Source organism: Chiloscyllium punctatum, chromosome 7 (genome assembly GCF_047496795.1).
Source record: "Chiloscyllium punctatum isolate Juve2018m chromosome 7, sChiPun1.3, whole genome shotgun sequence".
NCBI lineage: Eukaryota > Metazoa > Chordata > Chondrichthyes > Orectolobiformes > Hemiscylliidae > Chiloscyllium > Chiloscyllium punctatum.
The window spans coordinates 58,709,407-59,254,859 of NC_092745.1; the positions used below are offsets into that span (position 1 = coordinate 58,709,407).

The 545,453-nt window shown below is 40.9% G+C and overlaps 5 protein-coding genes across 25 annotated transcripts; 2 read left to right on the forward strand and 3 right to left on the reverse strand.

Moving 5' to 3' along the window:
- Nucleotides 1-12,780: 12,780 nt before the first annotated feature.
- abl2 (c-abl oncogene 2, non-receptor tyrosine kinase) lies at nt 12,781-158,340 on the reverse strand. 7 transcript variants are annotated; one of them, XM_072573676.1, is made up of 12 exons: nt 157,762-158,340; nt 50,142-50,312; nt 37,904-38,199; nt 31,906-32,178; nt 29,297-29,381; nt 28,262-28,439; nt 27,849-28,033; nt 26,865-27,017; nt 26,199-26,288; nt 24,478-24,639; nt 23,420-23,653; nt 12,781-15,712 (listed from the first exon to the last, which is right to left on the reverse strand). In XM_072573676.1, the coding sequence occupies exons 1-12, from the start codon at nt 157,931-157,933 to the stop codon at nt 15,678-15,680; spliced, it is 2,034 nt and encodes a 677-aa protein (XP_072429777.1). In that variant the 5' UTR covers nt 157,934-158,340; the 3' UTR covers nt 12,781-15,677. The 7 variants fall into 7 exon arrangements, with proteins under 7 accessions (XP_072429777.1, XP_072429776.1, XP_072429775.1 ...); XM_072573675.1 differs by lacking the exon at nt 12,781-15,712 and adding an exon at nt 17,907-21,071; XM_072573674.1 differs by lacking the exon at nt 12,781-15,712 and adding an exon at nt 17,907-21,074.
- A 127-nt stretch (nt 158,341-158,467) lies between these two features.
- Nucleotides 158,468-263,220, forward strand: soat1 (sterol O-acyltransferase 1). 10 transcript variants are annotated; one of them, XM_072573683.1, is made up of 17 exons: nt 186,143-186,273; nt 188,826-188,975; nt 202,737-202,864; nt 226,397-226,455; nt 234,449-234,594; nt 235,455-235,514; nt 235,737-235,844; nt 238,996-239,278; nt 241,239-241,314; nt 247,351-247,432; nt 250,283-250,328; nt 253,243-253,372; nt 253,990-254,087; nt 255,268-255,366; nt 256,561-256,696; nt 259,393-259,538; nt 259,838-263,220. In XM_072573683.1, exons 1-17 carry the CDS (start codon nt 186,158-186,160, stop codon nt 259,892-259,894), a joined length of 1,920 nt encoding a protein of 639 aa, XP_072429784.1. In that variant the 5' UTR covers nt 186,143-186,157; the 3' UTR covers nt 259,895-263,220. The 10 variants fall into 10 exon arrangements, with proteins under 10 accessions (XP_072429787.1, XP_072429784.1, XP_072429788.1 ...); XM_072573686.1 differs by lacking the exons at nt 186,143-186,273; nt 188,826-188,975 and adding an exon at nt 158,468-158,962; XM_072573687.1 differs by lacking the exon at nt 188,826-188,975.
- A 56-nt stretch (nt 263,221-263,276) lies between these two features.
- LOC140479687 (uncharacterized) lies at nt 263,277-279,745 on the reverse strand. 2 transcript variants are annotated; one of them, XM_072573695.1, is made up of 2 exons: nt 279,646-279,745; nt 263,277-267,567 (listed from the first exon to the last, which is right to left on the reverse strand). In XM_072573695.1, exon 2 carries the CDS (start codon nt 267,374-267,376, stop codon nt 266,552-266,554), a length of 825 nt encoding a protein of 274 aa, XP_072429796.1. In that variant the 5' UTR covers nt 267,377-267,567; nt 279,646-279,745; the 3' UTR covers nt 263,277-266,551. The 2 variants fall into 2 exon arrangements, with proteins under 2 accessions (XP_072429796.1, XP_072429795.1); XM_072573694.1 differs by lacking the exon at nt 279,646-279,745 and adding an exon at nt 279,165-279,319.
- axdnd1 (axonemal dynein light chain domain containing 1) lies at nt 279,532-455,707 on the forward strand. 5 transcript variants are annotated; one of them, XR_011961097.1, is made up of 29 exons: nt 279,532-279,646; nt 286,077-286,226; nt 297,624-297,743; nt 306,212-306,387; nt 311,598-311,710; nt 317,663-317,783; nt 328,144-328,232; nt 328,591-328,647; nt 331,251-331,362; nt 335,396-335,517; nt 351,012-351,152; nt 356,907-357,011; nt 362,592-362,712; nt 365,887-365,988; nt 373,385-373,551; nt 380,293-380,368; nt 382,869-383,103; nt 388,570-388,783; nt 391,643-391,736; nt 404,569-404,759; nt 407,445-407,541; nt 408,067-408,210; nt 422,742-422,846; nt 432,314-432,346; nt 439,216-439,320; nt 441,484-441,612; nt 442,813-442,904; nt 447,302-453,679; nt 455,533-455,599. XR_011961097.1 is itself a non-coding variant. In XM_072573680.1 (29 exons), the coding sequence occupies exons 2-29, from the start codon at nt 286,109-286,111 to the stop codon at nt 455,640-455,642; spliced, it is 3,435 nt and encodes a 1,144-aa protein (XP_072429781.1). In that variant the 5' UTR covers nt 279,532-279,646; nt 286,077-286,108; the 3' UTR covers nt 455,643-455,707. The 5 variants fall into 5 exon arrangements, 3 of the variants coding, with proteins under 3 accessions (XP_072429781.1, XP_072429782.1, XP_072429783.1); XM_072573680.1 differs by having other exon boundaries at nt 447,302-447,447; nt 455,533-455,707; XM_072573681.1 differs by lacking the exon at nt 439,216-439,320 and having other exon boundaries at nt 447,302-447,447; nt 455,533-455,707.
- A 6,023-nt stretch (nt 455,708-461,730) lies between these two features.
- On the reverse strand, nt 461,731-508,016 carry LOC140479349 (podocin-like). Its single transcript, XM_072573258.1, has 8 exons — nt 507,686-508,016; nt 489,543-489,650; nt 489,080-489,148; nt 488,074-488,156; nt 482,294-482,497; nt 468,360-468,415; nt 466,019-466,097; nt 461,731-462,003 (listed from the first exon to the last, which is right to left on the reverse strand). The coding sequence occupies exons 1-8, from the start codon at nt 508,014-508,016 to the stop codon at nt 461,731-461,733; spliced, it is 1,203 nt and encodes a 400-aa protein (XP_072429359.1).
- Nucleotides 508,017-545,453: the final 37,437 nt, after the last annotated feature.

Sequence of the window (545,453 nt, forward strand, 5' to 3'; positions counted from 1 at the left end):
GGGATTCAGATTTTTGGATCTCTTCTGATTGGCATGGACAAGTTGGGCCAAAGGGCCTGTGTCCATGCTGCATGCCCCTATGACTCTAAGTGTTAAGTTTAAGCATCAAATCATCATGGTTGATTTATATACAGTTGGCACTTAAAAGACTACCTCCCTGCATGGCAATTTGAATCTATTGATTGACTCTTTATTTGGTCAGATAATTGACTTGCTTAAAATTTCTGGAACCAAGCTCTGACAAAATCTACATAACAAAGTACTGTGGCCAGTAGTGATTGCATTTTCCTACCTTGCTCAAGTCCCACCACTTCTCCAAGATGAGTGTGTTTCAATGCAAAAGCCAAGGGAAGACTGAAGAGAAATTTAACATTTTTACAAGTTTACAAAAATAAACAAAACTCTCAAATACAAACATTGATATACAATTAAATCAAATATACAATAGCCAAAATTTAACAAAAGAAAAAAAATACCGAAAAAGAAAAAAAAACAAAACTCAACCTACAACTAACCAGAGTGTATATTTAAGTCTCTTACATGCTCGGAATGTGTTAACATCAAATGTAATAAAACCCGTATTCGTGCGGGATTCCTCTCCTAAGGGGCCCCGGACCAGCCAGGTTTGTAAACTCAATTAAATAAAAGCCCTTGTTAGGATAGCCGAAATATCTGTATTTATGTAATTCAAGAAGGGCTGCCATATTTTATAAAATAATTCGGTCTTTCGGTGCACCATATTTGTAAGGAAGTCAAGGGGAATACATTCCATAATTAATCTGTGCCAATTTGAAAGTCCAGGGGGGCCCCTCAGCCACCCAGTTCACCAAAATATTTTTCTTTGCACAGAAAGAGAGAATAGAAAATAGTCTCTTCCCGTGTATATCCAGGGAGGGAAAGTTCAAAAAGCCCAAAAGGAGAGATACAGGGTCCACTTTAATTTCCGTTCCTAAAATTTCTGTCAGGGTACTTGCTACTTTAGTCCAATATCTACGGATCTTATGACAGGTCCATAGACAATGTACAAGAATGCCCACATTATATTCCAAGCCTTAATTGTGTTTAGTATTATAGGGTTTTTACAGTGATCTGTAATGATTTTCCTCTTGTCTGAAAATAAAAGGTTAATAAGTGGTTATTTTACTTGAGAGGCCTCAAGTCCAACCAGATTGATTGTGGATCAGACAAGACCCAATCAGCTATGTAACTTAATAGGGAGCTTAACTGATATTTCCTAAAATCTGGTAAGTCCAATCCTCTCCTTGCCTGTGGAAGCTGTAGCTTCTTCAGCTTAATGAGGGGTCGTCTATGATTCCAGATAAAGGAACCCAGCCAGCCATATAATTTACGTAGAGCCAGCCTCAGCAGCATCACTGGAAGCATTCTCATAGGGTATAGGAGACGGGGCAGGACATTCATTTTAATTGGTGCTATTCTACCCAGCCAGGAAATTGGAAGGTCTCCCCATCGCTGGAGGTCCTGCCTTATCCTTTCCAGTAAATGCACAAAGTTAGCCTTATACAACTGACCAAATACTGGGGTAATAAAAATGCCTAAATATAAGAAACCCTCCAGGGACCAACGAAAGGGAAAAAGGGATCCATCCACCAAGTGGGATATCATAGCAAGGCCATCCATTGGCATAGCCTCCGATTTTGAAAAATTAATTTTATAGCCTGAGAATGCACTAAATGTATTAATAACTTGGATTAGGCAAGGTACGGACATCAGAGGATTACTGAGGAATAGAAGAACATCATCTGCATAAAGGGTAATTTTATGTTTACCTGTACCAATCCTTGGGGCCGTTATATTAGGATCAGCTCGTATAGCTTCTGCTAGTGGTTTAATTATTAGCGTAAATAACAATGGCGAGAGAGGACATCCCTGACAGCAGCCCCTACCCACACTGAAGCTATCCGAACCTAATCCATTGGTAACCACAACTGCTTTGGGATCACTACACAATGTTGAGACCCATTTGGTAAACACCTGTCCAACGCCAAACCTTTCCAATGTGTAAAACAAATATGACCATTCAACCCTATCAAATGCCTTTTCTGCGTCTAATGAAACTACTACTCCTGGTATCTTTCCCTGATGACAGGCTTGAATCATATTCAAAACCCTTCTAATATTATTGGATGATCTATGGCCCTTAATAAACCCCATCTGATCCTCCTTTATAATATGTGGCAGTACCCTTTCTAGTCTCAGTGCTAACGTTTTAGAAAGGATTTTAAAATCTACATTTAGCAAGGATATTGGTCTGTATGACGTACAATCTTCTGGATCCTTTCCTTTTTTAAGGATAAGAGAGATATTTGCCTCTTTCAGCGAAGGCTGGAGACAGCCCTGACTATATGCATAGTTATACATGTCCATAAGTGGACCAGCCAATACTTCTGTAAATTATAGAATTCAGCTTGAAAACCATCTGGGCCCGGTGCCTTACTGCTCTGAAGTTGCCTAATTGCATCAAGTATTTCTTGGACTGTTAGAGGAGCATTTAGGACCAATACCTGTTCTGGAGTTAGACCCGGAAAGGTCAAATTCTTAAAAAAATGACTGCATCCTCCTCATCCTATCTTCACAATCCTGCGATTTATATAACTCAGAATAAAATTCTCTAAAGATCGCATTAATCTTTTTATGATCATGAGTCAAAATACCTGTACTTTCCTTGATAGACGTAATAGTCTATTTAAATTTAAACTATTTAAATTTAAACAGGTGTTATGAATGATTTGGTGAGTGTGGTGGGGGTGGGTGACCCACTTTACCCCAGTCTTGGGAAGAGCACTACAGACTCAGACTTGCTGGGTCGCCGCCATCTTGGATCCCCGAATTGTCTTTCTTAATGTCTTCCCTCACCTGAGGCATGGTGAACCTCAGGTTGAACACCACCAATTGTCTCTCAAATAAGACAGCAGACCTATGGTTTGGTAAGACAATGGCAGCTTTTAATTTAAACTTGGTTGACTTGTTTTAAAATTTCCATGTAATAATCAGTGGCAGAAACATTTTCCACCACCTGCACTTCAATCAGTGTCTGTGTTCACTTAATTCAAGTTGGCACTCCTGTTTCCCTGTTAATGCTGGAGCTCTTCTGTTCTTCTCAGTTCACAGATACATTTCCAAAATACAAGCTTTCTACTTCCACCAAGACAGCTCTTCCCTTCAGCAAGTAAACTGTTCCCATTTTCAATTTCAATTGGCTCAATTTGAATTGATTCTCTTCCTTCTCTTAATCCTACAGCACAGTGACAGGCTCTTTGGCCCAAACTGGTCCATGCTGACCAAAATGTCCATCTATGTTAACCCCATTTCCCTGCACTTGGCCCACATTCTTCTAAACCTTTCCTATCCATGTATTTGTCCAAATGCTTTTTAAATATTGCCAATGTCCTTGCCTCAACCACTTCTGCTGGCAGCTCATTCCATATGCATACCACCTTCTGTGTAAAAATGCTGCCTCTCATGTTCCTTTGTATTCTTTCCCCTCTAAGCTTAAACTGATGCCCTCCAGTCCTTGATTCCCCAACTCTGGGAAAAAGACTAAGTGCATTCATCTTATCCATGCCTCTCATGATCTTATACGTCTCTATAAGGTCCCCCATCAGTTTCCTATGCTCTCAAGAAAAAAGTCCTGGCTTGTCCAACCTCTCACTGTAACTCAGACCATTAGGTCCACGCAACGTCCTTGTAAATTTCTTCTGCACTCTTTCCAGTTTAATAACATCCTTCCTATAACAAGATGTCCAAAACTAAACACAATACTCCAAGCGTGGCCTCACCAACATCCATATAACTACAACACAACTTCCCAACTTCTATATTCAATACCCTGACTGAAGGCCACTGTGCTAAAGGCCATCTTTACTGCCCTGTCTACCAGTGACTACACTTTCAGAGAACTGTGAACCTAAATTACAAGATCCCTCTGTTCCACTACACTCAAGTCCCTATCGTTCACCATCAAACTCCTACTTTGATTTGACTTTCCAAAATGCAAGACCTCACACTTTTCTATTTTAAACTCCATTTGCCATTTCTTGGCCCACTTCCCCAGCTGATCAAGGTCCTGCTACAATATATAATAATCTTCCTTACTGTCCACAATACTGCTTATTTTAGTGTCATCTGCAAACTTACTAATCATGCCTTATACATTCTCATCCAAATCATTGATATAGATAATAAACAGCAATGGGCTGAGCACTGACCCCTAAGGTACTCCACTAGTCACAGGCCTCCAGTCCAACAAGCACACTTCCACTGTTACCCTCTGCTTCCTACCATCAAGCCAATTGTGTAGCATCCAATTTACCAGCTCGTCCTGGATTCCACATGATCTAACCTTTCAGAACAGACTACCATGTGGAACCTTATCAAAGGCCTCACTGAAATCCATATCGTCTATATCTACTGCCCTGCATTCAACCACCTTCCTGGTCACTTAGATTAGATTAGATGACATTACAGTGTGGAAACAGGCCCTTCGGCCCAACAAGTCCACACCAACTCGCCGAAGCGCAACCCACCCATACCCCTACATTTACCCCTTACCTAACACTACGGGCAATTTAGCATGGCCAATTCACCTGACCTGCACATCTTTGGACTGTGGGAGGAAACCGGAGCACCCGGAGGAAACCCACGCAGACACGGGGAGAACGTGCAAATTCCACAAAGAACTCTAGCAAGTTTGTGAGGCATGATCTCCCATGCACAAAGCCATGCTGACTACTCCTAATCAAACTCTGTCTTTCCAAATGCATGTATCACTGTTCAGAATCTTCTCAAGTAACTTACCCACCTCAGATGTTAAGCTTACTAGTCTATAGTTCCTAGGCTTTTCATTGTAGCCCTTCTTGAATAAGGGCACAACATTCACTACCCTCCAGTCTTCCAGAACCTCACCTTTGGCTAACGATAATGCAAAAATATCAGCCAGGACCCCCACAGTTTCTTCTCTAGCCTCTTGCAGTGTTCTTGGATATATCTGATTAGTACCAGGAGATTTATCCACCTTCATATATTCTAATACACCCAACACCTCCTCTACTGTGATATAGACTGTCCCCAAGATATCACCAATAATTTTCCTAAGTCTTCCTATCTTTCTCCACAGAGAAGAAATATTCATCAAGGACCTCGCCCATCTCCTGCTATTCTACACATACATGTCCACTTTGGTACTTGAGGAACCCTATTCACTCTCTAGTTATTCTTTTTCCTTTAATAATCTTAAAAGTACCTCTTTGGATTCACCCTAATCTTCTGAGCTAAGGCTATCTTGTGGCCCCTTTTCACTCTCCTGACTTCCTTCTTCAGTAAACTCCTGTATACCTCCATGGAATCTCTTGATCCCAACTGTACCTGTGAGACACCACCCATTTGCTGGTCAAAGCCTCAATTTCTTTTGTCATTCAGGGATCCCGATTCCTGCCAACCTTGCCCTTGACCCTCACAGGAACATATTGATCTTAAACCCAACTCTCTCACATTTAAAGGCCACAGTTCCCTTTGCAAACAAACTGCTCCAATCAACGCCTGGAAGTTCCTGTCTAATTCCATCAAAATTTGCCTTGCCCGGATTTAGAACTTGAACCTGTTCAAGCACCTGTTCTTCTACTATTTCATGTAGGCATGCCTTTCTCTATGTGACTGAAAAATTACAGTGTCATGGATGGAGAGAGAGAGAAAGAGTGAGAAGGCAGATCAATGGTACCTGTCCACAGGGACAACTGTGATATCTTTTTTGCTTGTCAAGTCTTGCTGCTCCATGATCTTTCTTCTCCAGTCAGTTCCACTAGCTTGGAGGAGGCATAGAGCAATTGATTCACATTTATAGTCTGGGAGATTGAAAGAAGTATTCCACTGCCATTGCTACTCACTGTGTGGTCACCTTTGTCAGGGAGACCAAATGCAGATGAGATGACTACTTTATGGAACACTTCTGCTCTGTCCATTATTTCTCAGATCCTTTTCATTTCAATAAACTACCTTGCTCTCATGCTAACATTTCTCACCTGGACCTGTTGTGGTGCTCCAAAGCACAATGTACAAGGTCAAGAAACACCACCTCAATTACCACTTGGGTGCTTTTCAGCCTCAAGATCTCAATATTGACTTTATGTGTTCTCCATTTTTCTGCGTACATCCACATTACATTAAGGCCATATTCAGCTCTGACAGCACCACCTCAGAGCATAACTTCAAAAGACCAAGCTCAGTTACTGCCCATATTTCATTTATATTTAGTTTGATAGATTGTAACATGAGGCTTTTTTTTAAGATTAAGATTACTTTAGATTAGATTACTTACAGTGTGGAAACAGGCCCTTCAGCCCAACAAGTCCACACCGACCCGCCGAAGCGCAACCCACCCATACCCCTACATTTACCCCTTACCTAACACTACGGTCAATTCACCTGACCTGCGCATCTTTGGACTGTGGGAGGAAACCGGAGCACCCGGAGGAAACCCACGCAGACACAGGAAAAATGTGCAAACTCCTCACAGTCAGTCACCTGAGGCGGGAAATAAACCCAGGTCTCTGGCGCTGAGGTAGCAGTGCTAACCACTGTGCCCACCGTGCCGCTTCTGAAAAAGGTGGCCACAAAGACAACAATATTTGCCTTGTGAAGTGGCATTCCTCACTCAATGAAAAAGAGAGCTGATATCATCAGTTCCTCATCTTTAAACTGCATTCTCATGCAGAACAACTCTGGATTGCCCTGTGCTCTGCTATACATATGCATATAATAAGAAGACTGTATATCTAGACTAAAAAAACAAAAAAAATGTCTTACTGTTTCATTAAGCAACAAATATTTTCTTGGGTTGAGAAAATATTGATTTACCATGAGGATAACCTTGTAGCTAATGGATTGCACTGCAAAGTTACAGAAATTGGCATAATCTTCAGACAACAAACAGTTGCTGCAACAAAGAGACCTTGGCAGTTTTACTAATTGATACGCAGAGGTGAATGTGCATTCCAGTCACTGACTTCTCCAAGTGATTTAAGTTCAGTGAGTAAAAGTAGGGAAGGAACACAAAGTTTCAGTAGATTTCAAGTTCTGTGGAAACTGAAAACGTGATCAGTTTAATACAGGTGATACAGAAAAATAAATGGGTTTGCAATTTGACTGAAAGGCACCCTGTTTGAACAAAAAGTGGGCAGTATGGTGGCTCAGCGGTTAGCACTGCTGCCTCACAGCACCAGGGACCCGGGTTCAATTCCAGCCTCAGATGACTGTCTGTGTGAAGTTTGCACATTCTCCTGTATCTGCGTGGGTTTCCTCTGGTTCTCCGGTTTCCTCCCACAATCCAAAGATGTGCAGGTCAGGTGAATTGACCATGCTAAATTGCCCATAGTGTTAGATGCATTAGGCAGAGGGAAATGGGTCTGGGTAGGTTACTCTTTGGAGGGTCAGCATAGACTTGTTGGGCCAAATGGTCTATTTCCACACTGAAGAGAATCTAACCTAATGTAATCAACCACTTGTCACTCAGTCAGAAAAGGAGAAAGGAATTAGTTTTGCAGAAACTGAAAACTTGAGTTAATTGATTGCTTCTTCTGATTTATCTGTCAATTCAGTAACTCTGCAGTTATATTTCCTCTTTCAATCTTAATCTAAATCTAATGCAACAATTGTACTAACGACTCCATTGGCCATTTAACAAATTCCTTCTAATTCTAACATAGTCTTTAATTCATTTGCTGGGCAATTGGTGAATCAATAAATCTTCTTTTCCACTGTCATGACATTTGATTTAATCATAAATTCTGTTCCCTTCAATCGTTCAAACACTTTCAAGTTTAATCAATGTATACCAAACCCTTGCAGTGGTTATAGTCTCGACATTCTTTACAAACTAAATATTAGTATGTGATCATTATCTCATCATGGCTCATTTAATCAATCTTGGCATGTTCTGCATTATGAACTTTAACCCACTTCAGCTTTTCAGTTTTAAAAATTTCTATATATGTGCTGCTTATCTGAACCAGATAGTTTAACTCCTAAACTAAGAGTGAAGTTGAGCAGAGGAAAAAGTGAAAGGAGGTGTTTGAAATAGTTAAGGAAGTTCACACTCCATTAGAGTAAATTGAGTTTCATTAATATGTGGTTTTCTCATCAAGCCTTCAGGGATGTCAATACTCACTTGATCCAAATATTGAAAAACTATACTCATGATTAACATGGATTTAAATAGGCCTAACAATCCTAACCCATGTGCTCTTTTCATTTCAGAATTTAATAAAGCAAAAGATAAACAAGATGTTAGTTATGGTCTGTACCATAAGGGCAGGAAGCTGGTCATGAGGAAATTTCACAGCCTCATTCGAATGAAAGGGGCTTCTATCTGGTGATAGGGTTAGGTTTAAGGAAGGAGAGAAATTAGTTCAGCGCTTTGTCTGGACTATGATGAGCATAGTGTTTTGCAGCACAAGGCACAGCTCGAGAATTTAAAGAAAAATTATTATATAATACAAATAATTTTCAAATTTTCAGTCTATTCCAAAGTTACAAGTGTATGTTTATAGCAAGATCCCACAAACAGCAAACAGATGAACATGTAGTTCATTTCTCCTTTTGCAATATTGCTTGATGAACAAATGTTGAGCAGGACAATAAAATTTACTCTTCTAATAATAATACACTGCAGTCTTTCTGCATTCACTTAAATAGATAAAATGTGACTACGGTCTCATTCAAGTGTCGACATTTTCAACATGACAGCATTTCAGAACAGTACTCAAGAAACAGTCGAGATATTTGTGAAGTAGGATTCAAATCAAAATTTTCCAATTCCTAACTTAGTTTAATTATGACAGAAAACTTTTATACAAGGCAGACAGGAAAGGATTGCTCGATATGAAATGCACATGCACAAGAGCATAACTAAAGCATTAAATACAAAGCTTCCATGTACCCACGTATACATATCTAAAAATCAGATATTGTTGAGTAACAGGCTCAGTTTAGAGATTTGTGAACCTAATCACTTCCTGAGTAAAGTCATCTCAGAAATTTGTGACAAAAATTAAATATCTATGGAGGTACTTTTCAAACCTTATATTAATTATCTTACTTAGATTAGTTAATTCTTCTAAACCATATGCATGGAAAAAATGTGCATGTACATTACATCACTACTTGTTTGGAAGGTGTTTTATAATGCACCTTTTCTCACAATTTCCTAAATGTGTTGAGATGAGAATTTTACTTGTCTGCAAATTACACCTTAAATTGAATCCTGGAGGCTCAGTATCTTGGTAACTCAACAGTTCTCAAAGCTGAAAAGTGGACAAATCTTTCCAGTGACATGGACAATGAAGGGTTATACAGCTAAAGCTGTCATTCTGTATTTTTCTATTAGTCTGTTTGGCTGTGAGAACACTATAGAATTTTTGAATAAACTAAAGCGATATAAGTAACAGAAATCAGCCATTTATCCCCTTAAATTTGTTTTATCATTCAATGAGAACATTTCTAATCTGCACAACTCAATCCATCGATGCACATTTGCTCCATAAAACTTTGGTTAACAGAAATCAATCTCATAATGAAAATGTACAATTGATCAAGCTTAAAATGGTCATTTGCAGAGGAGTTCCAAATTGCTACAATCCTGTAGGTGAAGAGGTAGTTCCTAATTTCACTCCAGAAAGATCTGGCTGTAAGGCTTAATTTTCAAACTGTCTCCTGTCCCAGGTCACTCAACTACTGGAAATAGCTTTCTGCCTACTGGTTCACCTTAATTCTTCTTCTAGCAAAAAGAATGCTAATGGCCTCCCACACCCTGAAAAACCTATTTCATGATCTGGAGGTGAAAATTCATCATCTGTAATGTATACCTCATATTGTGATGAAAGGCAAATATGTATAATTATTTTTGCAATTTAGAGTATTTTTTAAAAAACAGAGGAAACTGGATTTGGTTGGTTCAATGAAGATTCTTTTTTAAAAATCAGTCAGTTTGAAGCAGTGACTGAAATACATCAGTTCCAAGAGAGTATGTGACTCCAGCTGAGTCCCTGGGGTATTAACAGATAATACGTTGATACTGTTGGTGTATGACTGGCCGAGTTTATTGACATAAAATCAATTAGTTTGGTTTTGATTTCAGAATAGGAGGCTCGAAGAACTAGACTTCAGTTCAGAAATGTTTAATTTTCTTAGGAGAGCAGTTTTTCAGTTCTATTTAGAGGAATCAGGTACCTCAGCGGAATGTTTTCTAATCTGTGGAGTTTCCACTCAGTTTGAAAAGAAATCTTCAGGTTGTTCGAACTGAGAACTTGGTTTTGATGCTTGTGTTAAGACTTTCTAACTATCCTCTCTCCACGTACATATAGCATTAAGTTTATTACACAAAAGGAAATATAACATTCTATTATTACAGAATATCTGCAGCTGGAGTGTTTCAATAATTAACTGTGAGGCAACTGCAAACATTTAACAGCAGTTCTGAGGAAGGGTCACTTGACCAGAAATGTTAACTGATTTCTCTGCACAGATGCTGTCAGACCTGTTGAGCTTTTCCAGCAATTTTTATTTTTGTCACAAACCTTTAACACATGATCTATCAAACTAAGTCGCAATGTGTGATCTGACTTGTGTATATGAAAGCAAAATATTACTGTTCAATGTTATCATCAGCTTGGATCATAACATCACTGAGACCTACATGTCATCCTCTGAAACTCATTATGCAAAGAGAAGGACCAAAGTGCCACTTCAACCCCATCAATTTCAAAACATAATTGGGGAATTCTGACAATGGACCATCAAAACTCAATTAATCAATCAATCTCCACTGTGGGCCAACAAGAGCAACAATAATTCTCACTTAAAAACTTTATTATTTGTTTTAATCCATCTCCCCATTTCTTGTAACTTGTCATGTTTGTTTGTATGCTGTGTTCCTATATGTCAGGGATTTGGGATGAGCTTTACTTTTTAATAAAGTTTATGGTTTTATTGTACTCTTTCATTAAAAAGTAACTCTTTGGTCTTGATCGATTCGAGATCTATTGGCTTGGTTCTTCATAGGACGATGCTGGATCAGATATAAATGGCATTAAAAATACATTTTTAAACATTCTAAACTTTTGTTGTACCAACCTTAAGAGTAAAAATGAGAGGATCACTCCTCCTTCAGTCGTAACATTTGATTGGAGAGCTACAAAGACAATCTCTGCAGCATCCATCGCAAACTCTCAAAATTCCAGCAGATTCAAATTTCCAAAAAAAAGTTTTCTTCCTTTACTTTGCAAACATAATCTCAGCAATGCAACATTATGCAAAGGTGCATGCATATTTGTAGCGTGATCCCTTCCTGCTAATTACAAAATGGCCCATGCTTGCTCACACAAAATGGCTGAGCAGCCTGTCCCAACCTTTAAGTAAGAAAACAATTATATCTTTGAACAAAAACTACACCAAAGCCAGTAAATGTGGCCTTGAGCAGCAACCATCCCGGACAGTTAAGATAAGAACATGTCTACAAGACAGGGTAAAAACAATGACTGCAGATGCTGGAAACCAGATTCTGGATTAGAGTGGTGCTGGAAAAGCACAGCATTTCAGGCACCATCGGAGGAGCAGGAAAATAGATGTTTCGGGCAAAAGCCTTTCATCAGGAATACAGGCACCCTTTAGGCACTCTGCCTGCATTCCTGATGGAAGGCTTTTGCCTGAAACGTCGATTTTCCTGCTCCTCGAATGCTGCCTGAACTGTTGTGCTTTTCCAGCACCACTCTACTCCATGTCTACAAGACAAACAAGCAAATATTCTCAGCTTATTAGTGAAAGAATGATTATGCCACGAAATGGATAAACACCAGGTGGAAGATGTAGCTCATCAACTCCCTAAGCAGCTAAGAGAATGACAGATAAAATTATAGTTTTTAAAAAAAAGTTACTCAATGTTAAAAAACAATAGGTTCTAGTTAATTTTTAAAAAGAATCATAGGGATAGTTTTCAACATAAAATATATAGTTAACCAATACTTAGAGGTATTAAAGAAAAAGCATTTAGACCTAGATGTGAAGTTAACTAGCTTTAGGAAAATGACTTTTATGCCATGAACAAGTTAGATTGTTCACAGCCTATTAACCATAAAACACTGAAGTAGAAATAGTTGTAAAACTTACATTATAACTAACTTTGTATCAGAAATCAACATTACAAACCTTATAGCAACTTGTTAAAACTGCCTTTTTTTTAAAAACACATCATTAGGACAGTGGGAAATATAAGAGGAATAACTGAATTTGATAAAGACAGCAGATCAGATACAATTAATAACAGAATTCAAACTGTCTCTACAGATAAAGCCAACCTGAGAGGCCTGAAGAAGTGTAGCAATTATTTTTGGAATGCAAATGAATAGGATGCATAGAAAGATTCCAAGGACATCAATTATAGTAGCTGGTAAACACAACAAGGCCATGGGAACCTGAGGCTGGCCATAAGAATGCCCATCATTGATTAGGTGTTTTACCAGTTTAGATGTATGGATGAGGGGGGAGGGGCCATAACCAAATTGTATGGGATCATTGAGGAGAAAGGGAGGACTGCAGATGCTGGAGATCAGAGCTGAAAACGTGTTGCTTGAAAAGCGCAGGTCAGGCAGCATCCAAGGAACAGAAGAATCAATGTTTCGGGCATGCCCTTCTTCAGGATTCCTGAAGATTCCTGAAGAAGGGCTCATGCCCGAAACGTCGATTCTCCTGCTCCTTGGATGCTGCCTGACCTGCTGCGCTTTTCCAGCAACACATCTGCTCTGTATGGGATCATTGTAATACAGAAATGTATAAAAATACTGCTTTTTACTGTACAAGTTAGTGTGTGTGCCACTGATCTATCTTCTCATCTGAGCTAAAGATTAAGCGAATACAGGTCATTCTGCTATAACCTGCATTTCGTTAACACAGATTCCCAATAACACGATTGATGAATTGGGGGACACGTTTCTAAAGAGCCAAGTTTTAAACTGTCTATTGGTTATAAAACTATTCTGGCCCCATTTGTCTAAATGGTGCTGCTATTACACAATTTTCTTATAATACAGGATTGCACAAGAACGCGTGATAGCATAGCTGACTGTAACTGAGTTTGTATGTTGAGGCCAGATTCAGGGAAGATCCTTTGGCCCTCTCCCTGCTTTAACCAGTTTCTGCATGAATCAACTTCCACTTGTCTGAGTTCTACCTGCCTCCTGAGTTTTCATTCCCTAACAGGGGAAAATGGTCCTACAATATTGTTGTCAAAAGGTAGATTGTGCACTTCAGGACTTGCTAAATGACTCTGGTACTAAGTGTCAATATTTTTAAGAACCTATGTTAGCATTGGGTCTTCTTACAAATTAGAAGTAAAATGATATTTGGATGGCTATAGCTGGAAATCAGTGACTACCTAGAAATCAACAAGATTAGGATTGAGATGTTAGATAGTGATATTGAATAATGCAAAAACTAGGTGGATGGAATATATTATGGGAAAATGAGAGATTAAGCACTTTGGCAGGCGTATTAGATTAGCTTAATATGATTTAATAGAGAAAGACTGCAAAAAGCAGAGGGATTTGGGGGCCCTTGTCCATAAATTGCAATAGGCTAGCTTACAAGTTCAATGGATAATAGGGAAGGCAAATGGAATATTAGCCTTTACTGTACTAACAAAGCGCTTGCTACATAAAATTAGGGAAGTTGTGCTAAACTATACAAGGCACCAGTCAGACCACACTTGGGACACAGATTTCGCTCTCATATCGAAGGGAAAAATATAGTGGCATTAGAGGCAGTCCAAAGAAGGTTCTCTAGGTTGATACCCCCTATGGAGGGATCTTCTAATGAGGAAAAGCTGAGAAGGTTGAGCCTGTACTCATATAGGATTGAGAGGTTAGAGAGATGGTTTCCCTTTAGCAGACTGTCTAGGCACAGACAGCATAAACTCAGAATAAGGGATCGCCCAGTTAGGACAAAGATGAGGAGGAATTCTTTGCTTAAGAGGGTGGCGAATCTGTGGAATTCTTCAGAAGGCTGTTAAGGCTGCATTAAGTATATGCAAGGCTGGGATAGAGAGATTTTCGATCAGTATGGCAATCATGGGTTCTAGGAAAAAAAACAGGAAAATGGAATTGAGGATCATTACATCAGTTATGGCAAGCAGACTTGATGGACTGAATGGCCTACTTCTCCTACCTTGTGATCTTACGCTGTGGCAGCACTCGTGGGGTGGAACAGTGGTCGGCACTGCTGCCTCACACCGCCAGAAACCTGGGCTTGATTCCTGCCTAGGGTGACTGTCTGGGTGGAGTTTGCACATTTTCCCCGTGCCTGCATGGGTTTCCTCTGGGTGCACTGATTTCTTTCCAAAGTTGTGCGGGTTAAGTGGATTGGCCATGCTAAATTGCTCATAGTGTTAGGTGCATTAGTCAGGGGTAAGTATAGGGAAATGGGTCTGGGTGGGTTACTCTTCAGAATGTTGGGCCAAATGGCCTGTTTTCACACTGTAGGGAATCTAATCTAATCTAAGGTTATCAAACTCCTATGATATTAGAGGCAGAGCAGCAAGGCGGCATGGCAGTTCAGTGGTTAGCACTACTACCTCAAAGCACCAGGGATCAGGGTTTGATCCCAGTCTTGGGTAACTGTCTGTGTAGAGTTTACACATTTTCTCCGTATCTGCGTGAGTTTCCTCCAGGTGCTCTGGTTGCCTCCCACAGTCCAGGAGAAAATATGCAAGTTAGGTGGATTGTGTATTCACCACAGTTAATGTAGGCTTATGTGAATAAGGTGGGATGCTCTTCAGAGGGTCAACGCAGACTCAATGGCTGAATAGCCTCCATCTGCAGTGTAGGGATGCTATATTTGGGAATTCTAGCCTTCAATTGATTGGATTGTAAAAATATATGAAACGATTTGGTAAAGGAGGTCCTTTCAAAACTTCTCTTTACATTCCCATTCACTTACATGGCCACTGAGCATGAACACATTTTGTACAGACATACTTTCCTGGATGATAAATAAGCGGTCCATGATTGATAAACGTTTAAGAACACAAGAAATAGGAGGAGTAGATGTTATTCACACACCAGCCTGCTATATAACTCAACACCACAGTTGATCCTCACTTCCACTTTCCCACTCAAATGTGCATATTAATTAGTCCTTTTGGATTTCAGAAATCTAATTATTTCAATCTTGATCATTATTAATGACTGAGGATCCAGATTCTTCTCAGGTAGAGGTTTCCAAAGATTCACAACTTACAGAGTGAATACATTCCTTGTCTCATTCTGAAATGGCTCATATGCTTCAAGGAGTCACCTTCTTCTTTTCAACTCCAGATACAAGACCAATTCCATTCGACTCCCTGCTCACATGATAACTTTCTATTCCCAAGAATTATTCCAGTGAACCTTGATTGCATAACCTCTGAGGCAAGTATGTCTTTCTTTAGCAATGGTGATCAAAACTGAACACAGTACTCCAAATTTGGTCTCAGCAGGAAACTTCGTCACCAGAAAGGTTAATTTGATAATGAGGTGGTATTAGAGAAGCAGCCAGTGCTGACAGATGTAAGATGTCAGATTAGATGCATCCAAGGCTATTGAAGGTGGTGAGTGTGGAAATTACAGCGGCGTTGAGAATCATCTTTCAATCTTCCCTGGATTTGGACATGGTGCTGTAGAGGTTTGAAAAATTTCAAATCACTCTTCCTTAAAAAAAACAGTTGCTAAGATCAGCCTATCAAATCCAGCCCACTCAGTTTATCTTCAATGGTGGGGAAACTTCTGAAAACAGTTATTTGCTATACAAATAATAGCAACATGGAGAAACATGGATCGATTTGGAAGAGTCAGCATGTATTTAAGGGAAATTATATTCTTGACAACTTTTTAAACAGGCAAAGATGACTAATGAGGGAAAGGATGTTGACATGATGAACATGGACTTGCAAAGGCTTTTCATGTAGTCCTGTAACAACTTAAGGAAAGTCATAGGTCACGGAATAAAAAGGGTAGTAGCAAAGTGCATACCAAAATTAGCTGAGGGCTAAAATACAGAGTATAATGGTTAGCGAGTAGTTTCTAGGCTGCAGGAAGGTTTGTACAGGATTAACCTAAAGGTTGGCATTTGGACCATTGTTTTTCCTGACATAATGATAGAGGCCTTGGTATATAGGAGACAATTTCAGAGTTTTTAGATGACTGAAAACTTGAGAGAATTGTACACTGAGGAGGAAAACAGTGTACAACCTCAAATGGATATTGCCAAGATATTTCAGTTAGGCCTTTGATAAGGTTCCACATGGTAGGCTGTTATTGAAGGTTAGTTCGAATGGAATCATGGGGGAGCTGGCAAATTGGATACACAATTGGCTTGATGGTAGGAAGCAGAGGGTAATAAGAGGAAGGATGATTGTTGGACTGGAGGCCTGTGACTAGTGGAGTGCCTCAGGGTTCAGTGCTGGGCCCACTGCTGTTTGTTATTTATATCAATGATTTGAATGAGAATACACAAGACATGATTAGTAAGTTTGCAAATTACACTAAAATAAGTGGTATTATGGACAGTGAGGAAGGTTATCAGAAATTGCAGCAGGACCTTGATCAGCTGGGGAAGTATGCCAAGAAATGGCAAATGGAGTTTAATATAGAAAAGTGAGAGATGCTGCATTTTGGAAAGTCAAATCAAGGTAGGAGTTTCAAGGTGAATGGTAGGTCCTTAAGGAGTATAGTAGAAGAGAGGGACTTGGAGTTCAGTGCATGGTTCTCTGAAAGTGAAGTCACATGTAGACAGGGCAGCGAAGGCTTCTGAAACACTGGCCTTCATCAGTCAGGGCGCTGAGTATAGAAGCTGGGAAGTTACGTTGCAGTTGTACAGGATATTGGTGAGGCTGCACTTGGAATATTGTGCTCAGTTTTGGTCACCTTGTTATAGGAAGGATGTTATTAAACTGGAAAGAGTGCGGAAGAAATTTACAAGGATGTTGCCAGGATTCAAGTGACTGAGTTATAGGGAGAGGTTGGACAAGCTAGGACTTTTTCTTTAGAGCATAGGAGACTGAGGGGGACTCTTATAGATGTGTGTAAGATTATGAGAGGCATGGATAGTGAATGCACTCAGAGTCTTTTTCCCAGGGTTGGAGAATCAAGGACTAGAGAGGATGAGTTTAAGAGGGGAAAGAATAAATGGGAACCGAGAGGCTACTTTTTTTTTTAAAAAAAGAACATAGAGGGTGGTATGCATATGGAACGAGCTGCCAACAGACGTAGTTCAGTGGGTACATTAACGACATTTAAAATACATTTGGACAAATACATGGATAGGAAAGGTTTAAAAGGATATGGGCCAAGTGCAGGGAAATGGGGTTAATGTGAATGAACATTTTGGTTGGCATGGACCAGTCTGGGCTGAAGAGCCTGTCTCCATGCTATAGGACTGTCTGACTCTCTAATCAGTATCAGTGTAATGCAGAAAAGAATAAAATATGCAAACAGATGAACAAACTGTCAATTTCATGTCATTGTAAATTATTGTCCAAACTGAAATACATGTCAATGTACTTCAGAACTAACGTGAGACACTAAAGTGTATCAAATATGGAAGGAGGTCTGGTCATTGAAGGCATAACAAAAATAAATTTGTTTTCAACACCTTGAACTTAGCATAGACTTAAAAATTTAACATTTTGTAGCATTGGAAAACCTTACTAACAATGAACTGAAGATATATAACATCATAAATATTTACCAAAACAATTCTTCATAAAATATTTGAAATACTGATATAACTTTTAACCATGGCATAGAGAAAGAATTTGTCACTTATAGATTCTGAGCATATGCACAATAAGCCAGCATCGCCAAAAACAGTTATTTCATAATTCAGTGATAATTTAATTACAAACGCAAACATATTTATAGTACAAAAAGAACAAAATACTGTTTGTGTCATTTAGTGTTCATTCTGGTAGTTCTGCCATCCCTCAAACCCCAGTTAATTCACATATTTACATATCTTAAGAGTGTTTAAAAGGCTGGGATAAATTCATTTCCACTTTCTAGCAAAACCTGATATATGTTCATACATACCCAATCAGTCTGCCCCAATCGTACCGCACTATCACTGAACACCTCACACAAAAAAGGTATTTTCATCAGACTGGGAATAGTGAGGCTCCATTACACATTAACCTGCAATTAAGGATAAACTTATTCCTTAAACATGTGAGGATAGATAAGCTGATAGGTGTGTCGCAGTGAATCACTGAATTCTTGCACATATTAAGGTTTAGAACTACACTGCTACACTCAAATGTCATTGTTTAAAAAAGATTTCTCACATCAACATTCATGACCTGCGATAAACTTCTCTTTCATAAATATGAATGAAGAATTAATAAAACACATTTCAGTATGTTTGTAATGATCAGTATAATTAACAACCTAAGTTGATTACAATTTTGTAAGTTAACATACTTCTGTTTAATCTGCAGTTGCATTGAAAGGATGAAATGGACATTACAATAACCAAATCAAGACTAATCTTGACGGAGATTACTGATGTGATATGTCACAGCATGTTTGGCTAAGAACTTTGAAATGCTAATCTCTACTGGATAGGTTGCATGCTAAATCAAATATAAAACTTAAAAAGATTTTCTGACAAATTTAAATTTTAATCCAAATTAAAGAGACTCCATTCTGCTCCAGATTGATTTTTTTAAACATGCTGTTATTGTGACACAATAATCTAATTCAATGCAATTTTTCACTATTGGAGGATATTAAAATATTGAGGGGGGAAAGCCACAAATGTTTTTTAAAAATCCTTAGTGGATCAGACCTCAATTTTAATTTTGCTTTTGACTTTAATTGTGCTTTTCGTTGACCTCTATCGCGTCAGACTGACCTCTGTGAAAGTACGTCAGTTTGCAATGGTTTATGAAATCAGTACTTCCAAAGAATATGGAATTTTTGGCCCAGTAAAGTATCTCTGCTGTGCTCAATTTTTTCTTTCATGTTAAACGTGTGAGGTGTTTCTGTTGGGTTGAAGCTTCACTACAGCTGCACCTGCGTGGACACCTAAACATCCTGACAAATACAGAAGCATGAGGTGGACTGTTGTATTTTGTGGAGAGGCTATTAGCATTAATGCATTTGAAGTTTCAAAGGAGGTGCAGGTTTGTTTTGAACATCACAGTGAAGGTAACTGCAAAAACCAAATGTGCTACAGTCAACAATAGTTTTGCTGGGATTCAATTTCTTGATAATTCTGGTTTTACCTTTTATAATTAGAGTCTCAGAAATTTTTCAGGCATAATTTTAATGATTTTTATAGTTGTGAGAATTTTAATTATTTTCATGATGTTAATATCATTTTGTTTTTGCAAGGAATTTGAAGTACATGTAAAGGAAGAGACTGCTTGGTCAATCAAGGAGATTTGTTATGTGAAAGCAGTTAACAAAATCAGGATCCATTATCCTATAAAATTGACTGCAGTTCTGTCCATGAAACTAGAAATGAGTTTAACCCAGCCTAAATTGCACAAAGAAATGACTGAACCAAGTGGCCTTTGGTATAAATGCACACAGAGTATTTCTGCAAATTATCAGCAGCAGTCTGAATTGACAGTCCACAGGCAATACTGCAAACATGATCAGAAAGTCACAGCACTCAAAAATAAAATAAAAATAAAAAATTCTGTATTTCACTGGACACAGCAAGGTTATTCTATGTTTTCAGAAAACAGTACTTTTTTAGTCTGAGAACAAACAGTAGCGTACAGCGGAGGAGCGTGACTTGAGGGGCTGGTATCAAGTTCCTAGAGATCAGTACTGTATGATACAAAGATATTTGCTTTTCCTAAAAAATTGGACACCACATATTATGAAGTGCTGCCTTTGTATTAACTAGTGCAGTCACAACTCCAAATCCCAACATGAATAAAACTCACCCTTGGTTGCATATCATGATGTTGCCTCTTTGTTCTAGGCACAGTGTAAACATCAACTTTTTTTTCTTTGAAAGAAGAAATGTTTGCTTTTATTAAATATATGGCCTTATCTGAAATGATCTTGTCTAAGTGCACATGCTTTGGGACCACTTTGAGAGGTAACAATGAGCATGTTGGATAGAGTGTAGCAAGCAGTGAACATTTTAATAATTCTCTGATGCAATTAAATGAAATGGAACACCTTTAAAAGTACCACATACACATTCAGGATCAGTGCTATGATGGCATAGAGAAATACAGTTTTAAGAGTAAGTACACTGGCCTCCCATAGGCTCGTGTTTTAAAAAAAATTTAAAACTGATAAAAGTTGATAGTAAAATAGCTGCATGCCGGAAAGTTGTAAGGACAGCTTTTCAGGGAGAGTGTAAAAATTATATTCCCGGTCACTAATTTGACAACTAGTTGTTTCACAGAACTAATTAGTTAATTCCTAGATAGGAACCTGTATTAAGAAGTTTTTCTTTAACAATCGTATAAAAATGGGAAAATGGCAAACAGAAATGGCGCAAAACACCAGTATTTGTCATTGCCTGAATTTCTTTTACCAGAGAAACTGGGTTATCTGCACAGGACACATCATTTAAAGAAGTAATTCAAAAATTCTGCAATATTCTTGGTATAATCTATTGCTGTGAACAGAGAAAAAAAACAGATGCAATTTATTCCTGTGGGACTTCATGATGACCCAGCACCACAGGATGAGTACTTGGGCAGGGAGGAGGGGTTTGCGGTCATTAATATTGACTGTGGTAGGGCTCTGACTTGACTGTGTGCATGATTTAGGGATGTCATTTTCTACACTCACAGCAAACACAGTAGATTCACTTCGCAATCCCAAGGTAAAACAATTCACATTGTCATTCTGAAGTCACAGCAGATTCTGCCACATAACTTGTTTTTCCATTCACCAAAAATAGAAACACGAGGTCCACTCTGAGAAGCAATATTACATAGGCATATCTTTAACCCCAAGACAGTTCTGAGGGACTTTTTGAAGTAGTGTTCCCATGGAATTCCAATACTGCTGCAAAAGAAGACAGGGCATTACAAAGGAGAAAACACTGCTAACTTTGGGAAATACAGAAAGAGTTATCAACCTGAATTAAATTTACAGGTCTGCTGATATTACAGTTTTGCCTGGCTCAGGCACTGTCAGCAAATTCTATCTGATATGAAGAAGAAGCGAACAGACCTAAGCTTTGATTTGCAGTCTTGTCACTAGCATTGCAGTACAGGTTAAAAACGGGTGCATGACTGTTCATAATGTGTTCACCTGAATGGTGAAAAAACACCTGGCAGAGCAGATTACATTCACACTTCAACATGTTGGGGTGGCTGGTCAGAGTTTTGCAACATGTACCAGTACAACAAAGTACCTGTACTACTATTTACTGTGAAGGGAAAAGTGGATTATAAATTATTACCACACGAGCAGTAGAAGGACAAAATTAAAGCAAATTGCTAACTTTTTTTTTGATAGTGCATCGGTAGGAGTACACAGAATGTGTTCGGTGACAAGACAGTTGTGTTTTTCACTGAACAAAATGATCATAACTACATGATTAGGTTTTCAAAAACTATTAGGTGTTACTTCCTGTTCAAAAGGGAGAAGTCCCTGAGAACTGTCCAGTATGGGGGAAAAAAGCTTACCTTGGCCCTGATTCAAAACAGCTGGTTTTGGACCTTTTCCACCAAATGAATTTAATATAGAAGCAGCATTCACCAGTAAAAACTGGATAGTGCTCTCCACACCCTCACTATGCACAGATAGCTCTAATCAGGACTTCACTGATTGAAAGAGATGAATCTGTAAACATTGAAAAGCTGAACATTTTGCTGAGGTACTTCAGATAATAAACTTGAGTCACTAAACCTCACACACACAGTATGGCCTTCTTGGCTACCTCTGCACAATGTCACTTAAGTCTTTAACACATGCCAGTAAGTTACTGAGCACAGGGTTTGTTGGAAGTCCTGTCGAGGCTGTGCAGGATACCTGGAGCTCATGCAGGCTCTGTTCTAATTTGTTTACAGCTTCACGGAAAGCAAACTTGTTCCTCATTTGCATAATGCAATCCACATAACCAGTACAATGATCAAGCAACCGATATCCTGCTTCAACCAACTGGCTGTTGGTGGTGGACTCTGAGCCACTGTCGATTACACTAGATAGAACCTCAGCACATTCTAATAATGCCTCCTTGCTAATTTTTTCTGTTGGCACCTTCTCCGGTGGCAGCTTGGTTTTTCGCAAAGAAATTCTAGCACTCGTAGTTACAGAGGCCCCATTTGCAAGTTTGGAGGAAGCTACCACAGGAATGGATGAAGCTGGAGGCACTTGAGGGGGTGGCAGAGATGGTCTGGAGATCTTTCCTAATGCAGCCATTGTTGGCCTTTTGCCACTTTCGCCATTAATCTCAACCTCTTGTGATGTGCTCTCACAGTCCTCTGCTGTTTCTGTGCTGTTGAGACTGGTGCTGGGAGGAGGCTGCAACAGTTTGAGAGGAGGTGGAGGGGGTGGGGGTGGGGGCGGTGCACATTTTGGTTTTACAAGCCTGGGCCTCTCCCTTTCTGATGCAACCTGGTGCTCTGACAGCAGTTTGAATTTGTTTCCCAGAGAATCTGTTCCAATCAATTGAACTTCTGCAGGAGCATGTTTCAAAGTTGGAGATATCAGTACAGGTACTTTGTGGTTATGAGTTGCTGGAAGAGTTGCAACAGTCTTAACTGGAGAGGACCAACTTCCCTTCTCCACATCCTCTTTCATGCCTACAGATCTGGAATGGCTATTAGATTCTCCTCGCCCAACTTGCATTGAATTTAGATTCTGTGAAAGATCACTGTCTCCATTGCCTACATTTGCCCTGAGAGGTGGTGTTGCAGCACCCCGTGCCAAGAGCTTGGCTTTTGATTTGTCTCTCAATGAGGAAACCCCATCTTCTGCTTTTCGATGTAATGGGTCTGTGAGTCTCCCATGTTCCTCGTCTTTAGAGATTATGGGAATTGGATGTTCTAGTTGAATTCTGTTGCGGTGACAATTTCTAGGAAGAGTCAAGGCTAGTCGATCCAGCTCCTGAAGCCCTGAAGACATGGAAGAAGTAGAATTTGACCGAGGGAAAGGTTTGGTGGCTTCCAAGCTTGAATCATCATTACTTGAAGGCTTCCCAGCTTTTAGGCCAAGTGTCTTTTTTATTAAGCGTGGTGTGAAAAATCCAGCAAATCCTGCCCACCCTCCGCTAGTTACACCACCATTTCTTTGAACAGAACCCCTTCCACAGCACCTAGCCTGTGCGTGAGTCCCGTCAGCATGCGACTGGACAAATGTAAGACCATCTGAGTGCTGAAAAGATGAGAAAGAAGAAAAGTTACCCGTTATCTCATATTTCTTGTGTGGGTGGTTCTCCATCTCTCGGAAGGAGCTGCTGCGTTTAGGAGGCATAGGGACAGTTTTCTTCTTCATAAAAGAACTGAAGAAGCCAGCTTTTCTATCTCTAGTAAACAGGGTCTCTTTGCTATCGTCCAGGAGACCACTGGGAGATTTATCTCTTTGCTTACGAGGCAATGCAGGGGAGATGCTACACGGGGCTGCACTTGTTCCCATTCCTATTGGGAAACGAAAAACAAAATAAATGTAACTTGAGATGGAAGACAACATGCAAGTGTATGATCAATCCACATTCATCATCTTGTTCTGTTTCCCACCACTTCTTGTCTTCTCATTTTCCACCTGGGTCACTTTTATATCTTCCTGCCTTAGTTCAAACTTAGCCACTTACTTGTGGCATTTAATATTGGGACTTTTAAAATGGATTATATTTACATTAATTTCTTAATGCTATAGAAACTGAGAGTGAGGAAACACAATCTATGGAAATTTTGTACATTACAGTCAAGCAAATATTCATCATTTATGCTTGAGAATTTTATACAGAATGTTGATACTTGACCTGCAATCTCTCCAGACATTGTGTTTAAAATTAAACTCAGTCTTCCAGACTTGTATTGCATCAAATAAATAAACTTGAAGAAATTGCCAAGAATTGCAACTAAATTGCTCACTTCAAACCACATAAACTAAGAGTTGTGGGACAGGTGCCTGGACGTTTTATAATGTATTATTAGACAAAATAAAAGAACTGGCATTTGGACTATCATGGCCTATTACAAAATATGTTGAAAGGGGTCGAGCATGTTTCTGACCCGCTGCCACTTCTATCAAAAAAAAACCCTTGCTGCTCTGCCTCCAAATTGCCAATTCAGAAATCAGAAAGAGTTTGGTTCCCTGTTGGTAGTATTGCTGACATTGATTTACTTTTTTTAAGTTGCTACCAAGTTAGCTAAAGGAAACTTTGCACCAAGGGGAAGGGACTAAGACAGGCAATATAAAGAGAGAAAATTCAGAAAACAACCAAAAGGTGGACAAATACCTTGCAATGTGGTTTGAGTCAAAGCAGGATGATCCATGTCCATGTTTTCCTTATTTTCAGCATTTTTCTTTAGTGTGCGGGTTTTTGTTGGGAGCAGGGGTAATTGAAGCTGGTGGGTGATCACAGTTGAAGAAGCCGTTTTTCCAAGCTCTTCTGCAACTTCTGCCAGAGGAAAAGGAGCACAAGCAAGTTTGAATTTCTAGTTTTAGTCTTCAAAACTTATAAAATAAAATTAGATCAAAGTGAGATAGAAACATAATATAGACCAAGAGGGGGAAAGACAGCATGCAAACAAACAGTGGAGCTGTTGGACACATTTTTGAGAATACCTCAGCCAAACTACAAGGAGAGCAAGGGAGGATTTGACATTCATTAAATCGTCAAATCCCTGTGCAGCAACAGGTCATTTGGACTATCGAGTCCACACCGACCCTCCAAAAAGCATCTTACCCAGACCCAACCCCTATTCCTGTAACCGTACATTCCCCATGGCTAACCCATCTACCTGCACATCCCTGGACACTATGACAATTGAGCATGAAGAAAGCGAGGATTGTAGATGCTGGAGATCAGAGTATGAAAGTGTGGTGCTGTAAAAGCACAGCAGGTCAGGTAGTGTCTAAGGAGCAGGAGAATCGATGTTGCAGGCATAAGCCCTTCATCAGGAAGTGGTGGTGGGGTCTGGGGGGGTGGAGGCAGCTGGGAAGGTAGGTGCAGGAGGGGAGTGATGATGATAGGTCAGAGCAAAGGATGGAGCAGAGAGGTGGGAAGGAAGGTGAACAGGTAGGACAGTGCCAAGTTGGAAGGTTGGTTCTGGGATGAAGCGCGGGGAGGAGAAATGAGGAAACTCAGCACTGCCCTCTTGAACTGTCCCACCTGTCCATCATCCTTCCCACCTATCTGCTCCGACCTATCACCATCATTCCCTACCTTCCCCCCCCCCCCCATCCCCGATCCTTCCAGACTCCTATTTATCTCTCAGCCCCCTTCTCACATGCCTGATGAAGGGCTTATGCCTGAAATGTTGATTCTTCTGCTCCTCGGATGCTGCCTGACCTGCTCTGCTTTTACAGTGCCACACATTCCAGCAACTTAGCATGGCCAATCCACCTAACTTGCACATCTTTGGACTGTGGGAGGAAACCTACACAGACATGGGGAAAATGTGCAAACTCCATACAGACAGTCCAAGCTGGAATTGAAGCCAGGACCTTAGCGCTATGAGGGAGCAGTGGTAATCACTGAGTCACTATGCCACCCATATTGCACTCTTCTTTCCTTACATGTATCTGATCTTAATTTGCTTCAATATGATATTTTGTACGTTGAACTTTCATAGGCCCTTAAAAAGACCTACATGTGTAGTCAATGAGTACAGGCTGACAGCGTGTTAATCTGCTGCTGCTTTTAAAAAAAAAACTTGCCATTCTGCTTACAAATTGCTAATTCAGAAATTGGGAAGAATTTGGTTGTCTGATGGTGGTATTGCTGACTTTGATTTACATTTTCTTCAAGATTCAATAAGCTTCTAAATTCTGCAGCACAGCAGAAAGTTACAATGTTATACTTAGGACTAAGATTGATTGATATTTTATTCATTAGTGTCACCAGTAAGAGATTTATGATCCTCGGTTCCTGGAACATCAAAAAACCGACTACTATACTGAGCCTTGTAAGAAGCATACTTCTGAAAAGCATTACATTTCACTGACATATTTTACCTTCTGAAATACTGGAGTCATGGAACATGGTCTCAAATGCTTGATGGATCTCAGCAAATGATGGACGCTCCATAGGATTCCACTGCCAACCTAAGTGAGGTGAACAGACACATGCTGCAGCTTCGTTTCATACCATCTTCTCACGTGAACATGCAGTTCTCAATGTATGTGCAATCATAATAGATTTTAAAAGTTAGCTGTGCAATATGATAAATTACCATGGCAATTAACGGAATATTTGATGATGCTGTCACAACTTTATGACATGCTGCTCTAAACTTTAATGAATTTGTCAAGTTCGACTGTAACACAATGCTGCAGTTTTTTCTCATTTGAAGTATTAGAATTAGGACTATCAATTAGAAACGGTTTTTCAATCATTATATCACCCTTTAGCTATTAAGACAGATAATTATCATTGGTATGACCAGGAAACTCACAATATCCTTAGACAATAAACCTCAAAACAGAGACAAAGTTTGATGAATTCAAATAATTATAAGAATCACTCACTTGAAATGGCTCATCAGTGATTCCATAAATATCTGAACTGATGAGAGATGAAGGTGATTTCTATTGGTTATATCAGTATTGACAAACACAAACTATGATTACAGAAAGACCCATCAGAACTATGGTCAAAATTAGCACTTTTTGTTCACTTACATGATCTCATCAGTTCATAGACTTTGGGTGGACAGCCCTCAGGTTGCTCCATTCTGTATCCTTTCTCAAGTAAATCATAGACCTGAGATAGATCAATTCCTGGGTATGGAGACATCCCATATGTGGCAATTTCCCACAGAAGCACTCCAAATGCTGAAAAGAAATTTAAAACAGACAATTTGATAAATGTCAAAACTTCCAGTACGCCAATAAAAAATTGGAACAATGAGCTATATTCACTGATATTGCAAACTCTTATGATACTCAATACTTTACAAATACACTTTTCTTCAGATAAGAAATAATATCCGATTAGAACAAAATTAGCCATTTAACCAAGAGTTTGAATTAATTCTCATTACTGTAATACATTAACTTATTTCTTGTAGCACTGTGCAAATCTCATCTTTAGGTGAAACTCGGATAGTCAGAGAAAATTGTTCAACAAGGTAGTGCAGAGGCAATTCATTTTCTATTTCAAAGTCTTACATGTTGTCTTCATTTTTACATTCTCCTAACAAATTCGTAATTCTACAGTTAAATGTAAATTGAACACAAAAACATGTTAAGTATTAATGATAGCCAACCGCAGGGATTGCAGTAATTCAAGAAGGTAGTTCACCAGCAGATTCATGAAGGCAATTAGGAATGAGCAATAAATGAAGACCTAGACAGTGACACACTCATCCCAGGAATGATTTAAAAGAAAAGACAAACATTGGCTAAATAGATTATAGGATTTTACTATCTGCCATTCGTTCACAGCAGAACCACATCCTGCATCAAAAGAACCATACGGTGGTGATATAGTTTTTCAAAAGTGGAGAATTTGGTAGACTGAGACATTCAGAATTCAAGAATTATTTTTAAAAAGTTGCTTTCCTTCCCCTATTCCACCAAAAAAAAACTAGTTTGGATATTATGTCAAGAGATGAAAGACTAATTTGTTACTGAGTTTAACATTTGTTAAATCCTTGTACATACCCCACACATCAGATTTTATTGAGAAGGTATTGTAGGCAAGACTTTCAGGTGCAGTCCATTTAATTGGGAATTTGGCTCCAGCATGGGCAGTGTAGGTATCACCTGTCATTAACCTGCTTAAGCCAAAGTCTGCAACTTTCACCACGTGATTCTCACCAACCAAGCAGTTACGAGCAGCCAGGTCTCTGGAATGAAGAGCCAAAAGCTACATGACTAAATGTCCACACAATACTTGCATTAGCAGTTCAGTGGCAAAGCAAATAGCATCTACAAACCAAAATTAATGTCTAAGCTTTCTAATGAATCTTCTGATGCACAGTAAATTCACCATGCCAACATATTTGGGAGAGACTCAAACAAGTAATCTTGGACTGATTCTAAATCTATGCTTTGTATTCTTTAAAGTGCCTGACCTGTGAATGAAGTTCTTTTTCTCGAGGTATTCCATAGCAGAGGAAATTTGCGTGGCCATGTACAGCAACACAACAGCATTCACCTCTTCTTTGTGGCAATCACGCAGGTAATCCAGCAAATTCCCATGGGGCATGTACTCAGTGACAATGTAAAACGGTGGCTCCAAAGTACAAACACCTGAAGGCAAACAATTACACATTAGGTCCATCAATGACTGAAGTGCATACATTCCACAGGCAAACAGTAACCAAAACAATCCTGCTTTTATTCAGCATCAGTTTTGTGTGCACAGTCCATAACTTTCTTGAAACCTATCTTCAGACTTTTTTCAATAACTTGCCCTTCTACAACAGTTTACATAGCCAATCAAATGTGTTTTGGAATTTACTCATAAGTACAACACAAGGAACGCAACAGCCAATTTTCATATAGCAAAGTTACAAATAGCAATGAACTAACAGTCACATTATGTGATTTTGAATATATCTGTAGAGGCCAAGATATTTGGGGTCTACTGCTTTGCTTCACCTAAGTTTTGGGATAATTTATATCCACCCAAAAGGATGAAGGGGGCCTGGTTTGATGTCTGGTGAAAAAGACAATTTCAGAATTCAGCCTTTCCAAGGCTCTGCACTGAAATGTCAGCTGAGATTAAGTGCTCAAGATTTGGGCAGGACTGAAATTTTCAACCTTCTCGCTCAATGCTACCAAGACTGATACAACATAAACTTGATGGGGAACGTTCAAGACTGGAATATTGTATCCCAATCTCAAAGGCTCCATTTGTACTCTCACTGCTTCTCACCATGATGAGATCTTGCTTGAAACGTTAGCAAGCTTAAATATTTAACGTGCAGCCTAAGCAGAAGACATGAGAAATCGTTTGATCACATTCAGTGCACTGAAAATTCATGCATTTTCATGATGGAAGGGCCTGGTAGGATGGAATCTAAGAAATGTGAAGTCAAGTTGTAGATTGTATTACAGTCAACACTTGCCCTCATTACAATACAACTGATTCCAGAAATACTTGCCTAGTAGTTGAACCAAGTTTGGATGTTTAATTTCTTTCATTACAGCAGCTTCCTTCAGGAATTCTTCTACCTCCATTGTGTCCTCCTTTTTGGGAATAAAGAGACAATCATTTACTATCTGACAAGATGTACCATATTTGACATAAATTGGAAATCTGTAATATTGATGAGTTATTCTTATTTGGCACTGATGTGCTGAAGATAATGTGGAATCTACTGATTCCAATACACATGCATATTTCAACAACTCAAATGCTTATCATTACTTTAAAGCAGCTTTTTTGATTTTATTAAAGGCATACTTTCTTAGATTCTTGGTCTTTCATGCACCAAGTATTAAGCCTAGGAAAGAACACATTGTGTCCTGCACTAACTTTGACAAAATGGTCACTTAGGTAATCTTTAGGCCAAGTACACATCACAGATCTAAACCTTGGGTTGACTTATTTGCATTGCCTATTACTCCAAACCACAGTGTGCACTAGACAGTCTGTTCCCAACTTTCTCCAATACTACTTTGCAATCAGTTAAAGCAGAAACGGGATTGAGAGACAGTTTGCTCCATTACTTGCCTTCTGTATCATATGTCTGGACTCAATTAATGCCTTTCATTTAATGTCACAGGCAGAGCAATAAGGTCATACTTTCTGTATCAGATTGGTTTGATGCTTGCATTCTTTTGTCAAATTACATTCTATTTGCTAAAGACACCTACATATCTAATATTGGTAGATTTTAAAGCATCATTACTTCAATTTCAGCATAAAGCAGATAAAACTTAGCTGCAGAAATATGGTCTTCATACATAAGGGTGCTCTCTCTCCGTAAAGCTCGGAAGCATTCTCTACTTGCTATTAGAGCTGGTTTGAATCATTTTATGCAGGAATGCAAGGATATTGCAAAGTGTTTTATAACCCACTTGGACTTCTCTGGGGCCAGTTGGCAGAGACATTCGATTGGTAATGCATTTCCTTTCTCCAATCTGATGTCAAGGCACGAGGTCTGAACTGGGTATGAGCGAGCAAACATAAAACTGATGCCCGGGTGGATGACATTACATAAAAGTCAACTTGGTTGACACCTTTCTAGAGTATCTCTGGAATTGTTGCTCTGATATAGAGACTACTTCAGGGTTTGGTCTCATCTTTGAAGAAAAAGAGTTCCTAATTTTTTTGAGACTGCCCTCAACATATTTTGCTCACTCTGAAACCACAGATAGTTGCATAACACTAGCTATGAACATGGGGTTTAAACAGCAATTTACAGCTGCACCAGTTAGACAGTTTAACTAGCACAAACCATGTCATGAAAATCCTGGACCAAATTTAAAAAGAAAATTTATTCAAGTTGCTTAAGCTGATTGCGTCAGAAATAAAGCCCCTGCTAACAACATTAATTAACAGGAAGCATAAATCCCAAAATAACACAAGGATTTTATATGGGATTCATCTCAAGGCTGACTTTCCTCATTCTTCTAATCTTATGGTCAAGATTGGAACTGACGTGGAGTGACCACTGGATGGAGCCATAACACCTTCTATAAACAACTATTACTACAATTAATTGAATTACTTATTTAAAAAACTCTCAGAATTGAGCACTAAAAAGAAACTTCATTTGCAAAAAATTGAGGCCTTGCTTTTCAGTAATTAGAAACTTCTAATTTTCTAACCATACAGCTTAAATGGGCTGAAAAAAGCAGATGGATCATAGAAAAAGAATGCCCTATAGAGAAGATACTACAAGAACAAATTAATATCTGTCCTTTATTCAAATTAAACCACAAAGACCAACAAGGTAATTTCTTCTGAATGAACACAAGCAATCTTGCTAAACCTCTCAAACTCCAATCTCCATCAGATTCTCATCTTTTCCAGTATCAACATCACATCATCTTTTGAGAGAGAGATTTGAAACTGCATTCCAGTCCTTCATCAATAATATTGCACTATAATCACTCACAAGCACAAGTACTGGAGCTACCTCTTCCTCATTTGCCCATCATCCCTTCCACTATATTTCCACCTTTGATATAGCACTGAAGTAGTCCACTATCAAGACCAGGAACTCAAATGCCTGCAAACTATCTCCTATTGCCCTGCATAATGAAAAACACCTAGAATGTCAGCATTTAGTTTTTAACAACATGCATAAACACAATTATTAACTAGATAAAGCATTGTATGTCAGAGTTTTTCTCCAAAAATCCAAAACTGACAATAAAGAACAGTCTGCAAGTTTTCATTGAAAGCAAATATATTTTAGTCAAAATAGACTGCTGTATTTGCTGACCATAAGCTCTTGGAAACTCAAGCCATCATTCTCTTCTAATATAGATATATTGGAATTGCATGTGATTTGAGAGAAAAGTCTTCAAATCATAACAGAGGACTTTTGTGCCTCTAACTGCACACTTGCACAGGAATAAAGATGACATGGGAAAATTAATTTCTCCAGTTCAATTTATTTACTTTCACAAAGAGATGATGTCTGGAAGTTGAGTAAATTCAAGTTGGAGGTTATAAGCTGCCAATGGGATTGCTAACAAATCTGTATCTCAGCACACCCTTGCCTGTAAAGTTAGACTCTTGTATAGTGTAATATAATACCTTCAGTGTTTTTACAGCAACAGTAAGACTATATTTCTTCCAGACTCCGACATACACCTCCCCATACTGCCCTCCACCTAGCTTGTGCTTCATTGTGATGTCAGTGCGTTCCATCTCCCACTTGTCATGAATGGGAGAAACTCCGTAAACAGTGGGTTTGTTGCATTTTGGAGCAGGGTAGTGCAGGGTTGTGACCAGTCCGTCAGCCACAGTGGAATGGTGATGAACAAGCTCTGCCAAAGTGTTAAACCGGCTCTCTGCTGTCACGTACACCTGCGGAAAGAAAGCACACCCACTCATTGGATTGATTTTTGCCCAAGTAGCAAAGTAGTTAAAACAAACAGTAGCACTTCCTCCAATACAGAGACTTCACGTGACAGCAATAGACAACACTTCAGGCTGTGTCTAGATGCACTGCACATGCAGATGAAACAAGAAAGCAAACACTAACATAGGAAGGTTATTCTGAGTGCAATTTTTAAAATTAAAAAGTTGATTGAGCCATAAAAACCAAAATAGGAGAAAATAAATTTAAAAAATATAAAATAGAAAACATTGCTGGGCACGCTGGAGAAAATGTAACTCATGACAACAATAAATTTACATTAATTTAAATAGAATGCATCTTCCTAATTATATTTTCTGTTAATTTTCTTATAGGATCATGCCATCTCATGCCAACGTTGCAACGTCAAAGGACTAAGTTCTTAAAACTAAAGCATGAACCAATTACAGATACATCAACTCAACCACTACCCACCACCTAACCAACTGAGGTTTAATACCGTTCATCGAAAGGTCACCAGTCACTACTGTCAATTTAGGAACAAATGTTCACTTTGACGCAAGTTATTTACATTTAGAAATCAACGTTGTATCTAAGTTTGCTTGCTGAGCTGGAAGGTTCATTTTCAAATGCTTTGTCACCATTCTAGGTAACATCATCGGCGAGCCTCTGGTGAAGTGCAGGTGTTATGTCCTGCTTTCTATTTATGTGTTTAAGTTTCCTTGGGCTGGCAATGACATTTCCTGTTCTTTTTCTCAGAAGTTGGTAGATGGCGTCCAAATTGACCTGTTTGTTGATAGAGTTCCGGTGGAAGTGCCATGCTTCTAGGAATTCTCGCGCATGTCTCTGTTTGGCTTGTCCTAGGATGAATGTGTTGTCCCAGTTAAAGCGGTGTTCTTCCTTATCTGTACGTAAGGATCCTAGTGACAGTGGGTCATGTCTTTTTGTGGCTAGTTGATTTTCATGTACCCTGGTGGCTAGTTTTCTGCCTGTTTGTTCAATGTAGTGTGTATGGGGTCTTTCAAGTTCATTAGCTGCTGTTCTAGTGTCTTGCCATACTGCCAAGAGGTCTGGGTAGTCTGAGAATCATTTCCGAGATGTCTTTGATTTAGAGGAGAGAGAGAGAGAGGCTAGGGTTTCTGGATGTGTTTTGTCTATTTGTTTGGCTTTGTTACTGAGAAATTGGTGGACTGTGTTCATTGGGTACCCGCTCTTTCTGAATACGCTTTTTGGGTGATTTCCCTCTGCTCTTTGTAGTTCCTCTGTGCTGCAGTGTGTGGTGGCTCGTTGAAATAATGTTCTAATGCAGCTTTGTTTGTGGGTGTTGGGATGATTGCTTCTGTCGTTCAGTATTTGGTCTGTATGTGTTGTTTTCCTGTAGACACTGATTTGAAGTTCCCTATTGGCTGTTCGCTCTATTGTGACATCTAGGAATGGCAGTTCGTTGTTGCTTTTGTCCTTTTGAGAGTTTTATGCCAATGAGGATATTATTGATGGTCTTGAAGGTTTCCTCAAATTTGTTTTGTATAGTGATGACAAAGGCGTCATCCATGTAGTGGACCAAAGTTTGGGCTGGGTGGTTGGCAGAGCTGTTTGAGTCTCTGCATTACTGCCTCTGCTAAGAACCCTGATATCGGAGATCCCATGGGTATTCTGTTGTCTGTAGATTTGCTTATTGAAAGTGAAGTGGGTGGTATGGTATAGGTCCATTAGCTTGATGAGGTTGTCCTTGCTGATGAAGTTGGTGGTGTTTGGTGTACGTGTCTTTGGTTCTTCTAATAATGTAGTCAGTATTTCTTTGGCGAGGTTGATGTTGATTGATGTGAATAGGGCTGTTACATCAAAGGAGACCATTACTTCAGCCTCTCCTATCTTGGCATCTTTGATGGTGTTCAGGAATTCTTGGGTGGAGTGAATGGAATGGCATGAGTCTTCTACGAAGTGTTTTAGTCTTTGGTGTAGTTCTTTAGCTAATCTGTACAATGCTGTTCCAAGTAGAGAGACTATGGGTCTGACGGGAGCTCCTGGTTTGTAAATTTTGGGTAATTCATAGAAGTGTTGTGTGTTGGATCCATCTGGTTTCATTTTTTGGAAGTCTGTCTTGTTTAATTCTCCTGATTTCTGAACTGTTCCCAAGTTGTGGGGTTGAGCCTATTGCCACCTGTTGCTAAGTGCTGGTATATGCAAGGGCAGTGCATTCACTTCGTCAATGTAGTCCGTCTGGTTTAAATTGACTGTCAAGCGTCACTTGTCTGCAGGTAGGAAAACAATGTTTTTATCTTTTTTTGAGTCCTTCTAGTACTATCACTAGTATCCTTGCATACAGATGTGGAAGGACACCACTTCGACTGGGACAACACATCTATCCTAGGACAAACCAAACAGAGACACGCATGAGAATTCCTAGAAGCATGGCATTCCAACCAGAACTATCAACAAACAGATCGATTTGGATACTATCTACCACCTTCTGAGAAAAAGAACAGGAAATTACATCACCAACACAGGAAATGACATCACCAGCCCAATGAACGCTAAACACACAAACAGAAAGCGGGACATAACACCAGCATGGTGACAAAATGTCCGAAAACAAACCTTCTGGCTCAGCAAGCAAACTGACATCCAGAACCTCAACATGAGCAACAAGTCTTCTCAAAACTTGCCAAGAAATCAATCTTATTTATGGTAGCTAATTCAGGGAAAGGGACAAAAATAGAGTGTTCTATGTTCAAAACGATAGATGATTTAGACAATAATAATTCAGATGCTATAATTACACAAAACATGCAAGCACAAATCAGTTTTACTCAAGAACTGTGTTGGACAATTAAATCAGAAGTAGATGATATCAGGGCCAGGAGGAGCACATAGGAGCTAGCTTTTGTTGATCTTTTGGACTGAATGGTGTGTTTGTGTTTCATGGATACTGCATTGTACTATGTAACTTCTATTCAACATATACTGATCTGCAGAAACTGATTCTCAACCTGAGATGTGCATTCACTCATTATGTCAATTTTTTTTTCTTCCCGGTGGACAAGGATTAAAAGCTTCATTTTCTGAACATGAGCTTTAATAGTCATTGATGCTTAATTGAAGCAAATGGTCCTTCCATTTTCAAAATGTGACCACATGATTGGGGCTCATGGGTTTAATTCCAATCATATTTAGAACAGAGAACATCTAGGCGGCTTGTGGAAAAACTCTTTTGCCAAAACTCCATTAGCAGTCACTGAACTCTTTCACAAGAGGGGACTGCAGACAATTGTAAATAATGATGAGATCCAGCATAATCTGTCTTGTCAGTTGCAAGGAGGATCAGTCACTGCATCAACACAAGATGAAGAGAGAAAAAAGGTTTATTTTAAAATTTATTTTCATGGTGACGGAATTGTCCCTTTATTTATTTTCTGAGCACATTTCAAAGCACTTCACAGACAATGACTTATTCCCTCCCTGAGGAAGGAAACCTGGAAGAATCAAGTCTGAGAAATCTACAGCACAAATAAAGGCGCAAATACCAGCCACCTAATTATATCTAAATACTTGTCAAACGTTGAGGGTTTTGCTTCTACCAGCCTTACGGGCATTGAATTCAAGAATCCTTCCACCCTTTGGGTGACTTCTGGATTCCCTCAACTACCCAACTGCAAGCCTCCAGCTGATCAATCGACTCTTCCCACACCAATCAACCAAGTACCCCCATCAACCTTAACACTGGACTAACACCTCACCCATCTTCTCCACCTCATTTACTCCACCAAGTGCTAACTGGATCCAGACTCTATGGTGATATATGGAATTCCCTAGCTCTTAAAAATTGGGATCATTACAGCAAGTTCAAGGAGCAAATATGACAATCTTAGTATCTCATCTGAAAAGTGCATCACTGATAATAGAGATCTTTCATTAATGTCTGAAAACTTGCAACTTGGTATCTACCACACGGTAGTGCAATCAGCTGAGATAATACTACAAATGAAATTAGTGTACGTCATTTGCCTTATGAAGCAGATCAAAATATGTTGATCAATAACTCTGTTCTAATTTAGCTGTTTTTCAAACAATGATAGGCAGTTTACTTGGGACCATTGTGGAACAGTGGTAGGATTCCTACCTCTGGGCCAGGAGATCTGGGTTCAAGTTTCAGCTGCTCCTGATTTGTGTCATACCATGTCTGAACAGGTTAATTACAGATATACAGAAGTTTACCAATTCCTATGTGATCTGCAAATGACGTCAATAATTGATCATATGACAGCATCCTGTACCAGTTGATCTTCATTAGCAACAGTATCTGGGTGGAACAAGTGATACATCACAATGATACCTCCTGTTTGGGAAGTCTTTTTTTACTTAATATAGCACACAAATGACTCACCATCATTCCAACTGGTATGCAAGTTGCTATTGAGTAATTAAAATTGGATCAGTTCCCAGTTTTGGTTAGTTGTCTCAAGTACCTTCTGGCTCATTTTACCCACTTCCATCTCTCCTTGGCTCAACTAAATCAACTTCACAGTTAGTTTTCCAGGATGAAAACCTCACAAATCTATGGCCACAAATTAAGAAAAAAACCCCAAATACTTGCCAAAGTTACAGTTTTGTTTGCATTATTTTGGCCAGTTGAACAAAAGGCAATCTATTGCATTGATACTGAAAATTTGCTGTAAACTGCACTCCAAATTCTCTATGAACCCAACAATTTGAAGGAAGCACACATAGTTTACAACCTTGAGTTAAGAAAGGTTATTGACCTTAAATGTGAACTGTTTTTGTCTCAACAAATGATATCAGGTCTGCTCAATATTAGCATTTTCTGTTTTTATTTCAGTTTTCTCACATATGCAACGTTTTGCTTTTGCATGGTTTCAACTTGCCTCTACAGGAAGAAGTGTCACCCCAAAAGCAATACAAAATTAATTGTGAATTTGAAGCATGGCATATACAAAAGGTGCATGATCAACTGTTTTGATGTAAAACTGTTCCTCAGTTTCACCAAGAATGACTGAGTTAAAAAATATCTCAACACCAGGTTATAAGCCAATAGGTTCAATTTGAAGCAGCATCCAAATTCTGTATGAACCCAGCAATTTGATGTAAGTACACAGGAGTGTTCCGAAAGCTGGTGCTTCAAATTAAACCTGTTGGACTGAAAACTAATGTTGTGAGATTTTTAACTTTGTACACCCCAGTCCAACACTGGTATCTCCAAATCAAGGATGACCAACAGGCTGCCTTTCATGTCAAGCAAACAATTTTAACATCAACAGAAATGTTTCCAGAAGCCAATTCAGGGCTGTGATCTGTAATATAAATGCACAGATCACTTATCTTTTGGGCAATACATGTAACTTAGGGAAGGGATACTTTTTTAATGTCTTAGAAGTACTGCTTTCTCACTGTCTTCTTGCCCTGATTTGTGTATTTGATGTTTCTTCAGTAATCTGATCAGCCTTCGTTTCAGAGAAGCATGAAAACATTTTAAGCACTTGAAAATTGGATAAAAACACTCATTTTTGAGGATGGTTTTGCAGATTACGAGTATTTCAAATAAAAAGTCAGTCTTTAAAATCTTCTAATGTCATTGTTGCAGTGTAATCCAGTATTTTAACTTCGCCTTTTCCAGATGGATAGGGTGTCCAAAAGCAAAAAGAAACTTAGCAAGTAAAGCAGACAGAAGGTATACACAAGATAGTTTCTCCTTACCTTAGCATCATGTGTTGTATTGATTCTATAGTGGTAAACTCGACCTTCATAGCGGAGGGAAATCGAAAGTTGTCCTGGACTGCTCTCACTTTCCCGCACGAGAAAACTGCCATTGATAAGGCTGCTAAGTAGGTACTCTGCTGCACTACGTGAGACAGGGCCATGGTACCAGGAGTGCTTTTCCAGACTATTTACCGGTGTGATATAATTGCTGGGGACCCATCCCTGCCCGTTCTTCGAACGCACTTCACACCATTCGCCATTCTGATTATAGCATAGCACACGTAGCTTTTCACCTGTTGAATTAGCAGAACCCTGGTCAAAAATTCTGATGTTTGCAAAACAGAAGTTTCTTTTTTTTAAAACTTTGCTTTTCAGTGCATCCCTATTCAGTGAAAGAAAACAAAAGTTGATTCTAATTATGTCGAATAATAATGAAAATCAAAGGTGGAAGACAACAAGCTGATAACTGGAACATTTTCCAAACTGCCATGGTGCAATTTCCACATTCCATTTTGGCAGAAGCTTCGGGAATTGTTTGCTCAGCTCTTGGACATCAGAATAAGTTTCAGAATAGTAGGTGCAGTGGGAGCTGCTGCCTTCCAACATCCAACCAGTTGGTATATCACGTCGGCAACTATGTGCAACAAATACTTGGGACCCATGCATAGCTCTACATGTTTCAATTCACATCCCAGTTCCCATCTGTATCACCTCTGGGATTTGCCATATCAGAGAGCAATGCATCAACCTAAAGTAGGCTGCAAACAAAGCAGAGCCAAGAATCAGGACATCACTCTGTTATGGACCACAAACCCCCTCAAAATATATTAAGATGGTTTAGATCCTAACTTTTTCTTATTTTAAAGGCAAGTGTAAGGCATTATGTTCTGAGTGCAATTCGATTGGGTCAAACAAACAATCAGGCTTGAAGCAAAACACAATTCATTTTTACAGTGTGGTCAAAATACAGATAAAATAAGAAATTAGCTAAACTGTATATCTCTTGAAATACTTAAGATACTGTGTTAGCTACCACTGATTAAATGTTCTAAGATAGTAACATCCCATAAATACACCCTTGGCAGAGGCAAATTCATTAAAATAGATTGTCTCACATGCAATATTTCTCCAGTCTAGGAGCAAAGAACATTTAGAGAGAGAGAGAGTGCGCGCAGAGAGAGAGAGAGAGTGAGTGCGCGCAGAGAGAGAGAGAGAGAGAGAGAGAGAGAGAGAGTGCGCGCAGAGAGAGAGAGAGAGTGCGCGCAGAGAGAGAGAGAGAGAGAGTGCGCGCAGAGAGAGAGAGAGAGTGAGTAGAGAGAGAGAGAGTGAGCAGAGGGAGAGAGAGTGAGCAGACGGAGAGAGAGTGAGCAGACAGAGAGAGAGAGAGAGAGAGAGAGAGAGAGAGGGAGAGAGAGAGAGAGAGAGAGAGAGAGAGAGAGAGAGAGAGAGAGTGTGAGAGTGTGAGCAGAGAGTGAGCAGAGAGAGAGAGAGAGAGTGAGCAGAGAGAGAGAGAGAGAGAGTGAGAGTGTGAGCAGAGAGTGAGCAGAGAGAGAGAGAGAGAGAGTGAGCAGAGAGAGAGAGAGAGAGAGAGAGAGAGAGAGTGAGAGTGTGAGCAGAGAGTGAGCAGAGAGAGAGAGAGAGAGAGAGTGAGCAGAGAGAGAGAGATAACGCGCGCGAGTGAGCGCGGGGGGGGGAAAGAGAGAGAGAGCGCACGAGAGAGAGAGAGAGAGCGCGCACGAGAGAGAGAGAGAGAGAGAGAGAGAGAGAGAGCAAGCAGAGAGCAAGAGAGAACTCAAGTGTTTTGTTGCAGCAGGGAGAGATGTATAGCAGCTCCGAACCCCAGCAAATGCTGAAAGTCAAACTAAAATCCTGGTTCTGTAGGAGTTGACCTCACCCCTTTATACTGCTTCTGTTGTTCCAGCTTGTTAAAAAGAAGACAAGCTGTTCACTTTATGGGCTTGGAACAGACTGCTAAGCATCTCTGTCTCAACCTCTCTCCATTAAAAAAAGAACAAAATACACCTCTTAAAGCCATAGTGTCATCATACCTCCCCCAGTCCTTAAAGGAAATGCAAGAATGGCTTCATTTTTAAAAACCTTTAGCCTTAAGTTATTAGAACACTACAATAGGTGTACACAATGTTAACTCTAAGCATGCAAACATTCAATACGATGTGCCTCTGAATCAGTTTCTCCCACCACTGAACACCATCTTTCATTACAGTTGTGATAGCTCATCAGCGATTATGTTCTCTCATCCTGCCACGTGTACGATTTTCAAATTGAAGGGGTGCAATAATAAACTTTGTTTAAATAGTTCAGAACTTTCATCTTTAATTTTTTCTGAAATGTTTCAGGGGTTATGATCAGCATATACAATTGTCTCAGGCATCACTGGCAACAAAAATGTTGAAATGGTGCAAAGTCATCACCAAACTCAAAGTCTCCTGAAATATGATTATTTCCAATGATGAATATACAACATTTTTGGAAAAATACCCAATAAGCCATTCTAGCTTCTCATCATCATCTTGTAAGAGTACAGCACCAAGACCCAGATCACTCACATCAATAGCCATCTTGAATGGCTTAGGTGTGGCTAACACTGAGGCAGCGATTAGCACAGATTTCAATCTGTCAAATGCCCTCTAACACTCTTCTGTTCACTCAAATTTTCTGCACTTCTAAAATTCACAATGAACTTCTGATAAAAATCACTCTCCCAGAAAGCATGTGAAACTCCCCAATAACCTTTGTTTTCACATCCCGTGAGGCCATATTCAATAACATGGCTGAGAAATGTGATTTGGGCTTTTGCAAACTCACGTTTAGCTAGGTTTATCACCAAGCTTACTTCCTGAAGTTGATCAAACAATTCTGATAGATCCTCCAAATACTCTGTCCACATGTGACTAAAAATGACCTCATCATCTCCACAGGATTGGGGAACCCCCAAAATGATTTCATTGGTTAGGCTTCGAAATGTGGCTGCAGCATTCTTCATTGCGAAAGGCGTAACTTTAAACTGGTACAGTCCATTTGGTAGGAGAAAGCGAAGACTGCAGATGCTGGAGATCAGAGTAGAGAGTGAGGTGCTGGAAAAGCAGAGCAGGTCGGGCAGCATCCAAGGAGCAGGAGAATTGAAGTTTCTCCTGCTCCTCAGATGTTGTCTGACCTGCTGTGCTTTTCCAGCACCTCACTCTTGATACAGCCCATTTGGTGTCATGAAAGCTGAAATTTCCTTCGTCTTTTGGATAAAGGTATCTGCCTGTAACCTTTGATTAAGCCCAAGTTAGAAATACAAGCTGCTTGTCATACCTTCTCAATATAGTTTTCCAAACATGAAATAGGATATGAATACTATAGGATATGGGGAGGCGATGGTCTAATGGTATTCATTGCTGGATCATTAATCCAGAGACCCAGGTAATTTTTTGGGGACCCGGGTTCAAATCCCATCATGGTAGATAGTGGAATTTAAAATCAGTAAAAAAAAATCTGGAATTAGGAGGCTAATGATGATCATAAATCCATTGTCAATTGTCAGAAAGTCCCATCTGATTAATTAATGCCCTTCAGGAAAGGAAACCTGCCATCCTTATCTGGTCTGGTTTACGTGTGACTCCAGATGTGCCGTAATGTGGTTAACTCTTAACAGCTCTCTGGGCAGTTAGGGGTGGGCAATAAATGCTGGCCTAGCCAGTGATGTCCTCATCCCAAGGACAAATATTTTTTTAAAAAATCAGATTTTGTAACTGCATTGATTTTGTGATAGTTCATATATAATTGTTGGGGACCATCACTCCATTCACTGCAACTCACTTTGATTAGGTCATGCTTTCAATCTCTTTTTGAACCTTTGCCAATTTTACAGGGTGAAGTCTATAAAGATGTTGTTTAATTGGAACAGCATTCCCTACATCTGCATCATATGTAATAGATCAGCATTTCCCAGCTAATTCCCACATATCTTGACATGTGATATGGTAATAAATTTGAAATGACCTGAAAGAATTATCTGCAAGATAACTCAATAATTTCTACCAATTTTTGAGATCTTCCTCACTATCCAATTTTATTTGAGGAATATCCAATGTGGAATCATTTGAACTTGGTACCTTGCTCTGTATTGCAATCAGCAACACATTCTTCTTTTGCTTTCCTTCCCTATCAAAACACCTTTTGAGCATATTCAAACGACACAGATTTCTATCTGGCATTCTTATCAAATAATTCACCTCACTCGATTCCTTTTCAATTTGATCAGGTCCACTGGATCTTGTCTTTAAAGGTTTACCTACCATTGGCAGTAAAACTAATGCTTTATCTCCACTAACAAAACTGTGAATTTTTGATTTCTTGCCTGCTTCCTGTTTTATCACATACTGTGCTACTTTCGAACACTATTTTGCCAACTCTCCCACTCTACTTAATCTTTCCCTAAAATTTGACACAGTGGCCAATTGTGGTCTTTGAACTCTGACTTAGCAGTTTTTCCTTAATTTCAATGGTCCTCTCACCTCATGCCCAAAAGCCAATTCAAATGGACTGAATTTAGTTAATTCATCAGGTGCATCTCTAACTGCAAAAACAACAAATGGAATTCCTTTATCCCAATCCTCTGGATAGTCTTGACTACAAACACTCAACATAATGTTTGGAAGTTTGATGCGACCATTCTAAGGCTCCCTGCGATTCTGAATGGTGCGCAGCACATTTGAACTGCTTGATTCCTAAGCTGTCCATAACTTCCTTGAATAACTTTAATGTAAAATTTGACCCTTGCTCTGAATGTATCTCGGAGTCGTCCATTATAGTAAAACATTTGAGTCACTCTTCTATAATCCTTAGCTGGGATACAGTGTAATGAAATGGCCTCTGGTAATGTAGTGGACATATCTATTACGGTCAACATTCCTACTCTGTTTTAGATAGGGGTCATAAAGACTCCAGCATGGAAATAGGCACTTCAGTCCAACTCGCCCATGCCCACCAGATATCCTAATCTAATCTAGTCCCATTTGCCAGCATTTGGCCCATATCCCTCCAAACCCTTCCTATTCAATTACCCATCCAGGTGCCTTTCAAATGTTGTAATTGCACCAGACTCCACAACATCCTTTGACAGCTCATTCCAAATACGCACCTTCTGTGTGAAAACGCTGCTCCTTAGGTCCCCTTTAAATTTTTCCCCTCTCATCCGAAACCTATGCCCTCTAGTTCTGGACTCCTCCACTCCAGGGGAAAGACTGTCTATTTATGCTATCCATGCCCCTCATGCTTTTATAAACCTCTGTCAGGTCACCCTTCAGCCTCCGACGCTTCAAGGTAAACAGCCCCAGCCTATTCAGCTTCTTCCCATAGCTCAAATCCTCCAAACCTGGCAACATCCTTGGAAATGTTTTCTGAAAACTTCAAGTTTCACAACATCCTTCCAATAAGGAGGCCAGAATTGCGTGCAATATTCCAAAAATGGCCAAACCAACGTCCTGTTCATCCGCAACATGACCTCCCATCCCCTTTACTCAATACTCTGACCAATAAAGGAAAGCATACCAAAGGCCTTCTTCACTATCCTAACTACCTGTGCCTCGACTTGAACCTGCACCCTGAGGTATCTTTGTTCAGCAGCACTCCCTACAAGCTTACCATTAAGTGTCTAGGTCTTGCTCTGATTTACTTTTCCAAAATGCAGCACTTCACCTTTATCTAAATTAAACTCCATCTGCCACTCCTCAGCCCATTGGCTCATTTGATCAAGATCCCATTGCAATCGGAGGTAACCTTCTTTGCTGTCCACTACACCTCCAATTTTGGTGTCATGTGCAAAATTAACTCCTATGTTCACATCCAAATCATTTATATAAAATGACAAAAAGTAGTGGACTCAGCACCAATCCTTGTGGCACTCCACTGGACACAGGCCTCCAGCCTGAAAAGCAATGCTCCACCACCACCCTCGGTCTTCTACCTTCAAGCACAGTTTTGTATCTAAATGGCAAGTTCACCGTATATTCCAGGCGATCTAACTTTGTTAACCAGTGTCCTATGGGGAACCTTGTCGAACACTTTACTTAGGTCCATATACATCAAGTCCATCATTCTACCCTCATCAATCCTTTTTGTTACTTCTTCAAAAAACTCAATCAAGTTCAAGAGACATGATTTCCCATGCACAAAGCCATGCTGACTATCCCTAATCAGTCCTTGCCATTCTAAATACATGTAAATCCCATCCCTCAGGATTCCCTCCAACAACTTGCCCACCACCGATATCAGGTTTACAAGTCTACAGTTCCCTGGCTTGACCTTACCACCTTTCTTAAATAGTGGCACCACATTAGACAACTTCCAGTCTTCCGGCACCTTACCCGTGACTATTGATTATACAAATATCTCAGCAAGGGGCCCAGTAATCAATTCCCTAACTTCCCACAGAGTTCTAGGGCACACCTGATCAGGTCCTAGGGATTTATCCACTTTTATATATTTCAAGACATCCAGCAACACCTCATTTGTAGTATAGACATTTTTCAAAATGTCATCATTTATTTCCTTACATTTTATATCTTCCATGTCCTTTTCCACAGTAAATACTGATGCAAAATACTCATTTTAGTATCTCCCCCACCTCCTGCGGCTCCAACGTGCTGATCTTTGAGGGGCCCTATTCCTTCCCTAGTTATCCTTTTGTCCTTAATGTATCTATAAAAACCCTTTGAGTTATCCTCAACTCTATTTGCCAAAGCTATCTCATGACCCCTTTCTGCCCTTCGGATTCCCCTCTTAAGCATACTCCGACTACCTTTATACGCTTCTAAGGATTCTCTTGATCTATCCTGTCTATACCTAACATATGCTTTCTTTTTCTTCTTAACCAAAACCTCTATTTCTTTAGGGACCCAGCATTCTCTCCACCTACCAGCCTTTCCTTTCACCCTAACAGGAATATATTGTCTCTAGACTCTCGCTATCTCATTTCTAAAGGCTTCCCATTTTCCAGCCATCCTGTTATCTGTGAATATCTGCCCCCAATTAGTTTTTGAAAGTTCTTGCCTAATACTGTCAAAATTGGCCTTTCTCCAATTTAGAACTTCAACTTTTAGATCTGGTCAATCCTTTTTCATCACTATTTTAAATCTAATAGAATTATTGTCATTGGGCCCGAAGTGCTCACCCACTGACACCTCAGTTACCTGTCTTGCCTTTTTTCTCAAGAGTAGGTCAACTTTTGCACCTTCTCTAGTAGGTACATCCACATACTGAAATCAGAAAATGTTCTTGTACATACTTAACAAATTCCTCTCCATTTAAACCCTTAACACTATGGTAGTCCCACTCTATGTTTGGAAAGTTAAAATCCCCTCCCTTAGCCACCCTATTATCCTTACGGATAACTGAAATCCTCTTGCAAAATTTGTTTCTCAATTTCCTGCTGACTATTCGGGGGTCTCCAATACAAGGCAGAAGTGGGTATTGCAGATGCTGGAGATTACAGTCAAGATTAGAGTGGCACTGGAAAAGCACAGCCAGTCAAGCAGCATCCCAGGATCACAAAAATCAGTGTTTCGGGTAAAAGCCTTTCATTAGGAATGGTGACGAAATGTCACCTGATGCATCCTCCCATTAGCATAGCTGTAGTGCTATTTCTTGTCAAAACCGCCACTCCCCCTCCTCTCCTGCCCCCCATTCTATCCTTCCCATTGCATTTATTATTCTGGAACATTAGGTTGCCAGTCCTAGCCATTCCTGAGCCACATTTCTGTAATTGCTATGATATCCCAGTCCCATGTTTCTAACTATGGCCTGAGTTCACTGCCTACCCTGTAGGCCTCTTGCATTGAAATAAGTGCAGTTTGCGAGTTTTGAGAAGAGTTGTGGCTCAGGTTGAGGTTCTGGATGCATGTTTGCTTGCTTTTGCCTGTGCTTGTTGGGTATCCATTCTTTTTGAATACACTGTTTGGGTGATTTTCCTCTGTTCTTTGTAGTTCCTCTGTGCTGCAGTGTGTGGTAGCTCGTTGAAATAATGTTCGAATGCTACTTCGTTTGTGGGTGTTGGGATGATTGCTTCTGTAGTTCAGTATTTGGTCCGTATGTGCTGTTTTCCTGTAGATGCTGGTTTGAAGTTCCCTCTAATCTTGACCCAATAAGCATAATCCGCTGATTTCTCATCAAACCCCAACAAGCAGGCAAAACACGTTCAGATACCCTAGCCACTCTCCCCCTGCATCAAAAACATCTTGGAAGTGACTGCTAGACAACTTGGCATCATAGTAGCTCACAAATCAACCAACACACTAAAACAGCTGATAATGAACATGAAAGACTCTATACAGACAACAAGCAAAACTAATATCATTTACAAAATACCTTGCATGAACTGTAACAAACACTACATTGGACAAACAGGCAGAAAACTAGCTACATGAGCATTAACTAGCCACAAAAAGACATGACCCACCCGTACTAGTATCCTTATATATGGATGAGGAAGGACACCACTTCAACTGGGACAATGCATTCATCCCAGGACAAGCCAAACAGAGACACGCACGAGAATTCCTAGAAGCATGGCATTCCAACCAGAACTTTATCAACAAACACTGACTTAGTTCCCATTTACCACCAGTGAAGAAAAATAACAGGAAATGACATCACCACAGGAAGTGACTTCACCAACCCAAGGAAACTCAAAACACCAATAGAAAGTGGGCTACACGACCAATTTTTCATCCTGAGGCTCACTGAAGATGCCATCTAGTATGGAGACTAAATGTCTGAAAACAAACCTTCCAGCTCAGCAAGTAAACCTACATCCTAAATGCAGTTTAATTTATCAGGCCTACCTTGTTCTCTGCTTGGTTCTTGCCTGCCCTGATTGTTTGACTTGCTCCTTTTCCCAATGGTACCAGTCTCAGACTGATCTCTTTCCTCACTATCTCCCTGGATCCCACCCCCTACTGTACCAATTTAAGTCCTCCTGAATAGCTCTAACAAATTTCCCTGCCAGTATATTAGTTCCCTTCCAATTCAGGTGCAATCCACCCTTCTTGTACACGTCACTTCTACCCCAGAAGAGATTCTAATGATCCAGAAATGCGACCCTTCTCCTGTACGCCAGGTCCTCAACCACTTATTCATCTGCTCTATCCTCTTATTCTTACTCTCGCTAGCTCATAGCACCAGGAGTAATGCAGATATCGCAAATCTCATGGACTTCCTTTTTAAAATTCCTGCCTCACTTTTTATGTTCTCCCACCAGAATGTCATCCTTTTCCCTTGCTGTGTCATTGATTCCAGCCCCTCTCCCCCTTGAGAACATTCAGCACCCTCTCTGAGACATCCTTGATCCTCGCACCAGGGTAGAAAAACACCATTCTGATTTTTCGCTGCTGGCCACAAAAATGTCTGTCTGTGCCCCTGACAGAGAGTCCCTGATCATAATTGATTGCTTGGAACCCGATGCACCCCTCATCACATTACAGCCAATCTCAGTACCAGAAACTTGGCTGTTCGTGCTACGCTGGCCTGAGAGTCCATCACTCCCCACATTTTCCAAAACAGCAACTTTTGAAATGGGGATAGCCATACAAGACTCTTGCACTACCTACCTACCTCTCCGACCTTTCCTGGAGTTAACCCATCTCACTGTATCTGCAGCTTTTCTCCCTTCCTATATCTGCCATCCATCATACACCCTAGCTCTTGTAAATTCCTCATTGCCTCTAAATGTTACTCCAACCGATGCATTCGATTGGATAGGATTCGCAACCAAAGATATTTCCTATAGACATAATTCTCAGTAACGTGACAACTTTCCCTAAGCTCTCACATCCACCAAGAAGAGCATATCACTCTACTTAAGACCATCTTTGCTCCTTCACAATCTACAGATATAGGAAATAGCACCATCTTATTGCTCTAAAATAAAATACTGCTGCAGGCTAACTTAATTCTTCTGGCTTATAATTTTAAAATGTAATCAAGAGACAGATCTCAATAAAACAAGAAAGAACCCACTCTACTCACCATTGTAGATTTACAGCAAGGCCATATTTAAAAACTCTGCACTTATCTATTCCTGTGCTGTGAGCTCTCCCACACAGGTTCCCTCTAAGATCAGTTGTGTCCAAAGATACATGAATTCAAACAGCCAAGCCTGTAACTGAGCAGATTCACTGCTGTGTCAGTTAGCAGTGTAGGTTTCTTTCTCTCTGACCATCTGACTTTTGTCTGTCCTTCTCCCTTTCAAAAGTGCCGTTGTTTTAACTTTTTCTTCTCCAAAACAATGCAATAGCATATAAAACAGTAATTGCTGCTCCTGCAATTCGAGGAAATTACCTCCATCACCTCAAAAAAAAAACAGCAGTTCTTACAGCCACAATTTTTTACTGTCCTTCATCCTACGCAATCAATTAATATCCTTGCGAGAAAGGATATTAAGAATGCTGGTCCTATCACTGCCTGAAATTTCCCTATCACCTGACATATATTACATGTCTAGCAAAGCGTAACCACATCTTTATGCAGTCCAGGCCAATAAAAATGTTTTTGTATTTTGGGGTGAGTTTTCCTTACTCCCAAATGACGTTGTACTGGTAATTCATGTGCTTCCCACAACACCAGCTTTCTATAATCCACTGCTAATACTTGATGAAGTTCCTCCTATTTCTGATCCACCTGAATGTGTGATGGCCTCCATGTCCTCTTCATGGCTTCAGTTTTAAGATAGTAACATTCTGGGATACACTCAGAGCCTTCACCTGTGTATGCTTTTTTGAGACAACTGTCTAGTTTTTCATCTTTCTGTTGTGACTCAGCTAGCTTCCCTGAACTAAAAACATCCACTTTCTCCTTCACCTGTCCTCCTTTTTTTCCCAACCATGTGATCAAATATAATTTATGTCTGAACCGCAACTTCCTGATCTCTATTCCTTGATTTAGCCTGCTGTTTCAGCTTGTGGCTTTGAGATCTTTTTACCGTACAGTCAGGAAAAGTCCCAGGAATACTTTGTTACACCTGATTTGTCTGATTTCCCAATGGCTTTTCAATCACAGTAAGCATCACTCCCACCTGTGATCCAGCTATATTACCCAGGATAAACTATTCCCATTATATATAATTTCTCTATTGTTCTGACCACCATTTTTCAACTGATTCTCCAACCTCACTTTATATAATGGAACATTTCTTTTCTCACCATGAATTCCATATATTACCACCTTTTCTAACAATACACCTTCTGAATTACATATCTCCATCTCTCAAAGATTAACTTGCTCCTAAATCGCTTAAAATTTTTATTTCTTTACCTGCTCCTCCTAGCACAGATAAGTGAACCTTACCCACGCAAGTAAATTCTTTAGAGAGATCTGGCACTTTATTCTCAATCAACCCCTGAGCAGGATGGTACATTCTCTTGCAGTTTGTTAGCTTCTACTAGTATCTCCTTTACCACTATAATAAGCCCCACAGGCTTATCTTGTTTTACCACATCCATCTTCCCAGAGTTTTTTTTCTAAATCACCAGCACTCTCAAATACACATTCAAATTTGTTAAGGAAATTAATTCAAAGATAGATGTGTACGAGCTTATCAGGTGACTCAATCACAACCGAAAAACAAACAGACCAGCAAATGAAATGCAGAGCTCATGTATGTAGTTTACATACATTTATTCTCAAAACTATTTGCCAAAACATGGATTTCTTTTTGTAACTCATTCTGTATTTAATTCCCTCCATAGACTTGCTCCTGCTTAACTATTTTAATCTCCTATACCCACCACTCCTACAGGATTTTTGAACTCTTTCAGTTCTGGCCTATCACAAGACTGATTTTCACCAACCATTATTAATGCCTGTGCCTTCAGTCAAATCGGGTCCCAAGTCCAAGAAATCCCTTCCTTAACCTTGAACTGTCTCCTTCAAACATGGCACATTGACTGAGTCACCTCTCAGTCACCTCTACTAATAGTGCAACGTAGCTTAGAAATCAAATTTGTCAAGCCTCGTGCCTGTAAAGTACAAGGCAATATTTTTACTACATTAAGGTAGTTACATAAATGCATGCTTCTGTTGTTGCACCAACTAACGATTCAGACCAGCCACAAACCAACATTCAGTGATGCTTTACTCGATATATATTATGGACTGCCTTTGCATCAACGACAAAAACGCATTAAACAAGATGTGGTTCTTCACTTAACAGTTAACCAGAAATGTCACTGCTTACCTTTTGTAATGCTTAGTGTGTTGTCACCACTTGCAACAAAGTCATAAAGTGCAACAAATAGATTAGGGTCACTCTCCGTGGCTCCCAGGAGATTTTCCTTTGAGCTCCACCTCACTGCTTCATTCAGTGTCTGTGAATCAATGTCAGAACCAAATGGTCGGTGCAAAACTTCTGGAAAGAAAAAGGAGTGTCCATGAGTACAACACAAACACAGCAACTGCTATTTAAATTAAAAATTTAGTGCATTCATATTCTAAGGGAAACTCCAATTCTGGCAAAACTGGTGAAAACGTACTGAGCATTACCGCAGTTTTATGCCTGAATGAGCAATTCTTGCTGTCAAGGGCTCCAGGTTATTCACACTGCTTTAAATCACCCTTAGAAGGGTACTCCACATGATTTGCCGAACAAATGGACTTTATGAAAAGGATGTAGAGAACCATAACTAATCTCCCAAAACTCAAGATCCAAGTGGCTATGGAGAATAAGGAATTAAAGAAAATTAGTAGATTGTACTGGAGAAATGAAACGAACTGGGCTGAAGTTGATAATTGAAGGAGGTGGCTATTGAGATTTCCAAAGCACTAGTGGAGGTGAGTACAATTGCAACATTTAAAAGGTATCTGGACGAGTCTATGAATAGGAAAGGTTTGGAGGGTAAGGGCCAGGTGCTGGCAGGTGGGACTAGATTTGGTTGGGCTATCTGGTCGGCATGGACAAGGTGGACCGAAGGGTCTGTTTTCGTGCTGTACATCTCGACGACTCTATGTGGCTTATCTTTCAAAATTCCTTAGATTTTGGCATGATTGCTGAAGGTTAGAAGGTAAAGAAAATGCCAGTCGACAATTTAGGAAGAGTGAGAGAGAAAACAGTGAAGTACAGACCTGTTTGCCTCTCATCAGAAACAGGAAATTGATAGAGTCCATTATAAAGGATGTGTTAAATAGACACTTGAATAATAATGATCCAACTGGGCATCTTTGAATGGATTGGCTAATGGGAAATAGTGTTCAAAAAACTTGGATTTCTTTGAAGATGTTAGTAACAGTATCGATCAAGGAAAGCATATTTTCAGGAGACTTTTGATAAGGTTCTCCAAAGGAAACTAGTTAGAAAAAAAATGAAGCATGTGATGGATTGTAATGGACTTGCAATATTAATGATTGGTTAACAGACAGAAACCAGTGTAGGAACAAATGAGTCATTCTCATGTTAGCAAGCTTGAGACTAGTAGGATACCACAAGGATCAGTACTTGGGTCCCTGCCTTTCACAATATATATTAATGATTTGGATGTGGGTGCAAAATGTAATATTTTTAAATTTGTGAATGATACATAGCTAAGTGGGAATGCATGCTATGAGGAAGATGAAGCGACATTTCAAGAGGATTTGGACATACTTTTTAAATGGGCAAAATCAAAGCAAACAGAATATATTGTTGAAAATTGTGATGTTATCAAGTTTCATAGAAGAAGCAGATTCACAAAGCATTTCTTATGCTAAGAAGTTGCGCAGCATAGATGAACAAAGTGACTAGGGTGTCACCGTCAACAGAACACTGAAGGTTAACATTCAATGCAGTAAGCTATTGGGAAGGCTAATGGAACGTTTGCCTTTCTTGTAAGAGGATTTCAGTGGAGGAATAGTCTTGTTTCAACTTCATAGGAGTTAGGTTAGTCTGCATCTGGAGCACTGTGCAGTTTTGGTTTCCTCAGCTGAGGAAAGATATCATCAATAGACTGCATACATCGAACTGCCACTTCAGGAATGTCATATGGAGAGAGGTTGGACAAATTGGACATGTTTTGATGAATGAAAGATGATCTCACCTGAAACCTACAAAATATTTGAAAAGATGGACAGGGTAGATGCAGCAAAAATGCTTCCTCAGGCTGGGGAGTCTAGCACTAGGGGACACAATGTAAAAGTAAAAGGCCACTAAGATTCAAGATGAGGAGAATGTGTTTTTTACTCAGAGGATTGTGAACCATTGGAATTCTGTATCACAGGGGCTGTGTTCAAAGACAGAGCTTGTGTAAGGTTGAGATTGACGGAATGTTGATTATTAATCTTGTACATACAGGTAGTTCTCCTAGAATGCTGTAGTTGTATTCCAGCTAAACCTCGCTTAATAGAAATAATGGGGCCTATGGGAAAAGTGGGGTTAGGGACAGACCAGCAAAAAGTATCATTCATGATCAGTCAAAAATCACTCAGAAGTCTACGTCAAGTAGAGAACAGCTGGAATGAAGGATGGATCACATTTATTGACAAAATGAAAGTACATTTAACACAGTACATTAAAAAATCTAAGAAAGCTGCTCTATGTACAGTATGTCTCTCAGAAATCTGCTCAGTTGGCAGCTGACATTGGTGCATTACAGCACGAGGGCCAGTGCTGACATTGTGCACGCGCAGAATGGCAGGGACATCGGCGCAAGTGCAGAAGGAAGTGCGTGAACCAATCCCCACTGGAATCGCACTATTGCTAATGGAGGAATACCATGTGCTAATTCGTCAGTGACGTTATAGCCAAATTGTGCTGCACGCGCATTAACCCAGAACCTGTAGTTATGGGGGTGAGATGAGTAAAAGGCATGATAACATTGAGTGGTGTGGTAGGCTTGACAGGCTAAATGGCCTATTCCTGTTCCTACAAACTCAAACAAACTACAAAGTCAAAATGTTAACCTCAGAATTAAATTGGCATCGTGTTTATCTAATTCATATAAATGATGCCTTCAAGACGAGCATAAAGATAAAATTCTATTCTATTCTTCTTGGAAAAAGAACAAAGGTAAATGTTTTTGCCCAAAGTCCAAATATTAATGGAAAGTAACATGTCAACTCTGAAGGTGATATACAATATTAATGTGCTGCAGAATCAAACCACTGTTTCATTGGAAGACTGGAAAAAGAATTGCTGCAAGGTTCAACTTGTATGTCAGGGGTGACGGAACATTAGTCTTGAAAGCCAGAAGGCAAACTTGACGAGAAATGAAAAATCACTTCACTTTAAAATATTTGACTGCTAACTTTGAAATATTCAATAAAAAGTAACACTTTAATTTGATCATGAAAAAGCCATAGTACAAATTGAGTTGACTAAATAGGATTAAATTTGCCTCTGGAACATTCACAATATAAGGATTTCTTTCACTGGTGCTCAATAATACAATGTGTGACAGTTACTGGATAGGTGTGAGACTCTATTATGCTTCTACTTTCCAAGCTGCACCCAAGAGTTTATTCTCTTGACCTTAACACGAATCTCTAAATTGGGCGACTGGAAGATGATGTTGAAACATTTAATTGGTACCCCCTCTTTTCTCTCTGAGTACCAAGAACATGAAAATAGATAGTGAAAAAACAAATTGGAACTGTGTAGAATAGTAAAGAGTGTGTATTCAAAATAAAAGGCCAAATCTTCTTTGAACACATTTAGTGGTTGAAAGCAGAACCAGCCATCAATGAAACAAATCCTACTCTAGTCTGAAAGATTAAAATAATGCATTGTTGTATGATTAAAGCATTTTGATTCAAAACATTGAAACAGTCCATTTGAAGCTTAAACTATTTATCCTTAAGATTCAGAAAAGGGTATTTTACTTGTAGCAGTTTATCATAATCAATGCAATCTAACACAATGAGTGAAAACGACAGCATACGTTTTTGCATTTGCCTGATTACATAATCAGTACAGATAAATGAGGATAGATAGAAAGGTGTTTATTATTCTTATAATTTCCTGACCTACTCCCAAACACAACAGCATCTCTCTAACAACAAATCCTCACCAGACATAAAGAAAGCAAAAACTAAATCAAAAGTTTAGCCAACAGGTTTAGGTCCAACTTGTAGTAAATTGCACATGCAGGAAAACACAATTTGGAACCAATTTGATATTGATAACTGATCCAACATCATGGATTGCCATTTTATACCTGACATTTATTGCACCTTAAAAGTGAAAATAACTGTTCCAAAATTAATTTGAATAAATGACTAATTATTGACAAGCATTCTAAATTATAGAAAATAGTAATCTTTCTAACAGTAATATTTTCATTTCATACCTTCAACAATGAATCTGGCAGGGAAAGACAAGGACTCCGAAGCACCCTTACTGAAGAAAGAGTTTAGGCTGTGCCTGTCTTCATCAAAACTACCAGACGGTAGCAGAACTGCTCCAGAGCTCATCGTAGTTTATTCTGTTAATAGTTCACTATGTTTCAAGTAATAAAACTTGACTTGCATCACATATTTGACAACAGATTTGTGGGTGTGAAATACTAGAAAATATCCACAGAAAGAATGTTTGGGCTGGTCAAGTCTTATTCTATAGGATAACAAACATGTGGGAAGATGAATGTTGCACAATTGAAATTGACACACAAATATCTTCCACCCAGTTAAATTATCTTTTCAGAGTACATTCCTAAGTTGACAGTCATGAAACTACTATTAATAGGCAGTAAACCCTAAGGACTTTGCTTTCTTTATGTCGCCGATTTTCATCTTTTCTGCAGCTCCCTTTGTTTCTGTTTTCTGTAAATAGCACCATCCAGAAGTGGTGCAAATGCAGTTAGAGTAACATTTCCCAATTTGAGCTCTCTGTTTAAAGAGCAAAGAACAGAACAGCACAGGATCATGCTCTCCAGCCCACCAAGCCTGTAGCAACACATGGCATATTTCTAAGCTAAAAGCCTCTTGCCTCCAAGCAGTCCGTTTACTTGCCTATTCATGTATCTGGCAAGATGCCTCTTAAACATGGTACCTGCTGTCACCACATCCTCTGATAGTGCATTCCAGGACTCTTTGTCAACAAAAAAATTGCCTTCCAATCTCCTATCAACATTTTCCTTTTCAGCTAAAATTAATGTCCCATATAGTTGAAATTTCAACCCAGGGAAACAGACTCCATTGTCCATTCGATCCATGCTTCTTGAAATTTGGTAAACTTCGATCAGGTGTGTCCCTCAGCTTTCGCTGTTCAACTGAAAATAAATCAGCTTTTTCCAATCTTTCCTCTTAGCTAATACCCACTAAATCAGGCAACATCCTGGAAAACCTTTATTTGTATCCTCTCCAAAGCCCCCATTTCCTTCTGGTGGTGTAGTGACCAGAACCGTATGCAATATTCCAAATTGGCATAACTAAAGTTCTGTACAACTGCAATAAGACTTGCCATTTTTTTATATGCTATGCCCTGAATAATGAAGGCAAGAATGCCATATACCTCCTTGACTACCTTATCCATTTGCGTTGCCACTTTCAGGGAACTGTGGACCTAAATGCCTAGATCTGTCTGTACGTTAATGTTCCTAAGTGTTCTTCCACTTCCTGTACACTTGCCTCATACATCAGCTTCCAAAATGCGTCACTTCAATCCAGGAGAGGTCACATCTTACAAACTTTATTGGTTTTTTGAGGAAAGGACAAAGATGATTGATGAGGGCAGGGCAGTGGATGCTGCGTTCATGGACTTTAGCAAGGCCTTTCAGAAAATCCCTCATGGGAAACTGATACAGAAGGCAAACTCACGTGGGATTTGGTTGAGTGGCAGCATGGATACAGAACTAGCTTGGTCACAGTAAAGAGAGAATAGCTGTGGAAAGGTTTTGTTTTAATTGGAGATCTGGAAATAGTATTCAACAGGGACCTCTGTTGCTCATTATGCATTGTATAGATGTGTAAGTGATATCAGGATGGTGTAGGCCGTCTGTTTAGTAAGTTTGCAAATTTACACAAAGATTGGGGAACCTACAGGAGGGCTGCCAGAGAAAACAGCATGATGTAGATTAGTGGAGACTTGGGGGCAGCAAAACTGCAGATAGAATTTCATTTTAGTTTGATTGCCAGTATTTATCTTGATGAAAACCTTCCTTTATCAATACAATTAGGACTGTGATTATTCAAACTCTCAGTCAAAAGACATTTCACAGATTGCAGAATTCTTCTTTCAAGTAACGTAGACCTTCACAAAATAGAATTGGTTTCATTTCCCTGCAAATAATGATGGAGCAGAGTACAGGAAAGAGATGAAGTGCTGAACAGCAAAATAAAAAGTAAAGAGAACAATCTCATCATCATCAGTAAAGTGAAGGAACTGATCATTGACTTCAGGAAGGAGAGAGGAGGGCATGACTTGTCTGTGTCAATGGTGCTGAGGTGCAGATGGTCGATAGCATCAAGTTCCTGGGAGTGATGATCACAAACAATCTGGCCTGGTTGACCCAGGTAAACATGACAATCAAGAAAGCATAATAATGCCTCTAATACCTCAGGAGGGTAAGGAAATTTGGCATGTCCACAAAGGCTCTTACCAATTTTTTTATAGGATGCTTTCTCGGGTGCATCTATCTGGATCCATCACACTGTGGTATGGAAACTACTCTTCCCAAAATCACAAGAAACTAGAGTGTCTTGAACACGCATTCAAACCAGTCTTCTTTCCATTGACTCCATCTGTACTCCTTGCTGCCTCAGGAAAGCAACCAATGTAATCAAAGATCCTTCCCACCAGTTTATACTTTCTCTCATCCTCTTCCATCGGACAGAAGATATAAATGTTTGAATATATATGCGAACAGATTCTTCCCTGCTGATATCAGACTTTTGAATGAACCTCTCCAATGTTAATATTTAACTCTCTCTCTGCACATTCTCTATGGCTGTAACACTCTATTCTGCACTCTCTTCTGACACCTTTATATGGTACTATCTGCCCACAGAGCGCACAAAACATTTTTCACTGTATCTCAGTACGTGACAACAATAAATCAAATCGTATATGATGCAATTATTAAGTGATTAAACAACTAACTTGGCCAAAGGAAATACATAATCTGGTGTTCCCTACCTGATGCCACAGTTATTAAAGTAGTTCAGTATGATGTAATCATTTGTTTATTCAGAAACTGAATGGGAAAGCACTATTCCAGAGCACAAAGTGTGGCCACTCAAGCTCACTGCAACCTCAAGCATCAAGCAGCTTACAAGCAGGGAAATCAGAAATACTGTCACTTCGAAATCATACAGCATACCAACTTGGGCATACATTGTTATTCACTCATGGTCAGGGGGTCAAATGCCAGGAATTCTTTGCCTAAAACCACTGTCAAAAGAGGGTCTAGATTAGAGTGATGCCGGAAAAGCACAGCAGGTAAGACAGCATCCGAGCAGGAAAATCGACATTTCGGGCAAAAGCTCTGTAGAAGCAGTTTATTATGCACAGACTTGACTGATCAAGAAACAACAATTTGCATTTTTCAGGTGTCCTGAAATAGAAAAAGGCAGCAAAACACCACACTGGAGCAATAGGAACAAACTCGAAGGGCCAATTCAGTGTTCTCAAAGTAAACAAAGAACAGGGAAACTAACTGCAACTTTGCAAGTGCTCTCATTTTACAAGTATACAACTTTTAAAATCTAATTGGTTAAATGGGTAAGCTCGTTTTGTTTTAAATCCAGGAAGTAATTGTTTTTGAAAAGGATCCATGTGAATATGCCAATACAAACTTGCCATTTATATTCTCACCTACAAAACCAGCAGGGATTACAAATGTGTTGGCCCAGATCTTCTGTTAGGAAGGCTGTCATTACATAGACAGCGTAGACAGAAGCTGCATACCGGGACCATAAGAAAACTGGATGCAGCTGACTCCGCGATACCCCTTCCCCAGGCCCTCAAACTCTCCAACACCTTCTGCCCAATGGACACCAGACACCCATTTGAAGTGGTGGTGGCTTTGTGTTGAAGATGGAGGAATTGTGCAAGATGATCCACTCAATGTGGAGGTTGATGGTATGTAAGGGAAACAATGACATTGGAAACAATGACATTTCCATTTTGGAAACTGGAAGGAAACATCAGTGAAATTATCCAATTCAGGATGCAAAAAGGGAGTGGTAATGATAGAACAAACGAGAAGTTGGAAAAAATGCTGAGGGAAGGGCCCAAATTCAGATTGGAACAAGGAAAACTGTACAGATCCCACAAGATTCACGCATACTTGGTGCAACACAGATACCCATAGCAACAACTTCTGCCATACCAGTTTTGTAGCAAGTCTGTTTGTTCATTGAGTGCTTGCTGAAAGACAAGAGTATTTGGTACAAATACACTGCAATTCTTTTACCTATTCACACACTCCAAGAAACCATGAAATTTGTTAAACACAGTATGTCTCAAATAAATCAGTGAATCCTGCAATAAATAAATTTATTTAAGTACTGCTTTTTTTCTCTGAAGTTGCTATGCACTTAAATTTCGAAGGTATGCAAATAATTTCATTCTTCTTTTTGAAGAAACTGAATCCTATGTATTGTTCACAAGGAACACAAATTGCTGCCTAAAGAGACTGCACAAATAAACTTCAAGCAAGACGCTTGTGCAGCTCAATTAATCATCTTAATTGCATGAGGAAGCCTTAAAGCTTAAATTGTGTTCCTTGCTGGGTATTTCAAAAACTATTTATAAAATCCTAAATTAAAGTTAGATAATTTTTTTTAAAGCACACAAATTCCACAAATTACTGTAAATCCAGATTCTATGGCACCAATTTATCCAGTTTGGGACAGTAATGCACTGAAATACTTCAGGCCAGACTTGTGAAAGGTTCATGCTATCAGACTAAGAAATCATAAAATTGTCCCCGCAGTCCAAGAAAACAAAACTGAAAGGATCTAATCAAATTTAAATTAGCAATATAATTTCTCTTAACTGCAGTCTCTCACAGCTAGAGTTTTTTTTGGGGGGGGGGGTGGAGAAAGAGTTTAAACTTTGTTTTAACGTGTTAGAACTTTTCTAACTTTTTGTTTGTTATTTTTCTGTAATAAATTTCCTTTGATGTTAAACAAACTCTGCAGCTTCATATTTCAGTGACCAACGACAGCCAACCACCCCATGGCTCAACACTTCAACTCCCCCTCCCACTCCACCAAGGACATGCAGGTCCTTGGACTCCTCCATCGCCAGACCATAGCAACACGACGGTTGGAGGAAGAGCGCCTCATCTTCCGCCTAGGAACTCTCCAACCACAAGGGATGAACTCAGATTTCTCCAGTTTCCTCATTTCCCCTCCCCCCACCTTGACTCAGTCCCAACCCTCGAACTCAGCACCACCTTCCTAACCTGCAATCTTCTTCCTGACCTCTCCACCCCCATCCCCACCCGCACCCCCACTCCGGCCTGTCACCCTCACCCTAACCTCCTTCCACCTTTCACATTTCCAATGCCCCTCCCCCAAGTCCCTCCTTTTACCTTAGCCTGCTTGGCACACTCTCCTCATTCCTGAAGAAGGGCTCATGCCTGAAATGTCCATTTTCCTGCTCCTTGGATGCTGCCTGACCTGCTTTTCCAGCAACACATTTTCAGCTAATGAACTAAAGCCAAGTTTCATTCTGACCTGTCCAAGACTGTAATTAGCTGGGATCATGATATGCACCATCAAGCTCAATATATGGAAATATAGCCACTTAAAGTTTTGAATGCTTTGCAGGCATGGTGAATTGCTTCTTTAGAGCAGGAAGTGGGGAGGAAAAACAAAATCAACAGGAAAAAATCTTGATTGAACAAAGATGAATGGTGTGAGCATTTGCTTACATCTTTCACTTTTCACAAGACTTGCCAACACAACATTGCTAAGTGCTCAACATTAACACATCACAATTATACAGAAAACAATCACAAAAACTCAGGTTTTTATTACCTCCTCTGCGAAATGAAAAGAGTCCACTTCCATTAAAATCACATAATATCAGCCTCCAGGACATCGCTCCAGAGCCAAGCACTGAATAGATCCTAGATATTTATTGAAGCATGTAAAAATTTCCAGCAAATCCTCATATGCTAAATCCATTTGAGAACCATTCTGAAATACAAATAATGCCACTCCATTTCAAATGATGTGATGCTCAAACACTGCCTCAATTCCTCATCTGTACTCAGGTTTGGGATATCTGCGTAAGCCTACACTTCAGAGTGTTTAAACTCAACTTCCCATTTTTTGGATTACCTTCCTGGGCTAATGCTGCAATTTAACAACAAGGTCTTTCAGAGTCTGACTTCCAACAGCCGGTCACAGGCTGATGCAATAATGATACCATATGCCACAACAACTACAACTAGACGCACACAACTCTCAACAGCAGCTAACACCTGATAATCTTTCAATTAGTCTGTTCACATCAAATCCAAGAGTCGATTTTCACAGCTGCTATGGGCAAGTGCAAGTTTGCACTAACAGCAGTCGTCTTCTCTGAAGTTAACAGTGTCATTAGCACAAGTATTTATTTGTTCATATCATTTAAATTATCCAATTTTAATTGCTAAAACTCAAACCTCCTTTCAATTACGATTTTGTCAAAAATTCTAAGCTTCAAAGCAGCCGTGAAAACACTACAATCTGGAGAAGATGTGCAACTGGGAGGGAGCAGACACATACATACACCCCCTCCAAAGCAACTTGATTGGGGGGTGGGGTGGGGAGAAACACATACAGCTCTCCTCTTTTTCCTCTTTCCTCATTGGGCCTGTAGTGGAAACCAGACTGAAAGCTAATTATTTCAGGACTTGGACTTTCATGTGTATTCTGTCGATACCAGTTCAGAGTTGGCACCACCAGAGGAGAATGCAAGGTCAGTTTTAGTTGAATCCAATTTTTTTTTAAATTGGCCCTGGTCCTCTCCCTCTTCTTGATGAGAAGACTTGGGGCTGAATCTGTATCCTACTAGCTCTGCTTCTTAAACAAATGATTTCATGAATATATGTTCTGCTGTTTGTCACTTTGTTCACTTAACCTGTTGAATGGACAGTGCTCTGAAATCTTGTGATTTCAAATAAACCTGTTGGGCTGTAACCTGGTGTTGTGAGACTTTTGACTTTTTAATGGTCTTCTTTATCAAAGACTTTTTTTGAACTCAATTTGCGTTTGACTTTTTCTTGCTCAGTAACTTCTTTGTTGTCTTCATATCTTAACTTAGTTCCCAAGTTAAAAGTTAATCTTGTATCAAGCCTTGGCTTTCTGAAATTTACTCGTCAGCTCTCAGGTGAGAAAAACATTTAAATGTGGCCTTTCAGTCAAAAAAGTTACCATTCCTCAAGTCATTTCAATTCTTACTTGAATAGCGCTTCTTTGTTTACTTCGATATTAGTGCAGTATTCACCACTCATGTCCAGATCATTAAAAAATTGGAATCGAAGAATAATGATTGTATTTATTTCAAAACATGGTTCAGTATTCTCCGGTCTGATGACCATACATTTGCCAGTTGTTTTCTATTCTCCAAAATTGCATACTTGACCTGAAATTAACAAGATTCCAATGCAGCATCGAATTAAACATCTTTTTTAAAAAATCTTGCTACCTTGAATCAATACACACTTCGTTAACTTAGAGAACACTTTTTTTGTCAGACATGTCTTTTTGTCTTCCTGAGTTCATCTGTTAACTCCTGCAGAGAGCACCAAGGCTTTAACTCGATGAACCACAAGAACAAAGTTGACAGAGAGCAAATACAACCATTTCCTCGTCAGAATTCTGAAGGACATGTACCTGGATTGACACAAACTGCCACAAAAAAATTAACCACGTATATGGGGGCACTTATCCCTTGCATTATATACAAATGATGAAATGCAGCTGTGGCAATTCACTTTAACATAATATTTTACCCAGTGTACACAAATGAAGCAGCAACAGAAGGATGACTGGTGTGCACAGTGATATTGCGACCATTACTGTGACTATTCAAAAGTCCACTAAGAGAGCAAATGCTGCAGAAGGAACCATGAATGTTTGCACTGAATCAGTCTTGGGACTTGACCAGAGTTTTATTTAAACAGATTCAACAATGAAGAATCTTCAAAGGTGATTGTGTATTACATGTAATAGAAGACGCAACTCCATCAATCTTCCCAAAAAGTATAGTGTTAACATGCAAAAGTCATTTAGCAATGAACAGACAATAATAATTTCATGGCATAATCCACCATGTGCATCATTATGCAGGCTGCAACAGCTTTATTAAGTCTGCAGTGGAGATGGTGCAATCAAGGAATGGTTGTACTGAAGACATTTAAACCTTTCTCTGAATAGATGCACACACAGAATTCTAACATTCAAGAAAGTGAACCTCAAACTCTCAGGAGCAATAGTCTTCTCCCAGTCGGATGCCATGCATAAATACTGCTCAGTTCATGTAGCAAAGGAATCTCAAGAAAACACTACTTTAGGACACATTTTGGAAATTATCAGCTCCAGAAACTACCTTCTGTTCTTATAGTCAAGATCTATTCTAGCAATATACTGTATTGGGTAAAATTAAAGAAAATATTCCCGATTGTCTAAGCAATGCCAATTAAATTGCGGTGATAGACAAAATCAAAGAAAAGCGTGACCGAATTTCACTTTCACTAATGACAGCAGCTCATTTTGAAGGACATATCTTCAACAGCAATAAATACAAGGTAAATGTAAACCAAACCAACTCTTTAGACTCTCTTTGTTCAAGTTACAGAATCTGCCCCGATCCACAAGGATGTGAAACACATGCCAACTTCACAAGCATAGTAAGGTGGCCCAGTATTTGTTTGTTTACTTTTCCAGTACCATACAAAGCAGGTGCATTGGATCTAAAAGTCTAGACACAACCCAATTATTCCAATATAGCAAATTAAATACTTGCTCTCGTACTGAATATCACAAACTACTCATTTGGCACAAACCACTGACAAGTGCATCACCTGGACTACACTGCTTTCTAATAAAATGACAGGGTTATAACTTGAATGCATGGTACAACCCTAATACTGAAATGGTGACCTTGGTTATTACCAAATGAGAGTAGGAGTGCAGAAATTCAATTAGACTTGCAAGTAAACAGCCTGAATATTGCATTTGTGCTAACCAAATTCAACCAACTTCTGGAAGAAACAGCCAATGATCATAACTGAAGTCACAATGTAAATGTATCACAATACAATCAGACGTGATATAGGAGTTGCCAGACTTCTGTAGATGCTTTTGTCCACAGTGAGACGAACTAGTTATCTCAAAAATTGTATTTGTAAAGAGAAACATGTGCTCGTACCCAAAGCTATTTACCAGAACCTATTGTCACAGCTACATGAAGGACTTGTAGAATGAATAAACGGTCAGCCTAAGATAGAGTGAATTGGCGAAGTGATACAGAACAGATAATAAGGACATATGATGCAGGTTATAATCACCAACAGCAGCAACACAAAGAACTTCGTTAACCTCACAAAATGTTGTCAATCCCTTGGTCAAAAAATTTACTGACTGTAAATAGCAACAATATTCTCCCAGTCACTGATTATGTTTTCAAATAGCAAACTATCACATAGTTAAAGGACACTTCAAGCAAGTCCATGGCAGATGCACTGATTGCAATGTTCATACACGTGAAGAGATCATATCTGACAGTGGCTCATAATATGCAAGTGACATTTATGAGCAAAACATGTCAAATGGGGCAAAGAGCATGTGACAGCAGCATCATATAATCACAGATCCAAGAGTTTTCCTGAACAAATGGCTTGTATCTTTAAAGCACCTATCATGAAGTGCAGCGTGACAAAACAGGATCTTCTCCTCCTCTTCGATACTCTAGAGCCACATCCCTGGATATGGGTTTACCATCACCCAGATCATATTTTCAAGGCATGTTCGGACAATCTTGCCAAGTTATTACCTATTCAGGTTCTCAGAGATACAGGCCAAACTAGTACAACTAGGGATCGGCAATCAACAATGGCCAAGTCAGCCACACCCTCATCCCATGAACAATTTTTTAAAAATGCTCAAATTAACAGATTGAAAATTGTACATGACCAACATGGAGGTGCAGAGTTATTGAATCTGCATGTCGGTGTTATGGACTAGGCCAGACCACTCAAAACATTCTTAAAGCAGGCAGCCCAGAGCATAATTTTGCAATTTGTTTCACTAAGTGTACAATGAAAATTACCCGGATTAAGTTAGCAAGGTTGAATACCAGGTTTAAAACAGACAAAAACTTTATTCACAAAATTTCACAATGAAACATGAAGAACAGAATGAAGAACCCTTACAGAACTCAGTCTATCCAAACTAGACTTAAGTATGCTGTTCCAAATATACACAGTCCCAATAAGCAAAGCCCCTCTAAAACACAGTATCAAAAAGGGTCAGATGCTTACAGGTTGAAGTTCGAAGGGCAGAGGAGAGTGTTTCCACACAGCTCACTGTTGAACTCCCAATCAGTTCTGGGCCAAACTAAACTGCTCAGCTAGAGAGCTGACCAAGTCACTTCTAAAACACGACCACTTTGGCTTTATGACTCAGCTGTTTATATATAAACAAAAGGTCTCTCAAAATCCTTTTTATCTCTGTCCCAAACCAGTCTGATTGGAGCCCGGCCTGGTTTATTACTCATCTGGAAAAGAAAATCAACAACAGAGTTTCATTGAGCCAAGGAACAGCTTTTAGAAAAAAGGACTAGCTTTGCGACAGTCAGACATCAGGTCAGAGTCAGACATCCTCTCCAAGGAACATGGTTATTGCAGAGGTACTCAATGTGTACAGTGAGCCCAGATCCTGCAAGTTATAACATCAATCACAACAATATTAAGGAGCAACCGAGAGAACAATATTACACTCCAATATGCACATATTACACACAAAAATAAGCTTGAATAACAAAACTGTGAAAGACCATCATGACAAGAAACAAAAGACCTACAAACACAAGACTCCCACACACCTATGCGCTGAGAACAGCCAAATACAAAGTCTAACCTCTGGAAGCTTATGCCATCACAAGATTTGAAAGGATTTTCAAATCAATGATGCACTGTCCAGACTCCTACACTAGAGTCTAGGTTAGAGTGGTGCTGGAAAAGCACAGCAGGTCAGGTAGCATCTGAGGAGCATCTGCTGTGCTTTGCCAGCACCACTCTAATCTAGACTCTGGTTTCCAGCATCTGCAGTCCTCACTTTTGCCCAGACTCCTACACTAATGAGTCTTTCAATTATTGTTCCTGTGCTAACACTTTTGGAACAACCAAGATGCATATATATTTGCATTTTCAGTGTTTATACTAATCTTGTAAAAATGGGGATGTTGTGTTCTTATTCTAAGAGCAATGTGGCTTTAAGAGAATCATATGTTAATTAGCCAAGACCAACTGTCACGTGCAGTTCAATAAGCAGCATGGGAGCTGGAGGTTGCACAATTGTCCAGCTGCAGCAGCAGGTTATATTCTAAGTAGTTAATAAACCTGTTAGAGCTTTACAAGTGAACTTAGTTTGCTCTACACGATCTGTATATAGCAATAATACATAAAACACAGTGGTAGACACAAGGCCATCTATCTCATTCTGATATGAAAACAGCTCTAAATTAATTATGATCTGAAAGGCATAATTCACATTTAAACTGTCATGACATTGTTAACTTGGTTTTCCTTGAATTTCACAACTTGCTTTACAAAATTTCAGATTTAAAGCAACTCATCCACCAGCAAAGGGCTCAGTATGTCTCATCTTTTAATTTCTGAACAAAATACACAAATTGTCTCTGCCATCTGATTGCCTGAAAGAAACCGTCCTTAATGTACACAGACCAGACGACAGAAGCGAATCAAATTTCCATTTCAATGAGGTATGACCAAGGTATCTGCCTGAACTCACCAGGCTGCAAGCTGACCAGCTTTCCTGTTACCCATTCCCACCAGTTCAAAAATAGCTGGTTAAACAGGGCATGCATAATGATTTTCATCCAAGTAATATGATAAAGCTAGAGAGTTAACTAACAAAACAACTATCCCCTCTATTAACAAACATGTGTTAAAAAAAATTACTAATGCATATGCACACATCAATTACTGTTGAAGCAACAACTTGCATGAATTATGCCTTTAATGCAATGGGACATCTTAAGATTTTATAAAAACAATCACAAAATAAACTCATGAATTCAATGTTAAATTGAATACATTTACCTTTGTATTTTATAATTTGTGGAAACTGTTAAGCAATGTGATTATCTAATTCCTTAACTTAACCCAAGTATGTAAACATATGCGCAGCTTACTGTGTTACTATGGAGACAAGCAAACAGAAGGTAACTAGGTACTTCCCCACAACCTTTGTCATAGCAGTACAAAATGCTCTTTCAGGAAATAGGTGATTGTTTGTTTGCACATGAAGTATCTTTTTCCAAACCCAAATATTTACATGTAGAATAGCAATCGGGTGCTCTGGATAGACTAATGAGATTCATGTTTCAGGTCAGTCCTCTCACTATTGTTGCCTTGCCTTAAGATATAGGAGCAGAAATTAGGCCATTCTGCCCATTGAGTCTGCTCTACCATTCAAGCATGGCTGATAGGTTTCTCAACCCCATTCTCCCACCTTCTCCCAGTAATCTTTGATCCCCTTAACAATCAAGAAGCTATTTATCTCTGTCTTAAATATACTCAATGACCTGGCCTCCACAGCTTCCTGTTGCAACAAATTCCATTGATTCACCACCAAGAAGTTTCTCCTCATCTCCATTCTCAAGGGTTTGCCCTTTACCCTAAGGCTATGCCCTCAGTCCCTAGTCTCTCCTGCTAATGGATTCATCTTCCCAGCGTCGACTCTATCCAGGCCTTTCAGTATTCTCTAAGTTTCAATTAGATCCCCCCCACCCCATCCTTCTAAATTCCACTGAGTAAATACCCAGAGTCCTCAAAACTTTGCTCCTATGTTAAGCCTTTCATTCCTGGGATCATTCTCGTAAACCTCCTCTGGACCTGCTCCAGGGCCAGTCCATCCTTCATGAGACATGGGGCCCAAAATTGCTCACAATATTCTAAATGTGGTCTGACCAGAACCTTAGAAACCCTGCTTTTATGTTCGAGTCCTCTCGAAATAAATGCCAATATTATATTCGCCTTCCTTACTACCAACACAACCTGCAAGTTAACCTTATGTGAATCCTGGACTAGGACTCCTGGTTCCTTTGCACTTGAGATTTCTGATTTTTTCCCCACTTAGACAATAGTCTATGCCTCAATTCTTCCTACCACAGTGCATGACCTCACACCTTCCCACATTGTATTCCATCTGCCCCTTCTTTATCCACTCTCCTCAGCTGTCTAAATGCTTCTGCAGCCTCCCTGCCTCTTCAATGTTACCTATCCTGATACCTATCTTTGTATCATCAGCAAACCTAGTCAGAATACCCTCAGTTGCTTCAACTAGATTGTTAATCTATAAAGTAAAAAATTGTGGTCCCAACACTGACTGTTGCAGAACACCACCAGTCACAGGCTGCCATCCTGAGAAAGACCCTTTTATTCCCACACTCTGGCTGTCTGGCAGAAAGTAATCTTCTATCCACGTTAGTAGCTTGCCTCTAACACCATGGGCTCTCATCTTACTCGGCAGCCTCCTGTGCGGCACTTGTTAAAGGCCTTCTGGAAGCCCAAGTAGACAACATCCATTGCCTCTCCTTTGTCCAACCGGCTCATTATCTCCACAAAGAATTCTAACATTTGTCAGATATGACTTCCCCTTGATGAAAACCATACTTACTTTACCCTATGTGCTTCCAAGTATTCACAGATCTGATCCTTCACATTGGACTCCAAAATCTTAACCATCCTCTGCTACGTTTATATGGGCAGCAGGATTGCTCAGTGGTTAGCACTGCTGCCTCACAGCAGAAGGGACCTGGGCTCGATTCCAGCCTCGGGTGACTGTCTGTGTGGAGTTTGCACATTCTCCCAGTGTCTGCGTGGGTTTCCTCCGGGTGCTCTGATTTCGTCCCACAGTCCAAAGATGTGCAGGACAGGTGAATTGGTCAAGCTAAACTGCCCATAGTGTTAGGTGCATTAGTCAGAGGGAAATGGGACTGGATGGGTTACTGTTTGGGAGGGTTGGTGTGGACTTGCTGGGCCAAATGGCCTGTTTCCACACTGTATGGAATCTAAAAAAAAACCCTTCTTAATCAGGGGGGGATTACATTAGTGATTTTCCAGTCCTCTAGGACCTTCCCTGACTCCAGTAATACCTGAAAGATCACCACTAAAGCCTCCAGTATCTAACTATCTCCTTCAGAACTCTGGTCAGTTCTGTAGTCCATCTGGTCAGGGATTTTTATCCACTTTCAGACTTTTCAGTTTTTCTAGCACATTACTCTTGGTGATGGCCATCACATACACCTCTGCCACTGGCTCTCTTGAATTTTTGGGATGTTATTTGCCTTCCGCCGTGAAGACTGACACAAAGTATTTGCTCAGATCCTCTACCATTTCTTTATTGCCTATTACTACCACTTCAGTGAGATTTTCCAGTGGCCCATGGTCTGCTTTTACCTCTCTTTTGCTCTATATATGTACAGAAACTCTTGGAATGTTTTTTATATTACTGGCTATCTCACCCTCATATTTATTCCTTTCCCTCCTTATTTCATTTTTACTTTTTCTCTGTTGGTCTTTGTAGGCTTCCCAGTGTCCTTCACTGCATTACATGTTTTCCCTTTTGCAATTACGCAGTCCCTGACTTCCCTGGTCAGCCATGGTTGGCCCGTCCTCCCTTTAATATGCTTCTTTTTCCTCGAGGTTAATTTTTGCCATCTCTCCTGAATTACTCCCAGAAAATTCTGCCATTGCTGTTCCACTGTCTTCCCTGCTAGGTTCCTCTCCCAGTCAATTCTGGCTAGCTCTTCCCTCATGCCTTTGTAGTTATGATGTGGTTGGCTAATAGGAAACAAAGGGTAGTGATTAACGGCTCCATTTCGGAATGGCAGGCAGTGACCAGTGGGGTACCGCAGGGATCCGTGCTGGGACCGCAGCTTTTTACAATATATGTAAATGATATAGAAGATGGTATCAGCAATAACATTAGCAAATTTGCTGATGATACAAAGCTGGGTGGTAGGGTGAAATGTGATGAGGATGTTAGGAGATTACAGGGTGACCTGGACAAGTTAGGTGAGTGGGCAGATGCATGGCAGATGCAGTTTAATGTGGATAAATGTCTGGTTATCCACTTTGGTGGCAAGAACAGGAAGGCAGATTACTACCTCAATGGTATCAAATTAGGTAAAGGGGCTGTTCAGAGAGATCTGGGTGTTCTTGTCCACCAGTCAATGAAGGCAAGCATGCAGGTACAGCAGGTCGTGAAGAAGGCTAATAGCATGCTGGCCTTCATAACAAGAGGAATTGAGTATAGAAGCAAAGAGGTGCTTCTGCAGCTGTACAGGGCCCTTGTGAGACCACACCTGGAGTACTGTGTACAGTTCTGGTCTCCAAATTTGAGGAAAGACATTCTGGCTATTGAGGGAGTGCAGCGTAGGTTCACGAGGTCAATTCCTGGAATGGCAGGATTGCCTTACACGGAAAGACTGAAGCGACTGGGCTTGTATACCCTTGAGTTTAGAAGACTGAGAGGGGATCTGATTGAAACGTATAGGATTATGAAAGGATTGGACACTCTGGCAGGAGGAAACATATTTCCGCTGATGGGGGAGTGCCGAACCAGAGGACACAACTTAAAAATACGGGGTAGACCATTTAGGACAGAGATGAGGAGAAACTACTTCACCCAGAGAGTGGTGGCTGTGTGGAATGCTCTGCCCCAGAGGGCAGTGGAGGCCCAGTCTCTGGATTCATTTAAGAAAGAATTGGATAGAGCTTTTAAAGATAGTGGAGTCAAGGGTTATGGAGATAAGGCTGGAACAGGATACTGATTGGGAATGATCAGCCATGATCATATTGAATGGCGGTGCAGGCTCGAAGGGCTGAATGGCCTACTCCTGCATCTATTGTCTATTGATCCAGTGTTGGACTGGGGGGTTGGACAAAATTTGCTTTCGTAGTTGCCTTTATTCCACTCAATGATAATACCACTGCATCTGATTCTATCTTTTCCTTCTCAAACTATAAAGTAAATTCTACGATATAATGGTCACTGTATCCTCAGGGTTCTTTCACGTTAAGCTTCCTTATCAAGACTGCCTCATTGCACAGCACTAAATTAAGAACTACCTGTGTCTTCATGGGATCCACCACAAGCTGCTCCAAAAAGCCATCTCATAGACATTCCACAAAGTCCTTTTCTTGTGATCCACTACTAACCTGATTTTCCCAGTCCTACATTTGAAATTCCCATGATGGCTGTAACTTTGTCTTTATTTCAAGCCTTTTCTATCTCCTTTATATCTTATGCCCCAAATCCTGACGACTCTTTGGAGGCCTTTACATAATGGTAAATAACTCCCATTATGTTTTTTTTAAACCTTTGTGGTTTCTCAAACAAAGGTTGACAAAAACGAAATTTTACCCACACAAATTCACATCATCTGACCCTATGTTATTCCTTACTATCGATTTAATTTCAATTCTTACTAAAAAGGCTAACCCATGCCCTCTGCCTGTCTGTCTTTTTGATAAAATGTATATCTGTGGTTATTTCGCTCCCAGTCTTGATCCCCTTGCAGTCATGCCTCCATGATGCCCACCACATCATAGCTGCCAATTTCAAGGTGCACCACAAGTTCATTTACTTTTTTTCATATTCGGTGTGCATTAGACACAACACTTTCAGTCCGTCTTTTCATTGTCACCCCTTTCGTCAATGTGCTTGAAGTTAGATTTCTAACCCTTTGCAAACAATCTGTCCAACTGTGTGTTCTGGAGACTTTAATAACCTCTCCAGAGTTCATGTTGCTTTTCATTTTTTTCATATTTTCCCAAGTAGCTGAATTTACCCTTGCACGTTAACCTGCTGCTTTGTTTCCGAGGTGGAAACCATTCCAACGGTACAGATCCCTCCAATGCAGATGACAATGCCCTGTGAAATGGAACCCCTTTTCCCCGAACCACTCCTTTAGCCACGTGTTTACTTCCCTTATTCTCGCCAATTTGCACTTGGCTCGAGTAGTATTCCAGAGATTATAACCCTTGAGGACCTATTCTTTAACCGAGCTCTCAGTTCCTGATAATCCCCAAACAGGTTCTCTTTCCTCATCTTGCCTGTGTCGTTTGTCCTGATGTGGACCTCAACAGCTGGCTCCTCCTCCACTCTATGTGATATCCTTTCAAGCCAGTCAGAGATGTCCCTCACCCTGGCAACAGGTAGGCAACAAACCATGTCAGACTCTCAATCCTGTTTACAAAGGATGCTATCTATTCCCCTAATTATAGAATCCCCTACAACTAATACTTGTCTTTTTTATCCCCCTCTTGAATGGCCTCCTGCATCACGGTGTCGTGATTAGCTGGCACATCCTCCCTACAGCCCTGTTACTCATCCACACAAGGAGCAAGTACCTTGCATCTGTTTGACAAGGTCAATGGCTGAGCTGAGGCCCGATTTGCAGAATGTTTGCAGCATTTTCTGGCTTTCCATTTTTCAGATTTCCATTTCAAGAGTTTTAAGAAAAGCAAACCTCTTCAGACTTGCAATTTATTTTTAACTGATGGAGTTGCTTAATGTCATCAAACTTGCTTCAGGTGAGTGTCCATAGTGGTTTTCCAGACGACGATCAACACAGTTCCAGATTCCTGTAATCTTGAGGATGGATATCTCGTTCTATACTACAGCAGAGAAAGGGGCAATCAGACAAGAATGGGAAACTGCACAAATGATGAGGTCAAATCTCTTCCCATAATCATCCAATAAACAAGTGCTGGTAATGTAGCTGCAGCAATGAGGAAAACTGATCAAAGGTCAACTACTTTTGCCACTCACATTACTTTGTGAAGAATCATCATCAGAACTTGTGAAATCACCTTCCTACTCCTGTGGATATGCCCATGACCAATTCATAGCAAAAATGACAGGAGATGGGAGAATGTTGAAGTCAAAAAGTGTGATCAAAGTTTGGGAGAAGATTTGTAGCTCGGGTGCTCGTTCTTGTTGTTCTGTTCACCGAGCTGGGAATTTGTGTTGCAGACGTTTCGTCCCCTGTCTAGGTGACATCCTCAGTGCTTGGGAGCCTCCTGTGAAGCGCTTCTGTGATCTTTCCTCCAGCATTTGTAGTGGTTTGAATCTGCCGCTTCCGGTTGTCAGTTCCAGCTGTCCGCTGCAATGGCTGGTATATTGGGTCCAGGTCGACGTGCTTTTTGATTGAATCTGTGGATGAGTGCTCTCAGACAACAACTCACCAGACGAAGGACCCGATACCCAGCATGAGCAAAACCAATGTAGTGTACAAAATCCCATGCAAGGACTGCACAAAACACTACATAGGACAAACAGGAAGACAGCTAATGATCCACATCCATGAACACCAACTAGCCACGAAACGACACGACCAGCTGTCCTTAGTAGCCACAAACTCAGATGACAAGCAACATGAGTTCGACTGGGACAATACTACTATTATAGGACAAGCCAAACAGAGAACAGCCAGGGAATTCCTAGAGCCATGGCACTCATCCACAGATTCAAATCAATAAGCACATCGACCTGGACCCAATATACCGGCCACTGCAGTGGACAGCTGGAACTGACAACCGGAACTGACAACCGGAAGCGGCAGATTCAAACCACGACAAATGCCGGAGGAAAGATCACAGAAGCGCTTCACAGGAGGCTCCCAAGCACTGAGGATGTCACCTAGACAGGGGACAAAACGTCTGCAACATAAATTCCCAGCTCGGCGAACAGAACTACATCAAAAAGTGTGACTCAATCGCCACCATCTGCAGTCCTCACTTTTTCCTAGATGGGAGAATGTTGTTTGTCATGTTAATTTCAATTGGTGCATATCCCAGGGATACCGGAGAGGGGAAAAAGGTAGCAATACAGTTGTAAAATAATCTTTATTTTATCATCTATTCTATCACCTTAGTCTTGCTTATAGCGGAGCAGAAAATAAAGCACAATTTCTAACTTATTTCAACTTAAAAGATGCGTTTCTATAGGTACTTTGATACTTGAACACTGCTGCAAAGTAACAATCAATTTTGCAGTACAAAGTGTACATAAGTTACAGTTTAACTATTATGGGTGTGGTTAGAAATTCAAAATTCATTAGCAATTGGGTACTGCCTGGGGGAAATATTAGAATCTCACTTGATAGGATGAACTCTGATCTGCCAGAATAACTTCCTCAACTGTAATTATCCTGCAATCCATTAAACCAAATTGGAATTTTAAAATTATGCTCTGAAATGGCATCTGATGCAGCCAACACCCTTGGAGATGGTAACAGTATATTCTAAGGTATTCCTTCAGGTTGAACAACTTATATCACATGATCAACATGTTTGTTTAGGAACAGATAATTGCGAGAGCGGAGTCTCCTCCACTTCTACTTTCTCAATCTCCATAATTGCCTTATTGACTGTCACGAACTCTTGTCCTTGATCAGGTACCAAACTAAATCCAACATTAAATAAATAACAAGACTACTTCCTGGCAGCTCAGCCATCAGTCCAATAAATGTGAGCGAAAGTCCTTGCAGGCACATTCATTGAAACCTTGGATCAGGCAGGTGTTCATGAAGTGCCACATTTCATTGGCGTCCCATTTCGCCTCCTCAGTCGAAGCAAAATGCTCAGAGACACAGTCTAGTTTTACCTCCTTCATCTTTATTCCTGGCCCTGGAGGGAGAGAGAACAATCGCCCATGTGCACAGGGACAAGAGTTCACAGTCGTCTCTGGAATAACAGTTTATCAATGAATTATACAGTTATCTTACAGTGAGCAGCATCCAGATAAGGTAACATACATATTGATTGTGTGACTGTTACAATCAGCAAGCATCAATGGTAAAGATTAAGCCATCTGCTGTGACAAAATGAACGTTCTTAACCTTAACTGGCTTCACACAATGAATACTTTTCACCTTGTTAAACCGACATACTGAATGGCTCCACATAATGAATGTTTCAATCAGAGTGGTGCTGAAAAAGCACAGGTGGTCAGGCAGCATCCAAGGAGCAGGAAAATCGATGTTTCGGGCAAAAGCCCTTCATCAGGAATCTGATGAAGGGCTTTTGTCCGAAACGTTAATTTTCCTGCTCCTTGGCTGCTGCCTGACCTGCTGTGCTTATCCAGCACCACTCTGATCGAAACTCTGGTTTTTGGCATCTGCAGGGCGGCACGGTGGCACAGTGGTTAGCACTGCTGCCTCACAGCACCAGAGACCTGGGTTCAATTCCTGCCTCAGGCGACTGACTGTGTGGAGTTTGCACGTTCTCCCTGTGTCTGCATGGGTTTCCTCCGGGTGCTCCGGTTTCCTCCCACAGTCCAAAGATGTGCAGGTCAGGTGAATTGGCCATGCTAAATTGCCCGTAGTGTTAGGTAAGGGGTAGATGTAGGGGTATGGGTGGGTTGCGCTTTGGCGGGGCGGTGTGGACTTGTTGGGCCGAAGGGCCTGTTTCCATACTGTAAGTAATCTAAAAACTTCAGTCCTCACTTTTTTCCACATAATGAATGCTTTTCCACCTTGTTAATCCATTACCCTTGCCTCCAGCACACCATTGTTAATTGCATGTTCTTATTTGATCCAAGTCATGCTAGGCTGAACCTTTTGTTTCACAAAACTCAGAACTTAATTTTTTCCCTGACTGCTTATACCTTATACACATTCTCACCACGAACTCACTCATGACCTACCCAGCAATCTTAACAGCATTTGATGAATCATTGTACTGATTATATTTGAATTCATCTATCTGGTGTGTGGTCATTATATCAATAAAAGTTCTATTTACCCAAGTGAAATGACCTGGTTAAGGTAAATAGGAAATAGTCAGCAACACTCTAATATATTTGACTGTTTGTGAATGTTACCCATCGTAATAAACATTTCAATTACTAAAATTACCACAGTTTTGAAAGATTAATTAAAAACTACTCCCCCAACTAATCAACTACTTGTTTTCCCCTGAGAGCACAGTTGGATTTTTCTCAAAACATGCACCCTGGAACCGCAGACTGGACTAGATGGATATTTCTTCTGGATGCTGCTGTCCGTCTCTGGGTCATCCTCATGCTTAATCTTTTACTTATTGCTGCCTGTCTTCAAAATAAATTTCTCTCTAAGAGCAGCACAGAGGAAGGTTCAAAGGTGAGTTGGACTGGCAGATCAAATTCAGGTTACAATTCCAGAGAGTAAGGAGCAGCAGTTGAAGATTAAACCGAAATTTTGCAGTGAAGGAAAAGCCAGTACATATAAACTGCAGTGAGAGGAAAAATATGGGGGAGTGCCAGTGATATACAGCCAGGAGAAACAGCGATGTGGAGCAAAGTTATGGTTAAATTTAAATAAATTAAGTAAATTTAAAATATGATGCATTGGGGCGAAGAGAAAAGGTGGAGGAATAGTAGGTTAGGTAAGTCCAGAAATACTGGACAATTGGAATGTTAACAGAGCATGTTAGATTGAAAACAAATTATGAGAGCATTGGAGAAATCAAGTCTGGTGATGACAAGGTGAGATTAAAGTGGAGGGAAGCATCGTAGCAGAACTAACCTGCCTGTGTGATGAACAGATAATTAGGGCAAATGCTGAATTCAAGATTAAGCAGGATTGGGAACACTCTGGTTTAGTCTGAGACTGGAAATGAGGAGGAGCATAGTGCAGTGGTTGGGGGAGCAGAATTTACAAACAGACTTATCAATTTGTATGGTCATCAGGAATTTGGATGTTCAGGGGTTGCGTTTTCTCCAAACTGTTAATGTGAACTTGTGTATTTTATCACTGGAATGAGGCAGAAAAGTTAATATCAACAACATCAGGGCAGAGCTGCTGAAAGGAGTCCCTCACCTTTTCAGTACATATGCTTTCCAACTGCAATTCATGCTAGCCACAACAGTTTGTGAAATATTTACCTTTGGGATATGGGCATCACTGGCTGGACCAGTGGACCTGCCCGTTCAAGCACTTAAGATGATGGTACAGTTGAGAAAATCTTTGCTCCATGTCAAATTTAACAATTGTTTCTGATTCAGAACAAACATTTCATAGTATGTGCTGATATGACCAGATGTTGCGATGTGGGATAGATAATGGAGTAATCGCTCAGCATAAGTCAGCCTTCACCAGGAAGGGCTTTTGCCCAAAACTTCGATTTTCCTGCTCCTCTGATGCTGTCTGAACTGCTGTGCTTCTCCAGCACATGTACAATTCAGCTCCTCGAGTTTGTTTTCAATAAGGTCATGGCTGATCGGATTGTCCTCAACTCCACTTTCCTGTCTTTTCCCCATTATATGGTACCCTCTGGTCTAGACTCTCCCAGAAGGGGCAACAACTTCTCTGCATCTTCCCTGTCAAGTTCCCTCAGAATTTGTATGTTTCAATAAGGTTGCCTCTCATTCTTCTAAATTCTAATGATTATGGGCCCAGCCTACTCAGCTTCTCCTCACAACATGATCCGTCCATGTCTGGGACCAGCCTGGTTAACCTTCTGTGGACTACCTCCAATACCTGTATATCTTTCCTTAGATAAGGGGACCAAAACTGTTCAGTTTTCCAGCTGTGGCCTGACTAGTACCTTGTACAGTTTCAGCAAAACCTCCCTAACCCTAACTTTTGAAATTAAGACCAATATTCCATCTGCTTTCTCTAATACCTGAAATTAGATGCTTACTTTTGTGATTCATGGATGAGGACTCCCAAATCCCTCTGTCTGTTGGCCTTGTGCAATCTTTCTCCATTTAAATAATATTCAGTTCCTCCACTCATCCCAACCTAGAGGTTCAGGCACATAGTTTTTTTGAAATTTGCATCACGGGTAGACAGAGTAATTAAAAAGGTATTTAGCACACCTGCCTTCATTGCTCAGACCATTGAATATCAGAGTTGGGATGTCATGTTAAAGTTGTACAAGATGTTGATGGGACCACTTTCGTGAATAGTTCTGGTCGCCCTACTATAGGAAGGATATAATTAAATTGGAGGGGGTTCAGAGAAGATTTGCAAGGATGTTGCTGAGACTGGGGGGTTTGAACTATGTGGTGAGGCTGGGACTTTTTTTTCCCCATTGGAGTGTAAAAGTTTGAGGGGTGACCTTAGAGAGGTTTATAAAATCATGAGGGGCATAGATAAGGTGAATAACAAAGGTCTTTTCCCTAGAGTAGGAAAGTTCAAAACTAGAGGGCATTTTCTTTTAAGGTGAGCGGAAAAAAATTTAAAAGGGACCCTAGGGGCAAGTTTTTCATACAGAGAGTGGTTCGTACGTAGAATGAACTGCCCGAGGAAGTGGTATATACAGGTACAATTACAACATTTAAAAGACATTTGGACAGGTGCATGAACAGAAAATGTTTGCAGGGATAATGGGCCAAACACTGGCAAGTGCGAATAGTTTAACATAGGAAGCCTGGTCGGCAGGGACAAGTTGGACGAAAGGGTCTGTTTCCGTGCTATATGACTATGATTTATGGCATGAGGGGCATGGATAGGGTAAATGGACAAGATCTTTTCCCTGGCGTGAGGGAGCCCAGCAGTAGAGAGAATAGGTTTAGGGTGAGAGGGGAAAAAATGTAAAAGGGACCTAATCGACAACTTTTTCACGCAGAGGATGGTGTGTGCGTCTGTGTGTATAGAATGTACTGCCAGAGGAAGTGGTGGAGGCTGGTACAATTGCAACATTTAAGAGGCATCTGGATGAATATGAATAGGAAGGGTTTAGAGAGATATGTGTCAAGTGCTGGCAAATGGGACTAGATTAGTTTAGGAGATCTGGTCGGCATGGCCGAGTTGGACCGAAGGGTCTGTTTCCATGCTGGACATTTCTATGTCGCTGATCACTATCTCCTATGTGATTCTCCGACTGATATTGGATCCACAATGCCCACCTCATTTTCAATGATGAGGTCCAAAAAAATGCATCCTTCACTTTTTGGACTGGAAGCATTCTCCCAAACACAAATCAAAGAACACTTGCTCCTCCCATCTTTTACATTACCTGAATCCCAGTGTATATTTCAGTAATTCATGTCCTCCATTATAACTACTATACTGTTGGCATTTCTTGCTAATTTTCCTTCAGATTTGTTCTTCTAAATCTTTTTCAGTAGTTCGTGGCGTGTAGACTACACAATGAAACGTAACTATACCCTTTCTAAGCCGTAGCTCTAGCCAAATTGACACTGTCCTTGAACCCTTGGAGATACCGTACCTACTCATGTATAGGTCGAATTCTGAAGACAGTTTTTTAATGCTGAAATTAGGGGGCTAACTAATACATGAGGTATTGTTTTGAAGGGGATGAAATTCATACTTGATATGGATCAAAAAACGGACAAGCAGATCTCTACATTAGCATATATATAAAATAAACAACAAGACGAAGAAGAATTTTGGCCATTATTGAGATATATCTACAAAATAACTGTCTCCAGTCTGCCTGCTACAGTAGAAAGGTACAGTTGTCCCCCCATACCCGTGGGGGATATGTTCCAAGACCTACCACGGGAGCCGGAAACCATGGATAGGTGTGCACCCGTTGACTTAAATGGGAAATTTATCTTCCTGGAAGGCCTCCCTTCCAGGTTCTGGAACATTCTCTGTAATATGTTCAGGCTGCAATAAACCGTGGGTAACAAATGTGGAGACAGACTCCTTGAATACATCTGTTGCCCTGTATCATTGTACCATTACAGTATTTCTGAAAACCTGGAGCAGAGCATAATGGCAGGCAGACTGGAAGACCTGGAATGCAGCAGTACCCCAGTAGACTGGAAAGCCGGAGCGGAGTCCAACGGGCAGGCACACTGACTCATAGAATGTTGATCTGTAACTGTGAAGAACAAGGGTCAACTTATACATGAGATTATGGAAAATACAAGATTTTTTGGCCAAAATAAGGGATATACTTATACATGAGTGACATATACATAAATGTATGTGATATTTTGTTTTTGTCGCAATGCAAATGTTTCTTTAACCACCACTGCTAGCCTTTCTTTTCTTGCCTTTCTTAAAAGCATATACCAGAATACAGGTTAACTCTAATTTTACTTCCTTCTTTTCTCCCACTCCAACTTTAATCAGTTAACTTTCTATTTTCTACGCTAGTGCTAGCTGTGTCTCTAAATATTTATAATGTGGAGGTGCCAGTGCTGGAGTGAGGTGGACAAAGTTAAAAATCACAACACCAGATTACAGTCCAACCGGGTTTATTTGGAAATACAAGTTTTTGGGGTGCTGCTCCTTTGCAGGTAGCTACTGGGGCAGGATCATAGGATACAGAATTTATACTAAAAGATCAAAGTGTCATACATGTTCTGGGATTTACATATTACATCTCCATTCTAAATGATTAAAGACTTAACAGCAATCCAGGTTTGTTTAATACTTCACATCAGTTGTATGACACTTTGTTCTTTTCCTATAAATTCATTGTCCTATGATTCTGCCCCACAAGCTACCTGACAAAACAGCAGAGCCCCAAAAACTTGTACTTCTAAATAAACCTGTTGAACAAAAACCTGGTGTTGTATGGTTTTTAACTTTATCTAAATATTTAGTGAACCCTTGTATTCTTCTCCACAAGGGTTCCCACACTTTTACTATGTTAGTTCAAAGCTCTCCTAATGACACAAGGAAAACACTCCCAGGGAACTCAGTCACAGCTCTGTTCATGTGCAGTCTGTCCAGCTTGTAAAAGTGCCATCTTCCCTAGAGCCTCTTCCAGTGTGCCAAGGATCTAAAGTCCTCCTTCTGCACAAACCTTCCAGCTATATGCCTTATCCTATTTTTGTATCTTCTTGCACGTGTTACTGAGAGATCTGGAGATTGCTACATATGAGGTCCTGCTTGCTGACTTTCCACCTAGCCCCTAAATTCTGATTTCAGGACCACATGATTTTTACTATCTAAGTCACTGCTACCAGTAGGATCCACAACGTTTGATTGTTTGCAGTGAGGGTGAACAATGTCCTTTTGCTTCTCTGTAACATCCTTGACCATGGTATCAGAAAGACAACATACCATTCTTGAGTCATGTTGATGGCCACAGAATTGCCTGTCATCCCATTAATAATGAATTCCCTATCTCTACTGCACATCCTTTCTTCTTTCTCCACCTGTACAATTGGGCTGCATGAGGTTCCAAAATAGAAAACTGATTTGTGAACAGGATCCAAGTTCTACCCGCCTGTTTCTCTGACTGCGTAGCGGTCACCCATTCCCCTCATCCCTCCTTTCAGCTATGGTATGACCACCTCTATCCATATAACATACAAGCTCACAGATATGCCAGTGTCTCCAGCCACCATTTGAGCTCCAAAACCCAGAACACAAACACTATTGGCTACCTGAGCAAGTCAGAGAACGCAGCTTCCAAATTACTCACCTGATTACTGCAGAAATTTGGGCACCACAGTCTTAGGTTAATGGGCAAAAAAACTAAGTTGTTTAAACTCATAATAGCTACCTTAAGAATCCTGGTGGAAACATGCGCATTTACTTGTATCATGCCTTAGTTAATCCTATTGGTGAAAACTCCATTCTGAAATAATGTTGTCAAGCAACCTCCACATGTGGACAACAATTGGTTAAGTTACGCAACTACCAACTGTGTTTATGGAATTATGTGAAGAGCTAAGAGGTTAAGGCAGCGTTGAGTATGCTTGCCTTCATTGCTCAGACCTTTTCAGCACAGGAGTTGGGACGTTATGTTAAGGTTGTACAAGTAGTAGATGAGGACTCGTCTGGAGTACTGTGCCCACTTCTGATTTCCCTGTTTTAGGAAGGATATTATTAAGCTTGGGAGGGTTCAGAAGAGATTTATCATGATCTTGCCAGAAATGGAGGGCTTGAGTTCCAAGGACAGGCTGGATAGGCTGGGGCATTTTTCATTACAGCATAGGAGTTTGGGAGGTAAACTCATAGAAACACAGAAAATAGATGCATGAGTAGGCCATTTGGCCTTTCAAGCCTGCACAACCATTCAATATGATCACGGCTGATCATACAATCTCAGTATCCTATTCCCACCCTCTCCCCATACCACTTATCCCTTTAGCTGCAAGGGCCACATCCAGCTCCCTCTTGAATATATCTAATGAACTGGCCCTAACAGTTTCCTATGGGAGACAATTTCACAGGTTCACAATTTAGTGAAGAAATTCATCCTCATCTCAGTCCTGAATAGCTTACCACTTATTCTTAGACTGTGACCTCCTGTTCTGGACTTCCCCAATACTGTGAGTGTTCTTTCGATGTCTAACCTGTTGAGTCCCATCAGGGTTTTGTACTTTTCTATGAAATACCACTTCATTCTTCTAAGTTCAAGCAAATATAAGTTCAGTCAACCCAGTCTTTCCTCATATGTCAGTCCTGCCATCCCAGCAATCAGTCTGATGAACTTTCACTGGACTTCCCCTATAGGAAGAATGCCTTTCCTCAGACTAGGAGACAAAAACTGCATACAATACTCAAGGTGTGGCCTCACCAAGGCCCTGTATAACTGCTGCAAGTCATCCTTGCCCCAATACTCAAATCCGCTCGTTATGAAGGAGAACATGTCATTAGCTTTCCTAAACATCTGCTGCACCTGCATGCCAATTTTCAGTGACTATTCCACCATGACACCCAGGTCTCATGGCACTTGACCTTTTCCTAAACTGCCAAGATTCAGATAATAATCTACCTTCCTGCTTTTGTGACCAAAGTGGATAACCTCATATCTATCCGCATTATATTACATTTGCCAATTATTTGTGTACTTAGCCAGTCTGTCCTGCAGCCTCTTAGCATCCTCATCACAGCACACAGTGCCACCCAGCTTAGTGCCAGCTCCAAATTTGGATATGGCGTTCACTTCCTTGGTCCAAATCATTAAAAGTACATTGTGAACAGCTAAGGTCCCAGCACTGAACCCTGCAGAACCCCACTAACTGCCACTCTGTAAAAGGATCTGTTTACTCCAAATCTCTGCTTCCTGGCCGACAACCAGTTCTCTTGTGTGGAGCTTTGTAGAAAGCCTTTTGAAAGTCCAGACACACATCTATTGATTCACCATTGTCTACTCTACTGGTCCCCTCTTAAAAAAATTCCAGAATATTTGTCAAACATCAGTGCCCTTTAGTGAATCCATGCTGACTAGGACCAATTCTGTCACCAAATGCTCAGCTATTACATCCTAAATAACTGACTCCAGCATTTTCCTCACCATCTATATCAGGCTAACCAGTCAATAATTCCCCTTCTTGTTTTTAAAAAACTATGGTTACATTAGCTACCCTCCAGTCTACAGTCCAGCAAAATGCTGGAAAATGATTAGCAATGTTTCTAAGCCACTTAAGTATTCTGGGATGCAAAACACCAGGCTGTGGGGACAAATCTAGTTTTATTCCCATCAGTTTCCCCAATACCATTTCTTGGCTAATAATGATTTTCTTCAGTTCCACCACCATGCTTGATCCTCTGTCCCCCAGCTTCTCCTAAAGATTATTTGTGTCCTCTTTGATGCAGTTGGATCCAAAGTATTTGTTCAACTGGTCTGCCATCTCTTTGTTGTCCATTATGAATTCACCGGATTCTAATTTCAAGGGATTAATTGGGTCTTCACCAGCTTTTGTCTCTACAGAAGCTCTCGCAGTCAGTTTTTATGTTTTTTGCAAGCTTGTTTTCATATACTATTTCCTCCTTCTGAAATAAACTCATTGTCCTCCTCTGCTGAATTTTAAATTTCTCCCAGTCCTCAGGTTTGCTGCTTTTTCTGGCCAATTTATATGCCTCCTCTTTGGCTTTAGCACTGCTCCTGATTTCCCTTGTTAGCCATGGTTGGGCTACCTTCCCTGTTTTACTCTTACACCAGACCGGGATGTACAACTGTTGAAGTTCTTCCATGTGTTCTTGTAATGTCTGCCTGTTTCAAAAGCCCTGTCCTAAACCATTGTTAAGAGTAGTAGCCCTCGCCCCGTGCGAAGGTTGGGATTTGAAGTGGGAACTGAGGTGCCAAGGGCACTTGGAGCTGTGAAGCACAAGTGGCAAAGTCAGGTAACATTGGACTCTGTAGGGACAAACAACGCAGAGTCCAGTTAGAGTTTAAGTTAAGGTTGGGTACTATCTGTACTTGTAACTTCCTATGTGGTGAGGAAGAGGAGCTGATCACTCTGACCAAGAGTCAAACATCAGTGGAGCGCACGTAACCAAGGTGGGGAGCGTGGACACTGAGTAACCGTGATACCCTGTCAGTCTGCAGTAGAACGACAGAGCTTGAATAGTGGCGGTAGCTGGGAAGGTAAAGAATCCCACTGGTAGAGAGCACACCAGGCTAGAGATAGGTTTCTGGGCATATCGGGAAGCATTGGGTCAGTAGAGGTGGCCAGAAAGGTAGAGTCCCACCGATAGAGAGCACACCCCATCAAACCAGCATTCCCAGCCGACCAGTAGGTACTGACAAGTAGTGGTGGCCGGGAGGGTACAGAAGTCCGATCGGAAGAGAGCACACCTTGCGAGGAGGCTGCTACGGCTGTATGGAAGGTGCTGGGACAGTATTATTGGCCAGAGGGTAGAGAAGTCCCCATGGGATTAGGTATACTTTACTGCTGGTGGGATCCGGGGGTACACAATCTGCTAAATGGCAGATCAAAGTTCTAAGGGGGATAATGCAGTTTCCCTTATTGAGAAGTACAAGATAGACAGACAACGGCTGACAGAGCAAATGAAGACATATGGTTGGGCCCCATCCCAGACATTAGAGAGAGAGTGGATAGATAAGCAGAAACGGTTTAAAACTAAAAATATAGGGGTAATGTTAGTACACCAATTAGCAGGCCTAATTGAACAAGTGAGTGACTCCACGAGTAGGTGGAGAAAGGACCAGGAGCAAGTCAGAGAACTGGAGGGCAGAATAAAATATTTAGAATTCACCTTAGAAAAAATGCGATGGGAGAGAGAAATTGACCGTCTCCCCTCCTACGAAACTGTCCAGAAGGAGCCAACTGCTCCCTCTGTTGGGCAAACGGTGCAGGAGTATAACTTAGTGCCCGTTACCAGAGGAGGCACAGAGTCACAACTTAAAGTGAATTATAAACCCCTCATCCCAGGGAAGAGGCAGCAGATTGTGGCCTCCCTGGGCAAATTACAGCCCCGGAGCACAAACACCAGGTTCTGGCAAGAGCTGGATAGTGTATATGTAGGGCACTAACTACATCTGAGGAACATACACCAGTTAGTCCGGGCAGCTTGTCCAGCAGACAAGTGGAGGCAGGTAGCTGGCAGACGCGACGCTACAGCAGCCCAAGACTTTATGGGAGGATGGTGGACACATGTCGTTGTCCTCACAGCAGAGATAGACACCAAGCAGGTCCCCTTCACCGACTTTAAAGAAGAAATTCAGAGGGTACGAGGAAATGGTCCCATGAACTGGAGTAAGATCATGAACACTAAGCATCTTAAAGGGGAAGGAACCTCTGACTATGGGAAACAATTACTTAGGATCTATCAAGAATGCTCAGGGCAAGCAAACCCAAATCGGGGGGATTGGAAATTCATCCAAGCTTTTAAAGATGGGCTATCTAGTCTCTCTAGTGCCCACCAAGCCATCCTGAACCTGGGAGTAATAATGTCCCAGGATTAATGATGATCTGGTTATGTGGGCTAGCACAGTGCAGGAGGCAGAAGCCCCTGCAACAAAGGCAAGACCTCACAAAGCAGCCTACTGGAATGGAGGAGAGAGTAGAATAAAACGATCTTGCCACAACTGTGGCTGACAGGGACACTTTGCTAGAGAGTGTAGGATCCCACAGGCAGGAGATAGACCAGGGAACAATGTAAAATACTGGAGCCACTGCGAAAGAATAGGATACATAGAAGCAGTGTGCTGGGAAAAGTATGGAGGATTCAGAGCCATCTGCATCTCCGTCTCCAGAGCCGTGTCAGAAACAAAGTTAGATACAGGTCTAGTTAACACAGACCTGATAAAGGTTCCCGGACTGCAACATAACCGACAATACCCAATAAAAATCAAAGCAGAACAAGCAGTTGTACAGATAGTGCAAGAATTAGTGAAACAGAGATTCCTGAAAGATACCACAAGTACAATTAACTCCCCAATGTGGTCAGTAATAAAGCATGATGGGAGCTATAGGCTCACGATTGATTATATAGGACTAAATAAGGTCACCCCCAAATTATATTCCATTGTAGCAGACCCGTCCACCATCTTAAACGGCTTGGCCCTGAGCACAACATCTTTACTGTTTCAGACATGCCAACAGCTTCTTGTCTATTCCGTGATACCAAGTCCCAGAACAAATTTGCTTTTACGGTAAGGGGCAGACAGTACATGTGGACGCACCTGCTACAAGGGCTCCACAACAGCCCCACTATTTTTCATGGGGTGATGAGCGACATCCTGAAGAGAAGAGAGAGTTACCAGAGGGTAGCACTGCCCTCCAGTATGTAGATGATATCCTAATTGCCTCAGAGTCAGGACACCAGGAAACTTTAGGGTTAGAATTGCAGGAATTGGCAACTGCAGGGTTAAAAGTTAGACGCACAAAGGCACAGATTGGCAAAACACAAGTCTTCTACCTGGGACACCTCATATCCCAGGGACTGAAAGAAATGCCCAACAACCGCAAGAAGGCAATCCAACAGATGTCACAACCTGCCACTGTCAGAGTCGTCAGAAAGGTCATAGGGCTATTCAACTACGGTCAGAGCTTTATACCAGTGCTCGCAAAATTGGCTGAACCGATCCAGAGATTAATTAGTGGAAGCAACGCTGCCTTGGAACCTGTAACCTGGGGCCCAGAACAGGAGGAGGCATACAGACAGCTTAAAACTAGGCTCATATTGGCCCCCGGGCTAGGGCTGCCAGATCCCAAAGATTTCCACATCCACTGTAATAATGAGGGAGGGTTTTCCTCCACAGTGGTCACCCAAGACCACGGTAGCAGGAGAAGGCCCGTAGGGTACTACTCAACTACAGAAGGGCCAGTAGTCATTGTGTTGCAGTGCTTAGACTGTGCTGCTTGGGTTGTTAGGGTTAGCGAGCCCATAGTAATGACAGAGAATGTCATCCTCCACACTAAATACACCCTAATAGAGATGCTAAACACAGGAAACAGAGGGCTGTTTCCAATATGAGAAGGGCAAAATGAGAACCATATCTCCAAGTCAGTCTGTGGTAACAGTCAGGGATATGGGAGAAAACCCAGCTAAGGGAATTCCAGACACAGGGGAACCGCACAACTGTGGGGATATAGATGGGGAAGAAGATAGGGGGTGAGTAAACAATAGCCTCCTAGATACAGCCGAGGTGACCCTCGTCACGAATGGGTCACGAAAATACATAGCAGGGTCGCCCTGAACAGGATGGGCTGTGGTAAATGATAAGCTCAAAACAGTTAAGTCTGGGAGGATTGATGGAAGTCAGTCTGCACAGATAGCAGAACTGGTAGCACTCACCAAAGCACTGGAACTAGCAAAAGGGAAATCTGTGGATATATATACACACAGGCAGTCAATATGCCTTCAGTGTCGTCTGTAACCACATGGTGGCATGGGGCAACAGAGGGTTCACCACTGCAGGGGGAACCCCTATCAGACACCAGTTAAGAACTCAGGCACTATTGCATTACAGTGCACAGCCAAAAGAGGCTGCAGTAATAAAAATAAAGGCCCATCAAAAACAGCCAGCAAAAGAGAGCCCAAATTGGCAACAATTTGAAGGAATCCAGGCAGCAGACCAAGCAGCTCAGAAAGCCTTAAAACAAGAAGCCATTAAGCAATAGCCACTACTTAATTAATGAAAGATGCTATCCAAATTCAGCAGCTGCAGGAGGACACCCCACAAGAAGAGAAAGAACAATGGGAACTGCAAGGGGCATTTAAGGGGGAGGATGTTGTTTGGAGACGAGCAGACAAGGTAGTAGCACCAGCGTGCATACAGAACACATTGCTTGAACTGCACCATGGGCTCTCCCATACAGGTAGAGATGCCATGAAAGCAAGCCAAGGGAGAGAGAGTGGTGATGGAAGGGAATGGGAACAGATGTGGACAAGTCCTGCCGCAGGTGCATGATTTGTGCATAACATAACCCAAGGAGACCCATAAAAGTTAGGATGGGACATCAGCCCAGACCTAGGGGACCCTGGGAACATCTTCAGATAGATTTTTACAGAGCCACTACCACTTTCCAGTGGGAAAACATACTGCTTGGTCATCATAGACCAATTCACCCAGTGGGGAGAAGCATTTCTATCCAAAAGCTGCACTGCAACCACTGTGGCCAGAATATTAGCAGAGGAGGTATTCCCTAGGTGGAAGGTATCCCTCCAGATGGACTCCGTCCAAAGGACACATTTTACAGGAAAAGTCATGAAGACGGTATACCAATTGCTCAGCATTAGACGAAAATTCCACATCCCCTATCACCCCCAGAGCTTGTGAATGCTGGAGAGAATTAATAGAACACTCAAAAATGTTTTGGCTAAAGCCATGCAAGCCTCAGGCAGAACATGGGCTAAAGTGCTGCCAACCATACTAATGAGATTAAGAGCCACCACAAATCAAGCAACTGGGCTAACACCATATGAATTAATGACCAGGTGAGCAATGCAATTGCCAGAGACAATAATCACAGGGGGCATCGATGTGGGTCCACTAATAGACAAAATTCGATGATGTGTCATAGAGTTAAGCATCCAATTGAAAGGGACGCAAAAATCTGTAATTGACTGACACGGCAGGGGAACTTCAAGTCTTCCCTGATGTCCCAGCAGCAGGAAACCGCGACCTAGTGCAAACATTGCCTGACAAACCAGGCTTTGTCCCAAAATGGAATGAGCCATATGGGCTAAGTGGGGAACACCTGTGCCAACATAGATATTAAAGGAAAAGGCACATGGAAGCATTGGACCCAACTAAAACAATTTAAAGACTCCTGTGACAAAACTAACGTCATTTACCATTCCCCAGGTGCAAGCAGCAAAGGCAGACAAGACAGTCATCCCGGGGAGGGTACCGAAAACACAACAGAACAAGGCACGACTGCATCTCCCAATAAGAACAAAGAATTTAATCATTAACTCTATTTTAACTGCAACATGTATAGACCTATCCGTATTTCATTGTATTCAAGTGTGACAACTGTCAGGAGCATGCCAGGTTTTGAGGATAACCTCTTCTATAAAACCCACTGAAGCTTGCATGAGAACTGAACTGTCTGCTACCCACTGGCGCGATCAGTGGAATCACTATTTATGGCTACCCAGGTGTGGACCCCTTGTGACCTGTATACAGTAGACACCTCGGGAGTGCAGTGTAAAGGGCAGATAGGGAAATACAAGCGGGAATTCCAGGGTAGATGTGTGCAACCAGACAGGACCACCGGCCCATGGGGCCGGGCTCCCAATCCTAGGGAAGGGAAGACCCATATAAAATCCAGTAATTACCCACTCTGTTTCACAGGACAGGGATGGGGATGCATTTATGCCCTGGCCCCCAAAAATGACTCATGTATTCAGACTCAGTGCACTTATCAGCACTGTACGGTCACTAGAGGACAGTTTATCTCTACCCGCAGCGAGCAGTCTTGCTTGAGTGTGACCGGGGGCGCACAGTTCATATGTGGTCAGTGCAATGGCACCTATGTCAGCTCTGCCACATGGACATACCTGTTCGATAGCAAGAGGGATCAGGGGCAACATGGATAGACAGACAAACAGAAGGACAGGACAATGTAACCAAGCAGTGACAGGATTTATTTTCCTATTTAAGGGGACTTGGGCGACAGATACACCAGACCTCCCAAACTTGTTGGCAGTACAGGCAGTTGCGCCCCTGACTGTACCATGCCCCAGTGGGGGAACATAATCAGAGAAGGACAGTGACCTGCTCCACCAGCCAACACTTTGGGGTTATCACTGGGGTATGAATTTCTACCTTTGGGTTGGTTGCAGGGGGGGGGGGGGGGGGTGCAGCCAGAGTTGTCAGCACTAAAAAACAAAACTAACTTGCATGTGGCCTAACCATCCTCGGCAACAGTAACTTGAAAGCTCTAGAAGCAATTAACATGGAGCTGGCTGAACTCAGATTCTACACACAACAGACACATTACGCAGTGGATTATCAATTAGCACACCAAGGAGGAGTTTGTACAATTGTTGGCGATAACTGTATTATCCATGTTATTGATGCCTCTTATAATATTAAAGAAGCCATCAAGAATATCAGAGACCAGCTATACAGTTTTCAACAGGGAACCACAATTACAGGCAGCTGGCTAAATTGGTTGCTAGGTAAATCTTGGGGACCCAACTTGGCACAAAGGATAGTTTTCTTCATTGTACTCATGTTGGTATTCTGTGTGGGCCTTGGGTTTTTAGCTACAGCAATGGATTGCTGTGCAGACACAAACTGAATGTCTTCACTGAAACTGACAACAACCACGTGGAAATTAACAAAGGCTGCACAGGAACTAACAAAAGACTGTATTGAAAATACCAATGATTCTGCAATGATTGCCATAAACAAACCATGTTACAAAGACAATAATCTCACTGACCTACTATATTACAAGATGTATAAAAGTTTGTTGATACGTGCTTCGGGTCAAGAGAAGAATTGCAGCTGACCACTGTGCTGTTGGTGTCTTTCTCTCCCCGGAACTCTGGTATTTCCTTGTACAATAAACTCTGCCATTGAACCTTGACTCTGACTCTGACTTTTTCCGCACAACACCAGCAACACTAACCCACCTCCTTTTCCTTTCTGTCTATTTCTCCTCAAAACTGAATTAACCTGAACATTGAGTTCCCATCCTTAGTCACACTGGAGCCAGGTCTCTGTGATCCCAACTGCATCATGTAGAGGTTTATAAAATAATGAGGGGTATAGATAAGGTGAATGGCAGGCATCGTTCCCTAGGATGGGAGGTTTCAAGATTAGGGAGCATATTTATAAAGTGAGAGGAGAAATATTTAAAAAAAGATATGAGGGACAATATTTTTCAAAACACAGAGGCTGACTTGTGTGGAATGAACTTCCAGAGAAAGTGGTGGACGCAGGTACAGTTACAATGTTTAAGAGACAGTTAGATAAGTACATGAATAAGAAATATTTGGAGGGATATGAGCCAAGTGCACTCAGGTGGGTCTAGTTTAGTTTGGGATTATGATCACATGGACTAGTTGGAACAAAGCATGTGTTTCCTGCGATATGACGAAGTCTAATGCCTATAGTGGTACAGTGTTAGTGTCTACACCTCTGAACCAGAAGGCCTCAGTTCAAGTCACACCTGCTCTACAGATATGTAATAACATTTCTAAACAGGTTGATTCTAGAAGAGAGAGCCAAGTCCAAACAAAGGTCCTCCAAATTTGCAGAGGACACAAAGCTGGGTGGGAGGGTTACCTGTGAAGAGGATCCCAACATGATTCAAGTATGATTTGGACAAGTTGAATGAATTGGCAAATGCACAGCTGATGAAGGATAATGTGGATAAATGAGGTTATATACTTAGGAAGCCAAAACAGAAAAGGTGGATTATCATCTGAATGGCAACAGACTGGGAAAGGAAGAAGGTTTAATGAGACTTGGATGCACACCAGTCACTGAAAGCAAGCAGGTACAAATGGTATGTTGGCCTTCAAAGTGAGACATTTCAAATACAGAACCCAGGATACCTTGCTGCTATTGCACTGGGCTTCGGTGAGACTGTGGCTGGAGTACTTATGCAGTATTGGTTTCCTTATGTGAGGAAGGATATTCTGGCTATGAAGTGCAACAAACGTTTATCAGGCTGATTCCTGGGATGACAGAACTGACATACAAGGAGAGACTGAGCTGGATAGGACTGTATTCTCTGGAGTTTAGAGGAATGAGCAGGCATCTCAGAAACCCAGAAAATTCTAACAGGCATATACAGGGTAATCACAAGGAGGGCATTCCTGATGACTGAGGAACCTAGAACCTGGGGTCACTGCATAAGAATTTATGACTGAGATGAGGAGAAATTTCTTCATCCAGAGAGTGGTGAGCCTGTGGAATTTCCTGTGACAAAAAGTCAGTTGAGGCCTAAACACTGTTTTCCAGGACTTAAATATAGTTCTTAGAGCTATAGGGATCAAAAGGCTGAATAACCTATTCCTATTTCTTTGTCTGTGTTTCTATGTCCATGAAATGCAAAATGACTTCTGCTTCCCCCTTAAATGTTGCCTGGCCAAGCAACTATTTCTAGCATTTTCTAACTATATTTCACATTTCCGGAATCTACTGCATTTTACTTTTGTGCCGATGACCCCAACTGTTTTGAACAGATGTTCTACAGTGAACAACTTTAATGTAATAAGGTGCTCCAGTTTTATATTAAAATTTGATGAGGAACAGCACCACCATGCTACGAAACACAGAACCACAGTTGCTGCAGTCATAAGTGTACTGGGCAGGATGTTAAAACAACAAACATGGAATCAAAATTAAACCAAATAAAAGTAGACAAAGAAAGCAAAATCTTAAAGATATACTGCAACAAAAAGCTTGAAGGTAGGTGATGATGGAAGAACATGAAGGTGGTGGTGGAGGAGATTTGCTTTTCACACCAGAGGCCTAGTGTACTGCAAGGATCGGTGCTGGATCCACTGCTTTTCATCATTTATATAATTGATTTGGATGTGAACATAGGAAGCATGATTACTAGGTTTGCAGATGACACCAAAATTGGAGGTGTCGTGGACAGTGGAGAAGGTTACCTCAGAGTACAATAGGACCTTGATCAGATGGACGAAGGAGTGGCAGATGCAGTTTAACTTGGATTAATGTGAAGTGCTGCATGTTGGAAAAGCAAATCAGAGCAGCACTTATACACTTAATGGTAAGATCCTGTGGAGTGTTGCTAAACAAACAGACCTTGGAGGACAGGTTCATAGTTCCTTGAAAATGGAGTCCCAGGTAGGATAATAAAGGTGGCATTTGGAATGCTTGCCTTTATTAATCATATTGAGTATAGGTGGTGAGTGGTGATGTTGGTGCTGTAAAGGACATTGGCTTAGCCATTTTTTGGAATAGTGCGTTCAATTGTAGTCTCCTGCTACAGGAAGGATGTTGCAAAACTGGAAAGAATTCAGAAAAAATTTACAACGAGGTTGTCAGGGTTGAATGGTTTGAGCTATAGGGAAAGGCAGTAGAGGCTGGGGCTTTGTTTCCTCTGGAGGATCAGAGTGAGTGCGAGCGAGTGCGAGCGCGTGCGACCTTATGGAAGTTTATAAAATCATGAGGGGTAGGAATAGAGTAAAAAGCCAAAGTCTTTTCCCCAGAGTGGGGGAGTCCAAAACTGGAGGGCATAGGTTTAAGGTGAAGAGGGGAAAGATTTAAAAGGGAGCTAACAGGCAATTTTTTCACACAGAGTGTGGTGCATGTGTGGAACAAGCTGCCAGAGGAAGTGGAGGTTGGTACAATTACAACATTTAAAAGGCATCTGATTGGGGATGCGAATAGGAAGGGTTTAAGTTTTGGGTTTAAGATTAATCTAGGATACCTCATCAACATTGATGATTGGACCAAGGAGTCAGTTTCCTTGCTACACATCTTTGAGTTTATGACTTGATATATCCTTCATGTGAAGAAGCCGAAATTTATCAATTTAAAGGCTACGTCTTCACAACTTTTCCTTGAAAACTGCATCAATAATGAGTCACATAAAAGCAAAGTTGACTGAAAAATTTCAGACATCACACCGAGGTCACCTGAAATATGGTGAGGAAATATGCAGGAAGATTTCTTCTGTATTTTTAAGACTTTTATGCAGCAATGCTGATCGCACCACATTGAGTTTGAGAATTATCCAGCCCAAAAAATGCCTAATTTGTTCCTCTCCGCATTTCCAAAACAGCATATCCAAGCCACTTGACTATGTGGCAACTACACTCGTGCCCATGTATTTGGAAGAGAAAGACAAAACAAAAAGTCATGTACAATTTACTCAAGGCCACTCGCACCAATTCAGGTGCTGCCTCCAACAAAACCGTCAATCGGAATTTATTCTGGGTAGGGACAAGGCTGAAAAGAGGCAAAAAATGTAAGACTATATGTTTTGAACTGTAATTTGTGTATCCTGCAATTGAACAAAATCATTTCTTTTTTGGAGAGGACAGATTTCTGCTCATGAACAACTCAATTATGCATTCTGCATTTCTGAAATAAAAGTGCCAGAAGAAATGTGGACCAGTGTCAAGTTGAGGAAATTGAAGTGGCAATCTGACAAATTTTGCTGCTCTGCACAAGATTCAGGAATCAAATCTGTACAAAGTCCAGCTGATCTTACCAACAAAGTGCCTGCATTTAGTTGTTGCAAACATTTAGGCAGAAGTCAAAAGATGGGCAATCAGCTAGTTATAGCTAACAGCTTAAAAACAGGGCTTTCCAAACTGTGGACCATGAACCCAAAGCAGCAATGGCTGACATTGAGCTCAGATTGATTGCTGACACTTACAGAAGTCAGAAATAAGGTGAAAGTTACAACTCTCAGTACCTCATTTTACTAACTCTACCATCATCTTCCACAGATCCTTTGTCTTAAAGCAGTGTCTTGCCTCATTTTTAAGTTCATACCGCAAAAAGTGAAGGTGATCTTTACAACAAGACTAACATAGAATGGCTCTGGAAGTGTCAACATTGTTAATGAAGCGTTCCTGTTCAGATTTACCATTTGTCCACCTAGTTAAAAAAATGCTCATTCCAAAGGAAGCACCAACATAACAGCTGTCATTGGTAAAGGTAGATCAAATGGGATTCAGAGAGAGCTTGCCAACTGGATATAAAATTGGCTTGACAATAGGACACAGAAGGTGGTGGTGATGGAGGGTTGTTTTTGGACTGAAAGCCTGTCACCAGCAGTGTTCCGCAGGGATTGGTGCGGAGTCTACTTTTATGTGCCTTTTATAAAAATGATTTGAATAAGCATTTAGGAGGTATGGTTAGTAAGTTTGTAGACAGCACCAAAATTGATTGTGTAGTTGACAGTGAAAAAGATTACCGAAGATTACAAAGGGATCTTGATCAACTGGGCCAATGGGCTCAAGAGTGGCAGATGCAGTTTAATTTGGATAAATGCAAGGTATTGCATTGTGGTAAAACAAACAAGGGCAGGACTTAGGAGTAGTGTTGTCGAACAGAGACATAGGGGGTCAGGTACGTAATTCTTTGAAATTTGTGTCACAGGTAGACAGGGTGGTTAAGAAGGTGTTTAGCACATGCGTGCCCTCATTGCTCAGACCATTGAATATAGGAGTTGGGAAATCATGCTGATGTTGTATAGGACATTGGTGAGGGCACTTTTGGGAGTGCTGTGAATATTTTTGGTTGCCCTGCTAGAGCAAGGATATTACTAAATTGGACAGTGCTCAGAAAAGATTTACCAGAATGTTGCCAGGACTGAAGGGTTTCACAAAGTAAATGTTGCTTGTGAGCTTGCAATTATTCCAGGGTTCTGAGCCCCAAATAGAATTAAAGAACCCACGTAATTCAGTTATGTAACTATTAATTGTTCACAAGTTTCTTTAGAGCCCTCACACCTCCTGGCACTTGCCTGAGCCCATATTGCAAGGAGCTATTTATCTGCCCTTAGATTTCCCGAAGCCCCAGTTGCGCAGGGCCTGTATAGCTCAATTATTTTTAGTAGCAGAGCTAAGATCAGACCTCCCTGCCAGGTTGTCTGGTACTATGTCACTCAAAATTTGTCTTAATCTCATCTTGGAACTCCTCTGCAGTGACCCCTGCATTGTCCTCAGTTACCCCTGCATTGTCCTCAGTTACCTGCTGAAACCCTTGCAACAGGTCCCATTGCAACTGTTCAATGTACTTTAATGCAAATACTATTTACAACAGTCTTACTACATTCCCTTAACTTCCAATGGCACTATCACAACTATAGGGGATAGGGAAAAAGATCATGACTGACAAGAAGCTTAACTGAACCAACCAGATAAAAGCTGTGGCTTTAACAGATGATCAGAGACAGAGACTTCAATGGCAAGAAATTTCCCCGACTTCCAAAAGTCTTTCCACCACTTAGAGGACCTAATGCACTTCTGTGATGGAATTCTTGCCATTTGTCTGGTCAGATGCAAATTTCGTCCAGTACCATAACCATCCACAGCCTCTATTATCAGTATGCAGTGCAGTTAGTTTTTATTCACTTATGGGATGTGGTGGTCATTTCCTTGATGTGCATTACTCCTTGCTTTGGAGGAAGAGTGGTGAGTTGTCTTCATGCAGTCCTTGTGAGGAGGTGCACCCAAAGTACCAAGGTGGGAAAGCAGTTCAAAGATTTTCACCCAACAGCAATCAAGGAACAGTGATGTAGGTCCATGTGAGGATGGCATGTGGCTGGGCGTGGTATTTGCAGGTGGCATCATCATATTGTCTCAGTCCTTCCAGGCAGTAAGGAGGTTTGGAAGGTGCCTTCCAAGAAGCATGGGTGAGGTAGAGTGATGTGTTATAGATATAAAGCTACCACTGTGCCTTGGTGGTTGACAAAGTGAATATTTAACATAGTACATTGAGTGCCTCTCTTAGATTATATCAAGTGACATCATGTTGGGACTGTTCCCATCCAGGCAAATGATGACTGTTCTATCATACTCATGAAATGTACCTTGTGAATGATGGACAAAGTTTGGTTTGCTCATTGAGCTGGTGGGATGTCATGCAGATATTTTGTCACCATGCTAGGTAACATCAAAGCGACTTCCGTGAAGCTTTGTTGTTCTACTCCACTTGATATTTATATGACCTGGTCTGTTAAGGTGGGTGTTGTTATTTCCGATTTTCTCTGTAGTAGTTTATATATGGGGGTCTATTTTTATCAACAAGTATATAGAGAAAGAGTGAGTTGGTGGTAAGCAGAAGGTTTTCTTGCCCACATTTGACCTGAAGACATGAGACTCCATGGGGTCTAGAGTCAAAGTAAAAGATTTCTGCAGCGACTTGCTTCCTGCTATACATATCCAGTTAAAAATGTTCTATAACTCTGGGCAGGACAAACAAGGCATAGGAACACATGGCTGAAAGGTAAAATGTTGGCAAGGACAGAGGATCTGAGGGACCTTGGCACGCATATGAAAAATTGCCATGTATGAGAAAAGCAGGACAAATCCAACTCAGCCAATTACTGCCCTATCAGTCTACTCTTGATCATCAGTAAAATAATAGAAGGTGTCATCAACAGTGGTATCAAGCAGCACCTGCTCAAATGATGCCCAGTTTGGATTTCACGAGGACCACTCAGCTCCTGACCTCATTACAGCCTTGGTTCAAACAGAGACAAAAAAGCTGAATTGCAGTGATCAGATGGGACTGATAGCCTTGATATCAAAGTTGCATTTGACCAACTGACATCAAAGAGCCTTAGGAAAACTGGTGACAATGGGAAGAAAGGGACAAACGTGGATGCATACCTGACAAACAGGAATATCATCACAGTTGTTGGAGATCAGTCATCACAGTTTCAAGGTATTTTCTGCAAGAGTTCCTCAGGGTAATGTTCTCGGCCCAAATATTTTCAGCTACTTTGTTAAAGACCTTCCCTTCATTGTAAGTTCAGAAGTGGGGACGTTCGCTGATGATTGTACAGCACCATTCGCTACTCCTCAGATATTGAAGCAGACCATATTCAAATGCAAAAAGATCTGGATAACGTCTAGGTTTGGGCAGACAAGTAGAAGTAACATTCACACCACACAATGCCAGGCGATGACTCTCCAACCAGAGATAAGCTAACCAATGCCCCTTGACATTCAATAGTGTTACCATCAATAAATCCTAGGGGGTTACCACTGATGGGAAACTCAAATGGACTCACCATATTAACACAGTAGCTATAACAACAGGTCAGACGTTAGGAATCTATGACCACTAACTCACGTCCTGACCCTCCAAAGCCTCTCCACCAACTACAAGCACAAGTCAGAAATATGATGGAGTACAGACCACTTGCTTGCATGGGTGCAGCTCCAATAACATTCAAGATTCCACAAGAATCCACTTCCTCCACCAACAACACTCAGTAGCAGCAGTGTGCCCTATTTATAAGATGCGCTGCAGAAATTCTCCAAAGATGCTCAAACAGCATCTTTCAAACTAATGGCTACTTCCATCTTGAAGGACAAAGGCAACAGATACATGGAAACACCATCAACTGCAAGGTGCCAACCAAACCACCCTCAGTTGGAAATATATCTCTGTCACTGAGTCAAAATCTTCGAATTTTCTCCCTAAAGGCATTATGGGTCTAGCTACAGCAAATGTATTGCAGCGATTCAAGGGGACAGCTGACCACCACCTTCTCTAGGGCAGCTATGACCAGAGAATAAGTGCTGGCCAGCAACACTTGCATCCTGTGAGAGTTAATAAGCCAAGACTTTTCAAAGTCAATGTGACATCCCATTTGCTCCCCTTGGTTGAAGCAAAACACTCAGACACAGTATAGTTTTACCTCCTTCGTCTTTATTCTGGGCTCAGGAGAGAGAATGATCACCCATGAACTCGGAGACATGAGTTCAAGGTCTTCTCTGGAACTTTCTTAATGGATTATACAATCATTTTACAGGGAGGAGCATCCAGATAAGCAACATATATATTGATTGGGTGACCAGTACAATCAGCGAGCATCAATAGTAAAGATTAAGCCATCTGCTGCATTACATACTGAATGCTACCTCATCTTGTTAAGTGGCTCTCCATAATGAATGCTTTTCCACCTTGTTAACCCATTACCCTTATCTCCAGCACCCCATTGTTAACTGTAAGTTCTTATCTGACTTGAGTCATGCTCAGCTGAACCTCTAGTTTCACAAAACTCACAACTTGACATTTCCTCTACCTGCTTATACCCTACACATTCTCATTCCCTCCTTTTATCATTTCATGATAACAACTGACATGGCACGACCAGCTTTCAAAAGACTGACAGTCAGTATTTAAGTAAGTTATTGACACAAGGCATATAATGATTATAACAAAAATTACTAGTCTGTTTTAGTAACTAGAGTTTGAAGAATTCTGCCATGTGGGAAAAAATTCACCAGTAAAGTTCTTAAATCCACAGTCCTTAGTAACCACTGCATCCCCTCCATGTTGAGTAGAAATGAGCCAGTTCTCCAAAATCTCCTTCAGTAAAGTCCAACCTGAAAACAAAATTCAGTTTGATTTTGCATCACTCTTTGGAGAAATCACATTTCTTGGATAAGGGCAGTTGAACGCTTCACAAAACTGATGAGACTTACATCCTTCCGGAGATGTTTCAGATGGAGGATACCAGTGCACCTGAGTGCGCAGTGCAACAGCTTGATCAGTGAACCTTCATACCCCTTAAATGATCAAAAGACAAGGTAAAGCTCACATGGTTTAATGCCCGTAGGAAGGCCACTGACAAAAAGCATTTCGACCTCCACTTCACTGCTGTTAGCTTCTTCACTTTTCATGCTAATGACTGAGAAGCTGATTGAATATATTGGATCAGGTTGTGGAGGGGTGGGCGGTGATCCAAAGGCGTGCTTTACTTGTGAATGGAGAAACTCTAGAGAAGGTGTCAGCTGCTGAAAGTATCTTAGCATTTCCTCTCTCATTCCTTCTTTATCAAGGTGTGTATCAGTGCAAAGACACAGTCGCATATTTAACTGTACTAAATGGAGTCTGCCTATTTCAACATTCTTTGAATCCTTGAAGTCTGTTACTCTGTTCACTATTTATGGCATTATCAAGTTTTATACAATCCATAAACTTCTAAATTGTACTGCCTAAAACAATTCAGTTATAAGCAACAATCAATGGCCCTAAAATCAAACCCTCAGGTGCCTCCATTGAGACTATTCAAACATTATTTTCCTTTAATAAAATGAAACTTGGCTAATGCGAAAGCTGCCAGGAAAAGTATTTCAAAAGTCTGGAACAGCAAGAAAATAACAATGTTTCCTGTGCTTCAGCAATTGAAGAGGCAGTTTTACTTCAGATTTAAACCTCAAATATTCGTGGGAAACTAATACTGAATATTTTAAAACATGTTCTCAAATGAAACTTTCCAAATAAAACAGTTGAAAATACGGTGGCAATTTTGGTAGAGATCAACATTCTTTGAATTTGCAATATGAAGGGGGCCAATGAGGTCTTAACAATAATTAATTAACAGAACTGAAACAGCTCAGTCTCATGTTCGAATATTCTCTAAAACCTTAACAAAACATCAAACTTAAAATGCTTCAGCAGCAAAGATATTTTAATACAATAACCTCGTGGCTAAAGCATGACTACTGACCCAACTATTTTTTTTAAAACAACAGGCATTGTAGAATTTCAAACAAATCAGGGGCTCAAGGTCCTCAATCAATTTGCTTTAAGGTTATAAGTTTGATAATTTTAAAAAGGTCACAATGTTGTACAATTTCAACGTAAAAATAAAATCTGCCCTATTACATTACCCACAAAACAACTGAACGAGGTCCTGATTCAAACACAGCAAAACAGTTACTTTAAAGGATTTTCTGAACCAGTATTTTAACAACCCAAAACATTTAAATATCAAACACGCTCAGCATGGCACAATTTACATTGCCTTTTCTGACCCAAGTATCAGTACAATCTTAATTTCAGCATTTCTCTTTTTTTTGCAACATCTCGAAATTTCACTTACAAGAAGAGAAAGCTCTCAGAGAGGATAATTTGGGGCTGGAATCCAAGCCACTCTCTTCCCATAGAACAAAGATTTTCAAAGCCTCAAATTTCACCACCAGGGGACTTTAACCCCTTTCTTACTTTACTCCTCATAGGATGGGGGGGCTCGAATCCCACTTAAACTCAGAGAGCCCAAATCTCAATTAAACACAGAGAACCCGAATCTAAATTAGACACAGAGAACTCAAACCCTTGTTTCTCAGTGCGTTGGGGACTTGAACCTCAATTAAACCCAGGGGACTCAAACTCCAATACAGCGCAAAGGACCTGAACCTCAATTAATCCTCCCCCCCCCCACCCCCACCCCCAAATACAGCACGGAGGACCCAAACCTCAATTTAACCCAGGGGACTCAAATCTCAATTAAACACACCCAGGGGACTCAAACCCCAAAACAACGCAGAGGACTCAAACCTCAATCAAACCCATCTGGGGACTCGAACCACAATACAGTTCAGAGGACTCAAACCTCAATTAAACACACCCAAGGGACTCAAACCCCAACGTAGTATGGAGGACTTGAACCTCTATTTGTCAGTGCGCTTACCAAACTGTGTCCCTCAACTGAACTAAGTACTGTTCGAGGAACCCATAGAATAAAGAACAATCGAGCAAGGGACAATCTCTGGAACACAGGCATATTCAGAGAGACCAAGGTTTAAAATCTTACCTTGTGGGCCCATTCATCTCGAGACACCGATGTTCCGGGTGATTGCTGACACTAGTAACTATTTATTTGTCGTCCTGTTCCCGCCTCAGTCGAAGCAAAACACTCAGACACAGTACGGTTTTACCTCTTCATCTTTATCTCAGGCCCTGGAGGGAGAGAGAACGATTGCCCATGTGCACAGAGACATGAGTTCTCAGTCTTCTCTCGAACAACAGTTTCTTAATGAGTTATATAGTTATTTTATAGGGAGGAGCATCCAGATAAGGCAACATGCATATTAATTGGGTGACCATTACAATCAGCGAGTGTCAATAGTACAGATTAAGCTTTCTGCTGTTATACAATGAATGTTCTTAACCTAAGCTGGCTTCATATAATAGAAACTTTTCTCCTTGTTAACTGACCTTACATACTGAATGTTTCCAATATTGTTAAATGGCTCTACATAATTAATGTTTTTCCACCCTGTTAACACATTACTCTCGCCTCCAGCATGCCACTACTAACTGCAAGTTCTTATTTGATCTGAGTCATGCTCAGCTGAACCTCTTGTTTCACAAAACTCTGAACTTGACTCTTTCTGTGCCTGCTTCTACCTTCTACACTTTCTCACAGAGACCCAATTAATGTTCCAGGGACCTAGATTTGAATCTTGCCATGGCAGATGATGGATTTTGAATTCAATTTTTTTAAATTCTGCAATTAAGGGTCTAATGATGACCATGAATCCATTGCCGATTGTCAGAAAAACCCATCTGGTTCACCAATGTCCTTTACGAAAGGAAACTGCCACTCTTACCTGGTCTGGCCTACATGTGACTCCAGACCCATTGCAATGTAGTTGACTCTTAACTGCACTCTGGGCAATTGGGGATGGGCAATAAATGCTGCCTAGAAAGCAAAACCCACAACCAACAACCAGCGAATGAATAAAAAAAGTGAGGAAGTGAGGAAATAATCTGAGGATGTTGGTGCTTTACCGAATACAAGTTTAAAGGCAGTGGTCAGAGTATTTGCCATTAGCTTTTTAGTTCATTCACATTATGATAGCAAATAGCTGAAAAATATATAATTTGCATTGAAGGGGGCCCTGTGGTGCAGTGCTCAGTGTCTCTACATCTGGACCAGAAAGCCTGGGTTCAAGTTCCACCTGTTGCAGAGGTGTTTCAGGACATGTCTGAACAGGTTGATAAAAAGGGAATATATGCTTTGCATTCAAAAGCAATTAAAAACAAGAATAAAATAAATCAAACCAGATGTTGAAGCACATTTAACATTGACTCATATTGCAACAGACAAACTGAAACAATAACAGTACCTGATCAGCTGCAATTGATACAAATTCAACATGGAACTATGCTTCTTTACTATCCAGCCACACAAGTCTGAATCTTTTGAGCTATGGCAAGGCACATGGAGACTCACTCAATCCAATGTTGCTGTACAGGTCTTCTGGCATCTTATAATCCACCCAACATGTCTGGTCCCCCAGAACTCCACTAGAGTGGATTAGCATTGGGGAAAGAAATGAGACCACACATCACTCTTTATGGCAGCAGCTATTATATTCCGGTGGAATATAAAAGGTGGAGTCTTTTCATTAATGCAAGAGGGCAGTTGTGGGTGCATATCAGTATACTAGTTAAGGAAGATGCTTGGGCTGGTATTTGGATGCTGCTGGTGAACTGGGGAGGACGACAGTAGTCAGGTGCACGGTCAGGTTAACAGTTGGTGGAGATGCATTTTGTTGTCAACCAGGTTGTCAATAATATTTCATAGCTAGCTATCTAATTCAGTACAATGAATCTCTGACTCCAGGATATGTGGAATATTCCTTGTCCCAATTCTACTCAGGCCCCATTCACAATTTCTTGGCTATATTAATGATGTCATTAGTTGTGCTTCCTGCTCTTGTCCAGAATTGGAAATGCGAAGCATTTCCATCCATTGCTCACCTTCGCCTGGTTCAACTCTGACACTCCTCTTCCTTTCCCTTCCTTGACTTTGCTTTCATAAGAACATAATAAATAGGAGCAGGAGTAGGCCACCTGGCCTACTCTGCCAATCAATAAGATCATGGCTGATCTTTTCATGGATCAGCTCCACTTACACGCCCACTCACCATAACCCTTAACTCCTTCACTGTTCAAAAATCTATCTTGGACTTAGAAACACTCAAGGTAGCTTCAACTGCTTCACTGGGCAGGGAATTCCACAGATTTACAACCCTTTGGGTGAAGAAGTTCATCTTCAACTCAGTCCTAAATTTGGTCCCCCTTGAGGCTATGCCACCTAGTTCTAGCTTCATCTGCCAGTGGAAACAACCTCCCTGCTTCTATCTTACCTATTGCCTTCATAGTTTTATGTGCTATGAGATCCTCTCTGGTGATCATCTGTCAACTCATATCAAACCCACTGACTCCCAGTTACTTTGACACTTCCTCGCAACCTATTTCCTGCAAAGATTCCACTCCATTTTCCCAGTTACTCTGACTCCATGCATCTGTGCCAATGAGGTCACCTTCAGCAGGGAGCTTTTCCTTTATCCATAACTGAGTTTCAATCTTCGCCATGGTCAACAGGGCCCTCATCCAAATTCGAAATAACACTCATTTCTGACCTCATCACTTCCCCTCCCTGCCATGACAATGATAGGGGTCCCTGAATCCTTAGTTTTATCTATCCATTCTCCACATTCTTCTGCCATTTCCTTCATCTACAGCAGGATACCACCAAATATCTTATCCTCCTCTCCACTGTCAGCATTCCCCAGGAACACTCCCTCTATCACTCTTAACACTTTCTCATTTGCCAATGGCAGCTTTCCATGCAATTGCAGAAGGTATAACCTTGCCCCATTCATCTCCTCCCTCAACATCTTGCAGAGAGGGAAACTCAGGTGAGCAACTGGAGCCCAAGTTAACAATGAACAGAACTCAGATATTGCCAGCTTGGACAGTTAGGCCGTTTTGGTACAGTGCAATATTGTGAAGACATTGAAGGCTGAGTATTTGAATCAATGAAACAATGAAACAATTTTTGTTCGTGCTTTATCAAGTTTTGCATCTCGGGCACATATTTCTAACTGGTTCACATGTTCGTTGTTAGGTATCCTAACAATATTCTATAAGCTCATAAAATCCAAAAATCCAGAAACCCCTTAATACCAACCATTCCGCACTTAAGCAATTTACATACAGTACACTTGTTGGCAAATTTTCTGGCAGCACGGTGGCTCAGTGATTAGCACTGCTGCCTCACAGCTCCAGGGACCTGGGTTCGATTCCAGCCTTGGGCAACTGTCTGTGTGGTGTTTGCACATTTCCCCGTATATGCGTAGGTTTCATCCCACAGTTCAAATATAAGCAGGTTAGGTGAATTGGCCACACAAAATTGTTCAGTGTTCAGGGATGTGTAGGTTAGGTGCAGAGGAAATGTAGAGTAATAGTGTATGGGAATGGATCTGGGATGGTTATTCTTCAGAGGTTCAGTGTGGACTTGTTCAGCCTAATGGCCTATTTCCACAGTGTCGGGATTTTATGATAACCCCACAGAGCAATATGATACATGAGCATGTTTTAACGGCACTGAGTGAAGAATAAATATTTTGAGACTGAAATAATTTCAATGCTCTTTTGCAAAGAGTGCCATAGAATCTTTGACATCCATCTGAGGTCAGATACATCTACAGCTTGAAGACTGATATGAAAGGCAGTAACTGAGCAAGCAGCAGCCACTCATTCAACAACGTGCTGATGTGTCTGCTTGAACTAGATTATGTTTCTAAGGTGGAGCTTGAACTTACTATTCCTATTAACACACGCATTAAAGAACTGAGTGAGTTTCTTCCACTTACTTTTGGAATTTTGGCAGCCACTTACAAATAAATAATGGTGCCTTCCATATGTGGCAATCAGTATGGACACATTCAGATCAATTCCAGAGTTTGCAGACAGTACAGTAATAAATGGCTTGGCCAAATGAGGTAAAAGCATGTCCTTGCTGCTGGCGAATCACTGATAGTGGTCCACAATACTGCTAACTGCAAGAGGAAGCATTTGACAGAGAATTTTCCTGTAGCAGTTTACAATATAACCTTGAATCCAAGCATTTTCATTGTGCTCCTGGTTGAATTCTTTGAGAACAAAGAAAGGAAATGATACAGGAAAAGCATGATCATGCCTTTGCATCACTTCTTAGCTCAACTACTCAATAAGGACTGATATGTTGGTTATGAAAGGACACATCTGGATGCTGTAATAATGCTGTAACTAAACTCTTGGTGCTTTTTATAAAAGAAGCCTAGAAACCTTTCCTGAAGAAGGGCTCATGCCGAAATGTTGATTGTCCTGTTCCTTGGATGCTGCCTGACCTGCTGTGCTTTTCCAGCAACACATTTTCAAGCCTAGAAACCATGCTAGCGCAAACTAGTTCATGTTTATTGATTATTTACGAGATGGATTTTAGCAGGACTCTATCACAGCCTCTGAAAAATGTGTTGCTGGAAAAGTGCAGCAGGTCAGGCAGCATCCAAGGAGCAGGAGAATCGACGTTTCGGGCATAAGCCCTTCTTCACAGCCTCTATCACAGCCTCTCCCTTTAGGTTCTAGTTACTTATGATTTTACAAGATCTGTAATCACTGATGATATACTTACCAATCAGCAAACTGTCTGCTCACACCTTATGATGCACCCCACCCTGGTCTTTCACTCTACTAAGTGGTTGAAGCAGCGACACCTGGTGGCCCAGTGCATGGCCTGGTCAAGGCCCTCCATGTGGATCAGGGCTTTGAACAGAAGAAAGCTTTCTCCATCACTATGAAATTCTCTTAACACCAGGTTATAATCCAACTAGTTTATTTGCAAGTATAAGGTTTTGGAGGGCTGCTCCAACTATAACCTGGTGTCATGTGATTTTTTTAAAAAAAAAACTTTGTCCACCCCAGTGCAACACTGGCACCTCCAGATTATGAAATCCTTGCCAGCAGTCATGTGATGCCGGCAAGAAACAATTGCACTGGTCGCTAATGCAGACATTTCTCAAGTTCCTACTCTGTCAGGGCAAAGCATTTTAACTTTTCTGTTTTTATGGCCATTGACTGGCTTCCTTAGTAAACAGTTACCAATACTACGGTCATGTATTCATACTGCAAACAGGATCTGGGTACCTACGATCCATGATAAAAACCATGCTCATATAAATTAGTGAACATTCGTAGACTATTCAGAGAGACAAAATTCAGTAACACTCTATTGGAACTTTTCTCCCCTCTATTTCCAGTTACATGTGATCTGACATCTGTCGTCACTGATGATGTACAGAGCTACTTGGCAAAACAGCTATTAACCCATTCTTTTATAAAAGTTACCTAGGGATGTCAGACCAAGAGCAACAGATTGGGTTTCCGCTAGTTGGCACAGTTTACATTTGCTAAAACTTTAATTGTACTGTCCCAGAGTTCTAGATTAGATTAGATTACTTACAGTGTGGAAACAGGCCCTTCGGCCCAACAAGTCCACACCGCCCCGCCGAAGCGCAACCCATCCATACCCCTACATCTACCCCTTACCTAACGCTACGGACAATTTAGCATGGCCAATTCACCTGCCCTGCACATCTTTGGACTGTGGGAGGAAACCGGAGCACCCGGAGGAAACCCACGCAGACACGGGGAGAACGTGCAAACTCCACACAGTCAGTCGCCTGAGGCGGGAATTGAACCCGGGTCTCTGGTGCTGTGAGGCAGCAGTGCTAACCACTGTGCCACCGTGCCGCCCAAATCTACTTACAAATAAACCAGCATTCTGAACATAAAACTAATCGAAGGAAAATTTTCAACAAGTGTTCAGATAGTCCAAGGTAAGTATCAGTTTGATGTTACCTTTGTATTGTGTCAACCAAAGTAGAAGTGTTTGCACTTGACATCAGGTCAAAAGCTCTGGTACACGAGTACATTTACAATAATGATTATTCTCAACACCGACTTGGTAACTGCATAGCAAACCCAGAGACATGACCTGAACCAATTCCAAAGCCATAAAAAAAACAGGCGCAACTTGGCATCTAAACTTGCTAAATACACACTCAAAGGAGAATTGTATTTGGAGTATTACTCAATTGATGGCAATTAAATCTAAGTCAAATCAATAAAAAAAACTTGGTTTGAAGATTCTCAAAAGATTTAGTGAACTAATAATAAGCAACTGATGCACTCCTATTTGATTCCAAAGAGGAACAGAACTATGGAAGTAGGGAAGGGTCAAATTAGGGAAGCAAAGAAAATTAGTAAAACCATATCGCATCACATTAAACCACCATTCCAGCTTCATTTTTTGATTGGAACTGTATTAATTTAGTTACCCTTGCCAAAATGTTGTCAACTAAAGCCAAGACTGGATAAATATACAAAATGGCAAACAACCAGCGTCAGAACCGTAACCAACTTTCACCTCCTGGACCTAACGAAGTGTACCTTTTCAGAAAGTAGTTACTTATGGCACTCTTTATGATACGCCTCAAACCCTAAGTACGTGGTATTTTCGCAATTGCGGAGCTTGGTCTGAAGTTTCAATTGACTTTCATCAGTCAATCTCATGCATAAACACCGCTGGGTAAGGTACTGGGCCTATCAAAATGCACAGAGCTATGCATACAGGAGTCAACACTATAATATTTTACTCTAAGCAAGAGTTCACCATGAATCTCACTCCACTATATGTTCAAGTCTCATGCTGAATTGCAAGTAGGTCAAGTGGTTGCACTGGTATGCTTCAGATTCACCTTTACAATTCAATTATTTATTTTGCACAGTGTTTATGTCAATATCGCACTAAGTGCCTGATATATTTGCACTCTAGCCAATAATCCTTAAAAGAGCGAGCCTCAACCCACTAGAAAAGGATGATGACTAGAGTGAAGGATCAAAGCTCAAAACAACAGAAATGAGAATCTGACAAAGTGTGCCAGGGTGTCAGAACAAATGCATTACTCAATACCCATGGATGAAGGTCAGCACTTTCCTCCACCTTACTTAGAAGTAGTCTTAAAATAGGTTTCTGCAAATAAAATGAACAATGCAATCTATAACACTTAGGTCCAGCTCAACAACAAGAAAAGCTTGCCACATTTCACTGAAAAAAAATTAGTTATCCCATTTAAAGTCAGCTCTTTCCAACATTTTCCCCATTGTGACCCCATACTAAAGGTTCAAAATTGATGTCATCTACGAGTGAGAGTAGGTATAGGGATGTAGAGATAAGAGTGTTGTGGGGGGCAGCAGAAGTTGAAGGATTTTTGAGAGTTATTAAGAGGGATAAATTAAGAGGTGTCTGGGGGATGTTGCAAAGTTGGCAGCAGCATAAAGAGAGGATGGAAGGAGGATGAAGTTGGACAGTATGCAAAAGTGGGGCTATAAATTTGGACAGCGCAGGTGGGGGGGGGGGCAAGGGGCAAAGTTGCAGAGCTCAAAGGAAGTTAATGTTTGAGAGGATAAGGAGGGTGGTTGTGTAAGGTTGAGTGTGGAACAAAAGAAAAGGCCGAGGGAGAATGTCAAATGGTACCCGTCACTAAGTCATGTGCATTTTTGAGGCATCAAGTGTTATCACCTGAGTAATCGGTCAATTAAGACTGAGAATCCAAAGTGTTGAGTCTGGTATGCAGACCCACCTGATTGACAACCCAGCCAATGACTGCTGCTGTTTTTAACATCGACTGACTAAAATGTGTTCTCTCAGACCACCTATGATGACTCATGCAGTGTTAAGGGTATTTGCTTAATAGAGCATAAGTGTGTGGGTGCAGGCCCAACTTGGCAGGGAGAGAAAGAAAAAGTGCAGGAAAAGGCTGTTGTTAAGATCTAAACTAAAGGGAAAGTAGGAAGCCTGGAGAGTTCAGCCCTTTTGTAAACAATCTTTGATTTTTTTTTGGTAATGAACTAGCTCTTCATTTGTTAATTGAAGGAATATGGTTGACTTCTTTCTGATACTAAACCATAAACAGTCTCACAATGTATGCATAACTGGCAATTACATTTGTCCTTAAACTTAAAGCTTGCCACAGCCAGTGGAAGTAGTCATATAATCAGTCCATCCCTCCTAATTGGGTTGGAACAACTGCAATGCAGTAGAACCAAGTTGCAATTCTGCTAAACAAAAATTTATAAGTGTCACTTCACTTGTAACTAGCCCTCAATATATTTAGATATTCTATGAGGATAGGTCAAATAGAATGGAGGTTTGAGAAACAAATTGTACTGTACGAAAGCAATAATTAACAATTCTCCAATAATGAAACAAGCTCTCCACATCACAAGCTTAGAACTATAAAAACAGAGGTTAAACATTTTTATTGAGCAACTACAAATATGAAATTGCAATCAGCATCTGATATACTTGAAGTGATGAACAGTTTCCTGCAAGATATGGGAAGTCCCACATTGGAGCAGAATCTCATTTATTTTGGTGTTTCTCAAGACAGCTGAAACTGTATGCATTTATAACTTCACAAACTGGACAAACTTGTGGAGTGGGAGACTGTGCAGAAAGTAAAACTATTAAATTAAGAGTTTTGAAGTTATTCCTTAGAAATACTTATGATCAGATAAAGCAATATAAAGACACGCAGTTATTCTTCTGTGTACCCTTAAACAGAAAGGCTCCAACTTATCTGTTGTTTACAGCTCTGTTAGCTAAAGCAAAGGGATGTTAAGTCACTAATAGGCACTGACGATAGGAAATGTACAAGGTGTGGATGGACAGTCTGGGAAAATCTGTTTTGTCAGTATCACAAACAATTGGATTGGCATGTGATCAAAACAAGAAATGCCTGTGCAATAAAAAACGTTTGTGTAGTAGGTGCAAATTAAAAGCTGGTCTCAGTCAATGGCCATGAAGCTGCTGGTTTGTCATGAAAACCAACTGGTTCAATTATATTCTCCCATTCTGTTTTTACCAGGTCCACCCTCCACACTAAAGTCACAATACATCACATTGCTGGGGCTCACCTAAAATTCACATGATTCAAGACAACTGAGGGAGGCCCTTGGTAACTCGATTTGCTGATAAATGCCCTTCAAAAGAAAATGAAACACTATGATACAGCAATGTGAAAAATGTCTCTTTCAATTTGTTCACAACAGACCTTGGACAGTAAAAGGTATTGAAAATATTGGGAGTTAACTGTGAAAATGTTCCATTCTTTTTTAGTGTGCTGTCTTCAGACCAGTGTGATACAATCAACCAAGTGACCAATGCAGTTAAACATATTTTGTTCTTTTGTGCTGCAGCGCAAAATCCTAGAATATCTCTATGCCCTATGCTGCTTCAAGTAGGCAAGCGTGTGGACTCTTCACCATCATCAGTTAAAGATTGCACTGCACCTACAATGACCTAACCTGTTATTTCAGTTGGATACAATATCATCCACCTAAGCTTCAGTTTCCACAATTGTTTTTGCTGGAATTTCTATGTGCAAGTAAAACTCATCATTGGATTGGCCCCACTCTGGTCATGTTCATTCCACGTGCCTTGCATTGTGATAGCAATCACACATCATTTGAAACCAACATGGCAGAAGCAGTTAGTGATTCTGTGCTGCTGTTCTTCGAAGAGACTGGGTAATCCAAGATGGGGGACAGGAAAAAATTCTGGCTGTAACAGGCTGCTCCTTTGAGGTATTTTAGGTGTTGGAGGTGATTTCCTCGAACTTCAGGAGCAGCAATTACTGTTTCATATGCTGTTGCACTGCTTTGGAACTTGGGAGAAAAAAAAAGTCAAAACAACAGCATTTTTCAAAGGGAAAGAAACAGACAAAGGAAGCACATGGTGAGGTCAGTGTGTGTGAGAGAGCAAGCGAGCGGGGGGGGGGGGGGGAAAGAGAGAGAGAGAGAGAGAGAGACAGAGAGAGAGACGGACAGAGAGAGAGAGAGAGAGAGAGAGAGAGAGACACAGAGACAGACAGAGGGGGAGGGAGGGAGGGAGAGAGAGAGAGAGAGATATCAAACTGCCTTTGCTGTTTAAATTCATGTATTGCTGGATATCGGAGTGTATCTGGGAAAATTAGCAAACAGTAAAATTCATAACTGTTCTTGGAGGAATCTGTTTGGGAGAGGTCACAGCACAGAAACAGGTAAGTAGATATTTTAAGCCTGGCCTTACAGCAAGTCTGCAGTAGTGAGTAGAGTGGGTTCATTCTTGATTATATGTTTTATTGAGATATGTCTCTTGACTAAACTAAAAATACAAGCCATAAATATTAATTTAACCTGGAACAGTGTTTAGGAGAGGAATAAGACAGTGCTATTTTCTGGGTCTGTAGACTGAAAGAAGCAAAAACGGCCTTTAGTAGAGTGATACGCTCTTCTTGTCAGAATTGGGAATTTAGGGAGAGTTTACATGTTACTGAGGATTACATCTGCAATAAATGCCGTTGGTTGCAAATCCTATTAGATCAAATGAATCAGTTGGAGAAATACTTAGAGGCAAAGAGGAATTTACAAGAGCAAGGGTGTGTGATGGATGGCAGTTATAGGAAGGGAAAAAAGTTGCAGATACAGTCACATCCATGGATTAACTCCAGAAAAGGTAAGAGGTAGGCAGGTAGCACAGGAGTCTTCTGTGGCTATCCCCATTTCAAACAAGTATGCTGTTTTGGAAAATGTAGGGGGTGATGGATTCTCAGGGGAAAGTAGCACAAACAGTCAAGTTTCCAGTATTGAGACTGGCCCTAATGCAATAAGGAGTACGACTGGTTCCAAGAGATTGATCGTGTTCGGGGACTCTCTAGTCCGAGGTACAGACAGACGTTTCTGTGGCCAGCAGCAAAAAATCAGATTGGTGTGTTGCTTCCCTGGTGTCAGGCTCAAGGATGTCTCACAGGGTGTAGAATGTTCTCAAGGGGGAGAGGGACTTAATTACATTTAAATGATTAATGTTAATGTTCCAGGATACAAATGCTCCAGGAAGGACAGAAAGGAGGCGAGAGGGGAGGGGGAATGGCATTTTTGTTTGGGGATAGCATTACAGCTGTACTGAGGGAGGATATTCCTGGAAATAGATTCAGGGAAGATATTTGGGTACAATTGAGAAAGAAAGGCATGATCACCTTATTGTAATTGTATTATAGGCCCCCTAATAGACATTGGGAAATTGAGAAACAAGTGTTTAAGGAGATCTCAGTTATCTGGAAGAATAACAGGGTGGTTATAGAAACGGATTTTAACTTTCCAAACATGGACTGGGACTGCCACAGTGTTAAGGGTTTAGATGGAGAGGAATTTGTGAAATGTGTACAAGACAATTTTCTGATTCAGTATGTGGATGTACCTACTAGAAGGCGCAAAACATAAACTACTCTTGAGAAATAAAGCAGGGCAGGTGACTGAGTTGTCAGTAGGGGAGCACTTTGGGGCCAGCAACCATAATTCTATTAGCTCCAAAATAGTGATAGAAAACCAACTCCCATTCCTAGACGTGATGGTACAGAGAACATCGAACAGAAAATTCACCACAAAGGTACACAGGAAAGCCACACACACACAGACCAAGTCCTGAACTACGAAAGCAACCACCCCGATAAACATAAAAGAAGTTGCATCAAGACACTGTTCAAAAGGGCCACAACACACTGCAGCACACCAGAACTGCAAAAAGAGGAAGAAGAACACCTCTACAATGTATTCACCAAAAATGCATACCCCCACAATTTCATCAACAGATGCCTAAGGGAAAGACAAAGGAATGAGGACATGCCACAGCCCAAAGGACTAGCCACATTACCATACATCAAGAACACCTCTGAACTGACAGCCAGACTACTGCGACCACTAGGACTCATAACAGCACACAAACCAACAGCCACTCTCAGACAACAACTCACCAGGACAAAGGACCCGATACCCCAGCATGAGCAAAACCAATGTAGTGTACAAAATCCCATGCAAGGACTACACAAAACACTACATAGGACAAACAGGAAGACAGCTAACGATCCGCATCCATGAACACCAACTAGCCACGAAACGACACAACCAGCTATCCTTAGTAGCCACACACGCGGATGACAAGCAACATGAGTTCGACTGGGACAACACTATTATCACAGGACAAGCCAAACAGAGAACAGCCAGGGAATTCCTAGAGGCATGGCACTCATCCACAGATTCAATCAATAAGTACATCGACCTGGACCCAATATACCGGCCACTGCAGCGGACAACTGGAACTGACAACCGGATGCGGCAGATTCAAACCACTACAAATGCCGGAGGAAAGATCACAGAAGCGCTTCACAGGAGGCTCCCAAGCACTGAGGATGTCACCTTGACAGGGGACGAAACATCTGCAACATAAATTCCCAGCTCGGCGAACAGAACCACAACATATGTCAGTAGATCAGGTGAATCCTTAGAAAACTATACAGGCAAGTAGGAGTATAATTAAGAGGGAAATCAGGAGGGCAAAAACGGGACATGAGATAGAATTAAGGAGAATTCAACACCATTTGCCAAAGGATTTTTACAAATACACTAAGGACAAAAGGATAACTCGGGAGAGAATAGGGGACCTCAAAGATCAGCAAGGCTGCTTTTTTGTGGAGCCGCAGTAGATGAAAGAGATACTAATAGAATATTTTGCATCAGTATTTACTGTGGAAAAGGATATGGAAGATATAGACTGTAGGGAAATAGATGGTGACATCTTGCAAAATGTCCATATTATAGAAGAGGAAGCGCTGGGTGTCTTGAAAAGGATAAAAATGGATAAATCCCCAAGACCTGACCAGGTGTGCCCGAGGTAGCGAGAGGATTGTTGGGCTCCTTGCCGAGATATTTGTATTATCGATAGTCACAGGTGAGGTACCGGAAGACTGGAGGTTGGCTAACGTGATGTCCCTGTTTAAGAATGGTGGTAAGGACAAGCCAGGGAATGATAGACTGGTAAGCCTGATGTCAGTGTGGGCAAGTTGTTGGAGTGAATCCCGATGGACAGGATGTACATGTATTTGGAAAGGCAAGGACTGATTAGGGAGAGTCAACATGGTTTTGTGCATGGGAAATCATGTCTCACAAATTTAATTAAGTTTTTTGAAGAAGTAACAAAGAGGATTGATGAGGGCAGAGCGGTAGATGCGATCTATATGGACTTCAGTAAGGCATTCGACAAGGTTCCCCATGGGAGACTGGTTAGCAAGGTTAGATCTCATGGAATACAGGGAGAACTAGCCATTTGGTTATAGAATTGGCTAAAAGGTAGAAGACAGAGGGTGGTGGTAGAGGGTTGTTTTTCAGACTGGAGGCCTGTGACCAGTGGAGTGCCACATGGATCTGTGCTGGGTCCAGCACTTTTCATCATTTATGTACATGATTTGGATGTGAATAAGAGGTATAGTTAGTAAGTTTGCAGATGACACCAAAATTGGAGGTGTAGTGGACAACGAAGAGGGTTACCTCAGATTACAACAGGATCTTGGCCAGATGGGCCAATGGGCTGAGAAGTGGCAGATGGAGTTTCATTCAGATAAATGCAAGGTGCTGCATTTTGGGAAAACAAATCTTTGCAGGACTTATATACTTAATGGTAAGGTCCCAGGGAGAGTTGCTAAACAAAGGGACCTTGGAGTGCAGGTTGGTAGCTCCTTGAAAGTAGAGTGCCAGGTAGATAGGATAGTGAAGGAGGTGTTTGGTATGCTTTCCTTTATTGGTCAGAGTATTGAGTACAGGAGCTGGGAGGTCGTGTTGTGGCTGCACAGGACATGTGTTAGGCCACCTTTGCAATATTGTGTGCAATTCTGGTGTCCCACCTATCGGAAAGATGTTGTGAAACCTGAAAGGGATCAGAAAGGATTTACAAGGATGTTGCCAGGGTTGGAAGATTTGAGCTATAGGAAGAGGTTGAATAGGCTAGGGCTGTTTTCCCTGGAGCGTTGGAGGCAGAGGGGTGACCTTATAGAGGTTGGGAAAATCATGAGGGGCATGGATAGGATAAATAGACTAAATATCTTCCCTATGGTGGGGGAGTCCAGAACTAGAGGGTGTAGGTTTAGGGTGAGAGGAGAAAGACACAAAGGAGACCTAAGGGGGCAACTTTTTCAAGCAGAGGGTGGTCCGTGTATGGAATGAGCTACCAGAGGAAGTGTTGGAGACTAGTACAAGTGCAACATTTAAAAGGCATCTAGTTGGGTATATGAATAGGAAGGGTTTGGAAGGATATGGGCCAGGTGCTGGCAGGTGGGACTAGATTGGGTTGGGATATCTGGTCAGCATGGACGAGTTGGACCAAAGGCCCTGTTTCCGTACTATACATCTCTATGACTCTATGATTGTATAATTGATGCAGTCTGCTCATTTACATGATCCTTACCTCAAAATGCTGAAGCTCATGGAGGTGGTTTTGTTGCTTCAGATTTTTGGCACCATTCTCTTTGGAGCAGATCACAGTTGCGACTCAATCCTTCCATGGTTTTCTAACATTGCTAAGTATATTCTTAAACATTAAACACCCATCTGATAAAAGATGGTTTAGTAATCCAGTTTTATCCATGTTACACATATCTCTTGCTGTACACTATTTCAGGACATGGATGATTTAATTCACACAGTGTTGTGACAAATGTGCACAAGTTTGGTTATTCCAGAGTTATCAGTCCATAACTCTGGGTATTCCTCTGTTAAATTTTCTGTTCTGTATACTGGAATTGCCTAACTTTGCTACAACTGGGATTGCAGATTATACAAATTTGCTTATTGTGATTTCAATGTATGTAGTTCCACAACCTTTTGAAAAGGTTTAATAAGTCACTCAATTGACCCACCACTACAGTGTGGACAACACCCATATCTTGAAGAAATTAAGTCAAAAGCTTTGAACAATGCCAAAAAAACATGCAGATTGCAAACCTGTCACTTCTTGGCAAATTTATTCTATTTGTCCTGGATCAATTAATTTCAACTCCAAGATTTGTCTTACTTTAAGGATAAAAAATTGAAGACCTCTGCTAAAATTCAATTGAGAAAACTCAAAGTCTTGATCTTTGTGTACTCAAGTGTACTGAAAAGTTTCAAAGTCTCTGATCCGCCTGGTCTCTGACATGATAACGTGCTGCATTCGGACGCAGCTTAGTCAATGCAGTATGTTTCCAAAAGCAAAGTTACAGCTTTCAGAGTGAAAAGAAAAACTCAAACAGAAAAGGCTTTTCATTTTCGTGTTCTTTGGGTAATGAGACAAAATGTAAAAGATTGGACTCATAATTGAGTTAGAGAAAACAATTTTCCAGTTGTATTTTGAGTATCGCACCTCTGTCAATCAGATTTATTTTTGTACTCTCAGATGAGTTTGAAATTCTGCACCCCTCCTGAAATTATTTCTTTGTGGCCTTGCTCCTCCTCTTGTTCAAACATTGCTAACTGATTTACTTGAAAACTAAATCTCACGGGATACAAGTGTTACTATCTTAGAATGCAGTTAAAGCTATCTTTCCAGGAATCCTCAAGTTCCACTTCAACAACCAAGATTGTAGTTTCCACTCTGGATACAAAGTCAGCCCATTGTGACCACCTCAGTACAGAACTTTGCTCATTAAGTAGTCACGATTTGGAGATGTCTGTGTTGGACTGGGGTGTACAAAGTTAAAAATCACAACACCAGGTTATAGTCTGACAGGTTTAATTGGAAGCACACTGGCTTTTGGAGCAACGCTCCTTCATCAGGTGCTTGTGATGACCACCTGATGAAGGAGCGGTGTTCTGAAAGCCAGTGTGCTTCCAATTAAACCTGTCAGACTATAACCTGGTGTTGTATGATTTTTAACTTTGCTCATTAAGTATTTTCTTGAGGATTCAGTTACAGGACTGGTATTTAAGTTTTTTTTAAGAATTTTGGTAGTCACCACTAAACTTAGCAAAATTCATCAGTACTGAGGTTCAAAATGATACCAAGGCTTTGTCATTGCGTGTGAAACTCACTTGGAGGAACACTTTCAATCATTCCATGAGACTTGTTTCTGATCTCAAACTTTGCACTTTGTTGAGGCTACTTCCTGTTGCAAGATGTTTCTTGGATAAATTAACCACTTTCATCTCTGCTTCAAACACAGCATGCTAATGTCTTCCTTTTTCACATTTTTGGGATCACTGCATACAAGAATTAAAACATTTCCTGAGGTCAAAGCATGCAAAATTTACCCACGGCACAATGCTACTAGATCGACTGACACTATTCTGTTCAATCTGACTTCACAACGCAAAAATAGACAATTTTACTGTTTCATCACTTACAAATCACTCCAAAATAGCTTCTCTTGAATGCTTGATTCTTTAACTCTTTGAGCATAATCTTCAATTGAAAAAGTGGCTTGTATTTCAGATTAGTTGACTGTATCATAAATGTAAAGTTAACACCTTTTTTTTGCTTTCTAACTCTAAAACACTGTAGGCTCATCAATTCACCAACTGCAACTTATTCAGTGAGAAAATTACCTTGAATGTCGAAATATAAGTCATATCATCACACCCTTAAACACTCAACCCCAAATGTTGCCTGAGGCAATTATTCATTCTAACTTGGAAGAAAATTTACTTCTCATCTTTCCTTTCAATCATTTGTTTCACATTATCAAAAGCCCCCAGTCTTGCTGACAATCTACAGTCAGACCCATTCTGAATCAAGTGTTTTTGTACAGCAATGTTCACACAGGAGGAGATATTTCAATACTTGGGATGACTAAACAAAGGAACAAGGCCAAAAATAATGACAGTGAGAGAAAGAAAATGCACATACAAAACATTCCAGTAGGTTTTTAACAAGCAAGAGGCATTCTGAGGGAAGTCCAGATGGAATTTTATGGGGCACGAACATAGCACATACAAAAGTCGATGGGAATAATGGAGAGTCAGAGAAAAATTCTTATTTCAGGAAAACAATCTGCGTGGGAAGACTTGTGAAATGCATTAAGCTAAGGTAAGTCAAGGCAATGAACTGAGAATGAGGACAAGAGTTCCAAAGTCAAGTCACAACGACATAGGTAACCAGCAGAACTTGAAAAGCATGATACGGTAGAGAGAGTTCAGAACTTGTTGCTGGGAGAGAACACAGGCAGTGCTATTTTTGATGAATTGAAGCCAATGGAAAGCTAAAGCAGAAAGCCACTTAGAGAAGCAGAGCAACCAGTCATCAAAACAATGAAAAAAATGCACTCGTGTTTTAATCCAGTGGGCATGCAATGGCTGAAATGGATATTGATCAATGAGCCAACCTGGCAGAAAAATTCAGTTCCAGAATGAGCACTATGCTAAGATCACCCAGCTCCTGCCTCAGCTGAACCGCCAGTTGGAGATTTAAATGGTGTTCAGGCAAGAGGACAGCTTCAGATTTACCAACTTCATTATTGCTTATCAAAACAGTAGGCTAGTCAATGCTTGGAACCCATGTCAATCAAGTCAAACTTAAATCATTAGAAATGTTGAAGAAACTCTACAATGAAGGGTTTCAAACCTTAACCTACAGAGATAAATCACAAGCATAGTAACATGGCACATTAATCAGTAACGGTGCTTTAACAATATTTGGATGCCAAACTGTCACCAATTGTATCACAATCGATGATGTGCATCACTGTCAGTTGAGATTTTATTTGGGTCTCATTCTTTGCATTTGCATCTACAAAGCACTCTGGTCAGACTGGAAACACGTGTGTACATCAAGATGTAAAGTTATGATTCTAGCATATTGATGCTGTGGATCTCAACAGCATAAGATTTCCAGCAATATTTCTTACCCATTAAAAGTAGTTGGAAGCAACTTGCACATCTATAGATTTTTATATCATTTCAGTTTCATATTTTGGTACATATTTCCAAGCAAACCTAAATGGAATACAGCACTCCAGATGCTAGCGCACTTGAGACCGATACAAGCTCAAAGTGATCTCTTTAAACTTAGCTTTCTGCATTCTACAGAGGCCAACATTTGATCTTCTCCACTATATGTAAGCACTGTTTCAAATTAAAAGAAAGGAAAATGATGGCACAATTTGAGTTGAGTTGCACTAATTATTTATCTCTATTGCTTTGAACTCTAATTACTGTTTTAAGTGAACTGCTTGCATCAGCAACCTCAATTTCTCATGAAGCAAAGCATTTTCCAGTGATTAATTGAAGCTGCTGTGATAACGCTGGTGGTGGTGATCATGGAAGTAGAGGCAAAGATGAAAGGTTCATTGTTTGCAATACATCATAACATTTATTTTCTCTCATTTGGTTCTACTTCGCATTTTATTTTTCACCCAAGCCCCCGTGGCATTTTTTCATGCAAGCTGGTAGACATGCAACTGTTTTGCATGCCTCTGCTTTTGTTGCTTATTTTCAGTCCGCTCAGAGCTTCTCATTGACATTAGGTAAAGGAGGCGGCCATTCAGGCCTTTGAGCTTGCTCCTCATTTTAGTATTTTTGTGGCTGAAGGGATTAAGGAAATTCGCGCCTTGAGTTCAATGAACATATTGAATGGTGGAGCAGGCTTGAGGGGTCAAGATGTCTGTTGCTGCTCCTATGTTTCTATCACTGGACAGAAACTCAAATGTAATAGCTACACGGATAATCTCGTTACAGGAATAGGACAGAGCTGGGAATTCTTTGGAGATTAGTGAAGTGATGGATGTAGGTTTGCGAATCCTCTCAAAACTCGCTATTATAGTGAAGTGAGGTTATCCACTTCTGTAGACAAAACAGAAACCGAGTATTTGTTTAATGGAGAGGAACTGGGAAGTGTTGAATTTTAAAAGGTACCTGGGTTTTGTTTTCCATGAGTCAAAGTTAACATGCAGATATGGCAAGCAATTGAGAAAGTAAATATGATATCGGATGTATTGCAAGTCATTTTGAGGACAGAGGAAAATATGCCTTAAGCACAGCAGCATGTTGCACAACTTTTCACGGATCAATATAAAACAAAAAAATGAAGATATTCTTAAAGAGGTATTGGGGGCCGAGGACCAAAAACTGAAGTAAAGAGCTGAATTTAAGAACTGTCCGAGAGGAGCAAAGCAAAATCAAAAGGTATGCCAATATGAAGACTGCTTTCCAAAGCTTCTCTTAAGCAACTGAAAAACCAGCTACCAATACTGCAGTGATTAAAACTGGGGATGCACAAGTAGCTAGAATGACAGAATGCACATATCACACAAGTTTGTTCAGATTTCAGCAATACAATGCGACTTTATAAAGTGACTTATATTCCAGTATTTATTGGCAATTTGAAAACGGAGCTGCAGAGTCACTCAAAATGGAAAATAAGTAGCAACATTCAACAGAAAGCAAATATTCCCCTGCCAGCAGTTCTTAAACTAAGATTTATCAACCCTGGATAGCTGATTCACTTCTCAACTACATTTCACTATCCACAAAATCATTATAAGGGAACAATACAGATGCCACTTAAGAAAATTCTACAATATAATAATCAAATAAAAAACAAATAGTTGATTCTGAAAATCAAAAAAGCAGAATATATTGGAAAGATTCAATACATCTGAGAAAGAAAACTAACGTTTCCAATTTAACGTTCACAAATGAAACAAATTGATTTGTTCTCCATTAAATTCCATGTCAAGATAGAAGCTGCATAGCTGATGCTGCAAGAGTAATTGCAGCACTGTGAGCATTTTCCGCTTCAAAACGTTATAGGTAGAATTCAGGGCACACATGTACTGGATCAGACAAACCAATTGGCAGCTAGAAAACTTCAACTTTGCTGAAAAGCAACATGCAGCTTTTCAATCTCATTTGGACTGTGAAATTGGTCATTCGAGGGTGAGACAACAGCCAATTTCTGCCAAGGCAAGAATGTTCACAGAATATTTTGAAATTGATAGCAATACGAGTCAAAGCCAACGAGTTGATTTCAAGGCATTGCAGACAGGAACACGAAGTCACAACCCTGCTCTTGACTAAAGCAAAACTTTGATACTCAACGGAAGTGTCCTGACATCCCCTGCCCATCATCTTTCATGCAAATCCCAAAAACCCAAGGTCCTGCAAGTTCTCATATCAGCAAACAGATAAAAACTACTCCTTGATTTGCTTATTTTAAATCAACAGCTCGCAAGTTGTAAAATTTTGAGTCCATTCTGACTGATGAAGTTCTGTAACCCAACACTGATTTTATGCACAGAATTCACAGGAACAACATCGATGCAACATGGACCATTGCAGATCATGTCTGATATCTTCATTCAAGGAATATGGTGTAAACTTAATATTTCAACAAAATGATAATCTGTGTTGGCATTATTTAATCATATTGACTGCAACCAATATGGCAGGATATTGCACTTAATCAGTGTTAACGTGGAATAATTATGCAGCAAAAAAATGTACAACTAAGACAAGCACCAAATCTTGTTCCTGGTCCGAAATCAGCACAGTTGGTAGGTAACAATTGTTCTTACTTCTCTGCCTTTTCCTCAGTGTCACATGAGTTCTATCAGAGTGCTTCTCCACTTGTTCCACTCAACTCTCCCAAAACCCTGTACCCTTTTTCAGCAGTAGATCTGGATATTTAACTGACAAAACATTTTTTCACTCTGAAGATTTTTTTTTCAATTTCACTAAAATGTTGAGTTCTTGATTTAAACATGGGATTAAAAACAGCATATTCAATGCCTTTCACTTTTTGAGCCATCACATGTCTTGGCTTTATCATTTCCTTATTTTACCCTTAGTTGTTCTCCTTCATCAGTTGCATCCTACCACAGAATATTCCAACAATAGCCTTTGAAGTTAACTTAAACAAGCAAATGAATTTACGTCTGTCCCATAATCATTTTTTAAATGGCTGAACTTGTTCATAAATCCTGTTGATTAACAATATATCCAATGGTACCTCTCCAGTCTGAAACTCAAATCCAGACAGGTCATTGTCTGGAATTTAGTTTTGATCAGGTCCAGAAATCTTAGACTTATGACATGCAGCACTGCAACAGCCGAAGATCGACTGGATCAACACTGGGAAGTCTGGCAATTGAAGAGAACGCTGAGTGAACTTCAAAATCTCTCACAAGATGAGAGTGGTGCTGGAAAAGCACAGCATCAGAGGAGCATAAAGATCGGTGTTTCGGGCAAAAGCCCTTCATCAGGAATGATTCTGATCTCCATCGTCTGCAGTCCTCACTTCCGCCCGCTTCAAAATCTCTCTATCTACTTGCCTTTAATACAGGCTTGTTACCTAGGGATGGAGACTGGTACTGGCAACTAGACCTGAACATGTGGAGAAGAGGGCTGATTACCATGGCTGCATGAGAGAGTATGCACTAGTTAATTTTTGGGAAGCACTAGTCTTGACGGTACAGATAATCTAAGAAGTTACAATAACTAAATGGCATCAAACGTATATGACAAACACATTGGTGTTTAAAAGTTTCAATGAACATTTATAATGGTGTTTGTTGCTCAATTGCTGGTGACACTCCATTTTATTCTGAATCACTGAATTGGCCTATATTTTCATATTAATAAGTTAGAAAATGTACATTTTTGTAGGTAACACTAGAATCATACAGATGTACAGCAAGGAAACAGACCCTTCAGGGAGAAAGTGAGGACTGCAGATGCTGGAGATCAGAGCTGAAAATGTGTTGCTGGAAAAGCGCAAGTCAGGCAGCATCCTTAAAGAAGGACCTTCTTGAAGAAGGACTCATGCCCGAAACTTGGATTCTCCTGCTCCTTGGATGTTGCCTGACCTGCTGCACTTTTCCAGCAACACATTTTCAGCTCAAACAGACCCTTCGTCCATGTCGACCAGATATCCTAACCTAATCTAGTATCATTTGCCAGCACTTGGCCCATAACCCTCCAGACCCTTCCTATTCATATACCCATCCAGATGACTTTTAAATTTTGTAGTTGTACCAGCCTTCGCCACTTCCTCTGGCAGCTCATTCCATACATGCTCCACCCTCTCCGTGAAAAGGTTGCCCCTTAGGTTTAGGATGAGAGGGGAAACCTATGCCCTCTAGTTCTGGACTCCCCGACCCCAGAGAAAAGATGTTGTATATTTACCCTATCCATGCCCGTCATAATTTTATAAATCTCTATAAAGTCACCCCTCAGCCTCTGATGCCCCAGGGAAAACAGCCCCATCCTATTCAGCCTCCCCCATAGCTCAAATCCTCCAACCCTGGCAATATCCTTGTAAATCTTTTCTGAACCCCTTCAAGTTTCACAACATCCTTTCCAACAGGAGGGAGACCAGAATTGCACACAATATTCCAAAGGTGGCCTAACCAATGTCCTGTATAGCTGCAACATGACCTCCCAACTTCTGTACTCAATACTCTGACCAATAAAGGAAAGCATACCAAACACTTTCTTCACTATCCTATCTAACTGCAATTCCACTTTCAAGGAACTATGAACCTGCACTCCAAGGTCTCTTTGTTCAGCAACATTCCCCAGTACCTTCATTAAGTGTATAAGTCCTGCTCTGATTTGCTTTTCCAAAATGCAACATTTCACATTTATTTCACATCTGCCACTCCTCAGCCCAATTGATCAAGATCGCATTGTAATCTGAGGTAGCCTTCTTTGCTGTCCACTACACCTTCAATTTTGGTGTAATCTGCAAATTTACGAACTATAACTCCCATGTTCACATCCAAATCCTTTATATAAAATGATGAAAAGCAGTGTACCTAGCACTAATCCTTGCAGCACACCATTGGTCACAGGGCTCCAGTCTGAAAAACCACCCTCCACCACCACCCTCTGTCTTCTAGGTTAGAGCCAGTTCTATATCCAAATGGCTAGTTCTCCCTGTATTCTATGAGATCTAAACTTGTTAACCAGTCTACTATGAGGAACCTTGTCAAACGTCTTACTGAAGTCCGCACAGATCACATCCACTGCTCTGATCTCATGAATCCTCTTTGTTACTTCTTCAAAGAGCTCAATCAAATTCATGTGACATGAGTACTTATGCACAAAGCCATGCTGACTGTCTCTGCCTTTCGAAATACATGTAAATCCCATCCCTCAGGATTCTGTCCAACAACTTGCCCACCATCAACTTCAGGCTCACCAGTCTACAATTCCCTGGCTTTTCCTGACCACATTTCTTCAATAGTGGCACTACATTAGCCAACCTCCAGTCTTCCTGCACCTCACCTGTGACTATCGATGATACAAATATCTCAGCAAGGTGCCCAAAAACCACTTCCCTAGCCTCCCACAGAGTTCTAGGGTACATCTGATCAGGTCTTGAGGATGTATCCAACTTTTTTCACTTTAAGACATCCAGTACCACCTCCTCTGTAATATATGTCACCATGTATTTCCCCACGGCATGGTTTGTGTCTCAGGTATGTAATTACATCCATTCAAAAACATGCAGTAAGGCATTGTAACATAATTCAAGATGTCATAAAACTCCAAATCAAAAGCAGTTTGAATGGAAAAATTGACAACATGGTGGCTGTCCTGTCTACTTGCTCTGAATCCTTATCAAGTTATTCAGCCGTGGAGTTGCTATTCCATGTCCACACATCAATGAACTCATCAATTCAGAAAGCATCTGAACTAGATGAAAATCCCAATAGTTTTTTTGCATGTTTATTAGTTTCAAATATCTACCAGTTAGTCTCTCAAGATAGCTGAAGCATTATCTGCCCAAAGGGTTTTATTTCAGTCACATAATCATGTCACGTACACTCTGCTGATAGGCAGGTCCTTGCCTCATTCTCTGCTGATATTTTATTGCAGCCTTCGCTCAGCTGTTTTCATCACAGCAAATTCATGATAGGCCCAAATTCATAACTAATGGACTTGCTGCTCAGCATGCCCAGAAACCCTTAATTGAAAGCAAGGGTAACCGAAAATGCTTCCTGATCTTCGATAAGAACAATGAGCTGCTAGATGGTTACACTTATGATGGGGATTGTCCTCTCAGCTCATTATCAATGTAGGTATGGGCTGCCCAAGAGACACAAATTTTACATCCTCTCTTAGCTATGACCAATTCTTCACAAATTTGAACTGGCCAAATGGTGGGTGAAATGCTGCAATCTGTTTTGAGAAAGTTTTTCACAAGGATGATGAAAGATGCCTTCACATTTGTGAAGACCACACAGGACTTACATATTGATAGTGATGCAGTATTCATGCATTTAACATTACCAACCTATTCACTAAGTTGGCCTTATGGTGATCATGCAATAATAACAGTTGTTATAAAAACTGATCAGGTTCATTAATGTCCTTTAAGGAAATCACCTGTCATTACCTGATTGGTCTGTATGTGACTCCAGACTCTCAGCAAGGCGGCTGACTCTTAATTGCCCAGAGGGCAGTTCGAACTGGGCAATAAATATTGGCCTAGCCAGGAATGCTCACATCTCGAATGAATATATAAAATAAATCCCAGACTTAGGAACCGAAAGGTTAAACCGTTGTAATTGTTGCCATGTGTGAGCACCTTGCCCTCTCTTTTAAGAGAAAGAAACCAGGTCTCTCCCCTTAAACTCTGACAGTCAGATCACCCAGGCCTCTGGGGGAAGACTTCAGAATTGGCCAATGACCACTTTCATCCTACAACTGAATAAACTCCATATTCTAACAGATGGAGGTGAAAAACTACTGGTGTTGGATCTGAAGCCGGTTTGTCAAGATAGATGTGAAAAGTTACTTTCAAAATTACCGTACATTATATTTCGATACAATGTATTTGAACATCAATGAAAAAAAGAAAAGTTTTGTCATAGCTTTTTGCCTTGCATTGGACAAATTGCATTGAATAACCCAAGTAAAGGTCTGATCTCCAGCATTTCTTGCTTTCAGTAAAGGAAAAACAACATTTATAGTAAATAAATGGAGTGTGCTGTTTAGCTGGCAAATGAACTCTTGATAGGCATGCCATGATGGCGGTTACATCAATTAATGACGACTGATAGACAGAATAGATAAGACTTTTAAAATTTTAAAATCAGACTGTGATTGGTCAAAGCATTACCCTGATAAATGAATCAGAGAATAGCTGTCACTAACTGTGTTGCGTTCAAACAAGCGCTGTGAGAACCCACATTCTTTATGGCTGACAAGAGCAGGGCATGTAGTTTCCAGTGCACGTGTGCCATACTGCATCCCCAAAGTGACAACCTTAAATTAGTCATCGCCGCTAATTCTGTGCATGCTGGGGACTATTTAGAAAATAAAGTCCAATTGCAGAATCCCATCTGACATCAAACACGGTGTTGGGAGTTTTTGCAAGGGTGGGCTGTAAGATACAATCAGTAGCTTGCTTACTGTCAACAAGAGAAATGCTGTTTGAAAAGATCTGCCAGTCAGAGATGTACAGCATGGAAACAGACGCTTCAGTCCAACCCGTCCATGCCGACCAGATATCCCAACCCAATCTAGTCCCACCTGCCAGGACCCGGCCCGTATCCCTCCAAACCCTTCCTATTCATATACCTATCCAAATGCCTCTTAAATGTTGCAATTGTACCAGCCTTCACCACATCCTCTGGCAGCTCATTCCATACATGTACCACCCTCTGTGTGAAAAAGTTGCCGTCTCTTTTATATCTTTCCCCTCTCACCCTAAACCTATGCCCTCTAGTTCTGGATTCCCCGACCCCAGGGAAAAGACTTTGCCTATTTATCCTATCCATGCCCCTCATAATTTTGTACACCTCTAAGGTCACCCCTCAGCCTCCGACGCTCCAGGGAAAACAGCCCCAGCCTGTTCAGCCTCTCCCTGTAGCTCAAATCCTCCAACCCTGGCAACATCCTTCGAAAGCTTTTCTGAACCCTTTCAAGTTTCACAACATCTTTCTGATAGGAAGGAGACCCGAATTGCATGCAATATTTCAACAGTGGCCTAACCAATGTCCTGTACAGCCGCAACATGACCTCCTAACTCCTGTACTCAATACTCTGACCAAGGAAAGCATACCAAACGCCGCCTTCACTATCCTATCTACCTGCGACTCCACTTTCAAAGAGCTATGAACCTGCACTCCAAGGTCTCTTTGTTCAGCAATACTCCCGATGTCCTTACCATTAAGCGTAAAAGCCCTGCTAAGATTTGCTTTCCCAAAGTGCAGCACCTCGCATTTATCTGAATTAAACTCCACGTGCCACTTCTTAGCAAATTGGCCCATCTGGCCAAGATCCTGTTGTAATCTGAGGTAACCCACTTCGCTGTCCACTATGCCTCCAATTTTGGTGTCATCTGCAAACCTACTAACTGTACCTCTTACACTTGTTAACAAATTATTTATGTAAATGACAAAAAGTAGAGGGCCCAGTACCGATTCTTGTGGCACTCCACTGGTCACAGGCCTCCAGTCTGAAAAACAACCCTCCACCACCACCCTCAGTCTTCTACCTTTGAGCCAGTTCTGTATCCAAATGGCTAGTTCTCCCTGTATTCCATGAGATCGAACCTTGCTAATCAGTCTCCCATGGGGAACCTTGTCGAACGCCTTATTGAAGTCCATATAGATCATGTCTACCGCTCTGCCCTCAATCTTTGTTACTTCTTCAAAAAACGCAATCAAGTTTGTGAGGCATGATTTCCCACGCACAAAGCCATGTTGACTCTCCCTAATCAGTCCTTGCCTTTCAAAATACATGCACATCCTGTCCCTCAGGATTCCAACAACTTGCCCACTACAGAGGTCAGGCTCAGAGTTCTATAGTTCCCTGGCTTGTCTTTACCGCCCTTCTTAAACAGTGGCACCATGTTTGCCAACATCCAGTCTTCAGGCACCTCACCTGTGACTATCGATGATACAAATATCTCAGCAAGAGGCCCAGCAATCACTTCTCTAGCTTCCCACAGAGTTCTCGTGTACACCTGATCAGGTCCTGGGGATTTATCCACTTTTAACTGTTTCAAGACATCCAGCACTTTCTCCTCTGCAATCTGGACATTTTGCAAGATGTCACCATCTATTTCCCTACAGTCTATATCTTCCATATCCTTTCCACAGTACATACTGATGCAAAATATTCATTTAGTATCTCCCCCATTTTCTGTAGCTCCACACAAAGGCTGCCTTGCTGATCTTTTTGCCAAAGCTATCTCATGTCCCCGTTTTGCCCTCCTGATTTCCCTCTTAAGTATACTCCTACTTCCTTTATACTCTAAGGAATCACTTGATCTATCCTGTCTATACTTGACATATGCTTCCTTCTTTTTCTTAACCAAACCCTCAATTTCTTTAGTCATCCAGTATTCCCAATACCTACCAACCTTTCCTTTTAACCTGACAGGAACATACTTTCTCTAGATTCTTGTTATCTCATTTCTGAAGGCTTCCCATTTTCCAGCCGTCCCTTTATGTGCGAACATCTGCCTCCAATCAGCTTTCAAAAGTTCTTGCCTAATACTGTCAAAATTGGCCTTTCTCCAATTTAGAACTACAACTTTTAGATCTGGTCTAGCCTTTTCCATCACTATTTTAGAACTAATAGAATTATGGTTGCTGGCCCCAAAGTGCTCCCCCACTGACACCTCAGTCACCTGCCCTGCCTTATTTCCCAAGAGTAGGTCAAGTTTTGCTCCTTCTCTATCCTTTGCTACATCCACATACTGAATCAGAAAATTGTCTCGTACACACTTAAGAAACCTGGTGCACTGCGTGCAGTTTTGGTCTCCCTACCAAAGGAAGACTATACTTGTTATAGAGGGAGTTTAGCAGAAACTCACCAGGCTGACACATGGTATGGCAACATTGCTCTCTGAAGAGAGAATGTTTCAACTGGGCCTTCTTTATTTCTTAGAGGTGAGAAAGATGACAGGGGATTGAATTGAAAAAGATAAAATTCTGATAGATCTGGAAAGATTTGATACAGGGAGGATGTTTTCCCTGGTTAGGGAGTCCAGAATAATGGGATACATCCTCAGGATATCGAGTAGACCATTTCAGGGGTAACGTAGAAATCCGACTCCTTACAAAACTAATCTCTGTGACAATGTGAATAACATGGTCCTCATATCAAAGTAAAAATGCAGATTAGCTATCCTTGAGGCCCACCTGCGTCTTGGAACTAAATGCACATTTCCATGTTCACTGGTTTGCAAACCTACATTCGGACCAAAGTTTATCCTTCAACATTAATACAATGCCATGAAATAGATGGTCGGATGACTTATCTCATCGTCAGGATGTTCTAAGCAATTCGTTGATTATAAATTACTTCCGAATATGTCAAAGACTTAAAATCACTAGGTAAATGCAAGTTCTTTTCACTAATTTTGCCAAGTTTTGCACATGTCAATACAAAAAGAGCACATGTTCTTGGCTCATCACACTTTATGACTACAGATCCACAAATTTTCATGTTACTTTTAAAAATTAAAATTAAAAAGAATAAATTTTACACTTCTCTCGTAACATTATAATTTTTCATTGTTACCTAACATTTCATTCTGTTTTTATCCTACAAGTCAAAATAAGTTATAAGTACCAAATTCTGAAAAGTTAAAATGTGAATTAACATTTAACATCAAGGATGCTCTAAACCATTATAGCAGAAGTATAACATAAGACATAACATTATAGCACAGAAACAGGCCGTTCAGAAAACCACATCTACATCAACCATGATGCCATTCTGAACTAACCTCATCTGCCTGCACATGATCTGCATCGCTCTATTCCCTGTTTGCTCACGTCTATTGTAGCTTCTTCTACAACTTCCCCTGATAGCATGTCCCAAGCAGCTAGCAGCCAATGTAAAAAACTTGCCGACATAAGAACAGAGCTTTCAGAGTGCTGCTCCTTCATCAGGTGGTTGTGGAGTATAAGATCGTAGGACACAGAATTTATAGCAAACATCTACAGTGTGATGTAACTGAAATTATATATTGAAAGAGACCTGGATTGTTTGTCAAGTCTCTCATCTTTTAGAATAGGCATGTTGATTTCAGTTCTTTCACATGTAAATTCCAGAACTTTCTTAAAGTTACAACTACCAATCTCCGAGCACCGTCCAACAACTCATCCGCTTTATCCTCGACCGTAACATTTTCACCTTTGACAACCAGTTCCTCATCCAGACACATGGAACAGCCAGAGGGGATCAAATTTGCAAGCCAATATGTCAACATTTTCACACATAGATTTGAACAAGACTCCTTCTCTACACCAACCAACACTACACACCAGGTACATTGACGACATTTTCTTCCATGGTGAGGAGTCACTGAAACAACTACACAGTGATATCAACAAGTTTCATCCCACCAAACTCACCATGGACGACTCCTCCTCCGACCACGACGCTGACCCTCTGGTTAAAAAACCACACAGTAAATTGCCTGCTGCACTGGATCCTAAGCAGACCCTCTGCAAAAATATACTAAACTGCAACCTCCCTGCTCCTCAGGGATCACTTAACTGAAAGCAGTCACAATCCACTCCACCAGACCACTGGACTCTCAAATGTAAGAAACCATTGAGGAAGTGGGTGAAGCATGCAGTCTGCTATTGAAACTGAGACTCTGCGGTTTCAAGATCCCCCTTCCTAGCTTACTCCTGGCAAATGCACAACCCCTAGAGAACAAGACAGACGAACTCAGATCATGGTTCAGCTTCCAGCATGAACTGCTGCGCACTCTGCATCACAGAAACCTAGCTTCAACCCATCCATTCTCGACTTCGCACTTCAGGCTGATGGTTTTTCTATCCGTCGTATGGACCATACAGCATTCTCAGGTAAGACAAAGGGTGAAGGGGTTTGCTTTTTAATCAACAACTTGTGGCACATGGACATTGCAACCCTGGGCAGCCATTGCTCCCCAAACCTTGAATTCCTCACCATCTAATGCCACCCCTTCTATCTATCACAGGAATTTACTGCTGCTATACTAACCGCTATGCACATACTGCCACAAGCTAAGATTGAGAAACCTCTGAGTGTGTTGTACTCCACCCTTAGGCCCTGTTTATTGTGACTGATGACTTCAATCAAGCCAATCTAAGCAAAGTGTTGCCCAAGTACCACCTGAACATTACTGCCTCATCAGGGGCTTGAACATTTTAGACCACTGCTACACCACTGTAAAGGATGCCTACTGCTCCATCCACCCCCCTCATTTCGGGAACTCAGACTACAATTAGATTACATTAGATTCCCTACAGTGTAGAAACAGGCCCTTCGACCCAACTAGTCCACATCGACCCTCCAAAGAGTAACCCATCCAGACTCATTTACCTCTGACTAATGCACCTAACACTATGGGCAATTTACCACGGCAAATTCGCCTGACCTGCAAATCTTTGGACCGTGGGAGGAAACTGAGACAGAGGGAGAATGTGCAAACTCCACACAGACAGTCGCCCGAGGCTGGAATCGAACCTGGGACCCTGGCGCTGTGAGGCAGCAGTGCCGCCATATTTCTTCTCCCAGCTTACAGGCAAAACCCAAGAGACCCCTTGTGGATACAGGTCCAGTGCTGGTCAGAGGAGGCAACTCTGGTGCTATCTGGAACCGGCTGATCGGGCCATTTTCAAACAGTCCGCAGGTACCTTGGACGAGTGTGCCACCATTGTCACAGATTTTAATCAGCAAGTGTGTGGTGGACTGCACACCAAGGAAGTCAATCCAGGTGTTCCCCAAAAGGAAACCCTGGATGAATCAGGACATCCAGAACCTGCTAAAACCCAGGCGTGAGGTCTTCAGATTAGGAGACCCACTCAAATGCAAGGAATCCAACTATGACCTTTGCAGAGCTATTAAAACAGCCAAGGACCAACACCGATCCAAACTAGAAACCCAGACAGACACCAGGCGACTATGGCAAGGACTGAATGACTTCATAGGATTCTAAAGAGACAGTGCAAGATAGCAGACAATGACACACCCATCCCAAATCGTCTCAACGCCTTCTATGCTTGCTTTGAGCAGAATTTCAGCAGAGAGTTAACACCTATTCCAACACATCCTGATGAACCTATCCCAACAGTTACTGCATCAGAGTCAGATCAGTTTTCCTTCATGTGAATCCAAGGAACGCTATAGGACCACACAGAGTTCCAGGCCGTGCACTCAGAGCATGCACAGATCAACTGGCAGAGGTCTTCTCGGAAATCTTCAAACTCTCCCTGCAGCAGGCCACTGTCCTTGCCAGTTTCAAGAGGGCCAACATCATCCCTGTGCCTAAGGAGGCTCATGCAGTATGTCTCAATGACTACTGCCCAGTGGTCCTAACTTCGGTGGTCATGAAGGCTGATCATGGCATTAATCAACTCCAGCCTTCCCACTACTCTCAACTCACTCCAATTTGCCAATCAGACCAAAAGATCCACAACAGATGTCATATGACTTGCCCTTCACTCCTCTTGCCCTTCCCTTCTTTGAGGAAGTTAAAAATGCCACAGAGGGGTCAGTTCCATGCTTTGCTTCTCTTTCATGACACATTGGGGACTCAAGGGTTAAACATTCCATTACCAAAGGACTCACTGTAGTATCAACTGAAAGCCTGTACTGTTACAATACAGACAGAACATCTCAGTAAAGGGAAGGCTGACTGCATCTCAGAAATGGTGCCTAGTGGAGCCACACATGTGGATTCCCTTGTAGCCTCACAGGTATTTGCACTTTCCAGACAAGACTGAGCGCCTTGGCCACAACCCTGTTAAATTACCTCCCGCTCCCATTGTCTTATTTCCCCTCCATATTAGCATAGGAATGTGAATCCCCCATTTACAGCAGGCAAAACCCTTTTGCCTTAATCTCTTCCCATCAACACAAGCATGAAAAATACGATAATAAGGTTCTGTAATCCATACAGGACACCCACATAATTACCTATTTTAAACTAGATTATGACAATAACCCATGCGACTGATAAACTTTTCGTTTAATTCCTATTAAAATATACTGTCTGTGTGTAGGGGCAGAGATTCGTGAAGAAGTGTCACCACAAGTAGACATATGGCTGCTTTGGAGATGCATTGAATCTTTCACCGGCCGCCCGATAAAGCTACTGTTGTTGCACAGAAAACTTGTGTCTTCCGGATTTGTGGAACAAAGCAAACATCAACATCTTGACACCAAGAACAGCTCCGTAAAAATTCTACTGATTGACGACAGTTCAGCCTCCAACACCATTATCCTCTTGAGACTGATTACTAAACTTAGTGATCTGCTCTCTGCCCCAATCTCTGCAACTGGATCCTCATTTTCCTGACCCACAGGCCACAATCAGTGAAGATTGGGGACAATATTTCATTCTCACTAACACTCCACACTGGAGTCCCCCAGGGGTGTGCACTCAAACCCCTACTGTACTCACTGTAAACCCATGACTGCGACACCAAATATCAAACTTATGCCATTTGCTAGTTCGCTGATGACACCACCATAATCATTCAAATCTCAGATGGTGACGAAACAGACTACAGACGGGAGGTGGAAGACCTGGTAAAATGATTCAACGAGAACAACCAAAGAACTCATTATTGACTTTTGGTGGGATGTTACTCATGCTCCCCTACGCATTAGCAGCACAGAGGTGGAATGAGTGGGAGAGGGTCAAGTTCCTGGGAGCAGTCATCAACAACAAGCTTTCTTGGACTCTTCATGTGGATGCACTGGTTACAAAGGCTCAATGTCTCTTCTTCCTCAGTCGGCTGAGGAAATTTGGCATGATGTCAAATACCCTTGCCAATTTTTATAGGTGCTCTATCGAGAGGATTCTGAGTGGGTGTATCACTACCCAGTATGGCAACTGTACCATTCAAGGTCGGAGACGACTACAGAGAGTGGTGAACTCAGCCCAACAATCACAAAGGCCAACCTCCCATCTATAGAATCCATCTACCAATCCCACTATCAAGGAAAGGCCACCAGCATCCTCAAAGATCCATGCCACCCTGACAATGCTTTTCTACAACCTCTACCATTGGGAAGAAGGTACAGAAGCCTGAACACACACACACACACACACACACACACACACACACACGCTGGTTTTGAAACAGTTTCTACCCTACTGTTAGAATACTGAATGGATTCACAAACTCTTGACATTCACTTGTACCTGTGTTTTTGTTTTTGCAGCTGTTTACCTATTATTTACTTATTTATGCTACTTATCTATGTTCCTGTATGCTCACAAGACAAAGCTTTTCACTATGCCTTGGTACACGTGACAATAAATTCAATTTAATTCAATTCAGGACTACTCTCTAGTGTCTGTCTCATTCTTAGACACATGCATCTTCATCATGGATGGGCACCTCAGCACCTCACTCTACTGCAAACCCACGGATAACCTCAGTGTTACACTTCTCCAGCTTCCACCTAAAGCATATTAAAACAACCATCCCCTAATGACAAACCCTACTCATAAACAGGAATGTTCAAAGCAGGAGGAGAAACGTGACAGGCACTTGTAAGTACTCAAGGATACCCTCTTAAGAGCAGGGTACGATGCTCAACTCATTGACCAACAGTTCATAGGTGCTACAACAAGAAGCCATAATGACATCCTCAGGAGACAGGCACAAGCGGCAACCGACAGGGGACCCTTCGTTGTCCAACACTTCCCAGGAGCCGAAAAAACTACGCCATGTTCTTCGCAGCCGACAACACGTTACCAGTGAGGACAAGCACCTCGCCAAGACCTTCCCCACACCTCCACTTCTCACCTTTAAATCACCAAACCTCAAACAGATTGCTGTTCATAGCAAACTGCTTGGCTTTCAGGACAACACCATACAACCTTGTCACGGTAGACGCTACAAGACGTGTCAGAGTGTCGACACTGATACCACCATTACACATGGGACACCTCCCATCATGTACGCAGCAAGTACTCATGTGATTCAGCCAATGTTGTCTATCTCCTACGCTGCAGGCAAGAATGCCTTGAGGCATGGTACATTGGTGAGAGCGAGCAAAGGCTACAGCAACGGATGAATGGACTCCGCATAACAATCAACAGACAGGAGTGTTCCTTCCCAGTCAGAGAACACTTCAGCAGTCTGGGACCTTCCACCTCAGACCTTCGGGTGACCATCCTCCAAGGCAGAATTTGAAACAGGCAACAACAAAAAGTGGCCGAGCAGAGGCTGATAGCCAAGTTCAGTACCCATGGGGATGGCCTCTGGTGTCATGTCACACTACAGGTGACCCCACTACACTACATGACACACACACACTCCTACAGATCCACGCAATCACGCAGTCCCTCTCTCATATGCTCACATACACATCCTCTCACAGACTTATATCCCTTGAACTCTCACTCACAAACATACACATACTCTCTCACAGGCACTCCACCATCCCACGGCCCCCCAAAATCCACACGCGCACACACCCACATAAAAGTTTGTGGGGTGAATTTGTACATGCAGAATTACATTTTATTTTGCTCCAAAACTGCATGAATCCATGTAAGGTTCTGTAAATCCTCTTTTAGATGAGAGGAAGTCTGAACATTGGGGCACAGACAGCCTCACACAGGGCACCTCACACCTTCAATTATCTGAGCCAACATGGCACCTAATGTTAAAGTTCACTTGAGAATTTAACTAAGTTCTGGGATTTACATATGAAAGAACCGAAACCAACAACCCCATTCTAAAAGATAAGAGACTAAGATAAAACAACCCAGGTCTTTTTCAGTTGCATCACACTGTAAACTTTTGCTATAAATTCTGTGTCCAATGATCTTACATCCCACAAGCATCTGACAACGGAGCAGCGCTCCAAAAGCTAGTGCTTCCAAATAAACCTGCTGGACTATAACCTTAATTTGGAGATGCCAGTGTTGGACTGGGGTGTACAAAGTTAAAAACAACAACACCAGGTTATAGTCCAATAGATTTAATTGGAAGCACACTAGCTTTTGGAGCATCGCTCCTTCATCAAGTGGTTGCGAAGGGCACACTTGTAAGGCACAGGATTTATAGCGAAAGTTTACAGTGTGATGGAACTGAAATTATACATTGAAAAATACCTTGATTGTCTGTTGAGTCTTTCATCTGTTCGAATACCATGATAGTTTCACTTCTTTCATGTGTAAATCACAAAACCTTTTTATATAAAAAGTTGCATTCTCAGGTTAACTGTAACAATTGGTGTTAGCTAGACAATATGTTGAAGGTGTAGTTGTTATGTGATTTTTAACTTTATGTAAAGTCAGTTAAAAAGGTGGAAGGCTTTCATTGTGTCAAGCCAGTTAACAAGGTTAAGAACATTCATTGTATAATGTCAGATGGCTTAATCTTTACTGTTGCTGCTCGCTGATTGTAACGTTACCCAATCAATATGGATGTTGCCTTATTTGGAGGTTGCTCCTTGTAAGTGACTATATAATTCCTTAAGAATCCACTTTGAGAGGAGACAGAGAACTCATGTCTCTGTGCACATGGGCGATTGTTCTCTCTCCCACCAGGGCCCAGAATAAAGATGAAGGAGGTAAAGCCATACTGAGTGTCTGTTTCAACTGATATGAGGATAGGGAAATGGGACAAGCTTGGCCTCTATAGCTTTCTGCAGCCACGAGTTCCATAGATTCACCACCCTCTGGATGAAGAAATTCCTAAATTTCTCCTCATCTCACCTTTAAAGAGTTGTCCCTTCACTCGGAAACCGTGCCTTTGAGTATCTTTTGCACCCTCTAACTTCTCCACATCCAACCTATAGTATGGTGATCAGGACTGTACACAATACGCCAGATGTGGTCTAACTAAGTTTTTATACATCTGCAACATGATTTGCCAATTGTTTAACTCCATTCCTTGACAAATGAAGACAAATATGCCATATGCCTTCTTTGTCACCTTATCCACCAGTGGTGCCACTTTCAGAGAGTTTATGGATTTGGAGTCTTAGACCGCTTAGTAATTCAATGCTCCTAAGGGTCCTGCCATTTACTGCATACTTTCCTCTTGGGTTTGACCTCATAAAATGCATCACCTCGCACATGTCCAGATTAAATTCCATCTGCCATTCTCCACCCAACTTTCCAACTGATCTGTATCTTGCTGTAACATTTCAGAATTTTCCTCATTATCCAGAGCTCCACCGATTTCTGTGGACTATGACTGTTTTTTAAAAAGAATCACTGCATACTATGCTGAGAGATCATTGTCCTTTCGTGCCTAAAAATCATTTTGTACTTTAATAGAAGAAACAAACTCGTTATTGCTTCAAACTAACAAACATTGAACATTTCATAATGGCTGCTCCAATCAACAAGGGTAGAAGCGAGAACCATACCACATTTTTAAAGAATACACTCATAGTTTAAAAGGGACCTAAGGGGCAACATTTTCACACAAAAATGGTGCGTGTATGGAATGAGCTGCCAGAGGAAGTGGTGAAAGCTGGTACAATTACACATTTAAAAGGCATCTGGATGAGTACATGAATAGCAAGGGTTGAGGGGGATATGGGCCAAATGCTGGAAAATGGGACTAGATTAATTTAGGATATCTGGTTGCCATGGAACAGTTGGACTAAGGGGTCTGTTTTTGTCTTGTACCTTTCTATGAGCTGAAAGACAAACACACATTAACAATACGTGAGGAAAAGAGCAGGGAGTGATATAATCAAACAATTTGAATGGTCACCATTTGTGCTATAGGCCCCTTGAATTGCCTTGTGGTCACAATGTGTGGTCATATACTATAGATTAGATTAGATTACTTACAGTGTGGAAACAGGCCCTTCGGCCCAACAAGTCCACACCGCCCCGCCGAAGCGTAACCCACCCATACCCCTACATCTACATTTACCCCTTACCTAACACTATGGGCAATTTAGCATGGCCAATTCACCTGGCCTGCACATCTTTGGACTGTGGGAGGAAACCGGAGCACCCGGAGGAAACCCACGCAGACACGGGGAGAACGTGCAAACTCCACACAGTCAGTCGCCTGAGGCGGGAATTGGACCCGGGTCTCAGGCGCTGTGAGGCAGCAGTGCTAACCACTGTGCCACCGTGCCGCCCACTGTGCCACCGTGCCGCCCACTGTCAGCTGACTTCGATGAGTGCAACATCATGAACATCGACAGGGTTTCACTCACTTGAATTTTTCAACTAAGAGAGCAAGGAGGAACATCTGCTTTTTCTCAACATTGTAAACTTTGTTCATTTATTTAAGTTGTCTAATGATTCAATTAACTGCCTGGGAACCAAAAAATGTTGCTTCACATTGAGCAGAAATTAAATTGCATCCAAGCCTAAATCAAGCTGAGAGAGTCAGCATCTTGCCTGCAAAGTGCCAAGGAATAGTGACAGAAAGGCCACTTTGTTCCACATTTTACATCATTCACACACCAAACAAAATGTACAGTGCCATTGTATTTTATTTAAGAAAAGAAATGCAATTTTATATTTTACATGGTTTTATTCTTTGTTCTATTATTTTGATTTTTTAATAAATAAAAGTAACAATCAAAACAAAATAAATTGGCAGAGCGATTCCCTACAGGTAATTCTTGAATCATGAGAAAAGCTGCTGTGATCTATATATGATCATGCATACACAAGGCAAGTTACACAAGTTAAAGGCGGCTGACATTTTACAATCCTAAATCAAAATATATTTCAGTTAAATTATCATGCCAGAATGTGGTTAGAAATCTTGAAATTTTTGTGCTTTTTTTAAAATCTCCTAAACCTTCATCGACTACAGATTATCAACCAACATGAGAACAGTTAATCCTGCAGTGGCTCGATGAGCAGGATTCAAAAATATTGAGTCTGCAATCAGTGTAGTAATCCAGCCTAGTAATAAACCCTCACAAAATAGTGATGGCTTCATTTTAATTGTTAAATTCTAAACCAAAATCCAAGAGAAGGGTTCAGCTAACAATTAAAATTACTTGTTCTCTATCCAAGCTGTTTTCATCACTTGAATTCTTCAATTCAAGTTCTTGCCTTGAAATCCTTCTCATATGTACACCAATCTATTTTGCAGAGAATCAATTATTCTCTAATATATAGCAAGATGAACAGAGTTTGCAATTTGAGAATGGGATATCCTTAAACTACACTGGAGGAGCTCTTTGGTAACATTAGAAATCAAAATAAGCATCTATAATGCAGTTGAGTGCAGCCTCAGATACTCTCCTGAATTAGTTCGTTCCAGCCAGAACTCAAAGATCTAAGTGGAGAAAGAAAAGGCCAAGGTTGGTTCTCCCGATTACTTCCAGCAACTTCAGAAGTAATGACATGAGCGAAGAACAGGACTGGACAAGCAATGAGAGATGCAAGTTCGCTCGCTGAGCTGGAAGGTTTGTTTTCAGACGTTTCTTCACCATACTAGGTAATATGGTGAGGAAACGTCTGAAGCCTCCAGTGAAACACTGGTGTTGTGAGCCACTTTTTATTTATGTTTTAGGTTTCCTTGGGTTGGTGATGTAATTTCCCATGATGTCATTTCCTCTTCTTTTTCTCAGGGGGTGGTAAATGGGATCCAAGTCAATGTGTTTTTTGATAGAATTCCAGTTGACATGCCATGCTTCTCGGAATTCTCGTGCATGTCTCTGTTTGGCTTGTCCTAGGGTGGATGTGCTGTCCCAGTCGAAGTGGTGTCCTTCCTCATCTGTATGTAAGGGATACTAGTGAGAGAGAGTCATGTCTTTTTGTGGCTATTTGATGTTCATGTATCCTGGCAACTAGTTTTATGCCTGTTTGTCACAGTTCTTACACGGTATTTTGTAAATTATATTAGTTTTGCTTTTTGTCTGGACAGGGTGTTTCAAGTTCATTAGCTGCTGTTTTAGTGTGTTGGTGGGTTTGTGGACTACCATGATGCTAAGAGGTCTGTGTCATCTGGCAGTCATTTCCAAGATCTCTGATGTAGAAGGAAAATGGCTAGGGTTTCTGGACGCATTTTGTCTGCTCGCTTGAGTTTGTTGCTGAGAAAATCAGCAGACTGTGTTCATTGGGTACCCATTCTTTTTGAATACACTGTCTAAGTAGTTTTCCTATGCTCTTTGTAGTTCCTCTATGCTGCAGAGTGTGGTAGCTCATTGAAATAGCAGCTAATAAACTTGGAAGCCCCTATACAGACAACAAGCAAAACTAATGTCATTTGCAAGTTGTGTAACAAACACTACATTGGACAAACAGGCAGAAAGCTAGCCACCAGGATACATGAACATCAACTAGCCACAAAAAGACATGACCCACTCTCACTAGTATCTTGACATACAGATGAGGAAGGACACCACTTCGACTCGGACAGTACATCCATCCTAGGACAAGCCAAAGAGACATGTGCAAGAATTCCGAGAAGCATGACATTCCAACCGGAACTCTATCAACAGACACATTGACTTGGATCCCATTTACCACTCCCTGAGAAAAAGAACAGGAAATGGCATCACCACAGAAATGGCAACACCAACCCAAGGAAACCTGAACACAAATAAAAAGCGGACCATACAACCAGTGCTTCACCGGAGACTCACTGATGTTAACTAGTATGGTGATGAAACATCAGAGAACAGACCTTTCTGCTCAACGAGCAAACTTATATTCAGAACCTCAACCTAAGCTACAAATCTTCTCAAAACTCGCGAACACGCAATGATGTGAAATAAAACATACAAGCAAAGTAAAGACAAACAAAGAACCTGGCCACTTGAGCAAAATAATATGGACTATTATGATCCTAGCTGATGGTACAACTGGACAAATCAGAGCCCACAATGAACACTGACTTGATAGATAATGAGTTTAATTTTATCGTTTAGTCAGTTATCATAATGGTTAGTCACTGGAACATATTTATACAGGCTGCAGATCTTATTCAGTAACCAAATATAAAATTATTACACAAAACAACCCACATTTATATTAGAGGTAGAAAGACCTTAAGACAAACCTGAAAATGAAGTTTAATCCATTTCCTAACACCATCCATGACAAAGGCCTCAGTCCAGTAAAAAGTTATACTTGTATCTCTACCCTACAGTTCTATTTAACTAATTTTTTCTTTTTCTTGAAAAAGAGAGAGACAAGTTTTTTTCAGTCCATCCCAAGATTGCATGAATCCTTCACAATTCCATCAGCATTGGTTTTTTTTTCAAATTATAACAATCTGAAGAATTCTATTCAAAATTCTCCAGGTTGGATGGTTTAACAACTAGAAAAAAACATGTTGCCACAGTGACTGGTTTCCTCTGAACTGAGCTGGAAAAATCTCTTCCTTTTTTTCTTGTTTTTTTCTGAACTCTAACTTAAACAAAACTGATGGCTTTGTTCCCTTTTTCCTGCCTATTGTGAACTCCAGAGTACATACATCTTATTTCATTAACACCACAGGGGTATATCAGACACTTGACTACTGTCATAATTCTTGTAGGAACAGGTGTGTTTAAGTCAATGCCCCAGAATTACTTTGACTTCTTCAGAACAGCCATTGGCACATTAGCCCTCATCCAATTGTCTCTATTTAGAAATATGAATTTAAAAAAAGTAGATTCAAAGGCACTGCTGTTTACTCCCTGATTAGATTACTTACAGTGTGGAAACAGGGCCTTCAGCCCAACAAGTCCACACTGACCCTCCGAAGAGCAACCCACCCAAATCCATTCCCCTACATTTACCCCTTCACCTAACACTTTGGGCAATTTTGCATTTCCAATTCACCTACCCGGAGGAAACCCACGCAGACACAGGAAGAATGTGCAAACTCCACACAGACAGTTGCCCGAGGCGGGAATTGAACCCGGGTCTCTGGCGCTGTGAGGCAGCAGTGCTAACCACTGTGCCACCATGCTGCCCACTTTTATAACACATGCTTCATCACAGGACTCAACCATGTTATTCATAACTGTTGTACTATTATGGGGAAAATACCAGTCTCTGAGTCGGGGTTCAATGACAGTTTATTGCACAAGGAAATACCGAGCCCCGGAGAAGAGAAAGACACCAACAGCAGCGGTCAGCTGCTATTCTTCTCTCAACCCGGAGCATATGTTAAGATACTTTTATCCATCTTGTATAAAATAGGGCAGTGATGACATTAATTGTCTTTGTAACACGGTTTGTTTATGGTAATCATTGCAGAATCTTTTGATTGTATTGATACAGTCATTGTCAGTTCCAACGCAGACTTTGTTAATTTCAGCGCGGTTGTTGAGTTTCAGGGCAGACATTGTCAGTTTCAATGTCTGCACAGAAGTCCATAGCACTAGTAACGGGTGCTAATCACTTTTCCCGAGAAGGACAATTACTGCAGCCCTGGCTATTAGCATTTCTTATCGAGTCTGTATCAAGCTGTTAGCATTTCTATAAGAGGTGTTGGCTGGACCCAGACACTTCAGCGGGCAGTGTACGTTACTCATGTGCATTCCCCCCCACCTGCCTTAAACTAATCAACTAGGTTGTGAGTGCATTGTGCTGGCATTCTGGTGGCCCCAAACAGTTTCTGTATTTTCTCTGTTGTCTCTCTATATATTGTGGTCAGTGGCCATCTTTTGTGTCAAGTGGCCCACTGATGGCTCAGTGGCCATCTAGTGTGTCCATGTGCCTAGTGTCACCCTGCCCATGCGTCTCCCACTTCAGTACAAAGTCATGCTGAATATTTGGTGAACATCATCGCAATAACAAAATTGTCTCAATATACAGCCAAAAAACTGATGGGTCTTGTCATCCTGTGAGAGTGTCCCTACCACTGGGCCAGAAGGTTCAGGTTCAAATCCATTTGCCCCAGATTTGCCCCATAACACGCCTGAACTTGATGATTAAAATGACAGTAAAGAAGATTATCTAAGATTACAAAGAGACCTCAACCAAAGGACCAATGAGCTGAGGATTGGTAAATGGCGTTTAATTTGGACAAATGTGAGGTATTGCATTTAGGTAATAAAAACAAGGATCAAACTTTTCCAATTAATGGTAGGGCCCTGGATAGTGTCATAGTGCAGAGAAACAGAGGAGTTCAACTACATAGTTCTTTGAAATTTGCATGACAGATAGACAGGGTGGTTTAAGGTGGCATATCGCACACTTGCCTTCATCACTCAGACCTTTGAGTATAGGAGTTGGGACATCATCTTGAAGTTGTACAGCATGTTGGTGAGGCCTCTTTTGGAGTACTGTGTCCAGTTCTAGTTGTCCTGTTACGGAAGGATATTATTAAACTAGAAGGGTTGAAAAAATATTTACCAGGATGGTACTGGGAATGGAGGGTTTGAGCTCTAAACATAGACTGGAAAGGCTGGGATTTTTTTTCACTGGAAGCTAGGAAGTTGATGGGCGATCTTATTGAGGTTTATGAGGGGCTTAGATAAGGTGAATGACAAATGTCTTTTCCTGAAGGGTGAGGCAGTTCGAAATTAGGAGGCATATTTTTAAAGGTGAGAAGAGCAAGATTTGAAAAGGACATGAGGACAACTTATTTACACAGAGTGATTCGTGTGTGGAATGAGCTGCCAGAAAAAATGGTGGATGCATGAACAGTTATAATGTTCAAAAGACATTGAATAGGTTCATAAATAGGAAAAGTTTGGAGGAAAATAGGCTGAACACAGGTAGGTGGGACTAGTTTAGTTTGGGAACGTGGTCGGCATGGACTGATTGGACTGATGGGTCTGTTTCCCATGCTGTGGCACACTATGACTCTGATCAACTTGACTCATTGAGTCTCTACCAAATCAGAGCTGTAGATTCAACTTCATTCTCAGATTTCAGTACAATATCTCAAGTGGCATTTCATCTTTGGACTGAGGAATGTTGATTTTTCTTGAGGCCAAGATCTGAAACCAAGAACCCACTTGTTTAGTTTGTACAAGAGAGTCATGGCAGTAGACAGGAGGATCTTCTTGATATTCTGGACAACATTTATTCACCCCTCACACAACGCCAAAAAAATTCACGGAAAGACTACTTCATGGATACTTGGGAATTTAGCTCAGCACAATCTAGCTGCCAAGTTTGCCAACTACACCTTGCCTGCTTCAAAAGTAAACCATTAGCTTTCAAATACGTTTGCATATCCTAAAAACTTACAAGATACTTTATAAATGCAAGTCATTCTTGCTTGACACCAATTTTAATAATATAACATAAATTCAGTCTTATTTAGCCTCAAGCTTGGAATAAACATTAAGATTTGAAGATAACAATTTTTACAGATTAGATGGAGGGGCAGCTATCATGTTCTTTTCTGAATTCACATACCTCAAACTGAATATCCATGAATGAGGTACAAATCATCAGTTAAAAGATTTGTGATAAAATATGCTGAATGTTCTTCTGCAACACGCCATGTTCCACTATCATTTCAACCTTCGTTTCAAGTGTCCACCTAGACCTTGAGTGCAAAGTTTCTTTGTGCACTCAATATTGATTTTCCATTTCAAATCACTTGTTCTCATTGCTATTACTACGTAAGACCAAGTCCAAAATACCAACTTTGGTTTCCTCTTGGTTAACTGTCTTTGGCTACCAAACATTTTCAGATCAAAAAATCTTGGAACACTGTTCCATTATGGTATGCTAGAAGTTGCAATAATGGCAAACTACTCAAGTATCACAAACATTTTATGAAATCTGTCCAGCCTTTTTATGTCATTGTCTCATTCAATACTCCAATCCATGGATGTCTAAGTAAATCTTCAGGATTTTATGTCTGTAAAAAGGCTGCAAATAAAGCTTTTCAATAAAGTACCATATGATCAAAGTAAAGCACACTCAAATTATAATGTTCTCTAATGAATCATTCATGTGACTTTGTATGAATGTTTCAAATGCAATTTGACCTTCGACAAACCAAAAAGCTCATTTTTATTGTTACTGCACAGACTACCCTACTACTACCTCCCTCCCATCCCTTCCCACAAAATGGATGATTTGTCTTGAAGTACAGGGTTCAAACTTGGATAAATCACAACTGATACACGTTTTATGCCTTAATCTCTCTGACATTATACTAAAAATTCATAAACAGCTTAGATATTAAAAGGCAGTCCAACCATGACAATAACATTCAAATAGCACTAGTTAAATGCACAAATTTCTTAGACATCAAGATTTTATTAAAAAGGAGGAATTAAACTAAAACATTCTTTGTTTGTTTGCTTTAGTGTGGAAATTACAATTAAGGTGCTGATATCATATTACAGGAGAAAAGGTCTACCAGTGTGAAGAAAACCGTCTGTAACATGCCATCCTATGGGAATGATATGTGCAAGGCTCGTTTCTATTGAAAATTCCTGGGGAAAATACAGGCAACACAATGCAATTTCAAACACAACCCAAATTTGCTACAATTATCAGCCCCATGCTTAAGGGGAATCAAAAATCAAGTCAAACACAGTAACCAAGTTAAATGTGAAAGTTAAGGTTGAAGCTTATGTTCATATTTCTGTTGAGATTTAAGTATTTTTCTCAGTATCTAACTCACTTTGGGCAGAAATTAACAAAGGTCCAACCTCTAATGTGAAAAAATTATTTTCTTCAATTTAAAGTTTCTATAATTGGAGACAAATTGGATTAAAACAATTGCTAATCTCACTCAGAGAAGGCACAGGTAGGTTTGTCCAAGAATGGGAAATGTAAAAACAATACTGTTATTGAACGGACTCAAAGTTCACTGCTGAGGTAGATTGGTGATTGCCTTAGCTTACCGTACTAGGTGCAAACATTACAATTTTTTGTTTTAAAAATTTGTTCATGTGACGTGCACATCATCGATCAAGCTAGCATTTTATGGCCCATCCCAATTAATTTAGGAATGGTGATGGTGACCCACTTCCTTGAACTGCAGCAGTCCTTGAAGCATCGACATATCTACAATGCTTTCAACCAGGGTGTTAACCCATGACAGTGAAGGAACAGTCAGGATGGATGTGAAAGATAGCCACCGCGTCAGAGATGAAAGGAATGAATGTTGATGGTGGTGGGTAGTGAATTGAGCTCTTTTCTCCCTCTGAGTGTTCTTGGTGGTGCACTCAACCAAAATGTGGACTGTATTCTATCACAATTAGTGATATTATCACGAGACTATTAATCTAGAAACCCAGGTAATAGTCTGTGAATTTATTTCAAATCCCAGCATGGAATATGAATTAAATAAAAAACAAATCTGGGATGAAGGGTCTAATGAGGAGCATGAAACAGTTGTCAATTGTCAGAAACCCATCTGGTTTACTAATGTCCTTTAGGGAAGGAAATTTGCCATCCTTACCCAGTCTGGCCTACATGTAACTCCAGACCCAGAGCAATATGGTTGACTCTCAACTGTCCTGTGGGCAATTTGAATCACTGAATCACAGAACCCCTACAGTGTGGAAGCAGGCCATTTAGCCCATCAAGTCCACACCAATCCTTAAACAAAAATCCCACCCAGACCCATCTGTCTACCCTATCCCAACAATCCTGCATTTCCCACGGCTAATCCAGCTAGCCTGCCTATCTTTGGGCTGTGGGAGGAGAGCCGAGCACCTTGAGAAGGACATGCAGACATGGAGAATTCCACACAGAAGTCACCCAAGGATGGAATCGAACCAGAGTCGAGGTACTGTCAAGAAGTGGAAGGGGGTATTGATCTCACACAGGGCTGGGTTGACTCAGACCTTAAAGTCATCATTCATCATCACCGTGCCATCTGTTCTTTAAGGTCAGAATGATGGCATTCACTGCTGGTTACTGGGTCTAACACTCAGATTCACCAGCCGTTACAATTCCGCCTCCACTGGAGGCCAAAAGGCAGATGGTACCAGATTTACCTTCAGACTCCCAGGATCAGCCACTGGCTTCAGCTGCAATTTAATTTCAACTCCTTTCATTTTCCCCCAGGGATGCTTTGAAGACATCTTTGTCCTTGCCCATGATTTCTTGCAAATTTATATTTTAGTCTGCCAGTTATTAACTAAGTCCCTGGTCAATTTTTATAACCGGAAGCATCCGAATAAGGCAGGGTATTGCCCTTTTACTAAGTAAAGTGGCAATTCTGTGCACTGGTCCCTTAACTGTACTTTGACCAGCAAATAACCCTTCAGTTGCACCACTTGTTCTGCATGTCATCACCTTGGCAGGCTTCAATGGTAGTGTCCTCAACTCACCCAAAAGACTGATCCAGGCATCAAGGAGACCACTATGCCCATATGCACTTCCACTTTTAAGTGTCTTCCCCTCTACTTGGGAAGAACCCAGAAATGATAAATTTCACCCTATACCGACAATATGCTTAACTGAAACTCTTGACATCGGATTCTTCCACAGACTGACTCCCTGTCTACTCACTGGCTGGTGCATGTACTCAATATCTTATCCCTCAGGGTTGTTTCTGTCTGATTCCCCTTTTCCGATATGGGTTATACCCAGCAATTTCAGGCATCATAACCCCATACTTAACCTGCAGTACTGGGCTGCGAGCACAACGCATTGACTCCTTGCAGCCACTCTTGCTACATCAGCAGTATTCTGTGATTGGTCCCACAATCTGCCAAGTTTCCTCTATTTGATGGAGTCAGGCATTGTCACTCAACTATACTGCCTTGCTTATGGCCATATCCATCAAGGTAACAATTTTGAAAGTTGCCTTGAAATTCAAATCTCTCCTTTTTACTAGTTTCCATTAGAAGTCTTCATGTTGGCGCTCAGAAACCAAACCCTCCTGCAAAATACATTGGAGGAACCCTCCAAATTCACAATGTTCTGCTAGCCTCTTTAAAGTGACCACTAACTGGGCAGTGCACTCTCCAAAGGCTGTACCTGTTTGCAAAAATGAAAACATTCCACAATCAGTAGCTTGGGTGTGAAATACTTTCTTAACACTTCACATGATTCTTGGAATGTCTTCGCAGATTTCTCTGGCTGTTCCAAACTCCTTAGAATTGCGACGGTCTTTCTCCTGATGGTACTTTAGAAAACAGACACTACGATATCCTCAGCGAATAACCTCACCATTAATCAAAGTGTTCCAATTTTCTGACTCTTCTTCAAATTGGTCCAATTACCCCAAATTGGCTTGCCATTTTGTTTTCCATCCACCAGGCATTTTTCCCACTACTCAGATCTAGAAGCCATTTGTAGTCCAAGTCTGCTTGAACTCTCCCACATTAGTCCCTCCCTCACTGGCTGTACTTACTACCATTTTTCGCTGGCGTCGCTGCATCCCTCGTGATCACTCTCTGTGGCGAGTTCAGTAGCTTGTGGAGCATACTCTCGTCTTCCGCTATTGGCTCAAACTGCCACTCTCAACCCACTCTCCAGTGAGTACTTTCTTTCCTGGCATTGAGCGTAACCTGAGTCCCCTCACAACCACTTCCCTCAATGTGACCTCCTTATGCTATTTCCAAAATCCAGGCACCATGTCCTTTGGACAAATAAAAATGGCATTTGCACAAGATTCGTGAGCTGGATCCCATTCTTGCAGCTAGTTATGTTGGTGCTCCCTTTGGAACCAGGAATTACCCTGACTAATGCATCTAACACTATGGGAATTTAGCCTGGCCAATCCACCTGACCTGCACTTCTTTGGACTGTGGGAGGAATCCTACGTAGACATGGGGAGAATGTCCAAACTCCACACAGACAGTCACCCAAGGCTGGAATCAAACCTGGATCTCTGGTGCTGTGAGGCAGCAGTGCTAATCACTGAGCCACCATGAAGGTCATATGCTGAAGCAGCACTATGATAAAAGCAAGTCTGATGCTGTCCTTTATGATGAAAGGAATTGAACATAAAACTAAGGATGTGATATTTCAGTTATAATGGAATTAATAGGGCCATACCTTGAATACTGTATACTCAAATGCACTTTTGATTTCCTTATTTAACAAAGATGAAAACAAAATGGAGGCAGTTCAGAGGAGGTTACCCAACAAGATATCTGCACTGAGCCTTACGAAGATTGGTTGAACAGGCTGGGCTCACTTCTGATCAGTTCAGAAGAGTGCGGTGTGACCTGATTGAAGAGTACATGATCCCGAATTATCTTGGCAAGGTGGACATGGAAAGGATGCTGCCTCTTATAGGGCAATCCAGAACAAGGTAACACTGTGTTAACATTAGGAATTACCCTTTCAAAACAAAGAGAAGAATGTTTTTCTCACAAAGGGTTGAGACACTTTGGAACTCGTGGCCACAGAATATAGAAGTGGTAGAGAGTCATTAAATATTTTTCAGGCAGAGTTGGATAGGTGGTTGCGAGGCAGGGGAATCGAATGTTGTTTGGGATTGATGGAAAAATGGAATTCAAAACAGATCAGCCATGATATCAGTGCTTGGCACAGCAGGCTCCAGAAGCTGAATTGTTTACTTGTGCCTCAATTTCATATTTTCTCTCCTTTGGAAGATGAGAATTTATGCTTTGATAAATATAAGATTCATATGGTTTCTCTAATCATGAGACACCACAGCAAATCACTAGCCCTAATCAACAGATTTTTATTTCATTTTTTCAAATCAACCTCTTCAGCGATGTTATTAAACACCTCTGGAGAAGTTGGGAATTGAACCCAGGTCTGTTGGCTCAGCAGCAAGGACACTACCATGGTATCACAAGACTCCTTCAACAGGTCTTCATAGAGACTTGTTTTAACCTGAAACAGCTTAGCTTGTTTCTGTCCTGTCTGAATCTAAATCAAGAGGATATGCATTCAAGCTGCAATTCAGGACTTGCATATATTATCCATGCTATTTAAGGTGGAGGTACCAACCTATCAGTGAGGTGTTAAACCGATGACCTGCTTCCAGGTGAATATAAAGGATCCTATAGAATTATTACTCTAAACGGTGGCACAGTGGTTAGCACTGCTGCCTCACAGCGCCAGAGACCCAGGTTCAATTCCTGCCTCAGGCGACTGACTGTGGAGTTTGCACATTCTCCCCATGTCTGCGTGGGTTTCCTCCGGGTGCTCCAGTTTCCTCTCACAGTCCAAAAATGCGTGGGTTAGGTGAATTGGCCATGCAAAATTGCCCGTAGTGTTAGGTGAAGGAGCAAATGTAGGGGAATGGGTCTGGGTGGGTTGCGCTTCGGCGGGTCGGTGTGGACTTGTTGGGCCGAAGGGCCTGTTTCCACACTAAGTAATCTAATCTAATCGCACAACCACCTGATGAAGGAGCAGCGCTCCGGAAGCTAGTGCTTCCAGTTAAACCTGGACTATAACCTGGTGTTGTGACTTTTAGCTAAATACAGGTTGACATCTCTAAAATTCACTCCTCAACCATCATGAGTATAACATATCATCTGGTCATTTATGTTATGTTTACTCACAAAATATGAACAACTGCACTTCAAAATTAATCACTGGCTGAAGAATTTGGAACAGAGGTAGGGTATGAAAGGTACAAAGTAAATATTAATTCTTTATTTTGTTTGAACACAGTTCCAAGCATATCACCACTTCCTAAATCATAGACTTCTCAATCTTAGCACTGCCATTGGGAAGGAATTATGTCGTGCCTCAAAGCTTACTCACATGGAAGGAATACTACAGGGATCTAATTAAACACTTCTGTATCCCAGGCTGTGGTCCAGAAACCTGGCAACATGATGTGTTTTTATGTTTTTTGTTTCATTCATAGAACGTAGGTGTTGCTGGCATTTATAGCCCATCTTTCAGTCTTCTTGTAAAAAGACTTGAACCAAAAATTCTTAAACACAACTAATGGCTTACAAGGCCGTTTCAGAGGGCAAATTAAATGTATATACCTCCCCTTTTCCTGCACATATGCACAGTCACATTATGCATTCAACACCTTGCTGTGTCAACCTATGATGGACTGCTTCAAAACTGCCAGCCATTCCAAAGGTTCATAGCTAAACATGTCTCAGTTATAGCCACAGCTGAGGAAATCTATTTACTGCCCATGTAAAATAGAAAATCCTGAACTGAAAATTTGGTTACACAGTTCTACACATATACAAACACTTTTGAAGTAATGAAGAGAAAAGCTTCCAGGATGCAAAGAGACAAGGACGATAAAGCTACCCTGGCAGTTGAGTTACGACACAATCCTCCATGGATACAAAACAGGTTCAGACTGCGTTTAAGACTGTGGAGGTAACAGTAGATCCATATAACTATTGGAGGTGGCAGAAAGAGACAACTTGTAATTATCTAAGTTACCCACTGTTAAGTGAGAACATAAATGTTGTTCAAAGATGTCATTGGCTCTAACATCCATTCATTGTGCTCAGAAAACAAATGGCACCCATTTAGGTCTGTGCAGACTTGCATAATTTTTTTTCCGTGGGATCAGATGCTTTGCCTCTAGTGGAGAAGGTGGAATAGGGGAATTTTAACAGCAAGGACATAATTGCACTACACATTTGCTGTTCTTACACATTCACAGAGACTGGCTTATTCTTGGGCAACTGACGATATCACTGCTTTAAGTCACTGTGAAATCAATGAACAGATGCAGATTATGAATTGCAATTGAGCACATGTCTGAAGATTTACATTTGTCATAGATTTAGTAATAAAATCCTCACTCATCAACAAAATTGAGCATAACCTATCCTAATTTACTAATTAGCTACCTGAAAATTTACATGTGCGAAATACTAAATAATCTACAGGAGTCAATGCAGAGCTAAGCAAAATAATCTTAGAAAAATATGTCCCAGTTGGAGCAAACAAAAACCACATTCATCTAAAAATCAGGTCTATGCTTGTCAGTATAAACTCAATTACATCATCCAAGTAAGAAGCACTTGGGTAGATCTCATCCGGAGGCAGTTTAAACTCATCAGTTTAAACCATCTGATCGAAGCCCCTCCTGCTAACCAACACCGAATACAGCAAATTGCTATTGGCATTTAGACAACTTGCTTCCACCTCTAACCCCACCCCACACACAGGATCATCTGCCAGATGATGCAGATTGCCCAGTCATTTCACTGTAAACACGTATGCAAAATAGTCCTACCCAATTTGAACCTTGTTTTCTGCAGAGTGCTGAACATGACCGAAAAATGTTTCAACATCAAGTTCATAACTCATGAGCTTTGCAACGGTCAGCTCTCTCGATCATATCAATAGCACCTTCTGAGACAACACATTCTTACTACAGATTCTATCAGCCAAAATCTGGAAACCTTAAAAGCCTTTTGTGCCTCTCACTCAGAACTGTAAAGAGCCCCTCAAGCTACCATAATTGAAATCAGTGCCTTTAGGGTCTGCCCACTTCCAACACTGGGAATCAGGAATGAGTGATTTACCAGGAGAAAGTGAGATCAGGGTCAGGAATGTGGTGCTGGAAAAGCACAACAGGTCAGGCAGCGTCTGAGAAGCAGGAGAACCGACATTTTGGGCATAAGCCCTTCACTAGGAATTGATTCACCAAGCCTACTTTCCTATATCATTATATACAAGTTTTAAATATAGTCCACAACAAACTGAGCTTCTTCCAAATAAACTGTGGTTAGTTTTACCAGCATTGGTTTGCCTTGCCTCATTGCTACCTGCATCAATCTGCTCTCCAAGGAGAATTGGAAGCTAAAACCCAAGTCAAATAAATTGTCATTTGTCATCAGTATATGCTTTAAATGTTTGCTTGAAAAACCCATCTTCCCATTACTCCCATCTCCCAGACCGTACACCACCTCATCACCTCAGGGAGTTCTCCCACCCACAGCTTCCAACCTCAGTCTGGGAACCCTGCACCACCTGGTTCTACCTCCTATCCAAGATTACAAACCTGACTATCCCAGCCAACCTATCGTCTCGGCCTGCTCCTGCCCCATCGAACTCATTGCCACATACCTTAATACTGTCCTATTCGCCCGTTCCAGGAACTTCACATGTATGTTGGGGACACCACCCATGCCCTCCACTTCCTCCAAGACTTTAGTTTCCCTGGCCCTCAACACCTCATCTTCCCATGGACATCCAGTCTCTATGGCAACTCTATGCGCCATGACAAAGGCTTCCAAGCTCTCAGTTTCTTCCTCTCCTGACGTCCCCATCAATACCCTTCCACTGACACTCTTGTTTGGATGAACTGGTCCTCACTTTCAATAATTTCTCCTTTGAATCCTCCAACTTCCTCCAGATCAAAGGGGTAGCCATGGGCACCCACATGGGTCCCAGCTATGCCAGTCTCCTCGTTGGGTACATGGAACAGGCCATCTTCCGCAGCTACACCGGACACCATTCCCCACCTTTCTCTCTGTTATATTGATGACACCTTGTGCGCTCACAAGGAGGTTGAACAGTTCAAGTTCATTAACACATTCCACCCCAACCTTAAGCTCACTTGGACCACCTCAGACACCTCCCTCCCCATCTCCATCAATGGTGACCAACTCAACACAGACATCTTCTACAAACACACTGACCCCCACAGCTACCTGGACTAAACTGCCTCCCACCCTGCCTCCTGTAAAAATCCTATCCCTTATTCCCAATTCCTCCACCTCCGCCACATCCTCTGCGCCAGGAGGACCAGTCCCACCACAGAACACACCAGATGGCCTCCTTTCTTCAAAGACAGCAATTTTCCCTCCTCAAAGGAAGGCATCATCATGTGATGCCCTCCAGTGCATCTCATCCACTTCCCGCACCTCTGCCCTCGAACCCTACCCCTCCAACCGCAACAAGTACAGAATCCTCCTGGCTCTCACCTTCCACCCCACCATCCTCCGCCATTTCTGCCACCTACAAACAGACCCCATCACCAGAGATATATTTCCCTCCCCACCTCATCTGCATTCCCTAAAGACCATTCCTTCCAGTACTCTCTTTAACAGGTCCACCTCCCCCCTCCCCCCCCCCCCCCCACCCCCACCAACCCACCCTTCCCCTGCCACTGCAAGAACTGCAAAACCTGTGCCCACACCTCCCCTCACCTCCATCCAAGACCTCAAAGAAGCCTTCCATGTACAGAGATTTACCTGCGCTTCTACACGTCATTTACTGTATCCGTTGCTCCCGATGTGGTCTTCTCTACATTGGGGAAACACAACGCCTACTCTTGCAGAACTCTTCAAAGAACATCTCCGGGACATACGCATGAAGCAACCCCACTGCCCCATGGCCGAACACTTCAACTCCCCCTTCCCCTCTCACTCCGATTCCGCCAAGGGCATGCAGGTGCTGGGCCTCCTCCATCAGCAAACCCTATCCACCGACACCTTGGGGAAAGAATACTTCATCTTCTGTCTTGGGATCCTCCAACCACACGGGACCAATGTGGATTGCACCAGTTTGCTCATCACCCTTCCCCCTCCACCTTATCCCAGATCCAACCTTCTAACTCAGCACCTCTACCTGTCCACCTTCCTTCCCATCTATCTGCTCCACCCTCCTCTCTGACTGATCACCATTACCCCCACCTTCATCCACCTATCGCACTCTTAGCTACCTTCCCCCCCCCCCAGCTCCACCCCTCTCCCATTCATCTCTTCACCACCTTGACACACAAGCCTCATTCCTGTTGAAGGGCTTATGCACGAACTGTTGATTCTCCTGCTCCTCAGATGCTACCTGACCTGCTGTGTTTTTCCAGCACCACACTCTCGACTCTATTACTTTTGTTGACTAGTAAGTCTACTCCCCTCGACTCTTCTGTTCTGCTTATTTCTATTGCTCTTGTACAAGGATGAATTATGATGGCAGTGAACCCTTATCACAGTAACTTTCTCAGCAATCTTAACTAGAAGAAGTACTACAACCATCTGCCATTTCTCCCTCCAAAGCACAAGATCAGAACTGCCTTATGTCAAACTGATAGATATGAACTTGCGCAAACAATTTTCTATTCAAGAATCCAAATGCAGCAATCCAGTCATTGCGAAGCAAAGCAATCTCTTTCTTCCAACAATCAATTCAATTGTTTTAAAATGGCATAATAATAAACCATCCAAATATTTGCCTGCATCGCTTACTTGTTTCCATGCATTGACACTCATCATCTGCATTGAGTATGGTTTCCTGAAGAACCTGAAGATAAATATAATGCTATGGACCAATAGTGTGGTAGCATGGTCTGCTCCTGAAACTGTCCTGAATATTTCCAAACTGGATTGCAACAGTTTTTATTCAAGTTTTTTTTTCGCAAAAGAGAAGTCAGAGTGCATCTTGAAATGTACTGAAAAAACAACTGAACAGTCTGCCATGCAACTCAGTACTAAACAAACCTTGTTCAACAAATGTACAAAAGACTCCCCAACAACATCATCTTGCAAGTTCATCTACATAGTTAACATCGGTTGCACCACTTGAGTGTCATTCTTCTGCATTTTGAATACGACGTTTAATGAAGACATTACAAAGCTAATGGATTGTTGGAGCAAATGGTGGCTCATACTGAATCAAAACTGCATATTTACATGCTAAATAAAAAAAAATTTAAAAACTGCAGAAGCTGTAAATCAGAAATAACAGAAATTGCTCAAAAAGCTCAGATCTGGCAACATCTGTGAGGAGAAATCGGAGTTCACGTTTCGGGTCCAATGACCCTTCCTCCAGACCTGAAACGCTAACTCTGATTTCTCTTCACAGATGCTGCCAAACCTGCCAAACTTTTCCAATTTCTGTTTTTGTATGTATTTACATGGATGACCAGAAATTATAAGGTGAGAGCTATCCAACATATTGGGAAAGACTCGAGATTGGACCTTGTCCACTGCAAATGTCGCAAGAAAACAACTGAAGCAGTCAAAATCAGAAACATCCTACAAAACAAACTTCTTGTATCTACATATGTTGCTAATATCAGAACTTCAAAACCTCATCACTTATATGACTATACTCTGCAGCAAATACTGAACGCTGTTTCATCAAACACCCATATTACCGACACTCTCAAATGCAACAACACACATCATTACTGTAACCCTCTACACAACACCCATCCTCTGACTTCCTGTCTTTGACAACATAACTCTACCAAATATCCACCAACTGATGAGGGGTTGGCTGCAACCATCCATCCTGTAACTCTCTAACCACTATGTGATGCTGACATGTTCAACAGCATGCTTTTTATCTCAGCCCCCCATACGCAGCAACCTTTCTGAGCAAGATCCATCAGCAAACATTTTAATCAACAGAAAGGAAATATGGCAAGTCACTAACCAGTTCCGTTCATCAAGCGCCATCCGTCAAATAGTAGACTTTGAGCCACCAAGGCAAGACTGGTCCTTTCTGAAGCATTTCAGGGCTAATTGTACTGAAGAGTCAGCACAAAGTTGTTTCGCACTTGTGTAGAAAGTCAAATAATGCTGCACATGATCAGAAATATCCTCTCTGCAGTAGGGGCGGCACGGTGACTCAGTGGTTACACTGCTGCCTCACAGCACCAGTTACGCGGATTCAATTCCTAACCCAGGTGACTGTCAGTGTGAAGTTTGCACATTCCATCCATATCTGCGTGGGTTTCCTCTGGGTGCTCGGGTTTCCTCCCACAGTCCAAAGATGTTAGGTCGAGTTAATTGGCCATGCTAAAATGCCCATAATGTTAGGTGCATTAGTCAGGGGTAAATGTAGGGTAGTGGAATGGGTCTGGGTGGATTATCTTCAGAGGGTCAGTGTGGACTTGTTGGGCCAAATGGCTTGTTTTCATACTGTATGTAATCTAATCTAAATCAGTGGACTAGTAATCTTAAAATCAGCAAATGAGACAGCTAGCAATTGGCTTTGCGGATTTGTATTCACAAAATTGATGGAGATTTGCAAGCAAGGTTAGTTGACATTTATTAGGAGAAGAAGAAATGGGGGATAAAATCAGACTTAAGATACAAATTCCTAAATAAATTAGATGAAATACAGCAGCAAAAGATACTTAGATACAAATATAAAATGCAATTATGGATTGCTGTGATCCTGGGACTCTTAGACCCATACTACTCTTTTATAACTCAAATGCTTATTAAATTGCAGTTCATTTGAAGCACAACCTTCTCGATTATACATTTAGCCAAGGCTAATTACAACATTGAAAAAAATATTGGATATCTCAGAGGCTTCCTGAAAATAATAGTTACTGCAAGGAAAGTGGTCCTGCAAACCACAAACACCCACTGGATAGACTCAGTAAGACCCAGTAACATATAATTTAAGTACATCCACTTGGTCTTTCTCCAAAATCACAATGTCTGAATGCCTTAGCTCAGTTTCTTGGACAAACACAAGAAGCATTGCCCTTTTCAGGCTTCACATTTATTCTCAGTTCATCACATTCCGTAATTTCATTCCACTATCAGCTGGATGGTAACTGTTCCACCTCAAAAGGTACTCTCAGCTGCTCACAAATGAACATTCAAAAACATTTACACCATGTAAAAACAAAAAAAATGGAATGCTCTTATCTCAATAATTCAAGGATGTTAACAAAATCTACAGAACATGTATTGATTCCACACATTTTCACATCACACAATGTTCCAGAATACACAACCTAAAATTTGGCAAAAAGCCAAAAAAGACATATTCAAAGAATGGTCATTAGTTTGGTGCAAGAGGTCAATTATAAGGAACATGGTAATGGTGCATACATAAGCCAAATGATAATGCAGTTTTGAATGTAAAGCCAGACAGTTTAGGGAATGACCAGAAAGGATGCAGTGATTATAGCCAGAGACATTCAACAGCTCAGATCTCCAGCATCTGCAGTCCTCACTTTCTCCTAGAGACATTCAACAGGTCAGGGACACAGTGATGGGGCTGGATGCTATAGACAGTGAGCGGACAAATCACACAGAGACTTACAAAGAAGGATAACCATTTTAAACTCCAGGTATTCTGTAAGTCTACATTCGCGTAGGTTAGTAAGCACGAAAGAACAGGTCAATGAGAATGGGTCCAACATGAGACGTTAGGTAAGAATAGACTGGAATCGCCAAGTCTAGAAGTAACAGTGGCACATATGAGTTGGTTCAGGGCAGAATGCCGCATTACTAGTGATGGAACTGGGAGGCCTTGGTGATGGCAGGGTGGTGTGCGAATACCACTTTATAGTACTGAAAATGTTACAGGGTAATCCGGACTACAATTTAAATCAATTCATTAAACCCTGACTTTCGTTCGGCAGAAAATTGCACTGATTTGTAATCGTGTGCGCGTCCCAATAATAAACCCAAGTAAAATCGATGACTATCCAAAAGGTGCGACATGCAGTGTCCCAAATTTGGAAATAAAATAATTCTTTTCGGAACATGCACTGCGCTGATTTGGGATTACTGCTATCACTTAGTGAGGTGAGCTACCGTAATGTTCGTGCGAGATGTTACCGCTTCTCACCAACCGACGAACAGCAAAGAGAGAAAGTCACGGAATTAAAAACAATGGGGAAAGGATTTGTCTATATTTGTGCTGCAATTAAATGATTAGCGCCCGGTCCCCACATACTTTGTACACACAGCGGCAAGTCTTACCATGGTGACTGAAGATGTTACAGGCGGCGTCGTTACTCCTGGCTGCTGTGTCTCGCCTCCTTGCCCCGTGCCCGGGCCTCGAAGTGCCAACCCTACCCCTGCCGGGCTGGACTGCCTCCCCGACCGCACCAACACCAGCAGCTCCGCCAACGCGGGCCTGCTGCTGCCCCATCCCCGGCCTTTCCAAGAGTGTCCGTCCCGAATCCCGGTCTTTCGGAGCCGTTTCCTTTACATCCTCAGTCGCTGCGCTCTCCCACTCCTCGGCAGATTTATTGTGTCGCTCTGTGCTATGCCCGGCGCGGCCCGGCCCGGCCCGGCTTCCCCTCCGCCTGCTATAGACTCACAGGTCGGGTTAGGGTCGCCACCCGGTCCCCTTCCCTCAGGCTGAGAGGGGTCGGGGTGGGGTGATTCGTGTCTCTTTAAAGCGAAGGCAAAAAGCACCGTCCTTTGCAGGTACCGCAGGGGAAAGGGGCGGGCGATCACCCTTCCTCGGCTCTGGTACAGCAGCCGCTCACTTCCCACCAACTCCGCATCCGCCCCCGTCCCGCTGTCCCACTGCAAACGCCTGTGCCCCGAGCCACAACGAGGCGCTCTGTTTCACGGTCCTCCGAGGTGGTCCTCCAAGACTCTCCTCCGCCATTGGTCCTCCGAGGTGGTCCTCCAAGTGTCGTCACTGGTCCTCCGAGACTCTCCTCCGTCACTGGTCCTCCGAGATGGTCGTCCAAGACTCTCCCCTGCTGTCGAGCACGGATAGAAGCAGGTGTCAGTGCTTCAATTTGAGTTAATGACAAGAATGGATATTTCTGAATATGAGAGGACTGAATACAGCTCTGAGCTGATAACAACGTCCTGCTGCTAAATCTAAACGATCGAATGGAAGGATGTTGAGTCCGAGACGGGACACCTCAGCTGAGTTGATCTGGCCTAATTTTTTCACCTGTGGTGAATTAACGGTTTTGAATAGCACATTTTACTTTCAAAATTTTGCAGTACGTCCATCGTAGATGTGACACTTTTTCAATGATAATGAATTATTTCTCGATGAAATGGAAACCTATTTTCCTCTGTCGCATTATTGCGTCTCAAGAATAATTGGACGAACTTTACAAATAATTTTCTGGAATTCCAGCGACGGTTGCTATATCGACAAAAATGGGATGTCTTCAATATTAACTGGCATCATGGAAAAAGCTGCCAAAAGGTACATTCCACCACGGCATTGTTTTAATTTTTGCTATTCATCCAGAAAACTAAGTGCCTTGAATGATGTGTTGAATGATCTCATTCTTCCGTAGGATAAGTGTATGAGATAAAATAATCATCAAACCAAGATGCTGAAGATCTGAAATAGGAACAGAAAATACATCTGTGAAGAGGGAACCTGTTAAGATTATAGGTCAACTGTGTTTCTCTTTCCATGAATGTTGCCCGACCTGCTGAGTACACTGAGCATTTCCAATTTTTAGGCTGCATTTATTCTCTTAAGAGATATATTAACAAGAATAACATTGTCAAAAAATTTACAGAATTGGTGAAATCATCATATCATCATTACTTTAATCAGATTCTGGTTTCAAAATAGTTTTTAGCAATCCAAAAGCAGTAATATTGGGTGTGATTTGCAAGGCATGATCCCTTTACTTCTCAAAGTCTTTATTCTTCCAGACTGTGTAAGTAGCTGAGATTTACATTATCCTGAATACAATTTTTTTTTAAAAACTGGATGGAATTTCATGCCTGACAAATTATTACAGTTCATTGGAGGAGGTGACAAGCAAGGGATATAAGGGAATGATAGAGCTGATATTTTTGGATTTCTGAATGGCATTCCATAACGTACTGCACATAAGACTACTTATTAAGGTCGGACATTCTGTTGGAGATAGTATATCAGCAAGTATAGAAGAGAGAGAATGGCATAGGAGATACTTTCAGGATTGCAATCTATAGCTCATGGAGTGCTGGGTCCACAATTATTAAAACCGACTAATGACTTAAATGAGAGAATTGAACATACTATTAGATGACCCAAAATAGGCAAATAAACTAGTCTACAGAAGGATATTCATAGAGACAACAAAAACTGCATGTGCTGGAATCCAAAAATATACAGAATAGAGAACGATATAGACAGTTTAAATAGGTGGGCAAAAACATGCCAGATGGAATATAAAGTGGGTAAATGTGAAGTTACCCTCTTTAGCAAGAAGAAAAGAAGGTTCAAAGTTTGTGAGAAGATTTGTAGCTCGGGTGCTCATTGTTGTGGTTCTGTTTGCCGAGCTGGGAATTTGTGTTGCAGACGTTTAGTCCCCTGTCTAGGTGACATCCTCAGTGCTTGGGAGCCTCCTGTGAAGCACTTCTGTGATCATTAATGCCGGAGGAAAGATCACAGAAGCGCTTCACTGGAGGCTCCCAGGCACTGAGGATGTCACCTAGACAGGGGATGAAACGTCTGCAACACAAATTTCCAGCTCGCCGAACAGAACCACAACAACAGAAAAGAAGATTTAAGTATTATTTAAATGGAAAAAATCAGAAGAAAGTTGCATCACAGTGGGATTGGGAGGTCCTTGTACCTTAATCACAAAAAGCTAGCATCTAGTTCAGTGGGCACTTGGGAAGACAAGTTGACTGTTGGACTTCATTTCAGAGGGAATGGAGTTTAAAAGTAGAGAAGTCTTGCTAAAACTATACAAGACACTAATCAAACAACAGCTGGAATACTTTGGTCCCCATCTGTAAGAAAAGGTACCTTGACATTGGAGGAAGTCCAGAGAAGTTTCATTAGGTTGATCCTGGATCTGGAGGGATTTCCTTATAAAAGTAGGCTGAATAGTTTGTGTTTTGTAGTGTTGTACCAATACTATTCAAATTCATTTGGACAAAGAGTGTAGACGTATTTTTCTTCTGGCAAAGATCTTCATTTAATTCAAAGCTGGAGTTGCAGGCTGAGCCAATGCTGAACAACATTAATGTTAACTAGGTTGCATCAGGAAAAGGATTTGGAAATCTTCTAGGGCACACTTGTAACATTTTTACTTGATCTGGGGTCCTTCAGTTATACTCAAATTTGGGCTTCATTTTAGTGGAGAAAATTGTGGTTTGAGGAAATAGTGCTAAAGAAAAGCTGGAATGCCATGTTGGACAGAAAGATGGAATCAGGTTCAACAATAATTTTCAAAAATGAACTGGGTAAATACTTGGGAAGGTGAAAAAACATTGTAAGGCTATGGAGAAAAAGAACAGTAACACTAAACCAACTGGGTGGCTTTTTCAAAGAGCAGACAGAGGCCTGATTGGCAAAATGGCATCTTTTGGGATGTTAAGCAGACAGTGAGCTACAAATCTTAAGTAAACTATAGTGTATTCTGTTAAGGTTTTGAATGCTGTGAACAGTCCCTAACAAAAAGAGGTGAGACACTTGAGCACTGGAGACAGTACAAATAAATTTCAACAATCTCAGTTGAGATGCAATGTTGTATAAAGTGGGGCTTTTTAGCCAAGAAAGGAAGTGCCTGAGATAATATTAAACTTAAGTGCATAAAGTAGCTCAGGGAATGGAACAAGTAAAGCTGACATCATTGGCTAAGCTGAATTCCATACTTTGGAGAAGGGAGAGGAAAACTAAACTAGTAAAAGTTATGATTTGGAGATGCTGGTGTTGGACTGGGGCGTACAAAGTTAAAAATCACACAACACCAGTTTGTAGTCCAATAGGTTTATTTGGAAGCACTAGCTTTCGGAGCGCTGCTCCTTCATCAGGTGGTTGTGGAGTGTAAAATTGTAAGACACAGAATTTATAGCAGAAGTTTATAGTGTGATGTAATTGAAATTATATATTGAAAAAGACCTGGATTGTTTGTTAAGTTTCTCATCCTTTAGAATGAACAGGTTAGTTTCAGTTCTTTCATGTGTAAATTGCAGAATCGTTTTAAAAATGACATTCTCAAAGTCACCCATTGTTACAGCTATGTCATTTAGTTCATTTACAATGAACTTTAACAATTGATGTCATGTTGGCCTAGATAATGCATTCAAGGTGTGAGTTGCCCTGTGTGAGACTGCCTGTACCACAATGATTTGGAGATGCCGGTGTTGGACTGGGGTGTACAAAGTTAAAAATCACACAACACCAGGTTATAGTCCAACAGGTTTAATTGGAAGCACACTAGCTTTCAGAGCGTCACTCCTTAGACCATAAGACATAGGAGTGGAAGTAAGGCCATTCGGCCCATCAAGTCCACTCCGCCATTCAATCATGGCTGATGCGCATTTCAGCTCCACTTACCAGCGTTCTCCCCGTAGCCCTTAATTATTCTAGACAACAAGAATCTATCAATCTCGGCCTTGAAGACATTTAGCGTCCCGGCTTCCACTGCACTTCGTGGCAATGAATTCCACAGGCCCACCACTCTCTGGCTGAAGAAATGTCTCCGCATTTCTGTTCTGAAATGACCCCCTCTAATTCTAAGGCTGTGTCCACGGGTCCTAGTCTCCTCGTCTAACGGAAACAATTTCCTAGCATCCACCTTTTCCAAGCCATGTATTATTTTGTACGTCTCTATTAAGTCTCCCCTTAATCTTCTAAACTCCAACGACTACAATCCCAGTATCCTCAGCCGTTCCTCATATGCTAGACCTGTCATTCCAGGGATCATCCGTGTGAATCTCCGCTGGACACTTTCCAGTGCCAGTATGTCCTTCCTGAGGTGTGGGGACCAAAACTGGACACAGTACTCCAAATGGGGCCTAACCAGAGCTTTATAAAGTCTTAGTAGTACATCTCTGCTTTTATATTCCAACCCTCTTGAGATAAGAGACAACATTGCATTCGCTTTCTTAATCACAGACTCAACCTGCATGTTTACCTTTAGAGAATCCTCCACTAGCACTCCCAGATCCCTTTGTGCTTTGGCTTTATTAATTTTCTCACCATTTAGAAAGTAGTCCATGCTTTTATTCTTTTTGCCAAAGTGCAAGACCTCGCACTTGCTCACGTTAAATTCCATCAGCCATTTCCTTGACCACTCTCCCAACCTGTCTAGATCCTTCTGTAGCCTCCCCACTTCCTCAGTACTACCTGCCTGTCCACCTAACTTCGTATCATCGGCAAACTTCGCTAGAATGCCCCCGGTTCCCTAATCCAAATCATTAATATATAATGCGAACAGCTGTGGCCCCAGCACCGAACCCTGCGGCACACCACTCGTCACCAGCTGCCATTCTGAAAAAGAACCTTTTATCCCAACTCTCTGCCTTCTGTTAGACAGACAATCCTCAATCCATCCCAGCAGCTCACCTCGAACACCATGGGCCCTCACCTTGCTCAGCAGCCTCCCGTGTGGCACCTTATCAAAGGCCTTTTGAAAGTCTAGATAGACCACATCCACTGGGTTTCCTTGGTCTAACCTACTTGTTACCTCTTCGAAAAATTCCAACAGGTTTGTTAGGCATGACCTCCCTTTACTAAATCCATGTTGACTTGTCTAATCAGACTCTGCTCTTCCAAGAATTTAGAAACCTCATCCTTAATGATGGATTCTACAATTTTACCAACAACCGAGGTTAAGCTGATTGGCCTATAATTTTCCATCTTTTGCCTTGATCCTTTCTTGAACAAGGGGGTTACAACAGCCATCTTCCAATCATCCGGGACCTTTCCTGACTCCAGTGACTCTTGAAAGATCTCAACCAATGCCTCTGCTATTTCCTCAGCCACCTCTCTCAGAACTCTAGGGTGTATCCCATCGGGGCCAGGAGATTTATCAATTTTAAGACTTTTTAACTTTTCTAGCACTATCTCTTTCGTAATGGCAACCATACTCAACTCAGCCCCGTGACACCCTTTAATTTTTGGGATATTACTCATGTCTTCCACTGTGAAAACTGACGCAAAGTACTTATTAAGTTCTCCTGCTATTTCCTTATCTCCCATCACTAGGCTTCCTGCATCAGTTTGAAGTGGCCCAATGTCTACTTTTACCTGTCGTTTGTTTCTTATGTACTGAAAGAAACGTTTACTATTATTTCTAATATTACTGGCTAGCCTACCTTCATATTTGATCCTCTCATTTCTTATTACACTCTTTGTTATCCTCTGTTTGCTTTTGTATCCTTCCCAATCTTCTGATTTCCCACTGTTCTTAGCCACTTTATAGGATCTCTCTTTTTCTTTAATACATTTCCTGACTTCCTTTGTCAGCCAAGGTTGTCTAATCCCTCCCCGGTTAATCTTTCTTTTCTTGGGAATGAACCTCTGTACAGTGTCCTCAATTATACCTACAAACTCCTGCCATTTTTGCTCTACTGTCTTCCCGGTTAGCCTCTGCTTCCAGTCTATTTTAGTCAGTTCCTCTCTCATGCCCTCATAATTACCTTTATTCAACTGTAACACCATTACATCCGATTTTGCCTTCTCCCTTTCAAACTCCAGACTGAACTCTACCATATTATGGTCGCTACTTCCTAAGGGTTCCCTTACTTTAAGATCTTTTATAGAGTCTGGTTCATTGCAAAGCACTAGGTCCAGAATAGCCTGCTCTCTTGTGGGCTCCATGACAAGCTGTTCCAAAAAGCCATCCTGTAAGCATTCCATGAATTCCCTTTCTTTAGATCCACTAGCAACATTATTTACCCAGTCCACCTGCATATTGAAGTCTCCCATGATCAATGTAACCTTGCCTTTCTGACATGCCTTCTCTATTTCCCGGTACATGTTGCGTCCCTGGTCCTGACCACTGTTAGGAGGTCTATACACAACTCCAATTATGGTTTTTTTGCCTTTGTGGTTCCTCAATTCCACCCACACAGACTCCACATCATCCGACGCTATGTCATTCAATACCATAGATTTAATTTTGTTCTTAACTAACAAGGCAACCCCACCCCTCATCTCTCTGTCTTTTCGATAAGTTGAAAAACCATGGAGGTTTAACTGCCAGTCCTGACCCCCCTGTAACCAAGTCTCTGTGATGCCTACTATATCATAATCATTCACTATTATCTGTGCCATTAGTTCATCGGCTTTGTTATGAATGCTACGAGCATTCAGGTAAAGTGCCTTAATGCTAACTTCCTTATCATTAGAGATGTTGGAAGTCATATGTCCTAAGTTATCCTTGCTTTCTTCTGCATTCTCAGTCTGCCTCAATTTTAAATCCGCCTGGAAACATGCTACCCTGCTGCTTATCTTTCCATTTACCTCCATACTCCCTGTCGCTTTCACTTTCCCTTCCCCCCAACTCAGAAGTTTAAAGTCCTACTGACCACCCTATTTATCCTCTTCGCTAGAACATTGGTACCTGATCGGTTCAGGTGGAGACCGTCCCAACGGTACAGATCCCCCCTGTTCCAAAACTGATGCCAATGCCCCATGAAGTGGAATCCCTCTTTCCCACACCAATCCCTTAGCCACGTGTTTACTTGCCTAATTTTCTTGTCCCTATGCCAATTGGCACGTGGCTCGGGCAGTAATCCGGAGATTATGACCCTTGAGGACCTGTGCTTCAATTTCCTGCCTAGTGCTTCGTAATGCCCAAACAGGTCCTCCACCCTAGTCTTGCCTATGTTGTTGGTACCAACGTGGACCACAACAACTGGATCCTCCCCCTCCCGCTCCAATATCCTTTCAAGCCGGTCAGAGATGTGATAGTGGAGGACTCAACATAAAGACACAGAATTTATAGCAAAAGTTTACAGTGTGATGTAACTGAAATTATACTTTGAAAAATACCTTGATCGTCTGTTGAGTCTTTCATCTGTTTGAATACCATGATAGTTTCACTTCTTTCATGTGTAAATCACAAAGCCTTTTTTTAAAAGTTGCATGCTCAGGTTAGCTGTAACAATGGGTGATAGCGAGACAATATGTTGAAGGTGTTAGCCCCCTGTGTTCTCTGTCTCTCCATAAACTAGAGCTTCCAAATAAATCTGTTGGACTATAATCTGGTGTTGTGTGATTTTTAACTTAATGAAAGCTAAATCTGACATCAAGAAATATGCGATGAATACACAATCAGCCCTTCAGCAGATTTACCGGAGAAAGCAAAATCAAGTGCATATTTAAGAAGCAAATGGAGTAATTGGAGTGGACCACACTTAGGTTTTATCTGGTGGAATAGTTTAGGTGTGCCATATGAGCTTCATTATTAATCATCTTGTGACACAGACAGGCAACATTTTTATACTTGAGCAATGCCTTGGAAGAATAACAGCCAAAACTTTCATTTACATGTCATGTACTTGAGCTGTCTTCTCATGTCATAAGACAGTGTGGTTAAGATAACACTCTGCATTAAATGAACCAATGAGGAAATGAGCCACCTACATATGAACACAGGAGTAAGCCTTTCAGCCCCTCAGGCCCCTTCTTCCATTCAGTGAGACTAAGGTTTATCTATGGCCTAATTGCCCATAGCCCATGTCCCTCTTAATGCCTTTGCTTAACAAACAAATTATCTATCTCAGATTTAAAACTAACAACAGATGTAATATCAACTACTGTTTGTGAAAGAGAGTTCCAAACCTCCTCCATTATTTGTGTGTACAAGTGCTTACCAAAACCTGTCCTGAATGGTCTGACCCTAATTTTTAGACTATGTCCCTGAGTTGTCGATCCCCTAGCAGTGAAATTAGTTTATCTTTTATCTTCTTTGTCTTTTCCTTTTAATACTTTGAAGGCTTTGATCAGAACACCCCATAATCTTCTAAATTTTAGAAAAAAAAGGCCAAATTTGTACAATCTTTTCTCATAACTTAACTCATGAAGTCCAAATGTCATTCTTGCAAATCTATGTTGGACTCCCACCAAGGCAAATATATTTTTTGTGATGGTAATGTATTCTCCTTCATCATTATATAAGTCTTCACTTTTATAATACTCTATACAGCATTTAATTTTACAACTGTTCACTCTTCAGTGGGTTGCCTCCATCATCAAGACTCTTACTGGTACCTTTCATTTAAAAAAATCCTTCTTTTATCTCTGTACATTTGTGGAACTCTTTGGTTTGCACTGACCTTTTCATTGGGATCTCTACACTGATTAGAGACATGACTGTTTCCACATTTTCACTTAATGCAGCTGAATTGACACAACTGCAGGAAACTCATACTGATGACACCTGCATCTCTTGGAATCATGTGTATCTGTTCGTTAGGTCTCACATGTACAACATACACAGAACTTTTACTAAACTTTACATTGATCTGTTTTGAATTAGGCATGACTTGGAAACTCATCTCCATAGTGAATTAGTGAGTAAAATCAGTGTTCAATGAAACCAGGTAATTCCTGCAAAAATAGCTGCTACCTTGTATAATTGGGCCAGATAGTCCTTCTGAGAACTGGTTCTACAATGTAAGCTCCCCATTTAATGCAATGAAAAGTGAGTTAACTAGGTCTTGTCAGTTTCTAACTTGATGACATCATATTTTTAATGTATATTTCTTTCTCAATGTTCAAAAGAAACAATGATTTTCTGATTCAGTTAAAATATAGCCACATCTAAAGATTATGGAAAAGACGCACAAATTGTGGCGTAGGATGGATGTAATCAGAATTACAAGGAGAGGGGTAATATTTACCAGCTTCTATTGTCCACTCAATTGTCATCAGGTGTAATTTTTGTTTTTCTAAATTGGACCCAATGGTTTCAGTGTCATTTTGAATAACACGTGAAAGAAGACATCCTTCAGTATAAGACTCAAGCATGAAAATCTAGAAGGTACAAGATTTTAGTTTCGTGTTTGCAATGAGGTAGAAAAATACTTTCTAAATGTTTCCCATGTGACCCTACATAGATGTTTTGCTATGATATATTAGTGAGCATTATAAACAAGCAGCAGGGAGGATATTGGGATGAAAAAAATGAAGCAAAATATTCAATCTTTGGGGATTTGTAACAGATTTCAGTGGTGTCTGGTTTCTGATTTTAAAAAAAGCCAAAGGTTAGTCATGCCAACCATAAAATAATTCAAGGATTTAAAGAGTTCCCAGCTGTTAACATTTGGTCAGAGTGTCAAAAGGAAGGCTCACAACGCCAGAATTTTATCTCGCAGCCTATCATGTTGGGAATTTCTGAATTAGCACATCCCAATAGAGAAGCAGCTGGAGTCACGCTATTGACATCAGTACTTCAGGTCTAAAGAGGAGACAAGTCAGTCAGGATTCTTGAAGTGGTTTGCTGAAGCAGTGACAATTTGCTTAAACTTCGATCCAAAGACAGAGCTATTTAGTGCTTAGACTGAGCGCTTAGCTGCGTTAGGAATATATCAGTTTGTTTTTGTAGACGTAGACTTCCTTAGCAGTTGAGCAAAATCAGTGAATCAGCAATTAGTGTCTGAGCCAGTGAAGCTCTTCTATGACCATTTGGACTAAAATCTAGTTTCTACTAAAGATCCAGAAAAATAGAGAGGTAAAACAAGATTATGTTTGCTTGTGATCCATACTTGATATTCAATTGGACATGGTACATGAGTGACAATCAGTCCAAAGATGTGCAGGTCAGGTGAATTGGCCATGCTAAATTGCCCGTAGTGTTAGGTAAGGGGTAGATGTAGATATAGATGTAGATGTAGGGGTAGGGGTATGGGTGGGTTACGCTTCGGCGGGGCGGTGTGGACTTGTTGGGCCGAAGGGCCTGTTTCCACACTGTAAGTAATATAATCTAATCTAATTTAAAACCATAAATTGGCAACATCTTATGAAGACATTGTGAGAAATTTCAAGAAAGACAAAAAAAACTTCCAGTTTGTAAGTTAAGCAGAAGTTAAAATTAGCGTATTTAAAATGCCTAAGTATCTCCACATACAACAAAAAAAATGCTCAATTCATAAAACAAAGAAATGCAGATGCTGGAAATTGGTGGGAACCTCAGCAGGTCTGGCAGCATCTGTGGAGAGAAAGCAGAGTCAATGTTTTGGTTCCAGTGACTCTTCAAAACAAATTACTTAAATCATGTTCACTTCAGACCATTTCTAGCACCCTTCACTTTGGCAGAAACTTCATAGAATCCCCACAGGTAGAAAGAGGACATTTGGCCCATCAAGTCCACACCGAACCTCCGAAGGGCATAGCGTTCCCTGTAACCTTGCATTTACCATGGCTAATCAATCTTGCCTGGACACTACAAGGCAATTTAGCATGGCTAATCCACTCACCTACACATCTTTGAATTGTGGGAGGAAACCAGAACATTTCAGTTGAAGTCCATGCAGACAGTGTGAACATGCAAACTCCACACAGACAATCACCGAAGGCTGAAATTGAACCAGAGTTCTTGGCACTGTAAAGCTGCAGTGCTAACCACTGTGTCACCATGTTGCTCCTTTCAGAGGAGAAAGATCAAAATGGGAGTTCTGAATGACAGAAAAGAAATGTGAATTCGACTCCGATCAAATATAGAAAGAGAATTAAATAAAGAAAAATAAATGTTGGATTAAGAATAAATGAAAAAGGACAGGGAAAGGAAGGATATACCAAGTTTTGAAATCAAAGAAGAATTTGCTCTCAACAAGATTGAGAATCACCAATTTGAATTGGTTCCTTTCTGGACTAGAGAGATTAATTGGCCTTGCATCAACAACTACCATGCCGTTAAAAGGATATCTACATAAGTTCAAACCTAAAAGTCCTTTGGTATATCCAATGGGCAATTAATGCAGGAATCCAATCTTAAAAATGTTTAACAGTAATAAGATGGTCAAACCGCTGTCTCTAAGAAGCAAATCAAGCATAAGTTTGTGGAGATTTGCAATGAATTGCATAATACTTCAGCAGTGGATCTGCTGCTTAAATTGTGCATGAATAAAAGTAAGTTAGAGACAAAAAAAACCCACTGCTGATGGAATCCAAGGTAGACAGGCAGAAGGCTGGAAGCAAGCCAGGCAGCATCAGGAGGTGGAGAAGTCGATGTTTCGGGTGTAACCGTTCTTCAGGACTGGCTCTAGTGAATGTCATGCGACTTTGAAGAGTAAAGAAGTAATCGAGGATCCAGATCATTATTCATCAACATCGACAGTCTAGTCATTATCTTTGTTATTGATGGGAATCTAATGTGTGCAAATTGCAGTGTTTCCTACATCACAACAATTACTCAACCTCAAAAGTGCATCATTGGCTATGGAGTGCTTGTAGACTAGTGGTGTTGGTAGCATGATATAAATCCTGATTTTTCTTTCTTTAATAATTAATTTCTTTCTGAAGTGTAATTATTTGTAAAACAAACAGCATCCATTCTTTATTGGTGATAACTCACCGAAAGCAATGTGATGAATGACCAGGTAGCATTCTATTGGTGCTCATTGTGGAAGGGCAAAACTCCCCAGGTCCCTACCATCAACTGTATAAGTCGAATCCTGGTTTGCCTTACCTAAAGGGAATACCTCACATTTTATCTGAATTAAACTCCATCTCCCACTCCTTCGGCCATTGATCCACCTGATCAAAGTCCCATTGTACTCTGAGGTAACCTTCTTCGCTTCCACTACACCATTTATTTTGGTGTCATCTGCAAATTTACTAACCCTACCTCCGATATTCACATCCAACTCATTTTGTGGAAAGCAGAGGTCCAGCAAATATCTGTGAAACGGAAACAAAAACAGAAATTCATGGAGAATTCACCAGATCTGGTAGCATCCATGGAGAGAAAGCAGAGTTAACATTTTGGATCCAGTGACCCTTCAGATACTTCTGAGTTTCTCCAGCAATTTCTGTACTTGTTTCAGATTTCTAGCATCTGTGGTTCTTTGGTTTATTTTATTTGTGAAACACGTCTACCTTCTACCAGTCTGAATAACTATGTTTTATTCCCAAATGTCCTGAACTCAGGTGGTAATCCATTTTGCCACTTCTCCAACTCCACATTCTCTGGCTAAGCTGCATGTAAATTATACTTACTGCATTACCACTGTTTAGACTGTAAACTCATTAAAACAGAAGATAAGGTCGGTCAAACAAAATTTTCACTATTGAAATCCATGCTGATATTTCCGGTTTAGGTGCTCTTCTTTAGAGGGGTGCTATTATTTTCGCATAACTGATGTTATATTGACTTGTCTGTAACTCGCTGGACACGTTCTATTTCCCACATCTTAAATGTCAGAATTGCATTAGATATCTAACAGATTTTGTATACTATTCCTTATTGCCTTTGTTAGCTCTTCTGATTGTTGAAAAATACATGGATGCAATTCACCCAGACCAGAGGCCACATCTTTGGAGACTGATTAGTATGTCCTTTTATTATTCTAGAATGACATGGCTCATTGTTCACACCATTCAATACCATGTGTACTATGTTAGTGTTCTCCAGGGTTGGGCCGTGAGTCACAAATATACTGGTGTTGTTTACAAACATTATCCACATAGACTTATGATGAATAACGCAAGATTTTTTTTCACATCTGCAGTGCAGGTTAGACCATCCTAAATCATTACATTTGATTCTTAATTAGAAAAGGAAAACAGGACAGAAGCTGGTGGAGTTGTCCATTAACCACTTAGGCAAAGTAAGTTTATCAACAACAATTTGCATTCATTGCAGCAGATCCAGAATTGCAAAAGTCACTGGAAGTTAGTGAAATATCATGATAACTATGAATAAAAAGTACAATGTATATGCTGAACAGAGCATCAGTTTCAAATATAAAGGTAGTAAAGAGATACTGCAGTGAGGATCAGGAGTCTGGCATACAACACCATTATATAAAATGATATTATGTAATGTATGTTATAATCATAATATGCATCATTTAGATGGAGGTCAGAGACTACTAAACTATTTGAAAAGGGTCTTTTAATTATTCATGTTTGAATAATTTGTATATCATGTTGCATTACTACATCGCATTCATATCTATTATATAATATTATAATAGTTGAAAAATGTAGTGCTGGAAAAACACAGCGGGCCGGGCAGCATCCGAGGAGCAGGAGAATCGACGTATCAGGCATAAACCCTTCTTCAGCTCATTCCTGAAGAAGGGCTTATGCCCGAAACGTCGATTCTCCTGCTCCTCGGATGCTGCCTGGCGTGCAGTGTTTTTCGAGCACCACATTTTTCAAATCTGGTACTCCAGCATCTGCAGTCCTCGCTTTCTCCTATAATATTATAATAGGCAAAATGCATTGGCTGTTTAAAAGAATCAGTATGTCTCCAGCAGATTTTGGAGGGCGAATGTAACAAAAAGAGTATCATAATAACTAACTGGCTTCATCAACTATATGATGAATTTGGTATACATTCAAGCATAAGTTGAAAAGTTTGAAATTTTTGTCTGACTGAACTAGGTAAAGTAGGCATTTGGTGTGCATAAATGGATGAATCTTAACCATCCATGGCATTAGTGTGGAAACAGGTCCTTCGGCCCAACCTGTCCACACCGACCCTCCAAAGAGTAACCCACCCAGGCTCAATTCCCTCTGACTAATGCACCTAACACGATGGGCAATTCACCTGACATGCACGTCTTTGGATTGTGGGAGGAAACTGGAGTCCCCGGAGGAAATCCACGCAGACATGGGGAGAATGTGCAAACTCCACACAGACAGTCACCCGAGGCTGCAATCGAACCTGGGACCCTGGTGCTGTGAGGCAGCAGTGCTAGCCACCATGCCGCCCCATGCAGAAATATATCTAGTTAAGTTAATTTAACAATATTCTATTAGAAAGATCAATCTGCAACAGTAATAGATCTCCTTCTACAAATCATATTGATCCACTTTCAGAAAATTGGGGTAGCATGGTGGCTCAGTGGTTAGCACTACTATCTCACAGCGCCAGGGACCTGGGTTGGATTCCAGCCTGGGGCACCTGTCCGTGTGGAGTTTACACATTGTCTGTGTGCGTTTTCTCTGGGTGCTATGGTTTCCTCCCACAGTAAAGATGTGCAGGTTAGGTGAATTGGCCATGCTAAATTGCCCATGTGTTCAGGGATGTGTAGGTTAAGGTGCATTAAGTCAGAGGTAAACGTAGGGGAATGGGTCTGGGTGGGTTATTCTTCGGATGGGTCGTGTGGACTTGTTGGGCCGAAGGGTATGTTTCCAAACAGTTAGGATTCTATGAAAAAAAGGTTTACACTTACTTTTCAGAGGAGAATTCACCCCAATCAGCTTTCTCTTCAGCAGGTCTGTCAAAGCATCATTCACAAGGTGGTTGTCTTCTGCCTAGCCTCTCCTCATTAGATTTCCCTTTATCTTGAGACTGTGGCTGCTCAGGCTTTCTGCCAACCCATCTGATACTATGCTTTATCCAGATTATTCTTTTGTTTTCTGAAAGCTGGGCTGACATATTGGAGGCAATGATGGAATTTTGCTCTCTGCCTACATTCATTGAGAAAATAGTCCACATTATCCTGGATTCCACTGTGGATCTCAATAGATGGGGGAAGTCTTTTGCTGTGGGAGTTGATTGGAACTTTAATTTTCTGAGTGAAGGCAGCAATTCCCAAAATTCTGTAGAAATAAAGACAGCCACAGAGCTCTGTTCAATTATAAAGCTGTTCTCCTGCACCATTGGGCCCTCCTCTCACAGCTTGACATCCACCCACTATCCACAGAGAGGTTTTAACAATTTTGAAATCTCAAAATGAAATCAGATTGGGAATAAGTTTGGGAATCCCCACTAAGGTATGGAGAAGGAGTCAGAAATGACCTGCAGCTCATTTTCACAGTGAGGACGCACATAAGTAATGTTTGTGTCTTGAAATTCAATTGATTTTGGATTGAAGGTAATGTAGGGTGAACAGTTTCCCATCAATTCTGTAAGTATATAGTCTCTGCATACAGTTAACCTTAATGATTGCACCCCTTGTGACAAGTGGTGCCAACGTTCAACCCATTGGGCTTTGCTTTGCACCAGATTTCTATTTTACTCATTGGTGTACTTACCTTTGTGCCCAACTGTTCTCCATCTGACGACATGATGTGGAGGTGCCAGTGTTGGACTGGTGTGAACAAATTTGAAAATCATGCAACACCAGGTTATTGTACAACAGGTTTGTTTGGAGGTACTAGCTTTTAGAGCACTGCTCCTTCCTCATGTAGCTAGTGGGACAGGATACATCGGACACAGAATTTATAAGTAAAAGATCAAAGTGTCCTGTCTTTTACTTTTGATCTGGTGTTATGAGATTTTCAACTTTGTCCATCTGACGTAGTCATTCTTTGGTTTAGAGTCATCAATAGAGTCATTGAGGTCCACAGCACAGAGAAAGGCCCTTTACTTCATCGAGTCTACATCAGTCAAAAACAATCACCTATTTTCATCCCATTTTCAAGCACTTGGCCCGTAGCCTTGTGTGTATGTCTTGGCATCACAAGTATACAGTGCAATACTTCTTAAATGTTATTAGGGTTCCTGACTGTATCATCCTTACACCCAGTTAGTTCCAGATTCCCATCATCCTTTGGGTGAAAAACATTTTCCTCATATCCTTCTAAACCTCCGGACCCATACCTTAATTCTATACTCATTCATCATAGATCCATCGACCAAAGGGATAAGTTCCTTTCTGTCTAACTTGTCTAGGCTCCTAATGACTTTATGCATCTTAATCATGTCCTCCCTCCATCTACACCAAGGAAAACAACACCAGACTATCCAATCTGTCTTCATCACTAAAACTCTCCACCCCAGGCAACATCCTGGTAAATCTCTTCTGCACCCTGTCCAGAGCAATCACATCCCTTCTATGTTTGCTTTGGCATCTGGTCAGTTAACATGGTTTCTTCTCTTGAGCCTAAGTTGCTGATCTATTTACTTCTTGCCTACTGTCTTTCTAATGCTCTTTTAACTTGCATTTTGTTTCTTTAGATGTGTCTTTCCAGATTATCTTTGTGCTGGTGCCCAGTGTATTGAAGCCAAGGCTATTTTGGTAGGAGTCATTGAGTACAAGTGTGGTCCAACACTTCTGAATTGGAGCATGAGGAGAGTCAAGTGAAGTGTTGGGCTTCTTGAAGGTGGCATCCAGGCTCTGGGACAGTGTGGCCAAGGCACCAGGAAGCTGAAGCAAGGAAAGGTGGTACCTGGCCCCTGAGTCTTGGGGAATTCGAAGATGCAGTTTGTGAGGAAATTAACACACCAGCTATGACGAAAGAAACTAATATGACTAAATGCTAATAGGACATCTGGACCTGTAGGGTTGCATCTGAGATTTTAAAGGAGGTCTCTGCAGACATGTTGGATGCTTTCCATGAATCTTTAGATTCTAAGAAATCCATTAAAATGTTAACAACCTTTACCATTTCACTACTTGAAGAAATGAAACTCCACCATTTAAATTGTTCCCTTTTTAGATGGCCTAGGCTGTTTGATATTGTAGGAATATAATTCTAGTAATTAAGAAACTGATTACAAGAAGAATTAACTGGAAGGTTGTATGGTGACTATAACTGCATCCGAACATACAAATATTTTCACTCCACCATTCAGTAAGATAAGGGCTGACTTATTATTTTCCATACCCATCAGCCCCTGCTTAATAAAAATCTTCAGCCATAGAAATATTCAGAGTTTGTAAGTTCCAACAATGCACAAACCTCTGCAAAAAAAAATTCTCTTTATCTCTGCTTTAAATGGGCAACGCCACCCCTTATTTTGAAGTAGTGACCTCCTAATTCTAGCTTCTCCCACAGGAAGAAACATCCTATTTATATGCACCCTGTCAAGACTTTGAGTCATGGGATGTTTTTATAATATGTTATGGAATGTGGGTATCACTGGCAGGGCAGCATTTATTACTGTTTCTTAATTGCTTTTCAGAAGGTGACAGTAAGACATTTTCTGAAACTGCTGCAGTCCATCTCATGTTGGTACACCCAAAGTCCTGTTAGTTAGGGAGTTCCAGGTTGTTAGCTCAGTGTCAGTTAGCTCATCCCAGTTCCAAATCAGGATGCTATGTGGCTTGGAGGAGAATTTTGATACAGCAGTGTTCCTGTGCAAGTTCCATGGAATGTATATTCTTCCTTCGCTGAGGGGACAAAATTCCAAGCAATACTCCAGGTGTGGTCACATCAAGGTTCTATATAATTGAGCAAAAAGACATCATACAGACCACGTACCATTTGGTTGAAAGAAAAGCTTAGTACTTTGATGCTGGAAATTTGAAATTAAAATAGATGCTGGAGAAACTCAGCAGATATGGTCGCATCTGTTATGAGAGAAACACTTAACATTACAAGTCCAGTATCACTCTTCTTCGGAACTGAAGGGTTTGGAAAATCTGTTGAAAAATAGAAAGAGGGGCAAATGAACCAGAGCAAAAGGCAACAAGAATGTGAATGGTAATGTGGAGGCGTTACAGATGAAAAGTTAGTGTTAATAGCAAGAATTAAGTCAGTTCTACTAAGACTACAACCATACAAACAGGACATAGGACCGGGATGGGGAGATGCAGTTTGAATTTCTCATTGCTTGGTGTGCCTTCTAACCTATTAACAAGGATTTTCAAGCTATTTCTGATGTCAATACTTGCCAATCTCTGACTATGTAAAAAAGACCCTGCAGTTTCATTCCTCCTGCCATTGTTGGTCACCCCATACTTATTAACATGATGTTCAATATGCCATGTTCTTTCAGCCAGTCAAATCCCTCTGAAGCCTCTTTACACCATCCTTATATTTCGCTCCATCCAAATCATTGTTATGAAACTGCTGGGGCCAAATACCCAAATCTTGTAGTAGCCCAGTAGAAACAATCTGCCAATTTGAGATTGACCTATTTACTCCTACATTTGTTCTACCTTCACATAATTGCACTGGTTATTTATTAAGGAACCACTACATGAAAAAATCACAATAATCATATCTCTGCCTTACCTAAGTATTTGGCAATTGTTTCACAAAGAGTAATTGTTTTGAAATTATGTTTGTCAAAAATTGATTGTTGAATTAGTAATGTCAGTGCTGCATCAGGATGATTAAACCTGATTCATACAAAACCGGATAGTCAAGGTTCAATCCTTGGGCAGCGCTGACTGAGCAAGTCAGTGCCTGTAGGCTAGGGAGGGAAAAATTCATATTCTTCATCAGTAATCGGCATCCATTAGGTGCAAATGTGACATGAAGCGAGGGAAGGATCAGTTACAACTTTCCCTTGTGATTGACTAACCTGCTGAACACTCATTGTCATGACTTAAACTTGAACAGTAACCACATTGCAATGAGACAGAATAATGAGGGGAGCAGCTGCACCACTGATTTTAAGCAGAGTAGACACAGTTTCTTCTATGCTTGTCACCTCCGTCAAGATGCTGAGTCATGCCATATACTGTTTGACAGGTGCTGTTACTTTTCCCCATTCATGTTGCTCTGTTCATGCCTGAGGCTAGATTTCACAAAAGAGCAATTCAATCTATTTGTTCTCATTCTTGCAGAATACCAGCTGTATGACAACTTTCCCACTACAACTTTTCGGTGTTCACCTGCACTTCCTATTTGAATAAAAGACTGTGCTTCTGACAATGCAACATCACTGATTATTCTACAGATAATTACAATACGGATACAAAACAGATACCTTTTTAAATGTTGAATGAATGTCAAGCTAGCTTCTGCAGAGAAGCCCAGTTTCTGGGAATTGATTCTTGATGTATTCAAAACCAGAGAAAAAGGTGGACTCACTCACACCTTGGGAATTATGGATGAGTCTCAGAAATTGTCAGTCCTTCCAAATGATGAAAAATAACACTGGCAGGCTGTATTGCCTGAAGCTGAATGAAATTGGATTATGAACAAATACAGTCAAACTGAAGCAATATCAAAACACAACATATTCGGTACATTTAAAACAATAAAGAATTAGATTCCTTACAGTGTGGAAACAGGCCCTTCAGCCCAATCCGATGAGTAACCCATCCAGACCCATTTCCCTCCTAACACTAGTGGGCAATTTAGCATGGCAAGTTCACCAGACCTTCACATCTTTGGATTGTGGGAGGAAACCCACGCAGACACAGGGACAATGTGAAGACTCCACACAGTCACCCAAGGCTGGAATCAAACCTGGGATCCTGGTGCTGTGAGGCAGCAGTGCTAACCACTGAGCCACCATGCCACAGTTCAAAGCAAAAGTTCAAAACATTTGTTTTTTTGTGGCACAGTAACTATGTGCATAATGATGAAATGCTTGTAGATGAATAAACATTTGTCTCCATCAATATACTCTATCTGAATTAGCAAAAAACTCTAAAATATATTTCTGTGTCAGTAAAACACTCATTGTGGAAGTGTCAATCTATATGATTGCAAGTGTCACCTCTGGTTGATTGGTCATCACTAAGTTAGAATGTAGTAGGTGCAAGCTAATGAATTTGAATTAAAGATCAAGGTTGACATGCCAGTACAGTACTGAGAAAGTATATATTCAGAGTGTCATCTTTTAGATGAGATATTAAAGGAAATATAAAAGTTGTCTTGTCATTATTTCAAAGAAGTACACTGAAGTTAGCCCTCAGTCAATATGGCTAAAATAAATTATCAGGTCATGATCACACTTCTGTTTTGTAGGAAGTTGCTGTGTCTAAATTGGCTGGCATTTCCCTTACACTACAATAGAGGCACCATTTCAGAAGTACTTAATTAGGTGTGAGGTGCTTTGAGCCATACTGCACTTGTGAAAGGCACAATATCAGACAAGATTTCTTTATTTCCCTCAGTGACAACAGGCCAACACTCCAAAGATGGGCCAGAAGTCCCAGAAGATTAACTCATAAGACCATAAGGTGTAGGAGCAGAAGCAGGTCATTTGGACCATTGAGTTGAGAGTGTATTGCTGGAAAAGCACAGCAGGTCAGCAGCATCTGAGGAGCAGGAAAATTGACTCCTGATAATTGGCTCCTGATGAAGGGCTCCAGCCCAAAATCCCGATTTTCCTGCTCCTTGGATATTGCCTGACCTGCTGTGCTTTTCCAGCAACACACTCTCAACTTTGATCGCCAGTATCTGCAGACCTCATTATCTCCCATTTGGACCATTGAATCTACTCCGCCATTCAATTTGATTTTGGCTGATCTGATAATCTTCAACTCCACTTTCCTGGTTTATTACCCTAACCCTTGATTCCATGAATGATTAGAGATCTGTCAGCCTTGAATATTCTTGAAAGGAATTAAAAGGACAATAAAGAGTCTTGATAATTACAAAGTACATGCTTACACTCAACAGATGTGACCATGGGATGATTTACTGGGATAATATATTTGTGAACATGTAATGATTTGATTTGACACTATAATTGTGCACAGATGTGAATATGATTGAATAGTAAAGTCATGTGTACTAACATAGAATGTAGAATAGAATGAATACTGTTGGATAGAGATAAGAATTTGTAAATATGTAACCTCTACATTGGAAAACTGTTATCTGCATGAATAAATGCTTCGACAAAGAAACCTAAGTCTTGTTTGGTCTTTAAGGGATTGGCGGGTAAAAACTTTCCATTTTCATCACCCAAGCTCTACTGCCCTCTGTGATAAAAACGTCTGAAAGAAAAGAAACCTTGCTGACCTCCATCTTAAATGAGTGACTCTTTATTCTGAGATTATGCCCTCTCTACCTAGACTTATCTATAAGGGGAAACAATCTCTCCACATTCTACCCTGTCAAGTCTTTTGAGAAACTTATGTATTTTAATATTTAGGTATTCTTCCTGCAAAAGTGCATAACCTCACATTTACCTATAATAGGTTCCATCTCTTAAGCTTTTGCCAATCATTTTACCTGTCTATATCCCTCCTTAGCCACCCTCACCACTTACCTTCCCACTTAGTTTTGTGTTATCCACAAACTGGAGGATAGTATGATCATTTCCATCATCCAAGTCATTATATTGTGAATAGTTGTGGCCCTGGCACTCATTGCTTGGCATTCCACTAGTTATAGTTTTCCATCCTGAAAATGCCCCCTTTATTCCAACTCTCTGTCTTGTATTAGTTAGCCAATGCTGTATTCATGCATCTCAATACCATCCCAATATCCTGGGCTCTTTTTAAGTGGCTTTATGTGCAGTATCTTATCAAGTGCCTTTATCTACCTTCAAATAATTCTTAAGAAATTTGTCAGGTATGATTTCCCTTTCATGAAGCCATGCTGATTTATTTCATTATATCATGGTTTTACATGCTCTGCTATTTCATCCTTTATACTGGATTCTAATATTTTCTCAATGACAAATGCTAAGATAATTGGTCCATAGTTACCAGGTTTTTTTTGTCTCCCTTTTTGAATAACGGTGTTACATCAGCAGTTTTCAAACCCTCGGTGCTTCTGAACTGCTTTGTAAATTTATCTGGCTTACAGTGGTGTTGATGTGGTTTTCTGTAGGTGCATCAAACCCGGGTCATTTTAATGTAAAATATTGGTTCCTTTCCCAATAAATTTGAAGTTGTAGAGTGATGTTCATTTCTCTAACAAAAATCAATTCACTTTTTCTTTGGATCTGATTTTAACTTTCCTTAAGTGAATAGATTTTGCTGAAATAAATCTTTGTCTTTGTTGCAGTAGACATTCAGCTAAAAATCAAGTTCCTCCTGAAGTGTGTGATGCAGTCAGTTGCAATAGTTATCCAATAGATTTTTATGTTAGGCCAAAGATTGCAGAATGGAAAATCTACAATACAAATCTAAGGTATTACTTTAGAAAGAGTTAGGCCAGTTTATCCAGTGGATATGAATTTAAATTCGTTTAAATTTAATTCAAATTAGATGGGCCCAAAAGATATAGGAACAGGAGTAGGCTGTTCAGCACCTTGAGTCTGCTATGCCATTGGATAAATTATGACAGATCCAACATTCCACTTCCCTGCATTTTCCTCAAAACCCTTAATTACCCTACTGATCAAGACTCTTATCTATCTCAGCCTTAAATGTACACAGGGATTCTGCTCCAAAGGTCTCTATGGCAGGGAGTTCCAAAGATTCACAACTCTGAGAGAAGAAATTCCTCTTCGTCTCAGTTTTAAATTGGCACCCTCCGGTCCTAGACTCTCCCATAAGGGGAAACATGCAGCATTTACCCTGTCAAGTCTTTTAAGAATCCTACATATTTTAATGAGTTTATCTCTCATTCTTCTAACCTTCAGAGAGCAGAATCCCAATCTGATCAGCCTTTTCTCAGAAGATGATCCCTCCATACCGGGGATCATCCTAGTGAACTCTCAACTGCCTCCAGTACAATGTTATCTTTCCATAATAAAGGGACCAAAATGACTCTCAGCACTCCAGATGTGGTCTCACCAGCACCTTGAGCAGTTGCACAAAGACTTCCCTACTCTTATACTCCAACCCCGTTGATTACTTACTGCATCTGTGTGCTAGCTTTTTATGCTCTGTGCACAGAGCCACCAAGTCCCTTTGTGATGCAGCTTTCTGCAGTTTTCTCCATTTAAATAATACTGTTGTTTTTCCTTTGCAAAACTAACAACTTTACATTTTTCCCATGTTATACTTAATTTGCCAACATTTTACCCACTTACTTAAGGTATCAATATCTCTCTGTAAATTGTTAAAAATCACACAATACCAGGTAACAGTGAGATAACAGAGTTTTACATAAATTCATGCAGTTTTTGAGCTCAGTTCAAAAACTGCATGAATTTATGTAAAACTCTGTTATCTCACTTTTTAGATTAGAATCAATCTAAGCATTGTCTAGCTATCACCATTGTTAACAGCTAACCCGAGAATGCAACTTTAAAAAAAGGGTTTTGTGATTTACACGTGAAAGAAGTGAAACTATCACTGTATTCTAACAGATGAAAGGCTTAACAGACAATCAATTTTTCAATGTATAATTTCAGTTACATCACACTGTAAATTTTTGCTATAAATTCTCTGTTACGATTGAGCCCTCTACTATCACCTGATGAAGGAGCGTTGCTCCGAAAGCTAGTGTGCTTCCAATTAAACCTTTGGACTATAACCTGGTGTTGTGTGATTTGTAACTTTGTACACCCCAGTCCAACACTGGCATCTCCAAATCTCTGTAAACTGTTTGTATCCCTGCCGAGAGTGTGGTTCATCTCTGCTGCGAAGCTTCCAAGGATGCCTACCCTGAAGAAGTTCTCCCATCTGCAGTCCTCACTTTCTCTTGTTTGTATTCCCCTCTCAACTTAGCCTTCTGCCCATTTTGTGTCTGAAAATTTGACTACAGTACCTTGCCTTCCTTCCTCCAAGTCAGTAATATTTATTGTAAACAGTTCTGGTCCCAGCATTGATTCCTGTGGAAGCGCATTGGTTACAGGTTGCCAACCTGAAAAAGAACCCCTTGTCCCCACTCACTAATTCCTGTCTGTGAACCAATTCTCTCTCCATGCCAGTATACTACTTCCAACACGATGGAATCTTTTGGCTAAATCTTTTGTGAGGTACCTTGTTGTATGCCTAAGTCCAAATACAACACATCTGCTGGTTGCTCTGTGTCCATCTGATTGAGACTACCTTGAAAAACTTATAAATGATCAGATTTCATGCTGACTCTGCCTGATTAGATTATGATTTTCTAAATGTGCTACTATTACTTCCTTAATTTTTGGTTCCAACGTTTTTCTAACATCAGATGTTAGGCTAATTAGCCTATAGTTACCCACTTTGTGCCTCCCTCCCTTTTTGAATATAGGTGTCACATTGGTTGTTTTCCAATCTGCTGGTAGAATCCATAGATTTTTGGAAAATTACAACCATTGCGTGTGCATTCTCTGTAGCTACTTCTTTTAGGATCCTTGTGTGCAAGCCATCAGAGCTGGGGATTTATCTGCCTTTCACAACATTAGTTTGTTAAATGTTATTAGACAATTCAAAATTAGAAATTATTTATAGATCTAACCATGATAAATGTTTGAAAAATCTTCCAGGAAAGGTAGCAAAAGGGATGTAAGATTTTCAAATGTAGTCAGATACTGATTAGTTAAGGTAAGAGTGGTGGAGGAACTAGTTGAAGCAGTCCTTTCGAGCATTTCAATCTTCTACCGTTGTTTGTCTTTGTGTATTTTTAGCTGTCTCATAATTCACGAAGGTATAGCGTCAGTTGTGTAAAATCATACCACTAGATGTCACTATTTTGCACTAGGTGATTTTGTGATATCGGCAAGTTCTAGCAATTAATTGAAGTACACAACACCACTTTATTGTCCAACAGGTTTATGTGGAAGCACTAGCTTTTGGAGCACCGCTCCTTCCTTCATCAGGTGGCGCCTGATGGAGGAGCAGGGCTCCGAAAGCTAGAGTTTCCAAATAAACCTGTTGGACTATAACCTGGTGTTGTGTGATTTTTAACTTTGTCCAGCCCAGTCCAACACCAGCGCCTCCAAGTCAATTAAAGAAGTCCTTAAGGCTTCGTTACCCGGGCTCTAAATCAACCTGGATTAATGGCATAGAAATATCTCTGCTCTGCCAGTTATAATTGTGTTTTGAGTGGTTTAACACAGATTCCAAAGACATTTTCAACAATCTGGTGAGAAAGTTGATGATACTTTGAGACTCATTGATCCAAGCTTCCTCAAGTGGTCACAAATGAGATCACAAAGTAAAGCTTTTGGAGTTGTGATCTCTGACAGGCACTTGGTCCTGCTTTTATAGTTCTGACTGAAAGGTTGCATTACTTTTCAATGCTGCTGCTGGTTTGATGAATGAATGGTATGTAGAAGAGTCCAGAGATCGAGCAACAGTGGTGATGCAAGGCTCAGAATGAGGTCATGAAGAGATTTAAATATAATTAAAATTGGATATGTAATGAATGGGTGGACCAGGCACTAATATTATTCAGGGGTGAAAGCAAGAACTGATGAATGGAACTTCTTGAAATATAGGACAATGGCTCCAGAATTTGCAAGAATTAGAAGCATAGCGCAGAAGCAGGAATAGGTCATTCAATAAGATAGCCGGTCTAATTGTGGTTTCAATATCCATCATCCTGTTTCACTTAGGAGAAAGTGAAGACTGCAGATGCTGGAGATCAGAGTTGAAAATGTGTTGCTGAAAAAACACAGCAGGCCAGGTAGCATCCGAGGAGCAGGAGAATCGACGTTTTGGGCATAAGCCCTTCTTCAGGAATCATGTGTGTGGAGGTGCAGGTGAATTTGTGACGGATATGGAAGGATCCATTGGGTCCTTAGAGGGAGGTGAGGGGGGAGGTGTGGGTGCAAGTTTTGCACTTCTTGCAGTTGCAGGGGAAGGTGCCGGGAGTGGAGGTTGCGTTGGTGGGGGATGTGGACCTGATGAGGGAGTCGCGGAGGAAGTGGTCTCTCCGGAATGCTGATAGGGGTTGGGAGGGAAATATATCCCTGTTGGTGGGGTCTGTTTGGAGGTGGCGGAAATGACGGAGGAAGATACGATGTATCCGGAGGTTGGTGGGGTGGAAGGTGAGGACCAGTGGGGTTCTGTCCTGGTGGCGATTGGAGGGGCGGGGTTCAAGGGCGGAGGTACGGGAAGTGGAGGAGATGCGGTGGAGAGCATCGTCAACCACGTCAGAGGGGAAATTGCGGTCTTTTAAGAAGGAGGCCATTTGGGTAGTTCGGTGGTAGAATTGGTCCTCCTGGGAGCAGATGTGGCGAAGGCAAAGGAATTGGGAATATGGGATGGCGTTTTTACAGGGGCAGGGTGGGAGAAGGTGTAATCTAAGTAGCTGTGGGAGTTGGTCGGTTTGTAGTAAATGTCTGTGTTGAGTCGGTTGCCCGAGATAGAAATGGAGAGGTCTAGGAAGGGGAGGGAGGAGTCTGAAGCGGTCCAGATAAATTTGAGGTCGGCGTGGAAGGTGTTAGGTGTTAGAGGTTGAACTGTTCAACCTCCTCATGGGAGCACGAGGCAGCGCCAATACAATCATCGATGTAGCAGAGGAAAAGGTGGGGTTGGTGCCGGTGTAGTTGTGGAAGATGGACTGTTCCACATATCCTACGAAGAGGCAGGCATAGCTGGGGCCCATGTGGGTGCCCATGGCTACTCCTTTGGTTTGGAGGAAGTGGGAGGATTGGAAGGAGAAGTTGTTAAGAGTGAGGACCAGTTCAGTCAGTCAAAGGAGGGTGTCAGTGGAAGGGTACTGGTTGGGTTGGTGGGAGAGGAAGAAGCGGAGGGCTTGGAGGCCTTCGTGATGGGGGATGGAAGTGTATAGGGACTGGATGTCCATCGTGTAGATAAGGCATTGGGGGCGGGGGAAGCAAAAATCATGGAAGAGGTGGAGGGCGTGGGTGGTGTCCCAAACGTAGGTGGGGAGTTCTTGGACTAAGGGAGACAGGACAGTGTCGAGGTACACAGAGATGAGTTCGGTGGGGCAGGAGCAGGCAGAGACAATGGGTCGGTTGGGGCAGTCGGGTTTGTGGATTTTGGGCAGGAGGTAGAAACGGGCAGTTGAGGTTGTGGGACTATGAGATTGGAGGCAGTGGATGGGAGATCTCCTGAGGTGATGAGGTTATGGATGGTCTGGGAGATGATGGTTTGGTGGTGGGAGGTGGGGTCATGGTCAAGGGGGCATTAGGAGGAGGTGTCCGCGAGTTGGCGTCTAGCTTCAGCGGTGTAAAGATCGGTGCACCAAACTACCACTGCCAGTTTGATGGTGAAGTTGGGGTTGGAGCGGAGGGAGTGGAGGGCTGCGCGTTGTGAGGGTGAGAGATTGGAGTGGGTGAGGGGGTGGACAGGTTGAGGCGGTCAATGTGGCGGCGGCAGTTGGATATGAAGAGATCGAGGGTGGGTAAGAGGCCAGCAAGGGGTGTCCAGGTGGATGGGGTGTGTTGGAGGCGGGAGAAGGGGTCGTCAGAGGGTGGGCGAGAGTCCTGGTTGAAGAAGTAGGCATGGAGGCGAAGGCGGAAGTCTAGCCGCATGTCAAACTTATTGATCTGGGAACGTAGGGGGATGAAGGTGAGGCCTCTGCTGAGGACTGATTGTTGATCCTCAGAGAAGGGGAGGTCTGGAGGGATGGTGAAAATACGGCAGGGCTGGGAGCTAGGACCTGGGACCTGGTGTGGGGCTGGAGCTGGGGGTGGGGGCGGAGTTAGGCATGGGGGTGGAGTTAGTCATGGGGGTGGAGTTGGTCGTGGGGGCAGAGATCGACGTGGGAGTGGAGATTAACGTGGGGGCGGAAATCGACATGGGGGCAGTGATCGATGTGGGAGTGGGGTAGTGTGCCGTGTGGTCCTTGAGCAGGTGAGTGATGTTACTGGGGGCGGAAGTGGCTGCGGTGATGGCGGCTCCGGGGGCGGAAGTGGCTGCGGTGACGGCAGCTCCGGGGGCGGAAGTGGCACGCCGGGCAGAAACGGCGCTGGTTCTGGTGGCCGTGGATCCCGTGGTGGCCACGTATCTGTCGGCGATGGTCTTCCTGGAGATCGTGGAGGGGGTTGGGTGGCGATCGCAGGGGCTGCATGGTCAGTGGTGGCTGTTGTCCGTGCGGCGGTGAGGGGCAGAAGTGATGTCACCATTCGCCGCAGTGGTGGTGGCTGCAGCAGCCGCGTGGGCAATGGCGCCCGAGCGGTTCCGGAGGTCGCGAGAAGGTTCAGGAACAGTCGAGGAATCCGGAGTGTGGGGGTGAGTACATGAAAGTTTTTTGTACTTACTTTCTTTGATGTTCAATATGGCTAGGAAAAAACGTTTGTTCAGTGTATGAATTCTTCTGAGGATGAAGAACAGCAAAGGTCCTTTGCAAGTCTGGGAGAGTGTTATCCTGAGCTGGGGCAGGCTGACTGTAGGGAGTGTAGGTAGCGGCGCATGGCTGTGAGCGTGGAGCGGAGGATCCGGAGGAAGGCCTGTTGCTGGAGGCTTTGGATTTGTTGCAGGTACCGGTTGTCCTGGTTGGGTCCAAATTGTGTTGGTCTGAATGTAGTCCGGAGTCCATGAGGGGTCAGTCGGTTTCGTAGGCAGGTGCTGAGGAAGGAGATGTGGCTGTGGTAGCGAGTCTGTTTCAGGACGTGGCTGAAGAGCTTCAGGGCAGAGGAGATGACCTGGGGGGCGCAGTGAGAGAGGGACTCACTGAGATCCATGTAGAGGGAGGAGGAGAGCTTCTTCAAGGTAGGTATCCTTGTAAGAGGATTAGCAGTAGGTTAAGATCAACTAGGAGAAAGTGAGGACTGCAGATGCTGGAGACCAGAGTTGAAAAATGTGGTGCTGGAAAAACACAGCAGGCCAGGCAGCATCCGAGGAGCAGGAGAATCGACGTTTGGGCATAAGCCCTTCTTCAGGAATTCCTGAAGAATTCCTGAAGAAACGTCGATTCTCCTGCTCCTCGGATGCTGCCTGGCCTGCTGTATTTCTCAGCACCACATTTTTCAACTCCTGTCTCACTTGCCTTACATATCAAATATTTATAATTAAACCATGAATAAATTCTGTGACCCATGCTCCATTGCTTTCTGGGATAGGTTGTTGCATGGTGGACTCACCACAGTCACCTAGGTGACAGATAAATTAATAGATTTGTCGCCACCATACTCTTTTTAGGTTGGGATGTAAAGGCCTCTCTGGTCTAATGTTCTTGATGAAAATTACTTAGCCATCTCTAATGAGATGGGCATACAGCTTAAAGCAGATGTAGTTCATTGCATAATTGCAATCGGTAACAAATTGCATTAATACAGGATACATTGATACTAAGACACAAAGGACACTAATTTGTTTGGTATGCTTTCTTTTATTGGTCAGAGTATTGAGGTCATGTTGCGGCTGCACAGGACATTTGTTAGGCCACTGTTGGAATATTGTTTGCAATTCTGGTCTCCTTCCTATCGGAAAGATGTTGTGAAACTTGAAAGCGTTCAGAAAAGATTTACAAGGATGTTGCCAGGGTTGGAGGATTTGAGCTATAGGGAGAGGCTGAACAGGCTGGGGCTGTTTTCCCTGGAGTGTCAGAAGCTGAGGGGTGACCTTATAGAGGTTTACAAAATTATGAGGGGCATGGATAGGGTAATTAGACAAAGTCTTTTCCCTGGATTCGGGGAGTCCAGAACTCCTTACGGGCAACTTTTTCACACAGAGGGTGGTACGGGTATGGAATGAGCTGTCAGAAGAAGTGGTGAAGGTTGGTATAATTGCAACATTTAAAAGGCATTTGGATGGGTTTATGAATAGGAAGGGTTTGGAGGGATATGGGCTGGGTGCTGGCAGGTGGGTCTAGATTGGGTTGGGATATCTGGTCAGCATGGACGGGTTGGACCGAAGGATCTGTTTCCATGCTGTACATCTCTATGACTCTATGACTCTTTTGAAATCCAAAGCTGCTTGCCTACCCAAGTGACCGAAAGTGACTGTCATTTTGGGTGGTTTTTAATACGCTGCTCAGCGTTAACACCTGCAAAGCCAATCATTTTCTACATAATAGATAATTCCATTTTATTGTAAAAGAATCATTGGAGAAAAGTGACAGAATTTTACATTAAGTTTGGTAAAGATATATTTCAAGCTGAAATTCTAGTCTTAAATCTAAACAAGCATAATTTTGAAGGTATGAGGAGGATATTGGCTGTGATGCACTGGAAAAATATATTAGAAGTTTGATAAATGCTTGATTCAATTGTGTAAGATCTTGATTGGGCCACACTTGGATTGTTGTGGGCAAGGTTGTTCCCCTTACCTTTGGAAGATATCATTGTGCTTTGATCCCAGCTGATGGTAAGCCTGGGCAAGTCAGATTCCAGAGTGAAACCTGGCCAGATGAACCCATAAGGTTTTTTTAGTTTACTCTGGAGATCGGTCACTCAACATGTTCATAAGAGGATGTCATCTTATTAACGAAAAGAAAGTTTATTAAACAAGAGAAAACATAAACAAATGAACACTCGACAACAACAATTGGAACAATCATTACAAAGATCAGAAAGAAAGGTTTTTTTCCCAGTGGTATCCTTACAACACTCAAACCTCAATGAAGAGTTGCCCCTGTCTCTAAACTGAAGTTTCTTGCTTAGTTGATATGGCTGTAATTGGTTTCCTTTTCACAAATTGCTGTACATTCACTTGATGCTATTTACTTCAGTCACTGTCTGTTCTCAAAACTTGTAAAAGAAAACTGCAAAGTCCGATCACCTATTGCATAATATGGATTCCCTAAACTCACGTCTTCAACAAATCTGTATAATGTCTTCCAGCCATGACTGCACAGAATCTCTGATAAACAATATCTCTGCCATTATGGTCTTCTTCCACCTGTATGGACCTGCTTTCATCTCCTACCCTTTCTCGGCTGGAACTCTTAAAACTCAAGTCACCAAATGCCTTTGCAACTATCTCCCTTTCAGGTAATTTACTGGTCGTTTAGTTGAAATCACATGACTTCTTATAAATGCTGATTTGACCTTAATGTGCAATAACTTTCTGACCTTTTAAAAAAAAGTGGCAAACCAAAATCCATTTTCCTCCACTTTAGGACCAATTCTCAAATAATAATCACATATCATGTACCTTCATAAAAATTGCCATTGAGGGAGTACAATAAGGGTTCATCACAACTTTCCTGAGATGGTGGGACTGTCTTGCAAAGAGCTTGGGCCTGTATTCTTGAGAGTAATGCTCCCCTATCATCTTCCTACCGTGACCCTGTAATGAGGCTTGAAAATTGCCCCTGCCCTTAATTAGAATTAGAAGAGTGAGTCAGAAAGCTGTGAAAACAAAGGCTTGCTTGAGCAGAAATGCAGTTCTTCTAACTCGGTTGGAACTCGTAGTAGCCATTGCTGTCTTAAAAGTCATGACCTCAAAATTTCAGCTCATACCTCCTTTTGGGGTCCTGATCCAATGATGGGAAGCCCATGCTGTAGAATTTCAAAGAATGTGAGGCAATCCTATTGAAACCTATTAAAAAATTCAAGGGACAATGAATAGTGTAGATTGAAATAAGATAGGTTGCTTAGTCCAGAATCACAGGGCACAATTTCAAAATAAGGGGAAGCCACTTAGAACTGAGACAAAGGGAACTTTTACTCAAAGGATCATTGGAATTCTCTATCCCTGAGGATCAATGGAAGTTCAGTCGTTGAGTATGTTTAGAGATTGACAGATTTTGGAAATGACATGGCTTAAAGGGATATGGAAATGGTGTGGGAAAGGGGCATTAAAATGGATGATCAATAATGATCAGATTAAGTCGATTGTAAAAACTTTCATTGTGATGTAAAAAAGAAAAGATTAGCAAAGACAAATTTGTATCTATTACAGGTGAGATAGGGGAATTTATAATAGGCAATAGAGAAATTGCAAAGAAGCTAAGGAAATACTTTGTGTCTATCTTCACAGAGGAAGATACAAAACGTCTACCTGAAATAATTGAGATCTGAGATTCCAGTCAAAACTAGAAACTGAAAGAATGAGTTGAATAAAGAATGAGTAAAAATGTAATATGGGAATACGTATTGTGACTGAAAGTTAAAAAATTCCTGGGACGTAATGATCTTCACCTGAGAGTGTTGAAAGCAATGTCTCCACAGATAGTGATCACCTTTCAAAATTCTATTAAATTTGCATTGTTGCCTGCAGATTACATGGTTGCAAATGTAATCCCAGTGTTTCAGAAAGAAAGAAGAGAGAAAATGGGGAACTGCAGATCTGGTAGCCTGACATTGGCAGTGGGGAAAATACTAGAAGCTATTATAAAGGATATGATTATTGGATATTTTGAAAATAACTGTCCAGAATTGGACAGAATCAATATGGATTTATGGAGGCAAAACTATGTTTGATAAACCTATTTAAGTTTTTTTGTGGGTATTACAATCAAAGTCAATAGGGAGAAGCAGTGGATGTGATGTAATTGGATTTTCAGAAAGTTTCTGATAAAGCCCCACATTTGAGGTTACAATGCAAAATGAATGTTTTTAGGATTTATAATATATAAGCATGGATCGCCTCACAGGCAGAAAACAGAGTAGGGGGATAGGTAGTTCTTCTATAACATGATGATCGCGTTCTTGTGAAACCTTGGATTATAGAAAACTCGCGCGGTAGAAACGGTGCTTAAAGTGTTGGCAATGTGTTACAGCCAGCACACATTTTAAAGGTTCGAGCTTTATAAATACTGTCCCTGATTCATCAAATGCGTTACAGTGAATTTGTATTAACGAAACATGTGTTATAGCAGAACAACCTTTAAATGTTTTTTTTCTCAGTTTGGTAAGTCTTTAGCTTTTAGTTTAATGCCAAATTATGACTTTGGCTCTTATAGACTGTTTGAGGAGCAGGCAACATCAAGCCTGTTTTCAGACCTAAACTTCAAAGGAACACTCTATTATACATTCATACTAAATGCTGCTGTACGTGGCAAACATAGCTATTCTAGGTTCTAACTTATAGTTAGATCCACTAAGGACTAGTCTATCTACTTTGTGTGTTCATATTCATGCATTCTTTTGAGTCTTCTAGTGTCAAGGATTGTTTTACATGAAGTTCCAACTCCACCCAGACAGTGGTATTTATACTCAGTGATATATACCTCCATGGCATCATTTCAAGTTTTCTCTAGGATCCTAATGCCCTTACAAAACACCCCTCCCCATGCTTTTCATCTCTTGTTCTAAACATTGAGTAACAGTTATATAAATACTCAAATTAGTTACCCAGATTACTATGTTTTACTGTATATTCAGTTCTTATCTCTGTCAGCCCTTCCCGATTCTTTGACTTGGATTATCTATCTCTAATAAGAATTAAGAAAACTTGAGGTAATGATGAGAATTTTACTTCTTCTTTCCTGGTTTTGCTGAGATCAGAAATTTGATCCTTCTGAAGAAACATGACAAATTAACTGAAAGTTTGTATGGGAATTATGAGGTAGTTATATCTTTCCTACTCCATTCTTAGCAGCTGATACTGTTGTTAGTTCCTCAAAAGAAATTAAGTCATCATTCATGTAGTGTTTCTCTTCAAATGAAATTGTTCCCTTGTTATATTGATTTGTTCTTCAAGGTTCGGATCCAAAATATGAAAATAGATTTTGAGGTTGGAATGATTTGATTCATTGCTTGGATTTTCTTCAGTCAATAGTGTATCATTGAGAAGTTGCCACTTTTTCCAGAGTGAGGACCTTGTTGATGCAAAGCTAGACAGTTTTGTCTATGCTGACGTGGGGTTCTGGAATCGCACCTGTGATAAGATATGTAGACTTTGAGTTTTGTTTTGATGTTGTCACATGCTGTATGTCAGAGAGAGATATGTCTCCTCCAGTGAGATGGTTTATTGCGCTTCAAATAACACTTAAGTTGTCGACATGTTCTGTAGAATATTCTGTATTAAATGAAACTTCTGCTGAATCAGTTCTTGATCAGTTGTCTAAACTGTGTATCCATACCTAGCTCGTTCTCGAGTTAGATCCTCTTTTGACTGAAGAAAAGCAGTAACAGTTCAACCTAAGAGGCTATACAATTCACTCACAAATGAGAACTTCTAAGTTTTCATAGCTGCGAGATTCAGATAATACATACAAGTCATTAATCAGGCTACCTCCAGAAAGCTGGTACATAATCTTGAAATATGAGTTTGCCAATGTCCTATTATGATCAAAGGTTATAAGATTGTAAAACATAATTTGCTTATCATTTATTTGTTATCTATGTAATACATGATCTCATGATCCTCTCAAGCTGTTGAGTTGGCGCTATCCTATTCTGAATTTAATTTAGCGTCTAATGCTAATGCTGTTCAAAATCTTTAGACTATGTTTTTCACATCTGCCAATTTGTTGATGCATCAAATGGATCAGAAAGTGTAACCTTGTATGGTGATAAGACTGATAAAGAAAACTTTTGATGCATTGTTTCATTATAGGTAGGCACATTAACTTCTTGATTATTTTTCTGATTAGGAAGAATATTATTAGGATTTTGATATCCTTGTCCTGCACTGTTTTGTTGTTTTGTTGTATTCCTTGTTGCTGTAAAGATTGCTACAGCACCAAAACTGAAAGCTGCTTCTGTTGTTCTCAATGTGAAGTTCAGTTTTCCTTTACCTATTTATATCCTCACAGAGATGAATTAAAGGCATACCTGTTTCTTTATCTCATTTTTTTGTATTTCATGAATGCAATTGATAAACATTTTAGTTGTTGAATAAAACTTGAATTTGTGATTCAAACCATTGAAATAATAAATTCTACTAATTTCACTGTTAGTTCTCTGACAGTTTAATTTGTAATAACAAATTTTTGCTCCTATTTTTACCTCTTTCCAATTGACTTTTTAAAAACTTGTACGTGAAGATTTGTCTCAACTCGTTGTTTAAATTCAGTTATTGAGTAAATAGTTCAGTAAATTTGTTACTCACTGCTTGGAGTCTTACCTGTGCTCTGACTAGTTTGCCAATCGAACAAACAAACAGAACTTCTATATCCCTTCTCTCGAAAGATCGAATCTGCCTTGGGTGTCTGTTAATTGGTATCGTTTCTAATGTACTCAGTCCAGATTTCTCCCTGTAACTGCAAGTGGACTTTAACTTTTTTTTTAAATTCACGTGTTGGACAAGGATTTAGCTGGCTGGCCAGCATGTATTTCCTGTCCCTTGTTGCCCTTGAGAAGGTAGCAGTGAGTTGCCTTCTTGAGCCAATGCAGATCATTGATACAACCAAGTGGCTTGCTAGGCTATTTCAGAGGGTAGTTTACAGTCAACGCTATTGCTGTGAGTCTGGAGTTTCATTGACGCCAAACCACGTAAGGCTGGAAGCTTTCCTCCTCTGAAAAACATTAGTGAGCCAGATGGGTTTTTCTGACAATGGTTTCATGATCATCAGTAGATTCTTAATTCCAGACTTTTGTCGGATTCAAACTGGGGGACTCAAACCTGCGTCCCCAGAACAGCAGCTAAATGTCTGGATTAACACCATGGGCTGGGTGCTGGCAGGTGGGATTAGATTGGGTTGGGATATCTGGTCAGCATTGCCCAGTTGGGCCGAAGGGTGTGTTTCCATGCTGAACATCTCTATGACTCTATTGCAGTTCCTCATTCTTGGTTGAATTGCTATTATTTGTAGAGTCATTGCTGACCATGTTCCCGAACCAAACTCATCCCAATTTTGGCCTATATCCTTCCAAACCTTTCCTATTCATATAATTGTCCAAATGTCATTTAAACGTTATAAAGACATCTGTATCCATCACTTCCTTTGACAGTTCATTCCACATACTAACCACTCTGTGTAAAAACATTGCCCTTCATGTCCTTTTTAAATGTTTCTCCTCTCACTTTAAAAATATGTCTCCTAGTTTTGAACTCCCTCACCTTCAGGAAAAGACCTTTGCTATTCACCTTATCTCTGTCTCTCATGATTTTATAACCCTCGAAAAGGTTACCCCATCAAATCTCCTATGTTCTAGTGAGAAAACTCCCAGCCTATTTTTATAATTCAAGCCCTCCGTTCCTGGCAACATCCTGGTAAATCTTTCCTGAACCCTCTTCCTGTATCGGTTCTCCAGAAGAGACCTCACCAATGTCCTGTACAACATCAACATGACAGCCCAACTCCTATTCTCAGAAGTCTGAGCAATGAAGGCAAACATGCTAAATGCCTGTTAACCCCTGGAAACTTCTGTTGTGAATATACTTATAAGGTAATTATGTACTTCGACATCATTTCTCTATTTTTTATTCTAAATTCTCACATTTCTGCCTCCAATCAACCTATGTTTCTCTGTTCTAATCATTTCCTTTTTAAGGCCTAAAGGAAAGGGGTTCCCAAACCATGGGTTATGTCACCCAATGGGGATGTGGGATGGACAACTAACATTGAAAGCTCCAAGGTAGATTTGGAGACTGGTGAGTGAATGAATGATTTATTGTCACTTGTATTTAACAAATAAATACAGTAAAAAGTTTCATACGTTGCCATGTTCCAGTGCCATTTTGGTTTGTAGAAGATATTAAGAAAAATGAGAATGTAACTAAAAACAGAGTTCTTCCTCCATTCTTGTGCTCTGCTTGACATTGGGCAGGGGGTGGGGAGTTCTCCAAAATGGGCTCTAGGTCCACCAATGCCACTACATCACAGTCCATTCCAGATATGCCACTCCAGGGTTAAGATGGCAGCTACTAGATTTGAAGAGTGCCATCCTGGGCCTACCACGCTTCCACCAACGTAACCACGAAGAATAGTGTTTTGGGCCTTCTGCATTGCTGCAGCTGAAACGCAGCATTCCAATTCTGACACTGACCACTGATGCTGCCTTCTCTGTCATTTGTAGAGGCCTCCTTGATGGCATCTTGAAATCAGTACCGCCGCCATTGCCTCGAGTTCTGCACTTGGGGGCCTACCAATGTTGAAATCATCATGCTCTGGTGCCATCTCACACAGCTGGGCCCACACAGTCCCTGCTTGTCTCGAGCTTCCTCAAGCCTTGCACTCCTCGCATTGGGTTCACTCGCCCACACACTGGGCTCATTCTCCCCAATGAACCAATCCTTGCCGCCACGGCCACACATGCTCAGGAGGCCAGGCCTGCTCTTACCCTGCTGAAGATGCCGAAAATGCTTTGTAAAGAGAGGAAAAAAGTAAAAAGATAGCGAAGGGAAAGAGCAAAATTTTAAAAATGTAAAATGAAAAAACACAAAGAAAGCAGATGGAAGCAGACAAGCCCCAGGCCAGGAGCTCCGACACAATGCTGCTACTCCACCACTGTGCAATAGGGACCCTGTAAAACCCAATTAAATAAAGATTTTATTTCCTGTGGGCACGGTATCTAATTCAATGAGTTTTGAGGCCTTATCAATGACAGAGCTTGCAAAATCTTATTGTTGTGTTCTGTGCCTGCGCCCCTGCTATTTGAGACCATGCACTGTTCTCTCCCCCAACCTCTGTAGTTGTCACTCTGGATTTCCAGCAGGTTGGAAGTATTAAATGAGATCACAATAGAAAAAGGTTTGGAAGGCACTACTATCAGAGATTTTACAGACTATTTATTATGCTTCTTGTGAATTAACAATAATATTTTACTCTCTCTTTCTTTATCAGTTTCTTGGCCCTCCTCTGCTGAGTTCTAAATTGCTCCCAATCCTCAGGTTTTCTACATTTTGCACATTTTATTACGCGCATCCTCCTTTGACTTTGAACAATCTTTAATTTCCTTTGTTTGTCACAGTTGACTCACTTTTCCTGATGGATTTTTATACTTTAAAGCAATGTATGCTTTGTTGTAATGGAGTGATTATTAATAATGTAATATGGCTGCTGCGCATGCGCAGACACAGTCAATCATGTCCATGACCTTGACCACGATAGGACAGGGTGCAGGAAGGATCCATATATGCACTGATGACATCACCAGATTCCAAACTGAGGATAACCTCTAGTAGGAGCAATGGAAAACCTGGAGTGGGTAGGGAGGGCAATATCTGCACCATGAACCAGCCTTTGTGCTGAGGAATTAAGGGAGGCTGCAGGGTAATGGGAGAAAGAGGGAAGATTTTCAGATAAAATAAACTAATTTTGTTCTGTCATGATGTTGCTCTATTTTACATTCATGCAGTCTAGACTTTAGACAGGCTTCTGGCACTTGAGAATAATGTCATTCATTGTTTACTTGGTTTAGATTTAAAATCCTAGTTTTGGATTGAACTGTATCATTTTTCAACTTTAATATGAAATTCTGTCACATAAGATCATTCTTCCATGAAGATTATTTTCCAGCAAGATTATTAATTAGCCTCTTTGCACAATGCCGGATTGAAAATTGCTTGTATCCTATTGATACCTCAGCACACTGCTTTGAAAAACCATTGTGTACATAAATGAAGAATTTGTCTTCCACAGTATTAATGCTCCTCAGATCTACCCAGTCTGTAGCTAGATTGAAATTCCCCAAGATTACTGCTTTATCCTTGTTACATGCAACTGTAATTTCTTCATTCATATCATGTTGAACATTACTGTTTGATAGACTGTAAACAACACCTCTCAATATTTGCTGGCCCCTGTTGTTTCTTAGCTCTATCCAGTCTAAGCTTAAATTTAAAATCCACTCTTACTAACATCCTGATTCCATCGCTAATTAAGATCACCAGACCACCTCCTTTATCTTTTTGCTTATCCTTCTTAAATATCAAAATCCTTAATTTTTTTCTACGTTTGTTCAAGCGATGTAGGCATTGCTGTTTGGCCACTATTTAATGACCATCCTTAAATACTATTGAGAATGTACTGATGAGTCACCACCTTGAACCGCTACTTTTCATAAGATGTGAACATAGGAGGTATGACTAATAGATTTGCAGATGACGCCAAAATTGGAGGTGTAGTGGACAGCAAAGAAGATTACCTCAGATTAAAACAGGACCTTGATCAGATGACCAATGAGTCGTGGAGTGGCAGATGGGGTTTAATTTAGGTAATTGTGAGGTGCTGCATTTTGTAAAGGCAAATCAAGGCAGGACTTATACACTTAATAGTAAGGTCCTGGGGAGTGTTGCTGAACAAAGAGACCTCACAGTGCAGATTCGTAGTTCCTTGAAGATGGAGTCTCAGGTAGTCACAACCACCTGATGAAGGAGCAGTGCTCCGAAAGCTAGTACTTCCAATTAAACCTGTTGGACTTTAACCTGGTGTGGTCTGATTTTTAACATTGCACATCTAGGTCCAATGTTGGCATCTCCAAATCATTTATTGATCAGCGCATTGAGTATAGGAGTTAAGGGGTCATGTTGTGGCTGTACAGGACTTTGGTTCGGCCACTTTTGGAATACTGCATTAAATTCTGGTCTCCCTGCTATAGGAAAGATGTTGTGAAATTTGAAAGGGTTCAGAAAAGATTTACAAAGATGTTGCTAGGATTGGAGGGTTTCAGCTGAATGGAGAGGCTGAATAGACAGGGGCAGTTTTCCCTGGAGCATCAGAGGCTGAGGGGTGACCTTATAGAGGTTTATAAAATCATGAAGGACATGGATACGGTGATAGCCAAAGTCTTTTCTCCAAGGTAGTGGAGTCCAAAACTAGAGGGCATAGTGGGAAGGGAAAGGCTTAAAAGCAACTTAAGGGGCAACTTTTTCACCCAGAGGATGGTGCATGTGTGGAATGAGCTGCCAGAGGAAGTGGTGGAGGCTGGTATAATTATAACATTTAAAAGGCATCTGAATGGGTATATGAGTAGGAAAGGTTTAGAAGAATATGGGGCAAATGCAACTGGATTAATTTAGGATATCTGATTGGCATGGACAAATTGGACAAAAGGGTACATACTGTACAGCTCTTTGGATTTTTGTAGCCACATCTACAGTGCTGCTAGGAGTTTCAGGATTCTAAATCTGCAAGTAAAGAGTCAGTGATACAGTTCTAAATTAGGATGGTATGTTGCATAGTGGGGAACTTGCAGGTGTTGGTGTGTTCCCATGCATCTCCTCTCCTTCTTTTTAGATGGTAGAGTTTGTGGGTTTGTAAGGTGCTTTCAGGGGAGCTAACTGAAGTGCATTTTGCAATTGGTATACAATGATGCCACTGTACATCAATGGTGAAGGGAGTGCATATTGAACGTGAATGTGATGCCAATCAAGTGGCTGTCTTGTCCTGGATGATGTCAAGCTTCTTGGGTACTGTTGGAGCTGCACTCATCTCAGCAACTGGCAAGTATTTCATCTCACTCCTGATTTGTGCTTTCTGGATGGTGGGCTGGCATTGATGAAATAGGAGGTGAGTAACTTGCTGCATAAGTCCTAGCCTCTGATCCACTCTTGTAACCAAAGCATTTATATGACTACTCTACTTCATTTTCTGATCAATGGAAACCACCACAATGTTGATAGTGGCGGATTCAGCAATGGTAATGCCGTTGAGCATCTGTGAATGATGATTAGATTCATTCTTGTTAGTTATAATCATTGCTTGGTACTTGTGTGACGTAAATGTTAGTTGTCATTTAACAGTTTACCCAATGCTGGATGTTGACCAGATCTTGATGCATTTGGACAAGGGCTGCTTCAGTAATCTGATGTGTTGTCAGTGATACTGAACATTGTGCAATCATCCCACTTCTGACCTTGTGACAGAGGGAAGATTGTTGTCGGCATCCAGAATCTACATGGTCAAGGTTATCACAGAATAGACTTATCTACTTTCTGTGATTGATATTTCACAATGAGGGCTATGCTATCCATGCAAGAAGACATCAGCACAACACCTTGTGATATAAACTGATTATGCTTGAAGTATTCTTTTCCATTGTGATTCATAAAAAGTCTACATGGAAACTCAGTTGCATGCTGTAAATTTTCTACGGCCTTAATAATGATCCTTTTTATTGATGGTCTCCTGGGCAATGTTGATGAATCTAAACAAGCCAAATTTGAAGGGGCTGAGCTCTCTGACACAGACTTTTCATTGCTGTCATTGCCTTCATTGTGTGCTCTTCCTTACTTGTGAACACAGAGTTACCAGATAAAGGCACAACGATTTGTATGATTGGAAGCAAAGTATTGTGGATGCTGAAGATCTGAAATAAAAACAGTGCTGGAAAAACACAGCAGGTCTACTGGTATCTTTAGAGTGAGAAGCAGAGTTAATGTTTTGAGTTACGTATGAATGGAGTGTTGTGTACAGTTCACAATAGGAAGGATGTGAATGGTCTGGAGAGGCTGCATAATGGCTCCAGAGATTAGAAACTTCAGTTATTTGGAAAAATTGGAAATATTGGAATTGTTTTCCTTGGGGAGAAGGCAAAACAGCGATTTGATACAATAGTTCAAAATCATGAAAGATTTGGACAAAATGGGTAGGGAGAAATTGTTCCGACTTCTGATTAGTTCAAGGATCAGAAGGCCCAGTTTTAACATGTTTTTGGAAAGGAAGCAAGAGCAAGGTAAGAAAAAAACATTTTCCACACAGTGTGTAGTTAAGATCTGAAATGTACTGTCTGAATGTATGGAGATGGCAGGTTCAAGTGAAGCATTCAGGAGGGCTTTGGGTGATTACTTAAAGAAAAACAATGTGCAGAGTACGAGGGGGTGGTAGGGGATTGACACAAAGTGGAGTCTCAGATAATTAGGATAATAAGGGGTTTGGTATACTTGCCTTTATTGGTCAGAGCATTGAATATAGGACTTGGGAGGTCATATTATGGCTGTACAGGATATTGGTTAGGCCACTTTTGGAATATTGCATGTAATTCTGGTGTCCTTCCTAAGGAAGGATGTTGTGAAACTTGAAAGGGTTCAGAAAGATTTACAAGGATGTTGCCAGGGTTGGAGAATTTGAGTTATAGGGAGAGGCTGAACAGGCTGGGGCTATTTCCCTGGAGCGTTGGAGGCTGAGGGGTGACCTTCTCGAGTTTATAAAATCATGAGGGCATGAAAAGATTAAATAGACAAGGTCTTTTCTCTGGGGTGGGATTCCAGAATTCGAGGGCATAGGTTTAGGGTGAGAGGGGAAAAATTTAAAAGGGATCTAAGGGGCAATGCTTTCATGCAGAGGGTGGTGCGTGTATGGAGTGAGCTGCCTGAGGAAGTGGTGGAGGCTAGTACAATTACAACAGTTAAAAGATGTCTTGATGGGTATATGAATAGGAAGCGTTTAGAGGGATATGGGCCATGTGCTGGCAAATGGGACTTGATTAATTTAGGATATCTGGTCAGCATGGACAAGTTAGACCGAAAGGTCTGTTTCTGTGCTGTCCATCTCTATGTATCTATGACTCTAAATGTAAATTGCTCAGAGAGAATGTGCAGATACTATAGGCTAAATGGCCTTCTTCACCACTGCAACAATTTTATGGTTCTTTGGAACTGCCACGTTGGACTTGAAACGTTAACTCACTCTATGGAGGCTGCCAGACATGCTGAGTTCTCCCAGTACTTTCTGTTTTAGCTTTCTCCTCCGAGCATTCGTCATTGGTAATGTCCATTATCTGCTCATGTACATTTGAACGCTCAGGCAAAAAAAAGAATGGATAGTGGCAGAACAAGAATGTGGCCGCTTGGTACTGTGACCATGTTTCAATTATTGTTCATGATTTGGAGATGCCGGTGATGGTCTGGGGTGTACAAAGTTAAAAATCACACAACACCAGGTTATAGTCCAACAGGTTTAATTGAAAGCCGATGAAGGAGCGTCGCTCCGAAAGCTAGTGTGCTTCCAATTAAACCTGTTGGACTATAACCTGGTGTTGTGTGATTTTTAACTTCAATTATTGTTAGCGTCAAACCACCACACATGAATGTTGTGTGACATGCGCATCTGTGCTATCTAATTTCATGTCCAGGTAGCTGGCACCGTCGAAATCTTCGATGCTTTGGGAAGCTAAAACAGTTCTATGTTCAGCAATTCCTGCTGTCCGATTATCAAATGGAGAATCCCTGATTCTATCCGTGAAAAGGACCTCTGTCAAACAGAGGAACAGTTGACCTTGGATTAGCATGACTTTACCAAGTCAAGGACCCAAGTTTTCCTAGAAACAAAAACAGAAAAGCTTAGCAGGTCTGACAGCATCTGTGGAGAGAAATCAGAGTTAGCGTTTCGGGTCGAGTGACCCTTCCTCAGAACTAGTCTCCTGTCTGACATGGAAAATCTACTTGCTACAGGAATGCTCGTTTCCGGACGGTAGAGAAAGATGTGATGTGCACAAGCTATCCCCTCTCTTTGTTCAAAACTATTCTTAAGCAGGGTCATCGGACTCGCAAAGTTAACTCCCTTTTCTCTCCAGTACATGCTGAGTTTCTCCGGCGATTTCTGTTTTTGTTTCAGATCTCTGTCAGCAGTAGTTTTTTTGTGTTTAATCTCTCAACCGTCTTTGGAGTTTAAATGCTCCAACACCTAGTACCACGTCGGTTTCTGTGTTAAGGCCGTCAAGTTCTCTGCTCAACAATTCTGAAGCAAAAAGTTGCGAACGTAGTTAATCTAAAATGAAAAGAAATGCTGGATCAGCAGGTCTGTGAAGTGGGCAGAACCTTGCTCATTGAACATTGTCAGAGTTTATAATGCACAACGTTACTTGGATTGATAGGAAGGCTGCCTACCCCGGTTCAACTGCTTGGAATCGAGGATTATAGAAAGAGACGAGAAGGGCAATCATTAAAAAAAAATTCTGGCATTGAGAGAGAAATATCACCTCAGATTATCAGATTGATTGAAAATTTGATCTCTCAAAAGTAAGTGTTAATTATTGCAGTAAAGAGGATAATTTCACTTTAAAAAAAGTCTCCTTCCTTTTAGTTTGCTGTTTTGTCTCTTCCTTCTTCCGTTCCCCGTTGAATCGGCTCCCCATACCTTCCTTGTACATTTGTATCCGTGAAGGCAGGGTCACGAATGGATAGACGGCCCTGCAGAAGCACGCGCATTGACGTCTCTCCACCTCCCCCCTCCCCCTTTCTTAGCGCGTCATGCGGCGCGCGCTCCCTGGGTCACGTTCTCTTTCCGAACGCGGATACTTGGAGCAGCGTTTGTATCGAGTGTTGGAGCAGGTGAGCGGGCGAGGGGAAGCTTGTAGACTTCATGGCTTCTTCGGCTCCAATACCTGCCTTTCACCGCGGTGGGAATCCGCTCAGAGGGCTAGCTGCCAATTGTGGGATCGAGTTATTATACTACAGTGCATGGAGCGTGGGAGTCGATTGATAATTGCGGGATGTTGTCGCTGGTCCTGTTCCATTCCCCCTCTTTCACATTTTAAGAGCCGCTCCGCAGTGCCCCAGTACAGCTTCCTGCTGTCAGCTGAGAATGTGTCTGCCGGCTGTGCGGTACCCCTGATGCCTCTCGTTCTTTGGCCCAGGCTCAGAGAAGTTACATCAGTTCAAAGAGTTTTTCATCGAGGGTTTGTTCTGGCTGAGCAGCTAGTCAAGAAATATACCACTTACTTCCTTTTCGAACTCAGAATTAAAGATTTGGTTTAAGGGAAAATGTTTTTTTTGTCATCTTGTCAGTTTAAATTGTTTGATCTTTGTGATTTATCGTTCCTTTTTGGATGAAACGCAAAGCTTATAATAACTTTTTTTATTTTCTACAACAAAAGTGTAGAGTTTTAAGGACTAACTGCGGGTTAAGGATTTTAAACACTATTGCCCATTTATTTGCTCTGTCGCTGATTTCTCTCTTGTTCTTTGCCCATTGGCAGGAAGCTAATGGCGAGTGAGACGGGAGTGACGCTTAGGGGTCGGCGTAGTTCCGCGAAATCCATGAACGAAGACAGTCCGAGGAGTTCTGAGGGGACTGATGATGTTTACGTCCGATCAGTCAGCAATGGTGAGTAATTTCCTCCATGCCAGAGTCCTTTCTAATGGAGGCGGTTAGCTTCACATCCACCGTATTCGTCACATTGTTGCAATCGTTGTAAACTCTGTATTTATAAAAGAGTGGTGTCGAAGGGAAAAGATGTGTTTGTATGTTATGGAGGTGAGGTATACGTCAGTGCAGTTGGCGGCCATCCACAAAAAAAATTCATACGACTTCTGGCGAGCGAAAACCATTGAAGTTGTACCCGTCACCTTTATCAGAGTCGCATTCGAGCCGAATATACCGAGGAGAAACCGTTTTATCCACTCACTCATTAGGGATCTCCTTGTACATAGAAGCTAAATGTCTTTGACGTACATGCTTAGTTTAATAACAAAGGAAAGGAAACGCTGTGATTTTTTAAAAAAAATTGCTTTATCTTTAGTTTGAACTCTGCGCAGAAGGCATGCGTGCATAATATTGGGGTAGCATGAGTAATAAGATCACATGTCCTAAACTGTGTCTCTTTCTTATGTATTGAATCAGAAATACGAGTAATTATTTCTGGATTCCAAATTAGCTGCAGTGGTTAATATATTGGATAGCACTGCTGTTTATACCTCTATCATTGAAAAGAATAACCGAAAGTTTACAGCTCAAAATAGGCTACTTGGGCCGTTGTCGTTAACGATTTGAGGGTTTCTGCCACCGCACCTCTCGGAGGCAGAAAGTTCCAGTGGCGTTTAATCATGGTGACAGTGCAAAAGCTTTTCACTGTATTTTACTGTTTTTCTCACTAAAATACATGTGACAGTAATAGTATTAATTGATCCATTCAATGCCATTGATAAACCTTTGCCGTAACTCCCCTCCAACTTTTAAATGATTGGTAGAAAGTCAGTATCTCCTGGTCATTGACATCTCTGCTAAGATGAGTAGACCCATCCTATTCATTGCATCTAGCAATTCTTCCTTCCTCAATTTTGTACATCTTGAATCAAATCTCCCATAGGTACTACTGTATCGAGGAGAACGATCTGAGACTTTCCCTAGGATTTTCCTCATAACTGCATTTTTCTGGTCCTGGCTACATCTTCATAAATCTCCAATATACCCTGTTTCATGTAATTATATCCTTTCTGTAGTGAAGTGACCAGATTGCATGCCATATTTAAGTGTGGCTTAATATGGTGATTTAGACAATCCCAGGAAAAGCTCCATATTTATACTGTATATGCTATACTTGAGTTAATAAAAGGACAGATTCCATGCTTTTTAACCATCATTTTGACCTGAAGAAACTGCAGACATTCATTTCAAGGTCCTTCCATTTCTATATTCTCCAATTGTATATTCCTTTGCCTTATTTGACCTACTAGCATGTATCATTTCTCATTTCTCCTGGTTGAAATCCATTTGCCACCTTTCTGCCAACCTGATGAGTCCATTGATCTTTCTGAAGCTATCTTCCTTGCTAGCAATCACATGACCAATTTCTGTATCATGCTCCCTAGAAACATCCAAGTTGTTAACAATATCACTAAAAAGCAGAGGCTTGTATCAATGCTTGTGGATGCCACTAAAAAGAGCCTTCCAGTTTCAAAAAAACACCAGTCAACAACAACCATTTGTTTCCTGCTACGGAGTCAACTTTGTATCCACCTTGCCTGGTTTAAAATAAAGTTTATCCTGGATAAAGTAGAAAAAATTTTAAATCCAAATTTTAGTGATGCTAGGGTGCAGAACTGAGAATTTATGGAGTTCCTGCCCCTTGGTTGCTGCCTGATCTGTTGTGCTTTTCCAGCACCACTCTAATCTCGAATTTATGGAGTCATACAAACAGGCCCTTTGACCATCATTTCAATGCCAACAAACACCAGGCTATACTAATCTTATTTATCTGCACTTGGCCCGTAGCCTCCTGTCTACTTGCATTTTCAGTGCATGTTCATATGCTTAAAAGTTTTGAGGAAATCTGCTTCCACCATACACTCAGGCAGTGTGCTTCATTTCTGCCACCCTATGGGTGAAAAAAATTCTCCCTTCAATCCTCACCTGAAACTTTTAACCTCTGATGGTAGGTACAGCTGCAATGGGGAAAAGATTCCAGCGATGTACCTATTTATGCTCTCATAGTCTTGTGTAACTCATAGTTTACTAGCCATGGTACATTGAGGTACTAGATTGGGGCTCTGTCTGCATCTAATACATTTGGTGCTTTTCTGTATTGTGAAATATTTATTTTGCATACTTCAGGTAATGGAGTGGTTTATGGAAAGGGTTCTGAACCTTTTGCTTCTGCCTTGCTTCTCACATGTGAACAATACTGCCTGAAACTTAATGCAAGTATTTCCTCTTTTAAAAAAAATCATTGTTTGGAATGTGGCTAGTAATGCTAGCTTTTATTGACAAGAAATGGTTGAGTTGTCTTTTTGAATTTCTGTAACATATCGGGCCATCTATTGTGAGATAGGAAATTTTAGGATTTTTACTCTGGCCATGAGTAATGGTACTTAGGTTCCCAGTTAGGATAATGTGCGACTTGGAGGGAATTTTTCAAACTGGTAATGTTGCTGTGTGCCTGCTGCCCTCGTTTTGATGGCAGGGGCTGCATATCAAAAGTAGAGTTTAAATAGTAATAAGAATTTTCAGTGCATCTCGTCAACAATATGCTTTGCAGCCACTGTTAATGGTGAAGGGAGCAAATGTTGAAGATAATGTTGATGGAGTGCCAGTCAAATTTATTACTTGGTCCTGGATTATATTGGGGTTCATGAATAATATTGTGCTGCATTAATTCAGGTGAATGAGAAGTATTGCATCACTCTCCTGACTTGTCTTGCCGATGGTGGAAAAACTGAAGGAACTGGTAGGTGAACGTCTTGCAGATTTCCCAACCTCTGCTGTGCTCTTGTGATTACTGTATTTGTGGCTGGTACAGTTCCATATCTGGTCAATTGTGACCCCAAAATATTGTTAATGGAGGTATCAACAGTGGTAATATAGTTGAAATTGAAAGGGAAGTGTTTGGACTCTTAATCGAAATTCTTTTTGCACTTGTATGTGCACGTGTTACTTATCAGTCCACGCTCGAATGTTTGCACGCAAACACAGACTACTTTAGTATCTGACAAGTGAAAAGCACAGAATACTGCAGCAGTCAGTTGAGGTCCTTTGCATCATATTGAAGGTTGTTCATTAAAGTAGTGGAAGATGGTTAGGCTGAGAACATTGAGAAACTGTTGCAGTAGTGTTGTGAGATTAAGTGATTGCATTGCCAGTGAAGAGTTTTTCCCTTTTTGATTTCAATGGTTTCAATTTCGCTCAGGCTCCTTGTTACTGCGCTTGGTCCAATGCTGCCTTAATGTCAAAGGAAGTTACTGTCCTTCCTGGAATTCGGCCATTTTGTTCACGTTCAGATGAAGGACATAAGGAGCCAGATGTCCTGGTTTTGCCCAAACTGCGCATCGTTGACCTGATGGTTGTTGATTCATTGCAGCTTAATAGTACAGTTAGTGATGCCCTTTTCTTGTTAGACTGACAAAGAAATAATCGGGTGGATTGCATTTGCCTAGATTTTTGTGGCCTGAACACATCCATGCTGTTGCCCATTTTGTTGGACTGGTGGCCACTTGGTTATAAATATGACTGGTCTGGGACCACATTTCCCAACACACAGCTAAGATGTTGAACAAACCTTTGTTTTTTCCCATATGCTCAGTTGTTTCTTTATCTTGGGGACTGAATTGAATTGACTGAAGACTAGATCATGTGATGGTTGAATCCCTGGGAGGAAACTGAACATTGCAGTCTTGTTTTTATAATCGCATGCTGGCTACACCATGACTTGAGGATCGGGATAATTGTGGAACTGCTTCCCTTGGTTATTTTTAAAATTATCTGGTGTTACTCATGGCAAGTGGCAGTACTACAAGAATTTACAACAGGTCTGTTAGTTGTGATTAGATTCGGCCTGTTCCAAACTTTCTGCAGTTTGGCACCTGTGTCATTCAGTGTTGGCTTCTCAGCAGGCTGGCATCTCAGTTTGGAGGTATGCCTGGTGCTGCTCCTTTGTATATGTTGCTGTATCCTCATTGAACCAGAATAGTCTTCTTACTCAATAATGAAAAATTGAGGTATAGGTTGGGCAATGACATTACATTTTGTGCTATTCAGTGTCATCATAGATGATCTACAGTGTCTTGTGGATGTCTAGTTTTGAGTCTATCCAACTTAGTATTGCAGTGCCAGGCAACAACTGGAATGCATTCATCTGTATGAAAATCGGCTCTGTATTTGCAAGGAATGGGTGGTGATCACTTCTACCATTATTGTCATGGAAGAATGCCTCTGACAGTTGCAGTGAGGATGATGTCAAGTAGATTTTCTCAAGTTAATTTTCTCAAGTTAATTCTCTCACTTAGCTGACAGACTGGGGCTGTAGCAGATACGTTCTTCCGTGATTCAGCCAGCTTGATCAGCAGTGGTACTACCAAATCATTGCTGATCATGGATGCTCAAGACTTCCCGCCTAAAATATATTTTACTCTTGTCACTGAGGTCTTTTTTAACAAATCATATTCAATTGAATCATCAGCTAAGTCAGGACAGTAGGTGTGCAAGCAGGATGTTTTCCTGTGCCACCTGCGAAAACATCTCCTGGGGCCAGGACCAATATTGAAAACTTCCAATGCTGGTCTATCCTAACTGTACACCATTATGTTCTCATCTCTGATGGGATTGTTCTACCTGCAGGACAGGATATACTCCGGGATGTACCAAGCAGTTTGGGACATGGTTGCTACGTAGATGCTATTCTCAGCACCTTTGCACAACACAATTTCACAATTGAAAAATCTCCCACATATTACTGAAGAGAATTTGACAGGATTGACTGGGCTCTGTTATTCCTCACTAAGGTAGCACACTGTAAATCAAATCCTGCTGTTCATGGATTGTCACAGAAATTTGATTTTTTTAAAAAATGCACAATTCTTTAACTTGGCTTGCAAACCCAGATTTACAGTTTTCATTACTTAGAAATAAATAGACTGCAGCTACAAGTAATCAATTATGAACTATTAGCATATGACTCTACTTGTTAGATGTCTAACTCTTCCATGTACACATGAAACAAAAATGATGGCTGTTTTGGAGGGGTGGGGGGAAGACTGGGATGACAGATCAGTGGTTTCTGTTCATACATTTGCTGAGATTCTTATACTGCTTGTGCAGGTCAGAATGCTGCTTTTCTGTCTTCCTCTTCACTGGTTTGCATGTGCACAAATATTTATTGCTCCCATAAGTCTAGTTGTCTTGTTCAATTTTTTTTTTTGCTTTGACAGGACAAATGGATAAGAACACTAAAGTATTTACAACTTGGTGGTGCCGGTGTCGGATCCGGGTGGACAAAGTTTTTAAAAAAAACACACAACACCAAGTTGTAGTCCAACAGGTTTATTTGGAAGCGCTAGCTTTCAGAGCGCTGCTCCTTCATCAGGTGGTTGTGGAGGACAAGATCATGATCACAGATTTTATAGTCAAAGGAGTTTATACCCAATCTAAAATTGTTTAGTGTATCACATCTCTGCGACACTGGGCTCCTTTGCCTGTAAAGTCTGTGGTCATGATCTTGTCCACCACAAGCACCTGATGGAGTGGCATTCCAAAAGCTAGTGCTTCCAAATTAACCTGTTGGACTCTTACCTGGTGAAGTATTTATAGGCATTTTTACTTTTAATTCCAAAATGTCATCGTCTTTTTAAAAGAACTGCCACAGTAAATACGACTGTGGGTGTTAATATAGTGACTTACAAACTCCCATGTGAAGCCATTGGAATTTTGCACCTGTTGTGTTAAGGGGACCAAAAGTAGGATTTGAGTTTAGAGCTAAAAAGAAGGCTGACCATTCTCTCCCCTGAATCCTGACTGGACCCTTAACAAATAGTTACTTTCTGCCTGTTCCAGACAGCTTCATCGTAGCTGTCATTTTATTCTGCCTTGTTGAATCAATATTTGGACATACTTTAAGACTGAAAATTGACTTGTACAGGAGGTCAGTGAATGTTGGAGTAAATGTTTTAGATGAGAACTCCATCAGACTGTTCTCATTCCATAATGTTTGCAGCAGCAATTGAACTAAATTGTGGAGTAGTAATCTTATTTAAAAGCTTTTGTTTAAGCAAATATTGCCAGTGGTTCATGCAAGCTCAAACCCTTGATCCTACTGAAATCTCACTTGTGTTCACAGTATAGTATAGAGTCACAGAGTTTCTGTTGTGCAACTTGCTTTAGTCTTCCTGTTGTCAGCAATATGACCTGTATACACGTTACCCTTTCAAACCTTGTACAACTGTTTAGTGCGGAGGAGTGTTTCAGTACAATCTTTTTGTGGATGTGACTCAGTCTTAAGTTCGTCAGAACTTATAAGTGAGCCTGTAAACTTCATTTTGTTTTGGCTTGAAGTTCCTCATCGAGGATGTAGCGTGTGATGAAAACACTTGAGTACCACCTTCACTATGGAATAGTTCAGTCACAATGTTGGTACCCTCCAGTTTTAAAAAAAAATCACTTTTTTGAGCCATTTGTCTCCAGCACCTCAAATCAAATATGTTCCTCTTCTGTTAAAATTCCTTCATGACCACAGCTCTTAGACTGTCTAGAATCTCTCTCAGCACTGCAGCACCTGCAATCTTTAGTCCTTTGATTCTGGCTTTTTGCACAGCCTTCATTCCTTTTCCCAAAACTATTGGTTAAAGTGTCTTAATCTGTCTCAGCACTATGTCCTGGAATTTCCTCCCAATTCTGTTTCTTCATTTCTTAAGGTCTGCATCTGAGATCTAAATTTGTTAACCCTTCTAACCTGGTATCAATTTCTGTCTCTTGCTTCTGTGAAACATCTTGGGACATTTGTTATGTTGCTTTTTAGTCAGTGTTTCCAGAGCTCTTCATTGTTTCCTCTTCCACTTTTCGCCGTTGGTTTCCTCTGGGAGAGGTGTTGAAGCTCAGGTTGGCTGTGCTTAATGAATGTAACCTCATTTAGATTATAATTTTTAATAGGAGCATCACGTCTATTCTGACATTGAACATGATTGTTGCTGATCCTGTACCTCAAAATCATATTACCACTCTCTTGTCATATCCCTTGTATCCTTCTGAAATCTATTTCATTAATATGTTCAGTGACTTCACAGCATATTGAAATATAGAATTCCAGAGGTTTACCATTTTCTCCTCCTCAGTCCAAAATAGCCTATCACATATCCTGAGACTGTGACTACTTATTCTTGATGCATTGGCTTGCGAAATGTTATTTCTGTATCCATTTTGTCCAGCCCTGTCAGTTGTTTTGCATTTCATGGTGATTCCCTCATGTTGTTCTATATTCTAGTGAATACAGTCCCATTCGACCCAAGCTCTTTGGACAAATCTGCTATCCCTGGAATCAGTCTCGTGAACCTTTGCTGTACTCCACCTATGACAAGTGTATCATCTTGTGTAAGAAGATCAAAAGTGCATCAGCATTCCAAGTGTAATCTCCCCAAGGCCCAATCCAGCTTCATTAAGACTGCTTTGCACCTCTACTTAAACCTGATTGCAATAAAAGTCAGGAAACCAAATGATATACTAACTGCTTACAGGGTGTTCTTCTATAGCACGTGTGATAATGCGATTGAAGAACTTAGACTGTTATCTTCAGAACGTGAAATTTCCTTACCTGTTTGGCTATTACATGATTCTGGCCTCAGTAGATTAGATGGTGCGATTATTATGATTTCTTTTATAATGCAAGATTGCATGAGAGTGGATCTATCGTATTATGTCAGACTGTACTGCACTTGCTTTCAATAACTGGTGTACAAGGACACTCAAAACCCTTTCTCAATAATTATTTTCAAATCTATAATCATTTAAGTTCTACTTTGCCATGCTGTTTTTCATACCGAAGTGGGCAACTTCATACTTACCCACATTATATTGCATCTACCATGCATTTATTCATTTGTTCAACTTGTCTAAATTGTCCTGAAGCCCCTCTATGGCCCACTAAAACAGTGAGCCAGTTTGGCTTTTTGATCTCTTCAATTGTATATCAGTCTCATCTGGCATGAAATTTTTATTTTATTTATTAAGTATCAGTGACTGACTGTTAAGTAGCCAGAAGTGTGAATAAGTACAGGTGCTGAGTGGTTCTTTAAGATTTGAAGTTTTGAGATATTCAACTTGGGTAAAGTGTATTTGCCTTTCTCTTAATTTGTCTTTTTTTTTTCCTTCACTCCAATCATTCTTTCCCCCTCTTCCTGTAACTGGATTCACATTGAATTTGCCTTTCATTCCTTTTTAATGAGGATATTTTCTAACCTTGAAACTTGATTGTTTAAGGAGATAGCCTGATGGTGACCCTGCTCTGTCTCAATCGTTTGCTTTTCTTGTGCCATGATCAGCTTGCTGTATCAACCATGTTTTGTGCTTTTTTGAGCTGAAGGCTACAGGACAATCTGTATTGGCAGATGTCAGATGCTCTGTGACAGCAAAATCTAACTTCAATTTCTTTTCCAGTACTCCTACTCTATTTTAATATGTAAATGTTGAATTGTTAATTTTAATAACATTTCCATTGAGTAACAAACCAATCTTTGAGCAGTCAGCCACTTAATGTTTGTTTCTATCAGATTTAGTCTGTGTGTTTCTTCAAAAAAGTCAGTCTTTTAAAATGATTTTCGAATTTTACGACTAAACTTGTTTCCTTTGCAGGCTTCTTTTTCCAAATGAGCATTCATTGAATTTGGTCTCACCATGCTGTGTATATGCATTTTTGTCCGAGCTGATTATGGTTCTTTTTGTTTTCTTTGGGTTATGTTGTTGTTGGATATGGCGAACTTTGTCCTTTTGGTTGTGTTTTAATGAAATCTTTTAATTTTCAGTTGAGGGTCCTTTTGGATTTAATATCCCAGATTCCTAACCTTGACGAAAGATGTTGACTTCCTTGAAGCCTGCCCCTATGGTCATTGGCAGTGTCCCTACCTCAGGATCAGGAACCTTGGGTTGGTATCCCCACTGGGATAAAACAATGCTGCCGAAAGGGCGGACTTAAACAAAATTGCAGGGAAACTCTCTTCTTTTTCATTAGAAACAGCAGTCACCTTGAGGATGGTGAGAAGACTATGGTGAATTGGTGACAAGATGTATGGATATCATTAAAAACTGGCGGTATTCATAACCTCTTCCTTTGGTAGGAATTGCAAATGTGATCAATGTTAGGGATCGGCAGTCCAAATTTACGAGAAATGGATAATTGGCTGATTGACCTGCTAAAGCTAGCGGAAGACATTAGTAGAGGACCGTGCAGAGAGAGCTCAGCAGGTTTCAGTACCAGATTAGGAAATTGTGGAAAATCAAGTGCTTTCCTGAGAATAGACTTTTGTTTAGTCTCTGAAGTGAAAGAAGCTGAGCATGAACATATATTTTGGCAAAGTCTCACATGGAACTAAGAATTAGGAAGTGGTATATTAAGATTTTCAAGGTACAATTATATGGGCTTATCAATATTAAATCAGCAGTGTTTGCCTTGTTTCTTTCCTTGTACAGTAAACTTTTATTTAAAATGTAAAACCTTGTTGTACAGTTCATTTGGGTAACATTTGCAAGTTATTTATATTGAAGTTGATAATCCAAAGAGCGAGACCGTTGATAGCTTATGTGCCTCAGTTGATAATCCTGAGTTAACACTTTTTTGCTGTTACTAACTGATTTAGTTAGCAATGTAGATTTGTGGACATGGTCTCTGATATTTCAGTAGATGCAAGGAGATTTTAATAAATTGTAGTAAATAGGTTTTCAAGGTGCTTGATCAAGTGTTGCATTGGTGGATATCATAAATTTGGGGACGTGTAACTTCATTGAAATCAGACGCAGCAGAAAACTATTGAGGTACCATTTTGGTTGAAACTGGTTTTGCTGAGGAATCCACCTGAGAGGACACTATCTATGTTATGTGTCTCACAGCAATGTTCACCTCTGCAGTTTTCATTCAATATTGTCCTGAAGTCTCGGTCAACATTACATAATCAAGTGTCTGGAGTGGAACTTTGCCACTATTGGACCAAGGCTAATATAAAAATCTAGACTTATTTATTGAATCAATAAATTAAAACAAACTAATGAGACCGAGGCATGGTCAGTAAAATAATGGCTTGGGCAGATATAAATGCATGATAAATCTAAACATGCAGAATATGTATGTATAATATGAATTTTGATATAAAAATATGTAGATGAAACTATGAAAAGAGTAGAGGAGCAGATCAGATGCACAAATCATGAACGGGAATATTGAATATGAAAGCAGAGGTGATAAACCAAAAGAAATTTCTGCTTTGAGTTAAAGTTGGTTACCTTTCAAAGGAAAAGATTTTGAGGGCATGATGCATAGAAGAAATGCATTAAGCTTTTGGAATAAACATTTTATAATCAAGCTGCTCGGAGATGTCATGACACATGTCTTGAGCAGGTGGGTCTTGAAGTATAATTTGGTGTTGTGATTTTTTAAAAATTAGTCAGAGGGAGAATTTCTTCAGAAGAAACAGAAATTCATTAAGGCTCCTTTTAAAGGGAGGTGAGAGTCTAGTCGAGAATGGAGAATTTCCTGGTTACTTTTAGTCTTTTATTTGAATGTATGACTTTGTCTGGTTAGTGCTCGTGAGTTATGATGTGAATTGGAATTGGATGAAAAGGGTGATTGAACATGACTGAGAAATTACCACAGCTGAAATGATCAGATTACCATTAATACCTATAGAAGAGCTGAGACATTCCAGTATGCCAGTTTCCTAATTATGTCAGTGCGAGTTCAATAAAACAGAGAAAAGAAAATCAGGTAATGGTGACAGACCAATCTGCTTATCCATTTATCTGACGTTGCGTAGATGGATAGTTATTCATACTGTGATTGACAGTGGGATGCATCAGGCAAGGATCCAAGCCAAGCAAGTTACAAGCTGCATTACTTCCAGTCATTGGGCTTTGAGGATAACCGAATAATTTTGGTGCCCCCCCAATCCTGAATCTCTCTCCATCTGAACTTGGACATATGTTTGTGTTCCTTCATTTATACCACTATTGCAGCGTTACCTGAATATGTTAACACAAGATCTGCGGTAGTTGAAAATAGAAGCCCCATGTCCATTTTAATGTCTGTCCTCCTCCCCCCTCCTCTTGTCCTTTAAATTGTTAGTTCCATATCTCAAGAATTGAATAATTTATTAAACTGGTAATGTCTGTGAGCAGACAGTTACATTTACGGTCAAAACTGAAATTTTGTGGGATCAATTTTGATGTTTGAGCATTAAGCATGAACAGTTCCGCAACAATATTACCATTGATTAAGTTGTCCTTAGCTTGGGAATCCCTAAATGGGAGTGATTGGAAAGTGCTGGATCCCTTGAACTATTGTATGAGTCAAATGCATGCTTATCTGGATGGAGAATAGTTCTAAAGGTGACTAAGCCCAGAAAGCTTTTCTTTCTCTGGCAATTGTTTCTCAGTCACTAGTGTTTGTTCTTATGCAGTTCCTCCAAGATCCCATGGGGTATGTGACAATTGTGACAGTTGTGTAGAAAATTACATGACATTTCATGCAGTATGTTACCCATTGTACCTTTTTGAGTTATGAACTGCCACATTATCTTGGCATCATGTTGCTGCTACTTGAGCTTTGCCCTTATAGTCTGAAAGCAAAATTGGAACTTATCAATTGACTTATAACGTTCCATTTGGTTGCAAATGGTAAAAGTACAAAAAGATAAACCGTTTAATAATGTTTTGCTTTATGTTGCAATTTGAGTTTTGTTCATGTGATGGAGGTCACATGAAGATAAATATTTTGTCAGTTCCCTTTCAAAATACTAAGTTATTTTGCATGGTAGGCTATTTGTGTAATTTTTGAGGCAAGGTTTTTTGCAGGAGGTATGTTGGATATTTTTAAAAGCTCTACTAGAGTTAATACAATGACATTGGGAATAATAAATGTTTTGAATTGGAACCTTTTTTGTTGAGGTGGTGAACTTCAGTTGAGGTAATGTAGGAGCTTTCAAAATGTTTATGTTTGGCAAAGGTAGAGTACTATTTTCGTGAGCTGAAATTGTAAGAACTAAGGAAGAAGTTGAATTTTTTAAATGAAATGCTTCATTCCAGATGAGAGAGGAATATGATTAAAAAAATCGAATAAATATTTCCAAAGGAAAACTGAATTCAAATGCAAGGGTTGAAAGACATTATTTAGTAATGGTTTTATTTAATTCTATGTTGAAATACAAGAGGGATCGAGGTGTGATAACCTAACTGAAATATGCTGTTTCACATTTCTGGCTAAAGGTTGTTTACTGTTACTGTTGTATACAGAGTTAACATTTATTGTACCACACTGACAAGATGTTCAGAAATGCTGTTAAGGATCTGTTAACTGGAAAACTGGTTTATAAAATAGTTGAGAGCCATTGAGTCATACAGCACTGAAACAGACCCTTCAGCCCAATGCATCCATGTCGTCCAGACGTCCCAATCTGACTTAGTCCCATTTGCTAGTGTTTGCCCATATCCCTCTAAACCCTTCCTACTCATGTAGCCATCTAGATGCCTTTTTAAATTTTGTAATTCTACCTGCTTCCACCACTTCCTTTAGCAGCTCATTCCATACACTCATCATCGTCTGCATGAAAAAAAGTTACCCCTCAGATCCTTAAATGTTTTCCTTCTCACTTAAGCCTTTGAACTCTCCTCTGCTACTCTGGAGAGAAAGACCTTGGCTCTTTGCTCTGTCCATGCCCTTCATGATTTTTTCAGTCTCTCGAAGGTCACCCCTCTGCTGCCAACTCTTCAGGAAAACAAGCCCCACCCTACTCAACCTCTCTCCATATCTCAAACCCTCCAGTTCTGGCAACATACTTGTAAATCTTTTCTGCACTTTCTCAAATTTAATAACATCTTCCCTATAGAAGGGAGAACAGAATTGAGTATTGTATTTCAAAAGTGGCCTCACCAATGTCCTGTACAGCCACATCCTGAAATCCCAACTCCATGTTCAATGCACTGACCAATGAAGGCTAGTGTGCTAAAAGCTGTCTTCACCACTTTGTCTTCCTGCAACTCCACTTCCAAGGCGCTATGCACTTGCACCCCTAAGTCTCTCTTGCGCCCTACGATTAATTGAATAAGTCCAGCCCTGGTTTGCCTGACCAAAAATGCAACACCTCACACTTATCTAAATTAAACTCCACCTGCCACTCCTCAGCTCATTTGCCCATCTGATCAAGGTCCCATTCTATGCTGAGCAACCTTCTTCATTGTCCACTACACCACCTATTTTTGGTGTCATTGACAAACTGACTAACCATTTGGAATGTTGTATACAGTTCTGATCGCCACCTTGAAGGATGTGGAGGCTTTGGAGAGGGTTCAGAAACTGTTTATCAGGTTGGTGCCTGGATTAGAGGGTATTAACTGTGAGGAGAGATTGGATAAACTTGGTTTGTTTTCTCTTGAATTTTGAAGGATGAGGGATGACTTGATAGACGTTTGTAAAATTGAGGCATGGACTGTCGGTCTGTTTTCCCCAGGGCAGAAATGCCCATTACGAGGGGACATACCTTAAGGTAAAAAGGGGTAAATTTTAAAAAGTTAGCAGTAGATTTTGTTTTATATGAAGAGTGCTAAGTGCATGGAATATGTTGCCAGAAGAGGTAGTGGATGTGGATACAGTAACAACATTTAAGAGACATGTTCACAGATATACGAATAGGTAGCGAATAGAGGGATACAGGCTGCATAGAAGCAAAAGCTTGCTTATTTAGAAAGGCATTGTGTTGATGCAGGCTTGATAGGCCAAAGAGCCTGTTCCTGTATTATACTGTTCTTTGATCTTTATGAATCCTACATTCACATTCAAATCACTTATATAAATGATGAAAAGCAGTGGACTCAGCACTGATCATTGTGGCACACCACTGGTTACAAGGCCTTCGGTCAGGAAAAAACAAGCTTTCACCACCATTGTCTGTTTCCTACCTTCAAGCCAATTTTGTGTCCAGTTGGCTATCTGGTAAAGCTTTATCCTAAAGATGGTTTTTGCTTAATTTTCAAAGATTGGTACCTATCTGATCTTTAATTATCAACGTAACAGTACCTGCCATTTTGTCTTTGCAACATCCAGCAGCAGCTTAATAGTATTTTGTCTTGAGATAAGCCATTTATCTATGCGAATGTTTCCATATTTTGAATCCCTTTACACGTCTAAGAAATATACCCTGGTGACAGTATAATACCTTCATAAAATTAAATCTCTGAAGCAATTATTTGCAATTTCAATTTGATTTAACCTACAGTGGCATTTCAAAAAACTAAAAGATTGGAACGCCTGAAATGAAAACAAAACACCAAAAAGATTAGTTTTGGTAAGCTTCTGTTTTGCTTTCATTTCAGATTTCTGACACACATTAGATTAGATTTGATTCCCCACAGTGTGGAAATAGGCCCTTTGGCCCAACCAGTCCACACTGACCCTCTGAAGAGTAACCCACCCAGAATCATTTCCCTCCAACTAATGCATCTAACACTGAGCAATTTAGCATGGCCAATTCACCTGACTCGCACATCATTGGATTGTGGGAGGAAACTGGACCATCCGGAGGAAATCCACACAGACACAGGGAGAATGTGCAAACTCCGCAGAGTCACCTGAGCCTGAAATCGAACCTGGGACTCTGATGCTGTGAGGCAGCAGTGGCAACCATTGAGTCACGGTGCTGCCCCAAAATCTTTAGCCGTGTTGGTCGTTGTGACTTGAGATTGCTGAGATTCAAATTTTGAGAAATAAATTCATTGTCTTTTTTATGTTCCCAGGTTTTGTCATTGTTTCCTTGGGATTTTTAAAGGCATTTGCTACCGTGAAATCACTTCCATTGGAAGACAGATTGATTTCTCATTGTGAAAGCAAAACATCATCTCTTTGGCACAGTGGTTAAGTAGAATTTGCTAACCAGACACAGCAGGACTGTGGTTAAATTTTGGCTATATGCAGTGATGTTGGTAGAAGGGACATAACAAAGCAGATAAATGAAATTTGAGTGTATTAACTTCATGAAGTTATGCCATGAATTTGAGACACGGCATGCTATCATGCACTTTGAAAATTATGTCCTGCAGTTGGAGTAGTGCTTTGATTTTATCACAATGATTGATTGCGATGAATGTTCACTTGCACAAGATGTATCACGTCTGTCTGGTTCTCCTTCCAGCATACAATTGGGTTCTGCTTGGCATTTGCCATGACATCTTGCATGGAGTTGCTGGCAATTGAGTTTTATTTCTGGCCTGGAGTACCTCATCCAGTTGGTTGCTTTGACAATAGTAAAATCTCTGTTGTTGGGCTAGTGTTTCTAAAATCTAGTATTTTTCTCCATTGTATATAGAACTTGAGGAAATAAACAAGATGGTGAAGGACACAGATTTGTTTGTTAGTGAACAAATTCTGCTTTCCCTTTAAATGTTAACCAAAAACAGACCACAGCAGTTAAAATGACAATATCATGATTCATGGTGACTTTGTATTACTTGTTTTTATTCCTAAAATACACTTAACTGTGTGTGGATTCCCATTCAGCCACACGTCCCTAAAAGGTCACTTATCAGTCAGACTTGCTTTGAGTACTTCATTTGTATCAAAGGTGAACTCTTGATTTTTCCTTCCACTCCTTCCTGCATTAATCATTGTGTTTTGAATTTTCAGCAGTATGTAGTCTTCATTTTTTTCCCCTCGTTTTCCTTTTGTCGTACATCTTGGGAATTAAAATGCATTGGGTTTCTGCTTTCCCTGTTTTGGTTTTGAAGAACAGAGATCACCTCTGTTCTGACCAACATGCTTGTGTAGTGTAAGATGCTTTCTATGTTGTTAAGATGTTGATGGGAAGGCCATATGTGTGATACAAAAGGGCAGTTACTTTGAACACTAAAAGTAGAATATGGACGCTATGAAAATGGGAAACAAGTTTTTTTAAAAACAAACCTCACACATACTTTCCACCCAACAATACTGGGCGGCACGGTGGCACAGTGGTTAGCACTGCTGCCTCACAGCGCCAGAGACCCGGGTTCAATTCCCGCCTCAGGCGACTGACTGTGTGGAGTTTGCACGTTCTCCCCGTGTCTGCGTGGGTTTCCTCCGGGTGCTCCGGTTTCCTCCCACACTCCAAAGATGTGCAGGTCAGGTGAATTGGCCATGCTAAATTGCCCGTAGTGTTAGGTAAGGGGTAGATGTAGATGTAGGGGTATGGGTGGGTTACGCTTCGGCGGGGCGGTGTGGACTTGTTGGGCCGAAGGGCCTGTTTCCACACTGTAAGTAATCTAATCTAATCTAATCTAATCTAATACAATAGTTGTCCCTCTTTCAGTCCCTCTGGACTTGTTCACTACTATCAGCCACAAGGTGTGTATAGTTTTTGTTTTAAAATCCAACTGATACTGACTTCAATCCGATTAGGTGTGACATTTCAATAAAGTGGGGCCTGTAAAACTGCCTGTTGTAACTTTTTTCACTGGATTCTGTTGACAGTGATGTAGAGTGTTAGGTTTAAAAAGATTACCTGTGTAGTTGTCGGTTGAAAAGGCAGAACAGTGCCACTTGGGTGAGACTGGTGTTTAATTTGACAAGTTTAGGTTTCTCGTTTTGCTCTCTCATTTGTGTCCTGATTTCATCAGTGGAGATCAAAGCTTATAAGAGTAAGTGTGAATGGATCAGGTAACTTGCATGTGGATTTCAGCCAATAGCAGCCCCAAATCTGCTATGAATGCAATAGGAAAATTAGAAGTTAATCCTGAATTGTTGTGGTTACCTCAACTTGTGTGGGATTGTGGATCTGCATCTGACTGCCTTACGTGTACCCTGTGACATAGAAAAAACATCCCTCTAATTATGTATACTTCTTGAATTTCAACTCAGTGCATAATTTATAACATTTTGCATAAATTACAGGTTTGCTTTTTGAGGGAACACAGTCGCATCCAGTTTAAGCTATAGTAACCATTCCTATACATCTTGTTCTCTTATTATTTTGTATGTTGTCAGAACAATTCAAGACAGGCACTGATATTTGTTTAAAGCAGTTGTAGACTTTTCCTCTTTAGATAGTGAAATTGGTGTTTTAATCCTTCCTTACCCTGCTCCCACAGTTGTGACTAGTTTTTAATGAAAGTGAATTGTGAAGCTTTTCAGCCCTCATTGGCAAGGCGTGTTGTTGCAGGCTGAAGGAACCAGATGTAACCTTTACATGAAAGCATTTGGATTGCATTGGTCAGTCTTCATTAAATTCCCTGTTATTTTCAACCTCTCCTCCTCCACAAAAATAAATAGTTGTACTTAGCACAAAAAGAATTACCAGAAGTTGTCATGTGATTTTGCATTCATGGATTGCAGGCAAGATCTACAATGGCTGGCTTGTATGAAGTACAACCCTTGATGTGTTCTGTCTGGGAATGGAACATAATTAATTTTGTTGAAGATGTTTTTAATTTGCAAAATGTATTCCTGCTGCTTGATCAATCTTACATTTTAGATTTATTTTGTTTTCCTCTTTAACCAACAGAAGAAAAAGTAAACGTGATGCAAAAATGAGTTTGCCCTCCATCCTTTCACTAGTATATATTAAAAGTGACTTGTTACTTCTGAATGGTATTGAGCAGAAGAAGCGAAAGTTATAGCCATCTCCTTTTCAGTGTCCCTAGTGTATTTGAGACACCTCTCAAATTTAAGGTTGGCTGTTATTAATTCAAATACTGATTGACCTCATCCATCATTATCCATCTTTACTCTTCCTTCTCTGAACTCCACCACACACTGTCAGTTCAAGTTGTTGTACTTATAGTTAATTCCATAGTGCACTGAAAATTAATATTGGATTTTCTGGCTTGTGTGGCACAATAAACCCAAAATATGGAACCATGATGTCAGTGATGTGCAGCAGTTGCACTTTGAAGGAAGTGTTGTTCCCTCTTCTACTCCCATGCATTCTTTGTACATTGAATACTCGGATGTAGGATTTCAGAGAATCTGTTTTAAGTAGAAATCTATCTAATTTGAATACTGTAAATGACTTCTCGATAACTGTTTCATTGGTTCTTAAACCCACAAAGCTGATGTCAAATGCTGCTCGTGGAGAATGAATGAATAAGTTGGGAATGTTTTTCTTTAAAAATAGATACAAAGTCCTAATGAAAATTGCAGCATTCAAGACTTTGTCCCACTTGCTCGTTCCCACATTCTTGTCCTCCACTGTAAAGCCTCAGATTATGCATTTCTCCTTTTTCAACATTTTGCTCTAAGTTTTGAGCAACAAGTTGCACTAGAGAACTTCGAGTAGGTTTTTAATGCAGACTTCATTAACTGATTTGTAACTTAGAATAAAGAAACATAATTATCTTGACAATAAATTTTCCTTGTACACGTTCCTTTCTAGAGATTATCTTCTGATCCTCACGGTGATTAAATTAATTTGACATGATTTAATGCATTTAAACTGCTTTTTTTTAAACTTAGTTTTTAAAAAAGTTGATGGCATTACATCAAAGAATTTTCATGTGCCTGTTGCAGGAAATGCAAATTTAAGATTGTATAACAATCTTTTTGTCACTGATAATGACAGGCATGATTTACAATTAAATTGGGGTTGTCACTAATAGACTCTTTGCAAAGTTTATGTGATGATAATCTCCTTGTGTACAATGAATCTGGTGATGTTCAGCAGGGTTACAGACCCCATTAACTTAGCAATGTTAACTTTGGCAGCTTTTTTAAAAAAAAGTCTTTCATTACCTAGTGTCTCTGCAAGTAAGTTTAAAAGTATTGTGAATCTACTTATGTTTTAAAAAAAGCTATAGGATTTTGAAGAGAAGGGTGAGCGGCTTAGATTTGAGGTTATTAGAGACTAAATAGCTGAAGGATAGGGAGGAAAAGTTTTCATTTCTTTGCCTTTAAAAGCATACGTTCAAAATGGATTCTGGAATGACATGACAAGCCACTGAGAGAGGAGGACTCACTCCGCTTATGAAAGATAAATGTTGATATTTTTAACATTAGAATTGATGGTTGAACTGGGTTGACAATTGAAATGTAAAAGTTACTGTGGAAAAGGATATGGAAGATATAGACTATAGGGAAATAGATGGTGACATGTTACAAAATGTCCAGATTACAGAGGAGGAAGTGCTGGATGTCTTGAAACGGTTAAAGGTGGATAAATCCCCAGGACCTGATCAGGTGTACTGGAGAACTCTGTGGGAAGCTAGAGAAATGATTGCTGGGCCTCTTGCTGAGATATTTGTATCATCGATAGTCACAGGTGAGGTGCCGGAAGACTGGAGGTTGGGCAAACGTGGTGCCACTGTTCAAGAAGGGTGGTAAGGACAAGCCAGGGAACTATAGACCAGTGAGCCTGACCTCGGTGGTGGGCAAGTTGTTGGAGGGAATCCTGAGGGACAGGATGTACATGTATCTGGAAAGGCAAGGACAGATTAGGGATAGTCAACATGGCTTTGTGCGTGGGAAATTATGCCTCACAAACTTGATTGCGTTTTTTGAAGAAGTAACAAAGAGGATTGATGAAGGCAGAGCAGTAGATGTGATCCATATGGACTTCAGTAAGGCGTTCGACAAGGTTTCCCATGGGAGACTGATCAGCAAGGTTAGATCTCATGGAATACAGGGAGAACTAGCCATTTGGATACAGAACTGGCTCAAAGGTAGAAGACTGAGGGTGGTGGTGGGGGGTTGTTTTTCAGACTGGAGGCCTGTGACCAGTGGAGTGCCACAAGGAGTGGTGCTGGGCCCTCTACTTTTTGTCATTTACATAAATGGTTTGGATGCAAGTGTAAGAGGTACAGTTAGTAAGTTTGCAGATGACACCAAAATTGGAGGTGTAGTGGACAGCAGAGAGGGTTACCTCCAGATTACAACAGGATCTGGATCAGATGGGCCAATGGGCTGAGAAGTAGCAGATGGAGTTTAATTCAGATAAATGTGAGGTGATGCATTTTGGGAAAGCAAATCTTAGCAGGACTTATACACTCAATGGTAAGGTCCTAGGGAGTGTTGTTGAACAAAGAGACCTTGGAGTGCAGGTTCATACATAACTTCTTGAAAGTGGAGTCACAGGTAGATAGGATAGTGAAGAAGGTGTTTGGTATGCTTTCCTTTATTAGTCAGAGTATTGAGTACAGGAGTTGGGAGGTCATGTTGCGGCTGTACAGGACATTGGTTAGGCCATTTTTGGAATATTGCGTGCAATTCTAGTCTCCTTCCTATTGGAAAGATGTTGTGAAACTTGAAAGGGTTCAGAAAAGATTTACAAGGATGTTGCCAGGGTTGGAGGATTTGAGCTACAGGGAGAGGCTGAACAGGCTGGGGCTGTTTTCCCTGGAACGTTGAAGGCTGAGCGGTGACCTTATAGAGGTTTACAAAATTGATGAGCATAGATAGGATAAATAGACAAAGCCTTTTTTCTGGGATCGGGGAGTCCAGAACTAGAGGGAATAGGTTTAGGGTGAGAGGGGAAAGATATAAAAGAGACCTAAGGGGCAACATTTTCACGCACAGCGTGGTACGTGAATGGAATGAGCTGCCAGAGGAAGTGGTGGAGACTGGTACAATTGCAACAATAAAGAGGCATTTTGATGGATATGAATAGGAAGGGTATGGAGGGATATGGGCCGGGTGCTGGCAGGTGGGACTAGATTGGGTTAGGATATCTGGTTGGCATGGACAGCTTGGACCAAAGGATCTGTTTCCATGCTGTACATTTCTATGACTCTATATGCAGCTGTTATTTTATGACTTTTTAATCCTTGCATATTAAGTTATTTTTTTCTTGAGATCCTTACTCACTTGATGCAACTGCAATATGCCAACCTCTGTGAACAACAGCCAAATTTTATTAAGTAAATACAATACCAACTTTGGAGAAACTCTTAACACGCTTCACCATGCTTGCGAAGCGTGTGGAGAGGTCGTTCTAAACAAGGCGACCGTCCTTCCTTTATACAAAATCTTTACATCACAATCAGTGAGCCCACAAGATTATTCCCAACTAAACCCCCACAGTCACATGCCACTCAATGCAGTGATCGGACCATCTCCAGGAACAATATAATATAAATCATCCCTTAATGGTCATATCTGTGGCAAATCTTTTTTAACTCCAGGGAGTAGTCAGAATTTCAACTGTAATGTTCTTATTAATTTCTGAATGGGAGATGATGACAATGTAAATGGCTCTGAATGGCAAGGAAATGGCCATGTACATGGCTCCGAATAATGGGAGATGATGTAAATTCCTTACACCCTACCTGTAAGTCAGTGGCATCCCACCCTAGCCTCAGGACATCCAATTTCCTGCAGGTCAGCAGAGCAAATTAACTCTTTTTAATATCTCATTCTCTCCTTTATCATTCAATGATAACCATCTAGATGGGGATGAGAAAGGTGCTACCGATTTATTCATAAAAATCTTATTGCCAGTACTTAAGCAAGTTATTGACACACAACATGCAATGATTATAACAACAAAAATTACAAGTCCATGCAGTAGATAGGATTCTCTCATGTGGGAAAAAAAATGTTTACCAGTAAAGTTCTTAAATCCATTGTCTTTAGTGACCACTTTACCCCTCCAGGTTGAGTGAAAACAAGCCAGTTATCCAAAATCTCCTTCAGTAAAGTCCAACCTGAAAATAAAATTCAGTCTGTCCCTGCATCACTCCATGGAGAAATCTGAATTCTTGGTTAAGGGCAGTTAAATACTTAACAAAACTGATTAGACTTCCATCTATGTGGAGATGCTTCAGTTGGAGGATACCAGCGCATCTAAGCATGAGGTACAGCAGCCGGCTTGTAGCGTTCTTTGGTGCTTCTGCTCACACTCTGCTGTCAAATGTAACAAAACTAACTGGCTGTTTTGATGTTAGCTTGATTAGTGAACCTTCATATCCCTTAAATGATTGAAAGTCAAGGTAAAGATCATGTGATTTAATATCCGTAGGCTACTGACAAAAGTGTACCGACCTCCCCTTCGCTGTTATTATCATCTTCACTTTTCATGCTCATGACTGGGGAGCTGATTGAATCCGTTGCATCAGGTTGTGTGTGGTGGGGGTGGGGGGAGGTGATTACAGTAGATTCCTTTCACACCTTTTTTTTGCACTTCCATAAATGAGAAACAGAATACAAGTACAGCTGCCATAGTCTTTTTGCTTGCACTTAATGTTTACTACTTGCATTTCCTGTGGTCTTTGAATAAGAAGCATCCATCTTTTGAGTGTTTTCCTTAAAAGATAAACAGCTGGTAAAGATAGGCCTTCAGAGAACAAGACTACATGCGAGCTTCATGATCTGTATACAAACCCTTGGGTTTTCTAACAAAGCATGCATTTTAATTTTAATGATACTCATAGGCATTGAACCACCCAAGATTCAACTGATATCAAACTTGGGTCCATAGAATTCCTAAAACTTACCATTCACGTTCTGGGTTTGATTCATATATCCTACAGTAATGCACAACAGTGTACATCAATTAGCTGAAGCTAATCTAAGTTAGAACAACTAAAAGCATGCTGAAATCCCAAGTTGAATACTCAAATTTCAAATATCTTCAAATTATTTCAAGTACTGCTGAGTTATTAGGACCAGTGTTGAACTTTATATCCTGCTTTTTAATAAGGAACATCAGACTTAAATCTTTAAAAATTAGTTGCTCAAATTAGGTTAATTCTAATCTTTAAATTATGTTTGAATAGTTGCTGTTACCAATCATCTCATTTGTCATGTAGTGAAGGGAAAAAGAAATAAGTAGGGTAATCTTAGGGGAAATATGAAGTTCCATAGGGAACAATTAAGACAAATGCCTTGCCATTTCGATCTATAATGCAAATTGAGCCTAATCTTGTTCTTGGCAAGTCCTCAGCGAATAATATTTCTCTGAACTTTTACTGAAAGGAAAAGATAATAACTCCCTCAGTTCAAGTCAGTGAGGATAGGTGAATACAGGCCGTCCCCATGTTGCAAACAAATTCTGTTCTTGAGTGCTTTTACGAGTCAATTTGTGCTCAAGTTGGGGCACAATATAAAGGAGCCATTCATAAGTACAAGACCTATTTGCATGCCAGATCTTTACAATTTACACCCCTATATGTGATTGTGTTTGTAAGGACTTACAAATGCTCATACTTGCATTGAAGGATTACAGATACATAATGACAGAGGCCAAATTTACACAGTATGACACGTCACTTGTTTTAAAAGTGTAAGAAAGTGTATTATTAACCTGTTGGGGACATTTTTAATTTGGCAAGGACTGTTAGGAGTTTGAATAACAGCTGGCTGAATATTAGAAATGGCAATAGCAGTAATCACATTGGTGGAGCAGGCTTGATGGGCTCTTGTTTGAGGTACTGCACACATGATCTTTTCTGGGGAAACTCATTTCATTCAGTTTGTGTAAAAAGATCTTTATTTCTTTTCAGGAAAAATAGATGCTGAATATGTGATAAATAGAAAGTTGCAGCTCAAGCAAAAGGCTGAGGTAAGCTTTCTAATATTTGATTGAAATAATTTGCAACATGATTAACTTTGGCCATTTTACCCTTTTAACCTAATACAAAATTAGCTGAGTGATAGGAAACAGAGTAATGGTCATTGGATATTTTTCACGCTGGAGGAAGATTTATATTGCAGTTCCCCAGAAATTGGTATTGGATCCCTTCCTTATTATCCCTGATAATATTTTAGTATATCGAGGCCAATCTTGAAGTGATAAAATGATAATAAACTTGGAAGAATTGTGAACTGAGGGGAATGTGGAATTCCAAAAGACATGAGCAAGTTGGAGTGGGCAGATAGGTAGTAGGTGAGGTTCAATGCAGAGGTGCATTGAGATACAATATGAAATAGAGGTTACATGTGCCGAGGGATCTGGGTATATCTGTGCGCAGGTCACTGAAGATGGACAAATGGAGAGAACAGTTGATGAAGCATGTAGTGTTCTCACCTATGTTAAGAGGGGCACATTTTTTAAAAAAAAAAGCAGGGAGGTACTGTTAAACTTGCATACCATTTGTTAGACGGCAGCTGGAGTGTTGTCAACTGTTGAAAGCACCATATTATAGAAAAGATGGTGAATGTATATTTGAGAACATTTAAAGTGATCACCAGAATGATTCTTGGAATGAGAAGCTTCAGCTATGAGGATACGTGGAAGAAATGGGAACTGCTCTCCTTGGAGAGCAGGAGGCTGACAGGAGGTTTGAAGAAGATGCTCAAAGCCTTGAGTGTATTGGACAATAGTTGGGGAGAAGCTGTTCACACTTGTAAATGGTACAAAATTGAAGGGCATAGATTTAAACTCATGCAAATGAAGCGAGAGTAACGCATTAAGTCTTTTTCACTCAGCAATTAGTTAGGGTAGGAAATGCACTGCTTGTAAGTGTGGTGGCTGCGAGGTCAGCTTCAAGAAGATCGTGGATGATTATTAGGATAGAAATGGTGTGCAGGGATATGGAGAAAAGGCTGGACTTGGGCAGTAAGTAACAGAATTGTTGCAGGCACCATGGGCTAATTGACTTCCTTCTGTGCCATAACAGTTGATTGGGTTGAGTTCAAGTTTGCTATTTCCATGGAGGTGAAATGCATTGAAATTAAATAAGCCTGTTTCCTGTTGTTCAGTGTGTGGTGTTGTCTGTTTTGAAAGTTGTTTCAGTCTTCAAACAAACTATTTATAACAAATCTTGTGATTCAGACAAAGTATTCAGATCAACTTTTAAGTGCAGTGTTCTAATGATTGCAAGAGGCTATAAAATAATACAAAACATACAAGTGACCATTATGTGGAGATTGTGTTATGTATTTACTCTGCAACTACCACTTTTGCCCTGCCATGTAGTAGGGTTTTGCTGCCAGTCATAAAACTGGATTAGAAGCTGTGGGCAAGATCTAAATTACTTTCAGATAGTGTTTAAAAATGCTTCTGTGTTCAGGGGACATTCTGAGCACTTAATATATGCAGTTTAACACATGCCATTAGATTTTCTTCCCAGGTATCAAAAAGTGTATTATTAGTACACCACCTTCATTGTGTTCTTATTCTTCACTTCTTTAATGTGAGTGTCATTGATAAGACTGGGTCAGCATTAATTGTTCATCACTACTTGCCTTTGAGAAGGTGGTGTTGAGCCACCAACCTGTACTGCCATAATCCAACAAATATAGATGTATCTACAATGCTGTTAGGCAGTTTCAGGATTTTTAACCAGCAACATTGCAATTGTAAATGAGATAGTGTGTGGATTCTAGGGGACATTACAACTGGTCGTATTCCCATGCAGTGGCTTTGTCCTTAGCGGTATCTGTTACAGATTTGCTTAGTGTTGTCATTAGAGGTTTTGAGATGTATGGAAATGCAAAGTGACTTATTGATACCCCTGTATCAGTGGTGGTTGTATTGAAAATTATAGGTACTAGATAGGATGCTGATACAGTAGGTGATCGTGATGTTGAAACTTCTTCAATGTTGAAACTGGCCCCATGTAGACTAGTGGAGAGTATTGATCTGTGTTTTAGAGATGGGAAGCGGGCTTCAGAGAACTGGGAGGTGAATTCACTGCCTCTTACCTCTTGTTGCACAGTTGAGTTTCTGTTCTGGTGTTAACCCCTAGAGTGTTTGTGTAAGGTTCAGCAACATTATACCATTGAAACTAGGAGAGGATGGTTTGGTTCTCTGGTTGTGATGGACACTGTTTTCTTCATTGCTTCATAGAATGAAGGCATCCTTAATTACTCTTGAACTGTGTTGTTAAGTTGCATCGTTCTACTGATTGCATGTTTTGTATTTTTCCTGAAAAAGAAAAACCTTTTTATTACTAGCAGAACAAGTTACACCAAAAAAAGTTTCAAGTGTGCAGCTGAAAGGGGAGAGGGAAAAATGTGGTTGAGATGATGATTTGCCCATTTTTCTTGGCCCTTGAGCTGCTAGGCCATTTTTAGTTTAATTTAAATGCAACTGCATTGCTGTGGGTCTGGAGTTGCATGTAGACCAGACTGGCTAAGGATATCACATTTCCTTGCATAACGGAATTGTATTAGTGAACCAGACAAGTTTTTAAAACAGTTGATCAGTGTTTTATGGTCTTTATTATGTTTTCAACTGCAGGTTTTCTTTTAAAGTCAGTTTTAAACTCAGGTTTTTAAACTCAGTTTAATTTGTCCTAGCTGCCTTGGCGATATTCAAACCCATGTCTCTGACCATTGCCCTGGGCTTCTGGATGACAAGTCCACTGACATTACTACTCGTCAACATCATTGACTTGTGTGGCCCCACAATCTATCTTGCTGTACAGTGTAGTGCCATATCTCTCCAGCCTCGCATGACAATTTATTAACTTGGTCAGTCCCCTGCTATAGATCTTTTATATGAAATTTGAACAGAGTAACTATCTTTGGGCTTAGTAAGTTTCTGATGTATCTTTATTCTCTACCTATGTCCTCCCATTCAATTTAGTTCATTTAACCCTCTTTCTGTGGTCGCTTTTGATGCACTTTATGGAGATTATCTCTGCTGTTATCCTCAATCACAGTGGTTGTGAATTCCATATTCTTATTCTAATACAATTGGTTCAGTTTTCTCCTGTATGCATCTAAATGCTGCCCAGGCCAGCCAACTAATTTAAAACTTGCTTAATATTGCATATTTCAGTGAGTAACAGGAGTCAACCTCAAAAGACATGAGAAATATAAGCAAGATTGGGTCATTTGGCCCCTCAGGCCTGCCTGCTGTTCAACAGGATCATGACTCATCTCCCTCCTGTTTTGCCTTCTGTTTCTGTTTTGCCTCCTCATCATAGCTCTCAACTGTTTTGGTTCTATTCGCCGAGCTGGAAATTTGTGTTGCAGACGTTTCGTCCCCTGTCCAGGTGACATCCTCAGTGCTTGGGAGCCTCCTGTGAAGCGCTTCTGTGATCTTTCCTCCGGCATTTATAGTGGTTTGTCTCTGCCGCTTCTGGTTGTCAGTTCCAGCTGTCCACTGCAGTGGCCAGTATGTTGGGTCCAGGTCGATGTGTTTGTTGATAGAATCTGTGGATGAGTGCCATGCCTCTAGGAATTCCTTGGCTGTTCTCTGTTTGGCTTGTCCTATAATAGTAGTATTGTCGCAGTTGAACTCATGTTGCTTGTCATCTGCGCGTGTGGCTAAGGATAGCTGGACAACCAACTCCCATTCCTAGACGTGATGGTACAGAGAACATCGAACGGAAAATTCACCACAAAGGTACACAGGAAAGCCACACACACAGACCAAGTCCTGAACTACGAAAGCAACCACCCCAATAAACACAAAAGAAGTTGCATCAAGACACTGTTCAAAAGGGCCACAACACACTGCAGCACACCAGAACTGCAAAAAGAGGAAGAACACCTCTGCAATGTATTTGCAAAAAACGAATACCCCACAATTTCATCAACAGACGCCTAAGGGAAAGACAATGGAATGAGGACATGCCACAGCTCAAAGGACTAGCCCACTACCATACATCAAGAACATTTCTGAACTGACAGCCAGACTACTGTGACCACTAGGACTCATAACAGCACACAAACCAACAGCGACTCTCAGACCACGACTCACCAGGACAAAGGACCCGATACCCAGCCTGAGCAAAACCAACGTAGTGTACAAAATCCCATGCAAGGACTGCACAAAACACTACATAGGACAAACAGGAAGACAGCTAACGATCCGTATCCATGCACACCAACTAGCCACGAAACCACACGACCAGCTATCCTTAGCCACACACTCGGGTGACCAGCAGCATGAGTTCAACTGGGACAAAACTATTATAGGACAAGCTAAGCATAGAACAGCCAGGGAATTCCTAGAGGCATGGCACTGGTCCACAGATTCTATCAACAAACACATCGACCTGGACCCAATATACCGGCCACTGCAGTGGACAGCTGGAACTGACAACCGGAAGCGGCAAATACAAATCCTATAAATGCCGGAGGAAAGATCACAGAAGCGCTTCACAGGAGGCTCCCAAGCACTGAGGATGTCACCTAGACAGGGGACAAAACATCTGCAACACAAATTCCCAGCTCGGCAAACAGAACCACAACAATGAGCACCCGAGCTACAAATCTTCTCACAAACTTTGAGTAGCTCTCAACTCCTTAATACATCATAAATTGATATACCTCTGCTTTGAATTCTTTCAGTGATCTAGCCTCCACAACTGTCTGGAGAGAAGATAATTCCAGACATTCAGTACTCTCTCTAGGAGAAGAAATGCCTTTGCATCTCAGAGTGACCACTTATTCTGTAACTATATACCCTTGTTTAAGATTTCCCCCACAGTTCAGAAGCAGCATTTCAAATCTACCATGTCAACACCATGTCAGAATGTTATGACAATTCTTCACTACAGAATCACATCATTCCTCATTGTACTAAACGCTACTAAACAAAGCCCTGACCTTGATCGTTTAGCCCTTCCATCCTTGGATTAAGCCTAGTGAATCTCTTTTGAACTGCCTCCAGTCAGTGTATCCCTTTTTAAATATCAGGACCAACACTATGCACAATACTCCAAATTCACCAGCATTCTTTGCAGCTGTAATAAGGCAACTCCCAAACAACAAAGGCCAAAATTTCATTTGTTTATTTTGTTTTTCAGACACAAGAACACCCAGCTTCCTCTAGACTTTTTTTTCCATTACATATTAGTCTATCTTTTGATTCTAACAGCCAAAGTGAATGTTTCCTTTCCAGCATCCATCTGTCAAGTTTTGGCCTCACTCGACCTACCTATCCCTTTGTAGATTCCTTATGTCCTCATTACAACGTGCTCTCCCATCCATTTCTGTGTAGTCTATAAATCTGGATAAAATATGTTCTGTCCCTTCCTCTGAGTCACTGCTGTAGATAGTAAGTAATTGACGCCCTAGAATTTTTGCCTGTGGCACTCCACTAGCTACATTATTTCAATCTGAAAGACTGTCAAATCCTCACTCGGTCTTTTGTGTAGTGACTAATCCTTGATCCATACTGTCAAAGGTGGATAAATCCCCAGGACCTGATCAGGTGTACCCGAGAACTCTGGGAAGCTAGAGAGGTGATTGCTGGGCCTCTTGCTGAGATATTTGTATCATCAATAGTCACAGGTGAGGTGCCAGAAGACTGGAGGTTGGCAAACGTGGTGCCACTGTTTAAGAAGGGTGGTAAGGACAAGCCAGGGAACTATAGTCCGGTGAGCCTGACCTCAGTGGTGGGCAAGTTGTTGGAGGGAATCCTGAGGGACAGGATGTACATGTATTTGGAAAGGCAAGGACTGATTAGGGATAGTCAACATGGCTTTGTGCGTGGGAAATCATGTCTCACAAACTTGATTGCGTTTTTTGAAGAAGTAACAAAGAAGATTGAGGGCAGAGCGGTAGATGTGATCTATATGGACTTCAGTAAGGTGTTCGACAAGGTTCCCCATGGGAGAATGATTAGCAAGGTTAGATCTCATGGAATACAGGGAGAACTAGCCATTTGGATACAGAACTGGCTCAAAGGTAGAAGACTGAGGGTGGTGGTGGGGGGTTGTTTTTCAGACTGGAGGCCTGTGACCAGTGGAGTGCCACAAGGAGTGGTGCTGGGTCCTCTACTTTTCGTCATTTACATAAATGGTTTGGATGCAAGTGTAAGAGGTACAGTTAGTAAGTTTGCAGATGACACCAAAATTGGAGGTGTCGTGGACAGCGAAGAGGGTTACCTCAGATTACAACAGGATCTGGACCAGATGGGCCAATGGGCTGAGAAGTAGCAGATGGAGTTTAATTCAGATAAATGTGAGGTGATGCATTTTGGGAAAACAAATCTTAGCAGGACTTATACACTCAATGGTAAGGTCCTAGGGAGTGTTGTTGAACAAAGAGATCTTGAAGTGCAGGTTCATAGATAACTACTTGAAAGTGGAGTCACAGGTAGATAGGATAGTGAAGAAGGCGTTTGGTATGCTTTCCTTTATTGGTCAGAGTATTGAGTACAGGAGTTGGGAGGTCACGTTGCGGCTGTACAGGACATTGGTTAGGCCACTGTTGGAATATTGCATGCAATTCTGGTCTCCTTCCTATTGGAAAGATGTTGTGAAACTTGAAAGGGTTCAGAAAAGATTTACAAGGATGTTGCCAAGGTTGGAGGATCTGAGCTATAGGGAGAGGCTGAACAGTCTGGGGCTGTTTTCCCTGGAGAGTCGAAGGCTGAGGGTGTCTTTATAGAGGTTTACAAAATTATGAGGGGCATGGATAGGATAAATAGACAAAGTCTTTCGTTTTTTCTGGGTTCGGGGAGGTCAGAGCTAGAGGGCATAGGTTTAGGGTGAGAGGGGAAAGTTATAAAAGAGACTTAAGGGGCAACATTTTCACACAGAGGGTGGTACGTGTATGGAATGAGCTATCAGAGGATGTGGTGGAGGCTGGTACAATTGCAACATTTAAGAGGCATTTGGATGGGTATATGAATAGGAAGGGTATGGAGGGATATGGGCCCGGTGCTGGCAGGTGGGACTAGATTGGGTTGGGATATCTGGTCAGCATGGATAGGTTGGACCGAAGGGTCTGTTTCCATGCTGTACATTTCTATGACTCTGATATTGCCCCTAATACTATGATCTTGTGTGATATGTTTTTATGCGGCACTTTATTAAATGCCTTCTGAAAATCCAAATGCACTAAATTTACCATTTCCCTTTTATTAACTCTGCGTGTTATGTTCTCAGAGAACTCTGGCAAATTTGTCAAACGTTATTATCTTTTTACTAAACTGTGTTAACTCTGTTTGAGTTCAGCTTTTCTAAATGTTCTGTTTCTTTCTTAATGATGGACCCTTTCCTTTTCCTTTCAGGTTCATTGTTCAATGTGTGTGGCTCATAACCTTTTGTGGGTTTGACTTGGAATTGTGATTTTGGATTGATTTCCTTTATACTCGCACTGCTGAATGTTTGCCACTTAAAACTTAAATAATTGCAGTTACAGCTTTTCTAGTTACTGAAGTTGTATGGGCATTAAGTTTGTGGTATATGGTGTTAGATTGTAAAAGCCAGTTTTGGAGACTACTTTGAATGAAAAAGTTTGGCATGTTTTTGATACATTTGTAACAATTCTTCACTCCACAGCATTTTATCATGTTTTTGTGGAACAAATTTAATCCTCAGCAAATGATTCTTCCTCCAACTCTGGGGCAAGTTTCCCTCTTCCCCCAACCCAGTTCCAGAACGTCATTTTCAACATAAATACAACTTGTTCCTCGCTGCTACCGGTTCTGATGAATCACTCTACTAAAAAATTATCTGTGGAAAGAGAGCAGAGTTGCTGTCAGACCTGATGGATTTCATTGGCAATTTCTGTTTTTACCGTTAATATTAATGTTGAGACTTGAGATATGTAACTCCTGTGAAGTTCCTTTTGGGTTTTTAAAATTAAAAATCATCATATGGATCCTAGTTGTGCTTTAAGCTTTAATTCCATTTTTGTTTTTTTAGCAAATGAAGACAGACTTGTTGAAGCAGTTTGATTTTCAGTTTAACCATTTTGTGGATAACCTGATTGATGAATCAACCAGCCTAGACTCTGTTTCTCCTTTCTTAAGTTCATCAGTGAATAAAGAACTGACAGCTTTAGCTCACAGGTAAGGAATGAAAGAAATATGAACACTAGAGGCAATATACATGAAAGCTCAAGCAGGCTAAAGAGTCAGAGAAGGCTGCCATTTTACCGAAGTCTTTGCCAATTTTCTGGATCAGAAATTCAGCTAGTCCTATTCCCTTTCCTTTTTTCTCTGTAGCACAGCAAATTATTTCCCTGTACATACTACTTTCTTTTGAAAACCATTATTGAATCAGCTCCCAACACCCTCTCCAGGAAGTGCATTCCACATTATAATCACACTGTGAATTAGCTTTTCCTCATTTGCTTCTTCTGCCAACCGTGTTAAATCAATGTCATCTGATTATTGAACCTTCTGTCAGTGAGAGTAGTTTCCCCTCAGTGTACACTGTATAAAGATTTGACTGCATTATTCAAGCCCCACTGTCAGGCCTCCTAGTCTGTAAGGAGAAGAACTGAAAGTTTTCCAAACTACGTAACTGACCCAGTTGAAGTGTCCCATACTCAGAACTAGTGCTGTTTGTGTCAGTATTGTACATTCAAGCATTAGTTCCAGAATTTTGTGGCAGAGTAGTGTAGGGTGTTTATTTTTTGTGCCTCATGGGTGCTACTTTGTGAAACAGTAACCAAGAACAAATGTTTTCTTCATCCAGAGGAAGATGCTTACTTGATAAGTGTGTGAGGTGTGTAAAGAGGCTGACTTGATAAATTCAACACTTTTAGTTTTTGAACGGTGACTCAGTTCTTAGTTTTTGAAAGGCATTTTGAGTTCTGACTACTTGCCATATTATCCTTTAACTTTTGATGTATTTCAGTTGGGGTTAATCATAATTAAAGGCTAACTGTGTTGTTAAGTTCTAATTTAAATATATCCGGTTTCAGACAAGCAAGGGCACCCCCTGAGAAAGGAAAGCACTTCATATCTCGGCGATCTCTGCTTGAGTGAGTACACTCTTTACGTGGGTCACCCACCCTTAACTTTTTAAATCGCTCCAACTCTCAATTCTTGTCTGCTCAATTGGCTTGAGTTTGCACTTCTAAACTTGTGCTTAAGCAATTGAATTTTGTTTCCATTCTCCTAAGTCATGTGCTTCTTTTTAGTTCTTGGTGCAACTATGTTGCAACATACCACAGATTAAAAGTGCTTCTCTCTTCCCCATACAGTGAGCTGTTTCAAGTGAATCATATCCGGACCATCTATCACATGTTCATCGCTCTACTCATCTTATTTATAGTCAGTACCCTGGTGATGGACTTCATTGATGAAGGAAGGTAGGAATTCTGGAAGATAAGAGGGCAGAAAAGGCTAATATAGTCTATAACTTAAGTGTATTTGTAAATGATCTTGCATACATGGCCAAATAAGGACTCAACATATTTAAATTTGATAATATGGAATATATGTTTAGAATAATATACTTTCTGCATCACTGAATTAGTAGCCTTGATGAATTCACAACATAACATTTAGTTACCATTTCATCACTAGACTTCTAAGTCTATTAGACAATGTGCAGGTAAGTTCTCAGGCAAAAACAAATTGCTGGAGAAACCTCAGGGGTCTGGCCGTATCTGTGGAGAGAAAGCAGCATCAATATTTTGAGTCCTGGAACCCTTCAACAGAACTGATTTGTAGTTAGGAAAAGGTGGAATATATGCAGAGGTGGGATTGTTGAATAGGGTAAAGAAGTAAGTGATTGAAGATGGAGCCCAAAAAGAGAACAGCAGTTAGGCAGATTAAGAGATGGATAATGCTGAGCTGGGGAGAAAGAAAAGCTTGTAATAGAGATTATGAAGCGTGAAAATGGATTGGCGTGTTGAAAGAAGCCCATATGATTACAGAATCAGGGGTTTGGGATAAGGACATTAAAGGTGATGTTCAGGCTCTGAAATTACTGAACTCACTTGAGTCCTATAAGCTGCAGAGTCTCCAAATGTAAAATGAGATGCTATTCTTACAACTTGCACAAAGCATCAGTGGAGCACTGCAGTAGGCCCAAGCCAGAAATTTTGGCCAGGGAACACAATGATGTGTTGAAGTGGCACGCAATCAGAAACTGAGTCATTTTTGCAGATAAAATGTAAATGTTATACAAAGTGGCTGCCTAGTCTGGTTTGCCTTCACAATTTAGTGCAGACCAAATTGTAAGCGGTGAATGCCGTAGACTAAATTGAATCAAATGCAGGTAAATCACTGCTTCACCGGGAACATGTGTCTGGGGCTTTGGATGGTGAGGATAGAAGTAAACAGACAAGCGTTATTTCAGTGATTGTCATAGCTTCATAGAGATGAGCAGCATGGAAACAGACCCTTTGGTCGAACTCGTCCATGCTGACGAGGTATCCGAAATTAATCTACTCCCATTTGTCAGTGCTTCCTCTGGCATCTCATTCCATATATGCACCATCCCCTGCATGAAAAAGTTGCTGCTTGGGATCCTTTTAAATCTTTCCCCTCTCGCTGAAACCCATGAACTCTAGTTTTACAGTTTTTTTGCTCCCCAAAATTCCTGGGAGATAAAAAAAGACCTTGGCTATTTAGCATATCTTTGCCCTTTGTGATTTTAGAAACTTCTGTAAATTCGCCCCTCCACCTCCGCCTCCGAACTCCTTTGAAAATAGCACCAGTCTATTTAGCCTCCGTCTTTAGTTCAAACTCTTCAAACCTGGCAACATCCTTGTAAATCTTTTCTGAATCCTTTCAAGTTTCACAACATTTTTCCTATTAATACAGAGACCAGAATTGAATGCAGTATTCCAAATAGTGGCCTCACCGATGTCCAGTACAGCCGCAGTATGACCTCCCAATTCCTATACTCAATGCACTGACCAATAAAGGTAAAGTTACTAAAGCCCCGTCTACCTGCGACTCCACCCTCCATGAACTATGAACCTGCACCCCAAGGTCTCTGTTTGGCAGCATCCCAGGGCCTTTTCCATTAAGTGTATATGTCTCGCCCTGATTTGCCTTTCCAAAACACCACACCTCACATTTATCTAAATTAAACTGAGATGGTGGGAGTGGGGGAGAAGAGGACCAGGGTGTCTCAGTGGGGATGGTCCCAGCTGAGTGCTCACAAGGGAGAGGAGGGAAATATACCTCTCCTGCTGGCATTTTGGTGCTGATGGCAGAATGATCTTTTGGATCTGCAGGCTTGTGGATTGAAAGGGTGTATAGCAGTGGGTTACCTGAATGGACACCAGTTATGCCTGTATCTCTGGGATTTGTGGAACATTTCTTGTTCCAATTTTACTTGGGATGCGTCCCCATCGCTCTTTGTTCAGTACATCAATTATATCATTGCTGCTGCCTCCCTCTTTTGCTTGGAATTGGAAACGTTTAGCAATTTTGCTTCCAATTTCTACCTCTCCTCACCTCCACCTGGTCTATCTCTGACACCTCCCTTCCTCAACATGTTTAGTCTCCGTTTTTTGGGGATAGATCGGCCACCGATATTCATTACAAACCCAATGACTTGGCAGACATCTTGCTCTGCTTCCGATAAAGACTTCATTCCATTCTCCCTGTCTCTGTCTCCATTGCATCTGTTCTGATAATACCAGTTCCCTAGGAAGGTCCTTAAGAAATTTCCACTTCTGTTTTCTCACCTGAGGATTCCCCACCACGGGGTTGGCAGGGCCCTCAGCTGTAGCCAACTACTTTGCCCACTTCTGTTGAACTATATGTAAATGACTATTTTTCTTTTGTGCGTTAACCTCCTTGTATGTTTTGTTTCAGTCCAGTTTTAAAATGAATGATGAGGTCAGCTGTAACTGTTGGACAAACTAGAAAAGTTGGACCAACTTATCTGTATGACTAATTATCAGATCAATGGAACAGTTGTTCTATTGCATTTAGATTTTGTTTTAGAAATTGCTTGTTTCCCTTGAACTGATGTTTTAGTCTGGGTGGGAGAAATTCTATGTTTCAATTCATTCATCAAATTGATACAGTGATAGTATTCTGTAATGATGTGTACCTGAACCTGTACTACCCCCTTCAGTTCAAGGTTGTATGTCAATGGCAGCATTTTGAGTTGTGCGGCACCAAAGTGAAATGTTGGTGACTGCTGTTTTATCATGGGTACAGGTAGTACTGGTTGCAGTCTGAAGTGTTGAAAAAGAATATCTTATAGAATGTACACTGACACACAACTTGAGTAAACTGGTTTAGGTGCTGATTTTTATAGCATTTTTTAAATTACTCTTCCATACATATGTGAATTACTACAAAGGCCAGCAATTTTTGTCCATTCCTTGCTGTGTTTGACAAGTTAATGGTCAACTGCAACCTTGAACTGGTTATCACTTTTTAAAGTAATGAGACTGTAGTACTGTGACTGAATGACTGAAGAAACACCTGTACGTATTTATTTAATACCTTGGTTGTCTTTACCTTGATTGCTATTCTTCCTTTTTGCAGGCTGGTCCTTGACTTCGATCTGTTGGTTTATGCCTTTGGAAAATTTCCCATTGTCATTTCCACCTGGCTCTGTATGTTCCTGTCTACACTACTCATTCCATATGGCTTGTTTCTGCAATGGGCGTTCGGATACTATGCATCAAAACATAAAGTTTTACGTATGGTGTTCTTTGGTGCATTATTTTTGTTGTTCCAGATAGTGGGCCTTTGGGCTGCCCCAGTCTACACAGTTATTCATTTTCGTCTACCTCCAGCCTCCCGTTTCATTGTTATATTAGAACAGGTTGGTATTCTCTAATAGGGTTTGGTTTATCCTTTAATTACCTTAGGACCAAGATGTGAAAGGAATCTGAATTTTGCATTTTAATCAGCAATCTATCTCCTAACTGATTAAAGGATTCAACAAGGGCAGCTAGCTTTAAAGTTAACTTTTTACTTATAAATACTGTGTCTTATACCTGTCTGTCATACCATGTCTGAGGAAGGGACTGAGCTCTGAAAGCTTGCAATTTCAAAAAGCCTGTTGGATTATAATCTATTGTCGTTTGATTTTTCATCTTGTCCACCCCAGTCCAACTCTGCCATCTCCACATCGTGTCCTTTTTTTTTGTTAGTAATTCAAATTTTCGAGCTTGTTTTTGGCATTTATGCTGCCAAGACTTATTTCTGAGGATTTGTAAATTGGGTTTACTACCTCATGATCTGTAGGAAGAATACTGAAGAAACTATAGGAGAAAAACAATTCCATTATATAAAAAAGAAATGTTGGAAGTACACAGCAAGTTTGGTAATATCTGTGGAGAATTAAGCAGAATTCAGGTTTCAGATTGGCAACATAGCAATTTTCTGATCGAAGGAAATACCAGTATTTTCTTTTTGGTTGCAAGCATCTGCCATATTCTGCTCTTCCTTTTCATATCTCATTACTTTCTTCACTTCAAAGTTGCCCTTTCCCTGGAATGTTTCATTTTGAAGCTAGTAACTATTCGTACTGACTTATTCAGACAAATGATCAAATATGTCTTTTGATTTCAATAACTCTTGCTAAGGATCCCTCATGACCAGTGTCCTAGTGTGAGAATGGCATAGCATTGTGGTGGGTATTTGTTATTCACTGTTCTAGAGTCAGACAGCATGGAAACAGATCCTTCGGTCCAACCAGTCCATGCTGAACATAATCCGAAACTAAACTCGTCCCACCTGTCTGCTTTTGACCCATATCCCGTCATACCTTTCCTATTCATGTACCTACCCAAATGTTCTTTAAATGTTATACCCTCATTCACCACTTCCTCAGGAAGTTCATTCCACACACGTTATCTCTTCCATTCTCCTCATTTGATTATGCCTGGCTGTGATAGTTGTCTTAGGAGAAATTCATGTGAACCAAATTGTGCTGTTCTAAACCAACAATCCCCTTCCCTGACCTCAACACACCCATGCACCCATTCCCATGCATCCCCACTCCTTAAATTTCCCATAACCTCCTTTCCTTGCATATGCAGGACATGTTAAAGCTGCAAGGTCTGGTACAACGTCAGGATTTCCTGAGCAAGCAGTAAAGTTCTGTGAATAAAATAAGCAAAATGGCATGGCATTTGAGGCCTGTGTATCCTTGTGTATATGGTTGCTTGTGCAGAATCAGGGAACAGACCTGAAAGTGAGACTGCCTGAGAATTCAAGAAGCTTCTCACTACCACCTTGTTGAGGGCTATTAAGGTTACGTGATTAATGTTGGCCTAGGCAGTGTAGGAGTGCATGAATTTTTTTTTTAAAAAAAGGATTTGTGTATTTTGTAATGCAGCCTATACAGGAATTTCTGCTATTACACATGTTCTGTCAATGCAAATTGGCTATAACAAGATTGACGAATACTGATAGCTGTTTGGATAAAGCAGCATTTCTACTGTGTATAGGTATAGTGTTTATTTTTGGAATGTGATTTTGCACAAGAACACAGTTCTCATGTTATACAAGAAATACCTGTAGTTTATAGATTTCTAATATCATTTTGAGGGGATTTTTCCACTGAAAAATAGTACCAGTCAGTTTCCCAAAGTGCATGGCTATAGTATTCAAATAGGTAAAGGATCCACTGCTCTTCTTGCCATAGAATCTAACTGGCAGTGAGATTGTAAGCATCCACCATTTGTATGTAAAGAATGAAATGTGTTGGTCAAGTGTTATAATTCCAAAGTGGCTTGACTTAAGATTCATGATAGTGGTCTGTTTGAGCTCCTTAGGTTCGCCTGATGATGAAAGCCCATTCCTTCATACGGGAAAATTTCAGCAGAGTGATGTCAAATAAAGAAAAGAACAGTGAGTGAATATTTTTACCTTTCTCTTTATTTTTTTAAAAGCAGTGAGGTGGGAGTGGGCCCAAACCTCAGACTAGAAGAGTCTGTCTTTTCAGATAGTTTAAGAACTGACTTATAGTATATTAATGCATTTATTAGGGTTGCATCTCCTAAAAAGCTCAATTGAAACAATCTGTCGAGATTTGTAATGGTTAAAGACTTGTCTGTTTATCCCATGCTTATACCTGTGCAGCTGATTGTGAATAAGATTTGAAATCTCAGATCGTTTTAATACCAGTCTTAAAACAAATATTTCTGGTTTTGATTTTCATGGTTAATTATTTCTATTGCTTTTTTGTCCTTGTCTCCCTCACTTTGGGGAACACAATCATGCTTTATCCCTTGATGCTCCCGAGCTCTTGTCAGGAATTTGTATTCCTGGTATCGTCTCCTTTTTCTGAGAAATCACTTTCCATAATTTATAATTTAACAAGTCCTTGAATGTTGTTAAAATGAAACAGGTGTATCAATCCACACTTGGTCACCCAAATAGTCTACATCCCATATATTTTGAAGGAGAACTCTCGGCTGTATGTTGAGCACTTTCCATACCCCTTTCATAAGGATCTCAATTGACAAAAGAGATTGAATATTGGATCGCCTTTGCCAGATCAGCATTCTACAAACTATGGCAGTGACTGGATAACTAGGATCTCTGCAAGTCAACTCAAGATGGTTCAGAGCAGTTGTCACCATACGCATGTACTGCAATAAAACCTGAATTGTGTATTAGTAGCAGTAAGGGCACTACAGAATTTCCATCAGCAGTGCCTTTGCCTCTTGACAGTGACAGGACTGTCAAGTGAATGCTGTTTTCCATTCTGAAGTCAGCTCCACAGCCTTCAGACAAAACTCAAATGAAACAACTTGAAGTGACTGGAGACTGTCTGGATTATCAAAAGAGTTTCCCATCCTGGTCTTATCCCCTCAACCTTCAATTGGCCAAGATTCTATGGGAGGACAAATTATTTGCCAGCAAGGTCAGAGCACTGATAAAAATTCTTTGAGGTGAGAATAATTTGTAACATAGTATTTTGCTATTCCCTTTATGCATAAATAAACTCATGAGGACTCCAGTAGAAGGACAAGAGAGATATGTGCCATAGTGCAGCAGAACTCTGGGGCAAAGAACCTTCTATCAGATTGTGAAGGGCCTGACACAACACAGACTTGCTGTTATTTATTTTAGTGTCAATGACAGTGAGCTATTTTGTAATGTTCCAAAATGTACATTCCAACTGTTACAAGGCCACATCACAATACAACACCATGTTGCATGTCTGTTTACACCAGACAGCAGAATTTTTAATAAACGGTGGAAGATATTTTTGATGCCTATTGGAAACCCCTATAGGCTGAAAGCCTTATTCTTGATTAAATTCAGTGCAGAGAAATGAGAGAGAATAAGGAGAGACAATACATGTCATAATTTTTAAGAATATGGATGAAGGTTTTAAGACTGAGATTTACTGGAAGTTTCGGGTGTGGGAGATCACAGTAGATTGTTAAAAAATAAAAATTTGGATTGTTCATTTTGGAAGAGAGAAAGCTAAGAGGAGATTTGATAAGATTGATGTCATTAACTATGGAGGTAGAGTGAATAAAAAAATTTTTGCAGTTCTTGAAGGGTGATTAATGGGTGAGAACAGATTGAGGTGATTGTTAAAAGAGCCTGGGTAATAGGCAGGAAGTGTCTCCAGCTGTTAATTTCCACATTTTGGATCTGGTGTGCAAGGTAGAGTATCTGCAATGCTATCATCTTTGTGCATCGTTGTACAGTGAGATGGTTGCACTCCAGGTAAGGAGTGGATGGACCGAAAGGGAATGGGTAACTACTAGATTGAGTAAAAGCAAGTTTGTGGAGGCATCCCCTGGTCCATGTTCTTTTTGAACAGTTTTTATTTTTTTGGATACTACTGAGGAAAATGGTTCTTGCTGCATTCTCTTGAGAAACTAATTCTATAGCATCAGGAGTGACTCAGCTGTGCAAGATGGGACAGAAAACCATGGGAGAAAGAGAATTCCGTTTCAAGGGGAATCTATGTTTCTGCAGCTGCAAATGTAACAGCAGGATGACATGTTGCCTCTCTGGTGCCAGGGTCACGGCTGTTACTGAACTCCTGCAGGATATTCCAAAAGGAGAGGAAAAACAGCCAGCAGTCATGGTCCATGTTGATACCAATAACTTCAGCAAAAAGAGGGGTCAGGTCATGCAAGCAGGGATAGCAGTAATCTCAGGTTTATTCCTAATGTCACGTGCTAACGGGTTCATTAGTAAGAGAATGGACTGCATGAATAATTGGCAGGATGGTAAAGGAGGGAGAGATTTTATATTCTTGAGGCATCGGGCTGAACAAAGAACCAAGAAAATGTACAGCCCAGGAACAGGCCCTTCGGCCCTCCAAGTCTGAACTAATCCAAATCTACTGTCTAAATCTGTCACCCAATTCCCAAGCATCTGTATCCCTCTGCTGCCCACCTACTCACGCATTTGTCCAGGCGCATCTTAAATGCATCTACCGTGCCTGCCTCTACCACCTCTGCTGGCAACATGTTCCAGACACCCACCACCCTCTATGTAAAGTACTTGCCTCGTGTATGCCCTTAAACTTTTCACCCCTCACCTTAAAAGCGTGACCTCTTGTTATTGAATCCTTCACCCTGGGGAAAAAAGCTTATCTCTATCCACCCTGTATGATTTTGTAAGCCTCAATCAGGTCCCCCTCAATCTCCTTTTTTCTAATGAAAACAAACCTAACCTACTCAACCTCTCTTCATAGCTAGCACCTTCCATACAAGGCAACATCCTCGTAAATCATCTTTGCACCCTCTCCAAAGTGTCCACATGCTTTTGGTAATGTGGCGACCAGAACTGTACACAGTATTCTAAATGCCAATGTCTTGTACAATCTTAACTTGATTTGCCAGCTCTTACACTCAATACCCCGTCCAATGAAGGCAATCATACCATATGCTGCCTTGACCACACTATCTACCTGTGCAGCAATCTTCAGGGTGCAATGGACCTGCACTCCCAGATCTCTCTGCCCATCAACTTTTCCCAATGCTCTTCCATTCATTGTATAATTCGCTCTAGAATTAGACTTGCGTAAATACATCACCTCACATTTATCCAGATTGAATTCCTTCTGCCACTTCTCCGCCCAACTCTTCAGTCTATCTATATCCTCCTGTATTCTTTGACAGTCCCTTATGCTTTCTGCTACTCCACCAATCTTCGTACCATCTGCAAACTTGCTGATCATACCAACAGTGCTCTTTTCCAGATCATTTATGTATATTACACACAACAGTGGCCCCAACACTGACCCCCTGTGGAACACCACTGGTCACCTTTCTTCATTTCGAGAAACTCTCTTCAACTACTACTCTCTGTCTCCTGTTGCTCAACCAGTTCTTTATCCACCTAGCTAGAACACCCTGCACACCTTCACTTTCTGTATTAGTTTACCACAGGGAACCTTATCAAACGCCTTACTAAAGTCCATGTTTCTGACATCAACAGCCCTTCCTTCATCTATTAACTTGGTCACTTCCTCAAAGAACTCTATTAAGTTGGTAAGGCATGATCTCCCCTGCACAAAACCATGTTACCTATCACTGATAAGCCCATAAATAGATCCTATCCTTCAGTATCTTCTCCAGCAACTTTCCCACCACTGACGTCCGGCTCGCTGGTCTGTTGTTACCTGGAATATTCCTACTACCCTTCTTGTACAAGGGTGCAACGTGAGCAACCTTCCAGTCTTCCAGCACCTCACCTGTGTTTAAGGATGCCACAAGGATATCTGTCAGGGCCCCAGTTATTTCCTCTATCTCTCCTCCCTCAGCAACCTAGAATAGATCCCATCCTGTCCTGGGGATTTGTCACTTCAATAACCTCTAGCCTACCCAACACATCTTCCCTCTTTATGTCAATATGATCCAGACTAAACAAACTTATCTCTAATCTCAACATTCATCATGTTCCTCTCCTCAGTGACACTGATGCAAAGTAATCATTCAGAATCTCACCCATTCTCTCAGGTTCGACACACAGCTTTCCTTCATTATCCTTTAATGATTCTGGGCAGATCAGATTGTGCCCCAGCAGAATCTGGAACAATATGGGCTGTTTTTCGTAACGTGGGGAAAAGTTTAAACTAGATTGGTGGTGGACAAGAACCTGAGGGAAATGGATGTAAATGTGAGAAAGAAAAGTGGAAGGCCGATGAAACTACAATAAACAGCAAGTCAGGCCATAGTCCAAGCAAAGAGAGAAAATGTCAAAGACCAATCTAATGGTAAAATATTTGCTTGTATGGAATGCTTTCAATAAGGTAGACAAATAAAAGCACAACTAGTTGAGGGAAAGTGAGGACTACAGTTGGAAATCGGAGTCGAGAGTGTGGTGCTGGAAAAGCAGGCAGTCAGGCAGCATCCGAGGAGCAGGATAATTGACGTTTGGGCATAAGCCCTTCATCAGGAATGAGGGGCAGACTCTGATCTCCAGTCTGTGTATGTGGGAAGCATTTTAGAAATTAAGTCAGATGCCTTTGTTCCCCGAGTAGGAAATTATGGAATCCACCAGCCCAGAATGCTTTTGAAATGAGGCTACTGAATATATTTGAGAGAAAATTACATTCCTGGGCTCTAAATGTGTCGAGAGGTATGTGGAGAGAGCACAAGGGGAAGGATCAGCCATGATCATGTTGAATTGTAGAGCAGGCTCAATTATCAGTTGACCTATTCCTGTTTTCTGTGTTGTGATTCCCCTTTTGCACAATAAGTGGTTAGCATTTGTCGTGTAACTCTGAATGGGGTGGTCGCTACCAATTTCAAAGGGAATTTGGTAAGTGAATGAAGGAACAGAACCAGCATAGACTTGACGGACTGAATGCCATCCTCCAGTACTATACTATTATTTGATTTAGGATGTCTGACTTTTGGGAGACAAGAACCAGAGTTTGTAGGGAGTGTTGCATTGCCAGTAATGGAGCAAAATACATTGCACAGTGGCTAGCACACAGCACCAGGGACTCTGGCTCAATTCCAACCTTGAGTGACTGCCTGTGTGGAGTTGGCATGTTCTCCCTGTGTCTGCGTGGATTTCTGTCGGGTGCTCTGGTTTCCTTCCACAGTCCAAAGATGTAAAGGTTAGGTGAGTCAGTCATGCTGAATTGCCCTGTAGTATGTAGACTAAATGGATTAGCTGTGACAAATGTGGGGTTACGGGGATAGAATGGTTTGCTTTTCAGATGGTTGGTGCAGACTAAATGGCCTCAGTCTGCATTGTAGGGACTCTATGACTCTTAGGTAGTGGAGAAAGCAGGACCAGGGTCCTGAGTTGGATGATCAACTATGATCATATTGAATGATGGAGCTAGCTCAAAGGGTTGAAATTCCTACATTTGTTCCTATTTTCCGTGTTTCTGTTTGTGTATCATAGCTAGACTCTGTACGCTTCAGTTGGGAAATCCTATATGCTAACGTGGCTAATGTTAAGAACTCATCGTACAGATATTGTGGGAGCAAACTCTGTGGTTAATTTTTTGCTCAGGCTGATTATAAGGTTCCAATCTATTTATCATTATCAGTATTTCTTACGCTGATGCAGTATAATCGTTCGGGCTAAGATCTAATTCTTAGTCATGGGGTCAAAGCTTACCTTAGCAGAAGTGAAACAAGCTATTTCATTGTTGCTGCTTGGCATGTTTAGCTATTACTTAGAAGTAAGAAAGTGGTTCTTGCAACCTCCAGCCTTGATCTGTGATCTGTGCGTGAGAGAAATCAGACCAGAACAAGGAAATTCAAGAACTCTGAAGGAAACAAATGCCCTTGTGCTATGTACCTATTCATATCTATATAGTGATTCCAATATTTTGCATTAAGCTGGTTTTATTTATGGTTGCAAAAGCATTTCATTTGGATAGGCTGCTTTTTTTCTATTGAAGGCTTCATTGAGATCCTAATCTTTTGGTTTTTATCTTTCTCTTAGGTGACGTTCAAATACCACAGTTTTCTCACTATCTCTACTTCCTTTTTGCTCCGACTCTCATATATCGGGACAGCTATCCCAGGTAAATTCAGTCAGATCATTATCAGAAAGCTGGTTGAATGAGTAACAGCTGTATCTTTTTTGAACTATTAATGTTGAGGAAAGTCACCATAGTATTACCACAACAGACAGCTGCGTTCGCTAGGTGAGGAGAGAGGTTCAGAAGGACAGTCCTTGGGGCTAACCTCAGCCAGTGCAGGAACTGAACTCCTGCTGTTGTTCTCAATCTGTATCACAAACCAGCTGTCCATACAACTGAGCTAACTGACACTCTAGGGACTAGGAAGGTAGGTTTACGATGCAGAATGATGCTAACAGTATGGATTTAATTACCACACCAGCAGACGTTATCATGAAGGACTCCCCTTCTCAACCCTTCTGATGCATGGTGACCCTCAGGTTTAACTTATCACCAGATGCGCCTTCTAATGAGAAAGCAGCCCTGTGGTCTGGTAGGATAATGACAACTTGACCTTTTGAACAAGTATGGGTGGCACGGTGGCACAGTGGTTAGCACTGCTGCTTCACGGTGCCAGAGACCCAGGTTCAATTCCCGCCTCAGGTGACTGATTGTGTGGAGTTTGCACGTTCTCCCCGTGTCTGCATGGGTTTCCTCCCACAGTCCAAAGATGTGCAGGTCAGGTGAATTGGCCGTGCTAAATTGCCCATAGTGTTAGGTGAGGGGTAAATGTAGGGGTATGGTTGGGTTGCGCTTCGGTGGGGCAGTGTGGACTTGTTGGGCCGAAGGGCCTGTTTCCACACTGTAAGTAATCTAATCTAATCTGAACAGTGTCTGTATGGTGTAAATTGTAATCTGCTAAACTATTTGAAGTTTTTAGCTGAAACAGAACTAAACCATTTAGCTTATAAAACCTGTTCTACCGGGACCTGGCCAGACTGTATCTCCACTCCATATCCTTACATTTGATGCATACCTCTTGATACTCTGGCAATTTCACATATCAGATTTAATATTTATCAATGTAACTTCAGCCTTTTGAACAACTAAGTTCCTGATTTTGTTCCTGAAATGCCCTAATTGTAATTTTAAGATGATCTCTTGTCCTGGATTCCCTTGTGGTAAGTGAAATGTTGTACAAGGTTATTTCCAAGTTATTAGTGTTGTAGACCAGACCAGACCCCATCAATATATTTTAAGAAGGTAGCATAGACCCTAACCCTTTCTTATTTTAATGGTATATGTGAAGTGACATGCTCCAGGTGCATTGTGGTTGATCAAACTACTTGATGTTAAGAAAACACTAAACACTATAATTAAACTACAGATAAGTGGGAGGAATTTAGAATAACTTAACGATTGGAAAACTTAACTGAATAATAGATCCAATACCTATTACTAATTAGCTGTTTCCATAAACACATCCCTTGGCAAAAAGACAAATTCAAACACGCATTCTCCCATGCAGTCCACCAATCCAGGAGGGGAAAAAGATCGAGTCAATGTGTAGCAGCTAGGTGTCATTCACTGAAGCTTCCAACTCTTTTTGAGACCCCAAAGGCTTCTGGTTAAAACTAAAACCTAAAAACTACAAGAAAACTAGGAAGCCTAGTCTGTGAGAGCTTGCCAAACCCAGGTTGATTCTATTGTTCCAACTTTATTTTTTTTTAAAAAAAAACCCCAAGGCACCTCAAATTGTGTACTTTCTTCAAGACAGCTCATCACTACTGCCTTACGATTTTTCTTCAAATTGAAAGCCAGAACTAAATAACCTCTTAAAATGACAGCATTGTTACATTAGGCTCAGTGTTTAAAACCCTGCAAGGTTTGTAGATACCAAAGATTTACTGTACAATAGCCTAGCTTTTTTTTTGGCTTTACACTGTTGCAACGTCTTTTTTTTCATCATCGTGAAGCCTGATCCTCTCCTCCACTTGTTTTATTTGATGCAATGGAATGCAGATGTAAGCATTGTTTCAAGCCTGTGTCCTGAACAGAGGAAGCTGGGACCAGCTTAATTATTGGTGAGCTGTACGTAAGAACATAGGAACTAGGAGTAGGCCATCTGGCCCTTTGAGCCTGCACTGCCATTCAATAAAATCATGGCTGATCTTTTCATGGCCTCAGCTCCACTTACCTGCCCTCTCACCATAACCCTTAATTCCTTCATTGTTCAAAAAAAAACCTTACTCCGCTTTAAAAGTATTTACTGAAGTAGCATCAACTACTTCACTGGGCAGGGAATTCCATAGATGCACAACCCTCTGGGTGAAAAAGTTTTTTTTACTCAATTCAATCCTAAATCTGCTCCCCCACTATTTTGAGGCTATGCCCTCTTGTTCTAGTTTCACCTGCCAGTGGAAACATCCTCTCTACGTCTATCTTATCCATTCCCTTCATAATTCTGTTTCTGTAAGCCCCACCCCTCCATTCCTTCTGAATTCCAATGAATATAATCCCAGTCTACTTGGTCTGTTTTTACAAACCAACCCCTTCAACTCTGAAATCAACCTAGTGAACCTCCTCTGCACCCCCTGTAGTGCCAGTACATCCTTTCTCAAGTAAGGAGACCAAAACTGCACGCAGTATTCCAGGTGTGGCCTCACCAGCACCCTGTAGAGTTGCAACACCACCTTCCTGCTTTTAAACGCAATTCCTTTAGCAGTGAAGGACACAATTCCATTTGCCTTACTAATTACCTGTTGTACCTGCAGACTAACCTTCTGTGATTCATGCACAAGGACACCCAGTGATTTATAAATCTGTTTTAAATCATGACTTGAGACTGCAGAATAACTGCAGAACCTATGATTTTATATTACAAACCAAACTCTGTTCCTTTTAATGTGAGCAGGAATTCTGTATTTCAATAAACAAGCTATTATGATATTTGCTGAATTTTTCTTAATGCAGGAATCCTACAATTAGGTGGAGCTACGTTGCTACAAAATTTGCTCAGGTAAAAATTTTTAAAGCCAAGTAATTTCTGACACGCTGATATTTCTGTAATGGAGTGAACTTCAATGATGTACTGAAATAGAGGTCTATCTGGTGGCAGTTGCAAGTCGGCAGGTATTTGGGCATCTCTGATCTCTGTTTTGCCCTTCGAATTGGAGAATTTAACAGTATTCCAGAAGGTCATTCAATTCATGTTTACGACGACTCATGGAAGAGTTACCCAGATAATCCCAATGTCCAGCCCTGCCTCCAAAGCTCTCTTCAGTACTCAGCTCTCTTTTGTGACCATCTATGAAATCTGCCTCCACCAGGCAGTGCATTCCAAATCCTAACAATTGAAGAAAGCAGTTTCTCCTCCTCTCTCTCCTAACTATCTTGCTGACCATAATTAAATTGTAACCCTTAGTGACTGATGTACCAACTCGTAGAAACAGAGTATCCTTCTTTACCTTGTCAAAATCTTTACAAAATGAACAGGGAATTATCCCCACATGATGGCCAACATTTGCATCTTCCACCCCTATAAATGAACTTGCAGTTAGTCTTAAAATAAGATGCTGCAACTATTAGAAATATGAAATGGCAAGTGAAAATGTGAGAAATATTCAGCTATGCAGATTCTGTAGTGAGAAAAACAGAATTAACATTCGAGGTTATGTCTTTGTGCTATTTGTGGATCTTGCTGAGCAGGGCCAGCTATTTGTCTACTGAATTGTTTGTATTTCATAGTAATTTGTGTGCAACTTTGTACTGTATCTATGAGAAATGACAAGGTGATTAAAAATGCAAATCTGCTGTCTCTTGAAGTTTTCAGTGCAGTACTGACTCTGATATGACTTGGACACATTAATGAGCCAGATGTATTTCTTTCTGTTGTGACCCTGGATTGCTGTGTGGAAATATTGTTTTTTTTTTAAAACCTCCAAATAATAGTCATACAGCACAGAAAAAGACTCTGGCTAACTTCTCTGCACCGATCACACATCCCAATCTGACCTGTTTTGTTTCCTAGCATGGCCATGTCATCTGAAATAACTCCACAGAGGCCGGTATCCCATCACCAAGAACCCCCCCCCCCCTTGTTTGTACGTGCATTGTACTTGACACTGGTCTGACTTCCTCAGAATCGGTGCTGAGTGAACAGAACCTCTGTTTGTCTATCAGCCAGGGCTCCCTGTTTGGACCAGGTTAGCAGCCCTAATCAGGGAACTGATATTTGAGATCCAGCTGGCTGACCTCATTGCAATCACTCTAAACCCTTCCCATTCATATACCTATCCTGATGCCTTTTAAATTTGTAATTGTATCCACCTCCACCACTTCCTCTGGCAGCTTGTTCTATACACACACCACTGTTTGTGAGATAAAACTGATCTGAGGGATAACTTTAAATCTTTCCCCCTCATCTTAAACCTATGCCGTCTAGTTTTGGGTCCCCCCACATCCTAACAAAAAGACAGTAGTTATTTCTCCTGTCGATGCCCCTCATGGTTTTATAAACTTCTGTAAGGTCAGCCCTCAACCTCTGCTCCAAGGACAAAATATCCCAGCCTACTCGGCCTTTCTGTATAACTCAAACCTCTGGTCCTGACAATATATTTGTAAATCTTTTCTGCAGCCTCTAAAGTTTAACAACATCATTCTTATAGAAGAGCAACTAGAATTGTATGCAGTTTTCTAAAAGTGACCTCACCAATGTCCTGTACAACTGCAACATGACATCCCAACTCTGATACTCAATGTTCTGACCAATGGAGGCAAATGTCTTCACTACTCTGTCTACCTGAGACTTCACTTTAAGGAACTGTACACTTTCAATCCCAGGTCTCTTTGTTCAGCAGGACTCCCCAGGGCCCTATGATTAAATGTATAAGTCTTACCATGATTTGCCATGACAAAAAGCAACACCTCACATTTATCTAAATTAAACTCCATCTGCTATTCTCTGCCCCATTGGCCCATCTGATCAAAGTCCTGTGGTACTCTGAGGTAACCTTCACTGTCTACAAGATGACCTGTTTTAATGTCATCTTCAAACTTCGTAACCATACCTCCTCATATCACATCCAAATCAATTATCTAAGTGACAATAAGTAGTGGACCCAGCACAGATTCCTGTGGCACATTACTGGTCACAGGCCTCTAGTCTGCAAAGCAATCCTCTGACAGCACCCTCTGTCTTTTACCTTCAAGCCAATTTTATATCCAGTTGGCTAGATCCCCCAGATTCCATGTGATCTAACCTTGCTAACCAGCATGGAACCTTTCTGAACACTTTGCTGTAGGCCACAAAGACAATGGCTACCGTTCTGCCTTCATCAATCTTCTTTGTCACCTTTTCAAAAAAAAACTCAATCAAGTTAGTGGTACACGATTTCACACAAAGCCATGTTGATGATCCCAATCAGTCCTTGCCTTTCCAAATGCATATAAGTCCTGTCCTTCAGAATCTTCTCCATTGACTTACCCACTATTGCTACCAGGCTTACTGGTCTGTAGTTCTCTGGCTTTTCCTTGATGCCTATCTTATAGAATAGCATCACATTATCCAACCTCTAGTCTTCTGGTACCTCCCATGTTGCTGTTAGTGGTACAAATATCTCCCCAAAGGGCTTGGCAGTTTCTTCCTTAGCTTCCTATACAGTTCAGGTCCCAGGGATGTATCTACCTCTTAGGATTTTAAGACCCCAGCACCACCACTTGTCATATGAACTCTTTTTAAGCCATCGCTATTTATTTCCCCAAGTTCCCTAACTTCCATGTTGTTCTCCACAGTAAATACTGGCACAAAATATTAATTTAGTATCTCACCCCCATCTTCTGTGGTTCCATGCATAGATGGTCACATTGATTTTTAAATGGCCCTATTCTCTCCCTGGGTTCTTTCGTCCTAAATTATCTTTTTGGTTTTTCAGGTTCTGGGCTGTCTGTTTTATGCTTATTATATCTTCGTCCGACTTTGTATTCCGTTGTTTCGAAACATCAGCAAGGAGCCGTTCAGCTTGAAAGTCCTCGTTCTTTGCATCTTCAACTCCATTTTGCCAGGTATGGACCATCCTTACACTCTGTTGCTGAAAGTGGAAACATAGAGCATACTGCAGGAAGTGCTTGTTTTGAATGATGCAATGAATACATCATGAAACACAATTAATTGAGGACACTGGTGCAGTAATGTATTTAGATCACTCGAGCAGATCAGGCCTCCTTTTAAACTATTTGAGCAAAGCATGTTAATATAGTGTGGACTAAGCTTAAGTTGGAAAACCTCTTCTGCAGGCTGATTCAGATGGCGCTGATATTTAGTTTAGAGTACTAAGTGCAAGTGTGAAAGTTCACACTAGTCATTTGAGTACTGTTTGGAGATTTTGAAGTCTAGCAGAGACTTTCAGCAGCTCATTTTATAGAACGGGTCTGACGCAGATCTTTGAGCAGTATTCTTTCTATTGTCTGGAAAGGGTGGTTTTCTGTACCTCCATTTGACTGAAATTAATCTTTTTCTTTTTGTTATTTTTCTTAATTTAGCAGCTTGTGAAGTTCAGGGATTGCTCTTCAGTAAAACATGAATTGGCAAAAGATCTAATATTGAGATTTTTTTTCTATTTATCACAACATGGCTAATTTTTTAGAACTACCCTAAACTTTGTTTTTTGTTTGTGTTTCAGGTGTGTTGGTACTATTCCTCGCCTTCTTTGCATTCCTGCACTGCTGGCTCAATGCCTTTGCTGAAATGTTGCAGTTTGCTGACAGGATGTTCTACAAGGTATCCTTCTAAATTATTTTTTTTAAAAATCCACCAGGTATATCTTGATGTGGTTTTCATCTTTGATAGAAGCCACTCCTCTGAAGGGTATATTTTTTGATTATCTAAGTGCCACTTAGTTCACAATAGTGTTGAACTACTATAGATGAATTCTGTTGTGCTCCTTGAGTACAATACAACTGAGTACAATGTGCAGTTTAATCACTTTGTTTTAAAAAAAAGTATCTATTATCCCTGCTATTCCAGATATTATGCACATTTTCCATTTGTTGTTAACCAAGGTTGATGTCCACAAATGATGATGTGCATGTTGTTAATGATACCTGTGGTATAGTCAAAAAGTACCAGGAAATATGTTTATTTTTAAAACTGAAGACTTTTGCTTCTCTCTGCCTTTAGTAATAAAAAAAATGCAAACAAACTCTGATCATCATATGGCATCTTACAAAGGCTGGCAGAAAAATACTGATGGCAGAAACTTAGGAGCAGATGCCCTTTGAGCCTGCTCTGCTATTAAATATGATTGTGGCTGATCATCCAACTCAATATCCTATTCCACTTTATCCCCACATTCTTGATCCTTTTAGCCCTGAGACATATATCCAACTCCTTCCCGAAAACATTTGTGTTTTGGCCTCAACTACTTTCTGTGGCAGAGAATTCCACAGGCTCATTGCTCTGAGTGAAGAAATTTCTCCTCATCTCAGTAAGCAACTTCTCCTGGGCTTCCTGCAACTGATAAAGGTGCCAGAAAGGATTAATTTTTCTATAAACGTTTGTATAGTGTATAATTAAATACATTGTCAGGATATAGCTGCTGACTCCTGTTTCCGAGCTTTTTTTTTGTGGGATTTTAGTGCTGTTGAGTGAAGATTAGCAAGGTGAAGGGAGGTGGGCTAAATTAGGAGATGGACTTCGAGGATGAACTGCTTCCCAAATCCAAACATTTTCTTCTGGTTGTATGTTGTCGGATGACTTTATACAGAATGTTTATTTGCAAGCTGTTTCCAAGCACAGACTGGGAGAAGTATTTATCATGAAAAATGTACCTCTGTAAATCTGTTAACTTGCAGCATCTGGGTAAATTTATTGATTGATTTCAGTTAAAATCAGGATTAATGTTTGTGGAATTTTCCTTTTATTTTATTAAACTAAATTTACTTTCTTCATTTCCTTTCAGGACTGGTGGAATTCCACATCATTTGCAAATTACTACCGGACCTGGAATGTAGTTGTCCATGATTGGCTGTACTATTATGCATATAAGGATTTTCTCTGGGTGAGGAGCTATTTCAAGCCATTAGATTTAACTGAGAAAATTCCCTGAGGAGTTGAGGGGAAGAAACAAATTACAGTTCTTAGATTTTTCACACTAGCTAGCCCTCAATAGAAAGCTATCAAAAATATCAAAGTCAACTTTTCAGACTGCTTTTGTTCTGCAGTATAAAAATTGACAGCAATTTTGGAGAAAATGAAGTTTCAGACATTTTACTTCAAATTCCTAACTGATCATTATTGGACTTGCACCTTGTTTGTTTAAGCAGTTTAGTGTAAAGGGCTTACGCCTGAAATGTCAATTTTCCTATTCCTTGGATGTTGCTTGAGCGGCTGTGATTTTCCAGCATCACGCTCTTTGACTACTGTAAATTATTACTAAATATCAGTCATTTGCTTGGTTTAGGCTGATAACTGTGAATTTGGCACCACAATTGTTCTGAATTTGATAGCAAAAAAGATTTTCTTTTTCAAGGCAACTGGCAGCATGAGCTCCGATTGTATGGCATTAAAGTGTCAAAAGTTCAGGTAATTGGTCATAGTTGAAGCTTCCAATCGAAAACTAGCACATGTCAGCCCACATGGATAATGATCATCACATAACCAAACTGAAGAATGCTGTGCTATGTGACTATATTGACATGTTGTTTTTAAAGTTGGACTCAATTTATAAGTACTCAAAAATGCATTTATATCTGATCTGGTAATACAGTAAAGTTCAGTTGAGTTAATTGAGTTAAAAGAATTAAAACATTTAGGAACGTTTTTAATATTATGATATTTCAAGACTTTTAGAGTACACACATTTTAAATATATTTCAAATTGAAATATATGTATGCTAGTTCAAAAGTTGTACACTCAGTTGAAAGTAGCAGACCTGGCATAGATTGGAAAGTGCAAGACAGTTCTTAGCATTTGTGTTATCCTGCAGTGTTGGTGATGTAGTAAATGGCATTGTTTGGAAGAGTAACTTGGGCTTTCCAATGGAATCAAATGGTTTAATAATTTAAATTAATTGAATTTTGGTTTGGTTACAAGCCTTTGAGGGACTGAACAGGCAGTCCCTGGGTTGTCTGTCAATTATGTTGGCCAGCAGAGTCTATGGCTGTTCTTTTAACTTTTTGTGCATTCACAGCTCTTGAAACTTGAGGTTTTCAAATTTCTGACTTAACCCTTTTGAATTTTATCTATTTACAGTTATTCACTCACCGGTTTAGGGCTGCTGCTATGTTGTCCGTCTTCACAGTATCTGCAGTAGTTCATGAGTATGTACTGGCAATTTGCTTTGGGTTCTTCTATCCAGTTCTCTTCTGTCTGTTCATGTGCTTTGGAAGTAAGTATTTTTTGATTTTGCTTATGAGTGTAGTGTTCAATCATACAAAGCCCTGATTATTTATGAGTGGATATGGTGATGTTAAGCATATTATTGAATATATTACAGTAGTCTGCAGACTAAAGTTTATTGAAGTTTGTTTTTTAACTCTGTCCTTCATCAATATCCATGCCTAATATTCCCAGCAAGACCTCTTGGTACCAGTGAGAACCTGATGCATCTCGGTATCTTAAAACTTCAGTTTATACTATCACAATCTTGCAAGTTTTTAAAATTCATTTATAGGATATGGGGATTAGTGCCTAGACAAGCCTTTAGTATGATCTCTAGTTGCCCTTGGTGGTAAGCTGCTGTCTTGAACTTCTGCAGTACTAATGGAAAATCAACAATGTTATTAGTGAAAAGATTTCAGGATTTTTACACAATGGCACGAATGGAACAATGATATATTTCAAAGTCAGGGTAGTGAGTGGCTTGGAAGAGTGTTTGTAGGAGGTGATGTTTCCATCTGTCTGTTGCCTTTGTCCTTCAAATGGAAATGGTCACGTATTTGGAAGCTGCTTTCAAAGGAGCTTTTGGTGAGTTTCTGCTATATGTTTTGTAGATAGTACAGGCTGCTGCTATGTAACATCGGTGGTGGAGGGAGTGGATGTTTGAGGATGCCAGTCGACTGGGCCAGTTTGTCTGAATGATGTCAAGATTTTTGTGTTGGAGCTGTACTCATCTAGTTATATGGGGTTCATCACACATCTGACTTCACTTGTAGATAGTGAGTAGGCTTTGGAGAGTAAGGAGAGTTATTTGCTGCAGGATACCTAGCCTCTGATCTACTCTTGTAGCCACTATATTTAAATGGCTATTCACATTCATTTTTTGGTCAACAGTAACCACCAGGATAATAGTCGGGGGTCTACTGGTGATAGTGACTGTTATGGGGTGACGGTTAGATTGTTTCTGTCTCTTCCTGGAGATGATATTTTTCTGGTGTTGATGCTTTTGTCACTTGTCAGCCCAAGCCTGGATATTGTCCAAACCTTGTTGTATTTGAGCATGGACTGCTTCAGTACCTGAATCCTGAATGGTGCTGAACTTTGTACAATCATCAACGAACATCCCCACTTCTCACCTTTGGCTGGGGGAAGGTCACTGAAGCAGCTGAAGAAAGATGAGCCGAAGACATAAGGCTGAAGAACTCATGAAGACATGACCTGAAGCTGAGATAACTGATCTTCAACAACCAGAGCCATCTTACTGTGTGCCATGTACAGCACAAGCTAGCAAAGTTTTCCTCGTGAGTTCCCATTGATTCCAGGGCTGCTTGATGTCACACTCTTCAAATGTGGCCTTGATGCTAAAGATGGTCATTCTCACCTCGGATCTGCAATTCAGCTTCCTTGTCCATGTTTGAACCCAAGCTGTTGAGGTCAGGAGCTGAGTGACCCTAGCAGAACTCAAACTGGTGTCAGTGAGCAGGTTATTGCTGAGCAAGTGCTGCTTGATGGAACTGATTGAGAGTAGATTAATGAGGCGGTAATTATCCAAGTTGGATTTGTCCAGTTTTTTTTAAGTCGAGGACATAGCGAGCACGTTTTCCTCCATTGCTAAGTAGATACTGGTGTAGCTGCAGTGGACAAGCTTGCCTGGGATGTGGCAGGTTCTGGAATACAAGTCTATGGTACTATTGCTGGAATGTTGACAGGACTCATAGCCTTTCAAATGACTCCAATCATTTTTTGATTTCATGTGGCCTGAGTTGAATTTGCTGAAGACTGGGGACCTCTGAAGGAGATAAATGGCTCATCTGATTGGCACTTCTGAGTGAAGATTTGTTACAAATCCTTCAGCTTTATCTTTTGCATTGATGTTCTGGATTCCCCCAACATTGTGGCTGGGGTTAAGTGTGGATCCTGCTCTTCCAGGAACTTTTTAATTGACCGCTATTATTCATGACTGGATGTTTCAGGTGTGCAAAATTTGCATCTGATCCAATGGTTATGGAATCGCTTAGCTTTGTTGATTACTTGGTGCTTATGCTGTTTGGTATGCAAGTAGTCTTGTTTGGCAGATTCACCAAGTTGACACCTCATTTTCAGGTATACCTTGTGCTGCCCCTGACATGCCCTTTGTAATCCTCATTGTACCAAGTTTGACATCCTGCCTTTATGGCAATGGTAGAATGGATTAGATTAGATTAGTGTGGAAACAGGCCCTTCGACCCAACAAGTCCACACCGCCCCGCCAAAGCGCAACCCACCCATACCCCTACATCTACCCCTTACCTAACACTACGGGCAATTTAGCATGGCCAATTCACCTGACCTGCACATCTTTGGACTGTGGGAGGAAACCGGAGCACCCGGAGGAAACCCACGCAGACACTGGGAGAATGTGCAAACTCCACACAGTCAGTCGCCTGAGGCAGGAATTGAACCCGGGTCTCTGGCGCTGTGAGGCAGCAGTGCTAACCACTGTGCCACCGTGCCGCCCACAATGGGAGGTGTATGAGGCCATGATGTGAGAACAACATTGATTGTTCAGCAATTCACTTGTTTCAAACAATCTGATTTCTGTGCAGAAGCAAACAAAGATAATGGTATTATTCTGTGCAGGTAGTTAACAACTTGCACTTGGTCAGTAATTACTGTCTTGATTATTAAAGTTCCTGCCAAGTGTTAATAGATATCTCTTCTTGTTAGTGGCATTCAATTTTGTACTGCATGATCGCCGGAAAGGTCCTGTGTGGAATGTGGTGATGTGGACATCATTGTTTCTGGGCCAAGGCATGTTGGTGTGTCTATATTCGCAAGAATGGTATGCCCAGCAGCACTGTCCCCTTACTAATGTAAGTCTGTGTGCAAAAATGAACTTGATCATTTTTCTTCTAATAATGTACTCAAACATTTTATAAGAATACTGAGGATACAAGAGTGTGGGTTGCAGTTTGACTGGATTTTGCAAACAAAGCAAAAATTGAAATACTTTAATCAGATTTTTAGTAAGTGACAGTATATTTATACCAAAGTGTTTGATAGAGTCAACCATAGTGTTGAAAAGCTTTACTAGAATCTTTTATTGTTACAGTCACATTTAATATTCTCCAACTCTTTTTTTTAAAAATAAATTTGTATTTCGTCTTTTCAGCCCTCTTTCTTGGACTTGGTGAAGCCACGTTCCTGGACGTGTCGTTTGCACACATAGTGGATGTGATCTGTGGAACATTTCTGTCTGAATGCAGCTGCACCTTTCATCAACCAAATGAATGTTTCTCTTACACCAGAGTGCCTGCTTCCTGAACTGTCTTAAATTTTGGTCATTAAGCTGGATGTTCTCCTGAGAATCACTAATCACAGGACAAATGCCAATTTAATGCTATACATACTGTATTAAGCAACCACCATCTGCATCATGGATGGGAGGGATGCTCAAAATTAAGTACTGACTGGAGGGGAAGGTGTTTTAGATCTTTAATTCATATTAATTCTTTCTCTCTTATCACACATTTATTCACCCCACCCTCTCAAAATCCCCTGTAGAAACTGAGGATAAATGAGACTTGACTGCTGAATTGTAAGGCCTTAAAATGTTGCACCTGCAGAGAAGGCAGTTGGCAAGTGTATTCTTTTATTTCACTGAAAATACAAATGTCAAGGAAGATGATCATTTCTTAGTTTAGCAATATGGCTATTTGGAGGGAGATTAAAGGCCAGCATTCCACCCCTCTGCCCATTGTAAACCTTCCATGTTCCTTATTTCAGATCATTTTGGAAGGCATTTAGTAATTTTCCATTGACAAGGAAATTGGTAAGTTGCTGTGATGTTATTCACCTTTCAGCATATCCTAAAGTCACGAAAATCTAGCTAAAGTAACTGTGCTGAAACTGGTTTTTGAGAGTACAGCGTCGTCAAAATTGATAGTGCTCGAAATGTTAACTGTTTATTGGGCTATATCCAAAAAAACTTGAGAGGAACGTATTGTTGAACAATGTACAATGATTTTGTATTGGCGTTTGAATTTCACATGCCTTTTTTTAATGTTGTCGTTGTCATTGTCATGCTGAAGATGCTAACCCAAATTCCATGGATGTCTTTCATTTTTTGGTACCTCATGCAGAATGTTGGTCTAGATACTTAAGACTGCACAGAGAACTTTGACCAGTGTTTCTGCTGTTAACACTGCAATCATTAAAATACTCTCATTGTCCAACTGAGGTAAACTGACTAATCACATTGGAAATGAAAGTAGGATTCTTGATGTCAGCACATTATATATGAAATTACTAAAACTAAGTTTTGTACTTGGGTTCACTGTTAGAGTTGGGATTCAGAATTGAAAATCTTGGAGGCTTGATTATATTTTTTCATTTTGTCTAATCTTATGTTGTTCTAGTTGAATAATACAACTTGCATGTTCCTGTCCTAATGTAGTAAAGTAACAAAAGTACGTACTTCAAGGGTCACACTGCATCTTGGCATTAAAATGAAGATGTCAGTGATGTGAATATTGGATTTGAACTTTTGAATCCATTAACTGCAGAAATGTTAAAATATGACTACTTATTACAAGTGACATTTCAAATACATACTTTATTACATTTTTTTGTTTTATTCTGAAGATCGAAATTTTGGATTGGAAGCCTAAAAATCGAAATGAATGATAAGTAAAATCTGAACACATTTTGCTGTGTCTTCATCCTCCATTCCAAAACAAGTGAACATCTCAATACTGGTTAGGCTTCAAGTGCACAGAGCACAAGTGTAGAGTCCAGAAAAATGCTTTTCATTATTGAGGCCTGCAACAATTCCACCATTATTATCCTGAAAACTGATTCATACCTACCACTGGTCAGATGCTTTTTGTTCTGGGCCTGGAACTATTTGTGGTTCCGTTACACTGCACAGTTTCCTCCAACTTCCTTGTATTATTCAACTAGAAAAGTATGAGGAGTAGAGAAGAAAAGCACCTGACTTGCTAACTCGCCCAAGTATATCTCATTCATTGTTAACTAATCTAAGCAGACCTTGGCAGTGTTTTTGGTAAACAAAATAGGCCTTGTCTGCCCTGTCTCCTGACCAAAGGTGGCTATCCATTAAATGATCTCTATAGGAAAATTTAAAGGGATTTGAAAGCAATATTTATTGTAAAAGATTGTGAGGAGAACTTTTTCCATGTGAGTCTTCTTGCTTCTCCTGATTGGCTGGGTACTAAATATACTTCACACCAAAGACAACGGATGGAGCTCGAGGGACCTGCTTATTTTTTTTTAATTACTAGAAATTCTCAGTTGTGCTTTGTGATGTATTTGCACATTTCTCTTGATTCTGCATTGAAAAGTCCTCCAGTGCCAATTGTTTCTCTGCGTTCACCAATATGGATTGTGAACTTCATTGATCATTTCTTGGGGAAAAAAATTTTATAGCTGCACTAAGCTGCATTTGTTCAGATTTTTTTGCTCTGTAAAATGCTCAATTTATTTTGTAATGTGCAAGGGAATGATGAGGGAATTCCACGTTGGTGCTTGGAACTCCAATAACTGCTTCTGGTAAATCACTGTTTTTGTAACACGTGTCAAAAAATAATAGAGTACGGGTTTCCACTTGTTCACTGTGTACAGAGTTACTTCACGTTGGCAGGCATTTTAGTTGGAAAGGTAAACTTGATTATTCAAGACCATAATTGAACACTTTGGTAACCATTTTTTCCCCAAAGTTCCATATTCAAACATCATTTACTTATTCCCCTTGTCAAACAAAAGCTGAAATTTTTATTGGAAAAAGCAACCTACGTTTTGTTCAAAATAGATGCGCATATATTAGTGCTGACTGATTTTTATCTCTTTCACCAACCAACTAACAATGACCAACCCACCTCAAACCTTTCTTCACGAATGCTATGTTTATTCCTCTACGAAAGGACTGTTTGATTTGAGAGATGCCATTATAGGTATCTAGAAGGGGAACAGTGTTTTGAAGAGCAGTATGCACTCCTTTTATGTTCAGAGTTGAAACACATAATTGCATTTCATATGACAGTTGTTGATCCAAAGATGTATTATAAATGAATGCATGCTATTTTTGGAATATCTGTTTTGAAGGCTGATCATGTCCAAGAATGGGATCTTGTGAAATATTTTGTCGCAAATAGTTGTATAAGTATTTGGTTCTGAATTGACAACTAGTTTTAAGATAAGGTCTCTTGGGGATTTGACTGCTGTCACAATGTTCATTGTTTGGAGGATATTTATTCATAGTTTAAACACAACTTTTGGTTAATTGGGGAAAAATGAAAGGTTTGTTCAATGTACTGATCTTCCAACTCATTTGAAATATTGTTGTAATCCAATTCAGTGAGTAATCTCTGTCCATATTTTCGTTTAAAGCAGAAGTCATTTCAGATTCACGTCTACAAAAAGCTCATTGATTGTGAGGCCATATCATATGAATATCAGAAATTGTAATGAAGGATGCTATCCTGCCATTTTGGCATGTATTTTGTTTAGAAAAAATAAATATATCTAAACACCTGACCTCTGATTACACACTGCAAAAACGAAGTCTTCTAACATCTAATCTATGACTCTAGTTTTTATACCACAAAGTTGATACCGTTTTTCATATCTTTTTAAAAACAACCTTATACCTCATTGAAAGATAGATCCCATTTCCTTTTGTAGCAATATAAAGCTCAGTTCAGTATCTATCTGGGAGAGATTTACAAAATTCCCCAGAAGCCTATTTATCTGATCATTGCAAAAAATTACTCGACCATACAATGAGATCGATGACATACAAATAACTGTACTTCAAGCAAGCAATTTTGATTTGTCGGTAAAAAGATGATACACTCCAATTGGCATTGTTATGACAGTTTTCATTTGCAGTTGTGGTGCAATTACAATGTGATACTTTCTGGAGGCTTGGTTTGGACTGGCCTGAGTAAAGCAAAGTGGGTATCTGTTCAAGCTTTACCATCCAGTTTGCAGTCCAAGTTTTGTGATGATGCAAAACCAAAATCACTTTGCACTAACATCAAACTTGTATTGTGTGATAACTTGCTACATTAGTCTTTCTTTTGTATCATTTGTTTGATGCATCACTGCATAAGACAATTTTGCTTCTAAAATGCATTATCTTTTCTGTTCATATTTGCAGTAAAAATTTCCAAGGAGCTGTTGTCTCAGATGTTCAGTAATGTGTGCAGACCTTATTTTGCTTATTAGAGTTCAGGATGTTGTCTGCTCTTTTGTAATTGTAGCTTGTAACCTTGAATATTGTCATTGTGCAACAGTAGATTGTTGTCATGGAGCAATGGAACCCAGATTTATAGGAACAAATTACTGCAGATGCTGGAATCTGTATTGACGACAACAAATGCTGGAGATCACAGCAGATCAGACACCATCCATGGAGAGAGAGCAAGCTAACATTTCGAGTCTAGATGACCTGAACCTAGATTTATTTAGCTTTTCATGACCTCAGCATGTCTCACCTGTTTTACAGCCAATAATGCTGTTTTATCTTGTCATAATGTAAGTTAGCTAAAGAAATAAACTTGTACAAGTTAGACTGCATAATTAACAGAGGTAGATTAACAAATCTTGAATAATTTGATTTTGGGGATAAATATTGACCAGGACATTAAACAATATGTGGTAGTTCATTAAACAAAGTCATTGGGTCTTTAAAGCAGGCGTACAAGAGTAGAGGGAATCTATGACTAACGTTTTGTTTGAGGCAGCTATTTGAACAGTGCAATTGTGTCAACTCCAGTTTGTTCTCAAGGCTCTGGAATGGGGCCTGAGCTCAAACTTGTCAGATAAGTGAATGCTACAAAGGCTAACATGAAGTTATTTCTTAACTTTTAAGAGGTCAGTAACAAGCTCACTTTTTACAGTAATCTTGCGATACGGAACACTACAAACTATTTCAGGCTCGTCCTTGAGGGTTGACATACTCTTGAATCATCTAAAGAGCTAAAAACAGGATTACATGTTTTTGTCTCATAAATCTTCCACAAGTTGGCAATCAGACAAAATGGATCAACTTGGAACATATCAAAAATATTCCACCATTGAGCTTTTGGGTTTGCTCAGTTTCAGACATTGTGCCGGGGGTAGGATAACTACATTTAAATGTGACAGTGGTTTTCAATTTTTAGTTGCAAATTTGACTGGGAATAGTGTTAGAGTCTTCTGCTTTAGGTCTAAATTGTTGCATTTTTAAAACATTCATGGAATGTGGGTGTTGTGGGCATTTATTCCCCAGATATATATGCTCTGTAGATCCATCATCTTGAACAGCAGTTCTAGTCTTCCCAATGTGGCTATATCCATAATGCTTTTGTAGGAGTTCTAGGAACGAGACCCAATGCGATCAAGGAATATTACTTTTTTTTTGAGTCAATATGATGTGCCTTTAGAGATCAATTTGATATTCCCACATGCTTGCTGCTCTTGTCCTTTTGGATGTTACACAGTGAAGAAAGAAAAGTGCTATAAGCTGTTAACCTGTTAGCTCAGTTTTTGTGGTATGAACATGAGTTGTAGCTTGTAACATGAAGGAAGAGTAAGGTTTTAAGGTGAATAGTGTTTTGGGTAACCACTGAGCTTCAGTGTGCTGGGAATTGCAAATTTATGTGAGTGTCGTATGAATGATGATCCCATTTGATATAGACCATTCAGGAATTTATTTTTTAATAAGATGAACCCCAGATATACATTATTTCTAACATTTCCATTATGGACTGGACCAAACAGATCCTCCCTAGAGTATTGTACAGGGTAGCCTAGACCTTGGCTTTAAATAAACTTAAAAGTTAAGTGTAAGCTGCAGTTTCCGTGTATGTGTGTGTGTGTGTAGTGCAATGGTGGTCACCTGTAGTGTGACATGAACCCAAGGTCCCGGTTGAGGCCCCCTCCCTATGGGTACGGAACTTAGCTATCAGCCTCTGCTCGGCCACCTTTCTCTACTGCATGTCCCAAAGTCCTCCTTGGAGGATGGTCACTTGAAGGTCCGAGGTTGAATGTCCTGGACCGTTGAAGTGCTCCCCAACTTGGAGGGAACCCTCCTGTCTGTTGATTGTTGTGCGGTGCCCATTCATCCGTTGCCGTAGCCTTTGCTCGGTTTCCCCAATGTACGATGCCTCCGGGCATCCTTGCCTGCAAAGTATAAGATAGACAACGTTGGCTAAGTCACATGAGTACCTGCCACGTGCATGGTGGGAGGTGTCCCCACATGTAATGGTGGTATCCATGTCCCCATACTGACACATCCTGCAGCGCCTACCATGACAGGGTTGTATGGAGTTGTCCTGAAAGCTGGGCAGCTTGCTACGAAAATGATCTGAGGTTTGGTGGTTTAAAAGCGAGCAGTGGAGGTGTGGGGAAGGTCTTGGTGAGGTGCTCATCCTCATTGATAATGTATTGCAGGTCACGAAGAACATGGCGTAATTTTTCAGCTCCTGGGAAGTACTGGAGAACGAAGGGTACCCTAATGGTTGCAGCATGTGTCTGTCTCCTGAGGAGGTCATTACGGTTCCTTGTTGTAGCACTGGCAGTCGATGAGTTGAGTGTCGTACCCTGTTCTTATGAGGGCATCCCTGAGTACTCCAGGTGCCTGTCACATTCCTCCTCAGCTGAACAGATTTGGTGTACGTGTAGGGCTTGTTCGTAGGGAATGGCTGTTTTAATATGTTTTGGGTGGAAGCTGAAGAAATGTAGCATTGTGAGGTTGTCTGTGGGTTTGTGGTAGAGTGTGGTGCTGAGGTGTCCATCCTTGATGGAGATGCATGTGTCCAAGAATGAGACAGATAGTCGAGAGTAGTCCATGATGAGTTTGGTGGGATGAAAATTGTTACTATCAGTGTAGTTTTATCAGTGGCTCCTCATCGTGGGTCCACAGGAAGAAAATGTCGTCAATGTACCTGGTGTATAATATTGGCTGGAGGTCCTGCGTAGAGAAGAAGTCTTGTTCGAACCTGTGCATGAAGATGTTGGCATATTGGGGTGCAAATTTGGTCCCCATGGCTGTTCCATATGCCTGGATGAAGAACTGGTTGTCAAAGGTGAAGACATTGTGATCGAGGATAAAGCGGATGAGTTGTAGGATGGTGTTTGGAGATTGGCAGTTGTTCATGTTAAGTTCTGAGGCTGTTGCAGCGATGCCATCATTGTGGGGGATGCTGGTGTAGAGTGCTGAAACATCCATTGTGACAAGGAATGTACCAGGTTCAACTGGCCTGTGAGTGCTGAGTTTCTGTAAGAAATCCATAATGTCGCGACAGAAGCTGGGGATCCCCTGTACAATAGGTGTCAAGATGCCTTCTTCATAGCCGGAGAGATTCTCACACTGGATCCCATTGCCTGATACGATGGGACGTCCTGGTGTATTAGCTTTGTGTATCTTTGGAAGGCAGTAGAAGTCGCCTACATGAAAAGTACGTGGGATGAGGGCACATAGGGAACTCTGAGGGACTGGAACCAAAGTCCTGATCAGTGTGTCTAATTCATGGGTGTGTTCTTTGGTCGGATCAGCTGGTAGTTGCCTGTCGTGTTCCTGGTTGTTCAGTTGTCGGTACACTTCCTTGCAGTAATCTGTTCTATTCTGAATGACAATGGCTCCTCCTTTATCACTGGTTTGATGACAATGTTGTGATTGATTTTGAGAACCTGGATGGCGTTGCATTGTGAACGGGTGACGTTTTGCTCTACCTTGTGAGTACGGCTGATGAATCTGGCATTTATATATTTCCTGATGGTTTGAGCATACATGTCAAGTGGCCCTCCGGTGGGGTCCAAGTTGACACCTTCTTTGGTCGCTCCTCTGTGATGACTCTTCCAGTTCGTCAGTGGGCCCATTGGGATCACTACTGGCACCTTGAAATCAAATCATTCAAATCAAATCAAATCACCTCATCAAATCATTCTTTTAATATTGTTTAAGTTGCACACATGTTAAGTCTAGTATGATCTAGCTCATTGTTTATATTCTGGCATTAATTTCTTGTGATGGACATAATGACTGAAATATAACCGCATCTTGGAACCACTGATTTGGAGACCAAAGATTTTGATGAGACACATTGATTGGATGTTTTCCATGTTGGGGACAGCTGGGGAACAATCATCCATGTGGCCATATATTTCACTTAATGCCATTCTGAGGAGTAAAGTTGAGATAAGGAAACAGGTGCCAAAATTGAGGTCAGTGAGTAAAACATTTTGTAGGAGGGTCATTGAACACTCGATGTAAGTTTGCCAATCAGGTGCTATAAATGTGAGGAAACAGCAAATTTCAATTCCTGTTATAACTATAGAAACCTATTTTCTGTGAAAGGGGATTAGCATTTGACAGTGTAGTCACTTGTAAATTGTAGTTTTAGATTTCAAATAAAATTGCTGTCTCTAATGAATTGCTTTGAGTTATTTTAAATTGACTCTCATGTATTTGAATTTTAGGGTGGATATACTCCTAAAGTATCTATCAATTCAGGTACCAATTCAGGATTTGAATGGATTCTATTACAATATTATGGAGGGGAATGAAGTCGACAGTCAAACCTCTTAAACCTGTCATATTTGTTATCTGTATTAAAATTAAGACAAAGTAATTGAAACTCAAGTTCTTCATCCCACATTTTAGAGATGTTGTCTCTGTTTTCCAAAAGATAGCAGCAGTCTCCATAACAATTTATTTTGGTCTGTGGTTGTGGTCACAAACCAGTTTAAGGCAACAAACTCAAAAGAAAACTGAAGCCTGCAGCAATGAGGAGAGGAAGAGTGCTCATTCAAACAGTTATGTTTATGAAGATATCAGTCTTAACAGTAATAGATGTGAAACAAAGATTGATTTATTCCACTCAGTACTTGTCATACATGTTTCAGAAGGCCATTTTACATATCTAAGACTACTGCTTTATAAATAGAAGATGACCAGAAATGTAGCAATTCTGGCAGAATTCAGGTATTTGAACAATTAAATTGGTTCACCGATCACCAAACAGTCTGACTCCTATGCTTTTGATGATACTGAAGTGGAAAAGATTCCCACTGTTTGAAGTTTTGGGTTTCCTTCAACCTTCAGAGGGATGCAGTTAATTATAAATATGAGAGAGCTATGTTTTTGTTAAGCAAATAAAGGATTTGGGCCAAAGGTAGGTACATAGCCTCCTTTGAGGCAATGGCTCCTCCATGGTCATTGGACGACTACTGTAGAGGCCCAGGTAAAGTTCTGGGAACCTGGCAGGGCAAATGGTGGAATTAAGTCTAATGATGACCATGAAACCATTGTTTGTTAGAAACAAACATCTGCTTCATTAATGCCCGTAACAGAAGGGACTCTGCCATCCTAACCCGTCTGTTTGACATGTGAATCTGGGCCATAGCAATGTGGTTGACTCTTAACTCTTTCTAGGCAATTGAGCAATGACTACTGCCCTAGTCAGTGATTTCCACATTCTAGGAATAAAGTTTGAAGAAAAATGGAAATAAACTACACTTCAGTAATGTTCTCATTGAATAGCAGAACAGTTTCAAAGGGCTGAATTGACCTACTCCTGTTCCTATTTGGTTTTCAGAATGATGATTCAATTCCAGTAAATTAACAGTGATCACAGAAACCAGTGCTGTATTCCTTGGAATTTAGAAAGTTAAAGGGTGATTTGATCAATGTTTAAAATCTTAGTGGTACAGAGGGTAGGCAATGAGGGTAAATCTAGAGTTGTGCAGGAGGTGATGAAGCTAGCTATGCATTTGCATAAATCATTGAAGGTCGCAGAACAGATTAAAAATGAATGATGAAGCATGCAATATCCTAGATTTTTATTAATAGGAACATTAATTAGAACAAAAGGAGGTTATATTAAACTTGTTTGACCTCAACTGGAATATTATGTCCAACTCTGGTGCTACACTTGGAACTGGAATGCCTTAATATCCTCTCTGAGGGGATTCACCAGAATGGTTGACAAGGTAAGCAACGTAAGTTACATAGTAAGACTAATTGGTGAGAAGTTGGGGCACAGAATAATTGTTAAATGCACACTTATAAAGAGAGCTCAGTTGAAAACAAAAACAGGAAAATTAAGGTGGAGTTGGTCGGTGGGGGGTGTGGATAAGAAGTACTTCAAGTGTTAATTATATAAAGTTGTTAAACTGAGTCCAAAGGCTACAAAAATCCAAATTAATGGCTCCTGAATGAAACTTTTATTTGGATCTAAATAAATGGATTAATGGCACAAATAGAGATTAATGGGTAATTTACTGCCATTATGGAGCGTGCTGATTGAACCTAATTGCATTCTTGTTAGAATGGACTGGAAAAGGATTTAGTAGCAAAGAAATTGAACCGTGATAAACATGTAAGAAAGTAATTCATAACTCGACAAAATATATCTGAGAAGGAAGGATTCTGGGAAGGGCATAGGCCAACTATGATTAACCAGAGAAGTTAAGGATAGCATTTTTTATTTCAACATGACAGTAGTGGTAAGCCAGAGAATTGGATAGTTCTAAAATCAATGAAAAATGACCAAAATAAACAAACTAAAAGAAAAGATTATTTCAAGTCTATCCTCAGTAATATCAAGACAGGCAGCAAGGGCTGCTTTTCAAACAAAAAATGAAAGGAAGAGTTAAGTCAAAGTGAAATAGCCTCTTAGAGATGAGGAAATAATAATGGGGAGCCAGGAAATGGGAGAGGGACCTGAATAAATACTTGGCATTGATTATTTATTGTTTTTGGAATTATATTAAAGGCAAAATGAGGAGAGGAAATAAATACAATTATCCCAAGAGAACAAGTGCTAGGGATACAAATGATGCTAAAGCATCAATAAGACCCCTGGACCTAATGAGATGTATCCTAGAACATTAATAGTTTGAGATAATGGATGTTCTGTTATTAAAAGTCCCAGAGCCTTGTAAAACTGCCAAGGTCCGACCTTTATTTACCAAGGGAAAGAGACAAAACATGGATAATTATCGTCCAGTTTGCTTAATGTCTGTTATCTGGAAAATGTTGGGATCTATTATGGAATATATAAAAGCAGAGCATTTACAAATACATAATGGAGAGTCAACGGGACTTCATGAAAGAAGAAATCAACTTGAAAAATTTATTAGAGATCTTTAGGAGGTAAGCAGGATCCAAACTCTGCAACTGGATCCTTGGTTTTCTGATTCACAGACGTTGATTAGTGAAGATAACAAACTGCATCTCCTCCACGATAAAGCTCAACACTACAGTGCCCCCCAACCCCCAGCATGTGTTTTCAGTCCCTTAATGTACTCCCTGTACAGCCACAACTGTGTAGCCAACTTTTGAATAACCAACGTCAATATGTTAGCTGATGACACAGTAGTAGGACAGATATCAAACAACAAGTCAGAATACAGAAAGAAGATAGAGGGCTTGGTGCTGTGGTGCAATGAAAACAACTTTCTTAATGATGGCAAAACTAAAGAACTGATTGTGGAGTTTAGGAAGAAGGGAGGAGAAAAGTACCTCATCTACATCAACGGAACTGAGGTTGAATGTGTGGACAGTATCAAGTTCCTTGAAGTGGTGATAACCTACAACCTGTTCTGGTCTTCCCATGTCGATGTGATGGTCAAGAAGACACAACAATGCTGCTTCTTCCACAGGTGGCTCAGGAAATTTGACATGTCCAGAAGGTACCTCACCAACTTTTATAGATTTATAAACTTATTTATAGATGCACCATTGAAAATGTAATGGCCTGGTATGGCAACTGCTCTGCCCAGGTCCATAAGAAACTACAGCAGGTTGTGTGCATAGCCCAGACCATCATGGAAGCCAAACTTCCATCCATGGATTATTTCCATGGCCCACTGTTGTGGAAAGGTTGCCAACAACATCAAAGTCCCATCATACCCCAGCAATACACTCTTAAAATCTCTTCTTTCAGGCAGAAGATACAGAAGCTTACACACAGGTGGCAGCAGCAGGTTGCAGAACAGCTTCTTCCCTGCCATTATTAGACAAATGAATTGCACGTCCTGTGCGATGCAACCTGTTTGCCTATGTCCAATTTTTCTTTCACCCGATGATCTGTATGCCATTGCTTACTGTGATCTACCTATACTCGTAAACAAAGCTTTTCATTGATTGCTTGTACTTAAGTACATATGACAATAAATCATTCTGAATAGATAATGGATGAGTTGGACTGAATGGTCTTTCCTGTGCTGAACATCTCTATGACTCTGCCCCCTCCAAATAATTAATTATATATGTGTAATATATCCAAATTTGGTAAGGGTACAGAAAGAAGTAGGGAGGACATGTTGTGATAAGAACATAAGGATTGTTAAGGTGATAGGTCAAATAAGTGAGCAAAAACTTAGCAGATGGAGTTTAATGCAAGAAAGTGTGAGGTCATGCACATTGGTAAGAAAAGTCTAAAGGTAGGCTGTTATTTATGTGGACAGAGTGTAAAAGAAGGGATCTGTGTGGTGTTGTGTATGAAACCCAAAACGTGTGCAAGTGCAGTAAGTAATTCAGAAGACAAATTAGAGTTTGTCTTCATTTCAAAGAGGTTGGATCTGAAACTAGGTATGTCTTTTACAATTCTACAGGGTGCTGGTGAGGCTGCACTTGGAGTATTGTGTACAGTTTTGATGCCCATATTGAAGACAGGACAACTGGTAATGGAAGCAGTTTAAAAGAGATTCACTAGGCTGATTTTGTTTTTCTGATAAAATAGTTAATTTCTAAAGAATGGATAAATAGATTATGTCATAGAGATGTACAGCATGGAAACAGACTCTTCGGTCCAACCAGTCCATGCTGACCAGATATCCCAACCCAATTTAGTCCCACCTGCCAGCACCTAGCCCATATGCCTCCAAACCCTTCCTATTCATATACCCATCCAAATGCCTCTTAAATGTTGCAATTGTACCAGCCTCCACCACTTTCTCTGGCAGCTCATTCTATACCTGTACCACTCTCTGTGAAAAAGTTGCCTGTTAGGTCCCTTTTATATCTTTCCCCTTTCACCCTAAACCTATGCCCTCTAGTTCTGGACTCCCTGACTCCAGGGAAAAGACTTTGCCAATTTACCGTATCCATGCCCCTCATAATTTTGTAAACCTCTACAAGGTCACCCCTCAGCCTCCGACGCTCCAGGGAAAACAGCCCCAGCCTGTTCAGCCTCTCCCTGTAGCTCAAATCCTCCAACCCTGGCAACATCCTTCGAAATCTTTTCTGAGCCCTTTCAAGTTTCCGATAGGAGGGAGATCAGAATTACACGTAATATTCCATCAGTGGCCTAACCAATGTCCTGTACAGCCACAACATGACCTCCCAACTCCTGTGCTCAATACTCTGACCAATAAAGGGAAGCATACCAAACGCCGCCTTCACTATCCTATCTACCTGCAACTCCACTTTCAAGGAGCTATGAACCTGCACTCCAAGGTCTCTTTGTTCAGCAACACACACTATGACCTTATCATTAAGTGTGTAAATCCTGCAAAGATTTGCTTTCCCAAAATGCAGCACTTTGCATTTATCTGAATTAAACTCCATCTGCCACTTCTCAGCCCATTGGCCCATCTGGTCAAGATCCTGTTGTAATCTGAGGTAACCCTCTTCGCTGTCCACGACACCTCCAATTTTTGTGTCATCTGCAAACTTACTAACTGTACCTCTTATGCTTGCATAATTTAGAAGCATGTTCTCATTGAAAATGATCATTATTGGAACATACGTACCCTGCCAAGACCCTCAGAATGTTGAATGTTGTATGTTGACAAGCTGTTCCCACTTGTAGGGCAACCGTGAACTAAGGATACTGTCCATTCATTCAGTAACTTCCATTTCAATCTGAGAATGCAACAGAATTTCTTGTCCCCTAGTTTAGTGAATGTCTGGAATTCTATACCCTATACAATGTGAAAGCATTTAGAGTAGGTCAGCAGATTTTTCAACTATTGCGGAGTTGGGATTATTAGATTAGATTCCCTACACTATGGAAACAGGCCCTTTGGCCTAACAAATCCACAGTGACCCTCCAAATAGTAACCCAACCAGACCCATTCCCCTATATTTACTCCCTGCCTAATGTACCTAACACTATGGGCAATTTAGCATGGTCAATTCACCTAACCTGCACATCTTTGGATTGTGAGAGGAAACTAGAGCACCCAGAGGAAACCCATGCAGACATGGGGAGCATGTGCAAATTCCACACAGACAGTCGCCCAAGGTTGGAATCTAACCTGGGTTCCTGGTGCTATGAGGCAGCAGTGCTAACTACTGAGCCACTGTGCTGTCCAGATGAGCCGTTATGATGGACAGGCATGAACGAGTAGAAGAGACTTAGGAAGACAAGCCATGATCTTGTTGAATGCTTGAGGGGATAAATGCTCTACTCTAGCTATCCCATTTTTAGTTGTTCTATACTTGACTTCAGTCAAGTTTTCTTTGAACGGAATTCAGAATATTTTAACTAAATTTTTAAAAATCACTTGTCATAGCTTCTTTCTCTCTTGTTGTGAAATCCTGCAAAATAGACTTCCATTAGTATTCCAGGAGACTCTGTCAGTTATCTGCTCTCTGATATATCGTGGTTAAAATATAGATTCCAAATATTTTCATTATTAAACACCACAAAAAGTTCAGCACCCATATGCCACTCATTTGAAATCCAATCTCTTTTTAAAACAGTATATATAAATCAGTCACCTATCATCACATTGTGGGATTTGAAATTTATTTCCATTTTGTGACAAATAAATAATGGGACTGATTTGTTTAAAATTGGAGATTTCAGTTCTGACTTTGTCGCCGTTCATTAAATTGTTATCATAGGTCTGTGCCTGTATGCCTAGTAGTTGTGCCTGCCCTGGCTAAATCTGATTTAATAATATATCTCAAAGCCATGGTAGTGATGTTTCAACAAGAGCTTTTCATGAGGAACTTTGTCAAAGGCTTTTGAGGAACCTATTATTGCAATGTGAGTAGTTTGTTTGGCATCTTGAAGCTCGATCATCATCAGTCTCCAAAAACTGCTTCAACAGATTCTGATCAAATACCAGGCTGACTATTCCTTAGTTATCTTCAATAGGAGAAAATACATATATGCCTGCTTATTATTGAGTACATTTTGTTGTGATACTCAAGCCCTTTGATCTAACAATTGGTATTTTAACCAGCTATGACACAAGCCTTTAGATGAGATTCCGTACAGTGTGCAAACAGGCCTTTCGGCCCACACCGACCCTTCGAAGAGTAACCCATCCAGACCCATTGCCCTCTGACTAATGGACCTAACACTACGGGCAATGTAGCACGGTCAATTCACTTGACCTGCACATCTTTGGACTGTGGGAGGAAACCGGAGCACTCGGAGGAAACCCACGCAGACATGGACAGAATGTGCAAATTCCACACAGTCGGCCAAGGCTGGAATTGAACCTGGGTTCCTGGGGTTTTAGTCTGAGCATGCCCGTTCAACTGCTGTTACCAATGCCACAGTGGAAGAAGTGCAAAGGTTAATGGTGGAAGAGTGAACAATCTGAGCAGAGTCATGGACCTGGAACATTTAAAGTAAACAAAGAACAAATTGATCCACTTGTTAAAGAACAACTGAAAATCAGCAAGAATTAGGATTGTTAGTGGTTGAAATGCATATAATGTAGCCTTGGGTGAACTATTTTACTCAGGTGGGATTCAGAAAACCACCAAGGAGAGAAATTTTAGTTCTCGTAGGGATTTGGCTAAGAGAGAAAAATGTTTCAAAGTGAAAGTAGACAGTTCTGGAGCATGGATTATATGAAGTGTTTGAAACTTAACTCTCTGGTCTTACAGGACACCAAAGTTGCATCATAATACAAAACACCAGACTTATCTTGAAAGGTGCATGGATTTTACTTTTGTAGTATTTTCTTATAACAGTTAAACAGCATGACTTCAGACATCATAATAGCCCTTCCTCATGTCCATAATAGTGGGAGTCTTTAAACAAATTGATTGTGAAAGAAATGGAACTAGGCATCATTTGCACTCTCCTAAAAATGCTGCTTTATTTTGGAATGTCACTAATATATAACTATTTCCAAGGAGGCAATGACTTCGTGCTATTATTACTAGAATGTGAATCCAGAGACCTAGGTAATGTTCTGGGCACCTGGGTTCAAATCCCACCATGGCAGATGGTGGAATTTGAATGTAATAAAAATCTAGAATTAAGAGTCTAATGTTGACTATGAATTCATAATGTCGACTGTTAGGGCATGCCCATCTGCCTCATTTGTGTCCTTAAGAAACTGCTATCCTTATCTTGATCTATGTGCCTTCAGACCCATAGCAATGTGATTGACTTTTCACTGCCCTCTGGGATGGGCAGTAAATGCTGGCCTAGCCAGTGCTACCACCTAAATGCAATAGTACTTCTACTTCCCCAGCACCCATGTTGTGTGTGAGCAGGTGTGAGACACAGTGAAAGATAACCAGGTGTACAAATCTTTTTTTCAGGTGGTGGCAATTGAATAAAGAAACCATCCTAGTGGCCAGTGACAAGCAGTGCCCTTCTCATCAAAGGGCAATGCTGCGTGATCAAAAAGGTGAAGGGGAGGGCAGGGATTAAATCAATATAAAGTTGGAGGGGAAAATAATACACTCCACTTCCTGTAGTGCCCACCTTTCCTTGAAAATCTCAAGGGTGTCGTGGACACCGCGTGCTCCTTCTCCAAGGACACCTGGGCTTTGATATACTCACGGAAGAGGGTCAGGCAATCAGTTATAACAATCCTCTCCATGGCTCGCTGCCTGGACCTGTTTATGGCCAGTTTGGCCAGGACCAGGAGCAGACCAACAAGGAGGTCCTCCGGCCTGCCCTCCCTCCTCTGCACCGGGTGCCCAAAGATCAGGAACATGGGACTGAAGTGCAACCAAAAACCGAGCAGAAGGTCTTTAAGGAAATCAAAAAGGGGGTGCAAGCGCCCACACCCAATACATACATGGTCCACAGACTCCACAGCACCACAGAACAAGCATTTGGGCTGGGAATCTGTGAACCACTGCAATCTGCGGTTGCAGGGACTGCTGCATGCAGCACCCTCCACTCCAGATCTCCGAGAGAAAGGGGGACGACTCGTGCATAAAGAGCCCTCCACTGGGGATCTCCACCGGCCGGTGGTAAATGGGCACGCCAAAGTGTGTCTGGGCGGTGAATGAGGGAGAAGAGGTGGGAATCCACCGCACACCTGAGCATCCTCCAACTGGTGCACTACGTCGGGTCCAAGCACTGCTGTTATAAGGCGTCGAACTGAGCCTGCAGCAGCGTCCAGCCCAGACCCCCGCCACCCGGCTCACCCTCGCAGCCACAGCCCTCCCTCTGACAGCCACTCGAACCTGCGAGTATGGAGGTGCGGATTCCTCAACAACGGAACCCTGATGATGACTGCTACTCCTGCTGGAGGGTAGGCGCGATGCGATTCGACCATGTTCCAGACAGTGATCGGCTCCTGGTAAAAGACAGGCAGCGTCTTGAGAGCGACCTCCAAACTGTCATGGTTGATGAACAGGAGCTGCGTGTCGTAGTTGAGGTTACGCACCTGGTAGAAAAAATACGTTGCCAGGGTGCACCACCTAGGAGGAGGCTCAACGTAAAGGTATCGCTACAAGGTCTGAAGATTGAACATTGTGACCTCGGTGCGAATGCATACCAGCAACTGACTGCTCTCCTCAATAGGGAGATTCAGGACCTACGCTGCGACCCAATGCGTCTTTTTGTCCCAGAAGAAGTGAACCAATATTCTCTGAATGTCAGCGAAAAAATGAGGAGGGACCAATGGGACAAGCTGGTACCACAGCAAGGTGACCACCAGCTGGTTTATGACTAGCACTCAACTCCTGTAAGACAGCACGCGGAAAGACATGTCCAGCAGTCGAGGTGAGCCAAGACCTTGGTCTCCAGATCCTGCCAGTTTGCCAGCCAGGATTCCCCAGCTGGGCTGAGGTAGACCTCCCCACCTAGAGGAGATGGGTGGTACTCCAGCTGAACCCCTGTAACTCCTCTGCCAGAGAGTCCACCAGCCATGGATTGACCAGTAGTCTGGAACATTTGGCCTGGTTGATCCTGGCAAAAGGCACTGCCGAGTACACCACCTGGCACTCGCGCATCCTCACCAGACAGCCAGGTCGGTGAAAGTGAGGAGCATGTCATTGGCATAGGCCAAGAGGACTACTCCCCTGCCTGCGCTGCACAGAACCAGCCCCGACAACCACCTCCGCAAGAGGCACAGGAAAGACTCCACACCCAGGGAATACAGCTGCCAGGACAGGGGGCAGCCTTGATGTTCTCCTCTCCCAAAGCCAAGGGGCACCATCAGGGACCTGTTAATATTAACCAGATACTCTGTGGCGGTGTACAAAAGTCTGATCCGGGCAACGAACTGCATCCTGAACCCGAATGCCCACAGAGTCCCGATCAGATACTCACGATCGACCCTGTTGAACACGTACTCCTGGTCGAGAGACAGGAAGGCGCTCTGCAAACCAGCCTGTCGACAGAAATGGATCAGGTCCTGGACCAGATGGACGTTGTCATATATCCTCCACCCCGGAACCATGTAGGACTGGTCCGGGTGAATCAAGGGGGTCCGCACGAAGCCAACACCAAGCCAACACCCTGGCGAATATTTTATTGTGCATGCTGAGAAGGAAGACCTTCGGCAGCAGGACGATGATCGCCCTGCACCAAGAAAGGGGCAGCTCTCTGGCATTTAAACACTCCCCCCAGAACCTGTGCGTAGTCACTCCCCAGCATGTCCCAGAACGTCCTGGAGAACTCCACAGTCAGCCTGTCCAGCCTGGGGGAAATCTTTCAAAAAAACAGTGATTCATAACAAGTTGAACTTTGCATTTACACCACTTTATTTCTCGTTTTCCTTACATGAACAACTGCTGCTTTATTCATCTTGCCTTTGATCTTTTATCTTTATTTGCTTACTTTGGAATTCAATTTTGTAATGAACTGATATGAATATCTATTAATTTAATTGCAACACAAAAACAAAATCCTGCAAATCTGAAATGAAAACACCAGATTTGTAATGTCACTCCAGTTTTCCACATTCCTATTCAAAGCGAGAGCCCTACTGAATGATTCCATATTCATAAATGGGAATTCCATGTCCAGTTAGTGGGATAATCACCAATGTAGCTTAAGTCCTCAACCATGTTTCTGGCTCTTAGGCGGGAATGTTATCTCAACCAAAAGACTGAAAACTTTAAATTCTCTTCTCCCTCCATCACACTTTATTGAGCTCTCCTGTAAAACGGTTGTGTTTTGAGCATTTTCTGTTTGTATTTCTTATGTCACATGCTGCGTACAGTATTATTCACTTCAGTGGGCCCTTGCACATTTCTTCCCCCAAGGAATTGCAGGATTTTTATGTGCTTCCTTATTACAATTCATCAAGAAATGTTATTGTATACTTGCCGCTCCTCTTAATTTTCCTCGAGGGCTCAGGATTAAGGCGCCTTCAGTGTTGCTGAACAACTACCTCTGATCAATTTGCTTGGGGTCCAACCGAGAGAAAGTAGCTGGAGGAGCTTGAAGAGTACAAGTGTGCTGACCTGGCTCTCTGGGGTTTGCCCTAACGTAGTAACCAGGGCGACCGCTGCTGGGCCTAGGACCCTCCAAGCCCCAGCAGCGGCCTGTGGGAACGGGCTGGGGAGACAGCACGCGGGGAAGGTCCCCCGGTGTGTGTCCACAATCCAGGCGGTGACCTGCCCCGTGTGGTTAAAAACTGGCAGGAACGTCCTCGATGGGAGGAGGAGTGAAACCGGCAAACGGCGGGGGAGCCGTTTAACTGTTGCCATGGTAACGGGGCGGGCCGCCGGCAACAGGCGGAACCTCGAGCGGCCCCAGGGGAAAGGACGGAGTGGGCTCAGTCCAACAGTCCGCACTTTGCACTTACCGTAAGTGTCGTTAACTCCCGGCTCACTCACCCACTTACTGTCCCCCGTTGATTTTTTTTTTGTTTAAATTCATTCGTGCAATGTCGGCGTCGCTGGCTGTCGGCCCGCATTTAGTGCCAATCCCTATAACCTGCCTTTGATAGAGTGTCACTGTTCTGTGTGTTTTTTTAAAATCTATTTTTCTCATCAACCTGTTCGCAGATGTTATTACACACCTCAGGAGCAGGTGGGACTTGAACCTCACAGTACCATAAGAGGGAACCGCTGTTTTATTCAGTGGAGAAACACCAATTCTGGATTTTGTATTGACTGGTGCTGGTTCTTAAACCATCGAACAAATCAGACATCCGAGGGGTTTTGTGGTGCAACTGTAATAGAGTCATAGAGATGTACAGCATGGAAACAGACCCCTCGGTCCAACCTGTCCATGCCGACCAGATATCCCAACCCAATCTAGTCCCACCTGCCAGCACCCGGCCCATATCCCTCCAAACCCTTCCTATTCATATACCCATCCAGATGCCTCTTAAATGTTGCAATTGTACCAGCCTCCACCACTTCCTCTGGCAGCTCATTTCATACATGTACCACCCTCTGCGTGAAAAAGTTGCCCCTTAGGTCTCTTTTATATCTTTCCCCTCTCACCCTAAACCTATGCCTTCTAGTTCTGGACTCCCTGACCCCAGGGAAAAGACTTTGCCTACTTATCCAATCCATGCCCCTCATAATTTTGTAAACCTCTAATTGGTCACCCCTCAGCCTCCGACGCTCCAGGGAAAACAGCCCCAGTCTGTTCAGCCTCTCCCTATAGCTCAAATCCTCCAACCCTGGCAACATCCTTGTAAATCTTTTCTGAACCCTTTCAAGTTTCACAACATCTTTCCGATAGGAAGAAGACCAGAATTGCACGCAATATTCCAACAGTGGCCTAACCAATGTCCTGTACAGCCGCAACATGACCTCTCAACTCCTGTACTCAATACTCTGACCAATAAAGGAAAGCATACCAAACTCCTTCTTCACTATCCTATCTACCTGTGACTCCACTTTCAAGGAGCTATGAACCTGCACTCCAAGGTCTCTTTGTTCAGCAACACTCCCTATGTCCTTACCCTTAAATCCTGCTAAGATTTGCTTTCCCAAAATGCAGCACCTCGCATTTATATGAATTAAACTCCCATCTGCCACTTCTCGGCCCATTGGCCCATTTGGTCCAGATCCTGTTGTAATCTGAGGTAACCCTCTTCGCTGTCCACTACACCTCCAATTTTGGTGTCATCTGCAAACTTCCTAACTGTACTGTTTGTGCTCGCATCCAAATCATTTATGTAAATGATAAAAAGTAGAGGACCCAGCACCGATCCTTGTGGCACTCCACTGGTCACAGGCCTCCAGTCTGAAAAACAACCTTCCACCACCACCCTCTGTCTTCTACCTTTGAGCCAGTTCTGTATCCAAATGTTCTTAGCTCTGGGCTAGACAGTCCAGTTTCACCCCCACCCCCCAAGGGTGTGACTGTCACATACCCAACGGAAAAGAACTTGGTTAGAGACAAAAAATACTACAGATAATGGAATCCAAGGTAGACAGGCAGGAGGCTGGAGGAACACAGCAAGCTGGCAGGGTCAGGAGGTGGAGAAGTCAATGTTTTAGGTGGAACCCTTCTTCCTGAAGTCATGAAGAAGGGTTACACCCAAATCATTAACTTCTCCACCTCCTGGTGCTGTCTGGCTTGCTGTATTCTTCCAGCCTCCTACCTATCAAGAAAAGAAAATGACAGCTACCAAGTGCTCTGCACCCATCACGTTTACTCTTGAGCATTTTCACGTAGTTGTTCAGGTCAAAAGTAGATTAAGATCTTAAAAGATAATAAATGTTGGGAACTTACTCCATGACTTATGACATAATTAAATTATAGTTTTTTGAAAAGATTTTTAGCTCGGGTTGTGGATGAGGTTTTTGATTCATTCGCCAAGCTGGTGTGGTTTTCAGCAGATGTTTCATCGCCTCGCTAGGTGACATCGTCAGTGCTTCAGTACGGTGTTGATGCTCTGTTCTGCCTGATAATTATGTGTCTCTGTTTTTTGTTACTTCCAGTTCTGTATCTGAGTAGTTTGTATATGAGATCCAGTTCAATGTGTTTATTGACTGAGTTCCATTTGGAGTGCTAAGCTTTCGCACCGTCTAAACATTTTTTTTGGACACGTGAGAGAATTCCTGGATGCCTGGTAAGGGAGGTGCACCCTACAACAGCCAGAGGCAGAAAGAAGAACATCCAAGATCTTCTGGTCTCTTGTTAGAACTGAGTACCAGATGAACCCCATACCCTTGGAGGTCCTGAAGCAGTGACTACAACAGAATTGTCTGAGAAGTTTAAACTTCTGATGTGCAATTACTCTGCCTCTGGGTTCTCAGAGAATGTTTCCAACTCGCAGATTGAGTTAAAGACTTGGGGGAATTCTGACTCATGTATCTGGATAGTTAATGTGGGAAATCTTTCAAAGGTTTAATACCAGTTCTACCTCCTTGGTAGTTATACTACTGACAACCTCTGACTCCTTACTACATCCCCTGACTCCCCAGCTATCCCATTGACACATTACATCGAACTTCGACCTACCCTTTCACCCAACTGCCACTATATCCCCTTACCCACCTCCCTACTATGCCCCCAAGTTCCTCACCCAACCATCTAACACCATACCTCCTTACCCATTTCTGTAGATTTTCAATGAGGCTTTGGGCATTTTAAACATTTTGCTTAGTGGAAAATAACAGCTAGTGCTGGTAAAAGGATGTGTGTCGTTTATCCTGCTGTCTGTGAGGATTGCTGCACTTTATCAATAATTAAGGATTCTGTATTAGAAGATGGATCTATAAAATAGTCGCAAGTAACTAGGTAATTTTTTGTCTGATCCAGGTTGGAAATAGAAGAGTCATACCAGACTCGAAATTTAACAGTGTTTCTTTCCTCGAATGTTGCCAGACCTGCTGAGTTTCTCCAGCATTCTGTGTTTGTTGGAAAAAGGGATTTTGAACCAGATTGCAAGATTTGGGTCGTTGTGTTTGGTGGTCAAGATAGGATTGGAGAAAATTGAAGAGTAAGGATGGGTTTGAAACCTGGAGGGATTTAAATGCAAAACAGGATTTTAAATTTCTGGACAGTTTTTTTTGTATTGACCATGATGACAAAACTGACTGTGTTTGTTGTCATTGCTCCATTGAAACTGAAGGCAATTTCTGAACAGTACACATACAGTATGTGGAATTACATTGAAATCTAGGCATCATTGCCAGTGATTCCACAATTCTCTGAAGCTCATACTTTTTGAGTCATTCTCAGGTTGCAATATCAGAGAATCTGTTAACTTGTCCAGGGCTCCCTCTTATACTTTTAGTGTTGCTATAAAAACCCCATAAATTAGTTGGGTAAGGTATAACTGGATTTTCAATTTCATAATTATTGCAAAACATGATCACTGACCCTTGGAACTGATTTTTAATTCTAGAACATTTAAGTTCATAAATTTCATGCCTTTATAAATATAACACTTGCTTAATTTTAGCTTCTGTCTAATCTGAAACGTAATATATTTTGTTATCTGAAATTTAAAGTGAAAATAAATGATATTAAAGTGCTCTTAAGCTACCATTTTATACTGTGATTACTTCAGTGTGTTTGGCTTCTGGATTAGTGGTGCTGGAAAAGCACAGCAGTTCAGGCAGCATCCAAGGAGCAATAAAACTGCTGTGTTTTTCCAGTACCACTAATCCAGAATCTGGTTTCCAGCAGCTGCAGTCATTGTTTTTACCCAGTGTGGTTGGCTGTTTGCTTACTGAATTTCTACTACTATATGCCAAAAAAACTTTTTAACTCTCTGCCAGGTATAAACTACCACACAGGAAAGAGAAAATCCATGGCAAGAGTCAGCAAAATCTTTGTGACTAACATTCTCTGAACACAGTTCCAATGCTGTCACTGCAAAGTCCAGGCTATGCATTGAGACATTGGGAGCAGCATAGGTCAGAGAATGATCAGTGGTTAATCAGGGAGACTTAGTGTGGAAATGAACATGTGCAGCAGATGTTTAGTCAGGTATTCAAGAGAAGTGAGGTCAGCATAGAGTCCTTTAGTGTGGAGACAGGCCCTTCGGCCCAAATTGGTCCATGCTGACCAAAATGTCCATCCACACTAACCCCATTTCCCTGCACTTGGCCCATATCTGTCTAAACCTTTCCTATCCATCTGTTTGTCCAAATGCCTTTTAAATGTTGTTAATGCACCCACCTCAACCATTTCTGCTGAAGCTCATTCCATATGTGTACCACCCTGTGTAAAAAAGAAAATTGCCCCTCAGGTTCCCATTTATTCTTTCCCCTCTTGCATTAAAACGAAGCTCTTTAATCTTCAATTCCCCCACCCTGGGGAAAAAGACTGAGCATATTCACCTCTCATTGCCTCTTATGATCTTATATACTTCTATAAGAATCCCCACTCTTAGTCTCCTACACTGTAAAGAAAAAGGTCCTAGTTTGTCCAATCTCTCCCTATAACTCAGTCCCTTGAGTCCTGGCAACATCCTTGTAAATTTCTTCTTACACTCTTTCCAGTTTTATAACATTCTTCCGAAGCAAGCTGATCAAACTGAACACATACTCCAAGTGCGACCTCGCCAACAACCGGTACAACTGCAACATAACTTCTCAACTTCTATACTCAGTGCCTTGACTAATGAAGGCCAGTGTGCCAAAAGCCTCCTTCACCCCCCTGTCTAACTGTGACTCCACTTTTAGAGAAGCACACACCTGAACTCCAAGATCCGTCTGTTCCACTACACTCCTAAGGCCCTACCCTTCACCATGAAACTCCTGCCTCGATTTGATTTCCAAAAGTTACCTATATTAGACTTCATTTACCATTTCTTGGCACACTTCCCCAGCTGATCATGGTCCTGCTGCATTTCTAATAATCTTCCTCACTGTTCACGATACTGTCTTTATTCGTGTCATCAGCAAACTTACTAATCATGCCTTGCACATTCTCATCCAAATCATTGATTATAGATAACAAACACAAATGGATCCAGCACTGACCCCTAAGGCACACCAATAGTCACAGGCCTCCAGTCCAACAAGCATTCTTACACTATTACCCTCTGCTTCCTACTCTCAAACCAATTTTGTATCCAATTTGCCAGCTTCCCCTGGATTCCATATGATCTAACCTTCCAGAGCAGCCTACTGTGTGGAACCTTATCAAAGGCCTTACTGAAATCTATATCGACTATATCTACTGCCCTGCTCTCATCAACCTTCCTGGTCATTTCATCAAAGCACTCTAATAAGTTTGTGAGGCATACTGTCCCACTCACAAAGCCATGCTGACTACTCTGAATCAAACTCTGTCTTTCCAAATGCGTGTATATCATATCACTCAGAATCTTCTCAGATAACTTACCTACTACAGTTGTTAGGCTTCCTGGTCCATAGTTCCCAGGTTTCCCTTGCAGCCCTTCTTGAATAATGGCACAACATTTGCTACTCTCCAGTCTTCCGGGACCTCACCCATGGCTAACAATGATGCAAATATATCAGCCAAGGCCCCTGTAGTTTCTTCTCTAGCCTCTTGCAGGGTTGTTGGATATATCTGGTCAGGACCAGATTTATCCACCTTCATTCATTCTATTTGTCCAACACCACTCTACTATGATATGAACTGTCCCCGAGATATCACCACTAATTTGCCCAAGCTCCCAAGTCTTCATGTCTTTCTCCACAGTGAAACACAGAGGAGAAATATTCATTGAGGTGTTCAAGAGAAGTGAGGTCAGCATAGAGTCCTTTAGCGTGAAGACAGGCCCTTTGGCCCAAACTGGTCCATGCTAATCAAAATGTCCATCCACACTAACCCCATTTCCCAGCACTTGGCCCATATCCTTCTAAACTTTTTCTATCCATGTATTTGTCCAAATGACTTTTAAATCTCCTGTGGTTCCACACATACATGTCCACTTTGGTCCTTGAGGGATCCTATTTTCTCATTAGTTATTCTTTTTCAAGGATAGATGTTTAGACTAGTCACATTTAGAGGTGATCAAGGTTCTGTAAGAATTTAGTGCCAGAGAGGTTGAGGTAAGGTAGAGGTAGGCAATTTTGTGGAGGTGAAAATAATATCTGTTTTAAGGTAGAAAATATACTGGTATAAAATTCAGCATAGACCATTCCTAAATCTGAATATTGAGTTTTATTACTATTGGCAGGTTATATGCAAACTAGTGAAGTATTAATCTTAACTTAAATCACAGGACTAGAGAAGAACAGAAAACAAAGCTTCTGCAAATCTGCATAATTATTAGCATTTTGAGGATCTGCTATGTGTGTAGAAGAAGGTTGGTATTGAAATGATTTTAAAATTTAATTTTGTTTATAGTTTTCACTAGAAACCCTGGAAAGCTGTTGGAAATGTCTGATTCTGTTCATGAGGTTCCTAGTGATGCAGTTCTTACTGGCATGCCAAAACCTGACGTGGATGGCAATGAGCTCAATTCAAATGTGTGCAAATATTTGAAAGAGCAATCAGGTAAGCCAAGAAAGAATTTTTATTTAATTAGCTCCTTTTACACCTTCAGAATATTCCAAAGTGCTTTGCAACCAGAAAGTTACATAAGAAGTACATTGATTTAATTTTCTCAAAAAATGTGATAAATCAGTTTTATATCTTTTTGAAAGAAAGTATTGAGATGAATTGTGAGTGGAATTCTTTTCATTGCCCATTTATCAATAAACAAAATGGAGGCAGAGTTTGGTTCCTGGACTGCGCTTATCTGCTCCAATCGCTTTTCTTTCTTCTTTTCTCCCTTCTTTCTTTTAGTACTTATAGGTTTTTTCTTTCTCCACTTAACTTGCGGAGGGAGGTTGGTCGTGGAGACAGCGATGGTAGCGGCTGGGGGACATTGACAATCAACCACAAAGCAGCTGGTCACATTTGGCGGTTTTGCAGCCTCATTGATATCGGGAGCAGTAATAGAGTGGGACTCTGCAGCAAGATGGCTAATGCAGCAACACAGTGTGCCACCAGCCATGGCTCAGCACAAACTTGGATGGCACCAGTGGCAGTCAGCGATGAGATGGAGGCAGCAAAAGATTGTGGCAACAGCGTTCAGTGGCAAAGAATTTTGGTAGCAGCAAAGTGGTAGTTGGGGGCTAAAGCCTTATGAGCTGCAACAAAACCTGGCATGCCTGCTGGAGGTCAGCAGCAACAGTTGATGGTGAAGACAGCTGGTAAGCACGGGCAGGTCTTAGTCCAGTGTGGGTGAAAGCATGGAATGGTGGGATTACCTAACACTGAAAGACTGGATCAACTGGGCCTGTATACCCTTGAGTTTAGAAGACTAAGAGGGGATCTGATTGAGACATATAAGATTATTAAGGATTGGACACTCTGGAAACATGTTTCCGCTGATGGGTGAGTGCAGAACCACTGGACACAGCTTAAAAATACGGGGTAGACCATTTAGGACAGAGATGAGGAGAAACTTCTTCACCCAGAGAGTGGTGGCTGTGTGGAATGCTCTTCCCCAGAGGGCAGTGGAGGCCCAGTCTCTGGATTCATTTAAGAAAGAGTTGGATAGAGCTCTCAAGGGTTATGGAGATAAGGCAGGAACAGGATACTGATTAAGGATGATCAGCCATATTGAATGATGGTGCAGGCTCGAAGGGCAGAATGGCCTACTCCTGCACCTATTGTCTATTGTCAGTGCAGGGGAGACTGAAAGCCCAGCTGGGAGTATCTGCAGGCCCATGGCTTAAGAAAGGACTGTAATGTTGACTTTATAACTTTATTTCTTTATTTTTCTGCTTTTATACTAAGAAGACTCTAGTTCTAAACTTCTTAACACAATTCATTATTTTTCAACTTCTGTAACTAAGATTTTGCACCTAGGTACGTTCTACCTAAGATGGTGCTGTGTGTGGTGACCATGTGCATTTTTCACTGTGCTCTTATACCCTTTACTTGAGTGCACATGACAATAAAATGTAAAACCTAAAGCCTGTCTCCTCCTTCCTCACTATCTGAGACAGTAAACACACTTTGCAGATGAAGTAGCGTTTTACTTGAACTTTTTCATTCTAGTCTATAGTATTCATTGCCCATAATGAGTCTCCTTTAGATTGACAAGACCAAATGCAGTCTGAATGACTGCTTTGCACTCTGTCCATAAGAATGACCCTAACCTTCCAGTTGCTTGCCATTTCACTATACCAATATTGGATTTAGTAGTGAGTATTGAAAAATATTTAATTATTACACATGAACATTTATTAACTAGTGATCATAACATGATCTAATTCAATACAGCATTTGAAAGCAAAAAGTGTGAATCACCTATAAGAGTTCTAAATTTAAGGCCAACTTTAAAGAGATTGTTCACAGTAAACTGGGAAAATCTGTTGGTAAACTAAAGAATAGTGGAGAATTTAACAATACAAAAACAGTTTACACCCTGAGAGGGAAAAGTTCCAGTTCACAGATAAAACAGCCATGGGTAATAAAAGAGATAAGGGACAGCATAAAACCAAAAGAAAGGGCTTACTAAAAATGCAAAAAGCAGCACATATCCTGCTAAATGGATAAGATCCAAAGACAAAGAAAGGGCCACAAAACAGTTTATAAGAGCCATTTAAGAGATCATGAAAGGAAACTTGCCAGGGACATCCAAATCAATAAGAAGAATTGTTATAGTTACATGAAGGGAACACAGTTGATCAGGAGCTTTGTTGGCTCACTAACGTTTGAAATTGTGAGTATTGACAATGACTTTGGGGAAATGGCAAATATGTTGAATTATTTATTTGCCTTAGGATTTACAGTTTAAAAAAAAGGAGGATAGCTTGTCAGCAGTCCCAAGGAAGTGAAAAGTGGATTAGGGATGGGACTGAATGAAATTAATGTAAGAAAAACATCATAAATGAGGAAATTAATGGAGTTGAAAGGTGATAAATCCCTGACTGTCTCCATTCAAGGATGTCAAAGGATGTAGAGGAGCACATTTTGGACATATAATCTTTCAGAGCTCCCTCGGTTCAGGAATCAACCCTCTGGATTGGAAAATTGCACACATCACACACTTGCTTTATAATAAAGGCGAAAGATGAAAACCAGGGAATTACAGAGCAGTTAGCCTAACATCTGTTGTGGGAAAATTGTTGGGAGTCTATAATCTAGGAAAATTTTTAGTTAATCAGGCCAGCATGCCAGCATGCATTCATGACAGGAAGGTGATGCCTGACAAATCTCATTTGAAATTTTTGAAGCAATGATTAAGGTAATGGATGGGGGATGTCCATAGATGTTGTTTATGTGGGCTTCCAGAAAGCATTTGATAAAATCCCACATAAGAGACTATTAACTAAGCTCGAAGCCTACAGAACTGAGGACCAATTACTGACATGGCTGGGATATTGACTAAGTGGTAGATGAAAGAAAGTAGGGACAATGGGAGTATGTACTCAAATTGACAAGATGTGACCAATTGTGTCCCACAAGGATATGTGTCAGGGCCTCAATTTGTCACATTATTTATTAAGGATGTGGATAATGGCATAGAAAGTCATACGTCCAAATTTACTCATGAGATGGAGTTAGAGACCATTATAGACAATGTAATAATAATAAAATTACAAAAGGATAGTGATAGACCAAATGAATGAGCAAAACCGTCGGCAGAGTTCAATATAAGCAAATGTGAGGTTATATATCAGGGTACTTTCTATCGGAGGGTTTGAGTTATAAGGAGAGGCTGGATAGACTGGGACATTTTTCACTGGAGTGTGGGAGGTTGAGGGGTGACCTTGTGGAATCATGAAGGATGTGGATGGGGTGAATGGCAGATGTCTTTCCCCTCGGGTGGGCGCATATTTTTAAAGTGAGAGGAGAAAGATTTAAAAAGTACATGGGGGCAATTTTGTTTTACATGAGAGACAGGCTCATGTGTGGAATGAACTTCCACAGCAAGTGGTGGATGTGGGTACAATTACAACGTTTAAAAGACATTTGGATAAGTACATGAATAGGAAAGGTTTGGAGGGATGTGGTTCAAGCTCAGGCAGGTGAGACTAGTTTAGCTTGGGAACATAGTCGGCATGGACTGGTTGGCCTGAAGGGTCAGTTTCCATGCTGTACGACTCTACAACTCTATTACATGAAGTTCAAGACATTGGATTTCCACAGAGACTTGGGGATTCAGGTGCATTGATCTTTAAAATGCCGCAAACAGGTGCAGAAAATAATCATGAAAGCTAATGGAATGCTGGCCTTTATAACTAGAGACTTGGAGTGAAAAATGCAGGTGTTATCCTGCAGTTATGCAAAACCCTGGTTAGACCCAACTTTGAGTGCTGACAGCAGACCTCTGCACTGCTGCACCTTTTGAAGGATAAATTGGTTTTGGAGGGTGTACAAGATAGCTTTTCAAGAATGATACTTGGATTTCAGGGTTTGGGTTATGAGGAGAGATTATATAAATTAGGCCTGTTTTCTCTAGAATTTAGAAGGCTCATGCGTAATCTAATCAAAATCTTCCAGATGTTATCAGGAAATGGCAGGGTAGAGAAAGGTAAAATATTTCCAGTGAATGGGAATTCTGGAACTAGGGGCATAGTCTGAGAATTATACCCAGACCATTCAGGAGAGATGAAATTAAGTACTTCTAGCGGGTTTTGAGAAAGTTTGTAGCTCAGGTTGAGGTTCTGGATGTAAGTTTGATCGCTGAGCTGGAAGGTTCATTTTCAGGCGTTTCGTCACCATGCTAGGTAACATCATCAATGAGCCTCCAATCAAGCACTCGTTGTATGGCCCACGTTTTATTTGTGTTTAGGTTTCCTTGTGGTGACTCATTGAAATAATGCTCTAATGCAGCTTCGTTTGTGGGTGTTGGGATGATTGCTTCTGTAGTTCAGTATTAGGTCAGTATGTATGGTTTTCCTGTAGATGCTGGTTTGAAGTTCCCGTTGGCTGTTTGCTCTACTGCGATATCTAGGAATGGAAGTTTGTTATTGTTTTCCTCCTCTTCAGTGAATTTTATGCCAGTAAGGGTCTTGAAAGTTTCCTCTGGACCGCTTCCAGAAACCCTAGCCACTCTGTCCTACATCAAAGATACTTTGGAAATGACTGTTAAACTACTCAGACCTCTTGGCATCATGGTAGCTCACAAACCCACCATCACACTAAAACAGCAGCTAATGAACTTGAAAGACCCTATACAGGCAACAAGCAAAACTAATGTCATTTACAAAACACCTTGCAAAAACTGTAACAAACACTATATTGGGCAAACAGGCAGAAAACTAGCTACCAGGATACATGAACATCAACTAACCATATAAAGACATGACCCACTCTCATGAGTATCTTTACATACAAATGACGAAGGACACCAATTGGGACAACACATCCATCCTAGCTACTTGGATGCTGCCTGAACTGCTGTGCTTTTCCAGCACCACTAATCCAGAATCTGGTTTCCAGCATCTGCAGTCATTGTTTTTACATCCTAGGACAAGCCAAACAGGCACATGCGTGAGAATTCCTAGAAGTATGGCATTCCAACTAGAACTCTATCAATTCTATTTACCAACTGGATCCCATTTAGCACCCCTGAGGAAAAGAACAAGAAATGGCATCACCAACCCAAGGAAACCCCAACACAAATAAAAAGCGGTCCATACCTCCAGTTCTTCACTGGAGGCTCACTAATGATGTTATCTCATATGGTAACAAAATGTCTGAAAACAAAGCTTTATACCAAGTAAGTACTTCTGCACACAAGGGGTGGTAGATGTTTGGAATGGTCTTCCATAAACCACAGTGGATGTAAGATCAGTTATTAATTTTAAATCTGAGATGGATAAAATTTTAAGCAAAGAGGTTAAGGGATATAGGTTAAAGGCAAGTATTTGGAGTTCGTCCACAGATCACCTATGATCTCATTAAATGTTGGAACAGGCTTGAGGGACTGATTGGCCTTCTCATGTACTTATTTTCCTAATATTTCTGTCCTGCTGTAATGTTCCAACAAAACACAACAAAAACTTCAAGAAAAGCACCTCATTTCTGCTTAGGTACTTTCCAACCTCTCGAACTCAGTATTGATTTTCACAATGTCAGAGCCACCATTTTCTTTCATTCTTCACCATAGCACCTTTCTCACCCCCAAAAAATGGGCTTGCCTTTTTAACTTTGCTCTCAGCTGACAGGACTCATTATCACCCTTCTATGTCTTAACTTAGCCAATTTTACTTCTCTATTTCTGTTTTACCCTAATTATTAATCTCTTTTCCATTTGCAATATCCTCTACACCGTCTGTTCCATTGGTTCCACCTCTGTCAAATGTATAAAAACACCAATTTCCAACCCCTTTCAGTTCTGAAGAGTCATATTATACTCAAAAGGCTAACTCTCTTTCTCTGTCCACAGGTACTGCTGGACCTACTGATTTCTCCTGCATTTTCTGTGTTTAATATTTCAGATTTACAGCATCCACATTACTTTGTTTTGAACATTTCTCTGTGCCACATTGGAGAATTAACCTAGATAATGTGCCCAAATCTCTGAAATAGGAACTTGAACCCAAATCCTACTGCTACCACTGAGACAAGGAAAAGTGTAGTTGGTATTTATTTAACCTCTTTAAAACTTACATGACGAGCTTGTTTTTACAAGTATTGTGTGGTTCAGATCACCTACAAAACTAGTTCAGCCTCACCCTTTTAAAACAAAGTATAAAGTATATTGTGAATATTGGAAATCTGAAATAAAAGAAACAGAAGATGCTGAATATACTCAACAGGTTTGGCAGCATTTGTAGAGAGAGAAGATGAGTTAATGTTTCAAATCAGTAACGTTTCATCAGTACTAAATATTTATAAGAGACAAACCTTAAGACAGTGACAATTTCATTTTTGAAAGCAATGGAAGTTTTCATCAGATCTTTGCTTTAAGTTTTGATTTGGCCAAATTCATTGAGCATTTCCTATGTTTTTGCTTATACAGTATTTCAGTCTCATTCTTTAATGGTTGACATCATTCAATAAGAAAGGAAGCTCAAAATCCAAATCTTCCACAGGCATAGAAATAGTGAAAAGGGAGAAAAAGAAATCATGGAGCTGAGAAAGCACCATAAAAAGTGACCCAAGTACATAGTACATAATTGTCTTAGCTATGATATGAGTAAAGGTAAAGACATCATATTCCTACTGGACCATGTGGTTGATGTCCTATTAGAAAGCGATGACTGATGGTAGTTTAACCTGAAGGTCATGATGCCTCAGATGAGGGGAGAGGCTGAGAAGGGGAGTCCTTTATAGTAACCTCCCAGTGTAGGAATTGAACCCATACTATTGGCACCACTCTGCATCACAAGCATGTCAACTGAGCTAACTGATTCTTACATGACTACACCTTTCTTAACCAAACAAGAAGATGCTGGCAACATAAAAGTGAAAGGAGAAGGGAGGTAGTTAAGATAATAGAGGGACTAAAATTTGAATAAAGTGGATGTTTGATAGAGGCCTGGATGTACTTAAAATTGACAAGTTACCATATCCATGTGAGTATTAATAAAGATGCTGAGGAAAGAATGGGCTGGAAGTTACAGAGGCATTGGCCATACTCATTAATTATACCAATATTGAAAGACGATTAAGAGAGCTGGAGAATTGCACATAATAAATCTATGTTCAAGAATGGTTAAGGATAAACCCAACTTTTACAGATCAATCTTAACCTCAGTGGTGGCAAAACCTTTAGCAACTGTATTCAAAACAACATTAATAATCACTTAGACAACATGTTTTGATTGAGGAAACCCCGTGACTATAATGTTGCCAAGTTGCTTTCTCCTTTCCACCTTCTGATTTATGGCTATTAGTAGAATGTTTATTATATCCATCTGTACTGAAGATAGAAGCAAAACGTTTGCTCATTTCATCTTTACTTTCCTTATTATCTATTATTAGGCAGATTCTCATTCTCTGGAAGGTTGCCAGTCAGTTAATTTTATTTTTGTCTTTTTCAATATGTGCAAAAACTTTTGCTGTTCCTTTTTCACATTCATAGCTAGCTTACTCTTTTCCTGTAGTTATTTTCCTTTGATAAAACTTGTAGTGATTCATTGATGCCTTTATTACGACCAATCATTTGTGCTGCCACTTACCTTTTGTTTCGGATTACTTAGATTTAGATATATCAGATGCAATTTCAAAATTTGCTCATAACACAAAAGTTACAAATATAATTAACTGCAAAAAGATAGTGCTGAACTCAAAGAGGTCATAGAAAGGCTGGTGAAGTTGATAGACATAGGCATGATTGTGAAACTTTATGCAGAAGAAGTGTAAAAGAATACAATTTGAGAGGACAATGTATTGAAAAACTGATAAATCGGCGAGATTGGTGCATTATAAATATCTGATAAAGTTGATAAAACTCTTGTCTCCAGGCTAACAGATTGTAGGACATTGACAGGTAGTTGATGCATGCTTGATAGTTCTGAGAAATTACCATCGGCATCTGAGTTCTGTCTTGGAGATTTAATAATCCTTAAGACAGATTCAAAACCACATACATTATTGCTATGAATTCAAGCAGCACATCTGTAATGTTGCAAGAGATTTATGATGCTACCACCCCTTGGATGATCAGTCCACCATGGGTTGTGGGCCCTTGCAGGTAAGATATCTGGTTAAGGCAGCACCCATATCTTCTTGTCATTATCTTTCATTTGTTTCTTTTTCTGATCTGTAAGTTTCAGTCATGCGAAGGTGTCTCCCAAATTTTGGCTTGAATTGTCTGAGCTGTCAAATTTTGCAATATATATATTCTGTGTGTTGCTCAGCTCCAATCCTGTTGTGCAAAATTCCTGTCTCCTGTCAGAGGTAGATGACTTATTTTGCAACTTTGTGAAGCATTCTTAAATGCAGCTCAAGAAATAAGGCATACAATTCAATTAAAATTGTCCAGGAGGATTACCAGAGATTGCAGTTTGACACTTGGGAATATATTATAGCTATTAATGAGGCATAGTTGAAAAAAACAGCAGAAATGCTCAGCACTTCTGGTTCCAAAAAAATCAAAAAAACTGCAGAGGGTGGAAATCTGAAACGAAAACAGAAATTGCTGGAGAAACTCAGCAGGTCTGCCAGTATGTGTGGTGAGAATGTAGAGTTAACATTTTGGGACGTTTTGGGTTCAGTTGTCCTTCTTCAGAACACCTGTTTCCAAGTTTGTCAGATGAGATGGAGAGAGGGATGGAAAAGGTGGCTTCACAGTATTGATTAAAGAAATGATGATATTCAGAAGGGGCAGGATGAACAACCAAACTTGCTGGCTCACATTGGTATCAATGATATAGACTGAAGAAGGATTAGGTCCTTTGGGCAATGTTTAGGGACCCTGAAAAAAATTGAAGCGAAAGATTGCAAAGCAGAATCTCTGAGGTAGTAATCTCTGGATCACTACCAGTGCCACCTGCAAAGGGAGGATGGGAAGGTAAAAGTTAATGGAGAGATGGTGAAGAGCGAAGGTGTTAGATTCCTGAGGCATTGTGATCACTTCTGGGCTCATCCAATCTATACAAACAACTGAATTACTGCGTCAGAGCTGCATATGTTAAAGAGCCAATGACCAGCAGCCATGTTAGGTCGAAGCAGCAGCATACTAGACCAAGGCTGCATACATAAATTACAGTTACACAACAACTCATTAGTTTGTCTGTTAAATTTACCCAATGCCACTCATCAATCCAATGTGCAAGTGTAAATCTTTGTGAAGGAACATAACACAAAGACATGACCAAGCCAGACAGGTTGCAATTCAACAGATCCAAGACCAATCTCCTGATAGGTAGTTTTGTCAATGCTGTTGGGGAGGGTTTGAACTAGGTCGGTAAGGGGTTGGAAATTTGAAAGTAGATTCCAAAGGGGGAAGAGTTGGAAATGGAAGGCAGATATTTTGAACTGATCACCATAATGTTGAGAAGGCAGAGGAAACCAAAGTTTGAACAATGATAGAATTTGACAGTGCTAAATGGCCTATACTTCAAGAAATCCAGGGAATAAGGCAGAACAGTTGAAATTACAGATGACATGTAATATTATAATACTGTATTATTGCTGAGTACAGCTGAGAAAAGGGCAGGATTGGAAAGTCAGGTTTTCAGGTGAGATAAAGAGCGGTATGAAAAAAACTGTGGGCAATGATTTGTTTCTGGAAGTCACTGCCTGAAAGGATGGGAGGTGCAGAAATATGTAAAAGTTATTGGTTTGCATTGAAATGTCATAACCTACAAGGCAGCCAAGATCTGCACAGTGGGATTATACAATAATCCTTTTTAGTTGCTGCAGACGAGATTGGCTGAAAGGGATCCTTCTGTGGTGTAAATTTCTATTGTATTCAATGATCTGAAAAGATAGTGCTATTTGAACTGATTGCATTATTTGGCATGATTAGCCTTCACATCAGTAATGAAAGAGAGCTCATTTTACAAACCGGAGCAACCTTCAACTAACTCCTTTTCTCTGGCAGTGAATTTTGGTTTCCTTTATCTGTAAAAAGATGTTCTTCCACAGGGAGAGTGCAGCAAAGGTTTACCAAATTGATTCCTGAGGTGGCAAGAATGACATGACGAGAGGTTGACTTGGTTAGGATTGTATTCACTAGAGTTTAGAACACTGAGAAGAGGATCTCACGGGAACCTGTATAATTCTAACAGCATTAGACAAGAAGGATGTTCCCAATGGTGGGGAGTACAGAACCAAGGGTATTATTTAAGGAGAAGCATTAAACTTTTGAGAACTGTGATAAGGAGAAATTTCTTCACCTAGAGATTGATGAGCTTGTGGAATTCATTGTCATAGAAAGTGGTTGAGGCCAAAACATGGTACTTTCAATAAGGAGGCAGATATAAATGTTGTGGCTAAAGAGATCAAGGGGTCTGGGGAGAGGGCAGGATTAGGGTATTAGCTCGATGATCACCATAATCATATTAAATGGCAGATCAGGCTTGAGGGACTAGTCAATTTACACCTGCTTCTATCTTCAATAAATTTAATCTGGGTCCCTAATAGCTATTTGGATCAGTTCAGATGGATGTTAAAAATTTCATTGCATTATTTTAGAAAAAAAATGTTTTCCTTGTATTCTATCTAATATTTGAAGCATTCAAACAGAAATAGGCTGTTTTGCTGCTCAGTTAGATCGTTACTTTATTGCCTTTGTTCCAAATCTTTTTATATTCTTACCCGATACAAAAAGAATGATCGCTTCGAGAATATAATTCCTCCATCTCACAGCTGTTCACAGCATATATTTGTTGCAGGATAACTCAGCATCATCCTACATAACAAAAGCAAATTATTGTGGGCGGCATGGTGGCACAGTGGTTAGCACTGTTGCCTCACAGTGCCAGAGACCCGCGTTCAATTCCCGCCTCAGGCGACTGTGCGGAGTTTGCACATTCTCCCCGTATCTGCGTGGCTTTCCTCCGGGTAGTCCGGTTTACTCCCACAATCCAAAAAATGTGCTAAATCGCCCGTAGTATTAGGTGAAGGGGTAAATGTAGGGGAATGGGTCTAGGTGGGTTACACTTCGGTGGGTCGGTGTGGACTTGTTGGGCCGAAGGGCCTATTTCTACACTGTAAGTAATCTAATCTAATTGTGTGAAGTGCTAAAAAATGATTTAATATCAAATAAAATGATATATATATATAATATATATGTGCAAATATATCATACAAAATTGAATAGGAAATTACTTAATTTGACTTGGGGAGACTATGATCAATGTACTAGAGTTAAAAACCTATGTGTGACTAAATGGGCTTTGATGGATAGTTTCCATGTCTGTTCTGCATATAGAATGAAAATTTCAAGCAGCTTTGAAACTAATGAAGGCCACATTTATACTTTGTTTTCAATAGAGCCCACTCCAACTTCTGAACAGATGTTGAACAGAAGTGCTTGTATTGGTGATGGAAAAAAAGACCCGGGGAGCAACAAATCATACACCGACATTTGCATGCTCGTAAAGGAACAAACAGGTGAAGTGTGAACATTGAACCTTATTATGTATCATGTCAAAAAGTTAATTTTAATATTTCAATCTTAATCATTTGCATATAAACCCTTTGAGAGGATTATGATTTGTCCGCCTAGATTTTTTTCTGAACTTTTCTTCTAGTCTGATCTTGTGAGTAATGATACTAGATAGTATTGGATTAAGCCACGCAAAACAGATTTGGTTTCCTGCATGTATCAGGTGAACTTACTGATTTAAGTCAGGATGTAAACTGACATGATGTTATTCCTGTACAAGCCATTGGACTGCAGATGGGAGAAAGTCAGGAGCTGTTGTACCTGCTCCTGATCACTATCCAGTGATTCCCACAGGAACAGAAGTGCATGTGGAATTTCTGTTATTCATTCACGGGATATGGGGGTTTGTGGGGTAAGGCCAGCATTGTTTGCCCATCCCTAATTGTTGTTAAGTAAGCTCACTTCTGGAACCATTACACTTTATATGCTGAAGGTATTCTCAGAGCACTCTCAGGAGGAATTCCAGGATTTTGACCTTGTGACAATGAAGGTATGGAGAAATTTGCCAACTTAGGCTATGTGACTTGGAGGGAATCTTGAATCTGTCGGTACACCTATTCATTGCTAAAAATAACACAACACTAGGTTATAGTCCAACAGGTTTATTTGGAAGCACTAGCTTTCAGAATGCTGCTCCTTCATCAGGTGTTTGTGGCGAATAAGATTGTAAGACAGAATTTATAGCAAAAGTTTGCAGTGTGGTGTAACTGAAATTATATATTGAAAAAGATGCAGATTGTTTGCTAAGTCTCTCATCTTTTAGAATGACCATGTTGGTTTCAGTTCTTTCATATGAAAATCACAAAACATTTTTTAAAAAGTTGCATACTCAAGTGAACTTGAACAATTGGTGTCATGTTGGCCCAGATTATGTATTGAAAGTGTTAGCTCCCTGTGTGAGGCTGTCTGTGCCACAATGGTCAGACAGATTCTAATCTAAAAAAAGGATTTACAGAATCTTACATGGATTCATGCAGTTTTTTAGGAAAATAAAATGTAATTCTGCAAGTACAAATTCACCCCCCAGCTTATATATGTATGTGTGCATGTGGGTGGGTGTGTGGGGGGAGAAGTGGTTACGAGTGTCTGTGAGAGGGGGTGTGTATGTGTGTGAGTGTGAGTGTAAAGGGGTTTAAGACTGGGTATGTGAGTGTATGAGAGAGGGTCTGCGTGAGTGTGTGTGTTTGTGTCTGTCTGTCTGTGTGTGTGCATAGTGTAATGGGTCACCTGTAGTGTGACATGAACCCAAGGCCCGGGTTGAGGCCATCTCCATGGGAAACAAAATTGGCTATCAGTCTCTACTCGGCCACTTTTGTTGTCGCCTGTCCCGAAGTCCGCCTTGGAGGATGGTCACCTGAAGGTCTGAGGTTGAATGTCCCAGACCGCTGAAGTATTCTCCGACTGAGAGGGAAAAATCCTGTCTATTGATTGTCCTGTGGTGTCCATTCATCCGTTGCCGTAGCCTCTGTTTGGTCTCGCCAATGTCCCGTGCCTCAGGGCATCCTTGCCTGCAGCATATGAGATAGACAATGTTGGCTGAGTCGCATGAGTACCTCCCACGTCCCGCAAACTCACGGATAACCTCATGATGCTACATTTCTCCAGCTTCCACCTGAAACATATTAAAACAGCCATTTCTTATGGACAAGCCCTACGCATACACAGGTGCTGTTCAGATGAGGAGGAATGTAACAGGCACTTGGAAGTACTCAGGGATGCCCTCATAAGAACGGGGTACGATGCTCAACTCATCGACTGCAATTCTGATGTGCCACAGCAAGGAACCGTAATGACCTCTTCAAGAGACAGACACGAGCTGTTCACTTCGTTGTCCAGTACTTCCCAGAAGCCGAAAAATTATGCCATGTTCTTCGCAACCTGCAACACATTATCAATGAGGATGAGCACCTCGCCAAGACCTTCCCCAACATCTCCACTTCCAACCTTTAAACAGCCACCAAACCTCACACAGATCATTGTGTGTAGCAAACTACCTGGCTTTCAGGACAATACCATACAACCTTGTCATGGTAGGTGCTGCAAGACGTGTCAGAGTGTCGATACGGATATCACCATTACGCGTGGGGACACCTCTCACCATGTATGTGTTGGTACTCTTGCAACTCAGGCAACATTCTCTGTCTCATACGCTGCAGACAAGGATGCCCTGAGGCATGGTACATTGGCGAGATCAAGCAGAGGATGAATGAACACCACAGAACAATCAATAGACAGGAGTCTTCCATCCCAGTCGGAGAACACTTCAGCGGTCCAGGACATTCAACCTCAGACCTTCAGATGACCGTCATCCAAGGCAGACTTCAGGAGAAGCAACAACGAAAAGTGGCCGAGCAGAGGCTGATGGCCAAGAATGGTACCCATGGGGATGGCCTCAACCGGAACCTTGGGTTCATGTCACACTACAGGTGACCCCATTGCACTGTATATACACACACACACACACACACACACACACACACACACACACACACACACACACACACACCTTTGTGGGGTGAATTTATACTTGCAGCGTTCTTGTACTTTGCTCAAAAACTGCATGAATCCACTTAAGACTCTGTTAACTCATTTTTTTAGATTATAATCAGTCTAAACATTATGGCACGGACAACAGCACACAGGGGGCTAATACCTTCAACATATTATCTGCCTGACACCAATTGTTAAAGTTAACCTGAGAATGTAACTTTTAAAAAAGGTTTTGTGATCTACATATGAAACAAGTGAAACTAACATGGTCATTCTAACAGATGAGATACCTAACAAACAATCAAGGTATTTTTCAATGTATCATTTCAGTTACATCACACTGTAAACTTTTGCTATAAATTCTATGTCTTACAATCTTATTCTCCATAACCACCTGATGAAGGAGCGTCGCTCCGAAGGCTAGTGCTTCCAAATAAACCTGTTGGACTATAATCTGGTGTTGTGTGATTTTTAACTTTGTACACTCCAGTCCAACACCGGCATCTCCAAATCATCACTTATTCGTCTGTATTCTAGAACAAAAGGAAACTGATGTAGCATTACAGTTACATTTATTCCTTCGTGGTATTGTTAACATATTAACATTACAAATAGCATCTAACCATATCAAATCCATTTAATATTTTTAAGTCACAAATCAATCAGTCTTTCTGAGAAATATAAATTAAAATAGAAATGTCTTTGAGCTTCTAACTTCTGTTGATAAGTTAGTTTTTTATTCATTCATAGGCTGTGAGTGTTGCTGGCTGGCCAGTATTTATTGCCTGTCCTTCTTTGCCCTTGAGAAGGTGGTGGTGGTGAGCTGCCTTTTTGAAACGCTGCAGTCTACTTTCTGTGGGTTGACCCAAAATGCTGTTAGGGAGGGAATTCCAGGATTTTGACCCAGAAACAGTTTAGGAACAGTGATATATTTCTAAGTCAGGATGGTGAGTGACTTACAGGGTAACTTGCTGGTGGTGGTGTACCCATGTATCTGATGCCCTTGTCCTTCTAGATAGAAGTGGTTGTGGATTTGGAAGGTGCTGTCTGAGGATCTTTGGTTAATTCCTACAGCTCATCTTGTAGATAGTACACATTGCTGTTACTGAGCGTCAGTGGTGGATGCTTGTGGATATGGTGCCAATCAAATGGGCTACTTTGTCCTGGATGGTGTCAACTTCTTGGACTGTTGTGGGAACTGCATCCATCCAAGCAAATGGGTTTATTCCATCACACCCTTGACTTGTGCCTTGTAGATGATGTCGAAGAGTGTGGTGTTGGAAAAGCACAGCCGGTCAGGCAGCATCCGAGGAGCAGGAGAGTTGATGTTTCGGACATAAGCCCTTCATTAGGTGATGGTAAAACCATTGAAAGTCAAGGTGTGGCAATTTGTTTCTTAATGGTGATGGTCGTAGCATGGAATTTGTGTGGCACAAATGTTATTTGCCACTTGTCATTCCAAGCCTGTATATTATCCAGATTATGTTGCATTTGAACATGGATTGCTTTACTTCCTGAGATGTGCTGAATATGGTGCAGTCAGCAAACATCCCCATTTCTGACCTTATGATGGAGGGAAGGTCATTGGTGAAACAGCTGAAGTTGGTTGGACCGAGAAAACCACCCTGAGGATCTCTTGCAGAGATGTCTTGGAGCTGAAGTGACTGACTCCAACAACCACAACCATAACCATTTTCCTGTGTGCCAGGTATGACTCCATCCAGTGGAGAGTTTGGCCCTTTGATAACCATTGGTTCCAGTTTTTCAAGGGATCCTTGATGCTGCACTTAGTCGAATGACGTCAAGGGCTGTCACTCTCACCTCACTTCTGGAATTGAGCTCTTTTGTCCATGTTTGGACCAAGGCTGTAAAGAGGTCAGAGTTAGGTGGTCCTGGCAGAATCCAAACTGGACGTCACTGAGCAGGTTATTACTGAGCAGGTGTTACTTGATAGCACTGTTGATGACTTGATCACTTCACTAATGGTCAAGAGTAGACTGGGGCTGTAATTGGCTGAGTTGGATTTGTCCTGCTCTTTGCATACAGGCCATATCTGGGCAATTTTCTACATTGTCTGGTCTGGTGGATATCAGTGTACTGGAAGATTTGGCTAGGGGAGCAGCAAGGTCTAGAGCACACGTCTTCAGTGCTATTGCCGGAATGTTATCAGGGCCCATAGTCTTTGCAGTGTACAGTGTGTCCGATCATTCATAATACCAAATGGAGCGAATCGAATTGGCTGAAGACTGGTATTTGTAATGTTGAGGACCACTGGAGGAGGCTGAGATGGATCATCCACTCAGCAATTCTGGCTGAAGATTGTTGTGAATGCTTCAGCCTTATCTTTTTGACAATTGTGTTGGGCTCTTCCGTCATTGAGGATGAGTTGTTTAATTGTCCACTACCATTTCTGACTGGATGTGGCAGGATTACAGTGCTTAGATCTGATCTATTGGTTGTGGGGTCACTTAGCTCTGTTTTATCACTTGCTGCTTATGCAGTTTGGTATGCAGGTTAGGAAGCTTTACCAGGTTGACACATCATTATTAGGTATGCCTGGTGCAGTGCCTGGCATGCCCTCCTGCACCCTCCATTGAACTAGGGTTGATTCCTTACTTAATGGAATTGGATGAGAGGAGGCATGTGCCAAACCATGAGGTTGCATATTTTGGTGGAGTACAATTCTGCTGCTGTTGATACCCTATAGCACTTCATGGATGCCCTATCTTGAATTGCTCGATTTGTTCAAAGTCTGACCCATTTAGCACGGTGATAGTGCCACACAATGGAGGTTATTTTCAATATGAAGGTGGGATTTTGTCTCCATAAGGATTGTGCGGTGGTCACTCTTACCAATACTGTCATAGATAGATACATCTCCTGCCAGCAGCTTGGTAAGAATGAGGTCAAGTATGTTTTTCCTTCTTGTTGGTTCCCTCACCATCTGCTGCAGACCCAGTCTAGCAGCTACATACTTTAGGACCTGAACAATTTGATTAATAATGCTGTTGCCGAGCCACTCATGGTGATCGATGTTGAAATCCCCCACTCAGAGTACATTTTGCATATTGCCACCTGCTGCTTCCTCCAAATGTTGTTCAACATGCAAGACTACTGATTCACCAGTGGAAGAGGGAGGGGTATGTGATAATCAGCTGAAGGTTTCCTTCCCCATGTTTAACTTGATGTCATGAAACTTCATAAGGTTCAGAGTCAATGTTGAGCACTCCCAGGGCAAGTATGTCTCCCTCGTGACTGCATACTACTGTACCACCACTCTGCTGGCACTGTCTTTGGTCGGTGATGGTGATTTTTGGGACATTGTCTCTAAGGTATGATTCTGTGAGTATGACTATATCCAGCTGTTGCTAAACTAGTCCATGAGACAGCTCTCCCAATTTTGACACTAGCCCCCAGATGTTAGTGAGGATGACTTTGCAGGATCAACAGGACTGTTTCTGCTGTTTTTCTCTAGTGCCTAGGTCAATGCCAGTTGGTCTGGCCATTTTCATTTCTTTGAGATTGGTACAACTGAGTGTCTTGCCAGGCCGTTTCAGAGGGCAAGCATTCTGAATCAATCACATTGCCGTGGGTCTAGATTCACATGTAGGCCAGACCATGCGAAGATGGCAGATTTCCTTCCCTGAAGGATGTTAGTGAGCCAGATAGGATTTTCTGACAATTGACGATGGTTTCATGGTCATTAGAAGATCCTTCATTCAGATTTTTTTTATTGACTACAAATGCCACCATCTGCCATGGGAGGCTTTGAACTTGGGTCTCCAGAACATTACCTGGATTTCTGGCTTAATTGTCTAGCAATAAGGCCATTGCCTTCCTGTTAAACCTCAATTTTATCACTTCTTGGATTACTAGATTTAATGGATTACTCAATTTATTATTGACAATTCTGAATTAAACTGAAGTATTGCTATCCTCAAATTTTTTCTACTTGTATACAGATTCGGAAGTACAAAGGGCATGCATGCACCTCACCCAAAAAGCTATTCTTTGTACTTGAGATTAGATAATAAGTATTGACAAGCAGTTAATCCTGAGAAAGGATCACAGCAAAAAACAAGATCCCTGTTCTTGAACAACAATGGTTTGCTATTGTAATGCTTCTATTTCTGTACTAGGAATCTAGATTTGGAGACAGGAGTTCAAATTCTCCCGTAATGGTTGGGAGATTCTAAGTTAGTTAATTAAATAAATCTGGAACAAAAAAAATTTGGTATCAGTAATAATGATCTTAGAACTACTGGGTTATGGTAAAGCCAGTCTGGTGCACAATTGCAGTTTTGAGAACGAAATCTGCTGCTTTTACCCGGACCTACTGTAATGTTGTTGACTCTTAACTATCTGTGAAATAGTCCAGAACACTACTTTGTTATTGCAAGATCGCTCCAAAAACAAACTATAGTACAAATAGGTCATCATCATATTGCACCAACCTAGAAAACCCCAAAAACTAGTCGAGCAACAGTCTGTCAAAGTCGCACATATCGGCCAACAGCCAGACTCCACCATCAACAGAATAAATATAAAGGACTGTGAATGCTGGAAATCTGAAACAAAATAGAAAGTGCTGGAGAAACTCTCAGGTCTGGCACCAACTGTAGAGGGGTATACAGAGTTGACATTTGTCAGGACTCATCATCAGCTCTGGAAAATCATAGTTTTGGTAGAGCAGACTCATCAGAAATGCCATACATACAGAGGAGTTTGTCCCTGGGAGTGCTCAACATTGAAACTAAATTACATTACATGGGCTGGGAAACTCCTGCTTGTTACCACTTCCCCCGGTTGATCTGTATGTCTCCAAGGTGAGGAGCATTAGGAAGAAGCACTGTTGGAAGCAAGGACATGAGGTAAGGGAGATGTAATTATCCATCATCAAAAGTGGTTACTGACCAAGTCCTGCAGACAAATGTGCCAGATTGTGCCTATAGTAGACATTGATCTGCCTATTTTAGACGCCTCTGTTCATCACAGTATTGGTAGAAACAACCACTGCTAATTGCTTGTGAAGACATTTCTGTCCTCACAATAAGAACACCCACAGTCATTCTGCATGGCGCTACCACCATGTGAAATGAGGTAGGTTCATAATAGATTTTAGAGTTCAAAACTGCACCCATGAGGCATTGTAGACCATCAGGAGCAGTAGAATTGTAGTCTATCACAATCTGTGACCTCATGATCCAGCATATCCTTCACTCTCTCATTGAATCACAAGGCTTGATGGTAATCACTCATGTAGAGCTGATCCTACAACAATATTTATTCATTTACACCATGTTGCTGCTGTCTTTGTTCTTAATGCTCACTTCAGAGACAGCAGCACCACCTTGTGGATGGCAATATTGTCTTCACAGTCTAAGCTTCTTGGGTTTTATGCTATTGGCCTTGGGCTGTCAGTGAGCAAATACTTTGGGTGGGTCATTCTCTCCAGTATCATCACAAAGGAGATTTAGCTGTGGGAAACTGTCTCAGTCTGGCTCATTGAAGTGGTTCTATGAAATGTTGTTACAAAAACAGGTTCTGCACAGTTGCCATCTCCCAGGCAGTTTTAAGAAAAGTCCTGATCGGTGAGAGTCTGAGTCATAATTTAGTAGAATACTGTTTTTTATTTAAACCTCAATATGGGTTGACATATCAAGTTCAGCCACATAAATGTTTATTCATGCTAACAAAACTCTGGTTAGTTTTGCATGTGAAGGAGTTGAGTGAATTGTTGGCATGGCTCAGCAATAAGGAAGGACCTCTCACTTCAAGCATGTATGCAAATCTGTTAGACAGTCACCAAGGCATGCCCAGCAGTGATGTTTACTCATTCATTAAGGTTTTATATTGAATGTCCGGTTAATTTGCTTACTGAAAGTGTGTTTAGTTTAATGTTTTTTAAATTCCATCTTTCCAGAAGTACGCAAACTTGAGGATAACCCACAAGTCATTGATCAACTTCCACCAGCATCTCTCCAAAATGATTTCATCCCAGAAGAAATCTTGCTGGCTTTGAAGACTGTGACAAATACATGCTGTCGTGATGAATCCATTAGACCACAAATGAAAAGTAAAATTCAAAAAGATCATAAAGTAAGAACAAGACACGTGGAACCAGGAAAAATAGATTTGGGATATCGATTTGTTATGATTTAATTGAAAGAGAGATTATCCCCAAGAGGCTAAATTGCCTAATCCTTCCATTTTTTTATGTTCTTAATATTCAAATATTTACAGTCAGTTTGAATTGAGTTTGGGCAGTTTCAGTCTCGGCTTTGTGACAACACAGCTAACAGTCTCATTCAGCATTTTAAAAAAATTAATATACCTCCTTTCCACAACATGGTGTCTCAGTGGTTAGCACTACTGCCTTACAACGCCAAGGACCCTGGTTTGATTCCACTCTTGGGTGACTGTGAGGAGGTTAAACATTCACCCTGTTTCTGTGTGGGTTTCCTCTGGTGCTCTGATTTCCTCCCACAGTCCAAAGATTGGCCATGCTAAATTTCCTGTAGTGTCTGGGAATGTGCAAACTAGGTGGACTACCAATGGAAAATGCAGGATTACAGGGATAATGAAGGGGGTGGATCCAAGTGGGATGCTCTTCAGGGGGTCAGTGTGGACTCGATGGGCTGAATGGCCTGCTCCCACACTATATGGGGTACTATCATTCAATTTTATCATCACATAAGTAAATACACATAGTTGGCTGTGAAGCATTTTGAGACACCTGGTGGTAATGAAAAGCACCATAAAAACTGAGGTTTACTTGCTTCCTCCCTCTCTCTCACCTGTAAGATTTTAGGATGAGGAATCACAGATTGTCCAAATTAAGCTGATAATTCATGTGCAATTTTAAGGCAGTGTAATAAGAAGTAATAATTGGATATGATTCACATACTGTAAGGAGAAGAACAGGTGAGATGACGATCACTGAGAGGAGTGGGTGAGGTGGGGTCCCTGTGACAGGCAGTCAGCATCACTGAGAGGAGTGGGTGAGGTGGGGTCCCTGTGACAGACAGTCGGCATCACTGAGAGGAGTGGGTGAGGTGGGGTCCCTGTGACAGACAGTCAGCATCACTGAAAGGAGTGGGTGAGGTTGGGTGCCTGTGACGGACAGTCAACATCACTGAGAGGAGTGGGTGAGGTGGGGTCCCTGTGACAGACAGTCAGCATCACTGAGAGGAGTGGGTGAGGTTGGGTCTCTGTGACAGACAGTCAGCATCACTGAGAGGAGTGGGTGAGGTTGGGTGCCTGTGACGGACAGTCAACTTCACTGAGAGGAGCGGGTGAGGTTGGGTCTCTGTGACAGACAGTCAACTTCACTGAGAGGAGTGGGTGAGGTGGGGTCTCTGTGACAGACAGTCAACTTCACTGAGAGGAGTGGGTGAGGTGGGGTCTCTGTGACAGACAGCATCACTGAGAGGAGTGGGTGAGGTGGGGTCTCTGTGACAGACAGCATCACTGAGAGGAGCGGGTGAGGTTGGGTCTCTGTGACAGACAGTCAACTTCACTGAGAGGAGTGGGTGAGGTGGGGTCTCTGTGACAGACAGCATCACTGAGAGGAGTGGGTGAGGTGGGGTCTCGTGACAGACAGTCAGCATCACTGGGAGGAGTGGGTGAGGTTGGGTCTCTGTGACAGACAGCATCACTGAGAGGAGTGGGTGAGGTTGGGTTTCTGTGACAGACAGCATCACTGAGAGGAGTGGGTGAGGTGGCACCCTGTGACAGCATCACTGAGAGGAGTGGGTGAGGTGGGGTCCCTGTGACAGACAGTCAGCATCACTGAGAGGAGTGGGTGAGGTTGGGTCTCTGTGACAGACAGTCAGCATCACTGAGAGGAGTGGGTGAGGTTGGGTGCCTGTGACGGACAGTCAACTTCACTGAGAGGAGTGGGTGAGGTGGGGTCTCTGTGACAGACAGCACCACTGAGAGGAGTGGGTGAGGTGGGGTCTCTGTGACAGACAGCATCACTGAGAGGAGTGGGTGAGGTTGGGTTTCTGTGACAGACAGCATCACTGAGAGGAGTGGGTGAGGTTGGGTTTCTGTGACAGACAGCATCACTGAGAGGAGTGGGTGAGGTGGCACCCTGTGACAGCATCACTGAGAGGAGTGGGTGAGGTGGGGTTCCTGTGACAGACAGTCAGCATCTCTGAGAAGAGTCACTTTGGTGGGGACCCTGTGAACCAGTCAGCATCACTGAAAGGTATGAATGAGGTGAGGTCCCTGTGTGAGCCAGTCAGCATCACTGAGAGAAATGGGGTTCCTGTGACAGACGGTCAGTATTACTGAGGAGGAGCCAGTGAGATGAGAGTTCCTGTGACAAATGGTCAGTATTACTGGGAGGGATGATGTGTGATGTGGTCCCTATAAAAGACAAAAGCATTATTGAATGGGTGAGGTGGGGTCCCTATGACAGACAGTACATGGAGAGAAGCAGTCAGACTGGTGGCAGACCTGAGTGGGACACAGATCATCAACAAAATAAAATATTTCTAGTTGATACTTAAGTAGGAATAAGAGTAAAATAAAAGCAATGTTTTACATACTATTTGATTGAGGTCTCTGAGTAGTTCATACCAGTAATGTGCACATTCTGGAATATGTGGGAAAGCCTTGTTATTTTTGTCAGTCTGGATGACCATACAGTGCCTTCAGGTGGTGCAACTTGAGCTTAGTTTTAGAGGTTAACCAGCAGCAGAGGATTATAGTGTGTTCATGAGGCGGAGAGGTTTGTGGATAGCATAGTTCAGGACATGGTTAGGCAGAAGGAAGCGCAGACAGAATGTGAATGGATGACCACCACACAGAATAAGGAGACCAGGCAGGTCTTGGGAGAAATCACCAATTGCAACATGTTTGCAGACCGTTTCTTTGGAAAAGGTTAAACACAGTAGTTTCTGTATCGAGGCTATAGCAGAACCAAGGCTATAGCATTGTGAATGATCCAGCTGATTAATGGTGAAGGGCGATGGTGGTAGGAGACTTGAGTGAATAGAGTAGACAGGTGTGTTTGTGGTCAGGGACATGACTACAGGATGGTATTTTGCTTTGCCAGGAGAAAGGATATCACATAATGGCTACAGAGCATTCTGAAGGTGGAACATGAACAATCCGAGATTGTGGTCCATGTTGTGATGTTTAATGCGGGAAAAAAGAGGTGAGGTCCTACAAAATTTTAGAGTTGGGTTGGAAATTGAAAAGCAGGATTTCAAAGGTACATTACTCCCAATGTCATTTGGAAGCGAGTGTAGGAATAGAAGGATACAGCATTTGAATGCATGGTGAAAACTATACAAGGAATTAGACAGACCACAGTTGGAATACTGTGAATAGTTTTATGCACCTTATCTAAAGAAAGGTATACTGGCATTGGAAGCAGTCCAGAGAAGGTTCACTTGGCTGATGCCAGGTATGGAGATATTGTGTTATGAGGAGAGATGGAATAGACAGTTCCTGTATTTATTGTAATAAAGAATAATGAGATGTGGCCTCATTGAAACCTACAAAACTCTTAGGAAACTTGACAATGTAGATGCAAAGTTTGTTTCCCATTGTGACAGAGTCAAGGACCAGAAGACAAAAATCTCAGAATAAAGGGTTGCACATTTAAGACAGAGATGAGGAAGACTTCTTTCTCTCAGGGTTGTAATTCTGTTGAATTCTGTACCACAGAGGACGGTTAAGGCAGAATAAGTATTTTTGAGGCTAAGATACATATTTTTAATCAGTAAGGAAATCTAAGATTATGGGGAAAAGCCAGGAATTGAGGATTATCAGATCATCCATGACCTAATTGAATGGTGGGAAAGACTTGATGGGCTGAATGGTGTATGTCTGCTCTTCTGTCTTATGGCTGGAGAGATGGTGCAGGATGGAGGGCTTTAGATTCTTATGGCATTCTGTCAGTTTCTAGGGGAGCTGGGAATTGTACAAGTTGGACAGGTGACCTCTAGCATCCTCTAGGGAGGTTTGCTAACGCCATTGGGGTGAATTTAACCTAGATTAGCAGGGAGCTGGTATTTTGACAAATTGTTCACTGGAGACAGAAAGAATCTAAAAATGGAATTAGAGGTTAAAATGCAAGTAGGTTTGTTTGCAAGGCAAAGGAAACATAAGTTAGATAAGAAAGAAATATGTTTAGCAAGGCTAAATGGAATATATTTTAACGCAAGGAGCCTGAGGAATGTGATGGATAAGCTGAAGTCACAGATAGCTTTAATATCATGCTGCCTATGATTGATACTTGGTTGAACAATTGGTAGAATTGTCAGCTTCCAGAATGGGACCAAAACCCGAGAATCCTGGATATGAAGATTTGGATTACTTGTTTAAAAATGAGAAATTGGGAAGGGGCCTTAAAAAGGAAATCAGGAAAGCAAAGATAGTACATGAGAAAGCATTGGCTGGGAGAATAAAGGAAAACAAAAATGAGTTTTCATAATATATAAAAAACAAGTGAATAGCTCGACAAAGAGTTGGGCCCATTAGGGATCAAAGAGGTAAAATATGTGTGGACCTGGAAGACATGGGCACAGTCCTCAATAAATATCTTACATTGGTTTTCACAATGAGAAAGGATGGCAATATTGTAGACATCAGGCTGGAAGACCATGAAATATTAAAAGAAATGATCAAATAGCTAGAAGAGATAGCAGAAGGCTTAGCAGTCTTAAAAATGGATAAATTTGCAGATCCAGATGAGACATATTCCAGGTTGTTGAGGGAGGGAAGGGAGGAGATAGCAGGGACATTGGCAGTAATTGTGAAATTCTCTCTGGCCACAGGTGAGGTGTGTAAGCCTTGAAGGACTATTAACATCGTCCCATTATTAACAAAAGGGAAGAAGGAATAGATGGAAAATTACAGGCCAGTCAGTCTAATCTTGGCGGTGGGGAAGTTATTACAAAGAACTTTGAGGAATGGAAATCTGCACATGGAGATCTAAAGATTAATCGGGGAAAGTCAGCATGGATTTGTTCAGGGAAAGTTGTGTTTAACAAGTTTGAACATTTTTTTTGAGCAAGTAACCAGGAGGATTAATGAGGGTAATGCATTTGATCTGTTTTACATGGCCCTTAAGAAGGATTTTGATAAGATTCCTCATGGTCAAGAAAGTAAGAGCCCATTGGATCCAATGCAAAGTGATCGAGGGATGTTTCTGTTAATGGGAGTCGCAGATTTATTAGAAAGAAGTCTTTATGTAAAGCTTATTTAAATATCTAATGGAAAATCAAATACATGTTGTTAGTTATTCTGATATGTTCATTTATTCTTACTCCCAAAATGACTCATTTTGTCAGTCTCTGCAGATACACGGCATCCGACCAACTGATCGTGTATGGCATCACCCAGTTCGGAGAAAAAAATTCAAGTACTTGATAGATCAGCCTGTCCAATTGGCTCAAGCTGGAAGGTATGTTATCATGGTTCACTGGTCACACACTGTTGAGGTGGGGAGGTTTACATGGAATATATTGCATTATATTTGAAGAGTGCAGTGTACTTCACAGATTTATAATGAATTCTTTTTGTGTAAGATTTTGTACCCCTTTAAATTCTGAATGCACACTCTTCACTCAGTGTCAATGTGGAGAAAAATATAAAATTGGCACTTCATAGGTAAATGAAATGTCTTGGATGTCAACCATTAAATGGTATTCGGTTTCCCTTGATTATCCGATATTGCCATTGCTTGCAGGCACAGAGTCATTTGTTGTTCTGACTTGACTTTATGGCTTTTCTTGATGCAACCAAGGTTGAATTGTCTGATCTTGCTGGGACTGCATGGTCTTTCTAGTTTGCCTTTTGCCCATAGCTACCTGTATTCTTTGCCATTTTAAGTAAACAACACCACTACTTGAAATTGCTCCTGTTTGCTCTTGCGCATTTTTTTCTCAGTCTGTGAATGTGTGGCATTTCCTGAGGTTTGCCTTCAAGATATCCTTGAATTAGAGTCTTGGCTTACCCCTCAGCTGGTTTCCAAGTTTACATTGTAAGTACATGATTGCTTTAGGGATTTTATCATCAGTCATACATACTACATGCCCATTATGCCTGATGATGAATGCACAGTTCAATAGTTTTGCTGTTATGTATCTCAGAGCTGGGTACTTTGCTCTCCCATTTGATATATGTGATGTTCCAAATGCATCTCAAGTGGAATTTGTCCAACTGCTCAATTTGTTTGGAGTAGGTAGCCTATGTCTCACAGACATGGAAGAGGTAGATATTACTGCAACACTGCACACCCTCCTCCACAGACTGTCACATAAGCGGACAAACTCTGAGTATGCTTGGTGATTTTATTTGCTGTCTCTATGTCTGTGCAGACATTTCTGGAGATCCTGGTTCTGTGAAGTTATCCACAATCTTTAGTGTTGTTGTCATTGATTGTTATAGTAGATGAGATATAGTCGGAATTTAGTGATGGAGTATCTTTGTATCCTTAAACTGATGATTAGCCCATATTCATCATTAACAAGGAGAAAGTGAGGACTGTAGATGCTGGAGGTCAGAGTAGACAGTGTGGTGCTGATAAAGCATAGCAGGTCAGGCAACATCTGAGGAGCAGGAGAATTGCTGTTTCGGATGTAAGCCCTTCATTAGGAATGAGGCCTGTGGGCCGGGGGCTGAGAGATAAATGGGAGAGGGGTGGGGCTGAGAGGAAGGTAGCTGGCAACGTTATAGATAGATAAAAGTGCGACTGGAAGTGTTGGGTTGGAGGAGAGGGCTTGTAGAGCGAGGAGGAGAACTTCTACTAGGTTGGCATTCTTGGAAGAAGCTTCAGAGTAAGGTTAAAATCAACTAGGAGAAAATGAGGCTTGTAGAGACAGGACTCACTCACAAACAATAATTCCCATATCATCACCTCTGATACCTTAGTTGAGGATTTCATTCATCTCAGGTTAAAGTGATCACCATCAATGCTGATTTGGATGTATATTCCATCAACAGTCCCAGCCAATCCCCCAGAAATCAAAGTAGCAAAGAATATATGGCAGAAAAGGTAGGCCATGACACACCTCTGCTTTAGACCACCGGTTTTGCTCAAGGAGCCAAAAGTATTCACCCCAGAGTCAGTGACTCTTGAATCATCCCATCATGAAACTAAACAGATGAATAGCTCTGCTAAGACATCCAAATTTGTCGAAGACTCTCCACAAGGAATCAGTATTTACTGTGTCAAAATCCTTCAACAAAGGCATTGTAGTATTATGTCAACAAAGAGACAGTGGAGTGCAATGTCTGTACACAGCATTTCTTTTGTATTTGCGAAAAGATGAAGATCGTATTACAAGTGCCTTTGCCTCTCCTGTGTCAGTTCAACTGTCTGACAGTACATGTTCTGCTATGTGGCTCACCTGCCTGTTGAATTGGACTTTTGCGAGAATTTTATCAGCTATTGGAAACAATAATTGGTTTCACATAGATTTTTATCCTTTTCCTTTCTACACGTGAACAATTATGGTATTCTTGAAGTTCTGAGGATTAGTTTGTTGATCTATCATTTTCTGATATAATTTGATATAATTGTGGTTTTTGATGGCTAGCCCAAACCTCCCAGATTTGTAGATTTTTTCTGTGATCCTATCTGAGCCTGGGCTGTGCTTGAAAGTAGAGATCTGTTGGTTTTGTCACCCACCACAGCAAAGTTCCTGTACAAGTATCTACATCTGGGAAAGTCTTGAAGTTTGTCTATAGCTACCCACCTGGAGGGTAAGTCTGGTATACCACTGAGCAGGTGAGTAGTAAATTGAGGGAGGAACAAACAAAATGTTCAGCGCTTCATAAAAGATCAAGCTGATGAGCATAGGCTTGAAGCTGTTGTTGATGCTTGGCCAGCCAGACATGTTGTAGCTGACATATTGATTTGATTTGATTTTTTTTGTAGTCGAGTGTACCTAAGTACAAAGAAGAGGTTTGTTTGTGAGCAGTACAAATAGATCATAGTAAGCAAGGACATACAGACCATAGTATGGTTAGACAGCATGAGGCATGCAGGTTACACTGCACAGAAGGTACACAAAGCCAGATCAGTATTAACAAGGTCAATATTATTTGAAGTTAGAGTGTCGGTTCATCAGTCTAATAATGGCGGGGAAGAAGCAGTTGGCACATGTATTCAAGCTTCTGTATTTTCTGCCTGACGGAAGGGGTTGTAGGAGAGCACGATGGGAGGGGTCTGTGGTGATGTTGGCAGTGGCAATGAGGAGTATAAATGGAGTCAATGGATGGAAGGTTGGCTTCCATGATGATCTGTGCTGTGCACATAATCTTCTGTTGTTTCCTATAGTTCTGAGCAGAGAGGACATATCAGGCAGTTATGCACCTGAATAGTAGGCTTTCTATAGTGCATCTGTAAAAGTTGGTGAGGGTCCTTATGGACATGCTGAATTTTCTGAAGAAGAAGAGGCATTATTGCGCTGCCTTGACCATTGCGTCTATGTGGGAAGTCCAAGACAGGTTGTCGGTTATTGTCACTCTTCAGAATTTTACGCTCACAACTCTCTCAACCTCTGCTGTTGAGGTAGATGAAGGCGTGTTCTCCTCTTTCTGAAGTCAATGATCAGTTCTTTTGTTTTGCTGACATTGAGAGAGAGGTTATCATTACACCATAACACCAAGCCCTCTACCTCCTTTCTGTATTCGGACTCATTTTTGTTTAATATCCATTCTGCCATGGTGGTGTCGTCAGCAAGCTTGTAGATGGTGTTCATTCAGAATTTGGCTACATAGTCACGGGTGTACAGTGAGTATAAGAGGGGGCTGAGAATGCATCCTTGTGGTGCTCCATAGTTGAGGGTTATCATGGAGAAGATCTTCAGTCTTGAGGTTTTGAGCTCTGTCTGGAGAGGATAATGGTGTTGAAGGCAGATCAAGAGTCGAGTAGGAGTCTGACTTAGGTATCATTGTTGTCCAGATGTTCCAGGGATGAGTGCAAGGCTAGGGAAATGGCATCCACTGTGGACCTGTTGCAAGTTGTTTTTGTTGCAAGTTACTTTAGTTCTCCGACAGTGATTCCTTCGCAATGGATTTTCCAGACATGCTGCAATTTTACTGTAGAAATTTCTGAATTTCATTATCACTTTCATCCAACCAGTCTGCATGGTTTGTTTTGTGTTCCCAATTCAAGAACTATTAATTCAAAGATTGACCATGCCATGTCACTTCTTATCTCAGGTTTTCCTAAGAGGACAGCTGTATCTCAAGTCTGAGCTTGAATTGTTCACGGATGCCTATGGATGGCAGCCTGTGTACATTTAACTACCTTATGGGGAGGGGGAGGGGCAAATGGGCATTGTGCTCCTTTAGTTGGGATAGAAGATGTCATCCTGGAAATTAGCTTCCTGTCATCTTTAGTGCACTCTGTTCCTCTCATAACCTTGGTAATTATGACACTATTTTATGGTTGTCTGCTGAATGTTGACAAACATAGCAATCTGTTGCCAGTGTTTAGACCTGGGGTTCATCCAAGCATTTTTGTACTTTGCATTCTGTCTGGAGATGATGTTGGTGGCTGACATCATTCTAGCATGTGCAAAAACTCAGGAGAGTTCTTCCATTTCTCAGGACACCGTCCAAAGGTAAATAGTCAGTTCTTATCCTTCAACTGGCGTTCCCCGTCACATTGAGCTCATCCTAATGTGGAGCATTTGCAGTTGTTCAGTCCAGATCTTCTGAATTTGTCCTTGATAATCTCAGGAGTATTCGTTGTTGGAGCATGTGCTTTGATGACTGTTATTCACAAGAGCTTGACATGGAGTGATGAGGTGATTGTTTATGCACTGAAAGAGAGTATCCAAATTTATTGCAATGTGTGTACCCATCATGAATGTGTCTGTTAAACATTCAAGAAAGTACACATCCACAAATACATTTGTTTGCTTGTTTATTCCATTTCATTATTTACTAACCAGTGAATAAAATGTCAGCATTCAGTTAGGACAGTAAGAAATTGTGCTTCGTTATCACCCATAGCTAAAATACTTTACAGTGAGGAGGAAGAACAGTGAATACTAAGGACAAAAGAAGGTGTTAGGTATAGATCTAATTATGATGAAAGAGATTTTGAGATTTTTGGAAGTGGGGACAGAGGCAACAAGGAGGATGCAATTTAAGAAATGATTCTAAGAGTCAGTACACTACTTGTGGAACTGACAAAACTAGTCATGTTCAGTCACGGTGTAGATTGGGCACAAACAAGGGAAGAAAAATGTAAGTAAGGCACATACGGTTAGAGGACACCAGTAGACTAGATTGAATGATGAAGAGGTTTGAAAGTGAGGTTGAGGCTGAAGATCTCAACCCATGGGAGGGTCTTTCGGTTCCATGATCGGTCAAAAGAACACTAGTAATTCGGTCTGGTTCTGCAAGATTTCACACTTTATTATAATAGCCAGGCTCAGGTTGTCCAGCAACATAGAGGTTAAATGCTTCTGTGTTCCTAGGAGAAAGCTGCGCAAATGGCTTAAAACAAAGACAATTTTTATACTGTTTTTGAAAAATAGTACAGCCTTAATTACAGAGCAAATCCAATAAAATTTAATAAAATGACATTATAGACATAAGGTTAAGCCAATGATATTTCCTGGGAACTAACTTTGTTTTGCACATTTTATCTCTTGGCACATGCGTCTCCAAGGTTAGCTCGGATGGTTAGTAATGTCTTATCTAGCTGAGTTAATTCCATACTGTGAAGGAAGGATTGTCCACTAATCTTTGGTTCAGTCAGTTCAGGAATGCAGCTTTTATCAGGGTTAAAAGCCATTTTAAACAGAATTGTCAATTTGCAGCCTAGAAGCCATTTTGTTATGTTACTTTATGTTACTTGCATTAAGAAGCCATTTTGTTGTTAGTAAGGGCATGTATTAAATGGTTGCTCTTGACAATAGCCTAAACCCAGATTTTAGATTCTCAAGGCCACTTACGACAATGCATTCAGCACAAGAGTTAATGGAACCTGGAAAATATACATGTATTTTTATGAGAAAACGGCCTTGGAATTCTGAAATATGAGCATTTAATGTTACAACAACATCTGTGGCATTTGAAATATTGTGAACATGGTAGCGAGAAGCAGCACTAATATGTTAACTAATTGTCAGAAAGAATTTAAAATTCTTTTTCGGGTGATGGGTGTGATTGGCTAGGCCAGAGTTTATTGTCCTGTTGACCCTGCTCATTTCATATATGTGTAAAAATCATATATTTAAATATTTTACTTGTACTTTTTGTTCCTGCCTCAGCACAGGGACGATAACATTTTATTATTATTTATTTAAAATTAGGTGTATTTGGTTTTATTTCCTTTGTGACATTTTGATAATTGTGTAATGATTTTCACTGTTCCCAATCTTATTTGCAGAGATATCTCATTTTTGTGTGATGCTGTATATTCCCAATGTTCTGAAGAGTCAGTACCTCCTGTGTCAGTAACCATGGACAAGAGCGCAGTCCGGGCTCAACTTGAAAAACAACCTGTCATCGTGAGTCAATTTGACATGTTTAGATATCAGATGGTTTAGTGGCAAAGTCTGTTACATTTTGTTTTCAGTCAACATTGTTTAAATATTTCAGCACAGTGTGACGCTAATGCAATTTTAATTCAGTTTTGGAATTGTCAAATAAAACTTACTAATGGTAGAAACAGAAGTTATATTTGAGGCCTTTACTTGTAATAAATGTCACTACATAAACAAGGAACTGTCAGTTAAAAGAGGATATCCTCCCTTATTGAGACTTTTGAAAGACACCTTACTGGAATATTGACACCATACTTGAAATTAGTTTTGGGCATTTGCAGCCATTATTATGACATTATTGTATTTCAGAGTTTTCTTTTTAAGCAGATTTCTTTTTCTTGAGGCAGTCAGTCTTCTGTCAATATTTTACAAGAGGTCTAACTTGATTGAGCAAAGTTCTATTCAGAAACGTTGATATATCTCTAGTATCCACCGTGTCGATCATCAAGTACACCAGTCGAAGCTCTCTTTTGAGTAGCTAAGTCAATTTCAGAGGTCCAGGAATAAGGACTATGCTAATAAACAAAATGTTTAACTCGACAAATGAAGTATATCTAATTTAGTGAGAGCTGGTTAAGAATCTTGAATGATATGTTAACTACTGAGGTGTCAGTGGGGGAGCATTTTGGGGCCAGCGATCATAATTCTATTCGATTTAAAATAGTGATGGAAAAGGATAGACCAGATCTAAAAGTTGAAGTTCTAAATTGGAGAAAGGCCAATTTTGATGGTATTAAGTAAGAACTTTCAACAGCTGATTGGGGCAGATGTTCGCAGGTAAAGGGACGGCTGGAAAATGGGAAGCGTTCAGAAATGAGATAACGAGAACCCAGAGAAAGTATATTCCTGTCAGGGTGAAAAGGAAAGGCTGGTAGGTATAGGGAATGCTGGATGACTAAAGAAATTGAGGGTTTGGTTAAGAAAAAGAAAGAAGCATATGTCAGGTATAAACAGGATAGATCGAGTGAATCCTTAGAAGATTATAACGGCAATAGGAGTATACTTAAGAGGGAAATCAGGAGGATAAAAAGGGGACGTGAGATAGCTTTGGCAAATAGGGTTAAGGAGAATCCAAAGGGTTTTTACAAATACATTAAGGACCAAAGGGTAACTAGGGAGAGAATAGGGCCCCTCAAAGAATTGCAAGGCGCCCTTTGTGTACAGCCGCAAAAATGGGGGAGATACTAAACGAGTATTTTGCATCAGTATTTACTGTGGAAAAGGATATGGAAGATATAGATTGTAGGGAAATAGATAGTGACATCTTGCAAAATGTTCATATTACAGAGGAGGAAGTGCTGGACGTCTTGAAATGGGTAAAGGTGGATAAATCCCCAGGACCTGATCAGGTGTACCTGAGAACCCTGTGGGAATCTAGAGAAGTGATTGCTGGGCCTCTTGCTGAGACATTTGTATCATCGATAGTGACAGGTGAGGTGCCGGAAGACTGGAGGTTGGTTAACGTGATGCCGCTGTTTAGGAAGGGTGATAAAGACAAGCCAGGGAATTATAAACCAGTGAGTCTGACCTCGGTGGTGGGCAAGTTGTTGGAAGGAATCCTGAGGGACAGGATATTTATGTATTTGGAAAGGCAAGGACTGATTCGGGATAGTCAACATGGCTTTGTGCGTGGTGAATCATGTCTCACAAACTCGATTGAGTTTTTTTTGAAGAAGTAACAAAGAGGATTGATGAGGGCAGAGCAGTAGATGTGATCTATATGGACTTCAGTAAGGCGTTTGACAAGGTTCCCCATGGGAGACGGGTTAGCAAGGTTAGATCTCATGGTATACAGGGAGAACTAGCCATTTGGATACAAAACTGGCTCAAAGATAGAAGACAGAGGTGATGGTGGAAGGTTGTTTTTCAGACTGGAGGCCTGTGACCAGTGGAGTGCCACAAGGATCGGTGTTGGGTCTTCTACTTTTTGTCATTTACATAAATGGTTTGGATGTGAGCTTAAGAGGTACAGTTAGTAAGTTTGTAGATGACACCACAATTGGAGGTGTAGTGGACAGCGAAGAAAGTTACCTCAGATTACAACAGGATCTTGACCAGATGGGCCAATGGGCTGAGAAGTGGCAGATGGCGTTTAATTCAGATAAATGCGAAGTGCTGCATTTTGGGAAAGCAAATTTTAGCAGGACTTATACACTTAATGGTAAGGACATAGGGGGTGTTGTTGAACAAAGAGACCTAAGAGTGCAGGTTCATAGCTCCTTGAAAGTGGAGTCGCAGGTAGATAGGATAGTGAAGAAGGCGTTTGGTATGCTTTCTTTTATTGGTCAGAGTATTGAGTACAGGAGTTGGGAGGTCATGTTGCGGCTGTACAGGACATTGGTTAGGCCACTGTTGGAGTATTGTGTGCAATTCTGGTCTCCTTCCTATCGAAAAGATATTGTGAAACATGAAAGGGTTCAGAAAAGATTTATAAGGATGTTGCCAGGGTGGGAGGATTTGAGCTATAGGGAGAGGCTGAACAGGCTGGGGCTGTTTGCCCTGGAGCGTCGGAGGCTGAGGGGTGACCTCATAGAGGTTTACAAAATTATAGGGGCATGGATAGGATAAAGAGGCAAAGTCTTTTCCCTGGGTTCGGGGAGTCCAGAACTAGAGGGCATAGGTTTAGGGTGAGAGGGGAAAGATATAAAAGAGATCTAAGGGGCAACTTATTCACGCAGAGGGTGATGCGTGTATGGAATGAGCTGCCAGAGGAAGTGGTGGAGGCAGGTACAATTGCAACATTCAGAAGGTATTTGGATGGGTATATGATTCAGAAGGTTTTGGAGGGATATGGGCTGAGTGCTGGCAGGTAGGACTAGATTGGGTTGGGATATCTGGCCGGCATGGACAGGTTGGACTGAAGAGTCTGTTTCCATGCTGTACATTTCTATGACTCTATGGCTCTACTGATGCTTGGACAAATTAAGTTCCAGTTTAAAATGATACAGTTACAGATTTCAGTGTTTTTGTCTAATGAAGGGCTAAAATTATTCAATTCATAGAACATAGAAATATAGAAGGTAGGAGCAGGAGGAGGTCATTTGGCCTTTCAAATCTGCTCTGCTATTTATTGGGATCATTGCTGATTGTCCAACCCAATAACCTAATCTTGCTTTCTCCCCACAACTTGTGGTCTCAGTAGCTCCAAGTGCGATATCTAGCCATCTCTTTAATACACTCAATATTTGGCATCGACTACCTCCTGTAGTCCACAGCAATGAATTCCACAGAATTTGGGTGAAGAAATGTCTCCTCATTTCCATTCTAAATGGTCCAGCCCAAGTCCTCAGACTGTGATGCCTGGTTCTGGATGCATGCACCATTGGGAATATCTTCTCTGCATCTATCCTGTCTAGTCCTATTAGAATTTTATAAGTCTCTATGAGATCCTCCCCTCACCTGTCTGAACTCCAGTGAAAACAATCCTAACCTAGTCACTTTCCATTCTACGTCAGTCCCGCCAACCTCAGAATTAGCCTGGTAAACCTTTGCTGCTCTCCCTCAAGAGCAACCTTCCTCAGAAAAGGAGACCTAAAGTGCACACTATATTCTAGGTGCAGCTTCACCAAGCACCTATATAACTGCAACTACACATTCCTGCTCCTGTACTTGAAACCTCTCGCAATGAAGACCAACATACCATTTGCCTTCTTTACCGCCTGCTGCACCTGCATACCTACCTTCAGCAACTGGTGCATAAGGACACCCAGGTCCTTCTGCACACTCCCTTCTCCCAATTTACAGCCATACAGCCATACTTGTTTTTGCTTCCAAAGTGAACAACCTTGTGTTTCTCCAAATTATACTGCATCTGCCATTGATTTGCCCACTCACCCAACCTGTCCAGATCATGCTGAAGCATCTCTGCATCCTCTTCACAGTTCACCCTCCCACCCAACTTGGTATCAGCTGCAAACTTTGAGATGTTACATATTGTCCCCTCAACCAAATTATTAATATATATTGTGAATATCTGAGGTGCTAGCAGCAAACCCTGTGGCACCCCACTAGTTACTGCCTACCAATTTGAAAAGGATCCATTACTGTTTGTTTCCTCTCTGCCAACGAGTTTTCTATACTTCTCCCCAATCCCATGTGCTTTAACCGTGCACAATAATCTCTTATGTGGGACTTTGTCAAACACTTTCTGAAATTCCAAATATCCTACATCGACTGGCTCTCCCTTGTCACATTACTAGTTACATCTTCATAGAATTCTAACAGATTTGTCAAGCATGATTCCCCCTTCATAAATCCATGCTGACTCTATCAGATGTTCACACTGCTTTCTAAATGGTCCGCTATAAAGTCCGTGATAATGGATTCAAGAACTTTCTCCACGACCAATGTTAGACTTACTGGTCTATAATTCCCTTGTTTCTGTTTTCCTCCCTTTTGAATATTGGAGTAATATTAGCTACACTCAAATTTGCAGGGACTTATATATTCAGGGATGTCAATTATCTGGCCCTGGGATTTATAGCCTTCAATTCCCTCAATTTTCCCAGCATCATTTCTCTACTAATGTTGTTCTCTCTCAGTTCTTCCCTCTCACTAAATCTTGCGGTTCTCCAACATTTCTAGTATCCAATTTGTGTCCTCTTTTGTGAAAACAGAGCTAAAATATGTATTCAGTTACTCAGGCATTTGTTCCCTATTATACATTCCTCCATTTCTGTCTGTAGGGGACCTACACTTATCTTCACTAATCTCTTTCTCTTCATGCACCTATAGAAACTCCTAGTGACAGTCTTTATGCTCCCTGCAAGCTTACTTTTGTACTGTATTTCCCCTTCTTAATCAATCCCTTGGTTCCTTCTTTACTGAATGTTAAACAGCTCCTAATCCTCAGACCTATTGTTTTTCTTAGAGTCGTGCTGGAAAAGCACAGCAGTTCAGGCAGCATCCGAGGAGCAGTAAAATCGATGTTTAGGGCAAAATCCCTTCACCAGGAATACAGGCAGAGTGCCTGAAGGGTGGAAAGATAAATGAGAGGAGGGTGGGGGTGGGGAGAAAGTAGCATAGAGTACAATAGGTGAGTGGGGGAGGGGATGAAGGTGATAGGTCAGGGAGGAAGGTGGCGTGGATAGGTGGAAAGGAAGACTGGCAGGTAGGACAAGTCATGGGGACAGTGCTGAGCTGGAAGTTTGGAGCTGGGGTGAGGTGGGGGAAGGAGAAATGAGGAAACTGTTGAAGTCCATATTGATGCCCTGGGGTTTTTCTTGGCCAATCTGTATGCATCTTCCTTGGATCGGATACTATCTCTAATTTTCATTATAATCCATGGATTGACCCTCTTGCCCATTTTGCTTTTGTGCCAAACAGGAATAAATGATTGTTGCAGTATCTCCATGCATTCCATGAATATTTGCCATTGCCAATTCACTGTCATCCCTTTAAGAAACTCTCCCCAACCTATCAAGGCCAACTCATGCCACACATCTTCGTTGTTTCCTTTATTAAGATTCAGCACCCTAGTCTCCAAATCATCTATCTCACTCACCAACCTGACAAAAAATTATATCAGGTTATGGTTGCTGAACCCCAAAAGGTCTCACACAGCTAAATTGGCAATGGTTCCCTTCTCATTACACAGTACCCAATTCAAATACAAACACCTGAGGGATTTATTCAGCCACGTATTTGTTTATCCGTTTCACTCCACATCCTTTTTGATGATTCAGAGAGGTTGGTGGAACTCGTCACAACTAAGATTGTACCTCAAAGGCAGAAAGTTGTAAGTCAAGGACAATGTTATTGGTTTGAGATATCTTTTATGCAATGTTTGTGCTCTGTGATTTTGAGCACGTATTGTTAATTAATGCTGACTTTGAGAACTATTGAACTGAGATTTAATGTGCAAAATGATGTGGATTGAGAATGGATGAGAGATTTAAACTAGGGAAATTGCAACCGATTTCTGGTGTGCTGCCAACAACTTGACATTTACATTTAACTGCAATATGTTAAGCTTGGTATGAGCAATCCCCTCAGTAGAGAAGAATTTTCACTTTTAGTGTTAGAATGTTAACCCTCCAGATCGCCAGGCAGGAAAGGATAGAACTGGAACCTTGTATTTATCCCTTATAATCTTGGAGGGTAGAGTGCCAGGTGGATAAGGAGCCAAGTGGACACACTTGTACAGGAGTTATTGGTTCCTATGGCAGAGAAGGTGGATCGTCTGGCAACAAGGCATGAGGGAAACATGTTTCAGGGTATGGGTTGATGTTGAATTTCAGCTCCAGATTTTCATGTCCCAGAATGGTGAAAAATGGTATCAGGTCAGGATTTAGGGAGATTGTAAGGGGTCTGGGAGGAGTGTAGTTGGGAAGTCAGCTTAATAGTTATTTAAGAATTTAACTAGGTTTTTAATAGGCTAACTTTTTTTGAGTAACAATTGTCATGAAGTTGAAGGCATGTACTGTACTTTTAAGAGAGAGAGAATGCTGTTCTGAACTGAGAGATTATAAGTACCTGTGTATATGATGAGATGGTAGTCCCAGAGTGTACTGGAAAATTTAAAATATGTAACATTTGGCTGTGAAATGGATACCTGAGTTTTAGTTGCTGTTTTGACAACAATTTGAATTTAACCAATCAGTTTAAATTGTGCCCCAGGATATTAAAACCCAAACAGGTTTGAATTTACTGTTTTATCAACATTGAACCAATAAGAGGACCTGGTGTTGAGAGGGGTATAAGAATGCGAACATCTTGAAAATTTGTCAGACAGCAACTGTCATAGAGAGAGTAACTGCCTTAGAGAAAGCAACTGCCGGAGAGCTAACTGCCCATCTAACATGGTGCTCTTAAAGAAATGAGAAAAAAACCTCTCTGTCAAAGGTACCTTTTCATGTAAAGCCTATTCACAGTGAAAAGAAAGAAGACAATCCAGGGAGATCAGCAGGAACACTGAAGACAAAGACTGTGTACTTTTGAGATTAACTTAATGTAATTTTAATAAGTTTAGATTAGATTACTTACAGTGTGGAAACAGGCCCTTCGGCCCAACAAGTCCATACTGACCAGCCGAAGCGCAAACCACTCATTCCCCTACATTTACCCCTTTACCTAACACTACGGGCAATTTAGCATGGCCAATTCACCTGACCTGTACATCTTTGGACTGTGGGAGGAAACCGGAGCACCCGGAGGAAACCCACACAGACACGGGGAGAACGTGCAAACTCCACACAGTCAGCCGCCTGAGTCGGGAATTGAACCCGGGTCTCTGGCGCTGTGAGGCAGCAGTGCTAACCACTGTGCCACCGTGCCGCCCACAACCCGTGTTATTGGATTAGCATTTTTTTAATAGAATTGGTGTCAGATAGTAAATAGTTAAGAGAAAGTGGGGGGGTGGGAGGGGCTTGGATTTGTGAATATTTTTTTTAATGTTCACTCTTAGAATTAGAAAAATAAATTATTATTTTTTCTTTAAATAGTGGAATTTGGGAGTTCTCTGTCACTCACGTTTTAACAGATTACAAGGTGAGGCGACCTTTTTTAGGTGTTTGGTTTAATTGACAGAGGGGTTTGGCAACCGCTTTGTAACACTACATACTTCAGCAGAACTGACCAAGCTTTGCACTTCAATTGAATAGTTTTGGAGGTTTCCAGACGATGAGAATTGCCCAACTGAATCTTCGATTTTCTGGGCTATTGCTTTGTAGTCTGCTACAATGGGGATTTCATAATAACCCTATGTACAATTCTCATCTATGTTTCAGAAATGTTTATGTGACCTCAGAAAATCTGGTTAATGTATAGTTAAAAGTTTGTGAGAAGGTTTGTAGCTCGGGTGCTCGTTGTTGTGGTTCTGTTCGCCGAGCTGGGAATTTGTGTTGCAGACGTCTCGTCCCCTGTCCAGGTGACATCCTCAGTGCTTGGGAGCCTCCTGCGAAGCACTCCTGTGATCTTTCCTCCGGCATTTGTAGTGGTTTGAATCTGCCGCTTCCGGTTGTCAGTTCCAGCTGTGCCCTGCAGTGGCCAGTATATTGGGTCCAGGTCGATGTGCTTATTGATTTGAATCTGTGGCTGAGTGCAAGGACTGCACAAAACATTACATAGGACAAACAGGAAGACAGCTAACGATCCACATCCATGAACACCAACTAGCCACGAAACGACACAACCAGCTATCCTTAGTAGCCACACACGCAGATGACAAGCAACATGAATTCGACTGGGGCAACACTACTATTATAGGACAAGGCAAACAGAGAACAGCCAGGGAATTCCTAGAGGTATGGCACTCATCCACAGATTCAATCAACAAGCACATCGACCTGGACCCAATATACCGGCCACTGTAATGGACAGCTGAAACTGACAACTGGAAGCGGCAGATTCAAACCACTACAAATGTCAGAGGAAAGATCACAGAAGTGCTTCACAGGAGGCTCCTAAGCACTGAGGATGTCACCTAGACAGGGGACGAAACGTCTGCAACACGAATTCCCAGCTCGGCGAACAGAACCACAACAATGTATAGTTAACATTAATTACTCAATTACAGCAATATTATCATAAATTTTACAATTTGATATGTGTCCATGTGTCTTCTGGGCCTCTTCAAAGTCAGTAATGAAAGCAAGGGCAGTGACAACTGAGGGGATACATGGCATGATGGGATATATGTGAGTAAATACTTTCTTATCCACTTATGTGAAAGATATTCACAGTATTTGTGCTGAAAGATTCCTTTCCAATCTTTGGAGATTGCTTTGACATGCTTGAAGATTACTTGACAATCTTGGAAGTTCGCTCTATAAGATTAACCTGGATCCCCTTGAAATGTTTTACTTTACACCTCCAATACAGAGCAAAATAATCAGTAACAGCATAACCAGGAGATGAAACAAGATCAGGAACAGCCTGTTTACACAAATCCTGTCACCACTATCTATCTTTGCTGACCTTGCTCCTGCCTTATGTTAGCTACCAGGTGAAAAGCTAACCATCAGCTGTAATGGTCACAGTGAAATGTAAACATTTGAATGAGTACATAATTTGCATGAGTTCTGTGAGAATACGATCTCAGACATACATCTCCTCCCTGAGTTATACATTGATTTTTGCAGATGTTTGAAGGGCCTATGGGATATTAAAGACATGAATTAGAATTGCTGAGGTCAAGTTATTTCAAGTGTCTTGCATGCACATGACCATATATCATAAGAAATTGGAGCAGGAGTGACCAGATAGTCCCTTGAATCTGCTACACGATTCAGCAACATCATGGGTGATATGATCATGGTCTCAACTCGGCTTTCTGTCCTGTCCACAGAAGTCTTGGTTTTTCCATAGTTCAAAGATTATTTTCTCAATGTTGAATAGGCGATGACTTGGTCTGCACAGCTTTCTGTAATTAAGAAATCCAAAGGTTCATGACCCTATGAAGGAAGAAAATCCTGGTATCTATTTTGTAATTGGGCCACTCCTTATTCTGTACCTATATCCTCTAGTTTTGGATTCTCCCAAAAAGGGCAACATGTTCTCAGCATCTAACCTGTTAGATCCCTTAGAATGTTAAAAGTTGCAATAAGATGTCACTTCTTTTTGTTCTAGACTGTCTCCTCTCACAAGGAGGAAAAGAAGAGACACATGAGTGTTGATAATGACATTCATTGAGTGTTTGGATAGACAGCACTTGTTGAGGGTGATTAGGAATGAGAGACATGACATTCCATCAAGATATTGGTATCGGTAGTGAATGGATAGATGGGGATGTGAGAAAAAGCACAAATGGGAAAGAATCGATGTTGATGTGAGGAGGAGCATGCTAGAATGCACATAAGAAGGCAAAGTAAGATTATTTGGGTGATTCATCAGGATATAGGTGAATGTGCTATTGTACTCAACCTGTTCGACTACACCTAGGTAATTAAACTACTTTTAGCTTTGAATTCATGGGTGTGGCACCCTATTCCTGACTTCCTCCTGCTATTTGCCAACATTATCTTTTTGTTTCACTGGCAGGACTGTTCTTCTGTCATTAAGGAATAGTATTTCTCTGTGAGGCCCTTATAACCTCGAGTATTGCAATCAGACAGGTGTCACTAATATGAGGAGAAATATTTGAATTTATGCAATCTATTCTGTCAGCTGGTTCTGTTATGCTCCAAACCTCAAAATGTAACCAATTTCTAGTTTGGGAGTTGAGATTGACTCATAGATTATTCAGGCTAATTGCTCAAGACTTGGAAAAGTGATGGTAATGTCAGTGGTGGGCTGCACGTTCTTTTGGGTTTCCAAGGTGGCACCAAACACCCCTGCTCCCAGTGCTTCAAGAAATTAAAATTTTGACAAATATTTCTCTCAACAGAAGCAATTTGAAGTGCCTGAGAGCCTGATACCAGACGAGTACCACATTGTAAAGAATAAAGGAGTCCTAGGATTAGAATACTATGAGGAGTGAGTAATTCTAATACAGTAGATATTTGTCATGAAGTGTTGCTTTAGTTTAGAGGTGAATATCTTTTTTTCATGTTTTACCTACATTGGTATCTACTCACCATTTACATTTCATGGTACATCACATTGAAGTTACAATTTGTTCTGTTATTATGGTAATATAAACTAAAAAGATAACATTAGAAAACTGGAATATGCTTTTAATACAAGCTATAATATTGCTCCTGCCTTAATTTTGAGTATATCTTCCTTCAAGCCATTTAAGCTCATTTGTACACATTAAGCTGTGTGTAATACTGTGTTACCTTAAAAGAATCTGCTAATGTACGTAATGATCTGTACCTGTTCTTTCTTCTAGTAAATATACAACCCTACTTCAGGACCATGAAAAGAAACTAAGGGTATTTCCATCTATGTGAGTAGTTGCATACACTAACTATTTTGTGGAGGAGTTTTATACAGCCTGCAAGAGCAGAAAATGTGGCATGTGGGTGATCGATTGAGATAGGATGTAAAATTTTTATTGCATTGATGCAGTCAGCGGCCTGGTTGTGGGGTCTCAGGCCTCTAGTTTGTGTGGCAGTTTTTTTTCGTGTAATATATTTGCATTCAATGAATTTTAATGAGCATAACACTCTATTCAATTATGTCCTACCTTCAAGATAAAGTCTGGGAATCTCATGACACCCAGTTTATATATGTTAAAAATGGAGTGGCTTTGTGCAGTTGTGATTGAGCCCTGAAGTTTTCTTGCTAAACTCTATGGTATGAGGGTGCAGAAAGGGCGAAAAGTAGTTTGAATCAAGGCAGCGTACTAGGAAGAGTCTGTTAAAGTGGAGGGGCACTTGAGATTGGGCTCTGAAAGTTTGGTGTGTGAAGTCATTGTCACTTTCTTCATGCTTGCACACACACGCAAGCGCACACGTACACACGTACACACCCTTCCAGTGGTTCAAATGCTTCTGCTTATATTGTTAACATCCACAAGCTGTTCAGTTACACAGCAACCAATTAGAGAGTTGTCATCAGACCGATGACCTTTTGCATCCATGGCTGGGCTACACAGACCAATCAACTACCAATCACAGACCAAATCTCACTTTAAATATTTTATTATATAAACATTGTCTCCAGTTCTATGTTTCACCAACTGACGTTTTAATATTCAACCAGGTGGCTTAATCATTTGTTTTGGAGAACTACATTCAAGTATCCAGAAATAGCAATCTATCAAATATTCCATTTATCATTGTTCTTTTAATAGGGATACACTTTTGGTTATATTTATTTTTATGTTGGGATTTGTTGTCAATGTCAAAGTACAGTAATTATACAATATGTAACTGATTGGCCTCATAATGAGCCATTGACCAAATTCTTACATTCTGATAGTTGGTGATAAGTTGTTTCTTACATATTTGTGAGCTTTCTCCCTGTAGTGATCCTGGCGAATACATGGAGTATCTATTGGAAAATTACCAATCATTAAGTCCTGGCTGAGAAATCATGATCAAAGAATAAAGTATGATTGAATGATGTGATAATAATTGGTCTCAGGGTTTCTATCATGGTCAGAAGCCTTTCAGCTTCCATACTTGCGAAGCAATATTCTAGAATTCACTCAATTTTTTGGTTTCCTTGTCCCTCAGAGGATGTTTGGACAAAGTCACCATGGTTTTATGAAAGGGATATTTCTTTCTTTTATTTCTTTTTATTTTGCATATGTAACTATTCAGATTTAAAGGGGAATCAGTAGATGTGGTTTACTTGGATTTACAAAAGACAATTGTTTAACATGCAAAATGAGGACTTATCAAGCTGGGTGTAATATATTAGCATAGATAGAAGAATTGATCACTGGGCAAGAAGGAAAAAAACAATAAACAAAGCACTTTCAGATTGACTGTAACTAGAGTAAGATCCATATCTTTCTATTTTTGTGTTTTTAAAAACTGGAGACAGAAATGAGAAATGGTTTATACCTGTTTATCTGTAGTTATAGTCTAATTACTTATAATAAATAATAATTCTTGATTAGCACAGAGACTTGATCTGTGCTTCTGAGCAGCCTTGTTTTGAAAGTCAGGTAAAATGGGATACTGTGCATACTATTAAAAAAAGTCTTTAACATTTGGAATGACTCCAGGAACACTGGGCTTGATTTACAGTTTACTGTCCCAAGTGAGTTGTAACTCTAATGGAATATCACAAGCTCAGTGCTCTTTCTTGGCAATCTAGAACCTAAGAATATTTTGAGTTTACTGAATAATCAAAGCTCAGAGGAAATGGGAGCTATGAAGAGGACACAAGAGGTCCCTAAGATCAAGTGAGTGGGTAATACAGTGGCAAATGGAGTTTAGTGTGGGAAAGTGTGAAATAATTGACTTTGATTGTAAGAGCAGGAAAACAGAATATTTGTGAATAAAAATGAAACTTGTGAACATTGCTGCTCAGAGAGATTTGTGTGTACTCATACAAAGAACACAGAAAGTTAATATGAACATACAGTAAACAATCTGGAATGCAAATGACATTGGCCTTTTTTGTAACGGGACTGGACGCACAGTAACTAACTCAAGGTCAGTCTGATCGAATTATACAGGGCTTTAATGAGATCTATAATATTCAAATACTAAATATATCTAAGGCTGAGATGTACAGATTTTCAGTCTCCCCAGGAATCCAGGTTTTGGGAGGCAGATGGCAAGATGGATTTGAAGCTGATGATCTTCTTGGATTGTGGAATTGTCCTGAAGGGCAACGTGGTCTTCTCTTATCCCTATTTGTTATGTTCTTGTTTTACTGTTATTTATTGATCAACTTATCCCAAAATGCAGAGGAATGCTTACTATGCTTAGAAGCAAAGTTGGAAATTTTCAATGGTGGCTATGAATGGTAATGGAGACCTTTGCATTCACTGACACTGACCCAAATTAATAAAAAATGTCACCACGACTCAAAGCAAAACTGCTGACCCGATATAATTATGTCATTTGGATTTTGTATCTGTCTTGCCAGGAAACCAAGTGGTAGGGTTGAGGCCATTCAGCTCTCTCAAGTGATGGATTCAATGCTGGAAAAAGTTGGATTTAATGACGATAATGAACAGCAAAATAAAGGAGAAACACAGGTACTAATTTAAAAGCTAGTCTATCATCGTGACTCATGCAATAATAACATACTGGAGAAATGTAATCACCTTTTCATAATATTGAATATTAGTAAAAGTTTTGAAACTATTAATGGCAGAATTAATTCTTACTTCCCTCTCTCTTGCTAAGTTACTCATATCCATTTCACTAGTTTGTTCTCCCATTAGTTTCCACCTCCATAATATTTATTGTTCATTAATACCCATCAGTTTGTAACATTTTTAGATTTTTATTAACCTCTTACTCTCGATTAGTTCAGCCCTTGGATCTCTCTGATGGGTGGTACCCAATTTCTCATACACTTGATGGTGTCTCTCCCTGACTTGGGATCTAATTAAGCTTTCAATTGCTTGCCCCGGGAATGACAATAAATCTGTCTTGTAGAATCATAGAAAGGTTACTGTGCAGGAGGAGGAGCAATTTGGCCTGTTGTGTCTGTGTTGAATTTCTGCAAGATCAGTTTACCTAGTGTCATTCTCCCTCCTTTTCCTGCATTTTTTTTCCTTTTCAGCTAATGATCCAATTCCCTTTTGAGTGCAATGATTGAATCTGTCACACCACATTTCAGGCAGGACAGTGCAGAACCTTGCCACTTGCTGTGTAATTCTTTCTAGCACTGAATTATCTAACGTCATCATAAAATTTCAGCTCAAACTTCAAAAGTTATAGAACATTTCATTAGAACTCATTTTAAGTTTAAAAACTGTTGAATGTATTTATTTTCAAAATATGAACAAGCACATAAGAAACAATCATATAATGCCTTTTCACAGTAATGCAGCATGAATATCAGCTAGTTGTTTCTTTGAATGATTACTGCAAATTGCCAGCACAATATTTGTTGTCCACTGGCTGCACCTAACAGAGGGCTCGAAATCGCAACTTGTTAACAAAAGTATTACTTAAAGCTGGTTTGCACCTTTTAAAGAGGATTTACTTTGTGGTTTAAAGATGTCAGATGTTTGCACAGGAAATGAATCTGACCTGGAAAAATATTAAAGACTGTCACAATGTGCATTAGACACTGCACTTGAGGCCTTGGTGGAGGAAATGGAAATTAGGAGAGATTTTCGAATACATAGGGGCCAGGAGATCCACCAGACATGTTAAAAGGCAGTCGAAATAGATGGCCATAAAGGTCATGTCAGAATTCAAGCCTCAAGAATCCTGTGCATTGTCTGAAGAAGTTCACTGGTCTCAGGTGGTTAAGGTCATTGAATGCATCTTCAAATTCCGTATCCTGCCACATGCACCATAGACTCAGTCGTTTTTCAGTTCAATACCTCTATCACCCATCTACTACCATTCGATATCTATCAAGAGTTAGATTGTATACTTTACCTCACCCTCACATACTGAATGTTGCTGTAAATATCATCCCTACAGCTTACAGGTTGCAGACAGTGTTAGCATTTCAACCTTGACAACCACATAGGTGAAACAGATTGTATGATGCTCACAAACACTTTTCACTTGTACTCACAGAAGCTGGTGACGCAAAACTGAAGGCAGAAGAAGCTGACTGTAGTGTGTACAGGCTACCTGCATGTCCTACTGCAGATAACAGTTCAGGCCATTGCTCAATTGTAACAAACATGAGCTGAATTATGAAAGACAATGGTTAAGTCAATACCGGTCCTCCTGCTAAAATTGCATTTGTTCCTTACCTACATTTTCTCTTCTTAGCGAGTTTTGAGACGATTTGTAGCTCAGGTTGAGGTTCTGGATGTAAGTTTGCTCGCTGAGCTGGAAGGTTTGTTTTCAGATGTTTCATCACCATACTAGGTAACACCATTAGTGAACCTCCGGTGAAGCACTGGTGGTAGGGCCCACTTTCTGTTTATGTGTTTAGGTTTTCTTGGGTTGGTGACATCATTCCATGTGGTGATGTTATTTCCTGTGGTGATGTCATTTCCTATTTTTCTCGGGGTGGTAAATGGGATCCAAGTCAATGTGTTTGTTGACCACCACAGGAAATGACATCACTAACCCATGGAAACCTAAACTTGTAAATAAAAAGCGGGCCATATCACCAGTGCTTCACCGGAGACTCACTGATAATGTTACGTAGTATCATGACGAAACAAACCTTCCAGCTAAGAGAGCAAACTTACATCCATTTTCTCTTCTGATTCTCAAATTGCAGAGAGCCTACTAATCCTCTTCTTTCTTCTCCCTTTTCCTAGCAACACAATCTTACCCTTGTTCCACTATCTTTTCAGAGTAATTCAATCTGGCCAAGTAGTGGAGGACCAGGAAGAAGATGGGGAGGATAAAGACAAACCATCACTCAATTTCATTCTTGCAACTTCCAACTCAGATACTGACAAGGCCTATATCTTGGAGAATAGATTAGAGATAGGATGTGAAAGTGTTGAGATATTAGGCGTGAATGGACTGTAACCAAGACGGGGGCAAGAATAACAGGAATGTTAGATGTCGATAGGAAGATGTCACACAAGAGGTTCACTGCGAAAAATCCTAATGAATAATTAAATCAGGATACCCCAAGTCAAACTGCTAATGAATAATCACAACAAAATGTTTTCTTCATTTGGATGGCTGCCAGAAAGCCAGTTTTCTATGTCAATTACATGCAGGTGGCTTTTTGAGCATGACAATGTGGCCAATTGGAGATTGTGCAGCTGTGAACCATGATGTAGCATTGATGAGTAAGCAGAATAAGCAGTTGCAACATAATTTCTGGGTATTACACATACAAGGACAGTTTGCTGCCTGGGAAACTCAAGAATGCTGCCATTATGACAATGGATTACACTGTTGGGTTGCTGTAACAAGGCCATTTGTAATCCGTCCTGGAATGCTGAGACACAACCCCAGGTGTGTGTACTGGTTCCATGAATGTAAACTGTCTTCTCTCAGGAACGCAATCACATTATTAATTCTCCAACACGCTCCAACATGTCTCAGCCTGTGATATACTCCATCACATTGTGTCTGCCATACAGTTGTGAGTAGGCATTGTGTTGAGTCTGAATTTCTTTGAATCCCTTCCACTGCTCATGATGAATCAACATGAGACAATGGTATAGTACTTAATTTTTTTGGTTTTTTTTTTCAATTAATATTCAATGCCCTGTTCTAGATTAACCTAGTTTTAAGCTTTCTATGTTTTCTTTTCCTAGATATTAGTGTTCAGACTTTATTAAGATTTTGAAGAAGATTTGTAGCTCAGGTTGTGGATCAGGTTGTATGTATCCTCACTGATCTGGTAGGTTTGTTCTCCGATATTTCATCACCATGCTAGGTAATATCATCTGGTGAAGCCTTGGCGTTCTGTCCCACTTGATGTTTATCTGTTTAGGTTTGTTGTGGTTGGTGAGACCGTTTCTGGTTCTGTTTCTGAAAGGATGGTAAATGGGGTCCAAATCTATATGTTAATGGACTTCCAGTTTGAATGCTAGGCTTTTAGGAATTCCCATGTGTGTCTTTTTGTTAGCCTGTCTTAGGATGAATGTATTGTCCCAGTCAAACCTTTTACTATTATTTCCAATACTATAAAGAACATTGGTATTTAATTTTTGAAAGGACTGCAATGTAGTAACATTTGCTTTAGTTGCCCAAGAGTCTCACTTCCAACCTTAGCTACACTGCTGATACTTAGATTTTATTCTTGTGCTTTAGCTTTCTAGAATGCATCCAGGAATGTTTCTGTTGCATAATTCTGTCATCTGTTCTAGCTGGATATAAGTAGAGATTTGGCAGCAGGCAACAAATTAGCAGCTCAGCTTTCCTTTCCTATTGGGTTTTCATGTATGTCAAAAATTATTTTTGATTCACTTAGTTTTCTCTCCATTCTTCACATTAGGGGCCTTCTACTACGTTACTGAAAATGAAAACATCTATATTTTGTTGCTTTTCATAAATCTTTGTAGTTCTGACTGGATTTGTGGCAGCTTTGTGGCTTGTATCGTTTACTAACGACAGATTTGCATATTCACTATCTAATTCAATTTCCAAATTACTTTGTTGTTGTATCTATTTGCACAGATGCATCATTTGCTAGACCTAGTGAAAAAGGAACAAGACATTTATAACATTGTATTCCATGAGCTTATTCGTCAAATCAGTGTGGATTGTGCAGAGCGAGGAGAACTTCTTGCCAAAATCAGGTCTGTCTTTGCTGTAGGAGTTTGATGATCAGAATGCATGTTATTTATTATCATTTGATTGTATGTTACTTATTAACATTTCCTTGATTTTACAGCCGAGCTACTGCTCAGCATGTAGTAAATTATGAATGGTAATCATGCTTTGGTCATGTTATTTGTGAGTTGTAAGAAACAAGCAAAAATATGCACTTGAACTTAATTTTGTTTTTGTAATGGTGCTATGTTATTAATAATACATAATCAAAATCCAGCGAGTTTGCAGTTGTAATCACGGAACCAACATTTCCTCTCGACATTAGACTTGCTATTTTCTTTCAAGTAGTAGTATAACATGTGACACAGTGGAAGTTCATAATTTATGACGGATGTGCATTTCTCTCCATTATGGAAGGATAGACAACACTGGATGTAATTTCATATGAATAAACAATTACTTAAACAAAGATGAAGGGGGGGATCCAAGATGGTGGCGACCCAGCAAGTCTGAGTCTATAGTGCTCCTCCCAAGACTTGGGTAAAGTGGATCACCCACCCCCACCACACTCACCAAATCATTTATAATAGCTGTTTAATTTAATTAGTTGTTTAATATTAAATTTAAACAATCTAATATTTAGTAAAAATGACCAAAGGGAAGGGAGCCCGCAGCTCTCAGCAAGCAGGACCCCCTCACCCAACCTCTCCAGCTGCAGCAGAGGCGTCCACAGCCGCCCCGGGGGACTTACCTACAGTGACAAGCCTTGTAGAAATGATCTCCAAACTGGATGCGAAGATCAACGCTTTTATTGAAGAATCCCGAAATCGATGGGACTCACTCTCGGCTGCACTGCAGATAATCGAGGTCGTCGAAAAAATATTCGTTTGCTGGGCCTTCCCGAACGGGAAGTGGAAGGCCAGCTTACAGCATTCCTCAAACAGTGGCTGCCACAGCTTTTAAATCTGGAAGCTGGATCAGGCCAGGTAAGGGTAGAATGGGCCTACCAGGCCGCAATACGCGGGCTCGGCTCGAACCAGCACCCACGCCCGGTCCTGTTCCGGTTGCAAAGCTACAGGGAGAGGCAGATACTCCTAGAAGCTTCTAGAAATCTTGGAAAAGACCCCCAAGCTATGATCTATAAAGGATCCAAGATCATGTTATTCCAGGACTTTTCTCCAGTTCTGGTCCGAAAGAGGAAGGCATTCGACGAGGCGAAAAAGCATTTAAGGGACTTAAATATTCAGTACTCCTTACGCTACCCGGCGATGCTACGCTTTAACCATGAAGGATCCGTGTATAACTTCAGATCGCCAGAAAAGGCAAAGGAATTCTTGGACTCTCTTAGATAAACTGTAAGAGATAATGGATGTTGGTTTGCCTTCCCCCCCACTTTGGTTTATATCCCCCCTTTTTTGTCTTTTTTCTTACCTTACTGTTTAATATTATCATGGGGGTGGGGAGAGGGATTTGATTTTCACCCCCCCTTGGCGTTGTTTTCTTTTATTATTTTATGTATATATGTGGGTATGTATGTATGTGTGTGGATATGTATGTATATATATATATAATATATATATATAAAAGCTGGGGGGTTTGGTTGGTGTTGGTGGGGGGAGGTGGTTACCTTATTCTATTTTACCTCTGTCTTTAGGAGCAGGGTTGTTTCTCCCTTGTTATTTTGTATTATTATATTTAAATATTATTTGTTGAGGTTGTAATTTTATAGTTATATGTTTATATATGGTATTAACATTACCAAATATATCCAGGTGTTGGTATGGGTGGGGGTAGGGGGTAGGGCGCTCACTGTTAACTCTATCTTTGTATTATATCTGAATTCTCCTCATTTTATTGAGGAGCACCTGGGTCAAGGGTGGGGCATTGGTTGGGAGAGGATATGATGGACGTTTGGAGAGGAAGTGACACCCCCTGGGAACAAGGGGGAAAATCTCCACTTAGATACGTTTTATATTTTTTTTATCTGGAAATAGTTTTTTATTATACTGTTGTGAGTGTATTAGAGAGCCTTTATTTTTGTAAATTTTATATACTCTATGCTTGGGATGTTCTGGATAGGGTTTCCCCTCCCGAGGGATCTTGGATTTGCCCAGATGATTATGGTTGATCAGTTGGTTAAGTGGTGCACCTGGAATGTCAAGGGGAGTAATTCGCCAGTCAAAAGGAAGAAAATATTATCAAATCTTAAGAAAGAAAGAGTTGATATAGCTCTCCTACAGGAGACACACCCGTCGGATAAAGAACACTTGAAATTACGACAGGGTGGATTTGATCAGGCCTCTTTTTCTTCTTTCAGCTCAAAAAGCAGGGGAGTTGTTATTCTTGTTCGGAAGAATTTCCCTTTCAAAATCCTAAATCAGATAAAAGACGAATCTGGACGATATATTTTGATTAAAACCCTCATAAATGGAGAGGAATATGGGATTTTAAATTTGTACTGCCCCCCCGACACACCCCTTTAAATTTATAACGGAAGCCTTTTCAAACTTGATGGCTTTTGGTGCCCGTCATACAATTATAGGGGGAGACTTTAATTGTATTATGGATCCGGAAATAGATAGGATTCCCAAGAGTACTGCAGGAGTATCTCCCAGATCTAGACAATTGGTGGATCTGAACAAAGAATTAGGATTAGTAGATGTATGGAGATGTCTTCATCCACAGGGCAGAGATTTTTCTTTCTACTCCAATCCACATAAATGTCATACCAGAATTGATATGTTTTTTGCCCTCTCGATTTTTTAAAAATTCCATATCATCCTGTAAAATAGGTAGTATAGCAATTTCCGACCACGCTGCTGTATATATGGAAACTAAGGCGAGGAACAATGGATCATCCCCTTGACATTGGCGTATGGACCCCTTCCTAATGAAAGATAGTAAATTTGTAAAGTACTTCTCTCAAGAATTTAAAACTTTTTTAGAAATTAATTCAGGTACGGCTAGCAACCCATCAATGATGTGGGAGACCATCAAAGCATACACGCGAGGTTTGATCATCTCCTACTCAGCGACCCAGAAAAAATTGAAGGGAGAACAACAGCGTCTGCTTGAAGCTCATTTAAAAGCAGCTGAAACAGCATACACTGATAGACCTTCTATTACTAAATTGCAAAGGATTACGGCTCTTAGGACAGCTCTAAACACTACGCTTACTCAAACGGCTAAGAGGGAAATATTATTTGCAAGACAAAGGTTATACGAATATGGCGACAAACCGGGTAGATACTTAGCATTTCTTGCAAAGAAAAAAAAGTCCCCTCAGACTATTACTTCTATCAAGGAAAGTACGGGTATTTTGACTCATGATCATAAAAAGATCAATGCAATCTTTAGAGAATTTTATTCTGAGTTATATAAATCGCAGGATTGTGAAGATAGGACTAGGAGGATGCAGTCATTTTTAAAAAATTTGACCTTTCCGGGCCTACCTCCGGAACAGGTATTGGTCCTAAATGCTCCTCTAACAGTCCAAGAAATACTTGATGCAATTCGGCAACTTCAGAGCGGTAAGGCACCGGGCCCAGATGGTTTTCAAGCTGAATTCTATAAAGAATTTACAGAAATATTGGCTGGTCCACTTATGGACATGTATAACTATGCATATTGTCATGGCTGTCTCCCGCCTTCGCTGAAAGAGGCAAATATCTCTCTTATCCTTAAAAAAGGAAAGGATCCAGAAGATTGTACGTCATACAGACCAATATCCTTGCTAAATGTAGATTTTAAAATCCTTTCTAAAACATTAGCACTGAGACTAGAAAGGGTACTGCCACATATTATAAAGGAGGATCCGACGGGGTTTATTAAGGGCCGTAGATCATCCAATAATATTAGAAGGGTTTTGAGTATGATTCAAGCCTGTCATCAGGGAAAGATACCAGGAGCAGTAGTTTCATTAGACGCAGAAAAGGCATTTGATAGGGTTGAATGGTCATATTTGTTATACACATTGGAAAGGTTTGGCGTTGGACAGGTGTTTACCAAATGGGTCTCAAGATTGTACAGTGATCCCAAAGCAGTTGTGGTTACCAATGGATTAGGTTCGGATAGCTTCAGTGTAGGTAGGGGCTGCCGTCAGGGATGTCCTCTCTCGCCATTGTTATTTACGCTAATAATTGAACCACTAGCAGAAGCTATACGAACTGATCCTAATATAACGGCCCCGAGGATTGGTACAGGTAAACATAAAATTACCCTTTATGCAGATGATGTTCTTCTATTCCTCAGTAATCCTCTGATGTCCGTACCTCGCCTAATCCAAGTTATTAATACATTTAGCGCATTCTCAGGCTATAAAATTAATTTTTCAAAATCGGAGGCTATGCCAATGGGTGGCCTTGCTATGATGCCCCACTTAGTGGACGGATCCCTTTTTCCCTTTTGTTGGTCCCTGGAGAGTTTCTTATATTTAGGCATTTTTATTACCCCAGTATTTGGTCAGTTGTATAAGGCTAACTTTGTGCATTTACTGGAAAGAATAAGGCAGGACCTCCAGCGATGGGGAGACCTTCCAATTTCCTGGCTGGGTAGAATAGCACTAATTAAAATGAATGTCCTACCCCGTCTCCTATATCCTATGAGAATGCTTCTGGTGATGCTGCCGAGGATGGCTATACGTAAATTATATGGCTGACTGGGTTCCTTTATCTGGAATCATCGACGGCCCCTCATTAAGCTGAAGAAGCTACAGCTTCCACAGACAAGAGGAGGATTGGACTTCCTAGATTTTAGGAAATGTCAGTTAAGTTCCCTATTAAGTTACATAGCTGATTGGGTCTTGTCTGATCCACAATCAATCTAGTTGGACATCGAGGTCTTTCAAGTAAAATACCCATTTTATAACCTTTTATTTTCAGACAAGAGGAAAATCATTACAGATCACTGTAAAAACTCTATAATACTAAACACAATTAAGGCTTGGAATATAATGTGGCAAAATGAGGGTAATTCACATAAAACATCCCCCCTATGCACTAATAGTGGGAGCATGGGGATTCCAACCGGGGTTTACAGGTGCCACTTTTAAACTCTGGAGATCCAGGGGTATCTCATGTCTAGGGGACCTATTTAAGGATGGGGTCCTGATGTCTTTTGAACAGCTGCGTCAGAAATTCGGATTACCTAATGGAAACCTCTTTCGATACTTCCAAATTCGAGACTATATACAGAAGAAGACTACGTTATTAGATAGTCTTTATAAATCAGATAGAGAATGTAGTGTCCTACGACCAGTGGGGGTATCTTCTGTCAGTACTATTTATCATTTGCTACATGATGAAGTATCGGGAGATATGGACAATCTGCTTAAAACATGGGATCAAGATTTGGGACTAGAAATCTCTATAGAAACGTGGAATGATATTTGGGAAAACACTAGAAGAATTACTATCTGTAACAGAACCCAGGCTATCCAGCTAAAGATACTTCATAGGGCCCATATAGCACCGGATCGATTGGCAAAATTTAAGGCAGGAGCATCTCCAATGTGTCCCAAATGTAAAATAGAGGTGGGCACTCTTGTACATTGCCTATGGACCTGTCATAAGATCCGCAGATACTGGACTAAAGTAGCAAGTACCCTGACAGAAATTTTAGGAACGGAAATCAAAGTGGACCCTGTATCTCTCCTTTTGGGCTTTTTGAACTTACCCTCCCTGGATATGCACGGGAAGAGATTATTTTCTATTCTCTCGTTCTGTGCAAGGAAAAATATTTTGGTGAACTGGGTGGCTGAGGGGCCCCCCCTGGACTTTCAAATTGGCACAGATTAATTATGGAATGTATTCCCCTTGACTTCCTTACAAATATGGTGCACCGAAAGACCGAATTATTTTATAAAATATGGCAGCCCTTCTTGAATTACATAAATACAGATATTTCGGCCATCCTAACAAGGGCTTATATTTAATTGAGATTACAAACCTGGCTGGTCCGGGGCCCCTTAGGAGAGGAATCCCGCACGAATACGGGTTTTATTACATTTGATGTTAACACATTCCGAGCATGTAAGAGATTCTAATATACACTCTGGTTAGTTGTAGGTTAGATTAGTAGACAGTTGAGTTTTGTTTTTTTTTTCTTTTTCGTTTTTTTTTGTTAAATTTTGGCTATTGTATATTTGATTTTGCCTCACAGCGCCAGGGACGTGGGTTCAATTCCTGCCTTGGGCAACTGACTGTGTGGAGTTTGCACATTCTCCCCGTGTCTGTGTGGGTTTCCTCCGGGTGCTCCGGTTTCCTCCCACAAAGATGTGCAGGTTAGGTGAATTGGCCATGCTAAATTGCCCGTAGTGTTAGGTAAGGGGTAGATGTAGGGGTATGGATGGGTTGCACTTCGGCAGGGCGGTGTGGACCTGTTTCCACACTGTAAGTAATCTAATCTAATCTAATCTAATCAATGTTTGTATATGAGAGTTTTGTTTATTTTTGTAAGCTTGTAAAAATGTTAAATTACTAATAAAAATATCTATAAAAAAACAAAGATGAAGAAGTGAATACTTAGAACAAATGTGTATGTCTAAAATAAATCCTTCTATTTATCTTCTTGAAATCAAAACAATTAAATGTCTCAAGCCAATTAAAGTCAATGTGATTGTGGGAGCAGTGGAAGAATGGATAAGAAATTGAAGTAAGTGACAGAAAGCAGACAACAGTGGTGTATAGTTGTTTATAGACTGGAGGAAAGAATACAGTGTTATTCACCATGTGTTTGTGGTAGGACCGTTCTCACTCTGGCTCTTTTTGATAAATGCTAATAACTTGGTCTTGGGTAGGCCAGCGTTGCCTCTGTTTATGTTGTCTAAAATTCAGAGGTTCAAGCACAATGCAGAAACTTGAGTGTAAACCTTGTAGTACTGAAGGAGTTCTGCAATGTCAGGGACCTGACAGTTGAAAAGTTAAACCAAGGTCCTGTCTGCTGTCTTCGATAGAAGATTCCATAACACTATTGTGGAGGTGCATGTGATGTCTTGCTTTGGCCAATATTTATCTTGCACTAAACTTCACTGAAAATAGGTTATGTTGGAAAACCAATGATATATTAACTCCAATTTTCTCTTCATGAATGCTGCGAAGATATTGAGTATTTACTGTTTTTGTTTGTGCTAAAATCAAGATAACGGATCCTTTTTATTTATTGGAGTGTGGTCATCACTGACTTGACCAGCATTAATTATCCATCCCTTATAGCCCTGGAGAAGGTGGTGGTGCATCACCTTCTTGAACTGCTGCAGTAGTCCTTTGTGGTATAGGTGCATCCACAGAGCTGTTAGCAAGGGAGTTCCAGAATATTGACTCAGCAACAGTGAAGGAATAATTATATAGTTCCAAGTCAGGATGGCAGTGGAGTGGAACTTACAGATAATGGTGTTCTCATGTCCTTGTCATTCTGAGTGGTAGAGGTCAAAGGTTTGAAAGGTGATGTTGAAGGAGCGTGGGTGAGTAATTGCAGTGCGTCTTGGAGATGGTACACACTGCTGTCACTGTGTACAGTGGTGGAAGGAGACAACTTTTAGGGTGGTGGATGAGTGCCACTAAAGTGGGCTGTATATCATGGAAGGTGTTCCTGAATGTGGTTGGAGCTTCCCTCATTCAGGCAAGTGAAGAGTATTCCATCACACTCCTGACTTGTATTTTATGTGATGGACAGGATTTGGAAAGTCAGGAGCTCAGTTAGATTAGATTCCCTACAGTGTGGAAACAGGCCCTTCGTCCCAACAAGACCCTCTAAAGAGTAACCCACCCAGACCCATTTCCCTCTGACTAATGCACCTAACACTATGGGCAATTTAGCATGGCCAATTCACCTGAGCTGCACATCTTTGGACCGTGGGAGGAAAACGGAGCATCTGGAGGAAACTGACCCAGAAACAGGGACAGGTGTGCGAGGCTGGAATTGAACCTGGGACCTTGGTGGTGTGAGGCGGCAGTGCTAACCACCATGCTGCCACAAAGTTACAAAGCCACACAGTTCCTAGCCTCTGACCTACTGTTGTAGCCAGAGTATTTATGTGAGTGGTCAGTTAATTCTCTGGTCAGTGATAACTCCCAGGATTTTTATAGAGCATTTAACAGTAGTAGTGAATATTAAGGGGAGATGGTTAGGTTCTGTCTTATGACACTTATGTGATGCAAATCCTTAATGTATTTGTAAAAACCCTTTGGATTCTCCTTAACTCTATTTGCCAAAGCTATCTCATGTACCTTTTTGTCTTCCTGATTTCCCTCTTAAGTATACTCCTACTGCCCTTATACTCTTCTGAGGATTCACTCAATCTATCCTGTCTATACTTGAAATATGCTTTCTTCTTTTTCTTAATCTGACCCTCAATTTCTTTAGTCATCCAGCATTCCCTATACCTACCAGCCTTTCCTTTCACCCTAACAGGAACATACTGTTTCTGGACTCTCGTTATCTCATTTCTGAAGACTTCCCATTTTACAGTCATCCCTTTACCTGCGAACATCAGCTTAAGAAAGTTCTTGCCTAATACCTTCAAAATTGGTCTTTCTCCAATTTAGAACTTCAACTTTTAGATCCCATCTATCCTTTTCCATCACTATTTTAAATCTAATAGAATTATGATCACTGCCCCCAAAGTGCTCCCCCACTGACACCTCAGTCACCTGCCCTGCCTTATTTCCCAAGAGTAGGTCAAGTTTTGCACCTTCTCTAATAGGTACATCCACATACTGAATCAGAAATTTTTTTTGTACACACTTAGTGGGCAGCACAGTGGCTTAGTTGTTAGCACTGCTACCTCACAGCACCAGGGTCCCGGGTTCAATTCCAGCCTTGGGTGACTGTTTGTGTGGAGTTTGCACATTTTCCCTGTGCCTGCCTGGGAATCCTCCGGGTATTCAGGTTTCTTCCCACAGTCCAAAGATATGCAGATCAGATGAATTGGCCATGCTAAATTGCCCATCGTGTTAGGCGCATTAGTCAGAGGGAAATGGGTCTGGGTGGGTGACTCTTCGGAGGGTCAGTATGGAGTTGTTGGGCTGAAGGCCCTGATTACACACTGTAGGGAATCTAATAATCTTAACAAATTCCATTGCATTTAAACCTTTAACACAATAGCAGTCCCAGTCTATGTTTGGAAAGTTAAAATCCCCTACCATAACAACCCAGTTATTCTTACAGATAACTAAGATCTCCTTACAAACTTGTTTCTCAATTTCCCTCTGATTATTCGGGATCTATAATACAATCCCAATCAGGCGACCAACCCTTTGTTATTTCCCAGTTCCACCCAAATAACTTCCCTGGATGTATTTCTGGGAATATCCTCCCTCAGTACAGCTGTAATGCTATCCCTTATCAAAAATGCCACTCCCCCTCCTCTCTTGCTTCCCTTTCTATCCTTCCTGTAGTATTTTGTATCCTGGAACATTAAGCTGCTAGTCCTGTCCATCCCTGAGCCATGTTTCTGTAAATGCTATGATATCCCAGTCCTATGTTCCTAACCATGCCCTGAGTTCATCTGCCTTCCGTTAGGCCTCTTGCATTGAAATAAGTGCAGTTTAATTTATCAGTCCTACCTTGTTCTCTGCTTTATCCCTACCTGCCCTGACTGTTTGACTCATATCTGTTCTCAACTGTACCAATTTCAGATTGATCTCTGTCTTCACTATCTCCCTGCATCCCCCTCCCCCCCGCCCCCCACAACCTTACTAGTTTAAATCCTCCGGAGCAGCTCCAGCAAATCTCTCTGCCAGTATATTAGTCCCCTTCCAATTTAGGTGCAATCCATCCTTCTTGTACAGGTCACTTCTATCCCAGAGGAGGTTCCAATGATTTAGAAATGTGACTCCTTCTCCCATTCACCAGCTCCTCAGCCATGCGCTATCCTCTCATATCCTTTCATCTACTCTATCCTCCTATTCCTGCCCTCACTAGCTCATAGAACCGCGAGTAATCCAGATATTACTACTCTCGAGGAGCTCCTTTTTAAATTCCTGCCTAACTCTCTGTAATCTCCCTTGAGAATCTCAACCTTTTCCCTTCCTATGTCGTTGGTTCCAATGTGTACAATGACCTCCTGCTGGCGCCTCTCCTCCTTGAGAGCATTCTGCACCCTCTCTGAGAATCCTTGATCCTGACACCAGGGAAGCAACACAACATTCTGATTTTTCACTGCTGGCCACAGAAACATCTGTACTTCGGACTAGAGAATCCCCTAACACAATTAACCTCTTGGAACCCTGACGTACCCCTCATTGTATTAGAACCAGTCTCGATACCAGAAACTTAGCTGTTCGTGCTACCTTCCCCTGAGAATCCATCACCCCCTACATTTTCCAAAACAGCATACTTGTTTGAAATGGGGATAGCCACAGAAGAGTCCTGAACTACCACCTCTCTTACCTTTCCTGGAGTTAACCCATCTATGTGACTGTATCTGCAACTTTTCCCCCTTCCTATAACTGCCATCCATCACAGCCCCTTGCTCTTGTAAGTTCCTCATTGCCTCTAACTGTCTCTCTAACTGATCTATCCGGTCTGACAGGATTCACAACCAACAGCATTTATTGTAGATGTAATCCTCAGTAATCCGTAAACTCTCCCACATCTGACAAGGAGAGCGTATCGTTCTACTGAAGGCCATTTTTGCTCCTTCACAATCTACAGACCCAGAAAATAATACTGTCTTATTCCTCTACAAAACACTGCTCCAGGTTAAATTAATACTTATGGCTTATATTTGAAGTTTAATCAAGAGATATCTCAATAAAACATATAATCAAGAAAGAACCCACTCTGCTCATTACTGCAGACTTATTAAAAGGCCACGCTTAAATATTCACTTCTGTTTCTGTGCTATGACCTCTCCCAAGCAGGTTCCTCCAAGATTGGTTGTGAATTTCACTGTTTGTTAATTTTCCCAGACGCACTTCGATGTCCAGTGATACATGAATTCAATCAGCAAAGGCAGTAACTGTGTAGGTTTACTGCTCTGTTAGTTAGCAATGTGGGTTTCTTTCTCTCTCTCCTGCACTGACCTCACCATGTGCTTCTTTTGTCTGTTCCTTTCCTTTCCCTTTTAAAACTGCTATTGTTTTGACTTCTTTTTCTACAAAGTTCCAAAACAGTGCAACAGCATCTAAAACAGTAATTGCTGCTCCTGGAATTTGAGGAAATCACCTCCAACACCTAAAATACCTCAAAAAAGGAGCTGCTGTTCTAAGGAAACCAACCCTAGTCTTGTCAAGTTTGCCTTGTACCTGAAACTTTCAATCCCTGGTAATGTTCTTGTAAATCTCTTTGTTCTCTCTCTTTTTAGAGCAGTTACATCCTTCCTGTAATGTGGTAGCCTGAATTGTACACATAATTCCAGATGTGGTCTAACCAGTGTCTTATATAGAACTAGTGTTATTTCCCTGTTTTTGTATTTAATACCTCTGAATGAAAGCATGCCTTCTTTACAACATTTTCTATCTGTCCTGCCACTGTCAGTGACCTGTGGACTTGCTGTACCCCTCTCAATACCCTTCAGTTTATTATATAATTCTGCTTGCCATTGCCAAATGCGTAATCTTGCAGTTATCTGGATTGAATTCTGTTTTTGCCCGCTGAACCAAACCATTGCTATCATCCTGATATTGACAATCATCCTAATCAACTGCTCAAGCAATTTTTGTGGCATCTGTGAATTTCTCAATTATGCCTTTCACATTTAAGTCTAACTCAATATATATCACAACTGGCAAAGAACTTAACAGTGAGCCCTGTGGAACACCACTGAAAACTATCCTCCATTCTCAAGGTCATCTGTTGACCGTTATCCTTTGTTTCCTGTAGCTGAGCTAATTTTGGATCAAACTGGCCACATTCCTCTATATCCTGTGGGGATTTCATTTTTTTGACCAGTTTTCCATGTAGGACCTTGTCAAATGCCTTATTAAAATTCATGTAGTCACCATTCACTGTGCTGCCTCGTTACTTCCTCAAAAATTCAATTAACGCCATAAGACATGACTTTTTCTTAACATAACTATGTGGATTGTTCCAGATTAATTTATGCTTTTCCAAGTAACAGTTAATTCTATTTCCCAATATTATTCTAATAATTTACCAATCACCAGGGTTAGATTGACTGGCCTATATTTACTTAGTCTATTCATTATACCCATTTTGAATAATAGTACAACTTTTGCAGATCTGCAACCCTTTGGAACCTCATCTGTATCTAGTGAGGATTGGAAAGTCATCCTCAGTGCATTTTCTATTTCTTCACTGCCCTTCTTTAACAGCCAAGCATACAATTTACCTGACACTGGTGAATTAACCAACTTCAAGCAAGTCATTCTCTCCAAAATCTTCCTGCTTATGAACATACAAACTTGTAAATTAGGAGTAGAAGTTGGTCATTTAGCCTTCCACTATCCGATAAGATCATGGCTCATCTGTTTATGTTTCACATTTGACATTTCCTTTTAATGTTGAAGACTTTGGTTCCCTCATCTTCAATAAACGAAAACTGTTGCAATTTTGAGAGATCTGAAATAAAAACAGCAAGTCTGATAACATCCATGGAGAAATAAACTGTTAACTCTGTGAGTCTAATGTGATTTCTTGGAAACAACTTGTCTAATAAGAATCTATCTACCTCTGCCTTAAGAAATATTCAGTGACTTCTCCTCCACAGTCTTTTGAAGCAGAGAGTTCCAAAGTTGCACAATTTTCAGAAGCAATTTCCCTCATCTTTGTCCTAAAAGGGCAAGCCCAAATTTTAAAACCATGTCCCTGAGTTCTGAACTCACTAAAAGATGAAATAGCCTTTTCAGGTCTCGCTTGTTGAAACCATTCAGGATCTTATAAGCTTCACTCAGCACTTTTTGTCTAAACATCAGTGTAAACAAACCCAGAAATGTTCACTATTTCTTCTCAAAGCAACCTGTTCAATCCAGGTATCAATCCAATCAACCACCTCTGAGTGATTTTCAACATATTTATATCCATGCTTTAAATAAGGACACTAAAACCGTACGCACTATTCTGGAATTTCAGTTAATCTGAATATTTTGAAAATATACATAAACATGTTACAAAATGTCACCAATATATTCCTTAACTAATATTTAACACTCCTCCTTAACTAGCATATCTGCATCATCTGTCTCTTTTCTGAAGATTGAGACAAATACCTATTAAGAAGTCACCTGATGAAGGAGCAGTGCTATGAAAGCTTGTGATTTTGAATAAACCTGTTCAATTATAACTTGGTGTCATGTGGCTTCTGACTTTGTCCACCCCAGTCCAACACTGGCACTTCCACATCATGGCGAGAAGTCACCTAAAAGGAGATTCTGTAGAGGTTTTCAAAATCATGAGTAGGCTAGATATAATAGATGGGAGAATATTTTCCTGCTCGTAAAAGGAACATGGCATAGTTTTAAAGTGATGTGCAAATAAAGCATGAGTGACGGAAGAAAAACACACTTTCATTCCACTTGTAGTTAAAGTGTGGAATGTGCTGTCTGGAAGTGCGGTTGAGACAATTTCATTTGAGGCATTCAAGAGAAGATTGGATGATTATTTGGATAGAAATAGTATACAAAGGTCTGGGGAAAAAGCAGGAGTTTGGCACTAAATAGTCATGCTTATTTTAAGGGTTGGTGCAGGCAGGATGGGCTGAATAGCCTTCTTCTGCACCATAACAATTGTGTAATTTCTTCATACTTCTAATTCGCACATACTCTTAAACTGGTATCGATAGAATTCAAATGGAAGTGCAGACTGGAAATGTGTTGCCTCTCAAACTTGACTTTGCTCCTCTCCTGGCTTAATTTATGGATTAGATTTTGAGGAAATGTGTTGTTGGGTGCACATGCAATTTCTAGTTTCAGGATTCTCAACCTTATGCGTATAGATTTTATATTAGATTCCCTACAGTGTGGAAACAGGCCCTTCGGCCCAATCAGTCCACACCGACCCTCCGAAGAGTAACCCACCCAGACCCATTTCTCTCTGACTAATGCACCTAGCACGATGGATAATTTAGCATGGCCAATTCACCTGACCTGCACATTTTTGGATTGTGGGAGGAAACCGGAGCATCTGGAGGAAACCCATGCAGGCTCAGGGAGAGCATGCAAACTCCACACAGACAGTCTGCCCAAGGCTGGAATCGAACCCGGGACCCTGTAGCTGTGAGACAGCAGTGCTAACCACTGAGCACTGTACAGCCCTTGACACATGTATTCTCTCACACAGGCTTTCTCTCTCAGACTCTCATTCTCTCATGCACACTTACAAACACACTCCTTCCAATACACATTCATACATGCTCACACTCATTCACGCTCATCCATTCATGCTCATCCATTCATACTAACTCTGAAATGCACTGTCTCATACTCACACCCACTCTCTTTTGCGCACACATTCACTCTCACACATGCGTGCACTCATGCATACAATTGTTCACTCCCTCACATGCACTCGTTGGAATGTAGGCTTCACTGACTGAGGAAGAATGTATTGCCCATCCCGAAATACGAGCTGGTGATGATCTGTCATCTTGAATCGCTGTAGTTCTTGGGATGTAGGGATGCTCAGTGTTGTTAAAGAGGATGTTCCAGGACTTGGACCCAGCAACAGAGTAGTACTGGTGATATAGTTCAAATCAGGATAGTTTGTGGCCTGGAGAGGAACTTGCAGATAATGGTGTATCGATGGATCTGTTGGCCTTGTCCTTCTAGGTGGATTCTGAAGTCATGAATATTAGTTCTCATTATACAGTGTGTTTAAGGGGTAAAATGCCTCATGACATGCCATAGAAGCCTTACCAAACAAAGCTTAATGCCATACCAACGTAAGGAGATGTTCAGGCAGATGCCCAAAAGAATCATCAAGACATAGGTATTAAGGATTGTCTTAATGGAGCAAAGAGTGGGGGAGAGGTTGAGTGAGGGAATTCCAGTGCGAAGAGCATTGGCAACTGAATATATGGTGACTAAGAGTGGAATGATCAAAGTTGGGAATGTGTAAAAGGCCAGAGTTGAAAATAGTTACAATACAGCCTGCTATGACACAGCACCGTTTAAGATAAAATCACATCCCAAGGAGCTTCATAAGAACATTTTCAGACAAAATGATCCCGAAGTTCCAACTTCTCTCACTGCTCGTTTAACCTTTATCGCATTGTATTTACTAATGTGACATTGTGCCAAGTTAATGTGAGTTGATAACCCTGATGAAGGAAAGTAAATTGAGGAAGAATTGCTTGAGGGTATGGGTTGCACACATAATTGAGGAATAAATGTCAACTGAATTGGCAGAAAATCAGAGACACACTCATTCACTTTCTTGACTGGTAATGACATGCAGTAGCCTCAATTTGCACTCGTGTGAGAGAGGGGTGAGTAATCTAAGGACAAATGAATTGAAAATGAACTGAACTAGGGAGAGAACAAGTTACAAAAGTCATATGCACTCATTCTGATCGATCTTCTATTTTAAAGAATGTTGTTTGATTTTCATTAATTTTTCTCAGAGAAAGATATGTAAATTTATTGGATTATATTCCTCGTCATTTGAATAACATGCACAATGAAATCATGATGCAACGAGTGTTGGACAAGCAACTTGTTGTGGAGCTGTTCGTTTTCCAGAATGCTGTTGAAAAACTTAACAGGTAATTATTTCTAATCATAGAGCCAATTGAAAAATGCTTTCTTAGGATGTCAGGAAGAGTTAAATTTGAACAGAAACTCAAGAATAGTACTGATAAAGGTAAATGGATGCAGTTCATCTGATGGTTTATCAATTTTCTTTTGTAGTGAGTCACTCAGAGGAAAATCCAATTTTTAATTCTTACTTTGTGATGAGTTGGCTGCTTTCAGCTAATATAACAGTAGTAAGTTTAGGACTGCTGGGGAGGGGTTGGGATAGGGGGGCTAAGATATACCCAAGTTTTACACACCTAGTCAATCAGGTTGTAAGTTTGCTCGGTTAGTTGGTAGATTTATTCTCAGATGTTTTGTCACCATGCTAGGTAACATCATCGGTGAGCCTCCAATGAAGCACTGTCCCACTTGCTAATTATGTGTCTTGGTCTATAGTATGGGTGATATTACTTCTGGTTATTTTTCTGAGAGATTGGTAAATGGGGTCCAAATTGATTTGTTTGTTAATGGAGTTCCGGTTTGAATGCCAGGACTTCCCGTGCGTGTCAAATACAAACCACCTCTCAACACCACACAAGCCAGAAGAACAGCGAACAGAACAGCTGCAGGATGGTATGAGAAATGATAAATAATGCCCACAACTGACTCCACAAATACAAACGAGAAATTTCGCACCAAAAAACTCTGTACACTAACAGGACTGAAAATGAATGGAGAAGTATGCTAGAACAAGCCATTAACACTAAACAACAGCGGACCAAGACAAAGAAAAGACGAGCCAAAAGGAAAAACCGGCCAAGCTCTCATACAGCAAAAACACAGACAATTCAGGGACTTGGATAAAGAACCTGTCGGACTGACCACTCATAGACAGGGAAGAAGCTGTCCTAGTATGAGGGATGAACTTCATCCACAGGGACACGGGAAAAAAAGCAGCACTGGAATCCACCCTGAAAGGCAATGGTCTTACAGAAGGAGTCCAGCAGGCCATCAGACAGGCAGTATTACTGAGACAGGTGAAATTAACAATCCAGACCTCTAAAGAATGAAACCTGAAGGATCCAACACACTCCGTTTCTAGGGATTGTGGAAGATACATAAACAAGGGATCCCTCTCAGACCCATAGTCTCACTTTCTGGTACACCAACATGCAGACTAGCAAAGCAATTATAACGCAAACTGAAACACCAAGTAGAAGACTCAAACCACTCCATCCACTCCACCCAGGAATTCTTTAACATTATAAAAGACACCAAGATGGAGGACGACAAGGTCATGGTTTCCTTCAGTGTGATGGTCCTATTCACATCAATAAATATCACCCTAGCCAAAGAGACACTAACCCCACTGCTAGACGAACCAAGGACACAAACCCTAGACAATGCCAACTCAATCAGCAAGGACAGCATCCTCAAACTAGTAGACCTGTGCCTCACAACTCACTTCATCTTCACATTAAGATCTTCAACCAAATCAATGGGACGCCTATGGGATCACCAACATCAGGACTCTTAGCAGAAGAAGTTATGGAGAGGTTAGAAAGAAAAACACTTTCCACGATCCATCCCAAGCTTTGTGTCTGCTATCTGGATGACACCTTTGTCATCACAAAACACAACAAATTAGAAGAAATCCAGAAACACATAGACAACATTCTTACTGATATAAAATTCACCAAAGAGGAGGAGAACAACAACAAAGTCCCCTTCCTTAGTAGAACGAAAGCCAATGGAGAGCTGCAGACCAGCATCTACAGGAAAACCACACACACTGACCAGATGCTCAACTACAAGAGCAATCAAGCAGTCAAAAGCAAGGACTGCAGATGCTGGAAATCAGAGTTTAGATCAGAGTGGTGCTGGAAAAGCACAGCAGGTCAGGCAGCATCCGAGGAGCAGGAAAATCGACGTTTTGTGCAAAAGCCCATCATCAGGAATAGTCGATTTTCCTGCTCCTCCGATGCTGCCTGACCTGCTGTGCTTTTCCAGCACCACTCTGATCTAAACTCTACAAGAGCAATCATTCCCAACATCCACAAATGGAGCTGCATACGGATATTATTTAAAGGAGCCACAAGACACTGCAGCACCCAGGAACTACAAGAAGCTGAGGAAAAACATCTGTACAACATATTCAGGAACAATGAGTATCCGACAAGCACAGTCCGCCGATTCTACACAATAGACCTAAACAGGAAGAAGACACAACATGCCCAGAGACTCTAGCCAACTAGGTGACAACCAGACTACTCTGGCCCCTAAGCATCATGGTAACCCACAAACCTACCACCACACTGAACCAGCTCCTGATGAATTTAAAGGACCCCTTACCAACAAATAACAGAACAAATGTCATATACAAAATACCTTTCAAGGATTGGAACAAACATTACATTGGACAAACAGGCAGGAAACTAGCCTCCAGCACACATGAGTACCAATAAGCCACCAAAAGACATGACCAACTATCACTAGTATCCTTACACACAGATGAAGAGGGACACCAGTTTGACTGGGCCAACACATCCATCCTGGGACAGGCTAAACAAAGACATACACGGGAATTCCTAGAGACCTAGCATTCAAACCAGAAATCCATTAACAACCATTTTGTTTTGGACTCCATTTGCCTACCTCTCAGAAAAAGAACCAGAAGTGATATCATTCACCACAACAGACCAAGACAGATAAATAGCTAATGGGACAGAACACCAGCACTTCATCAGAGGCTCCTTAATGATGTTACCTAGCATGCTAATGAAATCTACCAACTCAGTCAACAAACTTACAACCTGATCTACAAATCTTCTCTAAAATTGCAAACCCTAGTCCATATCTATTATCCTCTGCTAGAAAATACACAGTTGGATTTTGGCAAGGGGGTGGACAAGCTTGGATTTGGCTGTGAAGCCTCCTAATGATTGAACCAGCTGCCACTCATTACTTAGATAATAATCTGGCTGCTAAGCAATTGCCAGCTATGTTCTGATAAAGTTGCAGATATGGATTAGGAGCAGAAATAGGCCACTGTGCCATTCAATAAGATGGTGGCTGATCTGATTACTTCACCTTCCTGCCACCCCCAGCAATCTTACATCTCTTTAGAATATATTATGAGTAGGTCAGATTGTAATTGTGAATCCTTTGTTATCGCTGTACCAATAGTTCTCACTACAGTGAGTTTTTACAGTACATGAAGGAGGGAGATGCTTGAGTCCTACAGAAATCAGGAGAGGGTTTAGAAACCTCAAAGATCGTTGACTTCTGACCATATTGTAAACAGGGTGGACAAGATCATAAAAACCTAAGGCTGTAGAAATAGGAACAGGAGTAGGCAATTCAGCCCCTCGAGCTTATTCTACAATTCAGTAGTATCATGGGTAATCTGACAATTCTCATTTAAGCGTTCCTGCATTTTTCATGTAACCTTTGATTTCCCCAACTGATCAAGATTCTATCTATCTCAGCCTTAAATATATACACAGACTCTGTCCCTAGTTATCTGTGGCAAGGGATTCCAAAGACTTTCAACCCTCTGAGAGAAGAAATTCCTCCTCAGTTCAATCTTAAATTGGCATCCCTTTATTCTGAGAGTATGCTGTTTGGCCCTGGGCTATCCCATGAGGAGAAACATCATCTCAGCATTTACCCTGTCAAGCTTTCAAAGTCCCTATGAGCTCATTATTTTAAACTCCAGTGAATAGAGTCCAACCTGTTTAGCCTTTGCTCATAAGACAGACCCTCCATACCAGGAGTCACCCTAGTGAAACTTCTCTGATCTGTCTCCAATGGATTGCCATCTTTCTTTAAAGAAGAGGCCCAAACTGCTCACAGTATTTCAGTTGTGGTCTCACCAGCACCTTGTATAGTTGCAGTAAGCTCCCCTACTCTTATACTGCAACCCCATTGAAGTAAGGATCAATACTCCATTAGCCTTCTTGATTACTTGCTGCACTTGTGTGTTAGTTTTCTGTATTTCATGCACATGTACCTCCAAGTCCCTTTGTGTTGCAGATTACTGCAGTTTTCATCCATTGTTTTCCCTTCCAAAATGAACAATTTCACATTTTCCCACATTATAATCCATGTGCCAGTTTTTTGCCCACTTACTAAACCTATCAAATATCTCTCAGTAAACTGTTTGTAGCCCTCTTGCTACCTACCTTTCCAATTATTTATGTGTCACCTGCAAATTTAGCCACAATATCTTTGCTTTCTTACTTCCAAGTTATCAGTATATGTTGTAAACAATTCTGGTCCCAGCACAGATCCCTGTGGAACCCTATTAGTTATGGGTTGCCATTCTGGAAAAGAACCCCTTATCCCACATGCTATTTCTGACACATTAGTCAATTTTCTATCTATGCCAATGTACTACCTCCACTATCACAGGCTCCTATGACTTCATCTTTTATGAGAGACCTTGTTTGAACATCTTCTGGAAGTCAAAATACAACATATCTCCTGGTATCCTGAAAAACACTTCCTTGAAAAACTCTAAATTAGTCACACACCATTTCCATTTTATGAAGCCATGTTGATTCTATTTGAGTAGATTATGATTTTCCAAATATTCTGCTATTTTTTAATAATTGATTCCAATATTTTTGCAGTTATAGATGTGAGGCTAATTGGCCAATAGTGACCTTTTTTGTCTTTTGACCTTTTTGAATAGGGGTGTCACATTGAAATTTTCCACTCCTCTGGTACTTCTCCAGAATCCGTGGATTTTTGGAAAGTTATAACTAATACATCACCATCTGTTGCTACCTCTTTTTGGATCCTAGGGTAGGGCCAGGGAACTTATTTGCCTTTAGCCTCATTAGTTTGTCTAACACTACCTCTGTCGTATTGGTGATGGTACTTTACTTCTTCCCCATATTCCTTAGTATTAATGGAATGATCCCATATTGTCAAAGATTGGTGTCCAAGAAAATGCAAGCTAAACTTCCCACATGTACCAACATATCAGTAATCATCACTATTAATTTTTTGCAAGCAGATAGTTCCTCTCTTGGAATATTCAAATATAGTCTTTATGCCTGATAAATTATATGATGGGCAGTAATGGGCTAGTATTGTGATATTACCTCATATGCTATCCTGTTGTGACTTACACTGGTGTCCAGTTATAAACCCACTACACAGATAGCATTTTTGATTCTGTATGTGGATCTTGAGCATTTGGAGGGGGATGTGAGGAGGACATCAAACTTCAACTTTGACCACCATGCGAGAAATAACTTGTATTGGATCACTATAGTAAACAACACAATTTTGCACTGCAATCAATAGAATGTAGAATGTAGCAAGTTGTATGTCATGCACCCAATCTATTTGAAATCCTATTCTGTGAGACCCCGTATTCTGTGTTTTCATCAGAAATCAATAAGGAATGATCAGTGGGTGCAAGTATAGGCTATTTTCCTCAAGGTAATGGGCTCTAAGATCCTTTGTAACCTCCTTGACAACTCAACTAAAATCTCAGCTAATTCAGCATAAAGCACAAAAGATGAGAACCATGTAATACTTGCATCACATTGAATAATTAAAACTTTTAGTGTAAACTTTTATGTAGTACATCTAAGTCATTTTTAGTTCATAGCCTCTGGAAATGAGCAATATATTTTCTGAATCATCAGGGTTTTTAAATTGCCACAGTTAACACTAAGCAAAGATGTGCAGACAAAATACTTCCAATTGTAATTAGCTCCTTTATCGTAGATCATGTGAACTATGCCAAATCTGTGTCTTTTTTCCAGTGAACTTGGTGAACTTCGAGAACGTGATCACAAGGTGGCTAAGACTGTTGAGAAAACACAGACTGATCTGAGTGATGCATTGATTGATGCCCAGAAAAATGCCAAGTGAGTCTGCAGTGTTCTGACACACATACTGGCAGATTAAAAAAGAAAACTATGAATTCTGTAAACATGAAAATGAGCTCTATCAAGGAAGAGTTTTGACCAGTCACAGAATATGCATTAAGGTTTCAGTGCAATGGGTTAGAGGCATACATTGCTTTAGAATTGGAAATAAATTGCCACAATGATTGAAAGAATGTGATGTTTAAAACTTAGCTCGAGGCTAAACAGGATTTTAAGGTCTATTTCAACATAAAAGAGTGAGAGGTAAGGACAATAAAAAGAGGACTAAACTCCATAAAGATTTGCATTTTCCATGATATGGGAGTTTAACGTGTCAGTCCAGAAGGCAAGGTTGAAATTTTTCCATGGCTATCTTTGTAGCAAGGTAAGCCCAGTGGCGAAGCATGGCACCTGAGGATGAACAACTTCGTCATTGGCTGGGGCCGCAGTGGTGAGAGAGCACCATGGCAGCATCGACAGCAGCGATATTCTCCAATGTTGGTGAACCTGGCACGGGCAGTGGCGAAGGTGAATGACGGTGCCTGAGGATCGGCGATTTTGACATTAGTTGGGTCTGGCAGGGCAGTGGTGGTTCCGAACTGGCTGCTTCTGCATTGTTCATCTGTTTCCTGTGGCAACATTCTTTTCCCTTGCTGACTGTGCCTGCTTCAGTGCAGTGCAGCCACCTTTTGATTTCTTTTTATTGAAGCGCTCCCAAAACCTGCAATGAAAACCATAATTCTGTTGTCTTTTTTGATGAATCTGTGTGATGAATCTGCAAACTGGTCAGGTGGTTGTACAGGAGAAAAATGTTGAAGAGGAAGAAAAGGCTGCTGATGAAGAAACCACTGCTACTCACTTTCACACTTTTAGCCAGCAATTGATTGCATGGACCATGCTTGGAGTATTGTGTACAGTTCTGGTCACTGCATCATAGGAAGGCTGTGGAGCATTGAGAAGGGTTCAGAGGAGATTTAGTAGGATGCTGCCGAGAACAGAAGGAAAGCCTTATGAGGAAAGGCTGAGGGACTTGAGGCTGTTTTTGTGGGAGAGAACAAGGTTGAGAGGTGACTTAATTGAGACATATAAGGTAATCAGTGTACAGTGAGACCATCTTTCCCCCGATAGTGATGGCTAGCACGAGGGGACATAGCTTTAAACTGAGGAGTGGCAGATTATAGGACAGATGTCAGAGGTAGTTTCCTTACTCCGAGTAGAAGGGTGTGGAGCACACTGCCTGCAACAGTAGTCGAGTTGCCATTTAAATTATCATTGGATAGAGATATGGATGAAAATGAGTAGTGTAGATTAGATGGGCTTTGGATTCATTTCACAGGTCGGCGCAACATTGAGGGCTGAAGGGCCTGTACTGCGCTGTAATGTTCTATGTTCTCTATGTTCTCTATGTAACTTTGGTATAGTTGAGGCGTGATATCCTCATTCGTGAGACAGCATACATGAATGATCTTGAGCATGGAGGAATTTGCTTCCAATTCTGCAAATTTGCCTTTGCACTGGGATCAATGTGTAAGTGCTGGCTAATTTGTCACACCCATGGACCAACCATGATACAGCATCTGATGACTGATGCCTCAGTGTCACAGTGAATGGGCAGGGATTACAGGCTGGAGAGTACTGAAGTAGGAAATCTCAGCCACAGCTGCTTTAGGTAAAAGTGGTGGATGTGCAGGATGATCTACCAAAGGAGGCTGTACAAAACATATTGCAAATCTGATAAAAGCAGTGTTTGTTTTACAGATAATGTTGCTGAGCACATTTGAAAGTAAATGGCAGGCTTTTACTAGTTCCTGTAGGCAGGGTCGAGTAAAATAGCATGAAACTTACATTGGACCAGTCCCTAATGTCTGCTCACCACTAATCAGTTGGACATTTTCCTAAGTTTTTGTGATTTTACTAATGGCATGCAAAATGCATACGGCCTTGCAAATTCAAATGAGGCAAGATCTTATTGATGGCCTGGTTGGTATTCAATTGTGGATTAGTGGTGCTGGAAGAGCACAGCAGTTCAGGCAGCATCCAACGAGCAGCGAAATCAACGTTTCGGGCAAAAGCCCTTCATCAGGAATAAAGGCAGTGAGCCTGAAGCATGGAGAGATAAGCTAGAGGAGGGTGGGGGTGGGGAGAGAGTAGCATAGAGTACAATGGGTGAGTGGGGGAGGAGATGAAGGTGATAGGTCAAGGAGGAGAGGGTGGAGTGGATAGGTGGAAAAGAAGATAGGCAGGTCGGACAAGTCAAGGAGACAGTAACTGAGCTGGAAGTTTGAAACTAGGATGAGGTGGGGGAAGGGGAAATGAGGAAGCTGTTGAAGTCCACATTGATGCCCTGGGGTTGAAGTGTTCTGAGGCGGAAGATGAGGCGTTCTTCCTCCAGGCGTCTGGTGGTGAGGGAGCGGCGGTGAAGGAGGCCCAGGACCTCCATGTCCTCGGCAGAGTGGGAGGGGGAGTTGAAATGTTGGGCCACGGGGCGGTTTGGTTGATTGGTGCGGGTGTCTCGGAGATGTTCCCTAAAGCGCTCTGCTAGGAGGCGCCCAGTCTTCCCAATGTAGAGGAGACCACATTGGGAGCAACGGATACAATAAATGATATTGGTGGATGTGCAGGTGAAACTTTGATGGATGTGGAAGGCTCCTTTAGGGCCTTGGATAGAGGTGAGAGAGGAGGTGTGGGCACAGGTTTTACAGTTCCTGCGGTGGCAGGGGAAAGTGCCAGAATGGGAGGGTGGGTCGTAGGGGGGTGTGGACCTGACCAGGTAGTCACGGAGGGAACGGTCTTTGCGGAAGGTGGAAAGGGGTGGGGAGGGAAATAACGGAGGGCTTGGAGGCCCTGGTTCCGTTTCCCCGGCTCCCAACGCCTTATCTTCACCATGGATAACCAATCCCTCTACACCTCCATTCGCCATGACCAGGGCCTCCAAGCCCTCCGTTATTTCCTCTCCAGACGTCCCCAACAGTACCCTTCCACTGACACTCACATTCGTTTGGCCGAACTGGTCCTCACCCTTAACAATTTCTCCTTTGAATCCTCCCACTTCCTCCAGACCAAAGGCGTAGCCATGGGCACACGTATGGGCCCCAGCTATGCCTGTCTCTTTGTTGGCTATGTAGAACAGTTGATCTTCCGTAATTACACCGGCACCACTCCCCACCTCTTCCTCCGCTACATTGATGACTGCATTGGCGCCACCTCGTGCTCCCGCGAGGAGGTTGAGCAATTAATCAACTTCACCAACACATTCCACCCTGACCTTAAATTTACCTGGACTATCTCTGACACCTCGCTCCCCTTCCTCGACCTCTCCATCTCCATTAGTGACGACCGACTTGACACTGACATTTTTTACAAACCCACCGACTCCCATAGCTACCTGGATTACACCTCTTCCCACCCTATCTCTTGCAAAAATGCCATCCCGTATTCCCAATTTCTCCGCCTCCACCGTATCTGCTCCCAGGAGGACCAGTTCCACCATAGGACACACCAGATGGCCTCCTTCTTTAGAGACCGCAATTTCCCTTCCCACGTGGTTAAAGATGCCCTCCAACGCATCTCGTCCACATCCCGCACCTCCGCCCTCAGACCCCACCCCTCCAACTGTAACAAGGACAGAACGCCCCTGGTGCTCACCTTCCGCCCTACAAACCTTCGCATCAACCAAATCATCCACCGACATTTCCGCCACCTCCAAAAAGACCCCACCACCAGGGATATATTTCCCTCCCCACCCCTTTCCACCTTCCGCAAAGACCGTTCCCTCCGTGACTACCTGGTCAGGTCCACACCCCCCTACGACCCACCCTCCCATTCTGGCACTTTCCCCTGCCACCGCAGGAACTGTAAAACCTGTGCCCACACCTCCTCCCTCACCTCTATCCAAGGCCCTAAAGGAGCCTTCCACATCCATCAAAGTTTCACCTGCACATCCACCAATATCATTTATTGTATCCGTTGCTCCCAATGTGGTCTCCTCTACATTGGGGAGACTGGGCGCCTCCTAGCAGAGCGCTTTAGGGAACATCTCCGAGACACCCGCACCAATCAACCAAACCGCCCCGTGGCCCAACATTTCAACTCCCCCTCCCACTCTGCCGAGGACATGGAGGTCCTGGGCCTCCTTCACCGCCGCTCCCTCACCACCAGACGCCTGGAGGAAGAACGCCTCATCTTCCGCCTCGGAACACTTCAACCCCAGGGCATCAATGTGGACTTCAACAGCTTCCTCATTTCCCCTTCCCCCACCTCATCCTAGTTTCAAACTTCCAGCTCAGTTACTGTCTCCTTGACTTGTCCGACCTGCCTATCTTCTTTTCCACCTATCCACTCCACCCTCTCCTCCTTGACCTATCACCTTCATCTCCTCCCCCACTCACCCATTGTACTCTATGCTACTCTCTCCCCACCCCCACCCTCCTCTAGCTTATCTCTCCATGCTTCAGGCTCACTGCCTTTATTCCTGATGAAGGGCTTTTGCCCGAAACGTTGATTTCGCTGCTCGTTGGATGCTGCCTGAACTGCTGTGCTCTTCCAGCACCACTAATCCAGTATTTGGTTTTCAGCATCTGCAGTCATTGTTTTTACCTTGGTATTCAATTGTGCCAGGAACTGAGAACCAACAGAAGAGCTGACTGAAAGCTTTGTCTTTTAGAAGCAATGCTCTCAGTTTAGAGGTTCTTCAGAGGGTGGGACCAAAATGAAGTGCTCCTACTAAAAGGTATCTCCTGTAGAATGAGGAGTGAGTGGGCTGCCAATTGGATGATATGAGTGGAAAGTGTACGACAAGTGGGTGAAGAGGTTCAACCACATATCAATCTCCAGGATAGTCACAGATGCTTAATACCGTGAGTTTGAAGGAAGCCACATGTTCACACTATTCTGAGAACTGCTTTCCAGCAACAAGAAAAGGCAGGATGACATTCTTGAAACTCATCACCATGAGACATAATTTGGTTGTGCAAGTCAATGCCTTTAGACTTTAATTTCTGCACGAAGAGGAGAATGGCATAGAGATAGGATAGAGCCAAGTGGAGTAGTTCATGCCTTCTTAAATTCTACTTAGTTAATATAATGGTATGTTGTGTCATATCTCCAGAGGTCAGAAACAAGCTAAAGGCTTTCGTGCAGTGTCAGTTGTGTTCTGCAGTTTGCACTTTCCTAAGCTAGATCTCTAATCATAATTTCTTTTTTGTCCAAGAGCTGTAAAATTCAGACTCTACCTGCTGACACCTAGGATTAAGTGTCTTAACAGTGACATCTCTGATTTAAATTGAAATAAGTTTTAGAAACCTTGAAAACAATGTAAAACTATTTTAAAACACGTATTGAGAAGGAGAACACCTGTTAGACATAGTAGATTTTAAAACAAAAAGTAAGAACTGGCATTGAAATTTGCATCCGTATGCACAGCCTGAGAGGGACAAAAGGGGTTGAGCATGTGCAATCAGTAGGCATTTTGTAAAACTTATCACGTACATAGCTTGTCCACTAGAATGACTGGTAGTTGCTACTCAACTAAAGTTTTGTTTGATTCCAAACAAGAGAAATAAATTGTTTTTATATTCACAGTCTGCTGGATGAATATCACCAGTTGTATGAATTGCAGAGAAAAAGATTAATTTCCCAAGTGAATGCCCTGACCCAGGAGAAGGATTGGTGGAGTGAAGCAGCCTATAGCCTGGCATTGAAGGTAAATCACACTGCATTTTTATGTGTTGTACTTTGACTGCAATAACTAATTTGCATCCTTCACCCTGCCCCATCCCTCATCCCTGTCATTCATCTTAAACAGCATATTTATTTGTACGTTTCAATCATTTATTTAGCTGCCTATCTGGATGGGATGCATTCTTGCAGATTCTAGTTAATAAGTCATTGTCCATGTAAGTTATATGATTTCTTGACAAGTGAATCCATTCAAACATTGCACACACACCTGGGGATTCTACAAAATATACAAATTGTCTTGCATTCAGTTTTGTGGATGTCATAATCACATTGCATTACTGATGAGAGATTATGCTCAATTCAGTTAAAATGTATTGTTCAATACATTTGGTTATTCCATAGTTCCTTCACAGATTGAAAATATAGGTCCCAATCCCTTTATTATAGGAAAACAACTCTGCAGTGCATGTCATTGCTGCTATACTGGTAGAATGGTGAACTAACCTGTAGAATTTGGACTGTCCAGGTCATTCTCCTCATTTGTTTTTAATGTCTACACTGGCAGTAGTGGATTGGAAAATATTGATTTATATATGTCTATTTTGTGTCTATATGATGGTCAGAAATAATTTTTTTACCTTGTTCAAAACAAATGAGAAAATAATTGGGTTGGGTGTCCCATTTACTAGTATCACCATCCCTGAGTATGTTGTTTCCTAATGGCCACCACCCATGCTCCCCACCTTTGGCTGATTAGTCTATATTGCCCTATGTTGAAACACATCCGGGAAGAAGCACTGAGGGTGTTAAGGGCACAAGGTCAGATACTAAGTTGCCTTGTCAGAATCTAAACTGAACACTGATTAGCACGTTATTCCTTTGCAAGCAGCCCCGTTGCCAGTGAGCCCTCCGATCAATTTGCTGATGATTGAGAGTGGACTGTGGATAGAGGATTTCGAAGCCATCACCAAGAGTGGCTGTATAGCACTGCTACTGACTAAACTGGTCTTAAAAGACACAGCTGCTAAACTGCATCAGAAGGAGGTAGTGAAAGATCCAACAAGAGTGAAAACTTTAATTGATCTCATCCTTCCCAGTCTGCTTGTCACAGATAGATAAGTCCATGAATGTATCAGGAGGAGTGACAACTGCACACTCTGTGTGAAGGCAAATCCTACGTACACACATATACTCCATCCTGTGTAGCACTACTATGATGTCAAATGGGTCAGACTTCAAACAGAAGTAACACTCAAAACGTGAAGCTCTGTGGCCACACCATCAAGCTGAGAGTCGAAAGGTGATGAAGGGCTCATGCCCAAAACGTTGACTCTCCATTCCTCGGATGCTGCCTGGCCTGCTGTGCTTTTTCAGTGCCACACTTTTCAACTCTTGACTCTCCAGCATCGCAGTCCTCACTTTCTCCATCAAGCTGAGAGATCAATTCTTATTTGATGAAAATTGCAGAAGTAAAGAAAGAAAATAGAGAAGTGGCTGTGGAGAGAGCAACAGACTTAATGTTTCTAATCCAAAGACTTTCTTTGAAAGAGTGCAGGAGGGCATGACAGGAGCAGCACAAGGCATAGCAAAAAAAAATGTCAGCCTTAATCCTGGTGAAACTACAACACAGGAGTGCTCGCATGCCAAATAGTGGAAACAGTAAATAATAGGTAGGGCTAAGAAATTCCCCACCAATGGATCATATCAAAATTCTGCAGTCCTGCCACAACCGTCATAAAGTGGTGCTGGACAATTAAACGACTAAAAAAACGAAGGTTTAACTAGTGTCCAATCCTCAATACTAGGGGAGTCAAGCATTTCAGTTGAAAACCAAGGCTGAAGCATTGCAGTAATCTTCTGCCCAAAAGTCCAAGTGGATGATCCATCTTGGCTTTTCTGAGGACTCCAGCATCACAGACCCCAGTCTTCAGTCAATTCAGTTTATGTGATATTCAGAAATGGCTGAAGGCATGCGATTCTGAAAACATGATGAGTCCTGATAACTTTCCGACAGTAGTACTGAAAACTGTATGCCCCTAGCCGAGTTTTATTAATACAGTAGTACCTCAATACAAAAAAAGATAAATGCACTCTCAATTATTAGTAAATTGATGGAAGGGCTCATTGACAGTACTATCAAGAGACACTTCCAAAGGAATAACCTGCTAACCAGTATTCAGTTTAAGTTCTGACAAAGCAACTTACCATCTGACCTTGTTACAGCTTTGCTCTAAGTATGAACAAAAGAATTAGAGTTCAGAGGTGAGGTGTGAGTAACTGGCCTTGATATTAAGACAACATATGACTGAATATGGCATCACCTGTATGTTCAGGACTGAATGGCCTACTCTTACTCTTAGTTACTATGTTCCCTTCCAATGTACACACTACCCTGTCTTGGAAGTGTATCATCATTCCTTTATAGTTATTGGATCAAAATCCTGGAAATCAATTCCTAACAGGACTGTGGGTGTCCCCACACCTTAAAAACTGTAGCGGTTCACGAAAGCAGCTCACCATCATCTTCACTAGGGCAATTAGGAATGGGCAATAACTTCTAGCATAGCCAACAATGCCCACATCCTATGAACAAAAGAGGCTGCCAGTTTGGTGTAGTCTATTTTGCATACTGCATAAAATCGGTTTTACTGTCTTCGTGTCACTATAGTTTCTCCATTACTTTATCAAAACAATCTCCAGCAAAATCACGAGTTAATTCAAAACTGGTATTGCAGAGATGACATGGACTGGGACTCATCTGTCACTTTAAATGTTTTGAAATGCAAGTAAATGAAGTAAAACAGGGATAAATAGTTAAAGAAATTCCTATTCTTTTTGTTTTATTAAGCTATTTTAATTTGCTGTGACAATTTTATGTGACAAAAAAAGGAATTAAAATAGTGCAGCAAAATCCACCTTTGCAGTTTTAAAAACAGAATTTTGTCACTTAACACCATGGAATCAGGAAAGTGTCCAGTTTATTAAATAAATTGCATTTGGTATGGGACCAAGTAAGGTAAACCAGGTGAAGGTCTCTGTACTGAACCATACTTAAAAGTATCTTTAACATCTAATGTGCAAAATGCCTCCTTTATAGATGATTGGACCAAAAATCAGTTTTGTAATTGGAATGTTAGATCTTGGTGAAATCCTGAAATTTACACAAAGAAATCTTTGTTCATTGTTCTCTTTATAGGTGATTGAAGAGCAGGATCTCAAACTAGTTCATGACCTTCAAGTCAGTGAGAAACTCTGGGTTAAAGTTGCACAACACTTTGCCACAGTGCTCGGCACAAAGGTAGTAACTCTTTCATTTACTGATGTAGTTGAAAATTAAACATTTAATCCACAAACATTACCTGAAATTGCATGAAGTGTCAGTTTGGTTGCCTGGAACAACTTTATGGCAAAACTCATAGCCAGTGCTGGAATTTCCTGCAAATGTTATGATTACTCTTGAGGATAAAAATAAAACTGGAGCATATTTTCTTTTGAGGCTTAGGCACAGAATAACGCATTGTTCTGACATTAAGCCTTTGTTTAAATGGCAATGGTAGGTGTTGTACATTTTGTCTCCAAAGCACCTACTTTATAAATCAATGAAAAGTGTCTTGTCCATAATGCTCACTCTATCATTTACAATTATGTGTGCCCTAAAATTCTTTGTTTTAGATCACTATCAGAATACAGGCCTTTAATTGACAGAATGTCTTTTATTATTGTTGCCAATTGTGTTAATATTGCACCATTGAAAATATTCAAAAAATATGACATGCAAATTTATAATTTTCCATGTATTAGTTTGAAATTTCTCATAGAATAACGCTGACTTGGACTTGACTCTCTTTAAAGTTTAAAAACAGAATTATTTGAACCTCTATTTGATTATATGAAACTTTACAGGGCACAGAAAGAGGCCAGAATCACAGAAGTGTTATAGCACAGAAGGAGGCCTAGTAACCCATCATGTCTGCACTGACCCTTCAAATGAGCATAATTATCTACTGCCAATTTCCTATTTTATTCCCATGGCCTCATTCTTGATTTCTATCAAAATAATCATCTAATGCCCTCTTGAATACATCAGTTAAGCCTGCCTCCACCAGAGTTCCAGGCAGTGTTCCATTACCGAACTAACTTACTCTGTGAGAATCTTTTCTAGCATCACTTTTTCTACTTACGCAAATCACTTTAAATTTATGCTCTCTGGTTCTTGATCCTTTTACAAATGGGAACAGTTTCTCCCTATTTATTCTATCATGGCTGCTCAAGATTTTGAAAACCAGTATCAATCTCCTGTAAGCCTTTTTTTTATCTAAGGAGAACAGCCAAAACTTCTTTGGTCTATCCTCAGAACTGAAGGTTATCATCCCTGGAACAATTTTTGTAAATCACTCTGCATTCTCTCCAAAATGTTCACATCCTTCCTATAATGTGGTGCCTTCAACAGTGCACAATACTCCAGCTGAAGTCTAGCAAGTACTTTATACAAGTTCAACATGGATGCAAAATGTTAATTCAGTTTTTTTCTTCCAGAGATGCTGCTAGACCTGCTGAGTTTCTCTAGCACTTTGTTTTTGTTTCATATCTTTTGTTTTATTCAACATCATCTCCTTGCTCCTGTAGTCTATACCCCTATTAATAAAGCTAAGGATGCTTTGTTTTATTAATTGGTCTCTCAATTTTTTCTTACACCTTCAGTGATCTATGAACATATCCACCCAGGTCCTTGTGTTCCTTTACCCCTAACTATATAATGTCTTTCAATGTTCTTCTGATCAAAACAGATCATCTCCTACTTCTCTGCATTGAACACCAACTACCATACATTTACCCACTTCAACTTGTTTATGTCCTTTTGGAGTTCTACACCACCCTCTTCACAGTTTACAGTTCTACACTTTATATCAACAGTAATCTTTGAAATTGTCCCACACACCAAGATCTAGATCATTGATATATTTCAGGAACAGCAAGGGTCCTATCAGCAACTCCTATGAATCTTCAATACAAACCTTCCTTCAGTCTGAAGAACGTTCATTAACCACTATTCTGTTTCCTATTACTTCATGTTGCATTTAGTCCATGACTAACAACTTTCCTCATGTCTGTTATGTGGCACCATATCAAATGCCTTCCAGAAGCCATATACGCTGCATCAACAACATTAAACTCATCAAACCTTTGTTGAACCTGAGATGAGGGCCAAAGTTGAGAAGACAAGGACTGCATAGTGACCTAATTGAGTATGGGAATTGAACCTCCACTGTTGATTTCACTCTTTCGAAAGCTAACTGTCTGGAAACTAACCTAACTAACCCTCTCAATTCCTTCATAATTCTTGGACGCATCTTTTTCTGTCCTGGTGCTTTGTCAACTTTAAGTACCAATAATCTATCAAGCACTTCTTCCTTTTGAATCCTTCTTTGCTAGAGTTTCCGCCACCATCATCATGGTATGGGTAACATCTTCCTTTTGGTTAAGACAGTTGCAAAGTATTCATTTACTGTCTCAGCCATGTCTACCACTTTTTTATGTAAATCCCCTTTCTGGTCTCTAATCAGTCTTACTTCTCTTTTAAGCATTCTTTTACTATTTACATGTCAATACAAGTCTTTGGGGCATCCCTTCCATGTTGGCTGGAAGTCTTTTCTTATAATTTCTCTTTGCTTCTTTTATTTGCTTTTTCATCCCCTGCTCTGGTTATGTATTCCTCTTGGTTCTCAATTGTATTTTTTACCTGACACATGTTTTCTTCTTTATCTTAATTTCTTTCTCTTTGACAACTCTGGGTTTATTTTCACTATTTTTTCCAATATATACCTCAGCTGTACTTGAACCTTCTCCTCTTTGAAGGTAGCCCACTGTTCAGTTACATATTTTCCCATCAACGTATTGTTCCAGTCGACCTTAGCCAGCTCTTCTTTCTCCATGGAAGTGAGCTCTCTGCCAATTGATTTTTCTCATGTTGGATTACAGTTCAGAAGGAGGCCATTTGGTCTGTCGTTTGTCAGCCACCCTCTGCAAGACCAGTTTAGCTCGGGTTGCTCTCTGCCTTTCTACCCAACCTTGCAAATTTTCACCTTCAGGTAATTATCAAATTCCTTCTTGAGAGCCATGATTGAATCTGCCTCCATCACACTATCACTAGAACATTTTATATACTAACCATTCACTGCTTCCAAAGATTTGTCTTCAAGTCCTTTTTTGTCTCAGTCCCTTTATGACTTTGAACACCACTATCAGATCTCCTCTCAACTCTGTCTTCTCACTGGAGGACAATCCTATCCTGTCCAACCTGTACATTGTTGTCTCTCAACACTGGAACCTTACAAGTACATCTCTGCACCATTTTTAATGACTTTGCATCCTTTCTAAAACATACTGACTAAAATTAAACAGGATATTGCAGTTGAGACTGAACCAGTGTTCTATAAATGTTAACCATTACTTCCACACTTTTGTGTTCTTTGTCTCTGTAAAGCCCATGATCCTGTTGACTGTTTTCTCAACCTGTTCTGTTACCTTCAATAACATGTGCATATATACCCCCGGTACGTAGACTCCTGGATCTCCTTTAGAATGATCATATATTTAACATTGCTTCTCCAAGTTCTTTCTCCCTTCCAAAATGTATCATTTCACAATTCTCTGCATCAATTATCATCTCTTGTGCATCTGCTCATTTCACTGGTCTGTGACCTCTGGAGATCTATCAATATCTTCTTCATAATTCACATTTTGTGTTGTATTTTGAAATTGTGCCTTGCGCATCTCAGTCCAGGATACACATATATATCATGAAAAGCAGTAGCCCTAAGATTCACCCCTAGAAATCCCCTGTATTCCTTTATCCAATTAGGGAAACAACCATTCACTATTAATTTGTTTGCTATCACTCAGCCAAGTCTGCATTCATGCTACTACTATCTCATTTATTTCATTGCAGCAATTTGGCTGGCAAGTTTTTTGATGTCGTAGTTTATCAAAAACCTTTTGGGGATCATGGCACCACATCAATCATATTTCCTTTGTGAACACCCTCAAATAGTCTCATGCTGCCATTTTGGACCTTGTTACTCTGGTAAACACTTGTCATGCAATGTGTTTTCAGCAGAATGAGCCCCCTCCCCTGCCCCTCAAATTAGTTCCATTTATTGGATCATTAACAATTCAAAAGTTTGTTGTTTATTACTTTTCAATAGCTTTGCTTGAGTTTGTGGGAGTACTGTGGAGTTGCTTACAGTGATAAAGACTGAAGTAATTGGTGCTGTGCATGGGGAAGGCATTCTTTGTTATTGCAAGAACTCTGGGTGCACCACTCGCTATAATTGTACATTATAAAGCACTCTCTCCCAAGGCTGTTGTGTGAGGAGAGAGATGCAGATCCTGCAGTTAAGAAAGCTAGTTGTTTGCATTAGCAAGAAGAGCAGTGGAAAAATAGTTCCCAGTAGGAAACCTGATGTGTATCAGGTCTTCTGCATCTATTTTTGTACTCTAACCTAAACCATAAGTATCATGTTTATCAACTGTGATTCACAAAGGAGCTACACTGCCATCTCTTAGCAGACTGAAAAAAGGAAAAGACAAGTTGTCTCAGTGCCAGAGGACCATAGGCTGCCCTCTCTTTAGCCAGAGATGACTGGTGGGTCACCATGCCTGAGGTGAAGGACAGGCTTAAGAAGGCACGACCTTCATGGCAACTTTAGTTGGAATTGAGCCCCTGCTGTTGAAGCCACTTTGTATCATAAACCAGCTATCCAGCTCACTGATTTTTGGATTCATAATAGTGTGGTGCGGTATCTGTAAACTCGCAATTATGAAATCACAATTATTGTCGACAACTTCAGGAGGAGTGGAGGGAATAAGGAAGGGAGCAGGTGACAGCTTTTACAAGGACATTTGATCTTAAATATTGCTTTGAAAATTTAGGTTTTGAAGGATTATGGAAATGCTTGTCGTGATTTCTTTAAAATAGCTAACTTAAAATTTATTAGAGACAATGGAGTTTTTAAATTAAACAAGGCTTCCTGTAAATCACATCACTGATGATAGCTATCTGCTTTACAGTAAAGCCCTGTTGGGGCTGTTTTGATCAGTGGTTTGGTGAGGTTCTTATGTAGTTTGGTTCAATACAGGAAAGCTTGCTAAAAGTAAGCTGAGTTGGAGGAAAGCTGGTTAAGAGCAGGGCACCTAACTGTTCGTTGTGATTTCAGAAAACACTTCTGTCTACTTCAAGGTGAAGCCTATTCACTCTTTTAAACGTGTGATTAAAGGAACATCTCAAAATTGTATTTCACGTGCAAACTTCATTTGCATAATTTTGACCATACTTGACGATAAATGCTAGAAAATCATTGCAACAGACTCTGGTATATTCTAAGCTTTATCCTTTTGCCTTCAAGATCAACACATTGGTTAAAGTGTTTTATTATCAGGGAGCTGATCTTTGCAGATAAATTAGTTTTTTCTCTTCCTGAAGAGTTTATATTTTGGGATATTTATCAGGATAAGCATTTTTATTTCTGTATTATTGACTGTGCACGTTAACCAATTATAGCATCTTTATTGACTAAATTTTGTTTTGATAATAAAACTCTCCATAGTTATGTTTATTAAGAAACTTGAATAATAGATCTTGCTATTTAAAACTTGATTTTGGTTAGGTATTTAATTTGTCCTATTGATAACTGGAAAAGTATTTTGTAGTAACCCATGTTGTAACTTATGGAGTGGTGGGACTAGCATACTGATGTGCAGCCATGCTGACTGAGAGTTCATAATTTGCTTCCATTCCATTCATACAACACCAGCTCACATTGTGCAATAGTCCCAAAAAATACTATGCTTCAGATATTAATCATTTCAGTATCCTCTTTACCAAAGTGCTGAAATAAAATCAACCACAAAATGATTATTCTATACAAGCTTTAAGCAACAAAACACAATAATTCATACAGAACTCAAGTAGTTATCCTTAGTGACTACCTTGAGAGTGCCTTTACCATTGACAAACAACCAAGTTTCTAGTACCTAGACTGGATCTAATGTAAGGGGGAGTACGTCAGGTTCCACGCGATTGATTGTGATAGGGGACTCTCTAGTCAGAGGCACAGACAGACATTTCTGCAGCCAACAGAATGGTGTGTTGCCTCCCTGGTGCCAGGATTCAAGGATATCTCGGAGAGAATGCAGAATATTCTCAAAGGGAGTGGGACCAGCAGGAGACCGTTGTACACATTGGAACTAACACCAGAATTAGAGGGCATAGGTTTAGGGTGAAAGGGATAAATTTAAAAGGGACCTAAAGGGCAACTTGTTCACAGAGAGGGAGGTGCGTGTATGGAATAAGCTTACACAATTACAATATTTAAAAGGCATCTGGATGGGTGTATGAATAGGAAGAGTTTAGAGGGTTATGGGCCAAGTGCTGGCAAATGGGACTAGATTAATTTAGGATATCTGGCCGGCATGGACCAAAGGGTCTGTTTCTGCGCTGTACATCTTTATATCTGTGATTTTAGTGCTCCTATGTAGTTTGACCACAGTGGCTGCAGCATGGCTGATGGAAGATTGCTGACTTACAATTGGATACAAAACATGCCTGCAGAATGCTCTGAAGTAGGTCTGGAGCATAAGACTTGTTTTGGACTGCTCTACCCTCCATGGGCAGCAGCAGTCTAGGGTGGCTAGCTAACAAGCAATACTAAGGGCATTGGCAAAGTGGCAGTGGTGAGAGCCCAGTTGCTCTCATATTAAGAGCAGAACAGGTTCATTCTCCATGAAGGCATCTCAACTGCCCTGATAATGGCGAGTGATTTTTTTTTGCAGCACATTTTGTTGAACTACTGTGGGACTCTCAAGGCTCATTTGAATAGTAATATTCACAACCATGATGGCAGCAATCTGACCTCCCTCGGCAACAAGCTGAAATTTCATGATATCAATTTGCACTTTAATTGTACTAGTCAGGCATTGAATAACTTCTGCTTATGCTTCAATGGAAGTGAAGAATTACCCGAAAAGATGAATGTTTTAGCCGCAACTGTTTTCTGTGGCAGAACATTCTATGGGCTCACCACTCTCTGGATGAAAAAAATTCTCCTCATTTCAATCCTAAATGGCCTACCTAGCAACCTAAACTGTGACCCCGGTTCTAGACTCTCTGGTCATCTGAAATATCTTTCTTGTGTTCACCTGTATAGTCCTGTTAGAATTTTATAGGTTTCTGAGAGATCTCCTGCCCCTCTCCCCATTCTTCTAAAACTCCGAGATGAGTTTCCAAATGGACACTTACACTATTACCAAGGCTGCACATTTCTGTCTTGGCAACACCACCCGACTACGTCCTTGCTTGAGCTCATTTGCTACTGAAACTCTCATCCATGCCTATGTAACTTCGAGATTTAACTATTCTATAGGTCATTTTACCTGTCTCCCATGTATGCTTAAGGTCCTCCAAAGCTCTGCTCTCTCAGACTTAGGGCTGTTGTGGCACAATGGTTATTTTCCTTGAATGGCTTTTATTTCTGATTTCCAGCATCTGCCACATCTTGCTTTCATATTGAGAGGCTTGTGCAATGGTGTCGAAGATCATCTTGCAGAGATTCATCTCCTTAAATAACTTACCACCAACATCTTAAACCTTTGATAAATAACAAACTTATTTGCTTTTTTTAACTCTATGATGTTAGGATGCAGAAGACCAGACCAGATTACAGCAAATTACTGCACAGTGGAGAAAGCTGATGACCAAGTTTTCTAAAATTCTTGAAGCTGCAGAGAATTCAAGTTATGAAAAAAGAGAGCAGGTTCTACTTGGCTTCAAGAAATGGCATAAATATTTTTCTGACATAATTTTGTAAGTATTATCAACCATTGGGATTTCTTGATTATGGTGTAATACTGAGTCACTTGATGCCCAAGATAAAACCTTCCAAATTCCAAATGCTTCTTGCTTGCATTTCCCCATTCTCAGGCTCCATTCTAGAATGCAAGTTACATGGACACAAATTTACATTAGTAAACAAAAAAGTAACTTACATTTGCATAGAATATTTTCAAAGTATTTTGCACCTGATTTAAAGTTTTTGAAAATTTTAATTATTGAAATTAGCCACTGTTCTTGGACTAGTATGATAGTTAATTTTTGCCAGTTGGTAGCCACTTAAAGTTATTGATTAGGCTATGTTAAATGCCATTTTGAATACTGCAGCACTCCCTTAAGATTGAATTCTCAGCTGAGATTATGAGCCCAAGTTCTAAATACGGCTTGAACTATAGGTCAAGTTGATATTCCAGTGTGCTGTTTTGGAAGTTGTGCAGAAAATACTTTTCAACTTCAAGTGGTTGAGGCAGGTACAGTAGAAACATTTTAAAAAACATTTGGATAGGTACATAAATGGGAAGGGTGGAGAGAGATATGGACCAAATGGGGGCAATTGGAACTAACTGAGTGGGCACTATGGTCAGCATGGACCAGTTTGGGCCAAAGGGCACAGTGGCTTAGTGGTTAGCACTGCTCCCTCACAGCACCAGGGTCCCAGGTTCAATTCCATCCTCGGGCGACTGTCTGTGTGGAGTTTGCATGTTCTCCCCGTATCTGCATGGGCTTCCTCTGGGTGCTCCGGTTTCCTCCCACAGTCCAAAGATGTGCAGGCTAGGTGAATTGGCCATGCTAAATTGCCCACAGTGTTAGGTGCTTTAGTCTGAGGGAAATGGGTCTGGGTGGGTTACTCTTCGGAGGGTTGGTGTGGACTGGTTGGGCCAACAGGTAATCTAATCTAATCTAATCTAATAATTCATGACTATCATCCAAAATTCAGACAGACGTTTCTGTGGCCAGCAGAGAAAAAGCAGAATGGTGTGTTGTTTCCCTGGTGCCAGGATCAAGGATGTCTCAGAAAGGGTGCAGAATGTTCTCACGGGAGAGAGGGGCCACCTAGAGGTCATTGTCCACATTGGAACCAACGATATACCTATCTCTCCTGGGAATATCCTCCCTCAGCACCCTGGAAAGGGTGCAGAGGAGATTTACTAGAATTTTGCTTGGTATGGAAGGAATGTCTTATGAGGAAAGGCTGAGGGCCTTGAGGCTGTACTCGTGAGAGAGAAGGTTGAGAGGTGACTTAATAGAGACATACAAGATAATCAGAGGGTTAGATAGGGTGGACAGGGAGAGCCTTTTTCCAAGTATGGGGACAGCAAACACGAGGGGACACAACTTTAAAAAGTGAGGGGAGACAGGTATAAGACAGATATCAGAGGTTGTTTCTTTACTCAGAGTAGTAAGGGTATGGAATGCTTTGCCTGCATCGGTAGTAGATTCGCCAAGTTTAAGTGCATTTAAATTGTCATTGGACAGGCATATGGACGTACATGGAATAGTGCAGGTGGAATGGGCTTCAGATTAGTGTGACAGGGCGGCGCAACATTGAGGGCCGAAGGGCCTGTACTGCGCTGTAATGTCCTATGTTCTATATCTCAGTAAGAAGGAAAGATTCTAAGAGCGTGAGAAGCTAACCGAGGAAGTTAAGGAGAGTACTAAGTGGAAAGAAAATGCATATGAGAAGGCCAAATTTAGTGATAGCCCTGAAGACTGAGATAAATTCAGATGAATTCAGGTGATGGTTATGGGGAACAAGGAAATGGCAAATGAGTTAAACAGATAATTTGACTCAGTCTTTACAGGAGAAGATACTTTGAACATCTTACTAATACTAAAGAGTATGGTGAAGAAATTAAATACCATCATTATCACTAGAGAAGTAGTATTAGACAAACTAACGGGGGAGGGGCTAAAGGCAGATAGGTTTGCTGGCCCGGATGGCATATATCCTAAGATGCTAAAATAGATATCTATCGAAATAGTGGATGCAATGGTTGTAATTTTCCAAAGCCTTTTGGATTCTTGAGAAGCACCAGAGTACTGGGCAACTACCAATGTGACATCTTTATTCAAAAGGGCGGAATGGAAGAAGTAGGTAACTAACAGCCAGTTAGCCAAATGTCTATTGTTGAAAAAAGAGTGGAATCAATTAATAAGGAATAGCAGAATGTTTGAAAAATCATAAACTAACCAAGCAGAGGCAGCATGGCTTCATGAAAGGGAAATAGCATCTTACTAATTTATTAGTTTTTCAAAGAGTTTTTCAATCACAGTGGATATGGGGAACCAGTAGATGTGTTGCATTTATATTTCCAGAAGGCATTCAGCAAGGTCCCTCATAAAAGGTCAAGTCCTAAAGTAAAGGCGCATAGTGTAGGTGGCAGTATATTGGCATGGATAGAGAAATGGATGATGTCAGGAAGCAACATGTGAGATTAAAGGATCCATTTCCAGGTTGGTAACTCATGACCAGTGAATTTCACAGGGATCAGTGCTGGGACCATAACTGTTTATGAGATATATTAAGGAGTTGAAGGAAGAAAGTGACTGTACTGTAGCCAAATATGCAGGTGACAAAAATAGGTGGAAAGGTGGATTACGAGGGGAACATAGTTTACAGAGAGATATTGATAGGTTAAGAAAATTGGCAAATCGAGTATACTGTGAGAAAATGTGAAGTTGTTCATTTTGGAAGTGAGAACAGAAGAACAGACTATTAATTAAATAGAAAGAAACTGCAGAAAGCTGCACCTGAAATGAGCTTGTGGGTAATATAACATTGGTCATTATTTCAAGAGGGTTGGCTATAAGATCGGGGAAGTATTACTGCAACTGGAGAATGCACTGGTGAAATCGCTTATGGAGTACTGTGAGCAGATTTGGTCCCGTTATTTAAAGAAAGATAGCATTTCATTGGCTGCAGTTTAGAGAAGATTCACTAGGATAGTCCCTAGAATGAAGGGATTGTCTTATCAGCAAATGTTAAACAGGTTGGAACTCTACTCACTGGAGTTTAAAATAATGCCAATTGATCTCAAGTGAAACATACTGGAATTTTAAAGACTTGACAGGGTAAATGCTGAGAGGATGTTTCCACTCAAGGGAGAGTTTGGGACCAGAGAGCATTATCTCAGAATAAAGGAATTTCCTCTCTCACAGGCTTATGAGACTTTGGAAATCCTTGTGACAGGCAACTGTGGGGGCAGAACCGTTGTGTATATTCCAGACTGCCTTGATCAGGCAGGGACTCAATAGTTATATGGAGAAAATGCAGGAAAGTGGCTCTGGGGAATGTCAAAGCAGCCATGATCCTATTAAATGTTGGAGCATGCTCGAGGGGCCGAATAGCCTACTCCTGTTCCTATTTCTTGTGCTCTTATGTTGGAGCCTTGGCAAATTGCCATTTTCCAATGGTAATCCATGAATTTAGTTTAATAGATTGTTTAACTTTGGTTGCATCACAGCTACCCGACAACTCTTCTGATGTCTGCATACCTATACTTCTCAGCTGGACAGTAGTGACCAGGATCATGAAAGGGATGTTTTTATTCTCACCTCTTTCCCCTGGAGTCCCGTAGTCAACTAAGGAAAATTTAATGTCTGTCTCGAAAAAAGAGATTACTTGACCAGACATCAAGCCTAGAGTCTCCCAGAGTGTACCATTGATTTAACATACTGATATATCCTCATTAAGCATTCGACAACGTGAAGGATCTGGCAAAAATGGAGCATTTCAGGCGAGAGTTAGCATGCTTCTGACTGTTTTATCTCTGTCACATAAATAACTTCATTCACAGATATCATATTCTAGCTTTGTTGAATTAATTAGCATGTTGAGACCAATATTAACAGGGAATGTTGCAGCTATAAGTTTGTTTAAATATTTTCTGAATTTCTCAATTTGAAAGATATTTAAATTTTCTTTGGCCTTTGCACAAAATCTTTATTCATCCTAGTTTTTTTCAAATTAGTGAATTGTTCCAAATAAGTTAGAAAAAAAACATTTCAAAATAGTGAACCTTCATCACATGCATCTCTCTTGCGTTTCTCCCTGTCATACAAATGTATAATTGCAATTGGAACAGCTCAGAGAAGGTTTGCTTGACTCATTCCAGGGTTGAGAGGTTTAACTTATGAATAAAGCCTTAACGCATTGAAAGCTAGATCATGTTGAAGGGGAGGAGAATGCAAGGTGATCTTATTCATGAATGTAAGATCTTGACTGGTCTTGAATGTAGGGGCTGGGGACTAAAACTAGGGATGGTATTTAAAGTTAAGAGATTTTAGAATGTGATAACAAGATTCTGTTTTTTTCAGAGGATCATTAGTACACGGAATTCTTACCTGCTGAAACCAGTCAAAGCTTTGTCAAAAATTTTATTCAAGGCAGAGTTTTATCTCTTTATAACTTTTATAAAGTTCGATCATTCAGTGAATGACAGAAAAGTCACACAATAATTTCTCAAGTTTAAGAGTTTTAGCACAACAAATTAAAATTAATAATAATTTAAGCACTAGTTCAGAAGGCAACTTATACTCTAAACCAAAGAAAAGATCCCACATTTGACTTTCATAATGATCAAAAATTCCCTATCACAGTTATACTTTACTCTGACCTTTAATTAAACACTTCATTCAGAACCTAGTCCAAATTGATCCTCAGCTCAGTTTTCTTTTCCCACTGGACAATTTCTAATTCCTGAACTAACTTTTAAGATCTAAGTTACTCTGGAGATCCTTCCCTGAAGCCAATACTAAGAAAATCTTTCAGTTTTATTTAAACTTTCACAATCTTGGTGTCCTTAATCCAAGTGTGAACTTGTATCCACATTTTGCACTTTGAATAATAGAGGTTTGCAACTTGTATCTCTCTGTTCTTCCTCTCCCCCTGTTTCTCTCAGATTCTTGGTGAGAGGTCCTGTCTGTGAGATGCAGTGATATCTTTAGGAACACTAATTTGCTCCGATAATGGCTTCCAAAAGATTTGTCTTCTCTCATAGCCCATCTTTGTGACTGACCATGGGACCTTGTATTCCTGACAAAATGATAATTACCTTTCTTCTATACCCTTTGCCCAAACTGAATTCATCTCAGAGTTAAATAGACTGGTAAAAGTATAACCATTTACAAGATTTGACATTACTAACAACTATCCTTGACTTGAAAACGAGGTCTACCTACCATTAGCACATCTTCTCTCGTTACTATTTAGAGACGGGAATATTTACACCTTATTTTCAATAGTCACATCTAAATTATGCAGGCTTGTTGTCATTAGATTTCAGAACAGGCCACAGGGCTGTCTCATTCTTCCATTTTATTCTAAATCAAAGAAATAATCTCAAAACAAAACAAAATTGCAAACCTCATATTTGTAATAGTATTTACATCTGGTTCAAATATTGGTGGTTAGGATGCTATATCATATAATCCAGTAAATTTCAAAACCCAGAAAGGTATTTGCTGTATCATTCTGGACTGGAAAAATTACACCACCGTGCACTCTGAAAGGGAAGCAATGCTAATTTACAAGAATAAAAATGAATACAGTCAGTTTCTGGGTGAAGCACTAACATGTTTCATAGTGTGTTCAGTTCAATTAATATGAATTTAACAAAATATATTCAATACTGCAATGAAAAGTCCATAAGGTATTGAAAACAAGCATAAAAATGCATATTTTGTAACTTGATGACACGATGAGTTTTTTATATTCTATGTCATAAACCAGTTTCAGCATTGGTTTTATTGTTTAGTATGACGAAGGCGTTTGGTATGCTTTCCCTTATTAGTCAGAGCATCAAGTATAGGAGTTGGGAGGTCATGTTGCGGCTGTACAGGATATTGATTAGGTTACTTTTGGAATATTGTGTGCAATTCTGGCATCCCTCATGTTAGAAGAATATTGTGAAACTTGAAAGGGTACAGAAAAGATTTACAAGAATGCTGCCAGAGTTGGAGAGTTTGAGCTATAGGGAAAGGCTGAATAGCTGGGACTGTTTTCCCTGGAGTATCAGAGGCTGAGGGTTGACCTTATAGAGGTTTATAAAATCATGACGGGCATGGATAAGGTGAATCAACAAGATCTTTTCCCTGGTGTATGAGAGTCCAGAACTAGAAGACATAGGATTAGGGTGAGAGGGGAAAACTTTAAAAGGAACCTAAGGGGCAACTTTTTCATGCAGAGGGTTATGCATATATGGAGTGAGCTGCCAAAGGAAGTGGTGGAGGCTAGTACAATTACAGCATTTAAAAGGCATCTGGATAGGCATACGAATAGGAAGGGTTTAGAGGGATATGAGCCAAGTGTTAGCAAATGGGACTAAATTAATTTAGGATATCTGGTTGGCGTGGACGAGTTAGACTGAAGGGTCTGTTTCCATGCTGTACATCTCTATGAGCTCAGGCAGCATCCAAGGAGCAGGAGAATCGACGTTTCGGGCATGAGCCCTTCTTTCAGGCTCATGCCCGAAACGTCGACTCTCCTGCTCCTTGGATGCTACCTGACCTGCTGCGCTTTTCCAGCAACACACTTTTTCAGCTCTGATCTCCAGCATCTGCAGTCCTCACTTTCTCCCGGTAATCTCTATGACTCTACCTAGAACACAATAAACGTATTTGGCAAGCCCTTAATAAAAACATGTTGATGCTTGTGGCTACCTATGCATCATTTTCAAATATAAAGGTATGTTTTTGACATTTCTGCTCTTTTAGGAGTCCTCCAGGAATCAAGTCTATTTCGAGAGAAAAGTTGTTATTGCTGCGAAGTGATATGAAATACTTTCATGAGGTGAGCAGTTTATTTAATTCATCTTGCTGTTACAGATTTTTTCCCCTAAGCTAAATTCTGAAAGCCAGATGAAATAAAACATGATCATTTGAATGGATTCAGGAGTACTCTGACTGGACTTCACACATATCCACTGGTGGAGGGGCCTGTTAAGTTCAGCAGGTGGACATCCTCTGTAATTGGTTACTTATCACTATCAGAATTCAAGGTCGTAAAACAATTGCCTTGAAAGTAGAAGTGAGAATGGGGTAATCAACTACCCTTTTATTTCTCGAGCCAAACTTGGCGTCAACTAATGAAATGAACCTTTCTTCTCTTTGATGGCTACAAGAATTCTTTGTAAAATGAGTTTCAGCAGATATCATAAATTTACCCTTAATTTAGTATACAACATACTGTCAGTGAGACTACAAGACTACCTAAATGTATGTGGACATTTTAAACAAGCATTGCAGACAAAGGTATCTAAAACAATTGGTCAGAACCCGACACATTGAGAGACTGGACTACCCTCATTAAATGGTGAAGCCAAATCTGGTATAAACCGATGAGGTGAATGTCTTCTCTCTTTGCTGGATATCTGACCCTGGAAGCCCTTTTTTTTTCATTTGCTTGTTCATGGTGTGATGATTGTTGAGGTGCTCTGTAAAAAGCTGTTGTCAGCTTGGTTATATTCTAAATGGTAACATTTTGATCTGTTTATGCCTTCAATATAAAGTGTCTGCAAATTAATAGAAATGCAGAGGATGGAATGTTCTCTTCCCTAAAGGTGACAGGGCCGGTGGCACAAAGGTCAAATAATCGGGTAGTTTGGCTCTGGCAAGATACTGATCCCCTTCTTCCCCCACTATCCACCCCTACCTCAGAAATGAAATTATAGGCAGCAAACTCTGTAGCCTGGGCTGATGTCAATGTACTCTAGCTCTCAGTGTTAACGTAATATTGAGCTATAGAGTAACATCTGTGATCAGTGAGACAAAAGCATATGAGCCTCTGTGGTAAAGCACTGTTCTGAGATTGAATGTATTTGTATGGTAGAAGGATAAAGAAGGTTCAGTTTGTATTTGACCTCGTAATGTTTAATGTTTAAAATGGAAAGGAATTCAGTGTCCAGTGTGTGTCATTTTGATGACTACTGCAAACTTTATAGAACAGCTCCTTGTGGATATGGATATGATATATCTAGAGCTACATTTGTCTTTACTTTTAAAGAGGTTCATTTACAAGATGACTCCACATTTTTGCAATAATAAAGATGCTCACACATATTAAGGATAATGAGTCAATGTTTCATATAAACCAATTGAAAAGCAATTACTGATGAGCGAATTTATTTTTGTCTATTCCTAGGCTATCCATCCAGAAAGATCACGTGGCCTCCCAGTGTAACATTCAATTTTTTCTTAGCTAATTCCAGGTTTTTTAATATCGGTTATTCTGAATTAACTCAGTTCCATATATTTATCATGCTTTGCAGGAAGATGAGCTTTCTAATATAACTCAATGTTTACCTGTAATTCATTTACGCCCGGTGTTTCATTGTTCTGCCTATAATTTAATTAAAAGTAGTTTATAGGAATGTCCTTTTTGTACATTTTGCCATCACTTGCATTTTGTAAAATCAACAAGCAGTTTTCTTTCAAAATTGCTAATCTCAAATTTACTTAAATCGTCTTGTAAACATCTAACATGAGATATCAATCTTCAGGCTCTGTCTGCATGGCTTCTGTTAATTGAATGTCTTCAGGTAACTCAGTGACAAGACTGTTCGCAGGACTCAAGGTGTGAACAGTACAGCACACAATACAGTTTGAGTGTGACTTCCTTTGATTTGTATTTCCAAGCAATTTTCAATCCATGTCTTAAAATTGCGTCCAATTCCATTTTCCTCATTTTTGTGAAAAATCTCTTTTGTGGAACCCTTGTTAAGGAAGTTTATGTAGAGAGTACCATAGATACTGTAACTTTGGGGTGAAGATTTGAAGTAAACATTTCATGCTATTTACAATGAACAGAGATTGCCTTGACTTAATTTTGGGATGAGTTAATTGAGATTCATTGTCTCAGTGTGAAATTAACCTTAAGCCATAATGTTCCACACATTGAGTTGTTTAACCTTAATACATATGCAAACTCCCTATGGTGTTTTCTTAAAGCTATCCAATTTGCTCTGGTCAGGTGAAAATACAGTACTTAAATGCAAATCGATTTTAAAAAAAACCTTCCTGTATAGAAAGCATTTATTCAATTATTGTGAATGGAAGGGCTCAAACGTCAGTAGAATTGAGTATTTTGTACATTTCCTAAGTGCACACAGATTAAATTGATTATATTTTGTCATGGCATTTTTCACTTTCCTTTTCATTATGGCAACTCAAGCAGTAATTTGTGATCCAAAATTGATCAAAAGGATGTTTAAATTAGAAATGTGATTTTCTTTAGATATGGTCTGAATAAATCCGTCTCATTTCCTTGGAGGACTTTATTTTGTTTTCCTTAGATGATCACTCAAGATTATACACGATATGAGGGGTCATTATTCTTAACTACTCAAGAAGATCTACTGGATGCAGAGCAGCTGCAAAACGAGTGGACTGATCTCACCCTAATTCTGTTTGAACGTCACCGGTGGTCAGATAATGATAAAATGCCTGAGGAGACAAAAATGGAAGAATTAAACAATAGTGCGAAAGAACTGTCTCAACTTTATACGATCATGCTAACAGGGGATAATGGTATTATTTTAATTATTTCACATCCATGTACTTTGATTCAAAGGCTCTTTGTGAAATATCTACAGATGAAGGTTAAGGAGTTAGCTCAGGTTTCTGTCTCAATCCCTGTGGCTGACATTAGCTACTGTCTGTGAATGCCCTTAGAAGGAAGCCACTGGTCCACATCCTTTCTAAGGATTTTAAATGTAACATCCAAAACAGGTTATTTCTTAAATATACACATATGTAGCAGCCTTTGTTTATGAGGCTTCACAAATATGGCATTACAATGTAGGCTTTTAGAGTGAGTTTAGCCAAGAGATGCTGCTGCAAGTTGTTAGTTATCACACAGCTTCATTTGCTTTAGTGTGATATTCAAACAATGTTAGAAGAACACATGGTAGGATTAAACTTACTTAAATTACCTCTAACCTATGTTTCATTGACTTGATGGCATTAAGTTTAAATTTGGGGAAAACAAATTATATGGATCTGTACATTTCTCTTTATTTCCTTTTATTTCTCTCCTCCATTTTAATTTTCGTCCTATTAAGATACCAACTCACTGAAATGTGTTGATCGTTTTTGTACATATCCAAATCTTTAATCCCAAAGCAGGATGGCATATGTGAATATAAAGAAAAGTAGGGTTGAGAGAAATTCAGGAAAGAGTAATTCATCCATTGGGTTAAAATTTCTGCATATCCTTTAGTTCTTCTACACAACATACTGAGATACATAGTCCAATGCAACCTCATGCCCATATCTGCAAAGAATGATTTCTCGGTCATCATCTATAATCCCAAGTGGCAAGTACAGGAAGTTGAAATCCATTTAAATTGAGATGAACAGAGTTTCCTAACAAACAACAGTAGCCTCTGTCAATCCTTATCTTATATCTGGTCATTTTCCCTCTGCACCCATTTTCTATTGGGTTTCCCAATAATAACATTTTCTTTTCACTGCAATTATTTGAGGAAACAGGGTGAAGTACAAGTGTCTATTGTACTGATAACAAAATTGGAACAAAAATAAGATAGTAATTAAATTAGAAAATGTAATTAGGTAACATTAAATCTTAAATTTTAAAATCTAAAAATGAAAGCAAAAAGAAAGTACCGAAGGAGGAAATTTGTATATTCAAGTCATGTTAGAAGTTAAAATATAAAAATCTGCAATAGAAACTCACCCTTCTTCAATGTCACCTATTTCTGGTTTTAATGCAGATGCATTGAGGGGCAGGTGACTAATCTGCTTGTAGAATGTACATTGTTTATTTAGATATTTTAATAAGGCTGTGTACTTTCATCTTAAGCCATTCTATTTTTAACCACTGGTGGCATGGGATTTCCCAAGTCTCAGGAAAGTTGACAACATGAAAAAGGGAGATAGGGTGATGCCTTTACAGTGCTGCTTGTGGGCAAGGAAGACAAGGAATCCTGAGGATCAACAATCTAACCTTAACCGGCTGAAATCCACAGTAATCTGTTTCTTTCTCCTGATCACATTGTACGGCACTTCTATGACCCATCAAATTCTCATTCCAACGTGGTCAACAGCTACTGGCTCACCCCAACAATCAGAATCTGCTGATCTGTAACCACAATAAAGACATTACCTCACATGCATGATCCTTATCTCCATGCCCGCAATCATTCTTTCTCGCTCTCCCGGTATAACTATCTTCACTCATGGGTTTGGCCCTGTGAGGCAGACTTTCTGCACAAAAGGCCTCAACTTTTCAATGTTTTTATGGGCCTTGTCTTTAAATTCTACACGAATTTTGGGAAACCCCTTGATGACGCGCTCCTCCTTCAGCACCTCCCCCTGCGCCCCACCCCTCCCTCCACCTCCAACTCCTGCACTGTATTTACCCGAGGTTACAATGCATTTCAAAATATTTAGGATGTAAGGTTAGGGTAATGATTGTGAATTGCCCATCACCAAAAAAAGTTATATTTGTATAATACTTGTAATAGAATCAAAGAGATGTCCAGCATGGAAACAGACCCTTCTGTCCAACTCGTCCATGCCAACCAGATATCCTAAATTAATCTAGTCCCAATTGCCAGCACTTGACCCATATCGCTCTAAACCCTTCCTATCCATGTACCTACCCAGATGCATTTTAAATGTTGTAATTGTACCAGTCTCCCCCAGTTTCTTTGCAGCTCATTCCATACAGGCACTGGACATGAAAGATATAGAAAGTGAGAAATAGATGGCGACATCTTGAAAAATGTCTGTATTGTAGAGGAGGTGATACTGGATGTATTAAAACACATAAAAGTGGATAAATACACAGGAACTGATCAGGTGTATCCAAGAACTCTTTGGGAAGCTAGGGAAGTGATTGCTGGGCCCCTTGATGAGATATTTGAATCATCAATGGTCACAGGTGAGATGCCGGAAGTCTGGAGGTTGGCTAATGTGGTGCCACTGTTTAAGGAAGGTGGTAAGAAAAAGCCAGGGAACTATAGACCGGTGAGCCTGACAACAGTGGTGGGCAAGTTGTTGGAGGGAATCTTGAGGGACAGGATTTACATGTATTTGGAAAAGCATACAATGATTATGGATAGTCAATATAGCTTTGTGTGTAGGAAATCTTGTCTCACTAACTTGATGGAGTTTTTTGAAGATGTAACGAAGAGGATTGATGAGGGCAGAGCAGTGGACGTGATGTATATGGACTTCAGTAAGGCATTCAACAAGGTTCCTTGTGGGAGACTAGTTAGCAAGGTTAGATCACATGGAGTACAGGGAGAACAAGCCATTTGGATACAGAACTGGCTCAAAGGTAGAAGACAGAGGGTGGTGGTGAAGGGTTGCTTTTCAGACTGGAGGCCTGTGGCCTGTGGTGTGTAGTAATGATCCGAAACACTTTGCAGAAACATCATACTATACGAAACCACATAAGACATTAGGAGAAAGTGAGCACTGCAGATGCTGGACAACAAAGTCAAGAGTGTGATGCTGGAAAAGCACAACAGGTCAGGCAGCATCCGAGGAGCAGGAGAGTCAACATTTTGGGCAGAAGCTCTTCACCAGGAATGAGGCTTGTGGGTCAGGGTTGGAGTTCAGGGAAGGTAGCCCAGAAAGCGATAGGTGGATGAAGGTGAGGGAGAACGTGCTAGGGTCAGAGGGGGAAGTGAATGGATAGGTCCAGAAGGTGGAGCCGAGTTGGAGGCTTGGGACTAGGATAAGGAGGGGTGGGGGGAGGGGAAATGAGGAAGCTATTGAAATCCACATTTATCCCATGTGGTTGCAGGGTCCCAAGGCATTCCTCCTCCAGGCTTTGGGTGGTAACTGTTTGGCGGTAGAGTAGTCCCAGAACATGCATTTCCTTGATGGAGTGGGAGGGGGAGTTGACGTATTCAACCACAGGGCGGTAGTGTTAGTGGGTGTGGGTGTCCCAGAGATGTTCTCTGAAATTATCTGCAAAACGTTTGCAGATCATTTCAGAGAACATCTCTGGGACATACGCTCCCACCAACCCCACCACCCCTTGGCTGAATACTTCAACTCCCCCTCCCACTCGGTCAAGGACATGCAGGTCCTGGGCCTCCTCCACCGCCAAACCGTTACCACCCGAAGCCTGGAGGAGGAATGCCTCATATTCTGCCTTGGGACCCTGCAACCACACGGGATAAATGTGGATTGCAACAGCTTCCTCATTTCCCCTCCTCCACCTTATCCTAGTCCCAAGCCTCCAACCCGGCACCACCCTCTGGACCTGTCCACTCACTTCCCCCTCTGATCCTAGCACGTTCTCCCTCACCTTCATCCACCTGTTGCTTTCTGAGCTACCTTCTCCCAAACACCAACCCCTCCCATTTATCTCTCAGCCCCGACCACAAGCATACCTGATGAAGAACTTATGCTCGAAGTGTTGATTCTCCTGCTCCTCGGGTGCTGCCTGACCTGCTATGCTTTTCTAGCACTACACTCTCGACACTTAAGACATCAGGACAGATATAGTGGCACAGTGATTCGCGTTGCTGCCTCATGGGACCCGGTTTGATTCCAGCGTTGGGCAACTGTTGGTGCAGACTAGATGGGCCCAATGGCATCTTTCTACACTGTGGGGATTCTATGACAGATGATCAAAACTTGATTGAGACGTTAGGTTTTAAGGAGCAAGAATGTGAGAAAGAGAAACAGGTTAAAGGAATGAATTCTGAAACACTCAGCTCTGACAAATGAAGACATAGCTGCTAATAATGGTGATTAGGATACAATTTTGGATAATCCCTTGTTTAAAGATGGTAGAGCATAGGAGACAAACCAGGAATGCATTGGAATATTAAAGCCTTGGAGTTTTGAGGCAAGAACAAGGGTTTAATCAGAAAATGAGCTATGACTGGGCAGCAATGGAAAATGTTGTGAATGTGGACATAGGTGCTTTTTGTGATGGCACAATTTGTGGTCAGAAGCTCACCTCTAACAAGTACAACATCAAGGTTAAGAATAGACTGGTTTTGTTTCAGACTATTCCCAGAGGGAAGGAGAGAATTTTAGCTTGGAAATGGAATCCAAAAATAGTTGCTTCGCTCTTCCTATATTTAATTGGGAAGATTTCTACTCATTCAGTGCTGAATGTTGATAAAGAAGTCTGATAATTTAGCAACAGTGGCAAGGAGTTGAGGGAGGTGACTTTGAAGTAGAGCTAGATATTATCAGCATATTTGTTATAACTGATACTGTATTTCAGATGATGCTACCTGGGGCAGCATGTGGATGAAAAATGGAGGAAGCCAAGGATAGATCGTTGGGGGATATCAGAGGAAGTGGTGTGGGAGAGGCAAGAGAAGCTAATGCAAGTGACACTCTGGCTGCAAGTAAATAGATAAGAATGGTATTAGGTGATGACAATCCCAAACCGGATGATGGTAGTGTGATTTTGGAGGAGGATGGTGTGATCTGTCATGCTAATTGCTGTAGTCCAGTTTAAAACGATGTGGAATAGCTGACATGTGTTACAGTCAGGTCAGTATAATTTATGACTTTGGCAAGAGCCATTTCCCTGTTGCCACAATGGCGAAAGCCTGATTGGAGTTATTCAAAGTTGGTATGCTGGAAAGATGGGCAAAATTTGGGAACCAGCTTCTTAAATCCTTCCCTCCTGTCTTCTCCAACCTTATTTTCAACAATAAGTACAAAGGACTCATGAATTTATTTGACATAAAGTGTGAGCACTGAGACAACAGCTAATACTTTGATCTGCTCTGAGATCTTGAGTATGGTTTTAATGACTTGAGTACATTGCAACTAAATAAGCCATGAGCTGATGCAGTGAGTTGGAGTATTTTCCTGTTAGTTTTGCAAATTGGTTTAAATTAGACCTATTGATGGAACAGAAGCCTCCGTGCCAGCTATAAGGCCTCTACATGAAATGACCTTATTCTATTTCATTCTAGTTCACAGTAGGCTAGAATTAATGGTGACTGTTGATATTGCAGAGAATTTTACCTGCAGTTATTTTCACAGGAACTGCTTGGTCTATAATGAAGCTACAAGACCAGCTTGAATCTTATCGGGTTAAGTTCGACTATGCCAATATGGAAGATGTAGGATCTATAGAATTTGATTTGCTGAAGCTTCATGAGCAATTACCCACTTTGATAAAACTCTTGGAGGATGCGATGGACCTAGCAGCATTCTCACAAACTGAAGAGGAGAAAAAGAATAAGTGTTCTGTCAGGTATTATTAACAACATCTTGTCTGATAAAAAGCCATTAACTTGAATTATTAATTTCCTTTCTCTTTCCACAAATTCTGCCTGACATGACTAGTATTTCCAGTAGTTTTTGTTTTTATTTCAGATCTTTAGTGTCTGAAATATTTTGCTTTAATTTACTTATCTACTTCCTTTCAAGATCACTAGTTAGCAATTATCATTGAAAAATGAAGTCAATGTATGCAAATCCCAAAATTCTCTTGCAAATTACTAGAATTGAATGCAGTAAAGTCAAAGCTGAGTCCGTTTAATCATAAATTAATTAAACATGCAATATCATTTCCAAAATGGGTGTTACAAATGTTACAGGATAACAGGATGTCACAACAGAAGCTGGTTTGCTTACTAATTTTAAACCAATGGACTACGTTGATTATACAAGGACTTCAATTTACCCAGAATTTTTTCTGTTTTCTTCTGATAAAGGCATACATTCCTTCTAGACCCAAACTTCTTGCTAGCCTTTATTCGATGCCGATCATAAGTTAGATACTAATTGTTGCATGTGAACTTTATACATTGACTTCTTTCTGTTTTCCTTGCCCTCTTGATGAGATGCACTTGGATTCTCCACCATGATATTAACCTATTTTGGAAATATTGTGGAGAATCATGAATATGTGGGACACCTGTGCATGAACAAAGTTGGCTTAGGACTTAGAGAGATAGAATCAGTGACTTGGGAGAAGGGTTTCCAATGGTGTCCAAAGAGCATTGCTTCACTCTTTCCAATATTTAATTGGACAGGTAGGAGAAGTAGTTTGACAATTAGGTGATCAAGATATCTTGGTGTGGTAGACCTGGATATCATCAATATACAGATGAATTATATACTGAGGGCAGGATATACATGAGAAATAGGAGACCAAGGATAGATCTCAGGAAACACATTTAATAGAAAACTGTAAACCTTCCAAGTTAATGTTGATTATTTGATTTCAGCCATGATAGAAGTACAACTGATGTCCATTCCCTAGAATAGAGAGTGGAAAATAAGAGTTCCTTTAAGAGTTATAAGTCAGTGATTAATACAGAACAACCTCTGTTATCTGAACATCAATTATCTGAATTTTGGATTAACTGAACAAGTTCTCAAGGTCCCTTTCCATGCATTTCAATTAAAGTAGGAAAATTCTATTCCTCATCCATTTAATGCAGCATTTTGTAAACTTGAACAAGAATACAGATGGAAGTATGCTTTAATAAATAATTAACTTCAATACTCAAGATGTGACCTTATAGTTAAGCCTTACACTTTCTATAAGAAGGCTCTCCAATAGTTATGCTCCCCCTAGGACAAAGGTTTGCGATTCTGGACATTCAAGAACAGCAAACATGCAAGCTCGAGCTGTGCACTCCGGAGATTTAAGTCATAAATATGCTCGCACTTTCATTTTCATTTCCATTGCTTTATCCTCCCATTATCCCATGACGACTCTTTATTTTCCATCCAAAAGGTAGTTAAATATCTTTCAGCTGACATGAAAATTTAATGTAACTTTTTTTTGATGGGGGAGAGCAAATCGTAGTGAGTTAGCAAACATGAAAATAAACAAGAGGAAACTCAAGGAAAAAACCCACTAAAAAAAGATTGATGAGAGGATGGAAACTGAAGTCAACAAAAAGATCTTTCCTCTCTCTCCTGTTCCCCCTGAATTTTGTGCCCCTCTCTCTCTCTTTGTTACTGAGGAGGGAGGGACAACACTTGGTTAGTCTGGACGGCGGGATGACACCAGACAGAAAGATGTCGGCTGCTGTCAAGGACCTGGATAAAACCAAGGAAATGTCAGTGAAAAATTTCACAGACTTTAGTCAAACTCTAGCCAAAAAGTGATTTTATTTGTAAAATATAATAAATTTTTAAGCAATATCTAGCGTTTGTACACATTTTATCGATTGAATGAAATAAAAACTCTGTAAACATGCTTTTTTACGTAATTATGTTCAACATGGCTTCCTGAATTTACAATCAGATCAGTTATCCAAACAATCAGTTATCCGAACAAAATATTCTCTGCCCGTCTTGTTCGGATAATCGAGGTTGTTCTATATTAGAAAGTCAAAATATGCGGACATCAGATGAAAATGGCAGCAGTCTGTGTTCTGATTACTGTGACTCGAGTAACTTTCCTTCAGTAACTGGCCTGACTTCCATGTGAAGAATCTATACTCAGGTGATGTATAAGAGAATTCCAGCAACTCATAGTAACCCCCATCCCAGACTTGTATCAGTTAACACAGTGCATTTTGGTTTTTGTGCTCAGTTTTATCATGAACTGTACAGTTAACTGTTTTATGCTACCATGGAAGTCATAGAAAAGATAGTTAAATTCCTAGCTTTTAAAAAACAAATTATTTCATGGAATATGCCTGCCACTGGCAAGGTCAGTATTAGTTATCCATCCCTAAAAAGGCCAGAGGATGTTCAGGTAGAAATCAGCCATTCAGCCCGTCAAATCTACTCTGCCATTGAATGAGATCATGGCTGTTCTGGAAACTGTAATTTCTGTTAAGTGCCCCACCCCCCCACCCCATTGTCCCTGATTGTGTGGACCTTTATGGTATGTGTTTTCTGTTAACTGTAGGAAGTCTGTGCCCCTATCACTGTCCAATAACTAGGGCCAAATGTATAATATACTGTACTATAGGGGCAATATGCCAAATTGAGCAATTTTTTGCCCATGTTATGGCAAATATGGGGACTTACATTTTCCAGTAATAAAATGATAAAACATACCAAATGAAATTATTGTTTTCTACTGTGGATCATGAAAACCATTAGGCTAGAATTTAAGCTTCCTCGTTTATTTTCTCAATTCTAGTCGACATCTTGGAGAAGTAACTCAAAAGATGCAGGATTGGTTGTTGGAACTATTTAAGATGATAACCCACATGGACACTAAGCTCACTAAGCAGGTAAGCAACAGGAAATTTGTTCAGCTCATGAACGTTGAGGAGATAGGTATGGTGTTATGCCAAAATTGAAGTGTCTTACAATTAAGGGAGACAGCAGGTTCTTGTCAGGGAAAGCAATCATGGGCTGTGATGTTTCTCCTGTTTATGCAGCTCTTTCTTCTCATGTAGAGAATTAGGAACCGTAATCACAGTGGGGTTGTTTTTTTTACATAGATTAGATTCCATACAGTGTGAAACAGGCCTTCAGCCCAACAAGTCCACACCAACGCTCTGAAGAGCAACCCACCCAGATGCATTCCCCTACATTTACCCCTGACTAATGCATCTACCACTACGGACAATTTAGCATGGCCAATTCACCGAACCTGTACATCTTTGGACTGTGGGAGGAAACCGGAGCACCTGGAGGAAACCCACGTAGACACAGGGAGAATGTGCAAACTCCACACAGACAGTTGTCTGAGGCAATAATTGAACCCAGGTCCCTGGCGCTGTGAGCCACTATGCTGCCCAAGGGTTTAGACTTTTGAATCCTATGTCTTTATTTATAAAAATCCATCAAACGCTCAGGCTTCAGTCTGGTACATTTCACAACCACTGCTTTTTCAAACAATTACATGCAACTCGGGTGTTCGCATTATATTGAGAGTATAGTGCTAGAAAAGCACAGCAGGTCAGCAGCATCCAAGGAGCAGGAGAATCGACATTTTAGGCAAAAGCCCTTCATCAGGAATGCTTTTGCCCAAAATGTCGATTCTCTTGCTCCTCGGATGCTGCCTGACTTGCTGTGCTTTCCGAGGGGAAAGTGAGGACTGCAGATGCTGGAGATCAGAGCTGAAAATGTGTTGCTGGAAAAGCGCAGCAGGTCAGGCAGCATCCAATGAGCAGGAGAATCAACGTTTCGGGCATGAGCCCTTCTTCAGGATTCCTGAAACGTCGATTCTCCTGCTCCTTGGATGCTGCCTGACCTGCTGCGCTTTTCCAGCAACACATTTTCAGCTTTTGTGTGCTTTCCCCACACCATACTCTTGACTCTGACCTCCAGCATCAGCAGTCCTCACTTTTGCCCTGTTCACATTATATACCAAACTCCACCAATTTGAATCTGGCCCGACACCATATCTGGATGGCAACACCCAAAAAAAGCCTGAACTCCTCAAGCACTGCAAACAAATATCCCATGTATAGATGCAAACATCTTGAATTGACAGTGACATATTTTGTGCAATTCATTTCCTGAATTTACATCCAAGTTTAAAACTGATAAACTGTTCCAGTAAATAACCAATTGACCTGCAATAACATACTGTTTCTATGCACAAACAAGCAAACTTTGTAAACCATAGGATTGGAATTTAGAATTCACTGTAGTACCTTGACAACTTTAAATGCATTTAAAATCTAGAAACAAAGAAGATATCAGATTTATTATTTCTTAATTAATTATTAGTTATTCATTAATGCCTTTTCGTCTAGATTCTGATTCTCCCTTAAGTGGTAATTTTTGTACTTCTATTTAATTTATATCCTCCTTTAATCTTAAACACCTCAATCCAATTTAGAGCAAATAAGTCCCAGCCAGCTAAGCTTTTCTGATAGGTTTAACTTCTCAGTTTTGGTGTCATTCTAGTAAATATCTTTGACAACTTCTACTGCATCTGGATCTTTTATACAATATACTAAAACTCTTTGCAATTCTCCAGATGTGGTCTAAGATTCCATAAAAACTTGAAATAATTCTTTACTTTTCAACAATATAGAAAATTAGAAAGTAGGGACAGATGTTAGCCATTTGGCCCATTGACCAACTCCAGCATTCAACATGATCAAGGCTTCTATCTGTTATATATTCAGTGACTGGCCTCCACACTCTTTGAGTGAATACATTTTTTCTCATTTCATCTTTGTCCAATTTGTCCAGTCCTTTATTAAAACATATAAAATATGGAAAATGGGAAAAGATTCTTTCTCATTCTACTAAACTTCAGTAAATACAGGTCCAAGTAATGCAATCTCTTCTCCTATGACAACTTGCCATTGCAAGAATCAGCCTAGTGAATATTAACTGGACTCCCTCTATGGCAAATGTATACTTTCTTAAGTAGGTAGACCAAAACTGCACACAGTGCTCTAGGTGTGTTTTCACCAAAGCCCTGTACAGCTGCTGGAAATCTTCCTTGCTCCTATACTCAAACCAACTTGCAAGGAAAACCAACATACCATTTATTTCCTAACTCTTTGCTGCATCTGCATGCTTTCTTTAAATGACTGGTCTGTAATGACACCTATGACCCTTTGTACATCAACATTTCCTAATCTATCACCATTCTGTTTTTCTTAGGGAAGTGGATAATTCCACATTTGTCCACATTATACTGCATCTCCCACAAATTTGTCACTCAACTTGTCTAAATTGCTCTGAAACCTCTTTATGTCCTTCTCATCACTCACACCTCATTTTGTATTGTTAACAAATATGGAATTATTACATTTTATTCCCTAATCCAAGTCAATATATATTGTTAATAGTTGGAGCACAAGCATTGATCCCTGTGGTAAGCCACCTTTCACTCTGAAAATAACCTACTTATATTCACTCTCTATTCTTGTCTGCTCACCAATTCTCAATTCTTAAGAGTAAATTACCATCAATCCCATCTGCTTTGATTTTACAAAATAACTTCTTACATGATATTTTATTAAAATCTTTTTGAAAATCCAAATACATTATCTTTACTAGTTGTCCCTCATCTATTCTACCAGTTATGACCTCAAAAGGTTCAGGTTGATTAGCCAAACACAATTTCCCTTTCGTAAATGCATACTGACTTTGTGTAATACTGTTTTTACTTTCAAGTATCACATGCTTTCTGATAGAATCCAGCATTTTACCTTCAACTGTTTTTGGGTCAACCAAACTGTAATTCCCAATTTTCTCTTTCCTTTCTTTTTATGTTCTATTAAATTTGCCACCCTCCAATCTGTTGGAACTGTTCCAGAACATGCAGAATTTTGGAAGATAATGAACAATGCATCCACTATTTCCAATGACCACCTCCTTTAGTACCCTGCGATGTAGCTTATTAGGTCCTGGAGATTTATCGGCATTTAGTTCTTTAATTTTTCCAACTCTTTTTCTTTCTGCTGATGCTAATTTCCTTCAATTCTACCTTCTCAAGAGACCCTTATTTTTTTTATCCTTTTGTGGCTCCCTTTTGTGTCTTCTTCTGAGATAATGGTGTGACAAATAAGTGTGAGGTAGTGCATTTTAGAAGGTCAAACAGTAAAAAGAAATACACAATATACAGGAATGTATTGAGAGAGGTAGATGAAGGAAGAGATCTTGCTGTACAAGTACACAGGTCCCTAAAGGTAGCAATGCAGGTAGATAAGGTTATAAAGAAGGCATGTGGAATGCTGTCCTTCATTGGCAGAGGTACAAAAGTAGGGATATAATGATAAAACTGTACAAGATACTGGTGAGGCCACAACTGGAGTATCGTGTGCAATTGTGCTCACCACATTGCATAAAAATTGGGGTTCTTTACCTTGAAATAGAGAAGGCTGAGGGGTGACATGATTGAAGTATACAAAATTGTGAGGGGTAGAGACAGAGTAGACAGGAAGAACCTGTTTTGCTTCTCAGAGAGTTCAAAACCAGGTGTCATAGATTCAAGGTAGATTAGATTAGATTAGATTACTTACAGTGTGGAAACAGGCCCTTCGGCCCAACAAGTCCACACCGCCCCGCCGAAGCGTAACCCACCCATACCCCTACATCTACATCTACATCTACATCTACATCTACCCCTTACCTAACACTACGGGCAATTTAGCATGGCCAATTCACCTGACCTGCACGTCTTTGGAGTGTGGGAGGAAACCGGAGCACCCGGAGGAAACCCACGCAGACACGGGGAGAACGTGCAAACTCCACACAGTCAGTCGCCTGAGGCGGGAATTGAACCCGGGTCTCTGGCGCTGTGAGGCAGCAGTGCTAACCACTGTGCCACCGTGCCGGTAAATGGTAGAAGGATTAGAGGAGACGTGAGGAAAAACATTTTTATGCAGAGGATTGTGGAATTCTCTGCTTGAGTTGATGGTGGAGGCAGAGACACTCAGCTCTTTTACAAAGTAACTGGATCTGTACTTTAAGTGCTGTAATCTGCAATGCTATGCAGGACAATGGGATTAGAAAGGGCATTTGGGTGTCTTTAGGTCAGTCTGGACAAGATGGGCCAAATAGCTCCCTTCTGTGCTGTATCATTTCTATAGATTCTATTATGGAACAAAAGTAATTGTTTAATTGCATTGCATTTTCGTTGTCAATTCTCCAGAAATTTATCTGTCATTATGTTAATGCAAATATGGCTTGGCCAGTCTCTTGAATGATATGAAGACGATGAAAGACCTGAATTAGAACTTGAATTCCAAATGTGTTCAAAGTGCAGATGCTTTAATTTCTGTTAATAGACAGTAAATCACCATTGATAGTTGTTCTGTGCCATGTGACAGTATGATAAGTTATTATGTTCCTGGGCATCTCCTCTTTGCCAAATGGCCATTAGCATGGACTTCACCACCACTTATGTGACCTCCTCCTCCCCAGTGGTCAGGGTGGTTATCTCTTACTTTTGGTTCTGCCTTCTTTTCTGCAAGGAAAGAAGTCAAGAGATACTTGTGTAGAAATAAATCGTGTGTAGAAAGTGGAAAGCCTACTTTTGTGGGGAGTGACTGAGCAATGGGAAAAGATATCACTAAGATTAGCCTGAGTGTCAATGTTAGCTGTCCAGGTGAGGTTGTAAGGCAACGTCTCGAGATAGGAACGAATAGAGCTGCAAGACATGGCAATCTGAGGTTTATTGTCGAAACAAATGCTGGCAAGTTCAAAATATGGGGATAGAGCCTGAATATGGGGTGCCAATCATTAATTTTATGAATCCGTTGGCCTCTGAATCTACCTTCAAGGAAGCATACTTATGTTCATTTCATCTGCCTCGTTCAGCATGAAAACAGACAGATATTGGGGCTTTCCTCTTGCTCTTATAGAGTAATAGAGTCATAGAGATGTACAGCATGGAAACAGACCCTTCGGTCCAACCCGTCAATGCCGACCAGATATCCCAACCCAATCTAGTCCCACCTGCCAGCACCCAGCCCATATCTCTCCAAACCCTTCCTATTCATATACCCATCCAAATGCCTCTTAAATGTTGCAATTGTACCAGCCTCCACCACTTCCTCTGGCAGCTCATTCCATACACGTACCACCCTCTGTGTGAAAAAGTTGCCCCTTAGGTCTCTTTTATATCTTTCCAATGACCCAAGCTCCACTACTGTCTAGGGTAGAGAAATCTAAGGATTAAGACTTCTGAAAGAAGAAAGACCTCCTTATCTGCATCTGAAATTACAGACCTCTTCTGAAACTGTACCTCATGGTTCTGGATTTCCACAAGTGGCGAACCACATTAATATCATGTACAATGTCAAACCCTTGCAGAATCTTGCATGTTTTAATAAGATCACCTCTAATTTTTCAAAAATGAGCAGAGGCTCTACCTGCTCAGCATCTTCTCTTCATCTCAGGATTAAATCTTGTGAACAACTTTGAACTCCTTCCAATGCAAGTAAATTCCTCCTTAAGTAAGGAGAGTAGATTCCCTATGCAGTTGTAGAAAAATTTCCTTCTTTTGTATTCCATCACCCTTGCCATAAAGGCCATACGTTGCTGCAAATGCATGCTTTTTTTTATAATTCATGTGCAAGTATACCCAGATCACTCTTTACTCTGGCATTCTATGGTCTCTTTACATTTAAGTATTATTCTGCTTTTCTATTCTTCCTACCAAAGTGGGCAAATGTATTTTTTTCACATTGTTATCCACATGCCAAATGTTGCCTATTCACTTAATTGATCTACATCATTTTGAAGACTCTTTGTATCATCTTCAACTTTACACAATGACAGATTATAAGCCAACTGGCCTTTTTTTTTGCTTTCAGGCCCTTTTCTCAAAAAAGGTGTTTCATTGGTGGTTTTATAGTTCACTGGAACTTTTCCAGAATCTACAGAGTTTTGGAAGGTTACAACAAATGCATCCACTATCTCTGCAGTCAGTTATAGAGTCATAGAGTTATACAGCATGAAACAGACTCTCGGTCCAACTCATCCATGCTGCTTAGATATCCTAAACTGATCAAGTCTCATTTGCAAACATTTGGCCCATATCCCTCTAAACCCTTCCTATTCATGTACTATCCAGATGCCTTTTAAATGTTGTTCTTGTGCCCACCTCCACAATTTCCTCTGGCAGTTCGTTCCATACACACACCACCCTCTGCATGAAAAGGTTGTCCCTTAGGTCCCTTTTAATTTTTTTCCCTCTTACTTTAAACCTATGCCCTCTAGTTATGGACTCCCTTACCCTGGGAAAAAGACGTTAGCTAATTACCCTATCCATGCCCCTCATGATTTTATAAACATCTATAATATCATCCCTCAGCCTCCAATGCTTTAGGGAAAATAGCTCCAGCCTATTCAGACTCTCCCTATAGCTCAAACCCTCCCCTAGGATGCAGCCCATTGGTCCAGGGAGCTCATCATTCATTAGTCTTGTTCGTTTTCCTTGTATTTATCATTTACAAAAGTTATTATTTTGAATTGCTCCCTCACTTTTCCCCCTTGAGTATTGTGTCTTCCAACATGAAGATCAAAGTCTTGAGGCACATCTCAGATGTAGGATATCGTACTGTAGTTATGCAGGTCTTTGTTGAAAATAAATCTGGAGTATTGCATGCAGTTTGGACTCCACACCTTAGAAAGGATACACTTGTCTGGAAATGTACCAGAGATCATGCTTGGTGATATTGGGGATGGCAGGACTGTCCTGTGAGGAGAAATTTGTTCGACTGGGCCTGTATTCAACAGACTTTAGAAGGATGAGACCAGGGACAGACTAGATGCTGGGAAGGTGTTTTCCCTGGTTAGAGAGTCTAGAACCAGGAGACACCATCTCAGGATGCAGGGTAAGCCATTTAGAACTGAGAAGAGGAAGAATTTTTCTTTCAAAAGATAGTGAACTGAGGCTCTGGAGACCATTTCATTGAATATAAGCAAGAAAGAGAAAGTTTTTTAGATTTTAAAAGCATCAAGGGGTACGATTAGAAAGATGGAATATGATAATGAAGTAGAGGATTAGCCATGATCAGATTAAATGATGAAGCAGGCTAAAGTGCTGAATGGCCTATTCCTCCTCATTTCTATGTTTTATTGCTTAGAGATCCTTCCTCATCCTGATCTTTCTGTTAGTTTTTATGCATTTTTAGGAGAAGCTGTTATTATTTTTATATTTTTCAATAAATTAGTTTTGTAATTTCTGTTTACCTATGGGACCTTTTCATGTCTGTTCTTGCCCATGTCTCCTTTGTCTTCTTGGTACACAGCATTTGTATTTATCTTCAGTTTGAATTTTGTCTTTCTTTATTCAGCAATTTAAAAAATGAATTCATGGGATGTGGATATCACTGGTTAGGTCAGCATTTACAGTGCATCCCAACTTGCCTAAAAAAAGTGGTTAAAATCAACTAGGCAAAAGTGGGTACTGCAGATGCTGGAGATTAAAGTCAAGATGAGAGCTAGAAAAATACAGCAGGTCAGGCAGCAACCAAGGAGCAGGAAAAACGACGTTTCCGGCAAAAGCTCTGAAGATGGGCTTTTGCCCAAAATGTTGATTTTCCTGCTCCTCGGATGTTGCCTGACCTGCTGTGCTTTTCCAGCACTACTCTCATCTTGACTAAAAAAAGTGGTGGTGAACTGTAGAGCCCCCCACTCCCACTCCTTTCAGTTTAAGGACAACCACAGTGCTATTAAGAAGGGAGTTCTGGGTATTGACTCAGTCATAATTAAGGAATGAGGATATAATTCCAAGTCAGGATGGTGTGTAAATTGTAAAGGAACTTGCACGTGGTGATGTTCCCATTCATCTGCTGCCCTTGTCCTTCGAGGTATCAGAGGTCATGATGCTGTGTAAGGAGCTTTGGTTGATAAATGCAATCTTACAGAGCCATAGTGGTGAAGGGTGTAAATATTGAATGTGGCAAATGTTACTTTGGTCAAATGGGCTCCTTTTTGTCTTAGATGGTGTTGAATTTCTTCAGTATTCTAGGAGCTGCACTCAACCAGCTCTTACTTTGTACATATCCACCCGGTTCCACTTATCTGCAGTAACCTTCCCCAACTACTCAAACAAGTAGAAGTGTAAACAGTAGCAGTGTAAACAGTACTTACGGGAGTAATTTGCTTTCAAAAAATTCAGCAACACCTTCTGCAATCCTTAATTTTTATAATAGTCTTCAGCCCACAAACAAAATTACGGAAAAATGAAAGGATATGGTCTTTACACTGAAGAGTATTCCATCAGACTCCTGACCTGTCCCTTGCCGATGGTGGACAGACTCTGGGAAATTAGGTGTCTCGTTACTAGCTGCAGGACATCTTAGCCTCTGATCTGCTTTTGTAACTGCTGTATTTAAGTAGCTGGTTCCATTCAGTTTCAGATCAATGATTTCTTCCCAAAATGTTAATAGAGGAAGATTCAGCAGTGGTAATGCCATTGAACACTGAAGTCCAATATTTAGATTCTCTGTTGTTTGAGATTGTCAGTGCCAGTGTAAAGACCATATCCTTTCATTTTTCCATAATTTTGTTTGTGGGCTGAAGACTATTATAAAAATTAAGGATTGCAGAAGGTGTTGCTGAATTTTTTTGAAAGCAAATTACTCCCGTAAGTACTATTTACACTGCTACTGTTTACACTTCTACTTGTTTGAGTAGTTGGGGAAGGTTACTGCAGATAAATGGAACCGGGTGGGTATGTACAAAGTAAGAGTCAACTGTTAACAATTAACTATTAGTCTTGGGTGGTGTATGAATAAAATGAGCTGCCAAAGGAAATGCTGGAGGTTGGTATTATTACAACATTCAAAAAACATCTGGATAGGTATATGAATAGGAAGGGTTGAGAGGGATATATAGGCCAAGTGCTGGCAAATGGGACTAGATTCATTTAGGATATCTGGTCAGCATGGACAAGTTGGGCCATCTCTAGGTGTTGTACATCTCTATGACTTTATGACTCTAATTGTTTGCTCTTCACCTTATTAATTTACAATACCTTCTCATGGAATCACAGAGAAGTGGAGGTGCTTGCCACTGTTGAAACTCTGGCATTCTTGCAACTGGCCACATTAACCCAGTTGCACCCAGTCAGATGCTGTATGCCAGGAATACCCTCACACTGTGTGGTTCTTGCATCATTATCACAGTGAAAAGGCCAGAGAGGTAACTTCGCTCCCTGATTCTCCCATAGGGATATACAGGTTTAGGTGGATTGAAATGAGGGCAGTTTTCCTAATAAACCTCCAAAAGAGGTTATGCCACCAGACTCGGTTAGCCTGGGATCTCCGACAGGGAGAGTGGGCAGTCTGGTGTGAGGGGGAGAGGGGTGTCCTGGGCTCAACAGGGCAATTCACCAATTGTGCCCGACTGGAAGAGGGCCTGTCAGGTCCTCTAGGAGAGAGAGAGGTGTGTTGGGTCCTCTGGGCCAATGGGGAGAGTGGGTTATTGGGTCCAGGGAGGAGAAGGGGTTGTCAGGTCAGCGGAAGAGGGGTTATTATGTTCTGTGGGATGTTAGATCCAACAAGTTGGGTGTGTGTTGGCCCGGCAGGTAGGAGGTTAGTTCCGACCTGAGCATTCAGACCAGCAGTAGGGGACATTGCATCCTGGTTTGGTTTTGTGAGGTGGTGTTAGAATTGTGTTGAGTTGGGTGCTGCTGGTTGTGGGGATGTTGTCAGGGATCAGGGGTTGGAAAAGGTGTATTTTGTGGAATATATTGCTAACATTCCCAACAACATTTGTGGTTTGACTTCTGTAATCACCAAGAATCCATGTTCCTGGTAATGTATTTAAAACCTGAGAGTTTTTTTCATGCAAATGCTGTATGTTGTATAAAGTATTGAATGATTGATTAGTATGATCTGTGCACATTTAAGAAAGATTAGATTGGTTGTTGAAGAGAAAAGAAATAAGAGTTAAGGATGCTTGGTATACTTCAGTGTTACAAACACTGCTCACATTAATGACCAACAAGACTGGTTTGGCTAAATGACCTTTAGATTAGATTACTTACAGTGTAGAAACAGGCCCTTCGGCCCAATAAGTCCATACCGACCCTCCGAAGAGCAACCCACCCAAACCCATTCCCCTACATTTACCCCTTCACCTAACACTACGGGCAATTTAGCATGGCCAATTCACCTAACCTACAGGTCTTTGGACTGTGAGAGGAAACTGGAGCACCCGGAGGAAACCCACGCAGACACGGAGAGAATGTGCAAACTCCACACAGATAGTTGTCTGAGGCGGGAATTGAACCCAGGTCTCTGGCGCGGTGAGGCAGCAGTGCTAACCATTGTGTCACCGTGCCACCGCTGTTTATGTTGTGCTATCTATGGATTCCAATGACATAGAAATGATAGACAAATCCATCATAGATTTTAACTGGAAGTTGTGAAATATTGAAAGTAGAATTAATAAAAGGATAAGAAAAGGGCAAGGTGTAATTTAATGAACAGCTCTGAGAGCTAGCACAGGTAGAATGGATCAGTTGACCTCCTTAGAGTTATTAAATGTTGTGATTCTATTCTCTATGTGACAACGCTACTTAAGTTACCATAAATTGCTATCCCTGATAATATTGATATTTTCTGTCTTTATGGGCAATTTTATTTGAGATCAGTACTGATGTCATTGCTCACAAAATGCAGACCACAATTTTTTGCATGGATATTCAGGAGCCTCTGATGTTCACAACATTGAATTGCTTATTTTGCTTGAAAACATTTGATGATCTGACTGCACAGGAGCTCAGGTTTATATTTCTTCTGCTTTTCTGTCATGTTATTTCTGTTGTACTTTCTAAAAGGTTCTTTGATTATATCACAGCAAAACTATAGTAAATCAGAGCAACTCCATTGAAGGATTGTCTAACCTTTTCACATCCCCACACCATCCAGTTTAAAATTGGGATGCATCTCATGAAACCACCTGCAGTGGCTGTTTGGGGCAATGATAAGAAACCTGGGTCCATTTGATGGAGATGGGGTCAATGAACCACAATCATGAAAAGCACTCATAACAGGAAGCTCAATCCTGTGAGGCTGGGAAATCGGATAGTGCAGTCAAATGTTAAGGCTTACAGCAGCATTTCAAAGGGGGGTTAACATTTGGAAATTATAATGTGTAACAACATAGAGCAGTAGTTATCTTGATAACAAAATCAAATACATTTCGTTTTAGATATTCTTGAAACACAGAGTCACAAACAACCTGCCATAATTTGTTTCCATTCAGTAGCCCCTGAGAGCAGATCCCTTACAGTTATCAATGAGAATGACTTCCTCCTGATGTACTGCCATAACAATATATGGCTGTTGAGTGGAAGCACCAAGCAGCAGTAGCATGGGCAGGAGAGGACAATGCACTGGGGTCTTTAATTTGTCATCTGATCCCAATTCGCATATATTAATAAGCCTCCTGCCTGTCTCCCACAGGAGCTCCAGCTGCCTGGATGGAAGTCTGTCTGAAAAATAGAACGGACAGAAATTCGGCGGTAAGTTGGCACAACTACCTGCCGTGTTATTTTAAATGCAAATGGGTGGTAGTCACATGAAAATAGCCTGGTAATATATTCATGGAGGGCTCTCACAAGACTGAGCTACTCAAAAGGATCGAGGGGGTGTATTGTTTTACTATACAATACACAATAAATTATCATAGCCAAAGATTTACAATAATCGAGTATGTCAAATTCAATTAACCAGATCTACCGTCATTGCTACAGTCATCAGGCAGCAGCTTCCAGAGTTTAGACATGTACAGAATAACATAGAAATGAAGTGGTTGCTGCCATTGATTCATTCTCTTCCTTTGGATATGTTGCAGAGATTTCCACAGACTGCAACTACCCTTAGAGTTAAACATTGATGAGAACTTAGATTTCTACACTTTTAATCTGTCAAAAGCCCTTCGTGAAGTTACACCTTGTTGAAAGAGGTAGATGTAGCATTCTGACTGATATATTAATCTCATAATTACTGCTCAACACTCTTATTGCCCATGAAAAACTAATATTTTTGTGGAATGTCAACATTTTCCACAATGATAATTAAAATGCACATTTTTCAAAAATTCTTAAAGGAAGTCTGCTTATTTTTATTTTAGATTCTAAATATAGAAATAACTTTATATCAGTTCATGAAACTTACAATGAACGATTAAATATTTTTTATTTCCTGGTTTCTTGTACATAACAATTTCATATTGATTACTTACTTACTTGCTGGTATCACTGTTGTTTCACATCAGGCAATCAGCTTCACTTGGTTTAAGCTATTGTCAGAAAAGGGGAAATTCCTGCCACAGACGTCACCATGTCTTTATGGGCAATTTTATTTGAGATCAGTACTGATGTCATTGCTCACAAAATCCAGACCACAATTTATTGCATGGATATTCAGGAGCCTCTGATGCTTGCAACATTGAATTGCATGAACCTGCTTACTTTGCTTGAAAACATTATATGATCTGACTGCACAGGAGCTCAGGTTTATATTTCTTCTGTGTTTTTCTTATGATTTAAATCTACAAAGTGTGAACAACAATAGTGACAAAGATATTAGAATAAAGCATGATGGGAAAATGTGACGTGTATGATTTGGAAAAAAATGCTAATTTTAAAGTATATTAATGACATTCCATTTCTTTACCATCCAGATTGTCATCATTCAAAGTGCAATGAGTCACCTGTTGGTAAACCTATTGCTTCAAATGGTGCACGATCCAGTTGCTAATATCAGAAAAAAATACTTCAAACACCTCGCTTATCCGGATTCACCCGCAAAACTGGAGGAGAAAGCTCTGATGGTAGCTAGTCGGCTGAATATCTTATCAACACAGATGTACAAGTAGGTCAAAGTTTATCCTGAGTTAATTAGCTGAAGGCCTTAAGCACTCAAAAATAATAAGAGATTTCTTCAAGCTACCTTTACTCACTTTACTGTATAGACAGATATTTGACAATGCTTGCTATTATATTTTGAAAAGCAAGAATTAGTACAGGTATTTAATAGCATCTTTCATGACCTCAGATTGACTCAAATAGATTCTTAGCTATTAAAATATTCTTGGATTTCAGTTACTGTTTTACTTTAGAGGACATCGACAAATTTACAAACAATAAGATCTGCAAATCGATGAAATAAATTATTGGATGAGATTTTAACTTTTGATTGAGAAATCAATGTTGACCAGGCTACTAGAGTTACTAGTTCATCTTAAAATAACCAGTTGGAATATTTTACATCTGTCTGAGAGGCCAGAGAGGTCCTGGGTTTGAAACATGCACCTATGGCAATGCAGCATTACTCCAGTACTACATTGGAATTTCAGCCTAGAGTATAGAATAATGCCCTCTCTGGAGTAGGGCTAACATCAAGTTGCAATACATCAACTCGTATGTATCTTTGTGCAGATACTATAAAACTTGGTATTCTGATTTACGATTTGTTCATCAGAAATTATTTTCAAGTTTCCAAACCACAAATTCGTTCCTCCAAAAGTGGTCATGTCCCTTGTCAAGTTGTTGCAGTACAGCTACAGCACTGGTTCATCTACCTAACAATGCGGAAATTAATCAACTATGTTGTCTACATAAGAATCAAGCTAAATCTTCTCTACCCATCTATTTCCTACACTTGATCAAGGTCAAAAATCACATAATACCAGACAATACCAACGGGTTTATTTGAAAACACAAGCTTTCAGAGCCCTGCTCCTTCTTCAGCTATAAAAAGCTGAAAGCTTACATTTTTAAAGAAACCATGTTGGATTATAACTTGGTGTCATGTGATTTTTTTTTACCTTGTCAAACCCAGTCCAACACAGGCACCTCCACATCATGGCTACTCTTGATCATCAGTAAAGTGATGAAAGGCACCATTGACCATGCTGTCCCAAGTCACCTGTGTCACAGTGAACTGTTTACCGATGCTCAGTTTGGTTTTTGCCAGCGCCATTTGCTTCCAACATCTTGCAGCCTTGGTCCAAACATGGACAAAAAAACTAAATTCTACATGTGATTTGCAAGTGACTATTCTTAACACCATAGCAATACTTAAACAAGCATAACATCAAAGAGATCAAAGGCTCACTCACTCATTCAATCCCCACCACTCAGTCTCATCGCTCATTCACCCTCCTATAATCTTTCAATCCTCAGCCATTCACTCTTCCCTCCATATAACTCCCTTCCCGATCACTCCATGTCTCCTCCCCCTCCCCACTCACTGCCTCCTATGACTCATTGCCACCTCCACTCCCTTCCCTCACTCACTAACCCATCCCTCCACTCACTGTCGCATCTGCACTCACTCATTACCTCCCCCACACCCACTGAAAGCACCCCAAATCACTGTCAGACAGCCACCACACAGATTCTTTGCCTGGAGCTACCAAGTGGTTAAATGTCTGTGAAATCCCACTTTCTGAAATTAAGCAACACCCAGTCCAATTTTTTTCATCTACATGTGAAGATGAACAATTACCATGACCCCTTAGATGACGCTTATCCTCTCTCGCTCTCCCAAACCCCCCCTTCACAATAGCTCACTCTGCTCTCAGTCCCCAGCCACAGTAACCCTGTTGTTATTCCACTCATATCAAACTTGTGACTCCTTGTAACCTTCCAAGTCCTCATTCTGCAGACAGACTCACCATTTTAGTTCCAGGCCTTGGGCTAAGTTTGATCATTCACGTTATACTGCTCACCGCCCTTCCAATTACAGACTGTTTTCTCCTCCATATGGATGGCACGGTGGAACAGTCGTTAGTACTGCTCCCTCACAGCGCCAGAGACCCGGGTTCAATTCCCACCTCAGGCAACTGTCTGTGTGGAGTTTTTCCCCGTGCCTGTGTGGGTTTCCTCCAGGTGCTCCGGTTTCCTCCCACAGTCCAAAAATATGCAGGTTAGGTGAATTGGCCATGCTAAATTTCCTGTAGTGTTAGGTGAAGGGGTAAATGTAGGGGAATGGGTTGGACTTGTTGGGCTGAAGGGCCTGTTTCCACACTGTAAGTAATCTATCTAATGTATCATGTGTTTCTGAGGTTCACTAGTAAATCTATATCAGAAGGAAATGTGAGAATGAAGTGGCCTTTGATTAGAGTAGCAGCTCCTTTCAAAATCTTCTAGTTACACTTATCTATATTTTGAAGTAACGATTGGCAGACCAAATAGGTCCCCATTGTCGCCTATGGGCTGTCTATTGGACAAACCTGACTTAAAGGAAGGAGTACAGAAGATGTGTGGAAACACTACCATCTTCTAGTTTCCCTCCAAACTACTCAGAATCCTGACTTGGAGCAATATCTCTGTTTCTTCACTGTTTGCCTGGCAAGATCCCAGAACTTCCTTTCTAAAACACTTGACCATCACTCCCCTCTTTGCAGAGCAATTAAGGAAAGTCAACAAATGTTGGTATTGCTGCTTACACGTATATCCCATGAATGAATGAATGAAAAATAAATTCTATAGTCTTGAACAATTTGATGTGTAAATTGTTATCCAATAATTTTCTTTGTATTTATTTTTACAGTTGGTGCAGAGATATAGTTGAGGAATTAGTTAAGCAACGGTCAGCAAAGCACCTTGAAGATCCTGACAACGAACTGAAGGAACTTGAAAAGCTCAAGGTAACCATCCTTATTGTAGAAGTGTGGCACAGTGGCTCAGTGGTTAGCACTGCTGCCTCACAGCGCCAAAGACCTGGGTTCAGTTCCTGCCTCAGGGAACTGTCTGCACATTCTCCCGGTGTCTGCATGGGTTTCCTCCGGGTGCTCCAGTTTCCTCCCACAGTCCAAAAATGTGCAGGTTAGGTGAATTGACCATGCTAAATTGCCCGTAGTGTTAGGTGAAGGGGGAATGGCTCTGGTTGGGTTGCTCTTCGGAGGGTCGGTGTGGACTTGTTGAGCCAAAGGGCCTGTTTCCACACTGTAAGTAATCTAATCTAATCAAGTGGATGACAACAATAATTGTCAAATACATAGTGGCACTGTATGGGATCATTTTATGGTATCTGCAATATTTTTCAAGTATTTTAGACACTCAGACCACGTTTTCTTTCTCTAAAGAAAATCCATTAATTATCAGTTGAAGATCCGATTGTTAAGTTGTATTTGCTACATAACCACTATGAATTCTTTGTCTGGAATCACTAGGTGGAAAGTACTGAGTGGATAAACATCTGTGAGTTGCTGCTTTCTGAAATTAAGCAACAACCAGTCCATTTGTTGTCATCCAGACAAGATGATATACAGTCACAAATCAACCTGACACGTGACCTATGCGCTGCTTGCTTGCGGGTAAGGATAACTATGATGGATAATTCTTTGACATTAAACATGCTTTCTCTCCACTTCCCTTTGTGAAGGTACTAGCTTCTGTCACTGAATTTACTGACTCTTATTCATAATTAAAAGTTAGATATTGACTGCAGCAAGTATATAATATTGGTGGGAACAAATGCTTCAGCTGGGCTAAACTTGAAATTGTTCAAGTTCAACAAATGCATATTTCTAAAGGGGAACTCCCAGATTTTCTTCATTTCAATGTCTTTCTGCTTTTATGCTACCCAATTTTACACTGTTATTTCATGTTTACAGCAAAAAGGCCTGACATCCTGAAAATGTTAAGGTCATTAAATTTCTGTATAAAATGAGTATCCTACTGTTGCCATTTGGTACAGTGACAATTTACAGGAGGTACCTTATAAGGATTTACAGTTTACTTATTACACAATCTAGTCTTTTATGTTTTTAATGCTGCCAACTGCTTCACTATGTGGCTATGTGTGAACTGCTTCAACTCTGCTCCCAGTTCCCATTTTTTTCCATGGAGTCCACACTGGCTGTCTGAACAGCATTCCATCAAAACCCATCCCCCTACCCCAACACCCTGCATTTCCCATGGCCAATCCACCATCCCTGGGCACCATGGGTAATTTAGCATGGTTAATCCACCTAATCTGCACATCTTTGGACTGTGGGAAGAAACCATAGCACTGAAGGAAACCCACACAGAAATGGGGAGAATGTGCAAACTCCACTCAGTCATATGAGGGTGGCATTGAACCCGAGTCCCTGGTGCAGTGTATTGCCCATTCTGAGTATCTATGAGAAGATGGTAATAGCAATGAAATTTCTTGTTGAACTGCTTTAGTCGTTGAACTGATTGTTTGTCCATGATAGTTTCAGCCAGGGAAATCCAAGATATTGTCCCTGGAGCAATACAAAGAATAGCAGCATTTATCCAGGTCAGGATGATACGTCAGTTCAAGGGAATCTATCAAATGGTACTGTTCTTGAATTTCTTGTTTGTAGAAATCATGGGACTAGAAAATACTTTTGGAAAAACTTGTTGCAATCTATCTCTCAGCCACAGTACTGGGTACAAATGTAATTTTACATTCCTACCTTTTCTCAGTGCTGTTGAAAAGCCATAGACCCAAAACTTTAACTTGACTGAATTTTATGCTCCCCTGGGGACAGGTTGGCAATGGGTAAATGTGTAAAAGTGGATGCAATACCTTTGGCATCATTCTAAGCATTTACGCACCAGCCCCCACTACAATTGTATACAAGTATTGGGAGTCCCATTCACCTGGGGTCCAATAAAGACAATGATTGGCCACATAAGGACCTGTTGCTACCCACCAGAATTCTTTGTGTAGTAGATGGAGACTGTTTGCAAAGTTAGACCACGTCACTTTCATTGCACAGTGGAGACTGATCACCACCATCTGGAACCCTGCCCCCACACCCTTCCTGCCTCCAATTTACTCTTGCTGCCTGGCCTATCTGCCTTGGCCTCACATTACAGTCCCAGGGCCTACACGCAGAGCCTGTTCGAGGATCGAATCTTGTTGCAGTGAAAGGCTGTAGCGCTAGTTTAGGGATCGTAATCAAGTCACCCCTGTTCACTGCTTGGCTGCTCATTAAATCTTTAGGTTCCGCAGACAATGTGGTGGGGTGGGGGAGCAGTGGGCCTGAATCTTGGCTAGTGATTGTGAGTTGGTGTTGATTTTCAATGACACTGACAGGGCCTGGTGAGAACAGGCCAGCTTGGTATTGGTATTAGGCTTGGAAAGGTCAGGTTGTGAAGCAAATGACTGGGGGAAGTGGTGGGGAAGGAGTGGTTGAGAGGTAGGAAGAATGAGTGAATGGGATGAATGTTGGGAAGAATGGCACCTTGTGATAAAGAAAGTCAAGTGAAGACTTTCAGAAGAGAATCTGTTGAGCAAGAGTTTTCTTTCCACTTTGTGGACCAATGAGGTGTGGCTCTGACCTTTGCATGTGGATGTCAATACATTAGCATGCAGATAGGTGTGGATGGTACCTTGGAGTAGCCACGCAGCTGAGAGGGAATGTTCCTGCTGAATGGCTATGTGTGGCCATCCATCAAAAAGAGGCTGCTGAGTTAATGACCAGTGGGGAATTGGCTGTTGCATGAGTGAGTGTATGGAGTTGTGGAGTTTGAGAAGAGGAGCTATCTGTTATGAAGTGAAAGTGAGGACTACAGATGCTGGAGATCAGAGTCTAGATTAGAGTGGTGCTGGAAAAGCACAGCAGGTCAGGCAACATCCGAGGAGCACAGACACTAACAACTCACACAACAATGGTAAAATGAAAAATGTGATGCAAATTGATGAAATGTGATGAAAAATCAGGCCGCAAGAAATAGGTTATGTGAAATTGAAATAATGTGAGTGCTCCAACATTACATGACAACTGTCTTTAGTATGGGTCTAACAAAACCACCTGATGACTTCTACATTTTTGAGGAAAAGTGAACAAAATGTATCAAAATGGAGGTAAAGGCAGATTCTCATCCTGAATGTCTAATAAAAACCCACCTGCACACACTCCTGTTCCCATGGCTAAAGCTCCAAAGGCCTTGGAGATGCTGCATGTTTTGCACTTTGGTTTGAAAATACAAAATAAAGCGCTGTTTGACTACATTGAAACATGAGCTGAAAATGTGTTGCTGGAAAAGCACAGCAGGTCAGGCAGCATCCAAGGAGCAGGAGAATCAACGTTTCGGGCATGAGCCCTTCTTCAGGAATGAGGAAAGTGTTTCCAGCAGGCTAAGATAAAAGCTAGGGAGGAGGGACTTGGGGGAGAGGCGTTGGAAATGCTATAGGTGGAAGGAGGTCAAGGTGAGGGTGATAGGCCGGAGTGGGGGTGGGGGCGGAGAGATCAGGAAGAAGATTGCAGGTTAGGAAGGCGGTGCTGAGTTCGAGGGATTTGACTGAGACAAGGTGGGGGGAGGGGAAATGAGGAAACTGGAGAAATCTGAGTTCATCCCTTGTGGTTGGAGGGTTCCTAGGCGGAAGATGAGGCGTTCTTCCTCCAACCGTCGTGTTGCTATGATCTGGAGATGGAGGAGTCCAAGGACCTGCATGTCCTTGGTGGAGTGGGAGGGGGAGTTGAAGTGTTGAGCCACGGGGTGGTTGGGTTGGTTGGTCCGGTGTCCCAGAGGTGTTCTCTGGGACATCCGGACACTCTGGGGCACACTTTCCTCATTCCTGAAGAAGGGCTCATGCCCGAAACATCGATTCTCCTGCTCCTTGGATGCTGCCTGACCTGTTGCGCTTTTCCAGCAACACACTTTCAGTTCTGATCTCCAGCATCTGCAGTCCTCACTTTCTCCTCCTACATTGAAACATGGCCGACTCTTAAGACAGCAAACTAAACAGAAAAAGATTACTGGGTTTTTCCAGAGCTATCTTTCATTGCTTATCAGTGCCTTTTACTGTCCACAGTCAGGCCATGATGTAATATGATTAGATTGAATAATTAAGAAGTTTTTCACATATTTACAGTACCACTGTTCAGGGTTTTTTGTTATAGCGCAAATTAGGTTACATAGTTGGCTTCCTCGTTTACCTCAAAGCTCCACTTCAAATGGACTTTAGAGTGAGCCATGTGCAATTCAACTTAATACAATTTTTTAAATATGCAGATATTCATATTTATCAGGCTATATTTATTATATGTTGATCTGAAACTGTGTGATGGAATAGTTTGTGGCATTGAAAAAAAAATTTAGCCTATTGAGTCCATGCTGACTCGCACTGATGAAAGGTCCTGACCTTTCCTGCCCTTCGGATGCTGCCTGACCTGCTGTGCCTTACTGGCTCCACATTTTATTGACTCTGACGTCCAGCATCAGCAGTCCTTACTATTTCCAGTTCTACTTTTCTGTTTGATCCGCACAGCTCTGCATGTTAGCATTGATAAGAGGGAGTTGCTGGATGTGGTGTATTTGGACTTTAGGAAGACTTTTAATAATGTCCCACACAAGAGGTTGTATGTGCAAGCTTTGTTTTCATATGTTTCTGATTTACTTAGTTACTGAGACTTGTTTTAAACCAGTACTGAGATGCGGTTTATCTCAAGATGTGGTTTATAGTCATTGAAACACAAAATATATCCAGGCAATTTTATAAAACCTATCTTTATCTCTAGTTACAGTTCTTAAAGTGCTATGTGCACGGCGGTGTACCCCTCTGTTAATTGAAGTAAACACCCAGAAAAGCTCACCTCTCCTCATAATCTATTAAAATGTGAGTGACAGAGAACTCCCAAATTCCACTATTTAAAGAAAATAACATAAATTTACTTTTCAACTCAAAAAATGAACGTTAAACAACTATTCATAATTCTAAGCCCTCCTTCTCTTAAATGCTTATTATCTGCCTCCAATTGTATAACAATATGCTGTTCCAATAAGACACTTATTAAAATTACATCAACTTAATTTCAAAATCACACAGCTACTGATGTCTTCCGTGTCTTTCTTTCTTCTGGCTGAGTCACCTTCTTTCTTTTTACTGCAAATATACTACATATGAAAATGTACCTTTGATAGAGAGAGTTTCCTAATTTTTTGGAAAGCAAGATGTTAGATCTCCATGCTTTTCTGTCTCAATGGTAGTTGCTCTCTGACCAGGACTAGACACTTCTGCCTGACTCTCTTCCTGTTCAGGTTTTTCCTGCACCAATACGCCAAACAGGGTGTCTGCTAACTGAGCCTCAACTCATTCATCTTTCTCTTGAGTTTTTGCTTCTTGCTGTGACTTATGATTGTGTGATCCTTCTACTACACAATATGGGTATTTTTGTTTTAACTTCTCAATTCCCTGGTCTTCCTTGGCTTCTCCACATCATGGGGTGTCACTCCCATCTTGAATGCTGCTAAATTATTGTCAAGAACAAATTATATTCCTGGAACTGACACTCTGTCAGTCATTTCCACTGCTACTTCCCCAGTCTGGATTTGGCTCTCCAATCTGATTTTATACAGGGGAATGCTAAATTTCTGCCCATCTATTCTATTAATTACCACTCTCTTGGGTAACATGTCAGAAAGAGTGCAAGTATGCTCATCTCTTAGTATTAGAGACTGATTAGATCCCTTATCTCTCAAAATTATAACTTCTTTCCATTCTCCCCCCATTCTTCCTGAGTAAACTTTACCCATAGAAACGAAGTCTTTAAAGAGATTGGGCACTAACTCAATACTCAGCCTCTGTCTAGGCTGTGCATTCTCCTGCAGCTCCTTGACTTTTCTTGGGGTTTCCTTTTACTACTTTCACTAATCCCACTGGCTTAACCTCTTTTACCGCATCTTTTCCCGCAGTGCCTTTCTTCAGTGACTAACACTGTGACTTTAGTTGTCCCACCTTACCACAGTGGAAACACCTGAGACCTTTCATCTCCTCTTCACTCCCTTGGGCTTCTTTTTTCACCTGGAGTAAACTATTACCAGTGTGCTCTACTCTTTGTTTTGTAGTATAGGATCTCCCCTTCTCCCAATTTCTATCCTTCATGGAATGAAATTCTTGTCGGAAACTAAACTTTGCCTTATGCACCAATGTATTTTCATCTGCCATCTCTGCCACTCTTCTCACTTCCTGAACTTTCTGCTCATCCACATGAACTCGTATGATCTTTGGAAGTGAGTTTTTAAACTCCTCCAACAGAATAATGTCTCTTAGAGCCTCATAGGGTCTTATCTATTTTTAAGGCCCGCACCCATCTATCAAAATTCCTATAATTAATTCTTTTGAACTCAACACAAGTCTGACCTGGTTCCTTCTTTATCACTGACTATACGCTTCAAGTACCAATTCATTAGCACTTAACATAGTCTGCTTGACATCTTCATAATCTCTTGACTGCTCATCTGACAGCATTGCAAATATCTCACTAGGTCTGCCTACCAGCTTAGTCTGAACTAACATTACCGACAAGTTCTCTGACCACTTCATCCGCCTAGCCAATTTTTCAAATGAAATAAAGAAGGCTTCAACATCTTTCTCATTAAAATGTGGCAATATTTTACCATATTTGTATACATCATTACCTACTTTCTTCATCTCCGTTCTGTTAACTTGACTTTCCTGACTAATTTGCAACTTCTGAAGTGCAAATTCTCTCTCCCTTTCACTTTCTTAACTCTCTCTTTGCTCAGCTAAAAACTCCTCCCTTTTTTCTCTCTCTCTTTGCTCACCTCAGAACCTTCTCTTCCTTTCATTTTCCTCTCTCTTTCTCTCTTCCTCTTTCTGCTCTCATGGCTCTTCTTTCCTTTTCTTTATCTTCTAAATCCATTTGCCTCAATTGCAATTTACATTTTTCTAACTCTATTGTACCTGTCCGCTTCTCTGATACACCTAAGTGCTTGATCAACTACTTTACAATTTCAGCTTTGCTTTTGTCCCTGGTTAATTCCAAATGTAACCTATTTGCTAATTCTAAAAGTGTGTCCTTCCTCTGTCTTTCTAAACTTTCTTGGCAAATTGGAAAGCATCTTCAAGCAATTTTAAGAACCATTTCTCTCACTTTTAATTTACCCAACCACAAGTAACCAAAATTAAACTTTTTTTTCCACCTAGTTTTATTTAAAAATCTAGGACACTAATCAACAAGTGTTTAAATCTGCTGGGATCTGTCCAAATCTCAGACTGGATCTGTCTAAACCTGTCCAAACCCTGAATGAGCCCCTGAGCTGTTATGACATGGCGGTGTACCCCTCTGTTAATTGAACTAAACACTCGGTTAGCTCAAATGGATAGAACGTGACGCTACTAACGGCAATGTTGTGGGTTCAATCCCCACACTGACCAGGTGCTAAAATCTGTTAAAATATGAGTGACAAAGAACACCCAAAGTCCACAATTTTAAAGAAAATAACATCAGTTTATTTTTTAAGTCTAAAAGTGAACATTAAAAACAACTGTTCACAACTCTAAGCTCCCCTTTCTCTTAACTGCTTATTATTTGCCTCCAACTCTACAACAATATGCTGTTCCAATAAAACATTTATTAAGTTTCATCAAATTAATTTCAAAACCATACAACTGCTGTCGTCTTCAGTATCTGTCTTCTGCTGGCTGAAGATCTCCTTGGGGCATCTTTTGCTTTACTGCGAACATAGAGTCAAAGAGTCATAGAGATGAACAGCATGGAAATGGACCCTTCGGTCCAACTCATCCATGCCGACATCCCAAACAAATCTAGTCCCACCTGCTAGCACCCAGCCCATATCCCTCCAAACCATTCCTATTCATATACCCATCCAGATGCCTTTCAAATGTTGTAATTGTACCAGCCTCCATCACTTCCTCTGGCAGCTCATTCCATACACGTACCACCCTCTGTATGAAAAGGTTGCCCCTTAGGTCTCTTTTATATCTTTCCTCTCTCACCCTAAACCTATGCCCTCTAGTTCTGGACTCCCCCACCCCAGGAAAAAAGATTTTGTCAATTTATCCTCTCCATGCCCCTCATGATTTTATAAACCTCTTTAAAGGTCACCCCTCAGCCTCCGATTCTTCAGGGAAAACAACCCCAGCATATTCAATCTCTTCCTATTGCTCAAATCCTCCAATGCTGGCACATCCTTGTAAATCTTTTCTGAACCCTTTCAAGTTTCAGAACATCCTTCTGATAGAAAGGAGACCAGAATTGCACGCAATATTCCAAAAATGTCCTAATCAATATCTGTACAGCTGCAACATGACCTCCCAACTCCTGTACTCAATACTCTGACCAATAAAGGAAAGCATGTCAAACTCCTTCTTCACTATCCTATCTACCTGCGACTCCATTTTCAAGGAGCTATGAACCTGCACTCCAAGGTCTCTTTGTTCAGCCACACTCCCTAGCTACCTTACCATTAATTGTATAAGTCCTCCTAAGATTTGCTTTCCCAAAGTGCAACACCTTGCATTTATCTAAATTAAACTCCATCTGCCACTTCTCAGCCCATTGGCCCATCTGATCAAGATCCCGTTGTAATCTGAGGTAACCTTCTTCACTGTCCACTACGCCTCCAATTTTGGTGTCATCTACAAACTTAATAACTATACCTCTTAGGCTCATATCCAAATCAATTATGTAAATGACGAAAAGTAGTGAAACCAACCCTGATCCTTGTGGCATTCCACTGGTCATAGGCCTCCAGTTTGAGAAACAATCCTCCACCACCTTCTGTCTTCTACCTTTGAGCCAGTTCTGTATCCAAATGGCTAGTTCTCCCCTTATTCCGTGTGATCTAACCTTGCTGACCAGTCTCCTGTGTCGAACACCTTACTGAAATCCATATAGATCCACCACTCTGTCCTCATCAATCCTCTTTGTTACTTCTTCAAAAAACTCAATCAAGTTTGTGAGACATGATTTCCCACTCACAAAGCCATGTTGACTATCCTTAATCAGTCCTTGCCTTTCCAAATACATATACATCCTGTCCTTCAGGATTCTCTCCAACAACTTGCCCACCACCGACGTCAGGCTCACTGGTCTACAGTTCCCTGGCTTGTCCTTACCACCCTTCTTAAACAGAGGCACCACGTTAGCCAACCTCCAGTCTTCTGGCACCTCGCCTGTGACTATCGATGATACAAATATCTCAGCAAGGAGCCCAGCAGTCACTTCCCTAGCTTCCCACAGAGTTCTAGGGTACACCTGATCAGGTCCTGGGGAATTATCTACTTGTATGCATTTAAGACATCCAGCACTTCCTCTTCTGTAATATGGACATTTTTCAAGATGTCACCATCTATTTCCCTATATTCTATTATCTTCCACATCCTTTTCCACAGTAAACGCTAATGCAAAATACTCATTTAGTATCTCTCTCATCTACTGTGGCTCCACACAAAGACTGCCTTGATGATCTTTAAGGGGCCCTATTCTCTGCCTAGTTTACCTTTTGTTTTTAATGTATTTGTAAAAACCCTTTTGATTCTCCTTAACTCTGTTTGCCAAAGCTATCTCATGTCCCCTTTTTGCCCTCCTGATTTCACTCTTAAGTATACTCCTACTGCCTTTATACTCTTCTAAGGATTCACTCGATCTATCCTGTCTATACCTGACACAGGCTTCTTTCTTTTTCTTAACCAAACCCTCAATTTCTTCAGTCATTCAGCATTCCCTATAACTACCAAAAGAGAAAATGCTGGAAAATCTCAGCAGGTCTGGCAGCATCTGTAAGGAGAGAAAAGAGCTGACGTTTTGAGTCTAACTTAACACCTCTCCCATCACACACGGCACCTTCCCATGCAATCGCAGGAGATACAATACCTGCCCCTTTATCTCTTCCATACTCACCATCCAAAGCCCCAAACACTCATTTCAGATTAAGCAGCGTTTCACTTGTACCTCTTTCAATTTGGTCTATTGCATTCGTTGCTCCCAGTGTGGTCTCCTCTATATCGGAAAGACAAGACGCCGACTGGGTGATCGCTTTGCTGAGCACATTTGGTCTGTACGCAATCAGGTCCCGGACCTTCCCGTGGCTTGCCACTTCAACACACAATCCTGCTCCCATGCCCACATGTCTGTCCTTGGCCTGCTGCAATGTTCCAGTGAAGCTCAACGCAAACTGGAGGAACAGCATCTCATCTTCCGACTAGGCACGTTACAGCCTGCCGGTCTCAACATTGAATTCAACAACTTCAGACAATTATCTCATCTCGACCCCTCTGTTTTCATTCTGCTTCGTAATTTTATTTCATTTACCTTTTTTTTATTTTTTTTCACTGTTCTGTACCTCTTATTTCTTGATTGTCTCTCTTTCTCTCGCTCCCCCCCCACATCATCTTTTTCCTCTTCTCTTCCCCCTTTGCTACCCTTCTCCCCTGTTTTCCATTTTGCCTCTGCTTCACCCGTCCCCCCATCCTCCACATATTTTGTCACATAGCACTGGCTTCAGCCTTGGTCATGCACAGCTCCTAATCTCCCTATAATCTCTCTATGCACTGTCATTATCACCTCTTTATTGCTACCTTTGCTTCTGGAGCCATGACTCACCTTCTCTCAGCCTAGTATAAATACCGCCCTACTTGAAACGTCACCTCTTTTCTCTCCTTACAGATGCTGCCAGACCTGCTGAGATTTTCCAGCATTTTCTCTTTGGTTTCAGATTCCAGCATCTGCAGTAATTTGCTTTTTTTCCCCTATAGCTACCAGTCTTTCCTTTCACCCTAACAGGAATATACTGTCTCTGGGCTCTCGTTATCTAATTTCTGAATGCTTCCCATTTTCCGTCCGCCCCTTTATGTGTGAACATCTGCCCCAATCAGCTTTTGAAAGTTCTTGCCTAATACCATCAAAATTATTCTTCCACCAATTTAGAATTTCAACTTTTAGATTTGGTCCATTCTTTTCCATCACTATTTTAGATCTAATAGAGTTATGGTCATTGGCTCCAAAGTGCTTCCCCATTGACATTTCAGTCTCTTGCCCTGCCTTATTTCCCAAGAGTAGGTCAAGTTTTGCACCTTCTCTTGAATCAGAAAATTTTCCTGTACACACTTCACAAATTCCTCTCCATCCATACCCGTAAAACTATGGCAGTTCCAGTCTATGTTTGGAAAGTTAAAATCCCCTACCATAACCACCCTATTATTCTTATAGATAACTGAGATCTCCTCACAAATTTGTTTCTCAATTTCCCACTGACCATTCGGGGGGTCTATAATACAATCCTAATAAGGTGATCATCCCTTTCTTATTTCTCAGTTCAGCCCAAATATCTTCCCTGGATGTATGTCCAGGAATATCCTCCCTCAGCACTGCTATAATGCTATCCCTTATCAAAAACGCCACTCCCCCTCTTCTCTTGTCTCCCTTTCTGTCCTTCCTGTAGCTTTTGTATCCTGTAACACTAAGCTGCCAGTCCTATCCATCCCTGAGCGTAGTTTCTGTAATTGCTATGATATCCCAGTCCCATGTTCCTAACCATGCCCTGAGTTCATCTGCCTTCCCTGTTCGGCCTCTTGCATTGAAATAAATGCAGTTTAATTTGTCAGTCCTACCTTGTTCTCTGCTTTGTCCCTGCCTACCCTGACTGTTTGACTCACTTTTTTTACCAACTGTACCAGTCTCAGATTGATCTCTTTCCTCACTATTTCCCTTGGTTCCATCCCCCTACCTTACTAGTTTTAAATTCTCCTGAGCAGTTCTAGCAAATCTCCCTGCCAGTATATTAGTTCCCTTCCAATTCAGTTGCAATCCGTCCTTCTTGTACAGGTCACTTCTACCCCAGAAGGGCTTCCAATGATCCAAAAATGTGAATCCTTCTCCCATACGCCAGCTCCTCAGCCATGCATTCATCTCTATCCTCCTTTCCCACCTCACAAGCTCGCAGCACCAGGAGTAATCCAGATATTACTACTCTCAAGGATCTCCTTTTTAAATTCCTGCCTAACTCTCTATATTTTCCCTTTAGCATCTCAACCTTTTCCCTTCCTATGTCATTGGTTCCAATGTGTACAATGACCTTTTGCTGGTCCCTCTCCCCTTTGTGAACATTCTGCACCTGCTCTGAGACATCCTTGATCCTGGCACCAGAGAGAAAAGACACCATTCTGATTTTTCGCTGCTAGCCACAGAAATGTCTGTCCATACCACGGACTGGAGAGTCCCCTAACACAATTGATCTCTTGGAACCTGACATACCTTTTCATATGAAAAGGTACCTTTGTTAGAAAGTGTTTCCTAATTTCTTGGGTCTCTCTCGATGGCAGTTGCTCTGTCTCCAATTTCCAAAATTTCTGCATTTTTTATATCCCCAATATCAGATCGTTTCATTAGTTCAATGATGGCAAAACAACAAGTTCAAACTGGTTAAATTTGAATTGTTGTCAGAAGAGCAACCAAAATTCAAGTATCCATTTCACAGCCAAATGTTACATTTTTTCAATTTTCCAGTACACTATGGGACTGCCATCTAGTCATATCACAGGTGCTTATAAGCTCTCAGTTCAGAACAGCATTCACTCTCTCTTAAGGGTATAGTACATGCCTTCAACTTCATATTATATGTTCTCATGCTGGTTTAAAATCCACTTTGAAAGTGCAAGATTTTAAAGAAGTTTATATTACCCCAAAAACAGCTGGCCAAATTGTGGTTGAAGCTCCCAAGGTCCCTGCTGTTTGTGCTGAAGTTGTCTCTGGAATGTCAGGCCCTCTTATTCGTGTGACCCCTTCAAGTCTACTTATCTGGATCATCCCTCAGTGCAGTGGCATGGTAACTGACATGCAGATTCCTCCTATGTAGTTACAGAAATCTGAAACAGCAATGTCATTAGCATAATTCAGTTACACCATGTGAGTTTTCTGTCCCAGGAAAAGGTGTTACTAAAGACAATGTATTGGATATTGTAATTTCCCTATTGATTGAGCCGACCCGAGGAGTCAGGCCGTCTCAACCGAACCTCTGATCTATTGGTCATCCAAGACCTTGCAGCATTGTCTCATCAATTCTCTCCACGCTTCAGGCTCACTGCCTTTATTCCTGATGAAGGGCTTTTGCCCGAAACGTCGATTTCGAAGCTACTTGGATGCTGCCTGAACTGCTGTGCTCTTCCAGCACCACTAATCCAGAATCTGGTTTCCAGCATCTGCAGTCATTGTTTTTACCTCAATTCAATACAGTCAATCAAGATAAATGGCTTGCATGTCTGTCTGGCCCGATCCAATTTGGCAGGGAATTCTGCAAGTTTGTGGCTTACTACCTTTGTTCCCATCCCAGCATGAAGTTCAATTGACCAATGTTACTTTTTGTGTCTTAGAAGAGCTGTTGTTTTGTTTAGAAAGGATATTCCACTATTTACATATGTAATGCACAAACATCAATTGAGGATTGGTTGACAGGTAGAAAGCAGAAAATAGGCCATTTTCCCAACTGTCTTTTGCTGCTTCTCTGACCTTTCTTCATCCATAAGGTTAGAAATGGGGTGTTTGCTGGTGATTGCACAATGTTCGCCATCATTTGTGACTCAAAAAGAGAAATTGCTGGAAAATCTCAGGTCTGGCAGTATGCGTGGAGAGAAATCAGAGTTAACATTTTGCGTCCAGTGATCCTTCCTTTGTCCAGATCACAAAGGATAAGGTGATCTTACTGAAAATTATAGAATTGGGACACAGCCTAAGAGTGAAGGGACGAGCCTTTGCAACTGAGATGAGGATTTTCTTCAGCCATGGTGATTCTATGGAACTCATGGCGGCAGAGGGCTGTGGAGGCCAAGTCATCGAATGAATTTGGACAGAGATGGATAGGTTCTTGATTAGTAAGGGTATCAAGGATCTCCTATGTCTTATGGAGCTCCAGTGAAAACAAGCTCAGAATGTCAAACCTCCTCCGAACTGCCTGCAAAAGATTTGCATCCTTCCTTAATTATGGGAACCAAAACTGCATGGGTTACTTTAGAGAAACATAAACAGAAATTGCTGCCAAAACCCTACAGGTCTGATAGCATCTGTGGACAGAAAAGAATTCATGTTTCGAGTCCTGTAATCTTTTTTCATAACTAAAGAACCGGAGAAGGGCACAGACCTCAAAACGTTAACTCTGTTTTCCTGCCACAGTTGCTGCCAAATTTGCTAATTTTCTCCAGGAATTTCTGTCCTTTTTTTTGTTCCCCAATTTCCAGCATCTGTAGTTCTGTGTTTTATTTCAGGTTACTTGAGATGTGGTCCCATCAATACCCTGTAGAACTCAGACATGCCATATTTAGTGTTATGATTTGAATAATCTAGTTTTGATTATTGGTCTCTATCAGAAAATAGTTTAAGCTTCTGGAAGAACATACTGTTTAAGCCCATTATTGTAACATTTTTGTGTCCTATGCTAAATATTTGTTTTAACTTTCATAAATGAGACAAACAATGGTAAGTTGCCATTTTTATTCTAGAAATCAGTATTGAGCTGAAACTGCTCCAAATGCTTCTCATTTTGGACTATTACAATTGCCAACAGAACAACATTTGTACAATAAATTTGATCTAGATTTTAACGCTGAAATGGAAGTTCAATATTATTAACTGACTGTGCTATTCTGTAGCAGATGTGCTTTGAAACACTGTTAAGACATGTAAGGCACTAAGAGCAAACTTTCTTTTTTCATCTAAACATCATTGATGGACATGCCGCAAAATGATTCTAAGTAGATACCTTTGGCATCCAGATAATCTTACTATTGCAAAGCACTCAGCAATTTTCTCTGAATATACATATCTCTGAATTTCTTCTCTAATTCCTGTGTAATCATATGGCTGTATTTTTCTTTGCTAATTTAAACAGAGAAGTGGATGTGGATTCTTGTCTACTTTTCCATTAAAACCAGGAAATGTTGAAAACCCTAATTATTTGTTCAATGTTTTTGATGCATTCTTTCCTTCATGCTCCAGCTGTCAACTTTGTATTGATATACGTCATATGTATGGGAGAAGTTCACCTATTTCTGATTTTATGTTTTATCGTGCTACATAGTTTTCAGCTATGATTGTTAATAAGAATATTCTCATTTTCCCTTTTATTGCAGGGTTCACCCACCGAAATACTTGGCATGTCTGACTCTGATCTATCTGTGCTAATACCAGGAGAAACAGAAAGTGATGATGGACCAAAAACCATTGCATCCTTCCAGGTTAAATCAAGTGACATGTGCTTTTTCTTAAGGGCGAGTTACTGCTTCAGTAGAAAAGATGTATCACTAATCATTTATTAGCTCTACAATTATTCTAAAAAAATATTATTAGTGGATTGTTCCACAGTGCCATTGCAAAGTCAGAGGAATGCTATTCTATTTATTTTCAAACAGTGTATAGTTATGTGTGCCAAAAGAATTCCCTAAATTCTAATGTTTACCAATATGTTGTCATAAAGGACTCTTCTTCTCAACCTCTCCCCTCACCTGAGGCATGGTGAACCTCAGGTTAAATCATCGCCAGCCGTCTCTGTCTTATGAGAGAGCAGCCATATGTTCTGGTAAGACTGTGGCAAATATGGAATTATATTGTTGAACTACTCTGGTCCATTTGTAAGTTTATCCATGAGTCATCAAGTTTTTTAATAAAAGTGGAGGGGTGTGGGGATGAGGTAGTGACAGTGACATAACATAACTACATTTGGTCCTGTACTCACTGATGCCCATGCACACTTTCCAGAAATGGTTTAGTGGATCAGAATGGAATTAAAGCATTGTATTCTGCTCTTTCCTCCTTTGACTAGCTCCTCTCTGTCTTGGTGTTGACAACCTTTGGAGTATGTTAGTTGGTGCTAATTGCCTCATTTAAGATTTTCTGTTTAGTATCGATGAAATGTCAGTAGCCAGTCCAACTATGGAGTCAGCACAGCCTTCTGTCCTATACGTTGCTTTGCAATTGAGCTTTAGGGAAAATGCCTTTCATGAGTGGTACTGCAACTACCAGATCAGTTGAGACCATCGAACTCTTGTATTATGGTCTTGATGAGCTACTGAAGTAACCTATAACAAATTATGATGGTTACCTTTGTTTTTCGCTCATAACCAGTAGTATTTAGACTGAAATTTCAAAAAGTAATCTTGCTTTGAATATTTGAAAAGCTTTTTGCTCCTATTCTTTAAGTCCTGAATGAATTTATGGAATTCATTTGGGAGTGGGTATTGGAAGTGTGTTAGTACAATTCTGCTGAAGGTTTTGGGGATGCTAGGCAAGTTGACAAAGAAGTGACAAATGAAATACAATGCGGGCAAGTGTGAGCTTATGCACTTGGTAGGAAGGATAGAGGCTTAGACTATTTTCTAAACAGGAAAAGTCTTTGGAAATCTGAGACGCAAAGGGACTTAGGAATCCTAGTTCAGTATTCTCTAACATATAGTTTCAATTGGTGGCTAGGAGGGCAAATGCAATGTTGCGAATTATACCAAGAGGGCAGAAAACAAGTACAGAAATATACTGCTGAGGCTGTACAAGATTCTGGTTAGACTGCAGTTTTTTAAAAATTAGAATTTCTACAGTGTGGAAACAGGCCCTTTGGCCCAACAAGTCCACACTAACCTTCCAAAAAGCAACCCACCCAGACCCATTCCCCTACTACTCAACTCTACCCCTAACTAATGCACCTAACCTACACATCCCTGAACACAATGGGCAATTTAGCATGGCAAATTCACCTAACCTACACATCTTTGGATTGTGGGAGGAAACTGGAGCACCCAGAGGAAACCCACATAGACACGGAGAGAATATGCAAACTCCAAACAGACAGTCGTCCAAGGTGGGAATCAAACCCAAGTTCCTGGTACTGTGTGGCAGCAATGCTAACCACTGAGCCACCATGCTGCTCCTGGCCATGTACCTGAGGAAAGATGTGCTGGCCCAGAGGAGGTTTACAAGAATGATCCTGGCATGAAAGGCTTGCCATATGAAGAGCAATTGAAAACTCCCAATTTATACTTGGTGGAGTTTAGAAAGATGAGAAGGGATCTTATTGAAACTTACAGGATACTGAGAGGCCTGGATAGAGTGTAGGTGGAGAAGATTTTTCTACTAATATGAGAGAAATGGATCCAGGGACACAGCCCTGGAATGAAGAGTCGATCCTTTAGAACTGAGATGAGGAAGAATTTTTTGATTCAGAGGGTTGTGAATCTGTGGAACTCATTGCTTCAGAAGGCTATTACAGAAACATGGCAAAGGGAGGGACAAGACTGGTAGCTTAATGTGCCAGGGTGCTTTAGGTGGGACAGAGGTGGTGGAAAGAGGGGAGGGGGAATTGCATTTTGATTAAGGTGAGTATCATAGCAGTAGTCAGGTATGAAATAACTGAAGGATCATCCAGTGAATCTTTGTGGGTGGAGCTAAGAAATAAGAAGGGGATGGTGATGTTTTTGGGATTATACTATAGTCCCCCAAATAGTCAACGGGAATTACATGAACAAGTATCCTGGGAGACTGGGGAGGCTTGCAGGAGCAATAAGGTTGTCATAGTAGGGGATTTTAATTTTTGTAACATAGACTGGGACTGCCAGAGCGTTAAGGACTTAGATGGGGTGGAATTTGTTAAGTGCATTCAGGAAAGTTTCCTCAAGCAGTACATAGAGGGTCCTACTTGGGAAAGGGCAAAACTCAACCTATTCTTGGGAATTAGGACAGAACAGATGATGGAGATGACAGTGGGGGAGCACTTTGGGGCCAGTGACTACAGTTCTGTTATTTTTAAAATAGTTATGGAGAGGGACAAAACTGGTCCACAGGTTCAAGTTCTAAACTGGGGCAAGGGGAATTTTGATGGAATGAGACAGGAGCTTCTCGGGGTTGATTGGACTGGTTTGTTTACAGGCAAAGGGACCTCTGGAAAATGAGAAGCCTTTAAAAGTGAGATAGCTAGAGTTCAAGGTCTGTATGTTCCTGTGAGGGTGAAGGGCAAAATTGGCAGGAATAGGGTTCCCTGGATGACATGAGATATTGAGGCTTTGACCAGAAAAAAGGAGGAGGTATGGCTCAGGTATAAGCAGCTGGGATCAAGGGAATCCCTGGAGGTATACAGGAGTTTACTGAAGAAGGAAATCAGGAGGGTGAAAAGGGGGCATGTGATAGCTTTGGCTGAGAAGATTAGGGTGAATCCATAGAGGTTCTTGAAGTTTTTAAAGGAAAAAGAATAATTAGAGTGAGACTAGAGCCCCTCAAGGACCAAAGTGGACATGTATGTGAAGAAATGTGTAAGGTTCTCAATGAATATTTCTCCTTGGTGTTTCCTATGGAAAAAGACATGAAGATTTGGGGACTTGGGGAAGTTAGTGGTGATATCTTGGGGACAGTCCATTTTACAGTAGAGAAAGTGTTGGATGTATTAGAATGTATAAAGGTGGATAAATCTCCTCGTCCTGACCTGATATATCCAAGAACACTGCTAGAGGCAAAAGAAGAAATTATGGGGACCTTCTGTGATATATTTGCATCATTGTTAGTCACGGGTGAGGTCCCAGAAGACTGAAGGGTAGGGAATGTTGTGCCATTATTCAAGAAGGGCTGCAAAGAAAAGCCTGGGAATCATAGACTAGTAACCTAACATCTGTGGGAGATAGGTTACTTGAGAAGATTCTGAGGGATATGATATCCATGCATTTGGAAAGACAGGGTTTTATTTGGAGTAATCAGTATGGCTTTGTGAGTGGGAGATCTTACCTCACAAATTTGTTAGAGTGCTTTGGTGAAATGACCAAGAAGGTTGATGAGAGCAGGGCAGCAGATACAGTCTATATGGATTTCAGTAAGGCCTTTGATAAGGTTTCACACAATAGGCTGGGAGGTTAAATCGCATGGAATCCAGGACAAGTTGGCAAATTAGATACACAATTGGCTTGATGGTAAGAAGCAGATGGTAATAGTGGAAGGATGCTTGTCAGGCTGGAGGCCTGTGATTAGTGGAGTGCCTTGGTGCTGAGCCCATTACTGTTTGTTATGTATATCAATGATTTGGATGAGAATGTACAAGGCACGATTAGTAAATTTGCCAATGACACTAAAATAGGCGGTATTGTGGACGGCTAGGAAGGTTATCAGAAATTGCAGCAGGGCATTCAGCTGAGGAAGTTGGCCGAGAAATGGCAAATGGAGTTTAATATAGAAAAGTGTGAGATCTTGCATTTTGGAAAATGAAATTAAGGTAGGAGTTTCAAGGTGAATGTTAGGGCTTTAAGGAATGTAGTAGAACAAAGAATCTTGGAGTTCAGGTTCACAGTTCTCTGAAAGTGGAGTTACAGGTAGACGGGGCAGTGACGAAGGCTTTTGGCACACTGGCCTTCATCAGTCAGGGCATTGAGTATAGAAGTTAGGAAGTTATGTTGCAGTTATACAGGACTTAGGCGAGGCCACACTTGGAATATTGTGTTCAGTTTTGGTCACCTTGTAATAGGAAGGATGTTTTTAAACTGGAAAGAGTGTAGAAGAACTTTACAAGAATGCTGCCTGGACCGAACGATCTGAGTTACAGGGAGAGGATGGACAAGCTAGGACTTTTTTCTTTCAAGCATAGGAGACTGAGCAGGGTGAGGACCTTATAGAGGTGTATAAGATCATGAGAGGCATGGATAGGGTGAATACATGCAGTCTTTTTTCCAGGTTTGGGGAATCGAGGCTTAGAGGGCATCAGTTTAAGGTTAGAGGGGAAAGAGTAAAAGGGAACCAGAGGGGCAACCTTTTTACACAGAGGGTGGGATGCATGTGGAATGAGCTTCCAGCAGACATGGTTGAGGTGAGTACATTAACAACATTTAAAAGGTAAATGGACAAATACATGGCTGGAATGGTTAGAAGGATATGGGCCAAGTGCAGGGGAATGGGGTTAGCATGTACAGACATTTTGGTCAGCACGGTCCTGTTTGGACCAAAGGGCCTGTCTCCGTGCTAAAGGACTCTATGACATCCACTGGCTGTCCCCTATTTAACTTGATGGTTACCTCCTCAAAGAACTTTAACAGATTTCTCAAGTATGACCTCCCTTAACAAAGCATTGCTGATTCAGTCCTATGTTACCATGCACTTTGAAGTACTCCCCAGTTCATCCTTAATGATGGAATCTAAAATCTTACCAAAGAATAAGATCAGGCTAACTGGCCTATAGTTTCCTGTCTTCTGCACCAACCCCACCCTCCCACCACAAACAGGGATCTAACATTACCATTTTCCAGTCCCAAGTGACCCTCCCTGACTCCAGCAGTTCCTGAAGGCTCACCACCAATGCCTCTATAATCTCCTCAACTATCTCCTTCAAACTCTAGGATGTCGTCCACTCTAGGGGGTTGACACGGTGGCTCAGTGGTTAGCACTGTCGCCTCACAGCGCCAGGGACTCGGGTTCAATTCCAGCCTTGGGCAACTATCTGTGTGGAGTTTGCACATTCTCCCTGTGTCTGCGTGGGTTTCCTCTGGGTGCTCTGGTTTTCTCCCACAGTCCAAAGATGTACAGTTCAGGTGGATTGGCCATGCTAAATTACCCATAGTGTTCAGGGATGTGTAGCTTTGGTGCATTAATCAGGGATAAATGTAGAGTAATGGGGTTTGGGTTTGGGTGGGATACTCTTCAGAGGGTTGGTGTGGACTTGCTGGGCTGAAGAGCCTGTTTCCAAACTGTAGGGATTCTAAAATTTGGTCCAAGTGATTTATCCACCTTCAGGCTTTTTAGTTTCCCCAGTGATTTCTCCTTAATGATGACCACAAAACTCACCCTGGCTTCCTGACTATCTTGAAGTTCTGGGATGTTGCTGGTGTCTTCAACTGTGAAAATTGATGTAAAGTACCTATTCAGTTCCTCTGCCATTTCTTTGTTCCACATTACTACTTTTCCAGCCTTATTTTCCAGTAGTCCAATGTCTAACCCTCCCTATAAAGCCTTAAGTAATGCATGTTAGCTTTTAGTCAAGCTGTCTTGATTTTGGCTCCTGCTGAAGCATTCATCTAAACAACAACATGGTCAGCATTGGCTGAATGTGGCAATGTTAATTAATACATGCAAGGTTTGTAGCTCAGGTTGAGGTTTAGGGTGTAGGTTTGCTCGCTGAGCTGTAGGTTTGAAATCCAGACGTTTCATTATCTGGCTAGGTAACATCATCAGTGGCGACCTCCAAGTGAAGCGAAGCTGTTGTCTCCTGCTTTCTATTTATATCTTTCTCCTGGATGGGGTTCCTGGGGTTTGTGGTGATGTCATTTCCTGTTCGTTTTCTGAGGGGCTGATAGATGGCATCTAGATCTATGTGTTTGTTTATGGCGTTGTGGTTGGAGTGCCAGGCCTCTAGGAATTCACTGGCATGTTTTTGCTTAGCCTGTCCCAGGATAGATGTGTTGTCCCAGTCGAAATGGTGTTTTTTATCATCTGTGTGTAGGGCTACGAGGGAGAGAGGGTCGTGTCTTTTTGTGACTAGCTGGTGTTCTTGTAATCTGGTGGCTAACTTTCTTCCTGTTTGTCCTACGTAGTGTTTTGTGGCAGTCCTTGCATGGAATTTTGTAGATGACATTGGTTTTGTCCATGGGTTGTACTGGGTCTTTTAAGTTTGTTAGTTTTTGTTTGAGAGTGTTGGTGGGTTTGTGTGCTACTAGGATTCCGAGGGGTCTTAGTAGTCTGGCTGTCATTTCTGAAACTTCTTTTAGAAGAGACCATCACACACACAACAACCACCATCAATCACATTACCAACGAAACCATCATGAAGCTAGTGGACCTGTGCCTCACCACCCACTTCACTTTCAACAACATAATCTACAAACAAACTAACGGCACATCCATGGGATCTCCGCTATCAGGATTCATACCAGAAGCGGTAATGCAAAGACTAGAACAAACAGCCTACCAACCATCAAACCAAAAATCTGGGTCCGCTACGTAGATGACACTTTGTCATCACAAAATGAAACAAAATAGAAGAGACATTTAACATTATCAACAACACCCTCACAGGCATAAAGTTCACCAAGGAGGAAGAAACCGATGACAAACTCGCATTCTTGGACGTCACAGTCGAAAGAAAGGTCAACGGAGAACTACAAACCTGCGTATACAGAAAACCGACAAACACTGACCAAATACTTAACTACACCAGCAACCATCCCAACACACACAAACAAAGCTGTATCAGAACACTATTCCAACGAGTCACCACAAACTACAGCACAGACGAACTTCGGAAAACAGAGGAGAATCACCTATACAATGTATTCAAGAAGAACGGATACTCAAAACATACAGTGCGCAGATTCCTCAAGAACAAACCACGACAAGCAGACCAAACACAGCCAGAAACCCTAACCACCTTACCATATATCAAAGAAGTTTCAGAAATGACAGCCAGACTACTAAGACCCCTCGGAATCCTAGTAGCACACAAACCCACCAACACTCTCAAACAAAAACTAACAAACTTAAAAGACCCAGTACAACCCATGGACAAAACCAACGTCATCTACAAAATTCCATGCAAGGACTGCCACAAACACTACGTAGGACAAACAGGAAGAAAGTTAGCCACCAGGGTACACAAACACCAGCTAGCCACAAAAGACACGACCCTCTCTCCCTCGTAGCCTGAAGAATTAGATTAGATTAGATTACTTACAGTGTCGAAACAGGCCCTTCGGCCCAACAAGTCCACACCGCCCCGCCGAAGCGGAACCCACCCATACCCCTACATCTACCCCTTACCTAACACTACGGGCAATTTAGCATGGCCAATTCACCTGACCTGCACATCTTTGGACTGTGGGAGGAAACCAGAGGAAACCCACGCAGACACGGGGAGAACGTGCAAACTCCACACAGTCAGTTGCCTGAGGCGGGAATTGAACCCAGGTCTCTGGCGCTGTGAGGCAGCAGTGCTAACCACTGTGCCACCATGCCGCCCTACACACGGATGAAAAAAAACACCATTTCGACTGAGACAACACATCTATCCTGGGACAGGCTAAGCAAAGACATGCCAGAGAATTCCTAGAGGCCTGGCACTCCAACCACAACGCCATAAACAAACACATAGATCTAGATGTCATCTATCAACCCCTCAGAAAACGAACAGGAAATGACATCACCACGAACCCCAGGAACATCCAGGAGAAAGATATAAATAGAAAGCAGGAGACAACAGCTTCGCTTCACTTGGAGGTCGCCACTGATGATGTTACCTAGCCAGATAATGAAACGTCTGGATATCAAACCTACCGCTCAACGAGCAAACCTACACCCTTAATTAATACATAGCACAACAGAAACAAGACATGGATGCTAATTTCACATCACAATCCTTGCTTTTGGAGTTTTCAAATTTGCCAGAGAGTATTAATTAAGTTCTGAGGAAATAAGTTCTGAGGAAGGATCACCCCACTTGAAATGTTAACACTGATTTCTTTCTACAGATGCTGCCCAACCTGCTGGTTTTTTCCAGCACTCTCTATTTTTGTTTAAGGTTAAATAAGAGTTCACTGACCATGCAAAGCAGGCTAAATAATTAATCTGTAATGAATTTGCAAAGGGTTATAGGTCAGATGGATGATTGACCTGAAGGTAATAGATGGAAGATAATGTAGGGAAGTATGAAATTTTGATAGGACAAATGGAAAGCAGGTTTTTTTTTAAAAAAGTGAGGCACAAGAGTATGTGGGAATCCTTGTACATAATTCAAGGGAAGCTTATTGTGTCAATACAATCAATGGTACATTGGCCTTTATTGCTAAGGGTTTGGAATATGAAAGTAAGAAAGTCTTGCTGTAATTATGTAAGGCTTTGGTGAGACTGCAGATGGAGTACTATATACTGTTTTGCTTTCCTACAGAAAAACAAATGTGCTTACCTTACTGAGGGGGGTGGCTGTGAAGGTACAGCAGTAGTTTATGAGACTGGTAGGTTGAATGGAGAGCTGTATTGTATATGAGAACGAGCAGAGCGATCTTATATTATTGAGAGTTTAGAAGGATCAGATATGGTCTTGCAGAAATAAATGTACCAAGCAAAGATTGGATGCTGAAGTAGGTAGTAGATGGAGAGAATGCTGTTCAATTGGAGGATTGTAAAGTTTTGGAATTCTCAACGGCAGTAGCTGTGGATGCTCATTGAGCAGATTCAAGGCTAAAATGTTTTGTTCAAAGGAAATTAAGGAACTGTATGGCATAAGGCAGATAAAAGGAATCGGTGTAAAAGTTGAGCCATGATCATACTTAATGACAGAGCAGGTTCAAAGGGAATATGGCCCACTCCTGTTTATATTTCTTGTGTTCTTAAGTCAGACTGAAAGTGAAATAGTATTATAGATGGCAAAATCAACATATATTTGAGAAACTGGAGATTTGTTCTGATACCTCGCCCAGATATTGTAAAGGATACAATAGTTATGGTTGTAAGGTGCCCAGTTGCTGTGCATTCTTCTTCCCATCTGCTATACAATGTAATTATGTTTGAAAAAAAGTTGCATGAAACTTGCAGTGCAGGAAAAATTCCTTTTCATATACTGCTGCCAGCTTGAATTAATACACAGTGAAAAATGTTCCTAATTATTATTTGTCCTGTCTGGACTGTTTTTATATTGTAACAACTAATGAGACTATTTTACTCCTACTCCTCCTCCTCCTCCTCTCTTCATATCTTACAGAAATTGAGCAACATTGACAAATCTGAGACTGAAGTAAGTTTGTCTTAAATTGTATGTTTAATTATAATGTTTATAATGATATCTAGTAGAGGATGTGAAAAGGCTTGCCAGGATTGATGTAATGTCTACTTTACACAGTGTATAATATCTTGGTGATTGCCTAGCTGATATGCTACCAAGATGCGTGTTCCACTGCATGAGTCAAGGTTAGAGTGGTGCTGGAAGAGCACAGCAGGTCAGGCAATATCTGGGGAGCAGGAAAAATCGACGTTTTGGACAAAAGCCCTTCATCAAGAATGGTTTCCTGACCTGCTGGGCTTTTCCAGCAACACTCTAATCTTGATTTTAATCGTCAGCATCTGCAGTACCTACTTCTGCCTAGTTCCACTGCATGAGGTGAGCGAGCAGTAGGATGTCTTGTTTGGCACTATAAAATACCTCGAGGAGAAAGTGAGGACTGCAGATGCTGGAGATCAGAGCTGAAAATGTGTTGCTGGAAAAGCGCAGCAGGTCAGGCAGCATCCAAGGAACAGGAGAATCGACGTTTCGGGCATCAGTTATTCTTAAGGAATGAGGAAAGTGTGTCCAGCAGGCTAAGATAAAAGGTAGGGAGGAGGGACTTGGGGGAGGGGCGTTGGGAATGCGATAGGTGGAGGGAGGTCAAGGTGAGAGTGATAGGCCAGAGTGGGGGTGGGGGTGGAGAGGTCAGGAAGAAGATTGCAGGTTAGGAAGACGGTGCTGAGTTCGAGGGATTTGACTGAGACAAGGTGGGGGGAGGAGAAATGAGGAAACTAGAGAAATCTAAGTTCATCCCTTGTGGTTGGAGGGTTCCCAGGCGGAAGATAAGGCGCTCTTCCTCTAACCGTAGTGTTGCCATGGTCTGGCGATGGAGGAGTCCAAGGACCTGCATGTCCTTGGTGGAGTGGGAGGGGGAGTTGAAGTGTTGAGCCACGGGGTGGTTGGGTTGGTTGGTCCGGGTGTCCCAGAGGTGTTCTCTGAAACGTTCCGCAAGTAGGCGGTCTGTCTCCCCAATATAGAGGAGGCCACATCGGGTGCAGCTGATGCAATAGATGATGTGTGTGGAGGTGTAGGTGAATTTGTGGCGGATATGGAAGTATCCCTTGGGGCCTTGGAGGGAGGTAAGGGGGGAGGTGTGGGTGCAAGTTTTGCATTTCTTGCGGTTGCAGGGGAAGGTGCCGGGAGTGGAGGTTGGGTTGGTGGGGGGTGTGGACCTGACAAGGGAGTCACGGAGGGAGTGGTCTTTTCGGAACGCTGATAGGGGAGGGGAGGGAAATATGTCCCTGGTGGTGGGGTCCGTTTGGAAGTGGTGGAAATGACGGCGGATGATACGTTGGACATGGAGGTTGGCGGGGTAGTAGGTGAGGACCAGTGGGGTTCTGTCCTGGTGGCGGTTGGAGGGGCGGGGCTCAAGGGCGGAGGAGCAGGAAGTGGAAGAGATGCGGTGGAGGGCATCGTCGACTACGTCTGGGGGGAAATTGTGGTCCTTGAAGAAGGAGGCCATCTGGGTGGTACGGTTTTGGAACTGGTACTCCTGGGAGCAGATGCGGCGGAGACGAAGGAATTGGGAATATGGGATGGCGTTTTTACAGGGGGCAGGGTGGGAGGAGGTGTCTGCTACATCGATGACTGTATCGGCGCTGCCTCGTGCTCCCACGAGGAGGTTGAACAGTTCATCCACTTTACCAACACTTTCCACCCCGACCTCAAATTCACCTGGACCGTCTCAGACTCCTCCCTCCCCTTCCTAGACCTTTCCATTTCCATCTCGGGTGACCGAATCGACACGGACATTTATTATAAACCAACCGACTCCCACAGCTACCTAGACTACACCTCCTCCCACCCTGCTTGACTGAGTTTTCTGTCAGCAGGGAATATGAAAAGCCTGGCTGAAACTTGTATGAAGAAATAAAATATTAGCATTTTTAAAAAGTATCTTAAAAGCCCAGATTTTTATATTTAAATGATGTAATTATATACTGACCTAAAATAGCCATTTACAGTAATGAGGCCATTTTGCCCACTAAGTTCATGCCAAATTGCCATGGAGCAGTCAGGCCTCTGAATACTCATCCCAGTACGTTTATCTCCCTCAAAGTGGCCATCCACTTTCATTTTCAAATCATTAATTGTTTCCATTTCTATCACTTTTGTCATTACTACTTGCTGCATATAAAAATGCACATTTTCACATTCTACCTGTGCAAAGTTTAATAATTATACTATACTATCTTGGAGAAAGTGAGGACTGCAGATGCTGGAGATCAGAGCTGAAAAATGTGTTGCTGGAAAAGCGCAGCAGGTCAGGCAGCATCAAAGGAGCAGGAGAATCTATGTTTCAGGCATAAGCCTTTCTACTATACTATCTTGTTGGGTTTTTTTCACTCTTGGTATCAGGGAATTTTACATGCACAACTGCATTGAATGCTAACCTACTGATGTCGTTTCAATGATTTATACAAATGCATTTGTCCAGGATCTTGATAGCGATAGATGGAAAACCAAGAAGAAACAATTATTTCCAATCACTTGAAGCCTAATAACTACACGCTTCTGAGTGGCCTAAAGGACTTGTATTTCACTACAGATCATAAAATGTGTTTTATTTACTTGATTCTGTGTCACAAAAATATCTAACACCTTTTGTTTTGAGCCACTCTCAGCCCTCGATAGCATTTTTTCCACTGTATCTCATGCATAGCCATGGCACATGGTACAGATTCTGTAACTCAAATGGGCCTGTCCTGTTTCCCTTAGGTCTGTTGTAGACCTCGTAGGGTGCATTTCAACCCACCAATGTAAGTCTCCATTCACCTCTTCACAAGAAGGGAATGTACATGTTATATGGTGGGCTCATGCTGAAGGTAAACCATATAACATGTCTATTTCCTTTGCAATGGAACCATTCCCTCTGTAATATACTGATTGTCTCTTCTACATTCACATTATCTCATTGTCCTTTCTCTGGCTGTTCCCCATGTAAGTCTTCATTCACCTCTTCACTCATTCCATGTGCATTTTTTGCATGAGAAAGCAACTTCAAACAAGTGTACTGCATCCATTGCTCATAATGATCTTCTCTGAACTGGGAAGACCAAATGCAGATCTGGTGACCAATTTGTCAAACATTAGCATCTATCAACAAATGTACCCGAGTTCCTCATTCTTTAAAAGTCTCCATCTCACTCCATTCTGTTCTCTGGTCTTATAAACATTTCCAGTGGAGTCAATGCAAGCTGAAGGAACAGAATCAGATCATTTTATTAAGCATTTCTCCCCCACTGTATTGACTTGAATTATTTCAAATCTAAACTTCTTTTACACAATGGAGTACAGGGAACGCAGTGTAGCTCAATCAACACTTTGGACTAGAGAGAAAGGATGGTGATCATGAATTTGGTTACTAATCTGGTGAAGCAGGCTGCACATCTGTTTTTGTCTCTTGCACATGACTGGATTCTATTCCATATTGCCAGCTTTACCCGATTCCATTTCGTTTCTCTTCACTATCATGTCTATGCTTAAATTTCTTTGTGGATAGGGTCAACCTCTTCCTTGTCCTGAGCCTTGGTATTATGATAGCTCTACCCTCTGTAGAGCTTTACAGCATGGAAAGATGCCTTGGGCTCATTCTGTCCATGTCAATCAACAAGACCCTAACTACTCTAATCCCACTTTCCAGCATGTGTCTTGTTGCCTTTTATGCTATGACATTACATACCATCCTTTCAGGCAGTAAATTCAAACTAACCCCCACCTTTGGGTGAAAAAACGTTTTCCTCAAATCTTGTTTAAACCTCTTGCCCCTTACCTTAAACCTGTTAGCTCCCTTTCTAAGGGGTAAAAACAATGACTGCAGATGCTGGAAACCAGATTCTGGATTAGAGTGGTGGTGGAATGAACTGCTGTGCTTTTCCAGCACCACTCTAATCCAGCTCCCTTTCTAAGTGTCAATTACTTTATTAAGTACTAAGTCTCTCCTACCCTACCTTTTCCCTGCCCCTCATAATTTTGGAAAACTCAATCAGATCGGTGCCACCTCTAAGGGAAACAACCCCAGCCTTTCTACTGTCTCTTCATAGCTAATGTGCTGCATCCCAGACAATATTCTGGTGAACCTCCTCTGCACCCTCTCCAGTGCAATCACATTCTCCCTACTGTGCAGTAACCAAAACACTGTGGAGTTTTCCTGAGTACATTCCTGTCTCTCTTGTTCTGACTGGTGGTCAACCATTCCTTTTCTGACTGCATTTCATTCAGCTGCAGGGTGATATTGTCTAAATACATGTAATTGATGTGTAACCCAGCATTGTGGATGTATTGCTGTGCCTCCAAGTGGCACTCGTTCGCTAAATCCCAGTGCTGTTGCTGGCCAAGCCAGTTGCACCTCCTGCAATTGTGATTATCCAGATTGTCAGGAGTGTCTAAAATTTCCGACATTCTGCAACACACAGGACTGAGGATCTTGCCATACCTCTGTTAATTTAGTTCCATTCTAAATTTAAGCCAAGTAGAAAATTGTATGTTTCTTTTTTTTAACTAATAGCTAGAACTCCTACCTTTCCTTAGTGCAGCTTTAAATAGTGAAAAGTCAGTTACCTACTACCTATCAGTCACCTCTCTACTTTGTGCTGACATCACTTTTGTCAGCCATTTTAAATTCTGGCAGGGTTGCACTCATGATTAGCTGCTACTCTGACTAGCTTGACCCCGGCCTCAACCCTTTGGCTTTATTAAGTTGTGCTGCTGCTGATGTTCCAGCCACGTTCACTCTGCTCAGTTCTCACTGCTGCTCCATTGCCCTCGATGTTGCGCCGACCTGTGAAACCAATCTGAAGCCCATCTATGCTACACTCTTCCATTATGATCCATATGTTAACCCAATGACCATTTAAATACCCTTAAAGGTGGAGTCTTCTACTGGTGCAGGCAGGGCGTTCCATATCTTTACTACTCTATGAGTAAAGAACCTACCTCCGACATCAGTCCTATATCTATCACACATCAATTTCAAGCTATGTCCCCTCGGACTAGCCATCATCATCCATGGAAAAAGGCTCTTACTGTCCATCCAATTTAATCCTCTGATCATCTTGTATGTCACAATTAAGTCACCTCTCAACCTTCTTCTCTGTAATGAAAAAAGCCTCAAGTCCCTCAGCCATTCCCCATAAGACCTAAATAGGGCACCATTTCTCCATTTATGTATTATTATCCTGCTGCCCCTGCAAGGTAAAAGGGGAAGGTTGCTACTGCACTGTTGTCCTCCATGGCCAATGGCATCCACTCCAGTTCATTGCAGAGTTTATACTTCAATGCTGACAGGTCCTTAACAGAAAAATGACTCAGAACCATTCTAACTACCCCTAAAGTGTGCTATAACTCTTCACCTGGTATGTCTGACACAGTGGTGGTTGCTATGGTGAGATTAAGACATGCATAAGCTTGGATCTGCTGGCCCGTGTTCCTGTCGCCCACTGCTAATAATTGACAAAGTTGTCTCCGTATCAATTAAAAGGTCACTCAGTCAAAATCTGGGCTCATTTCTGTTTCACTTCTAGAGATGGGATTCGCAAATAATCTCAACTTCCATTCTCTGCTGACATTCTTTCTGCATGTCGTTTAGCTGGGTTGCGTTTTTCATTTAACTGCTTTATAGGCATGCCGTTTATTCTATTCCAGACACTCCCATGCATTATTTAATCCATCACCGTCTCTTTCAATTAGTCCTTCACACCGGGTATGGGTATTGGTAACTAGACCAGCATTTATTGTCTGTCCATGATTGAAGGTGTTGGTGAGCTGCTTTCTTGAACCACTGCAGTCCATGTGGTGTGGTACACTCACATGCATTTATGGAGAGAGTTCCAGGATTTTGACCCAGCCACAGTGAAGGAATGGTTATAAAGTTCCAAGTCAGGATGTTGTGCAGTTTGCAGGGAAACTTGAAGATTGTGGTGCTCCCTTAGGTCATAAAGGTCACATGTTTGGAAACTTTATAAACACTGTTCAACTGTAAATTTTCTGCATTCCTTTGAAAGGTCTAAACGTAGAAATGTAACTTGTCTGTTCTTTCTCCCAGATACTGACAAACCTATTATTTATTGTCGGCAATTTTTCTTTATGTTTTCAGATTCAGATTTTGTTTTATGTTTGTATTAACTCTGTGGGCAGGTTTAGCTTTCTTTGATCACCGTTATATCATTCATATGCTTCTACAATATAAATTGGGGTAGGCAAAGCAATTTTATTTTTCAAAAATGAATGGTGTTTGGATTAGTTTGTAGTTGATTTCTTGCTTTCTAGTGAAATTTTAGGTGCAGTTGGTTTTCTTTAAAAATATTTTATGGTTTAGCCACATTTATTTGTGGTTATTTTCTCGTTATCCAGTGAATTGCGACATGTTCTTTGATAGGTGCTTTTAATCAGCCTGTTTGGATAAGTTAGAATATGTGTCTGGGGAATATGGTAGTTGAACCTGGACCTCCATCCAGAGACACTACCACTGCACCAGAAGGACCCTCTGGTGTTTTTTGCTCTGCATTTTAGCAATGGAACGTTTAAGTCAGGCATCATAAGTAATTGAAAAGGAAGTGGCTTTCTGAAACAATCAGAATCAGATGAGATGGCAGTGAAGTGTCATACTTTTTGAAAGTTTAATATAGATAAGAGTTTAAATTATATAGATCAGTTAGCTACCTGGCAATGCACTATAGAAAGGAAATTGTTTTATGCATAACTTGAATTCATATAACAAATGTTTCCTGGAGAACTGTTGTTGAATTATGTCTGTTGTTCTGTGTCCCTCGTTGCTATATATTTGACAGTGACAATTAATGAGAATGCTGCGTAATTAACCATTCTACTTTTCCTTGCATCAGATGCCAGGTGTTCACATTATCAGTGATACCAGTGTGACTGAAGAAAGCTTATCATTGTCAAAATCAAGAAGTCCACAAGAAACTGAAGGAACAAAAGATGTTGAGGTTTTATAAAATCCTAAACATTTTCTTTCAGATGTCATTATGTCTTAGATAATTCTGCAAAAATGCAGATCCATAGTACCCACATTTTAGCTGGCTACATTGCCAGTTTGTGCGTAAAATGATGTTGGTGCATTCTGTGCACAGATCCAGTGCAATTCATGGCAGTAGCCATTGTGGTGAGGACTGTAGCACTGTTGTTCGAGCACATACCTGCAAAGTAGTGAGACTTATTTTACATCATGTACTTTTTTGACCCAAATGTTCCAGCAAATGCCCCGTCTTAAAAACATACAGCATAAAATGCGTTCATCAGCAGGAAGGAAATCCTCCACGTGCTAATTGCTAATTGACTTCTATAGAGGTTGCTGTGTTTGTGAAAGTGCTGTAAAGTTTTTTTAAACATAAATTTGAAGCCTGAGGGGAATAATGTTGCATGTGATGAGGGCTTTGGTTCTGACCAGTTTGTCAGAGGGCCTTGTGCAGAGATTGAAACCTGTACTGTTGAGCAAAAAAGTGGTGACCAGCTTTATCAGGACATTTGTGAACACAACCATGATGCAGTGTTTGGTGACCAATGTCTCAGCTTCCATTGTGGCACAAGCAGATTCCACCAAATGCCGAGAAGGTCACACTTCCCAGCAGTCTCGTCAACTAAAGCATTGTTTTAGACTACTGTATTTTATTTGTGTAGCAAAACACCTTCCATTGTATGCCTGTTGTACACAAATATGTATACATGGGTTTTAGTCTGGAATCATCAGCATATAATCAGCTGATGTCTCTAATTGTTCAGCGACCAACCTTTTGTTTGCTGTGGTAACTCCAATGCACCAAGCACAGTGCAGAAGGAAGGCATCGAGACCACTGTAAAAGCATTTGGATTGAGCTGCATGAATCTCTGGCTTTGGCTGCACATATGTTGGGGTAGTAGAATCCCTTTCAGTTACAGTATGGAGTAGCATGAATGGGGATGTGTAAGTGTGTTGTATATTTGATACCTGGAATACTTGAAAGGCTGTGCGGTCAATCCATCTGCTTCTGTCTAATAAGAGAGAATGAAATGTAGTTAAAAATTGTCAATGATTAGGCAGGTTCAGTGGAAGGCAAACTGAGATGTTGCAAAAATCCCCCAGTTCTTCCTGAAAGAAGCTAAATACAAAATATAGAGGAACCTCGATTATCCGGCATTCAATTATCCGAATTTCAGATTATCTGGCAAGATCGCAAGGTCCTGATGCTTGGCTAAATTATGTTATCTGGCATTTGATTATCTGGCATTCCATTAACTGAACGAAATACTCCCCACCCATGTCCTTCGGATAATCGAGGTTCCATTGTACCTATGACCAAGGTCACATCCAAAGTCACTGGCAATACTGTCACTGAGTTTGCAGATACAATTACAGCAGGGAGCATATTTCACTGAGAATGTCCTTATTGAAGTGTAAATGTCATGTGCATTATTCCTTAATGAGGTTTAGCTCCCTGAAAAAATTGGGTAGATGTGGCCTCCTGTGAAAAGCCCCTCAATCCCCTCTTCTCCCTCTTCCCTCTCCCAAAAACCTGCCTTGGTCTACATGACCTTTGTTCATTCTTCAAGCTTGCTGTATTTCATGAAGAATGGTAACTATTGCACCTATTTCTGTGAGCAACTGGCAATTTTAATCTACTATACATTTGAATTAAAGCAACAGATAGCATTAAAAAATCTTCAGCAACTAAACTTCAGGCATTAAATGGTTCACTTAAAAACATGGGTGGTGTTAGTGGATCCTTCTTGGTGCTGAATAGGTTTACATTGTGCAAAATTAAGTTAAGCTGCAGTGTTGATCAAAATGACACAGCTGATACTAAATCAGCATTGTGTGTTTAATGTAGTTATGAAACTGCCTGCTCTGCATACATCTTGTAGCCATGTGCTGTTTGCATGCTGACATCCTCACCAATGTGATGCTTGACACAATTCACCCCAGAAGTATGCATAAGAGATGCAAGTGTCACTTTGGAAACTAAATAGCATCCATAGTGCTCAATAAAAGATGCTACCAATCCGAATTTCATGTCACTAACCTATTTCATATGTCTCATCTGTTTAATTAGCCCATAAAGAAAAGTTTAGGACAAAAAACAGTTGAGTTCTAACAATTGAATCATTTTGTGTAGGATCAAAGTCCTGGAATGGTTGAAAGTCAATTAAGTCATAGTTATGAAAAATCCATCCTGAAATTTATCGGTGATGATACTAACATCCATGAAAGAGACCTGAAAGAAACTCCTGTTCCTTTGTTAAAGGTCAGAACTTAAATATTACTATTCACACTGATCATGTTTGTAAAAAGGCTTAAAGCAGAACTAAGCTGTGTATACTAAGGAGGTTTTAGTTTCCTCTTTGAGCCAGTCGCAGCCAGAATTATGTGATGCAATTTATATTAACGTCCATATGTTAATAACAGGAGTAGGGCATTCAACCCTCCAGCTTGTTCCAACTTTCATTTTGATCCTGCTGATCTGTATCTTAAAGTAAGAGCAGAAGTAGGCCATTCAGCCCATTGAGTCTGCCCTGCCAGTCATTATGTTTGTGACTGAATGCCTTCTACATAGCCAATCTCCATACTACTGTGTACCACTGGAAAACAGAAATCTGTCAATTTCTACCATAAACATACTCACCACTGAACCTCCATAGCCCTCTGTGGTAGAGCACTCCAAAGGTTCACAATCCTAACAGTAAAAAAAACTCTCCTCATCTTGGACCCAAGTGCTATCCCCTGATTCTAGACTCCAAAACCAGGGTAATATCTTACCAGTTTTTAAGTATTTTGTAAGTTTGAATGAAATTACCTCTCATTCATTGAAACTCTACAGAACATGGACTCACTTTGCCCAATCTCTCTTCATAGGATAGTGCCTCTAACCAGGAACAAGTCTGGTGAATCTTTGTTGCATTCCATCTATGGTAATGACATAAGGAGACTAAAGTCTGCACACCACTCCAGATGCAATCTAACCCAGCTCCTATATGGTTAAAGAAAGTCCATATGCTTGGTCAGTTTTCTCAGTTGACTGGGTGGCTGGTTTGTGTTGCAAAATGATGCCAACAATGTGAGTTCATTTCCCACACTGGCCGAGATTACTATGAATATCCTACCTTCCCAACCTCATCCTTCACCTGAAGCTTGGTGACTCTTGGGTTAAACTCCCCTACAGTTGTCTGTCTTTCTAATGAAAAAGCAGCCCTATGATTCTCTGGGCCTATGGCAACATTTTTTAATATGCTTGCCTTGATTCTGTGATTCTCCCATACTTGACTAATAAAGACTAGCGAAAATAAAATCAGTCTTTTCTTGATTGTGTGCAGGCTGTGAAGAGAGTCAGACTTCACTCCATGTTGTACAAAAATGTACCTACCTAATATTGGTCTAATACTTTGTGTTTAACTTTCAATGTCTTGAAGGTATCTCCTATGTGCCTAATACTGTAGTTTGGTTTCAGGTTGGTATTGAAGCTGTTGTTCCTAAAAACCCCAAGTCAAAGAAGGCATTTGAGGCACTAACTGCTATGGGAATATTACAGCAGCAACTTATGTGAGTAGCTGAGTACAATTGTCTTGAATTCATCTTGATTCTGAACTGAATTAATTTTCAGGTGCTGCATTGTTTAACCCATTATTTCAGATGGAATGTCACAAAAGTGTAATCACAGGCAATGTTTAAGACAAGCAAATTGGCATACATTTGTAGGTGATGGGGTTCTGGTGCCAGATCTAGAAGTGGGCAGCATTGTATAAGGCAGAAGCAGCTGGGTGAACAAATTACATGTTGGGCAGCCAATTAATGAAGCAGAGTTGCAAGGCCCATTCAATCAACTAATTTTTGGGGGTAGTAGGAAGGAAAGCAGAAATTACAAGTATTGCTGCCATCTTTAAGCATCAGCCAGACCTACGTGGATGTTTTATTCTCAAACTATTCTCTTACTACAGTTGAGATGAGTTATTGTGCAAACTCAGAACATTAGCTTTCAGCTTCAAGCCAGAAAAGGTGTGAGGGATGTGACGAAATGTGCCTTTAAGAAGGATATGTTCTGTGTTGTAAACCTGGTGCCGAGGTGTCTGCTCCATGGAGAGCTTTAGGGTCTTTTAAGGGAGACAAAAGAAGCATGAGTGGGTGGAGTTATGCTCACACAGACCCAAGCTTTTAGTTTTTGCTTTCAGTTGTTGAAGTTACTGTTTTTGGAGTTGCAGCTGCTAGGTACAGCTCTTTCTCTGCTGCAAAAAAAAACTTGAGCTCTCTCGCTGCTTCTAGGTTCATTTTTTCAGTGTTCATTTTCCTGGGCTGGAGGAGATAGCAAGTGAGAGAAATGTGTTTTGCTGAATTCGCCTTTGCCAAGGGTGTATTTATGGGATACTGCTATACTGGAACATTTGATGAACAGTAATAAAGTATTATTTTACTAAGTCTTTTTGTAGAGTTAAGGTTATTCTTTTTTGTTTGTATTTTAATTGTGGTGTAAGAATAAAGTGTGTTTTGCTTAAAGCCTAGTAGTTTGACCAATTGAATCACATCTGGAACACAGTGCCTTACATTTGCCTTTAAATAAGATAGAAGTTTGGGTCTAGGCTATCCCCTTGATATATGTTGGGGGTGTTTGGTGTGCTCCATAACAGGGGAGAGTTTGATACTCCAATGTCTACAACAGCATCCTGCAATCTCATTTTCTACGTCCTTCAGTGGAGACAGAAAGAGACAAGAAGCTGCGGAATGGTATAAACCAGATGAAGGATGGCTCCCAGTGACCTCCTTCATACCACCAGGTGAATGTAAATTGTTGAGCAGAGTTTTGCTATGAGGTGGACAAAATATAATGGATCTGAACAGAGAGAGATTGACTGGGTGAAAAAAGCATAGCATACAGCAGCAGTTGTACCATGGTGAACTCTGTCTTGTGGGTGTTGAGAACTTGCCTCCCAATAACAGAGTCCCCCACATTCCATGTCAGTGAATGTGTGAGAGAAACATCAATGAGGATCCACCACGAGGACTGGCAGGTAAGGAAGAGACCAGTTAATAAATGTCTGAAAATTGACATTGCACTTCTGCCAGCAAGACAGCAAGGTCAGAGAAAGTGAGCCAAACCTGCGAATCTTGATGGCTACTTTTGAATAAAGACTGAAATGCAATGGAAAGCAGGTTCACCAATAGTCAGGGATCTTGCCTCTAAATCACTATCTTTTAATAGTCAAGATTCTAACAGCATGGGAATCCATAGGCACTGCTCATTTAATTCACCTAATTTCTACTTAACCTGTTCAGAATGTTATTACACTCCTCTGGAATAGTTGGGGCTTGAACCCAGGCCCCATGATGCAAAAGTAGGGATACTACCACCGCACCACAAGATCCTCTGCTCATTTAATTCAAAAGGCAGCATTTAATTCAAGTCAGTAGTATGTAAAGTTGAATTATTGAGCTTTTTAATGACCTGAATTACTTTTCTGCCACTTACTGCATGTGGCATTGCTGCCTTCCTGCCACCTATATATAAATATAAGAACTAGTGCAAGAGTAAGCCACCTACTTTGCCATTCACTAAGATCATGGCTGATCTGATTCCTCCACATTTTTACTCTATGCCAATAACTGTTCACCACCACCCCCAACCTTTCAGTTCAAAAATCTATGAACTACAGTCTTAAAAATAATCAATGACTTTGCTTTCACTGTCTTTATAGAAAGAATATTTCAAAGAATCATGAGAAAAAGTTTCTCTTATCTCTATGCTAAATGGATGATCCCTTATTTTTAAAACAGTGATTCCTAGTTTTAGATTATCCACAAGAGTAAACATGCTTTCCACATTCACCCTGATAAAAGACCCCTCAGGATCTTATATGTTTTCATCAAGTTGTCTTTTACTCTTCTTAGCAGTTGCAAACCTATCCAAACTTTCTTCATAAGACAATCCACTCATTCTAGTTATCAGTATGGTAAACTTTCTTTTGAATCGTTTCCAACACTTTTACATCCTTTTTCAAATAAGGAGGCCAATACTGTAGAGAATACTCCAGATGCAGTCTCATCAATGCTCCCACACAGACCCACACCATTCCTATAATCCAAGGATTCAAGAGTTGTACCTCTGGAATGGAAATTTGCTTATGTCACTCTGCTGTTTATGAAGGACGACAGATGGAAACCAAGGAATTACAGACCAAATAGGCAAACATTTGTGGTGGGGAAATGTTTGGAGTCTATATCAAGGATAGGGTAACTGACTACCTTGAAAACTTTCAATTAATCAGGGAGAGTCAGCTTGATCATGAAGGGTAGGTCATGCTTGACAAAGTTCAGTGTTTTTTGAAGACGTGACAAAGATAGTAGACAGAGGTAAATTGATGGATGTTGTTTACATGGACTTCTAGAAGGCTTTTGATAAAGTCCCCGACAAGAGACAAGTGGAAGCCCACAGAATGGAAGACGTGGATTGGCAGTCAGTTGAGTAGCAGGAAGCAGAGCTAGAATAATGGGTATATACTCAAATTAGCAGGAAGTGACTTAAGGTGTCCCGTAAGGATCTGTGTTGTGGCCTCAATTATTCACAATATTTATTATCGACTTGAACAAGTCAAATATCCAAATTTGCTAAAGACACAATAATGGGTAGCACTGGCCTTGACAACAGCATAAAATTACAACAGAACTTGGATAGATTAGGTCAATGGGCAAAGTTGTGGCAGGTGGATTTTAATATAAGCAAATGTGAAATTATCCATTTCGGACTGAAAATGAATAGATAAGGATTTTGTTTTTTAAGAAGGCACAAAGTTAAGTACAGTGATGCCTAGCAAGATTTGGAGCTTCAGGTGTATAGCTCTTTAAAATGCCATGAATAGGTGCAGCAAATAGTCAAGAACGCAAATGGAATCATGTCTTCATATCTAAAGGACTGGAGTATATGGATATAGAGGTTATGTTGCAGTTACAGAAAACTGTATTTAGACTCCATTTTAGAGTACTGGGAGCAGATGTGGGCCCCACACCTTGGAAAAGATGTTTTGACTCTAATTGTGACTAATAGTTCCAATGACCTTTCCTTTTCATGTCTGTACAAATGCACATATTGATAATTATGATCATTTCACTGACATTGTCCATGGATTTCTTATGAACTTTTGCATTGCTAATTGTTTTAAATCAGAAGCCGTTCAAATGCATCACCCTCTACACTGTATTCTTTTCAGTGCCTGCGTATTAGTAGTAATTATGACTCACCATGACATTAAAACTTAAGCTGAAATGGAGTGAACTAGCAACAACTTTATTTTCCATATTTTCCTCTTCCATGTGTTGTGATGTTTCTCTTGACTAAATGTAATTATGGCATAATTTGTAGAGAAGCAAGGCAACTGAGCCAACAACTTCCTGCTTTCTGTATTTCATTGTGCACACTTAATTGCTGCCAATCACTGTTTGGTTTATATATTAATAAGCATTAGTTGCCTCATCTGTATTTCACTACACAATCTAAGTCGCTGGGTCACACAATGTTTACTTGCACATTTTCGGCAAGGGCAACAAGGAATTGTGGACAGGACTCATTTCCCTAATAGAGGAATGCAGAAACCAATTTTAGCACTTAGCAAAGCCTCATGGTTCAGCCAAATCAGCATACACCAAGCATATAACCTGGGGTCATTTTGGTTGTATGGTTAAGTCCCGCAATCATCTGAAACATGGAGAACCAGTTGTTGGTTTAAGCAATATTGCAGGAAAGACTTCAGAATGTATTTTAAATCATTCAGTTTGAACAATATAATACTCAATTTAGACATACATTTGAATGTTATTTTATAATTCTATTTTAACCTGTCAGGTCTAATCGATGTGCCCGTAGACATACATTATTTTAAATTGTTAATTTCACATGTCCACTTGATGTTTTCAGTTCTTTTTGACAATTGATTAGAAATCTTGATCCTTCATAGAGAAACAGAGCAGCGTGCCATGTACGCTGAGGAACGGGCAACGTTTCTGGATGAAAGTCTTCATGAGGCTTTGGATAAAATTAAGGATCTAACATTACAGTTGAAGGCAGAAGAATCAAAGGAGCAAATTCCAAAGCCAGAAAAAAGTGAGTTTACGTCCAAAGAGGAGAAGTTTCATAGCCACCATTAATATATACATATTGATCATGGAGAACTTCAAACGATAGCTTTAATTAAGGTGTTTAAATCCTTCAATTAGTTAAATGAATTTAAACCATTAAAATTCAATTTGTCAAAAATAGTGCACATATCTGTCGAGTAATAGACCATCTATGTAGGAAAAGTGAATGGAAGACTTTATTGCTAGAAAATGTTGCCTTCACAATATAAGGTAGAGGTACTGGTTATCTTTGTCTTTGGTATTGAAACCAATAATTCAAAGCTTACTTTTGTCAATGCAAAGTAATAATTTCTGGTCCTCTTCTCTAGTCAAAAAACAAATGAAAGGGCCATAACACATACTATTGTTAATTATTTCAAAAGGTTAATATTATCTGCTATGATTGATCAGACTGTAGTAAGTGATGCTGTGTACTAGTACCTTCAGTTATTAAGGTTCACCGTTCATGTATGTCAGAAGATTTTTGAGCATTGGAAACTTTGTGAATAAAGAAGGTTCTCAGCTAAGTAGGCAATGACAAAAGAAACCTGTATCAGAACATCATTAAAACATTCCTAACTATCAGTGATCCTCCTAATATTCTTGTAGAAGAAAGTGGTTGAATCTTTTTTATAAAAAGAAAGTTAATTACCCGAATATAGATTAATCATCTTTCAAATTACTGAATTTGCTCAAGTGCATCCTGTTACCTTTAAAAATTAACAATTAATATGTTTGGTCCAGTCTTTGTTAATGGTTTAGTACTGCTGAACTGTTATAATGTTGTTTTCTTTTATTTCTATAATTTTAGTTAAATAAAGTGGTTACTCGTAATCTATTGAGTCTTGTGTAAACTCCTAAAAGATTTCCAAGTCCGCTTAATGCAATTGCCAGTGTCAAATTGCATTCACTAAACTGTTGGCTAAGTTTCAGTGTAGGCTTGTGTAGGACAGTTCATGAACTAAATATCCCCACACATAAACAAAAAATTAAAATTTGATTGTTCTTGTATAATTGAGAGCATTGTGTGACATTTTTGATTTCACACTTTCCATCATTCTTCAGCATTGAACAGAAGAGATTTCGACAAAGCTATTTTTCCTACCAATTAGAAGTCTTTGACAGCTGTATGCAAGTTCATTTTTTTCTTGAAACTACCTCATCCATTCAATTTCCTGACAGAATGTTCTGCATGAGAAGCTGTCAGATATTCCAAAATAATCAACAATGCTCCATTTTATGTTTGGACTGCGCTATCCAGAGATGAGAAAGTTTCCTTCTGCCTCATCTGAATCCATCACCAGAGGATCCTTCAGTGATCTGAAGTATCAATCAATTTCATCTGAATCTGTCTCACAATATTCACTCCATTGCCAATTATATTTTTATACTGTAATTTCTTGGAGAAAATCATCATTATATTAATAACACTAATAATCCAATGCCCTAATGATCCTGTAACTGCATTGACTGTTTCTATTTTAGTAAATTCCTAAGGCTCCCAATGAATGTTGTTTTCTAATCTCTTCTCATTTGTTAGATTTGGTGCTACATTCTTTATATCTGTATTCACTGTCAGAATCTTCCCACCTTCTATTCCTTGTCGGAATCTGGAGGTTGGGTGCTTGCCTGGCTTCTCAATCCTTCTGCTGCTGAAGTATGGAAAGTGATATCTGCACTGGTTTTGGTGGCTGGCTTGTAATCAGAAACTCAAATCTGCTAAGTAAATGAAATTGGATCCATAATTAGTTACAGATTTTTTAGAGTTTTGCTGTCGAGTCTGAATACTTTGACAGAAAGGAGGGAAGTCGCCATCCCACAAGACAGCAGAGAGTACTCTGTTCACAATTATCTTCCTCTGTCCCCAGTTTTTCCTTCTCTGTCACTTCCTGCTCCTGCACCTCTTGTCATGAACTATCTCTTTAAGAGTCTCATTGTTCTCTGAAGTCAATGCCACTTGAAAGCCCTATATGGAGATTGTGACAAACCACATCAATGACTTGCAGGAGAATACATCATAGGTATATGTTACATTGTACTTTTAAAGTAGACATTCAATTCTCCTGGAGTCAGTTCAAGGAGATTCTTAGTTCCTAATGTTTTACTTCTGTTCTTTTACTTTCTCAGTCTGGGAACTTTTAATCTCAGATTATGGTTACTCAGTGAGGCTTTCCTACTGTAGCATACAAATCCAGATAAATCTTCCAAGTTTGATTCAACTCCTCATGTATTTGGTGTTTTACACCTGAGCGTAAGCTTCAACCCATATTCCTACATAGTTCATCAAGTAGGAGCATTTTGGCTTCCAGATGCTCCGCTTTCCCAGATCCTGATAGACAAACCTTGCCTTAGAATTTTCAGAGATATCTACCCTACACTACCCTCTCAAAGGCCATGACCCTGGAAACATGAATCACAGTCTTCCACCCCAGTAGATATGCTTATTAGCTGTCCTTGAGAACCCAACTCTCTCTTTTATCTTGGACATAAATGGACAGTGTAAAGCACAACTCTTTATAGCCTGAGATTCTCAATGCTGTTCTGGGAACTTGGAGACTCGTGGTCCATCTGCTAGCATATCGGCTGCTGCCATTATCTCCAGGTATAAATACCTTGCACCTTTTTCCTAGAGATTAATCTGGGCACCCATTAATCTCTATCAATTAAACCACCCAGGCTTTCTGTCCATTGGTGTTGATCACTACAGTACAATCAGTCTCTCTGAACAAGAGGACTTTTAAAACTGCATAGTCAGTCAGGACACATACTATGCTGGAGGCAGAATCAGTACGTGGGGAATTTGATTCAAAGTGGTAATTTGGTAAGTGGGGGAAAGAGATTCTTTCAGGCAAGAAGTTAAGCTGGCTGAGTAGAGGATTCAGTAAAAGAAGACTTATATTGAACATGAAATATTAATTCAGTTTTTTTTCTCCACAGATACTGTCAGGCTATTGAGTTTTTCCAGCACTTTCTGTTATATTCCATTTCTATCCCTGTGAATCTGCATCTGTTGTGAAATGAATATGTTTTCCAGCTTTGGCAAAGAGAGCATCAGTTACCTAGAAGATGCAGTGTGCTGTTGTTTATGAGATGTCGCTAAGGTCCATAGCTGATTCAAGGGCATTCCTTTTGCAAATAGCAAGCCCCTCTTTGCCATGCTGTGACTGTCTAATGGGGCTAAGGTGATTGCTTACTGCAACTATGATTTTGTCAACTTCCTATGAATTGATCTGAAATAGATACTTTCTGAAACCCATGTGCCCCTTGAAAATTCTGCTCTCTGTTTGTCCCCCCACTGCCATACCTCTTCCTCATAATTTTTTAATTGGCCTCAGTAGGGAGGTGAGTGGGATCAGTATTCCATGTTGTCTTCCTGTATGGTGGCGAGACCAACCAGAATAGCACTCATTTATCCCCACTCTTTGCTTACTGTTCCAGCCTTGGGCGACTGTCTGTATGGAGTTTGCACATTCTCCCCGTGTTTGCGTGGTTTTCCTCCGTGTGCTCAGGCTTCCTCCCACAGTCCAAAAATGTGCAGGTTAGGTGAATTGGTCATGCTAAATTGCCCATTATGTTCAGGGATGTGTAGGTTAGTTGCAGTAGTCAGGGGTAAATGTCATGTAATAGGGTAGGGGAATGGGTCTGGGTGGGTTACTCTTCAGAGTGTTGGTGTGGACTTGTTGGGCCAAATGGCATGTTTCCACAGTATAGGGATCCTATGAGGTCTAGCAGTATCCATGTAAAGGTCACCCCTTTGCCTCCGATGCTCCAGGGAAAATAGCCCTAGCCTATTCAGCCTCTCCCTATAGCTCAAATCCGCCAACCCTGGCAACATCCTTATAAATCTTTTCTGAACCCCTTCAAGTTTCACAACATCGTTCCTATAGCTGAAGTACACAGAGTATTCCAAAAGTGGCCTAACCAATGTCCTGTACAGCAATGTGACCTCCCAACTCCTATACTCAATGCACTGGCCAATAAAGGCAAGCATACTGAACACCTTCTTCACTATCCTATCTACCTTGGATTCCACTTTCAAGGAACTATAAACCTGCACTCCAAGGTCTCTTTGTTCAGCAACACTCCCCAGGCCCTTACCATCAAGTGTATAAGTCCTGCCCTGATTAGCCTTTCCAAACTGCAGCACCTCACATTTATCTAAATTAAGCTTCATCTGCCACTCCTCTGCCCATTGGCCCATTTGATCAAGATTCCGTTGTACTCTGAGGTAGCCTTCTTCGTTGTCCACTACACCTCCAATTTTGGTGTCATCTGCAAATTTACTAATCATAACTTCTCCGTTCAAATCCAAGTAATAGTGAAAAGCAGTGGACCCAGCAGTGATCCTTGAGGCACACTGCTGGTCACAGGCCTCCAGTCTGAAAAGCAACCCTCCACCACCACCACCCTCTGTCTTCTTCCTTCAAGCCAGTTCTGTATCCAAGTGGCTAGTTCTCATAGCATTCCATGTTTTTCATGTCCTTTTGGAGTTCCATACTGTCCTCCTCACAGTTTACAATTCTTCCAAGTTTCATGTCACCTGCAAACTTTGGGATTGTTTCTGCACGCCAAGATGCAGATCATTAATATATATCACGAAAAGCAAGAATCCAACACCAATACTTGGGAATCGGTAATATTTATCCTTACCATTCCTTATTTCATTTGGCTTTGCATTAACTATGGCTTTAAGGAGACCCGTGGAGAATGGAGAGGATATCTGATATTGCCATTTGTCATCTCTTGTAAGGTGAATTTGAACAGTATATTTGTGATAATCATTCTGGTTTTCTCTTCCCCAAAAGGAGGATGTCTGGCTTCCATTTGGCAGATCAAAAACATAAGGTCTGAGAGTGGGATTTTAATCAAATGAAAGGTGCAATCTTTGAAATTGCATTACATAACTGCATTATATTACATTGGCACTGCGAAGCTACATGCTCAGCAATATCTGTTATTTATTATAATCTGGAATTTTTTAAGTAATTTGTTTTTGTTGGAGCTTCTCCTTTTATTATATCTTCTTCTGAATATATTGATTGCTGTGTATTGCTCCACATATACCAAAGGTCAAATTACCTTACATGCATGTCCATTTCTTGCATGGGTATTTAAACACTTAGAGCTCAGGTATTTACTTAGGTCTTGCTAATAGAAAAAGTTTTTGCGAGGACTGTGACATAATTAGAGGTGATTTGGGAGTCCTATATTGAATTGTGTATGGTAATGATGTGAAGAAGGATAGAATTTTCAAAGGTAATATGCAGTAGCTATTAAATTCACCTATAATTGTGTTCTTCCAAGCCCTTTGTATATGGTTTAAATTTCAAAAACCTTACTGAATTTGGCGCATGGTTTCTACTTGCTCAGCCTGTTCAGCATGAACATTTTGCCCATTGCTACACTGTATAAAACTTACAATTGCAAAGGGACATATGATGAAATAAGGTAAGACTATTATATATTGCTGATACTGAAATAAACCGGCATCACAAATCTATTGCAAAACTATTCCCCTTCATTTTAGAAAATACATTTACCATACATACAACTGTTTGCTCTTTGCTGTGAACCCCAAATTCTATGTTCCCAGCAATTTACATTTGAAAATATATATGCTTGCTCCACTGCCTACAAGGCACTTCATTTGCCTTTCTCCAAATCTTATTTCTTCTCTCGGTTAACTTCTCTGAGTGGATTCCAGTTCTTGCTGGAGTTGTCCTTGATGGAGTAATACAGCAGAAAGTCATTATTTCCGCCATTGTGTTGAGTTACTTATTCAATATTCATCAATTGATTTGGTTACAAAGTTTGATTTTAGTTGCAACACTAAATAATCTCATGAATATGCTGCTTCTTGTGCCGACACAAATATCAGACGTATTCAGTGACATAATTCTCTAAAGTGCTGGAAAAATTACTACATTTATATTTGTTTCCTTTTATCTTCTTCATTCACTGCTATTTGTAAATATTTCATCTGGTTGTCATAATATGTGGGCTGTCATCACTCTGGCTGTAATCATTCCAAAGGAAAGGTGAAAGCTCCAACTCCTGTGATGCACTTCTCTCGTGCTCACAGACCTTATCACCAGGTCTCAATAAAGAATTCAAGCTCTGGGAACAGAGCGGAACTCGCATGTGGGCTGCACAAAGAAGGGCAGATCTGCACAGAAGAACATTGCAGCATTTCAAATATACAATGGATAACTTTATGAGTAAGTTTAGAGTTTTCTCAAAATTACATAAGTTTTGTAAATTAGTTTTTATATATATGTGTGAATATGAGGAAACAACTTGCTTATTCAAAGGATGAAGAAAATTTTAATGCCTTCGTCAGTTTTATAGAACTTGTAGTTTAGCACATGATAGTTTTGGAAAGAAGATAAAATTACACAATTTGTTTTGATGGCATTTGGTTAATTATTGAACAACTTTTTTGGGTGGAATTGAAAATTAACTGTTTAGAATTTAAGCACATTTTAACAGTGGTATGATTAATTTAATAACTGGTCGTTATTTGACATAAATGTTGCCTTTACCCCAAAACATTAAAGGCCTGGGGTATGTGCCACTGTAGACATGCATTAACTTTTATTAAAAGCAAGAATAGATGATTGAAGGTGATAGAAAACAAAGTATCCCCTCATTGCTGCTTTTGATATTTTTCATCTCTCCTATTTGTTAATTGTTCTTGGTATCTTGAATATGGCTATTGGATTTTTAACTATGGGTTTCACAAGTTACAAGGTTGCAAAGATTTAGGCTTTTGTTGTGAAATGTAAGCAGTGGTAAATAAAACTTGATTGACTCAAGAAAGAACGAACAATAGATGCATATGTTTAATGCCATGTCCTGGAGAAACAAGCTGAAGCAATCACAAGAAACTTAGAAAGCTGAGAAATTCCAATACTCATCACACTATAATTTATTCCCAGGACTTTAAAACTTAAGAATTTCTCACCTATCTCGGCTTCCCTTCTTTCAACATTTTAACTTTTGATGAACAGAAGTGTTTGATTTGTATGTTTCCGCTGATTTTCCATCTACAGCATCATGCATAATGGCCAAGACCTTTCAATCAAGGCTTCCTAATTTATTTTAAATGTTTTTTAAAAATATTGGCTTATGTTTGAAGATATGAGTAGGAGAAAGAAAATTCAGACTGATTCAAAGAGTGTAAAGTATTGAGTAACATCTGTCATTAATTGAAAAAATATGACTGCTTGAAGATTGGGCTAAAATGTTTTTGTATATGAACTGATTGTAATTTTATTGGTGTAGTTACATATTTTCCAGATTAGGAGTTCATGCATTAAAATAAAATTGTTATTTTATCATATTGCACCTATGAAGCTGAATCTGATTCTGATCCCCAGGTATGGACTGAGACATTGGGGGTTTATAGAATTAGCAGGCAATCTGCTGTCTTCCCAACTCCCTGTAATTAACTCCCCCAGGGAAAATTGAGACAGAATTTGTGGTAGAAGCTGAATTGAGGCTCTCCTTACAGAGGCAAGGGCCACCTTGCTGAAGGAACTGTCCACATCCTACACAATGACTCCTCTGCACCCCCACACAAACAAAGTAAAAATCTAGGCATACTGACAATGGCTAAGCTGACTACTTTACTGATATTATGAAGCCTCCTCCATTCGGACTGGTCAGGGGCTTACTGAGTCCCAATAGTTATACACTGTGACATTGTTTGTACTGAAAAAGTACCAACCTTCTGATAGGCTGTTTAACACATGGAAACTGGCTTTCAACTTTCAAGAAATGGAAACCATAATTACAGATAGTTAACTACATGTATGGCAGTGATTTCCAGCCTTTGAATAGTCACAGCTATTTCTGACAACCATCATTCAATTCTGCCTGTAGTTTGAGAACCTTCTACTCAACAGAACTTGACAAGAAATATTCTTGCTCACTCTGAAATGAAAATTGGACAGAGTATGAAATGGGCTACCAATTAGCTTTGTGTTTTGCATTGTCACATAAAAGTTTTGTGTCCTTTGTTAAATTTTAAAGGGATTATATATTTGATAATAATTCCTTTATCTTCTAGGTGTATTTCCGACCAGAACTGTATCTGCTCGATCTGTTGTGAAGGTTGCAACACCAACATCAACCAATCCAAAAAGCAGCAAAAGTAGCAAAACGAAGCCTAAAAAATAATGCTCATTGCCTCATGTTTTTACTTCATCATAAGGCTTTACATAAAAATAATCTTTTTTTCAAAATCGTGTGTTGTGTTTTCTTTAAACCAATGATACATGTTTTAAATGTTAGTCAGCAAATTTGTTTTGAATTGAATTTGTGTCATAAGAGAAAATGTGTTCCAACTTTGTGGTCAAGAAAACATCACAAGCAGTTGTCTCACAAAGTAATCAAACCAGTATTAAACGCCCTTAATTTAAAATAAAGGAATTGCTTTGTTTAATGGAGGTTAAAATGCCAAGGCCCACAAATTTTGGAAAAGACTTATTGGGAACTAATCTCTGTAGTGGCAGAGCTACCTCCAGCCCATGGTATGAATGTATCTATAACCCTGACCTCTATCCAACAACACGTTAATTGAGTGGTAGCCCTTGTGATTGAGATGCTGCATCTTATTAATAAACGGGGGCTAAACACAGTTGATAGCACCTAGCTCCCTTGAAAATTCAGTCAATGTGTGGCAAAAGCTTGTATTCACACTTCCTGGTTTTTTCTAGAATGAAAGAAAACAATTTAGGCCCTTTTCAGTTCTGGCTATTTTTCATCTCTGATATATCAATGCACAATGAAAATTAAAATGATAGTAAATGTAAAATCTCTCATGATTCAGTGTAGTCAAACATAATTAATTCATTTCTGGAACAGAGGCAATGGCCTCCCGGTACAAAGATGCCATATAAAAGGTAGGTATAACTAGGTTTCCTTCAGAATGAAGCTAGAGACGAAAGATGAGAAACACTTTTTCTGTCTGTTTAAATGACCACAGGTGACTATGCACCAGAGTGAGTACAACTTGAGAATAATTGATTGTAATTTGCTTGTGTATTCAATAATTTGAATTCAATAAAAACCTGGAACTATGAGTCTAATGATGACCATGAATCCATTGTCGATTGTTGGAAAAACCCATCTGAATCACTAATGTCCTTCAGGGAATGAAGCTGCCATCCTTACCTGGTCTGGCCTACATATGACTCCAGACCCAGTACAATGTGGTTGACTCTTATCTGCCCTCTGGGCAATTAGGGATTGGCAATAAATGTTGCCTTGCCAGTGACACACATCCTCTGAAATGAATAAAAAGAAAGCACTGAATTTCTGTCCCCAAACTTGCCACCTCTCCTTCTCTTTTTGCTTTATGGTTTCCTTCAAAACAAACTCTTCATTCAAGAGTTTGGTCACCCTCAAGGGCGATATGGTGGCTATGTGGTTAGCACTGTTGCCTCACAATTCCAGGAATCTGGGTTTGATTCCACCCTCAGGTGACTGGTTGTGTGGAGTTTGCACATTCTCCCTGTATCTGCATTGGCTTCCTCCAGGTCCTCTGGTTTCCTCCCAAGTTCTAAGATATGCAGGTTAGGTGGATTGGACATGATCAATTGTTTGTAGTGTCCAGGGCTGTGCAGGCTAGGTGATTTAGCCATGGTAAATGTGAGGTTGCGGGGATAGGGTGGGAGTCTGGATCTGGGTGGGATGCTGCTCAGAGGGCCAATGTACACTCAAGGAACTGAATGGACTCTTTCCACACTGTAGGGTTTCAATTATTCTGCCTGCCCAAATGTTTCCTTCTGCTCGCTTACACTCCTATGATTCGCTTTGGGATGTTTTATTATGTTAAAGCCATGAAATAAATGCAAGTTGTTGTTTATCTAAAGACTACATTTTAAAATTTCCTTTATTTTTGGACTGTAGACTATAAAAGGTAACAACTGTACTGCTTTAAACCAAGGACATTCTGCAGAGATGGAACACATTGTGACTTGCCTTTTCCTGGATCAGTGAGAGCAAAAGCAGACAACACAGAGCCAAATAGTTCTTAATGAATGCACTATCTACCTTTCTCTGCAAATCCCAAATTGAAAAAGGGGAAAAAAAAATCACCTTTTAGAGTTTATCTTGGTCAAAGAGATTTGCTGAAACCATCCTCTTTTTCTGATAGGGACCTAAAGACCTTGATGGTCTAGTATAGTAGAGAAAAAGCACTGGTAGGCAAAGAGAAAAGGCTCTTGTCTTAAATAGGATGTAGTTCATTGCATGATAGCAACTAAGTACAAGTTGTATTGGCAATGATAACATTATTACAAGGGTCTGGATTAGTGGTGCTGGAAGAGCACAGCAGTTCAGGCAGCATCCAATGAGCTTCGAAATTGACGTTTCGGGCAAAAACCCTTCATCAGGAATAAAGGCAGTGAGCCTGAGCGTGGAGAGATAAGCTAGAGGAGGGTGGGGTTGAGGAGAAAGTAGCATAGAGTAGGAAATGACCTGGGAGTTACAGTGGGAGAGGGACTCCCTGAGATTCTTGTCGAGAGAGGAGGAAAACTTCTTCAAGGCAGGCATCCTTAGAGTGGAGAGCGAGATCTCAATGTTAGGTCTTACTCCTTTTGAGGCAAAAAGCTGTTCTCCCACACAAGTCCATTTGCTCCTATCATTATAATGGGCAGTGCTTAATGCACTGTTCAGCATTAACCTTTTCAAAGTTTTACATAGAATCTACCCATAGATATTTTCCCCTTTATAATATTATTTGTATATTTATGTATATAATACCATTTACTACTACCCCATCTCACTTCCAAGTCTCTAACTTTACAAATTCAGATTGTCTGGTGGTTCTGCTATTCTGCCAGAAAAAGTTTTCTTCAGATTTGAGATGAATAGTTCTTTGGGTTGAAAACTGTTGACTTTGAATAATTGTGACAGTGTGAGATCTTTGAGACATTTACATTACGATGTTCCTAGTTGGATCTGTCTCAATCACAATTAGTGTTCAGTAGGATGAGGTTTCTTCATGCAACTTCTTCAGGTGTGTGAACAATATATCTTCTGTTGTGCAGCTCTTGATTGACTGTACCTCTCCTGTTAAGGTCCCCTATCCACAACTCTGTTGCCTTGGTGTAAATGTGTCAACCATCTCACATGGTGACACTTGTTATAGTATGTGACCTGTTGGTTATGGTAGAAATGCTCCTTTTTGTACACATTTTGATAGTCCTGTCAGTGTGACTATGTGGTCAATTTTCTTGGTAAGGTAGAGATCTGAGGCTTCACTTTTCTCCCTATCAGCAGTTTTCAATACAATAAATCATTTGACACTGGGGTAGATCTATAATTTAGCAATACTATAAAAAAGTCAACTTTTTTTATCAAAAGCAAGCAAACTCTTCTTCATTTTCATTCCATGTGAGTACCTTGGTCAATTTCAAATCCAGAACTGGCAGTAGATAGACTGAAGCACTTCTTTGAAAACTGTGGTCCATTATCCATTGCTTATCTGATTACACCACATTCCTGCCCACTGCTGATAACTAACTTCCAATAACATGAGATTTGAGTGCATGGACTACTTAAAGGTCACAAAATCAGAAGTCCTTATTCTCCTGGGTATTGGGACTTTACAGATATTAAGGAAAATGAAAGTAAAGCTGAAAAAGAAAGTATTTACAAAGAATTAAGCCTATTGGTCATCTCTGGTTGAAGAATCCTTTGCATCTCTACCTCCCTGTCTCTATGATGTTTCTCTCTGACAAAGAGACCCTTGTATCTAGAGAAGGTCTGCTAAACTGCTCAAGCTTCTGTGTTCTCTCACCATCACCACTCGCTGTTGGAGACCCTTTTACACACTTCCCTCTTTGCAACTTGCCACCTCAACAACTACACATAGCACATAATGACTGTTTACTAAGCAGTTGTGTGATCAGCTGGTTTGCTTGTACCACGATGACTAGAATGTTTGGGTCCACATTGGCAATACAAAAAGGAATTCAGTCAATGTGATCAAATGGTAAGAGTTGGGGTGATATCCAACATTTGCTTTACAGGACCTCTTCAAAAACCTGGTGTGGCCACCTGCGTCCAGCTACTTGATGATTCTGTGGACTGATGGTCCCAGATGTCTATTATCTTGTTCTGATGATTTCAGAAGAAAGCCCCTGGCTGACTTGGTCAGACCTGTCAGCCTTGCAATAACTCAGTGTTTTTTAAATTAGATTAGATTCCCTACAGTGTGGAAACAGGCCCTTTGGCCCAACAAGTCCACACCGACCCTCTGAAGAGCAACCCACCCAGATCTATTCCCCTACATTTACCCCTGACTAATGCACCTAGTACTACAGGCAATTTAGCATGACCAATTCGCCTAACCTGCATATTTTTGGACTGCGGGAGGAAACCGGAGCACCCGGAGAAAACCCACGCAGACACAAGGAGAATGTGCAAACTCCACACAGACAGTTGCCCAAGGCAGGAATTGAACCCGGGTCCCTGGCACTGTGAGGCAGCAGTGCTAACTGCTAGGCTACCGTGCCGCCCCGTGTCTCAGTCATTCTCTCTTGGTCCTCTTGGACACCATCTTGAATGCCCAGCTTAGTCATTTGTGATACTTGCCTATCTACTCATTCACTTGGCCATTTCTGTTAGGTGTGGTGAGCCCAAGGTGATGGCTCATAGAAAAAACTGGAGAAGAGAGAGTTTGGAGAACTTCCTATAGATTAATCTGGGATATTATAAGCATCAACCAGAGCTGAAAGGTACTCTGACCTCTTGCATTTCTACTCCGGAGTCAAGGACCACAGGCAGTCATGTTAGTTGAATCATTCCACCTGTCCATTACCCTCTGGGTGATGGTGGGTATGTAGCACTTGGCAATGCCATAGTTCCTTGCAGAATTCCTGTAGGATCTTGTTTTTGAAATTGAGCCCTGGCCTGAATACAAGTATGTAGTGGTGGTATGTAACTTTTTCACTTTATTCCACCCTACTGAAATAATCAACAGCTATAAGGTAAGACTTCCCACCAAATGTGAATTAATCTATTCACACTCATCCCCACTGCCTGGTAGAGAAAGTGGTAGGTATCAGCAGTTCGAGCTGCTTAGGCCCATGCTTAATACGAATTTCATAATTAGCAATGAAATCCTGGATTGCTCATTCAATGGCATTGCAGCTTGCATTGTGTTTTGTGTAAATTCTACTTTTGCATAAATTGGCTGAAACTGAGTAGGTTTGGCCGCATTTGTAGAGAGAGAAACAGAGTTGACATTTTGAATACAGTGACCAGCTCTGTTTCTCTGCAGATGCTGCCACAGCTGCTGAGTTTCTCCAATACATTCTGTTATTGTTTCAGATCCATAAATTCTGTTTTATTTTTCTCTATCTTGTGATTTGTTTTCTCCAAGATCATAAAATATAGGAGTAGAAGTAGACCATTCAGTCTATTGAGTTTGTTCTGATAACCCTAAACTGAACTTGCCAGCATTTTCTCTACAACCCTTGAATCCCTTCACAAATAAAATTTTATCTCAGCCTTGAATAAACTTGATGACCCAGGCTTAACAGTTTTATATGGTAAAAAAAATCTACAGATTTAGTACCCTCCGAGAGAAGGAATTCCTTCTCATCTCTATCTTAAATATGTAACACCTTATTCTGAGGTTATGACCTCCAGTCCTAGACTCTCCCACAATGGGAAGTAATCTTTCCCATCTACACCGTCAAATCCACTAAAAATCTTGTATGTTTCATTAAGATGACATTCTAATCTAAATTCCAATGAGTATTAGGCCCAACCTACTCATCCTCTTTTGATAAGATAGTTCCTTTGTGACTGGTCTCAGCCTTATGAGCTAAAATTTATAGTGATTAGAAAAAGATGATGCAAAGGGAATTGGAGTCACTACCAGCACTATCCCTAGTTCCAAGGCTACAAATACATGTAATGCACATGTTGCCTCAGACACTCAGACTACACAGGGTCAGTTAGTTGGTCAGCTGATATGGTTCAGATCGGTGTCAACAAATCACTGGAGTGGATACAGGACATAGCACCCTATCCTTGCTATAGTAAAGATTGTGGTGCTATGGGTCAGACTGCCTTGAGATGGAAAACTGAAAGACAATGCAACTTGTGATAAAATGTTGCTATGACTCAATTGATTTGCAGATTGCTCCACGTATTGGTACCCTACTGTGCACTTTTGTATGGTGACCTACAAATCCAGCAAAAAGAAACTGTACAATTTTTTTCAACTTCAACTGAGTCCTTTCCATTACTATAACATTGGAGAATCAGTCTTGTTTTCCTGTTGTTGAGGTTGTTCCAATCCACGTGCACCAGCTGCAGCAGTGGCCACTAAAGATTTCTGGGTAACAGTTGTCATGCCATTAAGGAGTTCTAAAGGCAAAGGCAGAATAATGGGAGAAGTTTTCTGAGCAGACAGTGTGTGAAGGTAGCGCAGCTGGACAGCACCAGAGGATTCTGATAGAATGTCTGCTGCAATTCTCAAGGCTTCTGAGGCTTCCTTCTCAGCTTCTGCTGCAATCACCTGCAATTCATTTACAAGTTTCGAGAGTTAGGCTTGGTACAAATTACTTCTTTTTGCAGAAGCCCATCCTTTCCTTAGTACTTAGAGTGAAAGATAATTCTTTAATTGGTCCATCTGCAAAGTAGAAATAAATATTCCAACACCGATTAATGCAATAGAGAAAAATGACTGAGTTTTCTTTTTATTCCCATTTGCAACGTCACTTTTGCATCTTTGTTACTTGTCACTTTTAGATCGATTAAAAACACCTATTTAGTTATTTTCCTTGCAATGTCCATGAAAGGGGTCCTACAGGAATACTTGTCCACAGTCTTTTAATATCGCCTGTCAATGAAAGAAGGGTCCACTCTCCTTAATTACAAAAGAGATCCGAGAGAGAAAACACTGAATGCATGAACAGCTATCTAAAGGAATATCTGACTGAATATCTAGGAGCTTTGCCAATGACTACAGATTAAAATGTTGCAAGAATATCTTGCTGTCTTTCAACACAGAAAATACCAGGCGCATCCATAAAAAAAATCAAAAGACAATTGAACCATCAAAAGAAATAGTTCAATCAAAAACAAAAGGAAGAAGTGATCATCACTGACTGTGATAAACTGGAGAAATGGGTGGAACAATAGCTTGGCTTGTACCATAGTGAGGACATTGTCACCAAGGAAATTTTAGACACCATAGAATGCCTGCCTGTTACGGTCGAGCTGCTATTTGAACCCAAAACTGTTGATTCTCTTGCCATGAACAAAGCTCCAGGTTCTGATACTATCCTACCTGAAACCATCAAGCATTATCTGCATAAATGCTTCTGTCCTGTCCCAAGGTATGTCAGATACAGACAATGTGATCCTGTACAACAGCAAGGGTGACAATAGCGATTGCAATAAATAGCATGCCATCTCCCTGCTGAGCATGCTGGGAAATGCATTTGCTTCTGTTGTCCTATTTAGATTCCAGATAAAATCAAAGTTATTCATAACTGGAAAATCTGCAGTTAATCTTCTCGGCCTGGCAGTGGTAAGAGAAATGCTGTGAATGAAAGAGACAGTAAACATTGCCTTTGTTGATCCCACCAAGACAAATGACCATGTGATCTACTTAAGCTGCTAGAGAAAAATGGCTGTCTACTAATGATGCTTGGTGTGATCTGTTTTCATGACATGACGTCTGAGGCCAGTTATGATAGGACAACATTCATAGTGGAGTCCAACCATCCAAACTCATGAACTGTACCATCTTGAATGATTGAGACAGCAGATGCATAAGAGCAGCACCACTTGCAAATCCTCCCACAAGCCACATGCTACCCTGCCTTGACATTATATTGTTGTGCCTTCACTGTCACAGGACACAATCTGGAATTATCTTTCTAAAAGCACTGTGGGTGTACCTATATCACAATTCATGATGGATTATAAATACTGGCTTTGCCAGTGATATCCACATCCCATGAATGAGTATATCCCAAAAGAAAGGCACCAACACTCTATCAAAATCTAATCTTTGTTGCTATATGTTTTCACATATCTACTTCTGTACCAGAAGCTATTCAGTCTTTTTCACCTGAAATCTAATATAAAGATGTGCCAAGTCCTTATGAGAGAATTCCCAAATGTCAATCCTGTGTTAGTAGCATTCCATTTCAGGAACACCTTCAATGACAAATAGATAACCTCCCTCATGCCTGACTATGAGGACGAGGAACAATGAAGGCATGGTCCAAGATATTGCCATACTACCATCTATTAGCAATGATATGTTAAAACTGGAGGTGTTGATAGCTTCACATATCTAAACTCAGCAAGCCCTAGCGATTTGAACCTTGCTGATGAAGTCAACACACACAAAACAAAGGCTGCAGTTGTTACATTCAAGCTGAGTAAGAGAGTGTGGACAATAGCAACCCGACTCAGAATACAACTGCAAGTCTACTAAGCCTGATCTGCAGCATGCTCCTCCCCTGTGGTGAGACCTGAACAATATATGCTCGACAAAGGACAAGGTTAAGCAATCACCACTTGCGCCAACTACGATTTATACTTGACATCTCTTAGAAAGAAAAATTCACCAGCTCAGAAGTCCTGGAACATACTAATTCCATTAATATATACTTAATGATATCTATACAGCTTGGCCACATTCATCAGATGGATAAGAACTATACACTCAAAGTTAAGTTCTCTACAGTGAAGTAGCAACAGGGTCATGACATGCCTCTATCACATGGACACCTGCAAGCAAGGTGTGGAATTGGCTGACAATGACAACCAGGTAACCATTGCTGACAACAATGGTCTATAGAGGCTGTCTGTTTAAAAGGGCATTGCAAGAAACTAGCAGAAAAAGAAAGTTCAGCTGGCCAAGAAGATGAACCAAAGAAAGCAGACAACAGAGAATTGTGCACCCTCTTAGCTTCTGGCATAGGAACCTACTTAGTTCAGTCTTCCTCTCTAGCACAGACTGTCATGCTTGAGTGGGGCTCCCCTATCACATTAGGTGATGCTGAAACATTTTACCACCAGAGCACAGAGACCAAGTCTCATGAGGTGGACTGTTTTCACCACAGTGATTACGTGATGACAAGTTTGCAATTTACAAGTGTGGAAGCCATTTTCTGGACTATGGCTTCCCTCCTGATTAAGGAACCATTTTGTGGAAGTGCCCCTCACCCAGCAGATCAATAGTATTTGGCATGTAGCTGTGGGAGGCTGTCTCACACATAGCTTAGTTCCTCTCTCACTGTGATGCATTGCTAATATGTGTAGCTTAATTGCTCAACGGTAGCTCCTTTTGTTAATTAGCTTCTCTGTCTCTATGATATATTGCCAATGTGTGTTGTTCCTCTAATTAAGGACATCTGTCCTGCATTTGTCACGGATCTCTGTAAACAGCATGTGAGGTGATAACTTTCAGTCCTGTTTACTTGTAGAATGTGTAGCATCTTTTAGGGCTGACCCCTGTTTCGGAACTTCCTTGTACCATTCTGACACTTTGTAATTAATGGTCAGCCTGTGTTTCAGCCATCTTGTTATGTATATAATCTTGTAACCTTCTGCTGTACTTTGGAGTTATGCTAAGCCATACTTAGGACAGCAGTCTCCCCATGATGCATTGTGTAATAAACTGGTTAATGCTCAAGGTCTGCCTCAAGAGATTTTCTTCAACCATAAATCTGTAGACAGTAGAAGACAGGGACTCATGAGAAGAGAAAATAACTTCCACAAACTTTAGTTTTGTGGTTCAGACCAGGAAGAGAGTAGATGATGTGCAGTTGGTTCTAGGTTTAACAGAATCAGGAGGAAAAACACATTAGATTAACAATTTCATCTTGGAAGGACCAAAACAGGAACCTTCCGAGGAGTAGAGACCATAGTAGGATCTGCAAAATGAAGAAAGGTTCTGATGTAGAAATAGCAACTGTATCTTACTACAAAGTTTCAAAGCAGAAAGAAGTGTAGTAAAGGGTGAAATCCTTTAAGCAGTTATAATTGTCCACAGTGACTACCCAACTTCTTTCCCTTCCATCAATAATAAATGGTTTGAAGTGTTCCTATTTGAATCCATTATAGTTCTGTAATACTACCTTTTCCCATCACAATCATATTGTTCGCTTAGGTCAGAGGTTAGGCAAACAATAGGAAATTTGCTATGATAAGGATGTGGATTTTTCAACTACAGGAGTGCTTCAGTGAATAGATATATTTAAAGGAGTGCTGGATAAGTAAATTAGGGAGAAAGAAGTGAGTGGTTGAGTGAGTCTGGGAAAGATATGGATGGTGGCAGGTTATGGGGTTGAGGCGGGGAATGAGGCTTGGAAGTATGCACTCAGCTCTACAATCGGGTGAAAGCTATGTGAACAAAAGTTGAGTTAATGTTTCAAGTCGACTGGTCCTTCTTAGGAACTTCAGACTCCTAGTTTGCAATGTTCCTTTTTCTCCATTTATGCACTAGAAACTATTGATAAATTGACTTTGGTAGTTTATGATGTCCAGTAGATAGTCCAGCATTTCCTTACCTTAGCTTTGGCTTGTCTGTGTGCTTCCGCTTCCACTGCTAGTGAATATTGAAGCTCTGTTGACAGGCGGATGTCTTTTCTGTGAGCATAGTTAGATAACCATTAATGGAATTTTATCTTCACTATATCCAGGTCTACAGTTTCACTCTACTACCAACCTTAATTATAAAACTTGTCATAGTGTTAAAGAAAGATTTAATAATTGTTCATTTGGTATTAAATTTGTCCAACCATGAGAAGCAATGCCACTAAAGTTTGAGTGTTCAACTGAGACCATTTTATCTTGCCCCTCACCCTGCAAAAATTTAATATCTTTCACATTGTGTCACCTGGCCATTTGCCTGAAAATTGTTACTTGACTCAATTTAGTGAGTTAAATCCAAAAACAGCACAGTAAACCCAGTCTGGTCAGTCATCATCCCATTAATCTACTCAATTGTCAGCAAAGAGGTGGATGGCTTGCCAACAGTGTTAGCAAGAAGCATTTGCTCAGCAATAATCTGATCACTGATGTTCCAGTTTGGGGTCCACCAGTACTGCTCAGCTCTAGGATACATTACAGCCTTGGTCCAAATATGGATAAAAAGAACTCCTTGTCAGAGGTGCATTGACATTGACTGCTCTTGACATTAAAGCTACATTTGAGTAAGCTTGGTGTCAAAGAGCCCTAGCAAAACATGAGTCACAGGGAATTGGGGAAATCTCTCCACTCGTTGGGGGCAAACCTAACACTAAATAAATATCTTTAGTTGTTGGACATCTGTACAGAAGTTCCTTGTGATAATACTCTCAGCCCAGTGATCTTCAGCTAATTCATCAATGACCCTTCTTTCGTCAGAAAGTCAGAAGTAGAAATGTTTAATGATTGCGCAGTCTTCAGGAACATTTGTGACTCCTCAGTTACTGAAATCATTGATGTTCTTTTGTAGAAAGACACAAACAACATCCAGGTTTGAGCTGATCATTGGCAAGTAACCAGTGTGCAGCACAAGTGTCAGCTACTGACATTTCCAACAAGGGCGAATGTAGCTATCCCCTCTTGCTATTTAATGGCATTCAATTACTGTTGCTAAATTTTCCCACTATCAATATTTTGGGGGTTACTATTGACCAGAAAGTTCCCGTCCAAGTAACACACCATCCTGATTGGAACAATATTGCTGCTCCGTTGCTATTGGTGGGTCAATATCCTGGAACTCATTTCATAACAGCACTGTGAATGTACACCCCAAGAACTGCAGCAGTCCTATATCAGAGCCCACCACCACCTTCTCAGGGGCAATTAGAAACTAGCAATAAATGCTGGGCTGGCCAGCAACACTCACATCCAGTGAATGGATATTTAAAAAGAGGCCACCTTTCTGGGTTTGTCATAAAATTGAAGTTTTTGCAACAGAGACAAATTTTATGTTCTATTATAAGCTACTGCTCATTGCTTATCACAAGTTCTCGCTCTGGGATTCTCAGGAAAGCAAGGACAAATGCTCAGATTAGCAGCATGACTTTTGTCAAGAGCTCATTCTTCAAAATGACCTCTGCTTTGACAACCTAAACAAATTCAGAATGAATTGGACCAGATTTATTACTTGAAATCATTAGAATCCATTATTTCATGACTAGTTCAAAGCATAAAATTAGGTAAGATATCCGACACAGCTCAGATTGCCATTGTGGAGGCCTTGGTGGTTGGCTTTAGCATGACTTGTAGAGATTTGCAGTCATGTTGTTGCTGGGGTAGTTAATGCTGTTATTTAAAGCAAATGTAGAAATTTAACCTTAAGGATAATTATTTAAAATATGTCAGGACATCTGCTCAGGACATTCTTTTATAAACAAAAATCAGTAGAAATTGAAAGCTGTGCCTTTAAGCAAAAAAATAAATTGTCAAAAGAAGCATAGCAGGGTTTCACTTCTTGAGTCTTTCAAGTTCAAAGGACGTAAATGCTTCAACAGTGAGTGAATTTTTTTAAATGTGTAGTTATGCCATAACCAAACCAATGAATTTCTGCACACGCATTTGGACAAATAGCAGTGAGATAAATATCTGCGTTGTCAATGTTAACGATAAGACTCTCTTCTCTACTCTGTAAATGGGGCATGTAACCTCTTGCATCATCTGAACAGGCAAATGGGTTTTGTGAAGGCTTCTAAAAATGGTACCATGGCAATACAGCACTCCCTGATTATCACAGGGTTTAGGTTATGTGCTCAAATCCTGGAATGGACTGGAAAGATCATCTTTGATTCAGAGAGCAATCGTTGAGTGAAGGCTAGCACTGACAATTCACTATAATAACTAATGTGATTATACTACACGATGAATTTCCTTCCATAAGCGTACATTTCAGCATGTTCCACCTTGATTCCCCAGTTGCAGGTTGCTGCATCCAGTGCTGTCTGCAAAACAACATGGAACCATGATTAGATTACAATTTATAACGTATGAATTTTCATCTTTATCATAGAAGTGTATGAAGCCAACTGAATGACAAGATCTATGTCTGTTCTATAACCATTGATTGCCAACCCTATAACTCTGAAAGTGCATTTAGACTCCAAACGAATACTGCAAACATAATGGACTAATTTAATATTAGAGAAATGGGTGCAAAGGACTGAGATATGTGATTAACCAGTCCTAGTTCAAAATAATGTAGCTAGCATGAATATTGTGTTTCTGCTCTTCTACTGACAGAGGAATGCAGCCCAGAGCTAAATATACTATTCAGCAGTCACACATCTTAGAAAGGCCATATGAGACTGCATTGAGAGGTGAGGTGCTGGAAAAGCATAGCTGGTCAGCAGCATCCGAGAAGCAAGAGAACCAACGTTTTGAGCATAAGCCCATGAGATTGCCTCAATTTAAAGCTAGCTGCACTATTTAAAAACTGTATTCTCGCTGTAGCAGTTGTTGAAAGTCATTAAGAAAGAGCTTATGGTCTAGGGGATGAATAAAAATAATGAGAAAGACCATGAAATATGTTCTGAGAGAGATCCTCACTCTTAAGGCCAGGAGGTCTTTCTAAAAACTGTGAAAGTTTGTAGCGATCATGGTCAATTCTAGGAGGCTAGCCTGTGAATCCGGATGCAGTACATGAGTGGTCAGATTTAGTGAATGCACATTCATATACTAATTCCTTAAAATGGTGTAAATACATACTTCTTGCTTTCCCAATTCCTTCACCCCAATTCTACCCTACTGCCTTTTTCCTTTCTTATACCAAAGAACTACCACCAAATAAACAAGTGCACAGCCTCAGGTGCAAAGAGTATAAGATATTGATCGAGAAGAGATACACCACATTCTCTCATACTTGCAGCCAGCAGCTTAGATACTGTCATTGCACAAACATTAGAGATTAGCATCGAGGCAGGGTCAGCATGTGATGAGTCACCAATCATGAATGGGCTGCAACCAGAATGGATGTAGGAATGGAGTTTGGATTCCAGCTGATTCCAGCTTTGGATCTAAGTTCATGTAATGAGCTTTGCTGCAGAGAATTCAGGTGACTCAATGAAGTTGCACACAAGGCCTGCAGAACTGATAGACATATGCACAGAAATATTTGGTGAGTAAACAGGCCTGCTTGAGAGGCTGCTGTCACTGTCAAGTAGAGCATGGAAGATTCTAGCTCAAACATCATGAAACTTTGCTTGCTGTTTTAAATCCATCTTCTCCTGCATGCAAGTTAAGACAACTTCCATGAGAGTACTGGCAGTCCAGTTGTGATGCAGTGCCTAATGGTTGCTATCTCAGCTTCAACTGCAGTATAAGCATAAACTACCCAGTATCTCAGTGCTGCAGTTGTAGCTCAGCCTGAAGTCATGAAACCTCAGCTTGTTACAATGAGGACATCAGACCGCTGCCTCATGGCTGTGGATACCAGTGCTCCACGATCTCAACACAGTCTGGCTATCTGTGCTGCTGCAAATTGGCCCACTTGCAGGACACTGGAGTGGTCAAACAGATATGCGCTGTCACAAGATAGCAGCATTTATAGTCTCACTGCTATTACACTGACAGTGCCTAGCTGTTGCTTGTCTGGCAGCCAGCCCAAATTTTTGTCAGCTAAATTGAGGTAGTGCCATCCAGCATTCTAGAGCCAGAAACTGCAGTCAGCTTGACCATCTGCAGCCCGTCCTCCAGAGAGAGTCAATAATCTTCACCAGTCTTGCTGCAGTACTGAGGTAGTGCAGCATAGGAGCATCAAGCCAAGTAGATGCACCTACAATACAGGCAGGAAAGGAATACAAAATGGTGATTACTTGAGTTTTGTGGAAAACATTCAATGGTTTGTTAATTTCAAATGGTTATTTTTTTTTGTTTCAGCATTGTTATTAATGAGTGCTGTAATGGTACTTAATAGATTAAAAGATATTGCATTGTACGATACGAATTTGAGATTATATTCATGGAAATCATATATACATGATACAATCTCAGACAACTTAGCTGAAGTGAAGTTGGGCTAACTCCCTGCACCCTTTTGTCTCCTGAATTTCTCGTGATTTCCCTGGCAACAAGAACCACACCCCACTAATGACCAGCTCGTGAAGGATATGGTGGACTACAGGTACACAATCCTTTATCTAAAATGCTCCAGACTAGCTGGTTTTCGGAATTCAGAATATTTTGAATTTCAGAATAAGTGACAGATTTTTTATTAGATTAGATTAGATTACTTATAGTGTGGAAACAAGCCCTTCGGCCCAACAAGTCCACATCGACCCGTCGAAGTGCAACCCACCCAGACCCATTCACCTACATTTACCCCTTCACATAACACTACGGGCAATTTTGATGGTGAAATTTTTAAAAATCTTACCAGAGGAGCACATTCACTACCACGTTCTCCCCATGTCTGCGTGAGTTTCCTCCAGTTTCCTCCCACAGTCCAAAGATGTGCAGGTCAAGTGAATTGGCCATGTTAAATTGCCCGTAGTGTTAGGTACATTAGTCAGGTGTAAATGTAGGGGAATGGGTCTGGGTGGGTTGCTCTTCGGAGGGTTGGTGTGGACTTTTTGGGCCGAAGGGCCTGTTTCCACACTGTCGGAAATCTAAATCTAAATCTAAAAAGTAAAACGGGGCCTTGAAACAAAATCAAGGACTGGCCATGCCCCCCACCCCCACATTGCATCTGAGTGATACACAGCGAATGGGTGAAGAGTTGGGTTAACTGTTTGCATGCCAAACAACCTTGTTAATGAGAAAAAAACTTAACAAAAAAAACCTTCAGACTTTAGAGCTTTTTGGATTTCAGGATTTTGGATAAAGGATTGTCTACTTGTACTAAGAACTGGAGCATAAGAAGATCCCTGCAGTTCTTGCTTGAGCTAAAGTGGCCTTGAAACCCTTGGTTTCCACACCTCAATAGTCTGTGCTACAATGTTCCTCATGGTAGCATGGCTACCATGTATTCCATGTATGCTGGTCACGTGTATTGGGATGCAAACTGGAGTTATCAGCTAATTTCACAGTAGATAGTCCTGGTTTCCTGACAGTCACTTCCTCGTCATCGAGAGTGTAATGCTGGAAAAGCACAGCAGGTCAGGCAGCATCCAAGGAGTAGGAGAATCGACGTTTTGGACAGTCACTTTCTGTTTGGTGTGGTGGCTGCAAGATTTAGTTAAAAGTGGATTGACAGGGCATCATATTGTCATGATCACATTGTCAGTGTGGTTGTTCACAGTTGCACAGTGAGTGTTAACGTTTTGTGGTTGGTTCATCTCAGTACTTAGATACTGTGCCTGCAAAGGCCCGTGTGTGAATTGACGGGAACCTGCACCATAGGAAATCCTACAATCCCAGCAAAACCACATGCACATCCTACCTGCTGCTATTCAGAAAGGACACAATAAACTGCTCTCTTGATATAAAGAATATCTGTCATCTATCTGATGTAGCAAAACTAAACAGTGACCTAGAATGTCCATACACTATCTACATCAGTCTGAAATCAACCCAACTCCACAAAATTCAGCTTCACAGCCACTGGCAGCTCTGTCCTCACCCTATTCTGAAGATGCAAATAGTGGCAGAATTCTGTGAGCATCTGCTTTGTGAAGCACAGACCATGCGCTAGTTCTGGCTTATGTGAACCTAGGTGCTGACAGAGGCCATAGATGTATGAGACTTGCCTGAGAGACCTTCTTTCATTCCTCACCTTCTCTCTGTAAATAGCTTGCTTTTTTTTCTGCTTTATCTCCCTCTTGTGTTGATGCCCATGGGAAATGCAACTATAGTATCCATGACTGGGGAAAAGTAGTCTGGCCAGAGCGCTTACATTCACAGTGAAGGCCTTATCCACGTGCAGCACAACTTGCTGACTTCACTAACTTCAATCAATGCATCAAACCATCAGACACTTATAGACATTCAAACAGAGCCCATAGAGGTTAATCAGCAATTCAAAGTTAAAGATAATTTCTGTTATAGGAGATGACTGCTATTTGTACCTGTTGCTCCTGGGATCATCTTTGGACAGATCTACTGCCGCCAACTCTTCGTGTGGTACACTTACCAGGGTTAAGTGTGATTTATTAATCACCAGTAAGTCTTTGACAGAGGAGGCATGTATTTGAGAAGCAAGAGTAGCATGTTTCATGCCGAAGGATTACCTTAGCTTATGACTGGTTAACTACATTAGCACTAGATAAGAGACCTTATTATCACCTAAGAAATAGTAACTAGGTCAATAATACATGACTGTAGACTGTAGAATTGATTAACAACAAACAAACTAACCAGCTCCTCCTTTTGTGTATGCCACAGTTAGTATGATGTTATACCTTTAAGAGATATGGCCATGATATCATTTTATCATGGTATGTGATACAAGGTCATACTCCATCTTACCTCAGATCACTTGAAGCATGACAGTCTACTGGAAAAATGCTGCTCTGTGGCAACTTAATAGCTTAATGCTAGCCCAGACACTTGTATACCTGAGGAATGTAATGTTTAAACATAATAGTTGTAGTAAGTATCACTGGGTCTTCCGTATCTTGTTCTCCATGTTCAGTTTACAATATTATGTGAGATAACATAATTATTGCCATGTCAGTAAGGTAAAACAGCATGTTGGAGTCAAACTCACATCACCTCCCAAGACACCCAATTATATATTAGTAGCAGAATTGTTCTAAAGCTTCTGAGAAAGCCCTTTCAGGCCAGCTGTAGCTAACCTCTGCTCGGGAGCTCTCTCCTGTTGTCAATTGAATCTTCAGCTGTACATCTTTAAAAGAGGGTGTAATCAAAAGTGACAAGATTTAAAATGGCAGAATTACTGTTACACAGTGATTTTATCATCTGCAATAATGCATATTCCCTGCTCATGCTCTTAACGTCCTCACCAAAAATAGCATTTCACAAGCACCACCCCAAAGGTCTGTGTATTTGTAGCACAAAACAATTATTATTCCAAATTTGCACCCACACCAGTGAAACTATAAGTGCTTTGTAGGGAATTTATTTACCAAGATGCGGTGCAAGTAATCAGTGTCAGTTTCCCTCTGGTGATTGGACACAAAGGACTGAGGTACATAAAGGCCAAAGGCTGTTTGTGGACCTCAGTCCCATTCTCCCCAGGAGAAGTTGTCACTCATTGCGATTTTCCTGGGGTTGGCTACTCAATTGACATTGAAGGATGATGCACGTGCTCTCAAAATAGCCAACCAATCAAAAGCATTCCAGTTTGAGAGATCATGGCAAGTTGGGCTGAGAAGTGGCAGATATGGAGTTTAATTCAGATAAATGCGAGGTGCTGCATTTTGGGAAAGCAAATCTTAGCAGGACTTATACACTTAATGGTAAGGTCCTAGGGAGTGTTGCTGAACAAATATACCTTGGACTGCAGGTTCATAGCTCCTTGAAAGTGGAGTCACAGGTAGATAGGATAGTGAAGAAGGCATTTGGTATGCTTTCCTTTATTGGTCAGAGTATTGGGTACAGGAGTTGGGAGGTCATGTTGCAGCTGTACAGGTCATTGGTTAGGCCACCATTGGAATATTGGGTGCAATTCTGGTCTCCTTCCTATCAGAAAGGTGTTGTGAAACTTGAAAGGGTTCAGAAAAGATTTACGAGGATGGTGCCAAGGTTGGAGGATTTGAACTGTAGGGAGAGGTTGAATCAGCTGGGGCTGTTTTCCCTGGAGCATCGGAGGCTGACGGGTGACCTTATAAGGTTTTTGCAAGGTTTGTGCAGGTTTGTAGCTCAGGTTGAGGTTTAGGGTGTAGGTTTGCTCGCTGAGCTGTAGGTTTGATATCCAGACGTTTCATTACCTGGCTAGGTAATATCATCAGTGGCGACCTCCAAGTGAACCTCCAAGCGACCTCAATCTGAGCTACAAACCTTCACAAACCTTGCAAAAACCTATGGGTGCAACATGCTACAACTTGCCCGAAAATGGGAAAGCTTCACTCGGAGGTCACCACTGATGGTGTTACCTAGCCAGGTAATGAAACATCTGGATATCAAACCTACAGCTCAGCGAGCAAACCTACACCCCTTATAAGATTTATAAAATTATGAGGGGCGTGGATAGCATAAATAGGCAAAGTCTTTTTCCTGGGATCGTGGAGTCCAGAACTAGGTTTACGGTGAGAGGGGAAAGATATTAAAGAGGTCTAAGGGGCAACGTTTTCACTCAGAGGGTGGTATGTGTATGGAATGAGCTGCCGGAGAAAGTGGGGAGGCTGGTACAATTGCAACATTTAAAAGGCATTTGGATGGGCAAACGAATGGGAACGGTTTGGAGAGATATGGGCCGGGTGCTGGCAGGTGGGATTAGTTTGGGTTGGGATATCTGGTCGGCATGGACGAGTTAGACCGAAGGGTCTGTTTCCACGCTGTACATCTCTATGGGTCTATGACTCTACTGTCTGGAAAGGATGATGAGTAACAGAGATCATGTTACAACATGGAGACACCCTTTTGCTAACTTTTCCATATTTTTAATTGAAATATAGATACAGTAGCCTGGTCACCACTATAAAGGGATCAATGGGGAGATCCTTCCACAGGGTTGCCTGTATTTGCTGTTACAATTGAACTAGCAGAAAGAGCCTGCAAGTCTCTGCGGAGCACCGGTCCCCAGCATGCAGCCAGATATCTGCCTCTCAGTACCTGTACTGTCTTCTGAAGCTGTGAGAAACTAGAAAACCCTAAATTAACCTACTTTAGACTTGACGTGGCCTGATTAAGGCTAAATAGCTGTGATTCAGTTTGTTGAACTTTTGCACATAATTTTAAGGTTCTGGGTTCAAGTTCTATTCCAGGGTTTGACCACAATAATCAAGGATGACACTCAAGTACAGTACTGAGGGAGGACTACAATGTCAGAGGTGCCAGCTATTAATTGAGGCATTACCAGAATGCTTGACTGCTTAGTTGTGTGGGCTTTAAAAATTCATGACATTATTCCAAAGAATAACAAGGGAGTTATCCCTTAAATCAAAATGGCAATAACAACACATCGCCACTTTGCTTTTTGTGAGAGTTTGCAGTGCATAAATTAGTTGCTGTGTGTCCTTCTTTACAACAGTAACTGCACCAAAGCATGTTAGTGCTTGTAAAATGCTTTGATATTTTCAGCAGTTGTGAAACGTGCTTTATTAGTACAAGTTGTTCTTTCATTTCAACCATCTGGCACATGGAGGTGTGTGGTCCTGCCAGCCCCAAGCCAACCTTTGGTAAGCATCAGAATTTTTTGTACCCTGTCTGCCTCTGTTTCTGTCTCAGCTGGGCTGAAAAATTGAACCCAAAGAATCTTATGGCGTAATAAGCAGACATCCCAATGTCTGCACAAATCTTCAAAACCACTGTCCAGTTAATGTCAAATTCTCATTTCTTTTTCACAGCCCTTCAAGTTTTTGCTTCCATGGAAATATCCAATTCCTTCTTGAAGGTTGCCATTGTCGCTGTTGTTCTGCCGAACATTCAGATCATCATAACTGATAGCTGTTACTTTGCACTTCAACTGGGTTTGTCACTTTAGACTGGAATTTGATATGGAAACACTCACCACTATGATACCATTATTTGCTTTTGGGTCTGTCTAGAACAAAACGTACAATATGTTCCAAGTTCTGAATATACAATTTCTGCACTTAGTTTTGAACTAAGACATTCACATAAACATGTTCAGTATAATGAAAATAGAAATTAAAAATAACCGAAAGAGGAAGTTGGGTAAAAGGGAGGAATACTTGCATTAGATGTAGTTAGATAACATCTATGTTAAATCTTGTGGTTCTTATTTAGCAAACAACTTTCTGATCTAGCTACTGAATCTTGTAAAGATCATTACGTTTGATATGATACAATGATATCCTGCCTGTTGGTACATAAAGTTGTCACAGTTTGTGAGAAACATAATGTGCCAGATTTTGTTGTTAGTATGACTTGTACTTATATCCATCAGCCCAAAACACTGTGGTCCATTATGTTATTTGGACCACAAACCTAAAAAAAAACCGCAGAGTGGAAAATGATGGAATATGGGATCTGAGCAACCAAGTGTATATATCCTGAACAAATGAACATAGAACGTAGAACATTACAGCACAGTGCAGGCCCTTTGGCCCTCGATGTTGTGCCAACCTGTGAAACCAATCAGAAGTTCATCTCATCTACAGTATTCCATTCTTGTCCACATGCCTATTCAATCACCATTTAAATGCCTTAACGTTGGTGACTCTACAACTGTTGCAGGCAGTGCGTTCCATGTCCCTACTACTCTCTGAGTAAAGAAACTACGTCTGACATCTGTCTTATATCTAACACCCCTCAATTTAATGCTATGTCCCCTGAAATTGAAGGATTAAGAAATAATCAGGCCATGGATTTGAGAAGGAGGATTCAAATACAACGTGAACATTTTCAATAAAAACTGAAAAAACTGTGGATTCTGGAAATCAGAAAAACAGAAATTGATGTCAGCTCTGAGGAATGGTCACTGGATCTAAAATATTAACACTGATTTCTCTTGACAGATGCTGCCAAACCTACTAAGCTTTTCCAGCAATTGTGTGTGAGAGAGAGAGATCAGATCAGATGTAGAAAGAAGTGTTAACAGAAAGTTCTCAATCTCATATTTCTGACCACAGTCCAGTGCAGATTTCAAGGAACAGCACCTCATTTTCCATTTCAGCATTTAACAGCCTTCTGAACTCAACATTGAGTTTAACAACTTTAGAGCATAATATCTGTCCTCCCAGTTTGTTTCTATCTTTTTAAAGTAATTTTGCTTTATCAGAGTTGACCCATATTAAGACCAACTCTGGATCCTCCCCATTTCTCCAGATCCATCACCGTTCTCTTTGCACATTGTTTTGTTACTTGTTTAATCTCTAATCACCCTCACCTTCTACCCTTGCCCTGAGTGTGCACCGGTTCCACTGCTCCTCCCCCATCTTTTTCTACATTACAAAACCCATCACTGTTCTGAAGTCCAATTGAATTCAAAATGATCATTCTGTCTCTCAGACCTGCTGATTTTCTCTCGCACTTTGTTTACGTGCTGAATCTCCTAATATTTTGGCTGTGTCCTTTTCATTGCATTTCATGGAGGGTTTCTCTTTGTGATGCCGAGTGGGTATTGCTTGTCCCAAACCTGCTTCATTAATTCCAATTCCACTACCAAACAACTCAAATGGCCTCCTTCTTCAAAGACTGCAATTTTCCCTCCAATGTGGTCAACGATGCTCTTCACCGCATCTCCTCCACTTCCTGCTCCTCCGCCCTTGAACCCTGCCCCTCCAATTGCCACCAGGACAGAACCCCACTGGTCCTCACCTTCCACCCCACCAACCTCCGGATACATCTTATCATCCTCCATCATTTCCGCCACCTCCAGACAGACCCGACCACCAGGGATATATTTCCCTCCCCACCCCCATCAGCATTCAGGAGAGACCACTCCCTCTGCGACTCCCTTGTCAGGTCCACACCCCCCACCAACCCAACCTCCACTCCCGGCACCTTTTCCTGCAACCGCAAGAAGTGCAAAACTTGCGCCCACACCTCCCCCCTCACTTCCCTCCAAGGCCCCAATGGATCCTTCTATATCCGTCGCAAGTTCACCTGCACTTCCACACACATCATTTACTGTATCCGCTGCACCCGATGTGGTCTCCTCTACACTGGGGAGAAGGCCGCCTACTTGCGGAACGTTTCAGGGAATGCCTCTGGGACTCCTGCACCAACCAACCCAACTGCCCCATGGCTGAACACTTTAGCTCCCCCTCCCACTCCGCCAATGACATGCAGGTCCTTGGCCTCCTCCATCGCCAGACCCTGACCACATGACGCCTGGAGGAAGAGCACCTCATCTTCCGCCTAGGAACCCTCCAACCACACGGGATGAATGCAGATTTTTCCAGTTTCCTCATTTCTCGTCCCCCCACCTTATCTCAGTCCCAACCCTCGGATTGAGCACCGCCCTCTTGACCTGCAATCTTCTTCCCGACCTCTCCGTTTCCCATCCCCCCTCCCCCCACGACCTATCACCCTCACCTCCTTCCACCTATCGTATTCCCAGTGCCCCCCCCCACCCCCCCAAATTCACTCCCCCCCTACCTTTTATCTCAGCCTGCTTGGCACACCAGCCTCATTCCTGAAGAAGGGCTTATGCCCGAAACGTTGATTCTCCTGCTCCTCGGACGCTGCCTGGCCTGCTGTGTTTTTCCAGCACCACATTTTTCAACTCTGCCTCATTAAGTACTAACCTCAGCCCTCTGGCACCTCTTTCATTTGATGCAAGCCTAATTTTCCCACATGCTGTAGCTAGAGATTTTCTCTAAGATATGCCAGCATCCCTGACATCTGTGCCATCTTGGAACTCCAACTCTGCACCAGGTCAAATGTAGTCTGAAATTACCCTTCACTATCAATGTAGTGGCATAGCTGCCACAAACCAACACTTCTTACAAGGCATAAGTGGCACCACTGAACTTCCTTGTGTGTGCAGCTGTATATTGCTATCACAATTTAAACTGCAAGCCACACAGCTCACTCACCTTTAACCCATCTTACAAAAACAGAAATTCTAGAGAAACTCAGCAGGTCTGGCAGCATCTGCGGAGAGAAAGCAGAATTAATGTTTTGTGTCTTCAGAATGGATCCTCCAACCCTCTCTAAGTCACTGCTACTCGTATCTCAACATCCACCTGGCATCTTAATATTGTTTATTGTAAGACCATCATAAACAGGAAAGCCTCCATATGCCCTCAAAACATTCACTTTTCTTCAAATATACCAAAACAAACAGAAATCAAACAGAAGTTGCGTTTGCCTCTTGCAACAACCACCACCCACCAGGTGGTGCGTTAAACCTCAACTTCAGGAGGTAGAAACAATGACTGCAGATGCTGGAAACCAGAGTCTAGATTAGAGTGGTGCTGGAAAAGCACAGCAGGTCAGGCAGCATCTGAGGAGCAGGAAAATCGAGGTTTTGGGCAAAAGCCCTTCTTCAGGAGTAGAGGTAGGGTGCCTGCTCTTCGGATGCTGCCTGATCTGCTGTGCTTTTCCAGCACCACTCTAATCTAGACTCAACTTCAAGAGGTCTGTTGCCTGCTCCACCATGGCCTTGATGAAGAATTTTGTTTCTTATTAATTTCCAGATTGTTGCAGGCTAGGCCAGCATTTATTGCCCACCCTTAATTGCCCAGAGGGTAGTTCAGAGTCGATCACATTGCTGTGGGTCTGGAGTCACATGTAGGCCAGACCAGGTAAGGACAGCAGTTTCCTTCCCTAAAGGAGATTCAACCTGATGGGTTTCTCCAAAAATGGACTACAATTTCATGGTCACCATCGACGTTTACTTCCAGATTTTTAAAAAATTGAACTCAAGTTCCATAATTTGACATGGCAGGATTCAAACCCAGCTCCACAGAACATGACCTGGGTCTGTGAATTAATGGTGATCATACCATGAGGCCATCGCATGGCCCTCATGGGTGGCTCTGCATCTATGCTCCACCTTAATTAACTAACTTGCAATATTCTTACATTTTATTATAACAATATCAACAACAAAGTAAAGTGACTTTCAGAAACTAGCTACTTTTAGAAACTAGCTTTGCAGAAAAATAGATATAGTGTATTTTATCTCGAATTTCCAGTATATTGATGAGATGGGGAGTGCCTACGTTATTGCTAGAGCACACTTGCAGACTTAAATCAGAATGGCAAATAAAACTCTGGAAATTAATGGGAATTTATTATTTATTTGCTCTCCCAGTTGAAGAAATATTTGGCACATGGCCAAATTAAAAGGAAGGAAGCATACAATGTCAGAATTGAACAGAACAGAATGGCGTATTTGCTGGAGGAAATCATAGAAACAGTCTGAGTGAGACTTTGGGCTAATTTGTGAGTGAGAGTGATAGCTTTCAGTTAAATTAATTGAGTTAAAGTCCATGGAATAAAAGGTAATGACGGTTGACTGAGTGACAGCAGGGATATTGGTGAGCAGTTTTTTTTTGGACGAGAACAAATTCCAGGTATTGGAGCTTTTCTTGTTATATATTAGTGACCAAACCTGTTATAGAAGACATTGTTTCATAATTTGCAAATGTTACAAAACCTGGAAATATAAGGAGTTATGAGGTGGAAAATGACAGACTCAAAGGATTAGTGGAATGGGTGCATACGTGAGTGGTGAAAATTGTTGCAGGAAAGTGTCAAATGATACATTTTTGTAAGAACACAAGGAACACAAAGAACTCAAGGAAGGCAATGTAACTAAAGAGGGTGCAGCAGCAGAGAGACCTGGTACAGGTGCAAAATGTGTTCAATGTGACAGGACAGCTTGTGAAACTGGTTAGATGGACAGATAAGATCCAGAGCTTACAATGGAGACAGAGTGCAGAAGCAACACAGTTATGATGAATTCCTTTAAAACATTGGTTCGGCCTCAACTAACACATTATGACTAATTCTGGCTACTGCACTTCAGGAAGGATGTGAGGATTTATGAGCTGCAGAAAAGATTCACCAAAATGATTCCAGGCCTAAGGGACTTTAGATTTGTGAATAGTTTGGAGAAGCTGGAGTGTTCTTCTCAAAGAAGGGAAGGTTAAGAGGAGATTTATTAGTGGCCTAAATCAAGGGAGGTCCAAAAGTAGAGAGTAAGAAGTTGTTCTCATTGACAAAGATCGAGAACCAAAGGACTCATGAGGAAACTATTTTTTTTAAATGCAGTTAGAATCTGAACTGATTGACTGAGAATTTATATGTAAGCGTGTGTGTGTGTACCGTGGAGGGAGAGAGGCAAATTAACTTGTGGCTTTCAAAAGGGAATTTGTTGAGAACTGAAGGGAAAACAGTTGCTGGTACCACCTGCAGTGGAGTGGGACTAGCAAAATTGCACTTCCAGAGAGCTGGCAGAGGCTTGAAGGGTGGAATGGCCTCCTTCTGTGCTGTAACCATTTTAGGTTTCTTTGATTGAAACGACCAACGTAAATTAGTGAGGACTGTGGTGAAGGAGAAATGTAATTTAGTTTGATGGAGCTTTAGAGGCTGATGAGGAGGTAGTACAGAAGTCAAAAGTGGAGTTCAGAACATTAACATGATATTGGAGATGCAAGTAGGAGGATTTTGTAATGTATACAATGTGGAGTTTGAAGCACTAATCAAGATAAATTAAGCTATCACAGTTGCAGACTGTACATTTCAGTATGAGTCAGCAGACTGAGGACAAGGGAAAAAGGTTACAGACTTATTGGCAGGAGGGGAATAGGGTGGCTGTAATCTTGGTGATGTTGAATTTGAAAAACAATATACCTGTGGTCTGGTTCTTGAGAAGTAATTGGCTTCGCTGAGTTGATAACGATCGTGAAAATCCCAGGGCTGGATTAGTTGCCATATGTTCAGGAGTTGGAGCATAGATATGAAGAAAAGAAGAGTAACAAAGAGGGAATTGTGTTGTATAGAGGCAGGAGGAGAAGCAAATGCATTGATGGTGCACCATACAGAAAAGACAGTGTATTTGGAGGAAGTATGGAACACAACAGAGAGATTGAACAAGACAAGATTGGATAAGATGCAGCAATTATAGTAACAACATTAAATGGTGATTTTATGTCAGTGTGGTTGGCAGTATGAAAATTAAACTGAAGGAATTCAAACAAACCATTTTCAGACAGTGAACCTCCAGGTAGTTAATGACAAAGCATTCAAGAAATTATTTGGGACGAGTAACCAGATAATGTCATGTGATCGTTGAGAAAAATGACAGCTTTGAGAGGATTGTAGTCATCTGCAATTTTATTTACCTTGATTTCATCACCAATGGATTTCCTTTCTAGGAGAATTTCATTGAATTTTCGACAAGCTAAGCTCCGTTTAGTAATTGTTTGCACCAGCAATGATACTGAGACAGAGGTGTTCCTGACTGTTGTTAAAGAGAGGGAAGCATTCTCTACCCGATAATAACAGATGGCATTCACTTGAGCAGTCACCATGTCACTGGATATAACCTACAAAATAAATGGATAACCTTGAGTGTTACAATTATTTCTGTTTCAGCAGAAGCACTCAAAATCAAATGCTAAATGGAATCAATTCGATATGTTCAATACTGATACCTCTATATTTACACAGATGGAAATAAATGAGCAAGATAATGAAGCCATGAGAGAACATTGTTGCAAAGTTAAAACTGTGATTCTGAATATTCAAGCGTGTTTGACAGGAAGGAACAAAAAGGGTGTGGGTGGCTCAGTTAATTAAGGGTAAGGTTAGTACAGTGGTGAAAAGGAATATAAGCTTGCAGAAGAGTTGAGTGATAGGTGTGAGATATGCGAGAAATTCTAAAAGACACCATCACAACCCTACAGTAAATCTGCTTTTAGTGGGCATGATTTGGAGATGCTGGTGTTGGACTGGGGTGCACAAAGTTAAAAATCACACAACACCAGTTGTGTCATTGTATCTGACAATTGTGTCCTCCAAAACCACCTGATGAAGGAGCAACGCTCCGAAAGCTAGAGCTTCCAATTAAACCTGTTGGACTATAACCTGGTGTTATGTGATTTTTAACTTTGCTTTTAGTGGAGAATATTAACAAGGTAGTGGCTGTGCATTTAAAGGTATGGAATAAAGAAGGGAAACATTTTGTACATTTCGCAAATAAATTTTGTTAGTTGATAGTAATGCAAGGTAAATCTAAGAAAGTAATTGTGGATAAGGTGATGGAAAAGTGGATAAGGACTAGATTTGGACCAGTGGCATTTTTTTTCTGATTTGGGGAGATGGTGGTGTTCTTTCGAAATGGTCCATTTAGAGATATGTGTGCAAATATGCATAAAATAGTTAAGAATACAGAAGCAATTTGCACTTTTCGCAACATGGTGTATGAAAGGAACTGTGCAGTAAAGAAATGAAAAGGTTCAAAACATTTTGACAGATCAGCCAAACTGTAAATTATCTACATTGGCATGGCCTGTATGTGCTGAGAATTAGTTTGAGATGGTTGGAGGATATATTCCAAGTTAGCTCATTAGTAGTAGGAATCCTAAAGTTCCATCACTAATGATGCACTAATGGTGAACAGCCCCAGTTTGGGAAGGGGCAACAATCAGTTCTGTTTTATTGGAATATCTGAATGCACTGCATGCAGACTGAAAGGCCTTCATTAAATCCATGGGCTCAGAAAGAATTCAGGAGCCTTGAGGTAAAGACATCAAAAACCAACTTAAATCTCGGAGATCTGCTTTATTATAAGAGCAGGAGACTTAAAAGATGGAAAGTCTGGGGTGCGGTGAGGTTATTGGTAAAGGCAGAAAAATAATACTTGTATAACGTGGGAATCAGACTGTTCAGGTGCTCTGTTTAAGGTTGTTTGGTATGGATTACAGTACAAGTTTGCAGATTCTGAAGGAGCCCGAGTAGCTCCTGTGCTTACCCAGATGTTGCTGGGCTATGAGGATCAAATGGCTACAATTCACAGTTTTTCTGATGATGGACAGTTCAGTCTTAATGATCGATATGAGGCGATTGATACCAAAGGGCATCTGCCCTAAAGTGGGTAAGTTACATATAGAAGGGGCTAGTCATGAAGAAATGCAGAGAAGGCCACCAAAACCTTTTAAAGCTGGATGAATGTGCAGGATGAGGGGCAGGATGTTCAGGCCATGGATAGGGCACATGAAGGACAAAGATGGAATGCAAGAAAACTCAATGTAGGCTCACGTCACAGGTCTGGAAGTGAATATGACCCTAGAAAGAAGTTCTATTAATAGGAGGGGGAGGCCAAACAGTAACAGTCCAGAAAAAAGAGAGAAGGCAAGATGAAGAATGTAGTTTAACAAAAGCAAGAAATGTGGTGCAAGCCAGGAATATGAGTGGGGGATGAAACCTATGTGATTAGGAATTCCTAGTGGTCACAAAGAAACTGGAAATCAAGTGAATCAAAGGCGCCATAGAACAAAGAAATGTGAAGACTGGAGGGATGTAAGGGTTATATAGACATCCAAAACAGGGGACAGTCAGCCCTATCATATAGCTGGCTATCCACCAAACAGGGGGCTCCTGAATGGACATACAAAGCCAAAGCAAACCCTATGGCGTGAGGTTTTGGAGCAAATCTGGGAGACCAAGATATTTGAGGCCAGTTTTATTAGTAATTGTAGATCAATTGACATTAAAGATACATTTCTGCAGGGAGACCAGCTTAAGAGGGAAGAGGCACTAAATGCAGTGGGAACACTCTGGATGTTAAGTAAATATAAATATGGCCTGAGCGATGTCTCAAGTGTTTGTTATTTCTCAGTAAGGTCTGTCTTGTTCAAGTTGGGATGTCTTCAGTTAATAGCAGATCCTGCCATGTTTTACTTACTTGATGATGGGATAGTTTTCAGGTATCATAATGATGCATGTAGATTTTTATTTGTGCAATGGAAACAGTGAACTTGAAAACATTATCATAAATAGTCTTAAAGCAGAAGTCACAATTATAAACCACGCTTCTGGGGCTTTTAAGTTTACTGAATTGGAAATCAAGCAGGATGAATCAAATGCATCAGTAATCTTATTTGGAAAATGTTAGCCATTGCTGGTTATTAAAGTAAATCACAAAAAGATGCAGCAGCTTCCAAAACTGAAATGGAGTAATTGTGAAGTCAAATTGGACAATTCAATTGGTTCCATGCCCAAACAATTCCAAATGCTAGTTCTGAAGTATTAGAGTAGAGAGCAACAGTGAAAAATCTTCAGGTCGGAAATATCATTTGGGTAAATAAAACATTGAAAAAATTAAAAATGGAGCATTGTGTTTTGAAATTTCCATATCTGGGAGATGCTAAAATCGGAAACTTTTATTTTTAGTAATTCTTCACATGCCAATCTCTGTGATGGGTTCTGTTGTGCTGGAGAATTAAAAAAAAACATTTCTTGTGGGAAAGGGAGTTAAATAGAATCATAGAATCCCTCCAGTGTGGAAGCAGGCCATTTGGCCCATTGAGTTCACTCCATCCCTTCGAAGAACATTCCACCTGGACCCATTCCCCCCTAACTTATCCCTGTAACCCTGCATTTCCATGGCTTATCCACCTTGGCTGGACATCTATAGACACGAGGGGCAATTTAATATGGCCAGTCCATCTAACCTGCATGCCTTTGGACTGTGGGAGGAAGCCAGCACACCCGGAGAAAGCCCACGCAGTTTGAGGATGATTACACTCCCTGTTAAATTACTTTAAAAAGTTGCTAATATTCTTTAGGCTGCACTTCAGCCCCATGCTTCTGATCTTTGGGCACTCAGTGTGGAGGGGGCAAGTAATTTGGAGGATCTCCTCATGGATCTGCTCCTGGACATGGCTTAAGTAGCAATCAACAAGTCCAGGCAACAGGCCATGGAAGGAGTCATAGTTGCTGACTGCCTGCCCATCTTCTGCATCTACGATCACACTTGAGTTTCCTTGGAGATGGAGCCCCCGCAGTATCCACTAATACTTTTGAGATGTTTAGAGGAAAGTGCCTAGCGCATGAACCCCTCCAGCTCCATTTTAATAGACAATAGACAATAGACAATAGACAATAGATGCAGGAGTAGGCCATTCTGCCCTTCGAGCCTGCACCGCCATTCAATATGATCATGGCTGATCATTCCCAATTAGTATCCTGTTCCAGCCTTATCTCCATACCCCTTGACTCCACTATCTTTAAGAGCTCTATCCAATTCTTTCTTAAAAGAATCCAGAGACTGGGCCTCCACTGCCCTCTGGGGCAGAGCATTCCACACAGCCACCACTCTCTGTGTGAAGTAGTTTCTCCTCATCTCTGTCCTAAATGGTCTACCCCGTATTTTTAAGTTGTGTCCTCTGGTTCGGCACTCCCCCATCAACGGAAATATGTTCCCTCCTGCCAGAGTGTCCAGTCCTTTCATAAGCCTATACGTTTCAATCAGATCCCCTCTCAGTCTTCTAAACTCAAGGGTATACAAGCCCAGTCGCTTCAGTCTTTCCATGTAAGGCAATCCTGCCATTCCAGGAATTGACCTCGTGAACCTACGCTGCACTCCCTCAATAGCCAGAATGTCTTTCCTCAAATTTGGAGACCAGAACTGTACACAGTACTCCAGGTGTGGTCTCACCAGGGCCCTGTACAGCTGCAGAAGCACCTCTTTGCTTCTATACTCAATCCCTCTTGTTATGAAGGCCAGCATGCTATTAGCCTTCTTCACGACCTGCTGTACCTGCATGCTTGCCTTCATTGACTGGTGGACAAGAACACCCAGATCTCTCTGAACAGCCCCTTTACCTAATTTGATACCATTGAGATAGTAATCTGCCTTCCTGTTCTTGCCACCAAAGTGGATAACCAGACATTTATCCACATTAAACTGCATCTGCCATGCATCTGCCCACTCACCTAACTTGTCCAGGTCACCCTGTAATCCCCTAACATCCTCATCACATTTCACCCTACCACCTAGCTTTGTGTCATCAGCAAATTTGCTAATGTTATTGCTGATACCATCTTCTATATCATTTACATATATTGTAAAAAGCTGCGGTCCCAGCACGGATCCCTGCGGTACCCCACTGATCACTGCCTGCCATTTCGAAATGGAGCCGTTAATCACTACCCTTTGTTTCCTGTTAGCCAACCAATTCTCTATCCAATCTAGTACTTTGCCCCCAATCCCGTGCGCCCTAATTTTACTCACTAACCTCTTGTGTGGGACTTTATCAAAAGCTTTCTGAAAGTCCAGGTACACTACATCCACTGGATCTCCCTCGTCCATCTTCCGAGTTACATCCTCAAAAAATTCAAGAAGATTAGTCAAGCATGATTTCCCCTTCATAAATCCATGCTGACTCTGTCCTATCCTGTTACTATTATCCAGATGTACCGTAATTTCATCCTTTATAATAGACTCCAGCATCTTTCCCACCACTGAGGTCAGACTAACTGGTCTATAATTTCCTGCTTTCTCCCGCCCACCCTTCTTAAAAAGTGGCACAACATTAGCCGCCCTCCAATCCTCAGGAACCAACCCCGATTCTATTGAACTCTGGAAAATAATCACCAGCGCATCCACGATTTCCCGAGCCACCTCCTTCAGTACCCTGGGATGCAGGCCATCAGGTCCCGGAGACTTATCAACCTTCAGACCTAACAGTCTCTCCAACACCAAATCCTGGCAAATAGAAATTCCCTTAAGTTCAGGTCCTTCAGCCACTGTTACCTCAGGGAGATTGCTTGTGTCTTCCCCAGTGAACACAGATCTGAAGTACCCATTTAGTCCCTTCCCTCTTTCTTAACCCTTCCCTTTTATTATTGTTGCACAGCCCTTGGTGGGTAGTGATTGTTAATTGTTTAATTTGTCAAACAGGTGATCTGGAGGTGAATACCAAAAGGAAAGCAGTTAGTGGTTTGTGAGTTTAAAGGCGTGTGTTTAATAGAACTAAACTTGTCAGTAAAATTGTAGACCTGGATTCTATTTAACAATATTTATCCTCTAATATACAACAACTTGGCTTCATGCATTCCCTGGAGCCTGTTCTCTATTCATCACACTTTTTTCATGCGTTTGTCTTTTTATGCTTACTTCATGAAAAGGGATCTCCAAGGTTTTGATTCGTAGATCCACGGTATGGTACGTGTCCAGACATGGCATGAAGAAAAAGAGGCCTAAAATATGAACCAATGAAGAGCCGCTTATATCAGAATAAATCTTATCCACTTTTAAAAAATCCTTTATCTGTGCTTCAACATCTGGACTGTTTTAAATGAAATCAAATCTTACTGGTAAAGAATCTTCAAATAAATTTACTAAGCCCATTCTCTAGAATGTTGCTTTCATAGGAGCTGTGTGTTGAAGATACGTAATTTGCAACAAATTTTCAACCTGAACTTCTTTCAAGTACAATCCTGTGTGGGAAGCAAGGGATCAATGAATAATTCCTTTTAATTAATAATATTAATCATTGGAGACAACTTTCTTTATATTGCTTCTCTCACAGCCACTCAATTTTGGAGTACTGTTATTGAGAGTAGGAGCATCTATCAATTTTTCCATGGTATTAGTCTTTGCAAAAACCTACTAAAACTATTTTGATTTAAAATGATAAATTATTTTCAAAGTATAGGTGTTCAGAGACAAATTGGACAAAACACATCCTGATAAACTGTTGATAAAGGTTGACAAATTTCATTGCAGAATATAATAATTCTATACTGTTTGGACCAATTGAATTATACACACAAACAATTTAAACGATCTGGATGTAATCCCAGTTTACGTTTTTTCATGTTTGATAAAAGTAGTTTCTTGAAGATATGGATGCTTGATGCAAGTTATTGTCCATCTCTAGTTTCCCAGAGAAGGTAGCTTGCCGTAATGATACTCCTACAATGACAATGTAGAAGTGAAAATAGTTACGCACCTAAACTGAGGTTGTGGCTGTGAATTCATTGGCTGATATTTCACTTTTTGAAAATAAAAATTATCAAAGTAAAACATTTAAATTTCATCTTGCTTAGAGACAAAAGTTACAATGCTGGCAGCAACGTGTCACCAATCCTAATATGCCACTGAAGGTGCAAGTAGCTACCTGGTCCTTTGGGTCTTCCTGATAGTAATCGTCCCAGTCTGAAGATCACCGCACGCTCATAATCTTGGACTATCTGTACAACAAACAAACAATGATTATTGTACGAGTGAATATTGGTTACTGCCAACTAATCCAAGCAGGAAGTGACAAGATTTCTACAATAGTTACTGCCTGTTAAATATATTTCTGTTGTGCTATATATTTCCAATAATTTCTGGTTTAGTGTTAGTTGTGTTTTCTTTTGGATCCTAATTTTTTTTTAATGTGTTGCTCTCCTTTAGGTGGCATATTGCTAAGCAATTACTGGCCATACCCAACACTGGCAAATGAGGGTCAACATCTAAACAAAAACACATGACCTCTTATTTTGTAGGGTCAAGTATTAAAGCCGCTAGAAATACTTCATACCCACTGAACCAACCTTCCCAAAAATGCCAATTGCAGTGTTTTGTTACTATTATACTTGCCTTAACACAGAACCAGATAGAGACTGGGAATGAGACAAGAACCAGCAACAAAGTAAGGAATGTGAGAAAACACTCGCAGACGCCTGGCCTTCGGTGCTTGATACCTGATTAAGAAGAGCAGGCAGGCATATCAGATTATTACAGTCTGTTTTTAACAAACACATCTTAAACATCAAGTGCTATCTCCCATGTTTCTTGTATCATGCTCTACTTGTCCCTTTTTCTGTTAGTTCTTTGGTTATTAGCAATGCAATACTTTGATGTCATTTCATATGTAAAGCTAGGCTGCCCAGTTTTTTTTCCTCTGGTTACCCAAGATGACATTAATTGCATACAAATTTTAATTTTTCAATTTTCTTTTTATTCATTCATGGGATGGGCATCACTGCTGGTCCAGCATTTATTGCCTATCCCTAATTACACAGACGGCCATTAGGAATCCATCACATTGCTATGTCTGGAGCCAGACCAGGTAAAGATGGCAGATCTCCTTCCCAGATAGGTGTTCCTGACAATTAGCAATGGTTTCATGGTCATCATGAGATCATTATTTCCAGATTGTTGTTGAATTCAAACTCCACTATCTGCCACAGCAGGTTTTGAACTCAGGTCTCCAGAACATTACCTGTGTCTCTGGATTAATAGGCTAGCAATAATATCACTAGGTTATCATCTACCCTACAACTCTCATTCAACTTTACAGAAATATTGACCTCAACATTTCAAGGTAGCAGGCATGGGGAGAAATCTGAATTTAAAAGCAGGACTTCATTCTTTATTCCTCTTCTAGTCTGATGGTGAGCTTAATTTCCTTGACAGGCACAAACCTCAAGGATGCTAATTCTCAGGATTACCAGAATTTATAATGAAATTAATATCACAAATGATGGGAGATAGTAGTAGAGTGATAATACCACTAAGTGAGTAATCCAGAGGCCTAGGCTAAAACTACGGAGGCATGTGTTCAAATTTATCACTGGTGCTGGTGGAATTTATATTTGACTAGTAAACTCCAGAATATAGACCTAGGGCAGAACCTTCCCATGGCCTTAATAGAGTGGGAAATGATGAAACATTTGAAAGATTTGCAAGAGACGTCAGGGGAGGCCTTCCTTGGTGTCAGGAGAAACAAGTGGCAATTTCCAGACGTTGAGATGAAATTCTTGCTAATAAACTCAAGAGACCTATTGATGGGGGTTATTCCCACTATCACTATTATTGTTCTCGATTCTCACTCCATTAATTTGCTGTTTCCCATTCTACCGCCCATCAGATAGAAACTGGATGCTGAAATTTCTCAACATGGAAGTTAGGGCAGCTATCTGGCAACTACAGGTCTCCACTTGCTTCTCTGGACCTCTAACTTGGACACCCATTAACAATGTCTCAGGAGACATTCCATGGGTGGTGGCTGCATGTACCTTATGTGCACAGGTGCCAGCAGCCAACACATGCCAGAGTCATTGGACTAACATGGTAGATCTCTCATGCACTTACTTCTGCACTTTCGAGTGCAATACCATCTCTCATTGCAATGCTGTTGCAAGGGCACATTGCACACAGGGACAGCACCCTGATCATAGTTTGGACTAGGTTGCATTTCAGAGCTGTCCACTTGTTTTCTGAATGCTCATTTACTTCACACCTATCTCAATGCTCACAGCATCTCTTCCTTGTTTTTAATACTTTGACTACTCAGTCAGAGGTTAAAGGCTCATCGAACGGTCAGGGGTGTCTGTACCTCATCAATCCAGTGAGTGGGTCTATTGCAACCAATCCAGGAAATCGCAGCAACATAGTTGGTGAGCTGTACAGATATCAGTCAGGGGTCTGGTTGCTCATTGTTTGGGTCTGTCTGGCTAAGTTTCACAAGTGAGTGTGTTCTTGTCAGTCCAGTTGACTGTCTACTAAAATTCAGTTGTGGTTTTGAGGAGCCAGTGTTGTGGAAGGAAGGTTGGAGAAGTAATTGTAGAAATTGGAGGCAGAATCGTGGAATGTAGGGGCAATGATAATACTGAAGGGGGCAGCTCAGAATATAAGGGTTGAGAATACAGCATAAGGTGGAAAAGAATCAAGTGAGAATGAGGTCATTGATGGTAAACGACACCCTGGCTTCCATGGCTCAATACCAGACCTGCCGTATTTACCTGATAAATCACTTGGTTTGTACAATTGTGACTAGTCATGATGACAGAGATTGTCAGGCTAACAACACTCTAGTTCGATAAGCTGAGCAGATTGAGGATATGAATGATGCAGAAAGAGGCTTCCAAACTACTGCAAGAGTAGGTTGTGTGGGTCTCTCTCTTTCTCTCTCCAATAAAGGCACGTGAAACCTGCAAAAAGCCAGTTATTTTCTCCCACCAGTTTTTGTAAGCTGTGCCTTTAACCAGAAATGAAGAGTCTTTGTTGTTCATACACCAATTACCCTGTGAAGAAGCAAAAGAACTTGGAGACAGGAGATTGACACAAAAACTCCGGGCAAGCCAAAAGGAACATCTCCATGAATCCTGTGGGCTGGGGATATTGAAATGTGTTTCTCAATTTTTTCCCTCCACTCTTGAAACTGGTGCATTTTGATTTTGTGTGTGTGTGCGTGTAGAGATTCTAAAAAGGGGTTTAGCTAATATATTGATAGTTCCTAACTGTTTATTTGTATTAGAATGCCCTTATTTGTAATAAGCAGTAGTTCCTGTTAAGTATAGGAACTCAGTAGTGTTGATTGTAATAGACAGGTAAATCAGAGATTTTGCATACTTTGAACAGATCACTAATCTTTGTAGTAACTCTGGAAGTAGTGGGGCTTGAGAATCAGTGCACTTTTCCAAGTGGGTCTTAACACAGAAACAAAAAAGTTTCTCCAAAAAGCAGTTTACACTTGAAACAGCTTAGAAAGCATCCAGAAGAATGGACTTATGTCAATATCATACAAATGCCTCATACCTACTGGAGGTTGTTTTATGGAAGGCAATAGTAAAGCATCTATAGTACCAATAGTAAAGATTGATTTCTCAAATAGGGACATCAACAAAAGGGACATTCCATTTCAAAGGTAAATTTGAGCAGAGAATGGAGGATGTAAGAGTTCCCTTACATGTCTCACCAGTCAGTTTTATATGTTGGGATTCCTACTGTTCCACATGCTGTAAAATTGGCTTTATCAGTATCCTTGTAAACAGGGCCCAAGCTGTTGTTCACTGTACAGGCTTGATGCTGAACTAGGCACACCAAAGCCATCCTGTAGGATTAATAGCTACCTTGAACCAGATCATTTTCATGTTGTAACCTCAGAAAGCCAATACTGGACCTAAGGCTATCAGTTTTAGTCTGAAGAGTGCCCAGCCTGTCACAGAGGGTACGTTATCTTTAACAGGTGAAGCTGTTCTATCTGACTCTGCTATGATGCAGCAACAACACAAATGGACTTCGTTACTAACAGGATGCTAACATCAAGCCAAAAAGAGGTTTCATACAGATCATACAAATGAGTAATGTGCTTTTGAAATTTAATGTCAGGGTGATGCTAGGTGTTGGCCGCAAATCCCAAAGGCTGGTGGATCATATCAAATTACCGTTTAGCTGTTCACAACAAGCGAGGTACCGACCATTGTTAATTGGACTTACCACACGGCCTGCTTGCATGTACTGGAAGTTGCAGTTATGATTGGACAAGGCCCTGTTCCTTTACAGGCAGACAGAATATGTACCGACACTGCGCCTGTTTCAATTTAACAGAAATAGGTGACTGCCTTTCTCTTATTCATTTCTCAGGGCAATGCCTTGACCAATCAGAGTCAGCCAGCTTGTTTTTGAGTGCTTTTGCCAATCAATCAGCACTCTCCTCATTAAGTATAAGTATTATTTTCCTTTGGTACTTATTGGAAATTATTCTGATGAATGCAAGCTATAAAGCTTGGATAAAATATGTCTTTCTTCCTTAGTGATACTCGAGATCCGAACTTCCAACTCACTATTCAGGCAGATCCACTAGAATCAGGAGTTGGATGGACAGATGGTTTTCTGAATTCTGTATCGGACAGTTCGAAGGTGTTGGCAGAAGATTACGATTGTCCTCCTGGAGTGGGCAGCTGCTGTGTTGATGTGAAGGTGCTGCCATCACTGGTGACTAATCAACAGGCAGGCCACAAGCTTGCAGGACAGGAGGAGACAGAAAGCAAGAGGAAGTAGGCCACTTGAAGTCCTCCTCCTTTACAATCTCCCTTCTGTTCTCTGGAGGACAGCAGTTTTATAAGGAGGATTGGTTAGTTGATCACATGATCTCCCCATAGACGCTCAGAATTTACCCAGACACATCATAGCAAGTTGATTCAAGGTCCGTGGTTTAGAATTGGTGCAATAATGGCTAGGGGAGTTCCCTCCTCAGCCAGAGTCTGTTGTCTAATGTGATTCCATCTGATGGCTTAGTCTGCATCTTGTGGAATATCCCGTTGGATGTTTTGTGATTAGTTCAGGAGATGGGATCTCCTCACTCATCAAAGGTGATTACCTTCAGTTAGCTACTTCTCGACATGATTTGGAGATGCTGGTGTTGGACTGGGGTGTACAGAGTTAAAAATCACACAACACCAGGTTATAGTCCAACAGGTTTAATTGGAAGCACTAGCTTTCGGAGCACTGCTCCTTCATCAGGTGGTTGTGGAGGACACAATTCTAAGGCACAGAATTTATAGCAAAAGTTTACAATGTGATGTAACTGAAATTATACATTGAAAAATACCTTGATTGTTTGTTGAGTCTTTCATTTGTTAGAATGACCATGTTAGTTTCACTTCTTTCATATGTAAATCACAAAACATTTTTTTAAAAGTTACATTATTAGGTTAACTGTAACAATTGGTGTAAACCAGATAATATGTTGAAGGTGTTAGCCCCCTGTGTTCCCTGTCTGTGCCATAATGTTTAGACTGATTCTAATCTAAAAGGTGAGTTAACAGAGTCTTACATGGATTCACGCAGTTTTTGAGCAAAGTACAATATAACTCTGCAAGTACAAATTCACCCCATAAACCTATATGTATATGTGTGCATGTGGGTTTTTGTGTGTGTGTGTGTCTGTCTGTGGTGGGGGGTTGTGAGTATGAGAGAGAGTGTATATGGGTGTGTATGTGAGTGTCGAGTGTCTATGTCTGTGAGAGGGTGCATGTGTGAGTGTGTGTGTGTCTGGGTTGGGGGGTTGTGAGTGTTTATGAGAGAGTGTATATGTGTGTGTGTGAGTGTAAAGGGGTCTAAGTCTGTGAGAGGGTGCATGTGTGTGTGTGTGTGTGTGTATAGTGCAATGGTGATCACCTGTAATGTGACATGAACCCAAGGTCCCGGTTGAGGCCCCTCCAATGGGTACGGAACTTAGCTATCAGCCTCTGCTCAGCCACTTTTCACTGCTGCCTGTTCATCCGTTGTCGTAGCCTTTGCTCGGTTTCCCCAATGTACCATACCTCAGGGTATCCTTACCTGCAACGTATAAGATAGACAACGTTGGCTCAGTCACATGAATACCTACCATGTACATAGTGGGAGGTGTCCCCACATGTACTGGTGGTATCCATGTCCACACTCTGATACGTCTTGCAGCACCTACCGTGACAGGGTTGTATGGCGTTGTCCTGAAAGCTGGGCAGCTTGCTATGAACAATGATCTGTTTGAGGTTTGGTGGTTGTTTAAAGGTGAGCAGTGGAGGTGTGGGGAAGGTCTTGGCGAGGTGCTCATCCTCATTGATAATGTGTTGCAGGTCACAAAGAACATGGCGTAATTTTTTCAGCTCCTGGGAAGTACTGGACAACGAGGGGTACCCTAACGGTTGCAGCACGTGTCTGTCTCCTGAGGACACCAAGTACATGGCAGGTACTCATGTGACTCAGCCAACGTTGTCTATCTTATACGTTGCAGGCAAGGATGCCCTGAGGCATGGTACATTGGGGAAACCGAGCAAAGGCTACGACAACGGATGAATGGGCACCGCACAACAATCAACAGACAGGAGGGTTCCCTCCCAGTTGGGGAACACTTCAGTGGCCCAGGACATCCAACCTCGGACCTTCGGGTGACCATCCTCCAAGGTGGACTTTGGGACAGGCAGCAGAGGAAAGTGGCCGAGCAGAGGCTGATAGCTAAGTTCGGTACCCATAGGGAGGGCCTCAACCGGGACCTTGGGTTCATGTCACATTACAGGTGATCACCATTGCACTACACACACACACAGATACTCCTACACACACACACACACTCACACAGACACACGTATACACAGACACTCATACACACACCTACAAACACACACACTCCCACACTCACACGTGCACCCTCTCACAGACTGAGACACTCTGCACTCACATACACACACATATACACTCGCTTTCATACTTACAACCCCCACCCCAGACAGACAGACACACACACACACACACACACACACACACACACACAAATAAACCCACATGCACACATATGTTTGTGGGGTGAATTTGTACTTGCAGAGTTACATTGTACTTTGCTCAAAAACTGCGTGAATCTATGTCAGACTCTGTTAACTCACTTTTTAGATTAGAATCAGTCTAAACGTTATGGCACAGACAGGGAACACAGGGGGCTAACACATTCAACATATTATGATTAGATTAGATTCCCTACAGTGTGGAAACAGGCCCTTCAGCCCAACAAGTCCACACTGACCCTCCAAAGAGTGACCCACCCAGACCCATTTCCCCTCTGACTAACACACCTAGTACTATGGGCAATTTACCTGACCTGCACATCTTTGGACTATGGGAGGAAACCCACACAGACACGGGGAGAATGTGCAAACTCCACACTGACAGTTGCCCGAGGCTGGAATTGAACCTGGGACCCTGGTGCTGTGAGGCAGCAGTGCTAACCACTGAGCCACCATATTATCTGGCTGACACCAATTGTTACAGTTAACCTGAGAATGTAACTTTTAAAAAAAGGTTTTGTGATTTACATATGAAAGAAGTGAAACTATTATGATATTCAAACAGATGAAAGAATCAACAAACAATCAAGGTATTTTTCAATGTATAATTTCAGTTACATCACACTGTAAACTTTTGTGTCATACAGTTGTGTTCTCCACAACCACCTGATGAAGGAGCAGTGCTCCGAAAGCTAGTGCGTCCAATTAAACCTGTTGGACTATAACTTGGTGTTGTGTGATTTTCAACTTCTAGACAGGCTGACTTCATTCTAATGTTTAGAATTTGTAGGGTAAAATTATGCGTATATTTGGCCATGTTAGTCATGACTGGTTAAGTCAGTTTTTCTTCAAAAATGTTTCTTTTCAGTCTTTTAAATCTAAACCAATGGTTTCAGCCCTCTCATTAAATTAAGTCATTTTGATATAAAGAATGATTGAAATAGCATTAAGCAGGTTGCATGCGGCATGTTGTCAAGAAGTTGTATGTAGCAGACCACACATTGTGAATGACTAACCAATGGTCCTCTGGCACAAAGAAGGAAGTATGAAGCCAGTTTCAGGTTAAAAGCTGTAATATTTGCAAGCTGGTCAATAACAACAAAAAATTCTGTATTTGTCCAATACTGGTGCAGGAATGGAAGAATTAGTTTGTGGTGAGGAAGATGCCAGGAACAAAATTGGCATGAAAGTTTGAGAAACGTGTATCAGAATGGATCCTTGAAAATTATCATCACCAGAAATACAATGTTTAGATACGGATTTAAGTGGGCCAAATCAAGCCCTGAATCAAGCAAACATTTCAGAGCAACAGCTATTGATATAGCCACTTCAGAGATTGCAAAGGACTGGAACTGCAGCAAAATTGTTCAAAGACTGGCAGGGATCAGAGATCTCTGCCAAAATGGCCAGTTTCCTGGCATCCTTATCAACCAGTGACAACGGCATGAGTACACAATGGCAAATGTGTGAGATGGCCATGAATTTTGATGTGAAACTGCAACTGAACTGTTGACATAAAGTTCAAAAACAGTTCTTGTGAAACCACAGGACATGAGAAGGCAAGATTAACAGTGATACTGGGCTGCATGTCTGACAAAACAAAACTTGGTCTGCACTGTAGAATATCCTGTTGGAAGTTTTGTGAATAGGTGAGGAGGTGAGATTTTCTCACTTAAAACTTACAATAGTTTTCAAATATAAAGCTATTTGGAAATCAAGTTTTCTTAGAGACTTAATATGTATATGCAGGCCACTGATGAGCTGCATGTGGATGGAGAGCAATTGTGGATCACTAATATCACTACTGAAAGAGTGCAATATGCAGAATTATTTGGGTGGGATATGTTCAGAATGAATCCGAGATCAAGAGGTGCCTGTGAAGAAATAATACTCAAATTACATGTATAATTGGTTGTCCAACATCCATAACTCAATAACCCATTCAAGGATCATCTTCCCACAAAATGGAGTAAATATACGGTTGACAAAGAAATATCTTTATCAAAGAGTGGAAATATATGTGCGCCTATTGCAAAGACAGAATCCTATGGCCTGTGAAGAATGTGACCCGTGGCAAGAAATCTGGGAGAAATGCTTTGGAATTAAGTTGTTGCATTTCCAGAGACCCAGGCATCAAGATGAAACTACCAGCAGGCAGTGGTGAGATGCCTATTATCTAGGATTATTACCTATTGTTGGCTTCACTAACTACAAATCTGGCTTCATTAACAAGCAGCTTCCTATCCCACTATTTGCCACAAGGAAACTTTCCTTTGTCATAGGGTCAGAGGTGTCATTGTTCATCAATGATTGCACAATGGTCAGCACCAATCACGACCCCTCAGATATTGAAGTACTCATGTCCAAATTGAGTAATTCCGGGACAAAATACAGATTTAGGTCAAGAATGGCAAGCATCATTCACAGCACACAAATATCATACAATGTCCATCTCCAATAAGAGTGAATCTATCACCCCTTGACATTTAGTGGTATTATCTTCACTGAATCCCCCAACATCCTGAGAGTTACCATTGACCAGAAGCTCAACGGATTCACCATTTAAATACATTAGGTACAACAGCAGGTCAGAGGCTAGGAGTCCTGCGGCAAGTAACTCACTTTGTGAGTCCCCAAAGACTGTCCATCATCTACAAGGCACATGTTAGCAGTGTGGTGGAATATTCCTCACTTGTCTGGATGGGTGCAGCTCCGACAATATTCAAGAAGCTACACACCATCTAGAACTAGGTAGCAAACATTATTGCCCCCAAAATCAGAAACATCCACTCCCGCCACCACTGACAGTCAGTAACAGGAGGGTGTACCTTATACAAGATGTACTGCAGAAATTCACCGAGGCTTCTTAAACAGTGCCTTCAAAACCCAAGACCACTGCTACCTAGAAGGACAAAGACAGCAGATACATGGGAACAGCACCAGCTATAAGTTAATCTCCAAGCCACATATCATCCTGACTTGGAAATATATCGTCGTTCCTTCAGTGTTGATGGGTCAAAATCTTGCACACCTTCCCTAACGGTATTGTGGGTTTACTTAGAACAGTTCAAGAAGGCAGATTACCACCAGCTTCTCAAGGGCAACAGGAATGAGCAATAAACACTGGTCCAGCCAGTGATGCCCACATTCTAAGAATGAATAAAAGAAAAAGATGTTGACAATTCCAGACATGTTAGGGAATTTCAAAGGTTTCCAAACCTTGGCCACTCTAGCTTGTCACTTGTCTGTCTGAACCACCATCTTGGATACCCAGTGACAACATCTCACGGCATTCTCCAGGGCATCTGCACCCTCCTATCCATGAATGGTGGTACCAGATATCTGTCAGACTCTCAGGACTCTCATGGCTTCTTTTCTGTCCACCTACACTGCAGTTGAGTGCTGCTTTTTGGCACATACTGGAAACTAACATTGTAATGCTGCAGTAAGGACACTTTCCATGCAGCAACAGGTATCTAGCTCATGCATGGACTTGGCTGCAGGTTAGGCCTCTTCCTTTGCTTTTAAGCATTTACTCCCCTTCGTCCTACCTGGATGCTGAGAACAGCCCTGCCTTGTCTTTTTGCCTTTTGCTGCCTCAGTCTGAGCTATCAAAATCCCATTACTTCTATCTTGCCTTGCTGTTTAGCACAGCAACACTTCTCATGGTCGTCAGTAAGCTTCATTCACAGCCAAAGGAGACAGCCTTCAGTAAGAGGTTCCTGAGACAGACCAGGGTCTCTGACACAGTCCGTCAACCACTTAGGGTGGTCAGGGTTAGGGTCCTTTCCTAGTAAGAGGTAAGGGATCAAATGTCTAGCAACACACCAGCTGCCTTGGCTCTTCCTGCCCTATTGTTGGCTGTCTGCCTCCTCCTGTCATGAGAAAAATCATGGGATCGAGTGAAATGAAAGGAAGTGGCACGGTAGTTGATGCCATGCAGGTAGGAAAAGTGGTGGATTGTCCTGAATAAGTGAACAGGCAACACCAAGGGCAGGCAGGGTTAGTGATATTGGGTGTACGGGCAGGGAGAGTGAGTGAAGATGTTCCAGGCAACAGTAAGAGTGGCAGAGAGCAAGGAATAACGTGTTTGCAGTAGCACAAGTAGAAAAGGTCTGAGGTATTGGAGACAGTGTGAGGTATGGAGAGGATGTGAGGTAGCGGGTGGGTGGGTGAGGTGGCGAGGTTGGTGTGATGTAGGGAGAGGATATGAGGTTGGGGGTGAGGTAGTGGGGAGAGAATGATGTGGGGGAGGGTGTGACGTAGGGGTGGGTGTGAGTTAGAAGAGAGGGTGTGTGAGGTGGGGGGAGGTTTTGTGAGGTAGGGGGTGGATGTGAGGTATGGAGAGAGTGAGGTAGTGAGGTGGGTGTGAGTTAGTGGACAGGGTGTGTGAGGTGGAGGGAGGGCGTGAGGTGGGGGGAGAGTGTGAGCTGGGGGTGTGTGAGGTGGGGGAGTGGGTGTGAGGATGGGGGAAGGGTGTGAGGTGGGGGAGGGTGTGAGGTGGGGGGGTTGCGTGTGAGGGGGGATGGTGTAAGGTTGGGGGTAGGTGTGAGGTGGGGGGGAGGGTGTGAGGAGGGTGTGAGGGATGGGGTGGATGTGAGGGATGGGGAGGGTGTGAGGTTGGGGGAAGGTAGGGGGTGGGTGTGAGGGATGGGGTGGATGTGAGGGATGGGGAGGGTATGAGGTTGGGGGAGGGTGTGAGGTAGAGGGGGTGGATGTGAGGGATAGGGAGGGTGTGAGGTTCAGGGAGGGTGTGAGGTGGGGGGTGAGGGTGAGGGATGGGGAGGGTGTGAGGTTAGGGGTGGTGTGAGGTGGGGGGGTGGGTGTGAGGGATGGGGTGGATGTGAGGGATGGGGAGGGTGTGAGGGATGGGGTGGATGTGAGGGATGGGGAGGGTGTGAGGTGGGGGGTGGGTGTGAGGTAGAGGGGATGGATGTGAGGGATGGGGAGGGTGTGAGATTGGGGGTGGGTGTGAGGTGGGGGGTGGGTGTGAGGGATGGGGAGGGTGTGAGGAATGGGGAGGGTGTGAGGTTGGGGGTGGGTGTGAGGGATGGGGTGGATGTGAAGAATGGGGAGGGTGTGAGGTGGGGGGTGGGTATGAGGTAGAGAGGGTGGATGTGTGGGATGGGGAGGGTGGGAGGTGGGTGTGAGGGAAAGGGTGGATGTGAGGGATGGGGAGGGTGTGAGGTTGGGGGTGGGTGTGAGGGATGGGGTGGATGTGAGGGATGGGGAGGGTGTGAGGTTGGGGGTGGGTGTGAGGGATGGGGTGGATGTGAAGGATGGGGAGGGTGTGAGGTTGGGGGTGGGTGTGAGGGATGGGGTGGATGTGAAGGATGGGGAGGGTGTGAGGTGGGGGTGGGTATGAGGTGGAGAGGGTGGATGTGAGGGATGGGGAGGGTGTGAGGTTCAGGGAGGGTGTGAGGTTGGGGGAGGGTATGAGCTGTTGGGAAAGTTGGGGAGGGTATTAGGTGGGGTTTGGGTGTGGGGGGGGCTGTGAGGAGGGGGGAGGGTGCGAGGTGGATGGAGGGTGCGAGGTAGCAGGGTGGCAGCAGAGTGGAGAAGTTTGTTGATTTTCTTGCAGCATTGCTCAAGATGACTGAAACTATACTGACCTGGGTGATAACTTGGGCCTGGTTTAGCAGGGGTCTGGCATGTTGTCTCCACTCCTGGGCTAACAGGACAACTCTCCTATACATCAGCCACCCTCCGCGACTTGCAGGTTCAACTCCACAAAGCAAGGCGCCTGTTTCCCCTTCTCTGCTACACCAGGACAAATGCCATTGACCTTGCAGGCAGCTCTGTACTGACTGTTAATGTGGGTGTACGGTGCCTTTTAAAAATAGCATGGGTAGGAAAGACACTGGTCTATTTCAGGACGTCCTGATAGTGGTGAGTTTTTCCAGGTACAGCCAATGGTACAGTTAAGCTAGCACCATATGACAGCATCACTATGGGGACAGGTTGGTAGTGAATGAAGTGAGTTTGGGACGATATGGCGAGTAATCTTGCTGGATTTCATGGAGAGAAATCTTCTGTCAAACTCAGTGAAATTGATGCTTAGCTAAAATACAACAAGGTTCAACCTCAGCCTGAGATGATGAGAAACTACTTCTCTCAGAGAGTTGTGAATCTGTGAAACTTACTGCCTCAGAGTGCAGTGTACGCAAAATCAATCAACAGATTCAAGAAAGAAATAGATATATTTCTGATGAAATGTGGGGTAAAGGGCTAGGGCGAGCCAGTTGGAAAGTGGAGTTGCGACCTGGGTAAGATCAAGGTTGATCATGTTAAATGACGGAGTGGGCTCGAAGGGCTGAATTACATACTCCTGCTCTTAATTGCTGTGTTTTTATGTTTTACCATCTATCGAGGGTAGTGTCTGCACATAGTCCTGGATCATGATCAGTTGCTTGCTTGGTGTGATCACTCCAGGCAAATATCTGCCTACAGTCTGGGGTGTGGTCAGTGTTCCATGCTGTAGGGCCATTATAAACAGTCAGCAGGATCACATACTGTCAATCACGACCAGAGTCTGGTCAAGCTTTTCCTGGGGCTGTCTGTCAGAGTCAGTCATGGAGTTGAGAGCAGTCAGTCCTGAGGGTCAGTACACTGAGTGGTGGAGAGGAGGATAAGGGTTGGAGGGCAAAGTAGTGGTCTGCACTGATAGGAACTGGGGTCATTCAAGACAAGGGGCAAAGGTCAAGTATATGTTAAGGTAGGGACTGGGCCAATGACAGGGGAATGTCAAGCTGTAAGAGGAGTCCTGAATGGGAGGGTGTGGAAGCCTATGGGAGGGAGAGATTATCAGCAGTGATCATCAGGTAAGGACAGGTAAACTTAGTGCCTGGTGACTAGTCAGCAACTGGGGCAAGAGAGTGGAGCTGCATATGCCAAGAAGAATGCGCCATGCCAGCGATATACTCTGAGCAACCTGTGTTTATCCAACTGTGCTGTTACATTGGTATGATGATGTTGCAATAGTGGGCTGGGTTTTCAGTCAGAGTTTAACGAAGGTGTTAATGTCAGGGATGCCTGTCTACTCTGGGAAGTCTGGTGAATGGCAAGTTCTTCCAGGTACAGTGAGATGGTAGGAAAGGACAAGAGAAGTGCTATTGGGGTGAGCTAGGTAGTTAATATGACAGGCAGCCCATAGTCCTTATAACAAAATACTACAGGTTGATCCTCAGGTAAAGGCAGAATTCTAAATCTATAACTAATTTTGTCTGGAAGTAATTATAAAATAGTGGAAAAGCAGGTTGCACTGGGTTCTGTTCTGGAGTCGTTTGCAAGTCAATTTGTATGCAACTCAGAACATAATGCAGGATGATGTAGAGTCATAGAGTCATAGAGATGTACAGTATGGAAACAGACCCTTCAGTCCAACCAGTCCATGCCGACCAGATATTCCAACCCAATCTAGACTCACCTGCCAGCACCTGGCCCATATCCCTCTAAACCCTTCCTATTCATATACACATCCAAATGCCTCTTATATGTTGCAATTGTACCAGCCTCCACCACATCCTCTGGCAGCTCATTCCATACCCATACAACCCTCTGTGTTAAAACATTGTCCCTTAGGTCTCTTTTATATTTTCCCCCTCTCAGCCTAAACCTATGCCCTCTAGTTCTGGACTTCCCGATCCCGGGGAAAAGACTTTGTCCATTTACCCTGTCCATGCCCCTCATAATTTTGTAAACTTCTATAAAGCCACCCCTCAGCCTCTGACGCTCCAGGGAAAACAGCTCCAGCCTGTTCAGCCTCTCCCTGTAGCTCAGATCCTCCAAACCTGGCAATATCCTTGTAAATCTTTTCTGAACCCTTTCAGGTTTCACAACATCTTTCCAAAGGAAGCAGACTAGAATTGCTCGCAATATTCCAACAGTGGCCTAACCAATGCCCTGTACAGCTGCAACATGACCTCCCACCTCCTGTATTCAATACTCTGACCAATAAAGGAAAGCATACCAAACACCTTCTTCACTATCCTATCTACCAACGACCCCACTTTCAAGGAGCTATGAACCTGCACTCCAAGGTCTCTTTGTTCAGCAACACTCCCTAGGACCTTACTATTAAATGTATAAGTTCTGCTAAGATTTGCTTTCCCAAAATGCATCACCTCACATTTATCTGAATTAAACTCCATCTGCCACTTCTCAGCCCATTGGCCCATCTGGTCAAGATCCTGTTGTAATCTGAGATAACCCTCTTCACTGTCCACTACACCTCCAATTTTGGTGTAATCTGCAAATTTACTAACTGTACCTCTTATGCTCGCATCCAAATCATTTATGTAAATGACAAAAAGTAGAGGGCCCAGCACCGATCCTTGAGGCACTCCACTGGTCACAGGCCTCCAGTCTGAAAAACAACCCTCCACCACCACCCTCTGTCTTCTACCTTTGAGCTGGTTCTGTATCCAAATGGCTAGTTCTCCCTGTGTGCCGTGAGATCTAACCTTGCTAATCAGTCTCCCATGGGGAACTTTGTCGAACGCCTTACTGAAGTCCATATGGATCACATCTACTGCTCTGCCTTCATCAATCTTCTTTGTTACTTCTTCAAAAAACTCAATCAAGTTTATGCGACATGATGTCCCACGCACAAAGCCATGTTGACTATCCCGAATCAGTCCTTGCCTTTCCAAGTACATCCTGTCCCTCAGGATTCCCTCCAACAACTTGCCCACCACTGAGGTCAGGCTCACTGGTCTATAGTTCCCTGGCTTGTCTTTACCGCCCTTCTTAAACAGTGGCACCACGTTTGCCAACCTCCAGTCTTCTGGCACCTCACCTGTGACTATCGATGATACAAATATCTCAGCAAGAGGCCCAGCAATCACTTCTCCAGCTTCCCACAGAGTTCTAGGGTACACTTGATCAGGTCCTGGGGATTTATCCACTTTTATGTGTTTCAAGACATCCAGCACTTCCTCCTCTGCAATATGGACATTTTGCAAGATGTCACCATCTATTTCCCTACAGTCTATATCTTCCATATCCTTTTCCACAGTAAATACTGATGCAAAATATTCATTTAGTATCTCCGCCATTTTCTGCGGCTCCACACAAAGGCCGCCTGGCTGATCTTTGAGGGGCCCTATTCTCTCCCTAATTAGCCTTTTGTCCTTAATATATTTGTAAAACCCCTTTGGATTCTCCTTAATTCTATTTGCCAAAGCTATCTCATGTCCCCGTTTTGCCCTCCTGATTTCCCTCTTAAGTATACTCCTACTTTCTTTATACTCTTCTAAGGATTCACTCGATCTATCCTGTCTATACCTGACATATGCTTCCTTCTTTTTCTTAACCAACCCCTCAATTTCTTTAGTCTTCCAGCATTCCCTATACCTACCAGCCTTTCCATTCACCCTGACAGGAATATACTTTCTCTGGATTCTCATTGTCTCATTTCTGAAGGCTTCCCAGTTTCCAGCCATCCCTTTACCTGCGAACATCTGCCCCAATAAGCTTTCGAAAATTCTTGCATAATACTGTCAAAATTAGCCTTTCTCCAATTTCGAACTTCAATTTTTTGATCTGGTCTATCCTTTTTCATCACTATTTTAAATCTAATAGAATTATGGCTGCTGGTCCCAAAGTGCCCCCACATTGACACCTCAATCACCTGCTCTGTCTTATTTCCCAATAGTAGGTCAAGTTTTGCACCTTCTCTAGTAGGTACATCCACATACTGAATCAGAAAATTTTCTTGTACACACTTAACAAATTCCTCTCCATCTAAACCCTTAACACTATGGCAGTCCCAGTCTATGTTTGGAAAGTTAAAATCCCCTACCATAGCTACCCTATTTTGGTTGGCACGGTGGCACAGTGGTTAGCCCTGCTGCCTTACAGTGCCAGAGACCCGGGTTCAATTCCTGCCTCAGGCGACTGACTGTGTGGAGTTTGCCCATTCTCCCCGTATCTGTGTGGGTTTCCTCCGGTTGCACCGGTTTCCTCCCACAGTCCAAAGATGTGCAGGTCGGGTGAATTGGCCATGCTAAATTGCCCGTAGTGTTAGGTAAGGGGTATGGGTGGTCACTCTTTGGAGGATCAGTGTGGACTTGTTGGGCCGAAGGGCCTGTTTCCACACTGTAATGTAATCTATTATTCTTACAGACAGCTGAGATCTCCTTACAAGTTTGTTTCTCAATTTCCCTCTGACTATTAGGGGGTCTATAATACAATCCCAATAAGGTGATCATCCCTTTCTTATTTATCAGTTTCATCCAAATAACTTTCCTGGATGTATTTCCAGGAATATCCTCCCTCAGCACAGCTGTAATGCTATCCCTTATCAAAAATGCCACTCTCCTCCTCTCTTGCCTCCCTTTCTATCCTTCCTGTAGCATTTGTATCCTGGAACATTAAGCTGCCAGTCCTGCCCATCCCTGAGACATGTTTCTGTAATTACTATGATACCCCAGTCCCATGTTCCTAACCATGCCCTGAGTTCATCTGTCTTCCCTGTTAGGCCCCTTGCATTGAAATAAATGCCGTTTAATTTATTAGTCCTACCTTGTCCCTGCCTGCCCTGACTGTTTGACTCGCTTCTGTTCTCAACTGTACCAGTCTCAGATTGACCACTTTCCTCACTATCTCCCTAGGTCCCACCCACTCTCCCCCCCCCCCTTACTAGTTTAAATCCTCCCGAGCAGCTGTAGCAAATTTCCCTGCCAGTATATTAGTCCCCTTTCAATTTAGATGCAATCTGTCCTTCTTGTAGGTCACTTCTACCCCTAAAGAGATTCCAATGATCCAAAAATGTGAATCCTTCTCCCATACACCAGCCCCTCAGCCAGGCATTCATCTGCTCTATCCTCCTATTCCTGACCTCACTTGCTCATAGCACTGGGAGTAGCTATTCTTAAACACAAGAAATGTTCATATGTCAGAACTTTAAAATTTCACCCCTGCATGATCACATTTGTAAGTACAAGCATTCGTAAGTCTACATTTGTAAATCAGGGACACCCTGTATATCGGACAGGAGACATTATATGTTTAAGCACTCTCATCAATTAAAACCTAATGTAACGTTAACAGCTTGACTACCATTGTAGCCAGAGACTTTTTAAAATTGCACAGATTTATGTGCTAAAGGAGTGGCATCCTTAACTTTTAGGAATTCCATAACTCGCACTAACAGGATGACAGTCTATTCCTTCAGCTGACAGAAATGAGCGTATATCTCTTCACTGTTCTACCCAGCAACTGGAGAATTCATGAGGACCTTCAGTGCAGCCCCTCAGGAAATTACACACATACTTGAAGAGAAACGATTTGCAGGGACTGTGATAGTACAGGCTCACTGGGTGTTGGGAAGAGTAGTTAGTTAGAATGCATACTACTTTTTAAGAACTGCATTTTAACCAGAAGATGCTCTTTTCAGCAATTGGACGATATCAAAAATGGTAGATCTTCAAAGCTTGCAACTGTACGTTTTGAAAGCATCTGCATTTATTTTAAAATTAGTTAACCGTTCTTGATTTCAATCTGACATAAATGATTTGTGGATTTGTAGTGAAAAGGATTGAAAAAACCTGAAAAGATAATCATGGGGAATTGGAACGACAAAAAACCTGATTCCGAACTAAGAATTGTTTATCTTTTTGTTTAAGTGCAGGCCATTGCTCTCCCCAGTTGCAGCCTCTCCTTTTCCATTTCCCACAACCAATTCTTACCTTCCTCTCGTGCTTCAGTTTCAATCAAGGCGATCTGCTCCTCACTCTCATCTGAGCTTACTACATTGTCCACGTCCACCACGGTGGAGCTTGTCACCTTACCATCAGCACTGAAGGAGCTTTCTGACAGGGCTCTCTCATTTCTCTCTTTTTTCCTCTTTGAATCCTGTTTCGTCGTATTTCTCATTTGCATGGTTTTGCACTTGTTCATGCTGAAGGTTTTGCTTTTCGTATCTTTCGCTTTTATAATCTTTTCTGTAGTGGAAAAATCATGTTGTCTTATTTGTGATGTTGTTGAGGAATGGGATCGAGCCCTGGAGTTCCTTTCCATTATTCCTACAGATCCCTTGGTGAAAGCTTAGCCTCTGTGCAAATTCAAGTTGATTTTGCTAATTTTATACTTATGATCTTTGCATCTTTCAAGGAAACTTGGCTCTCCTCCCTGATTTGGTAAAATGCCAAGGGTCATATTTTATTAACCAAAGACCCAGGTTAGTGTTTTTCTAAATATTTTGCTTACGTAAAAGGGAGTGATTGACTGCCTAGATTTAATTAAATTCACCCTCCCAAGATAGTGGGCGTTCACTACTACAGTGTTAGATGACCAAAATGATCATGGACAGTTTACAGTGTAACTAGATTATACAGGAACGGACTGGTGTATGCGAATGATGTAACAAGTATATTTCACCAGATTGCTAAATATTGTCTTTATGCCCATGTGTCAGGGTTTGAGCCAGTGCTGCAGCATTCAAAACCACTCAATGGCTGCCAACTGGCTTTGTGGATGAAGGTATAACACTAAAAGATGCCAACTTCAATATCTGATGTCAGCTGACCTGTGTGCCCCCGAAGATCCTTCAGTTGTGAGCTGTTCCAACAGTTATGCAAAGGTGTTCATTTTTCCGTTCCCTACATTTTGAAATACTCTGGGAGACATTGTCATAGAGATATATCACACAGCCATCTGCCAAGGCACTTGGTTAGCATCTTGCAAACACACAATCATTCCCCATCAAGGCTATCTTCACTAATCCCAATCAGGAAGCCCAACTGGAAAGGAACATTGTAAATTGTTGAACACCAAAATATAGCCACTATTCATGGCATACATAGGTTAGTCCAACCTAGTACAGACAGTTCTGCAAACCCATTCCTGGATCTGCCTATTTTCATATATCTGGAAGTGCTATCATGCACGACCAAATGGGTTTTATTTTCCCCATCAGCAAATCACCAAGACTTTCTTTTTGTTTCATTTTCATTTTAGCTATTAACTGCCACCAGTAAATCACCCGTGTAGCCAATTAGTTACTTACGTGCAAAGCTCATTAAGTGCAACGCATATCATCAAAAGTGAGGGAGGGGGTAGGGAGTGCAGGAAGGGGCTAAATCAAAATGGAGTTAGTTGGGGAGATGAAGCACTCTAACCCTTCTGGTGCCTACTTCTCCAAAAACATCAAGAGTGTTGGTGGACACTGCATTCTCCCTGAAAAAGGGTACCTGGACATGAATATGGTTGTGAAAGAGGGGCAGACAGTCAGCAAATAACACAGTCCACTACCTGGACTTGTAAGTAGCCAGTGTGACTGGGTGTTGGGGTAGACCCCACGAGGAGGTCCTGTGACTGGCCCATACCTCTCCATAATGGCTGTCTGAACATCAGGAGCATAGAGCTGAATTGCAGCCAAAAACACAACAAAAGATTTCTCAAAAAGGGCTCAGATGATGATCTTTGGCTGGGCAGGCCATTGCCTGTTACCAAGGGAACTCAGACATGCATCAGGAGATTAATTTGTGATTCTCCATGGGCCCTGTAGGGGTTATCATACCCATGTTCCTATACTTGGCCCATAGTCTTGAATGTTGCGACATTTCAAGTGCTCACCCAAGTACATTTTAAAGGTTTGTGAGTTTTCCTATCTATACTCCTTTTCATGTAGTGCATTGCATATTCCCACCATCTTCTGGATAGAAGAGGTTTTCCTAAATCATCTCTAGTCCTCCTAACCTACGTTCTAAAATAATGCCACCTCATTATTGACCTTTAATTAAGGGGAACAGCTGCTCCCTATCCACCATGTCCATGCTCCTCAAAATCTTATACACCTCAGTCAGAACTCCCCTTCGCCTTCTCTACATTAAAGAAAGCAACCTGAGCGTATCCAGCCCTTTTTGTAGCTAAACTGCTCCATTGCAGGCAACTTCCTGATGAATCTCCTCTGAACCCCTTCCATTGCAACCACGTACTTCCTGTAGTGTGGTGACCAGACTGCATACAATAATCCAACTGTGGCATAACCAAAGTTCTGTAATTCCAATATAACCTCCTGATGTTATAATTAATACCACAACTAATAAAAACAATTGTCCCACATACCTTCTTAATTACCATCAGGGATCTGTGGACAAGAACCCCAAGATCCCTCTGTTCTGAGCCTCCTATTGGCTTGCCATTCATTGATTACTCACTTGCGTTTTTACTTAGACCATAAGACCATAAGACATAGGAATGGAAGCAAGGCCATTCGGCCCATCGAGTCCACTCCACCATTTAATCATGGCTGATGGCTGTCTCAATTCCACTTACCCGCACTCTCCCCGTAGCCCTTAATTCCTTGCGAAATCAACAATTTATCAATCTCTGCCTTGAAGACATTTAACGTCCTGGCCTCCACTGTGCTCCATGGCAGTGAATTCCACAGGCCCACCGCTCTCTGGCTGAAGAAATGTCTCCTCATTTCCGTTCTAAATTGACCCCCTCTAATTCTAAGGCTGTGCCCACGGGTCCTAGTCTCCCTACCTAATGGAAGCAACTTCCCAGCATCCGCCCTTTCTAAGCCATGCATTATTTTGTAAGTTTCTATTAGATCTCCCCTCAACCTTCTAAACTCTAATGAATTATGCCCGAAACGTCGATTCTCTTGTTCCTTGGATGCTGCCTGACCTGCTGCACTTTTCCAGCAACACATTTTCAGCTCTGATCTCCAGCATCTGCAGTCCTCACTTTCTCCTCAATCTTTCTGCAGCCTCCCCACTTCCTTAGTACTATCTGCCTGTCCGCCTAACTTCATATCATTGGCGAGCTTCACCAGAATGCCCCCAGTCCCTTCATTCAGATCATTAATATATAAAGTGAACAGCTGCGGCCCCAACACTGAATCCTGTGGTACCCCACTTGACACCAGCTGCCATTCTGAAAAAGAACTTTTTATCCCAACTCTCTGCCTTCTGTCAGACAGCCAATTCCCAATCCATACCAATAGCTCACATCGAACACCATGGACCCTCACCTTACTCAGCAGCCTCCCGTGAGGCACTTTTGGAAGTCAAGATAGATAACATCCACTGGGTTTCCCTGGTTCTAACAGGTTTGTCAGGCATGACCTCCCCTTACTAAATCCATGTGGACTTGTTCTAATCCGACCCTGCACTTCCAAGAATTTAGAAATCTCATCGTTAATGATGGACAAGCGAGGTTAGGCTAATCGGCCTATAATTTTCCATCTTTTGTCTTGATCCTTTCCTGAACAAGGGGTTTAAAACAGTGATTTTCCAATCATCTGGGACTTTCCCTGACTCTAGTGATTTTTGAAAGATCACAGTCAGCGCCTTCACTATTTCCTCAGCCACCTCTCTCAGAACTCTAGGATATAGCCCATCGGGGCCAGGAGATTTATCAATTTTTAGACCTTTTCGCTTTTCTAGCACTTTCTCTTTTGTAACTGCTACCATAATCAACTCTGCCTCCTGACTCTTTTTAATTGCTGGGATATTTCTTTCAAAGTGCATCACCTCACACTTTTTAGGTTTAAACTGCAAATGCCATTGGTCTGCCCATCTGACAAATCCCTTTTGAGGAGGTGCCCAGGTGTGTAGTTCAGGGTAGTGTGATTGATGTAGTTTATGTAGATTTCTCACCAGATCCCCATAGGAGACTGAAAAAGAAGGTAGCCTCCTCAAAAAATTCTATCAGATTTATTATGCATGATTTCTTTCTGATAATGCCATGATGATTATCTCTGATTAAGCCTCACCTCTCCAAATCGCATATAATTCTCTCGTTCCAATTTTCTCCAGTAGTTTCCTGATGTGAGACTCATGGATCTGTAATTCCTGGTTCATCTCTATCACCCTTCCTGAAAAGTGGAATTATACTAACTGTTCTCCAGTCCTCTGGCAAAGAGAAAGAAACATTTGAGTAAGAGACCTATAATTTTGTCCGTTGCTTTTCAAAGAATCCTGGGATACATTAATCTGTCCCTGGGGATTTTCTATTTTTAAGCCCACCAAATCCTCCAATTACTCCCAATCCTCCAATTACACCAAATTACTCCCAATGTCAATCTGCTCAAGAAACTCACAGCTCCTCTCCACAAATTCTTTGCTTACATCCTCCTTCTCCTGAGTGGAGGCAGATGTGAGGTACCCTTTTGGTAATTTTCTCACGTTAAAATCTACTGCCTAGCTAAATCTGTTTTTGATCAGGGGACTGAGGTTGGAGTCATTAGTAGTATGTGGGTTTGTTGGTACAAAGTAGTTACCCAGGAGTTATATCAAGTTTTATGCCTAACATTTTCTGTGTAACTATCCAGCTAAGTAGGCCAGAACTATCTGCATGTATGACTCACTCAGAATGTGAGACTTTTTTGGAGGGTTCAGGGATCAAGGAAATTGCCGTTGCAAGTTCAGACTTCCATGGAATCAATTTGTTAGCATTTCCAAAAGATTCTGACATGTATCTCTGACCCTACTTACTCTTTCTATGGTTCTCCAATTTCTGTTTTTTTAAACAATGATGCAAATCTTTTCAAAGAATACTACTGCTTCCAGTTTAAGATTGGAGCGATAAACAGGGAAAGCCACCATTGAATTAATTGCTTGTTTATTGATTAGGAAATCTGTGCACAATGAAGTTAAATGTTTCTCCACTTTTAATAAGCCCAAAGCAAAAATTGACTCACAGCTTGATATTTGATTGCTTTTAGCATGAAGGGAAAAATAAACTCAGTCATGCACTTAATTGGAAGGAAATATGATAAGAATATATTTTTATTTTAAAAATCACACATTGGAGGGCCAGTTTTCCAAAAGTCCTGGACAGCATGTATATCTTTGATTAAACTCTTATGTCCACATTGTTCTATGTGGCTCGGTGCCAAATTTTATGTTCCTGTAAACTATCTTGGATGTTTAGCTACATTGAAAGCATTATATAAATATAAGTTGTTATTTTTGATCAAAGTTACAAATAGGCAATTGGTCTCCAGATCTTCTGTACCAGATTTTCAGTGAATCCAATTTTATGAGCATGTTTTTCGGATCACAAGTGTTATGATCCCAATTCATAGTAATACTGGACAAACTGAATCCAGATTGAGACCTGGCTTGATAGTTTGATTAGGAGAAAGTGTGGACTGCAGATGCTGGAGATCAGAGCAGAAAAATGTGTTGCTGGAAAAGCACAGCAGGTCAGGCAGCATCGAAGGAGCAGGAGAATCGACGTTTTGGGCATCAGCCCTTCTTCAGGATTCCTTTGTTGGCCTTTGCCGACTTCATCTGTCCTCTTCTAGTTTGTAAAAGTTCAATTTGGTAAACACTGAAGCAATTACCTCATCAAATGGGATGTTCAGTCATTTAGTTTAAATCACATGATGTCTTGAAAATGATGTTTTGACCCACTGTTGAAAAAATGAGTTCTGACCCTTAAAAATAATGTAAGTTATATTCCCAGAACTCAAAAACAAAAACCCATTTAACTCTACTTTAAAACCCATGTTTCTAAGTAACAGTAAATTATAATTGAGAGATGCTGGTGTTGGACTGGGGTGTACAAAGTTACAAATCACACAACACCAGGTTATAGTCCAACAGGTTTATTTGGTAGCACTAGCTTTTGGAGCTGTTCCTTCATCAGGCGGTTGTGGAGAATAAGATTGTAAGACACTGAATTTATAGCAAAAGTTTACAGTGTGATGTAACTGAAATTATATATTGAAAAAGACATGGATTGTTTGTTAAGTCTCTCATCTTTGAGAATGACCATGTTAGTTTCAGTTCTTTCATATGTAAATCACAAAACTTTTTAAAAACAAGTTACATTCTCAAGTGAACTTTAACAATTGGTGTCGTGTCAGCCCAGATAATGTATTGAAGGTGTGAGCTTCCTTGTGAGGCTGTCTGTGCCACAACGGTCAGACTGATTCTAATCTAAAAAATGGATTTACAGAATCTTACATAGATTCATGCAGTTTTTGAGCAAAGTAAAATGTAATTCTGCAAGTACAAATTCACCCCACAAACTTATATATGTATGTGTGCACATGTGTGTGTGTGACAGAGAGAGGAGGGTTATGAGTGTCTGTGAGAGAGTGTGTGTGAGTGTAAAGGGGTATAAGTCTGTGAGAGGGTGTGTGTGGGAATGTATGTGTGAGCGTATGAGAGAGGGTCTGCATGAGTTTGTGTGTCTATAGGAGAGTGTATGAGTAATGAGTATGTGTAGGAGCAGTGCTCTGAAAGCAAGTGCTTCCAAATAAACCTGTTGGACTATAACCTGGCATTGTGTGATTAATAAATTATAAACCTTTATCATACAAGGTATTGCTGGCAGCAGAAATGCACTCCACACACACACAAACACAAAGGCATAACTAAGCAATTGAATTTTGCTTAATTTTGTGCGTTTTATACTTCAGATATAATTCCATCTGCCCATACAACATAAACTTAAAACATCTACAACTGGTGTGTTGTAGATTAATTTTTAAATCAAACTTTCTGCTCGTCAGTTTGATTTGTTTGCTATCTATTTAATTACACAAAGGATTTCGAGATTTGTTACATTAAAGTATTGTGATTTACTTAAAAATGAGTTAATGTAGGTTTAACATTTTATTTATTGTCATTTCTGCAAAGAGAAGTCTATGTCAGCTTGGCATGCATTTAATGTGTGTTTACACATTTAATAAAAACAATAATTAATTAGCTCATTACAAAGAGCAGGGAGGGTGGAACCTGGAATTCACAGACCTGACCTTTTCAATGTAAGTTGTGGTGAAGTTACTGAACTCTTTCATCGGGGGCAGAATGAAAGAGCTTTAGGACATTTTATACTGATTAAAAAGGATCAGGATGGATTTCAGACATGATAATATAATACAATAATATTGTAATAAGTTGGAACAGGAGTAGTGATTCAGCTACTAAGCTTGCCCACCTTTAAATAAGATTATGGCTGATCTGACTATAACCTTAAGCCAACTTTCTCCATGAGTGGCAACATCCCCTTAGAATCTTATATGTTTCAATAAAATCACCTTTCATTGTCCTAAACTCCAATCAGCTGAGACATAATCTACTCAAACTTTTACTTCTGTAGCTCAGTACTTTTTGTTTGGTATTAATGGGGTGACAGATGGGGAATGTCTGCAGGTGTTGCCTAAATTAATATGGATGTTGTCTAAATTAACCTCCAAATCTTGATAAACTGTTACACTAGCGATTGTTAGCAAAAATTAGAGAATGTGGAATTGGGAACCTTGTGAAATGGGTTGATAATTAATAAGAAGGAAGAAGAGGGGGGGGGGGGGGGTTCAGAGAGAGAATAGGGATAAAGAGAATGTAAAACAAAGAACTCCGGAGGCTGGAAACCTGAAACACAAACAGAAATTGCAGGAGAACTCAGCAGGTCTGGCAGCATCTGTGGAGAGACATCAGAGTTAACATTTTGAATCCAGTGGCTCTTCATCAGAACAGCTTTGAAGAAAGGCATCTGGACTTGAAACATTAACTCTGATTTCTCTCCACAGATTGCTGCCAGACCTGATGTGTTTCTCCAGCAATTTCTATTTTTCATAAAGGAAATGTATTCTGATTAGTAGATTTTGTGTTCAATGATCATCTCTACAAATCTTTATGGTGTACAGCTTCTTACCATATAAATTCAAGTTAAATTATTGCTTTTATCTGGTGACTTTTGACAATATTCAATAAGGTAATTTTTTTTTGTATAGTCATTATTGTGATGTTGGAAATGCAGCAGCGAGATTTCACATAGCTTAGTTCAACAAACACATAGTCAGAATAACAATCTATTTTAATAATGTTGCTATGTATTGGCCAGTGCACCAGTGACTTGGTTCAGGAAATAAAATTGCCTATCTGAGTTTGCAGATGATATTTTTCCAAAAGCCAAACAGGAAGGAAATGGAAAAGCAAGTTACAATATAAAACAGAAATTATGTGACTGGTATAATTGGAGAGAGCTGGAATTTGTGGTAAAATATGAAGGCAGCCACTTTGGATCCAACAAATTCAAATGGATTTTCTTTTAACGGGGAGGGATTCTAGAATGTGAGCAGGGAAAATGATCAGAAAAGGCGATAAGGCTGCTGGTGAGCTGGAAAAGTAATCAGAGAGGCCAGAGGGCCTGTTGGCAAACAAAGGATAAAAAAATTATGGTTCTGTTAAATAGAGCTCATTGGTCACACATGCCCGTAGCATTGAGTTCTGGACCTCACACCTCAGGATTTGGTTGTATTTCCTTGAGTCTAACTGGTTAAGGGATGATATGTTTGAGATGATAAATGAATTCAGGAGGGCAAGTGAGGAGAAACTGTTATCTGTGGCAGAGGCCTTTTAGGAATAAACTTAAGAATTACTTTCTCCCCTAAAAGCTGTAGATGTAGGTTTAATTGAAGTTTTCAAGTTATCAGAAAAGGGTGTAGAGAGATATGGAATAGAGCGTACTTCTCTCAGGACAAGGCCTCCATCCCAGGAATTAGTCTGGTGAACCTTCATTGCTCTTCCTCCATGGTGAGTATATCCTTCCCTGGGTAAAAAGGCCAAAACTGTACACAAGACTCCAATTGTAGTTCCATCAAGGTTCTATACAACTACAGCAAAACAACTTTATTTCTTTACTGAAATCCCCCTCTAATAAAGGTCATGTGAAGCCCAGAGCATTAAAATGCGATCACACCAAGAAAAACACTGACAAACACTGTCATATACAATTGCAGGAGTACATCCTTCACAGCATTAATGTCAATTAGGTTGGCCCAATTATTTTGAGATTGAAAATGCCCTATAATTACTGTATTATCCTTGTTACATGCCTCACTAATTTTCTGATTTAAACTATGCACTGCTTTATCAGCACCATTTGCTGTGAACTTGCCAATTTTACCCATGTTTTGCATCCACTGTTATTTCATAGGTCCATCCAAACTGATTCTACATCTTGATCTTCCATGAATTAAGTTAGCAAATGGAGCTGAGAAATGAATCAACCAATCTCTAATTGAAGAAGGAACAAGAATGATGGACTGAATGGTGCAGTCCTGTTGTATCTATTGCTTAGTTGATCCTTTAACTTGAACCTTGTGTGGCTCTACTGCTGAAGTCAACTATTGTGGTGGGGTTAGGGTGGGGAAAGAAAGTTTGTAGCATTAGTGTCTATTAGCATTGATGTATTCCCATTTGACAGTTTACATTCAGCCACTTCTGCATTGAGTTTCTTGCAAGTTGCTCTGTTCTTTAGTACTTGCTTAACCTCTAGTCCTGCTGCCTTGATCATCAGTAACTTTTTCATTTCTTGTTAAGTATTTATTTTACTATTAACATCTGTTCTGACACTTTCCATATTGGACTTTGACAGATATTGTCTGATAGGGACCCAGCAAAACCCCCTCAAAACATTTCAAGAAGGTAACCCAGACCCTAACTTTGCTAGTTGTTTTAGATAGGTGTAACACACATATTCTAGGAAGGATGCAGCTGGTCAAACCACTTAGTTTTAAACAAAGCAAAATTTATTTACTAGATTACCAAATGAAGCACAAACAAAAGAGAACAGAACACTGAATAACTTAACCTATACAAAAACCCAACAAATTATCCCAATTTAATGGTGCTATTCCAAATGCTTACAACAATCCCCACAAACATCCCTTGGCACAAAAGGTGAAATTAAACATGAGTTTTACAGGAGAGAGAGATGGATGGCAGCATTGAACACTCTTTTCCATGTAGTTGTTTCTTGGATCAGCAACCTCAAAAGGCGTTTGATTTGGGCATAGAAGGATGGGTTTGTAAATTTGCGGGTCGCATTAAGGTAGGCAGAGTTGTGGATAGTGTCAAAGGAAGTTGTGGGTTACAGAGACATAGATAAGATGCAGAGCTAGGCTGAGAAGTGGCAAATGGAGTTTAATGCGGAAAAGTATAAGGTAGTTCACTTTGGAAGGAGTAACAGGAATGCAGTGTAGTGGGCTAATGGTAAAATTCTTGGCAATGTAAATGAACAGAGATCTTGGTGCCCAGGTGCATAACTCCCTGAAAATTGCCACTTAGGTTGATAGGGTTATTGAGAAGGCATATGGTGTGTTAGCATTTATTGGTAGAGGGGTTGTGTTTCGGGGCCACAAGGTCATGTTTCAGCTGTACAAGACATTGGTAAAGCCGCACCTGGAGTATTGTGTACAGTTATGGTCACTGCAATATAGGAAGGATGTGGAAGCTTTAGAAAGGGTTCAGAGGAGATTTATGAGGATGCTGCCTGGTATGGAGGGAAGATTTTGCAAGGAAAGGCTGAACAAATTGAGGCTATTTTCATTGGAGAGAAGAAGGTTGAGAAGTGACTTAATTGAAACGTATAATATAGTCAGAGGGTTAGATAGGGTGGACAGTGAGCCTTTTTCCTCGGGTGGTGAAGGCTAATACAAGGGGACATAACTTTAAATTGAGGAGTGATAGATTTAGGACATATATCAGAGGTAGTTTCTTTGCTCAGAGAGGAGTAGGCATGTGGAACGGCCTGCCTGCAACAGTAGTAGACTTGCCGACATTAAGGGCATTTAAATTGGCATTGACATACATATGTATAATAATGGAACGGTGTAGGTTAGATGGGCATCAGATTGATTTCACAGGTCAGCACAACATCGAGGGCTGAAGGGTCTGTACTGTGCTGGAACGTTCTACGTTCTATGTTCTAAAACTGCCTGACTGGTTTCAGTGAATAGCCAGGCTGCCAAAACCGGATCAAACCAGAGGAAGGCTGAGCTGGGAGAACTGGCCACTCCCTTTTCATTGTGTAAGTGTTTTTTAAACTTAGAAGCCTTTTGCCTGAGGCAGTATATGTTAACTATAATCAAATTAGCCCTAAAACCCATCCAAGGCAGACTTTTCAGAATCACTGCTTTTACAACGTCTTTGAAAAAAAGCCAAGGACAACATAACCTTGTCAAAGCAGCAGCATCATCACATGTCTAATATAGTTGTTTTGTGTGGTTTAATATGTTTCCCAGATGGCCAGTGACCTATGTTCAAATAGTTTTGTATATCATCTGGGAATTTTCATTTTAGACAACAGGAAATTTTCATAAAATTAAATTAATCATATGAATGTGAAAAGGATCTAAGAAATGAGAACAAGATGGGAAAAAGGAAGATGTTTATTACAAGCCTCAGCGGTTTGATTAGATAAATGTTGATATCAAACTGATAGAGGAGAAATTTCATTTGGTAACCAAACACTTGGCCAAATAGACACATTTCAAAGAATGCCTCAAGGGAATTGAAGACCTAAGAATTTGGGATAGGAATTTCAGAGGGCAGCAAATAGAATCCATGGTAGTAATGATGAGGCAAAGGGGGTGGGATGAACAAAGGTCAAAGCAAGAAGTGAAGAGTGTTGGAGGATATTTAAATGAATGGTTTTGTTTGTAATGGTGCGCTATGTTTGCATGTAATGGTCTAACAGTTATAAACCTCTAGTTACGTTTATCTTATTTTGATACCTGTGAATGTGATCCAATCCAATTTAGATCTCACATAAATTTTGGTACATTATAAGTAACAGAATAACTAATTGACCACTAAGCAAGGTCTCAATTTTTGCATTTCACCCAAACCCAGACATATTAATGCATAGTTTCTGTAATGTTCTTTTCCTGCACAGCTCTGAGATTCATTTACTGAAGGGTTTTGAACAATATTAGTTTCGGCATTTCATAACAAGAGTTTATTAATGTACTGGAAGCATAATATATCAATGACAATTTGAAATTAATTGTTGGTAGTAATGAAACTCTCTATATTAGCAGATGTTTAGAATTTCCTGGTTTTAGAGCAAATGAAACCAATGTACTTTCATATTTTTGTAAAATACTTTTGATCTATGGAAACACAAAATCTGATGGTCCAACATATATACAGGTATATAAACTTGCAATTCCTTTGTATGTCATGAATGCAATACTTTTTATGTCACAATTTTTTGTACTTTTTTTGTTGCAATGTTACAGTATTGGTCATTTTTTCTATTTAGTGTGCAAAACTGAAAATCAATTTCCGAGCTATTTCTTTGCATCAGTATGATGGATTGGTTAAATTAAGCATGATTGCCCTGTTGCATACATGACCAAATCCAGTTTGGTTTCCCATGACCACTCCACACCCATTCCTCAGGTCATCATCACCTTTCCTAGGTTCCAATGTTTGAAGAAGTTGAGGGGGAAATATTGGATGGTGTATTGCTGATGATGAATTGGGTAAATGGGACAACCCCTTCATAATAGAAAAGCTGAAGACAGAATTAATCCTTGGATTGTGGTTAAATTTTCTCAGTGAATTGTGGATGGTTGTGGGGTGTCCCTAAACACTAAATAGCAATAGTTATTATTGCATGGGTAATGTTTATCAAGGTCACCTTCTGTTTTCCATTCATTCATGGGATATGGGCATCACTGGCTGACCTGTATTTATTGCTGCCCTTGATTCCCCTGAGAAGATGCTGGTGAATTGCCTTCTTGAAGCTATGTAATCCATTTGCTGCAGTTTGACCCACAATGCTGTTTGGGAGGGAGTTCCAGAATATTGACCAATGACATTGAAGCGTTGCCAATATATTTCCATATCAGGAAGGTGAGTGATTTGGAGGGGAGCGTCCAGGTAGTGGTGTTCCCATATAATTGTTGCCCTTGTCTTTCTAGATGATAGTGATTGTGTGTTTGGAAGCTGCTATCTAAGAAGCCTTGGATTTCTGCAGTGCATCTTGTAGCTAGTACACAATGTTGTCACTTTGCATACATGGTGGAAGTTTTGTGGATTCCCATGTTTGTGGTGCCAATCAAATGGGCTGGTTTGTTCTGGATGGTGTCAAGCTTCTTGAGTGTTGTTGGAGCAACATTAATCCAAGCAAGTTTTATTCCATCACAATCCTGACCTGTGCTTTCTAAATGGTGGTCAGAGTTTGGGAGTAAGAAGGTGTTTACTTGCTCAGGATTCCTAGCTTCTGACCTGTTCTTGAAGCCACAGTATTCATATGCCCCATTTGTGGTGTATATGCTTTTTGCCACCTGTTAGACCAAACCTAAATATTGTCCAGGCCTTTTTGATTTTGGATATGGACTGCTTCAGTATCTAAGGAGCTGTTAATGGTGCTAAACATTGCGCAATCATCAATAAACATCCCCATTTCTGACTTTATGATAGAAGGAAGGCCATTGATAAAGCAGCTGAAGATGATTGGGCTGAGTACACTACCCTGAGGAACTCCGGCAGTGAGGTTCTAGAGCTGAGATGACTGACCTCCAACAACCATCTTCCTAATATGACTCCAACCAGCAGAAAGTTTCCCTCTAATTCCCATTGACTGCAGTTTTGGTCCTGCTCCTAATCCCAGACTCGGTCAAATTTGTATATGAGATTGTATGAGGCCATCTGCGCTATTGCTCACGATAGGGTAAGTTTCATATAACCATCCTCTTTGGAATAATGATCTATCAACTCCATCAACTATCTTGTAAGTGGACTACTAAACATAGTAGGGCTGCTCCTCTTAACCTATGTCTTGCTGGTCTGCGGAATCTGGTATATATTGTGGTCATGCACCATTACCGTCTGATGTGTCTCAAGTTGATTCATTGCCACCAATCCATCATATTAGTATTGGTCTAAGTTAATGATACTGTGTGAGGAATAACATCTATACATAAACATTGGCAGAAGGGAGGCTTTCTGTTGATAATTGGAGTGGGTTTATTACATGGTAATGTATAGCCAGTTAAGTTACATTTGAGATGCATGATAGTGTCTTGTGAGACTCAGGCTAGACTTAGCATAAGTGAACATTACTATTTAGCTCTTTGGGACTTAACACTTAGACAAACTGGAACCAAACTGGTTAGATCCTCCCAGGAGCAATCCTTTATATCTTGATGGGTGGAGCTTACCTCATGATGTCAGCTAACTCTTCCACCCGTCCAGTACAAGCCACCTTATATAACAGAGTGAGCTTCTTGGGTAGGTTAGGGGGTTGAGTCTTTACTCTTCAGTTTTCCACACACATATACTATTGTATGTACAAATGTCATCTCTATGTTCAGGGACACATTCTAGCTAATTGTTTCTTGTATCTGATAGAGAGAGCAGGGTTTTATATCCGTCTCAATGACCATTTTCAAACCAAGGATGTATTCTAATAATTTCTTGCAAGTCCACGTAATGAAAAGAGCCACCTTTTCAATCACAGTAGGCATATTTCTGTGTCTGACAATGTCCACGGTGTGACAATGTTGCTGCTTTAACAAGGTTATGTTGTCCTTTTTCTTTCAGGAGGCCAGAAAAGGAACAAAGTTCGAAAAGTCTAAGTTGAAGGATTTTCGGGCCAATTTATTATAACTAACAAATATTGCTCCAGGAAAAAAGGCTTTCAAGTTTTTTTTTAAAAAGAGCACCTGTACAATAAAAGGGGAGTGGCCAGTTCTCTAAGCTCAGCATTTCTCTGATTTGGTTTTTATCTGTAGTACTTGGAAGCTGCTAGACCCAACGAAGCAGGTCCGGGCTGGTACTTTCTCTTTGACTTCTCTCCTATAAGACCCTGTGTTGGATTTTTCCTTTTGTGCCAAGGGGTGTTTATGGGGATTGTTGCAAGTATTGGAATAGCATAACTAAATTGGGATAATCTATCGGGTTTTTGGAAAGGTAAAATTACTCAGTGTTCTGTTCTCTTTGGTTGTGTTTCATTGGATAATCTTGTAAACAAATTCTGTTTTGTTTAAAACTAAGTGATTTGTCCAGCAGCATCTCTCCTGTAATATCCACTATACATTTGCTTAAAACAGCTAGTAAAGTTAGGGTCTGAGCTACCTTTCTGAAACGTTTTGAGGAGTCCATAACAATGGTACATGATAGACCAGCCACTGATTGATTGTGGAGCAGTGTCGCTCCTACATCAGTAGCTGAGGTATCAGCTGCTTTGACAGAAAGGACAGATTGTATTGAACTGGGACACACATTGACATCAACATGTCCATGATCTTCTGAAAAGCATCCTGTTGTTTTGTGTTCCAAGACCTTCTTTGTATCCTCTTCAAGATGTTGCCTCAAGGATTCTGTAGTAGTTGCTAAGTGACCCACAAACATTTTGCCAAATGGTTTATCATTCCTAAAAATCTTTGTAAGTCATGAACTGACTTTGTGGTAGTAAACTGCTTTGATTTTTTTTTTGACATCCAGTTTGCCTTTTAAATTCAAAATTTAAACTCCACAGAGTCTTGCTTTTTCCATGAAAGTCCAATCCCAGCTCTCATTTTGGTAAATCTAAAGTGCATTCTTTCCAGTCTAATTTATCTTTCCTGTAGTCTAGTATCCAGAACTGCTCATCCTACTCCAAGTGATGTCTAACTTCGGCTTTGTTTGTCTGTAGTATGACTTGTACTCTGTTGTATGCTACCCTGTTGAAATGAATGCTGACATTCCATTAGCTTTCTGATTATTTTCTGATCTTGATCTAAACATTTTTGTGATCTGTGCACCTGAACCCCTCAGTAAATTTGCATTCCCATGGTTTCTGACTTGCTTGTTCTGTTTTTTTTGGTTCAGCGTTGACAACCTCCTTGGTGCTTACATTGAAATCCATTTATGTACATTGATCCATTGACTTAATGTATCAATATTTCTTCACAATTTTATGCTTTTATTGACACTGCTAATAATGCCACTTGTCTTGGTGTCATTTGCAAACTCAGATATTTTGTTTTCTATCTCACCGTCAATGCTATTAATTAATATGGTGAACAGTTGAGGGCCTGACACACATCCTTTTAGGACACTGGTAGTCATATCCCGGGAATCAAGGAACCTGAGTATGCAGAGTTTGGGTTCCTGAGCTGGGGGCCATCTGCTCCTTTTACCGTCGGCTTTTTCTTTTCTTTTTCTCCTTTTGCTTTTTGTCTTACCTTTTATCAGTGAGGGGGAGGGTGTAGGCCCACCACAGGACTCGGCATCAGTATGGGCAGCTGCTACATCAGTGAAGGTGGTGTCGGCGAGGTGGGCCCAGCAGCCTGAATGTGTGGCCACTTTGTTTTTGGATCCAGCGTAGGTTGGGGCGAGGCAGTGGAGGAGCGGGTGCAGCGCAGGCAGCGAGGGTGAGCAGACTCAGGGCTCATGGTGGAGACGATGGAACAAAGGGGACTCTCTTTCAGTTACATCTTGTTTTTTAAACTGTTCAAAATGGCGTGAGATTGTGGCAAACATTGAAGCTTTTCACTATACTTTACTGTATTATTCACCAACCTTAGTCACCTGTTAGAAAAAACTGAATTTAGGTTTGCTGGATGTAATGCATTCTGAATCAAATATCATTGGCCCAGAACTTGCAGGGTTTCTGATGGCATACTATCAGCATTCAGCATCATTATCTCTTTCATTTGATAGCAATTTCAGGGTTTAAAGCAAGTGCTGATTAAGATGGAGATTCTGAAATGTTTCCTGCATTACAAAGTATTTTGTATACTCAGAAGTATTTTGTTGGCTGTATAACACTTTGAAAAATCTGCAATTGTGGAAGTTGCTGCATAATGCAAGTCTGTTCTGTGTAAAATAGAAAAAGGGACAAATTAAAGGTGATGATAAACAAAATTGCAAATAGCTTTTCTAAGGGTAACTGAAACGAGAATTAAAAAAAGACAATAAGCGGAGAACAAATTTGCTTGGTTATATTTACTTTACAAAAAAGAAAGATAAATTGGCAGCTGGTATTATTTGTCAGGAAAAAAAGTTCTAACTGAGAAAAAGAAATGTTGTATATAGTACTATTTAGGAAGGTTTAAGACAGAAAAAGGAAAAAGTGGATTAGACCAGACCAGACTCCCTCAAAATTCTTTAAGAAAATAGCCTAAATCCTAACTTTTTCTTATTTTAAAGGAAAATATAAAGTGCAGTGTTCCAGATGCAATTTGACTGGTCAAACAAAATTTGAGCAAAATACAATTTATTCAAACACTATAATTAAAATATAACAAAAGAAAGAAGAACTTGGAATAACTTAACTCTATTGGAAATCTTAACAGAATAATACATACAGAAACTATTACTAATTAACTGTTCCAATATAGTAACATCTCATAAATTTTGCCCCTGGCAAAAAGGCAAATTCAGAATGCAACGTCTGCCATAGGAAGAGAAACCCCAGTGTCTAGATGTAACCAAAGAAGGGAAAGGAATAACTTCTACTTCTTCAAACCACCAGCAGCTTATGCTAAATTTAAAAGTGAAGCAAAACTAGAAATCCTGGTCTGTGAGAGCTGGTCACAGCCACCCAGGCTGCTTCTATTGTTACAACTTAAAAAGAAACCCAAGTCCTCAAAAGCTGTTTATGTTACCATAGACCATGCTCGTCACTCTCATTTAATTCCTCTCTTAAAAGAAACCAGGACAAAGTACACATCTTCAAGCCACAGCATCGTCACAAAAGTAATTAAAAGAAATATTCCATGGACAACCTAACAGCTGCTACTGGAACAGCCCATACAACTGGTGTGATGAAAGATATGTGATTTATATCTATATGCATAAATAGTTTTTTTTAGTATTCAGATGTTAAAATAATGGAATATGTATGTTGGTTACTTTTAAAGCAAAGAGGTCAGATAGTTCCTTCAGAATATTGGTCTATTCTAATGCGTGTCAGAGAGTAGGGAACCCCTGGTGTATTCATCAAAAAGTGCTTATACTGGGGTTTCTAACTGGTGGAGTGAACATTGAAGGCCGTTTGTTTGTTTTTAGTTAATCAGCACTTGCTTTAAATCCTGAAATTGCTATCAAATGAAAGAGATAATGATGCTGAATGCTGATAGTATGCCATCAGAAACCCTGCAAGTTCTGGACCAATGATGTTTGATTCAGAAAGTGTTACATCCAGCAAACCTAAATTCAGCTTTTTCTAACCGGTGACTAAGGTTGGTGAATAATACAGTTTGAGTTTTGGTTTAGAAAGCCCAGAGATCAAAAGATTTTTGGGCAGTTCAGAGGAGACCTGAATCAGGTCAGAAGCAAGTATAACCCCCCTCCCAGAAAGTTTTTTTTCAGAAAAATTAAAATAATAGGTAACCTAAGGAGAACCATTCATTTTGTGCTAGATGTTTGGTTACAAATCTGTGGGTTATCAAATATTGTTCTATCTAAGCTATTAGTCTTGTAGGTATTCCTATAAGAATACTTCATAGTTCACAGGACTGAAACTGGGGAGAATCAACTAGGTTTTGATATGGAGTTGTAATTTCTCTTAATGTGAAAAACTGTCATGTGGTGGTGTTAGGAAATAGATTTAAGCATTGCTTTGTAGAATTATTAAAGATTTTTAAAATTGTGTTTGACATCTAGATAGCTTAATTTGGGTTTCTCTATTTTCATCTTTCATACAATAAATTTCCATTCTGTCTTTAGAAAAGTTCTGCAGCCTTGTGTGACTATGTTTCAGTGAATGACTATCAGGTTAACTAAAACATCTTTAAAATTAAAGACCTATTCAGCCAGATTTCATTCTGGAAGCTGGCTCGTATAATAACACTATCAGCTGATATCATAACACTATAGAATGTTAACTTCTCAGTTGTGACCATTGAGTGAGGTTTTGTCATTCCTACATTGCGTGAGATGTTCAATGAATATATTTATCTCTGAATAGGAACTTAATTAAATTATATGGGTTTTTTTTAAAACAACACTTGAGACAACTTGTGAAGGAGAATGAATGACAGGATTTTTAAATTGCTAATAGTAAAAGGGAATTATGAATAACAGCAGTCAGTAAATGTTGTATGCGTACCTTGCCTTCATGAGAGTTCACCTTTAAGGACTCATGTGTTGTGTGTATACAATGTTGCAACTCTGCCTTGCAGTTACCCTTCTGTGACACTGCAAACTGCATGGACACAGAAATCAGTTGGTTTGCCTTAATGATGAAGGGCTTTTGCCTGAAATATTGATTTTCCTGCTCCTCGGATGCTGCCTGACCTGTTGTACTTTTTCAGCACTATTCTAATCTTGACTCTAATCTCCAGGATCTGCAGTATCCACTTCTGCCTGGTTTGCTTCAATGTCTGCTTCATAACATGTCATGTGTTTTACTGTATTAAATAAACTAATGGAGTTTAACCATATAGTTAATTAATACCTGATGAACACTTATCAATTATGACCATTATAATTAACATATAGGCAACTTCCAGATCTAGCGATTTGAGTGTAATGTCAATACCTCTGCCTCTGAAGGTGAGCAGAGATGATATTTTGACCCTGTTTGATCATCTATTCATCTGTTTCTCTGTTTGTGTGAAAACAATATAAATCAAAAGTTAATGGACGGATTCCAATGAAACTTGGTATGGAGATAGGGAATAACCCGAGAGAATTGTGTAGTTTTTAGTGAAGCTGTAGATCTCAATCTTGAGACAGATCCTGGAACTTTTGTAAGAATCCATTAACATTGGGAAATAGGATTAATTAACTTTTTGTTAGCGTTTTTTTGCATTGTTTTATAAAGTACAGTGTTGATGGTTTTAGAATGGTGAGGATTGTCTCAGCTGCTGTGCTGAAATTTGTCGCACCTGTATAAATATGAGCAGAGTTTTCTGAGCAGAAATTTGGTTATAGATTGACCTCAAGTCTCCTCAGTGAGATGGAAGCTCTTAATAATCATCATCAATACAATCTATAAGGTACAAGTCAGGAGTGTGATGGAATATTGGACCGAAAATAACCAGTTCACTATTAGGTTATTTGATATTCTGATCTAGAAGACCATCTTGAATGCATTTCATGGACTCTTTCTACAAGCTGTTAGTGTACATTTTATTTGTCCAATTCATATGAAAATTTCAGTCTCTCAGTATAACTATTATTCTTGTTACATGCAAGTCTAATTTCCTGATTTATAGTCTTCCTGACACGTTACAATGATTTGTAATGCTCCCACCATTCTCTCTACCATTTGTTATTTCTTAGCCCCATTCAAACTGTATTATGGGCCCAATTTTAATACTATTGTAGAATGGATTTGAACTAGTTAATGTCTTGCCCTGTATCTCAATTTTATAAACCAAAATTCTTTTTTCCCTACCAACCTTATTCCATGTTGCTCACTTGTTACCCAGAGATCTGAGGGATTGGAATGAATAGCCACAACAAAGAGAATCTGGCACCCAGAGAGAAATGGATGGGAGTGGTTGAGGATGTTAACAGCAGGAGTGTGGACAGTGCACGAAAAGGATCCAGGACCTCAGGTGAGTGGCATAAACACTCCAAGGTGCCAAGTTATATGTTCTGCCTATTCAGCATTCTTCCTGCACAGATCTCCCTTGGTCAACATGTCTTATAGCTCCTCTCACTTGAGGATCCCATCACACAGCTGGCATTTACACTGACCTTGAACCTATTGTCCTCTTGCATTCATGCTCATAGTCACTCTTCACAAATGTTGTCCTTCTCCGGATGGGTCATTTCGAACATTCACATTTCACTGCTTCTTTCCTTACAGGAGAAGAAGGCACATAACTTTGGTGAGTGGCAGAGTGCAGGATAGAAGTATGAAACCTGCTCAGGAATGCAGCTCGACGTAAATCAGCTGGAGTGTCAAAGCATAGAGTACACAGAGGTGTTGTATACACATGAATGACTAATATATCATTTTGTCAACAAATGGAGGTCCCATCTATAATAGTTAAATCCAGTGCAATTGTACTGATGCCCAGTAGCTCCTCTTGAGAAATGCTGAAAAGTGATGTGTGAGTGAGATTAACAGCAGGCGTTGAACTGATGGATGGAGACAGTTGTTGGTAGTGACTATGAAATTGCGTAAGGAGGAAGATGAGTGTCAGTATTGAATGAACAAATGCGAATGTGAGAAAATACACAGATGGATCAATGGGTGCAACCTGCAAGCTGAGTTGACATAAAGAGTGATACTGGATTAGTGGTGCTGGAAGAGCACAGCAGTTCAGGCAGCATCCAACGAGCAGCGAAATCGACGTTTCGGGCAAAAGCCCTTCATCAGGAATAAAGGCAGAGAGCCTGAAGCATGGAGAGATAAGCTAGAGGAGGGTGGGGGTGGGGAGAGAGTAGCATAGAGTACAATGGGTGAGTGGGGGAGGAGATGAAGGTGATAGGTCAAGGAGGAGAGGGTGGAGTGGATAGGTGGAAAAGAAGATAGGCAGGTCGGACAAGTCAAGGAGACAGTAACTGAGCTGGAAGTTTGAAACTAGGATGAGGTGGGGGAAGGGGAAATGAGGAAGCTGTTGAAGTCCACATTGATGCCCTGGGGTTGAAGTGTTCCAAGGCGGAAGATGAGGCGTTCTTCCTCCAGGCGTCTGGTGGTGAGGGAGCGGCGGTGAAGGAGGCCCAGGACCTCCATGTCCTCGGCAGAGTGGGAGGGGGAGTTGAAATGTTGGGTCACGGGGCGGTTTGGTTGATTGGTGCGGGTGTCTCGGAGATGTTCCCTAAAGCGCTCTGCTAGGAGGCGCCCAGTCTCCCCAATGTAGAGGAGACCACATCGGGAGCAACGGATACAATAAACGATATTGGTGGATGTGCAGGTGAAACTTTGATGGATGTGGAAGGCTCCTTTAGGGCCTTGGATAGAGGTGAGGGAGGAGGTGTGGGCACAGGTTTTACAGTTCCTGCGGTGGCAGGGGAAAGTGCCAGAATGGGAGGGTGGGTCGTAGGGGGGTGTGGACCTGACCAGGTAGTCACGGAGGGAACGGTCTTTGCGGAAGGTGGAAAGGGGTGGGGAGGGAAATATATCCCTGGTGGTGAGGTCTTTTTGGAGGTGGCGGAAATGTCGGTGGATGATTTGGTTGATGCGAAGGTTTGTAGGGTGGAAGGTGAGCACCAGGGGCGTTCTGTCCTTGTTACGGTTGGAGGGGTGGGGTCTGAAGGCGGAGGTGCGGGATGTGGACGAGATGCGTTGGAGGGCATCTTTAACCACATGGGAAGGGAAATTGCGGTCTCTAAAGAAGGAGGCCATCTGGTGTGTCCTATCGTGGAACTGGTCCTCCTGGGAGCAGATACGGCGGAGGCGGAGAAATTGGGAATACGGGATGGCATTTTTGCAAGAGATAGGGTGGGAAGAGGTGTAATCCAGGTAGCTATGGGAGTCGGTGGGTTTGTAAAAAATGTCAGTGTCAAGTCGGTCATCACTAATGGAGATGGAGAGGTCCAGGAAGGGGAGCGAGGTGTCAGAGATAGTCCAGGTAAATTTAAGGTCAGGGTGGAATGTGTTGGTGAAGTTGATGAATTGCTCAACCTCCTCGCGGGAGCACGAGGTGGCGCCAATGCAGTCATCAATGTAGCGGAGGAAGAGGTGGGGAGTGGTGCCGGTGTAATTACGGAAGATCAATAGTTCTACATAGCCAATGAAGAGACAGGCATAGCTGGGGCCCATACGTGTGCCCATGGCTACGCCTTTGGTCTGGAGGAAGTGGGAGGATTCAAAGGAGAAATTGTTAAGGGTGAGGACTAGTTCGGCCAAACGTATGAGAGTGTCGGTGGAAGGGTACTGTTGGGGACGTCTGGAGAGGAAGAAACGGAGGGCTAGGAGGCCCTGGTCATGGCGAATGGAGGGTAGAGGGATTGGATATCCATGGTGAAGAGTGATATGCTACAGTAGGCTTGGGAAGGGCAAGTGAGGAGCTTGAGGTGATCTGTCATTACGATGTGTTGCAGTACTCACCCTCCCTGCTCTACTAAGATTATTGAACCATTTTCAGCACTGATTTCATGATCATGGTACCACACTCCTCCACTGGGACCGTTGCTTCTTGGCTTGCTCATTCCATCTGCAGGGAATAGTACATTGTAGTAGAACTTACAGTCTTCAGCACTGCCTCCAGGAGAAGGTATCAGTAAGGTGAGGTGCTGCTTTTGAATGTCTGGAATCCATTCTGCTCTCAACTGCAGAATCCAGCAGATTTGCTATTCAGAGTTACGTCTGCCTTGAAATCGCATTGTGGATCATTGCCAAGCTTGCACATTCTAGTTGGTCAAGAAATCTGGAAATAATCTGGCGACAGAGTGGCTGGGTTTACAAAAAAGGCACAGATTGGAGGCGCTTCATTTATTTTTGGGTTTTTCCATCTTCCCTGTTCTCAGATTGCTTGGAACTCAACATGCAGTCCTTTATCCCTGTAATTAAGCTGCTGGTTTGAACCAAGGTTATGATAATGTCTGAAGCCAAGTGGTCCTGGTAGCACTCAAACTTAGTGAACAGATTATTGCAGACTAAGTGCCACTTGAGAATGCAGTTGAGGATAATATCCAAAACTGTTTTATAGGCTAATTGGTTGTATTGTCCTTTTTTTGAACAGGGCATATACAAGGAATTTCCCATTTGTCAGGTAGATATCAGTAGATTACAGTTGTAATAAAATAGCTAAATGAATTCTAGGTCGCACATCACTTAATTTTGAATATTCTTGGAATCCGCACCTTTAGTGTGTATGCTGCACAGTCATTTCTTGATGTCACCGGCATTTTCCATTGTGGAAATCTCAGGAGGAAGTCATGAAGGTCACCCACTTGGCAAGCTTTCCTTCGTTCATGAGAAAGGAAGGCCATCTTGGCACTTTTCCTAGGAAACCTGCATGGCTACCCTTATTGTTATTCTGTCAACAGCGGCCTAGAATTCTCAGTCTCAAATCTTTAGAACTACCAAGAAAAGGTTTGACAGGAAATCAGATTGACCGCAGTGATACAATTTTACAATTACCTTTGATGACTTATTTTTCAGCTCTTTTCCAGTGTAGATTGAAGTGGGGGAAATTATTTGTTATGCTGTTATGTCATTATAGTTTCTAAGTCATATTTTGGCTAATACATAAAAATTAGAACAAATGTAATGAACTTTTCACTAAATAAAATGATGATAGAGAGGTATATTGAAGCCTTGGAATTAGGACATAAATAATTTACCCATTATATAACATAATTAAACTCAAAAACTGGTGTAAATAATGCAACCTATTTCTCACTGTTTTTCACAGGCAATAATGTACTGCCCAACCTGAGAAACATAGGGTTGAATATATAAATCAGCAACTATATTCTGAAGATGTGCTTACTTTGCTTTGCAGACCAGAACCAATTGATTTCAGAGTTTTCTCTTGATTGATGAAATGAATAGATTGGGATGAAGTGTTGGGAAGTTCAAACATGGTGCGTTGAAAAAGCAGGCTCAATGCACCAAGTAGGTGCATGTATGCAATTTCCACCATCTCACTTAACTGTTCTACCACTTCTGTGTTGCCAGACTGTTTGTATGGCAAACAGCACTACTGGAATGCTGGTGATATTTTCTGTTCAGAAATGTTATTGCATTCTTCTGGAGCAAGTAGGACTTGAACCCAAGCCTCCTAACTGTGAGGTAGGGATATTACCACAATGCCACTCTGAAATGTTAAAAATCACACAACACCAGGTTATAGTCCAACAGGTTTAATGGACTTTGTACACCCCAGTCCAACACCAGCATCTCCAAATCACTCTGAAATGTTGTCACTGTTCTCACATAACTGAAAACGGATGACTTCTGGAATGAAGATAAATATGTACTCTTCTAGAAATGCTTTAATATTATGGAGAAATATGTTCCCTTCTAATGAATTACTAGTTCAAAAAACAAAATTAAATGTGTGTATTAATTAATATTGTTAGGACAGATTCAGCCCAAGTTCTCAAAAAAAATCTTTAGATATCAATAGACAGTCTACCATAATTAAATACGATTTCTAGCAATATATGTTTTATTTGGGATTATGAGGATGTATAAAATTGAGGGGGAATAATGATACATTTGCATGATATTTGTAATGATCTAAAATAATGAAAGTGTCTGATGGTAGTACAAATGATGGAGCTTTAGTGTCTTGTGCTGCTGGTACCTGGTTCTACTTTTCCAATTTCATGAGTTGCCCATTATAATGTACAAGTGTGGTCTGAGGACACTTTGGCTGAATCACCATTTTGCTATTAATTGACAACTCTAAGCTGTTTGTTTTTAAAATGAATGTTCCCATTTGAAACAATACACTTCCTTTCTCATTGTGGCAGCACATCACCAATTTGTAAATGTTGATCATCTGTTTAAAGGGTTTTTTTTTGCCATTGCGCCACACAGGATATGTCACAAAAGTGAAAGTTTTGCACAATTTCAAAGAAATAGGAAGTTAAGTTTTTGCTAAAGTGGCAAACGTGAAAAATTGTTAGGTAAAATATTTATAGCTAGATAGTTGATTGGCTCCCGACAAGTAATTATTTCAACTAATTACCAATTTCTCTGCAAGATGTCTTGTGACATAATATCTTGAAAGGTTACAGTTTCACTGCATCTTATTTTTGAGGCTACACTTGCGAGTACTTTTTTTGTGACATTGGTAAAGTTTTAAAGTTCTCACATACAAGATGTCCCACGGATACTTGTGTCCAGAGAACTAAAGGATGTGTTACACATTCTGATTGATTGCTGGAAATTTTGAGCAATCAAAACAAAACAGTTACAACTCTCCACTTACTCAACTGCCTCATTTATAAACTTTCAAAACACTGGAATATAGGCTGATATGTTAAAACCATGAGTTGAGGGGCTGATCGTAGATAACACAACTGTCACACAGAATTGAGCTATATTTGAACTTCCATTGATTCAGAAGATTCTTAACATTGCCACATAGTTTCATGCAAATCTTTCCCATGAGTCCTTGTTAACTTTTCCATCCTGCTTGGAGCCCGGAGATTGCCTTAACGAAGGACACAAATGATTATTCCTGTAACTGAAATTGTGGTGCACAATTCTTCCTTACCATCCATGACGTCTTTACGGTGTTCAAAGGTGTTCCTTTCAATCATCCCATATTTGTCCTCTGCCATATTTTTCGCAGCTCAAAACTGTGCTGATTGCTTACTCATGGGTTAAACAGAAACTTCTTTCAAATTAACTTCAGCATGACTGAAGCTTCTCAGTAAAAACTCAACATTCTCGCTTCAATTCCACTTCCCTCTATAGCTGTGAGTTCAGGTTTAACACAATGGTGTAAATATTGTGTGTGACTCTGAACTATGCATCACAAAGCCTAGATTTTCTACGTCCATAACATTACCCATTTCTGACTTTAACACAAATGAAACATAAGAACGAAAGTGATTGGAGAAGGAATAGACCACACGACCCATCAGGACTGTTTCACCACTCAACGTGATCATGGTTGATCTTGACTTTCAGCTTCACTTTCCCGTGAATACTCCCCATTTCCCTTCCTTCTGTTTACTCCCAGCCTTAAATCTAGTTAGGTCCACAACCCATTAGAGAAAAGAGATTTACAACTCTTCGAAGGAAGAAATTTCTCTTTATCTCAGTTCCAAATGATCAGTCCCTTTATTTGGAGACTGAGTTCCATGTTCTAGATTCCCCAGGTAATAGAAAGAATCTCTCAAGCCCCTTCAGAATATTGTATGTTTTAGTCCCATCAGCTCTCATTTTCACTCCAAAATATAATTCAATTTACTCAGTCTCTTATCATGGGACCAATCCTAGGGAAGAATTGAGTGAATGGTTACTCTATCACCTCCAATTGATTCTTCAAACAGCACACAGTATTCCAGATTTGCTCACAACAACACTTTGTACAATTGTAGCAAAATTGTGTGATTCCTGCACACCAATCTCCTTAAGATAAGACCAAAATGCCATCTTCTTCCTGATTGCTCGCTGTACCTGAATGCTAATTTTGAGTTGCTTATATGAGCATGCCCATGGGTCTCTGAACATCAGCATGTACAAGTTTCACATCGTGTAAAATATTCTTACCACCAAAGTGATTAACCTCACACTTCATCACATTATATTCTATCTGTGTCTTGTTGCTCACTCACCAGTCAATGTGTCTTTGACTGGAGACTGGACGCCTTCTCGCAGAGTGCTTTAGAAAACATCTCTGGGACACCCACACCAATCAACCCCACTGCCCCATGGCTGAACATTTCAACTCCCCCTCCCACTCTGCTGAGGACTTGCAGGCCCTGGGCCTCCTCCATCACCACTCCCTCACCACCCGAGGATGAACGCTTTATTTTCTGCCTCGGGACCCTTCAACCCCAGGTCATCAATGTGGACTTATCCAGTTTCCTCATTTCCCCGCCCCCCAGCTTACCCCAGTTCAAACCTTCCAGCTCAGCACCATCCTCATGACTTGTCCCAACTGTCAATCTTCCTTTCCACCTATCCGCTCCACCCTCCTCTCCGACCTATCACCTTTTACCTACCTCCATCCACCTATTGCACTCTCAGCTACCTTCTGCCCAGCCCCACCCCTCTTTAGCTTTCCACATCCGAGGCTCCCAGACTCATTCCTGATAAAGGGCTCCGGCCCGAAACGTCAATTCTCCTGGTCCTAGGATGCTGCTTGACCTGCTGCGCTTTTCCAGCAACACACTCTCAACTCTGATCTCCAGCATCTGCAGTCCTCACTTTCTCATAATATCTCTTTGCAGCTGACCTGCAAAGGCCATCAGCAAACTTACATAGATTGGGCTGGATTTTCCGAGGAGTATCAATCACGTGGAGATTGCCGCTCCATTCCTTTTCAACGTAATGAAAAGCTCCTCATTTCTGAGAGGTTATTCCAATCAGGGCTCTTTCAGAAATGCAAAGTTCCATTTTCATTCTAACAGATCCCTCATAGTACAGAACAGTCAGGGGAAGGCAAACGTTCCCCCTTTTTCACAGCAACTAATTGCCATATTCTGTGCGTCAAAGGTCTAGCAAAATAGACAGCCATATTGACAGCTTCTGTGAAGGGAAAAGTGCACCAGGGTAAATGTGAGGGTATGGTAACAGGAGAGAAGTGTACCTGGTTGATAGAGTTAAGGTCCAAATAGGTAGGACGCTAGCTGGATATAGCATGGGTGCCAGGTGTGTAGGGGTTGAGTGGGTAGCTTGTCAAGTGGTTGGGGATAGGGTGCTCAATGAGAAGGATGCCAGTTAAATAGTGTGCCTGGGGGCAAGGTGGAAAGGGGTGGGTAAGTGATCGAGTTTAGAGGCTAGCAGAGAGAGGATATCAGAATAGGCAGGGACTCATGGGTTGGCAAGTCCAGCAGGGGCAGGGTTTTTTTTATCAGATCCTGGGGGGATATTGGGTCCGGTGGCCAGAGGAGGGGTTGGGGTCGGGGTTGGGGAATGGTCAAGTGTTGTGGGATGCAGTGGCCATATCCCAGGGTAGTGTGGTGTTTCAGGTTCTGGGAGTAGAGAACATACCTCAGGGCCCAGTATTGTGGGGAGTGTCAAGTCTGGGAAATAGAGGGACTGTCATATCCCAGCGGAGAGGGGGATGCATTGGGTCGGGGCCTGTCCATGTAAGGCATCTGAGTGAGCTATAACTGTGGTGTGTGAAGTTTAAGTTGGGAGTTCAATTTAAAGTTACTCAGGAGTTGGACTTATATTAATCTCATTTTTCCTGATTGACTATTTACTTAACTGTAGCAGGTCACTTCAATTTCTCTGATTCAATGAATACTTTCAGAGGGTTCCATGCCGTGTCTTGCTTTTCCTATTCTCCTGACAGCTCCTACTTTATTTTCACCAATCTTGATTTGTTCCCCATCCCCTGACATGTTGAATTTAAAATTCTTGCTCTCATCTACAAGTTCTTCCATTCCTCCAGCTGATCCTATGTCTGCACTCTGTCAACATGCACCCTCTCCTCCCATAAATGATCAGTTCCAGTAAGAAAATATTTGGTCAATCCTTCTAAGAAAGGACAAATACATTCCACAATATGTATTGTTAGATAAGAAGTGGTGGATTTCCTTTCTAGATCATTGCACTTCTAATAAAAGACAGCAGTTTCATTCAAATGTTAGGCTACGTAGAAAATATTAACATTAATTTTATGTTGACTATTTAGATTGTTTGTGTGTAGCTGGATGCTGCTTTACAGAAGGGCCCCAGGGCACCTTATTTATTGTTTGTGGGGACCAGGAGAAGCTGTTCTTTGTTCACTAAAGTACTGCCATGTTGAAGTTTGTGGTTGTCCCAGTCCTTGATTGGAATGAGAACAGACAGCAAGCTGACACAGGGCAGTTAACTAGAGAGTGCAATTAGTGTTAAAAGTATTTGCCTGATATCTTTTGTGCCAGGTGGCCCACAGTCTGCCATCATTCCTGCAGTTGCATGACTCCAAGTGTGCTGTAAGCATTGTCATCCCTCTTCAGTTTTGGAGAAGAAGGCATTCCTAAAGAGATTACGTGTTGCTGGAGAGTTTTGATCTTGTTGCAATGTCTTGAGAGAAAAATATAGGATGGAATTTTAATGTTGGGCGGCATGGTGGCACTGTGGTTAGCACTGCTGCCTCACAGCGCTAGAGACCCGGGTTCAATTCCCGCCTCAGGCGACTGACTGTGTGGAGTTTGCACGTTCTCCCCGTGTCTGCGTGGGTTTCCTCCGGGTGCTCTGGTTTCCTCCCACAGTCCAAAGATGTGCAGGTCAGGTGAGTTGGCCATGCTAAATTGCCTGTAGTGTTAGGTAAGGGGTATATGTAGGGGTATGGGTGGGTTGCGCTTCGGCGGGGCGGTGTGGACTTGTTAGGCCGAAGGGCCTGTTTCCACACTGTAAGTAATCCAATCTAAGAATTTTAATGTTTCTTCTGCTCTCAAACATTCAGGCACTGCCACCTAGTCTTCTCCTAGCCTCAGGAGAAATGGAGGTAGCAATGGTACAGCAAAGATAAAAGAAGCCACATCACTTAATTTAACCTTCATTGCCACCACCTCAGACACTAGTACTGCATCTTGAGCAAAGTATAGAGTTGGAACCAGCATATGGTCTGACAGAGGGCACAAGGGCAACAAACAAATGAGCATTAAAGGATGGTTTCTTTGCCAGAGGGTGAGATGGTAACCATGCACTGCTGCAGAGAACTAAGCTGAGGACTTTAATGAGTTGACATGCAGAAACATGCACTGGTTAGCCTGCCAAACAGCTTTATGTCATTGCCAAGAAGGAGTCTCTGTCCAAACCAGTACAGGACTGTGCTCACCTCCTTTACATCCTGTTCTCTACCTCCCTATTGTGCTTCAGACCCAAACACAGTGGCCCCTATATGTGTTGAAGCCATTACTTTGTTATGTTACCTAAACATGTAACTTAAAAATACTTCCCAAAAAGGAGTTCCAGTACTTTAAGAGTAAGCCTCTGCAGAAGAAGCACTAGGTGAGGTGCAGTCCGGGGAATCACTGTGCAGTATAGATCTCTCCATTGAAAGCCAGCAGTCGATAGCTCATTCCATAATTGACTGTATAAAGTGCTTCAGCATGTCCTAACATTACAAAAAGTTTATTTTATAAATGCAAGACTACCTTTGTTTCACTTGGGCTTGAGATGAAACCAGTTGGAATTTATATGAGGTCTGACCGCACCCATATCAGACATCAACTCAATAGTAAATATCACTTTTGTTATTCTTTCATGGGACTTAGGCATTGTTAGCAAGATCAACCTTTGTTGCCCATAACTAATTGCCCTGGAACTGAGTGGCTTTCTAGGTCACTTCAGAGGGCAATGAAGAGTCAATCACATTGCTGTGGGACCGAAATCACATGTAGCCCAGACCAGGTAAAGATATCTTTTTTTTCCCTCAAGGACATTAGTGTGCCAGTTGAGTTTTTACAACAATCAGTGATAGTTTTATGGTCACCATTATTTGGACTGGCTTTTTTTATTTCAGATTAATGAATTAAATTCAGATTCCACCAGCTGCTAAGGTTGGATTTGAACTCCCATCCCCAAAATGTTTACTTGGGCCTATGGAATACTAGTGCATTACACTGGTGGCTAAGGGTGAAATGGGATTTGAGAATTTGAATAACCCATCTGAACAGCTTTACAACACCAAAGGCTGCAGATGCAATAATGGCCATGCCTGGTCCCTGCCAGTTCATGATGCTGCTGTCAACTTCTGCAAGGAAGTGAGGAAATGATCAGTGAGTGTGTTGTGATCTGTTTTGGTGATGTTCCCAACAGAGCAGAGTAACTGAAAGCTTATGAAATCTGCAAGCTATAGGTAAGAGGCTTATAGCAGGTAAGTCTGTAAGCTTGAGCTGGTGCATACAAATGTTACACACAAGGCCTGATCGTAAGAGATTATTGCTGAGTGGTATGGGTGAAGTACACTGAGCAGTGTGTGAGGTCTGTAGTATGGTTGCTTGAAGATTGAATATGAAGATGTCTTGACAGATCTTGACTGCCTGCATGAAGACATCAGACTTCTTCTCCATTTAATCCAGGTCCCTGAGTCAGACTCATGGCAATGTCCTCTGTTCCCACTTCCTTCACATTATTTTTTTTGAGACCTTCTTGCTCTTTGCACAACTGTCCCTCTTCTTTTCGATCTCTTGTACTATACGCTTTGTAGCTGCACCTTAGAACTTAGGAGCTCCCCCCACTCTGTTCTAATGTGCCATTGCACAAGTTTCTTCCACAGACTCTGGCCAGTCACATCAGCATCTGTTCCATTTAGAACGTACCTGCCTTTTAAGTGGTGCATGTTATTTTGAAGAAATGCAGGCTAACATTTTTTGGTTCTGAGTAAAGTTGAGCACTCTGCTGACCAGTAACCACACTGCAGAATGATTTATGATGGGTTACATAGCAAGTGGCACAAAGTTTGCATGTTGCTTTAAATGCCTTCATCAGGCACACACAGGGTAATCCCACATCTTAAGCCATGCAAATGCTTATTGGCTTTATTACATTTTTTAAACCTAGCATCTCCAATAAATACACTAGAGTCTGGCCTGAAATATATAAGTTGCCAGTGTAGAGTTATCCCACTGATGAATACAAATGGTGTCCATCCCATCCTTTTTGCTGCTCTATCTTGTGAAAAGTGGTAATTATTGCTACTGTTGCATTTTAACTGATTCAATCCACTCATACATTTCATAACGTTTGCACCATCGAGTCAGGGACTTGACCACAGATACTGTTTTAAGACTGTCAGTATGACAAGTTTTGAGAGAAGTTCAAATTTTAATGCAATTCTGAACAAACACTAAATGGATAACATTGAAATTTTTTAATATGGCTACTATTAATCTAAGCCTGAGGAGGAAGGCAGATCGGACTAGAGCTCATCTCAATAGTTTTCTTGCTGGTGGATTGGTTTCAACAAATGTTTGGTTCTTGCAGCTTGATCTACATGTTTCATTTGGAAAAATATACCTGAATAAAATGAACACTGAACTTATTTTCAAAAATGCATGCAGCTGTTGTTAACAATTATCATGACAGAACCTAATTTTAAACAAAGTGGTTTATATGCCAATGGAGCAGGTCAAACGTTAATTACTATTTCCAATAAATTGCAAGTGTTCATGTTTGCAGCTTAAATTCAGAGAGGAAGTGTGGTTGCAGTAACAGTAATTTCATCAACATTGACGTAGTATTGAGTAATATGGAACAGAATCCTAAAATCTTGCCACATGGGTGTGTAAAATGCAAGATCATTACTATAATTACTGTATTATTATACATTGCATATAGAAACTAACTGTATATTGTGTTACAAGGAACTGTGTCATAACAGAAAGAAATGAAACATAATAGATTCAGGCCCATTGATCTGGACAATAGGGAGTGGCATATTTCCAATAATAAACAATACAGAGTGATGAGAAAGATGAGAATGGACAATATTCTCTGAGCAAAGTCATAGAAGATGTTGATCATTGATGAAACAGAATAGGACATGTACTTGTACATATGAAAATTGCATCTTAACAATGATATTAATGGAGCCCAAATTTAACCCCCTGAAAATGAGCTTTTAATTTTCAGATTTAAGAGGGAGATCACAATGCACTCTAAGAATATTTGCTTGTTGCATCATCTAGCATGTGCTCATTGACTGCCATATATTATTTATGTAAAATTAGAAGCAGTTTGTTTTGTGTCAATTCTCTAAAAGGAATCAGCTTTTTATTTGCATATACTATCCTCGCAGCCAGCATAAGACATCTTGATCACATGTGTCAGGAACAGATAGAGAAGAAAGCACATGGACTAACTCACAGCAAGACTCATAATTGATTTCTTTACAGGTTGTGAAATGCTCACAAAAAACAGGATGTTATAAAATAATAGAGTTTTTTGAACATCTTAATAGGGCAATGAGTATCTATGGTCACTTCCCACTCCACTATCTACCTCAAACTATCAAAAAATATAGTGAGTTCTGATCTGTAAAAGTGTTGTTTATCAACAGACTATAATGCTAACATTACCAAGAGCAAGCTGAGGCAAAGTTCATTTTACTTTACATTTTAATCATCGATTTGAAAATTACTATTTGCCATTAATGAATGAAAAAAAAGTTCAAGTTATTGAATTTAAGATGCAAGAGAAAATAGATTTTAAACAAGTAAAGTTAACTGAATTTTTGAACAAAAATGGTTGTTATTAGGAGCAATTTGGAGATAGAACTTGCAGAGAGAAGTTGACACACATGCTAGATTGGCAGCTGTCACTCTAGTGTAAAGCTATGAATGTTTATCCCCCAGTAGACTGTACTACCTCAGAATTTTGAATTCTTGGCTTTACTGGAGATACGTGATCGGGAATATTGCTCTCCAATGGTGCTTCTGGATGCATCCAAAATGACACATTATAGAAAATAATTTCTTTATTCTATCTCAGATATTCACGTACACCATTGCTATTTTTACAGGAAAAATGTGGTCATTCTTAAAATTGATCAGGGAGAAATTCCTGAAGAATTTCCTGAAGAAGGGCTCATGCCCGAAATTTTGATTCTCCTGCTCCTTGAATGCTGCCTGACCTGCTGCGCTTTTCCAGCCTCACATTTTCAGCTTAAAATTGATCAGTCATGTAGCAGAAAGAAACATCCCTAGTACATTTGACCACATAATCTTATGACCTAGATAGCAATAAATAATTGTCTCTTCCTTCCACACAAACACAGCCTGTGAATGAAAATAGATGTGGGACATAATATTGGGCCCTGCAATACTAGAGGGCTGGTGAAATGAGAGCCCAAAAATGATAAAATAATGAGGGATCATCCCCCAAGAACTTCTGGTATAGTTCATTCTGATGACCATGATTTGAAGGATGACAACATCTGTATGCTGGAATATATAGAACAGGTAGCTTTGGACATTGGTCAGAGTTTAACATTGACTGGTTATCTGGCCACCTATTGTGGACTTCACTAGTCTTAATAAGACCTTCTCTTAAGCATGTGCAGGTGGACATACATTCAGCTTATGATGGCCAACCCCAACAGTGCTCTTTAAAGGCATTGCCATTCTGTTTACAGATGAAGTGCTTTTGACTGCGTACTTCCTGCTGTGGAGTTAGTGAAAGTACTATGTTGTTGGAGGAGTTAATAAAAGTTTTTTTCAATCAGAAGACAGTGTCCTGGACATTTAAAAGGAGCAATGTAGTTTTAAAAGGACTCTGAATGCAATGCTTGCTCCAATAATTGGGGTCAAAATTACAATTCTCCTTAAACTGTAGCATGTTAGGGAGCTAGAGCAGAGGCAGGATCGGGAGGAAGAGAAGAAAAGCTTTAAACAGGAAGTTTCAGCAAACCAGCCCCCAACCCTGCCTTTCCCAAATGTCCTCAGGGAGCATTGTCTTCTCTGCACCTCGGCCAGTTGCTAAGATAGTTTCAGCAAGGAGGTAATCATAGAATTATATCACCTTCTTGAATAACACCTGTAGCCACTACCAATGTTGTTGGCTGTCCAAGTCGCTATAGCCTCAATTTCTACATCAGGCTGGAGTTATTGATATCACCAACATCTCTCACTTCACTGTCCATCACCGCATCTGGCATCTGGGAATCCATGAGGGGCCTGTATTCCAGAACAGAACCTTCATTATTAATTCAAATCAGAACAAATGGAGGAGAGAGAGAAAGAAAGAGAGATCATCATTCTACATAGGTCCAGGAAACCCTCCAACTATAAACTTCAGAGAGAGTAGAAACAGATAACCACGCAGGTTTGTTATGATTTCAGGTGATGTTACTGAAATAAACACACACAAGACTCAAAATTTGGTTTGAACACGAAAACAGAAGTTTATTATACAAAATAAATAAACATAAAATGAAACAAACCTAGCTATCTGCACATAACTTTTGAAAGATTTCAAAAAACACTGGCAAAACTAAATCCCATTCATCCCCCAAGACCATCACTTTACAGTAAATCAGGATGAAGAGAAATTTTCCTTCCCTCTCAAATCTGGAGGTTTGATTTAACTGCTTCTTTTTGTTTCAGTCCCGTGACTTGTGAAGCCTTTTCCCTTGACCACATACCCAATAGAGAGCTTCAACTTCCTCAGTCTTTTAATAATCTGCAGAGATCTAACCAAACATTCTGACAGCTAGTTTCACAAACTACACCCTTTCACTGAGTAATTTGTTTTCATAATTTTTCTGAATAATATCCCTTTTCTAGGAGAGCTGACACTTGCTTCTGACCCAGTCAGGTTTACTTGGAACTGAACAGAAGTGGCACGGTGGTTCAGTGGTTAGCACTGCTACCTCACACTGTCAGACTGAGATGATGTTACTGAGCCATATTCTTCCCTCAGGCTAAGATCGCAGAGCCCTCCTAATGAATCTTGTGGAGAAAGAAATATGAGCATGTCTCATCCTGCTCCACAGAACAGACCCTGGATAGGAAGATTATCTTGGCAAAGAGCGAGGCTTGCTGGCTCATCACCTCCTGGAAATCCACTCTGCAATCGACCCCCATCATCTGCAGCAGGAGTAGGTACTACATGCTTCTCTGGGGTTTGGACAGTTGTGCCCATCTCTCTCTCTCTCGACTTCTGAACACCTTTGAGGATGAAGAAGTTCTTGATGTTCTCTTTGACTGCTTCCCACCAGTCCCCTGGAGACTCGAGAGGTTTCATGTTCTCCAACTAGGGTAAACCCTTTTGAGCTCCTCAGTGTTTTCTAGGGTCAACAATTTCACATTCAGCTTTCAAATTCCCTTGCCAGCTCACTGGTCATTCTGTATGTGACAGTCGGCCAGCAGGAGGCAGTGGTCAGAGAAAAACATTGGCTTGACGTCAATGGATCTGACTGAGAACGTGTGGGACACAAACAGGAAATCTATTTTTGAGCAGTTAGACCCATCTGGCCGCAAGCAGGTGTACCTATGGGGCTCCATCTGCAAGGGTGCTGAAAGTGTTGTATTGCTTAGCGACGTTAACTGTTTCCATTAGGAATCTGAACGTGTAGTCCAGTTTGCTGTCAGCTCCTCCAGATCATCCATCTGCATCAATGATGCAGTAGAAGCCTCTGCCAGAATGACCAGACTGGACGTGGCCAGCAGCAGTGGGAGCAGCTGTTAGACCACCAGCTGTTGACTCTGTAGCACCGGGGTGTAGACATTAATTAATCTCTGGGGAGTGTTTTTGTATGTAACGTCTGCTACAAGGAGGCGCCCACCTACCATCTCCTTAACCTCGGAGATAGTGAAGTTGCTTCTCATAGCAGAACACCCAGGCCAGAGGCATTTTTGCTAACCAAATCCAAAGCCCTTGGGTCCATAAGCTTGACTATCCCCCAGTAAGTCAATGATGAAAATCATTGCAGAGTAGATTTCACACTATCAACATTAATACTTGCAATTTTAACACCCACTTTAAAAGTTTACAGAATTACCCAATGTACATTCTCACTAGGTGACTAGATGTCACTAGTGACTCTCTGCATCCCAGGAGTGTGGGCAAACTGCTGGACACTCTCCGCACTGAGGTAGCCACCCTGCTCCTCCCTCGAGGGATTGTCCTGCTCGGGTGTTGTCAGGGCGAGAACGAAGCCAGCAGGGTCCAGTTCTGAGTCTGACAGAGCATCGCTGCTCGTGATTGCCCGGAGTTGTGGTGTGGTGGATACCCCCCTGGGTTCCCGATGGCTGGAGGTTGGCCATCTCTCCGGGCCCCTCGGGAGGGCTGGTGTTTCTGGGTTCCGGTGGAGGAGTGTGTGCTCCTCTCCTTCTCTACCCCCAAACCTTTTCCAATGAGTCTGTCTATTCAGGTGGAGGTTGGGTTGGTTGCTGTGCCTCTGCACTGGTCATCTTTTCCTCCTCTCCTGCCTGCCCTTCCTTCTGGGTGCCCCTTGTATCAGTTTTCTTGCTGGAAGATGGCACCTTACTGCCCTTTGGGTGTCCACGCTAGGATGCCCCTCCATCTTAGCAGGCCTTGTATAGATGGCTTGCTTCCCCACTCAGGCTGCAATCATTAGTCAGGTGGCTTGGCTTCCTTGCAGGCCTTAGTCAGGCGGTCCTCCTGCCTGCAATTCCTGCAGAGGGTCACTTTACTGTCCGCTGCCGTGTGCCCTGCCCTCCCGCAGGGTTGGCACACTCCAGGCTGCCCCGCATGCGTCAGGTAGCCTCGGCACCC

Coding starts and splice junctions, on each gene's coding strand:
- soat1 (XM_072573683.1), top strand. CDS start 186,158: ATGTCACCATTCGCCGCAGTGGTGGTGGCTGCAGCAGCCGCGTGGGCA. Junction 235,515..235,736: donor TCTCGGCGATCTCTGCTTGA/GTGAGTACACTC, acceptor TTCCCCATACAG/TGAGCTGTTTCAAGTGAATC. Junction 259,539..259,837: donor AGCACTGTCCCCTTACTAAT/GTAAGTCTGTGT, acceptor TCGTCTTTTCAG/CCCTCTTTCTTGGACTTGGT.
- abl2 (XM_072573672.1), bottom strand. CDS start 157,933: ATGGGGCAGCAGCAGGCCCGCGTTGGCGGAGCTGCTGGTGTTGGTGCG. Junction 32,179..37,903: donor ATACAACACATGATGCTAAG/GTAAGGAGAAAC, acceptor TTCTTTCCGCAG/GTGTACGTGACAGCAGAGAG. Junction 29,382..31,905: donor TTGCTGTAAAAACACTGAAG/GTATTATATTAC, acceptor ATTCCCAAAAAG/GAGGACACAATGGAGGTAGA.
- axdnd1 (XM_072573680.1), top strand. CDS start 286,109: ATGTCTGATTCTGTTCATGAGGTTCCTAGTGATGCAGTTCTTACTGGC. Junction 286,227..297,623: donor ATATTTGAAAGAGCAATCAG/GTAAGCCAAGAA, acceptor TGTTTTCAATAG/AGCCCACTCCAACTTCTGAA. Junction 447,448..455,532: donor AATTCCAAAGCCAGAAAAAA/GTGAGTTTACGT, acceptor TTTATCTTCTAG/GTGTATTTCCGACCAGAACT.
- LOC140479349 (XM_072573258.1), bottom strand. CDS start 508,016: ATGGAAAGGAACTCCAGGGCTCGATCCCATTCCTCAACAACATCACAA. Junction 489,149..489,542: donor CTGGTTCTGTGTTAAGGCAA/GTATAATAGTAA, acceptor TTGTACAGATAG/TCCAAGATTATGAGCGTGCG. Junction 468,416..482,293: donor CCATTGGTGATGAAATCAAG/GTAAATAAAATT, acceptor GTTGTTTTGCAG/ACAGCACTGGATGCAGCAAC.
- LOC140479687 (XM_072573695.1), bottom strand. CDS start 267,376: ATGCAACGCCATCCAGGTTCTCAAAATCAATCACAACATTGTCATCAA.